Source organism: Dendrobates tinctorius, unplaced genomic scaffold, assembly GCF_039654945.1.
Source record: "Dendrobates tinctorius isolate UK_male_01 unplaced genomic scaffold, ASM3965494v1 ptg000003l, whole genome shotgun sequence".
NCBI classification, from domain to species: Eukaryota; Metazoa; Chordata; class Amphibia; order Anura; family Dendrobatidae; genus Dendrobates; species Dendrobates tinctorius.
The window spans coordinates 79,763,057-80,298,177 of record NW_027361671.1 but is presented as its reverse complement, the minus strand read 5'-3'; the positions used below and the strand labels follow the sequence as shown (position 1 = coordinate 80,298,177).

Here is a 535,121-nt window from a genome sequence, read left to right as displayed (position 1 = left end):
TATTGAGGTGCCACATAATAAACATTAGCTCACTTTCAGAGAAAAACAGAAACAAGGCTAAGAGCATGCATTAAAGATGTCCTATAAAGGTTAAAGATAATCTGTCAGTAGGATCAACCCTCCTAAGCCATTTACAGTATATGCAGATAGAAGATAGGAGACACAAAAGCGCAATAGGGTCTTATCTCACGTTACATAGGGTACACCCACCAAGAGAACTACTCACCTGGTGAGGATGAAAAAAAGACATGTAATAATGGCTGCTGCTGCAGATCCACAGGTCAGTGCAGGACCTGGTAGAAGTGTACACTTAGTAGGAGGAGAGGATCATCACCGCACTACAGCAAGAACAATTCCAGGAACAGTAAAAGTTCAACTTTTACTATTCCTGGAATTCTTCTTGTGGCAGCGTGGTGATGATCCTCTCCTCCTATTAAGTGTAACCCATCTATATGGACATGCAGGTCATACAAAGTTGAATAAAATGATATCTTGCTATCTATGATCTGAAGTCTCATTCCAGCGAAATCCATGTTTTTCTTATATGTAAATGAGCTGTTAAGATCTATGGGCCAGACACAGATCTACCTGAGAATCTGCCTCCAGAGCTTATAATAAAGGTATATTACCAGTGTGAGACATGTAATGACTGACAGTCTGTTCGCCTGATCTACACATCTAACATGGGTAATACTCCTTTTCACTTAAGATCAGCTCTGGAGGCAGATTCTTAGGCAGGGCCGGCGTTGGGGGCAGGCAGACCAGGCAGCTGCCTTGGGCCCCCGCTCCCCCAGGGGCCCCCAGCTAGCGGCACATCACACAGCCGCTATGTGGCCTGTGATGCAGGGGGGCCACCTGCCGCTAGCGCCGACTCCCTCGCCGCCGCACTGAACTATACTCGCGTCTGCCGGTACAGTTCAAATCAATGATGAAGGAGAGAGTGTCAGCTGATGCTCCCTCTCCCATCATTCCCCGCTCTGCCTCTGAAACTGCGGGGAGTGCGCGATGACGTCATCGCGCACCCACTGTGTGCCGGCAGTGCAGCTGCTGAGACAGGAGCCGGGAGCAGCGCGGGCGCGAGGAGAGGTGAAGTCTGTGTTTTTTTTTTTTGCTATAACAGCGAGTACTGGACTGTGGGGCCATTCTAGGGGGGAGATGTGGGCTGTGCTATATACTATGCGAGCTGTGCTATATACTATGTGGGCCGTGCTATATACTATGCGGGCTGTGCTATATACTATGCGGGCTGTGCTATATACTATACAGACTATGCTTTATACTATACTATGCAGGCTGTGGTGCATACTATGCGGGCTGTGTTATATATTATGCAGGCTGTGTTATATACTATGTGGGCTGTGTTATATGCTATTGGGGGGTATATTGTATTCTATGGGGGAGGCTGTCATATACTATGGGGTTACATTATATTCTATGGGGAGGCTGTGTTATATACTATGGGGGCTGCATTCTTTTCTATAGGGGGATACATTATATTCTATGGGGGCTGTATTATATTTTATGAGGGAGGATTGCATCATGCTCTCTTCGGGGCTACATTATATTTTATGGGGGGCTGTATTATATTTATTATATTCTATGAGAGGTGATTGCATCATACTCTATGAGGGGGCTACATTATACTATGTGAGGGGGGCTGCATTATATCCTATGTGGGGGGTTACATTATACTCTGTGGGGTGGTTGCATGTAAATACAACAGAAATGCTTCTGTGTGATGTGCAATATGTTAGCATTTGGGGTCCCATTTTAAATTTTGCCTAGGGCTCCACTTTGTCTAAAACCGGCCCTGCAGAGAGGCAGATTGCCTTTAAAGAGTAGGTAACAGTGGCATACTGCTAACAGCTACAGACCATGTGGCCTCTATGGGACCCATGAGTCTGGGTGGGGGGCAGAGGCTGAACGTCATTATTTCTACAGTATTTGCATTCTCAGGATGCAGATGCAGTAGACCACGATGGTGGAGTAGTGGTTTGTTGGCTCCATATTCAATCATTCTGCCCCTGTGGGTGCATAATAATGTGTGTTGGAGAATAGTGGGGGCATCATGCTGTCTTGGGGGTCACTAAAGACCTCAAACTGTGGGGAAACTCTGGTTGCATCAGACTGTGGAGTAGGACTCACAGTGGTGGTGTAATAAGAAGCCACAACATATCTGAATAATTCTTGCAGGACGTGCTATCTGCTGGACAGCCAAAATCAAGCTGGACCAAAGTATGCTGGAAGGTTAGCCGGGGGAATGACTTTGTGTGCTAGACTGGATCAGGTAACCCACAGGAAAGACTTCCCTGGTATAAAAGCCCTGCGCGCCCAACAACGAGGAGATTTGGTGCCAGGGAAGGGAGCGGAGAAGACTAGTTCTTGATGGTGGATGGGTTCACATTATTTGGCCAAATTTTGTGCTAAGCGTCTCGTGTATTTTTCCTAAACTTGAAAAGCCATTTTGCTAGTCACACTTCATGTATTTCACATTGACATGCTTTAACATGATTGAGTACAACCATTTTCGTATTTTGATATATACCGTATTTTTCGCTTTATAAGACGCACCTGATTATAAGACGCACCCCCAAGTGTGGTGAAGGAATAGAGAATTTTTTAATAAATGGGGTCCGTCTTATAATGCCAGTGTCCGTCTAACAAATCATATAGGGTATATGTCCCTCATAGCCCCCCCATCCTAAAATTAGCCCCCTTAATCTGGATATGGCCACCTTATATTGAATATAGCCCCCTTGTGGCTGACACACGGCCCCCTGTGGCTGGCACACTGGCCCACTGTGGCTGACACACTGGCCCCCTGTGGCTGACACACTGGCCCCCTGTGGCTGACACACTGGCCCCCTGTGGCTGGCACACTGGCCCCCTGTGGCTGACACACTGGCCCCCTGTGGCTGGCACACTGGCCCACTGTGGCTGGCACACTGGCCCACTGTGGCTGGCACACTGGCCCCCTGTGGCTGGCACACTGGCCCCCTGTGGCTGACACACTGGCCCCCTGTGGCTGACACACTGGCCCCCTGTGGCTGACACACGGCCCCCTGTGGCTGACACACGGCCCCCTGTGGCTGGCACACTGGCCCACTGTGGCTGACACACTGGCCCCCTGTGGCTGGCACACTGGCCCCCTGTGGCTGACACACGGCCCCCTGTGGCTGGCCCACTGTGGCTGACACACTGGCCCCCTGTGGCTGACACACTGGCCCCCTGTGGCTGACACACTGGCCCCCTGTGGCTGACACACTGGCCCCCTGTGGCTGACACACGGCCCCCTGTGGCTGACACACGGCCCCCTGTGGCTGGCACACTGGCCCCCTGTGGCTGACACACTGGCCCCCTGTGGCTGACACACTGGCCCCCTGTGGCTGACACACGGCCCCCTGTGGCTGACACACGGCCCCCTGTGGCTGGCACACTGGCCCACTGTGGCTGACACACTGGCCCCCTGTGGCTGACACACTGGCCCCCTGTGGCTGACACACTGGCCCCCTGTGGCTGACACACTGGCCCCCTGTGGCTGACACACGGCCCCCTGTGGCTGACACACGGCCCCCTGTGGCTGGCACACTGGCCCACTGTGGCTGACACACTGGCCCCCTGTGGCTGACGCACTGGCCCCCTGTGGCTGACACACTGGCCCCCTGTGGCTGACACACTGGCCCCCTGTGGCTGACACACTGGCCCCCTGTGGCTGACACACTGGCCCCCTGTGGCTGACACACGGCCCCCTGTGGCTGACACACGGCCCCCTGTGTTAGATATCGCCTCCATGCTGCTGCTTTTAGTAAAATAAACTCTTTCCTTACCTTCTCAGCGCTGTCCCTCCTCGTGTCTCCCTCAGTGTGGTTGAGCTCCTCCTCCACTTCCTGGTTCTCAGTGCCGGTCATGTGATCAGCACAGCAGAGTGATATCATCTCTGCGTGCCTGATGACAGCGGCAGCCGAGACACTGGGAGATCAGCGCTGGAGGAGGTAAGGAAAGAGTTTTTTATTTTACTATGGGCAGCAGCATGGGGGAGATATCTAACACAGGGGATCATGTGCGATCAAAGGAGGGCGCAGGCAGCTATAATATGCGCCGCTCCCCCAGCCAGTCACCGTGGTGCGGTTTCAGCACCATGGTGATGGACAGCGGCAGTGCATATTATATGAGCGGGAGCAGGAGATCAAAGGCTCCCTCCGGCAGCTTTTACCAGCTCACAGCACCGCTCCAAAGCTGCCCCCACCTCCCCTGGACCCTGCAGTATATATATATATATATATACACCCCCCCTCCCCCGTATATTCGGATTATAAGACGCACCCCCTACTTTTCCCCCAAAATTTGGGGGAACAAAAGTGCGTCTTATAAAGCGAAAATACGGTAAGTTAGTTTTTGTTATGCACCTGTTCAAACTAGTTCTTGATGTGCTGGTCAGTTTTCTGTTATTTGTATGCTAGCTTTCTGACTGAGCACTCCACCCTTCACCATGCAGTAATTTTAATTACATCTAATCACATCAAGTTTCTTTCAACCAACCCATAAATGTAGGCTTTACTGTTATGAATGAGTCACCGAAGGAGGAAAAAACAAAAATACAAGCTAAGTCCAGAAAACCGGAGAGGTTGGTAGCTATCGGATTGCAGACCCCTGATCCTATCCAACAACAACTAGCAGTAGCCGTGGGGGGTTCCTACGATGCCCTAGACCCCTCGATCACAGCCGGAGAACTAAATAGGCCTAAAGAAAGAAAGGGGAAATCTAAACTGCCCCAGAGCAGACCCCAAAAGCAATAGGCAGCCCCCAACATATAATGACGATGAAGCAAGATGAAAACACTAACACAGATAGAAAGATAGGTTGAGCAAACGATGGGGCCCAAGCTAACTAAAAAGGACAGGATAGAAAAGCTGTTGTCTGCAATCCGTAAAAAACCCTACCAAAAAATATCCCAACCGACTGATAGGAAAAACAGGCCCTGAAATCGCTAGGACTTCAAAAAGACTATATCAGCACTCAGGTAAATTCTGAAGACAGAGCAAAGAGACAAACAGATCAGAGACAAAAATGGAACTCAGCACACCCCCGACCGGGGATGGCTGAACTCCAAAAAACAAGGTAAACAAAACAAAACTAATAAGTTCAATAGCAGAGCAAAAACTTATCTTTGGGAAGCAGGAATCAGACTGGTCTCCAAGAATCCAGCAGAGAAATCACCAGCGACTCAGAAGGGCGTCGGCTGCCTTATATCCAGTCAGAATTTCCTGTTACCCAGTCATCATCTACCAGATCAGCTGTTTGGTAATCAGCCTCACTACCTTCCTTCACCAGAAGAGGGAGTTCATCAGACATCGACGGTGAAGGGGAAAATGAACTCACAGCAGTACCTCCCCCTTGAGGAGGGGGTCACCGAACCCTCATCCACGCCACCAGGGCGATCAGGATGGGTCCGATGAAAGGCACGAACCAATCTTTCGGCATGAATATCGGATGAAGGGACCCAAGAATTATCCTCCTGGCCATAACCCTTCCATTTAACCAAATACTGGAGTCTCCGTCTAGCCAGGTGAGAATCCAGTATCTTCTCAACCTCATATTCCACATTACCTTCAACCAATACCGGGTCAGGAGGTGCCACCACAGGAACTACTGGCTCAACAAACCTCTTTAACAGAGACTTATGAAACATGTTATGGACCTTAAATGTAACAGGAAGAGCCAATCGAAAAGAGAATGGATTAAGAATCTCCAAAATCTTGTAAGGTCCAATAAATCTAGGTTTAAACTTTGGAGAAGCCACCTTCATAGCGGTATTCTTTGATGACAACCAAACCATATCACCCACCTTAAACTGGGGACCAATGGTTCTATACCGGTTGGAAAACCGCTGGGCCTTTTCCTGGAAGAGAGACAACTTATCCACCACTTGGTCCCAGATCTGGTGCATTCTCTCCACCACAGTGTCAATACCTGGGCAGGCAGAAGGCTCCACCTGCCCTGAAGAGAATCGAGGATGAAACCCAAAGTTACAATAAAAAGGTGACATCAAAGTGGCAGAACTAGCTCTATTATTTAAAGCAAATTTGGCCAAGGGCAAAAATGAAACCCAATCATCCTGATCAGCAGAAATAAAACATCTCAAATACGACTCCAAAGTCTGGTTTGTTCTCTCCATCTGCCCATTGGTCTGAGGGTGAAACGCAGAGGAGAAGGACAACTGAATTCCCAGCTTGGAACAGAAAGTCCTCCAAAATCTAGACACAAACTGAACTCCTCTGTCAGATACAATGTTCTCAGGAATCCCGTGCAAGCGAACCACCTGTTGCAAAAACAAGGGCACCAACTCTGAGGAAGATGGCAACTTAGGGAGTGGTACAAGATGGACCATCTTAGAGAATCTATCACAAATCACCCAAATAACAGTCATTCTCTGAGAGACAGGCATATCAGAGATAAAATTTATTGAAATATGGGTCCATGGCCTCCTGGGCACCGGCAAAGGCATCAACAACCCACTAGAGCGAGAACAAGGCTTAGACCGAGAGCAAGTCCCACAGGACTGCACAAAATTCCTGACATCACGAGACAAGGCGGGCCACCAAAAAGACCGACTCACCAAATCTCTAGTACCAAAAATACCAGGATGACCAGCCAATGCAGATCAATGAACTTCAGACATCACTCTCTTCCTCCACTGGTCAGGAACATACAATTTTTCAATGGGACAACGCTCAGGTTTGTCCTCCTGAAACTCTTCCAGAGCACGTCTCAAATCGGGCGAGATGGCAGAAAGAACTACCCCCTCACCTAAGATGGTAGCAGGCTTGGTCACAACAGGAGAATCAGCAAAGAAACTCCTAGAGAGGGCGTCTGCCTTGACATTCTTAGTGCCCGGAAGAAAAGAGACCACAAAATCAAAATCAAAACGTGTGAAAAACAAGGCCCACCTAGCCTGTCTAGGATTCAAGCGTTTGGCCGACTCCAGGTAAATCAAATTCTTGTGGTCAGTAAGGACCACGACTTGATGTTTAGCTCCCTCCAACCAATGTCTCCACTCCTCAAATGCCCATTTCATGGCTAACAGTTCCCGATTCCCCACATCATAGTTCGGATGGGGAGAACTTTCGGGAAAAGAAAGCACAGGGATTCATTTTAGATGTTACAGGATCTTTTTTGGACAAAACAGCTCCTGCACCAATCTCAGAAGCGTCCACCTCTACCTGAAACGGGAGTGAGACATCAGGTTGCCGCAAAACCGGAGCAGAAGTGAACCTTCGCTTCAGCTCCTGAAAGGAAGAAACAGCCTCCGGAGACCAATTCAGCACATCAGCACATCTTAGTCAAATCAGTCAATGGTTTGGCAATACCAGAAAAATTAGCTATAAATTTAAGATAAAAATTAGCAAAACCCAAAAATTTCTGGAGGGCCTTCAAAGAAATGGGCTGAACCCAATCATAAATGGCCTGTACCTTGGCCGGGTCCATTTCAATAGTTGACGGAGACAAAATAAATCCCAAAAATGAAATCCTTTGTACACCAAAAAGGCATTTCGATCCCTTGACATACAGGGAATTCTCCCTCAAAATCCGGAACACAGTCCGAACATGTTCCACATGAGAGTCCCAATCCTTGGAAATGATCAAAATATCATCTAGATAGATGATCAAAAATTTATCCACCAAGTCTCGGAAAATATCATTCATGAAGCACTGGAAGACAGAAGGGGCATTAGTGAGCCCAAAAGGCATCACCAGGTACTCAAAATGTCCCTCCGGAGTATTAAACGCCATCTTCCATTCATCCCCATGCTTAATGCGAATAAGATTATACGCCCCCCTGAGGTCAAGCTTTGTAAACCAGCAAGCACCTTTAACTCTGGAGAATAGATCAGAAATCAGGGGTAACAGATACTGATATTTAACAGTAATTTTGATGAGGGAACGATAGTCAATACAAGGCCTTAATGACCCATCTTTCTTAGCCACGAAAAAAAACCCAGCACCTAAGGGTGAAGAGGATGGTCTAATATGACCCTTCTCCAACGACTCCTTAATATAGGATCGCATAGCCTCGTGCTCGGGTACAGATAAATTGAAAAGTCGACCCTTGGGAAATTTACACCCAGGGCTCAGCTCAATTGCACAGTCATAACTCCTATGAGGAGGCAAAGACGCAGACTCATTCTCACTAAATACATCATAATAATCAGCCAAATAGTCAGGAACATCATGCGACTGGGGAGAGGTGGAGAAAACAGGAGCGTCACCAAGAGCACACCGACAACCCCAACTCACCACAGACACAGATTTCCAATCCAAAACTGGATTATGGATTTGCAACCAGGTAAACCCCAGAACAATGGTATCATGCAAATTATGCAACACCAAAAATCTGCAATTCTCTTGATGGTCTGGGGCGACCCGCATTACCACCTGGGTCCAAAACTGAGGTTTATTCTTCGCCAAAGGAGTAGCATCAATACCCCTCAAAGGGATAGGCATCCGCAGAGGTGTCATAGGAAATCCACAACGTTTAGCAAAATCCAAGTCCATCAGGTTCAGAGCTGCTCCCGAATCCACAAAAGCCTTAGCAGAAAATGTGGACAGGGAGCAGATCAGAGTAATTGCCAAAAGAAACTTAGGTTGAACACCACCCACAGCAAATGTGTGTGCAAAACGTTTCTCTCATTTAGGGCAGACAGAAATAATATGCGAGGCATCACCACAGAAGAAACACAGCTTATTACGCCTTCTGAACTCCTGATCTTGCGCCCTAGACAAAACTCTATCACATTGCATAGGTTCAGACATTTGTTCAACAGGTGGCAACACCTCGTGCGGTTTTGCGTTCACGCAAACGCCGATCAACCTGAATGGCTGATGACATAGAATCGTCAAGACCAGAGGGAACAGGAAATCCCACCACAGTATCTTTTACAGTTTCTGACAAACCCTTCCGAAAGAGAGCTGCCAAGGCACCATCATTCCAGGTAGTAAGGACCGCCCACTTTCGGAACTTTTGACAGTACAACTCTGCAGAATCCCGACCCTGCCTCAATGCCAACAGGGCCTTTTCAGCCTGATCAATAGCATTAGGTTCATCATACAACAACCCCAAGGCTTGAAAAAATGCGTTCACATTAGTAAGAATAGGATCATCAGGTTTCAAAGAAAACGCCCAATCCTGGGGATCGCCGCACAGCAAAGAGATGACAATTTTAACCTGCTGTGCGGAGCTCCCCGACGAGTTAGGCTTCAAGGCAAAAAATAATTTACAATTATTCTTAAAATTCAAAAATTTAGACCGATCCCCAAAAAACACATCAGGAGTAGGGATCTTTGGTTCAGCAGCATGTGAATGAGCAAGATAGGTGGAAATTCCCCGCACTTCAGCAGTGAGCTGCTCCACACGATCAAACAATTGCTTCATCTCCATTGAGAAAGAAAAAAAAATTCCCCCTACGGCCTCAGAGACATAGAGGAAAAAATATACACAAAAAAAAAATTCTGACAAACTCTTTTTTTTTTTTTTTTACAATTCTTTCCTGCTATTGAGTACCCTAGGATCTGCGGTATGGCTGGTGATTCTGTTATGAATGAGTCACCGAAGGAGGAAAAAACAAAAATACAAGCTAAGTCCAGAAAACCGGAGAGGTTGGTAGCTATCGGATTGCAGACCCCTGATCCTATCCAACAACAACTAGCAGTAGCCGTGGGGGGTTCCTACGATGCCCTAGACCCCTCAATCACAGCCGGAGAACTAAATAGGCCTAAAGAAAGAAAGGGGAAATCTAAACTGCCCCAGAGCAGACCCCAAAGCAATAGGCAGCCCCCAACATATAATGACGGTGAAGCAAGATGAGAACACTAAAACAGATAGAAAGATAGGTTGAGCAAACGATGGGGCCCAAGCTAACTAAAAAGGACAGGATAGAAAAGCTGCTGTCTGCAATCCGTAAAAAAACCCTACCAAAAAATGTCCCAACCAACTGATAGGAAAAACAGGCCCTGAAGTCGCTAGGACTTCAAAAAGACTATATCAGCACTCAGGTAAATTCTGAAGACAGAGCAAAGAGACAAACAGATCAGAGACAAAAATGGAACTCAGCACACCCCCGACCGGGGATGGCTGAACTCCAAAAAACAAGGTAAACAAGGTAAACAAAACAAAACTAATAAGAGCAAAACCTTATCTTTGGGAAGCAGGAATCAGATTGGTCTCCAAGAATCCAGCAGAGAAATCACCAGTGACTCAGAAGGGCGTCGGCTGCCTTATATCCAGTCAGAATTTCCTGCTACCCAGTCATCATCTACCAGATCAGCTGTTTGGTAATCAGCCTCACTACCTTCCTTCACCAGAAGAGGGAGTTCATCAGACATCGACGGTGAAGGGGAAAATGAACTCACAACACTTTACCAAGAGATTAGCCATAGGTAAATGTTCACACTGGGCAGTTAGGTTAGGGACCTATTCGATTCATGAGATTACCTTGATGATGGATGAGGGGTTCACATTATTTGGCCAAATTTTGTGCTAATCGTCTCGTGTATTTTTCCTAAACTTCAAAAGCCGTTTGGCACATTTAGGGCTATCAGAAAAAAGCTGAATCCTATCTGTATTGTATTAACTTTAGTGAGTTGGCCCGAGAGAAGTAAGTTAGTTTAGTGTGTAGTTCTATTTGAAGAAGTCACCTTGCTACTGGTTGATTGGTTCACAGAATTTGGGCTCCCAAAAAAGTAATAACTATAAAATAACTAATACTTAGCCCTTGATTGGACCTTGGTGGACCTCACCAGTCTTGCAGTGATGACATCCAGTCTATCCTATATGTGATCGCTGCAACTAATCATTAATGACTATCTGCAATCCCTTAGAATCTGCCTCCAGTGCTTATTTTAAATGACAGAGGGTGTTCCCAGGGTGAAACAAGTAATGACTTGATCTCATAATGAGACACAGCTCTGCAGTGAGATCAGATCTGACACAGTATAGCAGAGCTAACACAGTAGAGCAGAAATTAACTTTCTCTCATTACAAACACATCTGCATATACAGTTGTATTCTTGTAGTGCTGTCAGCTCTGCTGCAGAGTTCTACCTGTTGTGACAGAGTCACATGATGGAGAGTCACAAGGTCTGGGTTTAAGTAGCTGAGCTCCAGGGTTAGTCTGGGCTGTTGAGGGCCTGGAGAGGAAGGCTTCAGGAGAGTGTTTGTGCACAAAGTGTTTGTGTAAGGACATTGTTAGCCCTCAGTGGGCTGACCCCCCACTAGGGTAAGGACTGGACGAAGTGCTACCATTTTGTTTTGTTTTGCTCAATGGGCCGTATTTATTTTTGTGCTTAAGACCTTGGTTTATGCTGTACTAATTAACCATAGGAAATAGAGGAAAAATATCTCCAGTGCGTAGTCCAATAAAATCGATTTTTTTATTCACGACATGCTAAAATGTATGTATCAAAAATACACAAATAGACAAAGGAAAGGAAGGATGGAGTCACCGTGACAACCAACGCGTTTCAACCTCTTGCAGTCTTAAGCCCCCATCACAAATAGCTAAACTAAACTATAACTAAACTAAAGCGCCACCGATTTTGTGACGCAACAGCGATATCGGTAGCGATCTCGCTACATGTGACACTTACCTCCGACCCGGCTCCCCGCTGGATATCGCTGATCGCGAGAGACCAGGATGGTCCATTTCTTGACGTCAGCTTCCTGCTGGCGCCGACGAGCGACTCCATGGACGCGGGCGGAAGACGTCACCCTCGCTGAATGTGACAGGTAAGTGATGACCACCGACCGCTGCTGCATCGCTGGTGAGATCTGCCTGTTTGGCAGCTCACTAGCGACCATTTAGCGATGCATCAGCGATCCTGACCGGGTCGTATCGGTGTCGGGATCGCTGGTGCATCGCTAAATGTAACGGGACCTTTAGTCATGGTGTGAAATGCGATCCCTTGTCCAAACCTTAAATAATTAACTGCACATGACAAATCAGGTGCGATAATTGAAAATCTTAAGGACACACAGTCAAATCCGCTTGGACTAGGAAATGACAAAAATGCATAGCATAGGGAATCTATAACATATAATGAAATACATTCATTGGAATCATATTATGTCTAGTGTTGAGCATTCCAATACTGCAAATATCGGGTATCGGCCGATATTCACGGTATTGGAATTCCGATACTGAGTTCCGATACTTTTTGCATATCGAATACCGGAATCAGAAGTTCCCCTAATGCTATGAGCCAGTTTGATTTGATTCAGCCAATGAGGAATCCTAAGAAGTGTGGGTACTTCCTGTTAGGCATGTAGGCATGTTAACTAATGGCATGGCTGTGATTGGCTGCTGAAATGATGTCATGATGCACTATAAAAGCCGCCGCCATTTAGGGTTCACTCTGCTGTGAATTCAGTTAGGGACAGGCTGCTGTTCATGACTCTGAGGGACAGTTAGAGATAGCGATTTGCTATATAATATTGTGCTTTACCCAGGCTACATTATCAATCACTGTAGCTTTCTTTTGCCTTGCAGCACTGTTCACAGCTGTTTGCAAGGTCTGTGTGACTGCAGCTCACGCTGTAGTGTGTCCTGCAGTCACCTCTGGTTGTAGGCCGCTCAGCGTGCTTCACTGCCTCATAAATATTTATTTTTGCTTTATTGCTCATTTTTCATTAATTATCCTATTGGTGTGCATCCATCCGTATCCATCTACATTGGTTGCAAACACTCTAGGAGTAGACAGCGGAGCCTTTCTGCAGCCTTTCAGTGCTAGTGCCCAGTTCTCTGCACTGTTCATGGCTGTCTGTGAGGTCTCTGTGTGTGAGTGCAGCTCATGTTGTAGTGTGTTCTGCAGCCACCTCTTGTTGTAGTCCGCTCAGCGTGCCTCACTGCCTCATACATATTCCTTTTTTTGTTTTATTGCAGCTCATTTTTACTGATTTTTTTCTCCTATTAGTGTGCTTCCATCCGTATCCATCTACATTGGTTGGTTGCAAACACTATATAGGAGTAGATAGAGAAGCCTTTTTTCTGGCTTGTGCCCTGCAGCCGCAGCCAGATTAGTATTAGCCTATTTTTTGGAGCCTCATCTATTGCATTGTAGGTTACCTTCCTGCATTGTAATAGCTCCAAAAAGTTTGTGATACTATCGCTTTCACATCTTTGTTCACATCCTTTTTGTTTTTTTGAAAAAAAAAACACGTAAATAAAGATCACCAAACACTCCATTTGACAGTTGTGTAGGCCATATTAGCTCATATTAAAGTGTACAGTAGTCCACACACTTTATAAAATTAGTTTTTTTATACCTGTTAGCAGCTGTTCAGGAATAAGCACACTAAGCCCCCCTTTGTACTTTTATCAGTCTACCAAGATGAAGAAGGCAGGGAGTAAGGCACGTGGTCGTGGAGTTTCAGCAGGGAGAGGATGTGGGGATTCTATGCCCGCTGCGGACACCAGTGACTCAGCATCCCCCAGTTTGACCAGGCAACAGTCCTTTATGCGCAGCTTTGTAGGACCTCGCCGTACCCCACTGCTGTGGGATGAACAAATTGAAGCTGTTGTCAGATGGATGGCAGCTAACGCATCGACTTCAATTATTTCCACATCCTCAGGGCCAGAGCACTGAAGAGCAACCATCTGTCTCTTCACCACCTGCCAAATTGCCCAGGCAGTCAGAGAGCCCTGGACAGGAGCCATCTCTACTTCTGTTCTCTGAATCTCTTGGCTTGAAAACAGGGGGCCAGCCAAGCAGCATTCTAGAATGTGAAGAAGAGGGAGTATGCAGTGATGCGCAACTGCTTTGTCCCTCTGAATCTGAAGAGGCGGGTTGACCAGTGCCTATGGTCAGCACACCTCAGTATGCATCAGATGATGAGACTCAGGTGCCACTTTCTGGTGCATACTGTGCTGGCGAGACTACCCAGGAGAAGCAGGTGTTTGAAGAGGGGAGTGTAGATGATGAGGTCTTTGACCCATCATGGCGTGAGGAACAGGAAGGTGGTGGGAGCAGCTCTGAGGAAGAGATTCCCCGAACGGCCAAAACAGGAGGGAGAGGGAGGGGGCAGACTTCGTTGCCTGTAGCCTCCACTTCGGCATCCGTTAGGAGCATTCCTCTTCCAAATCCCCAAACGGGCGCTGCCAGGACTTGCAGTGCGTGGTCCTTTTTTGACACAGTTGCAGATGACATTTGCTTTGTCAAATGCAAGCTGTGTAATCAGAGAGTCAAAAGAGGGAAAAGTGTCAGCAACCTGAATACCACAAATATGTGAAAACGTGCGGACCAAGCACGTGGTGGAGTTACAAAGACACACTGAAGACGTAGGCCAACCTACAGCACCACCTACCACCTCTTCAGCTCGTGTAGTAGCCTTTTCCTCCAGCTCACACACAGCTGGTTCGGCTTCCTCACAGGATCACCATGGAAGAATCTCTGGCACTGTTGTCCAGAGACCCAGTGACATTCCACCCACAGCACCACGTTCCCTGTCATCCTCACACTCCCAGGCCACTCTACAGCCATCGGTAGCACAGGCATGGGAGAAAAGGCGGCCATACTCGGCAAACCATCCCTGAGCACAGGCTCTGAATGCTGGCATTGCAAAACTACTGGCCCTTGAAATGCTCTCATTCAGGCTGGTGGAGACTGACACCTTCCGTAACTTCATGGCATTGGCAGTCCCACAATACACCGTGCCCAGCCGCTTTTATTTCAGCAGGCAAGCCGTCCCTGCCCTGCAAAAGCATGTGGAGGGAAAAATTAAACATGCGCTACTAAACGCCGTCAGTAGCAAGGTCCACCTGACCACCAATGTGTGGACCAGTAGCCATGGACAGGGATGATACCTTTCCCTCACTGCCCATCGGCTCAATGTTGTGGAGCCGGGTACAGATCTTGAGAGTGGCGCTGTACGTGTTCTGCCAACTCCAAGGATTGCAGGAATCCAGTCTGTACACATTGACTCCTCCTCATACTCCAGTTCCTCTGAATCAGCGCTGCAGGAGACTGTTACGACCGATATGAGCACAGCTGTGGCCAAACGTCAACAGGCCATACTGAAATTAATTTCTTTGGGGAATGGAAGCCACACAGCGCAGGAGCTCTGGCATGCCATTAAGCAGGAGAGCGACGTGTGGTTTGTGCCAGCGAATCTCCAGCCAGGTTTGGTAGTGTGTGACAATGGCCGAAATCTGGTGGCAGCTCTTGGCCTAGGCAACCTCACTCACATCCCATATCTGGGACATGTGGTCAACTTGGTCGTGCAGAGCTTTCTGAGGGACTATCCGGATCTTGATGCACTGCTGCACAAGGTCCGCATAGAGTGCACTCACTTGCGGCGTTCCAGCATGGCAAGATCGCACATTGCAGCTCTGCAGCGCCGATTCCGCCTTCCGGAACATCGCATCATATGTGACCTACCCACCAGGTGGAATTCAACGTTACATATGTTGGAGCGGTTGTGTGAGCAGCAGGCAGCAGTAATGGAGTACCAGCTAAATCAGGCGCAAACAAGTCGCACTGTGCGCCGGTCACACTTCAGCACCACTGAGTGGGCCTCTATGAAGGACATCTGCTTCGTTTTGCATGCCTTCGATGATTCCACGCGAGTGCAGATGATGCACTAGTCAGCATGACTGTCCCCCTTATCTGCATGCTTCAAAAAGCACTGCAAGCATTAAGGGATGAGGTTTTGGAAGAGGTGGAGGATGAGTAGTCCCAAATGCCATCTGCTTCTGGACAGTCTGCGCTACGTGCTTCCTCACAAAGGCCTAGGCAGGGGACACTTTGTGAGGAGGATGAGGAGGAGTCGATGGAGGAGGAAGACATCTCTCCACAGGAGGGAGGTACACAATGCTCTAGTAGTCAGTATGTAGAGCGAGTGTGGGGTGATGCAGAGCAAGCAGAGATGACGCCTCAAGCAGGGGACAGCGTTTCTTGGGCAGTTGGGAGTCTGCAGCACATTTTTGATTTCATGCTGCAGTGTCTGAGAAACGACCGCCGCATCGCCCACATTCTCAACACGGCTGATTATTGGGTGTACACCCTCCTATATCCTCGCTACCGGGACAACGTACAAAGCCTCATAACACCGTTGAACCGGGAGCGTAAAATGCGGGAGTACCAAGACACACTGATGCATTCCATCATGTTCTCCATTCCACCCGAGAGCAGTGCTGCTAGTGCTTTACAAAGCAGCTCTGTGCGTCAAGGCAGTGGACGAAGCTCTGCACAAAGAGGGAGCAGAGGCAGCGCCTCAGCACAAGGCAAGACCAGTATGGCCCAAATGTGGCAAAGTTTTGTGTGCCTGCCACAAATGTCTGCACCATCACAGACAGCTCCAGTCAGCAGGGGGCAACGTTTCCGTCAGATGGTGACAGACTACATGTCTTGCCCTGTCAGTGTACTCCCAGACGGCTCTTCCCCCTTCAAGTTTTGGGTCTCTAAGCTGGATACATGGCCAGAGCTTAGCCAGTATGCATTGGAGGTGCTGGCTTGCCCTGCTGCTAGTGTATTATCGGAACGCGTCTTTAGTGCCGCAGGTGGTGTACTAACAGACCTTCGCACGCGACTATCCTCCGATAACGTTGACCGGCTTACTTTTCTGAAAATGAACAAGGCCTGGATCTTGCCGGAATTTGCCAGTCCTCTTCCAGAATAAATAATTTGTTGGCAACAGTATCCAGGTCTCCTGTTGTGTTCATGTTTCTACCACATGAACTGTAATCCCTGGGCTCCAACACCGCCAGTTGTTGCTCAGAAGTGCCATCTGCACAAAGAAAAACACTAGCTCCTGTGTTAGTGGGGTTCAGTAACGCCAGCTGCTCCCCTGCTGTGTGCCCGGCAAAGTCTTCTGCTCCCTCCACATTCAAACTACATCAGATTTTACACTTGCTCCAAGTAGGCCTCAGCCTACTCCATGTTTGACCCTGGGCTCCAACACTGCCAGTTGCTGCTCAGAAGTGCTGTCTGCACAGAAAAAAACACATGCTCCAGTGTTAGTGGGGTTCAGTAACGCCAGCTGCTCCCCTGCTGTGTGTCCAGCAAAGTCTTCTGCTCCCTCCACATTCAAACTACATAGGATATAAAACTTGCTCCAATTAGGCCTCAGCCTAAACCCTGATGGAACCTGGGCTCCAACAACACCAGTTGTTGCTAAGAAGTGCTGTCTGCACAGAGAAAAACACATGCTCCAGTGTTAGTGGGGTTCAGTAACGCCAGCTGCTCCCCTGCTGTGTGTCCGGCAATATCTCCTGCTCCCTCCACATTCAAACTACATCATATTTTACACTTGCTCCACGTAGGCCTCAGACTACTCCATGATTGACCCTGGGCTCCAACACTGCCAGTTGTTGCTCAGAAGTGCCGTCTGCACAGAGAAAAGCACTCGCTCTTGTGTTGGTGGGTGTTGTGAGTTCATTTTCTGGTCTACCAGTTGTGAGTTCTCCTTCCAGGCTCCCTCTGGTGATGACAGGAGGTAGTGAGGCTGATTTAATCAGTAGAGGTCTGCCACCTGATAATGAGGATGACGATTGGACCTCAGGAATTTCAGACTGGATTTAAGTCGGCCGATGCCTCATTCTGGTGCTGGTGATTCCTTCTGGCTTTTCAGCTCTTGGTTTTCAGCTCTTTTCCAGTCATTTCAAGCTAAGTTTTCCTGCTACTGTTCACACTTGATTTTGTTGGTCTATTCAGTTTTTTGTGTAGTCAGACAGCCCAGGCTGGGGGCTGTGCTGAATTTCCACTCTTATTTATCTGTATTTGCCAATTTGCTTTTTGTCCCCTATTAGATTGGCCTTTTTTGCTCTGTCTCAGAATATTTCAGAGTGCTGATATAGTGGGAGAAGTCTAGTGACTTCAGGGTTAATTTTGTTATCAGAAGTGTTGGACATTATTTTTGTAGGGTTTTTGGCAAATTGCAGACAGTGTCTTTCCCTTCCTGTCCTTTCTAGTTAGTTTGGGCCCCATCATTTGCTCAGCCTATTTTCCTGCCTGTGTTTGTGTTCTCATCTTGTTTCACCATCAATACATGTGTGGGGGCTGCCTTTCCTTTGGGGTCTGCTCTGGGGCAGTTAGCTTTTCCCTTTCTAGCTTTAGGCTTACTTAGTCCTCCGGCGGTGACGAGTGTTATGATTGAGTCACCGTAGGAGGCAAAAATAGAAATGCTAGCTAAGTCCAGAAAACCAGAGAAGTTGGCAGCTATCGGATTGCAGACCCCTGAACCTATCAACACAACTAGCAGTAGCCGTGGGGGGCTCCTACGATGCCCTAGGCCCCTCGATCACAGCCGGAGGACTACATAGCCTAAAGACAGAAAGGGAAATCTAAACTGCCCCAGAGCAGACCCCAAAGCAAAAGGCAGCCTCCCACATATAATGACGGTGAAGCAAGAAGAAAGAACAAAACACAGACAGAAAGATAGACTGAGCAAAGATGGGGCCCACGCTAGCTTTAGATAGGAAAGGACAGGAAGGCTGCTGTCTGCAATCCGTGAAAAACCCTAAGAAAATAAGAGCCAACAAACTGACAGTAAAAAAGGCCCTAAAGACGCTAGGCTTCAAAAAAGCTATGTCAGTACTCAGGAATATTCTGAAGACAGAGCAACAGGCAAAAGGAGATTCAGCTCACCCCAGCAGGGAATGGCAGAATCCAGAAAAGCAAGGAAAAACAAAACACTAATGCAAAAAGGCAAAGCAGAAATCTTAGCTTTAGATGAGCAGGAATCAGACTGGTTTCCTAGAAGTCCACAGAGAAATCACCCGCAGGCCAGAAGGGCGTCGGCAGCCTTATATCCAGTCATTAACTCCACTCAGCCAGTCATCATCATCAGTCCCAGGTGTTTGACAATCAAGCTCACTACCTTTCTTCACCAGAAGAGGGAGTTCCTCGGGCCTCAGTAGTGAAGGGGAAAATGAACTCACAACAGACGAGGCGTCTAGGATCATCGTAGGAACGCTCCATGGCTGCTGCTACTTGTGTGGTTAGGATCAGGGATCTGCAATCTGCATAGTTACCAACCTCTCTGGTTTTTCTGGGACTTAGCTTGTTTTGTTTTTTCCTCCTCGGTGACCCATTCATAACAGAATCACCAGCCATACCGCAGATTCTAGGGTACTCAAAAGCAGGAAAAGGTTGTTAAAAAAAAAAAATGACAGAATTTTTTTTTTTAATGTATTTTTTCCTTTTTCTCTGGGGGGCCGTAGGAGGATTTTTTTTCCCTAATGGAGATTAAGCAATTGTCTGATCGTGTGGAGCAACTTGCTGCTGAAGTGCAGGGAATTTCCACCTACCTCATTCAGTCACATGCTGCTGAACCTAAGATCCCTACTCCTGATCTGTTTTCTGGGAATCGGTCTAAATTTCTGAATTTTAAGAATAATTGTAAATTATTTCTTGCCTTGAAGCCTAACTCATCGGGGAGCTCAGCGCATCAGGTTAAAATTGTCATCTCCTTGCTGCGCGGTGATCCCCAGGATTGGGCTTTTTCTCTGACACCTGAAAATCCTATTCTGACTAATGTGGATGCATTTTTTCAAGCCTCGGGGTTGTTGTATGATGAACTTAATGTGCTGTTGATCAAGCTGAGAGAACTCTGTTGGCATTAAACCAGGGTCAGGATTCTGCAGAGTTATACTGTCAAAAATTCCAAAAGTGGGCGGTCCTTACTACATGGAATGAGAGTGCATTGGCAGCTCTCTTTCGGAAGGGTTTATCAGAGACTGTAAAAAATGTTATGGTGGGATTTCCTGTTCCCTCTGGTCTGGATGATTCTATGTCATTAGCCATTCAAGTTGATCGACGCTTACGTGAACGTAAAACTACACGGCAGGTGCTGCCACCTTTTGAACAAACGTCTGAACCTATGCAATGTGATGGGGTTTTGTCTAGGGTGCAACGTCAGGAGTTTAGAAGGCGTAATAAGCTGTGTTTTTTCTGTGGAGACACCTCTCATACTATTTCTGTCTGCCCTAAACGAGAGAAACGCTATGCACACACATTTCTCTGTGGACAGTGTACAACCTAAATTCCTTTTGGCAATTACTCTGATCTGCTCGTTATTCACATTTTCCACTAAGGCTTTTGTGGATTTAGGAGCAGCGTTGAATCTGATGGATTTGGACTTTGCTAAATGTTGTGGTTTTTCCATGATGCCTCTGCGGACACCTATTCCTTTGAGGGGTATTGATGCCACTCCTTTGGCGGAGAATAAACCCCAGTTTTGGACCCAGGTGATAATGTGAGTTACCCCAGACCACCAAGAAAATTGTAAATTTTTGGTGCTGCATAATTTGCATGATACTATTCTTCTGGGTTTTCCCTGGTTGCAAACTCATAATCCAGTTTTGGATTGGAAATCTGGGTCTGTGGTGAGTTGGGGTTGTCAGTGTGTTCTTAGGGACGCTCCTGTTTTCTCCACCTCTCCTCAGTCTCATGATATTCCTGATTATCTGGTCGATTTTTCTGATGTATTTAGTGAGAGTAAGTCTGCATCTTTGCCTCCTCATAGGAGTTATGACTGTGCAATTGAGTTGATGCCTGGGTGTAAATTTCCCAAGGGTCGGCTTTTCAACTTATCAGTACCCGAACATGATGCTATGCGATCCTATATTAAGGAGTCGTTGGAGAAGGGTCATATTAGACCATCCTCGTCACCTTTAGATGCTGGGGTTTTTTTTGTGGCCAAGAAAGATGGTTCATTAAGACCGTGTATTGATTATCGTTCCCTTAACAAGATGACTGTTAAATATCAGTACTAGAGTTGAGCGACTTTGCCTTTTTTTGGGTCGAGTCGGGTTTCATGAAACCCGACTTTCGCAAAAGTAGGGTCGAACGAAATCGGCAGATTTTTGTGAAAATTCGAAGGCCGACTGAAACACGAAACCCAATGCAAGTCAAAGGGGAAGCAAAGTGGAGTGGAGGCCAGGAAACACACCAACAGTGCCCTTTTGAATGCCAAAAACATCAAATCTTATTACTGAAGCTTTTCAACCTTAATTTACTTCATAATACTATTTACGCACTGAAAATTGGGGGTTATTTGGCTAAATTTGTGGGGGGGTAGGGCTGGCTCCAGGTTTTCATGTGCCTTGGGCCAAAGAGCGCCCCTTTAACACATACCACAACTCATGATGCTCCGATACGGCAGAGAAATAGCGGTATAGCGCAATGAAAAATACTTCACTTTTTACTTCTCATGACTGATATCCATTTTAAATTCTCCAATAGCTCCAAAAACGGACAATATCTTACTCCATACAGTATTATGGCCACCGCATAGTGCGCTATACAGAGTAATGAGGCCCATATATTTCACCATACAGAATCATTGGTACCATATAATGTTTGAAACAGTATATGATGAGCTCCACATAATGCTACAGTATATGTTGGTCCCCATGGATGAAGCTGCACTGTCTTATGGGCCCAAATAATGCTCTATATATAATGGGCCCCATTTCTAATGCTCTAGTGTATAATGGGCCCTGTAAATGCTGCTCCAGTGTCTGATGTCCACCTTTGGAATGCTCCACTGTATGGTGGGCTCCATGTATCATTCTCCAGAGTATAGTGCTCCCCAAAAATTGCTGTCCCAACATTGAAAACAATTAAATAAGTCTCCTCAAATAATTCTCCTCGCTAGGGAATCCCTGTACTAGTCTGGGCGTACAGACGTGATGTAATTGCGCTCTCTGATCAGAATATCACTGTCAGGAAACGCGGAAGACGTCCTGGCGGTGGAGCAGGGAGAGGTAAGTATTTCAACTTTGCAAGTGCTGTGATCCAGAGCAAGCAGGGGGGGCCCACTCGTTGGCGACGGCACTGGCACAGGGCCCCTCATAGTACGGCGGTGTGTCTGACGGCGGGTGGGCCGAACCTGCACTTTCAGCTGCACCTTCCTTTTTGTCACAGTGTAAGGTGGTACAGTATATGGGAAGGGTAACCTGAGTTTCATCTGGGTCACATTCAGGCTGTGTAGAGTGCGAGGGGAATGTAGTGGTCTGGGTCAATGTACCAGAAGAATCATCTAGCAGTGGCTGGGCCTCAGTGCACTTGTGGCGCCCCCAGGAGTATGGTCACCACAGTGGCATTACCTTCCTCCTAGGGAGTGTGATGTCATGCTTGGGAGCAATGAAGGATCTCTCTAGCAGTTAAACCAACACACAACACATTTCCCACTCCAGGCCAGCAGGGAGACCTCTGAACCTGACTGCTGAGGAGCTGCTGTCTGTGGTCGGGAGGAGGTAAGTTAGGGCAGTCTGTGAAGGGAAGGGGAAGTGTGTGGATGTGAGAAGGGGAGCTGGAGGTTGAGCAGAGTTAAGACTCACTCCTTGCTTGAGCGCATGGTCCGTATTCCGGTCTCCGAGTTTGTAGGGACACTGACGTTCCTGCAGCAGAAACCGGAGGAAGTAGCAGCTGTAAATGCTCTGTACCCAACTAAGGCTCGGAGGCCCCAGCAGCAACGTGTGGGAGCCAGAAGGAAAAGGCTACGGCTGCCTGCCATATGAGAAAGTTCCAAGAGAGAGTCAACAGGGGGAACTTCATTGAACTCAGCACTGCGAGTACCTCAGATAAGCGCTAGAACGGAGGACACACCACCTATCTGCAGAGAGAGAATTCCAAATTGGCTTCCAGGCTGACCAACTCCTTCTCCATCTGTACTCTGGGTCCTGGACGGCACTTATCAAGTACAGGTAAAGGAACTGCGCGACTGTGTCTGTCCTCTTTCTCCTGCGCCTGGCGCACGGCTCTGCTACATCCTGCACTGCACACCATCTACCAACTTTTTCATGTGCCCTGCGACAATGGCCATACCTGTGCAGGGCTTCTACATCTTATCTGCACCACAACTTCTGTCTCAGAGAAGCGCCACTGCAGCGCTGGTCAATCTACTCAGAAACCACAGGTGGCATCATGTATCATTCACCTATAAACGTAATTCACCCCTTTGCATGGACGCCCAGGGCCACGGAACTGATCACCACCACTGTGACAGATCTCAGGGAGACACCGTCCCGGTACCGATTAAACCCACTGCCCTGCCTGGCCACCCACACTCCATGTCAGATTCATCTTGGACTGGGGAATTCACGATTTGACTTGATAACCCATGCATGGTATGATAGAAAGAGCTACATGGACTAATGTGAAGTGTGGCCTGCTGCATCATTCACTTTGGGTGGGGGTGCAGGAGACAAGGAAAGGGGTTCTTCCTGAGCCAGCATTTGACGACTCAGTGCTTGCATTTTTTGAAACTTCAGAAGAGGAGGGCATATTTGCTGGAGTCTGTTTCGGCAATGTAAGCCCAAACCAGATCCTCATGCTCCGGCTTTAAAAACAGTTAACCTACTCCCAGAAAAGGTAGCCTTCCAGGCGTTCAGTAGACAGACCATGACGCAGGCTCAACACCTCCTGCCTTAGCTGCTATTGTGTTTTTGCCACTACCAGCAGATGCACCACCACCATCAGCACCAGCTGGTCCCCCCACGTCCGCGGCCTCTTCCACCAAACTTCCAAATTTAGCACAAAATAGACACAAAATAACATCACATATATGGTACTATATCAGATGCGTACAGCTCTATTCAGTCAAAGGATAATTGTCAATCTCCATATATATTCCATCAGTCACACAGAGACACTCCCAGGCTCAGTATGGATTAGACAAGAACATAAAAAGTAGACAAAGTGTACAGTATCATCAGATAGTAGGTATATATAGCATAGTTTAAACATTAACAATGTACGTCTATATATCATGAGTAGTGTTGAGCCACCCGCTAGTGTTTTGGTTCATCGCACAGGAGACAAGTTCGTCGAATGTTCGTCGAACCACACTGAAAACAATGGCAGGCAAACACAAACACATACTAACACATAGAAAACAATTACAAAACACCTTAAAAGTTGTCCCAAAGCCGACAAAATGCTCTGAAGCCTAAAATAACATATGGAAAAAGGCAACTACATTTACAAAAGAGGTAGAGGAGTAAAAGGAGGAGGTGGAGGAGACACAGATCTAGGCTTGTCATGCCCTTAAGAAGTCAAGAAAGTCTGGACTAAAAATGTAAAAACCAAACCCCAAAAAAAAATCTGAAAATGAACACGATCATATACCGTCGTACTTCCCACCAATAAATTATGGCAACTGGCGATCGGGTGGCGTTATTCCCATGAACCTCCAAACAGCGTCCATGAAGCCAAAGTGTTTGCTTTCCGGGGGCAGTATGATTGCAAAGCTGAACCTTAAAGGAATGTCCAAAAGGGCACCACCAGGAGTGGAGCCTGCGGCTTAATTGGACTCCACCCGGGAAACCACAACCATGCCACCTCAAAAAAAGATGCACACATTGAAAGCTTTGTCGATTGTGTGTGTGTGGTGTGGTATGTCCGTTTGTAGTTGTGATAGCGATTTGTCAGCTTTATTCTGTTAACGAACGAGACTCCGGCATGCCCCTGCGGTACGCGTAAAGCTTACTAGAGGGATACGCGAGGCTCTGGCATGCGCGATCGAGCAATAACGGCTATCATGGCCTTCCATGTCCGGGGCTACATGTGCGCTACACTGAAAGGACCATCTTTTGTCGCTTACAGGTGCAGATAACCCGCTGAACACCGTTAGTGATGGGGATCTGGGATTCCAATAATTCGCTGTGAACGATTTCCCAGTAAGTGCAGGTCAACAGCAATTCCTGATTTCGGCCTAACCGCCATTCCAGAAAAAATGCAAAACATTACGTGTCCAAACCACAGATGCTGTAGCTTGCTTAACAGCTCTGCAGCCGTTCTCAGGCCCAGTGTGGATTCTACAAGATTCGAGAAAGTTGATAAAGGGTACATTTTCACCGGATAGCACGTATATATGTTGCATAGTTTACACATTAAAAACCTATGTGTATCGATCAGGAGGCAGGCTCACACGGTCTCAGGCCCAGTATGGATTAGACCAGATTGTACAAAGCTGAGATAGGGTACATTATCAGTGGATATCAGGTATATAGAGCATAGTTTAAACATTTAAAATCTCCGTGTTCTCTGCATGGATTACACAACAATCTAAAAACTAGAAAAAAGGAAATGTATTTCAAGCGTACACCATGATACACTTTTAGTGGTATTTTTAAATCTTCATTTATATTTCTGTCTCAGTAAGACAGCCCAGACTCTCTGCAATAGCAAATTAGATGCATACAATTATTTACCTAAAGTCTAGTGATTGCAGAAATCTACGAATTACTATTCACGGGAACAACTTCCGTCACAATTCTCAGAGGCGATGCTGACCCTCAATTAATTAGTGTGTGGAGACAGCAAAAACCTTTCTTTGAGAAGAAAGTGTTGCTGCATCGCAGTACCGTTGATCCCATCACCGTTACTCATATCCATCCAATTTTGATCACAGGGAGAGATGTAAACATGGTGCTCACTGCCTATCATGATCTGTCACGTAACTTTGGAGTTCAAAACACAGAAGCCACAGGCCGTAGGCTATTCAATTGGATTGGCATGAGAGGGAGGGCACATTTAAAAATGTGCGCTGGAATGTCACACGACTGTGGGTAGGAAAACTGTTAAAGCTGATGAGAAACCACCACTGCATCTCATTGTGCGTCGACGTCCATAAGAAATGGAAGCCATTTATCATCTGAAGCTGGATCCCGGCCAGCGGGACAGGGCATAGCATCGTCTTAACCATCATCTTCTATCAGTTCACCAAATTTGAAGTGCCAGTCCCAGTGATGGATTTGACAGCCCAGACTACACAGCGGAGGAGCAAGGAGAGGTAAACATTGCAAATGCTGGGGCCCTGCCCAAGCAAGGGGGGCCCACTCGTGGGAGTCGGCACTGGCACTGGGCCCCTCATAGTACGGCGGTGTGTCTGACGGCGGGTGTGCACCACCACCGTCAGAGACACTTGATTGCACTATGAGGGACCCTGTGCCAGTGCCTGCGCCCACGAGTCGGCCCACCCACCTGTCCAGGGCAATGGCACTCGCACGGTTGCGTGCGCTCGGTGGTGACCCCGGCCATTGGGGGAGGAGGCTACCCAGTTAGGGAGGTTTACAAAATGGCATATGTTGATGTGAGACATTCACCTGCTGCTAAAGGCGAAATTGGTCAAGTTCCAGGAACAGGCGGACCAAAGAAAACAATTTTTTCTGGCAACCTATGTGTCATCAGGGTAAGGTGGGACAAAATCCTTGGAAACCCATGCATGGTTCATTTTAATGAAGGTTAGATCATCCACATTTTGGGTCGACAGACAGGTCCTTTTTTCTGTCAGTATTGATCCAGCAGCACTGAAGACTCTTTCCGATAGCACACTTGCAGCTGGGCATGCAAGCTCCTGTAAGGCATATTGTGCCAATTCAGGCCAGGTGTCAAGTTTAGCTGCCCAATAGTCAAATGGGAATGACCTGTGAGGGAGAACATCGATATGGGAGGAAAAGTAGTTTGTAACCATACTTGAAAAGTGCTGTCTCCTGTCACTTTCAGTCGATGCAGTATTACCAGTCGTGTGAGCGGGTCTTGAAAAATCAGTCCACAACATGGTCATGAAACCCCTGTCTCCAACGCCACTTCTGATGTGTCCACCACAAACACCGCTTCCAAGTTGCCCCTGGCCCCTACGGCTCATGTGAGAACCATCACCGCTGCTGTGTGCTGGGAATGCCTCAACCAACCGGTTTACCAGAGTAGCTTGTCTGTTAACCAATATTAGGTCAAGGTTCTCCTGTGGCATGATGTTTTGGAATTTGCCTTTATAGCGTGGATCCAGGATGCTGGCCAACCAGTTGTCATCATCGTTCATCATTTTGGCAATGCTTGGTTCCCTTTTTAGGATCTGCAAGGCATAATCTGACATGTGGGCCAATGTTCCCGGTGTCAATGATGAACTGCGAGTGCTGGTGTCATGGTCCAGTCCGGAGTTTATCTTCTGCTGTCTTCACTCCGGACTGGTCATGCGGGGGTTAATCTTCTCAGCCTCGTTCTGGAGCTAGCTGGGCTATTTCAATCCCTCACAGCCTGCTGACCAGTGTTAGTGATAGCTCAAGCTTGCAGTTTAGAGCCGCTGATCCTTGTACCCTGGTGATCCTCCTGCCTTTGACTGATATTCACGTGTATGACCCGGACTGATTTCTGACCCCGTCTCTTGGTATTCGTCTCTGCTGTTACATTCCCTCTCTGGCATCTGACTCCCTGGCTTGTACCCCGACCACGTATTTCGTCTCACGTTTTTGACCCCGTGCTCATGTTCTGGCTTTCTGACTCTCGGCTTTGGTATTTTGACTACGTATATTGCTGCTCCTTCTGGTACGTCTGCTCCTGCTAGTTTCTGACTCGGTTCGTCTGACTATTCTCTCTCATTACCTGTGGCACCTGTGCTGTTGCTCAGGGTTGCTGCTCTTAGTGTATAACCTCTCTTCCCTCACCAGCTCCCCCTGGTGGAGGTTTCACTACATTATCACTAACCCTGGTCACCAGGCTGTGAGGGATTGAAATAGCCCAGCTAGCTCCAGAACGAGGCTGAGGAGATTAACCCCCGCATGACCAATCCAGAGTGAAGACAGCAGAAGATAAACTCCGGACTGGACCATGACAGCTGGTTGGAGGAGCACTTTCTGGCAAATCCACATCCCTCCAGTCACGCACAAACCCTGAACCAGACCTTGCTAAGCCAACATTTTCTCTTGCCCCACGAGAAGCATCTTCCTCCCCTAAAGAATCATCCCCATCATCATCCTCCTCCTCTTCCTCTTCTTCCTCCACCTAGGCTACAACAGTTCCCTGACCAGACAATGGCTGACTGTCATCAAGGCTTCCCTCCTCCTCTTCCTCCTCATCAACCTTGGCTGCAGACGCCTGCTCCTTAATATGCGTCAAAGTTTTGCATGAGTTTCCTCTGTGTCACCGTGTATGGTGGTATAGTATGCGGGAGGGGGCAACTGAGTTTCATCAGGGTCAGATTCTGGCTCAGTACACTGCGAGAACAATGTAGTGCTCTGAGTGAATGTACCAGCAGATAAATCTAGCAGTGGCTGTACATCAGTGCACCCCATGTCAGATTCATCTTGGCATGGGTAATTCACGATTTGACTTGATAACCCAGGCATGGTATGTGGAAAACAGCTCCATGGAGTAATCTGTAGTGTGGCCTACCGCATCCTTCAATTTTGGTAGGGGTGAAGGACTCAAGTAAAGGTGTGGTTCATGACCATGAGCCTCCAATAACGACTCAGTGCTTTTATTTTTTAAAACTTCAGAAGAGGAGGCGATAGAGCTGGAGGCTGAGTCAGTAATGTAAGCCAAAACTTGTTCTTGAAGCTCCAGCTTTAGAAACGGTTTACCTACTCCCAGAAAAGGGAGCCTTCGTGGCCTTGTGGAGCCAGACGATGACGCAGCCTCAACACCTCCAGTATTAGGTGCTATTTTGCTTTTGCCACTACCAGCAGATCCACCACCAACACCATCATTACCAGCTGCCAACCCCCACTCACTTCCACAGACTCTTCCACCACACTTCTTCATTTTTTGAAAAAATTTACCCAAATTTACACCAACTCTCTGGTACTGTAAAACAAAGTACAAGGTGTATATAGTACTGGGGAGAATTGGAATGTCTCTAAACTTCAGGACACTGGGATTCAGTCAGGCCCTGTTTATTTAACACCGCAATATGACAGGCAGATTCTCTATGCTGTTAGAAGGGTGTATAGAGGACTGTGGAGAATTGGAATGTCTCTACACTTCAGGACACTGTGGGATTCAGTCAGGCCCTGTTTATTTAACACCGCAGATTCTCTATGCTGTTAGAAGGGTGTATAGAAATTGCCTAGTGTATGACAAACTACAAGGTGTATATAGAATTGGGCAGAACTGGAATCTCCCTACAGTGTAGGTCTGTAAGAACAGAACAACTGCTCGACTTATCCTTACAGAGTCACACACAGCTTCACTGTGGCCATGATAACAGCCGTTACACGGTACTGAGAGAGGAGCATGCACGTACACCGCTGTCCAGTGCATGTAAAATTGTCAAGCTCCGTGTTTTAGTATACAGACTGACACACGCTGTCTCTCTATAGTTTTGAATGTAATCAAACAGCAAATATACTAAACTGTTTGAAAACCAGACAAAACTATAAGGTGGAGGTCTGTAAGAACGGAACAACTCCTCGACTTATCCTTACAGAGTCACACACAGATAGCTTCACTGTAGCTGTGATAACAGCCGTTACACGGTACTGAGAGAGGAGCGTGCACGTACACCGCTGTCCAGTGTATGTAAAATTGTCAAGCTCCGTGTTTTAGTATACGGACTGACACACGCTGTCTCTCTATAGTTTTGAATGTAATCTGTTATGGATGAGTCACCGAAGGAGGAAAAAACAAAAATAATAGCTAAGTCCAGAAAACCAGAGAAGTTGGAAGCTATCGGATTGCAGACCCCTGAACCTATCCACAACAACTAGCACTAGACCCCTCGATCACAGCCGGAGAACTAAATTAGCCTAAAGACAGAAAGGGGAAATCTAAACTGCCCCAGAGCAGACCCCAAAGCAATAGGCAGCCCTCAACATATAATGACTGTGAAGCAAGATGAAAAACACTAACACAGATAGAAAGATAGGTTCAGCAAATGATGGGGCCCAAGCTAACTAAACAGGACAGGATAGAAAAGCTGCTGTCTGCAATGCGCAAAACCCTATCCAAAAATGAACCAACAGACTGATAGGAAAAACAGGCCCTGAAGTCGCTAGGCTTCAAAAAGACTATATCAGCACTCAGGTATATTCTGAAGACAGAGCCAGAGATCAACAGATCAGAGACAAAAATGGAATTCAGCTCACCCCCGGCCGGGGATGGCTGAACTCCAAAAAACAAGGCAAACAAAACCAGAACTAAAGTGTACAAAAGGCAGAGCAAAACTTAGCTTTGAGAAGCAGAAATCAGACTGGTCTCCAAGAATCCAGCAGGAAAATCACCGTCAAGGCAGCAGGGCGTCGGCTGCCTTATATCCAGTCATCAGTTCCTGTGACCCAGTCATCATCTACCTGCTCAGCTGTTTGGTAATCAGCCTCACTACCTTCCTTCGCCAGAAGAGGGAGTTCATCAGACCTCACTGGTGCAGGGAAAAATGAACTCACAACAGTACCTCCCCCTTGATGAGGGGTCACCGAACCCTCATCCATGCCACCAGGGTGATCAGGGTGAGCCCGATGAAATGCACGCACCAATCTTTTGGCATGACTATCAGAGGCAGAGACCCAGGAATTATCCTCCTGACCATAACCCTTCCACTTAACCAAATACTGGAGTCTCCGTCTAGCCAAACGGGAATCCAGTATCTTCTCTACCTCATACTCCATGTTACCTTCAAGCAATACAGGGTCAGGAGGTGCCACCCCAGGAACTACTGGTTCCACAAACCTCTTCAACAAGGACTTATGAAACACATTATGAATCTTAAACGTGACAGGAAGACCCAACCGAAAAGAGTCCGGATTAATAATCTCCAAAATCTTGTAAGGTCCAATAAATCTAGGCTTAAACTTAGGAGAAGCCACCTTCATAGCGATATTTTTTGATGACAACCAAACCATATCACCCACCTTAAACTGGGGACCAATGGTCCTATGCCGGTTGGAAAACCGCTGGGCCTTTTCCTGGGAAAGAGACAACTTATCCACCACTTGGTCCCAGATCTGGTGCATTCTCTCCACCACAGTGTCAACACCTGGGCAGGCAGAAGGCTCCACCTGCCCTGAAGAAAATCGAGGATGAAACCCAAAGTTACAAAAAAAAGGTGACATCAAAGTGGCAGAACTAGCTCTATTATTTAAAGCAAATTCGGCCAAGGGCAAAAATGAAGTCCAATCATCCTGATCAGCCGAAATAAAACATCTCAAATACGACTCCAAAGTCTGGTTTGTTCTCTCCGTCTGCCCGTTGGTCTGAGGGTGAAACGCAGAGGAGAAGAACAACTGAATTCCCAGCTTGGAACAGAAAGTCCTCCAAATCTAGACACAAACTGAACTCCTCTGTCAGACACAATGTTCTCAGGAATCTCGTGCAAGCGAACTACCTGTTGCAAAAACAATGGCACCAACTCAGAGGAAGATGGCAACTTAGGGAGTGGTACAAGATGGACCATCTTAGAGAATCTATCACAAATCACCCAAATAACGGTCATTCTCTGAGAGACAGGCATATCAGAGACAAAATCCATTGAAATATGGGTCCATGGCCTCTTGGGCACCGGCAAAGGCATCAACAACCCACTAGAGCGAGAACAAGGTTTAGACCGGGAGCAAGTCCCACAGGACTGCACAAAATTCCTGACATCATGAGACAAGGCGGGCCACCAAAAAGACCGACTCACCAGATCTCTAGTACCAAAAATACCTGGATGACCAGCCAATGCAGAGCAATGAACTTCAGACATCACTCTCTTCCTCCACTGGTCAGGAGCATACAACTTTCCACTGGGACAACGCTCATGTTTGTCCTCCTGAAACCCTTCCAGAGCACGTCTCAAATCAGGCGAGATGGCAGAAAGAACTGCCCCCTCGCCTAAGATGGTAGCAGGCTTGGTCACAACAGGAGAATCAGCAAATAAACTCCTAGAGAGGACGTCTGCCTTGACATTCTTAGTGCCAGGAAGAAAAGAGACCACAAAATCAAAACGTGTGAAAAACAAGGCCCACCTAGCCTGTCTAGGATTCAAGCGTTTGGCCGACTCCAGGTAAATCAAATTCTTGTGGTCAGTAAGGACCACAACCTGGTGTTTAGCTCCCTCCAACCAATGTCTCCACTCCTCAAATGCCCATTTCATGGCCAACAGTTACCGATTCCCCACATCATAGTTACGTTCGGATGGGAAGAACTTTCGGGAAAAGAAAGCACAGGGATTCATTTTAGATGTCACAGAATCTTTTTGGGACAAAACAGCTCCTGCACCAATCTCAGAGGCGTCCATCTCTACCTGAAACGGGAGTGAGACATCAGGTTGCCGCAGAACCAGAGCAGAAGTGAATCTTCGCTTCAGCTCCTGAAAGGAAGAAACAGCCTCCGGAGACTAATTCAGCACATCAGCACCCTTCTAAGTCAAATCAGTCAATGGCTTGGCAATACTAGAAAAATTAGCTATAAATTTCTGATAAAAATTAGCAAAACCCAAAAACTTCTGGAGAGCCTTCAAAGAAGTGGGCTGAACCCAATCATAAATGGCCTGTACCTTGGCCGGGTCCATTACAATAGTTGACAGAGACAAAATGAATCCCAAAAATGAAATCCTCTGTACCCCAAAAAGGCATTTCGATCCCTTGACATTAGTGTTGAGCATTCCGATACCGCAAGTATCGGGTATCGGCCGATATTAGCGGTATCGGAATTCCGATACTTAATTCCGATACTTTTGTCATATCGGATTCCGGAATCGGAATCGGAATAGGAAGTTCCCATCATGCTATGAGCCTGCTTGCTTTGATTAAGCCAATGGGAATCCTCCGAAGTGTGGGCACATCCCGTTAGGCATGTAGGCATGTTAACTATTGGCATGGCTGTGATTGGCTGCCGAAATGATGTCATGATGCACTATAAAAGCCACCGCAGCCGCCATTTCTGGTCACTCTGCTGTGAATTCAGTTAGGGACAGGCTGCTGTAGAAGACTGTGAGGGACAGTTAGAAATAGCGATTCCACCAAACATCTAGTGCTTTACCCAGGCTACATAAACCACCACTGTAGCCTTCTTTGCCCTAGCAGCAGTGTTCACAGCTGTCTGCAAGGGCTGTGTGAGTGCAGCTCACGCTGTGGAGTGGGTCCTGCAGCCACGTCAGGCTGTAGGCCACCCAGTGTGATCACTGCTGCCTCATACATCTTTTATTTTTTGAGCTGCATTTTTTACATAATTTCAATCTAGTGTGCTTCCATCCGTATCCATATACGTTGGTTGCAAACACTAGTAGTAGACAGCGGAGCCTTTCTGCAGCCTTTCAGTGCTAGTGTCCACTTTGCTGCACTGTTCACGGCTGTCTGAGAGGTCTCTGACTGTGTGTGAGTGCAGCTCACGCTGAGTAGTGTGTCCTGCAGCTACGTCTGGCTGTAGGACGCTCAGCGTGCGTCAGTGCCTCACACATATTTTTATTTGAGTGCAGCTCATTTTTTCTTCTATTAGTGTGCATCCATCCGTCTCCATCTACGGTGGTTGCAAACACTATAAAGGAGTACACAGCGGAGCCTTTCTGCAGCCTGTCAGTGCCAGTGCCCACTTAGCTGCACTGTTGACGGCTGTCTGAGAGGCCTCTGACTGTGTGTGAGTGCAGCTCACGCTGAGTAGAGTGTCCTGCAGCTACGTCTGGTTGTAGGACGCTCAACGTGCGTCACTGCCTCACACATATTTGTCTTTGAGTGCAGCTCATTTTTTCTTCTCCTATTAGGGTGCATCCATCCGTATCCATCAACATTGGTTGGTTGCAAACACTATATAGGAGTAGATAGAGGAGCCTTTTTTTCTGGCTTGTGCCCTGCCGGCACTTTAATAGGAGCTGATGTGGCCTACACAAGTTCAAAATGTAGTGTTTGGTGAACTTTTTTTGTGGTTTCTTTGTTGGAAACAAACTCAAAGTATGTGAACAAAGAATTGAAACTGATAGTATCACCAACTTTTTGGAGCTATTACAATGCAGGCAGGTAACCTACAATGCAAAAGATGAGGCTCCAAAAAAATTGGGTAATACTAATCTGGCTGCGCCAGATTAGTATTACCCAATTTTTTTGGAGCCTCATCTTTTGCATTGTAGGTTACCTGCCTGCATTGTAATAGCTCCAAAAAGTTGGTGATACTATCAGTTTCAATTCTTTGTTCACATACTTTGAGTTTGTTTCCAACAAAGAAACCACAAAAAAAGTTCACCAAACACTACATTTTGAACTTGTGTAGGCCACATCAGCTCCTATTAAAGTCTAGTCCACACACACACACTTCATAAAATTAGTGTTTCTTGTACCTGTAACCAGCTGTTCAGGAATAAGCACACTAAGGCCCCCCTTTGTACTTTTTTGCCTATCTTAAGCAGTCTTGCAAGATGAAGAAGGCAGGGAGTAAGGCGCGTGGGCGTGGGCGTGGGCGTGGAGTTTCAGCAGGGAGAGGACGTGGGGATTCTGCTGGGAGAGGACGTGGGGATTCTACAGGTAGAGGACGTGGGGATTCTGGGCCTGCTGCGGGCACCAGTGGATCAGCATCCCCCAGTTTTAGCAGGCAACAGTCCTTTATGCCCAGCTTTGTAGGACCTCAACGTACCCCACTGCTGCGGGAGGAACAAATTGAAGCCGTTGTCGGATGGATGGCAGCTAACGCATCGACTTCAATTACTTCCGCATCCTCTCAGGGTCAGAGCACCGAAGAGCAACCATCTGTCTCTTCACCACCTGCCAAAGTGCCCAGGCAGTCAGAGAGACATGGACAGGAGCCATCACAGTCTCTACTTCTGTTCTCGGAATCTGTTGGCTTGGAAAGAGGGGGCCAGCCAAGCAGCATTCCTGAATGTGAAGAAGAGGGAGTATGCAGTGATGCGCAACTTCTTTGTCCCTCTGAATCTGAAGAGGCGAGTGGGCCAGTGCCTATGGTCAGCACACCTCAGTACGCATCAGATGATGACGAGACTCAGTTGCCACTTTCTGGTGCGTACGGTGCTGGCGAGACAACCCCGGAGAAGCAGCTGTTTGAAGAGGGGAGGGAAGATGATGAGGTCCTTGACCCATCATGGCGTGAGCAACAGGAAGGTGGTGGGAGCAGCTCGGAGGAAGAGATTCCCCTACCGGCCAAAACAGGAGGCAGAGGGAGGGGGAAGACTTGGTTGCCTGTACCCTCCACTTCGGCACCCGTTAGGAGCATTCCTCCTTCCAAAGGCAAACCGGGCGCTCACAAGAGTTGCAGTGCGTGGTCCTTTTTTGACACAGTTGCAGATGACATTTGCTTTGTCAAATGCAAGCTGTGTCATCAGAGAGTCAAAAGAGGGAGAAATGTCAGCAACCTCAATACCACAAATATGTGGAAACATGTGCGCACCAAGCACGAGTTGGAGTTGCAGAGACACCCTGAAGACGTAGGCCAACGTACAGCACCACCTACCACCTCTTCAGTTCGTGTTGGGCCCTCTTCCTCCAGCTCACACACTGCTGTTTCGGCTTCCTCACAGGATCGCCAAGGAAGAACCTCTGCCACTGTTGTCCGGAGACCCTGTCAGATTCCACCCATAGCAGCACGTTCCCATCCATCACAGCCATCGGTAGCACAGGCATGGGATAAAAGGCGCCCTTACTCGGCAAACCATCCCCGAGCACAGTCTCTGAATGCTGGCATTGCCAAACTTCTGGCAGTTGAAATGCTGTCATTCAGGCTGGTGGACACTGACACCTTCCGGGACTTAATGGCATTGGCAGTCCCCCAATACAACGTGCCCAGCCGCTTTTATTTCAGCAGGCGAGCCGTCCCTGCCCTGCAGAAACATGTTGAGGGCAAAATAAAACATGCGCTACTAAACGCCGTTAGTAGCAAGGTCCACCTGACCACCGATGCGTGGACCAGTAACCATGGACAGGGACGATACCTTTCCCTCACTGCCCACTGGGTCAATGTTGTGGAGCCGGGTACGGATCTGGAGAGTGGAGCTGTACGTGTTCTTCCAACGCCACGGATTGCAGGACTCCAGTCTGTACACATAGACTCCTCCTCCTACTCAAGTTCCTCAGAAACAGCAGAGCAGGAGCCTGTTACGACCGATATGAGCACAGCCGTGGCCAAACGTCAACAGGCTGTACTCAAATTAATTTCTTTGGGGAATCGAAGCCACACAGCGCAGGAGCTCTGGAATGCTATCAAGCTGGAGAGCGATGTGTGGTTTGGGCCAGCGAATCTCCAGCCGGGCTTGGTAGTGTGTGACAATGGCCGAAATCTGGTGGCAGCTCTTGGCCTAGGCAACCTCACACACATCCCATGTCTGGCACGTGTTCTTAACTTGGTCGTGCAGAGCTTTCTGAGGGACTATCCGGATCTTGCTGCACTGTTGCACAAGGTCCGCATAGAGTGCGCTCACTTGCGACGTTCCAGCACGGCAAGATCGCGCCTCGCTGCTCTGCAGCGACGATTTGGCATTCCGGAACATCGCATCATATGTGACCTACCCACCCGGTGGAATTCAACGTTACATATGTTGGAGCGGTTGTGTGAGCAGCAGGCAGCAGTCATGGAGTACCAGCTGCATCAGGCGCAAACAAGTCGCACTGTGCGCCGTTCACACTTCAGCACCATTGAGTGGCCCTCTATGAAGGACATCTGCCTCGTTTTGCGTGCCTTCGATGAATCCACGCGGATGGCGAGTGCAGATGATGCACTAGTCAGCATGACTGTCCCCCTTATCTGCCTGCTTCAACAAACACTGCAAGCACTAAGGGATGAGGTTTCAGAAGAGGTGGAGGATGAGGAGTCCCAAATGCCATCTGCTTCTGGACAGTCTGCGCTACGTGTTTCCTCACAAAGGCCTAGGCAGGGGACACTTTGTGAGGAGGATGAGGAGGAGTCGATGGAGGAGGAAGACATCTCTCCAGAGGAGGGAGGTACACAAACCTCTACTCAGTATGTACAGCGAGGGTGGGGTGATGCAGAGCAGGCCGAGGTCACACCTCAAACAGGGGACAGCGGTTCTTTGGCAGTTGGGAGTCTGCAGCACATGGTTGATTTCATGCTGCAGTGCCTGAGAAACGACCGCCGCATCGCCCACATTCTCGTCTCGGCTGATTATTGGGTGTACACCCTCCTAGATCCTCGCTACCGGGACAGCGTACAAAGGCTCATACCAACGTTGAAGCGGGAGCGTAAAATGCGGGAGTACGAAGAGTCACTGGTGCAGTCCATAATGTTTTCCATTCCACCCGACAGCATTGTTGCTAGTGCTTTACAAAGCAGCTCTGTGCGTCGAGGCAGTGGAGGAAACTCTGCACAAAGAGGGAGCAGAGGCAGCGCCGCAGCACAAGGCAAGACCACTGTGGCCCAAATGTGGCAAAGTTTTGTGTGTCCACCACAATTGTCTACACCATCAGCGACGCCTCGAGTCAGCAGGAGGCAACGCTTCCGTCAGATGGTGTCAGACTACATGTCTTGCCCTGTCGCTGTACTCCCAGATGGCTCTTCCCCCTTCAAGTTTTGGGTCTCTAAGCTGGATACATGGCCAGAGCTTAGCCAGTATGCATTGGAGGTGCTGGCTTGCCCTGCTGCCAGTGTATTATCGGAACGTGTCTTTAGTGCCGCAGGTGGTGTACTAACAGACCGTCGCACGCGACTATCTTCCGATAATGTTGACCGGCTGACTTTTCTGAAAATGAACAAGGCCTGGATCTCCAAAGACTTTGCCATTCCTCTTACAGACTAAATTAGTGGTTGGCAACTGTATCCAGGTCTGCTGGTGTGTTCATTTTTCTACCACCTGAACTATAATCCCTTTGCTTCAACACAGCCAGTTGTCGCTCAGATGTGTCGTCTGCACAGAGAAACACACTAGCTCCTGTGTTAGTGGGGTTCAGTAATGCCAGCTGATCCCCTGCTGTGTGGACGGCAAAGTCACCAGCTCCATCAACATTCAAACCACTACTGATTTTTAACCGTGCCCAACTTAGGTCTCTGGCTCCACTGTCTCTACTATTTCCCCTGACCTCCAACCCCGCCATCTACATCTCTGAAGTGGCGTCAGCACAATCTACACTTGTTCCTGTGTTCCTGTGGCTCAGTCCCATCAGTTTATCCCCTGATGTGTGTCCGGCAAGGTCTCCTGCTCTGTCCACATTCCCATAACCAGTAGTGGGAATGAGGACAGAGCTGGCGAACTTGCCGGACAAACATCAGGGGATCAACTGACGGGACTGAGCACCAGTAACACAGGAACAAGTGTAGATTGTGCTGACGCCACTTCAGAGATGTAGCTGGCGGGGTTGGAGGCCAGGGTAAATAGTAGAGACAGTGGAGCCAGAGGCCTAAGTGGAGCATGGTTAGAATCAGTAGTAGTCCACAACCTCCATAAAAACCGCTGCCCATTGGCCTCTGCATGCGGCATGCGTAATCCTGGGCTCCAACAGCTTCAGTTGGTGTTCAGAAGTGTCGTCTCCACAGAGCCAAACACCTTCGTTAGAGTGTTAGTGGGGTTCAGCACTGCCAGCTGTTCCCCTGCTGTGGAGATGGCAAGTCTCCTGCTGCCTTCACCTGCCAAAATCCAGTAGGCCCCAGCCTGCTCCTCGCCTAATCCTGGGCTCCAACAGCGTCAGTTGGTGTTCAGAAGTGTCGTCTCCACAGAGCCAAACACCTTCGTTAGAGTGTTAGTGGGGTTCAGCACTGCCAGCTGTTCCCCTGCTGTGGAGATGGCAAGTCTCCTGCTGCCTTCACCTGCCAAAATCCAGTAGGCCCCAGCCTGCTCCTCGCCTAATCCTGGGCTCCAACAGCGTCAGTTGGTGTTCAGAAGTGTCGTCTCCACAGAGCCAAACACCTTCGTTAGAGTGTTAGTGGGGTTCAGCACTGCCAGCTGTTCCCCTGCTGTGGAGATGGCAAGTCTCCTGCTGCCTTCACCTGCCAAAATCCAGTAGGCCCCAGCCTGCTCCTCGCCTAATCCTGGGCTCCAACAGCATCAGTTGGTGTTCAGAAGTGTCGTCTCCACAGAGCCAAACACCTTCGTTAGAGTGTTAGTGGGGTTCAGCACTGCCAGCTGTTCCCCTGCTGTGGAGATGCCAAGTCTCCTGCTGCCTTCACCTGCCAAAATCCAGTAGGCCCCAGCCTGCTCCTCGCCTAATCCTGGGCTCCAACAGCGTCAGTTGGTGTTCAGAAGTGTCGTCTCCACAGAGCCAAACACCTTCGTTAGAGTGTTAGTGGGGTTCAGCACTGCCAGCTGTTCCCCTGCTGTGGAGATGGCAAGTCTCCTGCTGCCTTCACCTGCCAAAATCCAGTAGGCCCCAGCCTGCTCCTCGCCTAATCCTGGGCTCCAACAGCGTCAGTTGGTGTTCAGAAGTGTCGTCTCCACAGAGCCAAACACCTTCGTTAGAGTGTTAGTGGGGTTCAGCACTGCCAGCTGTTCCCCTGCTGTGGAGATGGCAAGTCTCCTGCTGCCTTCACCTGCCAAAATCCAGTAGGCCCCAGCCTGCTCCTCGCCTAATCCTGGGCTCCAACAGCGTCAGTTGGTGTTCAGAAGTGTCGTCTCCACAGAGCCAAACACCTTCGTTAGAGTGTTAGTGGGGTTCAGCACTGCCAGCTGTTCCCCTGCTGTGGAGATGGCAAGTCTCCTGCTGCCTTCACCTGCCAAAATCCAGTAGGCCACAGCCTGCTCCTCGCCTAATCCTGGGCTCCAACAGCGTCAGTTGGTGTTCAGAAGTGTCGTCTCCACAGAGCCAAACACCTTCGTTAGAGTGTTAGTGGGGTTCAGCACTGCCAGCTGTTCCCCTGCTGTGGAGATGGCAAGTCTCCTGCTGCCTTCACCTGCCAAAATCCAGTAGGCCACAGCCTGCTCCTCGCCTAATCCTGGGCTCCAACAGCGTCAGTTGGTGTTCAGAAGTGTCGTCTCCACAGAGCCAAACACATTCGTTCAAGTGTTAGTGGGGTTCATCATTGCCAGCTGATCCCCTGCTGTGGAGATGGCAGTCTCTCCTGCTGTCTCCGCATTACAAAGACAGTAGGCCTCTGCCTACACCCTCCTATTTCCTGGGCTTCAACACAGCCAGTTGTAGTTCGGAAGTGCCGTCCACACGGAAAGAGACACTTGCTCCCGTGTCTCAGTGGGGTTCAGTAACGTCAGCTGATCCCCTGCTGTGTGGATGGCAGTCTCTCCTGCTGTCACCTCATTCAAAATACAGTAGGCCTCTGCCTACACCCTCCTATTTCCTGGGCTTCAACACAGCCAGTTGTAGTTCGGAAGTGCCGTCCACACGGAAAGAGATACTTGCTCCCGTGTCTCAGTGGGGTTCAGTAACGTCAGCTGATCCCCTGCTGTGTGGATGGCAGTCTCTCCTGCTGTCACCTCAATCAAAATACACTAGGCCTCTGCCTACACCCTCCTATTTCCTGGGCTTCAACACAGCCAGTTGTAGTTCGGAAGTGCCGTCCACACGGAAAGAGATACTTGCTCCCGTGTCTCAGTGGGGTTCAGTAACGTCAGCTGATCCCCTGCTGTGTGGATGGCAGTCTCTCCTGCTGTAAACTCATTCAAAATACAGTAGGCCTCTGCCTACACCCTCCTATTTCCTGGGCTTCAACACAGCCAGTTGTAGTTCGGAAGTGCCGTCCACACGGAAAGAGATACTTGCTCCCGTGTCTCAGTGGGGTTCAGTAACGTCAGCTGATCCCCTGCTGTGTGGATGGCAGTCTCTCCTGCTGTAAACTCATTCAAAATACAGTAGGCCTCTGCCTACACCCTCCTATTTCCTGGGCTTCAACACAGCCAGTTGTAGTTCGGAAGTGCCGTCCACACGGAAAGAGATACTTGCTCCCGTGTCTCAGTGGGGTTCAGTAACGTCAGCTGATCCCCTGCTGTCTGGATGGAAGTCTCTCCTGCTGTCACCTCAATCAAAATACAGTAGGCCTCTGCCTACACCCTCCTATTTCCTGGGCTTCAACACAGCCAGTTGTAGTTCGGAAGTGCCGTCCACACGGAAAGAGATACTTGCTCCCGTGTCTCAGTGGGGTTCAGTAACGTCAGCTGATCCCCTGCTGTGTGGATGGCAGTCTCTCCTGCTGTCACCTCAATCAAAATACAGTAGGCCTCTGCCTACACCCTCCTATTTCCTGGGCTTCAACACAGCCAGTTGTAGTTCGGAAGTGCCGTCCACACGGAAAGAGATACTTGCTCCCGTGTCTCAGTGGGGTTCAGTAACGTCAGCTGATCCCCTGCTGTGTGGATGGCAGTCTCTCCTGCTGTAAACTCATTCAAAATACAGTAGGTCTCTGCCTACACCCTCCTATTTCCTGGGCTTCAACACAGCCAGTTGTAGTTCGGAAGTGCCGTCCACACGGAAAGAGATACTTGCTCCCGTGTCTCAGTGGGGTTCAGTAACGTCAGCTGATCCCCTGCTGTGTGGATGGCAGTCTCTCCTGCTGTAAACTCATTCAAAATACAGTAGGCCTCTGCCTACACCCTCCTATTTCCTGGGCTTCAACACAGCCAGTTGTAGTTCGGAAGTGCCGTCCACACGGAAAGAGATACTTGCTCCCGTGTCTCAGTGGGGTTCAGTAACGTCAGCTGATCCCCTGCTGTGTGGATGGCAGTCTCTCCTGCTGTCACCTCAATCAAAATACAGTAGGCCTCTGCCTACACCCTCCTATTTCCTGGGCTTCAACACAGCCAGTTGTAGTTCGGAAGTGCCGTCCACACGGAAAGAGATACTTGCTCCCGTGTCTCAGTGGGGTTCAGTAACGTCAGCTGATCCCCTGCTGTGTGGATGGCAGTCTCTCCTGCTGTAAACTCATTCAAAATACAGTAGGCCTCTGCCTACACCCTCCTATTTCCTGGGCTTCAACACAGCCAGTTGTAGTTCGGAAGTGCCGTCCACACGGAAAGAGATACTTGCTCCCGTGTCTCAGTGGGGTTCAGTAACGTCAGCTGATCCCCTGCTGTGTGGATGGCAGTCTCTCCTGCTGTCACCTCAATCAAAATACACTAGGCCTCTGCCTACACCCTCCTATTTCCTGGGCTTCAACACAGCCAGTTGTAGTTCGGAAGTGCCGTCCACACGGAAAGAGATACTTGCTCCCGTGTCTCAGTGGGGTTCAGTAACGTCAGCTGATCCCCTGCTGTGTGGATGGCAGTCTCTCCTGCTGTAAACTCATTCAAAATACAGTAGGCCTCTGCCTACACCCTCCTATTTCCTGGGCTTCAACACAGCCAGTTGTAGTTCGGAAGTGCCGTCCACACGGAAAGAGATACTTGCTCCCGTGTCTCAGTGGGGTTCAGTAACGTCAGCTGATCCCCTGCTGTGTGGATGACAGTCTCTCCTGCTGTCACCTCAATCAAAATACACTAGGCCTCTGCCTACACCCTCCTATTTCCTGGGCTTCAACACAGCCAGTTGTAGTTCGGAAGTGCCGTCCACACGGAAAGAGATACTTGCTCCCGTGTCTCAGTGGGGTTCAGTAACGTCAGCTGATCCCCTGCTGTGTGGATGGCAGTCTCTCCTGCTGTAAACTCATTCAAAATACAGTAGGCCTCTGCCTACACCCTCCTATTTCCTGGGCTTCAACACAGCCAGTTGTAGTTCGGAAGTGCCGTCCACACGGAAAGAGATACTTGCTCCCGTGTCTCAGTGGGGTTCAGTAACGTCAGCTGATCCCCTGCTGTGTGGATGGCAGTCTCTCCTGCTGTCACCTCAATCAAAATACAGTAGGCCTCTGCCTACACCCTCCTATTTCCTGGGCTTCAACACAGCCAGTTGTAGTTCGGAAGTGCCGTCCACACGGAAAGAGATACTTGCTCCCGTGTCTCAGTGGGGTTCAGTAATGTCAGCTGATCCCCTGCTGTGTGGATGGCAAAGTCTCCTGCTGCCTACACAGTCGTACCACTACTGATTTTTAACCGTGCTCCAATTAGGCCTGTGGCTCCACTGTCTCTCGTATTTCCCCTGTCCTCCAACCCTGCCAGTTACAGCTCCGAAGTGGCGTCTGCACAATCCACACTTGTTCCTGTGTTACAGGTGTTCAGTCCGGTCAGTTAATCCCCTGATGTGTGTCCGGCAATGTCGCCTGCTCTGTCCACATTCCCATTATGGGAATGTGGACAGAGCAGGCGACATTGCCGGACACACATCAGGGGATTAACTGACCGGACTGAACACCTGTAACACAGGAACAAGTGTGGATTGTGCAGACGCCACTTCGGAGCTGTAACTGGCGGGGTTGGAGGACAGGGGAAATACGAAAATCAGTGAAGCCACAGGCCTAAGTGGAGCTTGGTTCAAATTAGTAGTCTACAACCGATCTTAAAATTTCTTCAATGCAGCCTAAGCCTGCTCCGTGCTTGTCCCTGGGCTTCAACACAGCCAGTTGTTGCTCGGAAGTGCCGTCTTCACAGAGTAAAACACTAGCTCCTGTGTTTGTGGGGTTCAGTAACGTCAGCTGTTCCCCTGCTGTTTTGATGGCAATCTGTCCTGCTGCCTCCCAATTGACAGCACATCAGGCCTCAGCCTGCTAAGTGCTTGTCCTGGGCTCCAACATCGCCAGTTGCTGCTCATAACTGACTTTGGCACGGGTACTCCCTCCTGCCCAGCTTGGTTCCAGCCCTGCCTGCTGTTTCCGGGAAGTGTCAATGTCAGTTTGCCACCCCAAGTTGCCATGTGGTGTTGCGGTTGGGTTAGCCGAGGCTAGGGTGCCAGCAGTTTAGGTGCTTCCTATGTGGACTGCGGGTTCTGGTAAGAAAGGTTTGTTCCATAGTGCCAGTAGGACAAGCACCCCCTGTAGGACTGTGTGATTCGATAACTGCGGCCAGCTTGCGGCATGCCAACTTTGCTTTTCAGGGGTAACTTCTGATACCCCTCCGGGTTCCAGCACCGTCAGCTGGTTCTCATCAGAGCCTTTGGCCTAGGTGCCTCCATCTCGGTATCCGAGTTCCAGCAACGTCTGCTGGTCCTTGGTAGTGCTTTGTAGCACAGGTACCTCCTGCTTAGTAACCGGGTTCCAGCACCGTCAGCTGGTCCTCGGTTGTGCCATTGGCTCTTATTCCTTCTGCTGCCCCTCCGGGTGCCAGCACTGTCAGCTGGTCCTCGCTATTTCCATTTGCTCTTGCAGCTTATGCTACCCCTCCGGGTTCCAGCACCGTCAGCTGGTTCTCGTCAGAGCCTTTGGCCTAGGTGCCTCCATCTCGGTATCCGAGTTCCGGCAACGTCTGCTGGTCCTTGGTAGTGCTTTGTAGCACAGGTACCTCCTGCTTAGTAACCGGGTTCCAGCACCGTCAGCTGGTCCTCGGTAGTGCCATTGGCTCTTGTTCCTTCTGCTGCCCCTCCGGGTGCCAGTACCGTCAGCTGGTTCAAGAGGACAAAGAACAGGAAGACAACCACCAAGATGCAGAACAACAAGAGAGAGAAGACAAAGAAGCATAAAAAAAACAAAGCAGAAGAACATTAAGCATAAGACTAATACTCTGAGCAAATGATATTATCTTATTTATAAGCAGAAGAAGACTAAGCAGTGTATGGGGGTGAGTCCGTTCCTCCTCGTGGTGCCCCTGGAAAAGGCCTGCTGCTGCAGGCCAAACTGAACGCGGACAAATCCTGTTGTAAATCTTTTGTGACAGGCAGAACGGAAGGTGTAAACTTCTAACTTTTCTAGATAACAACTACAGGAATGCCTGACACAAACAAGAATATGATGAAGAAGAATAGGAAGAAGATGAATAAGCTGAATATGTAGAATAATAATTGTTGAATAAGAAGAATATGAAGAATGTAAGAAAAGGAAGAAGAAGAAGAAGAAGAAGAAGAAGAAGAAGAAGAAGAAGAAGAAGAATGTAAAAAAAGGAAGTAGAAGAAGAAGAAGAAGAATGTAAAAAAAGGAATAAGAAGAAGAATGTAAAAAAAGGAAGTAGAAGAAGAAGAAGAAGAATGTAAAAAAAGGAAGTAGAAGAAGAAGAAGAAGAATGTAAAAAAAGGAAGTAGAAGAAGAAGACATACATGTCTGGCAAAATATAAATGAGGCTAACATAGTCAATATCTTTGTAACTCCTAACATCTTTAAAAAAAAAGTTTAATTCCTGCTATTCCATTTGATTGGGCTAAACCTCTATGGCTTTAATGTCTCCTCCACCTCCCACAATACATTCTACATTATTCTTAGTTGTTTTTCTTCATGTAGAATTAACCTACAAGGAAAGAAAGGGTTTTTTTTAATTCCGATATTTTGGCCCCATTGACTTGCATTGGTTCCCGGTATCGGAATCGGCGATACCGATACTTTTTTTAAAGATCGGCCGATCCATTCCGATCCGATATTTTCAAGTATCGGCTGGTATCGCTCAACTCTACTTGACATACAGGGAATTCTCCCTCAAAATCCGGAACACAGTCCGAACATGTTCCACATGAGAGTCCCAATCCTTGGAAAAGATCAAAATATCATCTAGATAGATAATCAAAAATTTATCCACAAAGTCTCGAAAAATATCGTTCATGAAGGATTGGAAGACAGAAGGGGCATTAGTGAGCCCAAAAGGCATCACCAGGTACTCAAAATGTCCATCCGGAGTATTAAACGCCGTCTTCCATTCATCCCCATGCTTAATGCGAATAAGAATATACGCCCCCCTGAGGTCAAGCTTGGTAAACCAGCAAGCACCTTTAACTCTGGAGAATAGATCAGAAATCAGGGGGAACGGATACTGATATTTAACAGTAATTTTGTTGAGGGTACGATAGTCAATACAAGGCCTTAATGAACCATCTTTTTTAGCCACGAAAAAAATACCCAGCACCTAAGGGTGAAGAGGATGGTCTAATATGACCCTTCTCCAACGACTCCTTAATATAGGATCGCATAGCTGTGCTCGGGTACAGATAAATTGAAAAGCCCACCCTTGGGAAATTTACTCCCCGGGCTCAGCTCAATTGCACAGTCATAACTCCTATGAGGAGGCAAAGACGCAGACTCATTCTCACTAAATACATCATAAAAGTCAGCCAAATAGTCAGGAACATCATGCGACTGGGGAGAGGTGGAGAAAACAGGAGCATCACTAAGTTCACACCGACAACCCCAACTCACCACAGACACAGACTTCAAATCCAAAACTGGATTATGGATTTGCAACCAGGGAAACCCCAGAACAATGGTATCATGCAAATTATGCAACATCAAAAATCTGCAATTTTCTTGATGGTCTGGGGCGACCCGCATTACCACCTGGGTCAAAAACTGAGGTTTATTTTTCGCCAAAGGAGTCACATCAATACCCCTCAAAGGGATAGGCATCCACAAAGGCGTCATAGGAAATCCACAATGTTTAGCAAAATCCAAGTCCATCAGGTTCATAGCTGCTCCCAAATCCACAAAAGCCTTGGCAGAAAAAGTGGACAGGGAGCAGATCAGAGTAATTGCCAGAAGAAACTTAGGTTGAACACCACCCACAGAAAACGTGTGAGCACAACGTTTCTCTTGTTTAGGGCAGACAGAAATAATATGCGAGGCATCTCCACAAAAAATCCACAGCTTATTATGCCTTCTGAACTCCTGAGTTGCGCCCTGGACAAAACTCTATCACATTGCATAGGTTCGACATTTGTTCAACAGGTGGCAACACCTCTCGTGCGGTCTTGCATTCACGCAAACGCTGATCAACCTGAATGGCTAATGACATAGAATCGTCAAGACCAGAGGGAACAGGAAATCCCACCATAGTATCTTTTACAGTTTCTGACAAACCTTTATGAAAGAGAGCTGCCAAGGCATCATCATTCCAGGTAGTAATGACCTCCCACTTTTGGAATTTTTGACAGTACAACTCTGCAGAATCCCGACCCTGGATCAATGCCAACAGGGCCTTTTCAGCCTGATCAATAGCATTAGGTTCATCATACAACAACGCCAAGGCATGAAAAAATGCATCCACATTATTTAGAATAGGATCATCAGGTTTCAAAGAAAATGCCCAATCCTGGGGATCGCCGCGCAGCAAAGAGATGACAATTTTATCCCGCTGCGCGGAGCTTCCCGACGAGTTAGGCTTCAAGGCAAAAAATAACCTACAATTATTCTTGAAATTCAAAATTTAGACCCATCCCCAAAAAACACATCAGGAGTACGGATCTTTGGTTCAGCAGCATGTAAATGAGTAAGATAGGCGGAAATTCCGCGCACTTCCGCAGCGAGCTGCTCCACACGATCAGACAATTGCTTCATCTCCATTGAGAGAAAAAAAAATTCCCCCTACGGCCTCAGAGATATAGAGGAAAAAATATACACAAAGAAATTCTGACACCTTTTTTTTTTCTTCTTACAATTCTTTCCTGCTATTGAGTACCCTAGGATCTGCGGTATGGCCGGTGATTCTGTTATGGATGAGTCACCGAAGGAGGAAAAACAAAAATAATAGCTAAGTCCAGAAAGCCAGAGAAGTTGGAAGCTATCGGATTGCAGACCCCTGAACCTATCCACAAAAACTAGCAGTAGCCGTGGGGGGTTCCTACGGTGCCCTAGACCCCTCGATCACAGCCGGAGAACTAAATTAGCCTAAAGACAGAAAGGGGAAATCTAAACTGCCCCAGAGCAGACCCCAAAGCAATAGGCAGCCCCCAACATATAATGACTGTGAAGCAAGATGAAAAACACTAACACAGATAGAAAGATAGGTTGAGCAAATGATGGGGCCCAAGCTAACTAAACAGGACAGGATAGAAAAGCTGCTGTCTGCAATCCACAAAAACCCTATCCAAAAATGAACCAACAGATTAATAGGAAAAACAGGCCCTGAAGTCGCTAGGCTTCAAAAAGACTATGTCAGCACTCAGGTATATTCTGAAGACAGAGCCAGAGATCAACAGATCAGAGACAAAAATGGAATTCAGCTCACCCCCGGCCGGGGATGGCTGAACTCTAAAAAACAAGGCAAACAAAACCAGAACTAAAGTGTACAAAAGGCAGAGCAAAACTTAGCTTTGAGAAGCAGAAATCAGATTGGTCTCCAAGAATCCAGCAGGAAAATCACCGTCAAGGCAGCAGGGCGTCGGCTGCCTTATATCCAGTCATCAGTTCCTGTGACCCAGTCATCATCTACCTGCTCAGCTGTTTGGTAATCAGCCTCACTACCTTCCTTCGCCAGAAGAGGGAGTTCATCAGACCTCACTGGTGAAGGGAAAAATGAACTCACAACAGTAATCAAACAGCAAATATACTAAACTGTTTGAAAACCAGACAAAACTATAAGGTGGAGGTCTGTAAGAATGGAACAACTCCTCGACTTATCCTTACAGAGTCACACACAGATAGCTTCACTGTGGCCGTGATAACAGCTGTTACACGGCACTGAGAGAGGAGCGTGCATGTACACCGCTGTCCAGTGTATGTAAAATTGTCAAGCTCCGTGTTTTAGTATACGGACTGACACTTGCTGTCTCTCTATAGTTTTGAATGTAATCAAACAGCAAATATACTAAACTGTTTGAAAACCAGACAAAACTATAAGGTGGAGGTCTGTAAGAACGAAACAACTCCTTGACTTATCCTTACAGAGTCACACACAGGTAGCTTCACTGTGGCCGTGATAACAGCCGTTACACGGTACTGAGAGAGGAGCGTACACCGCTGTACGGTGTGTGAAAAATGAACGCTCAGTAACTCACAAGGACAAAACAATAAAATCTGGATTGCTTTGAATAAAGCAGTTTGCTCAGCAGTGGGCACACAGCAATGCAGCTACCAGGTAGCCTTAAAAGGCAGCCTAATAACCAACAGATCTGATGCACTAAAATATAGCCTCCCCTTGCACTGCACAGTGACTGGTGTGTTGTACAGGCAAAATCGCTAGCAGCAGAATCAGTTTTTGGCATCTTCTTCCCTGCCTAACACTCTCCCTACAGAATCGGCAGCAGCTCTCCCTATTCTGAGATCAGCATGAGTAACATGGCGGTCGGCGTCCTCGCCCTTTTATACCCCCTGTGACGCCCCACAAAGCAAGCCAATCACTTGCATGCCCTTCTCCAAGATGGTGGTGACCGCTGCCTATGTCATCACGTTGCCCACAGTGTCCGTTATAATAATAATAATAATCTTTATTTTTTATATAGCGCTAACATATTCCGCAGCGCTTTACAGTTTGCACACATTTTTCATCACTGTCCCCGATGGGGCTCACAATCTAAATTCTCTATCAGTATGTCTTTGGAGTGTGGGAGGAAACCGGAGTACCCGGAGGAAACCCACGCAAACACGGGGAGAACATACAAACTCCTTGCAGATGTTGTCCTTGGTGGGATTCAAACCCAGGACCCCAGCGCTGCAAGGCTGCAGCGCTAACCACTGAGCCACCGTGCTGCCCTTGCTGTCCGTTCTTCCTGATTGGCTGCAAAAACGGCGCTCAAGCATCTTTTGAAACGCGACTTTGGCGCTAAAGTCGCCGACCTCATGGCCGACCTCACGCTAAGGTCGGGTTTCGCTTCATGAAACCCGACTTTGGCGAAAGTCGGCGACTTTTCAATTTTTTCGACCCGTTTCTCTCAACTCTAATCAGTACCCGTTACCTCTGATGTCTGATTTATTCTCCAGAGTTAAGAGTGCCTGCTGGTTTACTAAGCTTGACCTCAGGGGGCGTATAATCTTATTCACATCAAGCACGGGGATGAATGGAAGATGGCGTTTAATACTCCGGAGGGACATTTTGAGTACCTGGTGATGCCTTTTGGGCTCACTAATGCCCCTTCTGTCTTCCAGTCCTTTATGAATGATATTTTCTGTGATTTTGTGGACAAGCTTTTGATCATCTATCTGGATGAAATTTTGATCTTTTCTAGTGATTGGGATTCTCATGTGGAACACGTCCGGACTGTGTTCTGGATTTTGAGGGAGAATTCCCTGTTTGTTAAGGGATTGAAATGCCTCTTTGGTGTACAGAGGATTTCATTTTTGGGATTTATCTTGTCTCCGTCGACTATTGAAATGGACCCGGCCAAGGTACAGGCCATCTATGATTGGGTTCAGCCTACTTCTTTGAAGGCCCTCCAGAAGTTTTTGGGTTTTGCTAATTTCTATCGTAAATTTATAGGTAATTTTTCTGGTATTGTAAAACTACTGACTGATCTGACCAAGTAGGGCGCTGATGTGCTGAATTGGTCTCCTGAGGCTGTCTCAGCATTTCAGGAGCTTAAGCAGAGATTTACTTCAGCTCCAGTTTTGTGGCAACTAGTGTTGAGCATTCCGATACCGCAAGTATCGGGTATCGGCCGATACTTGCTGTATCGGAATTCCGATACCGACTTCCGATATTTTTTCAATATCGGAATTCGGCATCGGAATCGGAAGTTCAGTTGATTGACGGCCTGACGTCATCATGATGCGCGGTGTGTGCGCATCATGATGCGCCGTCATTTCGGGCCTTCCGGGGGTCTCTGCCGGCCTGCCGGGGGGCTGTGCCGGCCTGCCGGGGGGCTGTGTGGACTGCCCGGGGTCTCTGCCGGCCTGCCGGGGGGCTGTGCCGGCCTGCCGGGGGGCTGTGCACCCTGTGGGGGTCTGTACCGGCCTGCCGGGGGGCTGTGCCGGCCTGCCGGGGGGCTGTGCTGATGTCCGGGGGTCTGTGCAAGCATCGTCCGATGGGACTACAAGTCCCATCGGGCGATGCCTGCTACCATGACAGTGATTGACACATTAGCCAATGATGGGACAGTAGTAGTCCCATCATCCGGCTAATGTGTTAAATGTTAAAAAAAAAAAAAAAAAATACTACATACATACTACATATATACTACATACATACTACATGCATGCTACATACATACTACATGCTACATACATACTACATGCATGCTACATACATACTACATACATACTACATACATACTACATGCATGCTACATACATACTACATGCATGCTACATACATACTACATGCATGCTACATACATACTACATGCTACATACATACTACATGCATGCTACATACATACTACATACATACTACATACATGCTACATACATACTGCATGCTACATACATACTACATACATACTACATACATACTACATGCATGCTACATACATACTACATGCTACATACATACCACATACATACTACATGCATGCTACATACATACTACATACATACCACATACATACTACATACATGCTACATATATACTACATGCATGCTACATACATACTACATATATACTACATGCATGCTACATACATACTACATACATACCACATATATACTACATACATACAATACATACATAGACATACAGTACATATAACATAGAGTAACATACTTACCAATACTTGTCACATTGTTCCCCGAAGCCATTGTCTTTCCGGAATAAATATTAACATAACAAACCACAAAAATACTCACCCACGATCCGAAGCAGTCCACGAGTGTGTCCCACGACGATCTTGGGTAGAGAACTGCAGCATCAGATGATGCTGCCGTTCTCTACGGGCTGCAGGAATCCAATGACGGAAGGTAGGTATCCTTCCGCACTGTATTCCTCCGCCACTTAAAAAAAAAAAAGTCCCTAGTCTCACTTTATGCCATTGCTGCGTGGGAATTTCCCACACAGCAATGGCATAAAGTGAGACTAGGGACTTTTTTTTTTTTTAAGTGGCGGAGGAATACAGTGCGGAAGGATACCTACCTTCCGTCATTGGATTCCTGCAGCCAGTAGAGAACGGCAGCAACAGCTGATGCTGCAGTTCTCTACCCAAGATCGTCGTGGGACACACTCGTGGACTGCTTCGGATCGTGGGTGAGTATTTTTGTGGTTTGTTATGTTAATATTTATTCCGGAAAGACAATGGCTTCGGGGAACAATGTGACAAGTATTGGTAAGTATGTTACTCTATGTTATATGTACTGTATGTCTATGTATGTATTGTATGAATGTATTGTATGTATGTAGTATATATGTGGTATGTATGTAGCATGCATGTAGCATGCATGTAGTATATATGTAGTATGTATGTAGCATGCATGTAGTATATATGTAGTATGTATGTAGCATGTAGTATGTATGTAGCATGCATGTAGTATATATGTAGTATGTATGTAGCATGTAGTATGTATGTAGCATGCATGTAGTATATATGTAGCATGCATGTAGTATGTATGTAGCATGCATGTAGTATGTATATGGTATGTATGTAGAATGTATGTAGCATGCATGTAGTATATATGTGTTATGTATGTGGTATGTATGTAGCATGTATGTAGCATGCATGTAGTATGTATGTAGTATATATGTAGTATGTATGTAGCATGTAGTATGTATGTAGTATGTATGTAGCATGCATGTAGCATGCAGTATGTATGTAGCATGCATGTAGTATATATGTAGTATGTATGTAGCATGTAGTATGTAGCATGCATGTAGTATATATGTAGTATGTAGCATGTAGTATGTATGTAGCATGCATGTAGTATATATGTGTTATGTATGATGCATGTAGTATGTATGTAGTATATATGTAGTATGTATGTAGCATGCAGTATGTATGTAGCATGCATGTAGTATATATGTAGTATGTATGTTGCATGTAGTATGAATGTAGCATGTATGTAGTATGTAGTATGAATGTAGCATGTATGTAGTATGCATGTTGTATGTATGTAGCATGTAATTTTTTTTTTTTTTTTTTACATTTAACACATTAGCCGGATGATGGGACTACTACTGTCCCATCATTGGCTAATGTGTCAATCACTGTCATGGTAGCAGGCATCGCCAGATGGGACTTGTAGTCCCATCGGACGATGCCTGCACAGACCCCCGGAGCCTGCACAGCCCCCCGGCAGGCCGGCACAGCCCCCCGGCAGGCCGGCACAGCCCCCCGGCAGGCCGGCACAGCCCCCCGGCAGGCCGGCACAGACCACCGGAGCCTGCACAGACCCCCTGGCAGGCCGGCACAGCCCCCCGAAAGGCCCGTACAGACCCCAGAGAGGCTGTACAAGGGCAGGAAAGGGTTTTTCTTATTCCGATACCGGAAGTCCCATAGACTTGAATGGGACTTCCGGTATCGGAATCGGCGATACCGATACTTTTTTTAAAGATCGGCCGATACCATCCGATACGATACTTTGAAGTATCGGACGGTATCGCTCAACTCTAGTGGCAACCTGATGTCTCACTTCCATTTCAGGTGGAGGTAGATGCTTCTGAGATTGGTGCAGGAGCTGTTTTGTCCCAAAAGGACCCTGTGACTTCTAAGATGAATCCCTGTGCCTTCTTTTCTCGAAAGTTCTCCCCATCTGAACGCAACTATGACGTGGGGAATCGGGAATTGTTGACCATGAATTGGGCATTTGAGGAGTGGAGACATTGGTTGGAGGGAGCTAGACATCAAGTTGTGGTCCTCACCGTTCACAAAAATTTGATTTATCTGGAGTCGGCCAAACGCTTGAATCCTAGACAGGCTAGATGGGCCTTGTTTTTCATGTGTTATAATTTTGTGGTCTCTTTTCTTCCGGGCACTAAGAATGTTAAGGCAGACGCCCTTTCTAGGAGTTTCTTTGCCGATTCTCTTAATGTGACCGAGCCTAATACCATCCTAGGTGAGGGGGTAGTTCTTTCTGCCATTTCGCCTGATTTGAGACTTTGAGACGCGCCCTGGAGGAATTTCAGGAGGATAAACCTGAGCGTTGCCCTATGGGAAAATTGTATGTTCCTGACCAGTGGAGAAAGAGAGTGATGTGTTGTGAGCTCATTTTCGGGTTTGCCTCTGGCTTCTGGAGAGGGTTATGGAGCTGGCTGTGCTGACAGAGGAGTAGTGAGTTCTCTATCTGGACTCCCTCTGTTGGTGAAGGGAGGTAATGAAGCTGATCTAAATGGCAGAGACCGGCCACCTGAGGAAGAGGACTGCGATTCGACATCAGGAGTTTCTGATTGGATTTAAGGCAGCCGAATCCCTAGTTTCTTGCTGGTGATTTCTCCTGACTGTGGCTTCTGGTTTCCAGTTTGGTTCCTGCCTTCTTAAAGCTAAGTTTTCTCTGCTATTGTTCATATGAGTTTTTGTCTGGGTTACTTAGTTTTTGTGTTCAGCCAGCCCTGGCTGGGACTGGGCTGAATCCCCATTTTGTCTCTGATCAGTTGATCTCTTTTGCTCTGTCTTTAGAATATACCTGAGTGCTGATATAAGGAATTGAAGTCTAGCGACTTCAGAGCCTTTTTCTATCAGACGTGTTGGACATTTTTTGGCAGGGTTTTTTGCGTGATTGCAGACAGCAGCTTTTCTTTCCTGTCCTTTCTAGTTAGCGAGGGCCCCATTGTTTGCTCAGCCTATCTTTCTATCTGTGTTTGTGGTTTCATCTTGTTTCACTGACAATACATGTTGGGGGCTGTCTATTGCTTTGGGGTCTGCTCTGGGGCAGTTTAGATTTTCCCTTTCTTTCTTTAGGCTTATTTAGTTCTCCAGCTGTGACGAGGCGTCTAGGACCACCGTAGGCACGCTCCACGGCTACTGCTAGTTGGATGGATAGGATCAGGGGTCTGCAATCCACTAGTTACCAACCTCTCCGGTTTTCTGAGCTTAGCTTGCTTTTTGTTTTTTCCTCCTCGGTGACTCATTCATAACAGTGATGTCTGAAATTCAATGCTCCGCATTGGCTGGTTCATCCAGGTATTTTTGGTACCAGAGATTTGGTGAGTCGGTCATTTTGGTGGCCTGCCTTATCTCGTGATGTCAGGAAATTTGTACAGTCCTGTGTGACTTGTTCTCGGTCTAAACCTTGTTCTCGTTCTAGTGGGTTGCTGATGCCCCTGCCGGTGCCCAAGAGGCCATGGACCCATATCTCAATGGATTTTATTTCTGATCTTCCTGTCTCTCAGAGAATGACTGTTATCTGGGTGATTTGTGATAGATTTTCGAAGATGGTCCATCTTGTACCACTCCCAAAGTTGCCATCTTCCGCTGAGTTGGTGTCCTTGTTTTTACAACAGGTGGTTCGGTTACATGGGATTCTGGGATTCCTGAGAACATTGTGCCCGACAGAGGAGTCCTGTTTGTTTCCAGATTCTGGAAAGCCTATTGTTCCAATCTGGGAATTCAGTTATCCTTCTCCTCTGTGTTTCATCCCCAGACCAATGTACAGACTGAGAGAACAAACCAGACCTTGGAGTCTTATTTAAGATGTTTTATATCTGCTGATCAGAATGATTGGGTCTCATTTTTGCCCTTGGCCGAATTCGAGTTGAACAATAGAGCTAGTTCTGCCACTTTGATGTCACCCTTTTTCTGTAATTTTGGGTTTCATCCTCGATTCTCTTCAGGGCAAGTGGAATCTTCGTCCTGCCCAGGTGTGGACACTGTGGTTGAGAGAATGCAGCAGATATGGGACCAAGTGGTGGATAAGTTATCACTCTCTCTGGAAAAGGCCCAGCAATTTTCCAACTGGCATAGGACTATTGGTCCCCGGTTTAAAGTGGGTGATATGGTTTGGATGCCGTCTAAGAATATTCCTATGAAGGTTGCATCTCCAAAATTTAAGCCAAGATTTATTGGACCTTATAAGATTTTGGAGATTCTTAATCCTGTTTCTTTTCGATTGGCTCTTCCAGTTACGTTCAAGATCCATAATGTATTTCACAAATCTCTGTTGAAGAGGTTTGTTGAGCCAGTGATTCCTATGGCAGCACCTCCTGACCCTGTGTTGGTTGAAAGCAATGTGGAATATGAGGTAGAGAAAATATTGAATTCTCGTTTGGTTAGATGGAGACTCCAGTATTTGGTGAAATGGAAGGGTTATGGCCAGGAGGATAATTCTTGGGTCTCTGCCTCTGATATTCATGCCAATAGATTGGTTCATGCTTTTCACCGGGCCCAACCTGATCGGCCTGGTGGCGTGGATGAGGGTTCGGTGACCCCTCCTCAAGGGGGGGTACTGTTGTGAGTTCATTTTCTGGTCTACCAGTTGTGAGTTCTCCTTCCAGGCTCCCTCTGGTGGTGACAGGAGTTAGTGAGGCTGATTTAATCAGTAGAGGTCTGCCACCTGATAATGAGGATGACGATTGGACCTCAGGAATTCAGACTGGATTTAAGTCGGCCGACACCCTATTCTGGTGCTGGTGATTCCTTCTGGCTTTTCAGCGCTTGGTTTTCAGCTCTTTTCCAGTCATTTCAAGCTAAGTTTTTCTGCTAATGTTCACACTTGATTTTGTTGGTCTATTCAGTTTTTTGTGTGGTCAGCAAGCCCCGGTTGGGGCTGTGCTGAATTTCCCCTCTTATTTATCAGTGTTTTGCCAGTTTGCTTTTTGTCCCCTATTAGATTGGCCTTTTTTTGCTCTGTCTCAGAATATTTCAGAGTGCTGATATAGTGGGAGAAGTCTAGTGACTTCAGGGTTAATTTTGTTATCAGAAGTGTTGGACATTATTTTTGTAGGGTTATTGGCAGATTGCAGACAGTGTCTTTCCTTTCCTGTCCTTTCTAGTTAGTTTGGGCCCCATCATTTGCTCAGCCTATTTTCCTGCCTGTTTTTGTGTTTTCATCTTGTTTCCCCGTCAATACATGTGTGGGGGCTGCCTTTCCTTTGGGGTCTGCTCTGGGGCAGTTAGTTTTCCCCTTTCTTGCTTTAGGCTTATTTAGTCCTCCGGCAGTGATGAGGCATCTAAGATCATCGTAGGAACGCTCCACGGCTGCTGCTAGTTGTGTGGTTAGGATCAGGGATCTGCAATCTGCATAGCTCTACCAAGCTCTGGTTTTTCTGGGACTTAGCTTGTTTTGTTTTTTCCTCCTCGGTGACCCATTCATAACAGGTGGGGTTCAGTAATGCCAGCTGCTCCCCTGCTGTGTGTCCGGCAAAGTCTCCTGCTGCCACCACATTCAAACTACATCAGATATAAAACTTGCTCCAATTAGGCCTCAGCCTAAACCCTGATTGAACCTGGGCTCCAACAACGCCAGTTGCTGCTCGGAAGTGCCGTCTGCACAGAGAAAAACACATGCTCCAATGTTAGTGTGGTTCAGTAACACCAGCTGCTCCCCTGCTGTGTTCCGGCAAAGTCTCCTGCTGCCTCCACATTCAAACTACATCAGATATAAAACTTGCTCCAAGTAGGCCTCAGCCTACTCCATGTTTGACCCTGGGCTCCAACACTGCTAGTTGCTGCTCAGAAGTTCCATCTGCACAGTGAAAAACACATGCTCCAGTGTTAGTCTGGTTCAGTAACGCCAGCTGCTCCCCTGCTGTGTGTCCGGCAAAGTCTCCTGCTGCCTCCACATTCAAACTACATAAGATATAAAACTTGTTCCAATTAGGCCTCAGCCTAAACCCTGATTGAACCTGGGCTCCAACAACGCCAGTTGTTGCTCGGAAGTGCCGTCTGCACACAGAAAAACACATGCTCCAGTGTTAGTGGGGTTCAGTAACACCAGCTGCTCCCCTGCTGTGTGTCAGGCAAAGTCTCCTGCTCCCTCCACTTTCAAACTACATCAGATATAAAACTTGCTCCAATTAGGCCTCAGCCTAAACCCTGATTGACCCTGGGCTCCAACAACGCCAGTTGTTGCTCAGAAGTGCCGTCTGCACAGAGAAAGACACATTCTCCAGTGTTAGTGAGGTTCAGTAATGCCAGCTGCTCCCCTGCTGTGTGTCCGGCAATATCTCCTGCTCCCTCCACATTCATCCCAACATCAGATATTAAACTTGCTCCAATTCGTCCTCTGGCTCCACTTTGTCTCTAGTATTTACCCTAGCCTCCAACACCACCAGTTGCTGCTCAGAAGTGTCTTCTGCACAATCAACACTTGTTCCTGTGTTACTGAGATTCAGTAATGTCAGCTGATCCCCTGATCTGTGTCTGGCAATGTCTCCTGCTCTGTCCACATTCCCAGTAGTGGGAATGTGGACAGAGCATGACACATTGCCGGACACAGATCAGGGGATCAGCTGACATTACTGAACCCCAGTAACACAGGAACAAGTGTTGATTGTGCAGACGGCACTTCTGAGCAGCAACTGGCGGTGCTGGAGGCCTGGGTGAATACTAGAGACAGAGTGGAGCCAGAGGCCTTATTGGAGCACGTTTAAAATCAGTAGAAGTCTACAACAGATATTAAACTTGATGAAATTAGGCCTCAGCCTACACCCTGATTGACCCTGGGCTCCAACATCGCCAGTTGCTGCTCAGAAGTGCCATCTGCACAGTCAACATATGCTCCAGTGTTATTGGGGTTCAGAAATGTCATCTGATCCCCAGCTGTGTGTCCGGCAATTTCTCCTGCTCTGTCCACACTCACACAACTACAGATTTTAAACTTGCTCCAATTAGGCCTCTGTCTCCACTCTGTTTGTAGTCTTTTCTTTGGGTTCCAGCACCGCCAGCTGTTTCCCGGCATTGTCTTAGGCACAGGTACTCCCTTCTGTCCAGCCTGGTTCCAGCACGCCTGCTGTTTCTGGGTAGTGTCAATGTCACTTTGCCACCAATACGTTGTCCTGTTGTGTTGCGGTCGGGTTAGCCGAGTCTATGGTGCCTGCAGTTTATGGGCTTCCTATGTGGGCTGCGGGATCTGGCAACAAAGGCTGGTTCCATAGTGCCAATAGCACAAGCACCCCCTGTAGGACTGTGGGTTTCGGTAACTGCGGCTGGCTCACAGCCTTGCAACTTTGTTTTTCATGGGTACCTTCTGCTACCCATCCGGGTTCCAGTACCGTCAGCTGGTTCTCGGCAGTGGTTTTAGCTTAGGTGCCTCCTTTTCGGTATCCGAGTTCCAGCAACGTCTGCTGGTCCTTGGTAATGCTTTCTAGCATAGGTACCTCCTGCTTAGTAACCGGGTTCCAGCACCGTCAGCTGGTCCTCGGTAGTGTCATTGGCTCTTGTTCCTTCTGCTGCCCCTCTGGGTTCCAGCACTGTCAGCTGGTCCTCGGTAGTTCCATTGACTCTTGTAGCTTCTGCTACCCATCCGGGTTCCAGCACCGTCAGCTGGTTCTCGGCAGTGTCTTTGGCATGGGTACTCCCTCCTGCCCAGCCTGGATCCAGCACGCTTGCTGTTTCCGGGTAGTGTTAACGTCACTTTGCCACCAATACGTTGTCCTGTCGTGTTGCGGTCGGGTTAGCTGAGTCTATGGTGCCTGCAGTTTATGGGCTTCCTATGTGGGCTGCGGGATCTGGCAACAAAGGCTGGTTCTGTAGTGCCAATCGGACAAGCACCCCCTGTAGGACTGTGGGTTTCGGTAACTGCGGCCGGCTCGCGGCCTTGCAACTTTGTTTTTCATGGGTACCTTCTGCTACCCATCTGGGTTCCAGTACCATCAGCTGGTTCTCGGCAGTGCCTTTGGCTTAGGTGCCTCCTTCTCGGTATCCGAGTTCCAGCAATGTCTGCTGGTCCTTGGTAGTGCTTTCTAGCACAGGTACCTCCTGCTTAGTAACCAGGTTCCAGCACCGTCAGCTGGTCTTCAGTAGTGCCATTGGCTCTTGTTCCTTCTGCTGCCCCTCCGGGTTCCAGCACCGTCAGCTGGTCCTCGGTAGTTCCATTGACTCTTGTAGCTTCTGCTACCCATCCGGGTTCCAGCACCGTCAGCTGGTTCTCGGCAGTGCCTTTGGCTTAGGTGCCTCCTTCTCGGTATCCGAGTTCCAGCAACGTCTGCTGGTCCTTGGTAGTGCTTTCTAGCACAAGTACCTTCTGCTTAGTAACCGGGTTCCAGCACCGTCAGCTGGTCCTCAGAAGTGCCATTGGCTCTTGTTCTTTCTGCTGCCCCTCCGGGTTCCAGCACCGTCAGCTGGTCCTCGGTAGTTCCATTGACTCTTGTAGCTTCTGCTACCCATCCGGGTTCCAGCACCGTCAGCTGGTTCTCGGCATTGCCTTTGGCTTAGGTGCCTCTTTCTTGGTATCCGAGTTCCAGCAACGTCTGCTGGTCCTTGGTAGTGCTTTCTAGCTCAGGTACCTCCTGCTTAATAACCATGTTCCAGCACCGTCAGCTGGTTCTCGGTAGTGCCATTGGCTCTTGTTTCTTCTGCTGCCCCTCTGGGTTCCAGCATGTTCAGCTGGTCCTTGGTAGTTCCATTGACTCTTGTAGCTTCTGCTACCCATCTGGATTCCAGCACCGTTAGCTGGTTTTCAGCAGTGCCTTTGGCTTAGGTGCCTCCTTCTCGGTATCCGAGTTCCAGCAATGTCTGCTGGTCCTTGGTAGTGCTTTCTAGCACAGGTACCTCCTGCTTAGTAACCGGGTTCCAGTACCATCAGCTGGTCCTCGGTAGTGTCATTGGCTCTTGTTCCTTCTGCTACCCATCCAGGTTCCTGTACCGTCAGCTGGTTCTCGGCAGTTCCTCAGCCTTCTTGTACCTTCTGCTACATTTCCAAGTTCAAGCTTTTGGAAATGGTTTTTGGTTATCACTCTGGATCTCCCTGAAGACGACCCTGAAGACGACGACCCTGAAGACCACCCCGAAGAAGACGACGACCACGAAAACGATGACCCTGAAGACGACGACCCAGAAGACCACCCCGAAGAAGACCAAAAAGGTGACCCTGAAGAAGATGACCAAGAGGACAAAGAACATGAAGACAACCACCAAGAGACAGAACAACAAGAGACAGAAGACCATGAAGCAGAAGACCAAGAAGCAGAAGAACAAAAAGCAGAAGAACATTAAGCATAAGACTAAAAATCAGAGCAAAAGATATTATCTAAATTATAATCAGAAGAAGACTAAGCAGTGTATGGGGGTGAGTCCGTTCCTCCTCGTGGTGCCCCTGGAAAATGCCTGCTGCTGCAGGCCAAACTGAACCCGGACAAATCCTGTTGTAAATCTTTTGTGACAGGCAGAACGGAAGGGGTAATCTTCAAACTTTTATAGATAACAACTACAGGAATGACTGTCACAAATAAGAATATGATGAAGAAGAATAGGAAGAAGATGAAGAAGTAGAATATGAAGAAAAATAATAGTTGAATAATAAGAATATGAAGAACGTAAAAAAAAAGAATAATAGGAAGAAGGTGAAGAAGAAGATGAATAAGGTGAAGATGAAGTTGATGAAAAAGATGCTGCTGCTGCTGCTGACTGAGGATCATGAAGGAGAAAGTGTATGAGAAGTAAAAAAGAAGGTGAAAAGCATGGAAGTAGTGAAACATACATATCTGACAAAATATAAAAAAGGTTAACAGTCAATATCTTTGTAACTCCGAACGTCTTTAAATTTTTTTTTTTTATTCCTACTATTCCATTTGATTGGGCTAAACCTCTATGCCTTTAATGTCTCCTCCACCTCCCCCAATACATTCTACATTATTATTAGTTGTTTTTCTTCATGTAGAATTAACCTACAAGGAAAGAAAGGGTTTATTTTAATTCCGATATTTCTGTCCCTTTGACTTGCATTGGTTTCTGGTATCGGAATCGACGATACCCAATACTTTTTGGGTATCGGTCCGATCCAATCCGATCCGATATTTTATGGCATCGGATGGTATCGCTCAACACTAATTATGACAACTCAAAAAAGCACACTTATAAAAAAGCCTTTTTAAGTGTGGATTAATGAACAACTTGTAATGATCAAAGAGCATGAAAAACATTTATCATTCAATCATATTGCAAAATAAGGTCCTGTTGTTTATTTAAACCATAGGGCATTCTTGTATTTAATTTATAAATCCAAAAGGATTCAAGGTTGAGGACTCTGTGTCTATAATCACCTCCTCTCGTGGGCTTATTAACCTTTTCAATACCCATAGCCACAATAGTGTTAGTGCTACCCGCTTGAACCATTTTGCAATGGTAAGATACCGCCGAAATATTATAGGTGCTGGGGCTTGTGGCTTCCGAAAGATGTTTTCTAAATCTATTTTTAAAAGGGACGATTGTACAACCCACATATTGTAATTTGTAAATCTCATTTCATAGCATGACTAAGACCGCAAGAGGTTGAAACGCGGTGGTGGTCACAGGGACCCCATCCTTCCTTTCCTTTGTCTATTTGTGCATTTTTGATACATACATTTTAACATATCTTGAATAAAAGAATCGATTTTATTGGACTGGAGATATTTTTCCTCTCCCATTTCCTATTGTGAATCACGCCTCTGATCAAGGTGACTCCATGCGTGCTCAGAGTAACCTGCAGAAGACTGGTTAGATGACTATTTTCCTTTTCCCCTTTACCCACACTATTGTATTTGTACTAAATAACCAAGTGCATCCTTAAAAGCGCAGTGTTCCAATGACTACCTCCATGTGCAGCCAAGTGAGCCTATCTACCACACTGCTTATATCCAACACAGTACAGCAGGATTGAACCTTGTCTCATTGCAAATATATTTACAGTGTGGTCAGCTCTGCTGTACTACCCACCTGCAGTGCAAATCTGTTTGTAATGAGTCAAAGTTCACTTATGTTGTACTGTTTTAGCTCTGATCTCACGGCAGAGTTTTGTGTGATTATGAGAGAAAAGTTTAACATGAAAGAGCTTGGAAGAGAAGGAGTGCTATTTGAATTTGGAATAGTTTACAGTTGCTGTTTGCAGAGCCCCTAAGGTGCCAGAACAGCAGAAGCCCCCCTAAAGTGAGCCTGTTTTGGAATGTTAAAACCGCTAGGAAATCATCTCCTATGTAGTGACTGTTTGACAACAAAGGTGTTTTTCAGAAATAAGTACTGTATATACTCGAGTATAAGTCGGCCAGAGTATAAGCCGAGGCCCCTAATTTTGCCACAAAAACTGTGAAAACTTATTGACTCGAGTATAAGCCTAGGGTGGAAAAAGCAGCAGTTACTGGTAAATTTCAAAAATAAAAATAGGTACCAATAAAAGTAAAATTAATTGAGACATCAGTAGGTTAAATGTTTTTGAATATCCATATTGAATCAGGAACCCCATGATGGCCCCATAAGATACTCCATTCAAAATACGCCCCATATAATGCTGCACAAAGGTTAATAATGGCCCCATAAGATGCGCCATATAATAATATGCCCCATATGCTGCTCCAAAAAGGTTATGGCCCCATAAGATGCTCAATAGAATAATATGCCCCATATCCTGCTCAATAAAGGTTATGGCCCCATAAAATGCTCCATAGAATAATATGCCTCATATGGTACTCCATAAAGGTTATGGCCCCATAAGATGCTCCATAGAATATGCCCCATATGCTGCTCCATAAAGGTTATGGCCCCATATGCTGCTCCATAAAGGTTATGGCCCCATATCCTGCTCCATAAAGGTTATGGCCCCATATGCTGCTCCATAAAGGTTATGGCCCCATTTGCTGCTCCATAAAAGTTATGGCCCCATAAGATGCTCCATAAAGGTTATGGCCCCATGTGCTGCTCCATAAAGGTTATGGCCCCATATGCTGCTCCATAAAGGTTATGGCCCCATATGCTAATCCATAAAGGTTATGGCCCCATGTGCTACTCCATAAAGGTTATGGACCCATAAGATGCTCCATAGAATAGGCCCAATATGCTGCTGTGGATAGAAAAATGACATACTCACCTCTCCTCGCTGGGGGCCTGGTGTCACCGCTGGCTCAGGGCCCTGACACCTGTGATATTCACCTGTCCCCGTTCCACCACCACACGCCGCACTGTCTTCCGGCTCCTCTGTCAGTGACTGTTCAGGCATAGGGCGCACACTAATTACATCATAGCGCCCTCTGACCTGAACGTTACAGCCAGAGGACACGGAGGACAGAGCGGCACGCAGCAGTGGAACGTGGACAGGTGAATATCGCATGGCTCCCCCGTCATACTCACCCTCTCCTGGCACATCTCTGCAGCCCCTGCTTCTCCCATGGTCTCAGGCACCGCAGATCTTCCAGTGTTCAGTGGTCACATGGTATCGCTCATTAAAGTCATGAATATGCGTATATTCATGACTTTAATGATCGGTACCATGTGACCGCTGAACACAGGCGCCGGAGACCGTGCCAGGAGGGGGTGAGTATGATCTGACACCCACGCTCCCCCGCCAACCCCCTGGTATATGACTTGAGTGTAAGCCAATAGGGGCACTTTCAGCCTTAAAAATTGGATGAAAATCTTGGCTTATACTCGAGTATATACGGTACACATTTGGTGCTGTAGTGAAAATTGAAAATATGTTAGCTTGATGACCAATACATTGTGCCCAATGTGTTCTTCTGTAGAAATGCTCTCCCTAGCTTGGTAAGTGGGCTCTCCCATCTACACTAATGCCAAATATGTGAACCCTAACCACAGTATAAAAACATCAGGGGGAGGCAGGCATGGGATCTTCATTTTTTTTTTTTGGGGGGGGGGAAGCTGCTTTTCAAAAGGTGTTGTGCTCCCCATTGACAGATGATAGAGCTAAGTTTGGGTGTTTCTTTTGTATGTTGAACTGAAGTTTTTATTGGTACCATTTTGAAGTAAAGAACAGTTTGAATCAGTTTTACAGTAAAGCTAAGTTTACTTTTAACATGTGATTTAGACAGAACTCCTGACTGAACCATACAATATAATGTGGGAGATTAAATCACTTTGGATTCTATATAGCCTCTGTTCCAGTATTATTAAAGGTGCACAAAATGTGGTAGAATCTACTTTGTGCTGGCCTAAAAACATGACAAAGAGGTCGATTTTGTGAATGGTTTTGTCGGAAATTTTGTCTGAATTCTGCTTTTTGAAGATGTAGATGGAAACTCCAATGTAAGTTATCAGTGTAGAGCACAGGATAAATGTAAACCTACTCTTATTGTGAATTATAGAATCCAGAATGAACAAGTCAACATGAGTTCAAGGATTCATTTTACTTTTTTTATGCTATTCACTATGTGGTGTCATTAAGCTTTATTTCTCTGGTCAATATGATTACAGCTATGCCAGATTTATACAACCCCAGTTCCAAAAATGTTGGGGTGCTGTGAAAAATGCAAACAAAACAAGAATGCAATGATTTGGAAATCTCTTGTCATATTTTATTCACAGCAAAATATAGAACACAGATCAGAAGAGGAAAGTCAGACATTTTCCATTTCATTAACCCTTTCGCGCCTGAGCCTGTTTTTGCCTTCGTGACCAGGCCAATTTTTTCAATTCTGACCAGTGTCACTTTATGAGGCCATAGCTCTAGAACGCTTCAACGGATCCTGCTGATTCTGACATTGTTTTCTCATGACATATTGTACTTCAGGATAGTGGTAAAATTTCTTAGATATGAACTGCGCTTATATGTTAAAAAAATCGAAATTTGGCAAAAATTTTGAAAATTTTGCAATTTTCAAACTTAATTTTTATGCCCTTAAATCAGAGAGTGATATCGCACAAAATAGTTAATAAATAACATTTCCCACATGTCTACTTTACATCTGCACAATTTTGGAAACATAATTTTTTTTTTTTTGGAAGTTATAAGGGTTAAAAGTTGACCAGCGATTTCTCATTTTTACAACAAAATTTACAACACCATTTTTTTTAGGGACCACCTCACATTTGAAGTGAGTTTGGGGGGTCAATATGACAGAAAATACCCAAAAGTGACACCATTCTAAAAACTGCACCTCTCAATGTACCCAAAACCACATTCAAGAAGTTTATTAACCCTTCAGGTGCTTCACATGAATGAATGGAATGTGGAAGGAAAAAATAAACATTTAACTTTTTTTCACAAACATTTTACTTCAGAACCATTTTTTTTATTTTCACAAGTGTAAAAACAGAAAATGAACCACAACATTTTTTGTGCAATTTCTCCCAAATACGCCGATACCCCGTATGTGGGGCTAAACCACTGTTTGAGCACACGGCAGAGCTCAGAAAGGAAGGAGTGCCGTTTGACTTTTTCAATGCAGAATTGGCTGGAATTGAGATAGGACGCCATGTCGCATTTGGAGAGCCCCTAATGTGCCTAAACAGTGGAAACCCCCACAAGTGACCCCATTTTGGAAACTAGACCCCTTAAAGAACTTATCTAGATGTGTCGTGAGCACTTTGAACCCCCAAGTGCTTCACAGAAGTTTATAACGTAGAGCCATGAAAATAAAAAATCATTTTTGTTCCACAAACATGATCTTTTAGCCCCCAATTTTTTATTTTCACAAGGGTAACAGGAGAAATTGGACCCCAAAAGTTGTTGTCCAATTTGTCCTGAGTACACTGGTACCCCATATGTGGAAGAAAACTACTGTTTGGGCACACGGTGGGGATCGGAAGGGAAGTAGTGACGTTTTGGAATGCAGACTTTGATGGAATGGTCTGCGGGTGTCATGTCGTGTTTGCAGAGCCCCTGATGTGCCTAAACAGTGGAAATCCTCCACAAGTGACCCCTTTTTGGAAACTAGACCCCCCCAAGGAACTTATCTAGATGTGTGGTGAGCACTTTGAACCCCCAAGTGTTTCACTAAAGTTTATAATGTAGAGCCGTGAAAATAAAAAAATCATTTTTTTTCCACAAAAATGATCTTTTAGCTCCCAATTTTTATTTTCACAAGGGTAACAGGAGAAATTGGACCCTAAGAGTTGTTGTCCAATTTGTCCTGAGTACGCTGGTACCCCACATGTGGGGGGGACCACTGTTTGGGCACACGGTGGGGCTCGGAAGGGAAGTAGTGACGTTCTGGAATGCAGACTTTGATGGAATGGTCTGCGGGCGTCATATTGCATTTACAGAGCCCCTGATGTACTTAAACAGTGGAAACCCCCAATTCGAATTCCAACCCTAACCCCAACACACCCCTAACCCTAGCCCTAACCCTAGCCCTAACCCTAGCCCTAACCCTAACCCTAACCCTAACCCTAGCCCTAACCCTAGCCCTAACCCTAACCCTAACCCTAACCCTAGCCCTAACCCTAGCCCTAACCCTAGCCCTAACCCTAGCCCTAACCCTAGCCATAGCCCTAGCCTGCCTACCTGCTTTTTTTTCTTTACTTTTTTTTTATTTTTGTGTTTTTTATTTTTTGTATTTTTGACTCATAGTAACGCCACTTCTCCTCTGATCTCACACTGGCAGATGATCAGAGGAGAAGCAGCGTTACTATGTGACAAGATCGCTGCCCGGCACATAGTAACGCCACTTCTCCTCTGATCTCACACTGACAGATGATCAGAGGAGAAGCAGCGCTACTGTGTGACAAGATCGCTGCCTGACACAGCTGTGCCAGGCAGCGATCAGCTGTGCCAGGCAGCGATCTAGTCACACTGTAACGCTGCTTCACCTCTGCTCATCTGTCAGCATGAGCTCAGAGGAGAAGTCGCGTTATAATGAGGGAGATCGCCGGGAAACAAGCAGCTTTCCCAGCGAGCTCTCTCATTGGCTGCTGTGACGCGACGTCATCAGGACCTGAACCAATCAGGTCTCGATGACGTCGGGGGTCCCAGCATGCATTGTGCACCGGGATCCCCACGTTATAAGGTATGAGGGGGTCCCGGGGGGCACAAAACCGCCGACAGTAGATAAACGTCGGCGCTGCACAAAGCCCAGCAAGCGCCAACGTTTATCTACTGTGGGCGGTCGGGAAGAGGTTAAAAAAAAAAAAGCAACTTACTTAGAAAATTAGAAAAACACATGAGCCAGGCCATATCTACTATTGTGTAATATTACCTTTTATTTTTATAAAAGTATATAAAAGTATGGGAAGTGGACCAATTGCTGGGGTTTTTGGAGAGTAAAGTTGTCCCATTTTTGTCTTATAGAGTCATAGAATCATAGAATGGTAGAGTTGGAAGGGACCTCCTGGGTCATCTGGTCTAACCTCCTGCTCAAAGCAGGATTCACTAAATCATCCCAGACAGAAGGAGAACTCACCACCTCTCGTGGCAGCCTGTTCCACTCATTGATCACCCTCACTGTCAAAAAGTTTTTCCTAATATCTAATGTGTCGCCTCCCATTCAGTTTCATCCCATTGCTTCTAGTCTTTCCTTGTGCAAATGAGAATAAAGATGATCCTTCTATAATGTGACAGCCCTTGAGATATTTGCAGACAGCTATTAAATCTCTCAGTCTTCTTTTTTACAGGCTAAACATTCCCAAATCCTGTAACCGTTCCTCATAGGACATGGTTTGCAGATGGGCCACCATTTTGGTCGCTCTTCTCTGAACCGTCTCCAGTTTGTTGAAGTCTTTTTTAAAATGTGGTACCCAAAACTGGACACAATATTCCAGATGAGGTCTGACCAAAGAGGAGTAGATGGGGATAATGACTTCACGTGATCTAGACTGTATGCTTCTGCTAATACATCCCAGAATTGTATTTGCCTTTTTTACTGCTGCATCACACTGTTGACTCATGTTTAGTTTATTATCTATTAGTTTTCCCAAGTCTTTTTCACATGTGCCGTTGCTTAACCCTATTCCTTGCATTCTGTATGCGCTTTTTTCATTTTTATTGCCTAGATGTAGTACTTTGCATTTTTCCCTGTTAAAAACCATTCTGCTAGTTGCTGCCCACTGCTCCAGTTTATTTATATCTTTTTGAATCCTCTCTCTAGTATTAGCTATTCCTCCTAATTTTGTGTCATTAGCAAATTTAATCAGTGTACCCTCAATTCCTTCATCTAAATCATTGATAAAGATGTTGAACAAAACAGGGCCCAGAACAGAGCCCTGTGGTACCCCACTTGAGACATTCTTCCAACTGGGTGTGCAGCCATTTACGGCCACTCTTTGGGTCCGATCACTAAGCCAGTTATGAATACACCTAACTGTTGCCTTGTCCATTCCATACTTAGTCATTTTTTCAATAAGGATGGTGTGAGATACTTTGCCAGAAAGAGAAGATAAGAATTTGCTTGACCTGTTAGTTTTGCCTGAGAGAGAATGCCAACAAATGTCTCGATAGTTGAAATCTCCCATGACCAAAATGTCATTATTTTTGGAGAACTTGGCCATTTGATGCATAAAGAGTTCATCCATATCTTCAGTTTGCACTGGCGGCCTGTAGTAAATGCCTACAATGGTGTCCTTTCCATTGTTCTCTCCTTGTGTTCTTACCCAAACAGTTTACACAGAACTCCCAGTCTCTGAAGCTTGGATCTCTGTGCAGATATACGCTTTTCTAACATACAATCTGACACCTCCTCATTTATCAAGTCTGTTTCTCGCAAATAAGTTGTATCCTTCTAGCTTTGTATTCCAGTCATGTGTATTGTCCCACCAAGTTTCAATGATTTCAGTGACATCTTCTTTTCCTGCATTAGTAGTTCCAATTCTCCTTGTTTGCAGCCCATGCTTTGTGAATTTGTATAGAAACATTTTAGTTTGTGATTGGTTTCTCTTTCTCCATTTTTTTATTATTTAGATTTTTTTGTCTTTGCTCTTCATTTCCACTTCTAATAGCAGAGTTCTCAGTAGTATTTGTCAGTGTCAGGTGTATGGCTTTCTCTGGACTTTTGCTTCCCTTCCCACATTGTTCTAGTTTAAAGCTCTCCTGATGAGTGTAGCAAGGCGACTTCAAAATACATGTTTTCAAGTCTTCGTAAGGTGCACCCCATCTCTAGCAAGTAGTCCATCATATAGGTAATTCACTCCATGATCCAGAAATCCAAATCCTTGCTAATGGCACCATCGATGTAGCCAGTTGTACACCTGTAGAATCTTTCCTTTTCAATGATCTTTTTATTGATTAATCAAAAGATGATAGCACCACATAGAAATAACCAATTTAAGGTAACATGGATTGTAATGGTGTAAAACATTTAGCAAATGCAAAATATTTTCATTTATGAAAGAGTAGAACTAACAATAGAGATGATGGAGGAAGAGAACCGTAAAGAAAATGGGGGAAAGAGAGGAAAGAAAGATGCGGGGGGGAGGGAAAGCAGAGGAGAGAGAGGGTAAGTGTTCCGAAACATCACAGACCAAGTTTCGAGTTAATCAAATATTCATACTTGTAGAAGCTTGAGGGTAGATCTATACTTAATCCAGGAGCGCCAGCTCTCTTCAAAAGATAACTGTGAATGGTTCACCGAGGCAACAATCTCAGCCTACGATATAGTTGGTAAATTTTTATCAGCAGCTGATGAAAAGTGGGTATCTGGGTTGTACCCTAGTAAGTCGGGATTAGGAGTTTGGCTGCAGCTATAATATTGTGGACTAAGGTGGAAGCCTTCTTTTGTTTGAAGTATATAGCAAGGTTCAGCAGAGCCATCTCAGGTGTCAGCGACACTGGGGACTCTGCGATATCTCTGATGAATTTCTCTGTTGCTGCCCAAAAGGGTCGGAGGACAGGGCAAGTCCACCATATGCGAAGGTAGTCACCCCCCTCTTCCTTGCAACGCCAACACCTAGCCCGAGCTCCCGACCGCCAGGTACAAGTCTGTGCCGGTGTAATGTACCATCGTGTAACTATTTTAAAAGAGTTTTCTTGGGTTTTCACGCAGCTCATTGGGCCTTGCGAATGCATATAGATATGGCCTATTTGTGATTGTGTGAATTTATATCCTAGGTCTTTTTCCCAGAGGGCAATGTATGCTCTTTTCAGGGATAGGTCCTTAGATAAGAGTGTCTGGTAAATTGTAGAGAGGACCTTGGTTGGTCTTGATACTCTGGAGCAGAGAACTTCATATGGTGTAAGCTTACGTGGATTATCCAGGCAATATTGTATACGTTTCAATAGCTCTCTCAAAGAATTATAGCGGAGAAAACTGAAGCTCGAGGGGGCCAAGAGATCACTCAATTTAGTCAGCGGAAGGAGTGCCCCATTCGCCATTATCTGATCAATGGAGATTAGTCTCAATTTCTGGGCTAGATCACCTCCCTCCCTTAATGCGTCCAGAGATGGAGACAAGGCGTCGGATAGTTTCAATAGTGGGGACGAGGAGTGTACCAGGAGGGTGTGGAAGCTCGACCAAACCCAGAGTAAAGCCAGAGAGAGGGGGTTGTTGGGGGGGAAGGGATTCCATCCCCTAGTATATGTCAACAGTAGAGACCTAAGGGGTATAGGAGATAGAATGTTTTCTATGTTGACCCAATGTTTGTCACTAGAATTCCTAATCAGGTCCACTGATCGAGAAAGCACCGCCGCATAGTAATAGCTTTTGATGTCGGGGGCTCCCATTCCCCCTCTATGTTTTTGCAATGATAGTGTGTGCGAGTTAATGTGGGGTCTTGCTCCCCTCCAGATGTAATTGATAAATAAAGTGTTCACTCTAGCAAGGAAATAGTTTGATACATGAATGGGTAGAGTTAAGAATTGGTATGTGAATTTGTGAAGGATCAAGCTTTTTAGGAGATTCTTCCTTCCCATCCATGACAGAAAAGGGTCTCTCCACGATTTAATAATGGACTGCACCCTGTCCAGTAAGGGAAAATAGATAAGCAGGAAAAGTTCTTTATCAGATCTAGCTAATTTGATACCTAGGTAAGTAATATATCTACTAGGCCAGGCAAAAGGGTAGAGCTCGTTCAACTTATCCAGCGTGTGGGCGGGCACAGTTAGGTCTAGAGCTTCCGATTTTGACGCATTCACCTTAAAGTTTGTGAGGTTGCCATATTCCTCAAGAATTCCCAGTAAGGCAGGAAACCCTCGTAGCGGATTCGTCATCAAAACCAACAAGTCGTCAGCAAATGGCGCAGACTTATGGTGATTATTACCAATTTTGATGCCCTCAATCTCTTTACTTTGCTGGATTGCAAACAACAGTGGCTACATCGCTAGTATGAAAAGGATCGGAGAAAGAGGACATCCTTGTCTTGTTCCGTTTTGGATGGTGAATGCGTCTGTCAGGGAACCATTGACTATAATACGTGCAGTAGGGTCTCTATACATTTTCATAATGGCCAAAACTATTGGTAAGGGGAAGCCAAAGCAGGTCAATGCCTCTCCCAGATAAGCCCAGTCCACCCTGTCAAACGCCTTTTCAGCCTCAGTCCCAAGAAGCACCAAGGGAAGATTTTTTTGTTTTGCAAAATGCATGAGATTAAGTATTTTGTATGTGTTATCCCTTCCCTCTCTCCCCCCCACAAAGCCTGTTTGGTTTAACGAGATTAAATCTGGCAAGAATTTTGCGATTCTTTGTGTAATCATACTAGCGAACATCTTTAGGTCAACGTTTAACAAGGAAATCAGTCGATAGCTGCTGCATAATTCAGCATCTTTACCTTCCTTGTGTATTAATGAGATTCTGGCTTCCAGAGCCTGAGTAGGGAAAAAGCTATCTCCTAGCAAAGAATTGCACACATTTAACAGTCGTGGTAGGAGGATCGAGGGGAAGGATTTGTAATAAAAGGAGGAAAGGCCATCAGGGCCCGGTGCCTTGCCAGACAGGCATCTCGACAGGGTGGACCGGAGCTAGTCCAACCGAAAAGGTTCGACTAACCGCTGCTGCTGTGTATCCAAGAGTTTTGGTAATCCCAGACAGGTCAGGAAGGACACTATGGATTGTCTCCTCCTGGTCAACTCCTGGGAGGACTGAGGTGGGCACAAATTATAAAGTTGCTTATAATAGTTTAAAAATTCCGATTTTATCTGGTCATAGTCAAAGGTGCGCGTACCTCTCGGATTTTTAATCGAGTGAATATATATGTGAGCTTGACGCTGTCGTATTTTTGAGAGCATGAGTTTAGATGCCTTGTCCCCATGTACAAACATTTTGGTCTGCCAGGAGAAATACCATTTTGCAGACTGTAAGTTAAGGATATCTTTTAGGCGTGTTTTTTTCTGGGATAATTGGGCTAGTGTTTGAGATTCAGTTTGTTTTTTATGTTGATCCTCAAGATTGGCTATTTCAGCATATAAAGTGTTTATCTGTTGTTGTTTTTGTTTGTGTAGGTAGGAGGCAATTGATATCAATTATCCTCTCATAACTGATTTGTGGGCTTCCCATAGGATTGGGGCTGACACCTCCCCATTGTCGTTTTGGTCAAAGTAATGGTTAAGTGTCTTGGTTATACGATCACGCTTTGAGGGAGTGTTCAGAACCGATTTGTTAAGTCACCAAGATCTACAGGGAGCAAAGGGTTTGATCAATGTCATTTCTAAAGTTACTATTGAGTGAACTGAGAAAACATTAGGTAATATATTGGACCTTTTTGCATTAGGAAGGTAGTTTTTAGGTATAAAGATATAGTTTAGTCTATGGTAGGACCCATGAGGGTGTGACTAAAAAGTAACGTCTCGGTCATTTGGGTGTAGGGACCTCCAAATGTCTATTATTTGTGAAGGGTGGATCCGTTGTTTTATTCTACTAAGATCTCTGAGGGAAATTGCGCTTTCTTTTTTGTTGTGTCTATTAATGGTTCGAGCGCAACATTTAGATCACCTACTATAATAAGGAGACCTTCTCTACAATCGTCTATTTTTTCCATGTCGCTAACAACCATTCCAGGAGTTAGGGGCTTACAGACTACAGATCGTAACTAAATTCCCCGCCAATGGGCCCTTGACCAGTAGATATCTCCCCATAGGGTCAGACAAGATTTTTTGCATCTGAAAGGGCAGCCCCCTCGCTATCGCTACTGAGACACCCCTCGAGCCCGCCTGAGTGGTGGTAGCATGGAATCATGTGTAATAGTGAGCTCGCTCAAAATTGGGGATTTTGTTTGGTTTAAAGTGGGTCTCTTGCACTAGCAGAACATCTGCTTTTTGTTTCTTGAGAAGGGCCAGTGTCGCCTAGTGACTGGTGAATTAAGGCCATGTGCATTGAATGTGGCAAAGGTAAATACCTTATCACGAGTTTCCATGAGTATGAAGGGGGGAGTTGGCAGAAGCCTGTTGGGAAGACGTCCACCGTTGCCTCAGTTGCACCATGATGCCCGGATTAGATAGGTATGAAGGATAGAGAATAAAGGGTATAGAGGGGAAGAGACAGGAAGAGGGAGGAAAAAGAAAACATAAGTTTCATCTTTGAAACAAGTCTTAACGAACTACTAAAGATTAGGTCAAATAACCTTTCAAACATGTTTGTCGGCAATCAAGGGAGAGAAGAAAAAATACCTCGCCTATAGCCTTGGTGAGCATGTACTCTGTGGTAGAAAGGGGTGTGGGGGTTAGGGAAGTGAGTAAGGGGGGGGATAAGGATGGGATGGGAGGGAAGCTAGTAAAGGAAAAGATTATGGGAAAACAGTACTTAGAATATCACGAGACTAAAGATACAATAATTACATAACCACTAAGAGCAATGCACAAAAAGAGGAAATAATTCTTGGATTTGGATGGAGACAGGTCACATGTTCATGTTACTTCAATGTCCCCTTTAGATGATGGTGTCTTAGTTGACTTTCTTGTCGGTCTCTGTGCTTTGGGAGAGCCCGCGGTAATCCAAGGGGGAGGTGGTTGTAGAGGCCGGAGAAGAGAAGCCGTGTGGAAAGTCTCTAGGTCAGGATAGGTCTCCAGGCCAATATCTAGAGATTTGCAAACTTTCCTGATGTCGGCGGATGATCTGACCAGAAACCTTTTTTCACCTGCGGAAATGGAGACCCCAAAAGGGTAAAGCCAGCGGAAGCGGTAGCCTTTATGAATCAGGGCATCCGTGAATGGTTTAATAAGCCATCGCTTCCTGAGAGTAGTGGCTGAAAGATCCTGGAACAGTCTCAGGTGTGAGCCTTCATAGGTAATCTCCGACTCACGAGATCTGCGCATAATCAGCTCTTTTGTACGGAAGTCTAGGAAACGGCATAGAGCATCTCTTGGGGGTTCCCCCTGTTTTGGTTTAGGGCGCAAGGACCTGTGTACTCGTACAAGATCAATGTCAGTGGGGTCCCCATCCAGCAGAAGTTTCCCAAAAATCTCTTTGGCTGCCTTGGCCAGAGCATCAAATGCCACAGATTCCGGGAGACCTTTAATTCTAATGTTGTTTCTACGCTCGCGGTTCTTATGGTCCTCCAGAGTTGATTGGATATCATGTAGCTGGTTTTCATTGGCTTTTAAACTGTTAAGGAGACCATTGGTGTGCTGTGACATAGCTATTTGGCTTCGTTCCATGTCCTCTAGCCTGTGTCATTGTTGAGATAGGTCATGCGTAATTTCAGCAAGCTCTTTTCCAATAGGTTTAAGGGCCCTGGACAGGATCCGTTTAATGAAGGAACATGGTACCAAATTGTCCCTTGAGTCTCCACCTGTGTCAGTGTCACTTTCAAGATCAGAGTCTGAATCATCATCTGTACAATGATCTGTATGACCTGGAGATCTAGTAGGGTCAGGTAGAGCAGTTTGCTTCTTCAAAAATTTATCCACATCGGCTTGTGTAATGGATTTCAGGGGCTTGGCTGTGGAACGTTGCATTTTAGCTCCAAATTTCCCCATATTTGTATATAGAAGGCTATACGATTTTCAAAAATTATAATCAATCATCTACCCTTGCCTGTCGCTAGGGGGCAGTCTAGGTATTCACATTGTCAGTACTGCATAGGCCAGGGAAAGGAAAGCACAATCCTGGTTTGCAAGGAATTATTGCTGGCTATTTGGGGCCAGAGTCAGTGTGTGGAGGGGGCTGCCTAGTGTGATTGTGGGGCACCTGGTGTTCGTGTGTAGCACAGGCACTAATTCTGATGTGATTCCCTCTTTCCCATGCAATCCACCGCAGTCAGTTTAAATGAAATCAAGTCCCTACCGCAGGCCAGCATATGTTCCATGCCTGGCCTGTATCCCAGCAGCTCCAGGATCCAATCCCTGCAGAAAAGATTCTACTCCAGGTGTAGGAAATGTCACGCTCACTTCCCTGATCGCCGCAGCTCTTCCTGCTGCAGCTCCTGTCACCGCCACTCTGTCTGCCTCTGCTGCGGCTTCTGTCACCGCAGCTCTGCCCGCCACTGCTGCGGCTCCCTCCGTCATGGCACCGGCGGTCTCCGCTGCCTCCCGTTCCTCCATGCTGCTCAGGTCTCTCCGGTACCTCCGGTCCTCTCGGCCCGCCCCCTCTGCTGGCACCTGTCCATCAAATGCTTCTCCTCCTATCCTGCGGCCGGCTTCTGCTCCCTCCCTGGTACGCAGGTGCACGCCCCCCTAGACTAGGCGCCCTATCTCTTGTCCCCATGACTCTGCCACACCCTGACCCGGAAGTTCTACAGCATGCCCTATATCAGGCAGCCTCTCACTATGCTTGTTGCCTGACTATCAATTGTGTTTCACGTTCTGATATTGGGTCCACGCTCTCCTGCGTTCCTTCTGTCTCCACGCTTTGTACCTTTCCTGGTTTCCCGCTAGCTTCCCTTCTTGTTACCCTCTTGTGTTCCCTTCCAGGTCGAGTCCGTTCCTGCCTTTGCCTGCCTGTTCCTGTGCTTCACCCGCTACCCGTTCCTGCCACCTCCCTGGCCATCCACCACCATCCTTGCGGCTACAGCAGTCTCCCCTGTGGTCGTCCCCATCTCCCATCTGGTCGCCTGCACGTCTCCTGCCTGTGTGTCCCTCCGGTTGTCCCAAGGTATCAGCTTCCGCGGCGATAGTCTACCCTGGGTCTGCCCCTGATGCTACCTGTATAGGTGGTGGTACACCTGGTCAGCTCGCCCTAGGGAGGTTCGTCGTCGTGGTCCTGAGGGTTCAACTCCCGGAGCTCTCCAGTCTCACAGTATCTCAGGAAGGATGAATATGTCCAGGATTCTTCCTTCTGTATACAGGTGCTTCTCCATGCAATGTAACAATCCCACTCCAAGCTCTCACTGCTTCAAGTCTACTGGCCTCTTTGCAAGCTGGATGAGTCAGCAGAAAAGCAAATCAGTTATAACTCCAATCCAGATAAAACAAAGCTTCCAAATTTTTTGCCTGTTGTCCAGGGTATCCTCCTGAATGATTCTTCAAAAAATCTTGATAATAGAAGAACTTAGTCACTGAATAAGTTGCTTCAAATAGGTGGCAAAGGGAGAGCTCAGAGCTCAGGCATTCACCATCTCCACCTGCAGAATCTTATTCCACCTCCTTGTTCCATGGCCATTCACCGGGAGGATGGATAAGAAGACCCAGATCAAAGTGAAATAATAAAGTAACTTGGCACTCAACTTGTAGAATCCTTATAGAATGCATTTGTTGGAGACGTAATTCACGTTGACCGGGATCAGAAACTATTCTTTGAACTCTTTTGAATTGTGACTTTGGGATGACCTTCTTAATAGCTGGTGGATGTAAGCTGGAAAAGTGAAGGAGGCTATTACGATCTGTAGTTTTGGTATATAGGTCAGTACTAAGTACGCCCATGTCATCCTTTAAAACCATCGTTTCAAAAAAGCTAACACGCTGTTCGCTGCTAGTGATGGTAAAGGAGAGACCTGTCCAGGATGTGTTAAGGGTGTTGAAAAAGTTAGTTAGGGTCTCAGTGGGACCTGTCCATATGCAGAACACATCGTCAATGTATAATTTCCATATGGGGAAGTATAATTGGAAAAGTGGATTAGTATAAACCAATTCATCCCCAAAAATGGCCATTCTATAACTTGAGTGCCAAGTTATTTCATTATCCTACAGGTGGGACTGAAGATGGCAGTGTCACCTGGGTACCATTCACTGAAAGTGGCAGAGGCATTCTTCATGCAGAATAGCATCACTGTGGACTCATACAGTCCAAATGGGGTGATAAAGGCAGAGCATATCCATGCCTCATGGGTCAGGGGAATCTGCCAATATCCCCTGCTCAGATCCATGATGTTTAGGTACTTGGCCCTGGCCAACTAGTCAAGCTGGTCATTGATGAGAGGCATTGGGTATGCACTGATGACCACGATAGCGTTGAGCCCCTGTAGTCCATGCAGAACCGGGTTGTCCTGTCTTTCTTTGGGACAAGGACTAGGTCTTCTCACAAGCATTCTCGTTGTACCATCGCTTCTGGTCAGCTTGGACTCGCATTATATTATCGTGCACCAACAGCGCAGAGGTCTTCATCTTGTCACCAAAGAGAACAACATATTCGATGAATGACACTCCAGGAGTGGCTAAGGCTTCTTCCTGAGCAATCATGAGAGAAGAGCCTTGGTGAGAGAGGTAAAGGAGAACCCCTAGATCACTGTGGCTGAGCTCCACAGATGCAGTAGGGAGATGGGAGAAAGTTCCACAAAGTTAACTATCACTGCAGCCCTGAACCAGTTGGGCCTTTATGGTAGAGTGGCCAGATGGAAGCCTCTCCTCAGTGCCAGACATATGAAAGCCTGCATAGAGTTTGCTAAAAACACATGACGGACTCCCAGACTATGAGAAATAAGATCCTCTGGTCTGATAAGTCGAAGATAGAACTTTTTGGTGATAATTCTAAGCGGTGATAATTCTAAGCGGTAAGTGTGGAGAAAAACAGGCACTGCCCATCACCTGCCCAATACAATCCCAACAGTGAAACATGGTGGTGGCAGCATCATGCTATGGGGTGTTTTTCAGCTGCAGGGACAGGATGACTGGTTACAATTGAAGGAAACATGAATGCAGCCAAGTACAGTGATATCCCGGATGAAAACCTCTTCCAGAGTGCTCTGGACCTCAGACTTGGCTGAAGGTTCACCATCCAAAAGACAATGGCCCTAAGCACACAGCTAAAATAACAATGGAATGGCTTCAGAACAATTCTGTGACCATTCTTGACTGGCCCAGCCAGAGCCCTGAACTTAACCCAATAGAGCATCTCTGGAGAGACCTGAAAATGGCTGTCCACCAACGTTCACCATCCAACCTGATGGAACTGGAGAGGATCTGCAAGGAAGAATGTCCTAGGATCCCCAAATCCAGGTGTGAAAAACTTGTTGAAGACTAATGGCTGTACTAGTTCAAAAGGGTGCTACTACTCAATACTGAGAAAAGGGTCTGAATACTTATGAACATGTGATATTTCAGTTTTTCTTTTTTAATAAATTTGCAAACATTTCTACGTTTCTGGTTTTTTCAATCAAGATGGGGTGCAGAGTGTACATTAATGAGAAAAAATGAACTTTTTGAATTTACCAAATGGCTGCAATGAAACAAAGAGTGAAAAATCTAAAGGCGTCTGAATACTTTCTGTACCCACTGTATTTCATACCTTGTACATTTAACTGGTACCACTCTTAGGAACCGTCTGTTTTTGTAAATTTTTGTCTTTTTGATTTAAAAACTTGTTTAAGCGTATTTAATAAAATTGAATATTTTATGAGACCTTTTTGTGCACTTGTTTTCATACATTGGTTTTATAGATTAACTTGTAGCGTGTGTCCCTTTAATGCTTTTCTGTGTTACTCAGGCTTGTGTGTTGGTATTTATTTTCTGTATACAATACACAAAACACATGCTCAAAACAATTTTAAAATCCCTTCTATACTCATCATATTGCATGCTGTATCAGGTTTGTAATGGAAAAATAAGGTTTTTTTAAGCAATTGCAAAATGTTTTTTTTTTATTGTGCAACAACTCAAATCACAGAACTATTTCACTGCCACTAAATGACAAGGTGAGATATGGCATGCTGAATCACGTTAGCATTTGCAAAAAATATATATTTTTTTTTTACTGTGCAACAGCTCAAATCACAGAAGAATTTTACTGCCACTAAATGGCAAGGTGAGATATGGCATGCTGAATCACGTTAGCCACTGCAAAAAATATTTATTTTTGCTGTGCAACAGCTGAAATCACAGAACAATTTAACCACCACTAAGTCACAAGGTGAGATATGGCGTCCTGAATCACGTTAGAAACAGCAAAAATATTTTTTTTACTGTTCAACAGCTGAAATCACAGAACTATTTCAGTGCCACTAAGTGACAAGGTTGGCTGTGGTGTGCTGTATCACGTTTAACAACTGAAAAAATAAGATTTTGAAAGGTCTACGTAAGTCGTGCGTAGAGCAGAATAGAAGCAGTGCACAACACACTTCTATGAAATGTGCCCTGCTGTCTTTGTCTGTGTGACTCACTAATGGCACCAAAAAAGAATCTGCTGGAAGATCAATTTCACAGCCTCACAGGGCCTAGCTATCTAAACTATCTGACATAGAAACAACCGCCTAGCTAACTAGCTAAAATCTATCCGCACCCAGGCCCAGCATCAGGAGCAGCCTCTCTGCACTGTTATAGTGACAAAATGGATATGTAATTTCAGCATCCAATGGCACAAGCCCTTGTGTCTGAACATTGTGGATGTTTCCTTTGCCCTGATTGGCTAGTCACAATGTGCACACATGATGTTAGAGACATTTTTTTTTACAATTATGCCGCTCCTCTGAGCTCTCCCCACCCTCTATCTTCATCAAACGCATGCCCCACGTTCATCATAGACCACCATTATCATAGCCAAAGTGCTCAAAATACTTAAGTGGCAACGCAAATATTTTCCCGCGCTTTCTACTGAATGTTACAGATTTTTCACAAATTTATGAAAATTTGCTTGTGTTTCTGCCTGGTGGTGGCCTAATGCCAAGGCAATCTCACACATGTGCCTTGCATGGCTCAAGTCGTCAACCTGGTGGTACTGTGATTTCTCTGCCACTATCCTGGCCTGGGTGAGCCGCTGCAGAAAGCATGGAAGCTGTGCACTCACTTCTGCCGTTCACATCCTCCAGGTCATCGACTTTCATCGATACAGGGATCTTTGTCCATGCCAGTTAACAGGTAGATATGCAATGTGCCAACATGGTGGAATTCCAATCTGCACGTGTTGCAGCGACAGGAGCAGCAGCAGCGAGCCCTGACGCAATGTGTCATGTCATATAGCCTGGGCCAATGCTGTACGGACATGGCGCATATCACGTTTACAGAGTGGGCACAGATTAAGGACCTCTGCACCCTTCTGCATAGTTTAGAAATAGCTACTAAGATGGTTAGCGCTGACAATACCATTATCAACATCACTATTCCGGTCATCTATATGCTGGAGCAGACTTTGAATAGCCTGCGGGAGAAGGTAGTAGTCCCAGAGGAAGAGGAGGAAGCAGCGGAGGATGTGGAAGAGATAACATTGTCTCAAAGTTCCAGTTGTCACACAGGCGGGTGCCAAGCGAGGGTGGATTACTGTGATCGAGGGGGGCTGATGATACTAGGAAAACTGTTAGTGAAGGTGTAAGAGCCAGGGAACAAATGGAGGAAGAAGAGGTGATGGGTTAGGCCTCTTTCACACTTCAGTTATTTGCATCAGTTAAAATCCGCCAAAAAGGCAGACAAGCGGATCCGTTCTCAACTGATGTGAACGGATGGCACAGGATCCATTTTTAGACGGATCCTGAAAATGAGGAAATTTAAAGGAACCGCTGGCCGGGAAGGAGAGAGAGAGAGAGAGAGAGAGAGAGAGAGAGAGCCACCAACACAACATGGGCTTGGACCTCTTGGAAGAGCGCATTCTTGCTGCATTATCTGTAACATGATCCACATATAGATATGATTCGAAATAGTGCTGACTACTGGGTTGCAACTCTGTTAGATCCAAGTTAAAACACAAAATTTTGCCAGATGCTTCCCATGGAAAGGGAACCATGAATGCTGGAGTATCAAAACACGCTTTTACACAACCATAAGAGAGGTTTTCCCCAAGGCAGCAGTGATTGACACAGAGTGCATCACAGCTAAAGACTTCCAACCTCCGGCACGTCAATTTGCCAAAACATTAGCTGCAGCAGTAGTGTAAGTGGCAGAAGCAATTTCTGTGAGTCCTTTGACACACTTTTTAGACCAGCCTGACATTTGGTGAACGATTATAGAGGATGGTTCAGGAGTATCAAAAACTCAATATCAATATGCTCAGGGAGAGTTTGGACCCTTTCACATTTTGGTCTTTCAAAATGGATGAGTAGTTTAAGCTCGCCTCTCACGCCTTGAAGATTTTTTCATGCCCAGCAGCCATTGTTCTCTCAGAACGTGTCTTCAGTGCTGCTGGTGGTGTCCTGATGGATAAGCGAAGCCGGCTGTCCCCTGAAAATGTAGACTGCCTAACTATAATAAAGATTAACAAGTCATAGATCTCCAAGGACTTTTGCAACCCAATCACAGTCTGTACAGACTATGCGATGTTGTAGTTTTTAGTGTGCTACATTAATCTCACGTAATTGCAGTCTGTGATATCTTTAGTGGGACATCTGTGTCTGCTGTTGCTGCTGCCACTACAGATGTTAACATTAATATGTGGAAATGTGAATAGTTCTGGTCTGGTTGGATCTCCATTTGCTGGGCTGGCTGTGGCGGAATACGTGTCGCTCCCCATTATACCATTTCTACTCTGGTGAAATTGATGCCACATTGTTGGTGTCTGCCACTCATTTTTTTTAAATATGTATACTTCTGGTTGGGTCTCCATATGCTGGGTTGGCTGTAGTGGAAGATGTGTTGGTCCCTACTATACTTTTCTACTCTGGTGAAATTGATGCCACTTTGGTGGTGTTTGCCACTAATTTTTGAAAATGTGGAGAGTTCTAATTGGGTATCTTCATTTGCTGGGTTGGCTGTAGTGGAAGAGATGTCTCTCCCCATTTTACTAGTTCTACTTTGTTGAAATTGAAGCCATTTCAGTTAAATTTGAAGATTTCTCATTGGGTCCCCATCTGCTGTGTTGGCTGTATTGGTAGACTTGTCGATCCCCATTATACTATTTCTACTCTCGTAAAATTGATGCTACTGTGTTGGTGTCTGCCAATAATTGCTGGAAATGTGTACACTCTGGTTGGGTCTACATATGCTGGGTTGGTTGTAGTGGAAGAGATGTCGCTCACTATTATACTATTTCTACTCTGGCGAAAGTGATACCACTTTGGTGGTGTCTGCCACTAATTTTTGGTATCTGGTTGGTTGGCTATAGCGGAAGAGATGTCGCTCTCCATTATACTATTTATACTCTGGTGAAATTGATGCCACTTTGGTAGTGTATGCCCCTATTTGTTTTAAATTTGAAGACGCCTGATTGGGTCTCCATCTGCTGGGTTGGCTGTAGTGGAAGACGTTTCGGTCCCTTTTATACTATTTGTAGTCTCGTAAAATTGAGGCAAGTTTGGTGGTGTAAGGCCATAATTTTTTGAAATTTGAAGACTCGCGATTGGGTCTCCATCTGCTGGGTTGGCTGTAGTGGAAGACATGTCTCTCCCTATTATACTGTTTCTACTCTGGTGAAACTGATGCCACTTCGGTGGTGTCAGGCCCTACTTATTTTAAATTTGAAGACTCCTGATTGGGTCCCAATCTGCTGTGTTGGCTGTAGTGGAAGACGTGTCGGTCCCTATTATATTATTTCTACTCTTGTGAAATTGATGCCACTTTAGTGGTGTCAGGCCCTAATTTTTTTTAAATTTGAAGACTCGTGATTGGGTCTCCATCTGCTGGGTTGGCTGTAGTGAAAAGATGTCACTCCTCATTCTACTATTTCTACTCTGGTGAAATTGATGCCACTTTCGTGGTTTCTGCCACTAATTATTTTAAATTTGAAGATGTATCATTGTGTCTCCATTTGCTGGTTTGGCTGTAGTGGAAGACATGTACCTATTATACTATTTCTACTCTTGTGAAATTGATGCCACTTCAGTTGTTTCACGCTCTAATTTTTTTAAGTTTCAAGACGCCTGATTGCGTCTTTATCTACTCGGTTAGCTGTAGTGGAAGAGATGTCGCTCTCAAATAGGCGCCACATTTTAAAAAAGACATCAACAAACTGGAGCAAGTTCAGAATAGAGTGACCAGAATGGTGACAGGTCTGCAAACCCTGTCTTATGAGGAAAGTTTGCAGGATTTGGGAATGTTTAGTTTGCAAAAGATAAGACTGACAGGAGACTTAATAACTGTCTACAAATATCTCAAGGGCTGTCACATTGTAGAAGGATCATCTTTATTCTCATTTGCACAATGAAAGACTAGAAGCAATGGGATGAAACTGAATGGGAGGAGACACAGATTAGATATTAGAAAAAACTTTTTGACAGTTAGAGTGATCAATGAGTGTAACAGGCTGCCATGAGAGGTGGTGAGTTCTCCTTCAATAGAAGTCTTCAAACAGAGGCTGGATAGATATCTGACTGGCATGATTTAGCGAATCCTGCTTTGGGCAGGGGGTTGGACTAGATGGCCAAGGAGGTCCCTTTCAACTCTACGATTCTAATATTTCTACTCTGGTGAAATTGATATTACTTTGGTGGTGTTTGCCACTAATTTTTGGAAATGCTGAGAGTCTCTCCATCTGCTGGGTTGGCTGTAGTGGAAGATATGTTGCTCCCCATTATACTATTTCTACTCTAATGAAATCGATGCCACTTTTTTGGTGTTTGCCCCAAATTATTGTAAATTTGAAGAACCCTGATTGGGTCTCCATCCTTGGTTGGCTGTAGAGGAAGAGATGTCACTCCCCATTATAGTGTTTCTACTCTGGTGAAATTGATGCTACTTTGTTGGTATCTGCCACTAATTGCTAAAAATGTGAACACTCCTGATTGGGTCTACAGCTGTAGGGTTGGCTGTAGTAGAAGAGATGTCTCTCCCCATTAGAATATTTCTACTCTGGTGAAATTGATGCCACTTTGGTGGTGCTTGCGCATAATTATTTTAAATTTGAAGACTCCTGATTGGGTCTCCATCTGCTGGGCTGGCTGTAGTGGAATAGATCTCGTTCCCCATTATACTGCTTCTGCTCTGATGAAATTGATGACACTTGGAGGTGTCTGCCTCTAATTATTTTAAAATTGAAGACTCCTGATTCAGTAAGCATCTGCTGGGTGGGCTGTAGTGGAAGGCGTGTCAATCACTATTATACTATTTCTACTCTTGTGAAATTGATGCCACTTTGGTGGTGTCTACCACTATATTTTGGAAATGTGGACAGTCCTGATTGGGTCTTTCCATATGTTGAGTTGGCTGTTGTGGAAGAGATGTCACTCCCCATGATAATATTTCTACTCTGGTGAAATTGATGCCACTCTTGTGGTGTCTGCCACAAAGTTTTGGAAATGTGAACACTCCTGGTTGAGTCTTCATCTGCAGGGCTGGCTGTAGTAGAGGATATGTCGATCCTCATTCTACTATTTCTACTCTGGTGAAATTGATGTCACTTTGCTGGTGTCTGCCACTAATTTTTGGAAATGTGTAGACGCATGGTGGGGTCTCCTTTATGTGTGTTGCCTGTAGCAGTAGACCTCTGAGACCAGCAGGCCTCCACATCCTTTGAGTCAACTACCAGTTTTACTATCCTTATATTTTTCTGACATTAGTAGTCTATGAAACTGATATTTGTGTCACTTGAGTGTGGCTGAGCATCAAAACAGGTTAAGCTGTTGCATGTGGTATCAGGGCTCCCAGCACAGCAGGCTTATACCTATCCTTCACCCACTTCGTCTTAATTTGAAGTTCAATTCAAAGTTATGAATGCTGGCCCAGATGCTGATATCTCATGCATGTCTGATTGCTGCCATGCCATTCTAAAATTTGCACTGTGGGTTGATTGAAGCCACTTTCCTGGTGCCTGTCCCTAATTTGATGCGTTTTGGTAGCTTTTGAGAATGTTTGAAACTGTTGTGCATGTGTTTGTTTTTGCCTCCCATTTACTCCAATAGTGTTCGGCGAAAATTCGAAGAATAAATTGGTGAATATTGTAAAATCGGCTATCGTAATCCAAACCAAACATTGACATATTCTCTCATTTCTCCTTAGAATATTCAAATTATGTTTTACTAAATTGCTGTCTACCGTAGGTTAGAACTTAAGTGGGGATCGTACTACTGTAGTTTATTTCTGGTTTGATTTTATTTGTAATTTGGTTTTCTCTGGGCTTTGTGTCCACAATTTTGGCCACATTATTTAAAGACCAAGCTGGATGATTTCTAGATGTATAGGTGGCACTATAGAGTTCAAGTCCTCTTTCTCTCTGAAGAGGCAATTTGCATATTAATTTTCCCAGAGGAGCATTGCACGGCGAATAAGCCTCCTTACCTTGACAAGCCAGAGCTGGTATGCAACTCTCCACAAGGAGAAACCTTACCCCTTAAACCTCAGTCCACAACTTCTCACCTAGCCAAATCAGTTTTCATACTTTGCTCTGACGAGAGCCAATAGCCCGAAACACCGTGTCTGCAAATTGAGATTCTGATTTGGCTCTTATCCTTATTCATATTACAAGACTCGTTAAAGGGTTGTTTGTGAATTGTAGGATCGCTATTACCAACAGGTGGCGATATAGAGTTCAAGCCCTCTTTCTCTCTGAAGAGGCAATTTGCATATAGATGTAAGTCTTGAATTTATAATTAAAGGATTCCTTTTGCAAGGAAATATGATCATTGATCACTACAGTTTCTCTCTGCTGTGGTCATTTCTCCAATAGCTTTAATCGTGTATGGGATATGAAAACTGTGTGCATGTAAAATTGTATTACCAGAAGTTGATTTCTGGAATGTTGTACTTATAATGGGTAAATCTTGTTCAAGCATTACATTTTAATGACAAAAAAGGAAATGTGTTAACTGTCAAAAGAACTGGTGAATTGAAATTGATTGCTACTGAGATACTGGAAAAAGGAGGGGATGTCAGATATTGGTCCACTTCAAACAATCAATATATTGTCAATAAATCTGGCATAAATGATTCTGAAAGGATTACGGACATTGAACACAAAAAATTCCTCCCACCAAGGCATCACCAATTAGTGACTGAAGGGGAAATTTAGCCCCCATTAAAACCCCACTGTTCTGGAGAAAAAACTTTTTATTAAACATAAAATAAGTATGTGTTAATAAACAAAACTAAAAAAAGACTTAATAAGGGTATGCAAATCTTGAGAGTATGGGCTAGATTTAGTTAGATGGTGAAGGATAGCGGAGATGTTTATGTGGTGGGAATGCTAGTGTACAATGACACTACATCGTAGGAAAGCCACGACCAAGTATTAGACCACTGTATGTTTTTTAACATGTCAAGAAAGTCATGAGAGTCCTGAATATATCCTGGGATCTGGTGTACAAGTGGCTGGAGTGAAAGATCAAGCCATTGGCCAAGATGCTCGCCAATGGACCCTATGCCCGACACAATATGGCGCATAGATAATGGGGTCTCAAGCTTGTTTGTTTTTGGTAAGCTATGCATAATGGGTTTCACATGGTGATCAATAATTAGAAATTCTGACTCTTTCTTAGAGAAAATGCCCATGTAGACACCCACCTGAACCAGTTTTTATATTTTCTAAAAAGAAAGATGTGGGATCATTGGGAAGGGAGCTATAAATAGTGGTATCTGACAATATTTTTTCAATTGAGGTGGTATAGTCATCCCTATTTAACACCATGACCAAGCCACCTTTGTTTACCACCGTGAGATTCACCTGCTCACCTGTGGGCAAGTCTGAGCCTGATAGCATCCGTTCTTGCCTATTCTGGGTAAAAGTGTGGATTCCTGTTGATTAAAGTATAAATAGACTTTATCTAGAGAGGGTGTTGCTTCTTGATTTAGATCCATAAGACAAACTAAACTGGTTTGTTATGAGAAATGTAAGCTCTTGAAGGCATTTTTTTAGTCAGTTGGATCTGAAGTAGGTAAAGCGTTGTCAGACCAAAAATATTTTTTTCCCATGAGGTCACCTACGAATTGGTTAATGTCCTTTAATGTGGAGAAAATGTCCAGTTTATTATTAGTGAGGACAAAGTTTAGCGCTCGACAATAGACTGGTTTTAGCATTTGTAAGGGGAATAGATAAGTTGATGACATCCAGTGTTGAAACCGATTGCGGTTTCATGGAATCCTTATCTCCATCTGAATGGTCATTTGAAAATCAGAAGAATCTGTCTTTGATGAAGAAAAAATGATCTGGTTACGATAGGAACTACCCTGTTTAAGTCCATGGCGTGTTTTTAAAATGGATTTTAACATGAATCCCAACGTCCCCATTCAAAAACTTGATTTCTGTTGTAGTCCACAGAACCACAATTGATTTTTTTCTTTTTAATTAGAATAATGGATTCCTCCAGACCTTCGATCTTTTTATTGAGATCTTTTTGAAACAACTCAAAATCATCAGAGGTCATGGAGGATTTTATGGAATCTGTATTTTTTTAATCTGTTCTGGAGAAAAAAAAATGTTTTACTAAACATAAAGTAGAATCATAGAATAGAATCATAGAATCGTAGAGTTGGAAGGGACCTCCTGGGCCATCTGGTCCAACCCCCTGCTCAAAGCAGGATTCGCTAAATCATCCCAGACAGATATCTGTCCAGCCTCTGTTTGAAGACTTCTATTGCAGGAGAACTCGCCAACTCCCATGGCAGCCTGTTCCACTCATTGATCACTCTAACTGTCAAAAAGTTTTTTCTGATATCTAATCTGTGTCTCCTCCCATTCAGTTTCATCCCATTGCTTCTAGTCTTTCCTTGTGCAAATGAGAATAAAGATGATCCTTCTGCCATATGACAGCTCTTGAGATATTTGTAGACAGTTATTAAGTCTCCTCTTAGTCTTCTCTTTTGCAGGCTAAACATTCCCAAATCTACCTTAATTAGGTAAAGGGAACAATAAAATTAGAGAACCCTCAGACAATCCCTGAGAATAAGCAGAAATTAGAAACAATAAAACAAAACAGTAGTAATATTGTACTTGCTTATTGGATGCTCTACTGAATGAGATAAGAATGACAAGATTTTCATTAGTAGAGAGGGATGGAAATGTAGAGAAAGGAAAAAAAGAAAAGGCAAATAGATGAAAAAACAATTTCAAAGGAGAAAAACAAGTAACCTAATACCAAACAATTTATTTAAACACTGAGGAGTTCTCCTGGAGGACTCCAGACCCAATGGTGTCTCACCTATACTTGGGGGGGAAAAGAAGAAATTTGCGGCAAAGATCCCACAAAGACATCATATTCGAATAGGGGTATGGTAGCTAGTAACCATCAAAGAACCATAAATAATGAAAACATAGAACATCAATCTATAGTTAGGAATTTCCTTCAGCCCCTGTCTCTGAAAGCAGGTTCCTCCATAAGGAATTTGATGAACCTCTGGCCCTCTTGGGATGAGCTGATAGTGTAGTTTTTGCTGTTGTATCAAGTCAAAAGCTTAGTAGGAAAGCCCCATCTGTACGGCACCTTCAGCTCCCTGAGTTTGAAGATGACGTCTCTAATGGACCCTGGCCTCCATTGTTTCTTTAGATAAATCTGAAAAGATTTTAATGTCTTTATACGGATTAGGGGGGAACCCCTCTCTCTCAGACTTTTCAATATTTTTTCTTTAGATTCAAGAAAGTGAACTCTCAAAATGGTGTCTCTGGGTTTTTCTTGAGATATTCCCTTAGGGCGTGGGAGGCGATGGATGCGGTTGATGTTTAGTTCTAAGTCTGAAAGACTAGGGGACAATTTTTTAAACAAATTTTTGGTGTAGTCTGAGAGTTCATTTTGGGTAATTGATTCTGGAATACCCCTAATTTTTAGGTTGTTCCTTCTGCTACGGTCCTCAAGGTCTGTAAGTTTGCTTTATAGGGACATAACCTCTGCTTTAAGGAGTGAGTTCTCTTTGGAAAGATAAAGGACATCTCTCTCAACCTGTACCATCCTTTTTTCATGCTTTTCAACTTTTTGAGTGAGGCTACTACACGTTTCTTGTAGAGCCTTGGTCTGAGATTCAAGCCCCACTTTCAGGGCATCACTGAATAATTGGAAGAGGTTCGGCAGGAATCCCTCAGTAGCCTGCTTGCTAGACCCCTTATTCACCTCAAGATTAATTGACGGGGGTGAGACCTCAAATGTTGGGATGGTAACTGTTAGGAACGGCGGAACGCACTAAACATTAAATAACGGAAAGTGCATTCGCCACCCGGGTTCCACTGTGCAGAAGGTGTTAACACTGCTGCTAGATAATGGCGAACACTAAATATGGCAGCATTATTGCACGCGGGTTGGACGTCACCCTGTGTGCGCTGGGCGTACTCTGTTAGCTTCACAGAGACCCCTAAGGTATCAACATAAATGCTGAGCCTGTTGGACTCACAGGTCTCAGAGAAGTGCTTGCACGGTATGTGGTCACAGGAGCTGGGCCCTAGGCAGAGGGTCAGAGTCCGTCTAGACATACCGTGCGTGCGGCATCACAACTGCGGATGCCAAGAGGAGCTGCAAACTGCAGCGCAGCGACAGACACTGCCGCTAATCGACAATGCCCGATAGCAGGCGCACTGTCGGACTCTAGCACTGTGGAGGATGCTGTTGTGGCCTGTAGCTTGCCACTGGCTGGTGCAGACTCTAAAGCTAAGTCCCTATAACCACTCATAATATCAGAGGAAGGGGATCTTAATGAGTCATTCGCAGGTTCATGCATCCATCATCATTCACACAGTAGCAACTAGAGACTATACTAGCGCATGGCCGAGCGGCCATTCGGACCTTTTATAGCTGTGCGCTCCCGGGACCTTCCAGATCTGTGAGATGGACCAATTAGATCAGGAGAAGGACCTGAGCACGTGACTCTGATCTCCAATAGGATATCGTCTCGTGAGCATGCCCAGTAGCTTGACGAGAGCACTTAAACCTCTGGAGCATTTTGCTGCAGAAGAGCCTGCATTGCTATTGCTGACCCAAAGGTGGCTGGAATTGAGATCGGATGCCATGTCGTGTTTGGAGAGCCCCTGATGTGCCTAAACTGTGGAAACCCCCCAATTCTACCTCTAACCCTAACCCCAACACACCCCTAACACTAATCCCAACCCTAACCCTAATCCAAACCGTGACCCTATCTTTAGCCCCAACCCTAACCCTACCTTTAGCCCCAACCCTTACCCTAACTTTAGCCATAACCCTAACCCTAACTTTAGCCCCAACCCTAACCCTAACTTTAGCCCCAACCCTAACTTTAGCCCCAACCCTAAATCAAGAAAATCACGAGATTCCAGAATATATCCTGGGATCCAAGTGGCAGGAGAGAAAAATTTAGCCATTGGCCCAGATTTTCGCCAATGGACTCTATGCCTGACACAATAGGGCGCACAGATAATGAGTATCACAAGTAGAGATAAGTGAATATTTCAATGTTCAATTTGGATTACGATCATTTTATTTGTCAAATAGTCGCTGAACATAACCAAACACCATTCAAGTCTATGGGAGGCAAAAAAAACGCATGCATAACACATTCAAAAGGGGCGCAAAAGTTGCCAAAACACATTAAATGAGGGACTGACACCAGGAAAGTGGCCTCAATCTACCCACAGTACAAATTGTAGCATGGGACGGTACTAGTCAGCCATGCATTAGGTATTGGGGTGTGGGACTGCATTTACAGCTTTGAATTGAATGTCAAATTAGGACGAGATGAGTGAGAGATCAGTGTAGGCCTGCTGTGCTGAGAGCCCTGATACCACATGCAGCAGCTCTACCTGCTATCATGTTCAGCCACACTGAGGTGGTACAAATATCAGTTTCATAGACTATTATTGTCAGAAAAATATACGGATAGTAACACAGGTAGTTGACTCAAAGGAAGTGGAGGCCTGACGGTCTTGGATACCTACTGCTACAGGTAACACGCATGAAGGAGACCCAGCCAGGAGTCTACACATTTCCAAAACTTATTGGGAGACACCACCAAAGTGGCATCAATTTCACAATAGTAAAAATAGTATAATAGGGATCGACATCTCTTCCACTACAGCCAACCCATCACATGGACACCCAACCAGGAGTATTCACAAAAATTAGGGCCTGACACCACTGAAGTGGCATTAATTTCACCAGAGTAGAAATAGTATAATGGAGAATGATATCTCTTTCACTGCATCCAGGCCAGCAGATGGAGAGACCCAATCAGGACTCTCCATATTTCCAAAAACTATTGGCAGACACCACCAAAGTGGTATCAATTTTACAAGAGTAGAAATAGTATAATAGGGATTGAAATCTCTTCCACTACTGCCAATCCATCTCATGGACACCAACCAGGAGTGTTCACATTTCCAAAAATTAGGGCCTGACACCACTGAAGTGTCATGAATTTCACCAGAGTAGAAAGAGTGTAATGGAGAACAATATCTCTTTCACTACAGCCAACCCAGCAGATGAAGAAACCCAATCAGGACTCTCTACATTTCCAAAAATTATGAGACTTACACTACTGAAGTGGCATCAATTTCACAAGAGTAGAACTGGTATAATGGAGAATGATATATTTTTCACTACAGACAACCTAGTAGATGTAGAGACCCAATCAGGACTCTACACCTTTCCAAAAATTATGGGACTTACACCATTGAAGTGGCATCAATTTCACAAGAGTAGAAATAGCATAATGGAGAATATTATCTTTTTCACTACAGCCAAACCAGTAGATGTAGAGACTCAATCAGGACTCTACACCTATTGGCAAATTATTGACAGACACCACCAAAGTAGCATCAATTTCACAACAGTAGAAATGGCATAATAGGGATCGACCTCTTTTCCACTACAGCCAATCCATCACATGGGCACCCAACCAGGAATGCTCTCATTTCCAAAAATTAGGACCTGACACCACTGAAGTGTAGAAATAGTACAATAGGGATCGACATCTCTTCCACTACTGTAAGAGGAGAAAGCAATTCATCTGATGCAGTGAGTAACTGGAGACAGAGAAGGAGTTAAGAGTAGAGTTGAGCGAAATGGGTCAGTCAAATTCATAAGTCGCCGACTTTCGCTAAAGTCGGGTTTCATGAAACGAAACCCGACCATAACGTGAGGTCGGCCATGAGGTCGGCGACCAGAGAGCCAAAGTCACGTTTCAAACTATGCTTCCAGCACCCTTTTTCAGCCAATGATGGAGGATGCACACTGTGGGCAGCACGATGACATGGGCAGCGGTCACCACCATAGTTGAGAAGGGCATGCAAGTGATTGGCTTGCTTTGTGTGGCGTCACAGGGGCTATAAAAGGGCGTGCACGCCGACCGCCATCTTACTTCTGACGATCTTAGCATAGGGAGAGGAATAAAAGAACTTGGCACTCAGATGGCTAATGGAGTAAATCTTTTGTTTTATTTGCATCCAGATCATGCGTGTTAAACGTTTTCGATCCGTTTCAGCGGATACACCGCAAGTTTCCTGGCGTCCTCCACTTCAGTGGTCACACCGCAATTTATTTGGGCCAGAGGGAGCAGCGCCACAAAATAAGCGACTTAGGTCGCTATACCAAGCGCATTACTGCTCCTTTATATATACCAAAATGCAGAGAAGTTCTGATGAAGATCCATTATCGGATCGAAAACGTTTAACACGCATAATCTGGATGCAAATAAAACAAAAGATTTACTCCATTTGCCATCTGAGTGCCAAGTTCTTTTATTCAACTACGTGGGCTGGAAACCCTACTTGTGCACCTGCTCCTATTTGTGAGAGTGCCTTGTTGCTTCTACTTAGCATAGGGAGAGGTTGGTACTGATGATTCTGAATAAGGGAGAGCGTTAGGCAGGGAAGAAGAACAAAAAAACTGCTTCTGCTGTTAGCGATTTTCACTGTACAACACAACAGTTTGTGTTCAGTGACAGGGGACGCTATATTTTTGTGCATCAGCTCTGTTGGTTATTAGGCTCCCTGATAGCTGCATTGCTGTTTGCACACTGCTGTTCAAACTGCTTTTTAAAAGCAAAAATACTTTTCTTCCTCTTTTCTGCACAGTTACCAAGCGTTCATTTTTCCACACTTTTGTGTGCAGCAGTCCTGCTTATTAGGCTGCCTGCTGCCATACTTGGACTGAGAGCATCATTGTCAGCCTCCTAAAATCTCTAGGGAGATTCAAATTCTCCCCAATACTATATACACCTTGTACTTTGTCATACACCAGCCAATTTCAGCCTGTTAAAATGAGGTGTAATCTATAGTGGGCCTGAGATAATAGTTCAGCCTCCTAAAATCTCTAGGGAGATTCAAATTCTCCCCAATACTGTATACACCTTGTACTTTGTCATACACCAGCCAATTTCAGCCTGTTAAATTGAGGTGTAATCTATAGTGGGCCTGAGATAATAGTTCAGCCTCCTAAAATCTCTAGGGAGATAAAAATTCTCCCCAATACTATATAAACCTTGTACCTTGTTTTAGAGGATGAGTACTTTCTTGTCCTACTCAGAGTCTCTGGTAGGGTGAGCTGGACTTGAGAGCTGCATATGGTGGAACTAGCGGTGGACATGACGGACCTTTTGACCTGCGGATTTACCTGCGGATTTTGCAAAATCCGCGTGGAAAAATGCGCAGCAGAATCCGCAGCGTGTGCACACACCCTTAGTCATTTGTCATCAGGTTGACCATTCTTTGGAGAATACTTACTGAAACACTTCAAACACTTCCTCATCTTTCCACAGAACTTTAGCTCCTCTGACTTAACCCATAAAATTCTCGGTATGATTTCCGAAAAAAATATTTTAACACCCAGGAATAGCCCACTAAACTTCTGTATATCCATTTTTTTCATGAGAAAAAGGAGATCTACAGCCCCCAAATTTGCAATGTTGTTACCTCCCTGATGGATTACTATGATGTCAGACGCTGGAAAACTGTCACTCATCATTAACACTTGATCAGTCAAGCTGTCCTATTTCTGCCCTCAACAGCAAACTCTTACTTGATCATGTGGTAAATGACTAAAGATGAGCGAACATGTTCAGAAAACGTACGCCAGTCACAAATCTCACACATTCGGATTTGTGTTCGCTTTCACAAGCATTTTTGCTCAAAGTCGGCAAAAGTCGGTCACAGTTCGGTAAGTCATAGCGTTTCCACCAGAGGTGTAGCTAGGGTTTCGGTTCAGGGGGGGCGAAACTTCTGAGTGGGCCCCTAACTAGGTAACTGTAATTACAACTCGGTGACACACCCTAATAGTGGATGTAGGAGATGACTGCGCTGTTACTGAAAATAATCCCTATATAAAGACCAACATGGATGTTACCGCAATATGGTCAGTGGTAAATACCAGTCCTACAAAACATATGTGATTACTGCACAGGTATAGTTGGTGTCTTACCGCTGACATTCTTTCTGATGGAATCGGTCACTTTTCACGTCTTTTCCATCTGGCCCAGACCGACATGACAACTCCTCCAGCCTCGACTCTGCTACAGAGAATACAACAATGACACGTTTCACCTCTCATATTCCAGCCCCTTTACCATGTATCCAAAACCTGCACAAACCCCTCAACCTGCTGGTACCCCAATACTGAACCGCTGCTGCTGTATGTGTCCCTATTACTGCACCTGATACCCCAATGCTGAACCGCTGCTGCCGCATGTGTCCATATTACTACACCTGATACCCCGATACTGAGCCTCTGCTGCTGCTGAACGTGTCCCTATTACTGCACCTGATACCCCAATACTGAGCCTCTGGTGCTGCCGTATGTGTCCCTATTACTGCACCTGATACCCCAATGATGAGCCGCCGCTGCCATATATGTCCCTATTACTGCACCTGATACCCCAATACTGAGCCTCTTCTGCTGCCGTATGTGTCCCTATTACTGCACCTGATACCCCAATGATGAGCCGCCACTGCCGTATATGTCCCTATTACTGCACCTGATACCCCAATACTGAGCCGCTGCTGCCGTATGTGTCCCTATTACTACACCTGATACCCCAATACTGAGCCTCTGCTGCTGCCGTATGTGTCCCTATTACTGCACCTGATACCCCAATGCTGAGCCGCTGCTGCCGTATGTGTCCCTATTACTGCACCTGATACCCCAATACTGAGCCGCTGCTGCCGTATATGTCCCTATTACTGAACTTGATACCCCAATACTGAGCCTCTGCTGCCGTATGTGTCCCTATTACTGCACTTGACACCCCAATACTGAGCCTCTGCTGCCATATGTGTCCCTATTACTGCATCTGATACCCCAATGCTGAGCCGCTGCTGCCGTATGTGTCCCTATTACTGCACCTGATACAACAATGCTGAGCCGCTGCTGCCGTATGTGTCCCTATTACTGCACTTGATACCCCAATACTGAGCCGCTGCTGCCGTATGTGTCCCTATTACTGCACTTGACACCCCAATACTGAGCCTCTGCTGCCATATGTGTCCCTATTACTGCATCTGATACCCCAATGCTGAGCCGCTGCTGCCGTATGTGCCCCTATTACTGCACCTGATACTCCAATACTGTGCCGCTGCTGCCGTATGTGTCCCTATTACTGCACTTGATACCCCAATACTGAGCCACTGCTGCCGTATGTGTCCCTATTACTGCACCTGATACCCCGTATACACACACGGCTCTGCTCCACACCCCTTATACACACACAGCTCTGCTCCGTACACCTTGTACACACGCAGCTCTGTTCCATACACCTTGTACACATGCGGCTCTTCTCCGTACACCTTGTACATATGCAGCTCTGTTCCATACACCTTGTACACATGCGGCTCTGTTCCATACACCTTGTACACACACACCTCTGCTACGTACACGCTGTACAAACGCGGCTCCGCTCCGTACACCTTGTACACACCTGGCTCCGCTCCGTGCACTTGTACACATGCGGCTCTGCTCCGTACACCTTGTACACACGCAGCTCTGCTCCCTACACCCCGTACACACTCAGCTCTGCTCCGTACACACTGTACGCATGCGGCTCCGCTCCGTACACCATGTACACACGGCTCTGCTCCGCACACCCCGTACACACGCGGCTCCGCACCATACACCTCGTACACATACGGCTCCAATCCGTACACATTGCACACACGGCTCCACTCCGTACACCCCGCACACACACGGCTCTGCTCTGTACACCCCGTACACACACGGCTCTGCTCTGTACACCCCGACCCATACACACTTTGCTCCGCTCCATACACAAGCAGCTCTGCTCACCCCATACACACGCAGCTCTGCTCCTCTGTACACCTCATGCATGCACATCTCTGCTCCGTACACCTTCTACACACACGGCTCCGCTCTGTACACCTCATACACACACAGCTCTGCTACATCCACCCTGTAAACCCCTCCTGAGCCCACACAGAAACTTACTTCACCTCATCCAGCACCATGACAACCAGCACAGCAGAGCCCTGCAGCCGCTGAAGCCCCTAATCATGTGACCCCTTGACTCCGCCTGTCCCGTGACCTCATCACAGGTCTTGTGTGCACAGAATAGCCCAGGATGACATTGCTGGCTGTGAGTGAGGGGCGCACTGCTGGCACCGGGGCCCCCACCACCTTCTTAGGGGCCCATAGCGGCTGGGCGGCAGAGTAGGGAGATCGATTCTCCCTACTCTGCCGCAGAATGTAACTGTATGGGCACGCTGTGCACGCCGATACAGTTACAGTAGTGTAGCTCTGGTGGGCCCCCTCAGAGCTCGAGGCACGGGGCGACCGCCCCCTCTGCCCCCCCGGTAGCTATGCTACTGGTTTCCACTAATATTTATATATCACTTTGGCTATGACAATGCTGCTGTATGATGAGCGGGGGACAGGGCGATGTGTTTGAAGAGGGGAGGGGATGTGGAGGGGTTAAAGGAGTGTTTGAAGAGATTACAAGAGAGGCACATTCTTTTATTATTTTCACTTATCTTTATGTGTGTTGATTCCTGCAACCAATTAGGGCTCAGAAACCATCCACAATGTCATGACACAAAGTTCAAAGTTTCTGTGATTGGTTGCCAAAGTCACATGTCCCGGGCCATATAAAAAGTGGACATCTTGTATTGCTGGTGACATTTGCTCAGTGTCACAGTGAAGAGAAGTTGCTCCTGTGCTAGAGCTAGTGCTGCTGAAAGTGAACTTGTCAGTGAAATAGATAGGATCCTGTCCTGTGTGAAACCGATCTTTCAGCATCGAAGCAGATTGTGCAAATAATGTGTGGCAGTCCCATTTGCTACTCCAAATCGTTTGTGCTAAATCTGTGTTTCAGTGGCAAATCAGAAGACCAAATTTCCATTTAAAAATTGTTTGGCCTAATATAGTGACGAAGCCACGAGGTACGATTAGCTAATCCTAATCATGTGTTCTAAAACTGTGATTCAGTGCCAAATCAGAAGGCCAGATTTCCACGTAAAAATCGTTTTGCCTAATATAGTGGTGCAGCTGTAAGGAGATAGACCGGGACCTCGGGTACCTGCATGCCGGATCCGGAACTAGAAAGGCTGCATTCATTGTTCCCAGGGGGAAGCCTGAGTGGGAGGGACCTTCCCTTGCTGCATGAGGGAAGCATGAGAGAGACGGAGCTTCCTGCTGACAGAAGGGGGCGGGAGAGCCAGAAAAGGGTGTGCAACAGCAGAGAGAAAAAAGGAGAAAGCGCGCAAAGGACTGCAGTTTGGCGCCAGGGCAGAGCAGCGTGCACAACAGTGAGTGGCGTGCTGTATTTCCCTTTCTATTTCCCTGTACAGAGTACCGATGCTGCGAGGGGTCGCATAGAAAGAGCCCCGTTGCCAAGCGTGTACAGTTGCACACCAGAGAGAGAGACCGCTGTGGAGCAGTGCAAAGCAGAGCTGAGCTGTGTTGAGACATGCACACTGAGTAGAGCTGAGCCAGCCATGCAGCAGTCAGAGAGAGAAGTGCCAAGCCCTGAAAATATCAGCAGTGTGCAAGCTAGTGCCAGACGTCACCCGTCGCCAACAGCGGGGACCAGCATGAGTCCGGTGACTGTCAGAAAGCAAGGCACAGAACACTCTGTCCATTAGTATAACACACATGCTCCATACAGAGTGACTGAGGACAGGACAAACCCTTGTACACTGACCATGCCGTTAAACAACTTCTGGGCCACGGGGGGTCCATACCAGATCGTGACCCCTTTTGCCATCAGCCGCTTTGAACCCGCTTGACCAAGACTGTGAGGAGAGCTGTGCAGGAGTCTTGTAAAGCTTAGACAGTAGTCGTAGCCCTTGCCTTTGTAGGAAACTACAGTATATGGACTTGGGACAGTAGAAGGTACCGGAGATCGACCACTGTCACTAGAAGACGGGGGGATTGTTGTCTGCTTGACCCCATTAATGAGGACTTTTCGTCGGCTATTGCCGACACCATTGAGTTTGCAGCAGGAGCTGCAGTATTGACTTCCTTATACGTTTGCGAATATTTGAACTGTTGTATTAATACTGTTTCCTTCAATAATGTTTAATTCTTTACCTCCCTGCGTGGAGTATTTCCCCTGTAAATAAACCTGTTAACCCTTGCTCTGTTGCCTGCTGTTACACCCGATCCCTGTCCTGGCGTGGCGCCCAGGTCTGCCATTGTTACACCTGGTCCCCATCCTGGCTCTGCATCCAGGTCTGCCGCTGCCCCCCATTCTGGGCACTCACACCGAGCCTTGCACGCTGTCCTTAGGCAGCAGCCAGCCTCCTCTGTGTCTCATGCTGCTGCTCAGCATTCAGGTCGCTCTCCTGCCTCCACCTCCTGGCTTCCTGTCGGCAGATCTGTAACTAAAGCTATTAGGGCCCACTCTCCTGCCTTCTTAAAGGGACAGCGTGCATTTTTCAAAAAGTGCAATTAACCAATGGCAGCGCACTGGCTGCTATTTCTGGCCTCTCCTCCATAGGGAGAGCGCCGGAGCAACGAGTATCAAGCATTGCTACATGCTACATCATTGTTCTCTTGCAAACCTGTCTGTGCTGCGTCTGCAGTTTCTGTGCATTCTCTAATGCTATCTGTCTCCACAGAGTATCAGTATTCTGTGCTTCCTAGTTATATCTGCAACCATCTGGGCGAAAGCCATCCCGTTCTGCCAACAGCCATCCGAGTCTGAGGACTGTATGAAAGTCACTGGAACTAACTTCTTACCAACTACCCAGATCCAGGACCCGTCTCATTACGAACTCTGCTGTAACTACTGTTATACCTTTTGGTCCTGCTTGGACAGCTGCCACGTGTCCGGGGTCTAACTGGAGGTAGCACCTGTCTCCTCCAGGTATTCCATTCTGGCCCTGTCTCAGGGGCTTTACTACTGGTACCCGGGACTCACTAGTCACGCCCCCTTCGGAGCCCCCCCGGACCGTGGTCCCGAGGTTCCACTTTAAAAATAAAAACGAATTTGAACTTCACCATCTCTGCCCCCGCTTCCATTCCTTACACCTGCATCCCGATTTCCTGCTCGTTCCTTTTACACTTGGCGTAGTCGTCAGGAAGCAGTCTACGGGCGCAAATGTGGCAGACCAAGCGGTTCGGGGAGTTCCAAGGGCCAGTGTACCACTGGGGACAATTTTGAGTAATCTCCCCAAGTTTACAGGGAGCAACGTTTTGTTGTTGAGCTGGACTGTGCGGGTCAGTGGGATGATGAGGATGTGCCCCATAACTCCTGCGTTGGCGGCGGAGGTTGCCCTGATGGCTCTAGACGGAGAGGCCAGGGATTCCGTCATGCTACGACCTCCCCATGAGTGAGACACCTTTGACAAAGTACTGCAAATACTTGAAGAGACACATGGGGACCCCACGGACGTAGGGTAGTTATGCACGGGCTTATTATTATTATGATCATCATTATTATGCAAATGTGATTGACATGAATTTGATGTGTTTGATATTCTGGAGTTATGATTTAGTTCAGTATATATATAAGTCCATACATAATATTATCTAGAAAAGAAATATTTATTTGCTACAGTAGAAAATTTCAAAGGTTCTTCTGGGCACAGTTAATTTGGACAGTAATTTTGTTTTATTCAGTAATATATATTTTATTCAGTAATATATATTTTGTTTTATACAGTAATTTTGTTTTATTCATTTGACCAAGGGTTGGAAAAACAAGCCACCAGGACTGAGTTATCTTGGACAAGTTAATCTATCATGGACTTTTGCTTTGGACTGAGATAGCTCTGCCAAGACTTTGGAACTTTTTCAAGTATGATTTTGAATTTCACTTTCCCACAGTGCAGGCTGTGTCTTGTGCATAGACTGAATATGTCCAATTAGTGGCTGTGGCTGTTGCAGCAGCGATGAGCCCTGGTGCAGTGTGTCCTTTTGCATAGTCCAGGCCAACGGAGTCCTGACCTGGTGCAAATCCTGCTTGCAGAGTGGACACAGGTGAAGGACCGCTGCACCCTTCTGCAGTTTTCAAATGGCTACTAAGATGGTTAATGCTGACGATTCCATCATCAGCATAACCCTTTCTGGTAATCTATAAGCTGGAGCAGACATTATATAGCCTGCGAGAGGAGGTGGTGGTCCCAGAGGAAGAGAAGGAAGCAGAGGAGGATGTGGAAGGGATAACATTGTCTCAAAGTTCCAGACTGTTGTCACACAGACAGGTGCCAAGGGACGGTGGATTACTGTGATCGAGGGGGGCTGGAGATAACAAACAAACTATTTGGTCTTGATTTGAAGTCACATGAGTTAGTCACCTTGAAATCATTGAGTCTCCCATGAACTCCTGTATATACCAAACTCTTCTAGAGTGAAGTGTGAGTCTACTTGTCCAAAAGCTAAAGCTTGGACAAAATGTGGTAAAGCAACAGGACAATTATCCTAAGCACAACTAAGTATGTACATGAGAATGTCCGAAAAAGAAAAGAATCAAGATGTTATAATGGCCAAGTGAAAGTCCAGACGACAACCCAGTTGAAATGCTGTGGAGGAACCTTAAGGCCATGTACTCCTTTTGAGTATTTGGTGAGATTTTGTACCTCTTTATTGTAAGTCAAAACCATGAGTGGGTAAAAAATGCAGAAGTGGTGCAAGTGTTTCTATTATATACTGTTCAAAAAATAAAGGGAACACTATTCCATTTGCAACAGGCTGTGTGTGTTCCTTCTGATTGTCCTGGTTTTGGCTTACATATACTGATGTAGAAAACTCGCCAAATACTCAACATGTGCAAGTGTACTACGAGAGATGTGCAAAACTGAATGCTCATAAACGTTAATGAACCTAAAGGGAACCTGTATCGTGAAAGTGGTATCTGATCTTCAGGCATGCTGTAAGCAAAGTAATAGGACCTCATCAGATTGTTATACAATTTTTTGTGGAAAAGATTTCAGCAAAACTTGCAATTTATTCATTGACATCCCTGGTGTTTGTATGCATAAGCCAAGTGAGTGGTCCTATTCAATGACTGACAGTCTTTCTGGCATGACTAACTATCGAGTTCGGTGTCAATCACTAGCAGGACTGCACACTGGACGCATATATATATATATATATATATATATATACAGTTGTGGCCAAAAGTATTGACACCCCTGCAATTTTGTCAGATAATACTCAGTTTCTCCTGAAAATTATTGCAAACACAAATTCTTTGGTATTATTATCTTCATTTAACTTGTCTTAAATGAAAAAACACAAAAAGAATTGTCCTAAAGCCAAATTGGATATAATTCCACACCAAACATAAAAAAGAGGGTGGACAAAAGTATTGGCACTGTTCGAAAAATCATGTGATGCTTCTCTAATTTGTGTAATTAACAGCACCTGTAACTTACCTGTGGCACCTAACAGGTGTTGGCAATAACTAAATCACACTTGCAGACAGTTGACATGGATTAAAGTTGACTCAACCTCTGTCATGTGTCCTTGTGTGTACCACATTGAGCATGGAGAAAAGAAAGAAGACCAAAGAACTGTCTGAGGATTTGAGAAACCAAATTGTGAGGAAGCATGAGCAATCTCAAGGCTACAAGTCCATCTCCAAAGACCTGAATGTTCCTGTGTCTATCGTGCGCAGTGTCATCAAGAAGTTTAAAGCCCATGGCACTGTGGCTAACCTCCCTAGATGTGGACGGAAAAGAAAAATTGACAAGAGATTTCAACTTAAGATTGTGCGGATGTTGGATAAAGAACCTCGACTAACATCCAAACAAGTTCAAGCTGCCCTGCAGTCCGAGGGTACAACAGTGTCAACCCATACTATCCGTCGGCGTCTGAATGAAAAGGAACTGTATGGTAGGAGACCCAGGAAGACCCCACTTCTTACCCCGAGACATAAAAAAGCCAGGCTGGAGTTTGCCAAAACTTACCTGAAAAAGCCTAAAACGCTTTGGAAGAATGTTCTCTGGTCAGATGAGACAAAAGTAGAGCTTTATGGGCAAAGGCATCAATATAGAGTTTACAGGAGAAAAAAAGAGGCATTCAAAGAAAAAAACACGGTCTCTACAGTCAAACATGGCGGAGGTTCCCTGATGTTTTGGAGATGCTTTGCTGCCTCTGGCACTGGACTGCTTGACCGTGTGCATGGCATTATGAAGTCTGAAGACTACCAACAAATTTTGCAGCATAATGTAGGGCCCAGTGTGAGAAAGCTGGGTCTCCCTCAGAGGTCATGGGTCTTCCAGCAGGACAATGACCCAAAACACACTTCAAAAAGCACTAGAAAATGGTTTGAGAGAAAGCACTGGAGACTTCTAAGGTGGCCAGCAATGAGTCCAGGCCTGAATCCCATAGAACACCTGTGGAGAGATCTAAAAATGGCAGTTTGGAGAAGGCACCCTTCAAATATCAGGGACCTGGAGCAGTTTGCCAAAGAAGAATGGTCTAAAATTCCAGCAGAGCATTGTAAGAAACTCATTGATGGTTACCGGAAGCGGTTGGTCGCAGTTATTTTGGCTAAAGGTTGTGCAACCAAGTATTAGGCTGAGGGTGCCAATACTTTTTGTCTGGCCCATCTTTGGAGTTTTGTGTGAAATGATCAATGTTTTGCTTTTTTGCTTCATTCTCTTTTTTGTTTTTTCATTTAAGACAAATTAAATGAAGATAATAATACCAAAGAATTTGTGATTGCAATCATTTTCAGGAAGAAACTGAGTATCATCTGACAAAATTGCAGGGGTGTCAATACTTTTAGCCACAACTATGTATGTATATATATATATATATATATATATATATATACAAACAGAAAGAATTTAAATTGATAAAACAAAGGTTATACTGATTTTTTCCAAGAAACCTGTATATCATTCTACTCATCTTTTTCTCTGCTGGCCACAGATCGGAGTACATGTGCAATGTGACAGGTTCCTATTAAGCAAAGTTGTAAAGAAAAGTGGGTTAAAATTCCTTCAGAATGATATGAAAGACTATCATAAAGAAAATAATTACTTCAAGTTAAATGTGGTTATTCAAGCTACTGATTGATGGTGTATGCTTATTTTTTTATGTCGTGCTTTTGCATATTGAACTAGATTTTCTGAAATAAATAATGACATACTATGTGTCCTGTTGTGTACGAATATGTGACTCTTCAGATTTTATGTTATACAATGTCTGATGAACAGAACTGAGCAGCCTCGAAAGCTTGCTGTTTATTACAATCTTATCAATTAGCCATGAAAAGGTATCAACTCCTGAGGACTCTCAATTTAATATCTTTTTGTTGCATTCAGTGATCCACTTTTACATATAGACACAGGGCTGAATCTTGTAATATGAAGGCACACTTTTATATATACAAAGGCATATTTATCTTTACAAACTAATGTATGCTGCTGGAGAAAATAGCTCAATAGGGTCTTATCCGAGAAACAAATGATTGAAATGATAGTTTTGTACTCACCAGACTGAGCCACAAAACAGGCTTGCAGAGATATCGGCTGCAGCTGATCCACCGGTCCACTCGTGACCAACCAATGATGAAAAATTGGGTAGATTGTGGATTTAATCTGTGCTGCTGAATGATTCAATGTCCAAAACATGTAGCCATTTAATTGTGGATTTATTTATTCAACGTGTTTAAAATTGCACGACTTCTTCATCAGGAACACCACAATGTGATGAAGAAGTCGTGTACTTTGAAATGCGTTGAATAAATCCACAATTGAATGGCTACATGTTTTGGACCCTGAATCATTCAGCAGCGCAGTTTAAATCCACAATGTACCCATTTTTTTATATTTACAAACTGTGAGGGGCTGACATGCTTAGCTGCTTCTTCAGGTAGTGAAACACCTGCTGATTTATTAAACTCAGCATAGACCAAGGCATGTTTTAGGAAAATAAAAGCATAGCCTTTCTGGCTTAATAGACAACAAAACAAATAAAGTGCAACAGAGTCCTTTTCTCTGTTGGTTCCACATGCAGACAAGTGGCAATGTGCTCCGTGCCTCCTGGAGCCATGTGGGAGTGCTCCCTGTCCCAACACACCACCCAGACTGTCTCTCATGTCCAGGTATTTAACCAGGACCATGTGATGATCACATGATCATGACATCACTGCAGGTCCTGCTAGTACACATGCCGGTATCGGCTCTGCAAGAGGGAATATGGTGAGCACCCTCCCGCCCACTCTGTGGGTGCTCACATAAAACCAGTCCATTGTAACTTTAACATTAACCCTCTCAGCACTTAGCATCCTGGAGGCAAAAACAATCTGGTTCTACATCACTGACTGTAGTATACACAGTGACACGTATATCCCTTCATACACTATTCCGGTGACTCTGTCACAAAACAAACAGGCATGTCTTTATATATATATATATTTAGAAATACATAAGCACATTTTGTACACCATTACGCACATATATAAATATATATTAAACATACTTATTACAAATACACATTCATTGTCAGTCTTTCATATCCTCAGAACATACTTGTTCTTGACCTTTAGAAGTCAGAAGTGCACAGATACAGCATTTCTTCAGATAGAGGAGCAAAATCTGCAATTCTCAGGCAGCCAACAGAAAACAAAAAGCACAGTGCTCCTCACAGGATTTTCCAATGCCAACATTGGGCTATCTGCATTGTGGCTGCTGTACACAGGGTACCGATGCTTGCATCAAGACTAAGTATTTGGCCTAGGTAGGTAGGTCAGATCAAGCATAATTCAGCGTAAATGGCAAGTGATTTCCTCAGGCACTGATGGCTGCTGAAACTCTGCATAATTTCATATTTCTGAGTAGTACTAGAAGATAGGTACTAATTATGCATACCGAGACAAGCCTGCTCCTGTTGCTTGGTGTCCTACTTTGCACTGCTGCAACCTTGACTGATCATGAGAAAAGAGCTGTGCACATTCTCATCTGGATGGAGCAGTGAGACTCTGAGCACCACAGCTCAGCGGTACCTTGCTGTCCTAAAAGCAATAAATGAGATGTTAGTGCAAATTCTCCACCACTGCTTTATTCACATGGGGCTTTGAAGAGTGGCATTTTTGTGATTAGTGGTGTCTCTGCTGTGGCACTCCAGCAATCAACTGTTTTTTACTTATTCTGTGAATAGATTACAACTTTCAGACTTAAAGGAATCTGCCACCTATTTTTTCACATATAAGCTGCCAACACTGCCATCAGGGGCTTACAGTGGGGAAAAAAAGTATTTTGTCAGTCAGCAATAGTGCAAGTTCCACCACTTAAAAAGATGAGAGGCGTCTGTAATTTACATCATAGGTAGACCTCAACTATGGGAGACAAACTGAGAAAAAAAAATCCAGAAAATCACATTGTCTGTTTTTTTTTTCATTTTATTTGCATATTATGGTGGAAAATAAGTATTTGGTCAGAAACAAAATTTCATCTCAATACTTTGTGATATATCCTTTGTTGGCAATGACAGAGGTCAAACGATTTCTGTAAGTCTTCACAAGGTTGCCACACACTGTTGTTGGTATGTTGGCCCATTCCTCCATGCAGATCTCCTCTAGAGCAGTGATGTTTTTGGCTTTTCGCTTGGCAACACGGACTTTCAACTCCCTCCAAAGGTTTTCTATAGGGTTGAGATCTGGAGACTGGCTAGGCCACTCCAGGACCTTGAAATGCTTCTTACGAAGCCACTCCTTCGTTGCCCTGGCGGTGTGCTTTGGATCATTGTCATGTTGAAAGACCCAGCCACGTTTCATCTTCAATGCCCTTGCTGATGGAAGGAGGTTTGCACTCAAAATCTCACGATACATGGCCCCATTCATTCTTTCATGTACCCGGATCAGTCGTCCTGGCCCCTTTGCAGAGAAACAGCCCCAAAGCATGATGTTTCCACCACCATGCTTTACAGTAGGTATGGTGTTGCAACTCAGTATTCTTTTTCCTCCAAACACGACAAGTTGTGTTTCTACCAAACAGTTCCAGTTTGGTTTCAACAGACCATAGGACATTCTCCCAAAACTCCTCTGGATCATCCAAATGCTCTCTAGCAAACTTCAGACGGGCCCGGACATGTACAGGCTTAAGCAGTGGGACACTTCTGGCACTGCAGGATCTGAGTCCATGGTGGCGTAGTGTGTTACTTATGGTAGGTCTTGTTACATTGGTCCCAGCTCTCTGCAGTTCATTCACTAGGTCCCCCCGCGTGGTTCTGGGATTTTTGCTCACCGTTCTTGTGATCATTCTGACCCCACGGGGTGGGATTTTGCGTGGAGCACCAGATCGAGGGAGATTATCAGTGGTCTTGTATGTCTTCCATTTTCTAATTATTGCTCCCACAGTTGATTTCTTCACTCCAAGCTGGTTGGCTATTGCAGATTCAGTCTTCCCAGCCTGGTGCAGGGCTACAATTTTGTTTCTGGTGTCCTTTGACAGCTCTTTGGTCTTCACCATAGTGGAGTTTGGAGTCAGACTGTTTGAGGGTGTGCACAGGTGTCTTTTTATACTGATAACAAGTTTAAACAGGTGCCATTACTACAGGTAATGAGTGGAGGAAGAGGAGACTCTTAAAGAAGAAGTTACAGGTCTGTGAGAGCCAGAAATCTTGATTGCTTGTTTCTGACCAAATACTTATTTTCCACCATAATATGCAAATAAAATGAAAAAAAAACAGACAATGTGATTTTCTGGATTTTTTTTTCTCAGTTTGTCTCCCATAGTTGAGGTCTACCTATGATGTAAATTACAGACGCCTCTCATCTTTTTAAGTGGTGGAACTTGCACTATTGCTGACTGACTAAATACTTTTTTTCCCCACTGTATCTTCAGCATTCTATAATGCTGTATGTAAGCCCCTGATGTAACCTGAAAGATAAGAAAAATAAGTTAGATTATACTCACTGGGGGGGGCGGTCCGGTCCGATGGGACTAGGCGCCGGGAGAGGTCAGAGAGGCCCGCCGCCTGCACTTTCATGTTACATCGGGGGCTTATCTGCAGCATTACAGAATGCTGTAGATAAGCCCCTGATGGCGGTGGCTGCAGCTTATATACAAAAAAATAGGTGACAGATTCCCTTTAAAACAATTCCTCGAAGCTTAGTATATTAATACATTATGTAGCCAAGGTGGAAATGTAAAGTAAATATGGATTAAATAAAAGTAAAATACGTATACAACTGTTTTATTAAAATTATTATACACATTTTAACATTTCTACATAAGCCTCACTCACAAATAGAACACATTTATACAATTAGTAAAGTTAAAACATAACTTTTATTAAGGAATTACGTGGCACATATTTTTAAGATTTTTTCCTTCTTCTGAAAACATAAGAATTCTGTGAAAGGTAAATGAGGTCATGATGTGTTTTTCAAATATCTGGCAAACCCATAATGTGCGCTTGAGGACAATTGCAGCTTGTCCTGAAAAAGTACACAGTTTTGTTAAAGTGCAAATGTGTGCGTGTTGGAATTATTCTACTGGGAAAAAAGCCAGGAAAAAAAATCATTTATTTTTCACAAATAAACTTGTTGTAACTTGGATGAAAAATGTAACACTGGCACAGCCGAAATTCTTACTCAGTACTTGCTACATCACAAAAATGAGCTTTTAGGTCCGTACAGTAGCTGCACATTCTATATTCCAAAGTCAGATATAAATTAAAAGCGTCAGTAAATGTTTACATAAAAGTTGCCAAAGCTGTCACTAAATTCCCCCAAACTGTTGGATGCAGAACAATTATCACCTTAGAGAAAAGCTGCTGCTGGATCTGTGTCCTCCATCCTATTAGAGGCCAGCAACTGAAGTCACAGTGCCCATCTCAGGCGTCACTGCATTGAGACACCACGCTATAGAGAAGAAAGGATGCTGCTCATCATGGGAGGTGAGAATAACATATATATATATTTTTTAATGTCTGTGATGTGTGCTAAGATGGCGGCCAAAAATGGAGAACATTATAAGTATATAGGAGCAATTGGGGGGACATAGTTATTGTAGGGGGCCAATTATGGGACATTACTTTTATATAGGGCCAAATTAGGAATATAATTACTGTATAGAGCTAATTGGGGGAAATTATTACTATAGGAAGCCAATTGGGGACATAATTTCTGTATAGAGAGAATGGTGGCCAGAATGGGGGACACTAATAATTCACAATGTGGGATATTAATATTATTCCCAATTGTGGCCCCACACACTATGCTTTTATGAAGCACAACTTGGGATCTTTCAGCCTTACTGAGGTATAAAAGTTGGATGCTATTATTGTATGAAAAATGGTTTACATTATCACTGTATAGTTGCCCCTTGAGAGTGGGCGATATTGTTGTATTTTCGCAGTAAGATGGATACTGCTACTTTCTGGGGGCATAAAGGGGAATGTTACTATTGTATTGGGACCACAAAAGGAAACGTGCAATAATGCTGTATGGGGTCACAGTAGAGAAATTTTGATTGTGAGGGTATCACAAATGCACACATCATTACTGTAATATATTTTGTTTTTGGTGATATTGTAACTGTTGGTACTGTGTATGGCACTATTGAGCACTATGGCACTTTTCTTCCTCATCTGGCTCTGTGTAGAGTGGGGGAAAAAGTGGGAAGGATGCTCTTGAAATAATAAGCCACAAATGTTGCGTGTTACTTTCAGCAGAGATGTGGCTGGAAGAATTCATGGATGTTTCCATTGGATGAAAAAGAAAAGCGACAAGGAATTATTTCAGTTGGACACAACAACAGAGAGTCACTGGATTTACCAGCTCCAATGTGTAACTGTCACTAGTGCTAATATTAGTATTAGTACTGAGGTTTTTGCTAATGATCAGTGTGGTGATATTATTTAGTAACTATGAGAGCAAACAGCAGGAACGCGGGATGCAGTGACAAGCAGGAGGCACATCAAGGGTTAACGCATGTTTATTACTGGTGTTGCTCCTCGCAGGGAGATAAAAAGGGTGAAAGAGGGAGTTTGGGATTCAACACAGGAGTAAATATTCAGCAAAAAGGTAAATTTAACAGTCTGATGTTTTCAGAGAGTGGAGGCTTGAAGATCCCACGATGCGTGAAGTCTCTCGCCTGGTCCTGGAGGAACGCGAGGCACTGTCTCCTGACAGCAGCGATGTTTCCTGACTCTCCGATACGTAGCTTCGCAGTCCTGGAACACGGTGTCGTTAGAGATGGAGCCTGCACGGTGGCTTTGGATGGATAAGGTTCAGTGGTGGAAGTCGGGCGTATACTGACCGATCCCACGTGGTTCCCCTGGTCAGGCCTGCAGCCCGCTCTGTAGACAGTCAACGGTGTGGTACTGGACGTCACTTCGGTCTGGGAGGTGAGCAAGCTCACAGTCATAGGCTGCTCGTGGTCTGTCTGCGTCTGGAGTGGCAGTAAGCAAAATGGCCTGGCCTTCTGATATCGTGCTGCGGAGAGTGAGAAATCTTCCCCTTCTGCGCACACTGCCTTCTTGCCAAAGACCACGCTTTCCCGCACTTAGAGACTTTTACATCTGACCCACCCCCTGCAGTCAGGTGCCCAGGTCTGTCTTGGACAGAAACTCTCCCTCCTGGCAACAAGTGTGACAGTCCCAATAGTTCCAGCCCCGAAATGAGAGAAGCACTGCCAGATGTATTACTAGGGCTGTTACTGGCCCGGCCATATCCCTACAACTACATGGCGGTAAAATTTAGCGTGGTCAGGGTGTTGCGATATTTATCCCCTCTATGTGATTTTTATTGGGTTATTAGTTGTGGTATAGTGGACTTTGTTTAGTAATGTAACATCCCTGCCGGCATCACTGCATGGCTTCTCATCTCTCATCAGGCTGATACACCGACTTGCTCACCACTCCAGGCCATGCTGTGTGTTCTGCCCTCCACCTGCTCCAAGCTTTAAAACCACATGTCCTCTGCTTGGTGTGTGCATACTTCCTGGCTATGTGCTCTAGGGCGGCGGCACCTGCACTTCCTTAGAAAGACAGTGTGCACATTCCTAATGCATCCCCAGCCTATTGTCAAGAGGTACCGGGTTCTTTAGGAATCTCCACCAATCAGAAGATTCCTGAGCAACATACTCTCTTAGGCCGGGGTCACACTTGTGAGAAACTTGCACGAGGCTCACGTCTCAATACCCGGCACTGTCTCCGGCACTCGGACCGGAACGCTCAGCTGCATAGAAATACATGCAGCTGCACACTCTGGTCCTGAGTGCCGGAGATTTAATCATACCAAGCTGCTTGCCTATTGTAGATTCAGTCTTCCCAGCAAGGTGCAGGGCTTCAATTTTATTTTGCTTCTGGTGTCCTTCAACAGTTCTTTGGTCTTAACCATAGTGGAGTTTGGAGTGTGACTGTTTGAGGTTGTGAACAGGTGTGTTTTATACAGATAACAAGTTCAACAGGTGCCATTACTACAAGTAATGTGTGGAGGACAGAGGAGCCTTTTAAAGAAGAAGTTACAGGCCTGTGAGAGCCAGAAACCTTGCATGTTTTTAGGTGACCAAATACTTATTTTCCACCATAACTTACATAATAAATCTTGCCAAATCAGACAAGGTGATCATCTGGATTTGTTTTCTCATTTTGACTCTCATAGTTGTGGTCTACTTATGATGTCAATTACAGGCCTCTCTCATCTTTTTAAGTGGGAGAACTTGCACAATTGGTGGCTGACTAAATACTTTTTCCCCACTGTATATAGCAACAAAATGTACCCAAGAAGATGCAATACCCTATGAGTGAGAAATATAATATCAATACTTTTTGAACAAGTTTTTTTGAGGGTTTTATACCAACAAAATGTAATCCAGACCATGGAATAACCTATTGGTGATAAATATAATGTCAGTAAAATTTTGAACAATTTTGTTGAGGCTTATATAGCAATGAAATGTACTCCAGATCGTGGAATAGTCTATGTGTGAGCAATAGAATAACGATAAAATTTTGAACACTTTTTTGAGGCTTTTATACCAATGAAATGTACTTCATACCATGAATAGTCTAAAGGTAAGCATTATAACATTATAATACTTATACAGTTCTTTGAGGCTTTTATAGCAATGCAATATACCAAAGAAAATGTAACAACTTATGGGTGAGCAACATGATACTGATAAATTTGGAGCAAGTTTTTGGAGGCTTATACAGCAACGAAATGTACTCCACACCACCAAATAGTCTATAGGTAAACATTATAATGCCAATAAAGTTTGAACAATTTTTTTGAGGCTTTTATAGCAATGAAATATTCCCAAGTAGATGTAATACCCTATATGTGAGCAATATAATACTGATACATTTTTTACCAAGTTGTTTGAGGCTTTAATACCAACAAAATGTACTGAATATCACAGAATATTCTGTATATAGTCATCATAATACCTATTCATTTTTTACCACTTTTTTTAGGCTTTTATAGCAACGAATACCTTATGGGTAAGCAATATAATAACTATAAAATTTTGACCAATTTTTGCTGAGCTTTATATAGCGAATGAAATGTACTTCAGACAATGGAATACTGTAGTTTATGGGTAATCAAAATACTAACATCAGAAAGTGCATAGCCAGACAGAAAATATGAGTAGGGTTATTCATAGACCCCTGTAAGACAATAACTGGCGGGCCTCATTAAAATATTGAACATTACAAACACTTTATGAGCTGCTGTCATTTGGTAATTTGGAAAAGTGTGGGCCAAGCCAGGCTTTGTTAATTTTTATGAGAGTGAGCCTGTTTACATTCTCTGTTGACAGGCGAAAAAGCCTCAGACATGACTCTAGTGGCAGGGCAGTACAATACCTCCAAGGCATAGAGGGACAGCTCATGCTAGGTGTCCAGCTTTGAGACCCAATAGTTGAAAATCGCAGTGGAATTAGGTAGTATGCTGGTGTAGTTGGTCAGGTATTGCTTGACAATCTTTAATAACTTTTCCCTCATTGTCAAAAATACATGGTCATCAGGCCCTCGGCGCTTGTCTGATGATTTTTTCAACATATTTTGCACAATGGTCTTATTGTATAGCACCATTTTAGAAGACCTCTCCACCTCAGGAAGAAGAGATGCAAAGTTCTTGTAGGGTGAACAACCAGTGCTCTTTTTTTGGCCAGGATAAATGTAACGTGATGGTCACAAGAAAGGCAGCAGTACATAAAGTCGGCCATGTGTGCCAAGCTCCATACAACCAACACTTCCCTGCCTCCATCCTCAGCACATCCACGTAGGAAAGATGGGACAAAGGTTGAGCGGCCACAAGCCTTTGTTGCGCTGGCCACCATCTCCTGTTCCTTCTCCTTTTCAGTGTCCGCCCCCTTATTGTTACCCAATCAACGCTGAGCAGATGAGATGAGGCTGGGCTGCCAAAAATCTCTCTGTGTTAGGTCTTCCTCCATCCCCATCTGGTCCACATGCAAAGCTTCATGTTTAATTGGAAGCAATGACTGCTTAAGTAGTTACAGAAGCAGGATAATTGTATTGACTATTTTGTAATTGCCCCTCGCAATCTTTGTGGAGTCATAAAAGGCTTGGAGAACCAAACAAATGTCAGACATCCATGCCCACTCTTCAGTTATGCGTGGAGGATGACCAGAATACCAATGGACGTGTTGCAACTGGTACTCAACCACTGTCTTCATTTGATCACAAAGCATTGCCAGCATGTGCAGCGTGGAGATCCAGTGAGTGGTGATGTCGCACACCAGTCGGTCAGCTGACACTTGCATGCGCTGCTGCAGCACTGTCAGAGAGGTGACAGCTGTAGCCAACTTGCAGAAATGGGTGCTGACATGGCGTAACTTGGCAAATCTGGGTTTGTTTTCAGAAACTGCTGAACTACCAAGTTGAGCACAAGTGCCAAGCATGGTACGAGTGTGAGCTTGCCAAGCTTCACAGTCACCACCAGGTTAGGCTCTTTGTCACACCAGAGCATGCCTGGTTGGAGGTTTAGCGGCAAAAACCACACATCTGTCTGGTCTTTTATTCCTTTAAGTAACTGCTGCGGTGTGCATTTAGACAAATTAGCTTCAGCAGAACCTGTTGATGCTTCGCTGAGGCAGTGTTGCAGAGCTTCCGGCTGATGTGGACGATGTGCTCTGAGATACCACATCAGAGATAGAGGATGAGAAAGAGCAGGAGGGGGTGCAGGAACTGGTGTAGGAGGTAGAGGAAACCCTGATAGAAGTAGGGCCAGCAATCCTTCGTGTCTGGAGCATATGCGCCTTGCCAGAGTGTGATTCGACCCCAACCTCCACAATGTTCACCTAGTGTGCCATCAGGGAAAAATAGTATCCCTGGCCACAAGCACTTGTCCTTACCTCGGTCGTTAAATGGACAATGCTAGTAAGTGCATTGGTAAGAGCAACGGTGATGTTCCTGGACACGTGCTGATGCAAGGCAGGGACAGCACACCGGGAAAAAAGTGGCGGCTGGGGATCGAGTACCAAGGGACAGCTGCCGCCATGAGTCGGTGGAAATTATCCATGTCTACCAGCCTAAATGGCAACATTTCCATGGCAAGCAACCTGTAAATCTGCCCGTTTAGCATTTGGGCCTGTTGGTGGCTGGGAACCTTCTTTTCTGTTCCAAGGCCTTGAGTAGTGATAGCTGATCACCTTGCTGAGACAAAAATTTGGAAGTCCCTGATGATGGTAAGTCAGAATGTGCAAGGATAGGCGCATGGCAGGAGGCATCTGCGCCAGTGTTTTGAACAGTGGATTGGGCAACAGCACAGGGGAAGAGGTAGTGGTGTCACCCAATGGCACCTATCATGTACCCAGTTGTTCTACCCACTGATTCGGGTTCTTAGATAACATGTGCCTGATTATGCTGTTGGTGGTTAGGTTCTTCGTGGTCAGGCCCCTGTTTATCTTTACATGACACAGGTGGCAAATGGCCATTTTGTTTGTCTCATAACTCTCTTTAAAAAAGTCCCAGACTCGGGAACACCTAACGCTTTGATGGAGAAATTTAGGAATGTCGGTGCTCTGTGAACAGTTTCATGCCTTCCCCCTCTGGTCACCCCATTGCCTCTTCCTGTCTGTTTTGGTGCTGCTGATCTCTCCTTCCCAGCGCTGTTGGACTCACTCAGCATGCTAGCTTCCCAGGTTGATTAATTGACTTCATCATCCACCACCTCGTCTTCCACCACAGCACCTTCGACCTCCTGACTTTGTGACTTAACAAGAAGACATAGTAGCCACTGTGTCTCATCATCATCTTCCTCCTTATCACAAATTTTCCAGTCCCCCACCATCATGTTTTTGTGGCCGTGGCTGCTCTAAGTTTTGTGCATCACTAAACAGCACGTCGTCCTATCCCTCTTGGAACATGCAGGTTGAGAGGCCACAATCAAGAAATGTGATAAACAGCTCCTTGGAATGTCCTTGTCAGGGATTCAGGGGAAATTTTGCCCCCCAGTTGTCAGGAATTTAAATATTACATATATGGTCCGGTGATATATAAATACCCACAACTTATGTTTCCACTTTCAGTTCAGGTTTGGAACTTGCAGCTCTCTGGCACCCCCTTACCCTCAGGTAAGTCAGGGAACTGCACCTAGGTTAAGTAGTCACCGGAAAGGCTGCCTTGTTGCGTCCTGGTTATTGGGCACTCTGCAATGAGGGCACTGTGTAAAGTATATCACCAGTCCCAGGCCGGGAATACACACATAAACCTCCGATCCGTCACTGTCAGGGTTTCCCAATACCACCAGGGGTGCTATGCTGCCACCAGTTCCTCGTTCGATATCAAAATCTATATTGGGCCAGGAGCCAACCTGCAGGTAGCATAATTAGGCGCCGAGTGCGTGTCATTTCAATCATAGAGCAAAAAGAACAAAGCTAGTAAATTTATACGTTTACTCAAAAATTATCGGCAGTGTTTAAAAACATACAAAGATATTACAAAGGGAGACAAAATACAGTATGTATAACAGTTACAAAAAAGGCATTAAAATAAGAGACTAAGGCTACATTCACACTTGCGTTATGAGGCGCAGCGCATGGCCACCGCTAAGCTCCGCCCCCTGCCACACCCCGTCCGGTCAGCTCCTCTTATGGGTGCATGACGCTGCATGCGACCTGCGTCCCCTATATTTAGTAAGCAGGCCATGCACTGGTATGCTTTTGACGGCGCATGCGCCCTTTTAGCGCTGCTCCAAAAGTGCATTTGGCGCATGTCGGCGCAGCGCCAAAATGGCGCATGCATCGGCAAAAGCATACCAGCGCACGGCCTGCATACCCAATGCTAAATATAGGGGATGTAGGTCGCATGCAGCGTCATGCGCCCATAGGAGGAGCTGACCAGAGGGGGCTGCACAGGGGGCAGAGCTTAGCAATGGCTGTGTGCTGCATCTCATAACGCAAGTGTGAAAGTAGCCTTACTCTATCTCAGTCACAGATGTGACGTGTTGATAAAGGGGGGGAGCACTTTCCCAAGGAATAATGGTCCTTCGGCACAGCTTCTTAGCTGGCATTCCTGGCATCTGACAATCACCCATATGAGTGTCTCAGCTTTGTGTGTTTCTATTGCTGACCTCACTAGGTAGGCTCAGCTAGGGGATATACGCCACTTTTTTAAAAGTTATTAAAACTTCTACTTGCCATATCTCTAGCTGGGGGTTCACAGAGTGACACCAGGGGTATCATATTTTCTCTTACGAAATTATCTTTCCTTTGAGACCAATATGTCTGAGAAATTGAGGCCTACTACATTTTTAAAAGCATTATTGCAGTTTTACACATCACACAAATGTTCACAGACCACATAACACTGTATTTCTCTGGCATTGAGGTCTACAAAATTTGTAAAATCTTTTTTGCAGTTTTACAGATCACAGAAATTTTCACAGACCATGTAACACTATATGTCTGAGAAATGGAGGCCTACAAATTTTTTAAAAGCTTTTGTTCACCGAGATCACAGAAATTTACTGCACACTATGGAATAGTGTAGAGATCACAGAAATTTATTTCACACTACAGAATAGTGTATGCTCAGAAATGTAATAATAGCTCAGGAAAATGTTTCATTGATTTTTGGGTGTGTTATGTAACACAAAAGATAAATTTTTCCAGCACACACAAAAAAACTGCAGCTATATATTTGCCAACAGACTGTACAGCCAGAATTGCTGTCTGTTGACTGGATTCTGTCACTCTTCTTGCTCCTGTGACTGTCTCTCCCTCCCTAGGCTAGATGCAGATTGTATGAGCTGCAAACAATTAGTCCTTAGAAAGGCTGTTAGTATGATGGCTCAAGCACCAGTATGAACACTACAGGTCTTTGATTCATTATATTGTGCACTCAGGCTTTGAAAAGCACTGTGTCCCTCCAATATGAAGTGTCACAGAGCTGCGCAATGGAGTCAGGGTGGTGCCTGTCCTTTTATAACCTCTGATGATGTCACATGGCCAGCCAATCACAGTAATGCTACAACCAAGATGGCTACGACATAACAGTGATAAACTTCACATATTGAATAATAATAACAGGACAAATGTTCCGAGACATTCTTGATAAAAATCTGCTGCCATCTATCAGGATGATGAAAATGAAATGAGGGTAGACATTCCAGCAAGACAATGATTCCAAACACACAGCCAAGTAAAATCTTAATTAGTTTCAGAGAAAGAAAATAAAGCTGCAAGAATGGCTCAGCCAATCACCTGACCTGAATCCAATAGAAATTTTATGGAAGGAACTAAACCTCACAGGTCATAGAAGGAGCCCACGGAAACTTTAGGATTTGAAGAGTGTGTAAAAATGTGCCAAAATCACACCTGAGCAATGCATGCAACTAGTTTTCCCACACAGGAGGCATTGAGGCTGTGATAATCAAAAAAAGGTTTTTGCATGAAGTATTACATTTCAGTAAGCATGTTGTTCAATACTATTTCCCTGTGTCATTTCTCATTATTACACATAATTTATGGACATCCATGGTTTGATTTAATTGCTTGTGTGGATTGGATGGGTTGTTACTAGAGTTGAGTGAAACGGGTCGGTCAAATTCATAAGTCGCCGACTTTCGCTAAAGTCAGGTTTCATGAAACGAAACCCGATCATAGCGTGAGGTCAACCACGAGGTCGGCGACCAGAGCGCCAAAGTCGCGTTTCAAATGATGCTTCCAGCGCCCTTTTTCAGCCAATGATGGAGGACGCACACTGTGGGCAATGCGATGACATGAACATCGGTCACCACCATCTTTGAGAAGGGCATGCAAGTGATTGACTTGCTTTGTGTGGCGTCACAGGGGCTATAAAAGGGCGTGGACGCCGACCGTCATCTTCTGCCGATCTTAGCATAGGGAGAGGTTGCTGCTGCTGATTCTGAATAAGGGAGAGCGTTAGGCAGGGAAGAAGACCAAAAAAACTGCTTCTGCTGTTAGCGATTTCCACTGCACAACACAACAGTTTGTGTGAGGTGACAGGGGAGGCTATATTTTTTGTGCATCAGCTCTGTTGGTTATTAGGCTGCCTTATAAGGCTCCCTGATAGCTGCATTGCTGTTTGCACACTGCTGTGCAAACTGCTTTTTTAAAAGCAAAAATACTTTTCTTCCTCTTTTCTGCACAGTTACCAAGCATTTATTTTTCCACACTTTTGTGTGCAGCAGTCCTGCTTATTAGGCTGCCTGCTGCCATACTTGGACTGAGAGCATCATTGTCAGCCTCCTAAAATCTCTAGGGAGCTTCCAATTCTCCCCAATACTATATACACCTTGTACCTTCTCATACACCAGCCTATTTCAGCCTGTTAAATTGAGGTGTAATCTATAGAGGGCCTGAGATAATAGTTCAGCCTCCTAAAATCTCTAGGGAGCTTCCAATTCTCCCCAATACTATATACATGACAAATGGATATTCGTGATTCATGTGAGCTTCCGTACCTAGTTATTTAAAACTCTTATTGGGCACCCAACCCCATCAATTCATACACCAACAAAATAAACACTCCAGAGGTAGTTGGATAAATTGGCCACAGCAGCCTTTTATTAAACATATAACATAACATTTTAAACACAACGCCCCAGAAGGGGTGGTCCTCGAAGCCACAAACCATAAAACTCAGATTTGATATTCCCAACTTGGTCCCCAGGTCGAGTCTTGCCTCTAGCCGCTAAGCACCAGCTCAGAGACACATATCAACCCACCTGGCCAGTTTCCATTACCATTAAGCACGGGGCCACTTTAATCCCTTCCGCGGGATAATTCAATTACCCGTCCACGTGAATCCACCCAGGGGGGAGTCCAGGACCTCTTGAGATCCCCCCCGAACCGCTATTTACCAGCACCACCAACTTCGAGGACCTCCCCCCCACGCCATACTGCCTTGACAAGTAATTATACAGACTTACAAACAAATTATAACCCCAACCCCTAAATACCGCCCATATCCATACAAGAAAAGGAAACCTATTAAGACAAGATTAACCCCAAAGCGATTACCTAACCAAAAAACTAATTAAGGGAAAGTGGGTGGGAGCTTCTTGTCACTATGTGGGGGAACCTAAAAAGGTTGCCACACTAAGATGGTCACTGTCTTTATAATGATAACTCATACTCATTAACCCCATAGTACCATCCTAATCCATAACTCCAGCTCACTATATTCCCACTCAACCCTGTCATGTCGGCCTCCCTTTTAAGGCCTGCTGCACAGTACGGCCTCTCTCACCTTGTACTTTGTCATACACCAGCCAATTTCAGCCTGTTAAATTGAGGTGTAATCTATAGTGGGCCTGAGATAATAGTTCAGCCACCTAAAATCTCTAGGGAGCTTCCAATTCTCCCCAATACTATATACACACCTTGTACTTTGTCATACACCAGCCAATTTCAGCCTGGTAAATTGAGGTGTAATCTATAGTGGGCCTGAGATAATAGTTCAGCCTCCTAAAATCTCTAGGGAGATTAAAATTTTCCGCAATACTATGTACACCTTGTACCTTGCTTTACAGTACCATATAGCTGGTGGTATTTTGGGTACATTTTTCCAAAAATGAGGAAGTATGGTGGAAGAGACCATGGAAGTGGGCGGGGGTTGGCAGCTGGTACTGATGGTGGTGGGGGTGGTGGTGCATCTGCTGGTAGTGGCAAAAGCACAATAGCACCTAAGGCAGGAGGTGTTGAGCCTGCGTCATCGTCTGGCTCCACAAGGCTTCGAAGGCTCCCTTTTCTGGGAGTAGGTAAACCGCTTTTAAAGCCGAAGCTTCAGGAACAAGTTTTGGCTTACATTGCTGACACAGCCTCCAGGTCTATCACCTCCTCTTCTGAAGTTTCAAAAAATAAAAGCACTGAGTTGTCAGTGCAGGCTCCTAGTCAGGAACAACACCTTTCCTTGTGTCCTTCACCCCTACCAAAAGTGAAGGATGCGGCAGGCCACACTACAGATTACTCCATGGAGCTCTTTTCACATACCATGCCTGGGTTATCAAGTCAAATCGTGAATTCCCCAGTCCAAGATGAATCGGACATGGAGTGCACTGATGCACAGCCACTGCTAGATTTTTCTGCTTGTACATTCATTCAGAGCACTACATTGTCCTCGCAGTGTACTGAGCCAGAATCTGACCCTGATGAAACTCAGGTGCCCCTTCCTGCATACTATACCACCTTACACGGTGACACAGAGGAAGGTGCACATGAAATTGAAGAGGAGGTGATGGATGACCCAGTTGTTGACCCAGATTGGCATCCATTGGGGGAAGAGGGTGCTGCTGCCAATAGCTCAGAAGAGGAGGAGGAGGATCCGCAGCAGGCGTCAACATCGCAACATCTGTTATCTGGCAGGCCTGTAACAGTCCAAAAACGGTTTACAAAAACCCAAAGAGTTGCAGGACAGCTTGGCCAGATGGTCAAATTAGAACAGCGTGCCAGGCCTCAAAATGTCTTTCATAGTAGGAAGAGTGCAGTGTGGCACATTTTTGAACAAAATCCTAATGATCAGGCAAAGGTTATCTGTAAGAAGTGCGCAAAGACCACCAGCACCACACCACCAGCAGCAAATGTTGAGGTGTCGTCGCATGCCAAAGCAGTCAGGGAATCACAATGTTATTGCTATGAAAGACTGAATCTAGGCCATCAGCAAGACCACCAACACCATCACCAACCCTCTCAGTCCGCCATGTCCACCGCTAGTTCCACCATAGGCAGCTCTCAAGTCCAGCTCACCCTACCAGAGACTCTCAGTAGGAAACGAAATTACTCATCCTCTCATCCGCGTACACAGTGTTTGAATGCCCACATTGCCAAACTGATCTCATTAGAGATGATGCCCTACCGGTTGGTTGAAAGCGAAGCTTTCAGCGAGCTCATGGCCTACGCAGTGCTACGCAGTACCACGCTATGACCTACCCAGTCGGCACTTCTTTTCTCGAAAAGCGATCCCAGCCCTCCACCTGCATGTGAAAGACCGCATTGTCCATGCACTCAAGCAATCAGTGAGTGGAAAGGTGCACCTCACAACAGATGCATGGTCCAGTAGGCATGGCCAGGGCCGTTACGTGTCTATCACTGCGCACTGGGTTAATGTGGTGGATGCAGGGTCCACAGGGGACAGCGGCGGTGGGACAGTGCTGCCTAGCCCACGGTATAGGAAACAGTTGGCTGTAGGTGTTTGACCCTCCTCCTTCTCCTCCAGAAGCGAAAGCTCATCCACAGAGCGCAGTCCCACAAGCACTCCATCTGCAGCTGCCAGTGTTGTACACGAGGTGTCCCCCTATCGAGCAGCTAGTGGAAAGTGTCAGCAGGCTGTGTTGCAGAAGATGTGTTTGGGCGACAGACACACCGCCGAGGTGCTGGACGAGTACTTTCAGCGACAAACTGAGTCATGGCTGGGCAGTGTACATCTTGAGGCAGGCAAGGTAGTTAGTGATAACGGCCATAATTTTGTGGCAGCCATAGCCCTTTCAAAACTCAGCCACATACCTTGCTTGGCTCACACCTTGAACCTGGTGGTGCAGTGCTTCCTCAATAATTATCCGGCGTTAACACCCCTGCTCCATAAGGTGTGAAGACTGTGCTCGCACATCCGCCGGTCGTCCGTACAATCCAGTCGTATGCAGAAGCTGCAGCGATTGCTCCACCTTCCCAAGCACCGCCTAATTATCGACGTTGCAACAAGGTGGAACTCAACCCTGCACATGGTTCAGAGGCTGTGCGAACAGAGGCAGGCTGTAATGCATTTGTGGGAGGATACATGGGCAGGCAGTTTGAAGGCAGACATGGAGTTGTCTAGTGTGCAGTGGTCAAAGCTGAAAGACCTCTGTGAAGTCCTTCAGTGTTTTGAGGAATGCACACGGCTGGTAAGCCCAGACGACGCCATCATAAGCATGAGCATCCCTCTTATGTATCTGCTCATGCAAACTTTGATGCACGTTAAGGAGCAGGCATCTGCAGCCGAGGAGGAAGAGGAGGAGGGAAGCCTTGATGACAATCAGCCATTGTCTGCTCAGGGAACTCTCCTGGACAAGGTGGAGGAAGAGGAGGAGGATGAGGATGATGTGGATGATTATTTAGGGGAGGAAGATGCTTCTCAGGGGGCAAGAGAAAATGTTGGCGTGGCAAGGTCAGGTACAGAGTTTATGCGTGACTGGAGGGATGTTGATTTGCCAGAAAGTGCTCCACCCCTGCATTGCCAAAATGATAAACGATGAAGACTACTGGTTGGCCAGCATCCTGGATCCACGCTATAAGGGCAAATTCCAAAACATCATGCCACAGGAGAACCTAGAGCTAATATTGGTTAACAAACAAGCAACTCTGGTAAACCGTAGGGGGCAACATGGAAGAGGTGTTCGTGGTGCACACAGCCGAAGTGGCATTAGACACAGGGGTTTCATGACCATGTTGTGAACTGATTTTTCAAGTACCGCTCACACGACTGGTAATATTGCATCGATTGAAAGTGACAGGAGACAGCAGTTGTCAACTACGGTTACAAACTACTTCTCCCATATCGATGTTCTCCCTCACAGGTCATTCCCCTTTGACTATTGGGCCTATAAACTGGACACCTGGCCTAAATTGGCACAATATGCCTTACAGGAGCTCGCTTGACTTGCTGCTAGTGTGCTATCCAAAAGAGTCTTCAGTGCTGCTGGATCAATCCTGACAGAAAGAAGGACCCATCTGTCGACCCAAAATGTTGATGATCTAATCTTCATTAATATGAACCATGCATGGGTTTCAAAGGATTTTGTCCCACCTTCCCCTGCTGACACGTAGGTTGGCCGAAAACTGGATCGCTTTTGTCCTCCTCATCCTCAGACTTTTCTAATTCCTCCATTTTCAGCTGCTGAATGTCCAACATCAACATATGCTATTTTTTCAACCTCCCTAACTGGGCTGCCTCCCTCCCCAGGGCCTGGGTCACCACCTGGCGCATGCACCTGTGCGAGTGCCGTTGCTCTGGTCAGGTGGGTGGGCACAATCTTGGGCGACAGCACTGGCACAGGGTCCCTCATAGTACAATCAAGTGTCTTTGACGGTGCTGGTGCACACCCGCCATCAGACACACCGCCGTACTATGAGGGGCCCTGTGCCAGTGCCGTCGCCAATGAGTGGGCCCCCCTGTTTGCTCAGGATCACAGCACTTGCAAAGTTGAAATACTTACCTCTCCCTGCTCCACCGCCGTGACGTCTTCCGCGTTTTCCTGACAGTGACATTCTGGTTGGAGAGCACGATGACATTACGTCTGTACGCCCTCTGCCTAAACAGTCCAAGTGCAGAGAGATGGAAGATGGGGACAACGACGAGTCCAGACTAGTACAGGGATTTCCTAGCGAGGAGACTTATTTCATTGTTTTAAAGGTTGGGAGCAATTTTTGGGAAGCACTATACTCTGGAGAATGATATATTGTGCCCACCATACATTGGAGCATTCCAAAGGTGGACATCACACACTGGAGCAGCATTTACAGGGCCCATTATACACTGGAGCATTAGAAATGGGGCCCATTATATATGGAGCATTATTTGGGCCCTTAAGACAGTGTAGCTTCATCCATGGGGACCAACGTATACTGTAGCATTATGTGGAGCTCATCATATACTGTATGGAACATTATATGGGACCAATGATTCTGTATGGAGAAATATATGGGCCTCATTACTCTGTATAGCGCACTATGCGGTGGCCATAATACTGTATGGAGTAATATACTGTATGTTTTTGGTGCTATTGGAGAATTTAAAATGGATAGCAGTCATGTGATGTAAGAAGTGAAGTATTTTTCATTGTACTATACCGCTATTTGTCTGCCGTATCAGAGGATCATGAATTGTGGCATGTGTTAAAGGAGCCCATTGACACTCTTTGGCCCTGGGCCCACAAAAATCTGGAGCCAGCCCTACCCCCCCCACAACTTTAGCCAAATAACCCCCAGATTTCAATGCCTAACTATTATTATAAAGTAAATTAAGGTTGACAAGCTTAAGTAATAAGAATTGATGTTTTTGGCATTAAAATGGGCACTGTAGGTGTGTTTCCTGTCCTCCACTCACTGCCGACTTTTATTCCCCATTGACTTGCATTGGGTTTCGTGTTTCAGTCGGCCTTCGACTTTTCACGATAATTGGCTGATTTCGTTCGACCCAACTTTTGTGAAAGTCGGGTTTCATGAAACCCGACTCGACCCAAAAAAAAGGCAAAGTCACTCATCTCTAGTTGTTACCAACATCTGATGAGAATTTCATGTCAATAACACTTTTAGAAATACAATGGGTAACAATGTTAGCTATCGTGCATAAATTTGACTTGCAACTATCTAGTATATCATATATTATACAAATTCTGGTCATGTCACTCGCTTGTTGCTGTTTTGCTCTTAAAAATCTAAATTTTTACTTTATTATTTTGTTAGTATTTTGTAAATCCACCTTTGGCTTTCCACACTACCTGAATCCTTTTTGGCATGCTCTCGATTAGATTAAATCATGTCTAGACCGAAATCTGAGCTTGCATGGGCATCTGTGATCTCACTATTAGGGCTCATACTCATTTGCGAGAAAAACGGATGATTGTAATCCAAGAAAAAATCAGATTGCACTCTGACCAATGTTATTCAATGAGTTACATCTCATCTGTGATTTTTTTTCTCAGCTGAAATCGGACTGAGAAAAAAATTGCAGCATGCTGAGATTTGCTGCGTATCTCGGACGAGACTCACCAATTCAAGTCAATGGATGTGAGAAAAAAATGCACAGCACTCGCACCATGTAAGTGCTGTCCGATTTTTACACACCAGTGTCCTTTGAAAAGCTGGCAATTCATATGCAGCTATAGTAAAGTCACACTTACAGGTTAGAATAGATATATACACATAGAATACATATACATTATATATACATGTCAGTGACACACACATATATATGTATTTATATTACATTGATAGAAGAAAAGCCGGTAATTCAGCAGCCACGGTAGTGTAATAGCCAGTAAAGGCTACGTATACAGCTGTGAGCTGATATTAATAGCCTGGGAAGCTCCATGGGTATTACCCCCTTCCCAGGCTATAAACATTGGCCCCCAGCTGTCGGCTTACCCTCTGCTGATTATGAAAATTGCGTGGGAGTCCACAGCACTTTTTTGGGAAAAATAATCTTTTCCTAATTAAATACATGTCCAGTAATTTACACACAAACTGTACTAATTGCATTTGTCACTGACATGTATATATCTACCTATTCAATTTGTCTTTTCTAAATGTAAACCATCTCTTCTATCCTGTTGGCTCCTGCAGTGTTTTTACAGAACTTGGCAGATGTTTTACCAGATTTTCTTCTATCTATCTCTCTTTGCACTATAAATACATATATATCTATTCTAACTATTCTATTCTAACCTGTCACTGTACATGCACAGGAGTTTCCGGTTTTTCTTTTATCTATCTATCTATCAATTATATATATATACAGTATATATATATATATATATATATATATATATATTTACACAGCTCTGGCAAAAATTAAGAGACCACCACATCAAAACCCTGTCATGGGCAGTCCATTCTCCAGACCAGAACCCCATTGAAAACCTCCGGAATGTAATCAAGAGGATGATGGATATTCACAAGCCATCAAACAAAGAACTGCTTAAATTTTTGAGCCAGAAGCAGTGTGAAAGACTGGTGGAAAGCATGCCAAGATGCATGAAAACTGCTTTTAAAAATCATGGTTATTCCACAAAATATTGATTTCTGAACTCTTCCTGAGTTAAAACATTAGTAATGTTGTTTCTAAATGATTATGAACTTGTTTTCTTTGCATGATTTGAGTTCTGAAAGCACTGTTTTGCTTTTTTTTTTTTAAATTTTGATCATTTCTCATTTTCAGAAAAAACAAAACAAAATTTATTGCTTGGAAATTCGGAGACATGTTGTCAGAAGTTTGTAGACTAAAAGAACAATTTACATTTTACTCAAAAATATACCTATAAAGAGAAAAATCAGACAAACTGAACATTTGAAAGTTTTATTTTTGCCAGAGCTGTACATATATACAGTATATATGTGTGTGTTTTGATGAATATTTCCTTTGAAAACGATGTGTAAATGACATGGAGAACTGCTGTATGTAAAAGCTCGTGTTAAAATCGCATTGCAATGGGATAGCAATCACAATGCACTCAGATGTAAATCGGATGCTAGGTGTGGAAATCGCATTGTATTCGCATGCCACTTGCACGACACTCGTATGTCACTTGCACGTCACTTGTCCGTTTTTTCAGTCCAGATTACGGACCGTTTTTTCTCCCATATGGGTACCTACCCTTACTAAGCATATAAGCCACCTCCACTTCTGTGTTTGTCACGCCAGAAATAATAGACCTTGTGATGTCAACTTGTAGACTCCAATATATTGCCTGGACGTCCATTTTCTGGCTCTTGAATGGATGCATGGACTTCATTCCATATTCTTCCATTTGTAATGGCACTCACATGATGCAATTTCACAATTTTATTGGTCGAGAGACTCGTATCGATGAACTGGATGATGCATTTTTTCTTTTGTTGGGAAATGTTTTTCATGGTTGCTCCTCGATTCAAACCAGTGACCTTTCACTTGGGAATCAACTTAATAACGAACTAGGCTATTATGGAATATAAGAACAGGTTGCATTTTGTAGAATACAAGGAAAAAAAGATTTTTCCACCACCAAGAGCAAAGCAATAACAATGAAGTGATATGTTAAGAATCTGCATAACTAATCATGTGCTAAAAAGTTGCAAGTCAAGATCAGATTTTGGTCAAGACATGCTTGAATCTAGGCAAGATGATTGTCTATAAAATGATGGTAGTCTCTTGTTCGACGCAGTAGTGGATGGTGAGATATGGAACCTGAAAGTCAAAAGTTCAAACCATTGTTACCCATTTGCTCGTCAGTGTATATTTACTTAAAAAAATGGTGACATTTTCCATAGTTATTTCACCCTCTATATCATCAGCTTGTATTGTGCATACTAGAGGCATTCATAGTTGCACAACATACACAGCTTTATACACATTTCTATTGCTTTTTAGTAGGCAAGACTACAGTATGTTTTGTAAAGTTTTAATAGGGAATGCACTGCTTTTTCACAAAACTCTCCTTCACAACCTATTATCTCCCTACCTTCCATTCTGTAACATTTGAATGAAGTACAGAAGTCTTGCGTGACATCATTGACAGCGTCAAACCTGCTTTTTTTCAGTATTTAGTATAGAGGGCCTATTTACCAAAAGAAATATATCTGCACTCTACAAACTTCAAAAGGGTTGTTGGCAAAAGACCATTTCTTATACAAATATACCACATTCATTGCCAACAATGCACAATGACCCAGTGTCTCTTTTTAAGAAGGTCTTTAGTGCATTGGATCTCAGCAGAGCTTTGCATGCTAACTAGTTGATCTGTAAAGAAATGGTGAGTCATTAAAGAAGCTGAAATTGGTGGATGTTTTTTTCTCTTCTAATTTTGTAAAGAAAACAAAATGCTTTTCCAATGTAGAATCAAGAATATTTGATATCTAATAATGTTTACATTTAAACCCTTCATGACCGGAGGTATTTTTGTTTTTGCGTTTTTGTTTTTTGCTACCCTCTTCTTCAATTGACCCGTAGAAGCTGCGCAAGCGCGAAACGGCCGTTGTCAGCACTTGCACATTCCTGTCCTCACTCTCACGGCCATGATGTTTTAAATATTTGCTAATAAAGAGTGGAACTTTTAAAGATTGGTGAGTGCTACCTGTTTTCTCTTCTTAGTGGAATCCAAATATGTGTATGTTTAATTTTTTATTGTTTTGTTTTGAATGGGGCGAAACAGGGGTGATTTGAATGTTTATATTTTTTTAAATTTTTTTTCACTTTTGGAATGCTTCAATAGTCTCCATGGGAGACTAGAAGCTACCATAACCTGAACGGCTCTGCTACATACAGGCGATAATCAGATCGCCTGCATGTAACAGAATACCCCACTTGCTATGAGCGCCGACCACCGGGTGGCACGCATAGCAATCCGGCAGTGCCAACCATAGAGGTCTTCAGGAGACCTCTGGCTGTCATGCCAACCAATCCGTGACCCACGATCATGTGACTTGGTCACTGATGGGTGGGATTTCCAGCACGATTGCGTGTTAAAAGCTGCTGTCAGCAGCATTAACGAGTTAACAGCCACGGGACGATCACGATTCCTCCCGAGGCTGTTAGCAGCACATGTCAACACATGTGCCGGATAGATCCGTCATTGGTTGTTAAGGGGTTAATATACATTGATTTAAACATGTAGTTAAGCTCTTTAAGGGTATGTGCTCCACAGGGTTGCCAATCATCCAGAAATTACCGGACAGTCTGTAAAAATAAGACTCTTTTTTACCATGTCCATAAAAAAACCCTGAGTTGTCCATGATTTTTTTGAAGCTGAAGAAACAGATTATTTTGACTTTGATTATCATTTTAAAGTCCATAATGAATGCAGCTGATGTCTTCTTTTCCTTAATTACGGGCTATAGACATGTATCATTAATAATCATAATGATTTATTTTGGTGTTCCAATGTGTCCATAGAATAATACTGTCTGTAATTTTTTTGATAAGCTATCCAGAAAAAAATAAAAAGTCAAATAGGCAACCCTAGTGCACACATCAACTGTTTCATGCAGATTCTGTTTGCAACCCGCTTGATAAAACACTAAAAAATGCTACAGTGAATGAACATAATGCACAAAAATATCATAATGACTTATTGTGCACACATTCAGTATTTTGTCACTTTATTAATCTATTCATGCTTTGAACACTTTGAAGAGTAAAAATAAAGTAACCTATTCTTTCTATGGGCAACTTTCACTATTTATCTATATATGCAATTGCCGTAAATTGTCCGTCATCCACTTCCGTCAGGATGTCCCTGAATCCCACAATCCACCGCGCCGCAGCGGAAGTACGCCGACCGCCATTTTGGAACACCCAAGATGCCGCTCGGATCCAGGCCGCCGCTGCGATTCCGAACGCCGCTGCGATCCCAACCGTCGCTGGGATCCCAGCTGCCGCTTGGATCCAGGCCGCCGTCATTCCGAATGCCGCTGGGATCCCAGCTGCCGCTGGGATCCAGGCCGCCGCTGCGATCCCAACTGCCACTGGGATCCTGGCCGCTGCTTGGATCTCAGCCGCTGCTCGGATCCTAGGCCGCCGCTGTGATCTCAAGGCTGTGAAAGGAGTGTAAAGAGGGGTATAACGAGAGGGATGTAATGAAGGGGGTTAATGAGAGGGTGTAATCAGGAGGTGTAATGAGAGGGTGTAATGAGGGCGGAGTAATGAGAGGGATGCCTCCGCCGGACCCCCGCCAGGACCCACCACCTGACTACACGTGCTGTATCCCGTCGCTGCCTGCCCACCCACCTCCATGCAGTCACAGCCGGCAGGAAAGATCGTGGCTTGAGGCCTGTGCTGGAGATTGGGTGCGCCACCATCTTCAGCACAGGCCTCAAAACACCGTCTTTCCTGCCGGCTGTGAGAGGGGTGTAACAAGAGGGTGTAATGGGGAGAGTAATGAGAGGGATGCCGCCGCTGGACCCCCGCCAGGACCCACCACCTGACTACACTCGCTGGATCCCGCCGCTGCCTGCCCACCCACCTCCGTGCAGTTACAGACGGCAGGAAAGACCGCGGCTTGAGACCTGTGCGTTCTTACTGAGATTTTTTGTTGAGTTTTGGAGACGAGTCTAAGCCGAAATTCAAAGTTTTGAGTTTTTGAGGAGGATTTGGAGAGCTTCCGTCCAGATTCTGCTCCAAAAACTTCTTAAAAATCTTTGTGAACATACCCTTAGGGTATGTGCACATGGCATCTTTATGACGCTGGTGAAACTACTAAGTTGAAAAAGGCAAAAGCAAGCAGTCATTTTCCTGACGTAACTTCGCTGGTGGTTTTACCATAGTTTGTGAATCTTTTCTCTGTACTTTCAAGTATAAAGTGCTGGCAGCATCCAAAGGGATAGAATGAACATGTGACATCTTTTAATTTCTTCAAGCTTATTTTTTAGTTTGGTCATTATGTGTTTTTACTCATATTATCAAGTAGATATCAGTATCAAGTATCAAGTAGCAATAGAGTGTGTTTTTTGGTGCACATCCACTGCAAAAACCTTGTCAAAAACAACATCCAATACCACAATACAAATTGCATGAAAAGACGCATTTTCTTAGCTTTACTAATGGAAAACTCAACAACAAATTGACTTTATATTTTTTTACATGTGTTAAAAAATGAGTGGAAAAAACACAAATATGTATACCAGAGATGTGGTTTTTCATTAAAATGAATGAGGAGCTTTGTTGTAAGCAAATTTAGAGGTAATCTATCAGGTTAGATAATGCTATTAATCTGCAGTTATAGGGTTTTTCTGCAGGTTAATAGCATTAGAAAGGTGCTTGGCTGCTGTACTGAAAGTGCAGCATCTAAAAGAAAATTAATTGTATTCATCCCGGGAACCTTTGGCTTTCAGTCATAAAGGCTTACGATCACTGTGAGCTGTAAGCATGCTCCATCACTTTGACAGCTGGCTCTGCAGTGAAAATGCCTGAATGTGCTTACTGCGGCCACAAACAATGCTGTGAGCAATGACTGTAGCCATTCTGGCACATCTGTATGACTGAAAGCCTTTGGCTCCCAGGAGGAAAACAGTTCATTTTCTCATAGGTGCCGCATTTCTTTGACAGATGCTGGGCACTTTCGTGATACTATCAACCTGTTGATTAACCCTATACAGTGTAGGAAATAAGTATTTGATCCTTTGCTGATTTGCACAGTTTGCCCACTGACAAAGTCATGAACAGTCTATAATTTTAAGGGTAGGTTAATTTTAACATTGGATGATAAAATATCAAGAATAAAATCCAGAAAATCACATTATAGGAGGAGGACATGTGACAGCTCCATCAAGTGCCACACACAAGTTAGCTGGGGTACCGCGCATCGGTTAGAAACATGTCTTTCCTTGGCCAAACAGGCGTTGTCCAGACAGGCTCATCTCTGCAAAGACAGAGCAACCGGACACAGGTTGGTAATTCCTGTGCTCAGGCAAACAGCAAGAATTACGGTCGGAGCATGCACGCACACAGTAAGTTTGACACCAAACTCAGACAGGCAGATACAGGCACTTGGATGCATCAGGGCCCATCCGACTCAGCTTGATGAAGCACTAGAGGTATACAGAGAATACAGTATTAAAGGGGATCTACCAAAACATACAGATGTGATCCAAGGAGAGGCCCATTGCACCCACATGATCCTTAAAGTGAACACGACAGTGTATAATTCCATAACTGGGTTCTACCTAGGGGGTTTAGAGTCATCTTGTAAAGTTTGTAATCTGCTGTACTGCATCACCAATAGACTACCCCTTACATTCAATTGATTGTTCTAGTTTTCTAGGTAAATGCTCAGCAGACGCGCTGGGTGGCTGCACAACTAAGTAAATTATAGTAACATATTCAATATTTTTGTACCTACTTAGTGATGCATTATCCTTAAGACTTGAGAGTCCTCAGTGGTTGATATTTTTCAATCTACAGGCTATCAACTGTAGAACGATATACAAGTATCTACAAAGTATCAGTCCCATGTTTCTTAAAGTATCAATCTTTCAATTCTTCTTGTTTGTAGCCATTACGTGCTTTGGCTTAAAAGAAACCCCGCTTAAGGCCATGTGCACCCGTTCAGTGTTTAATGAGTTTTTTTACCGCAGTACTTGTAAGCCAAAACCAGGAGTAGGTGAAAAATGCAGAAGTGGTGAACATGTTTCTTTCTATTATACTTTTCCCCTGGCTGTTCCACTCCTGGTTTTTGCAAATACTGAGGAAAAAAATGACCAAATGCTCAACATTGACACGTGGCCTCAAAGTAAATATGTGTATGCAAGTTGTCCAGGGCAGTAGCCATGGGAAGGCTGAGGCTTCTCCACACCCTGGCACCCCACAACAAACAGTGTCTCAAGCCACATATAGTATGCTGTGAATGTTGCATTGCACTCACTTTTACCCCTGCATCCATGTCTTTCATGTCCAGGATCAGTTGCACACACATCAGGGGACACCTGGTTCATCATAACAAATTCAATATTGAAAAAAGAAACAGCACTCACATTGCTTCTTAAAAAAGGTTAATGTCCTTTATTAAAGTTTTGGACTCACAGAAGCGCTGGGATAGGTGTGAAACAACTGCTGTCCTCCTTCACTTCCTCACTCCCCCTGCATGTTAAAGAATTGTCCCGTCACATGGAATAAAGGATAGCAATCTTTTTTAAGAAGCAATGGTGAGTGCTGTTTCTTTTTTCAATATTGAACAAACTTGGTCTTCAACACATTTTCATGCACCACCTAGCTCATCATTATGTGGTATGCTTCATATTATGGACTGATTCAGACTGCAGGTAACAGTTTGCTGTTTTTTCACTTTTTGCTATTATAACTAGAGTTGAGCGAAACGGGTCGAAAAATTTCAAAAGTCGCCGACTTTTGGCAAAGTCGGGTTTCATGAAACGAAACCCGACCCTAGGATGAGGTCGGCCACGAGGTCGGCAACTTAAGCGCCAAAGTCGCTTTTCAAAAGTTTGTTTTGCGCTCTTTTTCAGCCATTCAGGATCCACGGACACTGTTGGCAACGTGATGACATAGGCAGGGGTCACCACCATCTTTCAGAAGGGCATGCAAGTGATTGGCTTGCTTTGGTGGGCGTCACAGGGGGTATAAAAGGGCGTGCACGCCGACCGCCATGTTACTCACGCTGATCTCAGAATAGGGAGAGCTGCTGCTGCTGATGATTTTGTAGGGAGAGCGTTAGGCAGGGAAGAAGACACCAAAAACTGCTTCTGCTGCTAGCGATTTTGCCTGTACAACTCACCAGTCACTGTGTGTGCAGTGCAAGTGGAGACTATATTTTGCTGGATCAGCGGTGTTGGTTGTTAGGCTGCCTTCTAAGGCTTCCTGACGGCTGCATTGCTGTTTACCCACTGCTCTGCAAACTGCTTTTTTAAAAGCAATCCCAATTTTTTTTTTGTCCTGGTGAGGTACTGAGCGTGCATTTTTTCACACCATACAGCGGTGCACACTCCTCACACAGTACCGTGTAACGGCTGTTATCACAGCCACAGTGAAGCTCTCTGTGTGTCACTCTGTAAGGATAAGTCGAGGACATGTTCCGTTCTTACAGACCTGCACCTTCTAGTTTTGTCTAGCTTTCAAACAGTTAAATATAGTTGCTGTTTGATCACATTCAAAACTATAGAGAGACAGCGTGTGTCAGTCCGTATACTTAAAAAACACGGAGCTTGACAATTTTACGTACACTGGACAGCCGTGTACGTGCACGCTCCTCTCTCAGTACCGTGTAACGGCTGTTATCACGGCCACAGTAAAGCTATCTGTGTGTTGCTCTGTAAGGATAAGTCGAGGACATGTTCCGTTCTTATAGACCTGCACCTTCTAGTTTTGTCTAGTTTTCAAGCAGTTAAATATATTTGCTGTTTGATCACATTCAAAACTATAGAGAGACAGCATGTGTCAGTCCGTATACTTAAAAAACACGGAGCTTGACAATTTTATGTACACCGGACAGCCGTGTACGTGCACGCTCCTCTCTCAGTACCGTGTAACGGCTGTTATCACGGCCACAGTGAAGCTATCTATGTGTCGCTCTGTAAGGATAAGTCGAGGACATGTTCCATTCTTACAGACCTGCACCTTCTAGTTTTGTCTAGTTTTCAAACAGTTAAATATATTTGCTGTTTGATCACATTCAAAACTATAGAGAGACAGGGTGTGTCAGTCCGTACACTTAAAAAACACGGAGCTTGACAATTTTACGTACACTGGACAGCCGTGTACGTGCACGCTCCTCTCTCAGTACCGTGTAATGGCTGTTATCACGGCCACAGTGAAGCTGTGTGTCGCTCTGTATGGATAAGTCGAGGACTTGTTCCGTTCTTACAGACCTACACTCTAGGGAGATACCTATTCTGCCCAATTCTATATACACCTTGTAGTTTGTCATACACTAGCCAATTTCTGCCTGTGACATAGCGCTGTGATATTCACTGGGCCTCACACAATCCAAAAGTGTCCAGTGTCCACAAGTGTGTGCTGAAATTCAAAATCTCCATTATCCTCTGGTCACATTTTTCACACCTGCGACACTAAGCCTGTGACATAGCACTGTGATATTCAGTGCACCTCACACAATCCAAAAGTGTCCAGTGTCCACAAGTGTGTGCAGAAATTCAAAATCTCCGTTATCCTCTAGTGACATTTTTCACACCTGCGACATCGAGCCTGTGACATAGCGCTGTGATATTCAGTGGGCCTCACACAATCCAAAAGTGTCCAGTGTCCACAAGTGTGTGCAGAAATTCAAAATCTCCCCTGTCCTATAGACACCTTGTACCTTGTTTTACATTACTATATAGTGTGTTGGATTTTGTCTACATTTCTACCAAAAATGAAGAAGGCTGGTGGAAGAGGCCGTGGAATTGGGCGGGGGTTGGCAGCTGGTAATGATGGTGTTGGTGGTGGATCTGATGGTAGTGGCAAAAGCAAAATAGGACCGAATGCAGGAGGTCTTGAGCCTGCATCATCGTCTGGCTCCACAAGGCCTCGAAGGCTTAGTTTTCTAGGAGTTGGCAAACCGCTTTTAAAGCCAGAGCTTCAGGAAAAAGTTTTGTCTTACATTGCTGACTCAGCCTCCTGCTCTATCGCCTCCTCTTCTGAAGTTGTAAAAAATAAAAGCACTGAGTCGTCATTGGAGGCTCATGTTCATGAACCACACCTTTCCTTGTGTCCTTCACCCCAACCAAGATTGAAGGATGACGCAGGCCATGCTACTGATTACTCCATGGAGCTGTTTTCACATACCATGCCTGGATTATCAAGTGAAATGGTGAATTACCCAGGCCAAGATGAATCTGACATGGAGTGCACTGATGCACAGCCACTGATAGATGATTCTGCTGGTACATTCACTCAGAGCACTACATTGTCCTCGCAGTGTACAGAGCCAGATTCTGACCCTGATGAGACTCAGGTGCCCCTTCCCGCACACTATACCACCATACATGGTGACACAGAGGAAGGTGCACATGACATTGAAGAGGAGGTGATGGATGACCCAGTTGTTGACCCAGATTGGCATCCATTGGGGGAAGAGGGTGCTGCTTCCAATAGCTCAGATGAGGAGGAGGAGCATCCACAGCAGACATTGACATCGCAACAGCTGTTATCTGGCAGGCCCGGAGCACTCCAAAGACAGGTTCCAAACATCAAAAGAGTTGCTGGACAGCTTGTCCAGAGGGTCAAAATATCACAGCGTGCTAGGCTGCAAAATGTCTGCCAAAGTAGGAAGAGTGCAGTGTGGCACTTTTTTGAACAAAATCCTCATGATCAGGCCAAGGTTATCTGTAAGAAGTGCGCAAAGACCTTTAGCCGAGGGAAAAATCTGAAAAATTTGAATACCAGTTGCATGCTTAGACATTTAACCAGCATGCACTTGCAAGCGTGGACACAACACCAAACCTCAAGTACCACATGTGCAACTGATCACAAAGAAGGTAGTCAGCAACGCTACATTGTTTCCCCCACTGTAAGCCCACCGGTTAGCACAGCAGCAAATGTTGAGGTGTCGTTGCAAGGCCACAGCAGTCAGGGAATCCCACTGTTATATCAATGAAAGACTGAATCTAGGCCATCAGAAAGAACACCAACTCCATCACCATCATCAACCCTCTCTCAGTCCACCCTGTCCACCGCTACTTCCACCATATGCAGCTCTCAAGTCCAGCTCACCCTCCCAGACACTATGAGTAGGTCAAGAAAGTACTCAGTTTCTCATCCGCGTACACTGGGTTTGAACGCCCACATTGGCAAACTAATCTCGTTAGAGATGATGCCCTATCGGTTGGTGGAAAGCGCAAACTCATGGCCTATGCAGTACCACGCTATGACCTACCCAGTCGCCACTTCTTCTCTCGCAAAGCCATCCCAGTCCTCCACCATCATGTGAAAGACCGCATTGTCCATGCACTCAAGCAGTCAGTGAGTGGAAAGGTGCACCTCACAACTGATGCATGGTCCAGTCGGCATGGCCAGGGCCGTTACGTGTCCATCACTGCGCACTGGGTTAATGTGGTGGATGCAGGGTCCACAGGGGACAGCGGTGGTAGGACAGTGCTGCCTAGCCCACGGTATAGGAAACAGTTGGCTGTAGGCGTTCGACCCTCCTCCTCCTCCTCCAGAAGCGAAAGCTCGTCCACAGAGCGCAGTAGTACGAGCACTCCATCTGCAGCTGCCAATGTTGCACACGAGGTGTCCCCCTATCGAGCAGCTAGTGGAAAGTGTCAGCAGGCTGTGTTGCAGAAGATGTGTTTGGGCGACAGACACACCGCCGAGGTGCTGGACGAGTACTTTCAGCGACAAACTGAGTCATGGCTGGGCAGTGTACATCTTGAGGCAGGCAAGGTAGTTAGTGATAACGGCCATAATTTTGTGGCAGCCATAGCCCTTTCAAAACTCAGCCACATACCTTGCTTGGCTCACACCTTGAACCTGGTGGTGCAGTGCTTCCTCAATAATTATCCGGAGTTAACAGCCCTGCTCCAGAAGGTGCGAAGACTGTGCGCACACATCCACCGGTCGCCTGTACACTCCATTCGTATACAGAAGCTGCAGTGATTGCTCCACCTTCCCAACCACCGCCTCATTATCGACATTGCAACAAGGTGGAACTCCACCCTGCACATGGTTGAGCGGCTGTGCGAGCAGAGGCAGGCCATAATGCATTTGTGGGAGGATACACGGCCAGGCACTTTGAGAGCAGACATGGAGTTGACAGGCGTCAACATTCAGAGATGACATTCAGCCATTGTCTTCTCAGGGACCTCTCCTGGACGAGGTGGAGGAAGAAGAGGAGGAGGAGGATGATGATGGGGATGATTACTTAGGGGAGGAGGATACATCTCGTGGGGCAAGTGAAAATGTTGGCGTGGCAAGGTCTGGTACAGGGTTTGTGCGTGACTGGAGGGATGTGGATTTGCCAGAAAGTGCTCCTCCAACCAGCACTAGCAGTACATCATTGACACCGGGAACATTGGCCCACATGTCAGATTATGCCTTGCAGATCCTAAAAAGGGACCCCCACATTGCCAAAATGATGAACGATGACCCCCACATTGCCAAAATGATGAACCTTGACCTAATATTGGCTACTAAACAAGCAACTCTGGTTAACCGGTTGGTTGAGGCATTCCCAGCACACAGCAGCGGTGATGGTTCTCACACGAGCCATACGGGCCAGGGGCAGCTTGGCAGAGGTGTTCGTGGTGCACACAGCAGAAGTGGCGTTGGAGACAGGGGTTTCATGACAATGTTGTGGACTGATTTTTCAAGTACCGCTCACACAACTGGTAATACTGCATCGGTGGAAAGTGACAGGAGACAGCAGTTGTCAACTATGGTTACAAACTACTTTTCCACCCATATCGATGTTCTCCCGCACAGGTCATTCCCCTTTGACTATTGGGCCGCTAAACTGGACACCTGGCCTGAATTGGCACAATATGCCTTACAGGAGCTCGCTTGCCCAGCTGCAAGTGTGCTATCGGAAAGAGTTTTCAGTGCAGCTGGATCAATCCTGACAGAAAAAAGGACCCGTCTGTCAACCCAAAATGTGGATGATCTAACCTTCATTAAAATGAACCATGCATGGGTTTCCAAGGATTTTGTCCCACCTTCCCTTGATGTCACATAGGTTGCCAGAAAAATGGCTTGCTTTGGTCCTCCTCCTATTCCGCGAACTTGACCTATTTCGCCTTTTGCAGCAGCTGAATGACCCTCATCTACATATGCCACTTTGTAAACCTCCCTAAGTGGGCAGCCCCCCCATGGCTGGGGTCACCACCTAGCGCACAAAACCGTGCGAGTACCGTTGCCCTGGACAGGTGGGTAGGCTGACTCTTGGGCGCGGGCACTAGCATAGGGTCCCTCATAGTGCAATCAAGTGTCTCTGACAGTGGTGGTACACACCCGCCGTCAGACACACCGCCGTACTATGAGGGGCCCAGTGCCAGTACCGACGCCCACGAGTGTGCCCCCCTTGCTTGGGCAGGGCCCCAGCATTTGCAATGTTTACCTCTCCCTGCTCCTCCACTGTGTAGTCTGGGCTGTCAAATCCTTCACTGGGACTGCCACTACAAATTGATTGAACTGAAAGATGATGGTTAAGATGTAGCTATGCCCTGTCCTGCTGGCCGGGCTCTAGCTCCAGATGATCAGTGGCTTCCATTTCTTATGGACGTCGACTCACAATTACATGCAGTGGTGGTTTATCGTCAGCTTTCACAGTTTTCCTACTCACAAACGTGTGACATTCTGACGCACATTTCAAAATGTGCCCTCTCATGCCAATCAAATAGAATCGCCTACGGCCTGTGGCTTCTGTCTTTTGCACTCCAAAGTTACGTGACAGATCATGATAGCCAGTGAGCACCATGTTTACATCACTCCCTGTGATAAAAATTGGATTGAGATGAGTAACAGTGATGGAATCAACGGAAGTGCGATACAGCAAGACTTTATTCACAAAAAAATGTTTTCACTGTCTCAACACACAAATTAATTGAGGGTCAGCATCGCCTATGAGAATTGTGACGGAAGTTTTTCCCGTGAATAATAATTCCTAGATTTCTGCAATCAATAGCCTTTATGTCACTAATTGTATGCATCTCATTTCCTATTGCGGAGAGGCTGGACTGTATTACTGAGACAGAAATATGTATGAAGATTCAAAAATAACACCAAAAGTATATAGTTGTGTACGCCTCAAATGCATTTCCTTTTTTCCACTTTTTAGATTGCTGTGTAATCCATACTGAGAACACGGAGATTTTACATGTTTAAACTATGCTATATATACCTGCTATCCAGTGATAAAGTACCCTTTCTCAACTTTGTACAATCTGGTCAAATCCATACTGGGCCTGAGAACATCTGAGTCTGCCTCCTGATTTTTAGACATATATTTTTAATGTGTAAACTAGGCTACATATATACGTGTTATCCGGTGAAACTGTACCCTTTATCAACTTTCTACAATGTTGTTGAATCCATACTGGGCCTGAGAACGGCTGCCGAGCTGTTAATCAAGCCACAGCACCTGTGGTTTGGACACGTAATTTTTTCAGGAATGACGGTTAGGCCTAACTCCAGAATTGCGGTTGACGTGAACTTACTGGGAAATCATCGTTCGCGGGGAATAATCTGAATCCCAGATCCCCATCACTAACGGAGATCAGCAGGTTATCTGCACCTGTAAGCGACAAAAGCTGGTCCTTTCAGTGTAGCGTGCATGCAGCCCCGGACATGTACTGGAATGCTAGACCTGTTATTGCTCGATCTCACGCGCCACAGCCTCACGTATCCCTCTAGTAAGCTTGACGCGTACCGCAGGGCCATGCCGGAATCTCGGTCGTTAACGGAATAAAGCTGAGAAATCGCTAGCACAACTACAAACGGACATACCACACCACACACAGAATCAACAAAGCTTGCAATCTGTCCATCTTTTCTGTAGCTTGTATGGTAGTGGTTTCCCGGGTGCAGTCCAATTAAGCCACAGGCTCCACTCCTGGTGGTGCCCTTTTGGACATTCCTTTAAGGTTCAGCTTTGCAATCATACTGCCCCCGGAAACCAAAAACTTTGCCTTCAGGGACACTGTTTGGAGGTTCGTGGGAATAACGCAGCCCGATCAGCAGTCGGCATATGGGTCGCCCTCCCAGGGCTGTGGGGTACTCGGTACCGGGCCGGTGTCAGTGGGATGTGTCACAGCAGCGGTGACCCAGACGGTGGCCCTGGGCGCCCATGTAAATGGCGTGGTATAATGGTAAAGAGTTTATATAGATAGTTTCACGCCACCTGTGGTGTTCGGCAACATAGATGTTAGGCCGACGCTGCATGCAGATCCTCTGGGACTGATGGTGTTGTGCAGCAAAGATGGTGAAGCTCCCCACAGGTGGAGCTGGAGTCCCAGGGAAGTGTAGATGTAGTGATGGGGGAAAGGCACAGGTGGTGTAGGTGCTGGTACCCAGATGTAGCGGTGCTGGAATAACTGTAGGACACCAGAGCGTGCAGTTCCAAAGCTTTACTCACAGTCTGCAGGTTACACAGATGCCTGCCTCCGTGCTGTGTCCTCCGGGTCAGGACCTCTGCCAACCTCCGGGACCAGAATGGAAAGCTCCTTTCCAACACTCCACCAACATGTACCTTCCTGAACGTCTCCTTTCTAGCGCTTGTGGGGGAAGCACTCACAGGACCGTGGTTCACTGAAACGCCTCCTGTCTAACAGATGTTCCTCAGACTTTACTTGTATGGCAGACAGCTGTAGCCTTTTCCTTCTGCCTCGCACACGTCGATGCTGGGGCCTCCAAGCCTTAGTTGGGTACAGAGCATTTATAGCTGCTACTTCCCCCGGTTTCTGCTGCAGGAACGTCAGTGTCCACACAAACTCGGAGACCGGAATCCGGACCATGCGCTCCAGCTAGGAGTGAGCCTTAACTCTGCTCATCCTCCAGCTCCCCTTCTCACGTCCACACACTTCCCCTTCCCTGCACAGAGTGCCCTAACTTACCTCCTCCCGACCACAGAGAGCAGCTCCTCAGCAGTCAGGTTCAGAGGTCTCCCTGCTGGCCTGGAGTGGGAAATGTGTTGTGTGTTGGTTTCACTGCTAGAGAGATCCTTCGTTGCTCCCAAACTTGACAACACACTCCATAGGAAGAAGGCAATGCCACAGTGGCGACCGTACTCTTGGGGACGCCACAAGTGCACTGAGGCCCAGCCACTGCTGGATGATGCTGCTGGTACATTGACCCAGACCACTACATTCCCCTCGCACTCTACACAGCCAGAATCTGACCCAGAGGAAACTCAGGTTCCCCTTCCCGCATACTATACCACCTTACACGGTGACAAAGAGGAAGGTGCAGATGAAAGTGCAGGTTCCTTGAGCAGGTGGGGGGGCATACTCATGGGCGATGGCACTGGCACAGGGCACCGCATAGTACGCAAAAGTATCTCTGCCGGTGGGAGGGCCTAAACAGCCAAGTGCAGTGAGATGGAAGATGGGGACGACAAGGAGATCAGAGTAGTGCAGGGATTCCCTAGCAAGGAGACTTATGTAATTGTTTTCAATGTTGGGACAGCAATTTTTGGGGAGCACTTTACTCTGGTGAATGATATATGGGGCCCACCATACACTGGAGCATTCCAAAGATGGACATCAGACACTGGAGCAGCATTTACAGGGCCCATTATACACTAGAGCAGTAGAAATGGGGCCCATTATATATGGAGCATTATTTGGGCCTATAAGACAGTGGAGCTTCATCCATTGGGACCAACATATACTGTAGCATTATGTGGAGCTCATCATATACGGTTTGAAACATTATATGGGAATAATGATTTCGTATGGAGAAATATATGGGCCTCATTACTCTGTTTAGCGCACTAAGCGCTGGCCATAATACTGTATGGAGTTATATACTGTCCGTTTTTGGAGGTATTGGAGAATTTAAAATGGATATCAGTCATGAGATGTAAGAAGTGAAGTATTTTTCATTGTATTATACTGCTATTTCTCTGCCGTATCGGAGCATCATGAGTTGTGGTATGTGTTAAAGGGGCGCTCTTTGGCCCTGGGCCCACGAAAACCTGGAGCCAGCCCTCCCCCCCACCACTGTAGCCAAATAACCCCAATTTTTCAATGCGTAACTAGTATTATGAAGTTAATTAAGGTTGACAAGGTTCAGTAACAAGAATTTATGCTTTTGGCATTCAAATGGGCACTGTTGGTGTGTTTCCTGTCCTCCTCTCACTGCCGACTTTAATTCTCCATTGACTTACATTGGGTTTCGTGTTTCGGGACAACCCCGACTTTTCCCTATAGTTGGCCGATTTTGCTCGACCCGACTTTTGGAAAAGTCGGGTTTCATGAAACGAAACTCGACCCTAAAAAACCAAAAGTCGCTCAACACTAATTATAACAAATTAATCTTTACTGGACAGTCCTTAACACGCAGTTTCAAGCACAGGACCCTCAGGTTCCAGTTTCATCAACACACATTTCAAGCCTGTGCTTACAGTCAACACAGACTATCCCTAAACTTGATCCTCTTGTCAGTCCCAGGGGATTTCCCGTCTGGCATCAGAACACTCCCAAGATACGCTACATTTCCTTCATACATTTCTCAGTTCATCTTCCTCTGTATGGAAGGGAATAAGGCACACTTCTCAGTGCCTAGTTCACGCCATAGGCCCCCCACACATTACAGGAATGTTCTGGTATGACCTCATGCTGCCAGAGCAATATGTACTCCATGTGCCTCCAGCCCAGTGCATCTTGAATCTGAACTTCACACGAGCCTCACAGTAACTCAGACTGACTAAATCAGGAAAGCTGTTTCCAAACATATAACTGTATCCTATGAGAAATATGGGGTGAAAAACAGAAAAAAATAATACTGAACATGCCACTCACCTGTCTTGCTCCAATAGTCCCTTATTTAGTCCTCTGCACATCCTGTTTGGCTCATCAAGCATATTTACTTGATGCTAGGGCTTTCGACGTAAAGTAGCACAGAGACGTCACGACTCACAGGTTGCAGGAGTGCGACAGGTGAGTTCCAAGGTGACTAATATATATTTGTATACTAGTGACCTCACCACTCACTTGTCGCAACCTGCTGTCCAGTGCTTTGCTGATTGAAGATGACAGAAGAGGACATGCAAATTACAGGCCTCAGACATCACATGTTGCCATAGGCACTTATTAGGCCTATATTTTTTCTACAATTAAGCAAAATGGTGGTCAGGTGTTAAAAGGGTATTTTCAAGTTGTATCTTTAGCACCAATTCTGGAGTTTCTCGTAGGGTGGGCACTCCTACTTGTGTGACAGTTCTAGTGAGTAGCAGAGCTGTAGTATTAGTAGAACATTTTTGTTGTGTATTTTTTTTACTGATATTATCTAGAATTTTTTTTTTACTCTATACATTAATGAAGAAACAAATCGCTAGTGGTTGTTCATGCAAGAATCCTGACAAAACTCTTTAAAAGACACCCAGTCATCTTTAAAACCTTTTTATTGTATTGTGTGCTTCACTAGTTATAAGAAAGTTCCTCCATTGGATTTGCCAACTCTCCCAGAATATCCGTGAGACTCATGGAAAAACAAAAGTTCTGCACAATTGGATGAACGTCCAAGTCTCCTTCAATCTCCTGCATGCAATCCTCTTCTTTGATATATACTCATCCAACCTACCCTTGCGGTCCTCCTGGCATCAACACAGACACAGGCAACCGCCAGTAGTGAAGAGGACTACAGGAATGAAGAGATATTAGTATCCATGCTTAATATGCTGCTCTGTGGACTGCATTTTGCGAATAGTCGTCTGGGGTTCTGACATTGGATACTGTCTGGTCTAAGGTCAACATTTTGTGGAGAGTAAATCCCCCAAAAAATAGACCAAAATTATAGAATACACACCTCAAACTATATTAGACTCTAAAAAAAACGGAAGTGTGAAACCAAAATATAAATAAAACAAATCTTATATTGACTACGTAATAAAAGGCAGATTTTAAGGGATTCAGAAAGAGAATTGGAGGGATCCAATGGCTGGATATCCTTAAAGACAAAAATGTCCAGGAAGGATGGGAAATCTTGAAAAATGAAATTCTCAAAGCACAGTTGTTAACAATTCCAAAAAGAGGGAAGAATAGGAAGCATTTAAGGAAACCAGGATGGATGAACACAGAACTTAAGCACATGCTAAAAAGGAAGAAAAAAATGTTTATAAAATGGAAAGAGGGAGGCATATCTAAAGAAGAATATAATGCTGTCTGCAGAACCTGCAGGGCACAAATCAGATTATCTAAAGCTGAAAATGAATTGAGGCTTGCAAGAGATGTCAAAAGCAATAATAAAGGATTTTGGGGATATGTCAAAAGTAAAAGAAAAGTCAAAGATGCTATAGGATTTTTACAGGACGAAAATGATGAAATGGTAAGACAGGATGTTGAGAAGGCTGAACTTTTAAATTCCTATTTTGCATCTGTTTTCTCTCAGAAAGGAAATGTAACATCAACTGTTCTTCACTGTCCTATTAAGGAAATAGAAGAATCCAGGATATCTATAAACAGAAAGACAGTGAGGAAACACTTAGCTAACCTAAATGAATTCAAGTCTCCAGGTCCAGATGAATTACACCCCAGAGTACTGAAGGAGATAGCAGAAGAAATTTTTGAACCCCTCTCCATAATCTTTGAAAATTCTTGGAGAACAGGAGAAGTGCCAGAAGACTGGAGAAGAGCAAATGTTGTTCCTATCTTCAAAAAGGGGAAGAAGGTGGACCCAGGCAACTATAGGCCGGTGAGTCTGACTTCTATACCAGGAAAGATCTTTGAACAAATTATTAAACAACATGTATGTCAATACCTGGATAAGAATGAAGTGATTAAACAGAGTCAGCATGGGTTTGTAGCTAATAAGTCATGTCAGACTAACTTAATTTCCTTCTATGACGGTATCACTGATTGGGTGGATCAAGGAAATGCTGTAGATATAGTATATCTTGACTTCAGCAAAGCATTTGACAAAGTCTCTCATACAATCCTTATTGAAAAAATGACTAAGTATGGAATGGACAAGGCAACTGTTAGGTGGATTCATAACTGGCTTAGTGATCGGACCCAAAGAGTGGTCGTAAATGGCTGCACATCCAGTTGGAAGAATGTCTCAAGTGGGGTACCACAGGGCTCTGTCCTGGGCCCTGTATTGTTCAACATCTTTATCAACGATTTAGATGAAGGAATTGAGGGTAAACTGATTAAATTTGCTGATGACACAAAGCTAGGAGGGATAGCTAATACTAGAGAAGAGAGAGAGAGAGGATTCAAAAAGATTTAAATAAACTGGAGAAGTGGGCAGCAATTAACAGAATGGTTTTTAACAGGGAGAAATGCAAAGTACTACATCTGGGCAATAAAAATGAAAAAAGCATATATAGAATGGGAGGAATAGGGCTAAGTGACAGCACATGTGAAAAAGACTTGGGTATACTAATAGATCACAGACTGAATATGAGTCAACAGTGTGATGCAGCAGCAAAAAAGGCAAATGCAATTCTAGCATGTATTAACAGATCACGTGAAGTCATTATTTCCCTCTACTCCTCTTTGGTCAGACCTCATCTGGAATATTGTGTCCAGTTTTGGGCACGACATTTTAAAAAAGACATCAACAAACTGGAGCAAGTTCAGAAAAGAGCGACCAGAATGGTGACCGGTCTGCAAACCCTGTCTTATGAGGAAAGGTTGCAGGATTTGGGAATGTTTAGTTTGCAAAAGAGAAGACTGAGAGGAGACTTAATAGCTGTCTACAAATATCTCAAGGGCTGTCACATTGTAGAAGGATCAACTTTATTCTCATTTGCACAAGGAAAGACTAGAAGCAATGGGATGAAACTGAATGGGAGGAGACACAGATTAGATATTAGAAAAAACTTTTTGACAGAGTGATCAATGAGTGGAACAGGCTGCCACGAGAAGTGGTGAGTTGTCCTTCAATGGAAGTCTTCAAACAGAGGCTGGACAGACATCTGACTGGGATGATTTAGCGAATCCTGCTTAGAGCAGGGGGTTGGACCAGATGGCCCAGGAGGTCCCTTCCAACTCTACGATTCTATGATTCTATGATTCTATGATTCTAAAAAGATATAGTAAAATTACATTTACATACAGGGACTGAAAATTAACAGAATGAGCTCCAAGAGGTCTACACAAAAAGGATTTTATATTTATATGCAGTCACATATGCTTAAGTAGAAGGTATAAAATCACCACATCACAAGAGGATTCCAACACATGATAAAGTGCATGATATAAATTAACTCCAAGTGGGAACCAAGTAGATCATGTGATGTGTCCCCTGGAAGAAGCTACTAGCAAAACGCGCGTCGGGGCCCTCTCCCTGCTGGTCTACACGGTAAATATGCCTTTCTATTAATGCTCAGCTCAGATTTATGTGCAGCATTATGGTCATATAGCTACTTTATAGCATGCTGGGTACTTACACCTCTACATCTACCATAGCCTGCTTTCTTATCCTTGCACTATTGCACTTTATACCATGCTGACTTTCATTGCTAATTACTTGTGCACTATTGCACCTTATATTTTGTTGATTACCATTCACTTAGAATCCTTTTTTGCTAGGTTTCCAGTCACTTGGTTGTTACTGTTATACCACACATGATCTACTTGGTTCCCACTTGGAGTTAGTTTATTATCAGGCACTTTATCATGTGTTGGAATCCTCTTGTGATGTGGTGATTTTATACCTTCCACTTAAGCATATGTGACTGCATATAAATTTAAAATCCTTTTTGTGTAGACCTCTTGAAGCTCATTCTGTTAATTTTCAGTCCCTGTATGTAAAAGTAATTTTACTATATCTTTTTATTATGTAGTCAATAAAGATTTGTTTTATTTATATTTTGGTTTCACACTTCCATTTTGTGGAGAGTGCATATATTTCTTGCAGAAATATACACACATACTATTGCTTTGACACACTTACCATACCTCTTATTTAGTGCATATGGTTGCCTACTGTGGATTAAGTTTGTGAAAAGTTGGCCATCTAGTGGTAAATAGTGTGTATGACTATGTAAGAACTGTTGAAACACTTTATTGCATCAAAATTTTCACATACTGAAGATTAGCCTTTACATAAGAAAAATGTTTATAAAATTTAATTCAGATATTCATTTATCTTCCAAGTATGAGAAAAGATTGTAAAAATATTTTAATCTGACAGCGTTGATACACTAGTGCCCAGATGAGTGTCGAGCATATTCAATAAGGTCAGGAGGGTCATTACCTTCCCTAGTTCATCAGGAGGGTATCTACCTTATCAGGTTCTTAGCAAAAGTCATCCTCATTACTTTTACGCAGTTGTGTTTGGAAATGCTTCTGAAATTCTAAGGGCTAAAGAGATTTTCCAATAACAGAATATGATAACTTCCTATTCAGTGGGGTCCGACTGGTGGATACTGTTGCTGAGAAGGTTTCACTATTAGATCCACTAAAGCAATAGTTAAAGACAGAACTGTAGGATCCTGCATTTTTGGCTCAGCTACAATATGCAGCATCAAAAACTAATTGTGGTAACTTAACCTTTGTTTTGTTTTAATAACCAGTGCAGCAGGTAATTATCCTGTTTCCTCCAACTTCCTCTGAATGACATTAGCACTCTGTTCGACAAATTCCTGCCTGTAAGTAAGTCTCCAAAGTCTCCAGCAACTAAACTTAAAAGCATTTTACAGGTTAGGAACAGAAGTCTACAGTCATTTTATGCGACTGCTGACTGGTGCTCTTCTGATTCTTCAGTAGTTTCTATGAAAATGGGAGGCCACATGACTGCATATATGCAAGTGGCATATTTATGGTCATATGTAGAAATGAGCGAATGTGAACTTACAAGTTTGACGTTTGTACTGGACAGTTACTGTTCAGCGCCAAACACAGTCTTTCCCCGGAAGTCCGTAGCAATGATCAGAGTCCCAGGTGGAGTCTGTTGGGAGACACATAAAAGCAGAGAGAGAGAATTTTCTGGCTCAGAAGTCCGGGTCCTCATTGTTTCATTTGGGTTCTGGTTCAAGTTTGGGTGCAGTTCTGGTATCCGAATTGAACTTTGGAATAATCTGAACTTCCACAGGTCCACTCATCCATAGTCATATGTTGACTAAACTCAATCAGCTTCTCACAATTCACGTCTATTGAGAGAAGCCTCTAGTGCATCTAGTTGGAACCTGACCTAAAGTAATCAAATTGATGAGCATGACTACAAACTAGACACAAGCCTGAACAACCCCTTTAACAACCACTGGGTTGTTAATGGTGCAATTCCTTTGCTGCCCGTTGGTGGATTTTAAGGCTGTTATTAGAGGTGAGCAGATAATTTACAATTTAAATTCACCAGCTTCACAAAATTTTCCCCAAAAAACTTGATGGCAATATTATGTGCCTCAAATCTCACTACTATAAAGCCTCTAATTGCCCAGAACATACAAATATAACACTCTAAGGGTCTCCTAGGATTGAGGTGAACTCATTCTAAGCTCTTTAGCATAAACACAGCTTTACTAACATCCTTGTGACTTCAAACTATTTGGCTATGGGAAACTGGATGGTAACCATTTGTAATCAACAGAAGTATTTTTGTGGCGGGTCTAATATTCAATAGTACAATGAAGTTTGTAAAAATATATATATTTATTTTATAAAATGTACGCGTTGTGCGGTAGACAGTTTTATTGCATTTCATGGATGGTGGAGATTTTTAATTTTCCTTTAAAGGGAATCCGTCACCCCTTTTTAGAGATATCATATAATGATATCATTCAATTGTGTGTCACATAAGGATTCTCTTAGTACTTTTGTGTCCCTCTGACCCCGCACCTTTCATGCATAAATACCTTTTTTATATTGGTTCAGATGTATGTAAACTGCCACGGTCCGGTCCGAGAAGAAGAAATGTGTAGAGCAAGACAGGGAGGGGGGAGCAGTTGAATAAGCCCCGCCCAGCGGACCGGACCGTGGCAGTTTACATACATCTGAACCGATATAAAAAAGGTATTTATGCATGAAAGTTGCGGGGTCAGGGGGAAGCAAAAGTACTAAGAGAATCCTTATGTGACACACAACTGAATGATATCATTATATGATATCTCAAAAAAGGGGTGACAGATTCCCTTTAAAAAAATATTGCTTGCCTGTCTCACAATTCAAAAAGCAGACTTTCTGTGATACACAAGCATTGATTTCAGGCTTTTTGTTAATTGGCAAAATTAGGACAGAGGAATAATGAAGTCCCCTCCTTGTTTGCTGCTATTAATGTGCTCTTCCTGCAGTATATTGCATACCAGTCAATTCACTGTCACGCTGAGTGACTCTGCAGTTACAACACCTCCCTATATCACTTGAATCTTTAGATTATTATTCACAAAGACTACCTCTCCCATTTTCAGTATTCTTCAGCACTGAAGCACTGTCTCCATGAGGAATGAGCTGTGTGCGCTGAGCTCTATGCTTAAGCTACAAATTCTAAAATTAAGTTCATTAGTTCACTTTTATCTTTTATACTGGCTGTGGCAGTGCTAGACCAGGATAGCTGCAGAGCATTATGGGGAAGTCTACACGTCTATTCATTACGTTATTACACTGCTCCTTCAGTCTTTGTCAGTGTGTGATATAGCACCAGGCAATTTTTTTTGTGGCTTATTCTCATGAAATGTTTAAATTTGTGAGACATGTTAATTTGAGTGAATTCGACTCAGTCAAACCTCCACAGATCTTCTCATTTCAACCTGTTATAGATTCAAATGTTACCCCTATCACCGGATTAGACTTTGGACATTTTTGGCATATATTGATGGTGTGTTTTGCTATATCCTAGGGCCAGTGTTTACAGGAACAAATTAGGAACCTCTGGGAGTGAAGTGAAAAACCATGTATGGGGTCTTCCCTGGACAAACCAATTTGAAAAAAAGTGTTACTCTAAGGCTGGCGTCAAAAACATTGCATAGCACACGGCCCAGTGTTAATCTATGGGGCAGCTCACATCACTGTTTATTTTCTCTGGCTTATTCAGCTTGCAAGTAAAATCGCAGCATGCTGCGATTGTCACCAAGACTTGGCTGAGACTTGCCAATGCAAGGCCTATGGGTGCGAGAAAAAAATTGCACAGCACTTGTACCATGCGAGTGCTGTCCGATTATTGCGCATCAGTGTCTTTTGAAAAGCCGGCAATTCATGTGCCGCGTACAGTAAAATCACACTGACAGGTAACAATAGAAAAGATAGAATAGATATATACACGTAGAATACATAGATATATAGATGTCAGTGACACAAATATCACACATATATACAGTGGGGCAAAAAAGTATTTAGTCAGTCAGCAATAGTGCAAGTTCCACCACTTAAAAAGATGAGAGGCGTCTGTAATTTACATCATAGGTAGACCTCAACTATGGGAGACAAACTGAGAAAAAAAAATCCAGAAAATCACATTGTCTGTTTTTTTTTCATTTTATTTGCATATTATGGTGGAAAATAAGTATTTGGTCAGAAACAAAATTTCATCTCAATACTTTGTGATATATCCTTTGTTGGCAATGACAGAGGTCAAACATTTTCTGTAAGTCTTCACAAGGTTGCCACACACTGTTGTTGGTATGTTGGCCCATTCCTCCATGCAGATCTCCTCTAGAGCAGTGATGTTTTTGGCTTTTCGCTTGGCAACACGGACTTTCAACTCCCTCCAAAGGTTTTCTATAGGGTTGAGATCTGGAGACTGGCTAGGCCACTCCAGGACCTTGAAATGCTTCTTACGAAGCCACTCCTTCGTTGCCCTGGCGGTGTGCTTTGGATCATGGTCATGTTGAAAGACCCAGCCACGTTTCATCTTCAATGCCCTTGCTGATGGAAGGAGGTTTGCACTCAAAATCTCACGATACATGGCCCCATTCATTCTTTCATGTACCCGGATCAGTCGTCCTGGTCCCTTTGCAGAGAAACAGCCCCAAAGCATGATGTTTCCACCACCATGCTTTACAGTAGGTATGGTGTTTGATGGATGCAACTCAGTATTCTTTTTCCTCCAAACACGACAAGTTGTGTTTCTACCAAACAGTTCCAGTTTGGTTTCATCAGACCATAGGATATTCTCCCAAAACTCCTCTGGATCATCCAAATGCTCTCTAGCAAACTTCAGACGGGCCCGGACATGTACAGGCTTAAGCAGTGGGACACGTCTGGCACTGCAGGATCTGAGTCCATGGTGGCGTAGTGTGTTACTTATGGTAGGCCTTGTAACATTGGTCCCAGCTCTCTGCAGTTCATTCACTAGGTCCCCCCGCGTGGTTCTGGGATTTTTGCTCACCGTTCTTGTGATCATTCTGACCCCACGGGGTGGGATTTTGCGTGGAGCACCAGATCGAGGGAGATTATCAGTGGTCTTGTATGTCTTCCATTTTCTAATTATTGCTCCCACAGTTGATTTCTTCACTCCAAGCTGGTTGGCTATTGCAGATTCAGTCTTCCCAGCCTGGTGCAGGGCTACAATTTTGTTTCTGGTGTCCTTTGACAGCTCTTTGGTCTTCACCATAGTGGAGTTTGGAGTCAGACTGTTTGAGGGTGTGCACAGGTGTCTTTTTATACTGATAACAAGTTTAAACAGGTGCCATTACTACAGGTAATGAGTGGAGGAAAGAGGAGACTCTTAAAGAAGAAGTTACAGGTCTGTGAGAGCCAGAAATCTTGATTGCTTGTTTCTGACCAAATACTTATTTTCCACCATAATATGCAAATAAAATGAAAAAAAATCAGACAATGTGATTTTCTGGATTTTTTTTTCTCAGTTTGTCTCCCATAGTTGAGGTCTACCTATGATGTAAATTACAGACGCCCCTCATCTTTTTAAGTGGTGGAACTTGCACTATTGCTGACTGACTAAATACTTTTTTGCCCCACTGTATATATTACATAGATAGAAGAAAAGACGTCAATTCATCTGCTGTGTACTGTGAAATCACTGCAGGAGCCGACAGGATAGAAGAGATGGATTACATACAGTAAATACAAATAGATATACAGATGTCTGTGACAAACACAATTAGCACAGTGTGTGTGCAGCTTACTGTACATGTATTTAATTAAAGATTATTTTTGTTAAAAAATGGCGTGGGCTCCCGCGTAATTTTCATAAACAGCAGAGGGAAAATCGAGGACTGGGGCCGATGTTTATAGCTTGGTAAGGGGGTAATGCCCATGGAGCTGTAGGTTATAGCAGGTACGCAGGATGCAGTGATGAGACGCGAGACTGAGTTGTACTTTGGGAAGTAACTTTTATAAATTGAAGCTGCTAGGGCTATCCTAAGCAACCAAAACAAAGTAACAGCAATTGTCCTCGCAGGGACTCAGTACAACCAAACACTATTTAAAGAGAACATGACTAACCTGGCAAAGGCCAGTTATTATAGGGCCGGGATATGGCCGACTACGCGTCCTTATTTCCTATAGTGTCACTTATCCGTCCTGACGTCCCTCGGTGTTTCTGTTGGAGCTGCTTTGGCGTTGCAGCCGCTGGGCCCAGCTGCTGAAGATCTGGCATAGTATTCGGGCGCTCCAACGCCCAGGAGGGGTAGGGGCACAACCAGCCCTGGGTGAGTCCGTTGAGATGTGGCGTAATCTTCGGGCGCTCCAACGCCCAGGAGGAGTAGGGGCACAACAGGCCCTGGGTGAGTCCTTTGATGAGGTAACCCCCTGGGAAGGCAGCGGGGCTCCACTCGTTAGCGGATTAAGGGAGACTCCAGTCCCCAAGCAGGGCTGTGCTGCAGTTACCAGGTTAGGCGGTTGGTCGGCCACGTTCACGGCCTTGGGCTGTGCAAAGAGTCTCTTTGTTAGCGAGAAGCAGGCCCCAACTGCCAGCTGCAGCGGCGTGATGGCAGCTGCGGGCGGTGATGGACAGGCCGCAGCCGCGGGCTGAAGCGGAGCGGCAGCGGGCAGGCCAAAACCGCGGGCTTGAGTGGGGCAGCAGCGAGAGGCAGCGGACAGGCCGTAACGGGCTGGAGCACAGCGGCAACGGCCGCGGACGACCGTGGGCAGGCAGTGACCCCGGATCGGAGTGAAGCGACAGTCTCTTGTCGGCTAGCTTGGCGTCTCCTACTTGAAGGCCACTGTAAGTCTCCCCTCTGCTGCTGGCCTCCTTTCTGGTCACTGTTTGTTGCTCTGGCTCTCTCACGCCCCCACAGTCTCTTGCTCTGTGTGTGCCGTTCTGCTAACTGCCTCCCTTGCGCGTTCCCTGCCCCTTTTATACTCGCCCCTCCCCTTGTTGTCTTGTCACTCTCATCCATCCACCTTCCTCCTCCGTTCCCTGTGTACAGTTCCCTTAGGAACCTAGATGGCGGTCCCCTAGGTTGCGGCCTGGACACTCTGCGGGGGTCCTCCCCCCTACAATCCCCTATCCTGTATGCTCGCCAGTCCTCGGGCGAGGGCCTTAGTATACTTGGGTTAGTCAGCGGAGATGTCAGTTTTTGTTGCCATTTGAACTGGTTCTGTACGTATCGTTCGGGGGGTTTGCCAGCTGTTGACTGCTCGGAGCATCTAAGTTTGACTAGGGTGGTGTCTTCTGGGGTGGGGGATGGTGTTGGGCTAGTTGGTTCGGGCAGGCTAATTAGGTCAGTTGAGTTGTCATTGAGTGGAAAGCCCATGGATATCGTGGAGAAGTCTTCTTCGTCGTCCGGGTCCCAGACCACTGGCAATGGTTCAGAGACATGAGGAGTAGGTTCAGGTTGTACCGGGTGATTGGAAGTACATGGGCGTAACAAATTATGGTGCACAATGCGAGTGGGCAGTGTTCCGTCTTTCTCGGGTCGTATTTCGTATAAAGGTCCTTCAGGGTTTATATGGCGTAGGACTCTCTTCCCAGCGTGGCTCTAATTTGTTCTGGGGGCATTGGTCTAGTACGAGTACTCGATCTCCAATTTGGAAGTTGGGAGGTGGAGGTAGATTCCTTCCTGGGTGTTCTAAGTCTTGGAGTTTGGTGTGAACAATTCGATAGAGAGTTTGCAGCCGGTGTCGGTGATTTCGTACCCATGATGATACCCCGGTCCAGGGCTGGGTCCAATTCTACCTTCGTGATCCCTTTGCCTTCTCATCCGAATAGCAGGGAGTAGGGGGTATATCCGGTAACTCGGTGCACCCGGTTGTTATAATCCCATACTAGTTCAGGGACATATTCAGGCCAACGGGCCTTCTCGTCACTCTCCAGAGTACGCAACATTTGGATTAATGTCCGATTAAATCGTTCGCAGGCCCCGTTCCCCTGCGGGTGGTATGGTGTGGTCCGGGATTTGTCAATACTGTAAAGACGGTGTAGCTCCTCCATAATTTTTAGCAAAAAACCATGCTCCTTGGTCGGAATGGATACGTTGAGGACAGCCGTACATTTGTATGAAGTTTCTATAAATTGCGGAGTGGCCAACTCCGCGGTTTGGTCTCGAGTGGGAGTGACCACAGCGAACTTGGTGAAATGGTCTACCATGATGAGGCAGTGTTCATACCCCTGGAATGCGGGACCAATGGTCAGGTAATCCACTGTCAGAAGCTCCAGGGGCGCTGAGGTCACTATTGTTTGTACTGGGGCTCGCTGTGCGGGTGGTTTCGCTAATTCGCATAGGCGGCAGGCCCGGCAAGTCTCATCCACAACAGCATGCAAGCGTGGATGGTAAATTATCTGCTGCAACCATTGTAATGTCTTTTGAGCTCTTAAATGAGCCCCTTTTTCGTGGGCTTCTCGAGCCAGTTCGTTGAGTTTGGCTCCGGGCGCAACTACCTGCCAAATCGTCATAGATGTTGTCCGTGATGTCATTTTACGATACAATAGTCCATTTCTGATAACCAGCCTCTCCCATTGTCGTAGCATCAGCAACATGTCCTGAGTCAAAGTCTGTCTTTGGGAGTAAGTGGGCAGTTTGCCAGCAGCTACCCATTGCTGGAGGAGTCCAATTTCTTTGTCTTCTTGCTGCTGTTGAATCCATTTATCACGGGATTGCTCCAGCATGCCCCTTAGGGTTTCCGAGGGGGGTACTTTCTGGGTGGCAGCCGTGAGAACGGGGGCAGTGAGGGCGAACGGTGTCTCTACCCCTTCCAGTTTGTCGCTCCCTGGAGTTGTATGTCGGATCCTGGAGAGGGCGTCAGCGTGTACATTTTCGACCCCTCTTTTATAGATGATCTTATAGTTTAATTTAGCCATCCCGGCCACCCACCTTTGTTCCAGAGCCCCCAGTTTCACGTTCTCCAAATGGGCCAGTGGGTTATTGTCGGTCCACACCACCACTTCGGAGCCCAACAGGTACTCTGCGAACCGCTCCATCATGGCCCACACTACTGCGAGGAGCTCGAGCTTAAAGGAGCTGTAATTGTCAGGGTTGTGCTCTGAATCATGATGTGAGTGGCTTCCATACGCGATCACTCTTTCCTGGCCATCTTGAACTTGTGACAACACAGCCCCTAGCCCGTAGAGACTCCCGTCAGTGTGCAGGATGAACGGTTGTGAGAAATCCGCATAAGCAAACACCGGGGCACCCGAGAGTGCAGCCTTTCGGTCTTGGAAGGCCTCTTCTTGGGGTTGTTGCCACGGGATTTTCCGTCCATTTGCCCCAGCGGGAGCCCCCTTCAGCAGGTCGTGCAGGGCTCGGGCTCGACATGTAAAATTCTTTACGAAACGACAGCAGTATCCAGCCAACCCCAGGAAGGCCCGCACGTTTTTTATCGTCTCGGGGGTAGGTCATCCCTGGATGGCAGCAACCTTTTCCTGGGACGGTCTTCCGCCTTCCGCCGAGACAGTATGCCCCAAATATTCGATCTGGGTGCGAAATAGGTGGCATTTCTGGGGTTTTACCTTCAATCCGTACTTTTGCAGCAGGCCGAGTACCTGCCCCAACCGCCTCAGGTGGTCCTCAAATGTGGCAGCATAGATGATGATATCGTCTAGTTATATCAACATGGCCTCGAAATTGAGATCCCCTAGAAACCGCTCCATCAACCGCTGAAAGGTTCCCGGGGCGTTGGCCAGTCCGAACGGCATCCATTTGAACTCAAATAGTCCCATGGGAAGTATGAACACCATCTTAGCCCTGTATTCTTCTGACATGGGCACCTGCCAGTACCCACTAGCCAGGTCCAAAGTCGAAAAGTACGTCGCCTTCCCCAAGGCGGACAAGGATTCTTCTATACGGGGTAGTGGGTACGAGTCTTTGATGGTACAGGTGTTCAGCTTTCGATAGTCCACGCAGAACCATAGGGTGCCATCCTTTTTGCAGCCCAACATGATGGGAGCCACGCAGGGCCTTTGGCTTTCTCGGATAACTCCCTTTCGTAGCATTTGAGCAAGTAAAGTTTTCACCTCTTGGTAGAGTTGTGGAGGAATCTGCCGATATCGTTCTCGGAAGGGGGCCGCTCATGCCGTGGAATTTCCATGGGTGATGGCGGTGGTGCATCCAAAATCATCCTCATGACTAGCAAATACCTCGTGATACTGTCCGAGCAGTGTTTTTACCTGGGAGAGTTGAGCTGGTCAGGCCGGAGAGCTCGACCCGCATTTGTTCCAGGATGTCTGTACCCTTCTCCTGAGTTGAGGTCTAAGCAGCATGTAGAGTTCGGATAGTCAGTGACCACGGGTCTTAGGGTTGCACTCTCAATTGGACCGCAGGGGCTGACAGCACTTCTTCCAAAGGCCTTACTTGCTTGGCCATTTCGGTCCGGGACTTCAGGACGATGTCTTGGTCTTCAAGGTTGACGCAGCGCACCAGGACAGTTCCCTTCTGCACTGTGGTCAGGGAGCGAGCCATCACCATCTGCCAAGGGGGTAGTACAAGCAGGGGAGCCGCTGGCGTGATGACTTTGCCCAGAGCCTCGCCCTCCCGGCAGTCCTGATGTACTCGCGATTCCCGCACCAACTGCTGGAATACCTGTCCTGAGCCGTGCGGGAACCCCACTGCTTCAGGATCTCGTGCGTGGGATCATTGCGGAGCAGATTGCCGAACTCCCGCAGAATGTTCATGCCCAGAATGACTGGATGCTGCTTATCGGTTTCCCCTTGGGTCAGAACCACTCCTCTGTGGTCGAGGGATTTACCGCACAGCGTCACCTGTACCCACACCACCCCGGCAACAGGGACAGGTAGTTGATTGGTGGCTACCAGTCTGATCATGGGCCCCCACTGGGGTCTCGCTGCCTGGGGGAAATTCTGCCGGAAATAAGTTGCAGGCACAGGCATAGTTGTTACTTGTGACCCCGTGTCCACTAGGCACGGCCCTCAACTTTTGGCCATACCACCGGACACTTTGCGACCAAATCTTCGGGACTTCCACCACCCCTAATCATGGTTTCTGGCTCCGAGCGGCATCCCCCCAGCCCAGAGCCCTCTAGTTTAATGGCCACCGGGGTGGGTATCTCCCATGCCGCGGACACTCTCGGGTGAAGTGGCCTGGTTCCCCGCACTCATAACACTGGATCTGTGAAGACCGACCGCCCCGGGTGGAGGGGGCCCCCAGGGACCAGGATTGAAACTAGGCCTTCCAGTCCCAGACTCAGTCCTTCTTTTCACTTCGGCCGACTCGCCCTTGATGTTCTTCAACCATTGTTTCATCTCCTCTACCCATTGAGGCTCCACAACTACGTTCACGGAAGCCTCCACACTCCGGACCTTCCTCACGGGGACCACCATTCCCTGCTCTTGCTCTCGAGCGCGTGCTTGACTTCCCACCTCTGTAAAGTCCATACGTGGGTTCATTCTGACCTGCTCCTGTAATGCCTGCTTTATTAACGGGTCCCGCAGTCCAGTCACCAACAGGTTGCGTAGTGTAATGTCAATAGGTCCTACCCCTACGCCATCCTTCCTTTCGATGGCCTTGTGTAACTCTTGGAGGACATTCATATACTGGGTGAGGGTCTCCCCCTCCCCCTGCATCCGACTGAGCAACCGGGTCCTTAACTCTCCCACGTTGGTTGGGTCCCCATGGGTCTGTTCTAAAATCTGTAAAACGCTATCAAAGGTGTTGCGGTGTCCCAGGGGCCTCAACATTACTGAATTCCGAGCCTCCCCGTCTAATGCCATGAGAGCTACTTCAGCTTCCAGGTCAGGAGTCATCGGGTGCATCCGAAAGAGCCCCAGCATGCGCTCTGTACAGCTCCATAGCATGGTATTGGAGCCGGAAAACCTAGGCAGGTTGCTCAGCATAGCCCCCAATGAAATGCTGGACCAGGGGCCCTCGTTATCTGTTGAGTTCATGGCACTGCATCCTGCCGACTACGCCAAATGTAGGTTATAGCAGGTACACAGGCTGCAGTGATGAGACGCGAGACTGCGTTGTACTTTGGGAAGTAACTTTTATAAATTGAAGGCGCTAGGGCTATCCTAAGCAACCAAAACAAAGTAACAGCAATTTTCCTCGCAGGGACTCAGTACAACCAAACACTATTTAAAGAGAACACGCCTAATCCGGCAAAGGCCGGTTATTATAGGGTCGCGATATGGCCGACTACGGGTCCTTATTTCCTATAGTGTCACTTATCCGTCCTGACGTCCCTCGGTGTCTCTGTTGGTGCTGCTTTGGCATTGCAGCCGCTGGGCCCAGCTGCTGAAGATCTGGTGTAGTCTTTGGGTGCTCCAACGCCCAGGAGTGTAGGGGCACAACCGGCCCTGGGTGAGTTCGTTGAGATGTGGCATAATCTTCAGGCGCTCCAACGCCCAGGAGGAGTAGGGGCACAACAGGCCGTAACGGGCTGGAGCAAAGTGGCAACGGCCGCGGACGACCGTGGGCAGGCAGTGACCCCGGATCGGAGTGAAACGACAGTCTCTTGTCGGTAAGCTTGGTGTCTCCTACCCGAAGGCCACTGTAAGTCTCCTCTCTGGTGCTGACCTCCTTTCTGGTCACTGTTTGTCGCTCTGGCTCTCTCACACCCCCACAGTCTCTTGCTCTGTGTCTGCCGTTCTGCTAACTGCCTCTCTTGCGCGCTCCCTGCCCCTTTTATACTCACCCCTCCCCTTGTCCTGTCACTCTCAGCCGTCCACCTTCCTCCTCCGTTCCCTGGGTACAGTTCCCTTAGGAACCTAGATGGTGGTCCCCTTGGTTCCGGCCCGGACACTCTGTGGGGGCCCTCCCCCCTACAGAGCTTCCCAGGCTATTAATATCAGCTCACAACTGTATACTTAGCCTTTACTGGCTTTTAAAATGGGGACCCTAAAAGAAAATGACGACGGGTCCCCCTATAATTAATAACCGGCAAAGGCTATGAAGACAGCTGTGTGATGATATTAATAGCTTATGAAGGGACCATGGATACTTGCCCCCCCAGGCTAAAAACATCAGCTCTCAGCCACCCCAGAAAAGGTGCATCTCTAAGGCTGGTTTCACATTTGCGTTTTTTAGCGCTGGAAAAAAACGCTAACCTGCGCATGCGTTTTTTCCCCTATCTTTAACATGGGTGCGCATACTTGCGCGCTTGTAAGCGCATGTATGCGATTTTCATGCGCTGCGTTTTTTTGGGGTGTGCGATTGGATTTTCCAGACGCATCATGTTGCATTTTTTGGCCCTGCAAAAAAGCGCATGCGCACATATGCGCACGTTTTGCGCTAAAAATGGCCATTATAGCCTATGGATGCGCATATGTGCGCACTGGCATGCTCATGTAAGCGTTTTTTTGCATATGCGTTTTTTTTTTTTAACCATGGAATTTAGGGGTTTGAGTTAGAGTTAGGGTTAGTTAAGGGGGTTTAGGGTTAGGGTTAGGGTCAGGGTCAGGGTTAGGGTTGGGTTTTGGGTCAGGGTTAGGGTTTAGTATGGTTTGGTTAAGGGTTAGGGTCAGGGTTAGGGTCAGGATTAGGGTTAAGTATGGTTTTGTTAAGGGTTAGGGTCAGGGTTAGGGTTAGGGTTAGGGTCAGGGTTAGGGTTAGGGTTAGGGTCAGGGTTAGGGTTAGGGTCAGGGTTAGGGTTAAGTATGGTTTTGTTAAGGATTAGGGTCAGGGTTAGGGTCAGGATTAGGGTTAAGTATGGTTTTGTTAAGGGTTAGGGTCAGGGTTAGGGTTAGGGTTAGGGTTAGGGTCAGGGTTAGGGTTAGGGTTAGGGTTAAGTATGGTTTTGTTAAGGATTAGGGTCAGGGTTAGGGTCAGGATTAGGGTTAAGTATGGTTTTGTTAAGGGTTAGGGTCAGGGTTAGGGTTAGGGTTAGGGTTAGGGTCAGGGTTAGGGTTAGGGTTAGGGTCAGGGTTAGGGTTAGGGTCAGGGTTAGGGTTAAGTATGGTTTTGTTAAGGATTAGGGTCAGGGTTAGGGTCAGGATTAGGGTTAAGTATGGTTTTGTTAAGGGTTAGGGTCAGGGTTAGGGTTAGGGTTAGGGTTAGGGTTAGGGTCAGGGTTAGGGTTAGGGTTAGGGTTAGTTAGGGTTTAGGGTTTGGGTTAGGGTTAAGTATGATTTGGTTAAGGGTTAGGGTCAGGGTTAGGGTTAGGGTTAGGGTCAGGGTTAGGGTTAGGGTTAGGGTCAGGGTTAGGGTTAGTAAAGTCATGGTTTGGGTAGTGTGAGGGGCCACCTAAAAATGTTGGAAAAAAACGCATACGCGGTAAAAACGCGCTAAAAACGCATACAAACGCATAAAAACGCTGCGTTTTTTTCATGCATGCTCATAAAAATGCTTGAAAAAAACGCAGCAGTTGTATGCTTATGTATGCGTTTTTTCAATGCGTTTTTTTGCGGGAAAAACGCGCTGCAAAAAAAAGCAAGTGTGAAACTAGCCTTAGATGTGTCAATTCTGGCACTTATCCCTGTAGCGGTGGCAAGTTGGGGGGGTTGATGTCACATTTGTATTGTCAGGTGACATCAAGCTCCGAGGTTAGTAATGGAGAGGTGTCAAAAAGATGTCCCCATTACTAACCCCATAGCCACATTGTATGAAAACACACACCCAGAAGAAGTCCTTTAATTGAAAGACACAGACTTCTTTAATAATATTAATTAAACCATACTTACGACCTCGATTCCCCTGATGCCTTCATCATCTGCAAAAGAGAACAATATTCCTCACCTTTCCGCAGAGATGCTTTTAATCCATTTGTCCCATGACGGGTCTAGCTCTGCTACATCTAGATGGCAGGTTGCATGGTTGCATGATGTGACCATACATCCTGTCATCCAGCAGACATTGAGCAGTGTGTGCTCCGTGTCTCTGTGCACTCCTATTACCTATCTGATGGCACCACAAACGTGAGAAAGTTTTCCTGCTTGCAGTGCCATCAGACAGGTCATTCACAGCCAATGAACTCACTTCACTTTTCTGACGTCAACATGAGAACTGTAGGATAGAGTTGAGCGACTTTTGGTTTTTTAGGGTCGCGTTTCGTTTCGTGAAACCCGACTTTTCCAAAAGTCGGGTCGAGCAAGATCGTCCGATTATAGGGAAAAGTCGGGGTCGTCCCGAAACACGAAACCCAATGTAAGTCAATGGGGAATAAAAGTCGGCAGTGAGAGGAGGACAGGAAACACACCTACTGTGCCCATTTGAATGCCTAAAGCATCAATTCTTCTTACTTAAGCTTGTCAACCTTAATTAACTTCATAATATAAGTTACGCACTGAAAAATGGGGGTTATTTGGCTAAAGTTGTGGTGGGGGAGGGCTGGCTGCAGGTTTTCATGTGCCCTGGGCGAAAGAGTGCCCCTTTAACACATACCACAACTCATCATGCTCCGATACGGCAGATAAATAGCGGTATAGTACAATGAAAAATACCTCACTTTTTACATCTCATGACGAGGCCCATCTATTTCTCCATACAGAATCATTGGTCCCATATAATGTTTGAAACAGTATATGATGAGCTCCACATAATGCTACAGTATATGTTGGTCCCCATGGATGAAGCTCCACTGTCTTATGGGCCCAAATAATGCTCCAAACATAATGGGCCCCATTTCTAATGTTCTAGTGTATAATGGGCCCTGTAAATGCTGCTCCAGTGTCTGATGTCCACCTTTGGAATGTTCCAGTGTATGGTGGGCCCCATCTATCATTCTCCAGAGTATAGTGCTCCCCGAAAATTGCTGTCCCAACATTGAAAACAATCAAATAAGTCTCCTCGCTAGGGAATCCCTGTACTTGTCTGGACAGGTGCTGTAGCTTGCTTAACAGCAAGCCAGCCGTTCTCACGCCCAGTATGGATTGCACGTGATTGCACAAAGGTTAGAAAGGGTACCGTATCCCTGGAAAACATGTATTGATAGCGTACACATTCAAAATATATGTCTATACAGCATGAGGCAGGCTCAGACGGTGTTAGGCCCAGTATGGATTGCACGTCATTGCACAAAGGTTAGAAAGGGTACCGTATCCCCGGATAACATGTATGGATAGCGTACACATTCAAAATATATGTCTATACAGCATGAGGCAGGCTCAGACGGTGTTAGGCCCAGTATGGATTGCACGTCATTGCACAAAGGTTAGAAGGGGTACCGTATCCCCGGATAACATGTATGGATAGCGTACACATTCAAAATATATGTCTATACAGCATGAGGCAGGCTCAGACGGTGTTAGGCCCAGTATGGATTGCACGTCATTGCACAAAGGTTAGAAAGGGTACCGTATCCCCGGATAACATGTATGGATAGCGTACACATTCAAAATATATGTCTATACAGCATGAGGCAGGCTCAGACGGTGTTAGGCCCAGTATGGATTGCACGTCATTGCACAAAGGTTAGAAGGGGTACCGTATCCCCGAATAACATGTATGGATAGCGTACACATTCAAAATATATGTCTATACAGCATGAGGCAGGCTCAGACGGTGTTAGGCCCAGTATGGATTGCACGTCATTGCACAAAGGTTAGAAGGGGTACCGTATCCCCGGATAACATGTATGGATAGTGTACACATTCAAAATATATGTCTATACAGCATGAGGCAGGCTCAGACGGTGTTAGACCCAGTATGGATTGCACGTCATTGCACAAAGGTTAGAAGGGGTACCGTATCCCCGGATAACATGTATGGATAGCGTACACATTCAAAATATATGTCTATACAGCATGAGGCAGGCTCAGACGGTGTTAGGCCCAGTATGGATTGCACGTCATTGCACAAAGGTTAGAAAGGGTACCGTATCCCCGGATAACATGTATGGATAGCGTACACATTCAAAATATATGTCTATACAGCATGAGGCAGGCTCAGACGGTGTTAGGCCCAGTATGGATTGCACGTCATTGCACAAAGGTTAGAAAGGGTACCGTATCCCTGGATAACATGTATGGATAGCGTACACATTCAAAATATATGTCTATATAGCATGAGGCAGGCTCAGACGGTGTTAGGCCCAGTATGGATTGCACGTCATTGCACAAAGGTTAGAAGGGGTACCGTATCCCCGGATAACATGTATGGATAGCGTACACATTCAAAATATATGTCTATACAGCATGAGGCAGGCTCAGACGGTGTTAGGCCCAGTATGGATTGCACGTCATTGCACAAAGGTTAGAAGGGGTACCGTATCCCCGGATAACATGTATGGATAGTGTACACATTCAAAATATATGTCTATACAGCATGAGGCAGGCTCAGACGGTGTTAGGCCCAGTATGGATTGCACGTCATTGCACAAAGGTTAGAAAGGGTACCGTATCCCTGGATAACATGTATGGATAGCGTACACATTCAAAATATATGTCTATACAGCATGAGGCAGGCTCAGACGGTGTTAGGCCCAGTATGGATTGCACGTCATTGCACAAAGGTTAGAAGGGGTACCGTATCCCCGGATAACATGTATGGATAGCGTACACATTCAAAATATATGTCTATACAGCATGAGGCAGGCTCAGACGGTGTTAGGCCCAGTATGGATTGCACGTCATTGCACAAAGGTTAGAAGGGGTACCGTATCCCCGGATAACATGTATGGATAGCGTACACATTCAAAATATATGTCTATACAGCATGAGGCAGGCTCAGACAGTGTTAGGCCCAGTATGGATTGCACCTCATTGCACAAAGGTTAGAAAGGGTACCGTATCCCCGGATAACATGTATTGATAGCGTACACATTCAAAATATATGTCTATACAGCATGAGGCAGGCTCAGACGGTGTTAGGCCCAGTATGGATTGCACGTCATTGCACAAAGGTTAGAAGGGGTACCGTATCCCCGGATAACATGTATGGATAGCGTACACATTCAAAATATATGTCTCAGGAGGCAGGCTCAGACGGTGTCAGGCACAGTATGGATTTGACGGCCCAGATTACACAGCGGATGAGCAGGGAGAGGTAAAGATTGCAAATGCTGGGGCCCTGGCCAAGCAAGGGGGGCCCACTCGTGGGTGTCGGTACTGGCACTGGGCCCCTCATAGTACAGCGGTGTGTCTGACGGCGGGTGTGCACCACCGCTGTCAGAGACACTTGATTGCACTATGAGGGACCCTGTGCCAGTGCCCGCGCCCAAGAGTCGCCTACCCACCTGTCCAGGGCAACGGCACTCGCACGGTGTCATGCGCTAGGTGGTGACCCCGGCCATGGGGGGGAGGCAGCACAGTTAGGGAGTTTTAGAAAGTGGCATATGTTGATGTTGGACATTCAACTGATGCAAAAGGCGAAATAGGTGAAGTACCAGGAAGAGGTGGACCAAAGCAAGCCATTTTTCTGTCACCCTATGTGTCATCAGGGGAAGGTGGGACAAAATCCTTGGAAACCCATGCGTGGTTCATTTTAATGAAGGTTAGATCATCCACATTTTGGGTTGATAGACGGGTCCTTTTTTCTGTCAGGATTGATCCAGCTGCACTGAAGACTCTTTCCGATAGCACACTTGCAGCTGGGCAAGCGAGCTCCTGTAAGGCATATTGGGCCAATTCAGGCCAGGTGTCCAGTTTAGCGGCCCAATAGTCAAAGGGGAATGACCTGTGTGGGAGAACATCGATATGGGAGGAAAAGTAGTTTGTAACCATAGTTGACAACTGCTGTCTCCTGTCACTTTCCATCGATGCAGTATTACCAGTTGTGTGAGCGGCATTTGAAAAATCAGTCCACAACATTGTCATGAAACCCCTGTCTCCAACGCCACTTCTGCTGTGTGCACCACGAACACCTCTGCCAAGCTGCCCCCGGCCCGTACGGCTCGTGTGAGAACCATCACCGCTGCTGTGTGCTGGGAATGCCTCAAGCAACCGATTTACCAGAGTTGCTTGTTTATTAGCCAATATTAGGTCAAGGTTCTCCTGTGGCATGATGTTTTGTAATTTGCCTTTATAGCGTGGATCCAGGATGCTGGCCAACCAGTAGTCGTCATCGTTCATCATTTTGGCAATGCGGGGGTCCCTTTTTAGGATCCGCAAGGCATAATCTGACATGTGGGCCAATGTTCCCGGTGTCAATGATACACTGCGAGTGCTGGGTGGAGGAGCACTTTCTGGCAAATCCACATCCCTCCAGTCACGCACAAACCCTGTACCAGACCTTGCCACGCCAACATTTTCACTTGCCCCACGAGATGCATCCTCCTCCCCTAAGTAATCATCCCCATCATCCTCCTCCTCCTCTTCTTCCTCCACCTCGTCCAGGAGAGGTCCCTGAGCAGACAATGGCTGAACGTCATCAAGGATTCCCTCCTCCTCTTCCTCCTCATCAACATTGGCTGCAGACGCCTGCTCCATAAGGTGCGTCAAAGTTTGCATGAGCAGACGCATAAGTGGGATGCTCATGCTTAGGATGGCGTCGTCTGCGCTTACCAGCCGTGTGCATTCCTCAAAACACTGAAGGACTTTACAAAGGTCTTTCAGCTTCGACCACTGCACGCCTGTCAACTCCATGTCTGCTCTCAAAGTGCCTGGCCGTGTATCCTCCCACAAATGCATTATGGCCTGCCTCTGCACGCACAGCCGCTCCACCATGTGCAGGGTGGAGTTCCACCTTGTTGCAATGTCGATAATGAGGCGGTGGTTGGGAAGGTGGAGCAATCGCTGCAGCTTCTGCATACGAATGGAGTGTACAGGCGACCGGCGGATGTGCGCGCACAGTCTTCGCACCTTCTGGAGCAGGGCTGTTAACTCCGGATAATTTTTGAGGAAGCACTGCACCACCAGGTTCAAGGTGTGAGCCAAGCAAGGTATGTGGCTGAGTTTTGAAAGGGCTATGGCTGCCACAAAATTACGGCCGTTATCACTAACTACCTTGCCTGCCTCAAGATGTACACTGCCCAGCCATGACTCAGTTTGTCGCTTCAAGTACTCGGCCAGCACCTCGGCGGTGTGTCTGTTGCCCAAACACATCATCTGCAACACAGCCTGCTGACGCTTTCCACTAGCTGCTCGATAGGGGGACACATCGTGTGCAACAGTGGCAGCTGCAGATGGAGTGCTCGTACGACTGCGCTCTGTGGACGAGCTGTCGCTTCTGGAGGAGGAGGAGGAGGAGGAGGGTCGAACGCCTACAGCCAACTGTTTCCTATACCGTGGGCTAGGCAGCACTGTCCCACCACCGCTGTCCCCTGTGGACCCTGCATCCACCACATTAACCCAGTGCGCAGTGATGGACACGTAACGGCCCTGGCCATGCCGACTGGACCATGCATCAGTTGTGAGGTGCACCTTTCCGCTCACTGACTGCTTGAGTGCATGGACAATGCGGTCTTTCACATGATGGTGGAGGGCTGGGATGGCTTTGCGAGAGAAGAAGTGGCGACTGGGTAGGTCATAGCGTGGTACTGCATAGGCCATGAGTTTGCGGAAAGCTGTGCTTTCCACCAACCGAAAGGGCATCATCTCAAACGAGATTAGTTTGGCAATGTGGACGTTCAAACCCAGTGTACGCGGATGAGAGACTGAGTACTTTCTTGACCTACTCATAGTGTCTGGGAGGGTGAGCTGGACTTGAGAGCTGCATATGGTGGAAGTAGCGGTGGACAGGGCGGACTGAGAGAGGGTTGATGATGGTGATGGAGTTGGTGTTCTTTCTGATGGCCTAGAATCAGTCTTTCGTTGATATAACAGTGGGATTCCCTGACTGCTGTGGCCTTGCAACGACACCTCAACATTTGCTGCTGTGCTAACCGGTGGGCTTACAGTGGGGGAAACAATGTAGCGTTGCTGACTACCTTCGTTGTGATCAGTTGCACATGTGGCACTTGAGGTTTGGTGTTGTGTCCACGCTTGCAAGTGCATGCTGGTTAAATGTCTAAGCATGCAACTGGTATTCAAATTTTTCAGATTTTTCACTCGGCTAAAGGTCTTTGCGCACTTCTTACAGATAACCTTGGCCTGATCATGAGGATTTTGTTCAAAAAAGTGCACCACTGCACTCTTCCTACTTTGGCAGACATTTTGCGGCCTAGCACGCTGTGATCTTTTGACCCTCTGGACAAGCAGTCCAGCAACTCTTTTGATGTTTGGAACCTGTCTTTGGAGTGCTCCGGGCCTGCCAGATAACAGCTGTTGCGATGTCGATGTCTGCTGTGGATGCTCCTCATCTGAGCTATTGGAAGCAGCACCGTCTTCCCCCAATGGATGCCAATCTGGGTCAACAACTGGGTCATCCATCACCTCCTCTTCTATGTCATGTGCACCTTTCTCTGTGTCACCGTGTATGGTGGTATAGTGTGCGGGAAGGGGCACCTGAGTCTCATCAGGGTCAAAATCTGGCTCTGTACACTGCGAGGACAATGTAGTGCTCTGAGTGAATGTACCAGCAGAATCATCCATCAGCGGCTGTGCATCAGTGCACTCCATGTCAGATTCATCTTGGCCTGGGTAATTCACCATTTGACTTGATAATCCAGGCATGGTATGTGAAAACAGCTCCATGGAGTAATCAGTAGTATGGCCTGCATCATCCTTCAATCTTGGTTGGGGTGAAGGACACAAGGAAAGGTGTGGTTCATGAACATGAGCCTCCAATGACGACTCAGTGCTTTTACTTTTTACAACTGAAGAAGAGGAGGCGATAGAGCTGGAGGCTGAGTCAGCAATGTAAGACAAAACTTTTTCCTGATGCTCTGCCTTTAAAAGCGGTTTGCCAACTCCTAGAAAACTAAGCGTTCGAGGCCTTATGTAGCCAGACGATGACGCAGGGTCAGCACCTCCTGCATTTGGTCCTATTTTGCTCTTGCCACTACCATCAGATCCACCACCAACACCATCATTACCAGCTGCCAACCCCCGCCCAATTCCACGGCCTCTTCCACCAGTCTTCCTCATTTTTGGTAGAAATGTAGACAAAATACAACAAACTATATAGTAATGTAAAACAAGGTACAAGGTGTCTATAGGACAGGGGAGTTTTAGAATTTCTGCACACACTTGTGGACAGTGGACACTTGTGGATTGTGTGCGGCCCACTGATATCTGAGCGCTGCTATGTGACACGCTCGATGGCACAGCTGCCTGTGACCAAAGTGACGAGAGGATAATGGAGATTTTGAATCTCTGCGTACACTTGTGGACAGTGGACACTTGTGGATTGTGTGCGGCCCACTGATATCTGAGCGCTATGTGACACGCTCGATGGCACAGCTGCCTGTGACCAAAGTGACGAGAGGATAATGGAGATTTTGAATCTCTGCGTACACTTGTGGACAGTGGACACTTGTGGATTGTGTGCGGCCCACTGATATCTGAGCGCTATGTGACACGCTCGATGGCACAGCTGCCTGTGACCAAAGTGACGAGAGGATAATGGAGTTTTTGAATCTTTGCGTACACTTGTGGACAGTGGACACTTGTGGATTGTGTGCGGCCCACTGATATCGGAGCGCTATGTGACACGCTCGATGGCACAGCTGCCTGTGACCAAAGTGACGAGAGGATAATGGAGATTTTGAATCTCTGCGTACACTTTTGGACACTGGACACTTGTGGATTGTGTGCGGCCCACTGATATCTGAGCGCTAAGTGACACGCTCGATGGCACAGCTGCCTGTGACCAAAGTGACGAGAGGATAATGGAGATTTTGAATCTCTGCGTACACTTTTGGACAGTGGACACTTGTGGATTGTGTGCGGCCCACTGATATCTGAGCGCTATGTGACACGCTCGATGGCACAGCTGCCTGTGACCAAAGTGACGAGAGGATAATGGAGATTTTGAATCTCTGCGTACACTTGTGGACAGTGGACACTTGTGGATTGTGTGCGGCCCACTGATATCTGAGCGCTATGTGACACGCTCGATGGCACAGCTGCCTGTGACCAAAGTGACGAGAGGATAATGGAGATTTTGAATCTCTGCGTACACTTGTGGACAGTGGACACTTGTGGATTGTGTGCGGCCCACTGATATCTGAGCGCTATGTGACACGCTCGATGGCACAGCTGCCTGTGACCAAAGTGACGAGAGGATAATGGAGATTTTGAATCTCTGCGTACACTTTTGGACACTGGACACTTGTGGATTGTGTGCGGCCCACTGATATCTGAGCGCTATGTGACACGCTCGATGGCACAGCTGCCTGTGACTAAAGTGACGAGAGGATAATGGAGATTTTGAATCTCTGCGTACACTTTTGGACAGTGGACACTTGTGGATTGTGTGCGGCCCACTGATATCTGAGCGCTATGTGACACGCTCGATGGCACAGCTGCCTGTGACCAAAGTGACGAGAGGATAATGGAGATTTTGAATCTCTGCGTACACTTTTGGACACTGGACACTTGTGGATTGTGTGCGGCCCACTGATATTTGAGCGCTATGTGACACGCTCGATGGCACAGCTGCCTGTGACCAAAGTGACGAGAGGATAATGGAGATTTTGAATCTCTGCGTACACTTTTGGACACTGGACACTTGTGGATTGTGTGCGGCCCACTGATATCTGAGCGCTATGTGACACGCTCGATGGCACAGCTGCCTGTGACCAAAGTGACGAGAGGATAATGGAGATTTTGAATCTCTGCGTACACTTTTGGACACTGGACACTTGTGGATTGTGTGCGGCCCACTGATATCTGAGCGCTATGTGACACACTCGATGGCACAGCTGCCTGTGACCAAAGTGACGAGAGGATAATGGAGATTTTGAATCTCTGCGTACACTTTTGGACAGTGGACACTTGTGGATTGTGTGCGGCCCACTGATATCTGAGCGCTATGTGACACGCTCGATGGCACAGCTGCCTGTGACCAAAGTGACGAGAGGATAATGGAGATTTTGAATCTCTGCGTACACTTGTGGACAGTGGACACTTGTGGATTGTGGGCGGCCCACTGATATCTGAGCGCTATGTGACACGCTCGATGGCACAGCTGCCTGTGACCAAAGTGACGAGAGGATAATGGAGATTTTGAATCTCTGCGTACACTTTTGGACACTGGACACTTGTGGATTGTGTGCGGCCCACTGATATCTGAGCGCTATGTGACACGCTCGATGGCACAGCTGCCTGTGACCAAAGTGACGAGAGGATAATGGAGATTTTGAATCTCTGCGTACACTTTTGGACAGTGGACACTTGTGGATTGTGTGCGGCCCACTGATATCTGAGCGCTATGTGACACGCTCGATGGCACAGCTGCCTGTGACCAAAGTGACGAGAGGATAATGGAGATTTTGAATCTCTGCGTACACTTTTGGACAGTGGACACTTGTGGATTGTGTGCGGCCCACTGATATCTGAGCGCTATGTGACACGCTCGATGGCACAGCTGCCTGTGACCAAAGTGACGAGAGGATAATGGAGATTTTGAATCTCTGCGTACACTTTTGGACACTGGACACTTGTGGATTGTGTGCGGCCCACTGATATCTGAGCGCTATGTGACACGCTCGATGGCACAGCTGCCTGTGACCAAAGTGACGAGAGGATAATGGAGATTTTGAATCTCTGCGTACACTTTTGGACACTGGACACTTGTGGATTGTGTGCGGCCCACTGATATCTGAGCGCTATGTGACACGCTCGATGGCACAGCTGCCTGTGACCAAAGTGACGAGAGGATAATGGAGATTTTGAATCTCTGCGTACACTTGTGGACAGTGGACACTTGTGGATTGTGTGCGGCCCACTGATATCTGAGCGCTATGTGACACGCTCGATGGCACAGCTGCCTGTGACCAAAGTGACGAGAGGATAATGGAGATTTTGAATCTCTGCGTACACTTTTGGACACTGGACACTTGTGGATTGTGTGCGGCCCACTGATATCTGAGCGCTATGTGACACGCTCGATGGCATAGCTGCCTGTGACCAAAGTGACGAGAGGATAATGGAGATTTTGAATCTCTGCGTACACTTTTGGACAGTGGACACTTGTGGATTGTGTGCGGCCCACTGATATCTGAGCGCTATGTGACACGCTCGATGGCACAGCTGCCTGTGACCAAAGTGACGAGAGGATAATGGAGATTTTGAATCTCTGCGTACACTTTTGGACACTGGACACTTGTGGATTGTGTGCGGCCCACTGATATCTGAGCGCTATGTGACACGCTCGATGGCACAGCTGCCTGTGACCAAAGTGACGAGAGGATAATGGAGATTTTGAATCTCTGCGTACACTTTTGGACACTGGACACTTGTGGATTGTGTGCGGCCCACTGATATCTGAGCGCTATGTGACACGCTCGATGGCACAGCTGCCTGTGACCAAAGTGATGAGAGGATAATGGAGATTTTGAATCTCTGCGTACACTTGTGGACAGTGGACACTTGTGGATTGTGTGCGGCCCACTGATATCTGAGCGCTATGTGACACGCTCGATGGCACAGCTGCCTGTGACCAAAGTGACGAGAGGATAAGGGAGATTGGATTGCTTTTAAAAAAGCAGTTTGCGGAGCAGTGGGTAAACAGCAATGCCAGCGTGTCAGGAAGCCTTAAAAGGCAGCCCAACAACCAACACCACTGATACACCACAATATAGCCTCCCCTTGCACTGCACACACAGTGACTTGTGTGTTGTGCAGGCCAAATCGCTAGCAGCAGAAGCAGTTTTTTTGTCTTCTTCCCTGCCTAACGCTCTCCCTACAGAATCAGCAGCAACCTCTCCCTATACTAAGATCGGCAGAAGATGGCGGTCGGCGTGCATGCCCTTTTATACCCCCTGTGACGCCCACCAAAGCAAGCCAATCAGTTGCATGCCCTTCTGAAAGATGGTGGTAACCCGTGCCTATGTCATCACGTTGCCCACAGTGTCCGTGGATCCTGATTGGCTGAAAAAGAGCGCAAAACAAACTTTTGAAACGCGACTTTGGCGCGTAAGTCGCCGACCTCGTGGCCGACCTCATCCTAGGGTCGGGTTTCGTTTCATGAAACCCGACTTTGCCAAAAGTCGGCGACTTTTGAATTTTTTCGACCCGTTTCGCTCAACTCTAGTCCTCAATATAGTATAATGCACTCCCCGTAGGCAGACCCTATAGAATAATGCAGCCCTATATATAATGCACCCCACAGGCAGCCTCTATAGTGTAATGCAGCCCCATAGGCAGCCTCCATAGTACTATGCAGCCTCATAAAAAAAATAAATCCTATACTCACCTTTCCTCCTGGTTTCTTCACTGCTCTGAGCTCCCGCACATCTCCGGACTGCAGGCTCCGAGTAGTGATGTCATCGCGACCCCCTGTCAGTGACATCAGAAGCTGATGAGAGGGGGATGATGGGAGAAGGAGCGTAATGCTCCTTCTCTCATAAATGCGGTCAGCTGAAATGGCATCCAGCCGATACAGTTGATCTTGCAATGACGGGTGGGGGGCCCACTGCTGGCGCAGGGACCCAGCACCTGCTCAGGGGCCCCATAGCGGCCGGGTGGCAGAGCAGGGAGATCGATTCTGCCTGATCTGCTGCAGAATGTAACACTATCAGTGTGCTGCAGGTGGGACCCCTCAGAGCGCTGGTCCTGGGGTGACCTCCCTCCCCCTGTAGTTCACCACATTGTAGGATTCACACTAATATAGTATATCACACTAGTAACGTGTCTAGGCCACTAACAATCACTGTATAGAAAAACACTATTCCACAGCTATTTGTCATCAAGCACTAACTGCTGCTGTGGCACTACAAGTGCCAGACTTAGGTTCCCAGTAAGAGCACTCTGGGAGCAGCAAACACCAGTTAGGGTATGTGCACACGTTGCGGATTCTGCTGCATTGTACAGTACCATTAAAGTCCATGAGAAATGAAATGGATTTTTCCACAGGGTAATCCACAACGTGTACACATACCCTAATCCTCCAGGACTCGCTGTCAGCCTGGTAAAGGCTAGGATAATAATTACACACTGGCACAAACAGCCAAGATAAGGTGATCGGTACACTGGTTTAACCCTCCCTCTGCCTGCCAGGGAGGATGTGCAGCTTTCTCTGCACATCTCAATGACTGCAGCCATCAGTGCGATCTCTAGTTTGCACTTTTCCTGGTTTTCTCTCAGTCCCAAAGTGCAGTAAATTCCCAGGCCAAGACAAAGCATCGCCATATATCGCATCAGTGACCGCTGCAAAGTGCCTGGAAACTATGTAACACGTAAGGAGAGCATCATTCAATGAACATTACAGCCCAATAGCAGTAAGTTGTATGTATATATCCAAAGCAACAGATTAGACACTTCAAATAGTGAATAACATGTGCAAAGATACTCATCAATCCCCATGCTGTGCGCAGTGTCCACTGGTCCTGGGTGCTGCTCCTAGCCTCCTCGGCTGTCAGGCTCCTCTCAGTCAGAAGCAATCAAGTGCAGACAGGGAGCTCAGCTCACAGGCAGAGGCAGAGCCCCCTGCGTCCAGGCTGCTGCTGGAGCTGATGACTTCTCTGCAGCAGGGAGCTTTCAAGGAGATCGCGTTCAGCCAGGATTGGGTGAGTGACCTCCCATCCCTCTCTCCTCCACAGACTGCAGAAGAGCGGTCACATGACTAACTTCCTGCTGCAGAATGTAATTGTATTGGCGCGATCTGCATGCCGATATAGTTACATAGTGCATCCCCGTGTGGGCCCCCTCAGGGTACGGGGCCCGGGGCCACCACCCCCTCTAAAGCTATTAGGGTGTGTGCACATGCTGCGGATTCTGCTGAGGATCCGCAGCGGTTTTGGTCCTGCAGATCCGCAGCAGAAACAGTACCACTAAAATCAATGGAAATTAAAAACCGCAGTGCAGACGGTGCGGATTTTACCATGCGGATTTGCTGCGGTTTCAAATCCGCAGCATGTCAATTCTTTGTGCGGATTCCGCTGTGGTTTGGCACCTGCTCCATGGCAGGTGTCAAACCGCAGGGGAAAACCACAGGCATAACCGCAGAAAAACAGCAGATAAACCGCAGGTCTTTTGACCTGCGGATTTACCTGCGTTTTTTGACAAATCCGGGTGGAAAAATCTGCAGGACAATCCCTGAGTGGCGAAGGCACTTTATTTACTTTTATTTCGTGTCTTCCGCCACTCCTAACAATTTGGTATCACATTTATCTAATGCTCTACACTGAGCATTTACTTTGGGGTTTCCATCTTAATGTCCGAGTGACGTGGTTCAGATGAAATCCCAGAATGAGCCATTCACTATAGGCAGCAGTTACTTTCGACCTTGTCTAGCCATTGTTCAGCGTTGTCCTTTTCAGAAGTGCACAAAACTGTGGCAGACAGAACCTTTAGGCATGCCTAAAAAGACAGAGCCCACCGGATCACAGGCCATACAGCATTCAGTGCCTCCATCTGTCCAATTATAGGGACTCTTCCATCGGGGTTCTGTCTGAATCACATATTTCAGATATTTGCATGGAAACCCCTGTGTTAGTGCTCAGCGCAGAGCGCAGATTAAATGGTCGCCGAGTCTTACTGTGATATCTTTGTGAGGCAGAATGAAGAAATCAACTGCAGGTGAAGAATTGGTTTTATTTATTTTTTACATCATTCTTCGTTCGGTTTAATTGAATAATGACTTTATTCTTCTGGTCGGTGCAATTACAGCTATACTAGATTTATATTGGTTTCTGTGTTTGGCTGCTGTCACACACTAAAAGACGCTTTTCTTTGCAAAAACAAGTTTTTGCATCACCATATTTTGATAGCTACAGTTTTCCATATTTCGCAAACAGTCATGTGATAGCTAGTTTTTCTGAGGAACGAGTTGATGGTTTTTATTGATACCATTTTTGGGCAGATTACATTTTTTGATCGCTTTCTATTTCAATTTTTGAGAGGCAGAATCAATAAACACCAGCAATTCAGGATTTTTTTTTAATGGTGTTTCGCTTATGGTAAAATTGATATTGCAGCTTTATTTTTCGGGACATTGCGATTATTTATAGTTTTTTCATGTTTTGGCACTTTTATGGAAAAAAAATCTATTTTATAGAAATAATAATTGCACCGCTTTATTCTGAGAGCTATAACTGTTTTCATTTTTTTGCTGATTGAGCTGTATGGCAGCTTGTTTTTTGAAAATGAAGTTTTCAAAAAATGAAGTTTTCAGCTATACTATTTTTATTTACATTTGTCTTTTTGATCTCATTCTATTCTACTTTCTGTTTGGCAGTATGATGATAAAGCATCATTTTTTTACTTTTTATGGTGTTCACTGAAGGGGTTAACTGGTGGGACAGTTTTGTAGGTCGTGTCGTTCCGAACGCGGCAATAACAAATGTGTACTTTTTTTGGTTTTGTTGTTTCATAAAAATAATTATGCGTACTATATACTTTTTGTTATTTTATTTGATTTTTAAAAAATGCTTTACAATTTTCTTTTACTTCTTTTTTTAATTTTTTTTTACTTAGTCCCACTATGGGACTTTCACTTTCAGTATGATCGCAGTTATAAAGTATAGCAGCAGCATTGCTATACTTTATAGCCTGTCAGCCCTGCAGATACAAGTTAGTTATATCATGCACAGTGTATGATCTAACTATCTTGCTAGTGTCTGGTAACATAGTAACATAGTTATTAAGGTTGAAGGGAGACTTTAAGTCCATCTAGTTCAACCCATATCCTATCCAAACCTGCCCTAACGTTGATCCAGAGGAAGGCAAAAAAAAACCCATGTGGCAAACAGTGAGCTTCACATTGGGGAAAAAATTCCTTCCTGACTCCACATACGGCAATCAGACTAGCTCCCTGGATCAACGCAATATGAAGGAAACTAGTGTATATACCCTGTAATATAATACTTTTCAAGAAAGGCATCCAGTCCCTTCTTAAATTTTATTAGGGAATCACTCATTACAACATCATATGGCAGAGAGTTCCATATTCTCACTGCTCTTACAGTAAAGAATCCGCGTCTGTGAGTATGCTTAAACCTTCTTTCCTCCAGACGTAGAGGATGCCCCCTTGTCCCCATCACAGGTCTAAGAGTAAAAAGATCATTAGAAAAGTCTTTGTATTGTCCCCGCATATATTTATACATTGTAATAAGCCTTTGATTCTCCAAACTAAATAACCCCAAGTGTAATAACTTGTCTTGGTATTGCAGACCCCCTAGTTCCCTAATAACCTTGGTCGCTCTTTTCTGCACCCGCTCCAGTTCAGCTATGTCTTTCTTATACACCGAAGACCAGAACTGTACACAGTATTCTAAGTGTGGTCGCACTAGTGACTTATATAGAGGTAAAATTATGTTCTCCTCATGAGCATCTATGCCTCTTTTAATGCATCCCATTATTTTATTTGCCTTTGCAGCAGCTGCCTGACACTGGCCTTTAAATGTGAGTTTTTCGTCCACCCATATACCCAGGTCTTTTTCAGTGATAGTTTTGCCCAGTGTTTTACAATTAAGCACATAATTTTACATCTTGTTCTTTCTACCCAAGAGCATGACCTTACATTTATCCCCATTAAAGCTCATTTGCCATTTATCAGCCCAAGCTTCTAGTTTACATAAATCCTCCTGTAATATAAAATTGTCCTCCTCTGTATTGATTACCCTGCAGAGTTTAGTGTCATCTGCAAATATTGAAATTCTACTCTCTATGCCCCCTACAAGGTCATTAATAAATATGTTAAGAAGCGGGCCCAAAACTGACCCCTGTGGTACCCCACTGCTAACTGTGACCCAGTCCGAGTGTGCTCCATTAATAACCACCCTTTGTTTCCTATACCTGAGCCAGCTCTTAACCGACCTATACATATTTTCCCCTATCCCCATTGTTCTCATTTTATGTATCAACCTTTTGTGTGGCACCGCATCAAAAGCTTTTGAAAAGTCCATGTACACCAATTCCACTGCATTCCCTTGGTCCAGTCCAGAACTTACCTCTTCATAAAAGCTTATCAGATTAGTCTGACAGGAACGGTCCCTTGTAAACCCATGTTGATATTGGGTCATGAGGTTATTCTTCTCCAGATACTCCAGTATAGTATCTCTTAGAAAACCCTCCAGGATTTTATCCTCAGTTGAGATTAAACTTACTGGCCTATAATTTCCAAATTCAGTTTTTGTCCCCTTTTTGAATATTGGCACCACATTTGCTATACGCCAGTCCTGTGGTACAGACCCTGTTATTATGGAATCTGTAAAGATTAAAAATAATGGTCTATCTATGACTGTGCTTAATTCCTGCAGTACTCGGGGGTGTATCCCACCCGGGCCCGAGGATTTGTCAATTTTAGTGATTTTTAGACGACGCCGTCCTTCCTGCTGGGTTAAGCAGGTGACATTTAATGGAGAATTTTTAACCCTGATCATGTTATCCGTCATGGGATTTTCTTGTGTAAATACTGTTGAAAAAAAGTCATTTAGCATATTGGCTTTTTCCTCATCCTCATCCACCATTTCACCCAGACTATTTTTAAGGGGACCAACACTATAATTTTTTAGTTTCTTACTATTTATGTAGTTAAAGAATATTTTGGGATTATTTTTACTTTCTCTGGCAATGAGTCTCTCTGTCTCAATCTTTGCTGTCTTGATTTGCTTTTTACAGAATTTATTTAATCTTCTGTATTTAGTTAATGCCTCATCACTACCTACTTGCTTTAATTCTCTAAATGCTTTATTTTATCTCTTATTGCAACCCTTACAGCTCTATTTAGCCATAGTGGTTTCCTCCTATTTCTAGCATGTTTATTCCCATATGGTATATATTGTGCACAGATCCTATTCAGGATGCTAATAAACGTCTCCCATTTTCTTTGTGTATTTTTATGTCTCAGGATATCATCCCAGTTAATTGCACCAAGATCATCTCTCATCTGTTGGAAATTTGCCTTCCTGAACTTTAGTGTCCTTGTAACCCCTCTACTACACATTTTATTAAAGGATACATGAAAACTTATTAATTTGTGATCACTATTACCCAAGTGACCCCCAACCCTTACATTTGATATGCGGTCAGGCCTGTTGGTTAATATTAGGTCTAGCAGTGCCCCCCCTCTTGTTGGGTCCTGAACCAGTTGTGAAAGGTAATAGTCTCTCATAGTTGTCAAAAACCTATTACCTTTGCTGGAACTGCAGGCTTCAGTTCCCCAATGCATTTCAGGGTAGTTGAAGTCCCCCATAATAATGACTTCTTCTTGAGTCGCTGCTTCATCTATTTGCTTTATGAGGATATTCTCTGTTGCTTCCATTATTTTTGGAGACTTATAACAAACCCCTATCAGTAATTTATTACTTTCCCCCCCTCCCCTTATCTCTACCCACAGGGACTCTACATTTTCATTAGATTCATATATATTATCATGCAGGATGGGTTTTAAGGATGATTTTACATATAAACACACGCCTAACCCTCTCGTTTATTTGTACGGTCATTTCCGAACAGACTATAGCCCTGTAAATTAACCGTTCAGTCATGGCTCTCGTCCAGCCATGTCTCAGATATCCCCACCATGCCATAATTTTGTTCCAACAACATTACCTCCAATTCCTCCATTTTGTTGGCGAGGCTTCTGGCATTAGTATACATGCACATTATGTATCTCTCTGTACCTCTATTCTTTCTTAAATTATTAACTGTTCTAACCCCACCCCCTATGCCACCCCCAATTTCATTATTTGTGCCCAGGTCTCTATCTGCAATATCTTCCCCTCCTATAAAAGGAATACCCTCCCCCTCCCGTCCCTAGTTTAAACACTCCTCCAACCTTCTAGCCATTTTCTCCCCCAGCACAGCTGCACCCTCCCCATTGAGGTGCAGCCCGTCCCTAGCATAGAGCCTGTAGCCAACTGAGAAGTCGGCTCAGTTCTGCAGGAACCCAAACCCCTCCTTCCTACACCAATTCCTGAGCCACTTATTATCTCCCTAATCTCCCATTGCCTCTCTGGCATGGCACGTGGTACAGGAAGTATTTCCAAAAATGCCACCTTGAAGGTCCTTGCTTTAAGCTTACAGCCTAATTCCCTGAAATCATCTTTAAGGACCTTCCACCTACCTCTAACTTTGTCATTTGTGCCAATGTGCACCATGACCGCTGGATCCTCACCAGCCCCTCCCAGTAATCTGTCAACCCGATTAGCGATGTGTCAGACTTGAGCGCCAGGTAGGCAGCACACTGTTCGACGATCCCTGTCTTTGTGACAGATTGCCCTATCTGTTCCCTTAATAATTGAGTCTCCCACTACCAGAACCTGTCTGGCCTGCCCTGCTCTCCTATTTCCCCCTTACTGGAGCAGACACTCCTCCGGCTTTCAGAGGACATGCCTTGCTGCAGCAGTGCTACTCCTGCACTAACACTCCCCTCATCTGCCAACTTAGCAAACTTATTTGGGTGTGCCAGATCAGGACTAGCCTCCCTAGTGCTCTCCCTCTACCCTGCCTTCTAACTGTCACCCAGCTAGCTGCTTCATTGTCCTGCAGCTCCAGCCTAGCATCCCCCCTCATCTATCCCATTGAGCGTCTGCTCAGTGAGCAGAAGACTCCTTTCCATATTGTCTATGGATCTCAGTGCTGCCAGCTGCACATTTAGATCCAGTATTGGGGCTTCCAAATGCACAACGTGCTCACATCTTGCACAGCAGTATGCACCCTTGACCGGCTGTTCAAGGATTTCATACATGCGGTGAGACGTGCACTGGATGGCATTGGCAATAGTGGAGCACATCCTAATGGGGATTGCACCAGACAATAAGATAAGCAAAAATAAATAAAAAGTATTAATAAAATTTAACAGCAATTCAGTAATACCTCCCTTGGAAACTCCCTGAATCCAAAGTCACTGAATCTCAAGTCACACACTTACCACAGTTCGCACTTACGCTCAGGTCACACTCAGCTCATTCACATTTGTGACCCGGATGTCATCATGGCAACAATCAGGTCTCCACGATGACTTTGCAAGGGCATCGATACAAGGGCAGAGGGGCTTTCTTCCCCCTGCCTGCTTGCTAAATACTGTGATCACAGCATTTAGGGGGTTAAAGTGCCGAAAGTGGTGTGGCCACTGCTACTGGCACTAAGTACGCGCAAAATCCAAACATCCAATGTCGGTAAGCACCAGGCGACCTGGATGTATGGATACATGCAAGGTTGTGAAGGGGTTAAATATTAAGTTAAACTCTTCTGTGTAGTAAGCCAAGGATGCGGCCAGCGCTTATACTGTAAATCAAGTGAAACTTGTATGTTTGACATCTAGGCCCATACATAATATGTGCTGTTAGTAAGTCACAGCAAAAGTCACTTGAGGTTAGAACATGTCTTCCATTTATCTTAATTAACTATAGCATGCAGTGTGCTACAGTTTCTATTTGTTTTTAATATCGTTCATGTGTTTGTTGGAATAAACTAATAAAATTATATTATTGTGAAGATAGTTGTTTTATTGGACTTCCTTATGTTCTTACAGCTTGGACTTGTAGCATTGACTTAATTTTCCCATAATTTCCGTTTAGCTGATGTCATCTGTAAGAATGCTTAACACGTGTAACATCAGACATGCCGACCAGCTTTCTTTTTAACTGAAAGTGATTTTCCAGAGTTCTATGCATTTCAGATTTTTATCTTATATTTCTGCTACCTTTCATCTGCTGCCCATGTCAACCTATCATCCAGTCTAACTACAACTAAAGGGATTTTGGTATAAAATATTCTATAGGTTTACAACTGCATAATTAGGAATGTGTTTAATTAGCTCAGCAATGATGTGAATAAAAAACAGATGGAGAAAGTAGACAGCGCATTTCTTCTAAAGTGGAGACTGAAGAATTCAAGTGAGATATTTATAGTCAAGTTAATTGGAAGAGTGTGTAAAATAAAATGTATAAATCAATGGTAAATCCAGGGAGCAAAGCCAGCATTCACATTCAGCTTATTTAAAGTAGCATACTTTAATCTGTCTCACTAAGATTCTGATCCTTCTTGGACAGTGGTCCCAAACCTGTAGCTCTTTATCTTTTGTAGAATACTACCAGAATGCCTTGAAAGTCAAAGGACATTATGGAAGTTTTAGTTTTACAACAGCTGGCGAGCAACTGGTTAGAGGCCATGGTTCTTGGAGATTTCTAGAAAATGTTGATGACTATCTCTCCACCTAAAGGAAAATTGTACAAATTCTATAGGTCACAATCAAGTGAATCAATTTCTAATCACTTAAAGGGTTATTCTCATATTAATAAATTGCTTTAATTAGTTATACAGCATGAACATAAGCAAGTTTTCAATTAACTTGCTTTTTCTATCTGCTTTCATTCCCTTGCAATGACAGCTTTTTATCTCACACAGTGTACAGCTTGTTCTTATGCAACTCGGCTACTAAAACTTGGTTGAGAGTGTGCAGAAGTTACATTCCAGTAGAGGAGTTAACTCTCGTGATGAGTGAGTATACTCCTTGCTCAGGTCTCCCCGAGCATGCTCGGGTGGTCTCCGAGTATTTTGGCGTGCACGGAGATAAAGTTTTTGTCGTCTCAGCTTCATGATTTGCGACTGCTAGACAGCTTGAATACATGTGTGGAATGTCTGTTTGTTAGGGCATTCCCACATGTATTCAGCCTGTCTTCAAGTCGCAAATCATGCAGCTGAGATGAGGAAAACTAAATCTCCGAGCACCCCAAAATACTCGGAGATCACCCGAGCATGCTCGGGGAGACCCGAGCAACGATGCTACATGCCCATCACTAGTTAACTCCTATCTTACATGTTAGCTCTCACCAGCTCATTGATTTTTTGTAGTTGCTCCCTCCCAGCTCCTGAGGAGCTGTTGTGACACCCCAGAGTCCGGTTGTCACAGTGACATCGCCTCCCTCTAAGAGGTGAAGTCATGCTTGGAGACAGAAAGGGACCCCCATGCCAGGCAGCATAGATTTAATCACAAATTTCCTGCTGCAAGTCAGAAAAGGGAGATGCCTTATAAATTCTGGCCAGCAGAGGGGGTTGGTGAGTCAGCTAGAAGTCAGCTGAGGGAGTTGTCATGGAAACAAAACAGCTGTGAGCTGTGAGGAGAAATGATAACAGTTAAACGTGAGAACGTGATGTAAAGAAATCTTTCTGGAAGATCATGGCAGATGAAGACAGGGAGCTGATCTGAAAGGAGCTCGATAGGCAGAGCTGATCTGTGAAGAGGGAAAGGACAAGAGCAGAGACTGAGAGACTCTAGGGAAGCTAAAATACTGCATATAGTAGACCCCTGAGTGAAGTGCTAATAAAGAGAAAAGGGACATCAGAGTCATAGGCTGACAGGAACTGTACACCCTGATAGCCGAATCTGAAAGTGCAGGGGATTGTAAATTCCTGTGCACATTGAACACCTGAGGGCACGGCAGCGGATAAGGAGCCCGGGGCTGATGGTGAAAAGGATGGTACCCGTGGAATAGGCTCATGCTGACAGACGTACTGGTTAGTGAAACCATCACGAATAGAGGGTCGCAGCATAGTTATATACAGCAGAGACCCACACACATAGTGCAGAAAGGTGGATCCCCTGAATGCCTCCAGGTGAGCCGGACTCATTCCATCACCTGTATGTGGTACTCCAGACTACAACCAATTACCAGTAAAAGGTAAAGAAACTGCACCTCTCTGTGTCTTTCTCTCATTTCTCTGTACCCCAAAGTTCACAGCTATTTTTACTATTTATTTAACATCTTTGCCCTGGGACTACAGCCCTACCTGTGGAGGGCTACAACATCATAGCTGCGCCCAACATCCATCCCAGATAAGCAACACCGCAGCGCTGGTCACCTCTGACTAGAATGCCACAGGTGGCGTCACGTATTTCACCATCTAATAACTTTATTTTCATTTTTACCACATAAATACCACACAACTTTCCCCTATTTTATTACTGGATGCCTCTGGGCCACGGACCGGGTCGCCGCCGCCATGACACCGTTCCCCATGGAAATAGACAGGCCCAGTACCGAGTACCCCCAGGCCCCACGGGGCGCTCCAACTGGCGTCACAAACAGGATTTAGCGAGCCTAGCAAAGCTGGGTAAAAAGGAGCCTGGCAAAGCTGGGTACTGTGTGCCATAAACTTTATTAAATTGTGTGCTAAAGACTTTACTGAGCTTTCAAATTACCACCATAACTGCGTCATACAGCGCATGCGAGCAGAGAGGGACGTGCAATTGTGGACAGAGCCAGAAATAAAGCACGACGCGAAGCCCCTGCCCATGCTCTGACGTTAGTGAGCAAATGAAAAAGCAGGAAGAAAATACTCAACACGGGTGAAGATTCAGCGGCGGTCGCAGCTGCAGCCCCCATAATACCGCTATCAATGCCATATATACCAGGAGCGGCCTGGTTACCACAGTACTCAGGGGAGTCGCACACCCTGAGCGATTTTAAAGAAAGACTATATAGTTTGTTCAAAGTGTACCCCCTGTCAGAGAGCCAAAAAGTCAGTATCCTCATTGGCCAGTTAACTGGTGCGGCTCAGAGGGAAGTAAAGTCCTGGCCGGACACTGATAAAGGGACTGTCAAACAAATCTTAGCCAGACTGAAAGACACTTTTGATACCTGCACTGCAACAGAGATAAAAATGAGATTTTTTGGGTGCAAACAGAGAGTGCAGGGCAGTATACAGGACTATGCCCTTAATCTTCAGGAGGCACTACAGGCTGTAAAGCAGGTTGATCCTGACAGCGTGCAAGATGAAGATAGATTATTAACAGAGCAATTTATAGAGGGACTCTAGTCTAACAATCAAAGGACACAGCTAGGCATAATGGCCCTACAAAATCCTGAATTGGACTTTGCACACTTTAAGGATAGAGCCATCAGAGTGCTGCATGAACCGAACCCTAGCAGCACAGAGCCCTCTAAGCATCCTGCAATTACATACCAGCAGTAGACAGCATCCTTTCAAAAGACAAGCCGTCCCAAGATGACGATCCTGCTGCAGACTTACGTCTCCAAGTCAAGGAACTAACTAAAAGTTTGGCTACAGTCACAAAAACTGTGTAGTCCCTGCTAGTGATTCCAAAGAAGAAGATCCAGCTGGCCTCCAGTGCAGATGACGTCCCGTGGCGACAGCAGAAGAGGATCCCGCCAACCAGAGGGAGAGACAGCGATCGTTACAACAAGGACGGACAGCCCATCTGTCGCCGCTGCAACAAGGCGGGACATCTAGCAAGATACTGTCATTTAAACAAGCAACCCCTGGGGAAAAGGGCCAACCCCCAGGAGTAAGACGACCAGTCCAACCAAATTGGTGAGACAAGTACGTAGGAGGACGACCAGTCTTGCCTGTTGTGATTGACGGTTTTCCGATGAACGCTTTACTGGACACCGGTTCCCAGGTGACAACGATACCATATGTTGTTTTTAAGCAGTACTGGGCAGATTCAGACATTACTCACAGACCAGATAAAGACCTTGCCATCATTGCCAGCAATGGTCAGCCCTTGCCTCAGATGGGATATAAAGAGGTAACCATCAAAATTGGCCGAGTAGAATTGCAATCGCAAGGTTTGATAATAGTTGATATTGACAAACGAGAATGCCATCCTATGATCACTTTAGGCACTAATGTAATTGAAAATTGTCTTGGAGAAATTATTGTTTTGTTACAACAGGTAGACAAGACTGCCAGCTCCAGTCAGCAGCGGGTCCTGCAAAAGGAGATCAGAGCCCTGATGCAGAGACAACAGGTAGAGCTGTCTGGTGGAGAAGTCGGCAGTGTCAGAGTAAGTGATCCTTTCCCCATTGCAGTACCTCCCAGAAGTGAAATGTTTATTTGGTGTCAAGCAGCAATAGGCCTCAGGGGTCAAGATTACCAAGCCCTGGTAGAACCCATGTACTCTGATAGTAGGCCCACTATCCTGACAGCCAGAGGGGTAGTTGATGTCCGCAAGGGGAGAGTACCGATACGAATGTTAAATTGTGGGGACAGAGAGGTCCAGTTACCTCCGGTATGTCACCCGTGCTAAATTGTTCACCGTCAGTAACAATGCAATAGAGGCACTAGAACCCTTGCTTCCATCTGACAAGGTGGAAGAGAATGGCTCTGAAGGGCAACAGGAGGATTAGTGTCAGCAGCTACACGTAGGCCCTGACTCCACCCCTTCACACCAAAAGCATGGGGCTTACCGGGTGGCTCGAGAATTTGAACGGGTCTTCAGCAAGCATCCTCTAGATTTTGGGCAGGCAAAAGGGGTTCAACATCATATCCCCACCGGAGATCATCCACCCATTAAAGAGAGACACCGGCCAGTACCCCCAGCACACTACCAATGTGCTAAGAGTATGTTACGAGAGATGAAGGAGGCTGGGGCAATCAGAGATAGTTGTAGCCCCTGGGCAGCTCCATTAGTTCTTGTTAAGAGGAAAGACGGTACTATGAGAATGTGTGTAGACTATAGGCGTATTAACAGCATTACACATAAAGACGCATACCCATTGCCTAGAATTGAGCAATCACTAGCTGCACTGAGAACTGCTAATTATTTCTCTACCTTAGATCTCACCAGTGGGTATTAGCAGGTTCCTGTGGCAGAGGCAGACAAAGAAAATACGGCGTTTACAACACCAATGGGCCTCTGCGAGTTTAACTACATGCTGTTTGGGTTCAGCAATGCACCAGAAACATTTCAGCGGTTAATGGAATGCTGCCTTGGACATGAAAACTTTGAAACCGTTCTGCTGTACCTGGATGACATCATCGTCTTCTCCAAAACCTACGAAGACCATTTGAAGCACCTAGCCGAGGTATTCGAAGCCCTGTCAAACGTTGGCCTGAAAATAAAACTGTCCAAATGTCACCTTTTGAAACCAAAGTTGCAGTACTTAGGCCATGTGGTGAGCGCGGAAGGTGTGGCACCCAATCCTGACAAAGTCACCGTTATCCAGGACTGGAAAAGACCCAGCACTATCCATGAAGTGAGGCAATTTCTTGGGTTAGTAGGCCACTACCGAAGATTTATCAAGAACTTCACCAAGATAGCAGCACCGCTGCAAGATCTTCTAGTGGGCCAATCCAAGAAGGCCAAGAACAAAAATCTTCCGTTCGAGTGGAACAAAAAGATAGAAGTGTCCTTCACCAAGTTGAAATTGGCCCTCACAGGAGATGAGGTCCTGGCCTACCCTGACTATGACCAACCATTTGTACTTTACACTGATGCCAGCAACGTGGGATTGGGAGCAGTGCTGTCACAAGTACAGAAAGGCAGAGAGAGAGTGATTGCCTACGCCAGCAGGAAGCTTCGTCCCACTGAGAGGAACCCCAACAACTACAGTTCCTTTAAGCTGGAGTTCCTTGCCATAGTCTGGGCGGTAACAGAGCGCTTCAAGCACTACTTGTTTTCCGCAAAGTTCACCATCTACAGGGACAATAATCCGCTAAACCCACCTTGAAACGGCAAAGCTTGGGGCACTTGAGCAGCGATGGATGGCCCGGCTGTCCAACTATGAGTTCACCATCAGGTACCGAGCAGGACATAAGAACGCTAATGCGGATGCATTGTCCAGGATGCCCAATTCACCAGACGGGGGAGATGATTCAAAAGAACTCGAAGAAATCGAGTTACCAGCCTTCCACCGTCCAATTGCAGCCCAGCGCTCCCAAGGAGTAAGGAATAAGTGCTTTGTCGTGCAAGAAGTAACATTGAACCCATTACCCCATCATGAGTGGGCAGAGACACAAGACAGTGACCCAGCTGTTCGCCTCGTAAAGGAGTGGCTGGCAGAGACTGATGCACACCCTGGTCCAGATGACCCACAGGAAGCACAGCAGCTATGGAAGGAGAGAGGCAGGCTGTTCATCTACGAGGGAAAATGTGTCGGAGGAAAATCAACTCGCGCACACACAAACTGGTCTGGCAGGTGGTAGACCCAAAGAAGGATGCGCCAATGGTTTTAGAGGTGTACCACAATGGAGTAGGACACTTCAGTTGGAAGAAGTTGGAGATCTTACTTCGTGAAAGGCTCTACTGAGTTGGCATGAGGAGTTCCATTGAGAAGTGGTGCCGAGAATGTGGCCCATGCAACCTGTGCCGAAAAGACCGAAGCAGCCAGTGAGCCCCATTACAGCCAATCATCACAAAACAGCCGCTTGAACTGGTAGCCTTGGATTATGTGAAGTTAACTCCGAGTAGGAATGGCTACACCTATGCTTTGACCATCGTGGACCATTACTCAAGGTTCTTGGTAGTCGTACCTGTTAAAAACCAAACAGTGAAGACAGCAGCCAAGGCGTTTTAGCAACGCTTTTGTCGACCACATGGATACCCTGAACAAGTGCTCACCAATCAAGGTCCAGCCTTTGAGGCAGAAGTGTTTCAGGAGTTCTAACATGTACGGTTGCAAGAAAATCAGAACGACACCGTACCATCCACAGACAAATGGCATGTGTGAGAAGATGAACCAAGTGGTCATTGACTTATTGAAGACCTTACCTCTGGAAGAACGAAACCAGTGGCCAGAGAAGTTGCCATATCTGATAGATCTATATAATCATATACCGGTAAATTCCACCAATTGCACTCCGGCCTACCTGATGAGAGCAAGACCTGGCAAGTTACCTATTGATTTAGACATGGGAGTCTTAACACCAGAGACAACATCACCAGATGCAGACTGGAATACAGAGTGGCAACAACAATACCGCAAAGTGCAAGAATGTGTGGAGAAAAGTTTGTCCCAAGCAAGACAGAGACATTACAACCAACACGCCCCTGCAGTTCCCTTGACACCAGGAGAACAAGTACTAAAAATAAAGAGACGTGTTCACAAACTAGATGACCAGTGGGAGGCAGAGCCATACACCGTGATACCTTCAGACTTTAATACCACCAAAGTATGTATCATCAGCAAAGATGGAGGAGAAACCTTCGAAGCAGTCTCAAGAGATCGTCTAAAGATGTGCCCTGATCAATTGAAGGACAAGAAAGAAGTCCAAGACACTCCACAACCCATAGTAGAGGTGAAAGAAAAGATTCAAACTATACTTGGAGAATTTCCTCGAACGTGGACACAAGTAAATCAGGCAATAGTAGTACCAGTACTAACCTTCCATCAGCCTACTGCACCAGATGAAGAAGAGACTCCAAATGAAATGGCTCCAGTAACAGATACCACATCTGCAGAGGAATGCAGAAATCTGTCCCCTGCTAACAGCAAATCTGATAATCTCATGGTAAGTCTAGGAGTAGAGAGAAGGCAGTCTAGAATACCTATCTTACACAAGTCTACTTATAGCGTAGTGTCTAATGCACCAACAGTAGACATCAGAGAAAAGGTCAGGTCATCAGAGATACCTATACTACGTAGATCCACTCATAGTACTAGAGGTCAAATCCCTGCACGTTACAGAGATTATGTAATGTAAATAAAGTAATAAGAATGTATAGCTGTAACCGTTAAGCATGAGAGCCTACAGAGACTTACTGTATGAAGCTTTTTTAAAGTATTCGCAATAACCAGTTAAAGGACAATTGGGCCACAGGACTATGTGTGGCCAGATCTGTATTTGTAAATAGTTACTCCAAAAAGCCCTTAAAAATAAACCGCCGGCGTGGCCGAAAAGCATGCCCATCTACAGAGTGCCCTGTAGCCACGCCCTGGGATGACACACAAAGTGGGTGTCATGGTCCAGTCCGGAGTTTATCTTCTGCTGTCTTCACTCCGGACTGGTCATGCGGGGGTTAATCTCCTCAGCCTCGTTCTGGAGCTAGCTGGGCTATTTCAATCCCTCACAGCCTGCTGACCAGTGTTAGTGATAGCTCAAGCTTGCAGTTTAGAGCCGCTGACCCTTGTACCCTGGTGATCCTCCTGCCTTTGACTGATATTCACGTGTATGACTCGGACTGATTTCTGACCCTGTCTCTTGGTATTCGTTTCTGCTGTTACGTTTCCTCTCTGGCATCTGACTCCCTGGCTTGTACCCCGACCACGTATTTCGTCTCACGTTTTGGACCCCGTGCTCATGTTCTGGCTTTCTGACTCTCGGCTTTGGTATTTTGACTACGTGCATTGCTGCTCCTTCTGGTACGTCTGCTCCTGCTAGTTTCTGACTCGGTTCGTCTGACTATTCTCTCTCGTTACCTGTGGTACCTGTGCTGTTGCTCAGAGTTGCTGCTCTTAGTGTGTAACCTCTCTTCCCTCACCAGCTCCCCCTGGTGGAGGTTTCACTACATTATCACTAACCTCACATTTAAACGGGATTTTGCATTTTTTTTCTTTGGTCATGGATCTGCTGCATAACTTGGCAGATCAAGTGTCCAGTTTGACGCAGATGGCGCAGGATTTTTCTGTGAATCATCAGTCCCTTGTCATGTCTCAGACCCACTTACAGAAAGAACTGACCGAGACTATTAAGACCATGCACGGAAACACCACTCATATTGCTTGTCCACCAGGTGACTCTGTAGATGTTATTTTGCACTCTCCTGAACCCTCAGTTAAACTTCCTGACACATTTTCTGGTGAAAAAGATAAATTTCATATATTCAAGGAGAGTTGTAAATTATGGTTTTCTCTTAGACCCCGATCGTCTGGGGATGAGACTCAGCGGGTGGGGATTGTTATCTCCTTACTTAGGGAGGGTCCCCAATTCTGGGCTTTCTCGTTGCCCCCTACTGCCCCTGAACGGATGTCGGTTCTTTGAGGCCCTAGGACTTATCTATGATGAACTGGACCGTGTTAGGGTGGCAGAGGACCCTATTTTGGGTTTGGGGCAAGGGAAGCACTCAGCCAAATGGTACAGCTACGAATTCCGTCGATGGTCCACTGAGGTGTCCTGGGACGACTCTGCACTGAGATGTGTGTTCAGGAAGGGACTGTCGGATTGCTTGAAGGACGCTCTGGCTCTCCATCCACCTCCCAGTTCATTGGAGGAGGCTATGAGTCAGGCTATCCGTATGGATCGGAGACTGCGGGAGAGAGGTGTTACTCAGCGAGGGTTTCCGTTTTTCCCTGCTAACCCTGATGTTTTGCTTCCATCTGAACCTATGGAGGTGGGAGCCACCAACCCCCAGGAGAAAGAGAGGAGACGGCGACGTGATGGAAAATTGTGTTTTTACTGTGGAGATCCCGGACATTGGAAAAAAGACTGCCCCTCCTGTCCTCCGACTAACAAGCGGCTGAGTCTGGGTGATAATCGTGGAGGTCACCCAGACTCTCAGATACCTTTTTCTTCCTTTTCAAGAGTACTGCTAAAGGTGGAACTTGGTGTTGAGAACGGCTTTTTCCATACTTCGGCTTTTGTAGACTGTGGGTCATCCCTGAACCTGATTGACTCTAAGCTGGTGGCTCGCTGTAGATTAGGGACAGTTAGGTTGGGGACTCCCTTAAAAATTGTGGCTATTGATTTTACACCTCTCACTAAGGATGGTCTCCATTTCATTTCTAAAGAATTTACCCTCAGGGTGGGGGCCCTACACCAGGAGCGCATGTCATGCTTTGTTTTGGATAACCTCTGTGCTGGCCTGGTGTTAGGGTTTCTCTGGTTGCAATGGCATAACCCAGTTATTGACTGGGGGTCCCGGGATATTGTTAAATGGGGACCTGGGTGTTCTGAAAATTGTCTTACTACTGTGTCTATGTCATCCGTCAACCTGGAGGGTATTCCGGAGTACCTATTAAGGATGTGTTCTCCGAAAAGGAGGCTGAGGTTCTACCACCACACCGCCCATTCGATTGTGCCGTGGATCTTGTTCCCAGTGCCAAATTGCCCAAAGCCCGGCTGTACAATCTCTCCGGCCCTGAGCGGGCTGCTATGAAGGAGTATGTCTCTGAGAGCCTCCGTAAAGGGCATATACGGCCATCTGTCTCTCCCGTGGCAGTGGGGTTCTTTTTTGTAAAAAAGAAGGATGGTGGTTTAGGCCCATGCCTCGATTTTCGAGAACTGAATAAAATAACCATAAGAAACGCTTACCCTCTCCCACTGATACATGATTTGTGCAATCAATTGTCGGGGGCCAGGTGGTTCTCTAAGTTGGACCTCAGGGGAGCATACAATCTCATCCGTATGCGGGAGGGGGATGAATGGAAAACTGCGTTTCTCACCTCTGAGGGTCTGTTTGAAAATTTGGTTATGCCCTTCGGTTTGACTACCGCACCAGCGGTATTCCAGAATTTCATTAACCATGTTTTATTGGACACTTTGTAGTTGTTTATCTTGACGATATACTTATATATTCTTCTGATAGACAAAGTCATATGGGTCATCTTCATGTGGTTCTCCAGAGGCTCAGGGAGAACTCACTCTTTGCCAAATTGGAGAAGTGTTCATTTTTTACTCAAGAATTGTCCTTTCTAGGGGTCATCCTGTCCGCTGAGGGGTTTCGTATGGACCCTAGGAAGGTACAGGCCATTGTGGATTGGGTGCAACCCAGAGATCTCAAGGGTCTTCAGCGATTTCTGGGTTTCGCCAATTATTACAGAAAATTCATCAAGGGGTTCTCTCAAGTGGTCAAACCCCTCACTGATCTCACCCAAAAGGGAGCGGATCTTAAAAACTGGTCAGCTCCAGCTGTGGCGGCGTTTTCTTTGTTAAAAGAACATGTCATGACTGCTCCGGTACTGTGCAACCTGACTTGTCTAAACCATTCATCGTAGAAGTGGATGCCTCTGAGGTGGGAGTGGGGGCTGTGTTGTCCCAGGGGCCCACCACATTAACTAACTTAAGACCCTGTGCCTTCTTTTCTAAAAAATTTTCCTCTGCTGAAAGGAGCGCAGGTGGTCTTCTCTTCCATCTTCCATCCTCCCAGTGGATGGCCATGGAACAAGGAGGTGGAATAAGATTCTGCAGGTGAACAACTGGCTACGTCGATGGTGCCGTCAGCAAAGATTTGGATTTCTGGATCACGGAGTGAATTACTTATACAATGGACTACTTGCTAGAGATGGGGTGCACCTTATGAAGACTGGAAAACATGTATTTGGAAGTCACCTTGCTACACTTGTAAGGAGAGCTTTAAACTAGAATAACATGGGAAGGGAAGCAAAAGACCAGAAAAAGCCATACACCTGACAAATGCTATTGAGAACTCTGCTATTAGAAGTGGAAAGGAAGAAAAAAGACAAAAGAATCTAATTAATAAAAATATTGGAGAAAGAGAAACCAATCACAAACTAAAATGTTTCTATACTAATGCACAAAGCATGGGCAACAAACAAGGAGAATTGGAACTACTAACACAGGACAAGAAATATGATGTCATTGGAATCACTGAAACTTGGTGGGACGATACACATGATTGGAATACAAGACTAGAAGGATACAACTTATTTGCAAGAAACAGACTTGATAAACGAGGAGGAGGTGTCGCATTGTACAGTATGTTAGAAACGTGTATATCTGCACAGAGATTGAAGCTTCAGAGACTGGGAGTTCTGTGGAAACTGTTTGGGTAAGAATACAAGGACAGAACAATGGAAAGGAAACCATTGTAGGCATTTACTACAGGCCGCCTGTGCAAGCTGAAGATATGGATGAACTCTTTATGCATCAAATGGCCAAGTTCTCCAAAAAATATGACATAGTTGTCATGGGAGATTTCAACTATCCAGACATTTGTTGGGAATCTCTCTCAGGCAAAACTAACAGGTCAAGGAAATTCTTATCCTCTCTTGCTGACAACTTTATCTTCCAAAAGGTAGGGGAGAAAACAAGGGGAACTGCTACCTTGGATCTAATCCTTATAAACAGGGAGGAAATGGATGAGGAGGTAAAAGTGGCTGGGACCCTAGGAGGTAGCGACCATGCTATTTTAGAATTTTGGATAACTAGAGGCGGAAGACCTGTGAAGACTCAGACGTCAAGGTTAGATTTCAGAAAGGCAGATTTTAAGGGATTCAGAAAGAGAATTGGAGGGATCCAATGGCTGGATATCCTTAAAGACAAAAATGTCCAGGAAGAATGGGAAATCTTGAAAAATGAAATTCTCAAAGCACAGTTGTTAACAATTCCGAAAAGAGGGAAGAATAGGAAGCATTTAAGGAAACCAGGATGGATGAACACAGAACTTAAGCACATGCTAAAAAGGAAGAAAAAAATGTTTATAAAATGGAAAGAGGGAGGCATATCTAAAGAAGAATATAATGCTGTCTGCAGAACCTGCAGGGCACGAATCAGATTATCTAAAGCTGAAAATGAATTGAGGCTTGCAAGAGATGTCAAAAGCAATAATAAAGGATTTTGGGGATATGTCAAAAGTAAAAGAAAAGTCAAAGATGCTATAGGATTTTTACAGGATGAAAATGGTGAAATGGTAAGACAGGATGCTGAGAAGGCTGAACTTTTAAATTCCTATTTTGCATCTGTTTTCTCTCAGAAAGGAAATGTAACATCAACTGTTCTTCACAGTCCTATTAAGGGAATAGAAGAATCCAGGATATCTATAAACAGAAAGATAGTGAGGAAACACTTAGCTAACCTAAATGAATTCAAGTCTCCAGGTCCAGATGAATTACACCCCAGAGTACTGAAGGAGATAGCAGAAGAAATTTTTGAACCCCTCTCCATAATCTTTGAAAATTCTTGGAGAACAGAAGTGCCAGAAGACTGGAGAAGAGCAAATGTTGTTCCTATCTTCAAAAGGGAAGAAGGTGGACCCAGGCAATTATAGGCCGGTGAGTCTGACTTCTATACCAGGAAAGATCTTTGAACAAATTATTAAACAACATGTATGTTAGTACCTGGATAAGAATGAAGTGATTAAACAGAGTCAGCATGGGTTTGTAACTAATAAGTCATGTCAGACTAACTTAATTTCCTTCTATGATGGAATCACTGATTGGGTGGATCAAGGAAATGCTGTAGATTAGTATATCTTGACTTCAGCAAAGCATTTGACAAAGTCTCTCATACAATCCTTATTGAAAAAATGACTAAGTATGGAATGGACAAGGCAACAGTTAGGTGGATTCATAACTGGCTTAGTGATCGGACCCAAAGAGTGGTCGTAAATGGCTGCACATCCAGTTGGAAGAATGTCTCAAGTGGGGTACCACAGGGCTCTGTCCTGGGCCCTGTATTGTTCAACATCTTTATCAACAATTTAGATGAAGGAATTGAGGGTAAACTGATTAAATTTGCTGATGACACAAAGCTAGGAGGGATAGCTAATACTAGAGAAGAGAGAGGATTCAAAAAGATATAAATAAACTGGAGAAGTGGGCAGCAACTAACAGAATGGTTTTTAACAGGGAGAAATGCAAAGTACTACATCTGGGCAATAAAAATGAAAAAAAGCATATACAGAATGGGAGGAATAGGGCTAAGTGACAGCACATGTGAAAAAGACTTGGGTATACTAATAGATCACAGACTGAATATGAGTCAACAGTGTGATGCAGCAGCAAAAAAGGCAAATGCAATTCTAGGATGTATTAACAGAAGCATACAGTCTAGATCACGTGAAGTCATTATTTCCCTCTACTCCTCTTTGGTCAGACCTCATCTGGAATATTGTGTCCAGTTTTGGGCACCACATTTTAAAAAAGACATCAACAAACTGGAGCAAGTTCAGAAAAGAGTGACCAGAATGGTGACCGGTCTGCAAACCCTGTCTTATGAGGAAAGGTTGCAGGATTTGGGAATGTTTAGTTTGCAAAAGAGAAGACTGACAGGAGACTTAATAGCTGTCTACAAATATCTAAAGGGCTGTCACATTGTAGAAGGATCAACTTTATTCTCATTTGCACAAGGAAAGACTAGAAGCAATGGGATGAAACTGAATGGGAGGAGACACAGATTAGATATTAGAAAAACTTTTTGACAGTTAGAGTGATCAATGAGTGGAACAGGCTGCCACGAGAGGTGGAAGTCTTCAAACAGAGGCTGGACAGACATCTGACTGGGATGATTTAGCGAATCCTCCTTTGAGCAGGGGGTTGGACCAGATGGCCCAGGAGGTCCCTTCCAACTCTACGATTCTCTGATTCTATGAATTATGATGTGGGTAACCGAGAGTTGTTGGCCATTAAATTGGCTTTTGAAGAATGGAGGCATTTTTTGGAGGGGGCTGTCCATCGTATCACTCTCATTACAGATCACAAGAACCTGTCTTACATCGAATCCGCCAAACGTCTGACTCCGAGACAGGCAAGGTGGTCACTTTTTTTTCCCGATTTCAGTTTTCCATCACTTTCAGACCAGGTTCCAAGAATGTGAAGGCGGATGCCTTGTCTCGCAGCCTAGATCCGGTATCGCCTCCAGAGCCTCCTTCCTCCATTCTTCAGCGCGGGGTGGTGGTGGCTTTGGTGTCCCAGAGATTGGAGCAGGAGATACGTGAGGCCCAATCTCTTGCTCCCCCATCCATACCTGAAAATAAGCTCTTTGTGCCTGTCCAGTATCGGTTAAGGGTGCTTCGGGAGTTCCACGACTCAGCTCTGAGTGGGCATCCAGGAATCTCGGCCACTCGTAAAGCCATTACTAGGCTGTTCTGGTGGCCCTCGTTGACTTCTGACGTCACTGGTTTTGTGTCCTCCTGTGAAACTTGTGCCCGCGCTAAAGCCTCCCACAACCGGCCGGCCGGGGAATTGGTGCCACTGCCAATTCCAGATAGACCGTGGACTCACCTGTCCATGGATTTTATCACCGATCTCCCACCCTCTAATGGCAAAACCATGATCTGGGTAGTTGTGGATAGGTTCAGTGAACAAGCACATTTTGTACCCTTAACGGACCTTCCTAATGCTGAGACTCTATCTAAACTATTCATTGAGCATGTGATTCGGTTGCATGGTGTGCCTGTCAGTGTGGTGTCTGATAGAGGGGTGCAATTCGTGTCAAAATTCTGGAGAGCTTTTTGTAAATGGCTGGGCATCAGTCTGACCTTTTCATCGGCCTACCATCCCGAGACCAATGGTCAGACTGAAAGGACCAATCAGTCTTTAGAGCAGATCCTGCGGTGTCTTGTCACATCCAGACAGGATGATTGGTGCTCTGTGATACCTATGGCGGAATTCGCCTTCAATAATCGTGTCAATCAGTCTACTGGTACTTCTCCTTTCTTCTGCAACTATGGGTTTCTCCCTCATTTTGGTGAATTCTCCAGACTAGATTCGGAGTGTCCAGGGGCTGATTCAGCCTTTTTGTGGTTGGAGGAGGTTTGGAGGGAAGTTCAGAGAAACATTGGGGAGGCTCAGGGCAAATATAAGTTTTTTGCGGATAAACGACGCTCGGTGGGGCCGACTTATCAGGTGGGGGATAAGGTATGGTTATCCACCAAAAACATAAGGCTGAGAATTCCCTCTGCTAAGTTGGGTCCCAAGTTTATTGGTCCGTATGAGATTTTAGAGGTGATTAATCCTGTGGTCTTTCGCCTGCGGTTGCCTCCGGCTTTACGGATTCCTAATGTGTTCCATAAAGCGCTTCTGAAGCCGTCGGTGCCTTCCTCTGATGAGTCTCCCTCGCACCCACCGCCTGTTATGGTAGATGGGCATGTCGTAGCTGTTTTTGTTCTGACCAAGCGTCAGATCTTTCCAGATCACCAGTGAGGCCGGATTGAGAGGTTTTGTCGCCCTTCTGATGACAAGCGCTTGGAGACAAAGGACTCAACACACACGGGTCGTGGTCAAATCACTTTATGTGACGTAATGAAATATAAGACATGTTTTTATACCATTTACAACAATATGTGACTCTGGAGCTCATTTGGCCCCCACCATCACCTCAGGGTCGTACGTACCTTGTTTACAATATACCCAGAACACGTTGTTGAGAACAAATATGATAACAAGTATAGTTTCCTTGAAGACAGAGACTACTAGTCTACATAAGAATAATTCTAGCAATAATAAGGCAAAAGGCAATTGAAGTCTTAAAGGCATTTAAAGGGATATAAAAGCAAACCATTAACTCTTCTATATCAGGCAGACCGAGTACGAGGTGAAACAGGTGGTGGATTCTCGTATGCTCCGTCGTTCACTTCAGTACTTGGTCCATTGGAAAGGATACGGTCCTGAGGATCGGTCATGGGTACATTCGGTACATGCGGATCGGTTGGTCCGGGCCTTTCACGCTCGTCATCCAGGGAAGCCTGGGGGTCCAGTGGCCATTGAGAGGGGGATACTGTCATGGTCCAGTCCGGAGTTTATCTTCTGCTGTCTTCACTCCGGACTGGTCATGCGGGGGTTAATCTCCTCAGCCTCGTTCTGGAGCTAGCTGGGCTATTTCAATCCCTCACAGCCTGCTGACCAGTGTTAGTGATAGCTCAAGCTTGCAGTTTAGAGCCGCTGATCCTTATACCCTGGTGATCCTCCTGCCTTTGACTGATATTCACGTGTATGACCCGGACTGATTTCTGACCCCGTCTCTTGGTATTCGTCTCTGCTGTTACGTTCCCTCTCTGGCATCTGACTCCCTGGCTTGTACCCCGACCACGTATTTCGTCTCACGTTTTGGACCCCGTGCTCATGTTCTGGCTTTCTGACTCTCGGCTTTGGTATTTTGACTACGTGTATTGCTGCTCCTTCTGGTAGTCTGCTCCTGCTAGTTTCTGACTCGGTTCGTCTGACTATTCTCTCTCGTTACCTGTGGTACCTGTGCTGTTGCTCAGGGTTGCTGCTCTTAGTGTGTAACCTCTCTTCCCTCACCAGCTCCCCCTGGTGGAGGTTTCACTACAGTGGGTTAAGGCGGTTCCCACCAACCAAACTCCCGGTACAAGCACAAAGACAATTCCTGCACAACAGCGTAAGAACTGGTCGCAGCTGTAACTGTGCTATTGTTTCTTTTTCTTGTCTGGTTTTTGATAATTTTTACAATTTTTATGACTTTGTAGATTTTCATTAATTGTTATTGTTAACAATTCTTGTAATGTTTCCTCAGTCCAGGAGTACTGAACTTAACTGGAGGGGAATGTGACACCCCAGAGTCTGGTTGTCACAGTGACATCGACTCCTTCTAAGAGGTGAAGTCATGCTAGGAGGCAGAAAGGGACCCCCATGCCAGGCAGCATAGATTTAATCACAAATTTCCTGCTGCAAGTCAGAAAAGGGAGATGCCTTATAAATTCTGGCCAGCAGAGGGGGTTGGTGAGTCAGCTAGAAGTCAGCTGAGGGAGTTGTTTTGGAAACGAAACAGCTGTGAGCTGTGAGGAGAAATGATAACAGTTAAACGTGAGGACGTGAGGTAAAGAGATCTTTCTGGAAGATCCTGTCAGATAAAGACAGGGAGCTGATCTAAAAGGAGCTCGATAGGCAAAGCTGATCTGTGAAGAGGGAAAGGACAAAAGCAGAGACTGAGTGACTCTAGGGAAGCTAAAATACTGCATATAGCAGACCACTGAGTGGAGCGCTAATAAAGAGAAACGGGACATCAGAGTCCTTGGCTGACAGGAACTGTATGCCCTGATAGCCGAATCTCAAAGTACAGGGGATTGTAAATTCCTGTGCACATTGAACACCTGAGGGCATGGTAGCGGATAAGGAGCCCGGGGCTGATGGTGAAAAGGATGGTACCCATGGAATAGGCTCACACTGACAGTCGTAGAGGTTAGCAAAACCATCACAAATAGAGGGTCGCAGCATAATTATATACAGCGGAGACCCACACACATAGCGTAGAAAGGAAGGTCCTAAATCCCCACCTGGCAAGGTGGATCCCCTGAATGCCTCCAGGCGAGCCGGTCTCATTCCATCACCTGTATGTGGTACTCCGGACTACAACCAATTACCAGTAAAAGGTAAAGAAACTGCACCTCTCTGTGTCTTTCTCTCATTTCTCTGCACCCCAACGTTCACAGCCATTTTTACTATTTATTTAACATCTTTGCCCTGGTACTACAGCCCTAACTGTGGAGGGCTACAACATCAAAGCTGCGCCCAACATCCATCCCAGAGAAGCAACACCGCAGCGCTGGTCACCTCTGACTAGAATACCACAGGTGGCGTCACGTATTTCACCATCTAATAACTTTATTTTCATTTTTACAACATAAATACCACACAACTTTCCCCTATTTTATTACTGGACACCTCTGGGCCACGGACCGGGTCACCGCCGCTGTGACACCGTCCCCCATGGAAGTCGACGGGCCCGGTACTGAGTACCCCCAGGCCCCGCCCCCGCAGGGCACTCCACTGTTCCTAACAGTCCTATACAATTACAATCCTCTGTCACTCAGCATCACGGCTCTCACTATCCTGAGCTGTGTTCTTGCTCAAATGCCCTGTTAGCTCCATATGAAAATACAGTGAAACCTGTATATACACTTATGAACAAACAACTGGATACGCTAAATGTCTTGCTAATATTAAAGTTTGGTTACTCAACGGGAGTGACCACCTTTCCAGAAACCAAGAAGTAAGGAGACTACATCGCCCTGAGCTGCTCGAGAGACAATTCAAGATTAACTCTTTAAAGAGTCTAATTAAATGCAGAGCAAGAATAGGGAAGCAGAAAAATAAAGTAACAATGGATAGGCTGCAAACTAGATCATTTCATTGAGAGACAATTGAAACTATTTACTGGAAATCGAAGATTCATAAAATATAAAACGTGCTCCACATTGTCGAAATGAAAAATCCATATATTGTTATAAATTTAGCAACAGTTCCCAAATAATATGGCATATAGTGCTCAAATAATGTAATATTAGGCACCTTAAAAATGTAATATACATTGTCTAAAAATGACAACATACTTTACAAATTGTATACCATTTTTATATAATTATACTTTATACTCTACATAAATAATATACTATTCAGTTCTCTGTCTAAACAATTACAATGAGCAAAGCTAAAGCCCCTGTCACACATAGCGATCTCGCTAGCGAGATCGCTGTTGAGTCACAAGTTTTGTGACGCAACAGCGATCTCACCAGCGAGATCGCTGTGTGTGACACTGACCAGCGACCGGCCCCCCTGCCAGGTGTTGATGAAAGGTCAGGACTTTTTTGGGTCGTTGGTCTCCCACTGGCCAGCACGCATCGCTGCGTGTGCCAGGCGGGAGAGCAACGACCAGCGATCAGCGCGCTGGTAACCAAGGTAAACGTCCGGTTTCTAAGCAGCGCGCGGTCCTTAGAAACTCGATGTGTACCATAGTTACCAGCATGCTGATGCAGGGAGCTGGTAACCAAGGTACACATCGGGTTTCTAAGTGACACGCGCCACTTAGAAACCCGATGTGTACCTTGGTTACCAGCTCCCTGCATCAGCGCGCTGGTAACGTACACAGCGACGCACCCGCTCGGCGTCGCTGGTGCTGATCGCTGGTGAAGCTGCCTGTTTGGCAGCTCACCAGTGATCCTGACAAGTTGATATCATTGTCGAGATCGCTGGTGAGTCGCTATGTGTGATAGGGCCCTAAGAAACATTCAAGTCTTTACTGAGGACACATCCAGCAAGCTCTACATTATCAAAGTGTAGATAAGAAGGATAACACAAAAGGCAGACTCCTTAAAGGGAATCTGTCACCCTTTTTTGAGATATCATATAATGATATCATTCAATTGTGTGTCACATAAGGATTCTCTTAGTACTTTTACTTCCCTCTGACACCGCACCTTTCATGCACAAATACCTTTTTTATATCGGTTCAGATGTATGTAAACTGCCGCTGGGCGGGACGTATTCAACTGCTCCCCCCTCCCTGTCTTGCTCTATGCATTTCTTCTTGTGTAGAGCAAGACAGGGAGGGGGGGAGCAGTTGAATAAGCCCCGCCCATCGGACCGGACCGTGGCAGTTTACATACATCTGAACTGATATAAAAAGGTATTTATGCATGAAAGGTGCGGGGTCGGGGGAAGTAAATGTACTAAGAGAATCCTTATGTGACACACAATTGAATGATATCATTATATGATATCTCTAAAAGGGGTGACAGATTCTCTTTAAGAGAAATGAGAGGGGTTCCTTGACTCAAAAGAACTATTAATGATATATTTTCAACATCCTTATGATTAATATTGCAAAGTGCTTGTAAAATTGACCCCTTTCCTTCATTGGACGTAATATTCCGTCCATGTGCCCTGGGCCCTAATTACCATGGATGGAATATTACGTCATAGCGATAAGTGGCGCCCACGTCGTGAGCGCCGCTTATTGCGGCCGGGTGTCAGCTAATTATCATAGCTGACACCAGGCACAATGAGTCAGGGGCAGTCACGGACCGCCCCCGACATGTTAACCCCTTGTACACCGCGATCAAACATGATCGCGGTGTACCGGGGGTTAAAGGGAAGCATCGGCAGGGAGGGGGCTCCCTCCGTGCTTCCCTGAGCCCCCCACGGCAGCACATTGTGCAACGCTGCTGCGGGGGCTCCTTTCCTGCAGGTCCCCGGATCCAATATGGCGGCGGGGACCTCCGGGGGCCTGCAGGAAGCTGGCTTCCTCACTGCCCGCAGAGTGCAGGCATGAGGAAGCCTGCAGCAGTGCCTGTGACAGATCGCTGATCTGTCACAGCGATCTGTGATGTGACAGATCAGCGATCTGTCACATGACAGTTATGTCCCCCCTGGGACATTGTAATAAAGTAAAAAAAAAAAAAAGTGTCAAAATAATTTTAAAAAAATCGCTAAATAAAAAAAAAAAAATATTTCCCAATAAATTCATTTTTTAGAAATAAAACAAAAAAAAACAATAAAAGTACACATATATGGTATCGCCGCGTCTGGAACGACCCGCCCTATAAAACTGTCCCATTAGTTAACCCCTTAAGTGAACCCCTTAAAAAATAAAAATAAAAAACGAAGCAAAAAATAATGATTTATTATCATTCCGCCGAACATAAAGTGCAATAACGCGCGATCAAAAAGACGCATATAAATATCCATGGCACCACTGAAAACGTCATCTTGTCCCTCAAAAAACGAGCCACATACAGCATCATCAGCAAAAAAATAAAAAAGTTATAGCTCGCAGAATAAAGCAATGCAAAAATAATTATTTTTTATATAAAATTGTTTTCATTGCATAAAAGCGCCAAAACATAAAAAAACCCACATAAATGAGGTATCGCTGTAACTGTACTGACCCGAAGAAGAAAAGCGCTTTATCAAATTTATCGCACGCAGAACGGCGTAAACGCACCACCCAAAAGAAATTCATGAAACGCTGGTTTTTGTAAATTCTGCGTCCCAAAAAACGAAATAAAAAGCGATCAAAAAATGTCACATGCCCAAACATGGTACCAATGAAAATGTCAACTCGTCCCGCAGAAAATAAGACCTCACATGACTCGGTGGGTCAAAATATGAAAAAATTATAGCTCTCAATATGTGGTGATGCAAAAACTATTTTTACAATAAAAAGTGTCTTTTAGCGTGTGACAGCTGCCAAATATAAATACCGCCATAAATAGTGAATCAAACCCCCCATTATCACCCCCTTAGTTAGGAAAAATAATAAAATTAAAAAAATGTATTTATTTCCATTTTCCCATTAGGGCTAGGGTTAGGGCTAGGGTTAGGGTTAGGGGTTTGTTGGGGTTAGGGTTGGAGTTAGAATTGGGGGTTTCCACTATTTGCGCACATCAGGTGCTCTCCAAACGCAACATGGCGTCTGATCTCAATTCCAGCCAATTCTGCGTTGAAAAAGTCAAATGGTGTATGGGGTATCAGCCTACTCAGGACAATTTGCAAAACAACTTTTGGGGTCCTATTTCTCCTGTTGCCCTTAGGAAAATAAAAAATTGGGGGCAAAAATATCATTTTTGTGGAAAAAAAATATGATTTTTTTTATTTTCACGCCTGGGTGTTATAAACTTCTGTGAAGCACTTGGGGGTTCAAAGTTCTCACCACACATCTAGATAAGTTCCTTGGGGGGTCTAGTTTCCAAAATGGGGTCATTTGTGGGGGGATTCCACTGTTTTGGTACATCAGGAGCTTTCCAAACGCGACATAGTGTCCGATCTCAATTCCAGCCAAAAAAGTGAAATGGCGCTGCTTCCCTTCCGAGCTCTGCCATGCGCCCAAATAGTCGTTTACACCCACACATGGGGTATAAGCGTACTCAGGACAAATTGCACAATAACTTTTATGGTGCTGTTACCCTTGGGAAAGTAAAAATTGGGGGTGAAAAGATCATTTTGTGGAAAAAATATGATTTTTTAATTGTACCACTGTACGTTATAAACTTCTGTGAAGCCCTTGTGGGTTCAAAGTTCTCACCACATATCTAGATAAGTTCCTTGGGGGGTCTAGTTTCCAAAATGGGGTCACTTGTAGGGGGTTTCCACTGTTTAGGTACATCAGGGGCTCTCCAAACATGACATGGCGTCCGATCTGAATTCCAACCCATTTTGCATTGTAAAAGTCAAACGGCGCTCGTTCCCTTCTGAGCTCTGCCATGCCCCGAAACAGTGGTTCCCCCCCACATATCATGTATCAGCGTACTCAGGACAAATTGCACAATAATTTTTGCAGTCCAATTTCTCCTGTTACCCTTGGTAAAATAAAAAAAATTGAACCTGAAGTATTTTTTTGTGAAAAAAAGTTAAATGTTCATTTTTTTTTAAATATTCAAAAAATTCCTGTGAAGCACCTGAAGGGTTAATAAACTCCTTGAATGTGGTTTTGAGCACCTTAAGGGGTGCAGTTTTTAGAATGGTGTCACTTTTGGGCATTTTCTATCATATATACCCTTCAAAGTGACTTCAAATGTGATGTGGTCCGTAAAAATAAAATGGTGTTGCAAAAATGAGAATTCGCTGGTCAAATTTTAACCCTTATAGCTTCCTAACAAAGAAAAATTTTGGTTCCAAAATTGTGCTGATGTAAAGTAAACATGTGGGAAATGTTACTTATTAAGTTTTTTGTGTGCCATATCTCTGTAATTTAAGGGCATAAAAATTCAAATTTGGAAAATTGCGAAATTTTCAAAATTTTCGCCAAATTTCCGTTTTTTTCACAAATAAACGCAAGTTATATGAATGAAATTTTACCACTAACATGAAGTGCAATATGTCACAAGAAAACAGTGTCAGAATCCCCAGGATCCATGGAAGCGTTCCAGAGTTATGGCCTCATAAAAGGACAATGGTCAGAATTGTAAAAATTGGCCCAGGAGTTAACGTGCAAACCACCCTTGGTAGTGAAGGGGTTAAGGAACTTTACGATTTACTTTATATTAACAATCCTTTCTGCTCTCAGGAACATTTAATGTTTGTCTAAGCTACCAGCCACCACTGTAGTCTAGCTGTGAGTGGAGGCCAAGCAGCAGGGCTGGTTTTAGACAAAGTGAGGCCCTGGGCAAAAGTTTTATGTGGGGCCCCAAATACTCACATACTACACCATCACACACAAATATTTCAGCTGTATTTAGATGTGCTGAGTTCAGGACGTTAAACGAGCATGATTGACTTTAATGAAGTCGCTCGACACTTCTTTCCTGACCTCTTTACACTGGCTGGGGAAGAATAATGTGCACAGAAAAATCAATAGTAGATGAATCTGTCCCCATACAGTATCATGTTATCTGCAGCATATCTGCAGTTTTCACATGGCAATGTGCTGCTTAAAACAATGATTTCTGTTCTGGCATAAACAATCCAATCACTCGATGAATAAGCAGCATGTTATTTGTTTAGTAAAATACACCCCATGGTCCTCCCAGGCAAGCAGACTATCTCAATATTATTAGGTCTGCTGTGCTGATTTAGTTGCATATATAGGACCAGAGCAGCGATTTTGGTTGGACAAAAATGTTGGTATATGGTCCATATAATCTGCTATAATCTGGTATTTAATTAATGCAACAGTGTGAAGTTGACACAAGCCTGGTAGATATATTGAATTAAAGAATTGCAATACTGGGCACAAATTTTGATAAGGATCCATAATGCTTATATTGTATAAGCCTTCATAATAAGGGCAATTTTATGATAGCAATCTTGGACCTAAACCTCCTTTTGTGTGCACATCACTACCTCATTTTGTGTTGTTTGTCTTGAACACCTTGCACTTTGTTAAAATTTGTCATGGTATTTATTTTAAGGTTACAATTAAAAGTTATATTTCAATCCAAAACGCTGATACTGACTTACAGGTTGGATTTACCAAGGCCCAAAATACCACTGCTCTAGAGGAGATCTGCATAGAGGGATGGGCCAACATTCCACCAACAGTGTGTGCCAACCTTGCGAAGACTAATCGATAAGACTTTGCGAAATAAAATATCAATATTTGCGTATGATACAAAATGATGTAAAGCAGTCAATACAAGAGAAGATAGTATTCTGCTACAGATGGATCTGGATAAGAAGGAAACTTGGGCCGAAAGGTGTCAGATGCGGTTTAACAATGATAAATGTAAGGTTATACACATGGGAAGAAGTAGTCAATATCACCATTACACACTGAACGGGAAACCACTGGGTAAATCTGACGTGGAGAAGGACTTGGGGATCCTAGTTAATGATAAACTTACCTGGAGCAACCAGTGCCAGGCAGCCACTGCCAAGGCAAACAGTATCATGGGGTGCATCAAAAGAGGTCTGGATAAACGTGATGAGAGCATTATACTGTCTCTGTACAAATCCCTGGGTAGACCACACATGGAGTACTGTGTACAGTTTTGGGCACCCGTGCTCATGAAGGATATTATGAAACTAGAGTGAGTACAAAAGAGGACAACAAAATTAATAAAGGGGATGGGATCTACAATCCCCAGAGAGATTAGCAAAATTAGGTTTAATTAGTCTAGAAAAAAGAGGACTGAGGAGCGATCTAATAACCATGTATAAGTATATAAGGGGACAATACAAATATCTCTCCAAGGATCTGTTTATACCAAGCAAGGTAACGGTCACAAGGGGGCATTATCTGCGTCTGGAGGAGAGAAGGTTTTCCACCAACATAGAAGAGGATTCTTTACTGTTAGGGCAGTGAGAATCTTGAATTCCTTGGCTGAGGAGGTGGTGATGGTGAACTCAATCGAGGGGTTCAAGAGAGGCCTGTGTTATGATTGGGTCACCGAGGAGGAAAACAAGACCAAGCCAAGTCACAGAAAACTAGAGAGGTTGGTAACTACGCGGATTGCAGACCCCTGATCCTAACCACACAACTAACAGCAGCCGTGGAGCGTACCTACGATGATTCTAGACGCCTCGTCACAGCTGGAGAACTAAATAAGCCTAAAGCAAGAAAAGGGGAAATCTAAAACTGCCCCAGAGCAGACCCCAAAGGAATAGACAGCCCCCACACATGTATTGACGGTGAGACAAGATGAAAGCACGAACACAGGTAGGAAAATAGGCTGAGCAAACGATGGGGCCCACACTAGCTAGAAAGGACAGGAAAGTTAAGATACTGTCTGCAATCACACCAAAAAACCCTGCAAAAATGTCCAACACTTCTGATAGCAAAAAATACCCTGAAGTCACTAGACTTCTCCCACTATATCAGCATATTCTGAGAACAGAGCAAAAAGAGGCCAATCTAATAAGGGACAACAAGCAAACTGGCACATACAGTGACATAAGAGTGGAAATTCAGCACAGCCCCAGCCGGGGCTGGCTGACCACACAAACAACTGAATAGACCAAACCAAATCAAATGTGAACATTAGCAAAGAAATCTTAGCTTGAGAAGGCAGGAACTGAGCTGGAAACTAAGACCTCAGGAGGCAGGAAAAAATCACCAGCATGGGAATAGGGAGTCGGCTGTCTTAAATCCAGTCTGAGACTCCAGATGTCCACTCCTCTTCCTCATTATCAGGTGGCAGGTCTCTGTTAATTAGATCAGCTTCACTATCTCCTGCCACCACCAGAGGGAGCCCGGAAAGAGAAGTCACAACTCCTCTGTCAGCACAACCAGCTCCCTCACCAGAAACCAGAGGCAGACCAGAAAATGAGTTCACAACAGGCCTGGATGTCTTCCTGGAGCGTAACAATATTGTGTCTTACAGTTATTAGGTTGTTTAGAAGGACGTAGATCTGGGGATTTATTCTGATGGAATATAGGCTAAACTGTATGGACAAATGTTTGTTTTTCGACCTTGCTAACTATGTTACTAGGTTACTTACAGAAAACGTTTGACCTCTGTCATTGCCACAAAGGATATATAATGAAATATTGAGATAAACTTTTGTTAAGGACTAAATGCTTATTTTCCACCATAATTTGCAAAATAAATCTTGCCAGATCAGACAAGGTGATTTTCTGGATTTGTTTTCTCATTTTGACTCTCATAGTTGTGATCTACCTATGATGTCAGTTACAGGCCTCTCTCTTCTTTTTCAGTGGGAGAACTTGCACAATTGGTGGCTAGCTAAATACTTTTTTTCCCCACTGTAAGTAATTGTGCAAAAGTTTACTAACCCATTGTTATTGCAGCTGCCCGTCCCCACACAGATAGTATCATGAAGCCCACCCCACACACAGAGTATACTGCAGCCCCCAACCCCCCCACGCATACAGTATAATGCAGCTCCCAACACCCCAACACAAAGTGTTATGCAGCCCCCACAGAGAGTATAATGCAGCGCCATCTCCACCCACACACAGTATAATGCAGTCTCCAACCACACCTATGCCACACAGTATAATGCAATCTCCCCCTGCACAGTATAATGCAGCCACCAACCCCCACACACAGTACAATACAGCTTCCCCCCACACACACAGTATAATGCAGCCTCCAACACACACACAGTATAATGCAAAACCCAACACCCCTACACACAGTAAAATGCATACACACAATATAATTCAGCTACACACACAGTTTAACGAATATATATACATGCACACATAATGCAGATGCACAATACTTACCTACCCCCATTCCCCCGCTGCTCTGGCTTCTGCAGCACATCTCATCGGCTCCACTGCTGGCAAAGCATGGCACATGATGAAGTTACATCATTGCACCCCCCGCTGAGTCAGAAACAGTGCAGAATGATGGGAGAGTGATCGTCATCTGATGCGCTCTCCTCCATCGCTACTTTTTTCAAATTTATCAGCATCTATGATGCTGATAAGTTGAATGCACAATGGGGCTATTCCAGGCCTCTCTTACTCACTGGCCCCTCTTATTCATGGGCCCCATAGCAGCCACTGGCTGGGGGACCCTGGGGGAGCAGGGGCACTAGGAATTTGCCTAGTCTGCCTGCCCCTAACACCGGCCTTGACAATTAGGCGCTGTGCTTGCAAGCTTGTGATTCAGGTTGTGTGAGTGATGCAAACCTTTTTCTGCTTGAAGCACAGGAGAACACACAGCTTGGTACAGCGGTGCAACTATGTTGCGTGTTCATACTGTCAATCTCCAATAATGCCCTGGAGTCCCTGGCAAGCAGGCAGCTGGGAGGCAAGGGAGCAGTGTGCTCCTGAAAATGTCATGAGAACAAACTTTTAACCTATGGAAAAAAAAATCCAATCTTAGCTTGTCTAGAGCCTTCAAATTTGTGAATGGTATAATCTTCTACCAGCAGAGAGCAGCATTCACTCACTGAAAACTTTTGTAAAAGAGGAAGAAAAAAATCTTTTTAACAACTGAAATGATTACTTATTGTAATATTTATATACCGTAAATAAAATTTATACAATATAATCAACATAGGTCAAACTTGTAGTTTTAGTAGTTCACTAAGTGACCTAAACTTCATTCTCACAATATGCGCAAATAATTATATATTTTAGGCAATACCAGCTTTAAAGATATGTGCACACGTTAAGTATTTGCTGCAGTCATTTCTGCATTGAAAACATGTCTCTTGACAAGGAAAATGCTGCATAAAAAATGTGCATTTTTGCTTGCATTTTGTTTGTTTTTTTAAGTTTTTCCACATTCATTAGAATGGGTGAAAAATGCTGCAGAAATGATGAAAGAAACTGCTTCAAATCTGCAAGGAAAATAAAAGCAATGTGTGTATGAGACTTCAGAAATCTCATTCAGTTTGGGATTATAGACTGATGAAGTAAGCTGTCTGTCTCACATCTGATGCCTTGTTGATGGGAAAAATTTTTTTATTTTAATTACATCTTCCTGGATATGGGCAGTATGTTATCCGGAAGAAAATGCTGCATCTGCCTTTATTAGCATATTTTTTGTCTTTCAGTATTGCTATGTTCCTGTGTCATCAGGCCTGCCCACAACATCTCTGTTAGTTCCTCATTTTTCCACTCTTCTGTGGCCATAGTCTTCATGTTGCTTCTGCACAGGTGCCAGACAGTTACTGGTACTTCCCAGTTATACGAAACCTAAGGGCATTATATCCATCTTCTCAGGACAATTGGAGTACCTGCGATTAGCTGAAGCTGACTAATTCAAATTTCAAAAATTTCTAAACATTTTGATCATCTCTAGGTAATAAACATGCGGTTTCTGACTATAACAGTAGAAGAATGTTTTTAATATATATATATATATATATATATATAAAAATATATATATATATATATATGAAACACAATCCGATTTTCATTAGAGTTTTGGATCAGATTTTCATCAGTGTTTGATTATTGTGTCTAATATCAGACAACCCCTTTAGAGGGTTATTTATAGAGATGAGCAAATATTTCAATAATCAGTTCGGATAACGATCACCGAATTTGCAATATTCGCTGATTTATTCATTGAGCATAGTCAAACACCATTCAAGATCAAAGGGAGGCAAAAACAAACGCATGGATAACATCTTCAAAAGGCCCCAAAAGCTGCCAAATCACATCAAATTAGGGGGAGACGCCAGGAAAGTGGCCTCAATTCACCCACAGTACAAATTGTAGCATGGCACGGCAGCAATCAGCCATGCATGAGGTAGTGGGGTCTCGGTCAGCATTTACAGCTTTCAATTGAACATCAAAATAAGACGAGGTGGGTGAGGCATTGGTGTAGACCTGCTGTGCTGGGAGCCCTGATACCACATGCAACAGCTCAACCTGCTTTCATGCTCAGTCACACTCAGGTGGCACAAATATCTGTTTCGTAGACTACTATTGTCAGAAGAATATAAGGATCATCACACGGGTAGTTGACTCCAAGGAAGTGGAACCTGACGATCTTGGAGGCCTACTGCTAGAGGCAACACGCATGAAGGAGACCTAACCAGGAGTCTACACATTTACAAAAATTAGTGGGAGACATCAACAAAGTATTATCAATTGCAATAGAGTAGAGCTAGTATTGTGGGGACCGACATCTCTTTCACTACAGCCAACCCAGCAGATGGAGACTGTAATGGGCAAGGTGGTGGAATCACTGTTCCGTATTCCTCTAAAAGTCTGGAAGGGGTGTAACTAGGTGACCTACCAAATTCCTACGAAAACTGCGACCCAAGGAGGTACAAGGAGGTGGCACCAGGTGTTACTCCATGGCTGACCTACAGAAGGTGGCAGCTGACCCCCTACAGCAGGTAAGCTGCTATGGCCTGAAGGCAGGATGAAGAATGCAGACTGGCACTGTAGAGACTCTGGAACTACGGGTGCAGATGGGAGCATTGAAGAACAGAAAAGCAGTGGCAGGTGTGGCTGGACCGGGTGTTAGACAGATGGGCCTGGCAGGTGTGATCTGGATCGGCTGATGGACAGAAGAGCACAGACTGATAGGAGCCAATTGTCACAGACAGGTAAGAGCAGATGGGTACAGGGTAGACAAGCAGAAGGGTGAACCTGTGGAACCTGACAACTAGCAAACATGCAAGGCAAACTAACATCGCAGCTCAGGCACCTCCATATTAGAGGAAAAGCCTGAAATAGAAGGTTTCACCCAGCTATAGGCTGGGAATACCTTAAGTTGACGTGGGCGGTCCCTTTTAAGAGGGAGGGAGTGCGTGCGTGCCGTAAGCATAGTACCCTGTCCTACAACTGAACCTTGGGGGACACTGACACGAAGGGGGCAAGATGAGGATGTAGTGTGTGAATTGGAGACACTGAATGTCCTGTCTTTTAGGTATGAGGAGACAAAGGGCCAAATCTGTAATGTCAACAGATCAGAAAGTTTGTAGTAAGAGGGAATGGTCCACTGTGTCAGACAGGTGCCAGGTCCAAAATAAGGAGGAGGACAAATTTGTGTCACTTTCATTTGGTGCATAGTCAGTCCTTGGTGACTCTAGTCAAGGCAGTTTCAGTGGAATGATGCAGTCTGAAGCCAGACTGTAAGCGGTAAAAGAGGGAGAAAAAGGAGAGGTGGGAGTTCAAAATGGACATGTTATTCCACTAGTTTGGAGGTACAGGGGAAAAATGATATGAGGCAACAGCTAGACACAGAGGATGGGTCAAGGGTGTTTTTTTTGAGGATGAGTGTGATTGAGGTATGTTTCAATCAGGAGGGAAGACATCAGTTGTTAGTGACAGGTTGAAGAGGTGGGTTAGGCTTGGAATGAAGACTGTGGTAAGTTTTGGAATGAGTTGGGACATTATTGCATCAAATTCACAGGTGATGAGGCAAAGTCTTCAGCTGAGATGAGAGGGAGGAGGAGCTGGTGGACGGAGGTGAGAATTGAAAGTACTGAATAGCTGTTTAGGGTTGTGAGACAGGCATGATTTGAGGGATTGGAAGTTGGTTTGTTTTGCTGCAATGCACAATTTCGCAGCATTTTTGCAACTTCTGTTACTGGAGGGGCTACTCGACTCCCTTTCTTTGGCAGCCATACAGCAGTACACTTTGTTAATGAGGGCCGGAAAGAACATGTGCTCCAGTAGATGGCAAGCGCTGCATCAAGTGGCCTCTGCTCCTCTTTCTCCACCTTAGCATCACAAACAGTGCAGTCCTCAGTGGTGGCACACCAATTACCCTTGCTTTCCCCCACATCACAACTCTCAGCAGAGGAGAAGGAGGAGGAAGATGAGGAGGTTACATAGACTCAGAGTTATGCAACCACGACAAACAATACATCCTGAGCCCCAAATCTGGCAGTGGACAACAGCGTTCGCGGCTCTGCAGTTGCTTAGCTTGGGACTTTTTTCAGTCTGGAAAAAATCTAAAAAATCACCCACCCCATCATCCACATCTTCTGATTCTGCCTCCTCCCTCACTGTGGCAAGTGTTATCACACAGGTCTCTGGCCACTGAAACTCCACTTGTTTACCCCCTACAGTTGGGGTGACTGAGAGCCTGTCAGCTGATATGGAAGTGGATATGCCTCCTGTTTTTGACTGATCTTACATACCAAACACACCCAATCTTTCTCAATCCACTGTAACATCTCCGACTGCACCTCTCTCACAGTCCAGCAGCTTGTCCTGTTCAACCTACTCCACGCTGTCAGCACAGCAGCAAGCCCTCATTTGCACAGTTGTGCTCATGGAAAAGATTCTTTCCGACTACACATGGCAAAGCCAACAGCTTGAACTTCACCATCTTCAATCTACTAATAATAATAACCTTTTTTTATATATCGCAAACATTCTGCATAGCTTTACAAGTCAGCAGTTCATATAAAACAGCCAAAAGTTACCAAGTTAAAGATAATCAAACAATTAAAGCAAAAATAATTGTGACCCTGCTCTTCAGAGTTCACAATTTACAATGTAACATAGTAACATAGTAACATAGATATTAAGGTTGAAGGGAGACTTTAAGTCCATCTAGTTCAACCCATATCCTATCCTAACTTGCCCTAACATGTTGATCCAGAGGAAGGCAAAAAAACCCCATGTGGCAACAGTAAGCTTCACATTGGGGAAAAAAATTCCTTCCCGACTCCACATACGGCAATCAGACTAGCTCCCTGGATCAACGCAATATTAAGGAGACTAGTGTATATACCCTGTAATATTATACTTTTCAAGAAAGGCATCCAGTCCCTTCTTAAATTTTAGTAGTGAATCACTCATTACAACATCATATGGCAGAGAGTTCCATAGTCTCACTGCTCTTACAGTAAAGAATCCGCGTCTGTGAGTATACTTAAACCTTCTTTCCTCCAGACGTAGAGGATGCCCCCTTGTCCCCGTCACAGGTCTAAGAGTAAAAAGATCATTAGAAAGGTCTTTGTATTGTCCCCGCATATATTTATACATTGTAATAAGATCACCCCTAAGCCTTCGATTCTCCAAACTAAATAACCCCAAGTGTAATAACCTGTCTTGGTATTGCAGACCCCCTAGTTCCCTAATAACCTTGGTCGCTATTCTCTGCACCCGCTCCAGTTCAGCTATGTCTTTCTTATACACCGGAGACCAGAACTGTACACAGTATTCTAAGTGTGGTCGCACTAGTGACTTATATAGAGGTAAAATTATGTTCTCCTCATGAGCATCTATGCCTCTTTTAATGCATCCCATTATTTTATTTGCCTTTGCAGCAGCTGCTTGACTCTGGCCACTAAATGTGAGTTTGTCGTCCACCCATACACCCAGGTCTTTTTCAGTGACTGTTTTGCCCAGTGTTTTACAATTAAGCACATAATTATACAACTTGTTCGTTCTACCCAAGTGCATGACCTTACATTTTTCCCAATTAAAGCTCATTTGCCATTTATCAGCCCAAGCTTCTAGTTTACATAAATCCTCCTGTAATATAAAATTGTCCTCCTCTGTATTAATTACCCTGCAGAGTTTAGTGTCATCTGCAAATATTGAAATTCTACTCTCTATGCCCCCTACAAGGTCATTAATAAATATGTTAAAAAGAAGCGGGCCCAAAACTGACCCTTGTGGTACCCCACTGCTAACCGTGACCCAGTCCGAGTGTGCTCCATTAATAACCACCCTTTGTTTCCTATCCCTGAGCCAGCTCTTAACCCACCTACACATATTTTCCCCCTATCCCCATTGTTCTCATTTTATGTATCAACCTTTTGTGTGGCACCGTATCAAAAGCTTTTGAAAAGTCCATGTACACCACGTCCACTGCATTCCCTTGGTCCAGTCCGGAACTTACCTCTTCATAAAAGCTTATCAGATTAGTCTGACAGGAACGGTCTCTTGTAAACCCATGTTGATATTGGGTCATAAGGTTATTCTTCTCCAGATACTCCAGTATAGTATCTCTTAGAAAACCCTCCAGGATTTTACCCACAGTTGAGGTTAAACTTACTGGCCTATAATTTCCAAGTTCAGTTTTTGTCCCCTTTTTGAATATTGGCACCACATTTGCTATACGCCAGTCCTGTGGTACAGACCCTGTTATTATGGAATCTTTAAAGATTAAAAATAGTGGTCTATCTATGACTGTGCTTAATTCCTGCAGTACTCGGGGGTGTATCCCATCCGGGCCCGGGGATTTGTCAATTTTAGTGATTTGTAGACGCCGCCGTACTTCCTGCTGGGTTAAGCAGGTGACATTTAATGGAGAATTTTTAACCCTGATCATGTTATCCGTCATGGGATTTTCTTGTGTAAATACTGTTGAAAAAAAGTCATTTAGCATATTGGCTTTTTCCTCATCCTCATCCACCATTTCATCCAGGCTATTTTTAAGGGGGCCAACACTATCATTTTTTAGCTCCTTACTATTTATGTAGTTAAAGAATATTTTGGGATTATTTTTACTTTCTCTGGCAATGAGTCTCTCTGTCTCAATCTTTGCTGTCTTGATTTGCTTTTTACAGAATTTATTTAATCTTCTGTATTTATTTAATGCCTCATCACTACCTACTTGCTTTAATTCTCTAAATGCTTTATTTTTATCTCTTATTGCGCCCCTTACAGCTCTATTTAGCCATAGTGGTTTCCTCCTATTTCTCGCATGTTTATTCCCATACGGTATATATTGTGCACAGGTCCTATTCAGGATGCTAATAAACGTCTCCCATTTTCTTTGTGTATTTTTATGTCTCAGGATATCGTCCCAGTTAATTGCACCAAGATCATCTCTCCTCCGGTGGAAATTTGCCTTCCTGAAGTTTAGTGTCCTTGTAACTGTGACGGACTCAGCTCCTGCTGAGCCCATTTTTTGAGTGGACCCTCTGGGTCGTGGCACCCACCCACCGAGGGCGAGCTGACCTTGTGAGAATCCACCCCCTATACAGGGAGTGTTAGGGGCAAGACCAAGGGGGTGAGCCACCACGACTGCTGGGACCAGACGGCCGGCTCAGGGGACACTAGACGAGTGTCTGACGACAAGCAGGAAGCAAGACGAGACTAGACGTAGGTGCAAGGTATCTTCATTAGAATAACACAAGATCACATACAGAGAAAACAAGCAAAACGTGCAAGGTGCGCGCGTGGGCACGCCAAGGTCCATAACATGGTACGTGCCAGATGGCACGCCTAGGCACAGGTAATGGCATGATGGCATCGGACTCCGGACTGCTGGCAAACCGACAGGGTCCAGGGATCAGGCTGCGGACGTCAGCTCCGGACATCAGGCCGTAGTCATCTGGTTCTGGACCTCTGGCAACGGTCGGCAGGTTCCGGGCATCCGGCAGGCAAATCAGGGTTCAGGCAAGGAGGCACGACAGATATCCAAGCAGGGTGCGTGTTTAGGGAACACGCCAAGGTCCAAGGCTAGGTGCGTGTGTAGGGGACACGCCAGGGTTCAAGACTAGGTGCAAGGCAAGGTGCGTGTGTAGGGGACACGCCAGGGTTCAAAGCGAGGTGCGTGTGTAGGGGACACGCCAAGGTTCGCAAACGAGACAGGGTGCGTGTGTAGCCACGCCAAAGCATAGAATAAGACAGTGCGTGTAGAGACACGCCAAGGTACAAGGTATAAGACAGAGTGCGTGTAGAGACACGCCAAGGTTCAAGGTATAAGACAGAGTGCGTGTAGAGACACGCCAAGGTTCAAGGTACAAGACAGAGTGCGTGTAGAGACACGCCAAGGTACAAGACAGAGTGCGTGTAGAGACACGCCAAGGTACAAGACAGAGTGCGTGTAGAGACACGCCAAGGTACAAGACAGAGTGCGTGTAGAGACACGCCAAGGCACAAGACAGAGTGCGTGTAGAGACACGCCAAGGCACAAGACAGAGTGCGTGTAGAGACACGCCAAGGCACAAGACAGAGTGCGTGTAGAGACACGCCAAGGCACAAGACAGAGTGCGTGTAGAGACACGCCAGGGTTCAGAGCAGGGCTGCGTGCTAGGAGCTACGCAGGGACGCACACCTCACTGGCCAATGCACACGGCTGTAACGCCAGCACGAGGCACGACTAAGGCACAGGAGGGGGCAAAGGAACCTTCGTGCTAGGAGCCACGCCAGGTTCAGGGCAGGGTGCGTGCTAGGAGCCACGCCAGGGTTCAAGGCAGGGTGCGTGCTAGGAGCCACGCCAGGGTTCAAGGCAGGGTGCGTGCTAGGAGCCACGCCAGGGCACAAGGAAGGGCTGCGTGCTAGGAGCCACGCAGGGGGCACGCCACACTGGCCAGTACACACGGCTTTACACAAACACGTGGCACTTACCACGGCACAGGAGACGGCCAAGGGGAACCCACGCCGGGGTTCAATGCAAGGACAAGGCAGGGAACAAGGCAAGGAATACAGGCAGAAACAGAGCCAGGTCAGAGAGAGGACAGAGTCTAGCAGTGGAGCGTAGGCAGAAGCCCAGAGCCGGGCCAAGGGAAGACCTTGGGACTAGACAAAGAAATGAGGACTACGGAGAGGAGAAATGGTGCGTGTGCCAGGGAGCACTACAGAGCACCATAGGAGAGAGCGAGGCAGAGCAAGCAAAGACTGAGACCATAGGGAGGAACACAAAGCAAGGAATAGCAAGGCAGAGAACACAGGGAGGACTACAAGTCAAAGCATAGCAAAAGCAAGACATGGCAAAACAGGCGAGGCAGAGAACAAAGGAAGGACTACAAGTCAAAGCATAGCTAAGGCGAGACATAGCAAAACAGACTAAGACAAAGAACAGCAGAAGGACTACAAGGCAAAGACAAACATGGCACGAGAGACAACACAAGACATGGCACAAGACAAGAGGCGGAATACGAGCACGGAGCGTGTGCAGAGACGCACTACAGAGCAAAGTGCAAGGGCACAGAATAGAGGGAGCAACCCCACAGACCCAGAGCCTTGCAGGGAAGCAACACAATAATCAGGCCCTGAGCATAGGAAGAGGCGGCCTGATATAGGGCATAGCACCTCCTCCTCCAGGTCAGGAGCAGGGGAGCACTTCCGGGATTCTAGACATGACGAGATGATAGCAGAACCAGACAGTGCAGGATCTTAGGAAACGTCACATGATCAGGGTTTCAGACATGACGAGATGATTACCGAACCAACCAGTGCAGGATCCTAGGAAGAACACATGATCCGGGATTCTAGACATGACGAGATGATTGCAGAACCAGACAGAGCAGGATCTTAAGAAACATCACATGATCAAGGACTCCAGACATGACGAGAAGATCACAGAAGGCAGAGCAGAAACGCAGGGATCCTGCAGCTCAGACATGAGGTGAGTCTGCACACAGCTCTAGCGAACATGCAGGACAGCAGACAAAACATGCGCATGCACATCACTCCAGGAGTTCTTGAGACAAACAGACATGGCAGACGTGACAGTAACCCCTCTACTACACATCTTATTAAAGGATACATAAAAACTTATTAATTTGTGATCACTATTACCCAAGTGACCCTCAACCCTTACATTTGATATGCGGTCTGGCCTGTTGGTTAATATTAGGTCTAGCAGTGCCCCCCCTCTTGTTGGGTCCTGAACCAGTTGTGAAAGGTAATTGTCTCTCATCGTTGTCAGAAACCTATTACCTTTGCTGGAACTGCAGGTTTCGGTTCCCCAATGTATTTCAGGGTAGTTGAAGTCCCCCATAATAATGACTTCTCCTTGAGTCGCTGCTTCATCTATTTGCTTTATGAGGATATTCTCTGTAGCTTCCATTATTTTTGGAGATTTATAACAAACCCCTATCAGTAATTTATTATTTTTCCCCCCTCCCCTTATCTCTACCCACAGGGACTCTACATTTTCATTAGATTCATATATATTATCACGAAGGATGGCTTTTAAGGATGATTTTACATATAAAAACACACCTCCCCCTCGCTTATTTATGTGGTGGGGGAGACACAAATTACAGGTGCTTATTTACAATGATGGTCAACCAACTTGAGGAAATGGGGGGGTGAGATAAAGGCTGGACAAGGTCCAGATCAGGGGTGTTGTTACCATCTTTCCATGTGTCTGAGTTTGAAAGTTGTGAGAGGCATCGAGAAGTGACAAGAGATTGGAGCTGGGATGCAGTTGGGGAGATGGGGCTCACAGAATAAGGGCAAGTCTGAGGACATGAAGTTTGGCAGCAATGCATTACATAGTAGCCTAATTAACAAGGTCAAAAAAATACATTTGTCCATCCAGTTCAGCCTATATTCCTTCAGAATAAATCCCCAGATCTACGGCCTTCTAAAGAACCTAAAAACTGTAAGATACAATATTGTAATGCTCCAGGAAGATATCCAGGCCTCTCTTGAACCCCTCGACTGAGTTCGCTATCACCACCTCCTCAGGCAAAGAATTCCAGATTCTGCCCTGACAGCAAAGAATCCTCTATGTTGGTGGAAAAACCTTCTCTCCTCCAGATTAAGAGAATGCCCCCTTGTGACCGTCACATTCCTTGGTATAAACAGATGCTCAGAGAGATATTTGTATTGTCCCCTTATATACTTATACATGGTTATTAGATCACCCCTGAGTCGTCTTTTTTCTAGACTAAGTAATCCTAATTTTCCTAATCTCTCTGGGTATTGTAGTTCCCCCAACCCCTTTATTAATTTTGTTGCCCTCCTTTGTACTTGCTCTTGTTCCATTATATCCTTCCTGAGCACTGGTGCCTAAAACTGTACACAGTACTCCATGTGCAGTCTAACCATGGATTTGTACAGAGGCAGTATAATGCTCTCATCATGTGTATCCAGACCTCCTTTAATGCACCCCATGATCCTGTTTGCCTTGGCAGCTGCTGCCTGACACTGGCTGCTCCAGGTAAGTTTATGATTAACTAGGATCCCCAAGTCATTCTCCATGTCAGATTTACCCAGTGGTTTCCCGTTCAGTGTGTAATGGTGATATTGATTCATTCTTAACATGTGTGTAACCTTACATTTATCATTGTTAGACCACATCTGCCACCTTTCAACCCAAGTTTCCAACTTATCCAGATCCATGTGTAGCAGAATACTATTTTCTCTTGCATTGTCTGCTTTACAAAGTTGTATATCATCTGCAAATATCAATATTTTACTGTGTAAACCTTCAACCAGATCATTAATAAATATGTTGAAGAGAATCGGTCCCAACACTGACCCCTGCGGTACCCCACTGGCCTCAGGGACCTAGTTAGAAAATAAACCATTTATAACCACCCTCTGCTTTCTATTACTTAGCCAATTACACACATTTTCCCTCAGACCCAGCATTCTCATTTTGTGCACCAACCTCTTGTGTGGCACGGTATCAAACGCTTTGGAAAAATCAAGATATACCACATCCAATGACTCACCATGGTCCAGTCTATAGCTTACCTCTTCAGAAAAACTGATTAGATTGGTTTGATAGGAACGATTCCTCATAAACCCATGCAGATATGGAGTTAAACATTTATTCTCATTGAAATAATCCAGAATAACATCCCTCAGAAACCCTTCAAATATTTTACCAACAATAGAAATTAGTAGAGTTGAGCGAAACGGGTCGGTCATATTCAAAAGTCGCCGACTTTCGCTGAAGTCGGGTTTCATGAAATGAAACCCTACCATAGCGTGAGGTCGGCCACGAGGTCGGCGACCAGAGCGCCAAAGTCGCGTTTCAAAAGATGCTTCCAGCGCCCTTTTTCAGCCAATGATGGAGGACGCACACTGTGGGCATCGCGATGACATAGGCATCGGTCACCACCATCTTTGAGAAGGGTATGCAAGTGATTGGTTGGCTTTCTGTGGTGTCACAGGGGCTACAAAAGGGCGTGAACGCCGACCGCCATCTTATGCCAATCTTAGCATAGGGAGAGCTGCTGCTGATTCTGTAGGGAGAGCGCTAGGCAGGGAAGAAGAACCAAAAAACTGCTTCTGCTGTTAGCGATTTCCACTGTACAACACAACACTTTGTGTGCAGTGACAGGGGAGGCTCTATTTTTGTGCATCAGCTCTGTTGGTTATTAAGCTGCCTTATAAGGCTCCCTGATAGCTGCATTGCTGTTTGCACACTGCTGTGCAAACTGCTTTTTTAAAAGCAAAAATACTTTTCATCCTCTTTTCTGCATAGTTACCAAGCGTTCATTTTTCCACCCTTTTGTGTGTGCACTGTGTAGCAGTCCTGCTTATTAGGCTGCCTGCGTCCATACTTTGACTGAGAGCATCATTGTCAGCGTCCTCAAATCTCTAGTGAGATCCAAAATCTCACCAATTCTATAGACACCCTCCACCTTGTCATACACCATCCAATTTCAGCCTGTTACATTGAGGTGTAATCTCTACTGGGCCTGAGACAATAGTTCTGCGTCCTCAAATCTATAGTGAGATTCAAAATCTCACCAATCCTATAGACACCATACACCTTGTCATACACCATCCAATTTCAGCCTGTTACATTGAGGTGTAATCTCTACTGGGCCTGAGACAATAGTTCTGCATCTTCAAATCTATAGTGAGATTCAAATTCTCACCAATCCTATAGACACCCTCCACCTTGGCTTCACCATCCAATTTCAACCTGTTACATTGAGGTGTAATCTCTACTGGGCCTGAGACAATAGTTCTGCGTCCTCAAATCTATAGTGAGATTCAAAATCTCACCAATCCTATAGACACCCTACACCTTGTCATACACCATCCAATTTCAGCCTGTTACATTGAGGTGTAATCTCTACTGGGCCAGAGACAATAGTTCTGCATCCTCAAATCTATAGTGAGATTCAAATTCTCACCAATCCTATAGACACCCTACACCTTGTCATACACCATCCAATTTCAGCCTGTTACATTGAGGTGTAATCTCTACTGGGCCAGAGACAATAGTTCAGTGTCCTCAAATCTCTAGTGAGATTCAAATTCTCACCAATAGTAGATACACCTTCTACCTTGTTTTACAGTACCATATACAGTCATGGCCAAAAGTATTGACACCCCTGCAATTCTGTCAGATAATATTCAGTTTCTTCCTGAAAATGATTGCAAACACAAATTCTTTGGTATTATTATCTTCATTTAATTTGTCTTAAATGAGAAAACACAAAAGAGAATGAAGCAAAAAGCAAAACATTGATCATTTCACACAAAACTCCAAAAATGGGCCGGACAAAAGTATTGGCACCCTCAGCCTAATACTTGGTTGCACAACCTTTAGCCAAAATAACTGCGACCAACCGCTTCCGGTAACCATCAATGAGTTTCTTACAATGCTCTGCTGGAATTTTAGACCATTCTTCTTTGGCAAACTACTCCAGGTCCCTGATATTTGAAGGGTGCCTTCTCCAAACTGCCATTTTTAGATCTCTCCACAGGTGTTCTATGGGATTCAGGTCTGGACTCATTGCTGGCCACCTTAGAAGTCTCCAGTGCTTTCTCTCAAACCATTTTCTAGTGCTTTTTGAAGTGTGTTTTGGGTTATCGTCCTGCTGGAAGACCCATGACCTCTGAGGTAGACCCAGCTTTCTCACACTGGGCCCTAAATTATGCTGCAAAATTTGTTGGTAGTCTTCTGACTTCATAATGCAATGCACACGGTCAAGCAGTCCAGTGCCAGAGGCAGCAAAGCAACCCCAAAACATCAGGGAACCTCCGCCATGTTTGACTGTAGGGACCGTGTACTTTTCTTTGAATGCCTCTTTTTTCTTCTGTAAACTCTATGTTGATGCTTTTGCCCTAAAAGCTCTACTTTTGTCTCATCTGACCAAAGAACATTCTTCCAAAATGTTTTAGGCTTTTTCAGGTAAGTTTTGGCAAACTCCAGCCTGGCTTTTTTATGTCTCGGGGTAAGAAGTGGAGTCTTCCTGGGTCTCCTACCATACAGTCCCTTTTCATTCAGATGCCGACGGATAGTACGGGTTGACACCGTTGTACCCTCGGACTGCAGGGCAGCTTGAACTTGTTTGGATGTTAGTGGAGGTTCTTTATCCAACATCTGCACAATCTTGCGTTGAAATCTCTTGTCAATTTTTCTTTTCCGGCCACATCTAGGGAGGTTAGCCACAGTGCCGTGGGCTTTAAACTTCTTGATGACACTGCGCACGGTAGACACAGGAACATTCAGGTCTTTGGAGATGGACTTGTAGCCTTGAGATTGCTCATGCTTCCTCACAATTTGGTTTCTCAAGTACTCAGACAGTTCTTTGGTCTTCTTTCTTTTCTCCATGCTCAATGTGGTACACACAAGGACACAGGACAGAGGTTGAGTCAACTTTAATCCATGTCAACTGGCTGCAAGTGTGATTTAGTTATTGCCAACACCTGTTAGGTGCCACAGGTAAGTTACAGGTGCTGTTAATTACACAAATTAGAGAAGCATCACATGATTTTTCGCACAGTGCCAATACTTTTGTCCACCCTCTTTTTTATGTTTGGTGTGGAATTATATCCAGTTTGGCTTTAGGACAATTCTTTTTGTGTTTTTTCATTTAAGACAAATTAAATGAAGATAATAATACCAAAGAATTTGTGTTTGCAATCATTTTCAGGAAGAAACTGAGTATTATCTGACAGAATTGCAGGGGTGTCAATACTTTTGGCCATGACTGTAGCTGGTGGCATTTTGGGTACATTTTCACAAAAATGAGCAAGTATGGTGGAAGACGCCATGGAAGTGGGCAGGGGTTGCCAGCTGGTCCTGATGGTGGTGGTGTTGCGTCTGTTGGTAGTGGCAAAAGCACAATAGCACCTAAGGCAGGAGGTGTTGAGCCTGCGTCATTGTCTGGCTCCACAAGGCCTCGAAGTCTCTCTTTTCTGGGAATATGTAAACCACTTTTAGCACTAGAAGTCCCAGAGTGGGGTCATTTAACATTTATACCTTTGGAACCCAGAGACGGGTCGAATGACCTGAAGGATTTTATCTAACATCCTATAATCACCGTCTTTTGTTATGTAATTAAGGCCACAACTGTAGCACCACAGGAGGTTGTTATCCATTGAGTTTAACCATTTAGTTTCTAGTTAGTTCTATTTAGTTTATTGTATTTGATAATATAAAGTCTATACATATTGTATTTAGTTTAGTTTTATTTGAGCAAAAAAGCACTGAAACAATGAATCATTTTTTATTTATGTACAGAGCTATGAGGGGCCTGTACCGCCATATAGTGCACAGTCACACGGCTATGAGGGGCCTGTAGCACCATATAGTGCACAGTCACACAGCTATGAGGGGCCTGTACTGCCAAATAGTGCACAGTCACACAGCTATGAGGGGCCGTACCACCATATAGTGCACAGTCACACTGCTATGGGTGGCCTGTACCGCCATATAGTGCACATTCACAGAGCTATGAGGGGCCTGTACCGGCATATAGTGCACAGTCACAGAGCTATGAGGGGCCTGTACCGCCATATAGTGCACAGTCACAGAGCTATGAGGTTCCTGTACCGCCATATAGTGCACAGTCACACTGCTATGAGGGGCCTGTAGCACCATATAGAGCACAGTCACACAGCTATGAGGGGCCTGTACCACCATATAGTGCACAGTCACAGAGTTATGAGGTTCCTGTACCGCCATATAGTGCACAGTCACACTGCTGTTAGGGACCTGTAGCACCATATAGTGCACAGTCACAGACCTATGAGGGGCCTGTACTGCCATATAGTGCACAGTCACAGAGCTATGAGGTTCCTGTACCGCCATATAGTGCACAGTCACACTGCTGTTAGGGACCTGTAGCACCATATAGTGCACAGTCACAGACCTATGAGGGGCCTGTACTGCCATATAGTGCACAGTCACATTGCTATGAGGGGCCTGTACCGCCATATAGTGCACAGTCACAGCTATGAGGGGCCTGTACCGCCATATAGAGCACAGTCACAGAGCTATGAGGGACCTGTACTGCCATATAGTGCACAGTCACACAGCTGTAAGGTGTCTGTACCACCATATAGTGCACAGTCACACTGCTATGGATGGCCTGTACTGCCATATAGTGCACAGTCACCCTGCTATGAGGGGCTTGTCGCACCATATAGTGCACAGTCACACTGCTATGAGGGGCCTGTAGCACCATATAGTGCACAGTCACAGAGCTATGAGGGGCCTGTACCGCCATATAGTGCACAGTCACACAGCTGTAAGGTGTCTGTACCGCCATATAGCGCACAGTTATTTGAGCAAAAAAGCACTGAAACAATTAATCATTTTTTATATATTTTAAATAGAGAATTAGAAATTTTAGAGCAAGGTACAGCTGTGAGAAATGACCAGAAGCATTTATGTCTAAGTCAACAGGACTGAAATTTCAGTGTGAAAAATATACAAAAGAACAACTGTTATTTGTCTCCATGCTTTTTATTTTTGATATAAAAATAATAAAAAAATACAAGGAATAAAACAATGCCACACATATTTACAATAGGCTACAGTGGCGGGGCTGCATGTGTGTGTGTGAGTGGCATGTCCTTCTTGTGTGACTAGCATTTCAGCACTCACAGAGCAGTCAGTCTGCACTGTCGGAACATACCTGGCACTGCCTGGGTATGTCCCTGGTACATTTGCCACACGTGTATTTGTAGCAGTCAACACATCTCTCAGTTGCACAATTGCTCGTGCATCGATGGTTGACCTGACACTTCGCCATTTTGCCAGGGCTGGGTGTGGAAAGTTGTTGCCGAAGGAGTTTCTCCTTGCATGCCTTTTCACTCACATGAGAGCCACCTAACTCTTTTGCAAGCTCAACCAGGAAGTCCACCCGTCTCTCCTGCACTTCAGTGCATGCCTGATAAAGAACATGCGCATTCAGTGCTGCCATGTAAATCATGTTGTAGAACATGGCGACAGGTCATCTCCGTGTTCCTGCACGCACGCTGTACTCCCGCACAATTTGGTCCATTACATCCACACCGCACTTTGTGTGGTTGTATTGTGTCACCGTGTTTGGCTTCCTTTTGTTGTTATCCTCAGTCTCAACCACGCTGTGCATGCTGAGGAGAATGTAGACGGCCTTCTTTCGTTTGGGTGCATACACTGTCAGTGTGGCACCAGTGGTTGAAAACACCTGAGTGGTGAATTCAGTGCTGTCCATCTGTCTAGCAGATTGAGGAATTTCCCGGCGACTCTTGTTGACTGTGCTGAGGATAGTGGTTTTCCGGCTAAGCAGTCGTTTTGCAAGTGACAATGATGTAAAGAAATTGTCCGTGGTTACAGTTCTGCCCTTGTCCATGAATGGTTCCATCAGCCTCATCACTACAGTTTCGGACAGTCTCTCCCCGCTGGGACGACTGGGGTCCTTGCCAAGATATGGGAGGACATTACAGATGTACTTTGATTTCAAGTCGCAAGCCACCCAAAACTTGAGGCCAAACTTGTCTGGTTTTGTTGCAATGAATTGCAGAAAACAGCAGTGAGTCTTTGACGGGAAAAGCTGTTCATCAATAGTGATGTGTCGACCAGGGTTGTAGGATGCGATGCAGTTAGTGACAAACGATCTCCACACATCGGAGATTGCAGCAAACTTATCAGACTCCGCTCGCTCACTGCGTGTGAACATGTCATCAAAGCGTAGGTGTTGCATGATGTCTTCGAAGCGGTTTTGAATTTATATAAACTTGGCACACACCAAAAAGATTCTGATGCAGAAAGGTGGTTTTAATGAATTGCAGTACATACATACAGACGTTTCGGTCTAGGACCTTCATCAATGTACAATAAGTTGTACTGTGAGCTCTTAGTGACTGGGCTTTAAGGGAGACACCAATACTGCAAGGAGGCACCTGCGGCCGTCCCACGTGGTTCTATATAACAAGTGGACGCAATATCCACCGCGAATCCAAGGGTGGATTTGACCCTTGGATTCGCGGTGGATACTGCGTCCACTTGTTATATAGAACCACGTGGGACGGCCGCAGGTGCCTCCTTGCAGTATTGGTGTCTCCCTTAAAGCCCAGTCACTAAGAGCTCACAGTACAACTTATTGTACATTGATGAAGGTCCTAGACCGAAACGTCTGTATGTATGTACTGCAATTCATTAAAACCACCTTTCTGCATCAGAATCTTTTTGGTGTGTGCCAAGTTTATATAAATTGAAGTTCACGGATTGGGATCGTGCTAGTGCACCACCTCCGGTTACCAGGGTTGTGCCAACGGTTTTGTTCTAATATTGGAAGCGGTTTTGGGCCATAGTTGCAATGATCCTTGGGTTTGCCAGGTTTGCTGACCAGCTGTCACGTAGTGATGGAACCTCACCCCCCGCAAGATAATGACTGAAATAAATGACATTAGTTCCGGGAGACCCATGAACCAATCCACCTGCTCCGTGTGACGTGCATGTTGAGTAGTCCATTCTTGAATGCTACGAAGCATGTCAAGAGTGATAAAACAGAGGAAGCTCTGAAGGCGACTCCGGACACTTTGTCTGGCCTTAGCACTTGGCTCTCCATCTCTAGGGTATGGTTCTATTGGGGTGAAATGGAGACGTTTCCCCACTTGTACTTCACGCCACACTGTGCCATCTTTTGCGGTCTCTGTCGGTTCACTCGCCAACCGAGCTCTCTTTTTTGGTAGAGGAGGAGTCTCATCATCTGCAAGATAAATAATTTCAAATTAACATTTTGTTTTGGTTCTACTGAGACAGCCCTGACCAAAATCACTAATGATCTACTTACCGCCAAAGCAAATGGACAATATTCTGTACTCCTGCTTCTAGACCTGTCCTCTGCTTTCGACACAGTTGACCACTGCCTCCTACTACAGATCCTCTCCTCCTTTGGCATCAAAGACCTAGCCCTATCCTGGATCTCCTCATACCTTTCAAACCACACATTCAGTGTCTCCCACTCCCACACTACCTCCTCATACCACCCTCTCTCTGTTGGAGTCCCCCAAGGCTCTGCTCCTCACCCAACCGCCTCCAAGACTTCTCCCGAATAGCCCCCATCCTCTGGAATTCCCTGCCCCAACACGTCCGGCTATCAACCACACTCGGATCCTTCAGACGGAACCTGAAAACCCACCTCTTCAGGAAAGCCTACAGCCTGCAGTGATCCCTGCTGCCTCCTCACCACTACTGGAGCTACCGCCTCACCATCACTGGAACTGCTGTAACCCCTCAACCTACTGTCTCCTTCCCCACCATCCTGTAGCATGTAAGCCCGAAAGGGTAGGGTCCTCTCTCCCCTCTGTATCAGTCTGTAATTGTTAGTTTGTTTGCTGTAAGTGATATCTGTAATCTGTATGTAACCCCTTCTCATGTACAGCACCATGGAACCAATGGTGCTATATAAATAATAATAATAATAATAATAATAATAATAATAATGATTAAAAAAAGATAATCAGGAAATAAAAATAGGTAATTTGAAAAATCTAACCTGAAGACAGCTCAGAGTCCGAATCGGGTTGAAGGGTTGGTGTTGCTCAGGATCAGTTCCAATGCCTGTTGAATGGTGTGCCTTCTCTGCATTTTGTTTCTTGTGAACAAAAAAGGTGAAGCAGTCACCTATCTATCCCCCACAGCACAAAAGGACAATGCAGCTGGGGGGTGGGCAGACACACTCAGGAGTAGCTTGCATTCTTTTGTTTACTCTCTTTTACAAGACCTTTGTTGAGGTGGATCAACATAATTGCCCCCTGCAGATTCCTCAGGTAATTGCCACATTTACAAATGAAAGGATGCTAATTGGAGCCATCAGAGTTGCCAGTTTGGACTAAGGGTCATTTGACCCTCTTTCAGGACTTCAGGGGGGAGCTTGAAATTTCTGGGACTTCTAGTGTTAAAGCCGGAGCTTCAGGAACAAGTTTTGGCTTACATTGCTGACACAGCCTCCAGCTCTCTCGCCTCCTCTTCTGAAGTTTCAAAAAATAAAAGCACTGAGTCGTCATTGGAGGCTCCTGGAACAAAACCTTTCCTTGTGTCCTTCACCCCTACCAAAAGTGAAGGATGTGGCAGGCCACACTACCGATTACTCCATAGAGCTCTTTTCACATACCATGCCTGGGTTAGCAAGTCAAATCGTGAATTCCCCAGTCCAAGATGAAGATGACATGGAGTGCACAGCCACTGCTAGATTTTTCTGCTGGTACATTCACTCAGAGCACTACATTGTCCTTGCAGTGTACTGAGGCAGAATCAGACCCTGATGAAACTCAGGTGCCCCTTCCCGCATTCTATACCACCTCACATGGTGACACAGATGAAGGTGCACATGAAATTGAAGAGAAGGTGATGGATGACCCAGTTGTTGACCCAGATTGGCATCCATTGGGGGAAGAGGGTGCCGCTGCCAATAGCTCAGAAGAGGAGGAGGATCCGCAGCAGGCAACGACATCGCAACAGCTGTTATCTGGCAGGACCGTAGCAGTCCAAAAACGTGTTACAAAAAGCAAAAGAGTTGCAGGACAGCTTGGCCAGACGGTCAAATTAGCACAGCGTGCAAGGTCTCAAAATGTCTTCCATAGTTGGAAGAGTGCAGTGTGGCACTTTTTTGAACAAAATCCTAATGATCAGGCAAGAGTTATCTGTAAGAAGTGCGCAAAGACCTTTAGCCGAGGGAAAAATCTGAGAAATTTGAATACCAGTTGCATGCTTAGACATTTAACCACCATGCACTTGCAAGTGTGGACAGACTACCAAACGTCACGTACCACATGTGCACCTGCTCCGAATGAAGGTAGTCAGCAATGCTACATCGCTTCCCCCACTGTAAGCCCACCGGTTAGCACAACACCAGCAGCAAATGTCGAGGTGTCGTCGCAAGGGCAAAGCAGTCATGGAATCACAATGTTATTGCTACAAAAGACTGAATCTAGGTCATCAGCAACACCACCAACACCATCACCAACCCTCTCTCAGTCCGCCATGTCCACCGCTAGTTCCACCATATGCAGCTCTCAAGTCCAGCTCACCCTACCAGAGACTCTGAGTAGGACAAGAAAGTACTCATCCTTTCATCCACGCACACTGGCTTTGAATGCCCACATTGCCAAACTAATCTCGTTAGAGATGATGCCCTTCCGGTTGGTTGAAAGCAAAGCTTTCCGCGAGCTCATGGCCTATGCAGTAACGCACTATGACCTACCCAGTCGGCACTTCTTTTCGCGAAAAGCCATCCCAGCCCTCCACGTGCATGTGAAAGACAACATTGTCCATGCACTCAAGCAATCAGTGAGTGGAAAGGTGCACCTCACAACAGATGCATCGTTCAGTAGGCATGGCCAGGGCCGTTACGTGTCCATCACTGCGCACTGGGTTAATGTGGTGGATGCTGGGTCCACAGGGGACAGCGGCGGTGGGACAGTGCTGCCTAGCCCACGGTATAGGAAACAGTTGGCTGTAGGCGTTTGACCCTCCTCCTCCTCCAGAAGCGAAAGCTTGTTCACAGAGCACAGTCGCACGAGCACTCCATCCGCAGCTGGCAGTGTTGCACACGAGGTGTCCCACTATCGAACAGCTAGTGGTAAGCGTCAACAGGCTGTGTTGAAGATGATGTGTTTGGGAGACAATAGACACACCGCGGAGGTACTGGCCGACTACTTGCAGCAACAAACTGAGTCATGGCTGGGCAGTCTACATCTGGAGGCAGGCAAGGTAGTTAGTGATAACGGCCGGAATTTTTTGGCAGCCATAGCCCTTTCAAAGCTCAGACACATACCTTGTCTGGCTCACACCTTGAACCTGGTGGTGCAGTGCTTCCTCAATAATTATCCGGAATTAACACCCCTGCTCCATAAGGTGCGAAGACTGCTCGCACATCCGCAGGTCGCCCGTACACTCCAGTCGTATGCAGAAGCTGCAGCGATTGTTCCACCTTCCCAAGCACCACCTAATTATCGACGTTGCAACAAGGTGGAACTCCACCCTGCACATGGTTCAGAGGCTGTGCGAACAGAGGCAGGCTGTAATTCATTTGTGGGAGGATACACGGGCAGGCAGTTTGCAGGCAGACATGTTGTCTGGTGTGCAGTGGTCGGAGCTGAAAGACCTCTGTAAAGTCCTTCAGTGTTTTGAGGAATGCACATGGCTGGTAAGCGCAGACGACGCCATCATAAGCATGAGCATCCCACTTATGCGTCTGCTCATGCAAACTTTGACGCACATTAAGGATCAGGCGTCTGCAGCCGAGGAGGAAGAGGAGGAGGGAAGCCTTGATGACAGTCAGCCATTGTCTGCTCAGGGAAGCCATGTGGACGAGGTGGAGGAAGAAGAGGAGGAGGATGATGGGGATGATTATTTTGGGGAGGAGGATGCTTCTCAGGGGGCAAGAAAAAATGTTGGCGTGACAAGGTCAGGTACAGGGTTTGTGCGAGACTGGAGGGATGTTGATTTGCCAGAAAGTGCTCCTCCACCCAGCACTCGCAGTGCATCATTAACACATGGAACATTGGGCCACATGTCTGATTATGCCTTGCAGATCCTAATAAGGGACCCCCACATTGCCAAAATGATGAACGATGTCGACTACTGGTTGGCCAGCATCCTGGATCCATGCTTTAAAGGCAAATTCCAAAACATCATGCCACAGGAGAACCTAGAGCTAATATTGGCTAACAAACAAGCAACTCTGGTAAACCGTTTGAAGCATTCCCAGCACACAGCGGCGGTGATGTTTTTCCAACAAGCCATAGGGAGCAACATAAAAGAGGTGTTCGTGGTGCACACAGCCGAAGTGGTGTTGGACACAGGGGTTTCATGACCATGTTGTGGACTGATTTTTCAAGTTCCGCTCACACGACTGGTAATACTGCATCGATCGAAAGTGACAGGAGACAGCAGTTGTCAACTATGGTAACAAACTACTTCTCCTCCCATATCGATGTTCTCCCTCACCGGTCATTCCCCTTTGACTATTGGGCCAGTAAACTTGACACCTGACTTGAATTGGCACAATATGCCTTACAGGAGCTCGCTTGCCCTGCTGCTAGTGTGTTATCTGAATGAGTCTCCAGTGCTGCTGGATCAATCCTGATCAGTACAAATAGGGTGTGGCCTCCTTTCTACTGAGCTGTGTAGTTTACTTATAGTCCCTCTGAAGCTGGGTGTCCGTTTGGGACCCAGAGACTCTGCTACTATTCACACTAGGTAGGTTTTAACCGTTAGTGTAGTTACTGTCTCAAATGGGTACACCTTGCAGTGGTGGGACAGCTTTATACTTTTTTTGATCAAAATAGTGATTACCAAGTACTCTACGTTATTTAATGCACTTGCCTTTTTACTTATTTATTTTCATTGGGGTATATACAAACACTGATTTTTCCTTTTGGTTTTGCTTGCTTTTATGGCCAGTGTGAACATGCTTTTACATCATGCATGTCATTCAATTCTACTCCAGTTCAGTTTTTTTGTTTTTTCTTCAGCATTTTTGTAATCAGTACAAATAGGGTGTGGCCTCCTTTCTACTGAGCTGTGTAGTTCACTTATAGTCCCTCCGAAGCTGGGTGTCCGTTTGGGACCCAGAGACTCTGCTACTATTCACACTAGGTAGGTTTTAACAGTGTAGTTACTGTCTCAAATGGGTACACCTTGCCGTGGTGGGACAGCTTTATACTTTTTTGATCAAAATAGTGTTTACCAAGTACCCTCTGTTATTTAATGCACTTGCTTTTTTACTTATTTATTTTCCTTGGGGTATATACACACACTGTTTTTTCCTTTTGGTTTTGCTAGAAAAAAGGACCCGTCTGTCGACCCAAAATGTTGATGATCTAACCTTCATTAAAATGAACTATGCATGGGTTTCAAAGGATTTTGTCCCACCCTCCCCTGCTGACACGTAGGTTGCCAGGAAAATGGCTTGCTTTTGTCCTCCTCTTCCGCGGACTTCTCCAATTACTCCATTTGCAGCTGCTGAATGTCCAACATCAACGTATGCCAATTTTTTCCACCTCCCTAACTGGGCTGCCTCCCCCCACAGGGCTGGGATCACCACTTGGCGCACGCACCCGTGCGAGTGCCGTTGCCCTGGACAGGTGGGTGGGCACACTGTTTGGCAACGGCACTGGGACAAGGTCCCTCATAGTACAATCAAGTGTCTCTGATGGTGGGGGTGCACACCTGCCGTCAGACACACCGGCGTACTATGAGGGGTCCTGTGCCAGTGCCGTCGCCAACAAGTGGGCCCCCCCTGCTTGCTCAGGATCACAGTACTTGCAAAGTTGAAATACTTACCTCTCCCTGCTCCACCGCCATGATGTCTTCCACATTTCCTGACAGTGACATTCTGGTCGGAGAGTGCGATGACATCACGTCTGTATGCCCTCTGCCTAATCAGTCCAAGTGCAGTGAGATGGAAGATGGGGATGACGAGGAGTCCAGACTAGTACAGGGATTCCCTAGCAAGGAGACTTACAGTCATGGCCAAAAGTATTGACACCCCTGCAATTCTGTCAGATAATACTCAGTTTCTTCCTGAAAATGATTGCAAACACAAATTCTTTGGTATTATTATCTTCATTTAATTTGTCTTAAATGAAAAAACACAAAAGAGAATGAAGCAAAAAGCAAAACATTGATCATTTCACACAAAACTCCCAAAATGGGCCAGACAAAAGTATTGGCACCCTCAGCCTAATACTTGGTTGCACAACCTTTAGCCAAAATAACTGCGACCAACCACTTCCGGTAACCATCAATGAGTTTCTTACAATGCTCTGCTGGAATTTTAGACCATTCTTCTTTGGCAAACTGCTCCAGGTCCCTGATATTTGAAGGGTGCCTTCTCCAAACTGCCATTTTTAGATCTCTCCACAGGTGTTCTATGGGATTCAGGTCTGGACTCATTGCTGGCCACCTTAGAAGTCTCCAGTGCTTTCTCTCAAACCATTTTCTAGTGCTTTTTGAAGTGTGTTTTGGGTCATTGTCCTGCTGGAAGACCCATGACCTCTGAGGGAGACCCAGCTTTCTCACACTGGGCCCTACATTAAGCTGCAAAATTTGTTGGTAGTCTTCAGACTTCATAATGCCATGCACACGGTCAAGCAGTCCAGTGTCAGAGACAGCAAAGCAACCCCAAAACATCAGGGAACCTCCACCATGTTTGACTGTAGGGACCGTGTTCTTTTCTTTGAATGCCTCTTTTTTTCTCCTGTAAACTCTATGTTGATGCCTTAGCCCAAAAAGCTCTATTTTTGTCTCATCTGACCAGAGAACATTCCTCCAAAATGTTTTAGGCTTTTTCAGGTAAGTTTTGGCAAACTCCAGCCTGGCTTTTTTATGTCTCGGGGTAAGAAGTGGGATCTTCCTGGGTCTCCTACCTTACAGTCCCTTTTCATTCAGACACCGACGGATAGTACGGGTTGACACTGTTGTACCCTCGGACTGCAGGGCAGCTTGAACTTGTTCGGATGTTAGTCGAGGTTCTTTATCCAACATCCGCACAATCTTGCATTGAAATCTCTTGTCAATTTTTCTTTTCCATCGACATCTAGGGAGGTAAGCCACAGTGCCATGGGCTTTAAATTCTTGATGACACTGCACACGGTAGACACAGGAACATTCTGGTCTTTGGAGATGGACTTGTAGCCTTGAGATTGCTCATGCTTCCTCACAATTTGGTTTCTCAAGTCCTCAGACAGTTCTTTGGTCTTCTTTCTTTTCTCCATGCTCAATGTGGTACACACAAGGACACAGGACAGAAGTTGAGTCAACTTTAATCCATGTCAACTGGCTGCAAGTGTGATTTAATTATTGCCAACACCTGTTAGGTGCCACAGGTAAGTTACAGGTGCTGTTAATTACACAAATTAGAGAAGTATCACATGATTTTTCAAACAGTGCCAATACTTTTGTCCACCCTCTTTTTTATGTTTGGTGTGGAATTATATCCAATTTGGCTTTAGGACAATTCTTTTTGTGTTTTTTCATTTAAGACAAATTAAATGAAGATAATGATACCAAAGAATTTGTGTTTGCAATCATTTTCTGGAAGAAACTGAGTATTATCTGACAGAATTGCAGGGGTGTCAATACTTTTGGCCATGACTGTATTTAATTGTTTTCAATGTTGGGACAGCTATTTTTGGGGAGCACTATACTCTGGAGAATGATATATGAGGCCTACCATACACTGGAGCATTCCAAAGGTGGACATCAGACAATGGAGCAGCATTTACAGGGCCCATTATACACTGGAGCATTAGAAATGGGGCCCATTATATATGGAGCATTATTTGGGCCCATAAGACAGTGGAGCTTCATCCATGGGGACCAACATATACTGTAGCATTATGTGGAGCTCATCATATTCTGTTTCAAACATTATATGGGACCAATGATTCTGTATGGAGAAATATATGGGCCTCATTACTCTGTATAGCACACTATGCGGTGGCCATAATACTGTATGGAGTAATATACTGTCCATTTTTGGAGCTATTGGAGAATTTAAAATGGATATCAATCAAGAGATGTAAGAAGTGAAGTGTTTTTCATTGTACTATACCACTATTTCTCTGCCGTATCAGAGGATCATGAATTGTGGCATGTGTTAAAGGAGCCCATTGACACTCATTGGCCCTGGGCCAAAGAAAATCTGGAGCCAGCCCTACCCCCCCCACAACTTTAGCCAAATAACCCCCAGTTTTCAATGCCTAACTATTATTATAAATTAATAAATTAAGGTTGACAAGCTTAAGTAATAAGAATTGATGTTTTTGGCATTAAAATGGGCACTGTAGGTGTGTTTCTTGTCCTCCACTCACTGCTGACTTTTCTTCCCCATTGACTTGCATTGGGTTTCGTGTTTCAGTCGGCCTTCGACTTTTCACGATGATCGGCTGATTTCGTTCGACCCGACTTTTGAGAAAGTCATGTTTCATGAAACCCGACTCGACCCGAAAAAAGGCAAAGTCGCTCATTTCTAGAAATTAGATTTACTGGCCTATAAGTTCCAGGTTCACTGTTGGAGCCCTTTTTGAGTATTGGCACCATATTTGCTATGCGCCAGTCCTGTGGAACAGACCCCGTCGCTATAGAGTCAATAAATATAAGAAAGAATGGCCTGTCTAATACATTACTTAGTTCTCTTAGTACTCGTGAGTGTATGCCAACCAGTCCCGGAGATTTATCTGTTTTAATCCTATTAAGCCAGTTTCTTGGGTTAGATTGGTGACCCTTAATATAAGGTTTTCTTTGTCACTCGGCATTTCACCTAGCATATCATTTTCCACCGTAAATACCGTGGAGAAGAAGGTGTTTAATATATTCGCTTTTTCCTCGTCATCTACAACCATTCTTTCCTCACAATTTTGTAAGGGGCCTACACTTTCACTTATGATTCTTTTACTGTTGATAGTTTGGGATTAATTTTACTCCCCTTAGCAATGTGCTTCTCTGTTTCCTTTTTGGCAGCTTTAACCCCTTCATGACCCAGCCTATTTTGACCTTAATGACCTGGCCATTTTTTGCAGTTCTGACCAGTGTCCCTTTATGAGGTAATAACTCTGGAACGCTTCAACGCATCTTAGCGATTCTGAGATTGTTTTTTCGTGACATATTGGGCTTCATGTTAGTGGTAAACTTAGGTCGATAATTTTTGCGTTTATTTGTGAAAAAAACAGAGATTTGGCGAAAATTTCGCAATTTTCAAATTTTGAATTTTTATTCTGTTAAACCAGAGAGTGATGTGACACAAAATAGTTACTAAATAACATTTCCCACATGTCTACTTTACATCAGCACAATTTTGGAAACAATTTTTTTTTTGTTAGGAAGTTATAAGGGTTAAAAGTTGACCAGCAATTTCTCATTTTTACAACAATATTTACAAAACCATTTTTTTTAGGGACCACCTCACATTTGAAGTCACTTTGAGGGGTCTATATGGCAGAAAATACCCAAAAGTGACACCATTCTAAAAACTGCACCCCTCAAGCTACTCAAAACTACATTCTAGGAGATTATTAACCCTTCAGGTGCTTCACAGGAACTAAAGCAACGTGGAAGGAAAAAATGGACATTTTATTTTTTGCACCACAAATTTTCTTTTATCATTAATTTTTTTCATTTTCACATGGGCTACAGGATAAAATGGATCCTAAAATTTTTTGGGCAATTTCTCCTGAGTACACCGATACCTCATATGTGGTCATAAACCACTGTTTGGGCGCACGGCAGGGCTCGGAAGGGAAGGAGCACATTTGACTTTTTGAATGGAAAATATGCTGGAATATTTAGCGCTTGCCATGTCGCGTTTGGAGAGTCGCTGTGCGCCTAAGCACTGGAGCTTCCCACAAGTGACCCCATTTTGGAAACTAGACCCCCCAAGAAACTTATCTAGATGCATAGTGATCACTTTGAACCCCCAGGTGCTTCACAAATTGATCCGTAAAAAAAAAAGTACTTTTTTTTCACAAAAATTATCTTTTCGCCTCAGTTTTTTCATTTTCACATGGGCAACAGGATAAAATGGATCCTAAAATTTGTTGGACAATTTCTCCTGAGTACTCCAATACCTCATATGTGGTCATAAACCACTGTTTGGGCGCACGGCAGGGCCCGAAAGGGAAGGAGCACCATTTGACTTTTTGAATGGAAAATTCGCTCCAATCGTTATCGGACACCATGTCGCGTTAGGAGAGCCCCTGTGTACCTAAACATTGGAACTCCCCCACAAGTGACACCATTTTGGAAACTAGACCCCTTAAGGAACTTATCTAGATGTGTAGGGAGCACTTTGAACCCCCAAGTGCTTCACAAAAGTTTATAACGTAGAGCAGTGAAAATAAAAAAATTATTTTTTTTCCTCAAAAATGATTTTTTAGCACGCTATTTTTTATTTTCACAAGGGTTCAGGAGAAATTGGACCACAAAAGTTGTTGTCCAGCTTGTCCTGAGTACGCTGGTACCCCATATGTGGGGGGGAACCACTGTTTGGGCGCACGGCAGGGCTCAGAAGGGAAGGAGTGCCATTTGACTTTTTGAAATGAAAATTAGCTCCAATCGTTAGCGGACACCATGTCGTGTTTGGAGAGCTCCTGTGTGCCTAAACTTTGGAGCTCCCCCACAAATGACCCCACTATGGAAACTAGACCCCCTAAGGAACTTATCTACATGCATAGTGAGCACTTTGAACCCCCAGGTGCTTCACAGAAGTTTATAACGTAGAGCCGTGAAAATAAAAAATCATTTTTTTTCCTCAAAAAAAAAAAGATTTTTAGCCCGCAATTTTTTTTCACAAGAGTAACAGGATGAATTGGACCCCAAAAGTTGTTGTACAGTTTGCCCTGAGTACGCTGGTGCCCCATATGTGAGGGGGAACCACTGTTTGGGCACACGTCAGGGCTCGGAAGGGAAGTAGTGACATTTTGAAATGCTGACTTCGATGGCATGGTCTGCGGGCATCATGTTACATTTGCAGAGCCCTTGATGTACCTAAACTGTGGAAACCCCCCACAAGTGACACCATTTTGGAAACTAGACCCCATAAGGAAGTTGCCTAGGTGTGGTGAGCATACTGAACCCCCAAGTGCTTCATAGAAGATTATAACGTAGAGCCATGAAAATAAAAAAAAATTTTTCCTCAAAAAATGATTTTTTAGCTCGCAATTTTTTATTTTCACAAGGGTAACAGGAGAAATTGGACAACAAAAGTTGTTTTCCAGTTTGTCCTGAGTACGCTGGTACCCTATATGTGGGGGAGAACCATTGTTTGGGCACACGTCAGGGCTCGGAATGAAGTAGTGACGTTTTGAAATGCAGACTTTGATGGAATAGTCTGCGGTCGTCATTACGTTTGCAGAGCCCCTGATGTGCCTAAACAGTGGAAACCCCCCACAAGTGACCCCATTTTGGAGACTAGACCTTCCAAGGAATGTATGTAAGATGTGTTGTGAGCTCTTTGAACCCCCAAGTGCTTCACAGAAGTTTATAATGCAGAGACGTGAAAATGAAAAAATCATTTTTTTCCACAAAAATAATTTTTTAGCCCCCAATTTTTTATTTTCCCAAGGGTAACACGAGAAATTAGTCCCCAAAAGTTGTTGTGCAATTTTTCCTGAGTACGCTGATACCCCATATGTTGGGGTAAACCACTGTTTGGGCACATGTCAGGGCTTGGAAGGGAGGGTGCACAGTTTGACTTTTTGAACGCAAAATTGGCTGGAATCAATGGTTGCACCATGTCGCGTTTGGAGACCCCTGATGTGCCTAAACAGTGGAAACCCCTCAATTCTAACTCCAACCCTAACCCCAACACACCCCTAACCACAGCCCTAACCCTAACACATCCCTAACCACAAGCCTAACCCTAATTCCAAAGCTAACCCTAATTCCAACCCTAATTCCAACCCTAACCCTAATTCCAACCCTAACCCTAGTTCCAACCCTAACCCTAATTCAACCCTAACCCTCTTTCCAACCCTAACCCTCTTTCCAACCTTAACCCTCTTTCCAACCCTAACCCTCTTTCCAATCCTAACCCTAACCCTCTTTCCAATCCTAACCCTAACCCTCTTTCCAACCCTAACCCTAACCCTCTTTCCAATCCTAACCCTAACCCTCTTTCCAACCCTAACCCTAACCCTCTTTCCAACCCTAACCCTCTTTCCAACCCTAACCCTAACCCTCTTTCCAACCCTAACCCTCTTTCCAACCCTAACCCTAACCCTCTTTTCAACCCTAACCCTCTTTCCAACCCTAACCCTCTTTCCAATCCTAACCCTAACCCTCTTTCCAACCCTAACCCTAACCCTCTTTCCAACTCTAACCCTCTTTCCAACCCTAACCCTCTTTCCAACCCTAACCCTAACCCTCTTTCCAACCCTAACCCTCTTTCCAACCCTAACCCTCTTTCCAATCCTAACCCTCTTTCCAATCCTAACCCTCTTTCCAACCCTAACCCTCTTTCCAATCCTAACCCTCTTTCCAATCCTAACCCAAACCCTCTTTCCAACCCTAACCCTCTTTCCAACCCTAACCCTCTTTCCAACCCTAACCCTCTTTTCAACCCTAACCCTAATGGAAAAATAAAAATATTTTCTTTACTTTATTAGTTGTGCCTACCTATGGGGGTGATAATCGGGGGGTTTATTTACTTTTTCTTTCATTTTGATCACTGTGAGAGTGATCAAAATGAAAGAATGGAATCTGCAGCCGGCAGATTCGGGCCGGCGCACTGCGCATGCGCCCGCCATTTTCCAAGATGGCGGCGCCCATGAACCGGACCCGCCGGACACCGGGAGCGACAGGGGGACTTAGAAGGTGCCAGGGGAGGTGAGAGGGGGTTATCGGAAGCTGGCGGGGAGCAGAGGGAATGGGAGGGGGGCAGATGATGACAGCGGCGGCAGATCGCCGCAGTCATTCAGTTGCGGGGGGGCGATCGCCGGTGGGGGGGTGGAATCGGTGTCTCCAGCCATGTCCGATGCTACAGCAGCATCGGCTATGGCTGGATTGTAATATTTCATCAATTTTCATTGATGAAATATTACTATCGCTCTGATTGGCTGTTTCACTTTTAACAGCCAATCAGAGCGATCGTAGCCATGTGGAGGCGAAGCCACGCCCCCTGTGGCAAAGAACAAAGCCCCCTGTATCTGCGGGTCGGGTGACCTTTCAGTGACACATAGGCATCATGGGTCGTTCTGGCACGACTTTTCATGACGCCTATGTGGCGTCAAAGGTCGTGAAGGGGTTAATTAGTTTTCTTAGAGAAAGTATTCTCCCTATAGTTTTTTTAGAGCTTCAACGGTGGCATCCTGGTTTAGTAGTTTAAATGCTTTCTTTTTACTGTTAATTGCCCCTTTTACGTCTTTGTTTAGCCATACTGGGTTTTTCCTATTTCTTGTCCTTTGACTCCCACAAGGTATAAACCGCTTACAGTGCCTATTAAGGATGTTCTTAAACATTTCCCATTTATTAACTGTATTTTTATTCTGAGGACATTGTCCCAGTCAACCAGATTAAGGGCATCTCTGAGCTGGTCAAACTTTGCCTTCCTAAAGTTCTGTGTTTTTGTGTCTCCCTGACAAGTCCCCCTAGTGAAAGGCAAGTGAAACTGTACAATATTGTGGTCGCTATTTCCTAGATGCCCGACGACCTTCAGATTTGTTATTCTGTCAGGTCTTAGATAGTATTAGGTATAAAAGTGCCGCTCCACTGGTTGGATTCTGTACCAATTGAGAAAGATAATTTTTCTTGGTTGGTAGCAAAAACCTGTTGCCTTTATGGGTTTTGCAGGTCTCTGTTTCCCAGTTAACATACGGGTAGTTAAAGTCCCCCATAGCAACGACCTCATTATGGGTTGCAGCTTCATCTGTCTGCCTTAGAGGTAGACAATTCCATGATTTATGTTATATTTGGGGGTTTGTAACAGACCCCAATGAGCATTTTGTTACTATTTTTCCCTCAAAGTGTATCTCATTAAAGTGGTCAAGGAAGTGGGTCTGTGAGCCTGTGGACCAGTATATGACTGCTACTCTGAGAGACAGGGGATGGAACACGCTGATGGTGTGAACCTCAAAAGAAGAAAGACGGCCTTTTTTTATTTGTTTAAAAACAGGATTGTTGTTGGCAGCGAGCAGAGTAGGGTTATCGTGGAGTTAGCATTGATCGTTCGGTGGGAATACACATATTCCATGTGTTCTAATCTGGAGGTTGATAAGTCATAAGCTCACTATTACTTTTCTGAGAACCAATTATTGTGAACAGACTGTGGCCTCTTCGGATGATCGTTACCCAATCGTATCTTTGTCTGGACAACAGGGGCCAGCTGAGAGCTATTCGCTACAAAACCAAACCACAGCACTCGTTTCTTCATGACTTATGGCCTGTGATCTCTGTCATTATTGCATGGCCACTCCAGTCTGTTGGCCACAAAAATACAGCCATTCTGCCTTGTGGATGCATATGGTTTCCAAAAGCTGATGGCCATCACAATCCCCCAGTACCAGTTGCCCAGTCATCATTACTTCACTAAGAAAGATGTGCCTGCACTACACCAGCATATCACAGACAATATCACCCGATCCCTGAAAAATTTTAAGTCTGCCAGGGTGCATTTCAACACTGACATCTGGATGAGCAAACACGGATAGGGAAATTACATCTCGCTGACTGGGCACTGGGTGACGCTAGTAGCTGCAGGGGGCAGTCGGGGAAGGGACTGCTCCACAAGTCTTGCAATCCCCAAGGCTTGCAGGGCACTTGGGGATGAAGAAATAAACCACTACACACCATAAGATGGATAACTAAACTACTAGACAACAGGGGTTGGAGGACTAAACTGCTAAACAGCTGGGGTTGAAGAACTAAACTAGTGTACGCCAAGGGATGGAGGTCTAAAGCAGTAGACACCAAGGTGACACTAGACACAAGTCTTGGAATCCCCAGGGCTTGCTTATCAAAACTCTGCAAGTAACAGTTCCTCCAGTGCTTCTGCCTCCTCCACCTCCTCTAGGGCCTCCACCTGCACCCTCAACCTTTGCCTTCATGAAACACACATTCCAACACTGCAGAGAGAAACCACCCCTCCTCGTATGCGCAGCCAAGGCTCACCACAATCAGCCAGTGTTTACATTAATGTCTTATAGATCGCAGTCAAACAGATCAGCAGTTGTGGACAGCTATCCATGTCAAGTTTGAGCCACGGCTGTCTACACTCAACCTGGAGCCAGGAAAGGCCATGTGCAATAATGGTGCAAACCTGGTGGTGGCCAACCTTACACACGTGCCTCGCATGGCTTGCATCCTCAACCTGATGGTACAGCAATTCCTCTGCCACTGTCCCAGCCTGCATGTAGTACTGCAGAAACCACTGTAGTTGTGTGCTCACTCTTACCACTCCACTTCAGTTGGTATAGAGATCTTTGGGACTACCAGTTAACTGGTTGATATACGATATGACCACTCCACGAAATTAAATTCTGCATGTGTTGCAGTGACTCTGGCAGCAGCGCCAAGACCTGGTGCAGTATGACATTTTTCATAGCCTGGCACAGCGCAGTACGGACGTAGTGCAATTCACAATTGCGCAGTGAACATAGATGAAGGACCTCTGCAACAGTCTACACATTTTTTTAATGGCTACTACGATGGTTATTGGTGACAATTAATATCATCTACATGCTGAAGCACACTTTATATAGTCTGGATGAGGAGGTAGTGGTGGTGGTCCTCGGGGAAGAGGAGGAAGCAGAGGAGGATTCCTTCAGGGTAAACAATATCTATAAGTTCAGGTCTGTCATCTCAGAGGCATTTGCCAAGGGAGGAACAAATGAAGAAGGACCATGAAAAGGACTAGAAGGAAGAGGTGATGGATATGCAACAGTTAGGAGATGAAGACAATTGTGATTCCCTAAATGTTGTCAATGATGTTCAGTAAGGGATGGAAGAAGAATACTTGAGTCTTATACTGCCACCAACACACTGTGGAGTTGGACCTCATGAAAGAGACCAAACCATGAGCGGCTTCTTGCTGCACTGTCTGTAACATGATTGTTAGCTGTATAGTTATGATTCGAAATGTTGCTGACTACTGGTTTAGCAGTGTGTTATATCTGCAATAGAAAAGTAAATTTTGCCAGTTGCTTCCCCCCCTTGAAAGGGACATGCCCATACTGCAGTATCAAAACATGCTGGAAGATAATCTTGACAGTGGTTTTCCTCAAGACAGCAGTGAGGCACACAGTTTGCATCGCAGTGATAGCCTTCCAACCACAGAAATGTTCAGTTGTAAATGCAAAAACGTTAGAAATGCTGTAATCTTGTGTTCCAACCCTACCAAATACTGCATCTGCAAAGAGTTTGTATGTTTTGCTCGTGTTTGCGAGGGTTTACTCCCAGTAATTATTTTTCTACCCACACTACAAAGACATAAAGATAGTAAATTTAGATTGTGAGTCGAAATGGTGACAGTGCCAGTAATGTCGGTAAAGCAAATGTTGAATTATTGGTGCTATACAAGTGATAAAACAAAAAAAATAAATAAAATTGATACTCAGCCACACTTAGGGTGCACACATATCAGTTTCATAGACTAATATTGTCAAAAAATGTAAGGATAGTAACACAGGTAGTTGACTCAAAGAGAGTGGAGGACTGCCATTATTGGAGGCCTACTGCTACAGGCAACACACATGAAGGAGACCCAACCAGGAGTCTACACATTTGCAAATATTTATTGGCAGACACCAACAAAGTGCCATCAATTTCACCACAGTAGAAATAGTCTAATAGGGATCGACAGGTCTTCCACTTCATTCAATCCAGCAGATGGACACCCAACCAGGAGTGTTCACATTTCCAAAAACTAGTGGCAGGCACTAACAAAGTGGCATCAATTTTACCACAGTAGAAATAGTATAATAGGGATTGACAGGTCTTCAACTGCACCTAATCCAGCAGATGGACACCCAACCTGGAGTGTTCACATTTACAGAAATTAGTTAACATCTCCAGCAGCAGCAACTGCAAGCACAAAAGCCCCACTAAAGATATCAGAAACTGCAATTATGCGTGAACAATGCAGCACACTAAAAACGACAACATCCAGTAACAGAAGTTGTCCGTTGTATTTGTATAGGATGTCACGGTGTTGGTTCACTAGTTCTTTCAGAAATATTAACACCTACCCCACATACATCTCGAACACCAAGCCTAATCCCCCTTGCCACCATGACCTCATTTTTTCTGAGTCATGTTGCTCAGATAGTGTGCTAGGAGCAAACTATTAGCACCTAAAAATAGATTTCTTACTCTGCACTGCCTCTGCACACAGCTGAATTTCAGAGGCACAAAATGTGGTGAAATATGGCATGATGAATCAGGTTACTCACAGAAGAAAGAATTGTTTCAGTGTGGATGAGGTCTGTATGACAAAGAAGATCTGCTCCAAAAATTTCAAAGTGAGATGTCCCCTACTGTATTACGTTATTAACCGATGACATTTTTGGGGGCCTTTCGATGAGGACTGTATAGCATTTACTACATGCTCCAAACAATATCAAACTGAGATCTCCTCTTCTGAATCACATTAGTAACATAAAAAAATTCTTAGCGTGGATGAGGCTTGTCTAATCTAGAAGATTGTCTATGGTGTTGGAATGCCCTCTTTACTACAGTTGCTGCTGGAAAGGTGCAGGTTTGCTGAAGAAATATGGCCACCTGTTGTTAGATGGACTGATCAGATAAAGGGGCATGACAATGGCACGATTGGGAATGTACAACAGGATCAATAACAGGGTGGATTTGGGAGGTTGAGATGCAGGATTCAGCCTACAATGATTAGTTGTTTACCTAACACCAATGTCACGATCCATTTTTGAATCTGTGGCAGATCTGGCTTCTCAGATTTAAACTTTTTTCCTTTCAGGCCATCGGGGGCTAATGTCAGTTTTTTCCCCCGCTGGCCTGCTGATGTAATTGCATTGCTGCTGGGTCTGCTGATGTGGGTAGTGACCACTCCCACCATCCTTTAAGAGGTCACCTTATGCATCAGCTGACTGTTGGTGTTAGAGTATTCTACAGTGACCAAACTGGAGGAAGGAGCTGGCTGGGTGCAGTGGTGCTTCAGCAGAATACTTTGTTCTGGTGTCCTCATCCTGCTGTGCGGTGCTTTGCAGTAGAAAGGTAAGTGTTGCATTTTTTGTTACGTTGTCCCTTTTGGTGTCAGTCTTTCCATTCCTTTTGTTGTATTAGTGCAGCGGTGGGATCAGTGCTCACACCTGCCAGTTTCCTACTTGAGGATAAGAGCAGGGCAAGTGAGGGATTAGGTACCCTGCTTGGCGACGAGGTGAAAGAACCCGTATAGGGACGATAGTGAGATCAGGGCACATCCGCAGGTGAGTGCAGGAGGTGTCCATTCCACTGTTTCCTATTGACAGGGCCCACCATTGTTATAGTTTCCCTGGTGTTCCCTTGAATGTTGTGCTGGTTGGTGACCGACCAACCATTGGGTCGTGTCACACTGTTTTAGTCACTCTGTGACAACCAATTACCAGAGAGCACTTGATGCTCATCAGAAGATAGATGTAACAGATGCACGTCTCAATCTAGGCATAAAAATATATTTAATGTGCACAGCTCTGTACACAGAACAATTTCAACGCCACTAAATGACAAGGTTGGATACAGCAGGCTGTATCACGTTTAGCAACAGAAAGAATATATATTTTTTAATGTGCGTGAGTTCTGCAGACAGCTTCATATCCCTGACACAAATTGACAACGTGGGATACGGCGAGATGTATCACGTTTTACAACAGAAAAAAATTTTTTTTAAATGTGCGTGAGCTATGCACACTGTGGAATTTCACTGCCACTAAATAACAAGGTGAGATACGGCATGGTGAATCATACTGGCAACTGCACCAAAAAAATATTTTTTCATGCACAACAGCTCAAGTCTTTTTGCGTGGAGCAAGACACTACAGAACACCGTTTGTAGGTGAAAAAGTTTATATTATAAACACACGGTGCTTCAAACAAGTGCAGAGAAAACTCAAGACCATAACACTTAGAATAACTACTTAACCAGTTTGTGTGAAAACTCAGAGAGAAATGCAATCAGCAAACCAGTCTGTGACGTGCAGTTTGCACTTGACCATGCTGGAAACAAGTAGGTCCGGTCTAGTCCATGCATGGATAAGCAAGACCAAACAAGGTGTTAGATTATCCAGGGAGGTTTGGGTTGGAAGTCTCAGATTAAGCAGAGCAGTCCCAAGCATTACAGCTAATTAAATGAAGGAAGAACCAGAGCAGCAGCCAGCTTACATGTTGCAGAGGAAGGTCAGTGACACCGCAGAAGCAGCCCGAGTGGTCAGGAGCAGGAAGAACACAGGCACAGATGAATACAGCAGAACTCAGAGAGCAAGGAGCAGGATATTCACACAGGTTTGCAGGAGCAGCTAGAAAGCCAGGAAACCACCAGGAGCAGAACACAGGAAGAATATTCTAGCACAGACTAGAATATGGGGTAGCGTTAGGCAGGAAGACAAGGGGCACATGAAGCAAAAGAGGCCTTCATGGGCAGGCATGCCCAAAAGGTAACCAAAATATTCAGAGTCATGACACACATTTGGCTAGTGAAAAAAATAAGATTTAGAATGCTATACTCGTGCATGAAGCACAATAGAAGTAGTGCACAACACACTTGTATGACATGTACCCTGCTGTCTTTGTCTGTGGTTCTCAGTAATGGCAAAATAAAAATTGCTGGAAGGTCAGTTTCACAGCCACACAGTACACTACCTAGCTAAACTATCTGAGTAAGAAACAACAGCCTAGCTGACTAGCTATCATCTAGCTGCTAGCACTGTCAGCATCAGCTCCATCTTGTGCTGTTAGTGTCAAAATGGGACTAAAGCAAGATGTCCGCTCTGTGTATGGAGATGGACATGTGATTTCAGCAGCCAATGACAATAGCCGTTGTGTCATGACATTGTGGATGTTTACTGCGCCCTGATTGGCTAGCCGCAATGTGCACACATAAAGTTGGGAAAAAAAATTACTGTTTACAAGCACGCCTGTGCCTCTGAGCTCTGCAAACCCCCTCCTCTCATCAAACACGTGCCCCACGCTCATGATCCACCACCATTATTGTATCAAAAGTGCTGAAAATACTTTTGTGACAACGCAAATATTTTCCCGCACTTTTAACCGAATGTTACCGATTTTATTAATTTTTACTTGTATTTCCGATCACGAATCCAAATGTGCCTTATTCGTGCAGAATTTTTGTTTGAAGATGGCTTTCCGAACAAATTCGCTCATCACTAGTTATTAACATCTCAGCGTTTCAATGCAAACACAGCATTCATCACTGTCCACTTATTCTTCTACTATAACAGTATTGGACACCCTCATCTATTTCAGTAACAGGCAAAACGTTAAAGAGGTAACTGCAGAGTCTTGGCCAAAAGGATTTACAGGAGACTGGTAACAATATGAGGCTCTACATTAAATACAGTAAAAAGAACTTAGAAAAAGCAAAAACAACAAAAAACAAGTCCTTTAATAACAATATTAACTGAATTTCTCTGACAGTTATGGTTATGTGTAATCATCCCAGTATAGGGGGGACAAGCAGAACTTGTATAAGAGATCTGAGAAAAGAGCGTTTAATTCCCCATATGTCCCAACTTGAGCAACACAGCATTGCAATCAATAGAATGATATAGGAATGAACAGAACATAATGAACAATTGTACTGTAGATTTTGCACTTACACGGTTGTCATTTTATTATTGTAGACCACAGTAAAACTTTTTTCACATTTACTAAACTTCTGGAGCGTCATCATGAAAATATCTGTGGAATTGTTCCTTATAACTCCATCCAGTCTTTTTTAGCTCTTTATATAAATTTACAAGGTACAGGTCTTTTCAGGATACACGACAGTCTGGAATTCTAACTTTTTTTTTTAAAGAAACTGAAGTGTACTGTCTCCATCCATTCAAAATTTATAGAGCCATTTGGTAAACAAATTATCAGGATCTTAATGTATAGTCTATTAACTCCACTTCTAAATGTCATTGCCCATCCAAAATTACCAAAGTGTTGACAGTGTGATTGATTTTACAGAGAAATGTCTTTTAATTCATGTTTTAAATTTTACATATGCAGAATATGTAAATTGAAAACATACAATTTCTATCCAGGTAAAGCAAGATTTGTTTAAAATGTTGACATCATGGTGTGTTCAATGTTCCAAGAAGGCTCATAAAATAAAATGAGTCAAATAAACAGTTATGCTCCTGGTTTGGTCTTCTAGGTATAGGTTTATTGGGAGTATCCAAAGAGTTTACTAGGCAACTTGTACTGTATTGCAGATGTTTTTGACATGTTCAAAGAATCCTACATATCTTTTAAATTAATTCACTTCTCTTTTCACCAAGCATACCTATAATATACCTATAATACAGTGGGGAAAAAAAGTATACGACCAATGACGAACATAGCACGTCATGAGCATGTGTCAGTTCCCACATCATCACGTACTATGTCCGTCATGACTTTAAACTGTCACTGTATGACATTTTGTCAGTAACTGTTCAGGCAGAGGGCATGCACTAACCAAGTCATCGCACCCTCTGACCTAAATGTCACAGTCAGAGGACCCGGAAGACAGAGCGGCGCGCAGCGTGGAACGAGGACAGGTGAATATAGCCAGTGCCGGGGGCCTTAGCAAGCGGTGACACCGGTACCTGACCCCCCAGAGCACGCCAGTGTCTCTGCCTGCTCAGGACACCGGCACCTGGCCCCCAGCGACAAGAGGTGAGTATGTCATTTTTTTATTCACAGGGATCATAATTCATGTATAAGCCGAGGGGGTCTTTTTCAGCCAAAAAAGGGGGCTGAAAAACTCAACTTATACACGAGTATATACATTTGTCTTTCTGTGAGGCACATGTGGTGTCAACATGCTCACTACACCCCTAGATGAATTCAATGAGAGGAGTGTTTCTGCTGTTCTGGCATCTCAGGGTCTCTGCCAATGTGTCATGCAACCGCAAACCATTCCACCAAAATCTGAACTCCAATATAGTGCTTCATCTGAGTTTCAAGATGCTCACCACACATCTAGATACATTCCTTGAGGGGTCTAGTTTCTAATGTTTAGGCACATCAGTAGCTCTCCAAATGCAACATTCTCTCCATTCCAGCCATTTTTATGATCAAAAAGTCATATGGTGCTCCTTCCCTTTCCAAGCCCTGCCATGTACCCAAACAGTAGATTTATACCACTTATGGGGTGTTGGCATGCTCAAAAGAAATTTCACATCAAATTTTGTGGTCTGTTTTCTCCTGTTACCCTGGTGAAAGTAAAAAAAAAAGGTGCTGAAAGAACATTTTTGAGGGAAAAATGTTTTGTTTTCTTTACCGTTTTCATGACTCTACTTTATAAACTTCTGTGAAACACCTGGAGGTTCAAGGTGCTCTCCACACATCTAGATACATTCCTTGAAGGGTCTAGTTTCTAAAATGGGGTCACTTATGGGGGTTTCCACTGTTGAGGCATATTAGGAGCTATCAAAACCAGATATGGCATCCACTAATGAGTCCAGAAAATTTTACATTCAAAAAGTAAAACAGTACTCTTCCGCTTCCGTGCCCCACCACGCACCCATATGTGGAGGAAGTTTACCTCCACATATGGGGTATCAGCATGCTCAAATTGCACAACAAAATTGAGGCTAAAGTAACTTTTTTTAGGAAAAATTTGATTTTTTTTTCATATTTTCTTCCACATTGCCTTACGGCCTGTGAAACACCTGGAGGGTTACGAAACTTCTTAAATGTGGTTTTGAGGACTTGCATTTTTTTAAAAATTGAGTATTTTGGGGTATTTTTTGTCATATAGGCCCCCCAAAGTCACTTTAAATGTGAGTTGGTCCCTAAAAAAGAGGGTTTTGCAAATTTTATTGGAAAAATGAGAAATTGCTGATCAATATGTATGGGGCTTTCCTAAAGGATTGGGGGTATTTTATTTCAGCATGCTTTAATTCAGCATCAGAGGAAATTCTCTTAAGTAATTTATTCACCCCACCTTTTAAAAAAAATCAAGCATACATAAGATCATAGAACTATTAGAAGGAATTATATTTGTGGTAACATTATGTCTAGTGATGATCAAATCTTTTATAATTCGGATATGCCAGGTTCAGCAAAATTTAGTTTACAGTGAATAAATTTGACCAAATTGCAGGTACTCCATATGCCCTGAAAATACTCTGAGGTCTTCTAGAACTATATCCAACACTTTCTATCTCTTTACTGCAAACACAGCCTTAGTAAAGTCAGTCACCTCACCATAGAAATGGATAGTAGCCCACTCAATAAGTGTAGTGATAGACGTTTTAATTTAATAACAGTGGTAAAATTATCCCTCTTAGTCAGTATGTGTCACAATTCTGCTGCTCAGTGTGTCTTGGAACCCTTGCAGAGCTGCTACCTCTGCTCAGTTTCTCAAGGTGAACTTCTATAACCTACCTGACGTCACCCCAAGAGAAAGTTCTTACGATCGTGGTGCCGTCAGAAAGGTCCTGGGAGTTCACAACCAATGAACTCACTTCACCTGACGACAGGGCAAACACCGTTTGAAATTTCCCCATGGCGCTCACGCTAACATCAAAACTGGAGATGTCAGTGTCCGTGTGTGCAATGCTTGCAGCACACGTGTGGTAACTATGTGCTGCATCAGTAAAACACAGTGGGCGCCAGTGAAGCAGTGGCACAGTAAGCGCTGTTCCCTGGCACTGGGTGCTAAAGTCAGCTCTCATCATTCTCCCCTGGTTTACCGTCGATCAGCGTGAATAGGGGAGAATGATGAGAGTTGTATTCAAGTGAGAACAATTACTTCAGGCGGTGGCTGATGGAACTATTACTCCCATCAGCCTACACCTGCTGCCTCTAATAGTGACATCAGGCGGCAGCTGATGGCAATGTTCCTCACCCGCCACCTGTGCTATAAATAAATAAATTTAAAAAAATGGCTTGGGTTCTCCTGTATTATTTTTAACCAGACAGTCAAAACTAATAGCTGGGGGCTGCAACCGTCAGCTTTGGCAAGGCTGGTTATCAAGAATAGAGGGGTCCCCACACTGTTTTTTTTTTCAATTATTTAAATAAATAATTTAAAAAAATGTCATGAGGTCCCCCCCAATTTTGACAACCATCTTTGATAAAGCTGACAGCTGGGGGCTGGTATTCTCAGGCTGGTAAGGCCTCTTTCACACTTCAGGTTTTGTGTCAGTTAAAATCCGCCAAAAAGGCGGACAAGCGGATCCGTTCCTAACTGATGTGAACGGATGGCACAGGATCCGTTTTTTGACGGATCCGCAAAATGAGGAAATTTAAAGGAACCGCTGGCCGAGAGGGAGGGAGAGAGGGAGAGAGATTTTTTTTGTCCGGCACCCAGACAGAATTTCAGGTTAAATCAGTGTCTGGAGGATCCGCCGCCCAAAAAAACGTTGCAAGCTCCGTTTGGAAATCTTTGAGGATGTTGACGGACACCAACATTGTGGTGGATCCTCACAAAAACGGATGAAACGGACGGCAATCCATCAAGATCCGCCAATAATTAAAGTCAATGGGGAAAAAAACGGATCCGCAAAGAAAAATGGTAGATCCGTTTTTTTTAAAAATCGGCGGATCTTGACTGATTATCAAAAACGGAAGTGTGAAAGAGGCCTAAGGGGCTATGGATATTGACCCCCAAGCCTAAAAATAGCAGCCCACAGCTTCCTAGAAAAGGCACATCTATTAGATGCGCCAAATCTGGCATTTTGCTCTGCTTTTCCCACTTGCCCTGTAGCAGTGGCAAGTGAGGTTCATATTTGTGGGGTTGATGACACCTCTGTATTGTCAGGTGACATCAAACCCTCAGCTTAGTAATGGAGAGTCATCTATAAAACACCTATCCATTATTAAATCTATAGTTTTTTGGTAAATACTGTACATAGCCAGATTAAAGTGTTTTATTAGAAATAAAACAAAACACAGTTTTCAATTTTTATTTAAAAATAACAATCACTATTCCCTTCCCATGCATGAAACCGTGACAAAGATGTGCAGTACTGTCAGTGACCGGCTACTTCATCCTAAATGTGAGAGGGAGCGCTATCGAAAGTCCTTCCTTCCTGCTGCAGTTAGGCTGTATAACCAGCACTGTCCAAAACGGAGAATGACCCAAACAGTGAACTGATAGATCCAAAGTTGTGATAGTCCTGTTATATCTTTTTTTTTTTCATATATGTACCTACCTACTGTCAATGTAATGCCTTTATGCATCTGTATCTGTACTTGTTCCTGCCTTGCTGCTATAATGCTCTGAATTTCCCCATGGTGGGACGATTAAAGGATTATCTTATCTTATACTCACCAAACACGTAATTTCATGGAATCCCTCGTCTCCTGTAATAAAACAAAAAAAAAGTTACAAATTCATGGTGCAAAAAAGCGCAAGCAAATAATCAGCCTGGGACGGACACAGTACTTTGCGCTTTTTTACACCATGAATTTGTAACTTTCGGACAGGTTTTTACTTGCAGTCCGGTGCCCACTTGAGCAACTGTTCAGCGACCTATTTCCACATGGAGGATTTTTGGCTTTGCTATACAACCTCATCTTGTTTCAATTGTGGGAACTCCATGTCTGGGTGATGTATTAGCTCATATGGGTTTATATTATTTTTTGGCTGTTACCCTTACAGCTCACAAATATAGTTTTTGAGTTTGTATAATTGTCGCATGTTTTCAAATTCTTGACTGTGTTCTCAGTGTGGGGGTTTTCCATTTTTAGTGAACTTAACACATATTTTCCATGTCCGTTATTTCTTTCATGGTATGCTGCTTATTTGTGTTTTGATAAAGGTGCTTGCATTTATGTCTCCTGGCTCACAGGCTTCATTGCATGCCTATGTATAGTCAATATATGCCACAACAGTGACTATTTTAATGTTTTTAAAAAGAAGTTTGTGTGTTTTTTAGTGTTTAACAAAAATAAAATATTTTCTATGTGATTTCCATGCTGTGTGGTGATCCCCCTTTTTTTGGCCTATATCTTCTTGAAATATGGTAATGGTAAAAAATTGACATATCAGCGGGTATGGCTCATGGACACATGGTCCGTGGAAACACACTGACCTGCACAGACTCATTCTGTGTAGGGTTAGTGTCTCCGGAGCATGTGAAAACTGTCACTGCATGTACAGGAGACACAGATGTGTGAAAGAGGCCTTAGGATGTAAATCAGATGCTGTTAAAAATTGGATTGTACTCGCATGAAAAATGCATGGCACTTGCAATACTCATCTGACTTTGAAGGAACAAAATTTTACCTCAGTATTTGGTCAGTATTTTATCTCAGTGTTTGATCAATATTTTACCTCAGTATATGGTCAGTGTTTTACCTCTGTGATTGGTCTGTATTTTACCTCAGTATATGGTCAGTGTTTTACCTCAGTGATTGGTCTGTATTTTACCTCAGTATATGGTCAGTGTTTTACCTCAGTGATTGGTCTGTATTTTACCTCAGTATATGGTCAGTGTTTTACCTCAGTGATTGGTCTGTATTTTACCTCAGTATTTGGTCGGTATTCTATCTCAGTGTTTGATAAGTATTTTACCTTAGTATTTGTCTTTTTATTGCAATTAGTGCAATTTCTCTCAGGATCAAACATAATGTGCAACATAATGTGCAACATAATCATTATAATTTGTTATAACTAACCACAGTTAGTTACTATGTCCGGCAACGCCGGGCTCTTCAGCGACTATTTACTAAATCTATAAGGGCTCTTTCACATGTGTTAGGGAATTCCTTTTACCTTTCCATGTTTAGGAACAGATAAGTAAAATTTGCTAACCTTGACATAGCTGTCACCTTAGGGATGTGTTCTTATGGAGTGAGTACCCGAGTTGGGCCGACTCCATACCAGGCAGATATCGGCTGTGATGCATAGCCAGTGTCTGCCTGTAACAGCAGTGATCAGAGCATGGGCGTACCCACCATGGGGCGGGGGGGAGGCAGCTGCCCCCCCTAGAAGCAGGGGCGCCACAATCAAAGAGCACCTCCTGGCTGCGGTAGTGGAGAGCGAGGTTACTTTTCCCACGCAGCCCCTCACTGCTCCCAGCAATGACGCTGGGCTGCTCTATGTGCACAGGACCTGTGATGAGGTCACAGGAGGGGAGGAGTCAGGAGTTACATGATTAGGGCCCTCAGTGTATGCAGGACTCTGCTGTGCTGGTTGTCATAGTGCTGGATGAGGGAAGTTTATGTGTGGGGTCAGGAGGGGTTTACAGGGTGGATGTAGCAGAGCTGTGTGTGTAGGAGGTGTACGGAGCAGAGCCGTGTGTGTGCAAGGTGTACAAAGCAGAGCCACATGTGTACGAGATTTACAGAGTGGAGCCACATGTGTACGGAGCGGAGCCACATGTGTACGAGGTGTACGGAGCGGAGCCGCGTGTGTACGAGGTGTACGGAGCGGAGCCGCATGTGTACGGAGCAGAGCTGAGAGTGTACGAGGTGTACGGAGCTGAGCCGCGTGTGTACGAGGTGTACGGAGCTGAGCCGCGTGTGTACGAGGTGTACGGAGCAGAGCTGAGTGTATGAGGTGTATGGAGCAGAGCCGCATTTGTACGAGATGTACGGAGTGGAGCCGCGTGTGTACGAGGTGTACGGAGCAGAGCCGCATGTGTACGAGATGTATGGAGCAGAGCTGAGTGTGTATGAGGTGTGCGAAGCGGAGCCGCGTGTGTACGAGGTGTACGGAGCGGAGCCGCATGTGTACGAGGTGTACGGAGCGGAGCCGCATGTGTACGAGGTGTACGGAGCAGAGCTGAGTGTGTATGCGGTGTACGAAGCGGAGCCGCGTGTGTACGAGGTATACGTACAAGGCGTATGGAGTGGAACCGCGTGTGAACGGATTGGAACCGTGTGTGTACGAGGTGTACGGAACGGAACCTTGTGTGTGCGGAGCAGATCTGTCTGTGTACAAAGCCATGTGTAAGCGCAATGAGTCAGACAAATCTTAGATCTTATACCGTGCCAGTCACTTTCGGGGTACATACGCTGGCACCTGCGCTCTGGATAGAATTCAGCCCTGACAGGGGTTATACAATGTAATCATTGGCCGCTAGCCGTCTATGTGTCCTACAGCCTCTTTGGTAGGTGTTAGAGCAGCTGCGCTCGATTACTAATCTAATTGATGTATAAAAGACACAACTAACTAACAGTCAGTACCCCTGACGAAGCCACAACTGGTGGCGACACGTGTCAGGTCTCAGGACGCTCAGGCTCCACTCCACCTCTGATTCGTAATTTTTATATAATTAATTTAAAGCTGAGCTCAGTATTCTTTGCAGGCGGCTATTGTTAGCCTGTGCTATCTAATTTCAGCATGCCTGATTAATCGTGACAATTTGAGTTATTCTTAGGGAAGCATGCATACCCCTTTAGGATGTTGCTAATATCATTGTATTAGGGGGCTACTCAAGCTGGATAGTGTTTTTGGGCTTGTTAGCATGTTTTTTACAGGTATATTATATTCTCTGCTACATGGTTTAAATCATTTTCATCTGTATGCACTATACATGCTGTCTTAGTGCTGTTTAACTCATTTGTGACCATTTGCCATCATTTGTATTTATGGTATGTGCATTCATTTGTTCTTATGAACTAGTCTTTATGCAAAGCCTTTATATTGTGGTATGCTATCTATATACACATTTGGTTCTCTATTGAGTTATTTCATGTGGAATGTGGAGCCATGAGGGTTTGGCTCTATTTTGAGCCTAGATTTTCATGTCACATGTGTGACCAATTTTAATGTTTTTAACGATTGGGTGTTTTGGTTTGTGTGTCTAAATAAAGATTGTTATATTTTTTGCTAAATGCTATGTTGGGTGATCCCCAATGTGTGGCCTATATCTTCTCTCTTCTTTGTATACAAAGCCATGTGTGTGTACGAAGTCGAGCCGCGTGTGTGCAGGGTATACGAAATGGAGCCCTGTGTGTATGAAGTGTACGGAGCTGAGCCATGTGTGTACGAGGTGTGAGAAGTGGCCCCGCGTGTGTACTAGGCGTACGGAGCAGAGCCCCATGTGTACAAGGTGTACGGAGTGGAGACGCATGAATATAAGGTATACGGAGCGGAGCAGCGTGGGAACGATGTGTATGGCGCACAGCCGCATGTGTATAAGGTTTTCAGAGTGGAGCCATGTGTGTATATGAGGTGTACGGAGCGGAGCAGCGTGTGAACGAGGTGTATGTGTCACGTGTGTCTGGACGCAGCGGTTACCGTAAGGCAAACCCATAACACGTGACCCAGGATACAGCGCCTCCAGTGGGGCGAATTTAAATAATAAAACATGCAGATGGATACGCCGCCTCCACCTGGCGAATTTAGGAATTACATGTTATACATACATTCTGGAAACCCCGCCTCCAGTAAGGCGAATTAAATAATAAGGGGGACCTGAGTAACATTAACAATGGTGGGCCCTGCAATAGGGAATAGGGAAGTGGAGACCTCCTGAGCTCCCCTGAGCCAGTGTCCCTGCACTCCTAACGTTCCCTATGCTGGTTCCGCACCGGGCGCCACACGCGTACCTCAAAACCCTTGCTCGCCCTGATCCTAAACCCTCACTAGGGAATTGGTCGGTGCGGAAACTAATCCTACCACTGCACTAACAACACACATGAGGAAAGAAGACAATACAGGGGAAACACCACTTAGCTTTGCTCTGTTGCGTACGCTCCTAGCAACAGCCCACCACCTGCGTGGATCTTCTCCACCCGGATCCATCACCATCCCGGATCCTTCACCGTAGTGCAGCCTTGGAGCAGAGTCCACCACCAATTGCAGCAGTCCAGTAACAGAGTCCCAAGGATGAGTCAGCCTCTGCCAAGAAGCTAAGCATGCTTGAGTCCAGCTCTCGGCAACCAAGTCGAGCATGCCGAGTGCAACTCTCTCCATAGTTGCCACTCCACCAAGCCATGCACGCACTTCCCGCCGACACCATAAACTGCCACTCCTCCACGCCATGCCAGCAATTCCTGCAGACACCATTAGCTGCCACTCATCCCCTCTGGCTGACTGCGCAGGACTCATGTTCAGCTCCATGTTCACCCAGGCTTCCTTGTCAAATGAACACAATCAATGAATGAATATCACCAGCAGTGATTGCACACCCTGAGACTCATTTATAGAGCCCCACACCTGATTCATAATTACGTACATATTAAACCCAAACTATCGTGCGATACCACTAACCACCACCGGGGCAACTCAGAATGAATGACACCACATGTGATAATTCCAATGGTCACCGGGGGCAATCACGTCACCTTGCCAAAGGAAAAAACATTTACTTTGTCCATTTAATCTTACAGATCCACGTCTGGATCATGACAGTATGGAGCAGAGCCACATGTGTACAAGGTTTATGGAGTGGAGCCATGTGTGTGTGCGAGGTATATGGAGCAGAGCCGCATTTGTACGAGGTTTACGGAGTGGAGCCATGGGTGCACTGAGTGGAGCCGTGTGTATGAGGCATACAAAGCGGATCCGTGTGTGTGAGGTGTGCGGAGCCGTGCGTGTACAAGGTGTATGGTGGGGAGCATTCATAACTCCCAACCGTCCCGGATCCAGCAGGAAAGTCCCGATTTTGATACTGTGCCCCGCTGTCCTGGCCAGGAGCTTACTTTTCCCGTGGATGCAGAAGTACACAGCGGAGCCCCAAGGAGAACTTTAAAACTCGCACGGGACATTCCACCGGAAGTGACATGCTGGAAGCTTACCAGAAATTAGATAATTTTGGGAAGAGATTGTGACAGAACCGTGGAGGCACTTCAGGGAATGCTTCAGATCCATCACCGTGTCCTCCTCCGACAGCGGAGTCAGCGGGATCGCCTTGGAATCGGGGATGCTGGCCATGTGAGCGGATCATGATATGTCCTGCACTGAGAGGCTCAGGTGGGCATTACAATGTGAGCCGGGCTGCTATAGTGTCTTTATAGAATCTTTCTTTTTTTCTCTCTCTGTTTCTTTCTCTCTCACTCTGTTCTTTCTTTCCCTCTCTAATCTTTCTTTCTCTCTCTGTTCTTTCTTTCTCTCTCTAATCTTTCTTTTTCTCTGTTCTTTTTCTCTCTGTTCTTTCTTCCTTTCTTTTCCCTCTTTCTTTCTCTCTGTTCTTTGTTTCTTTCTCTCTCTGTTCTTTTTCTTTCTCTCTCTGTTCTTTCATTCTCTCTCTGTTCTTTCTTTCTCTCTCTGTTCTTTCTTTCCCCTCTTTCTTTTTTCTTTCATTATTTCCCCTCTTTCTTTCTCTCTCTCTGTTCTTTCTTCTTTTTCTCTCTGTTCTATCTTTCTTTCTCACTCTGTTTTTTCTTTCTTTCCCCTTTTTCTTTCTCTGTTCTTTCTTTCCCCTCTTTCTTTCTTTCTCTCTCTGTTCTTTACTTTCTTTTTTCCTCTCTCTGTTCTTTCTTTCTTTCTCTTTCTGTTCTTTCGCTCTCTGTTCTTTCCCCTCTTTCTTTCTCTCTCTCTGTTCTTTCTTCCTTTCTTCCCCTTTCTTTCACTCTCTCTGTTCTTTTCTTTCTTTTTTTCCTCTATCTTTTCTTTATTTCTTTCCCCTCTTTCTTTCTCTCTCTGTTCTTCCTTTCTTTTTCTGTTCTTTTTCTTTCTCTGTTCTTTCTCTCTCTGTACTTTTTCTTTCTCTGTTCTTTCTTTCTCTCTCTGTTCTTTCTCTCTCTCCTTTCTCTTTGTTCTTTCTTTTTTCCCTCTCTCTGTTCTTCTTTTCTTTTCCTCAGTACAAGTCACTGTGCCCATAATGCCATCCACTGTGCCCTCAGTACCAGTCAGTGTGATCAGCAGGGCAAAATGGGTGTGACTGGGGCTTGTATGTGGGTGTGACTAGCTGTGCAATGGGTGTGGCCGGGGTGTGGCCTAAAATTTGCCGTGACTGACCATGGCTTGCCCCCCCTTGATTTGGTCCTTGGTACGCCCATGGATCAGTGCATGCCTTGATGGCTGCTGTTTTAAGTATTTAAATACCCTTGTCCATCACTAATAGCGGTATAAGGCCCCTGTAACACATGTGTGGGTTGCTGATGTGTTGCCATGTGTTGCAGCCATATTATTTGTTCAATGAAGCCCAGCCTGAGGTTGAGCTCCCTAGACAATGTTTCAATCAAGGTGCTGGGACGTTATTAAGCACACTCACTTTGTAGTTAGTAGTGACTTTAATGTCTCCCTCCTTGCATCCACCTTATGACAGGAAGCGAGTGGTGACAGGGAGAATAAAACTTAATTTTCAGGGCTGTTGCTGGGGAACATTGAGTTTCAGCTCCCTCTAAAGATTTTCTAAAGAGTCCAGCTCTGGAGACTGGATAGGCCACTCCAGGACCTTGAAATGCTTCTTATGGAGCCACTCCTTAGTTGCGCTGGCTGTGTGTTTTAGGTCATTGTCACGCTGGAAGACCCAGCTACGACCCATCTTCAATGCTCTTACTAAGGGAATGAGATCATTTGCCAAAATATCATCATAAATGACCTCATCAATCCTCCCTTCAATACGGTGCAGTCATCCTATCCCTTTTGCAAAAAGCACCCCCAAATTATGATGTTTCCCCCACCCTGTTTCATGGTTTGGATGGTGTTATAGGGGTTGTACTCATCCTTCTTCTTCCTCTAAACATGGCAAGTGGAGTTAATACCAAAAAGTTCTATTTTGATCTCATCTGGCCACATGGCCTTCTCCCATGCCTCTTCTGGATCATCCAGATGGTCATTGGTGAACTTCAAATGGGCCTAGACATGTGTTGGGGTGAGCAGGTGGACCTTTCATACCCTGCAAGAATTTAATCCATGATGGCATAGTATTACTAATGGTAATGTTTGAGACTGGTCCCAGCTCTCTTCAGGTCATTGACCAGGTCCTCCCGTATAGTTCTGGACTGATTCCTGAAATTTCTCAGAATCATCCTTACCCCACAAGGTGAGATTTTGCATGGAGCCCCAGACCAATGAAGATTGACAGTCATCTTGTGTGTCTTCCTTTTAACCAAAAATAAAACACTTTGATATAGTGCAGTGCACATTACAGATCTCTTGCACATTGTGTAGTTTGCTAAGAGGCACACATTTTAGTGAGAGTGGCTGAAAATGAATACGTAATAAAACCATTTATGGTAGCTGTAGGGTGGGCCCCTAGAGTCAATTTCCCTAGGCATCCTAGTCCGACCCTGTTTGTGTGTACTGTGTATGTAGGTTTGGAAGATATTGTAGCATCTAATTTACACTGACTAAGTTGGGGAGAACTAACAATTAAAGATCAAGCCTGTAGAGGGTGAAAACTGGTTAAAATATAGAATAGAAATCATATAATGACCAGAAATAGTGTTATTCCTCATGTAAGCACCTGATCGTTTATTGCAAAGAGTCACCTGAACCGGGTGCACTTTACCTTTGGATAAAAAATCTGGACCTGTACAGTGTATATTATCCATAGGCCGGGGTCACATGAGTGTAGATTTTCTCTTGTGAGAGAATCAGATAGCTTGTATTAATGACACTTTGGACAAACTGTAATCCAAGATTAATCATAGTGTCAGCTTAGGCTACCTTCAGATTTCCGGATTTTAAATCCGGCGGGCTGCAGCGAAAAGTTGTCAAACTGGATCCGGTAGAAGCCGCAGCCCGCCGGATCATCTGTTTTTGCCAGATACGGTGCAGGAGAGGGAGAGGGAGAAAGAGTCTTCGCGCATGCGCTCTGCAAAAAAGCGGTCCGGCGTTGTCAAAAAACGTTGCATGGAATTTTTTTTGCAGACGCCGGACAGGCATTTTTTGCCAATTCCGGCAAAAGCTGGACACGCCACATGGCCATCAGGCACAATGTGGCGATAATGTAAGTCTATGGGAAAAAAGCCGGATCCAGTTGCAACAGGCCCCGGATCTGGTTTTTACATTTTTCGCCGCATCGCGCCTGATGCTTCAAAACGGAGATCTGAAAGTGTGATCCAAGTCTCTCAGATAAAAGAATTATAGCACATTTTGAGGAAAAGATGGAGAACAAAATTACTCCATCGTCTCCATTATCTGAATCCACAGAAATCGGACTGTACTCAGATGTCAAAAGTTCAGAGAAAATTACTGCACAACGTACAAGAAAAATAATGCTTCAGGTGGGTATTTATTTGATGCTGATAGGTGAAGCGACAATTTAAATGACGTTTCGGCCAATTAAAGGCCTTTCTCATATAGTCACCCTTTCAAAAAAGCATCATGGGAAAACCAGGTAAGTAGTGTCACCGCAATGAAATATTGTTAGGCGTCGTATTCCTGCAGCTGCACAGCGGGAATACAGAGCCATACATCCAGCGGTCTCCCATTCCTTTCCGGCCGATCAGGGACCTGCACAGCAATCTTGGTGATCCAGGCGCCATGCTCAGACCAGCTCTCTGGGTCTGGATATTGCTGCCAACTCTGGACCAGCAATGATAGCGCAACCTGCTTTGCAGGAAACCACTCCAGAGGCTAAATCCTCTCTCCACGCTACTGGGCATGCCCACGAGATGATTTCCCAGTGGAGATCAGGGGTCACATGCTCAGGTCCTTGTCCTGATCTGATTGGCCCATCTCAGAGGTCTGGAAGGTCCCGGAAGCGCATGGCTATAAAAGGCCCGAATGGCCGCTTGCCCATGCGCTAGTATAGACTATACAAATCTGAATTTTGGCTCATCTTTCATCATTTTTAAGAAATCTCAATATGGAAGAGGCCAGGAGCCATTTGGTGAGCTGCATTTCTTGTTACATGTTCACAGACTTACCAGTGGAAAAGCCAAACTTCACATGCCACAAATGCAAGCTTGTGTCCCTGTTGGAGGAAAAGTTGCAAAATCTCGAAGATCATTAAGGAAGGTGAAGAGTTCTTAGACAGAGCAGAATTATCTCTTCATGTTACAGAAAGAGAAGAAATTTGAAGTGCACCTGAAGAAACAGAGGAATGGAGACATGTGACCCAGAGAAGCAGGAGGATCAGGAGGCAGTCAGCACCTATACTTCTCAGGAACGAGTACCAGGCTCTCACGCAGGAAAGCGATGAAGAAATACATCAGGATAAGACTTTGCCCACAAACAGCAACCTTGTACGCCTTCAGAGTCCTGGATGGAGAAAGAAAAGTGTTGTGAAGAAGAAACGAAGAGTGGTGGTCATGGGGGATTCCCTGTTGAGAGGAACAGAGGCCGCTATTTGCAGAACGGATATAACTTCAAGAGAAATGTGCTGTCTTCCAGGTGCAAAAATTAAAGATGTGTCTGACAGGATATCAGGACTCTTCAGACCTACAGATGACTACCCATTCCTGCTACTACATGTGGGGACAAATGACACTGCAAGAAACGACCTGAAAACCATCTGCAGAGACTTTGAAGACTTAGGCAAGAAAGTGAAAGAACTGGGAGCGCAGGTGGTCTTCTCTTCCATCCTCCCAGTGGATTGCCATGAACAACTGGCTACGTTGATGGTGCCGTCAGCAACGATTTGGAGTGAATTACCTTTACGATGAACTACTTGCTAGAGATGGGGTGCACCTTACGATGACTGGAAAACATGTATTTGGAAGTCGCCTTGCTACACTTGTAAGGAGAGCTTTAAACTAGAACAACATGGGAAGGGAAGCAAAAGACCAGAAAAAGCCATACACCTGACAAATGCTATTGAGAACTCTGCTATTAGAAGTGGAAAGGAAGAACAAAGACGAAAGAATCTAATTAATAAAAATATTGGAGAAAGAGAAACCAATCACAAACTAAAATGTTTCTATACTAATGCACAAAGCATGGGCAACAAACAAGGAGAATTGGAACTACTAACACAGGAAAAGAAATATGATGTCATTGGAATCACTGAAACTTGGTGGGACAATGCACATGATTGGAATACAAGACTAGAAGTATACAACTTATTTGCAAGAAACAGACTTGATAAACGAGGAGGAGGTGTCGCATTGTATGTTAGAAACGTGTATATCTGCACAGAGATTGAAGCTTCAGAGACTGGGAGTTCTGTGGAAACTGTTTGGGTAAGAATACAAGGACAGAACAATGGAAAGGACACCATTGTAGGCATTTACTACAGGCCGCCTGTGCAAGCTGAAGATATGGATGAACTCTTTATGCATCAAATGGCCAAGTTCTCCAAAAAATATGACATAGTTGTCATGGCAGATTTCAACTATCCAGACATTTGTTGGGAATCTCTCTCAGGCAAAACTAACAGGTCAAGGAAATTCTTATCCTCTCTTGCTGACAACTTTATCTTCCAAAAGGTAGGGTAGAAAGCAAGGGGAGCTCCTATCTTGGATCTAATCCTTATAAACAGGGAGGAAATGGTTGAGGAGGTAAAAGTGGCTGGGATCCTAGGAGGTAGTGACCATGCTATTTTAGAATTTTGGATAACTAGAGGAGGAAGACCTGTGAAGACTCAGACGTCAAGGTTAGATTTCAGAAAGGCAGATTTTAAGGGATTCAGAAAGAGAATTGGAGGGATCCAATGGCTGGATATCCTTAAAGACAAAAATGTCCAGGAAGGATGGGAAATCTTGAAAAATGAAATTCTCAAAGCACAATTTTTAACAATTCCGAAAAGAGGGAAGAATAGGAAGCATTTAAGGAAGCCAGGATGGATGAACACAGAACTTAAGCACATGCTAAAAAGGAAGAAAAAAATGTTTATAAAATGGAAAGAGGGAGGCATATCTAAGGAAGAATATAATGCTGTCTGCAGAACCTGCTGGGCACAAATCAGACTATGTAAAGCTGACAATGAATTGAGGCTTGCAAGAGATGTCAAAAGCAATAATAAAGGATTTTGGGGATATGTCAAAAGTAAAAGAAAAGTCAAAGATGCTATAGGATTTTTACAGGATGAAAATGATGAAATGGTAAGACAGGATGTTGAGAAGGCCAAACTTTTAAATTCCTATTTTGCATCTGTTTTCTCTCAGAAAGGAAATGTAACATCAACTGTTCTTCACTGTCCTATTAAGGGAAAAGAAGAATCCAGGATATCTATAAACAGAAAGATAGTGAGGAAACACTTAGCTAACCTAAATGAATTCAAGTCTCCAGGTCCAGATGAATTACACCCCAGAGTACTGAAGGAGATAGCAGAAGAAATTTTTGAACCCCTCTCCATAATCTTTGAAAATTCTTGGAGAACAGGAGAAGTCCCAGAAGACTGGAGAAGAGCAAATGTTGTTCCTATCTTCTAAAAGGGGAAGAAGGTGGACCCAGGCAACTATAGGCCGGTGAGTCTGACTTTTATACCAGGAAAGATCTTTGAACAAATTATTAAACAACATGTATATCAGTACCTGGATAAGAATGAAGTGATTAAACAGAGTCAGCATGGGTTTGTAACTAATAAGTCGTGTCAGGCTAACTTAATTTCCTTCTATGACGGAATCACTGATTGGGTGGATCAAGGAAATGCTGTAGATATAGTATATCTTGACTTCAGCAAAGCATTTGACAAAGTATCTCATACAATCCTTATTGAAAAAATGACTAAGTATGGAATGGACGAGGCAACTGTTAGGTGGATTCATAACTGGCTTAGTGATCGGACCCAGAGAGTGGTCGTAAATGGCTGCACATCCAGTTGGAAGAATATCTCAAGTGGGGTACCACAGGGCTCTGTCCTGGGCCCTGTATTGTTCAACATCTTTATCAACGATTTAGATGAAGGAATTGAGGGTAAACTGATTAAATTTGCTGATGACACAAAGCTAGGAGGGATAGCTAATACTAGAGAAGAGAGAGAGAGAGGATTCATAAAGATATAAATAAACTGGAGAAGTGGGCAGCAACTAACAGAATGGTTTTTAACAGGGAAAAATGCAAAGTACTACATCTGGGCAATAAAAATGAAAAAAGCATATACAGAATGGGAGGAATAGGGCTAAGCAACAGCACATGTGAAAAAGACTTGGGTATACTAATAGATCACAGACTGAATATGAGTCAACAGTGTGATGCAGCAGCAAAAAAGGCAAATGCAATTCTAGGATGTATTAACAGAAGCATACAGTCTAGATCACGTGAAGTAATTATTTCCCTCTACTCCTCTTTGGTCAGACCTCATCTGGAATATTGTGTCAAGTTTTGGGCACCACACTTTAAAAAAGACATCAACAAACTGGAGCAAGTTCAGAAAAGAGCAACCAGAATGGTGACCGGTCTGCAAACCCTGTCTTATGAGGAAAGGTTGCAGGATTTGGGATTATTTAGTTTGCAAAAGAGAAGACTGAGAGGAGACTTAATAGCTGTCTACAAATATCTAAAGGGCTGTTACATTGTAGAAGGATCAACTTTATTCTCATTTGCACAAGGAAAGACTAGAAGCAATGGGATGAAACTGAATGGGAGGAGACACAGATTAGATATTATAAAAAACTTTTTGACAGTTAGAGTGATCAATGAGTGGAACAAGCTGCCACGAGAAGTGGTGAGTTCTCCTTCAATGGAAGTCTTCAAACAGAGGCTGGACAGACATCTGACTGGGATGATTTAGCGAAACCTGCTTTGAGCAGGGGGTTGGACCAGATGGCCCAGGAGGTCCCTTCCAACCCTACGATTCTATGATTTTATGATTCTATGTGTGAATGATGATGGATGTATGATTCTGGTGCCTGACTCATTATAAAACCCCTTCCCTCTGATATTACGCATGTGGATAGGGAATTAAAGTTATAGTCAGCGCCAGTCAGTGGCAAGCCATACGCCACAGTGCATACCGCACCGCTACACTAGCATCCGATAGTGTGATGCCTCACAGCACTGTCGTACAGCAGCAGTAGTTACCGCCGTGCTGCAGTTAGCAGCACTTACTGGCATCTGCGGTAGTGACGCCGCACGCACGGTAGGTCAAGACGGACACCGACCTCTGCCTTGGGCCGTGTCCTGTGACCATATACCGTGTGTGCACGCCAGCTGAGACCTGTGAAACTAACAGGCTCGGCGTTTATGCTTTATTTGCACTAAAGCGCCTCTGTGAGTTTAACAGAGTCCGCTCTGCGCACCTCGGGTGACGTTTAACCTGAGCGCAGTATACCGCCTTATAGCGAGTCTGCCATTACTCAGCAACAGTTGTTACACCTACTGCACGGTGGACCCCGGGCGGCGAACGCACTTCCTATTATTTATATTTAGTGCGTTCCGCCATCCCTAACAAATATGACATAGAGCCTATTAGGTCCCATTTAGAGTCAATGCCCAGTGTATGCAATGGGTTCAGGAGGAGCCGGTCTCCAGAGAGTATGGACTTGATTCATTGGTGGTGCAGTAGAAGATGCTGACACTTCGGTGTCCCTGCGGTGAATGATGTCATCCGAGTGCAGTTCGATGTTTTCCAGGCGCCCATAGACTTGTATGGACTAAGTGTGATCCAATTTGCAGCATGCTGCACTTTTTTAAAAATATCATATAACACACGTCTGGTGTATACTCTCACATGAGCGAGCCCTAAATGAGTAATGCCATGCAAGAGGTGATATAAAGTTCAAGGAAAATATATATAAAAATATATATTTATCTCCAAAAATATAAAAGCCTTTTATAATTTACAGGTACCATAATTATAAATAAATTGAAATTAATAAAAATGTAATGCTGAATAAGTGGCTGCAGTTACCCACCAGCAACACAAATCCACCCAAAAAAACAAAAACTATCTGACCGGGAAACGTCAGACTCTATACAAAGCTCCACTTCTAATTATTTGCTTTACATTGTAGCACACAATTATTTGGGAATGTTAAATCTCCTATTTGAATACTCAGCAAAATCACTTCTATAAACAAACGGTAACATTTACAAATGGGGATGACCACAATCGCAGCTGCTTCAGGGTGGAAACATTCTGTTTTATTATCATTTACATTATAAAGCTTCAGATATACATAGCTCCGCTCCTGCTTAGTGCCAGATGGATATTAATTCTAGGGAAGTATGCATTGTAATATTTATAGACATCTGTGTGCCATCGATAGAGCAATGTAGTTCCCATGCTAAGAACAATAAACAGTGAGGTTATTAAGTCAGTTTCACGCTTCTTGCTTATTGCAGCACCTCACATGAAGCATCTGCCCTTCATACGGAGATTAAAACATACTAGCTTTGTGTGGGAAATTTTAAACTAAGATGAATATGATTTACAAATAGTCATACGAAGAATGACAACATCCTGATGGGATCCGTGAGCTCATCATACTATGTGACTTATTGTGACAGATTTGTATTGTCTTCATATTTATTCATTCATATTTATTCAGTTTGAGTGACAAGACACATGCACTCTAAATATTAAAGAGTTTATCTGACCTCGGGAAATGTTCAACACACACTGCACTTTTTAGCAAGCTCTGCAACTAGATTCTCATCTTGTCTCAATGTTCTATTTGCGTACTTGTGGTCACGTGCCAACTAGATTCTCATTCACTTCTCTTAGTGATCGAAGCATGACCGCAAAAGTGGTTAATGTCACATGAGACCACAGAGCATATTAAGGGACATTAAATTTGAGGAGAATAACTTCTCCGTGAATCGTTTTTTTTTCTGGGAAAAACCATGCAAGAAGGCAAATTAACATTTTGCTTGATCCTCTCATCTATCACCTGGATGGCACCCTTAACTTAATATTTTGTTGCACAATCTTTTCAAGCAATTACTGCAAACAATCGCTTCTCTAACTCTCAATGAGACGTCTGCAACTGTCCACAGGTATTTTGACCTTCTCCTCATGAGCAAACTGCTACCGCAGTCTCAGGAGTGAAGGGTGCATTCTCCAGGCAGTTTCAGCTTCTTGCAGAGATGTTCAATAGGTTATTAGATGAGAATCAAATATACATGCACTATATAGTACTGTGCTCCCGATGCGATGTGAGCATAGCGTAATGAAAGAAAGGAACATATAAATGAAAGTCACAATTGACACTGTGCCTATCTGTGTGGACAGGGAGAAACACGTGGAGGCTGTGTCAGGCAGCCGGGATGGAAGGATTCTTCTGTTGTTGTTGAAAGGAGAGGTCCATGAAGATCCGAGGTAGGTATATGAATACTGCCGCATATAATGCTGTAGAGTCTGGGATAGATTGGGTAAATCAGTAAATTGCAACTCAGTGTTTACAGTGCTTCAGTCAGTTGTACTGTGGTTAACATTTCAGGAAAAAAGAGAACTGTAACTTGCAGCAAATGTGACATCACCTGCTACGGGATTACCCACTAGCAAAGACACAAGTTAAAAAATGATCCTACGGGTTTCAGAGGCAGCATCCTCCTTTATAAGGGATTTAGATCAGGGCTCATATAAGGACATCTCAAAATAGTTCAATGCTTTTCTCTTATCCATTCTTAGATATTTTTAGCTGTGTTTTGAGTTGGATGACCCATAACTTGTGACTCAGAATAAGCTTCCTGACACTTGGCAGCATATTTCGCTCCAGAATGCCTTGATAGTCTGGAGATTTTATTGTACCCTGCACAGATTCTAGACGCCCTATGCCAGATGCAGCAGAGTAGCCTCAAAACATAACCAAGCCTCTTACATGTTTCACAGCAAGTACAATGTTCTTTACTTTTTATGCTTCATTTTTGCATCTATGAACATAAAGCTGATGGGACTTGCCAAAAAGCTCCAGTTTTGTCTCAGCTATCCAAACTACATTCTCCAAATTTTGTGGCTTGTCAGTATCCATTTTTTCTAATAACATATTTCCTTTTTTAACAGTTGTTTTCAGTAGTGGTTTTCTCCTGTTCTACTTCCATGAAGTCCACTTAGCCAAGACAATGAAGGATGGCTTGACCTGACTCTGATGTATCATGACCTTTGAGCTTACATCTAATCTTTTTGGAACTTGGTCTGCGTATTATCCGTCTCTTCAGTTTTTCATCAGTTTTCCTTTGGTAGCCACGTCCAGAGAGGTTGGGTGAAGGCCCATAGACTTTAAATTTCTGTTTGGTAGATAGTCTTTTTGCCTTTTCCTTTAAAGCAGGGGTGGGGAGCCTTTTTTCTGCCAAGGGCCATTTGGAATTTTATAATGGCGTTCGGGGGCCGTATAAAAATTATTAACTTAAACATTAGCCAGCTATATTTATTCAAACAGTTAAAGGGAACCTGTCACCAGGTTTGGCCAATACGAGTTACGTCCACTGCCTTTCGGGGGCTGATATACAGTATTCTATAATGCTGTATATCTGCCCCTGATCTGACCTGTAAGAGAAGAAAAATAACTTTTTTTATACTCACCTGGGGGTGGTCCGATCCGATGGGTGTCACTGCTCCTCGTCCAGAGCCTCCCATCTTCTTGAGGTCCCCGTCCTCCTGCTTGCTTCATGTTGTTGATGTGTCCAATGTCATCCTCACAGGCTCCCTGGAATCACGCTTCTGCGCAGGTGTACTTATCTGCCCAGCAAAGTACTGCAGTGCGCATGCACTGGGCTTCTCCGACCTTTCTCGGCGCCTGCGCACTGCAGTACTTTTCTGTGCCCTCAACAGGGCAGATAAGTTCACCTGTGCAGGAGCGCAATTCCAGGGAGCCTGTGTGGATGACGCAGGGAGGTGTCATCCACATGAAACAAGCAGGAGGACGGGGATCGTAAGAGGATGGGAGACGCAGAACCAAGACCAACATCGCCCATCGAACCGGACCACCCCCCATGTGAATATAAAAAAAGTTATTTTTCTTCTCTTACAGGTCAGATCGGGGGCAGATATACAGCATTATAGAATGCTATATATAAGCCCTGAAAGGCAGTGACCGCAACTCACATAGGCCAAACCTGGTGACAGGTTCCCTTTAAATAACTCCCATCTAATGTGATGGCTGGAATGACTTCTCTTTGGTGAGGCCTGCTATGTTGGGAGGTATTAATGATGTTGCTACTCCCAACTGGTGTTCTAAGCTTGCATCAGTTAGTAAATGCAAATACAAAATAAACTGGCAAGAAAAAAATTCAACTGCAAAATTATAAAAAAATATATATTTAAAAATAATAGTAAAATGACTGCAAATATAAAAGTGCACAAAAATATTTTGCAACTTTGCAAAATAAAATCACAAATGAGCATGCAAAAAATAAGAAAAATGCTAAGCAGTAAATGCCAAAAGCTGCAGCCACGAAAAAAATGCAAAATAAAAAAAGGAGAAAAATATTAAAAATTAAGTGTGCATGGAATTTTTAACCAGTTGCTTGCTGACTGCATGCAGTGGGCTGTGCAGTTTTTGCAGAGTGCATGCATGCCAATGCAGCCATGTCAGCTTGCACTAAAAGAGTGGTGATCTCCAGACAGGAACTCTGCAGAAGGGCAGCCAGCAAACAGGACATGCATCTGCAGCAATGAAGGCTCAAACTTACTAATGCACTGGCCTCCAGCTGCCTGCACTCATGCACTCTCATATGCACCAGAAGGATTTTGCATTTGCACCGTGCAAACTCCAGAATTTGGGCTCCTTTAACAGGCTGAGACATTCTCCCCTTTGCTTTGGTTGGGAAGAGTGCACAAAAGACTTTGCCTCTGTAACATAGGCGGCCGTGCCCGGCCTCGCGTCCTCTCCGGCGGCACGAGCTGCCACCACCCCTTACCGGCATCCTCGCCGCAGCGCGCACTCTCACGCAGCCTCTTGCCCTGTGACGTCCCTGCGCTCCTTCCTCATTCCGCGGGCGAGCACCAGCGCTCCCTCTTCTGCCGGCGGTGGGCGGCGCTGAGGGCGGTGCGTATTTCCCACTTCCGGATCCTAAGGTATTTCAGGCGTTCTCTCTGTAGAGAGGACGCCTGAGGATTGAGTGTGCTATTCCACGCTTTGTTCTGGCCTCTATAGTGTTGCTATAGGTTCCTCGTTTAATTTCTCTCACCTTCTCCCTGTCAATCTCCATTTTGTCCTGCCCTTTCCTCGCCTCGCTCTCCTGGTACCCTGGGTCACTTCCCTTCTGCATATCCGCCCCTGTACCCTCTCCTGGGTTTTCCTCGTCTGCACTCCTTCCATCCCTGTGGCTACTCCTATTACTCCTACTAGTAGCCGCTACCTGGCTTCCTCCTCATCCTATAACCCTGCTCGGGTTCTCTAATTCTCTGTCCAGTGTTCTTGCCCCCGCTGGTGCTCCGTGTCGTTGAGCCGTCCCTCCTGGTACCGGCTGTCGCGGTTCTGTCCTCTGCGGTTTTGCCCCTAACGATCCCTGTATAGGGGTCGGTCATCACCTGGCGCGCTCGAACCAGGGGCTCCAGATCCGCGACCTAGAGGGTCCACTCTCGGGCGTTGTCCATTCCCTGAACGTCACAGCCTCTCTTCTCTTTCTCTCTAGTTTTACAACAAAGATGCAACGTGTGCAGCTCCAGATCATCCTGCAGAGCTGCCGGGGGTTGCGGGAGGCTGTTCCTGGATTGCACTTGCAGTGCACGGTGCTCATCGTTCTCCCTCCTCCTCCGCTCCATAAAATAGATTTGCAGCACTTGCAGTTGCAGCCGAGAATCTCCAGGATTAGACTTTGTCAGCGGCCGCACTGGGCAATAAAGTTTTTTTTGTGAGTAAAATGTCTCTGACCGGAAATAGTCAGGGCTGACTGGTCAGTCAGATAACATCTACACGTCGGACACAATACCGTGCGCATCTCTGAAGACTTAAAGGGCCCACTGCTAAAAAATGGGCAAAGATGCTGCGGGCCGCACCAGATGATATCGCGGCCGGTATACGGCCCGCAGGCCGGACGTTCCCCACCCCTGCTTTAAAGCATTTGTCTAGAATTTTATTTCCAGTCTTCTGAAACATTTCTTTCCTTAGCTTTCTTTCCTCCTTATTCAGTGTGGTGCACACCATTATACCTAACAGCACAGTGACTCATTTTCAAACTCTAAATAGGTAAAATGAGTGGCTACAAGTTTGCAGACATCTGTGAGCCAATTTTTTTAAAATATTTTTCCGTTGAACTAAATTTCAAAAGCAATGTCTGATTTTCATTAGTTGATATTTTGTAAATTTAAATTGAAAATTACTTTCGTCAGTTTCAAGTTATTTCAGTGACCACTGTGGGTTTTACACAAAGTACAACTTTTGTCCATGTGTGTACATTTATTTTAACAAAAAAATTTCTTCAAAAGGTGTAAATATTATTTAAATAATGCCAATTCTAGAGTAATGTGAAATGTAAATGAACTGCTCAGTTAGAGATATAGGCCCTGATTCATAACCGAAAACAATAATAAAAGCATTGAAAAGTCATGAAACTTGGAGTTGCAGAGATTTTTTTTAAACTTTACAACAATTACCGTATATACTCGTGCATAAGCCAAGATTTTCAGCACTTTTTTTGTGCTGAAAATGCCCCCCTCAGCTTATACAAGAGTCATTGTCCAGAAAGCCGGCGAGGGGAGAGGTAGTGGCTGAGCAGTGCCAGGAGCCGGCAGCTGTGGCACAGTGACAGCTGCAGCTGCCAGCTAACAGAAGACATCATACTCACCCTCCTCTCGTCGTCGCTGCATCTCCGTCCCTGCATCTCTGTCCAGGCGCCGGCAGCTCTTCCAGTGCTCAGCGGTCACGTGGTACCGCTCATTATGGTAATGAATATGCACACGTCTCCACTCACATAGGCGTGGAGCGCATATTCATTACCTTAATGAGCGGTACCACGTGACAGCTCGGCACAGGAGAGCTGCCACGCAGGGACTAGTGGATGCTGCGAGGACACGAAGAGGGTGAGTAGGATGGGGGTGTGTGAGCCTTGCATGCAACGATGGGACATGGGGGGTGAGCCATGCGTGACCGGTGGAGCCGAGCCATGCGGGACCTGGGGAGCCATGCGGGACCAGGTAGTCATCTATACAACAGGGGAGCCACACATAGCAGGACAGGATGAGGGAGCCACACATAGCAGGACAGGACAGGGGGAGCCACACATAGCAGGACAGGACAAATGAGCCACACATACCAGGAAAAAAACGGGGGAGCTACATACCAGGACAGGATGTGGGGAGCCACGCATCTCAGGACAGGGATAAGGGGACACTGCATACCCGGCTTATACTAAAGTCAATAAGCTTACCCAGTTTTCAGTGGGAAAATTAGGTGCCTTGGCTTATAATCGGGTCGGCTTATACTCAAGTATATGTGGTAAATTTAGCTTCACCAAAATGGGCAAAGCTTGGGCAGGACAGTGGCATGATGGGCCTGATGCTACAGCTTGTCTAATTCATGATGAGCATGGTGTTTGTTATGCCAGTAATCTTTCTCCAGTGAGTGACTCAGTAAGATTGATGGCTAGGAACACAGAGGTGCACGCTACTTGTCAGATGATCCTGATTCATTAAGAGACGTGTGTCTCTTAATGAATCAGGAGCATTTGACTCCACCATGTGCCCTCATCAAGATTGGCAAAAAAATCACCATTCTTGATGAAGCAATGCATTCAAATTTATTTTTGAAACTGAAAAATGGAGAAGGTTTTTATTATTTGGGTTGTTAGTTTTTATTACAATTACAGTTTGCTATCTTGACTTTGAGACTTTTCATGGATTGTGCCATGCTATTAGGAATGGATACTTTCATCCAAGTCTGACAACTTCTGGCATTCAATGATTGATAAGTCCATGAAATTTAAACAATGTGCTTTTCTTGGTATGTCTTCAATTTAAAGATGAGCTTGACAGAAATTATCCTAAGTTATACTGGAATTATATTAATTATGACTGTGAACGTCACCACATATTTTGTAGATGGGTATGAATCCAGTTTCACAGTCCTCTTCTAAAAAACACCTGTTGTGAATTCACTTTCTGGCCTACCTCTGGTTACTAGTGAAGGTAGTGGAGCTGGTTATATTGATAGAGGGGTCGCGAGTTCTCTTTCCGAGCTCCCTCTGGTGGTTACTGGAGGTAATGGAGCTGATCTAGTTAACAGAGGCCAGCCACCTGATAATGAGGCGGATGACTGGAGATATGGAGTTTCTGACTGGATTTAAGACAGCCGACTCCCTCTATCCCTGCTAGTGATCTTTTCCTGCCTCCTGAGGTCTTAGTTTCCAGCTCAGTCCCTGCATGCTCAGCTAAGTGTTCTTTTGCTAATGTTCACATTTGATCTGGTTTTGTCTATTTCAGTTTTGTGTGTTCAGCCAGCTCTGGCTGGGGCTGTGCTGAATTTCCATCCTTATGTTACTGCTTGTGCCAGTTTGTTTTTGTCCCTTATTAGATTGGCCTCTTTTTGCTCTGCTTTCAGAATATGCCAGAGTGCTGATATAGTGGGTGAAGTCTAGTGACTTCAATATTTTTCTATCAGACATGTTGGGCATTTTTTGCAGGGTTTTTTGCGTGATTGCAGACAGTCTTTCCTTTCCTGTCCTGTCTAGTTAGTGTGGGCCCCATCGTTTGCTCAGTCCATTTTCCAACCTGCGTTTGTGTTTTCATCTTGTCTCACCGACAATATATGTTTGGGGGCTATCTATTCCTTTGGGGTCTGCTCTGGGGCAGTTTTGATTTCCCCTTTCTTGCTTTAGGCTTATTTAGTCCTCTGGCTTTGTCGAGGCATCTAGGATCATCGTAGATGCCTAGCTCCACGTAGCTCCACGGCTACTGCTAGTTGTGTGGATAGGATCAGGGGTCTGCAATCCACTTAGATACCAACCTCTCTGGTTTTCTGTGGCTTAGCTTGGTCTTGCTTTCCTCCTTGGTGACCCAATCATAACAAACACCTGTATTTAAATATGTATTAAAAGCAACAGATTCCAGCATCAATACAAACTACATTTGTGTTTCAGAGAGAGTCTGTAGTCATTGCATATGAAAAAGTGAACAGCTATATTAAATCATATCATATGAGTTCACATGATCTGTTTTCTCCAATGAAAAACACATAGGGACCAATTCTTTAAGACAGGTACTGCACACACCAGTGTTAATGAAGGACTTGCCAGAGTATGATACACAAAATGCCGCTCTGTTTTTATTTGGGTCTTATTCATCTCAAAAAAATGTTAATGTTAACTTAATAAAGATCTAGTTTTTTAGTATTTATTATATTAGTTTCTATTACCATTATTTATTTATATATATATATATATATATATATATATATGTATATATATATATATATTATTTTATGCCAGATGATAGAATTAAGCTGTTAGTCGCTTTTTCTTCTGAATATATGCCTCAGTCCTAATCAGCACTCAAGTATCTTTTCTGCCGAATATGTCTACTAGGGCGGGGTGTGATCAATTAGGAGTTAAACAGGTGTCCAACCACATACACTATATATGACAGCCAGAATGAGTGGGCGGTAACCCTGACGAAGGAGGCCGACTAGCCTTCGAAACGCGTTGGTTTGTTGACCCCAGCTAGGCTCCATAGCTCAGCTCTGTGCTGTCACACGCTGTCAGCTCAGTACAGCGTCGGTCTTTATCTGCCGAGCATCCAGGGCGCTACCGGCCGCAGCGGCTCTGGCTCTGCCCGACACCTCGATACACCTGTACCTCGCACACTGTAGTGTGTCTGCATCATCATCCCAGCTGGCTTCACACCCATCGTTCCCCATTGTGGACTACATACCGCGATCAGGACGGCACCTTCTCTTCAGTCTAAGTCAGGGTAAGCCTCTATGTGTTGCAGCACCAGCCTGTCACTGTGTACCAGAGTTATTGCAGGCGTGTTTGAATCTTACCTCCTTCACTCTCCTGAGAAGTGTCTTTTTTTGTGATACACTCACATTTTAAGTTCATTCACTCTCACTATCACTCCTATCTTTATTGGGCCTCTTTAGTTCCAATTTGTATGCAGTTTGGAGAGCGGTACCTTCTTTTTACATTTATCCACAGTTTATTTTTAGACAGTTTGAGCACAGATCCTGTCTAGATACCAGAAGCCCACCTCTTTTATTGGTCAGCGCCAGTGTAACTTTTTGTGACTTTCTTATTAACTGCATTGTTGAGAGCACGAGGGATGGCCGCCCACCATCAGGTTGCGGAAAGCTTCTGTCTCCATGAGCCTAAAATGAAAAATTTCGAGCACAAACTGTTAGGAACGGTGGAACGCACTAAATAAAAATAATAAAGTGCAGTAGGTGATATAACCGCTGCTAAGTGGTGGCAGGAGCAATAAGGCAGAAATGCGCACAGGGTTAAACTTCACCCAGGTGCGCAGAGCAATCTCAGTTAATTCACAGAGATGCCAAATAAGTACAAACCCAAAAGACTGAGCCTGTTGATGTCACAGTACTCAATAAAAATGTCGCAACTGCGGAAGCAAAGGGACTGCTACTGCAGCGCGGTGTGGACACTGCCGCTAAACGACAAGGCTAAGGCGCAAGCGCAATGTCGGACACTAGCAGCTGTGGATGTTGCAGCAGAGGAGCACTGGCGCTGATTCTAACTCAGTCCCTAACCACATACGTAATATCAGAGGGAAGGGGTTTTTTAATGAGTCATTCACCAGAATCATACATCCGTCCTCATACACACAGCAGCAAGTAAGTCTATACTAGCGCATGGCGGAACAGCCATGCGCGCCTTTTATAGCAGCCGGGACCTTCCGCAAGCTTCCAGATCTCTGAGATGGACCAATGAGATCTGGAGCGGGACCTGAGCACATGACTCCCGATCTCCAATGGGAGTTCGTCCCATGAGCATGCTCAGTAGGAGGACAGAAGGACTTAGCCTCAGGAGAGATTTGCTGCAAGGCAATCTCCTCTGCAGTAGATAAACAGCAGGAGACTGCAGAATGTGAGGGCCTGGATCCCTGCGGAGTAAATGCAGAAATCCGACGCCTAACATTACCCCCCCTCCTAGGGCCCCCTCCTCCCTGAGCCTTCTGATCCACCAACTTGTGCCCATCAGAGATATAGGCCTCAGACTCGTCCGAAGGCAAGTCTGATGTCCCAGTAGGTGACAGGGAGACCCGGGACAAATGGAAGGCATCAGGGGCGGCAAGATCACCAGGTTTGAGAAGGGACCCATGGTAGACAACGGGAGCAGAAGTTAAAGTGGAATGCCACCGTGTGTCGGCAGGTGTCACCACCCTTCGTTTAAGGAGGCTATTCCGAGCACAAAAGGCGCAGGCTCGAATATATTTTTTAACATCCCGAGCCCTGTGCGGCCACCAGTAAGACCCTGCCAGGAATTTTGTGGTCTGCATATAGCCACAGTGACCACCCCTCCTGGACGCGTGTGCCCACGTGAGAACCTTGAGCCGAAGGCGGGGAGGAACAAGGGTCTTGCCCGGCGGCACAGAATTTGGCCGTTGCGGGGCACTGTTGTTCTGAGAAACAGCGTGTTGACAAATATAAATGCAACTGGAGTCTTGTGCCGGATGCGCCTGGAGAACGGCGCGAGACACCTCCATGGGCTCTGGGGGTATAACCTCTGGCTTGGGTAGTTCCAGAGGCTCAAAAAAATTGGGAGCCAAGGTAACCTTCCGTTTGGATTGAGCATGCTCCATACCGCGCTCCGAAAAACGTAGGTCAATGCGGGTGGAAATGGCAATCAGCTCTTCCAAACTTGCAGGAACCTCTCTGGTAGAGAGAGGATCTTTAACATGTTCCGCCAAGCCTCTCCAAAACACAGGGATGAGGGCTTTATCGGACCACTCCAGCTCAGAAGCCAGTGTCCGAAAACGGACGGCATACTGACTAACCGAGAGAGAACCCTGAGTCAAAGCAAGAAGCTGAAGAGAGGTTTCGTGCGTGACCCGTGGATCGAGGAAGACCTGCTTAATAGCTGTTAGAAACTGAGCAGCAGTCTGAACCTCTGGGTCACCACGCTCCCATAATGGCGTAGCCCACTCCAACGCCTTGCCTGACAGAAGGGAAACAATAATCCCCACCTTGGCCCGCTCCGTAGGGAATTGCGCAGCCAGTAGCTCCAGCTGAATTGAGCACTGGCTGATGAAACCCCTACAGGAGGTGCCATTGCCAGAAAATTTATTGGGCAACGGGAGGCGGGTAACTGTCGGCGCAAGGGAGGACGTGGACATACGGGAAACCGCGGCTGTGATTGCCTTTACAGCAGCTTCGGTGGATTGTGCAGCTGAGAGAGCCCTCTCAAGAGTGGCCAACCAGCCCTCAAGCTGCTGAATACACTGTAACAGTTGCTGCTGTTCTGCCATCACTAGCCAGACCCTGGCGCTAGTATAATGTTAGGAACGGCGGAATGCACTAAATAAAAATAATAATAAAGTGAGTTCGCCGCTCGGGGTCTACCGAGCAGTAGGTGATATAACCGCTGCTAAGTGGTGGCAGGAGCAATATGGCGGAAATGTGCACAGGGTTAAACTTCACCCAGGTGCGCAGAGCAATCTCATTTAATTCACAGAGATGCCAAATAAGTACAAACCCAAAAGACTGAGCCTGTTGATGTCACAGTACTCAGTAAAAATGCACACACGGTATCAGGTCACAGGAGTAGCCCAAGACGGCCGCACTACATCCGTCTAGACCTACCGTGTGCGGAGCGTTGCAACTGCGGACGCAAAGGGGCTGCTACTGCAGCGCGGCATGGACACTGCCGCTAAACGACAAGGCTAAGGCGCAAGTGCAATGTCGGACGCTAGCAGCTGTGGATGTTGCAGCAGAGGAGCGCTGGCGCTGATTCAAACTCAGTCCCTAACCACATACGTAATATCAGAGGGAAGGGTTTTTTAATGAGTCATTCACCAGAATCATACATCCGTCCTCATACACACAGCAGCAAGTAAGTCTATACTAGCGCATGGCAGAACAGCCATGCGCGCCTTTTATAGCAGCCGGGACCTTCTGCAAGCTTCCAGATCTCTGAGATGGACCAATGAGATCTGGAGCGGGACCTGAGCACCTGACTCCCGATCTCCAATGGGAGATCGTCCCATGAGCATGCTCAGTAGGAGGACAGAAGGACTTAGCCTCAGGAGAGATTTGCTGCAAGGCAATCTCCTCTGCAATCTCCTCTGCAGTAGAAAAACAGCAGGAGACTGCAGAATGTGAGGGTCTGGATCCCTGTGGAGTAAACGCAGAAATCCGACGCCTAACACAAACAGTCATGAAATGTGTGAATTTAGTAGTGTGGCCTGTGGGGTGTTGGCTGTGTATTTGCACTTGAGATCCAAGGACTGGGGTATGGACAACTGAACACTGTGCTGGGACAAGGTTGTGGATGTGTGTTATGATGAGTCACCGAAGGAGGAAAAAACAAAATACCAGCTAAGTCCAGGAAAACCAGAGAGGTTGGCAGCTATCGGATTGCAGACCCCTGGACCTATCCACAACAACTAGCAGTAGCCGTGGGGGGTTCCTACGGTTCCCTAGACCCCTCGATCACAGCCGGAGAACTATATAGCCTAAAGACAGAAAGGGGAGAAACTAAACTGCCCCAAGGCAGACCCCAAAGCAACAGATCAGAGACAAAAATGGAATTCAGCTCACCCCCGGCCGGGGATGGCAGAACTCCCAAAAAACAAGGCAAAACAAAACTGAAGATTACAAAGCAGAGCAGAAAAACTTAGCTTTGAGATGCAGGAATCAGACTGGTCTCCAAGAATCCAGCAGGAAAATCACCAGCCAGGAAGAAGGGCGTCGGCAGCCTTATATCCTGTCCTCAATTCCAGCCACCCAGTCATCATATAGCTGCCCAGGTGTTTGGTAATCAGCCTCACCACCTTCCTTCACCAGAGGAGGGAGTTCATCAGACCTCAATGGTGAAGGGAAAAATGAACTCACAACAGTACCTCCCCCTTGAGGAGGGGTCACCGAACTCTCATCCATACCACCAGGGCGATCCGGGTGAGCCCGATGAAAGGCACGCACCAATCTTTCGGCATGAATATCAGAGGCAGAGACCCAGGAATTATCCTCCTGACCATAACCCTTCCACTTAACCAAATACTGGAGTCTCCGTCTAGCCAGACGGGAATCCAGTATCTTCTCTACCTCATATTCCATGTTACCTTCAACTAATATAGGGTCAGGAGGTGCCACCACAGGGACTACTGGTTCAACAAACCTCTTCAACAAGGACTTATGAAACACATTATGAATTTTAAAAGTGACAGGAAGAGCCAACCGAAAAGTGACGGATTAATAATCTCCAAAATCTTGTAAGGTCCAATAAATCTAGGCTTAAACTTAGGAGAAGCCACCTTCATAACGATATTTTTTGATGACAACCAAACCATATCACCCACCTTAAACTGGGGACCAACGGTCCTACGCCGGTTGGAAAACCGCTGGGCCTTTTCCTGGGAGAGAGATAACTTATCCACTACTTGGTCCCAGATCTGGTGCATTCTCTCCACCACAGTGTCAACACCTGGGCAGGCAGAAGGCTCCACCTGCCCTGAAGAAAATCGAGGGTGAAAACCAAAGTTACAAAAAAAAGGTGACATCAAAGTGGCAGAACTAGCTCTATTATTTAAAGCAAATTCGGCCAAGAGCAAAAATGAAACCCAATCATCCTGATCGGCAGAAATAAAACATCTCAAATACGACTCCAAAGTCTGGTTTGTTCTCTCCGTCTGCCCATTGGTCTGAGGGTGAAACGCAGAGGAGAAGGACAACTGAATTCCCAGCTTGGAACAGAAAGTCCTCCAAAATCTAGACACAAACTGAACTCCTCTGTCAGATACAATGTTCTCAGGAATCCCGTGCAAGCGAACCACCTGTTGCAAAAACAAGGGCACCAACTCAGAAGAAGATGGCAACTTAGGGAGTGGTACAAGATGGACCATCTTAGAGAATCTATCACAAATCACCCAAATAACAGTCATTCTCTGAGAGACAGGCATATCAGAGATAAAATCCATTGAAATATGGGTCCATGGCCTCCTGGGCACCGGCAAAGGCATCAACAAGCCACTAGAGCGAGAACAAGGTTTAGACCGGGAGCAAGTCCCACAGGACTGCACAAAATTCCTGACATCATGAGACAAGGCGGGCCACCAAAAAGACCGACTCACCAGATCTCTAGTACCAAAAATACCTGGATGACCAGCCAATGCAGAGCAATGAACTTCAGACATCACCCTCTTCCTCCACTGGTCAGGAACATACAACTTTCCACTGGGACAATGCTCAGGTTTGTCCTCCTGAAACTCTTCCAGAGAACGTCTCAAATCGGGCGAGATGGCAGAAAGAACTACCCCCTCGCCTAAGATGGTAGCAGGCTTAGTCACAACAGGAGAATCAGCAAGGAAACTCCTAGAGAGGGCGTCAGCCTTGACATTCTTAGTGCCCGGAAAAAGAAAAGAGACCACAAAATCAAAACGTGTGAAAAACAAGGCCCACCTAGCCTGTCTAGGATTCAAGCACTTGGCCGACTCCAGGTAAATCAAATTCTTGTGGTCAGTAAGGACCACGACTTGGTGTTTGGCTCCCTCCAACCAATGTCTCCACTCCTCAAATGCCCATTTCAAGGCCAACAGTTCCCGATTCCCCACATCATAGTTACGCTCGGATGGGGAGAACTTTCGGGAAAAGAAAGCACAAGGATTCATTTTAGATGTCACAGGATCTTTTTGGGACAACACTGCTCCTGCACCAATCTCAGAAGCGTCCACCTCCACCTGAAATGGGAGTGAGACATCAGGTTGCCGCAAAACCGGAGCAGAAGTGAATCTTCGCTTCAGCTCCTGAAAGGAAGAAACAGCCTCCGGAGACCAATTCAGCACATCAGCACCCTTCCTAGTCAAATCCGTCAATGGCTTGGCAATACCAGAAAAATTAGCTATAAATTTACGGTAAAAATTAGCAAAACCCAAAAACTTCTGGAGGGCCTTCAAAGAAGTGGGCTGAACCCAATCATAAATGGCCTGTACCTTGGCCGGGTTCATTTCAATAGTTGACGGAGACAAAATAAATCCCAAAAATGAAATCCTCTGTACCCCAAAAAGGCATTTCGATCCCTTGACATACAGGGAATTCTCCCTCAAAATCCGGAACACAGTCCGAACATGTTCCACATGAGAGTCCCAATTCTTGGAGAAGATCAAAATATCATCCAGATAGATAATCAAAAATGTATCCACAAAGTCTCGAAATATATCGTTCATGAAGCACTGGAAGACAGAAGGGGCATTAGTGAGCCCAAAAGGCATCACCAGGTACTCAAAATGTCCCTCCGGAGTATTAAACGCCGTCTTCCATTCATCCCCATGCTTAATGCGAATAAGATTATACGCCCCCCTGAGGTCAAGCTTGGTAAACCAGCAAGCACCTTTAACTCTGGAGAATAGATCATAAATCAGGGGTAACGGATACTGATATGTAACAGTAATTTTGTTGAGGGCACGATAGTCAATACAAGGCCTTAATGAACCATCCTTTTTAGCCACGAAAAAAAACCCAGCACCTAAGGGTGAAGAGGATGGTCTAATATGACCCTTCTCCAATGCCTCCTTAATATAGGATCGCATAGCCTCGTGCTCGGGTACAGATAAATTGAAAAGCCGACCCTTGGGGAATTTACACCCTGGGTTCAGCTCAATTGCACAGTCATAACTCCTATGAGGAGGCAAAGACGCAGACTCATTCTCACTAAATACATCATAAAAGTCCGCCAAATAGTCAGGAACATCATGCGACTGGGGAGAGGTGGAGAAAACAGGAGCATCACTAAGGGCACACCGACAACCCCAACTCACCACAGACAAAGATTTCCAATCCAGAACTGGATTATGGATTTGCAACCAGGGAAACCCAAGAACAATGGTATCATGCAAATTATGCAACACCAAAAATCTGCAATTTTCTTGATGGTCTGGGGCGACCCGCATTACCACCTGGGTCCAAAACTGAGGTTTATTCTTCGCCAAAGGAGTAGCATCAATACCCCTCAAAGAGATAGGCGTCCGCAGAGGTGTCATAGGAAATCCAAAACATTTAGCAAAATCGAAGTCCATCAGGTTCAGAGCTGCTCCTGAATCCACAAAAGCCTTGGCGGAAAATGTGGACAGGGAGCAGATCAGAGTAATTGCCAGAAGAAACTTAGGTTGAACACCACCCACAGAAAACGTGTGTGCACAACGTTTCTCTCGTTTAGGGCAGACAGAAATGATATGCGAGGCATCTCCACAAAAAAACACAGCTTATTACGCCTTCTGAACTCCTGACGTTGCGCCCTAGACAAAACTCTATCACATTGCATAGGTTCAGACATTTGTTCAACAGGTGGCAACATCTCTCGTGTAGTTTTGCGTTCACGTAAACGCCGATCCACCTGAATGGCTAATGACATAGAATCGTCAAGACCAGAGGGAACAGGAAATCCCACCATAGTATCTTTTACAGTTTCTGACAAACCCTTCCGAAAGAGGGCTGCCAAGGCACCATCATTCCAGGTAGTAAGGACCGCCCACTTTCGGAATTTTTGACAGTACAACTCTGCCAACAGGGTCTTTTCAGCCTGATCAATAGCATTAGGTTCATCATACAACAAACCCAAGGCTTGAAAAAATGTGTTCACATTATTCAGAATAGGATCATCAGGTTTCAAAGAAAACGCCCAATCCTGGGGATCGCCGCGCAGCAAAGAGATGACAATTTTAATCCGCTGCGCAGAGTTCACCGACGAGTTAGGCTTCAAGGCAAAAAATAATTTACAATTATTCTTGAAATTCAAGAATTTAGACCGATCCCCAAAAAACACATCAGGAGTGGGAATCTTTGGTTCAGCAGCATGTGAATGAGCAAGATAGGCGGAAATTCCCCACACTTCAGCAGCAAGCTGCTCCACACGATCAGACAATTGCTTCATCTCCATTGAGAGAAAAATTCCCCCTACGGCCTCAGAGATATAGAGGAAAAAATATGCACACAAAAAAAAAAAAATCTGACACTTTTTTTTTTTTTTTTTACAATTCTCTCCTGCTATTGAGTACCCTAGGATCTGCAGTATGGCTGGTGATTCTGTTATGATGAGTCACCGAAGGAGGAAAAAACCAAATGCCAGCTAAGTCCAGGAAAACCAGAGAGGTTGGCAGCTATCGGATTGCAGACCCCTGGACCTATCCACAACAACTAGCAGTAGCCGTGGAGGGTTCCTACGGTGCCCTAGACCCCTCGATCACAGCCGGAGAACTATATAGCCTAAAGACAGAAAGGGGAAAAACTAAACTGCCCCAGAGCAGACCCCAAAGTAATAGGCAGCCCCCAACATATAATGACGGTGAAGCAAGATGAAAACACTAACACAGATAGAAATATAGGTTGAGCAAATGATGGGGCCCAAGCTAACTACATAGGACAGGATAGGAAAGCTGCTGTCTGCCATCCGCAAAAACCCTATCAAAATGAGCCAACCGACTGATAGGTAAAACAGGCCCTGAAGTCGCTAGGCTTCAAAAGACTATATCAGCACTCAGGTATATTCTGAAGACAGAGCAAAAGATCAACAGATCAGAGACAAAAATGGAATTCAGCTCACCCCCGGCCGGGGATGGCAGAACTCCCAAAAAACAAGGCAAAACAAAACTGAAGATTACAAAGCAGAGCAGAAAAACTTAGCTTTGAGATGCAGGAATCAGACTGGTCTCCAAGAATCCAGCAGGAAAATCACCAGCCAGGAAGAAGGGCGTCGGCAGCCTTATATCCAGTCCTCAATTCCAGCCACCCAGTCATCATATAGCTGCCCAGGTGTTTGGTAATCAGCCTCACCACCTTCCTTCACCAGAGGAGGGAGTTCATCAGACCTCAATGGTGAAGGGAAAAATGAACTCACAACAGTACCTCCCCTTTGAGGAGGGGTCACCGAACTCTCATCCATACCACCAGGGCGATCGGGGTGAGCCCGATGAAAGGCACGCACCAATCTTTCAGCATGAATATCAGAGGCAGAGACCCAGGAATTATCCTCCTGACCATAACCCTTCCACTTAACCAAATACTGGAGTCTCCGTCTAGCCAGACGGGAATCCAGTATCTTCTCTACCTCATATTCCATGTTACCTTCAACTAATATAGGGTCAGGAGGTGCCACCACAGGGACTACTGGTTCAACAAACCTCTTCAACAAGGACTTATGAAACACATTATGAATTTTAAAAGTGACAGGAAGAGCCAACCGAAAAGTGACGGATTAATAATCTCCAAAATCTTGTAAGGTCCAATAAATCTAGGCTTAAACTTAGGAGAAGCCACCTTCATAACGATATTTTTTGATGACAACCAAACCATATCACCCACCTTAAACTGGGGACCAACGGTCCTACGCCGGTTGGAAAACCGCTGGGCCTTTTCCTGGGAGAGAGATAACTTATCCACTACTTGGTCCCAGATCTGGTGCATTCTCTCCACCACAGTGTCAACACCTGGGCAGGCAGAAGGCTCCACCTGCCCTGAAGAAAATCGAGGGTGAAAACCAAAGTTACAAAAAAAAGGTGACATCAAAGTGGCAGAACTAGCTCTATTATTTAAAGCAAATTCGGCCAAGAGCAAAAATGAAACCCAATCATCCTGATCGGCAGAAATAAAACATCTCAAATACGACTCCAAAGTCTGGTTTGTTCTCTCCGTCTGCCCATTGGTCTGAGGGTGAAACGCAGAGGAGAAGGACAACTGAATTCCCAGCTTGGAACAGAAAGTCCTCCAAAATCTAGACACAAACTGAACTCCTCTGTCAGATACAATGTTCTCAGGAATCCCGTGCAAGCGAACCACCTGTTGCAAAAACAAGGGCACCAACTCAGAAGAAGATGGCAACTTAGGGAGTGGTACAAGATGATTAGAATCAAATGATGGGGCCCAAGCTAACTACATAGGACAGGATAGGAAAGCTGCTGTCTGCCATCCGCAAAAACCCTATCAAAATGAGCCAACCGACTGATAGGTAAAACAGGCCCTGAAGTCGCTAGGCTTCTAATGATTAGATTAGAGAATCTATCACAAATCACCCAAATAACAGTCATTCTCTGAGAGACAGGCATATCAGAGATAAAATCCATTGAAATATGGGTCCATGGCCTCCTGGGCACCGGCAAAGGCATCAACAAGCCACTAGAGCGAGAACAAGGTTTAGACCGGGAGCAAGTCCCACAGGACTGCACAAAATTCCTGACATCATGAGACAAGGCGGGCCACCAAAAAGACCGACTCACCAGATCTCTAGTACCAAAAATACCTGGATGACCAGCCAATGCAGAGCAATGAACTTCAGACATCACCCTCTTCCTCCACTGGTCAGGAACATACAACTTTCCACTGGGACAACGCTCAGGTTTGTCCTCCTGAAACTCTTCCAGAGAACGTCTCAAATCGGGCGAGATGGCAGAAAGAACTACCCCCTCGCCTAAGATGGTAGCAGGCTTAGTCACAACAGGAGAATCAGCAAGGAAACTCCTAGAGAGGGCGTCAGCCTTGACATTCTTAGTGCCCGGAAAAAGAAAAGAGACCACAAAATCAAAACGTGTGAAAAACAAGGCCCACCTAGCCTGTCTAGGATTCAAGCACTTGGCCGACTCCAGGTAAATCAAATTCTTGTGGTCAGTAAGGACCACAACTTGGTGTTTGGCTCCCTCCAACCAATGTCTCCACTCCTCAAATGCCCATTTCAAGGCCAACAGTTCCCGATTCCCCACATCATAGTTACGCTCGGATGGGGAGAACTTTCGGGAAAAGAAAGCACAAGGATTCATTTTAGATGTCACAGGATCTTTTTGGGACAACACTGCTCCTGCACCAATCTCAGAAGCGTCCACCTCCACCTGAAATGGGAGTGAGACATCAGGTTGCCGCAAAACCGGAGCAGAAGTGAATCTTCGCTTCAGCTCCTGAAAGGAAGAAACAGCCTCCGGAGACCAATTCAGCACATCAGCACCCTTCCTAGTCAAATCCGTCAATGGCTTGGCAATACCAGAAAAATTAGCTATAAATTTACGATAAAAATTAGCAAAACCCAAAAACTTCTGGAGGGCCTTCAAAGAAGTGGGCTGAACCCAATCATAAATGGCCTGTACCTTGGCCGGGTTCATTTCAATAGTTGACGGAGACAAAATAAATCCCAAAAATGAAATCCTCTGTACCCCAAAAAGGCATTTCGATCCCTTGACATACAGGGAATTCTCCCTCAAAATCCGGAACACAGTCCGAACATGTTCCACATGAGAGTCCCAATTCTTGGAGAAGATCAAAATATCATCCAGATAGATAATCAAAAATGTATCCACAAAGTCTCGAAATATATCGTTCATGAAGCACTGGAAGACAGAAGGGGCATTAGTGAGCCCAAAAGGCATCACCAGGTACTCAAAATGTCCCTCCGGAGTATTAAACGCCGTCTTCCATTCATCCCCATGCTTAATGCGAATAAGATTATACGCCCCCCTGAGGTCAAGCTTGGTAAACCAGCAAGCACCTTTAACTCTGGAGAATAGATCAGAAATCAGGGGTAACGGATACTGATATGTAACAGTAATTTTGTTGAGGGCACGATAGTCAATACAAGGCCTTAATGAACCATCCTTTTTAGCCACGAAAAAAAACCCAGCACCTAAGGGTGAAGAGGATGGTCTAATATGACCCTTCTCCAATGCCTCCTTAATATAGGATCGCATAGCCTCGTGCTCGGGTACAGATAAATTGAAAAGCCGACCCTTGGGGAATTTACACCCTGGGTTCAGCTCAATTGCACAGTCATAACTCCTATGAGGAGGCAAAGATGCAGACTCATTCTCACTAAATACATCATAAAAGTCCGCCAAATAGTCAGGAACATCATGCGACTGGGGAGAGGTGGAGAAAACAGGAGCATCACTAAGGGCACACCGACAACCCCAACTCACCACAGACAAAGATTTCCAATCCAGAACTGGATTATGGATTTGCAACCAGGGAAACCCAAGAACAATGGTATCATGCAAATTATGCAACACCAAAAATCTGCAATTTTCTTGATGGTCTGGGGCGACCCGCATTACCACCTGGGTCCAAAACTGAGGTTTATTCTTCGCCAAAGGAGTAGCATCAATACCCCTCAAAGAGATAGGCGTCCGCAGAGGTGTCATAGGAAATCCAAAACATTTAGCAAAATCGAAGTCCATCAGGTTCAGAGCTGCTCCTGAATCCACAAAAGCCTTGGCGGAAAATGTGGACAGGGAGCAGATCAGAGTAATTGCCAGAAGAAACTTAGGTTGAACACCACCCACAGAAAACGTGTGTGCACAACGTTTCTCTCGTTTAGGGCAGACAGAAATGATATGCGAGGCATCTCCACAAAAAAACACAGCTTATTACGCCTTCTGAACTCCTGACGTTGCGCCCTAGACAAAACTCTATCACATTGCATAGGTTCAGACATTTGTTCAACAGGTGGCAACATCTCTCGTGTAGTTTTGCGTTCACGTAAACGCCGATCCACCTGAATGGCTAATGACATAGAATCGTCAAGACCAGAGGGAACAGGAAATCCCACCATAGTATCTTTTACAGTTTCTGACAAACCCTTCCGAAAGAGGGCTGCCAAGGCACCATCATTCCAGGTAGTAAGGACCGCCCACTTTCGGAATTTTTGACAGTACAACTCTGCCAACAGGGTCTTTTCAGCCTGATCAATAGCATTAGGTTCATCATACAACAAACCCAAGGCTTGAAAAAATGTGTTCACATTATTCAGAATAGGATCATCAGGTTTCAAAGAAAACGCCCAATCCTGGGGATCGCCGCGCAGCAAAGAGATGACAATTTTAATCCGCTGCGCAGAGTTCACCGACGAGTTAGGCTTCAAGGCAAAAAATAATTTACAATTATTCTTGAAATTCAAGAATTTAGACCGATCCCCAAAAAACACATCAGGAGTGGGAATCTTTGGTTCAGCAGCATGTGAATGAGCAAGATAGGCGGAAATTCCCCACACTTCAGCAGCAAGCTGCTCCACACGATCAGACAATTGCTTCATCTCCATTGAGAGAAAAATTCCCCCTACGGCCTCAGAGATATAGAGGAAAAAATATGCACACAAAAAAAAAAAATCTGACACTTTTTTTTTTTTTTTTTACAATTCTCTCCTGCTATTGAGTACCCTAGGATCTGCAGTATGGCTGGTGATTCTGTTATGATGAGTCACCGAAGGAGGAAAAAACCAAATGCCAGCTAAGTCCAGGAAAACCAGAGAGGTTGGCAGCTATCGGATTGCAGACCCCTGGACCTATCCACAACAACTAGCAGTAGCCGTGGAGGGTTCCTACGGTGCCCTAGACCCCTCGATCACAGCCGGAGAACTATATAGCCTAAAGACAGAAAGGGGAAAAACTAAACTGCCCCAGAGCAGGCCCCAAAGTAATAGGCAGCCCCCAACATATAATAACGGTGAAGCAAGATGAAAACACTAACACAGATAGAAATAAAGGTTGAGCAAATGATGGGGCCCAAGCTAACTACATAGGACAGGATAGGAAAGCTGCTGTCTGCCATCCGCAAAAACCCTATCAAAATGAGCCAACCGACTGATAGGTAAAACAGGCCCTGAAGTCGCTAGGCTTCAAAAGACTATATCAGCACTCAGGTATATTCTGAAGACAGAGCAAAAGATCAACAGATCAGAGACAAAAATGGAATTCAGCTCACCCCCGGCCGGGGATGGCAGAACTCCCAAAAAACAAGGCAAAACAAAACTGAAGATTACAAAGCAGAGCAGAAAAACTTAGCTTTGAGATGCAGAAATCAGACTGGTCTCCAAGAATCCAGCAGGAAAATCACCAGTCAGGAAGAAGGGCGTCGGCAGCCTTATATCCAGTCCTCAATTCCAGCCACCCAGTCATCATCTAGCTGCCCAGGTGTTTGGTAATCAGCCTCACCACCTTCCTTCACCAGAGGAGGGAGTTCATCAGACCTCAATGGTGAAGGGAAAAATGAACTCACAACAGACGTGCTTGCTGATGGTGCTAGTTGAGTATGTGCAATGACAGGTGCAGGGCAAGAGGCATCTTCGCATGCACCACGGATAGAGGATTGGCTTGCACGCACAACAGTGGAAGAAGCAGTGTTGTCACCCGCAGACACTGTTCTTAGACCCTGTTCGTTCGGCCCACAAAGTTGGGTGCTTTGCTGCCATGAGCCTGGTCATACTGGTGTTGGTCAGGATGGAAATTTTGCTACCCATGCTAATGCTGGCCTGGCAGGTGGTGCAAATGGCCTTTTTTGCAGTTAACGGCAGCGTCTTTAAAAAACAACCAGACTCGAGAAGACCTAACAGTTGGACTGGCAACTCCCGTCGTGTTGGTGTTACTGGGAACGGTTGCTCGCTTTCTGTCTGGCTACCACACTGCTTCATCCTGCCTGTTGGGGTGCTACACCTCCCTCCCCTTGTGTGCTGCTGTCCTCACTCTGAATGTTCTCATGCCAGCTTGAATCAGTTATTATATCATCCACCACCTCATCCTCCACTTTTGCACCCTGGTCTTCCTCCTTATGTTCTGGCAATTGTGTCTCATCATCATCCACCTCTTGTGATACTTTCCCACCATCGCCTTAGTGTGACCGTGGCTGCTCAAATATTTGGGCATGCGATCTCATCTTTAAATGGACTGGGCGAGAGGCCCGAATCTATAAATGGAAAAGTGAACAGCTCTTCGAAGTGTCCAAGTGTGGGATCAGTTGTCTTCAGGCACTCGGCATGATGGGAGGAAGGAGGATCAGGGTGAGGAATATGCCACAGCTACTGACACTTGACCATGTGGAAGACAGGGTGGTGGTGGTGGCAAAGTGACTGGAAGCATTATCCACTATCCAACCAACAACCTATTGACACTGCTCTGGGTTCAATAGTGGTGTTCTGCTGCAGTCCCCTAGTAATTGGGACAGGAAGGTCAGGCGAGAAGATGTGGGTGTTTGTTGTGGCACAATTTCAGCTTGCCCACGGCTACAGCCTCGGCCTCTGCATGTACCATCACGTCCAGTTCCCCGTCCCTTGCCACGCGCCTTGCTCATTTTGAATGGAGGACAATATTTTCCAAGTTCACTACAAATGGCTGATTTTAGATCAAACTTATATGTGCTCCGTTTTACGGAAAACCACAGTTTAAAATATCTGGCCTGTAGGTAACCATTTTTTTCATCAAACTGATGTCAATAACTTGGCTAAGACACTGCAACAAAATTTAAATTGATGCCTGATATGGCATAATTTTGAGCGCACTGATATGTGATCCATGTTACAGACAAACCCCAGTTTAAAATGGCTGGAGTTTTAGCGCTGTAATATGGAAAGGATCTGGATGTATTCTGCAGTGCCAACAAACAAATGTAGCAGAAAAAAGGTTTTCTCTGGATTGCTTTTAAACCAAATAATCAGGATTAAGATACAAAATAAATTATTCCTGGCCCTTGATACCTGGGGCTATGTCTTGAAATACCTGTAATAGGCAGCAGCAGCAGATAGAACTGGAATGGACCCTCTTTGTTGTGAGTTCATTTTCCCCTTCGTCACTGAGGTCTGGTGAACTCCCTATTCTGGTAAAGGAAGGTAATGAGCCTGACTATCAGGCACCTGAGCCTAATGAGGATGACTGGCTGAGTGGAGTCACGGACTGGATATAAGGCTGCCGACGCCCTTCTGCCCTGCGGGTGAGTTCTCTGTGGACTTCTAGGACACCAGTCTGATTCCTGCTCCTCTAAAGCTAAGTTTTCTGCTTTGCCTGTTAGCATTTGTGTTTTGTTTTTGTTTTCCTTGCTTTTCTGGATTCTGCCATTCCCTGCTGGGGTGAGCTGAATCTCCTTTTGCCTGTAGCTCTGTCTTCAGAATATTCCTGAGTACTGACATAGCTTTTTTGAAGCCTAGCGTCTTCAGGGCCTTTTTTACTGTCAGTCTGTTGGCTCTTATTTTCATAGGGTTTTTCACGGATTGCAGACAGCAGCCTTCCTGTCCTTTCCTATCTAGTTAGCTTGGGCCCCGTCTTTGCTCAGTCTATCTTTCTGTCTGTGTTTTCATCTTGCTTCACCGTCATTATATGTCGGGGGCTGCCTATGGCTTTGGGGCCTGCTCTGGGGCAGTTTAGATTTCCCCTTTCTTTCTTTAGGCCAATTTAATACTCCGGCTGTGATCGAGGGGTGTAGGGCATCGTAGGAAACCCCACGGCTACTGTTAGTTGTTGTGGATAGGATCAGGGGCTGCAATCCGATAGCTGCCAACCTCTCTGGTTTTCTGGACTTAGCTAGCATTTCTGTTTTTGCCTCCTATGGTGACTCAATCATAACAGAATCACCCGCCATACCGCAGATCCTAGGGTACTCAATAGCAAGAAAGAATTGTGTTAAAAAAAAAAGAAAAAAGAGTGTGTATATTCTTTCCTCTATATCTCTGAGGCTGTAGGGGGAATTTTTTTTACTCTCAATGGAGATAAAGCAATTGTCTGATCGTGTGGAGCAGCTCGCTGCGGAAGTGCGGGGAATTTCCGCCTACCTTGCTCGTTCGCATGCTGTTGAACCAAAGATCCCTACACCTGATGTATTTTTTTGGGGATCGATCTAATTTTTGAGTTTCAAAAATAATTGTAAATTATTTTTTGCCTTGAAGCCTAACTCGTCAGGGAGCTCCGCGCAGCAGGTTAAAATTGTCATCTCTTTGCTGCGTGGTGATCCCCAGGATTGGGCGTTTTCTTTGAAACCAGATGATCCTATTCTGACTAATGTGAACGCATTCTTTCAAGCTTTGGGGTTGTTGTATGAAGAACCTAATGCTATTGATCAGGCTGAAAAGACCCTGTTGGCATTGAACCAGGGTCGAGATTCTGCAGAGTTGTACTGTCAAAAGTTCCGAAAGTGGGCGGTCCTTACTACCTGGAATGATAATGCCTTGGCTGCTCTCTTTCGGAAGGGTTTGTCAGAAGCCGTAAAAGATACTATGGTGGGATTTCCTGTTCCCTCTGGTCTGGACGATTCTATGTCATTAGCCATTCAGGTTGATCGGTGTTTACGTGAACGCAGGATTGCACGAGAGGTGTTGCCACCGGTTGAACAGACGTCTGAACCTATGCAATGTGATAGAGTTTTGTCTAAGGCACAACGTCAGGAGTTCAGAAGGCGTAATAAGCTGTGTTTTTTCTGTGGAGATGCCTCGCATATTATTTCTGTTTGTCCTAAACGAGAGAAACGCTTTGCACACACGTTTTCTGTTGGTGGTGTTCAACCTAAGTTTCTTCTGGCAATTACTCTGATCTGCTCCCTGTCCACATTTTCCGCCAAGGCTTTTGTGGATTCGGGAGCAGCGCTAAACCTAATGGACTTGGATTTTGCTAAACGTTGTGGATTTCCTATGACACCTCTGCAGACGCCTATCCCTTTGAGGGGGATTGATGCTACTCCTTTGGCTAAAAATAAACCTCAGTTTTGGACCCAGGTGGTCATGCGGGTCGCCCCAGACCATCAAGAAAATTGCAGATTTTTGGTGTTGCATGGTCTGCATGATGCCGTTGTTCTGGGGTTTCCCTGGTTGCAAATTCATAATCCAGTTTTGGATTGGAAATCTGTGTCTGTGGTGAGTTGGGGTTGTCGGTGTGCCTTTAGTGAGGCTCCGTTTTTTTTCCACCTCTCCTCAGTCGCATGATGTTCCTGACTATTTGGCGGACTTTTATGATGTATTTAGTGAGAATGAGTCTGCGTCCTTGCCTCCTCATAGGAGTTATGACTGTGCAATTGAACTAAGCCCGGGGTGTAAATTTCCCAAGGGTCGGCTCTTCAATTTATCTGTACCCAAGCACGAGGCTATGCGGTCCTATATTAAGGAGGCGTTGGAGAAGGGTCATATTAGACCATCCTCCTCACCCTTAGGTGCCGTTTTTTTTTTTTGTGGCCAAAAAGGATGGTTCTTTAAGGCCTTGTATTGATTATCGTGCCCTCAATAAAATTACTATTAAATATCAGTATCCGTTACCCCTGATTTCTGATCTATTCTCTAGAGTTAGAGGTGCTTGCTGGTTTACCAAGCTTGACCTCAGGGGGCGTATAATCTTATCCGCATTAAGCAGGGGGATGAATGGAAGACGGCGTTTAATACTCCGGAGTGACATTTTGAGTACCTAGTGATGCCTTTTGGGCTCACTAATGCCCCTCCTGTCTTCCAGTGCTTCATGAACGATATTTTCCGAGACTTTGTCGATAAATTTTTGATTATCTATCTGGATGATATTTTGATCTTCTCCAAGGATTGGGATTCTCATGTGGAACATGTTCGGACTGTGTTCCGGATCTTGAGGGAGAATTCCCTGTATGTCAAAGGATCGAAATGCCCTTTTGGAGTACAGAGGATTTCATTTTTGGGATTTCTTTTGTCTCCGTCAACTATTGAAATGGACCCGGCCAAGGTACAGGCCATTTATGATTGGGTTCAGCCCACTTCTTTGAAGGCCCTCCAGAAGTTTTTGGGTTTTGCTAATTTTTATCGGAAATTTATAGCAAAATTTTCTAGTATTGCCAAGCCATTGACTGATCTGACTAAGAAGGGTGCTGATGTGTTGAATTGGTCTCCGGAGGCTTTTGCTTCCTTTCAGGAGCTGAAGCGAAGATTTACCTCCTCCCCGGTTTTGTGGCAACCTGATGTCTCACTCCCGTTCCAGGTAGAGGTGGATGCTTCTGAGATTGGTGCAGGAGCTGTTTTGTCCCAAAAGGATCCTGCAACATCTAAAATGAATCCCTGTGCTTTCTTTTCCCGAAAGTTCTCTCCATCTGAATGTAACTATGATGTGGGGAATCGGGAACTGTTGGCCATGAAATGGGCATTTGAGGAGTGGAGACATTGGTTGGAGAGAGCTAAACATCAAGTTGTGGTCCTCACTGACCACAAGAATTTACCTAGAGTCGGCTAAACGCTTGAACCCTAGACAGGCTAGGTGGGCCTTGTTTTTTACACGTTTTGATTTTCTGGTCTCTTTTCTTCCTGGAACTGAGAATGTCAAGGCAGACGCCCTCTCTAGGAGTTTTTTTGCTGATTCTCCTGTTGTGACCAAGCCTGCTACCATCTTAGGCGAAAGGGTAGTTCTTTTTGCCATCTCGCCCGATTTGAGACTTGCTCTGCAAGAGTTCCAGGAGGACAAACCTGAGCGTTGTCCCAGTGGAAAGTTGTATGTTCCTGACCAGTGGAAGAAGAGAGTGATGTCTGAAGTTCATTGCTCTGCATTGGCTGGTCATCCAGGTATTTTTGGTACTAGAGATCTGGTGAGTCGCTCTTTTTGGTGGCCCACCTTGTCTCATGATGTCAGGAATTTTGTGCAGTCCTGTGGGACTTGCTCCCGGTCTAAATCTTGTTCTCGCTCTAGCGGGTTGTTGATGCCTTTGCCGGTCCCCAGGAGGCCATGGACCCATATTTCAATGGATTTTATCTCTGATATGCCGGTCTCTCAAAGAATGACTGTTATTTGGGTGATTTGTGATAGGTTCTCTAAGATGGTTCATCTTGTACCACTCCCTAATTTGCCATCTTCCTCTGAGTTGGTGCCCCTGTTTTTGCAACAGGTGGTTCGCTTACACGGGATTCCTGAGAACATTGTATCTGACAGAGGAGTTCAGTTTGTGTCTAGATTTTGGAGGACTTTCTGTTCCAAGCTGGGAATTCAGTTGTCCTTCTCCTCTGCTTTTCACCCTCAGACCAATGGGCAGACAGAGAGAACAAACCAGACCTTGGAGTCGTAGTTGAGATGTTTTATTTCCGCTGATCAGGATGATTGGGTTTCATTTTTGCCCTTGGCCGAATTTGCTTTAAATAATAGAGCTAGTTCTGCCACTTTGATGTCACATTTTTTTGTAACTTTGGGTTTCATCCTCGATTTTCTTCAGGGCAGGTGGAGCCTTCTGCCTGCCCAGGTGTTGACACTGTGGTGGAGAGAATGCACCAGATCTGGGACCAAGTGGTGGATAAGTTATCTCTCTCCCAGGAAAAGGCCCAGCGGTTTTCCAATCGACATAGGACCATTGGTCCCCAGTTTAAGATTGGTGATATGGTGTGGTTATCATCAAAAAATATTGCTATGAAGGTGGTTTCTCCTAAGTTTAAGCCTAGATTTATTGGACCTTACAAGATTTTGGAGATTATTAATCCTGTCTCTTTTCGTTTGGCTCTTCCTGTCACATTTAAAATCCATAATGTGTTCCATAAGTCCTTGTTGAAAAGGTTTGTTGAACCAGTTGTTCCTGGGGTGGCACCTCCAGACCCTGCATTGGTTGAAGGTAACATGGAATATGAGGTAGAGAAAATACTGTATTCCCGTCTGGCTAGACGGAGACTCCAGTATTTGGTTAAGTGGAAGGGTTATGGTCAGGAGGATAATTCCTGGGTCTCTGCCTCTGATATTCATGCCAAAAGATTGGTGCGTGCCTTTCATCGGGCTCACCCTGATCTCCCTGGTGGCGTGGTTGAGGGTTCGGTGACCCATCCTCAAGGGGGAGGTACTGTTGTGAGTTCATTTTCCCCTTCGTCACTGAGGTCTGGTGAACTCCCTATTCTGGTAAAGGAAGGTAATGAGCCTGATTATCAGGCACCTGAGCCTAATGAGGATGACTGGCTGAGTGGTGTCACGGACTGGATATAAGGCTGCCGACGCCCTTCTGCCCTGCGGGTGAGTTCTCTGTGGACTTCTAGGACACCAGTCTGATTCCTGCTCCTCTAAAGCTAAGTTTTCTGCTTTGCCTGTTAGCATTTGTGTTTTGTTTTTGTTTTCCTTGCTTTTCTGGATTCTGCCATTCCCTGCTGGGGTGAGCTGAATCTCCTTTTGCCTGTAGCTCTGTCTTCAGAATATTCCTGAGTACTGACATAGCTTTTTTGAAGCCTAGCGTCTTCAGGGCCTTTTTTACTGTCAGTCTGTTGGCTCTTATTTTCATAGGGTTTTTCACGGATTGCAGACAGCAGCCTTCCTGTCCTTTCCTATCTAGTTAGCTTGGGCCCCGTCTTTGCTCAGTCTATCTTTCTGTCTGTGTTAGTGTTTTCATCTTGCTTCACCGTGATTATATGTTGGGGGCTGCCTATTGCTTTGGGGCCTGCTCTGGGGCAGTTTAGATTTCCCCTTTCTTTCTTTAGGCCAATTTAATTCTCCGGCTGTGATCAAGGGGTCTAGGGCATCGTAGGAACCCCCCACGGCTACTGTTAGTTGTTGTGGATAGGATCAGGGGTCTGCAATCCGATAGCTGCCAACCTCTCTGGTTTTCTGGACTTAGCTAGCATTTCTGTTTTTGCCTCCTACGGTGACTCAATCATAACACCTCTTGCTATATGCACTGAAGTCTGCCACATGCACTGCCTGCCTGCCTAGCACTGATACTATGCAGCTTTATTAGTCCTCAAAAGGACTCTTAGTTGAGATGGATATGTGTATTATATAAGGTATACCCAAACTAAATACGAAGCAAACAAATTTTTCCCTAGCTTGGCAGCAACTCTCCCTACACTGCCTGATTCCAGAGCAGACTGTGAAGAGCATAGCGGCGCCAGGTCTGATATAGACCTGATGACGCTGTGCGACCAGCCAATCACTGTAATGCCAGAAACAACATGGCTGCGGCATTACAGTGTGTGGCAGACAATCCCTGCATGTTCATTGGCTCTCTAAAGAGCTCCAATATGCAGTATGGGGACCCAAGCTCCTTCCGAGCAACCCCAGAAACCTTTTCCACTTACATGTTGGAATCTCCTTTCTTGTACGCACAACGAGTATCCCCTGGTCGTTAGTAAGGTATTTGGAAGGACTAAGTCATGTGCCAATCCTTTGTATTGACCTCACATATAAATAGAAATGAGATCTCCTCTAAGTCATCTTTTATCTAAGCTAAATAAGCCCAACTTTTCCAACCACTCATCATATGAGAGGACTTCCATCCCAATTAATAGTATAGAAAAAAGAAATTTTTAGTCAGCTCACCATCCTTGTCTCACTCCAGGGATCCGTGCGTCAGCCAGGGTCACGGAAATCCAACAAGAGATATGTGACCCAGCGATGAAGAATCCGCTGCACCCTCAGAGGTCTTATTTGTATAAAACTTCCATTTTATTGAAAAATCATTTAAAAATGTATGAAAGCTCAGTTACATGCAGTCAGATCAAACCAGTGGACATCTAGAGGCTTTTGGATTCAATAATGTAGTTGATCGCCTTTGAACTCATTCTAACTTTCCAATATCGTTTTTAAAATGTGAAGTTCCAACTAACAACTTGTTCACCTCACAAGCTAGGAAGCACACATGGTCTGACACCCAAGCCTTAGCTTCAAGCCTTAGCTTCACGATTTTTCTTCAGCAGAAAAATTTGGACCTAGGGGTATTAAACTGTCTTTCTTGTTTGTAGTGTGTCTAGAGTAAAATAAAAAGATGATATTGTTAAGGTGCTGTTACTGTAGTATATCACAGATCAATTCAGCAACAATTACTCTACAGGTCAAGTGGACTATCTATGTTTTTAACGGATAGAAATGGTACCAATTATAGTTTATTGAGCTGTTCACACATTTATGGTTTTTAAAAGTCCTTGGCTTGATTCATCAAGACTGGCATTACTCATACTGATCTTGGTGAGGGGCTGGAGTCAGATGAATCTTCGTAAATATGGTCGTAGCATACACCTCTGTGAGCAACTTACCACAGATCCTACTCCAGTCCTTGCTGGTGTAGTGAGCGTTGCTACTCATCATTAATTTGACAAATGCCAGTTGTCGTGACTCCCTTCCACCAAAGTTCTGTCCACTTTATCAGAGCTGGTCAAAAATTGGGTGAGAATGCCAAACGTTACAGAACTGTAGCGCAGCCTCGAGTTGCATGAGAATTATACAACTTTTCAAAAACTTTTTAAACCAGTTCTGACTTAAAAGCTTTAATGAATGGGGCCCCATGTGTCCTAAAAATATTACTGAGGTATGTATTTTTTGACCAGAGTTATGAATCAAAATCACCCATACAAGACATTGGGTCTGTGAAAATTCATTGTAATGGGTAGAAGAAGCATTGAAAGCAATTTTTGGGAGGTATTCACTGATGGTAAAAACTGACCACTGACCAAACATGTAACATGTCAGGTGAGAGACTAAGCATAGACCCAGCTCACTGATCCAAATCCACTAACGTTTAGTAAATTCACTGCTCATATATTACAGTATGAAAATATTGTTCATGAAAATTTTGTATACTCTTCAGATTTTTTCCCCTTATTTTGATAACTCCACTTTATAGAATGCACTGTATATCATGACTTAAAAATGCAAACCACGTTGAAATACCAAGAAGGTGTCTGGAGAGAGTTTTCTATTAGTCTGCCATGTTTAATATGCTCATGAATTCTGACATCTTGGTAGAAAGTCAGTCTGCCAGAATATAGTCACCAGAGAGCCAGATGTAGGGTCTACGCTCCACACCCTGAATAGCTTAAGTTAGCATTGGTCCAAACGCTTGAGAGTTGGAAATGAAAATGTGCCAGGCTAAACAACCAGACGTTGCGTCTGGATATCAAACAGCCAGAGATCGTGAAACATTTCATCTACAGTATGTATATGGGGAAAAAGTTTAAAATTTGAAGAAATATTAATTTCAATATTTGGGGAAGAAAGTATTTACAGATCTGGGAAACAAACATCAGAAAAAAAGATAATGGAATCAATGGAACATAATTCTTATTACCCCAGGATAAAACATGTGTTAATGTTTTAAAATACAATATTCCCTATGCCAACAAAGTTAGAATCATACTTAGGAATGTTTACACTGACGGTAAAAGCTTGACTTATTTCTACCACTGAATTTGTAGCCTTTTATTGGAATATAACTTTTAGGGATAATCCCATACTAATCAGAAGGGTGTACTATAAGCACCACTATTCCAGAAAGAAAAAGGAGAGAAATTACAAGACTATCAGATGCTCATATACAGTCATATGTAAAAGTTTGGGCACCCCTATTAATGTTAACCTTTTTTCTTTATAACCTTTTTGGTTTTTGCAACAGCTATTTCAGTTTCATATATCTAATAACTGATGGACTCAGTTATATTTCTGGATTCAAATGAGGTTTATTGTACTAACAGAAAATGTGCAATCTGCATTTAAACAAAATTTGACCGGTGCAAAAGTATGGGCACCCTTATCATTTTCTTGATTTGAACACTCCTAACTACTTTTTACTGACTTCCTGAAGCACTAAATTGGTTTTGTAACCTCATTGAGCTTTGAACTTCATAGCCAGGTGTATCAAATCATTAGAAAAGGTATTTAAAGTGGCCACTTGCAAGTAGTTCTCCTATTTGATTCTCCTATGAAGAGTGGCATCATGGGCTCCTCAAAACAACTCTCAAATGATCTGAAAACAAAGATTATTCAACATAGCTTTTCAGGGGAAGGATACAAAAAGTTGTCTCAGAGATTTAACCAGTCAGTTTCCACTGTGAGGAACATAGTAAGGAAATGGAAGAACACAGGTACAGTTCTTGTTAAGCCCAGAAGTGGCAGGCCAAGAAAAATATCAGAAAGGCAGAGAAGAAGAATGGTGAGAACAGTCAAGGACAATCCACAGACCACCTCCAAAGACCTGCAGCATCATCTTGCTGCAGATGGTGTCACTGTGCATCGGTCCAAACAACTCAATCTTTGTTTCATCAGTTCACAGGACCTTCTTCCAAAATGTAACTGGCTTGTCCAAATGTGCTTTTGCATACCTCAGGCAACTCTGTTTGTGGCGTGCTTGCACAAACGGCTTCTTTCGCATCACTCTCCCATACAGCTTCTCCTTGTGCAAAGTGCGTTGTATTGTTGACCGATGCACAGTAACACCATCTGCAGCAAGATGATGCTGCAGGTCTTTGGAGGTGGTCTGTGGATTGTTCTTGACTGTTCTCACCATTCTTCTTCTCTGCCTTTCTGATATTTTTCTTGGCCTGCCACTTCTGGGTTTAACAAGAACTGTACCTGTGTTCTTCCATTTCCTTACTATGTTCCTCACAGTGGAAACTGACTGGTTAAATCTCTGAGACAACTTTTTGTATCCTTCCCCTGAAAAGCTATGTTGAATAATATTTGTTTTCAGATCATTTGAGAGTTGTTTTGAGGAGCCCATGATGCCACTCTTCATAGGAGAATCAAATAGGAGAACTACTTGCAAGTGGCCACTTTAAATACCTTTTCTAATGATTTGATACACCTGGCTATGAAGTTCAAAGCTCAATGAGGTTACAAAACCAATTTAGTGCTTCAGGAAGTCAGTAAAAAGTAGTTAGGAGTGTTCAAATCAAGAAAATGATAAGGGTGCCCATACTTTTGCACCGGTCAAATTTTGTTTAAATGCAGATTGCACATTTTCTGTTAGTACAATAAACCTCATTTGAATCCAGAAATATAACTGAGTCCATCAGTTATTAGATATATGAAACTGAAATACCTGTTGCAAAAACCAAAATTGTTATAACGAAAAAAGATTAACATTAATAGGGGTGCCCAAACTTTTACATATGACTGTAGATATTGAGGGAAGAATAATAAAGTTACGGCTCTTGGAAGAAAAGGAGGATAAAACAAAAATGAAAGCATGGAAAATTGCAAGGTCATGAAGGGGTTAAGGACACACTAAGAGTTGTAGGTTTATGTGATACCCATCAATATTACGGGAGAGGCCTGACGTTGCAATTCATTGCTGTATGAAACTTGGTGCTAATGTTGGTGTTGGTGCTGTATTCATTGCAATGTTGGTGGTTCTGGTTATCAATTAATGTACTGATGGCAGTTATGGCCATGTTTTCATGTACTGATGGTCGATTCCTGTATTGATGGTGGATCTAGTGCTGTATTCATGTGCTTATAGTAGGTTTGTGCTGTATTCCTTTACTAATTGTGATCTTGCCTTTATAGGAAACAGAGATTCGGTCTGTATGGACAGATATTTATATATCCTTAGCAAAACTGTGATATTACAGTAAATGTGATCAGACAATCACAGGTTCAATTCTCCTAAGGGGACTAAATAATAATGCATGCAAACTGTAAAAGTAAAACTCCCAAAACAATGATTAAATTGCTTTTGTTACTGAAGAGTATAAAAATCTACTGAGGGTAGGGGCACCATTTCAGTTTTCACCTCAGGCAGCAGAAAAATTAGCCAGCTTCGTTGTTCGCCACACAATCATCATCATTACCATCCCTGACTCGACTGCAGATATCTCAGCATGGGAAATAAGTCAACATAAGATCTTCGTTACCAATATATGTCTCTTCTGATTTCCACCACTAGATTTGCAATGGCCTAGAGTGAAACTATTGCAACCTGCCAGTGCCCTTACCAACCCGACTGACAGTGCCACTACTACCATCATTACCAACACAGCTTGGCTTTATGAAAAATGTCCTCCACATCCTCATTCCATCAAGCCTAAAGGATGACTGTTAATCTAATTCGATATATCAGATCAAAACGTTGAATTTGTTTTGAACTACATTCCTTAGTTTTGGCTTAGGGCACCCGGTGTCAAAAAAGAGATGTTGACATTGACAGAATTGAAAGTTTACAATCAAAAGGATTAATTGATACGATGGTGGAGAAGAAGAAATGTGCAGAACACAGACTCAAATTGACTGTGTCACTGTCAGAAGTAACATCATCCTGATGTGACTGAGGTAAAGGATGTGCCTTATACTTCATAATGTACAGCTGGTATCAGTGCTGTTGATGGTGTTGCTGCTTGTGGCTCCCAAATACTTATTGCCAGATGCAGTTGTTTGTTTGCTTTTTTCTTTTTCATTATAACATACATTGTCACTGCTACTTTTTCTTTTTCCATACATTTTTATTACCTGAGAATTAACTTTTGTTACTTGTTATGAACCACAAAGTACCAAACAAGAAATGATAGGTACACAACACCTTTAACCCCTTCACAAGCTTGTGATTTTCCATTCTTGCATTTTTTATTTATGCTCCCCTTCTTCCCAGAGCCGTAACTTTTTTGTTTTTCTGTCAATATAGCCATATGAGGGCTTGTTTTTTGCAAAACAAGTTGTAGGGTCGAGTTGCGCCTTTCAATCACACCATTAATTTTACTGGAAAATGAGAAACAAATTCCAAGTGCGCTCAAATTGTGAAAAAAGTGCAATTCCTCAATTGTGTTTTTGGTTCTTGTTATTTACCATGTTCACTAAATGCTGAAATTGACCTGTCGATATGATTCTCTAGGTGAGTATGCGTACGCAGATAGGAAGAATGTGCAGGTTCTTTTTTATCTATGTAGTACTAAAAAATGCACAGTTTGCAAGAAAAAAAGTTGCCATTTTCCGAGACCCCTACCGTCTCCATTTTTCTTGGTCTGGGGCTGAGTGAGTGCTTATTTTTTGGGGGCCTGACTTGATGTTTGTATTGATACCATTTTGTGGTAGATACAATGTTTTGATCGCCCGTTATTGCATCTTGTTACAATTTTGTGGCAATCAAAAAAACTTAATTATGGCTTTTTGATTTTTTTTCTCGATATGCCGTTTACCAATCAGATTAACCCCTTTCTGACATCAGATGTACTATTCCGTCCATGTGCCCTTGGCCACTTTGATTATGGACGGAATAGTATGTCTGATGTCAGAAAGCGGTTAATCCGATTGGTAAACGGCATGCCATGGTAACCTGATGTCATCATAATGATATCCAGGTTACCAGAGCTAAGAAACCTCCTGGTCATGTGCAGTGCATGATCAGGAAGTCTCTCAGTGTCAGTGCACTGAGTGCAGCGCTAGCACTAACAGCTTCTATAGCATGCAGATGCTGCTTCATCTGCATGCTATAGAAGCGATCAGCCTGCAAAAAATGATTGTCCCACAGTGGGACAAGTTAGAATAAAGTAAAAAAATTAAAATAATTGTAAAAATATTAAAAACATAATAATAATAAAAAAATCTATATTTATTCTATCACTAAATAAATATTTGAATGAAAAAAATCTAGAACAATAAAAGTACACATATTTGGTATCACTGCATCCATAATGACCCGACCTATATATCTGTCCCACTAGATAATCCCAATAGAGAACACCATAAAAAAGGCAAAAAACAATGTTTTATCATCATACCGCTGAATAAAAAGTGGAATAACACGTGATCAAAAAGACGGATATAAATAAACATGGTACCGCTGAAAACATCATCTTATCCTGCAAAAAACAAACCCCCTTACAGCTGCATCACTGGAAAAATAAAAAAGTCATAGCTCTCAGAATAAAATGATGCAAAAATATATTTTTTTATATAAAATAGTTTTTATTGTATAAAAGCAGCAAAACATAAAAAAATTATATAAATGAGGTAGTGCTGTAACTGTACTAACCCAAAGAATAAAACCGCTTTATCAATTTTACCACACGCAGAACGGTATAAACGCCCCCCCCAAAAGAAATTCATGAATTGCTGATTTTTGTTCATCCTGCCTCCGAAAAATCAGAATAAAAAGCGAACAAATAATGTCACGTGCCCGAAAAAGGCATCAATAAAAAGGTCAACTCATTCTGCAAAAAACAAGACCTCACATGTCTCTGAGGGCCAAAATATGGAAAAATTATAGCTCTCAAAATATAGTGATGCAAAAACTATTTTTTTCAATAAAAAGCGTCTTTTAGTGTGTGACAGCTGCCAAACATAAAAACCCAGTATAAAGCCTCTTTCACACGTCCTGATATTTCCATATTTCCGTGTATATATATATATATATATATACCGTAATACTGTAATACTTGCGGCACACGTGTGGCATGCGTGTGCCGCATCAGTACCCCAAGGACTGGTGCCAGGGAAGAAGCGTTACAGTAAGTGCTGTTCCCCAGCGCTGGGTGCTGAATACGGCTCATCATTCTCCCCTGTTCTGCCGGCGATCGGCACAAGCACTGTAACACTTCTTCCCTGGCGCCAATATGTGTCACATGGATGACATCCATATGTGTTATCCGTATGCACATGTGTAGGATGTTTGGTGGCCCGTGCTGACATTAAAAAATGGATACGTCAGGGAGTTTTGCCCACGGACACATGGACCGTGGAAACACACTGACATGTGCACAAACCCATTCACTTGAATAAGCAAATAGCGGACCTTTCCTCCCGAGTCTTTCCCCATGGCTGCCCAATGGTATAAAATTTTGTGACACACCCATGGTGTCAATATGATCACTACACCCCTAGATTAATACATTGAAAGGTGTAGTTAGTAAAACGGGGTCACTTATGGGGGTTCTACTGTTTTGGTACATCATGGGCACACCCAGTGGGTCATGGCACCTGCAAACCATAACAGTAAAATCTGGTGCTCCTTCCCTTCTGACTCTGCCATGCTCCCAAACAGTGGTTTACTCCCACATATGGGGTATCAGCGTAGTTAGGACAAATTGCACAATAACTTTTGGGGTCCAATTTCTTCTGTTACCCTTGGGAAAATAAAAAATTGGGGGCAAAAAGATTATTTTTATGGCTCTATGTTATAAACTTCTGTGAAGCACTTGGGGGTTCAAAGTGCTTACCACACATCTAGATAAGTTCAAAATTTTTGCCAAACTTCCATTTTTTTCACAAATAAATTCAAGTACAATTTGTCGCGAGAAAACAATGTCAGAATCACCAGGATCCATGGAAGCGTTCCAGAGTTATTACCTCATAAAGGGACAGTGGTCAGAATTGTAAAAATTTTGATTGATAGGACAGTTCTGAATGTAGCAATACCAAATATGTATATTTTTTAGTGTTTTTATTGCTTTTTTAATGGGACAAATATTTTGTAAAAACTGTTTAACTTTTTACTTGCTTCAATAGTCCCCTTAGGGTGTGTGCAGACGCTGTGGAATCCGCTGCGGATTAATCCGCACGGATTTTGCAAAAACCGCAGATAAACCGCAGGTCAAAAGACCTGCGGATTATCTGCGGTTTTGCCTGCGGTTTGGTCCTGCGGATTCACCATCTCCACAATGGTGGAGATAGGAACCCGCTGCGGATTCCGCAGAAAGAATTGACATGTCACTTCTTTCTGCGGTTTCAAAACCGCAGCAAATCCGCGCGGATTTTTCCGCAACGTCTACACAGCGTTTTTTTTTTACCATTCATTTGAATGGTACTATACACCGCAGCTAAAACTGCTGCGGGTCCGCAGCGGCCAAAAACCCTGCGGATACGCAGCGGAATCCGCAGCGTGTGCACATACCCTTAGGAGATTTGAAGCTGCCATCATCTGATCGCTTGTGCCCTGCTATATGTAGCATAAATCATGACCTTCTATAAATGCCAGCCTTGGGCCAGCGCAAATAAGAGATTTGCGATGCCAGGCATAGATGTCTTCTGCAGACCTCTGGCTGTCATGACAACCCTTCGCGCTCCACGATCACATGACAAGGGCCCCAATGGGCATGTCCTTATGATACGCTTAGTTTGGGACAATCAGAATTTTTATTTCTTTGTTGAATATTGTTGGCTTGTTTCTGAATGAAGCATGAAAAAATGTCTAATTGAAATGCAGTAGCAGCACTGTAACCACTGTGATCAATTATGATAAGCTCTCCTTTCTTTCCTTCTTGCTTTCTCTCTCTATCAATTGAATCTCTGTATTATTCTTTCATTTACACACTATACACTAATTTCCTTCAGAACTGTACTGCGTCATGCACTGTAGAAGGTGTGCAGTGCTTTTTGTCTTTTTCTCCCTATGTTTATTGCTAAGTTGTAAATTGTTTCATTTTGTCACTATCCAAATTCACCACAAAATTGATGCAGGATTCATTATCTCTGCTTTTAAACAAGATTTGGTAGCCTTTCCTATGATGATCTACCATTTAATATAATAGCTGCAAGGCATAATGTGGAAGTCCATCTGGTGCCTTCTGAGGTCATGTGAGTCTTCTGAGGAAAATTGTTCAATCTTATCTGGTTCAGTAAATACCTAAAAATTCAACACAAATTCAGTTCACTTTTAATATCTACTTATATCTACATCATATCTTATATCAATGCATGCTGAAGGGGGTAATATTTATTGACATAAATGTGTCATGGTATCAACAATATACAGTATATAAGGAATATACACTCACTGGCCACTTTATTAGGTACACCTGTCCAACTGTGTGTTAAGACTTAATTTCTAATCAGCCAATCACATGGCGGCAACTCAGTGCATTTAGGCATGTAGACATGGTCAAGACAATCTCCTGCAGTTCATACCGAGCATCAGTATGGGGAAGAAAGGTGATTTGAGTGCCTTTGAACGTGGCATGATTGTTGGTGCCAGAAGGGCTGGTCTGAGTATTTCAGAAACTGCTGATCTACTGGGATTTTCACGCACAACCATCTCTAGGGTTTACAGAGAATGGTCCGAAAAAGAAAAAAAATCCAGTGAGCGGCAGTTCTGTGGCCGGAAATGCCTTGTTGATGCCAGAGGTCAGAGGAGAATGGGCATACTGGTTCGAGCTGATAGAAAGGCAACAGTGACTCAAATTGCCACCCGTTACAACCAAGGTAGGCAGAAGAGCATCTCTGAACGCACAGTGCGTCAAACTTTGAGGCAGATGGGCTACAGCAGCAGAAGACCACACTGGGTACCACTCCTCTCAGCTAAGAACAGGAAACTGAGGCTACAATTTGCACAAGCTCATCGAAATTGGACAGTAGAAGATTGGAAAAACGTTGCCTGGTCTGATGAGTCTCGATTTCTGCTGCGACATTCGGATGGTAGGGTCAGAATTTGGCGTAAACAACATGAAAGCATGGATCCATCCTGCCTTGTATCAACGGTTCAGGCTGGTGGTGGTGGTGTCATGGTGTGGGGAATTTTTTCTTGGCACTCTTTGGGCCCCTTGGTACCAATTGAGCATCGTTGCAACGCCACAGCCTACCTGAGTATTGTTGCTGACCATGTCCATCCCTTTATGACCACAATGTACCCAACATCTGATGGCTACTTTCAGCAGGATAATGCGCCATGTCATAAAGCTCGAATCATCTCAGATTGGTTTCTTGAACATGACAATGAGTTCACTGTACTCAAATGGCCTCCTCAGTCACCAGATCTCAATCCAATAGAGCATCTTTGGGATGTGGTGGAACGGGAGATTCGCATCAGGGATGTGCAGCCGACAAATCTGCGCCAACTGTGTGATGCCATCATGTCAATATGGTCCAAAATCTCTGAGGAATGCTTCCAGCACCTTGTTGAATCTCTGCCACGAAGAATTGAGGCAGTTCTGAAGGCAAAAGGGGGTCCAACCCGTTACTAGCATGGTGTACCTAATAAAGTGGCCAGTGAGTGTAGGTTCTATGTATGTATCTTTAGAGATTCCAATAAACTATTTCATGGTATTTGTAAAGCACCCATATACAGTTAGGTCCATATATATTTGGACAGAGACAACATTTTTCTAATTTTGGTTCTAGACATTACCACAATGAATTTTAAACAAAACAATTCAGATGCAGTAGAAGTTCAGACTTGCAGCTTTCATTTGAGGGTATCCACATTAAAATTACATGAAGGGTTTAGGAGTTTCAGCTCCTTAAAATGTGCCACCCTGTTTTTAAAGGGACCAAAAGTAATTGGACAGATTACAGTGGGGCAAAAAAGTATTTAGTCAGTCAGCAATAGTGCAAGTTCCACCACTTAAAAAGATGAGAGGCGTCTGTAATTTACATCATAGGTAGACCTCAACTATGGGAGACAAACTGAGAAAAAAAAAATCCAGAAAATCACATTGTCTGTTTTTTTTTTCATTTTATTTGCATATTATGGTGGAAAATAAGTATTTGGTCAGAAACAAGCAATCAAGATTTCTGGCTCTCACAGACCTGTAACTTCTTCTTTAAGAGTCTCCTCTTTCCTCCACTCATTACCTGTAGTAATGGCACCTGTTTAAACTTGTTATCAGTATAAAAAGACACCTGTGCACACCCTCAAACAGTCTGACTCCAAACTCCACTATGGTGAAGACCAAAGAGCTGTCAAAGGACACCAGAAACAAAATTGTAGCCCTGCACCAGGCTGGGAAGACTGAATCTGCAATAGCCAACCAGCTTGGAGTGAAGAAATCAACTGTGGGAGCAATAATTAGAAAATGGAAGACATACAAGACCACTGATAATCTCCCTCGATCTGGTGCTCCACGCAAAATCCCACCCCGTGGGGTCAGAATGATCACAAGAACGGTGAGCCAAAATCCCAGAACCATGCGGGGGGGACCTAGTGAATGAACTGCAGAGAGCTGGGACCAATGTAACAAGGCCTACCATAAGTAACACACTACGCCACCATGGACTCAGATCCTGCAGTGCCAGACGTGTCCCACTGCTTAAGCCTGTACATGTCCGGGCCCGTCTGAAGTTTGCTAGAGAGCATTTGGATGATCCAGAGGAGTTTTGGGAGAATGTCCTATGGTCTGATGAAACCAAACTGGAACTGTTTGGTAGAAACACAACTTGTCGTGTTTGGAGGAAAAAGAATACTGAGTTGCATCCATCAAACACCATACCTACTGTAAAGCATGGTGGTGGAAACATCATGCTTTGGGGCTGTTTCTCTGCAAAGGGGCCAGGACGACTGATCCGGGTACATGAAAGAATGAATGGGGCCATGTATCGTGAGATTTTGAGTGCAAACCTCCTTCCATCAGCAAGGGCATTGAATATGAAACGTGGCTGGGTCTTTCAACATGACAATGATCCAAAGCACACCGCCAGGGCAACAAAGGAGTGGCTTTGTAAGAAGCATTTCAACGTCCTGGAGTGACCTAGCCAGTCTCCAGATCTCAACCCTATAGAAAACCTTTGGAGGGAGTTGAAAGTCCGTGTTGCCAAGCGAAAAGCCAAAAACATCACTGCTCTAGAGGAGATCTGCATGGAGGAATGGGCCAACATACCAACAACAGTGTGTGGCAACCTTGTGAAGACTTACAGAAAACGTTTGACCTCTGTCATTGCCAACAAAGGATATATCACAAAGTATTGAGATGAAATTTTGTTTCTGACCAAATACTTATTTTCCACCATAATATGCAAATAAAATGAAAAAAAAACAGACAATGTGATTTTCTGGATTTTTCTTTCTCAGTTTGTCTCCCATAGTTGAGGTCTACCTATGATGTAAATTACAGACGCCTCTCATCTTTTTAAGTGGTGGAACTTGCACTATTGCTGACTGACTAAATACTTTTTTGCCCCACTGTAAATAATTGTAAATAAAATGTTCATTTCTAGTACTTAGTTGAAAACTCTTTGTTGGCAATGACTGCCTGAAGTCTTGAACTCATGGACATCACCAGACGCTGTTGTGAAGAGGTTTCTCTTTACCATGGAGATTATTCTGCGATCATCCACCACTGTTGTCTTCCGTGGGTGCCCAGGTCTTTTTGCATTGATGAGTTCACCAGTTGATTCTTTCTTTCTCAGAATGTACCAAACTGTACATTTTGCCACTCCTAATGTTGTAGCAATTTCTCGGACGGGTTTTTTCTTTTTTTGCAGTTTAAGGATGGCTTGTTTCACCTGCATGGAGAGCTCCTTTGACCACATGTTTCCTTCACAGCAAAACCTTCCAAATGCAAGCACCACACCTCAAATCAACTCCAGGCCTTTTATCTGCTTAATTGAGAATGACATAATGAAGGGATTGCCCACACCTGTCCATGAAATAGCCCTCGAGTCAATTGTCCAATTACTTTTGGTCCCTTTAAAAACAGGATGGCACATGTTAAGGAGCTGAAACTCCTAAGCCCTTCATCCAATTTTAATGTGGATGCCCTCAAATGAAAGCTGAAAGTCTGAACTTCACCTGCATCTGAATTGTTTTGTTTAAAATTCAGTGTGGTAATGTCTAGAACCAAAATTAGAAAAATGTTGTCTCTGTCCAAATTTATATGGAACTAACTGTATATACATACAGTACTGTGCATAGATTCTCATTATTCCCGGTGGTTCGCACAATCCCTGTGTTTGCATTAATTTTATATGTGCTCAGGACCAGCATTCATATTGGGGTCTGCATTTATTTTTGTAGTCTCTGGTCTGTATTAATTCAGTGTGAGATTTGTGGTCTGCATTCATTTTAAGACCTTGATTTATTAATTCTGAAGTCTGTGTTAATTCTGTTGTCTGTCTTTGTTATTTCTGAGGTGTGTATATTTTATAGGGCTGATAAATACTATGATACAAAGGCCTCAGATCAGGTGCATTTTATAGATGTTTCTATTAAAGTGGTGCTGATTGTATCCAAAAATGTCAATGATTTCTATTTTTTGCTTAGTTGTCCAAATAAGATTGGAAGAGGTTGCCAACTGTGCCTCCAATATGATAGATTCCAAATACAGAATTACACAACAAAAAGGTAAGAAAAACAAAACTGAAAAAATAAAACTGCAAACTATATTTAAAGGTTATTGAAAATTATCCATCAGGTGATTCCATAAAAACATTTTTTAATATCCTAAAAAGTACTAAGTCAATAATAATTCTAAAAATGGATCTCAATTAGGGATGAGCAGACCCGTTGAAGTTTGGGTTAATTGGGTTTAACCGAACTTTAGTTCAAAGTTTGGTCCGGGTACCAGAACTGTACCAACACTTAGATCTGAAAACAAAATCCATAGAAATCAATGGTGACCCAAACTTTTGATCTCTCTCTCTCTCTCTCCATCTCTCACTAGGTGTCTGGCATGTATCTCCAAGATACACATATATATCTCTATATATATAAATATATAGATTATATATAGATACTGTAGATATACAGCTCTGGCAAAAATTTAGAGACCAGTGCACAGTTTTATAAAAATCACCTCTACATGTCTGAGGCTGGTTTCACACTTGCGTTTTTTTCCCGCTGGATTTTAGCGCTAAAAAACGCATGCGTTTTTTTTCCTATATTTTGCATGGGATGGGCTTATGTGCGCATACACATGCGTTTGTATGCGTTGTTCCGCGCATGCGTTTTTTTGCGGTATGCGCTCGGGCGCACAAAATGCATCCTGTTGCATTTTTTGGGCATCCGACTTGCCTCAAAAAAACGCATGCGTGCGCAATGCGTTTTTTTACAGCAAGACACCCATTATAAGTCTATGGGTGTGCATATGTGCGCATTGGCATGCTTATGTATGCGGTTTTTTGCGCATGCGTTTTTTTTTTTACCATTAGTTAGACAATGGAATTTAGGGGTTTGGGTTAGAGTTAGGGTTTAGCTAGGGTTTAGGGTTAGGGTTTGGGTTAGGGTTAGTAGGGTTTGGTTAAGGGTTAGGGTTAGGGTTAGTATGGTTTGGTTAAGGGTTAGGGTCAGGGTTAGGGTCAGGATTAGGGTTAGGGTCAGGGTTAGGATCAGTGCATGGTTTGGTTAAGGGTTAGGGTCAGGGTTAGGGTTAGTAAAGTCATGGTTTGGGTTAGTGTGAAGGGCCACCTAATGTTGGAAAAAAATGCAAACGCGGTAAAAGCGCACTAAAAACGCATACAAATGCATAAAAACGCTGCTTTTTTTCATGCATGCTCATAAAAATGCTTGAAAAAAACGCAGCATTTGTATGCGTTTGCATGCGTTTTTTCAATGTGTTTTTTTGCGGGAAAAACGCGCTGCAAAAAAAAGCAAGTGTGAAAGTAGCCTGACAGCCATTACATTCCAGTGCCAGTTGAATTCCAACCAGAGTACACCTCATTCTACTTAATGTGCTTCTGATTAGGTGATCACCTGAACCAAGTCTTATTTAATGAAGGAAAGTATAAAAAGAAAGACCTGCTGTGGTTTTCACAATCCTCTTGCAATAGGACAAGCTGGATGGCAAAACAAGTGATAGTAATATCCCAAAAGTAATAGGAATGAAAAATAACTTTTAACCATGCCAAAGGAGTTGAAAAGTCTTGAGCGAGGAAAAGAAGGGCTCAATTCTGGCTTTACTAGCAGAGGGATACATTGAGCGTCATGTTGCCTCCATCCTTAAAATTTCTAAGATGGCAGTCCATTACAGCAAGGTCAAGCAGCAGACACTAGGGACAACAAAGCTACAGACCGGCAGAGGGTGAAAATGACTCTCCAATGACCAGGACAACCGTCATCTTATTCGAATGTCACTCAGCAACCGCAGGATGACATCAAGTGACCTACAAAAGGAATGGCAAATGGCAGTTGGGGTGAAGTGCACGGCAAGAACAGTTCGTAACAGGCTCATAGAGGCAGTGCTCAAGTCATATAAAGCTATATAAAGCTAGAAAAAAGCCTTTCATCAATGAGAAGCAAATGAAAGCCAGGCTGAAGTTTGCCAAAGACCATAAGGATTGGACCATAGAGGACTGGAGTAAGGTAATCTTCTCTGATGAGTCTAATTTTCAGCTTTGCCCAACACTTGGTCTAATGGTTAGACGGAGACCTGGAGAGGTGTATAAGCCACAGTGTCTTGCACCCACTGTGAAATTTGATGGAGGATCGGTGATGATCTGGGAATGCTTCAGCAAGGCTGGAATTGGGCAGGTTAACCTTTGGAAGGACGTATGAATCAAGCCGCATACAAGTTGATTGCTTCTGCTCAGGCAATGTTCCTCAACTCTGAGGACTGGTTTTTCCAGCAGGACAATGCGCCATGCCACACAGCTAGGTCAATCAATGTGTGGATGAAGAACCACCACATCAAATCCCATTCATGGCCAGCCCAATCTCCACACCTAAACCCCATTGAAAACCACTGGAATGTAATCAAGAGGAAGATGGATAGTCACAAGCCATCAAACAAAGAAGAACTGCTTAAATTTTTTTACCCGGAGTGGCATAAGGTCACCCAAAAACAGGGTGTAAGACTGGTGGAAAGCATGCCAAGATGCATGAAAGCTGTGATTAAAAATCATGGTTATTCCACAAAATATTGATTTCTGATCTATTCCTAAGTTAAAACATTAGTATTGTTGTTTCTAAATTATTATGAACTTGTTTTCTTAGCATTTTCTTAGGATTATTTGAGGTTTGCAGGCACCGCATTCTTTTGTTATTTTGACATTTTGACCATGTCTCATTTTCTTAAAATAAATACAAAATTTATATACAGTAGTGCTTGGAAATTCGAAGACTTGACAGTAGTTTATAGAATAAAAGAGCAATTTACATTTTACTCAGAAATATACCTATAAAGAGAAAAATCAGAAAATCATACAAACTGGAAATTATGCAGTGGTCTCTTAATTTTTGCCAGAGCTGTGTATATATATATATATATATATATATATATACACAGTATATATATGTATATATATTTATTTATATATATACAGTATATACCTATCTATCTATCTATCTATCTATGTGTGTATATATAGATATACACATATATATGTAGTTATGACTTGGCTGTATGTAAAGGACTTTTAAGAAATGGAAAAATATCAAATACTAATCAAATTCTTGCTATATTATGAATGCTTCTAGGGGTATGGGTTTTTAAGCAGTCCATAAACTTTCCGACCACAATTGCTTCGAAGTGCCTGACAGACAAGCATGTCCTGAATTCATCTTGGCTGCATTCTGTTCTCTCTGTAGGAGGTATAGGCATCTCTCCTAGACATGGGCGGTACACTGGCATTTCTTACTCTTAAAATATATTACGCCTAGTATAATTTACACATAAAAGACCTCTTTGTATTTAATCAAGAAAATACAGACAAAAATAACCATTCTGTGTTTTGGAAGAAATGGGAAGTGGGAATGGTAATCGAGCTGGAATGTGATTTTTTTTTTTTTCCAGTGAAATGGTATTATTCAAAATTAATGTAAATCATCTTGCATTTTAGTGCTACACTTAAAAAAATATATACAGTATGCTAAGCAAACTTTAGAAGGTCTGAAGAGACACTACACCCTTTGGAGAGAAAGGCAATTGGACCACACAGAGACAAAGTACTAGATTTTGTATGGTTACTATTTACAATATAATATAGAAAAGGGGATCCGCAATCCAAAAATGACGTGTTGGAAAAATCATGGATAAACTCTTGAAGATGAACCCACGGCACAGAATGCAATCTTCCTATGAATAATATGTTTTATTGAAGATACAAAGTTTAAATAGAATACAAAACCAATATTTCAACCAACTTTGGCCAAGGTTATCAAAATAAAACATAAATGATAAACAATTTTTTATTGAAGAACTGAAATGAATGAACTTTTTGATATTGTAATTTTGTGAGAAGCACCTGTAGAGAGAATTAAAGCTGTCAATTCAGCAGCCGCATAGAATAGATAGATTACATACAGTATATACACATAGAATAGATAGAGATACAGATGTCAGTTACATATATGATTAGTACAGTGTCTGTGCATCTTACTGTAAATGTATTTAATTATTAAAAGATTATTTTTCTGAAAAAAATGGAGTGTGCTCCCGTGTAATTTTCTTAACTAGCAGAGGGAAAGCCGATGGCTGGGGGCTGTTGTTTATAGCATAGCAAGGGGGTAATACCCCTGGAACTTCCCAGGCTATTAATATCAGCTCACAGCTGTATATGTAGCCTTTACTGTCTATTAAAATAGTGGACCCCCTCAAAAAATGGGGTAGGGTCCCCCTGTAATTAATAGCCAGCAAAGGCTATGCAGACAGCTGTGGGCTGATATTAATAGTCTGGGAAGGGCTTTCCACACAGGCTAAAAACAGCAGTTCTTAGCCACCGTAGAAAGGGCATATCTATAAGATGTGCCACTTAGCCTCTCTCTTCCGACTTGCCCTGATGAGAGGGAAAGTGGGTAATAATTGAGGGGTTGATGTCACCTTTGGATTGTCATGTAACATCAAGTTCAGGGGTTAGTAATGGAGAGGCAACCGTCTACGCTGAGAACCACTGAATAAGCTGCGGCGAAAGCAGCATCAGCAAGCAGTGGTGACGTATTCGAGGTTAGCACCTATCATTGAGGCTGCGTTCCCAGCCAATCTGAACTTCAATGACCTCGGTGAGATCCCTGCCAGCACAGTGAGAAAGTCTCATGGTGCAGAGGCGAGTTACCGCAGTGAAATTCTCCGGGTTAACTGTAATGAACTTGCCTCTGCACTGTGAGACTTTCTCACAGTGCTAGTTGGGATCTCACTGTTCAGCCTGGCTGAGAATGCAGCCTCAGTGGCATGCAACAACCTCGATGACGTCACTGCTAGTCACTGAGGCTGTGCTTGCAGCAGCTCATTCATCAGTGGTTCTCCCCTGGACGATCTCATCTTGTTACCATCGAGGTTGAAAACTGTTCATTCCCCAGACATGGATTACAATGTGGGACACAATGACAGACAGATAAGGGATAGCATTGTTTTTTTTAATTTTGTTTTACTACAGGAGATGAGGGATTCAGTGGAATTAGGCGCTAGGTGAGTATAACTGTGTTTGCTATTTTTAAATAAAAAAGTAAAAGTGTGTTTTGTTTTATTTCTTATAAAGGACTTTATTCTCTGTGTCTTTATTTACCATATATCTATAGGATTAGTAATGGATAGATTTCTTATAGACACCTCTTCATTACTAACCCATGGTCTAAATATCACCAGGCAATACAAAGGTGACATCAACCCCACAAATATGAACCACATGACAGCATAGAAAAAACTGGATGTTTGGGCCCTCCATCCAAGTGAATTGGGCCCAGGTTTAAGTCCGCTGCTCAGTGTCTCTGCTAGATGACAGATTGTATGGTCACATCATGCAATCATGCATCCTGCCATCTATATGCGGCAGAGCTGACTTTGAAGTCACATCCTGCTGTCCTTGACTTTTCTGCAGCAAATATGCTGCTAAAAAATGATACCTGTGTTTTGGCAGCGTGCTTTAACCACCCATTCAAGTCAATGGGTGAAAAACGCTGAAAGAAGTGATGTGTCCAAAAAAACATGCAAAGCACAGAATACTGATGACCAAAAATCCAATGTTTGTGCATGAGATTTCTGAGCTCTCATAAGCTTTGCTGGTACTGTAAAAAACAGCAGAAAATTAGCATAAAAAGAAGCAAAAACACCCAGTGTGAACAGTGACCAGGCAATTTTTCTTAAATATGACATCTGTCACTTTATGTAGTAACAACTCTGAAATGCTTCAACATATCCCATTGATTTTAAGTCTGTTTTTCCTGACACATTATACTTTTAAATGGAATCTGTCATCAATTTGTCAATAGTGACTACAGCATCTAAATGGTTAACAGAATGTGGGGGCACCCTCTTCAACCCCATTGGCTCCCTGAGAGCTTGATCATGTGGTCCTGATGTTTGTCATGGCAATTCATAGCCAAATAACTATCTTAAAGGGAATCTGTCATCAATTTTTTTGCCTATCAACTGCGGCCACCGGCATTAGGGGCTTATCTACAGCATTCTGTAATGCTGTAGATAAGCCCACGATGTTACCTGAAAGAGAAGAAAAATGAGTTAGATTATACTCACCCAGGGGCATTCCAGGTCCAATTTGGGTCCGGAGGGAGTCGTAGTCTGGTCCGGTGCCTCCCATCTTGCAGCGATGACATCCTCTTCATTCCTGGCCGTCGCGGCTCCGGCTCCGGCGCATTGCTCTGCCCTGTTGAGGACAGAGCAGAGTCCTGCAGTGCACAGGTGCAGGACCTCTTCCAGTGCCTGCGCACTGCAATAATCTGCTCTGCCCTCAACAGGCAGAGCAGTGCACCTGCGCCTGAATCGTGCCGGCCAGGAATGAAGAGGACGTCATCGCTGCAAGATGGGAGGCACCGGACAGGACCACGTCTCCCTCCGGACCCGAACCGGACCCAGAACGCCCCTGGGTGAGTATAATCTAACTCTTTTTTCTTCTCTTTTAAGTAACATCGGGAGTTTACAGAATGCTGTAGGTGAGCCACTGATGCCGATGGCCGCAGCTGATAGGCAAAAAAATTGATGACAGATTCCCTTTAAGATAGTTATTTGGCTATTAATTGCCATGACAAACATCAGGACCACATGACCAAGCTCTCAGGGAGCCAATGGGGTTGAAGAGGCAGCCCCCACATTCTGTTAACCGTTTAGATGCTGTAGTCACTATTGACAGCAGCATCTAAGAGGTTAAACAGCCATGGTCAGTGCCAACACTGATCGTGGCTGATGCAGCAAGATGTCAGCTATACATTAGTGCACAGCTGATGCATTGTTACCTGTATGAGGAAGCTATTCTCTTATATCGCAGGTCAGTAAAAAGATGTATTGGTGGTCTTTAAGTGACTAAGGTGGGGCCCTGGAGTTGATGTTACTAGTGGACCCTTGGCACCCCAGTCTGACACTGAAAACAGACCTCAATTTCAATTCAGAGGCCAGCAGGTGGAAGTGGGGTACTTCTATGAGCTGATATATTAAAAATTAGATTGATGGACCTTTTTGGGTTGAAGATGGACTATAAATCAACTCCCAAACCTTCTGCCAGTTTATAGACTACACTTTCTTGCAATGGTGCAGGAAAAAGCCTGGAGTTATCAAGAAAACCTTGATTTTTCTGCAGGATAATGCTCCATCACATGCCTCGAAGTCATACACTGCTTGACTAGCTAGTAAAAGGCCTTAAAGAACACTGCCGGAAAAAGCCAAAGACTGCCGAGTGCAGTGAATACTGGCGGAAGATAATGAGCGACCCCGGAAGCAGATGTGGCCGGGAGACAGCGGGATGTGAGGACATGTCACTGGACAGGTAAGTATAATTATAATGTTTATTATTAATTTTCTGCTTTTTTTTACAGCAGGCCCTGTTACCGAACTGGACCCGAACTGTAACACGTTCCTGAACTTTACAGTTCAAGTTTGCCCATCCCTAACAATGGTCACAGAAATAACTTGAATATGTCAAAAGTAATAATAAATCAAAAAACTATGAAAATGAACAAATGAAAGTCAGACATTGCTTTTCAATCATGCTTCCACAGAATTAAAAAAAAAATAAAACTCATGAAATAGGCCTGGACAGAAATGATGGTACCCTTAACTTAATATTTTGTTGCAGAACCTTTTGAGGCACTCCATGCAATCAAACAAATCCAGTAACTGTCAATGAGACTTCTGCACCTCTTGACAGGTATTTTGACCCACTCCTCAAGAGCAAACTGCTCCAGTTGTCTCATGTTTGAAGGTTGCCTTTTCCAGACGGCATGTTTCAGCTCTTTCCAAAGATGCTCAATAGGATTTAGATCGGGGCTCATAGAAGGCCACTTCAGAATAGTCCAATGATTTCCGCTAGCCATTCTTGGGTGCTTTTAGCTGTGTGTTTTGGGTCATTATCCTGTTGCAGGATAATGCAGGACCAAGCTTCCTGACACTGGGCAGCATATTTCTCTCTAGAATTCCTTGATAGTCTTGAGATTTCATTGTACCCTGCACAGATTCTAGACACCTTGATCCAGATGCAGCAAAGCAGTCCCAGAACATAACAGAGCCTCCTCCATGTTTCACAATAGGGAGAGTGTTCTTTTCTTGATATGCTTCATTTTCTATCTGTGAACATAGAACTGATGTGCCTTGACAAAAAGTTTCATTTTTGTCTCATCTGTCCATAGGACATTCTCCCAGAAGATTTGTGGCTTGCCAACATGTAGTTTGGCAAATTCCAGTCTGGCTTTTGTATGATTTTTTTTTAACAATGATGTCCTGGTCATCTCCCATGAAGTCCATTTTAACTCATACAACGACAGATGGTGCGATCTGACACTAATGTTCCATGAGCTTGACGGTCACCTTTAACCAGTTTAGAAGTTATTATCCGTCTCTTTGATTAGTCATCAATTTTCCTCCTTCGGCCACATCCAGGGAGGTTGGCTACAGGCCCATGGATCTTAAATTTCTGAATAATGTGTGCAACTATTGTCACAGGACCATCAAGCTGCTTGGAGATGGTCTTATAACTTTTACCTTTAACATGATTGTCTATAATTTTCTTTCTAATTTCCTGAGACAACTCTTTCCTTGGCTTCCTCTGGTCCATGTTGAGTGTGATACACACCATGTCACCAAACAGCACAGTGAATATCTGTGCCACTATATACGGGCCCACTCACCGATTCCAAGATTGCAGACACCTGTGATGCTAACTAGTGGACACACATTGATTTAACATGTCCATTTTGTCACATTATTTTCAGGGGTACCATCATTTCTGTCCAGGCCTATTTCATGAGTTTTATTTTTTTAAAAATTCTCACAATGATCAGCTATGAAGACACTCAGCTTGAACTGCCGTGACCTCATCCCTGGCATTTTGTCATGGTCCTGAGGTCACAGCAGTTCAGCCCGGCTGCGAGAACAGCTTCAGTTAATAGCGGTGATGTCATTGATGCTGCGCTCCCTCACAGCCTGACCTGTGCTGAACTCTGGAGCATGGGAAAATCAACTGGCATTTTCCCACACTCAAGAGGTCATTGAAGTTCAGGCTGTGAGGTAACGCAGACTCAGTAACACCACTGCTAGTCAGTGAGTCTGCGCTGGCAGCATCTCATTCATTCACCAGTAGTTTGCAACCATGGCCGCCGCATCTTAGCACTGTCATGGTTAAAAACTGTATATTCCCCAGATATGGATTACGGCATGGGACAGAATGATGGACAGATAAGGTATATTGTTGTTTTATTATTTTATATTTATTACAGGAGATCAAGGGCTTTGCATGGATTAGGTGTGTTTGAAAGTATGGTTTAATTAAGAATAATAAAGGAGTCTGTGTCTTTATTTCAAATAAAGGATTTTTTAATGGGTGTCTGTGTTTTCTTTACAATTTGACTATATGGGGTTAGTAATAGGGGCATCTTATTGACGCCTCTCCATTACTAACTTTGGCGCTTGTTGTCACCTGAAAGGTGACATCAACCCCTTAACTATTACCCCATATGCCACCGCTACAGGGCAGTGGAATAAGCAAGGCTATGTGCCAGAATTGGTGCATCTTAAGGGGTTTTTATACATAGCGATATCGCTAGCAATATCGCTAAAGCGTTACCGATTTTGTGACGCAGCAGCAATATTGCTAGTGATATCGCTACATGTGATACTTACCTCCGACCGGCTCCCCCGCTGGCTATCGCTGATCATGCGAGATCGTCCATGTCCATTTCTCATCAGCTGCTTCCGGCTGGCGCCGACGAGCGCCGCGTGGACGCGGGCGGGAGGACATCATCATCGCCGTGTCTGAAAGGTAAGTAACGACCGCTGCTGTGTCGCTGCATCGCTGTGAGATCTGCCTGTTTGGCAGCTCACTAGTGGCCATTTAGCGATGCACCAGCGATCCTGACCAAGTCATATCGTGGTTGGGATCGCTGGTGCATCGCTAAATGTAAAGGGGGCTTTAGAGATGCGCCTTTTCTGGGGAGGCTGAGAGCTGATGTTTATAGCCAGGAGGGCCACTATCCATGGTCCTTCCTTTGGCTATTAACATCAGCCCTCATCTGTCTGCATAGCTGTTGCTGGCTTTAAATTATTGGGGGACCCCACGCCATTTTTTTCTGTGAAATAAATCATTTATTTGTTAAAAACTTGTCCATAATTTTGCACACACATTATGCTGGTACTCTGGTAGGTGGGCACAGTTGAGACACTGGCAAGTGGGCACGGCTGAGTCACCGGCAGGCACGGCTGAGACACTGGTGAGTGGGCATGGCTGAGACACAGGCAGCCGGAGAGGACACAAGGATAGACACAGCAGGGAAAGAAGCTAAGGATAAGGAGACTGACAGACAGAGGTAGGACAGAGTTCAGACAAGGTAACAGTGTGAGACAAGGTACTGGAACAAAGACACAGAGAGCCAGATATACGGCCTCCTGGAGGGCAGAGCAGACAGGTGAGAGACAAGGCAAGAAACAAATCACAGGGACCAGGATATACTGCCTCTTGGAGGGTTGACAGGATAGGTACAAGGCAAGGCAAGGAACAATAGCACAGGGATCAGGATATTCTGCCTCCTGGTGGGCGGACAGGACAGGCACAAGGCAAGGCTAGGAACAAGGACACAGAGACAAGGACATTCTGCCTCCTGGAGGGCGGCAAGACAAGCACATACACAGGACTAGGAATTAAGCCTCCAGAGAAGGCGAAACACAGGACAAGACCTGGCAACTCAGCAGCAAGACACTAACTGAGTTAAGACATTGCACAGGCAGCTACCACCAGGTGGAGCTGCCCTTAATACTAGATGCCTCTTGGTAATTGGCCAGGGACACATTAGACAGGGGCACTCTGATTCCATAAGAACCAGAGAGTTCTGGTGCTGCTCCCATATGCACACAGCCAGGAAGCATACGGAGAGCAGGCAGGAAGAAAGAGGCACACAGCATGGAGCCAGCAGCAGATAGAAGTCACAACACGGCCTGGAGCAGTGAGTAAGTTGGTGTGTGGGGAATGGGAGGCCATGCAGTGATGCCAGCAAGGTTGTTACATATAATATATATATATATATATATATATATAATAAGTTTACATATGTTTGTAAGTATGGTTCAATTAAGAACAATAAAGGAGTCTGTGTGTTTATTTCAAATAAAGGATTTTTTAATGGGTGTCTGTGTTTTCTTTACAATATGACTACTAATAGGGGTGTCTTATTGACACCTCTTCATTATGAACCTTGGGGTTGATGTCACCTGAAAGGTGACATCAACCCCCCAACTATTACCCCATATGCCACCACTACAGGGCAGTGGGATGAGCAAGGCTATGTTCCAAAATTGGCGCATATTAGAGATGCGCCTTTTCTGGGGCGGCTGAGAGCTGATGTTTTTAGGGGGGCCACTATCCGTGGTCCCTTCTAACTGAAAAGATGGTAACAAATTGCAAGCTTTCGAGACTACTCAGGTCTCTTCATCAGGCATAGACTAATACAAAGTTTGAAGAATCACATATTTATACACAACACAGCACAGAAATAAGGCAGTAGATAAGACAAGTGACGTGAAGTAGAACTATCATTATGTATTATAGTTTTGCTTCACATCATTTGTCTTATCTACTGCATTATTTCTGTGCTGTGTTGTATATAAATATGTGATTCTTCAGATTTTGTATTAGCTTGTGCCTGATGAAGAGACCTGAGTAGTTTCGAAAGCTTGCAATTTGTTACCATCTTTTCAGTTAGCCATTAAAAGGTTACAACCACTGAGGACTCTCAATTCTAAATATTTTTCCATCAACACAGGCAGTAATTCTGTTTTTTATGATCACTTATATTAACAAACTCTCTCCCACTTGATGTTCAAGGTGTCTCGATACCTTTTTAGAAAAACAAAACATTATTGGTCATCTTAACATCTGTCTCATGGGATTTTTGCTTTCCTCTTGGTCAACATGTTAGGTTGCAGATTTAACAAAATAGGATTGTGTCTTCATTCATCCTTAAAACTATGAAGGCTAAAATAAATAAAGTCTTTACTGTTAATAGAACACTAGAAAAAATCCTGGAAAAATAATAAGGGAATCAATAGTTTTATACCTCCAAAAAATATATATGTACTTCAAAATAGAATCAATTAAAACTTCAAATTGACCCATCAAAACCAAGCAATCAAAACCCCCTGAGGACTTTATATTAGACCAAATCCTCACAACTTCCCTTCTGATTAGACTCCTAATGATTGATGAATTTCCGATTACTTCTTTTCCATCTACACTGTCGCCCATTGGCTCCGTACCATATCTCCTTGATCCCATTTTCAATGATCCCTATAATCTTTGGTCCACAATTCCTAGGGAAAACTTAAATAGTTTCTATGACAATAAGATTCTGAAGGATAACAACTGGCCTCGAAATACCCTTGCTCAACCCAAAAATTTCCTCCAGCAACAGCACATTAGACGGACACTTCATCAATTTAGACAGCAATACCCATTTAAATCTAGCTGGTCCTGGTTGGATATGCTGACTAAATTGCCACCTCCCAGACTAAAGATTATCTTCCGTCTATATTCCCGTCTCATCACCCCTTCCTCCACACTTAAACATTCCTTCTTTTACTTCTGGGAGTCGGAACTCAATATCAGTTTCTCTGAGGGACAAATTTCCAAAACTTTACTTAATGCATGAGGCTTCTCTTGGTGTATTCTCCTCCAGGAGAACTCTTATAAAATCCTAACTAGATGTCATAAGACACCAGCCAAACTTTACATATGGGCCTATTAGAAATTAACGCTTGCTGGAGATGTCATACGCATACATGTCACCACACCCACATCTTTTGGGACTGTTGTGCTTAGTGATTTTTGGTCGGATATTAACCGAGAACTTAAAAAATTACAGCTGCTTACTTCTGACCTACAAGCTGCTGAAGCTCTTTTGTCGTGCCCATCCAAAAGCTTTAAACCATTGTAACATGGCCTTCTCCCTTTACTAATAAGTGCAGCAAAACACTTATTCGCTCTGCACTGGAGGGACGAGTCCCCTCCCATTTTCCAGGAATGGATCTCTAAGGTGAATCAAGATTCCCGCCTGAAAGAACTCACCATCCGGGAAACATGCACCCACGAAATGTATAGCAAAACTTGGGCTGCTTGGAAGCAATTAGATAGTTATAATTCAAGTGTAAAGGTATAGCCTATATATGTCCATACTCTTTGTGAGACTAAGCCTCCTTATTGTCATCTTTGCACTATCACTACTTCTGCTCACCACAATTGACCATATGTCTCTGGCCCTCCTATACTTACCCCCTGGCAAATTTGTTAGTTCCACTACATGCTATAGTATTCAATTATGTGTACCTCCCCTTTTGTTGTTTATAGTTGGTAATTCCCCCACCATGATACCTTCTTTGACAGAGATAACCCAACCTAACCATTGTTTGAACTCCCATCATCCCTCCCCTGTCTTCTCTTTTTCCCTATGACCCACCTCCCCTTGCTTCCCAACCCCCTCTTTCCCATATCGTTGGTTCAACTTAATGCTGAATTGGAATAGGTAACTATTTTCTTACTGTTTGTACTATTTTCCCCAATATACTTAAATTAAGAATTTAATAAAAAATTAGCAATCAAACAAAAATATGAATGGCCATGGAACAAGGAGGTGGAATAAGATCCTGCAGGTGAACAACTGGCTACGTCGATGGTGCCGTCAGCAACGATTTGGATTTCTGGATCACGGAGTGAACTACTTATACGATGGACTACTTGCTAGAGATGGGGTGCACCTTACGAAGACTGGAAAGCATGTATTTGGAATTCGCCTTGCTACACTTGTAAGGAGAGCTTTAAACTAGAACAACATGGGAAGGGAAGCAAAAGACCAGAAAAAGCCATACACCTGACAAATGCTATTGAGAACTCTGCTATTAGAAGTGGAAAGGAAGAACAAAGACGAAAGAATCTAATTAATAAAAATATTGGAGAAAGAGAAACCAATCACAAACTAAAATGTTTCTATACTAATGCACAAAGCATGGGCAACAAACAAGGAGAACTGGAACTACTAACACAGGAAAAGAAATATGATGTCATTGGAATCACTGAAACTTGGTGGGACAATACACATGATTGGAATAGAAGACTAGAAGGATACAACTTATTTGCAAGAAACAGACTTGATAAACGAGGAGGGGGTGTCGCATTGTATGTTAGAAACGCGTATATCTGCACAGAGATTGAAGCTTCAGAGACTGGGAGTTCTGTGGAAACTGTTTGGGTAAGAATACAAGGACAGAACAATGGAAAGGACACCATTGTAGGCATTTACTACAGGCCGCCTGTGCAAGCTGAAGATATGGATGAACTCTTTATGCATCAAATGGCCAAGTTCTCCAAAAAATATGACATAGTTGTCATGGCAGATTTCAACTATCCAGACATTTGTTGGGAATCTCTCTCAGGCAAAACTAACAGGTCAAGGAAATTCTTATCCTCTCTTGCTGACAACTTTATCTTCGAAAAGGTAAGGGAGAAAACAAGGGGAACTCCTACCTTGGATCTAATCCTTATAAACAGGGAGGAAATGGTTGAGGAGGTAAAAGTGGCTGGGACCCTAGGAGGTAGCGACCATGCTATTTTAGAATTTTGGATAACTAGAGGCGGAAGACCTGTGAAGACTCAGACGTCAAGGTTAGATTTCAGAAAGGCAGATTTTAAGGGATTCAGAAAGAGAATTGGAGGGATCCAATGGCTGGATATCCTTAAAGACAAAAATGTCCAGGAAGGATGGGAAATCTTGAAAAATGAAATTCTCAAAGCACAGTTGTTAACAATTCCGAAAAGAGGGAAGAATAGGAAGCATTTAAGGAAACCAGGATGGATGAACACAGAACTTAAGCACATGCTAAAAAGGAAGAAAAAAAGTTTATAAAATGGAAAGAGGGAGGCATATCTAAAGAAGAATATAATGCTGTCTGCAGAACCTGCAGGGCACAAATCAGATTATCTAAAGCTGAAAATGAATTGAGGCTTGCAAGAGATGTCAAAAGAAATAATAAAGGATTTTGGGGATATGTCAAAAGTAAAAGAAAAGTCAAAGATGCTATAGGATTTTTACAGGATGAAAATGATGAAATGGTAAGACAGGATGTTGAGAAGGCTGAACTTTTAAATTCCTATTTTGCATCTGTTTTCTCTCAGAAAGGAAATGTAACATCAACTGTTATTCACTGTCCTATTAAGGGAATAGAAGAATCCAGGATATCTATAAACAGAAAGATAGTGAGGAAACACTTAGCTAACCTAAATGAATTCAAGTCTCCAGGTCCAGATGAATTACACCCCAGAGTACTGAAGGAGATAGCAGAAGAAATTTTAGAACCACTCTCCATAATCTTTGAAAATTCTTGGAGAACAGGAGAAGTGACAGAAGACTGGAGAAGAGCAAATGTTGTTCCTATCTTCAAAAAGGGGAAGAAGGTGGACCCAGGCAACTATAGGCCGGTGAGTCTGACTTCTATACCAGGAAAGATCTTTGAACAAATTATTAAACAACATGTATGTCAATACCTGGATGAGAATGAAGTGATTAAACAGAGTCAGCATGGGTTTGTAACTAATAAGTCATGTCAGACTAACTTAATTTCCTTCTATGACGGTATCACTGATTGGGTGGATCAAGGAAATGCTGTAGATATAGTATATCTTGACTTCAGCAAAGCATTTGACAAAGTCTCTCATACAATCCTTATTGAAAAAATGACTAAGTATGGAATGGACAAGGCAACTGTTAGGTGGATTCATAACTGGCTTAGTGATCGGACCCAAAGAGTGGTCGTAAATGGCTGCACATCCAGTTGGAAGAATGTCTCAAGTGGGGTACCACAGGGCTCTGTCCTGGGCCCTGTATTGTTCAACATCTTTATCAACGATTTAGATGAAGGAATTGAGGGTAAACTGATTAAATTTGCTGATGACACAAAGCTAGGAGGGATAGCTAGTACTAGAGAAGAGAGAGAGAGGATTCAAAAAGATATAAATAAACTGGAGAAGTGGGCAGCAACTAACAGAATGGTTTTTAACAGGGAGAAATGCAAAGTACTACATCTGGGCAATAAAAATGAAAAAAGCATATATAGAATGGGAGGAATAGGGCTAAGTGACAGCACACGTGAAAAAGACTTGGGTATACTAATAGATCACAGACTGAATATGAGTCAACAGTGTGATGCAGCAGCAAAAAAGGCAAATGCAATTCTAGGATGTATTAACAGAAGCATACAGTCTAGATCACGTGAAGTCATTATTTCCCTCTACTCCTCTTTGGTCAGACCTCATCTGGAATATTGTGTCCAGTTTTGGGCACCACATTTTAAAAAAGACATCAACAAACTGGAGCAAGTTCAGAAAAGAGCGACCAGAATGGTGGCCGGTCTGCAAACCCTGTCTTATGAGGAAATGTTGCAGGATTTGGGAATGTTTAGTTTGCAAAAGAGAAGACTGAGAGGAGACTTAATAGCTGTCTACAAATATCTAAAGGGCTGTCACATTGTAGAAGGATCAACTTTATTCTCATTTGCACAAGGAAAGACTAGAAGCAATGGGATGAAACTGAATGGGAGGAGACACAGATTAGATATTAGAAAAAACTTTTTGACAGTTAGAGTGATCAATGAGTGGAACAGGCTGCCACGAGAAGTGGTGAGTTCTCCTTCAATGGAAGTCTTCAAACAGAGGCTGGACAGACATCTGACTGGGATGATTTAGCGAATCCTGCTTTGAGCAGGGGGTTGGACCAGATGGCCCAGGAGGTCCCTTCCAACTCTACGATTCTATGATTCTATGATTCTATGATTTATATTGATTTATGGAACTCTGAAAGGTATACAGGTGCTTCTCACAAAATTAGAATATCATCAAAAAGTTAATTTATTTCAGTTCTTCAATATTAAAAGTGAAATTCATACATTATATAGAGTCATTACAGAGTGATCTATTTCAAGTGTTTATTTCTGTTAATGTTGATGATTACGGCTTACAGCCAATGAAAACCCAAAAGTCATTATCTCAGTAAATTAGAATACTTTAAAGCAAAAGCTTGAAAAATTATTTTAAAATCCAAAATATTGGCCTACTGAAATGTATGTGTAACAATTATGTGAGTACTAAGGAATCTAATTGCGTGGGATAAAACGGAACGGAGACCAAAGCTGAAGCAAACAAGTGTATTTAACAAAACAAGAAATTGAACCAAAACTAACAGAGAACTTTCTGCAATGGTAGCAAAGTGCACAGCATGATATAGAAATGAACAGCAAACATAACAGCGGGCCAGACCGCTAATGCGCTCAAGCCCAGCAGTAATATGAAGTGAGAGTTAGTACGGCACATAATGTAGAAGTCCAGCAATAATATGAGCAAGAGTGCGCATAGCACAATGTATAAGTCCAGCAATAATTTGAGCAAGAGTGTGCACTAGGGTGACTGGATCTCATATGGGGGGGAAAAAAATGTCAGAATCTTGTTCGTCTGGACCCCACAAAACGATTCCCCTTTCCATCAGAGCACGCTAACCTACATGAGTTGATAATTTTACATAGTTATCTATTCTAGAGCTTTTGTTAAAGTAGTTTTTGAAACGTCAGAATATAATGCTCGGCATTTGCTTACAACTTGCAGGACATATTGCTTTTGTTCTTCATCTTTTGTCAGAAGGTCGTTAAAGTCGGTTACTTCCTACCTCTTTTAATTTTTCTTTCCTAACTTTTGGATTTACAACCCTAGCGTGCTCTGATGGTTCATCTGTGCTACTGAGCAATTTATTAGCCATTAACAACTTTTCATTGTCTGTAATGGTGGGATCAAAAAACGATAATCCCACCAACTTTGCATTCAAATACCACAAATGGTTCGAAAATTTGGTCAGGGCTATTTCTGCAATGTTGTTGTCACATTCTTTATAGTCTAACAGACTATGTAAAATACCTAAATCTTAAAATACCTCAATTTGGATTTTTTCAAACTTTGAGCGACGAGCGGCACGGGTTAACGTCGTTTGATCGAGCTCAAATTTTGGCTATCTCAATATCTGGAAAGGGGAATCGTTTTGTGGGGTCCAGACGGACAAAATTCCGACATCGATTTTTTGCGGTCACCCTAGTGACACAGGTGGAGCGTTAACAGGAGAAGGTTACTAAATGTAGCTTTAAGGCTGAAAATTCCAACTCAAATCCAGCACTGCAGCCCACACAGAACACAGACCAAGAAGTGATGACAATGTCAGAATCTCTTACTGACCAAAGCAGTTCCAGAGATGAGTAGCTCCACACTAGAAGTCCAGACAATAAGTAGCACTGGCCAGGATCAGGAAGCCGCACAGAAGGTTGAAGGCAGCTGTAAGTGGAGGGGCAGAGCAATGAGCAGCAGAAGCAGCAGCAGGAACTCCAAAAGCAGACCAGGAGAAAGCTTATAAGCCAGCAGCAACAAAATACTCAGGCAAGGAGGATCTTCTGAGCCGGACTTAAATAGCAGGACAGACAGGAAGTTCCAGGACAGGGCAAGCTACAAGACTCCATCTTGGACAAGGGCAAACAGGCTCAATGGAAAATCTGAAATCCTTACAGTATGTTCAATAAATGCATTCACTACTTGGTCAGGGCTCCTTTTGCATCAATTACTGCATCAATGTGGTGTGACATGGAGGCGATCAGCCTGTGGCATTGCTGAGGTGTTATGGAAGCCCAGGTTGCTTTGAAAGCAGCCTTCAGCTTGTCTGCATTGTTGGGTCTGGTGTCTCTCATCTTCCTATTGACAATACCCAATAGATTCTCTATGGGGTTAAGGTCAGGCGAGTTTGCTGGCCAATAAAGCACAGTGATACTGTTGTTTTTAAACAGGTATTGGTACTTTGGGCAGTGTGGACAGGTGTCAAGTCCTGCTGGAGAATGAAAGTTCCATCTCTGAAAAGCTTGTCAGCAGAAGGAAGCATGAAGACAGCACAGGTCAAAGAAGTGAGCACAGACAGGAGAAGTCAGCACATGGGGAAAGAGAGAGTGGATAGGTGGGCGAGCACATGAGGGAGAGATTCTCAATGCTGCAAAAGCCTGCCCCCATCATGACATTATCGCCCTCCCAATGTGATAGCATCGGGCCTCCATCTAGTATATAATAAAAGAGGAAACTAATTCAGGATTGTGCTATTTATAACAAGAGCATACAGTATATTAGCCCATTATCTGCTAATGTCCTTTTTTTGGGACACCTAATCTTTTGCTTCTAGCAACTAAAATTTTCTAATTAGGTCCAATTTTTTGTGTTGTGTTTGTAAAATGAATGTTTTCAAAACAGGAAATCATGTCATTGTCATTTTTAATTGAATATTCTTCCACCCAGAGAGCTTTCAAAGCACCTATTTTCGAGGTTTTTTTCAAAATTAGGATCATACGCTGAAATTATTTTTTAAAATCACAGTTCTGTGTTATTAGAACTATTGTTTATACTTGAAAGAAGGTATATAATGCAATGGCATTGATGTAGATTTACCAAGGCTAGAGTTATATTCAAATGAATATATTTTCGATGGTTTTTTTTGCATGGAAATTTTTGTTTGATTCACTAGTTTTCATACATAACCCTAAATCATTTACAACTGATATGGCAGGCAGAGGTCTTTTAGTTTCATTTCTTCCTTCTTACCAGATAGTCTGGAAATCCCTCACCCCTCCACCCCCCTTCCCCAGTACCTTTCTGACTATATATGCTTTGTGAAACCTGATATCTCAGCTGTACTGGAGACACTCAGGAGAACAGACCCTGTAACTTGCTGGCTTGTCAGACATTGTTTACGATCACATCACAGTATATAAGGTTGGTATTTTATGTTTTTATTCATCACAATTGTTTATTTAGCTTGTTTCATGAATGGATAGTGAAATGTGAAATATATCTATATATATATATATATTTAAAATAATAATAATATATATTTTTATCTATAGTTTTCTAAATGTTACTATACTAATTTTTGTTTTTGTTGTATCAGCAGTAAGAACATGGCATAGTGATATAAAAAAGGACTTACTGTTGATGAAATACTAGGTTATCTTGAGGAATTAGATGACCAAGAAGAGGAAGTTTCTGATGTTGAAGTAGTGATTGTGCCCCCTAACCCTGATGAGGCAACTGATGAGGAAGATTTTCAGGAAAATGAGCTTCTTGCTCATGATTTGAATGATGTAGCAGGAACTTTGGACACTTCAACAGAAATGGAAGAGGCTCCTGAGGTGGCATCAACGCATCAACTGAAAATTTACCATCCACCTCAGCAGGAACTTCAAATACCAGTAGCAGAAAACGACCAAGGAATCAAACTTCAAAACCAGTTGTGAGCAAGAAAAAAAAATGCAACAGAAATATTACAATGTGCAGCAACTCCAAAATGGAAAAAATGTCAACCAACATATGAAAGCAGTGCGGACCAGGATACGTCCAAAATAAGCAACATTTGTGACCTTTTAGAAAATAAAAATGAAGTTGAAGTATTTGAAGAGTTTTCTTCCCATGATGTTATGGATATTATTTTGACCCAAAGCAGGCTATATGCAAACCAAAAAAATAAACCCTCCTTTTCCATCAGCGAGGAAGAATTACAAGTTTTCTTAGGCATATTATAACTGTCTGGATATCATTCTCTCCCCCAAGAGGACATGTACTGGGAACAAGTGCAAGATGTGGGAGTTCCATTGGTGTACAAAGCAATGTCAAAGAACCATTTTAGGGAAATTAAAAAATATATACACCTAAATGACTATTCTAAAATTGACAAGTCTGACAAGACGTACAAAGTTAGTTTATTCTTTGAAGTACTGGGGAAAGAATTCCTGAAATTTGGTGTATTCCACCAGGAACTTTCCTTTGGCCTGTTTTACACATCAGTTTTTGTCCATCAGTCAAAATCCGCCATTTTGCAAAAATGTCCGATCCGCCATTTTTTTCCATTGAGTTGCATTACCGGAAGATCTTGTCAGATGGCCATCCGTTGGATCCGTTTTTTTGCGGATCCGCCAAAATTTTGACGTCCACCGACATGCCCTAATGGAGCATGTAACGTTTTTTCGGACTGCAGGATCCGCACTTCTCACTGTGCATGCCCGAAAGACTTCACTCAGCCGCAAATTTAACCCTAAGCTCTGTTCTGGCGGCTGGAAAATCTCTCTCTCTCTCTCCCCCCAGGCAGCGGTTCCTTTAAAATTCTTCCTTTCACGGATCCGTTAAAATAATGGTCCGTTGACAAATGTTGTGGTCAGTTCAGGAACGGATCCACTATCCGCCATTTTAGTGGATTTTGACTGAACACAAAAACTCATGTGTGAAACAGGCCTTAGATGAAATGATGGTCCGCTACTATGGCAAACACCCTACAAAAATGTACATGCAAGGTAAGCCAATAAAATTCGGCTGCAAAATTTGGTGTCTGTGCAGTTCCAACGGCTACCTCTACAAATTTGTGCCATACTGTGGTAAGTCTGACAAAGAGGAAGGACCGTTAGGCTTGAGAGTAATTTCACAACTTACAAATGTAATTCCTAAATCCCAGTCATTCAGTTACAAGTTATTTTTTGACAATTTCTTTACAAGTATTGATGCTCTGGTGATGCTGAAAAACAAAAACATCCAAGCTACTGGCACTATGAGAGAAAATCGCACAAAACAGTGTCCTCTTTTGCCAAGCAAGGAGATTGAAAAACAAAAGGAAAGAGGATTTTGTGATTACCGGTTTGATAAAGCAAATAACATTCTTGTGGTGAAATGGAAGGATAATAAGGTCGTCACGTTTGGCACGAATTTCAGCACAATAGAGCCTTTGTCAACAGCTCGTAGGTACTCTCAAAAACAGAAAAAACACGTCCAAATCTCAATGCCGCTGATGGTTCAGGAATATAATTCCCACATGGGGGAGTTGATTTATTAGACAAACAAATCACCCTGTACCGTGTCAGAATCTGTTCCAAAAAGTGGTGGTGGCCCCTTTTCACTCAAATGATAGACATTGCCGTTGTCAACACCTTGAGGGCATATCAAAAGGCAAATCCAGAAGAAAGTGTGCCACTGCTAAGTTTAAGGAGGAGGATTGCATTGGCCTATCTAAGCAAAAGAATACAATCAACCCCAAAGCGATGTGGACCTCAACGAAGTAAACTATTAGATGGCCGAGTTAGTGATGACGTCAGATTTGATCCTGGTAATCCTTTGATAGAGCCAATTGCTACACAAAGAAGGTGTGCTTTATGCAAGAAAAAAACAACCAGAATTTGCAAGCGGTGTGATGTTCCCCTTCATGCTAAGTGTTTTGCTGTATTCCATTCCCCTAACTGAGTTATTTGGAGAATTTTGTAATATAATATTTTGAAAAAAGTGCATAAACATATTGTTTGCATAATAGTTTGTAAGCAAAAAAATGCAAAAAAATAAAGTTGAATAAGTTCTATCTTTTCTGAGTTTTTGCTATCACTTTCTGCCAATGTCCCAAAATTGGGACGCCCTTTTCTGAAAAATCCGTATGTGTAAAAATTTGGCTAATTATGTTTCTGATTCATTAGGACCCAAATCATTAAAAATCTGTCATTTAAAAAAAAAATGAAACTTGCTAATTTGGCACGTAATGGGCTAAAGGATAGTGATATATACAGTGTAATAAATCTGATTATGTACAAAAGAGAAAAAAAGTGATGGCACTCACCGTTCTGTCATGAAAATTCTTTATTGATTAAAAGGCATTGGCATGGGAGCAATGTACAGAGAGTGGACGACGGCCGTTTCACGCACTTGCGCTTCAACGGGTCCCTCATTATGATGCACTTCCTGAGGTAATGTGCCCCATCCAGGTTCCCTTCCTGGTATAATGTGCCCCATCCTGGTGCTCTTCCTGGAGTAATGTGCCCCATCCTGATCCCTTTTCTGGAATAATGTGCCTCATCCTGGTCATTTTCCTGGGGTAATGTGCCCCATCTTGGTCCTCTTTCTGGTATAATGTGCCCCATCCTAGTCCACTTCCTGGAGTAATGTTCCCCATCCTGGTCTCCAACATGGCATAATGTCTCCCATCCTAGGGTAATGTGCCTCATCCTGGGCACCTTCATGGGGTAGTGTGCCCCTTTCTGGGGTAATGAGCCCAATCCAGGACCCCTTCAAAGCAGTAATGTTCCTCTTCCTGGGGATATTGTGCCACATCTTGGACCTGTTCCAGGGTTAATGTGCCCCTTCCAGGGATAATGTGCCTCATCCTGGGACCCTTCCTGGGGTAATGTGCCCCTTCAATGGGGTAGTGTACCCCTTCCTGGGGATAATGTGCTCTATCATGGGGAACCTTTCTGGTATAATGTGTCTTTTTCTGGGGTAGTGTGGGGAGGAGGACCCCCATATAGTGTTTGGGCTGGAACCAAGGGGACCGCCATCAGAGTTATTGAAGGAAGCACAACAGGGGGATTACAAAGGGAGACATGCGACTGAGGTTGTCAGGGCAACAGGGGGTGGAGCTAGGGTAAAAGGAGCAGGGGATGCGCTGAAGTGGCAGTTGGGGAAGAGAGGGAGTGAAGGCAGGACGCGGAATGACTGGCAGGGGCACCGAGAGGAGCCTGCGAGGAGAAAGCGGGCCATTTTCCGACAAGAGAGACGTGAGAGACTGTGCCCAGAGACTGCTCCCCGCTCCCATTCTGAGAGAATTATCCCCGCTAACCCGCGCCTTGGAGAGAGAGGAACTATACCTCAGGTTGTGGCCGTGAGTACCGGTAACCAGGCCACAGAGACCTGGGCCCTTCCCCCCAGCCTTCCCCCATCACACCGACCCGGCCACCATCGGCCTAAAGATACGCCACCTTGACACAAGCGGGAAAAAAAGGCTCGCTACCCTGGCTTAGGAAGAGACTCCTTGGTAAAGGACAGCTACAGGCCTTCTGGGGAACTGCGTCATCGCCGCGCGCCACCTCCATCACTTTCTTCAGGGCCTGTTGAGCCCAAACGGCATTGCTTTCTTCAGGGCCTGTTGCGCCCCAGCGGCAGCGTTTCCTTCAGGGCCTGTTGCGCTCCAGCGGCAGTGTTTTCTTCAGGGCCTGTTGCGCCCCAGCGGCAGTGTTTCCTTCAGGGCCTGTTGCGCCCCAGCGGCAGTGTTTCCTTCAGGGCCTGTTGCGCCCCAGCGGCAGTGTTTTCTTCAGGGCCTGTTGCGCCCCAGTGGCAGCATTTCCTTCAGGGCCTGTTGCGCCCCAGCGGCAGCGTAACCTTCAGGGCCTGTTGCGCCCCAGCGTCCTCGTTTCCTTCAGGGCCTGTTGCACCCCAACGTCCTCGTTTTCTACAGGGCTTGTTGCGCCCCAACGGTATTATTTTCCTCATGGCCTGTTGCCCCCACCGTCATCACTTTCCTTAGGACAGCCGCCTCAGCGACCTCAACGCGGCCACGCTACCGAAACCAGAGGTCCCTGGAAGGCTAAGTGATACTATACTTGGTTAAGATTGTTGAGTCCCTGCGCGGACTGTTTTGTGTTGTTCTTTATTCTTGTTCTGTTCAGCCAAGCCCATCGGCTAAAGTATATAAAAGTGATTTTCAAAACCACCATTCGTCTAGTGTCTCGTCACTGCATCCTGCGAACCTGCCTTAACCCTACACTAGTATGCTCATTCCTAGAGTAGTGTGTAGGTAATGGCGGATTTGCTGCAAATGTTTTTGCAATAGAGAACCAATAGCTATTGGCAACTAATAGCTTAAAAATTCTTAAAGTCTTTGAAAATATTGATTACAATTGAAATTGTGATATTTCTGTTTAAATTCCCAAAACTGAGGCTCTCGTCTTGTGGGGTTACACACCATATTGTAAACTTAGTGAAATGCAACACTTCATAAATGAAGAATGATTTGAACACACAGCAATAAGTCCCAGCACTATACAGTATATGGTTATTATTAATCCTTTCTACCCAAGAAAACATCTGTTTCTTCTGTTTACCTTTTTGTGATTATGGTGTGTAGCATCTGGTAAAATATATTACTGTATATCATTACATTTTTTTGTATTATTAGTGTCACCTGCCTCTTATATACTGTATGTTTATGGAGAAGGGGGAGGAAGAAACCTTCCAAAACAACAACTCAAGGTCATGGTGTAAAATTGCTTTATTAATTTACAGGGCAAGGAACAATAAAACATGCTAAAACACTGGTAACTTGTCAGAAAGACATCAGGACTAGAGTTGAGCGACTTTTGTTTTTTTAGGGTCGCGTTTCATTTCGTGAAATCCGACTTTTCCAAAAGTCGGGTCGAGCAAGATCGTCCGATTATAGGGAAAAGTCGGGGTCGTCCCGAAACACGAAACCCAATGTAAGTCAATGGGGAATAAAAGTCGGCAGTGAGAGGAGGACAGGAAACACACCTACAGTGCCCATTTGAATGCCAAAAGCATCAATTCTTCTTACTTAAGCTTGTCAACCTTAATTAACTTCATAATACAAGTTACGCACTGAAAAATGGGGGTTATTTGGCTACAGTTGTGGGGGTGGAGGGCTGGCTCCAGGTTTTCATGTGCCCTGGGCGAAAGAGCACCCCTTTAACACATACCACAACTCATCATGCTCCGATACGGCAGAGAAATAGCGGTATAGTACAATGAAAAATACTTCACTTTTTACATCTCATGACGAGGCCCATCTATTTCTCCATACAGAATCATTGGTCCCATATAATGTTTGAAACAGTATATGATGAGCTCCACATAATGCTACAGTATATGTTGGTCCCCATGGATGAAGCTCCACTGTCTTATGGGCCCAAATAATGCTCCAAACATAATGGGCCCCATTTCTAATGCTCTAGTGTATAATGGGCCCTGTAAATGCTGCTCCAGTGTCTGATGTCCACCTTTGGAATGTTCCAGTGTATGGTGGGCCCCATCTATCATTCTGCAGAGTATAGTGCTCCCCAAAAATTGCTGTCCCAACATTGAAAACAATCAAATAAGTCTCCTCGCTAGGGAATCCCTGTACTTGTCTGGACTCCTCGTCGTCCCCATCTTCCATCTCACTGCACAGTATTTCAACTTTGCAAGTGCTGTGATCCTGAGCAAGCAGGGGGGGCCCACTCGTTGGCGACGGCACTGGCACAGGGCCCCTGATAGTACGGTGGTGTGTCTGATGGCGGGTGGGCCGAACCTGCACTTTCATCTGCAGCTTCCTCTTTGTCACTGTGTAAGATGGAACTGTATATGGGAAGGGTAACCTGAGTTTCATCAGGGTCAGATTCAGGCCGTGTAGCGTGCGAGGGGAATGTAGTGGTCTGGGTCAATGTACCAGCAGATTCATCGAGCAGTGGCTGGGCATCAGTGCACTTGTGTCGCCCCCAGGAGTACGGTCACCACAGTGGCATTACCTTCCTCCTAGGGAGTGTGATGTCATGCTTGGGAGCAACGAACGATCTCTCTAGCAGGTTAACTGATTGGGCGGCGTTATTCCCACGAGTCATGACCCTCCAAACAGCGTTCATGAAGGCAAAGTGTTTGTTTTACGTGGGCAGTATGGTTGCAAATTCGGTTAAATTCGACTCCACCTGGGAAACCTCAAACATGCCAGCTACAGAACAGATGCACACATTGCAAGCTTAATTCCGTTAACGAATGAGACTCCGTCATGCCCCGCGGTCCGAGTCCGGCTTACTAGAGGGACACGTGAGGCTCTGGCACATGAGATTGGCCAATAACTGGTGTGTCATGCCCTTACATGTCCGTGGCTACATGTGCGCTACACTGAAAAGGCCAGCGCTTGTCGCTTACAGGTGCAGATAACCCGCTGAACAACGTTAGTGATGGGGATCACTGATTACAATTATTACCCGCGAACAATGATTTCCCAGTAAGTGCAGGTCAACCGCAGTTCCGGAATTAGGCCTAACCGTCATTCCTGAAAAAATGAAAAACTTACGTGTGCAAACCACAGGTGCTGTAGCTTGCTTAACAGCTCGCCAGCCGTTCTCACGCCCAGTATGGATTACACGTGATTGCATAAAGGTGAGAAAGGGTACCGTATCCCCAGATAACATGTATGGATAGTGTACAGATTCAAAATATATGTCTATACATTAGGAGGCAGGCTCAGACGGTGTTAGGCCCAGTATGGATTGCACATGATTGCACAAAGGTTAGAAAGGGTACCGTATCCCCAGATAACATGCATGGATAGCGTACACATTCAAAATATATGTCTATACATCAGGAGGCAGGCTCAGACGGTGTTAGGCCCAGTATGGATTGCACGTGATTGCACAAAGGTTAGAAAGGGTACCGTATCCCCGGATAACATGTATGGATAGCATAGTGTACACATTCAAAATATATGTCTATACATCAGGAGGCAGGCTCAGACGGTGTTAGGCCCAGTATGGATTGCACGTGATTGCACAAAGGTTAGAAAGGGTACCGTATCCCCGGATAACATGTATGGATAGCGTACACATTCAAAATATATGTCTATACATCAGGAGGCAGGCTCAGACGGTGTTAGGCCCAGTGTGGATTGCACGTGATTGCACAAAGGTTAGAAAGGGTACCGTATCCCCGGATAACATGTATGGATAGCGTACACATTCAAAATATATGTCTATACATCATGAGGCAGGCTCAGACGGTGTTAGGCCCAGTATGGATTGCACATGATTGCACAAAGGTTAGAAAGGGTACCGTATCCCCGGATAATATGTATGGATAGCGTACACATTCAAAATATATGTCTATGCATCAGGAGGCAGGCTCAAACGGTGTCAGGCACAGTATGGATTTAACGGCCCAGACTACACAGCGAAGGAGCAGGGAGAGGTAAAGATTGCAAATGCTGGGGCCCTGCCCAAGCAAGGGGGGCCCACTCGTGGGCGTCGGTACTGGCACTGGGCCCCTCATAGTACGGCGGTGTGTCTGACGGCGGGTGTGCACCACCACCGTCAGAGACACTTGATTGCACTATGAGGGACCCTGTGCCAGTGCCCGCCCCCAAGAGTCGGCCTACCCACCTGTCCAGGGCAACGGCACTCGCACGGTGTCATGCGCTAGGTGGTGACTAGAGTTGAGCGATACCGTCCGATACTTCAAAGTATCGGATCGGAATGGATCGGCCGATCTTTAAAAAAAGTATCGGTATCGCCGATTCCGATACCGGAAGTCCCATTCAAGTCTATGGGACTTCCGGTATCGGAATAAGAAAAACCCTGTTTTTGCCTTGTACAGCCTCTCTGGGGTCTGTACGGGCCTTTCGGGGGGCTGTGCCAGCCTGCCAGGGGGTCTGTGCAGGCTCTGGTGGTCTGTGCCGGCCTGCCGGGGGGCTGTGCCAGCCTGCCGGGGGGCTGTGCCGGCCTGCCGGTGGTCTGTGCAGGCTCCGGTGGGCTGTGCCGGCCTGCCGGGGGGCTGTGCCGGCCTGCCGGTGGTCTGTGCAGGTTCCGGGGGGCTGTGCCGGCCTGCCGGGGGGCTGTGCCGGCCTGCCGGTGGTCTGTGCAGGCTTCGGGGGTCTGTGCAGGCATCGTCCGATGGGACTACAAGTCCCATCGGGCGATGCCTGCTACCATGACAGTGATTGACACATTAGCCAATGATGGGACAGTAGTAGTCCCATCATCCGGCTAATGTGTTAAATGTTAAAAAAAAAAAGTCCCTAGTCTCACTTTATGCCATTGCTGCGTGGGAAATTCCCACACAGCAATGGCATAAAGTGAGACTAGGGACTTTTTTTTTTTTAAGTGGCGGAGGAATACAGTGCGGAAGGATACCTACCTTCCGTCATTGGATTCCTGCAGCCCGTAGAGAACGGCAGCATCATCTGATGCTGCAGTTCTCTACCCAAGATCGTCGTGGGACACACTCGTGGACTGCTTCGTGGGTGAGTATTTTTGTGGTTTGTTATGTTAATATTTATTCCGGAAAAGACAATGGCTTCGGGGAACAATGTAACAAGTATTGGTAAGTATGTTACTCTATGTTATATGTACTGTATGTCTATGTATGTATTGTATGAATGTATTGTATGTATGTAGTATATATGTGGTATGTATGTAGCATGTAGTATGTATGTAGTATGTATGTAGCATGCATGTAGCATGCAGTATGTATGTAGCATGCATGTAGTATATATGTAGTATGTATGTAGCATGCATGTAGTATATATGTAGTATGTATGTAGCATGTAGCATGTATGTAGTATGTATGTGGTATGTATGTAGCATGTAGTATGTATGTAGCATGCATGTAGCATGCATGTAGTATGTATGTAGCATGCATGTAGTATGTATGTAGCATGCATGTAGTATGTATGTAGTATGTATGTAGTATGTATGTAGCATGCATGTAGTATGTATGTAGTATGTATGTATGTATGTATGTAGTATGTATGTGGCATGTATGTAGCATGTAGCATGCATGTAGTATATATGTAGTATGTATGTAGCATGTATGTAGCATGTAGTATGTATGTAGTATGTATGTAGTATGTATGTGGTATGTATGTAGCATGTAGTATGTATGTAGCATGCATGTAGCATGCATGTAGTATGTATGTAGCATGCATGTAGTATATATGTAGTATGTATGTAGCATGTAGTATGTATGTAGTATGTATGTAGTATGTATGTGGTATGTATGTAGCATGTAGTATGTATGTAGCATGCATGTAGCATGCATGTAGTATGTATGTAGCATGCATGTAGTATGTACAGTATGTATGTAGTATGTATGTAGCATGCATGTAGTATGTATGTAGTATGTATGTAGTATGTATGTAGTATGTATATAGCATGCAGTATGTATGTAGCATGTATGTAGTATGTATGTAGTATATATGTAGTATGTATGTAGCATGTAGTATGTATGTAGCATGCATGTAGTATATATGTAGTATGTATGTAGCATGTAGTATGTATGTAGCATGCATGTAGTATATATGTAGTATGTATGTAGCATGTAGTATGTATGTAGCATGCATGTAGTATATATGTAGTATGTATGTAGCATGTAGTATGTATGTAGCATGCATGTAGTATATATGTAGTATGTATGTAGCATGTAGTATGTATGTAGTATTTTTTTTTTTTTTTTTAACATTTAACACATTAGCCGGATGATGGGACTACTACTGTCCCATCATTGGCTAATGTGTCAATCACTGTCATGGTAGCAGGCATCGCCAGATGGGACTTGTAGTCCCATCGGACGATGCTTGCACAGACCCCCGGACATCAGCACAGCCCCCCGGCAGGCCGGCACAGCCCCCCGGCAGGCCGGTACAGACCCCCACAGGGTGCACAGACCACCGGCAGGCCGGCACAGCCCCCCGGCAGGCCGGTACAGACCCCCACAGGGTGCACAGACCACCGGCAGGCCGGCACAGCCCCCCGGCAGGCCGGTACCGACCCCGGGCAGTCCACACAGCCCCCCGGCAGGCCGGCAGAGACCCCCGGAAGGCCCAAAATGACGGCGCATCATGATGCGCACACACCGCGCATCATGATGACGTCAGGCCGTCAATCAACTTTGAACTTCCGATTCCGATGCCGAATTCCGATATTGAAAAAATATCGGAAGTCGGTATCGGAATTCCGATACAGCAAGTATCGGCCGATACCCGATACTTGCGGTATCGGAATGCTCAACACTAGTGGTGACCCCGGCCATGGGGGGGGAGGCAGCACAGTTAGGGAGTTTTAGAAAGTGGCATATGTTGATGTTGGACATTCAGCTGATGCAAAAGGTGAAATAGGTCAAGTCCCAGGAAGAGGTGGACCAAAGCAAGCCATTTTTCTGTCACCCTATGTGTCATCAAGGGAAGGTGGGACAAAATCCTTGGAAACCCATGCATGGTTCATTTTAATGAAGGTTAGATCATCCACATTTTGGGTTGACAGACGGGTCCTTTTTTCTGTCAGGATTGATCCAGCTGCACTGAAGACTCTTTCCGATAGCACACTTGCAGCTGGGCAAGCGAGCTCCTGTAAGGCATATTGTGCCAATTCAGGCCAGGTGTCCAGTTTAGCGTCCCAATAGTCAAAGGGGAATGACCTGTGTGGGAGAACATCGATATGGGAGGAAAAGTAGTTTGTAACCATAGTTGACAACTGCTGTCTCCTGTTACTTTCCATCGATGCAGTATTACCAGTTGTGTGAGCGGTACTTGAAAAATCAGTCCACAACATTGTCATGAAACCCCTGTCTCCAACGCCACTTCTGCTGTGTGCACCACAAACACCTCTGGCAAGCTGCCCCCGGCCCGTACGGCTCGTGTGAGAACCATCACCGCTGCTGTGTGCTGGGAATGCCTCAAGCAACCGATTTACCATAGTTGCTTTTTTATTAGCCATTATTAGGTCAAGGTTCTCCTGTGGCATGATGTTTTGTAATTTGCCTTTATAGCGTGGATCCAGGATGCTGGCCAACCAGTAGTCGTCATCGTTCATCATTTTGGCAATGCGGGGGTCCCTTTTTAGGATCAGCAAGGCATAATCTGACATGTGGGCCAATGTTCCCGGTGTCAATGATGCACTGCGAGTGCTGGTTGGAGGAGCACTTTCTGGCAAATCCACATCCCTCCAGTCACGCACAAACCCTGTACCAGACCTTGCCACGCCAACATTTTCACTTGCCCCACGAGATGCATCCTCCTCCCCTAAGTAATCATCCCCATCATCCTCCTCCTCCTCCTCCTCTTCTTCCTCCACCTCGTCCAGGAAAGGTCCCTGAGCAGACAATGGCTGAATGTCATCAAGGATTCCCTCCTCCTCTTCCTCCTCATCAACATTGGCTGCAGAAGCCTGCTCCTTAAGGTGCGTCAAAGTTTGAATGAGCAGACGCATAAGTGGGATGCTCATGCTTAAGATGGCGTCGTCTGCGCTTACCAGCCGTGTGCATTCCTCAAAACACTGAAGGACTTTACAGAGGTCTTTCAGCTTCGACCACTGCACACCTGTCAACTCCATGTCTGCTCTCAAAGTGCCTGGCCGTGTATCCTCCCACAAATGCATTATGGCCTGCCTCTGCTCGCACAGCCGCTCCACCATGTGCAGGGTGGAGTTCCACCTTGTTGCAATGTCGATAATGAGGCGGTGGTTGGGAAGGTGGAGCAATCGCTGCAGCTTCTGCATACGAACGGAGTGTACAGGCGACCGGCGGATGTGCGCGCACAGTCTTCGCACCTTCTAGAGCAGGGCTGTTAACTCCGGATAATTTTTGAGGAAGCACTGCACCACCAGTTTCAAGGTGTGAGCCAAGCAAGGTATGTGGCTGAGTTTTGAAAGGGCTATGGCTGCCACAAAATTACGGCCGTTATCACTAACTACCTTGCCTGCCTCAAGATGTACACTGCCCAGCCATGACTCAGTTTGTCGCTTCAAGTACTCGGCCAGCACCTCGGCGGTGTGTCTGTCGCCCAAACACATCATCTGCAACACAGCCTGCTGACGCTTTCCACTAGCTGCTCAATAGGGGGACACCTCGTGTGCAACAGTGGCAGCTGCAGATGGAGTGCTCGTACGACTGCGCTCTGTGGACGAGCTTTCGCTTCTGGAGGAGGAGGAGGGTCGAACGCCTACAGCCAACTGTTTCCTATACCGTGGGCTAGGCAGCACTGTCCCACCACCGCTGTCCCCTGTGGACCCTGCATCCACCACATTAACCCAGTGCGCAGTGATGGACACGTAACGGCCCAGGCCATGCCGACTGGACCATGCATCAATTGTGAGGTGCACCTTTCCGCTCACTGACTGCTTGAGTGCATGGACAATGCGGTCTTTCACATGATGGTGGAGGGCTGGGATGGCTTTGCGAGAGAAGAAGTGGCGACTGGGTAGGTCATAGCGTGGTACTGCATAGGCCATGAGTTCGCGGAAAGCTGCGCTTTCCACCAACCGAAAGGGCATCATCTCAAACGAGATTAGTTTGGCAATGTGGGCGTTCAAACCCAGTGTACGCGGATGAGAGACTGAGTACTTTCTTGACCTACTCATAGTGTCTGGGAGGGTGAGCTGGACTTGAGAGCTGGATATGGTGGAAGTAGCGGTGGACAGGGCGGACTGAGAGAGGGTTGATGATGGTGATGGAGTTGGTGTTCTTTCTGATGGCCTAGAATCAGTCTTTTGTTGATATAACAGTGGGATTCCCTGACTGCTGTGGCCTTGCAACGACACCTCAACATTTGCTGCTGTTCTAACCGGTGGGCTTACAGTGGGGGAAACAATATAGCATTGCTGACTACCTTCGTTGTGATCAGTTGCACATGTGGCACTTGAGGTTTGGTGTTGTGTCCACGCTTGCAAGTGCATGGTGTTTAAATGTCTAAGCATGCAACTGGTATTCAAATTTTTCAGATTTTTCCCTCGGCTAAAGGTCTTTGCGCACTTCTTACAGATAACCTTGGCCTGATCATGAGGATTTTGTTCAAAAAAGTGCCACACTGCACTCTTCCTACTTTGGCAGACATTTTGCGGCCTAGCACGCTGTGATCTTTTGACCCTCTGGACAAGCTGTCCAGCAACTCTTTTGATTTTTGGAACCTGTCTTTGGAGTGCTCCGGGCCTGCCAGATAACAGCTGTTGCAATGTCGATGTCTGCTGTGGATGCTCCTCATCTGAGCTATTGTAAGCAGAACCCTCTTCCCCCAATGGATGCCAATCTGGGTCAACAACTGGGTCATCCATCACCTCCTCTTCAATGTCATGTGCACCTTCCTCTGTGTCACCGTGTATGGTGGTATAGTGTGCGGGAAGGGGCACCTGAGTCTCATCAGGGTCAGAATCTGGCTCTGTACACTGCGAGGACAATGTAGTGCTCTGAGTGAATGTACCAGCAGAATCATCCATCAGCGGCTGTGCATCAGTGCACTCCATGTCAGATTCATCTTGGCCTGGGTAATTCACCATTTGACTTGATAATCCAGGCATGGTATGTGAAAACAGCTCCATGGAGTAATCAGTAGTATGGCCTGCGTCATCCTTCAATCTTGGTTGGGGTGAAGGACACAAGGAAAGGTGTGGTTCATGAACATGAGCCTCCAATGATGACTCAGTGCTTTTACTTTTTACAACTGAAGAAGAGGAGGCGATAGAGCTGGAGGCTGAGTCAGCAATGTAAGACAAAACTTTTTCCTGATGCTCTGGCTTTAAAAGCGGTTTGCCAACTCCTAGAAAACTAAGCCTTCGAAGCCTTATGGAGCCAGACGATGATGCAGGCTCAACACCTCCTGCATTTGGTCCTATTTTGCTCTTGCCACTACCACCAGATCCACCACCAACACCATCATTACCAGCTGCCAACCCCCGCCCAATTCCACGGCCTCTTCCACCAGCCTTCCTCATTTTTGGTAGAAATGTAGACAAAATCCAACAAACTATATAGTAATGTAAAACAAAGTACAAGGTGTCTATAGGACGGGGAGATTTTGAATTTCTGCTCACACTAGTGGACACTGGACACTTTTGGATTGTGTGAGGCCCACTGAATATCTGAACGCTATGTCACAGGCTCGATGGCACAGCTGTGACCAAAGTGACTAGAGGATAAGGGAGATTTTGAATTTCTGCAGACACTTGTGGACACTTGGACACTTTTGGATTGTGTGAGGCCCACTGAATATCTGAGCGCTATGTCACAGGCTCGATGGCACAGCTGTGACCAAAGTGACTAGAGGATAAGTGAGATTTTGAATTTCTGCAGACACTGGACACTTTTGGATTGTGTGAGGCCCACTGAATATCTGAGCGCTATGTCACAGGCTCGATGGCACAGCTGTGACCAAAGTGACTAGAGGATAAGTGAGATTTTGAATTTCTGCAGACACTGGACACATTTGGATTGTGTGAGGCCCACTGAATATCTGAGCGCTATGTCACAGGCTCGATGGCACAGCTGTGAACAAAGTGACTAGAGGATAAGTGAGATTTTGAATTGCTGCAGACACTGGACACTTTTGGATTGTGTGAGCCCCACTGAATATATGAGCGCTATGTCACAGGCTTGATGGCACAGCTGTGACCAAAGTGACTAGAGGATAAGGGAGACTTTGAATTTCTGCAGACACTTGTGGACACTGGACACTTTTGGATTGTGTGAGGCCCACTGAATATCTGAGCGCTATGTCACAGGCTCGATGGCACAGCTGTGACCAAAGTGACTAGAGGATAAGTGAGATTTTGAATTTCTGCAGACACTGGACACTTTTGGATTGTGTGAGGCCCAATGAATATCTGAGCGCTATGTCACAGGCTCGATGGCACAGCTGTGACCAAAGTGACTAGAGGATAAGGGAGATTTTGAATTTCTGCAGACACTGGACACTTTTGGATTGTGTGAGGCCCACTGAATATCTGAGCGCTATGTCACAGGCTCGATGGCACAGCTGTGACCAAAGTGACTAGAGGATAAGGGAGATTTTGAATTTCTGCAGACACTTGTGGACACTGGACACTTTTGGATTGTGTGAGGCCCACTGAATATCTGAGCGCTATGTCACAAGCTCGATGGCACAGCTGTGACCAAAGTGACTAGAGGAAAAGTGAGATTTTGAATTTCTGCAGACACTGGACACTTTTGGATTGTGGTGAGGCCCACTGAATATCTGAGCGCTATGTCACAGGCTCGATGGCACAGCTGTGACCAAAGTGACTAGAGGATAAGGGAGATTTTGAATTTCTGCAGACACTGGACACTTTTGGATTGTGTGAGGCCCACTGAATATCTAAGCGCTATGTCACAGGCTTGATGGCACAGCTGTGACCAAAGTGACTAGAGGATAAGGGAGATTTTGAATTTCTGCAGACACTTTTGGACACTGGACACTTTTGGATTGTGTGAGGCCCACTGAATATCTGAGCGCTATGCCACAGGCTCGATGGCACAGCTGTGACCAAAGTGACTAGAGGATAAGTGAGATTTTGAACTTCTGCAGACACTGGACACTTTTGGATTGTGTGAGGCCCACTGAATATCTGAGCGCTATGTCACAGGCTCGATGGCACAGCTGTGACCAAAGTGACTAGAGTATAAGGGAGATTTTGAATTTCTGCAGACACTGGACACTTTTGGATTGTGTGAGGCCCACTGAATATCTGAGCGCTATGTCACAGGCCCGATGGCACAGCTATGACCAAAGTGACTAGAGGATAAGGGAGATTTTGAATTTCTGCAGACACTTGTGGACACTGGACACTTTTGGATTGTGTGAGGCCCACTGAATATCTGAGCGCTATGTCACAGGCTCGATGGCACAGCTGTGACCAAAGTGACTAGAGGATAAGTGAGATTTTGAATTTCTGCAGACACTGGACACTTTTGGATTGTGTGAGGCCCACTGAATATCTGAGCGCTATGTCAAAGGCTCGATGGCACAACTGTGACCAAAGTGACTACAGGATAAGGGAGATTTTGAATTTCTGCAGACACTTGTGGACACTGGACACTTTTGGATTGTGTGAGGCCCACTCAATATCTGAGCGCTATGTCACAGACTCGATGGCACAGCTGTGACCAAAGTGACTAGAGGATAAGTGAGATTTTGAATTTCTGCAGACACTGGACACTTTTGGATTGTGTGAGGCCCACTGAATATCTGAGCGCTATGTCACAGGCTCGATGGCACAGCTGTGACCAAAGTGACTAGAGGATAAGGGAGATTTTGAATTTCTGCAGACACTTGTGGACACTGGACACTTTTGGATTGTGTGAGGCCCACTGAATATCTGAGCGCTATGTCACAGGCTCGATGGCACAGCTGTGACCAAAGTGACTAGAGGATAAGTGAGATTTTGAATTTCTGCAGACACTGGACACTTTTGGATTGTGTGAGGCCCACTGAATATCTGAGCGCTATGTCACAGGCTCGATGGCACAGCTGTGACCAAAGTGACTAGAGGATAAGGGAGATTTTGAATTTCTGCAGACACTGGACACTTTTGGATTGTGTGAAGCCCACTGAATATCTAAGCGCTATGTCACAGGCTCGATGGCACAGCTGTGACCAAAGTCACTAGAGGATAAGGGAGATTTTGAATTTCTGCAGACACTTGTGGACACTGGACAATTTTGGATTGTGTGAGGCCCACTGAATATCTGAGCGCTATGTCACAGGCTCGATGGCACAGCTGTGACCAAAGTGACTAGAGGATAAGTGAGATTTTGAATTTCTGCAGACACTGGACACTTTTGGATTGTGTGAGGCCCACTGAATATCTGAGTGCTATGTCACAGGCTCGATGGCACAGCTGTGACCAAAGTGACTAGAGTATAAGGGAGATTTTGAATTTCTGCAGACACTGGACACTTTTGGATTGTGTGAGGCCCACTGAATATCTGAGCGCTATGTCACAGGCTCGATGGCACAGCTATGACCAAAGTGACTAGAGGATAAGGGAGATTTTGAATTTCTGCAGACACTTGTGGACACTGGACACTTTTGGATTGTGTGAGGCCCACTGAATATCTGAGCGCTATGTCACAGGCTCGATGGCACAGCTGTGACCAAAGTGACTAGAGGATAAGTGAGATTTTGAATTTCTGCAGACACTGGACACTTTTGGATTGTGTGAGGCCCACTGAATATCTGAGCGCTATGTCACAGGCTCGATGGCACAACTGTGACCAAAGTGACTAGAGGATAAGGGAGATTTTGAATTTCTGCAGACACTGGACACTTTTGGATTGTGTGAGGCCCACTGAATATCTGAGCGCTATGTCACAGGCTCGATGGCACAACTGTGACCAAAGTGACTAGAGGATAAGGGAGATTTTGAATTTCTGCAGAAACTTGTGGACACTGGACACTTTTGGATTGTGTGAGGCCCACTGAATATCTGAGCGCTATGTCACAGGCTCGATGGCACAGCTGTGACCAAAGTGACTAGAGGATAAGTGAGATTTTGAATTTCTGCAGACACTGGACACTTTTGGATTGTGTGAGGCCCACTGAATATCTGAGCGCTATGTCACAGGCTCGATGGAACAGCTTTGACCAAAGTGACTAGAGGATAAGGGAGATTTTGAATTTCTGCAGAAACTTGTGGACACTGGACACTTTTGGATTGTGTGAGGCCCACTGAATATCTGAGCGCTATGTCACAGGCTCGATGGCACAGCTGTGACCAAAGTGACTAGAGGATAAGTGAGATTTTGAATTTCTGCAGACACTGGACACTTTTGGATTGTGTGAGGCCCACTGAATATCTGAGCGCTATGTCACAGGCTCGATGGCACAGCTGTGACCAAAGTGACTAGAGGATAAGTGAGATTTTGAATTTTTGCAGACACTGGACACTTTTGGATTGTGTGAGGCCCACTGAATATCTGAGCGCTATGTCACAGGCTCGATGGCACAGCTGTGACCAAAGTGACTAGAGGATAAGGTAGATTTTGAATTTCTGCAGACACTGGACACTTTTGGATTGTGTGAGGCTTACTGAATATCTAAGAGCTATGTCACAGGCTCGATGGCACAGCTGTGACCAAAGTGACTAGAGGATAAGGGAGATTTTGAATTTCTGCATACACTTGTGGACACTGGACACTTTTGGATTGTGTGAGGCCCACTGAATATCTGAGCGCTATGTCACAGGCTCGATGGCACAGCTGTGACCAAAGTGACTAGAGGATAAGTGAGATTTTGAATTTCTGCAGACACTGGACACTTTTGGATTGTGTGAGGCCCACTGAATATCTGAGTGCTATGTCACAGGCTCGATGGCACAGCTGTGACCAAAGTGACTAGAGTATAAGGGAGATTTTGAATTTCTGCAGACACTGGACACTTTTGGATTGTGTGAGGCCCACTGAATATCTGAGCGCTATGTCACAGGCTCGATGGCACAGCTGTGACCAAAGTGACTAGAGGATAAGGGAGATTTTGAATTTCTGCAGACACTGGACACTTTTGGATTGTGTGAGGCCCACTGAATATCTAAGCGCTATGTCACAGGCTCGATGGCACAGCTGTGACCAAAGTGACTAGAGGATAAGGGAGATTTTGAATTTCTGCAGACACTTGTGGACACTGGACACTTTTGGATTGTGTGAGGCCCACTGAATATCTGAGCGCTATGTCACAGGCTCGATGGCACAGCTGTGACCAAAGTGACTAGAGGATAAGGGAGATTTTGAATTTCTGCAGACACTTGTGGACACTGGACACTTTTGGATTGTGTGAGGCCCACTGAATATCTGAGCGCTATGTCACAGGCTCGATGGCACAGCTGTGACCAAAGTGACTAGAGGATAAGGGAGATTTTGAATTTCTGCAGACACTGGACACTTTTGGATTGTGTGAGGCCCACTGAATATCTGAGCGCTATGTCACAGGCTCGATGGCACAGCTGTGACCAAAGTGACTAGAGGATAAGGGAGATTATGAATTTCTGCAGACACTGGACACTTTTGGATTGTGTGAGGCCCACTGAATATCTAAGCGCTATGTCACAGGCTCGATGGCACAGCTGTGACCAAAGTGACTAGAGGATAAGGGAGATTTTGAATTTCTGCAGACACTTGTGGACACTGGACACTTTTGGGTTGTGTGAGGCCCACTGAATATCTGAGCGCTATGTCACAGGCTCGATGGCACAGCTGTGACCAAAGTGACTAGAGGATAAGTGAGATTTTGAATTTCTGCAGACACTGGACACTTTTGGATTGTGTGAGGCCCACGGAATATCTGAGTGCTATGTCACAGGCTCGATGGCACAGCTGTGACCAAAGTGACTAGAGTATAAGGGAGATTTTGAATTTCTGCAGACACTGGACACTTTTGGATTGTGTGAGGCCCACTGAATATCTGAGCGCTATGTCACAGGCTCGATGGCACAGCTGTGACCAAAATGACTAGAGGATAAGGAAGATTTTGAATTTCTGCAGACACTGGACACTTTTGGATTGTGTGAGGCCCACTGAATATCTAAGCGCTATGTCACAGGCTCGATGGCACAGCTGTGACCAAAGTGACTAGAGGATAAGGGAGATTTTGAATTTCTGCAGACACTTGTGGACACTGGACACTTTTGGATTGTGTGAGGCCCACTGAATATCTGAGCGCTATGTCACAGGCTCGATGGCACAGCTGTGACCAAAGTGACTAGAGGATAAGTGAGATTTTGAATTTCTGCAGACACTGGACACTTTTGGATTGTGTGAGGCCCACTGAATATCTAAGCGCTATGTCACAGGCTTGATGGCACAGCTGTGACCAAAGTGGCTAGAGGATAAGGGAGATTTTGAATTTCTGCAGACACTTGTGGACACTGGACACTTTTGGATTGTGTGAGGCCCACTGAATATCTGAGCGCTATGTCACAGGCTCGATGGCACAGCTGTGACCAAAGTGACTAGAGGATAAGTGAGATTTTGAATTTCTGCAGACACTGGACACTTTTGGATTGTGTGAGGCCCACTGAATATCTGAGTGCTATGTCACAGGCTCGATGGCACAGCTGTGACCAAAGTGACTAGAGTGTAAGGGAGATTTTGAATTTCTGCAGACACTGGACACTTTTGGATTGTGTGAGGTTCACTGAATATCTGAGCGCTATGTCACAGGCTCGATGGCACAGCTATTACCAAAGTGACTAGAGGATAAGGGAGATTTTGAACTTCTGCAGACACTTGTGGACACTGGACACTTTTGGATTGTGTGAGGCCCACTGAATATCTGAGCGCTATGTCACAGGCTCGATGGCACAGCTGTGACCAAAGTGACTAGAGGATAAGTGAGATTTTGAATTTCTGCAGACACTGGACACTTTTGGATTGTGTGAGGCCCACTGAATATCTGAGCGCTATGTCAAAGGCTCGATGGCACAGCTGTGACCAAAGTGACTAGAGGATAAGGGAGATTTTGAATTTCTGCAGACACTTCTGGACACTGGACACTTTTGGATTGTGTGAGGCCCACTGAATATCTGAGCGCTATGTCACAGGCTCGATGGCACAGGTGTGACCAAAGTGACTAGAGGATAAGTGAGATTTTGAATTTCTGCAGACACTGGACACTTTTGGATTGTGTGAGGCCCACTGAATATCTGAGCGCTATGTCACAGGCTCGATGGCACAACTGTGACCAAAGTGACTAGAGGATAAGGGAGATTTTGAATTTCTGCAGAAACTTGTGGTCACTGGACACTTTTGGATTGTGTGAGGCCCACTGAATATCTGAGCGCTATGTCACAGGCTCGATGGCACAGCTGTGACCAAAGTGACTAGAGGATAAGTGAGATTTTGAATTTCTGCAGACACTGGACACTTTTGGATTGTGTGAGGCCCACTGAATATCTAAGCGCTATGTCACAGGCTTGATGGCACAGCTGTGACCAAAGTGACTAGAGGATAAGGGAGATTTTGAATTTCTGCAGACACTTGTGGACACTGGACACTTTTGGATTGTGTGAGGCCCACTGAATATCTGAGCGCTATGTCACAGGCTCGATGGCACAGCTGTGACCAAAGTGACTAGAGGATAAGTGAGATTTTGAATTTCTGCAGACACTGGACACTTTTGGATTGTGTGAGGCCCACTGAATATCTGAGTGCTATGTCACAGGCTCGATGGCACAGCTGTGACCAAAGTCACTAGAGTGTAAGGGAGATTTTGAATTTCTGCAGACACTGGACACTTTTGGATTGTGTGAGGTTCACTGAATATCTGAGCGCTATGTCACAGGCTCGATGGCACAGCTATTACCAAAGTGACTAGAGGATTAGGGAGATTTTGAACTTCTGCAGACACTTGTGGACACTGGACACTTTTGGATTGTGTGAGGCCCACTGAATATCTGAGCGCTATGTCACAGGCTCGATGGCACAGCTGTGACCAAAGTGACTAGAGGATAAGTGAGATTTTGAATTTCTGCAGACACTGGACACTTTTGGATTGTGTGAGGCCCACTGAATATCTGAGCGCTATGTCAAAGGCTCGATGGCACAGCTGTGACCAAAGTGACTAGAGGATAAGGGAGATTTTGAATTTCTGCAGACACTTGTGGACACTGGACACTTTTGGATTGTGTGAGGCCCACTGAATATCTGAGCGCTATGTCACAGGCTCGATGGCACAGCTGTGACCAAAGTGATTAGAGGATAAGTGAGATTTTGAATTTCTGCAGACACTGGACACTTTTGGATTGTGTGAGGCCCACTGAATATCTGAGCGCTATGTCACAGGCTCGATGGCACAGCTGTGACCAAAGTGACTAGAGGATAAGGGAGATTTTGAATTTCTGCAGACACTGGACACTTTTGGATTGTGTGAAGCCCACTGAATATCTAAGCGCTATGTCACAGGCTCGATGGCACATCTGTGACCAAAGTGACTAGAGGATAAGGGAGATTTTGAATTTCTGCAGACACTTGTGGACACTGGACACTTTTGGATTGTGAGAGGCCCACTGAATATCTGAGCGCTATGTCACAGGCTCGATGGCACAGCTGTGACCAAAGTGACTAGAGGATAAGTGAGATTTTGAATTTCTGCAGACACTGGACACGTTTGGATTGTGAGGCCCACTGAATATCTGAGTGCTATGTCACAGGCTCGATGGCACAGCTGTGACCAAAGTGACTAGAGTATAAGGGAGATTTTGAATTTCTGCAGACACTGGACACTTTTGGATTGTGTGAGGCCCACTGAATATCTGAGCGCTATGTCACAGGCTCGATGGCACAGCTATGTCCAAAGTGACTAGAGGATAAGGGAGATTTTGAATTTCTGCAGAAACTTGTGGTCACTGGACACTTTTGGATTGTGTGAGGCCCACTGAATATCTGAGCGCTATGTCACAGGCTCGATGGCACAGCTGTGACCAAAGTGACTAGAGGATAAGTGAGATTTTGAATTTCTGCAGACACTGGAAACTTTTGGATTGTGTGAGGCCCACTGAATATCTAAGCGCTATGTCACAGGCTTGATGGCACAGCTGTGACCAAAGTGACTAGAGGATAAGGGAGATTTTGAATTTCTGCAGACACTTGTGGACACTGGACACTTTTGGATTGTGTGAGGCCCACTGAATATCTGAGCGCTATGTCACAGGCTCGATGGCACAGCTGTGACCAAAGTGACTAGAGGATAAGTGAGATTTTGAATTTCTGCAGACACTGGACACTTTTGGATTATGTGAGGCCCACTGAATATCTGAGTGCTATGTCACAGGCTCGATGGCACAGCTGTGACCAAAGTGACTAGAGTGTAAGGGAGATTTTGAATTTCTGCAGACACTGGACACTTTTGGATTGTGTGAGGGTCACTGAATATCTGAGCGCTATGTCACAGGCTCGATGGCACAGCTATTACCAAAGTGACTAGAGGATAAGGGAGATTTTGAACTTCTGCAGACACTTGTGGACACTGGACACTTTTGGATTGTGTGAGGCCCACTGAATATCTGAGCGCTATGTCACAGGCTCGATGGCACAGCTGTGACCAAAGTGACTAGAGGATAAGTGAGATTTTGAATTTCTGCAGACACTGGACACTTTTGGATTGTGTGAGGCCCACTGAATATCTGAGCGCTATGACAAAGGCTCGATGGCACAGCTGTGACCAAAGTGACTAGAGGATAAGGGAGATTTTGAATTTCTGCAGACACTTGTGGACACTGGACACTTTTGGATTGTGTGAGGCCCACTGAATATCTGAGCGCTATGTCACAGGCTCGATGGCACAGCTGTGACCAAAGTGATTAGAGGATAAGTGAGATTTTGAATTTCTGCAGACACTGGACACTTTTGGATTGTGTGAGGCCCACTGAATATCTGAGCGCTATGTCACAGGCTCGATGGCACAGCTGTGACCAAAGTGACTAGAGGATAAGGGAGATTTTGAATTTCTGCAGACACTGGACACTTTTGGATTGTGTGAAGCCCACTGAATATCTAAGCGCTATGTCACAGGCTCGATGGCACATCTGTGACCAAAGTGACTAGAGGATAAGGGAGATTTTGAATTTCTGCAGACACTTGTGGACACTGGACACTTTTGGATTGTGAGAGGCCCACTGAATATCTGAGCGCTATGTCACAGGCTCGATGGCACAGCTGTGACCAAAGTGACTAGAGGATAAGTGAGATTTTGAATTTCTGCAGACACTGGACACGTTTGGATTGTGAGGCCCACTGAATATCTGAGTGCTATGTCACAGGCTCGATGGCACAGCTGTGACCAAAGTGACTAGAGTATAAGGGAGATTTTGAATTTCTGCAGACACTGGACACTTTTGGATTGTGTGAGGCCCACTGAATATCTGAGCGCTATGTCACAGGCTCGATGGCACAGCTATGTCCAAAGTGACTAGAGGATAAGGGAGATTTTGAATTTCTGCAGACACTTGTGGACACTGGACACTTTTGGATTGTGTGAGGCCCACTGAATATCTGAGCGCTATGTCACAGGCTCGATGGCACAGCTGTGACCAAAGTGACTAGAGGATAAGTGAGATTTTGAATTTCTGCAGACACTGGACACTTTTGGATTGTGTGATCCCCACTGAATATCTGAGCGCTATGTCACAGGCTCGATGGCACAACTGTGACCAAAGTGACTACAGGATAAGGGAGATTTTGAATTTCTGCAGAAACTTGTGGACACTGGACACTTTTGGATTGTGTGAGGCCCACTGAATATCTGAGCGCTATGTCACAGGCTCGATGGCACAGCTGTGACCAAAGTGACTAGAGGATAAGTGAGATTTTGAATTTCTGCAGACACTGGACACTTTTGGATTGTGTGAGGCCCACTGAATATCTGAGCGCTATGTCACAGGCTCGATGGCACAGCTGTGACCAAAGTGACTAGAGGATAAGGGAGATTTTGAATTTCTGCAGACACTTGTGGACACTGGACACTTTTGGATTGTGTGATGCCCACTGAATATCTGAGCGCTATGTCACAGGCTCGATGGCACAGCTGTGACCAAAGTGACTAGAGGATAAGTGAGATTTTGAATTTCTGCAGACACTGGACACTTTTGGATTGTGTGAGGCCCACTGAATATCTGAGCGCTATGTCACAGGCTCGATGGCACAGCTGTGACCAAAGTGACTAGAGGATAAGGGAGATTTTGAATTTCTGCAGACACTGGACACTTTTGGATTGTGTGAGGCCCACTGAATATCTAAGCGCTATGTCACAGGCTCGATGGCACAGCGGTGACCAAAGTGACTAGAGGATAAGGGAGATTTTGATTTTCTGCAGACACTTGTGGACACTGGACACTTTTGGATTGTGTGAGGCCCACTGAATATCTGAGCGCTATGTCACAGGCTCGATGGCACAGCTGTGACCAAAGTGACTAGAGGATAAGGGAGATTTTGAATTTCTGCAGACACTGGACACTTTTGGATTGTGTGAGGCCCACTGAATATCTAAGCGCTATGTCACAGGCTCGATGGCACAGCTGTGACCAAAGTGACTAGAGTATAAGGGAGATTTTGAATTTCTGCAGACACTGGACACTTTTGGATTGTGTGAGGCTCACTGAATATCTGAGCGCTATGTCACAGGCTCGATGGCACAGCTGTGACCAAAGTGACTAGAGGATAAGGGAGATTTTGAATTTCTGCAGACACTGGACACTTTTGGATTGTGTGAGGCCCACTGAATATCTAAGCGCTATGTCACAGGCTCGATGGCACAGCTGTGACCAAAGTGACTAGAGGATAAGGGAGATTTTGAATTTCTGCAGACACTTGTGGACACTGGACACTTTTGGATTGTGTGAGGCCCACTGAATATCTGAGCGCTATGTCACAGGCTCGATGGCACAGCTGTGACCAAAGTGACTAGATGATAAGGGAGATTTTGAATTTCTGCAGACACTTGTGGACACTGGACACTTTTGGATTGTGTGAGGCCCACTGAATATCTGAGCGCTATGTCACAGGCTCGATGGCACAGCTGTGACCAAAGTGACTAGAGGATAAGGGAGATTTTGAATTTCTGCAGAAACTTGTGGACACTGGACACTTTTGGATTGTGTGAGGCCCACTGAATATCTGAGCGCTATGTCACAGGCTCGATGGCACAGCTGTGACCAAAGTGACTAGAGGATAAGTGAGATTTTGAATTTCTGCAGACACTGGACACTTTTGGATTGTGTGATCCCCACTGAATATCTGAGCGCTATGTCACAGGCTCGATGGCACAACTGTGACCAAAGTGACTACAGGATAAGGGAGATTTTGAATTTCTGCAGACACTTGTGGACACTGGACACTTTTGGATTGTGTGAGGCCCACTGAATATCTGAGCGCTATGTCACAGGCTCGATGGCACAGCTGTGACCAAAGTGACTAGATGATAAGGGAGATTTTGAATTTCTGCAGACACTTGTGGACACTGGACACTTTTGGATTGTGTGAGGCCCACTGAATATCTGAGCGCTATGTCACAGGCTCGATGGCACAGCTGTGACCAAAGTGACTAGAGGATAAGTGAGATTTTGAATTTCTGCAGACACTGGACACTTTTGGATTGTGTGATCCCCACTGAATATCTGAGCGCTATGTCACAGGCTCGATGGCACAGCTGTGACCAAAGTGACTAGAGGATAAGGGAGATTTTGAATTTCTGCAGAAACTTGTGGACACTGGACACTTTTGGATTGTGTGAGGCCCACTGAATATCTGAGCGCTATGTCACAGGCTCGATGGCACAGCTGTGACCAAAGTGACTAGAGGATAAGTGAGATTTTGAATTTCTGCAGACACTGGACACTTTTGGATTGTGTGATCCCCACTGAATATCTGAGCGCTATGTCACAGGCTCGATGGCACAACTGTGACCAAAGTGACTACAGGATAAGGGAGATTTTGAATTTCTGCAGACACTTGTGGACACTGGACACTTTTGGATTGTGTGAGGCCCACTGAATATCTGAGCGCTATGTCACAGGCTCGATGGCACAGCTGTGACCAAAGTGACTAGAGGATAAGGGAGATTTTGAATTTCTGCAGACACTGGACACTTTTGGATTGTGTGAGGCCCACTGAATATCTAAGCGCTATGTCACAGGCTCGATGGCACAGCTGTGACCAAAGTGACTAGAGGATAAGGGAGATTTTGAATTTCTGCAGACACTTGTGGACACTGGACACTTTTGGATTGTGTGAGGCCCACTGAATATCTGAGCGCTATGTCACAGGCTCGATGGCACAGCTGTGACCAAAGTGACTAGATGATAAGGGAGATTTTGAATTTCTGCAGACACTTGTGGACACTGGACACTTTTGGATTGTGTGAGGCCCACTGAATATCTGAGCGCTATGTCACAGGCTCGATGGCACAGCTGTGACCAAAGTGACTAGAGGATAAGGGAGATTTTGAATTTCTGCAGACACTGGACACTTTTGGATTGTGTGAGGCCCACTGAATATCTAAGCGCTATGTCACAGGCTCGATGGCACAGCTGTTACCAAAGTGACTAGAGGATAAGTGAGATTTTGAATTTCTGCAGACACTGGACACTTTTGGATTGTGTGAGGCCCACTGAATATCTGAGTGCTATGTCACAGGCTCGATGGCACAGCTGTGACCAAAGTGACTAGAGTATAAGTGAGATTTTGAATTTCTGCAGACACTGGACACTTTTGGATTGTGTGAGGCTCACTGAATATCTGAGCGCTATGTCACAGGCTCGATGGCACAGCTGTGACCAAAGTGACTAGAGGATAAGGGAGATTTTGAATTTCTGCAGACACTGGACACTTTTGGATTGTGTGAGGCCCACTGAATATCTAAGCGCTATGTCACAGGCTCGATGGCACAGCTGTGACCAAAGTGACTAGAGGATAAGGGAGATTTTGAATTTCTGCAGACACTTGTGGACACTGGATACTTTTGGATTGTGTGAGGCCCACTGAATATCTGAGCGCTATGTCACAGGCTCGATGGCACAGCTGTGACCAAAGTGACTAGATGAAAAGGGAGATTTTGAATTTCTGCAGACACTTGTGGACACTGGACACTTTTGGATTGTGTGAGGCCCACTGAATATCTGAGCGCTATGTCACAGGCTCGATGGCACAGCTGTGACCAAAGTGACTAGAGGATAAGGGAGATTTTGAATTTCTGCAGAAACTTGTGGACACTGGACACTTTTGGATTGTGTGAGGCCCACTGAATATCTGAGCGCTATGTCACAGGCTCGATGGCACAGCTGTGACCAAAGTGACTAGAGGATAAGTGAGATTTTGAATTTCTGCAGACATTGGACACTTTTGGATTGTGTGAGGCCCACTGAATATCTAAGCGCTATGTCACAGGCTCGATGGCACAGCTGTGACCAAAGTGACTAGAGGATAAGGGAGATTTTGAATTTCTGCAGACACTTGTGGACACTGGACACTTTTGGATTGTGTGAGGCCCACTGAATATCTGAGCGCTATGTCACAGGCTCGATGGCACAGCAGTGACCAAAGTGACTAGAGGATAAGTGAGATTTTGAATTTCTGCAGACACTGGACACTTTTGGATTGTGTGAGGCCCACTGAATATCTAAGCGCTATGTCACAGGCTCGATGGCACAGCTGTTACCAAAGTGACTAGAGGATAAGTGAGATTTTGAATTTCTGCAGACACTGGACACTTTTGGATTGTGTGAGGCCCACTGAATATCTGAGTGCTATGTCACAGGCTCGATGGCACAGCTGTGACCAAAGTGACTAGAGTATAAGTGAGATTTTGAATTTCTGCAGACACTGGACACTTTTGGATTGTGTGAGGCTCACTGAATATCTGAGCACTATGTCACAGGCTCGATGGCACAGCTGTGACCAAAGTGACTAGAGGATAAGGGAGATTTTGAATTTCTGCAGACACTGGACACTTTTGGATTGTGTGAGGCCCACTGAATATCTAAGCGCTATGTCACAGGCTCGATGGCACAGCTGTGACCAAAGTGACTAGAGGATAAGGGAGATTTTGAATTTCTGCAGACACTTGTGGACACTGGATACTTTTGGATTGTGTGAGGCCCACTGAATATCTGAGCGCTATGTCACAGGCTCGATGGCACAGCTGTGACCAAAGTGACTAGATGATAAGGGAGATTTTGAATTTCTGCAGACACTTGTGGACACTGGACACTTTTGGATTGTGTGAGGCCCACTGAATATCTGAGCGCTATGTCACAGGCTCGATGGCACAGCTGTGACCAAAGTGACTAGAGGATAAGGGAGATTTTGAATTTCTGCAGAAACTTGTGGACACTGGACACTTTTGGATTGTGTGAGGCCCACTGAATATCTGAGCGCTATGTCACAGGCTCGATGGCACAGCTGTGACCAAAGTGACTAGAGGATAAGTGAGATTTTGAATTTCTGCAGACATTGGACACTTTTGGATTGTGTGAGGCCCACTGAATATCTAAGCGCTATGTCACAGGCTCGATGGCACAGCTGTGACCAAAGTGACTAGAGGATAAGGGAGATTTTGAATTTCTGCAGACACTTGTGGACACTGGACACTTTTGGATTGTGTGAGGCCCACTGAATATCTGAGCGCTATGTCACAGGCTCGATGGCACAGCAGTGACCAAAGTGACTAGAGGATAAGTGAGATTTTGAATTTCTGCAGACGCTGGACACTTTTGGATTGTGTGAGGCCCACTGAATATCTGAGTGCTATGTCACAGGCTCGATGGCACAGCTGTGACCAAAGTGACTAGAGTATAAGGGAGATTTTGAATTTCTGCAGACACTGGACACGTTTGGATTGTGTGAGGCCCACTGAATATCTGAGTGCTATGTCACAGGCTCGATGGCACAGCTGTGACCAAAGTGACTAGAGTATAAGGGAGATTTTGAATTTCTGCAGACACTGGACACTTTTGGATTGTGTGAGGCCCACTGAATATCTGAGCGCTATGTCACAGGCTCGATGGCACAGCTATGACCAAAGTGACTAGAGGATAAGGGAGATTTTGAATTTCTGCAGACACTTGTGGACACTGGACACTTTTGGATTGTGTGAGGCCCACTGAATATCTGAGCGCTATGTCACAGGCTCGATGGCACAGCTGTGACCAAAGTGACTAGAGGATAAGTGAGATTTTGAATTTCTGCAGACACTGGACACTTTTGGATTGTGTGATCCCCACTGAATATCTGAGCGCTATGTCACAGGCTCGATGGCACAACTGTGACCAAAGTGACTAGAGGATAAGGGAGATTTTGAATTTCTGCAGAAACTTGTGGACACTGGACACTTTTGGATTGTGTGAGGCCCACTGAATATCTGAGCGCTATGTCACAGGCTCGATGGCACAGCTGTGACCAAAGTGACTAGAGGATAAGTGAGATTTTGAATTTCTGCAGACACTGGACACTTTTGGATTGTGTGAGGCCCACTGAATATCTGAGCGCTATGTCACAGGCTCGATGGCACAGCTGTGACCAAAGTGACTAGAGGATAAGGGAGATTTTGAATTTCTGCAGACACTTGTGGACACTGGACACTTTTGGATTGTGTGAGGCCCACTGAATATCTGAGCGCTATGTCACAGGCTCGATGGCACAGCTGTGACCAAAGTGACTAGAGGATAAGTGAGATTTTGAATTTCTGCAGACACTGGACACTTTTGGATTGTGTGAGGCCCACTGAATATCTGAGCGCTATGTCACAGGCTCGATGGCACAGCTGTGACCAAAGTGACTAGAGGATAAGGGAGATTTTGAATTTCTGCAGACACTGGACACTTTTGGAATGTGTGAGGCCCACTGAATATCTAAGCGCTATGTCACAGGCTCGATGGCACAGCTGTGACCAAAGTGACTAGAGGATAAGGGAGATTTTGAATTTCTGCAGACACTTGTGGACACTGGACACTTTTGGATTGTGTGAGGCCCACTGAATATCTGAGCGCTATGTCACAGGCTCGATGGCACAGCTGTGACCAAAGTGACTAGAGGATAAGTGAGATTTTGAATTTCTGCAGACACTGGACACTTTTGGATTGTGTGAGGCCCACTGAATATCTGAGTGCTATGTCACAGGCTCGATGGCACAGCTGTGACCAAAGTGACTAGAGTATAAGGGAGATTTTGAATTTCTGCAGACACTGGACACTTTTGGATTGTGTGAGGCCCACTGAATATCTGAGCGCTATGTCACAGGCTCGATGGCACAGCTGTGACCAAAGTGACTAGAGGATAAGGGAGATTTTGAATTTCTGCAGACACTGGACACTTTTGGATTGTGTGAAGCCCACTGAATATCTAAGCGCTATGTCACAGGCTCGATGGCACAGCTGTGACCAAAGTGACTAGAGGATAAGGGAGATTTTGAATTTCTGCAGACACTTGTGGACACTGGACACTTTTGGATTGTGTGAGGCCCACTGAATATCTGAGCGCTATGTCACAGGCTCGATGGCACAGCTGTGACCAAAGTGACTAGATGATAAGGGAGATTTTGAATTTCTGCAGACACTTGTGGACACTGGACACTTTTGGATTGTGTGAGGCCCACTGAATATCTGAGCGCTATGTCACAGGCTCGATGGCACAGCTGTGACCAAAAGTGACTAGAGGATAAGGGAGATTTTGAATTTCTGCAGACACTGGACACTTTTGGATTGTGTGAGGCCCACTGAATATCTAAGCGCTATGTCACAGGCTCGATGGCACAGCTGTTACCAAAGTGACTAGAGGATAAGGGAGATTTTGAATTTCTGCAGACACTTGTGGACACTGGACACTTTTGGATTGTGTGAGGCCCACTGAATATCTGAGCGCTATGTCACAGGCTCGATGGCACAGCTGTGACCAAAGTGACTAGAGGATAAGTGAGATTTTGAATTTCTGCAGACACTGGACACTTTTGGATTGTGTGAGGCCCACTGAATATCTGAGTGCTATGTCACAGGCTCGATGGCACAGCTGTGACCAAAGTGACTAGAGTATAAGGGAGATTTTGAATTTCTGCAGACACTGGACACTTTTGGATTGTGTGAGGCCCACTGAATATCTGAGCGCTATGTCACAGGCTCGATGGCACAGCTGTGACCAAAGTGACTAGAGGATAAGGGAGATTTTGAATTTCTGCAGACACTGGACACTTTTGGATTGTGTGAAGCCCACTGAATATCTAAGCGCTATGTCACAGGCTCGATGGCACAGCTGTGACCAAAGTGACTAGAGGATAAGGGAGATTTTGAATTTCTGCAGACACTTGTGGACACTGGACACTTTTGGATTGTGTGAGGCCCACTGAATATCTGAGCGCTATGTCACAGGCTCGATGGCACAGCTGTGACCAAAGTGACTAGATGATAAGGGAGATTTTGAATTTCTGCAGACACTTGTGGACACTGGACACTTTTGGATTGTGTGAGGCCCACTGAATATCTGAGCGCTATGTCACAGGCTCGATGGCACAGCTGTGACCAAAAGTGACTAGAGGATAAGGGAGATTTTGAATTTCTGCAGACACTGGACACTTTTGGATTGTGTGAGGCCCACTGAATATCTAAGCGCTATGTCACAGGCTCGATGGCACAGCTGTTACCAAAGTGACTAGAGGATAAGGGAGATTTTGAATTTCTGCAGACACTTGTGGACACTGGACACTTTTGGATTGTGTGAGGCCCACTGAATATCTGAGCGCTATGTCACAGGCTCGATGGCACAGCTGTGACCAAAGTGACTAGAGGATAAGTGAGATTTTGAATTTCTGCAGACACTGGACACTTTTGGATTGTGTGAGGCCCACTGAATATCTGAGTGCTATGTCACAGGCTCGATGGCACAGCTGTGACCAAAGTGACTAGAGTATAAGGGAGATTTTGAATTTCTGCAGACACTGGACACTTTTGGATTGTGTGAGGCCCACTGAATATCTGAGCGCTATGTCACAGGCTCGATGGCACAGCTGTGACCAAAGTGACTAGAGGATAAGGGAGATTTTGAATTTCTGCAGACACTGGACACTTTTGGATTGTGTGAGGCCCACTGAATATCTAAGCGCTATGTCACAGGCTCGATGGCACAGCTGTGACCAAAGTGACTAGAGGATAAGGGAGATTTTGAATTTCTGCAGACACTTGTGGACACTGGACACTTTTGGATTGTGTGAGGCCCACTGAATATCTGAGCGCTATGTCACAGGCTCGATGGCACAGCTGTGACCAAAGTGACTAGATGATAAGGGAGATTTTGAATTTCTGCAGACACTTGTGGACACTGGACACTTTTGGATTGTGTGAGGCCCACTGAATATCTGAGCGCTATGTCACAGGCTCGATGGCACAGCTGTGACCAAAGTGACTAGAGGATAAGGGAGATTTTGAATTTCTGCAGAAACTTGTGGACACTGGACACTTTTGGATTGTGTGAGGCCCACTGAATATCTGAGCGCTATGTCACAGGCTCGATGGCACAGCTGTGACCAAAGTGACTAGAGGATAAGTGAGATTTTGAATTTCTGCAGACACTGGACACTTTTGGATTGTGTGAGGCCCACTGAATATCTAAGCGCTATGTCACAGGCTCGATGGCACAGCTGTGACCAAAGTGACTAGAGGATAAGGGAGATTTTGAATTTCTGCAGACACTTGTGGACACTGGACACTTTTGGATTGTGTGAGGCCCACTGAATATCTGAGCGCTATGTCACAGGCTCGATGGCACAGCTGTGACCAAAGTGACTAGAGGATAAGTGAGATTTTGAATTTCTGCAGACACTGGACACTTTTGGATTGTGTGAGGCCCACTGAATATCTGAGTGCTATGTCACAGGCTCGATGGCACAGCTGTGACCAAAGTGACTAGAGTATAAGGGAGATTTTGAATTTCTGCAGACACTGGACACTTTTGGATTGTGTGAGGTCCACTGAATATCTGAGCGCTATGTCACAGGCTCGATGGCACAGCTATTACCAAAGTGACTAGAGGATAAGGGAGATTTTGAACTTCTGCAGACACTTGTGGACACTGGACACTTTTGGATTGTGTGAGGCCCACTGAATATCTGAGCGCTATGTCACAGGCTCGATGGCACAGCTGTGACCAAAGTGACTAGAGGATAAGTGAGATTTTGAATTTCTGCAGACACTGGACACTTTTGGATTGTGTGAGGCCCACTGAATATCTGAGCGCTATGTCAAAGGCTCGATGGCACAGCTGTGACCAAAGTGACTAGAGGATAAGGGAGATTTTGAATTTCTGCAGACACTTGTGGACACTGGACACTTTTGGATTGTGTGAGGCCCACTGAATATCTGAGCGCTATGTCACAGGCTCGATGGCACAGCTGTGACCAAAGTGACTAGAGGATAAGTGAGATTTTGAATTTCTGCAGACACTGGACACTTTTGGATTGTGTGAGGCCCACTGAATATCTGAGCGCTATGTCAAAGGCTCGATGGCACAGCTGTGACCAAAGTGACTAGAGGATAAGGGAGATTTTGAATTTCTGCAGACACTTGTGGACACTGGACACTTTTGGATTGTGTGAGGCCCACTGAATATCTGAGCGCTATGTAACAGGCTCGATGGCACAGCTGTGACCAAAGTGACTAGAGGATAAGTGAGATTTTGAATTTCTGCAGACACTGGACACTTTTGGATTGTGTGAGGCCCACTGAATATCTGAGCGCTATGTCACAGGCTCGATGGCACAGCTGTGACCAAAGTGAATAGAGGATAAGGGAGATTTTGAATTTCTGCAGACACTGGACACTTTTGGATTGTGTGAAGCCCACTGAATATCTAAGCGCTATGTCACAGGCTCGATGGCACATCTGTGACCAAAGTGACTAGAGGATAAGGGAGATTTTGAATTTCTGCAGACACTTGTGGACACTGGACACTTTTGGATTGTGTGAGGCCCACTGAATATCTGAGCGCTATGTCACAGGCTCGATGGCACAGCTGTGACCAAAGTGACTAGAGGATAAGTGAGATTTTGAATTTCTGCAGACACTGGACACGTTTGGATTGTGTGAGGCCCACTGAATATCTGAGTGCTATGTCACAGGCTCGATGGCACAGCTGTGACCAAAGTGACTAGAGTATAAGGGAGATTTTGAATTTCTGCAGACACTGGACACTTTTGGATTGTGTGAGGCCCACTGAATATCTGAGCGCTATGTCACAGGCTCGATGGCACAGCTATGACCAAAGTGACTAGAGGATAAGGGAGATTTTTAAATTCTGCAGACACTTGTGGACACTGGACACTTTTGGATTGTGTGAGGCCCACTGAATATCTGAGCGCTATGTCACAGGCTCGATGGCACAGCTGTGACCAAAGTGACTAGAGGATAAGTGAGATTTTGAATTTCTGCAGACACTGGACACTTTTGGATTGTGTGAGGCCCACTGAATATCTGAGCGCTATGTCAAAGGCTCGATGGCACAGCTGTGACCAAAGTGACTAGAGGATAAGGGAGATTTTGAATTTCTGCAGACACTTGTGGACACTGGACACTTTTGGATTGTGTGAGGCCCACTGAATATCTGAGCGCTATGTCACAGGCTCGATGGCACAGCTGTGACCAAAGTGACTAGAGGATAAGTGAGATTTTGAATTTCTGCAGACACTGGACACGTTTGGATTGTGTGAGGCCCACTGAATATCTGAGTGCTATGTCACAGGCTCGATGGCACAGCTGTGACCAAAGTGACTAGAGTATAAGGGAGATTTTGAATTTCTGCAGACACTGGACACTTTTGGATTGTGTGAGGCCCACTGAATATCTGAGCGCTATGTCACAGGCTCGATGGCACAGCTATGACCAAAGTGACTAGAGGATAAGGGAGATTTTGAATTTCTGCAGACACTTGTGGACACTGGACACTTTTGGATTGTGTGAGGCCCACTGAATATCAGAGCGCTATGTCACAGGCTCGATGGCACAACTGTGACCAAAGTGACTAGAGGATAAGGGAGATTTTGAATTTCTGCAGAAACTTGTGGACACTGGACACTTTTGGATTGTGTGAGGCCCACTGAATATCTGAGCGCTATGTCACAGGCTCGATGGCACAGCTGTGACCAAAGTGACTAGAGGATAAGTGAGATTTTGAATTTCTGCAGACACTGGACACTTTTGGATTGTGTGAGGCCCACTGAATATCTGAGCGCTATGTCACAGGCTCGATGGCACAGCTGTGACCAAAGTGACTAGAGGATAAGGGAGATTTTGAATTTCTGCAGACACTGGACACTTTTGGATTGTGTGAGGCCCACTGAATATCTAAGCTCTATGTCACAGGCTCGATGGCACAGCTGTGACCAAAGTGACTAGAGGATAAGGGAGATTTTGAATTTCTGCAGACAATTGTGGACACTGGACACTTTTTGATTGTGTGAGGCCCACTGAATATCTGAGCGCTATGTCACAGGCTCGATGGCACAGCTGTGACCAAAGTGACTAGAGGATAAGTGAGATTTTGAATTTCTGCAGACACTGGACACTTTTGGATTGTGTGAGGCCCACTGAATATCTGAGTGCTATGTCACAGGCTCGATGGCACAGCTGTGACCAAAGTGACTAGAGTATAAGGGAGATTTTGAATTTCTGCAGACACTGGACACTTTTGGATTGTGTGAGGTCCACTGAATATCTGAGCGCTATGTCACAGGCTCGATGGCACAGCTATTACCAAAGTGACTAGAGGATAAGGGAGATTTTGAACTTCTGCAAACACTTGTGGACACTGGACACTTTTGGATTGTGTGAGGCCCACTGAATATCTGAGCGCTATGTCACAGGCTCGATGGCACAGCTGTGACCAAAGTGACTAGAGGATAAGTGAGATTTTGAATTTCTGCAGACACTGGACACTTTTGGATTGTGTGAGGCCCACTGAATATCTGAGCGCTATGTCAAAGGCTCGATGGCACAGCTGTGACCAAAGTGACTAGAGGATAAGGGAGATTTTGAATTTCTGCAGACACTTGTGGACACTGGACACTTTTGGATTGTGTGAGGTCCACTGAATATCTGAGCGCTAAGTCACAGGCTCGATGGCACAGCTATTACCAAAGTGACTAGAGGATAAGGGAGATTTTGAACTTCTGCAGACACTTGTGGACACTGGACACTTTTGGATTGTGTGAGGCCCACTGAATATCTGAGCGCTATGTCACAGGCTCGATGGCACAGCTGTGACCAAAGTGACTAGAGGATAAGTGAGATTTTGAATTTCTGCAGACACTGGACACTTTTGGATTGTGTGAGGCCCACTGAATATCTGAGCGCTATGTCAAAGGCTCGATGGCACAGCTGTGACCAAAGTGACTAGAGGATAAGGGAGATTTTGAATTTCTGCAGACACTTGTGGACACTGGACACTTTTGGATTGTGTGAGGCCCACTGAATATCTGAGCGCTATGTAACAGGCTCGATGGCACAGCTGTGACCAAAGTGACTAGAGGATAAGTGAGATTTTGAATTTCTGCAGACACTGGACACTTTTGGATTGTGTGAGGCCCACTGAATATCTGAGCGCTATGTCACAGGCTCGATGGCACAGCTGTGACCAAAGTGAATAGAGGATAAGGGAGATTTTGAATTTCTGCAGACACTGGACACTTTTGGATTGTGTGAAGCCCACTGAATATCTAAGCGCTATGTCACAGGCTCGATGGCACATCTGTGACCAAAGTGACTAGAGGATAAGGGAGATTTTGAATTTCTGCAGACACTTGTGGACACTGGACACTTTTGGATTGTGTGAGGCCCACTGAATATCTGAGCGCTATGTAACAGGCTCGATGGCACAGCTGTGACCAAAGTGACTAGAGGATAAGTGAGATTTTGAATTTCTGCAGACACTGGACACTTTTGGATTGTGTGAGGCCCACTGAATATCTGAGCGCTATGTCACAGGCTCGATGGCACAGCTGTGACCAAAGTGAATAGAGGATAAGGGAGATTTTGAATTTCTGCAGACACTGGACACTTTTGGATTGTGTGAAGCCCACTGAATATCTAAGCGCTATGTCTCAGGCTCGATGGCACATCTGTGACCAAAGTGACTAGAGGATAAGGGAGATTTTGAATTTCTGCAGACACTTGTGGACACTGGACACTTTTGGATTGTGTGAGGCCCACTGAATATCTGAGCGCTATGTCACAGGCTCGATGGCACAGCTGTGACCAAAGTGACTTGAGGATAAGTGAGATTTTGAATTTCTGCAGACACTGGACACGTTTGGATTGTGTGAGGCCCACTGAATATCTGAGTGCTATGTCACAGGCTCGATGGCACAGCTGTGACCAAAGTGACTAGAGTATAAGGGAGATTTTGAATTTCTGCAGACACTGGACACTTTTGGATTGTGTGAGGCCCACTGAATATCTGAGCGCTATGTCACAGGCTCGATGGCACAGCTATGACCAAAGTGACTAGAGGATAAGGGAGATTTTTAATTTCTGCAGACACTTGTGGACACTGGACACTTTTGGATTGTGTGAGGCCCACTGAATATCTGAGCGCTATGTCACAGGCTCGATGGCACAGCTGTGACCAAAGTGACTAGAGGATAAGTGAGATTTTGAATTTCTGCAGACACTGGACACTTTTGGATTGTGTGAGGCCCACTGAATATCTGAGCGCTATGTGAAAGGCTCGATGGCACAGCTGTGACCAAAGTGACTAGAGGATAAGGGAGATTTTGAATTTCTGCAGACACTTGTGGACACTGGACACTTTTGGATTGTGTGAGGCCCACTGAATATCTGAGCGCTATGTAACAGGCTCGATGGCACAGCTGTGACCAAAGTGACTAGAGGATAAGTGAGATTTTGAATTTCTGCAGACACTGGACACTTTTGGATTGTGTGAGGCCCACTGAATATCTGAGCGCTATGTCACAGGCTCGATGGCACAGCTGTGACCAAAGTGACTAGAGGATAAGGGAGATTTTGAATTTCTGCAGACACTGGACACTTTTGGATTGTGTGAAGCCCACTGAATATCTAAGCGCTATGTCACAGGCTCGATGGCACATCTGTGACCAAAGTGACTAGAGGATAAGGGAGATTTTGAATTTCTGCAGACACTTGTGGACACTGGACACTTTTGGATTGTGTGAGGCCCACTGAATATCTGAGCGCTATGTCACAGGCTCGATGGCACAGCTGTGACCAAAGTGACTAGAGGATAAGTGAGATTTTGAATCTCTGCAGACACTGGACACGTTTGGATTGTGTGAGGCCCACTGAATATCTGAGTGCTATGTCACAGGCTCGATGGCACAGCTGTGACCAAAGTGACTAGAGTATAAGGGAGATTTTGAATTTCTGCAGACACTGGACACTTTTGGATTGTGTGAAGCCCACTGAATATCTGAGCGCTATGTCACAGGCTCGATGGCACAGCTATGACCAAAGTGACTAGAGGATAAGGGAGATTTTGAATTTCTGCAGACACTTGTGGACACTGGACACTTTTGGATTGTGTGAGGCCCACTGAATATCTGAGCGCTATGTCACAGGCTCGATGGCACAACTGTGACCAAAGTGACTAGAGGATAAGGGAGATTTTGAATTTCTGCAGAAACTTGTGGACACTGGACACTTTTGGATTGTGTGAGGCCCACTGAATATCTGAGCGCTATGTCACAGGCTCGATGGCACAGCTGTGACCAAAGTGACTAGAGGATAAGTGAGATTTTGAATTTCTGCAGACACTGGACACTTTTGGATTGTGTGAGGCCCACTGAATATCTGAGCGCTATGTCACAGGCTCGATGGCACAGCTGTGACCAAAGTGACTAGAGGATAAGGGAGATTTTGAATTTCTGCAGACACTGGACACTTTTGGATTGTGTGAGGCCCACTGAATATCTAAGCTCTATGTCACAGGCTCGATGGCACAGCTGTGACCAAAGTGACTAGAGGATAAGGGAGATTTTGAATTTCTGCAGACACTTGTGGACACTGGACACTTTTGGATTGTGTGAGGCCCACTGAATATCTGAGCGCTATGTCACAGGCTCGATGGCACAGCTGTGACCAAAGTGACTAGAGGATAAGTGAGATTTTGAATTTCTGCAGACACTGGACACTTTTGGATTGTGTGAGGCCCACTGAATATCTGAGTGCTATGTCACAGGCTCGATGGCACAGCTGTGACCAAAGTGACTAGAGTATAAGGGAGATTTTGAATTTCTGCAGACACTGGACACTTTTGGATTGTGTGAGGTCCACTGAATATCTGAGCGCTATGTCACAGGCTCGATGGCACAGCTATTACCAAAGTGACTAGAGGATAAGGGAGATTTTGAACTTCTGCAAACACTTGTGGACACTGGACACTTTTGGATTGTGTGAGGCCCACTGAATATTTGAGCGCTATGTCACAGGCTCGATGGCACAGCTGTGACCAAAGTGACTAGAGGATAAGTGAGATTTTGAATTTCTGCAGACACTGGACACTTTTGGATTGTGTGAGGCCCACTGAATATCTGAGCGCTATGTCAAAGGCTCGATGGCACAGCTGTGACCAAAGTGACTAGAGGATAAGGGAGATTTTGAATTTCTGCAGACACTTGTGGACACTGGACACTTTTGGATTGTGTGAGGTCCACTGAATATCTGAGCGCTATGTCACAGGCTCGATGGCACAGCTATTACCAAAGTGACTAGAGGATAAGGGAGATTTTGAACTTCTGCAGACACTTGTGGACACTGGACACTTTTGGATTGTGTGAGGCCCACTGAATATCTGAGCGCTATGTCACAGGCTCGATGGCACAGCTGTGACCAAAGTGACTAGAGGATAAGTGAGATTTTGAATTTCTGCAGACACTGGACACGTTTGGATTGTGTGAGGCCCACTGAATATCTGAGTGCTATGTCACAGGCTCGATGGCACAGCTGTGACCAAAGTGACTAGAGTATAAGGGAGATTTTGAATTTCTGCAGACACTGGACACTTTTGGATTGTGTGAGGCCCACTGAATATCTGAGCGCTATGTCACAGGCTCGATGGCACAGCTATGACCAAAGTGACTAGAGGATAAGGGAGATTTTGAATTTCTGCAGACACTTGTGGACACTGGAAACTTTTGGATTGTGTGAGGCCCACTGAATATCTGAGCGCTATGTCACAGGCTCGATGGCACAACTGTGACCAAAGTGACTAGAGGATAAGGGAGATTTTGAATTTCTGCAGAAACTTGTGGACACTGGACACTTTTGGATTGTGTGAGGCCCACTGAATATCTGAGCGCTATGTCACAGGCTCGATGGCACAGCTGTGACCAAAGTGACTAGAGGATAAGTGAGATTTTGAATTTCTGCAGACACTGGACACTTTTGTATTGTGTGAGGCCCACTGAATATCTGAGCGCTATGTCACAGGCTCGATGGCACAGCTGTGACCAAAGTGACTAGAGGATAAGGGAGATTTTGAATTTCTGCAGACACTTGTGGACACTGGACACTTTTGGATTGTGTGAGGCCCAATGAATATCTGAGCGCTATGTCAAAGGCTCGATGGCACAAATGTGACCAAAGTGACTAGAGGATAAGTGAGATTTTGAATTTCTGCAGACACTGGACACTTTTGGATTGTGTGAGGCCCACTGAATATCTGAGCGCTATGTCACAGGCTCGATGTCACAGCTGTGACCAAAGTGACTAGAGGATAAGGGAGATTTTGAATTTCTGCAGACACTGGACACTTTTGGATTGTGTGAGGCCCACTGAATATCTAAGCGCTATGTCACAGGCTCGATGGCACAGCTGTGACCAAAGTGACTAGAGGATAAGGGAGATTTTGAATTTCTGCAGACACTTGTGGACACTGGACACTTTTGGATTGTGTGAGGACAACTGAATATCTGAGCGCTATGTCACAGGCTCGATGGCACAGCTGTGACCAAAGTGACTAGAGGATAAGTGAGATTTTGAATTTCTGCAGACACTGGACACTTTTGGATTGTGTGAGGCCCACTGAATATCTGAGTGCTATGTCACAGGCTCGATGGCACAGCTGTGACCAAAGTGACTAGAGTATAAGGGAGATTTTGAATTTCTGCAGACACTGGACACTTTTGGATTGTGTGAGGCCCACTGAATATCTGAGCGCTATGTCACAGGCTCGATGGCACAGCTGTGACCAAAGTGACTAGAGGATAAGGGAGATTTTGAATTTCTGCAGACACTGGACACTTTTGGATTGTGTGAGGCCCACTGAATATCTAAGCGCTATGTCACAGGCTCGATGGCACAGCTGTGACCAAAGTGACTAGAGGATAAGGGAGATTTTGAATTTCTGCAGACACTTGTGTACACTGGACACTTTTGGATTGTGTGAGGCCCACTGAATATCTGATCGCTATGTCACAGGCTCGATGGCACAGCTGTGACCAAAGTGACTAGATGATAAGGGAGATTTTGAATTTCTGCAGACACTTGTGGACACTGGACACTTTTGGATTGTGTGAGGCCCACTGAATATCTGAGCGCTATGTCACAGGCTCGATGGCACAGCTGTGACCAAAGTGACTAGAGGATAAGGGAGATTTTGAATTTCTGCAGACACTGGACACTTTTGGATTGTGTGAGGCCCACTGAATATCTGAGCGCTATGTCACAGGCTCAATGGCACAGCTGTGACCAAAGTGACTAGAGGATAAGGGAGATTATGAATTTCTGCAGACACTGGACACTTTTGGATTGTGTGAGGCCCACTGAATATCTAAGCGCTATGTCACAGGCTCGATGGCACAGCTGTGACCAAAGTGACTAGAGGATAAGGGAGATTTTGAATTTCTGCAGACACTTGTGGACACTGGACACTTTTGGATTGTGTGAGGCCCACTGAATATCTGAGCGCTATGTCACAGGCTCGATGGCACAGCTGTGACCAAAGTGACTAGAGGATAATGGAGATTTTGAATTTCTGCAGACACTGGACACTTTTGGATAGTGTGAGGCCCACTGAATATCTAAGCGCTATGTCACAGGCTCGATGGCACAGCTGTGACCAAAGTGACTAGAGGATAAGGGAGATTTTGAATTTCTGCAGACACTTGTGGACGCTGGACACTTTTGTATTGTGTGAGGCCCACTGAATATCTGAGCGCTATGTCACAGGCTCGATGGCACAGCTGTGACCAAAGTGACTAGAGGATAAGTGAGATTTTGAATTTCTGCAGACACTGGACACTTTTGCATTGTGTGAGGCCCACTGAATATCTGAGCGCTATGTCACAGGCTCGATGGCACAACTGTGACCAAAGTGACTAGAGGATATGGGAGATTTTGAATTTCTGCAGAAACTTGTGGACACTGGACACTTTTGGATTGTGTGAGGCCCACTGAATATCTGAGCGCTATGTCACAGGCTCGATGGCACAGCTGTGACCAAAGTGACTAGAGGATAAATGAGATTTTGAATTTCTGCAGACACTGGACACTTTTGGATTGTGTGAGGCCCACTGAATATCTGAGCGCTATGTCACAGGCTCGATGGCAAAGCTGTGACCAAAGTGACTAGATGATAAGGGAGATTTTGAATTTCTGCAGACACTTGTGGACACTGGACACTTTTGGATTGTGTGAGGCCCACTGAATATCTGAGCGCTATGTCACAGGCTCGATGGCACAGCTGTGACCAAAGTGACTAGAGGATAAGTGAGATTTTGAATTTCTGCAGACACTGGACACTTTTGGATTGTGTGAGGCCCACTGAATATCTGAGCGCTATGTCACAGGCTCGATGGCACAGCTGTGACCAAAGTGACTAGAGTATAAGGGAGATTTTGAATTTCTGCAGACACTGGACACTTTTGGATTGTGTGAGGCCCACTGAACATCTGAGCGCTATGTCACAGGCTCGATGGCACAGCTATGACCAAAGTGACTAGAGGATAAGGGAGATTTTGAATTTCTGCAGACACTTGTGGACACTGGACACTTTTGGATTGTGTGAGGCCCACTGAATATCTGAGCGCTATGTCACAGGCTCGATGGCACAACTGTGACCAAAGTGACTAGAGGATAAGGGAGATTTTGAATTTCTGCAGAAACTTGTGGACACTGGACACTTTTGGATTGTGTGAGGCCCACTGAATATCTGAGCGCTATGTCACAGGCTCGATGGCACAGCTGTGACCAAAGTGACTAGAGGATAAGTGAGATTTTGAATTTCTGCAGACACTGGACAATTTTGGATTGTGTGAGGCCCACTGAATATCTGAGCGCTATGTCACAGGCTCGATGGCACAGCTGTGACCAAAGTGACTAGATGATAAGGGAGATTTTGAATTTCTGCAGACACTTGTGGACACTGGACACTTTTGGATTGTGTGAGGCCCAATGAATATCTGAGCGCTATGTCACAGGCTCGATGGCACAGCTGTGACCAAAGTGACTAGAGGATAAGTGAGATTTTGAATTTCTGCAGACACTGGACACTTTTGGATTGTGTGAGGCCCACTGAATATCTGAGCGCTATGTCACAGGCTCGATGTCACAGCTGTGACCAAAGTGACTAGAGGATAAGGGAGATTTTGAATTTCTGCAGACACTGGACACTTTTGGATTGTGTGAGGCCCACTGAATATCTAAGCGCTATGTCACAGGCTCGATGGCACAGCTGTGACCAAAGTGACTAGAGGATAAGGGAGATTTTGAATTTCTGCAGACACTTGTGGACACTGGACACTTTTGGATTGTGTGAGGCCCACTGAATATCTGAGCGCTATGTCACAGGCTCGATGGCACAGCTGTGACCAAAGTGACTAGAGGATAAGTGAGATTTTGAATTTCTGCAGACACTGGACACTTTTGGATTGTGTGAGGCCCACTGAATATCTGAGTGCTATGTCACAGGCTCGATGGCACAGCTGTGACCAAAGTGACTAGAGTATAAGGGAGATTTTGAATTTCTGCAGACACTGGACACTTTTGGATTGTGTGAGGCCCACTGAGTATCTGAGCGCTATGTCACAGTCTCGATGGCACAGCTGTGACCAAAGTGACTAGAGGATAAGGGAGATTTTGAATTTCTGCAGACACTGGACACTTTTGGATTGTGTGAGGCCCACTGAATATCTAAGCGCTATGTCACAGGCTCGATGGCACAGCTGTGACCAAAGTGACTAGAGGATAAGGGAGATTTTGAATTTCTGCAGACACTTGTGGACACTGGACACTTTTGGATTGTGTGAGGCCCACTGAATATCTGATCGCTATGTCACAGGCTCGATGGCACAGCTGTGACCAAAGTGACTAGATGATAAGGGAGATTTTGAATTTCTGCAGACACTTGTGGACACTGGACACTTTTGGATTGTGTGAGGCCCACTGAATATCTGAACACTATGTCACAGGCTCGATGGCACAGCTGTGACCAAAGTGACTAGAGGATAAGGGAGATTATGAATTTCTGCAGACACTGGACACTTTTGGATTGTGTGAGGCCCACTGAATATCTAAGCGCTATGTCACAGGCTCGATGGCACAGCTGTGACCAAAGTGACTAGAGGATAAGGGAGATTTTGAATTTCTGCAGACACTTGTGGACACTGGACACTTTTGGATTGTGTGAGGCCCACTGAATATCTGAGCGCTATGTCACAGGCTCGATGGCACAGCTGTGACCAAAGTGACTAGAGGATAAGTGAGATTTTGAATTTCTGCAGACACTGGACACTTTTGGATTGTGTGAGACCCACTGAATATCTGAGTGCTATGTCACAGGCTCGATGGCATAGCTGTGACCAAAGTGACTAGAGTATAAGGGAGATTTTGAATTTCTGCAGACACTGGACACTTTTGGATTGTGTGAGGCCCACTGAATATCTGAGCGCTATGTCACAGGCTCGATGGCACAGCTGTGACCAAAGTGACTAGAGGATAAAGGAGATTTTGAATTTCTGCAGACACTGGACACTTTTGGATAGTGTGAGGCCCACTGAATATCTAAGCGCTATGTCACAGGCTCGATGGCACAGCTGTGACCAAAGTGACTAGAGGATAAGGGAGATTTTGAATTTCTGCAGACACTTGTGGACGCTGGACACTTTTGGATTGTGTGAGGCCCACTGAATATCTGAGCGCTATGTCACAGGCTCGATGGCACAGCTGTGACCAAAGTGACTAGAGGATAAGTGAGATTTTGAATTTCTGCAAACACTGGACACTTTTGCCTTGTGTGAGGCCCACTGAATATCTGAGCGCTATGTCACAGGCTCGATGGCACAACTGTGACCAAAGTGACTAGAGGATATGGGAGATTTTGATTTTCTGCAGAAACTTGTGGACACTGGACACTTTTGGATTGTGTGAGGCCCACTGAATATCTGAGCGCTATGTCACAGGCTCGATGGCACAGCTGTGACCAAAGTGACTAGAGGATAAATGAGATTTTGAATTTCTGCAGACACTGGACACTTTTGGATTGTGTGAGGCCCACTGAATATCTGAGCGCTATGTCACAGGCTCGATGGCACAGCTGTGACCAAAGTGACTAGATGATAAGGGAGATTTTGAATTTCTGCAGACACTTGTGGACACTGGACACTTTTGGATTGTGTGAGGCCCACTGAATATCTGAGCGCTATGTCACAGGCTCGATGGCACAGCTGTGACCAAAGTGACTAGAGGATAATGGAGATTTTGAATTTCTGCAGACACTGGACACTTTTGGATAGTGTGAGGCCCACTGAATATCTAAGCGCTATGTCACAGGCTCGATGGCACAGCTGTGACCAAAGTGACTAGAGGATAAGGGAGATTTTGAATTTCTGCAGACACTTGTGGACGCTGGACACTTTTGGATTGTGTGAGGCCCACTGAATATCTGAGCGCTATGTCACAGGCTCGATGGCACAGCTGTGACCAAAGTGACTAGAGGATAAGTGAGATTTTGAATTTCTGCAGACACTGGACACTTTTGCATTGTGTGAGGCCCACTGAATATCTGAGCGCTATGTCACAGGCTCGATGGCACAACTGTGACCAAAGTGACTAGAGGATATGGGAGATTTTGAATTTCTGCAGAAACTTGTGGACACTGGACACTTTTGGATTGTGTGAGGCCCACTGAATATCTGAGCGCTATGTCACAGGCTCGATGGCACAGCTGTGACCAAAGTGACTAGAGGAAAAATGAGATTTTGAATTTCTGCAGACACTGGACACTTTTGGATTGTGTGAGGCCCACTGAATATCTGAGCGCTATGTCACAGGCTCGATGGCAAAGCTGTGACCAAAGTGACTAGATGATAAGGGAGATTTTGAATTTCTGCAGACACTTGTGGACACTGGACACTTTTGGATTGTGTGAGGCCCACTGAATATCTGAGCGCTATGTCACAGGCTCGATGGCACAGCTGTGACCAAAGTGACTAGAGGATAAGTGAGATTTTGAATTTCTGCAGACACTGGACACTTTTGGATTGTGTGAGGCCCACTGAATATCTGAGTGCTATGTCACAGGCTCGATGGCACAGCTGTGACCAAAGTGACTAGAGTATAAGGGAGATTTTGAATTTCTGCAGACACTGGACACTTTTGGATTGTGTGAGGCCCACTGAACATCTGAGCGCTATGTCACAGGCTCGATGGCACAGCTATGACCAAAGTGACTAGAGGATAAGGGAGATTTTGAATTTCTGCAGACACTTGTGGACACTGGACACTTTTGGATTGTGTGAGGCCCACTGAATATCTGAGCGCTATGTCACAGGCTCGATGGCACAACTGTGACCAAAGTGACTAGAGGATAAGGGAGATTTTGAATTTCTGCAGAAACTTGTGGACACTGGACACTTTTGGATTGTGTGAGGCCCACTGAATATCTGAGCGCTATGTCACAGGCTCGATGGCACAGCTGTGACCAAAGTGACTAGAGGATAAGTGAGATTTTGAATTTCTGCAGACACTGGACAATTTTGGATTGTGTGAGGCCCACTGAATATCTGAGCGCTATGTCACAGGCTCGATGGCACAGCTGTGACCAAAGTGACTAGATGATAAGGGAGATTTTGAATTTCTGCAGACACTTGTGGACACTGGACACTTTTGGATTGTGTGAGGCCCAATGAATATCTGAGCGCTATGTCACAGGCTCGATGGCACAGCTGTGACCAAAGTGACTAGAGGATAAGTGAGATTTTGAATTTCTGCAGACACTGGACACTTTTGGATTGTGTGAGGCCCACTGAATATCTGAGCGCTATGTCACAGGCTCGATGTCACAGCTGTGACCAAAGTGACTAGAGGATAAGGGAGATTTTGAATTTCTGCAGACACTGGACACTTTTGGATTGTGTGAGGCCCACTGAATATCTAAGCGCTATGTCACAGGCTCGATGGCACAGCTGTGACCAAAGTGACTAGAGGATAAGGGAGATTTTGAATTTCTGCAGACACTTGTGGACACTGGACACTTTTGGATTGTGTGAGGCCCACTGAATATCTGATCGCTATGTCACAGGCTCGATGGCACAGCTGTGACCAAAGTGACTAGAGGATAAGTGAGATTTTGAATTTCTGCAGACACTGGACACTTTTGGATTGTGTGAGGCCCACTGAATATCTGAGTGCTATGTCACAGGCTCGATGGCACAGCTGTGACCAAAGTGACTAGAGTATAAGGGAGATTTTGAATTTCTGCAGACACTGGACACTTTTGGATTGTGTGAGGCCCACTGAGTATCTGAGCGCTATGTCACAGTCTCGATGGCACAGCTGTGACCAAAGTGACTAGAGGATAAGGGAGATTTTGAATTTCTGCAGACACTGGACACTTTTGGATTGTGTGAGGCCCACTGAATATCTAAGCGCTATGTCACAGGCTCGATGGCACAGCTGTGACCAAAGTGACTAGAGGATAAGGGAGATTTTGAATTTCTGCAGACACTTGTGGACACTGGACACTTTTGGATTGTGTGAGGCCCACTGAATATCTGATCGCTATGTCACAGGCTCGATGGCACAGCTGTGACCAAAGTGACTAGATGATAAGGGAGATTTTGAATTTCTGCAGACACTTGTGGACACTGGACACTTTTGGATTGTGTGAGGCCCACTGAATATCTGAACGCTATGTCACAGGCTCGATGGCACAGCTGTGACCAAAGTGACTAGAGGATAAGGGAGATTATGAATTTCTGCAGACACTGGACACTTTTGGATTGTGTGAGGCCCACTGAATATCTAAGCGCTATGTCACAGGCTCGATGGCACAGCTGTGACCAAAGTGACTAGAGGATAAGGGAGATTTTGAATTTCTGCAGACACTTGTGGACACTGGACACTTTTGGATTGTGTGAGGCCCACTGAATATCTGAGCGCTATGTCACAGGCTCGATGGCACAGCTGTGACCAAAGTGACTAGAGGATAAGTGAGATTTTGAATTTCTGCAGACACTGGACACTTTTGGATTGTGTGAGACCCACTGAATATCTGAGTGCTATGTCACAGGCTCGATGGCATAGCTGTGACCAAAGTGACTAGAGTATAAGGGAGATTTTGAATTTCTGCAGACACTGGACACTTTTGGATTGTGTGAGGCCCACTGAATATCTGAGCGCTATGTCACAGGCTCGATGGCACAGCTGTGACCAAAGTGACTAGAGGATAAAGGAGATTTTGAATTTCTGCAGACACTGGACACTTTTGGATAGTGTGAGGCCCACTGAATATCTAAGCGCTATGTCACAGGCTCGATGGCACAGCTGTGACCAAAGTGACTAGAGGATAAGGGAGATTTTGAATTTCTGCAGACACTTGTGGACGCTGGACACTTTTGGATTGTGTGAGGCCCACTGAATATCTGAGCGCTATGTCACAGGCTCGATGGCACAGCTGTGACCAAAGTGACTAGAGGATAAGTGAGATTTTGAATTTCTGCAAACACTGGACACTTTTGCCTTGTGTGAGGCCCACTGAATATCTGAGCGCTATGTCACAGGCTCGATGGCACAACTGTGACCAAAGTGACTAGAGGATATGGGAGATTTTGATTTTCTGCAGAAACTTGTGGACACTGGACACTTTTGGATTGTGTGAGGCCCACTGAATATCTGAGCGCTATGTCACAGGCTCGATGGCACAGCTGTGACCAAAGTGACTAGAGGATAAATGAGATTTTGAATTTCTGCAGACACTGGACACTTTTGGATTGTGTGAGGCCCACTGAATATCTGAGCGCTATGTCACAGGCTCGATGGCACAGCTGTGACCAAAGTGACTAGATGATAAGGGAGATTTTGAATTTCTGCAGACACTTGTGGACACTGGACACTTTTGGATTGTGTGAGGCCCACTGAATATCTGAGCGCTATGTCACAGGCTCGATGGCACAGCTGTGACCAAAGTGACTAGAGGATATGGGAGATTTTGAATTTCTGCAGAAACTCGTGGACACTGGACACTTTTGGATTGTGTGAGGCCCACTGAATATCTGAGCGCTATGTCACAGGCTCGATGGCACAGCTGTGACCAAAGTGACTAGAGGATAAGTGAGATTTTGAATTTCTGCAGACACTGGACACTTTTGGATTGTGTGAGGCCCACTGAATATCTAAGCGCTATGTCACAGGTTCGATGGCACAGCTGTGACCAAAGTGACTAGAGTATAAGGGAGATTTTGATTTTCTGCAGACACTGGACACTTTTGGATTGTGTGAGGTCCACTGAATATCTGAGCGCTATGTCACAGGCTCGATGGCACAGCTATTACCAAAGTGACTAGAGGATAAGGGAGATTTTGAACTTCTGCAGACACTTGTGGACACTGGACACTTTTGGATTGTGTGAGGCCCACTGAATATCTGAGCGCTATGTCACAGGCTCGATGGCACAGCTGTGACCAAAGTGACTAGAGGATAAGTGAGATTTTGAATTTCTGCAGACACTGGACACTTTTGGATTGTGTGAGGCCCACTGAATATCTGAGCGCTATGTCAAAGGCTCGATGGCACAGCTGTGACCAAAGTGACTAGAGGATAAGGGAGATTTTGAATTTCTGCAGACACTTGTGGACACTGGACACTTTTGGATTGTGTGAGGTCCACTGAATATCTGAGCGCTATGTCACAGGCTCGATGGCACAGCTATTACCAAAGTGACTAGAGGATAAGGGAGATTTTGAACTTCTGCAGACACTTGAGGACACTGGACACTTTTGGATTGTGTGAGGCCCACTGAATATCTGAGCGCTATGTCACAGGCTCGATGGCACAGCTGTGACCAAAGTGACTAGAGGATAAGTGAGATTTTGAATTTCTGCAGACACTGGACACTTTTGGATTGTGTGAGGCCCACTGAATTTCTGAGCGCTATGTCAAAGGCTCGATGGCACAGCTGTGACCAAAGTGACTAGAGGATAAGGGAGATTTTGAATTTCTGCAGACACTTGTGGACACTGGACACTTTTGGATTGTGTGAGGCCCATTGAATATCTGAGCGCTATGTCACAGGCTCGATGGCACAGCTGTGACCAAAGTGACTAGAGGATAAGTGAGATTTTGAATTTCTGCAGACACTGGACACTTTTGGATTGTGTGAGGCCCACTGAATATCTGAGCGCTATGTCACAGGCTCGATGGCACAGCTGTGACCAAAGTGACTAGAGGATAAGGGAGATTTTGAATTTCTGCAGACACTGGACACTTTTGGATTGTGTGAAGCCCACTGAATATCTGAGCGCTATGTCACAGGCTCGATGGCACAACTGTGACCAAAGTGACTAGAGGATATGGGAGATTTTGAATTTCTGCAGAAACTTGTGGACACTGGACACTTTTGGATTGTGTGAGGCCCACTGAATATCTGAGCGCTATGTCACAGGCTCGATGGCACAGCTGTGACCAAAGTGACTAGAGGATAAATGAGATTTTGAATTTCTGCAGACACTGGACACTTTTGGATTGTGTGAGGCCCACTGAATATCTGAGTGCTATGTCACAGGCTCGATGGCACAGCTGTGACCAAAGTGACTAGAGTATAAGGGAGATTTTGAATTTCTGCAGACACTGGACACTTTTGGATTGTGTGAGGCCCACTGAACATCTGAGCGCTATGTCACAGGCTCGATGGCACAGCTATGACCAAAGTGACTAGAGGATAAGGGAGATTTTGAATTTCTGCAGACACTTGTGGACACTGGACACTTTTGGATTGTGTGAGGCCCACTGAATATCTGAGCGCTATGTCACAGGCTCGATGGCACAACTGTGACCAAAGTGACTAGAGGATAAGGGAGATTTTGAATTTCTGCAGAAACTTGTGGACACTGGACACTTTTGGATTGTGTGAGGCCCACTGAATATCTGAGCGCTATGTCACAGGCTCGATGGCACAGCTGTGACCAAAGTGACTAGAGGATAAGTGAGATTTTGAATTTCTGCAGACACTGGACAATTTTGGATTGTGTGAGGCCCACTGAATATCTGAGCGCTATGTCACAGGCTCGATGGCACAGCTGTGACCAAAGTGACTAGATGATAAGGGAGATTTTGAATTTCTGCAGACACTTGTGGACACTGGACACTTTTGCATTGTGTGAGGCCCAATGAATATCTGAGCGCTATGTCACAGGCTCGATGGCACAGCTGTGACCAAAGTGACTAGAGGATAAGTGAGATTTTGAATTTCTGCAGACACTGGACACTTTTGGATTGTGTGAGGCCCACTGAATATCTGAGCGCTATGTCACAGGCTCGATGTCACAGCTGTGACCAAAGTGACTAGAGGATAAGGGAGATTTTGAATTTCTGCAGACACTGGACACTTTTGGATTGTGTGAGGCCCACTGAATATCTAAGCGCTATGTCACAGGCTCGATGGCACAGCTGTGACCAAAGTGACTAGAGGATAAGGGAGATTTTGAATTTCTGCAGACACTTGTGGACACTGGACACTTTTGGATTGTGTGAGGCCCACTGAATATCTGAGCGCTATGTCACAGGCTCGATGGCACAGCTGTGACCAAAGTGACTAGAGGATAAGTGAGATTTTGAATTTCTGCAGACACTGGACACTTTTGGATTGTGTGAGGCCCACTGAATATCTGAGTGCTATGTCACAGGCTCGATGGCACAGCTGTGACCAAAGTGACTAGAGTATAAGGGAGATTTTGAATTTCTGCAGACACTGGACACTTTTGGATTGTGTGAGGCCCACTGAATATCTGAGAGCTATGTCACAGTCTCGATGGCACAGCTGTGACCAAAGTGACTAGAGGATAAGGGAGATTTTGAATTTCTGCAGACACTGGACACTTTTGGATTGTGTGACGCCCACTGAATATCTAAGCGCTATGTCACAGGCTCGATGGCACAGCTGTGACCAAAGTGACTAGAGGATAAGGGAGATTTTGAATTTCTGCAGACACTTGTGTACACTGGACACTTTTGGATTGTGTGAGGCCCACTGAATATCTGATCGCTATGTCACAGGCTCGATGGCACAGCTGTGACCAAAGTGACTAGATGATAAGGGAGATTTTGAATTTCTGCAGACACTTGTGGACACTGGACACTTTTGGATTGTGTGAGGCCCACTGAATATCTGAACGCTATGTCACAGGCTCGATGGCACAGCTGTGACCAAAGTGACTAGAGGATAAGGGAGATTATGAATTTCTGCAGACACTGGACACTTTTGGATTGTGTGAGGCCCACTGAATATCTAAGCGCTATGTCACAGGCTCGATGGCACAGCTGTGACCAAAGTGACTAGAGGATAAGGGAGATTTTGAATTTCTGCAGACACTTGTGGACACTGGACACTTTTGGATTGTGTGAGGCCCACTGAATATCTGAGCGCTATGTCACAGGCTCGATGGCACAGCTGTGACCAAAGTGACTAGAGGATAAGTGAGATTTTGAATTTCTGCAGACACTGGACACTTTTGGATTGTGTGAGACCCACTGAATATCTGAGTGCTATGTCACAGGCTCGATGGCATAGCTGTGACCAAAGTGACTAGAGTATAAGGGAGATTTTGAATTTCTGCAGACACTGGACACTTTTGGATTGTGTGAGGCCCACTGAATATCTGAGCGCTATGTCACAGGCTCGATGGCACAGCTGTGACCAAAGTGACTAGAGGATAAAGGAGATTTTGAATTTCTGCAGACACTGGACACTTTTGGATAGTGTGAGGCCCACTGAATATCTAAGCGCTATGTCACAGGCTCGATGGCACAGCTGTGACCAAAGTGACTAGAGGATAAGGGAGATTTTGAATTTCTGCAGACACTTGTGGACGCTGGACACTTTTGGATTGTGTGAGGCCCACTGAATATCTGAGCGCTATGTCACAGGCTCGATGGCACAGCTGTGACCAAAGTGACTAGAGGATAAGTGAGATTTTGAATTTCTGCAAACACTGGACACTTTTGCCTTGTGTGAGGCCCACTGAATATCTGAGCGCTATGTCACAGGCTCGATGGCACAACTGTGACCAAAGTGACTAGAGGATATGGGAGATTTTGATTTTCTGCAGAAACTTGTGGACACTGGACACTTTTGGATTGTGTGAGGCCCACTGAATATCTGAGCGCTATGTCACAGGCTCGATGGCACAGCTGTGACCAAAGTGACTAGAGGATAAATGAGATTTTGAATTTCTGCAGACACTGGACACTTTTGGATTGTGTGAGGCCCACTGAATATCTGAGCGCTATGTCACAGGCTCGATGGCACAGCTGTGACCAAAGTGACTAGATGATAAGGGAGATTTTGAATTTCTGCAGACACTTGTGGACACTGGACACTTTTGGATTGTGTGAGGCCCACTGAATATCTGAGCGCTATGTCACAGGCTCGATGGCACAGCTGTGACCAAAGTGACTAGAGGATATGGGAGATTTTGAATTTCTGCAGAAACTCGTGGACACTGGACACTTTTGGATTGTGTGAGGCCCACTGAATATCTGAGCGCTATGTCACAGGCTCGATGGCACAGCTGTGACCAAAGTGACTAGAGGATAAGTGAGATTTTGAATTTCTGCAGACACTGGACACTTTTGGATTGTGTGAGGCCCACTGAATATCTAAGCGCTATGTCACAGGTTCGATGGCACAGCTGTGACCAAAGTGACTAGAGTATAAGGGAGATTTTGAATTTCTGCAGACACTGGACACTTTTGGATTGTGTGAGGTCCACTGAATATCTGAGCGCTATGTCACAGGCTCGATGGCACAGCTATTACCAAAGTGACTAGAGGATAAGGGAGATTTTGAACTTCTGCAGACACTTGTGGACACTGGACACTTTTGGATTGTGTGAGGCCCACTGAATATCTGAGCGCTATGTCACAGGCTCGATGGCACAGCTGTGACCAAAGTGACTAGAGGATAAGTGAGATTTTGAATTTCTGCAGACACTGGACACTTTTGGATTGTGTGAGGCCCACTGAATATCTGAGCGCTATGTCAAAGGCTCGATGGCACAGCTGTGACCAAAGTGACTAGAGGATAAGGGAGATTTTGAATTTCTGCAGACACTTGTGGACACTGGACACTTTTGGATTGTGTGAGGTCCACTGAATATCTGAGCGCTATGTCACAGGCTCGATGGCACAGCTATTACCAAAGTGACTTGAGGATAAGGGAGATTTTGAACTTCTGCAGACACTTGAGGACACTGGACACTTTTGGATTGTGTGAGGCCCACTGAATATCTGAGCGCTATGTCACAGGCTCGATGGCACAGCTGTGACCAAAGTGACTAGAGGATAAGTGAGATTTTGAATTTCTGCAGACACTGGACACTTTTGGATTGTGTGAGGCCCACTGAATTTCTGAGCGCTATGTCAAAGGCTCGATGGCACAGCTGTGACCAAAGTGACTAGAGGATAAGGGAGATTTTGAATTTCTGCAGACACTTGTGGACACTGGACACTTTTGGATTGTGTGAGGCCCACTGAATATCTGATCGCTATGTCACAGGCTCGATGGCACAGCTGTGACCAAAGTGACTAGATGATAAGGGAGATTTTGAATTTCTGCAGACACTTGTGGACACTGGACACTTTTGGATTGTGTGAGGCCCACTGAATATCTGAACGCTATGTCACAGGCTCGATGGCACAGCTGTGACCAAAGTGACTAGAGGATAAGGGAGATTATGAATTTCTGCAGACACTGGACACTTTTGGATTGTGTGAGGCCCACTGAATATCTAAGCGCTATGTCACAGGCTCGATGGCACAGCTGTGACCAAAGTGACTAGAGGATAAGGGAGATTTTGAATTTCTGCAGACACTTGTGGACACTGGACACTTTTGGATTGTGTGAGGCCCACTGAATATCTGAGCGCTATGTCACAGGCTCGATGGCACAGCTGTGACCAAAGTGACTAGAGGATAAGTGAGATTTTGAATTTCTGCAGACACTGGACACTTTTGGATTGTGTGAGACCCACTGAATATCTGAGTGCTATGTCACAGGCTTGATGGCATAGCTGTGACCAAAGTGACTAGAGTATAAGGGAGATTTTGAATTTCTGCAGACACTGGACACTTTTGGATTGTGTGAGGCCCACTGAATATCTGAGCGCTATGTCACAGGCTCGATGGCACAGCTGTGACCAAAGTGACTAGAGGATAAAGGAGATTTTGAATTTCTGCAGACACTGGACACTTTTGGATAGTGTGAGGCCCACTGAATATCTAAGCGCTATGTCACAGGCTCGATGGCACAGCTGTGACCAAAGTGACTAGAGGATAAGGGAGATTTTGAATTTCTGCAGACACTTGTGGACGCTGGACACTTTTGGATTGTGTGAGGCCCACTGAATATCTGAGCGCTATGTCACAGGCTCGATGGCACAGCTGTGACCAAAGTGACTAGAGGATAAGTGAGATTTTGAATTTCTGCAAACACTGGACACTTTTGCCTTGTGTGAGGCCCACTGAATATCTGAGCGCTATGTCACAGGCTCGATGGCACAGCTGTGACCAAAGTGACTAGAGGATAATGGAGATTTTGAATTTCTGCAGACACTGGACACTTTTGGATAGTGTGAGGCCCACTGAATATCTAAGCGCTATGTCACAGGCTCGATGGCACAGCTGTGACCAAAGTGACTAGAGGATAAGGGAGATTTTGAATTTCTGCAGACACTTGTGGACGCTGGACACTTTTGGATTGTGTGAGGCCCACTGAATATCTGAGCGCTATGTCACAGGCTCGATGGCACAGCTGTGACCAAAGTGACTAGAGGATAAGTGAGATTTTGAATTTCTGCAGACACTGGACACTTTTGCATTGTGTGAGGCCCACTGAATATCTGAGCGCTATGTCACAGGCTTGATGGCACAACTGTGACCAAAGTGACTAGAGGATATGGGAGATTTTGAATTTCTGCAGAAACTTGTGGACACTGGACACTTTTGGATTGTGTGAGGCCCACTGAATATCTGAGCGCTATGTCACAGGCTCGATGGCACAGCTGTGACCAAAGTGACTAGAGGAAAAATGAGATTTTGAATTTCTGCAGACACTGGACACTTTTGGATTGTGTGAGGCCCACTGAATATCTGAGCGCTATGTCACAGGCTCGATGGCAAAGCTGTGACCAAAGTGACTAGATGATAAGGGAGATTTTGAATTTCTGCAGACACTTGTGGACACTGGACACTTTTGGATTGTGTGAGGCCCACTGAATATCTGAGCGCTATGTCACAGGCTCGATGGCACAGCTGTGACCAAAGTGACTAGAGGATAAGTGAGATTTTGAATTTCTGCAGACACTGGACACTTTTGGATTGTGTGAGGCCCACTGAATATCTGAGTGCTATGTCACAGGCTCGATGGCACAGCTGTGACCAAAGTGACTAGAGTATAAGGGAGATTTTGAATTTCTGCAGACACTGGACACTTTTGGATTGTGTGAGGCCCACTGAACATCTGAGCGCTATGTCACAGGCTCGATGGCACAGCTATGACCAAAGTGACTAGAGGATAAGGGAGATTTTGAATTTCTGCAGACACTTGTGGACACTGGACACTTTTGGATTGTGTGAGGCCCACTGAATATCTGAGCGCTATGTCACAGGCTCGATGGCACAACTGTGACCAAAGTGACTAGAGGATAAGGGAGATTTTGAATTTCTGCAGAAACTTGTGGACACTGGACACTTTTGGATTGTGTGAGGCCCACTGAATATCTGAGCGCTATGTCACAGGCTCGATGGCACAGCTGTGACCAAAGTGACTAGATGATAAGTGAGATTTTGAATTTCTGCAGACACTGGACACTTTTGGATTGTGTGAGGCCCACTGAATATCTAAGCGCTATGTCACAGGCTCGATGGCACAGCTGTGACCAAAGTGACTAGAGGATAAGGGAGATTTTGAATTTCTGCAGACACTTGTGGACACTGGACACTTTTGGATTGTGTGAGGCCCACTGAATATCTGATCGCTATGTCACAGGCTCGATGGCACAGCTGTGACCAAAGTGACTAGAGGATAAGTGAGATTTTGAATTTCTGCAGACACTGGACACTTTTGGATTGTGTGAGGCCCACTGAATATCTGAGTGCTATGTCACAGGCTCGATGGCACAGCTGTGACCAAAGTGACTAGAGTATAAGGGAGATTTTGAATTTCTGCAGACACTGGACACTTTTGGATTGTGTGAGGCCCACTGAGTATCTGAGCGCTATGTCACAGTCTCGATGGCACAGCTGTGACCAAAGTGACTAGAGGATAAGGGAGATTTTGAATTTCTGCAGACACTGGACACTTTTGGATTGTGTGAGGCCCACTGAATATCTAAGCGCTATGTCACAGGCTCGATGGCACAGCTGTGACCAAAGTGACTAGAGGATAAGGGAGATTTTGAATTTCTGCAGACACTTGTGGACACTGGACACTTTTGGATTGTGTGAGGCCCACTGAATATCTGATCGCTATGTCACAGGCTCGATGGCACAGCTGTGACCAAAGTGACTAGATGATAAGGGAGATTTTGAATTTCTGCAGACACTTGTGGACACTGGACACTTTTGGATTGTGTGAGGCCCACTGAATATCTGAACGCTATGTCACAGGCTCGATGGCACAGCTGTGACCAAAGTGACTAGAGGATAAGGGAGATTATGAATTTCTGCAGACACTGGACACTTTTGGATTGTGTGAGGCCCACTGAATATCTAAGCGCTATGTCACAGGCTCGATGGCACAGCTGTGACCAAAGTGACTAGAGGATAAGGGAGATTTTGAATTTCTGCAGACACTTGTGGACACTGGACACTTTTGGATTGTGTGAGGCCCACTGAATATCTGAGCGCTATGTCACAGGCTCGATGGCACAGCTGTGACCAAAGTGACTAGAGGATAAGTGAGATTTTGAATTTCTGCAGACACTGGACACTTTTGGATTGTGTGAGACCCACTGAATATCTGAGTGCTATGTCACAGGCTCGATGGCATAGCTGTGACCAAAGTGACTAGAGTATAAGGGAGATTTTGAATTTCTGCAGACACTGGACACTTTTGGATTGTGTGAGGCCCACTGAATATCTGAGCGCTATGTCACAGGCTCGATGGCACAGCTGTGACCAAAGTGACTAGAGGATAAAGGAGATTTTGAATTTCTGCAGACACTGGACACTTTTGGATAGTGTGAGGCCCACTGAATATCTAAGCGCTATGTCACAGGCTCGATGGCACAGCTGTGACCAAAGTGACTAGAGGATAAGGGAGATTTTGAATTTCTGCAGACACTTGTGGACGCTGGACACTTTTGGATTGTGTGAGGCCCACTGAATATCTGAGCGCTATGTCACAGGCTCGATGGCACAGCTGTGACCAAAGTGACTAGAGGATAAGTGAGATTTTGAATTTCTGCAAACACTGGACACTTTTGCCTTGTGTGAGGCCCACTGAATATCTGAGCGCTATGTCACAGGCTCGATGGCACAACTGTGACCAAAGTGACTAGAGGATATGGGAGATTTTGATTTTCTGCAGAAACTTGTGGACACTGGACACTTTTGGATTGTGTGAGGCCCACTGAATATCTGAGCGCTATGTCACAGGCTCGATGGCACAGCTGTGACCAAAGTGACTAGAGGATAAATGAGATTTTGAATTTCTGCAGACACTGGACACTTTTGGATTGTGTGAGGCCCACTGAATATCTGAGCGCTATGTCACAGGCTCGATGGCACAGCTGTGACCAAAGTGACTAGATGATAAGGGAGATTTTGAATTTCTGCAGACACTTGTGGACACTGGACACTTTTGGATTGTGTGAGGCCCACTGAATATCTGAGCGCTATGTCACAGGCTCGATGGCACAGCTGTGACCAAAGTGACTAGAGGATATGGGAGATTTTGAATTTCTGCAGAAACTCGTGGACACTGGACACTTTTGGATTGTGTGAGGCCCACTGAATATCTGAGCGCTATGTCACAGGCTCGATGGCACAGCTGTGACCAAAGTGACTAGAGGATAAGTGAGATTTTGAATTTCTGCAGACACTGGACACTTTTGGATTGTGTGAGGCCCACTGAATATCTAAGCGCTATGTCACAGGTTCGATGGCACAGCTGTGACCAAAGTGACTAGAGTATAAGGGAGATTTTGATTTTCTGCAGACACTGGACACTTTTGGATTGTGTGAGGTCCACTGAATATCTGAGCGCTATGTCACAGGCTCGATGGCACAGCTATTACCAAAGTGACTAGAGGATAAGGGAGATTTTGAACTTCTGCAGACACTTGTGGACACTGGACACTTTTGGATTGTGTGAGGCCCACTGAATATCTGAGCGCTATGTCACAGGCTCGATGGCACAGCTGTGACCAAAGTGACTAGAGGATAAGTGAGATTTTGAATTTCTGCAGACACTGGACACTTTTGGATTGTGTGAGGCCCACTGAATATCTGAGCGCTATGTCAAAGGCTCGATGGCACAGCTGTGACCAAAGTGACTAGAGGATAAGGGAGATTTTGAATTTCTGCAGACACTTGTGGACACTGGACACTTTTGGATTGTGTGAGGTCCACTGAATATCTGAGCGCTATGTCACAGGCTCGATGGCACAGCTATTACCAAAGTGACTAGAGGATAAGGGAGATTTTGAACTTCTGCAGACACTTGAGGACACTGGACACTTTTGGATTGTGTGAGGCCCACTGAATATCTGAGCGCTATGTCACAGGCTCGATGGCACAGCTGTGACCAAAGTGACTAGAGGATAAGTGAGATTTTGAATTTCTGCAGACACTGGACACTTTTGGATTGTGTGAGGCCCACTGAATTTCTGAGCGCTATGTCAAAGGCTCGATGGCACAGCTGTGACCAAAGTGACAAGAGGATAAGGGAGATTTTGAATTTCTGCAGACACTTGTGGACACTGGACACTTTTGGATTGTGTGAGGCCCATTGAATATCTGAGCGCTATGTCACAGGCTCGATGGCACAGCTGTGACCAAAGTGACTAGAGGATAAGTGAGATTTTGAATTTCTGCAGACACTGGACACTTTTGGATTGTGTGAGGCCCACTGAATATCTGAGCGCTATGTCACAGGCTCGATGGCACAGCTGTGACCAAAGTGACTAGAGGATAAGGGAGATTTTGAATTTCTGCAGACACTGGACACTTTTGGATTGTGTGAAGCCCACTGAATATCTGAGCGCTATGTCACAGGCTCGATGGCACAACTGTGACCAAAGTGACTAGAGGATATGGGAGATTTTGAATTTCTGCAGAAACTTGTGGACACTGGACACTTTTGGATTGTGTGAGGCCCACTGAATATCTGAGCGCTATGTCACAGGCTCGATGGCACAGCTGTGACCAAAGTGACTAGAGGATAAATGAGATTTTGAATTTCTGCAGACACTGGACACTTTTGGATTGTGTGAGGCCCACTGAATATCTGAGCGCTATGTCACAGGCTCGATGGCAAAGCTGTGACCAAAGTGACTAGATGATAAGGGAGATTTTGAATTTCTGCAGACACTTGTGGACACTGGACACTTTTGGATTGTGTGAGGCCCACTGAATATCTGAGCGCTATGTCACAGGCTCGATGGCACAGCTGTGACCAAAGTGACTAGAGGATAAGTGAGATTTTGAATTTCTGCAGACACTGGACACTTTTGGATTGTGTGAGGCCCACTGAATATCTGAGTGCTATGTCACAGGCTCGATGGCACAGCTGTGACCAAAGTGACTAGAGTATAAGGGAGATTTTGAATTTCTGCAGACACTGGACACTTTTGGATTGTGTGAGGCCCACTGAACATCTGAGCGCTATGTCACAGGCTCGATGGCACAGCTATGACCAAAGTGACTAGAGGATAAGGGAGATTTTGAATTTCTGCAGACACTTGTGGACACTGGACACTTTTGGATTGTGTGAGGCCCACTGAATATCTGAGCGCTATGTCACAGGCTCGATGGCACAACTGTGACCAAAGTGACTAGAGGATAAGGGAGATTTTGAATTTCTGCAGAAACTTGTGGACACTGGACACTTTTGGATTGTGTGAGGCCCACTGAATATCTGAGCGCTATGTCACAGGCTCGATGGCACAGCTGTGACCAAAGTGACTAGAGGATAAGTGAGATTTTGAATTTCTGCAGACACTGGACAATTTTGGATTGTGTGAGGCCCACTGAATATCTGAGCGCTATGTCACAGGCTCGATGGCACAGCTGTGACCAAAGTGACTAGATGATAAGGGAGATTTTGAATTTCTGCAGACACTTGTGGACACTGGACACTTTTGCATTGTGTGAGGCCCAATGAATATCTGAGCGCTATGTCACAGGCTCGATGGCACAGCTGTGACCAAAGTGACTAGAGGATAAGTGAGATTTTGAATTTCTGCAGACACTGGACACTTTTGGATTGTGTGAGGCCCACTGAATATCTGAGCGCTATGTCACAGGCTCGATGTCACAGCTGTGACCAAAGTGACTAGAGGATAAGGGAGATTTTGAATTTCTGCAGACACTGGACACTTTTGGATTGTGTGAGGCCCACTGAATATCTAAGCGCTATGTCACAGGCTCGATGGCACAGCTGTGACCAAAGTGACTAGAGGATAAGGGAGATTTTGAATTTCTGCAGACACTTGTGGACACTGGACACTTTTGGATTGTGTGAGGCCCACTGAATATCTGAGCGCTATGTCACAGGCTCGATGGCACAGCTGTGACCAAAGTGACTAGAGGATAAGTGAGATTTTGAATTTCTGCAGACACTGGACACTTTTGGATTGTGTGAGGCCCACTGAATATCTGAGTGCTATGTCACAGGCTCGATGGCACAGCTGTGACCAAAGTGACTAGAGTATAAGGGAGATTTTGAATTTCTGCAGACACTGGACACTTTTGGATTGTGTGAGGCCCACTGAATATCTGAGAGCTATGTCACAGTCTCGATGGCACAGCTGTGACCAAAGTGACTAGAGGATAAGGGAGATTTTGAATTTCTGCAGACACTGGACACTTTTGGATTGTGTGAGGCCCACTGAATATCTAAGCGCTATGTCACAGGCTCGATGGCACAGCTGTGACCAAAGTGACTAGAGGATAAGGGAGATTTTGAATTTCTGCAGACACTTGTGTACACTGGACACTTTTGGATTGTGTGAGGCCCACTGAATATCTGATCGCTATGTCACAGGCTCGATGGCACAGCTGTGACCAAAGTGACTAGATGATAAGGGAGATTTTGAATTTCTGCAGACACTTGTGGACACTGGACACTTTTGGATTGTGTGAGGCCCACTGAATATCTGAACGCTATGTCACAGGCTCGATGGCACAGCTGTGACCAAAGTGACTAGAGGATAAGGGAGATTATGAATTTCTGCAGACACTGGACACTTTTGGATTGTGTGAGGCCCACTGAATATCTAAGCGCTATGTCACAGGCTCGATGGCACAGCTGTGACCAAAGTGACTAGAGGATAAGGGAGATTTTGAATTTCTGCAGACACTTGTGGACACTGGACACTTTTGGATTGTGTGAGGCCCACTGAATATCTGAGCGCTATGTCACAGGCTCGATGGCACAGCTGTGACCAAAGTGACTAGAGGATAAGTGAGATTTTGAATTTCTGCAGACACTGGACACTTTTGGATTGTGTGAGACCCACTGAATATCTGAGTGCTATGTCACAGGCTCGATGGCATAGCTGTGACCAAAGTGACTAGAGTATAAGGGAGATTTTGAATTTCTGCAGACACTGGACACTTTTGGATTGTGTGAGGCCCACTGAATATCTGAGCGCTATGTCACAGGCTCGATGGCACAGCTGTGACCAAAGTGACTAGAGGATAAAGGAGATTTTGAATTTCTGCAGACACTGGACACTTTTGGATAGTGTGAGGCCCACTGAATATCTAAGCGCTATGTCACAGGCTCGATGGCACAGCTGTGACCAAAGTGACTAGAGGATAAGGGAGATTTTGAATTTCTGCAGACACTTGTGGACGCTGGACACTTTTGGATTGTGTGAGGCCCACTGAATATCTGAGCGCTATGTCACAGGCTCGATGGCACAGCTGTGACCAAAGTGACTAGAGGATAAGTGAGATTTTGAATTTCTGCAAACACTGGACACTTTTGCCTTGTGTGAGGCCCACTGAATATCTGAGCGCTATGTCACAGGCTCGATGGCACAACTGTGACCAAAGTGACTAGAGGATATGGGAGATTTTGATTTTCTGCAGAAACTTGTGGACACTGGACACTTTTGGATTGTGTGAGGCCCACTGAATATCTGAGCGCTATGTCACAGGCTCGATGGCACAGCTGTGACCAAAGTGACTAGAGGATAAATGAGATTTTGAATTTCTGCAGACACTGGACACTTTTGGATTGTGTGAGGCCCACTGAATATCTGAGCGCTATGTCACAGGCTCGATGGCACAGCTGTGACCAAAGTGACTAGAGGATAAGTGAGATTTTGAATTTCTGCAGACACTGGACACTTTTGGATTGTGTGAGGCCCACTGAATTTCTGAGCGCTATGTCAAAGGCTCGATGGCACAGCTGTGACCAAAGTGACAAGAGGATAAGGGAGATTTTGAATTTCTGCAGACACTTGTGGACACTGGACACTTTTGGATTGTGTGAGGCCCATTGAATATCTGAGCGCTATGTCACAGGCTCGATGGCACAGCTGTGACCAAAGTGACTAGAGGATAAGTGAGATTTTGAATTTCTGCAGACACTGGACACTTTTGGATTGTGTGAGGCCCACTGAATATCTGAGCGCTATGTCACAGGCTCGATGGCACAGCTGTGACCAAAGTGACTAGAGGATAAGGGAGATTTTGAATTTCTGCAGACACTGGACACTTTTGGATTGTGTGAAGCCCACTGAATATCTGAGCGCTATGTCACAGGCTCGATGGCACAACTGTGACCAAAGTGACTAGAGGATATGGGAGATTTTGAATTTCTGCAGAAACTTGTGGACACTGGACACTTTTGGATTGTGTGAGGCCCACTGAATATCTGAGCGCTATGTCACAGGCTCGATGGCACAGCTGTGACCAAAGTGACTAGAGGATAAATGAGATTTTGAATTTCTGCAGACACTGGACACTTTTGGATTGTGTGAGGCCCACTGAATATCTGAGCGCTATGTCACAGGCTCGATGGCAAAGCTGTGACCAAAGTGACTAGATGATAAGGGAGATTTTGAATTTCTGCAGACACTTGTGGACACTGGACACTTTTGGATTGTGTGAGGCCCACTGAATATCTGAGCGCTATGTCACAGGCTCGATGGCACAGCTGTGACCAAAGTGACTAGAGGATAAGTGAGATTTTGAATTTCTGCAGACACTGGACACTTTTGGATTGTGTGAGGCCCACTGAATATCTGAGTGCTATGTCACAGGCTCGATGGCACAGCTGTGACCAAAGTGACTAGAGTATAAGGGAGATTTTGAATTTCTGCAGACACTGGACACTTTTGGATTGTGTGAGGCCCACTGAACATCTGAGCGCTATGTCACAGGCTCGATGGCACAGCTATGACCAAAGTGACTAGAGGATAAGGGAGATTTTGAATTTCTGCAGACACTTGTGGACACTGGACACTTTTGGATTGTGTGAGGCCCACTGAATATCTGAGCGCTATGTCACAGGCTCGATGGCACAACTGTGACCAAAGTGACTAGAGGATAAGGGAGATTTTGAATTTCTGCAGAAACTTGTGGACACTGGACACTTTTGGATTGTGTGAGGCCCACTGAATATCTGAGCGCTATGTCACAGGCTCGATGGCACAGCTGTGACCAAAGTGACTAGAGGATAAGTGAGATTTTGAATTTCTGCAGACACTGGACAATTTTGGATTGTGTGAGGCCCACTGAATATCTGAGCGCTATGTCACAGGCTCGATGGCACAGCTGTGACCAAAGTGACTAGATGATAAGGGAGATTTTGAATTTCTGCAGACACTTGTGGACACTGGACACTTTTGCATTGTGTGAGGCCCAATGAATATCTGAGCGCTATGTCACAGGCTCGATGGCACAGCTGTGACCAAAGTGACTAGAGGATAAGTGAGATTTTGAATTTCTGCAGACACTGGACACTTTTGGATTGTGTGAGGCCCACTGAATATCTGAGCGCTATGTCACAGGCTCGATGTCACAGCTGTGACCAAAGTGACTAGAGGATAAGGGAGATTTTGAATTTCTGCAGACACTGGACACTTTTGGATTGTGTGAGGCCCACTGAATATCTAAGCGCTATGTCACAGGCTCGATGGCACAGCTGTGACCAAAGTGACTAGAGGATAAGGGAGATTTTGAATTTCTGCAGACACTTGTGGACACTGGACACTTTTGGATTGTGTGAGGCCCACTGAATATCTGAGCGCTATGTCACAGGCTCGATGGCACAGCTGTGACCAAAGTGACTAGAGGATAAGTGAGATTTTGAATTTCTGCAGACACTGGACACTTTTGGATTGTGTGAGGCCCACTGAATATCTGAGTGCTATGTCACAGGCTCGATGGCACAGCTGTGACCAAAGTGACTAGAGTATAAGGGAGATTTTGAATTTCTGCAGACACTGGACACTTTTGGATTGTGTGAGGCCCACTGAATATCTGAGAGCTATGTCACAGTCTCGATGGCACAGCTGTGACCAAAGTGACTAGAGGATAAGGGAGATTTTGAATTTCTGCAGACACTGGACACTTTTGGATTGTGTGAGGCCCACTGAATATCTAAGCGCTATGTCACAGGCTCGATGGCACAGCTGTGACCAAAGTGACTAGAGGATAAGGGAGATTTTGAATTTCTGCAGACACTTGTGTACACTGGACACTTTTGGATTGTGTGAGGCCCACTGAATATCTGATCGCTATGTCACAGGCTCGATGGCACAGCTGTGACCAAAGTGACTAGATGATAAGGGAGATTTTGAATTTCTGCAGACACTTGTGGACACTGGACACTTTTGGATTGTGTGAGGCCCACTGAATATCTGAACGCTATGTCACAGGCTCGATGGCACAGCTGTGACCAAAGTGACTAGAGGATAAGGGAGATTATGAATTTCTGCAGACACTGGACACTTTTGGATTGTGTGAGGCCCACTGAATATCTAAGCGCTATGTCACAGGCTCGATGGCACAGCTGTGACCAAAGTGACTAGAGGATAAGGGAGATTTTGAATTTCTGCAGACACTTGTGGACACTGGACACTTTTGGATTGTGTGAGGCCCACTGAATATCTGAGCGCTATGTCACAGGCTCGATGGCACAGCTGTGACCAAAGTGACTAGAGGATAAGTGAGATTTTGAATTTCTGCAGACACTGGACACTTTTGGATTGTGTGAGACCCACTGAATATCTGAGTGCTATGTCACAGGCTCGATGGCATAGCTGTGACCAAAGTGACTAGAGTATAAGGGAGATTTTGAATTTCTGCAGACACTGGACACTTTTGGATTGTGTGAGGCCCACTGAATATCTGAGCGCTATGTCACAGGCTCGATGGCACAGCTGTGACCAAAGTGACTAGAGGATAAAGGAGATTTTGAATTTCTGCAGACACTGGACACTTTTGGATAGTGTGAGGCCCACTGAATATCTAAGCGCTATGTCACAGGCTCGATGGCACAGCTGTGACCAAAGTGACTAGAGGATAAGGGAGATTTTGAATTTCTGCAGACACTTGTGGACGCTGGACACTTTTGGATTGTGTGAGGCCCACTGAATATCTGAGCGCTATGTCACAGGCTCGATGGCACAGCTGTGACCAAAGTGACTAGAGGATAAGTGAGATTTTGAATTTCTGCAAACACTGGACACTTTTGCCTTGTGTGAGGCCCACTGAATATCTGAGCGCTATGTCACAGGCTCGATGGCACAACTGTGACCAAAGTGACTAGAGGATATGGGAGATTTTGATTTTCTGCAGAAACTTGTGGACACTGGACACTTTTGGATTGTGTGAGGCCCACTGAATATCTGAGCGCTATGTCACAGGCTCGATGGCACAGCTGTGACCAAAGTGACTAGAGGATAAATGAGATTTTGAATTTCTGCAGACACTGGACACTTTTGGATTGTGTGAGGCCCACTGAATATCTGAGCGCTATGTCACAGGCTCGATGGCACAGCTGTGACCAAAGTGACTAGATGATAAGGGAGATTTTGAATTTCTGCAGACACTTGTGGACACTGGACACTTTTGGATTGTGTGAGGCCCACTGAATATCTGAGCGCTATGTCACAGGCTCGATGGCACAGCTGTGACCAAAGTGACTAGAGGATATGGGAGATTTTGAATTTCTGCAGAAACTCGTGGACACTGGACACTTTTGGATTGTGTGAGGCCCACTGAATATCTGAGCGCTATGTCACAGGCTCGATGGCACAGCTGTGACCAAAGTGACTAGAGGATAAGTGAGATTTTGAATTTCTGCAGACACTGGACACTTTTGGATTGTGTGAGGCCCACTGAATATCTAAGCGCTATGTCACAGGTTCGATGGCACAGCTGTGACCAAAGTGACTAGAGTATAAGGGAGATTTTGAATTTCTGCAGACACTGGACACTTTTGGATTGTGTGAGGTCCACTGAATATCTGAGCGCTATGTCACAGGCTCGATGGCACAGCTATTACCAAAGTGACTAGAGGATAAGGGAGATTTTGAACTTCTGCAGACACTTGTGGACACTGGACACTTTTGGATTGTGTGAGGCCCACTGAATATCTGAGCGCTATGTCACAGGCTCGATGGCACAGCTGTGACCAAAGTGACTAGAGGATAAGTGAGATTTTGAATTTCTGCAGACACTGGACACTTTTGGATTGTGTGAGGCCCACTGAATATCTGAGCGCTATGTCAAAGGCTCGATGGCACAGCTGTGACCAAAGTGACTAGAGGATAAGGGAGATTTTGAATTTCTGCAGACACTTGTGGACACTGGACACTTTTGGATTGTGTGAGGTCCACTGAATATCTGAGCGCTATGTCACAGGCTCGATGGCACAGCTATTACCAAAGTGACTTGAGGATAAGGGAGATTTTGAACTTCTGCAGACACTTGAGGACACTGGACACTTTTGGATTGTGTGAGGCCCACTGAATATCTGAGCGCTATGTCACAGGCTCGATGGCACAGCTGTGACCAAAGTGACTAGAGGATAAGTGAGATTTTGAATTTCTGCAGACACTGGACACTTTTGGATTGTGTGAGGCCCACTGAATTTCTGAGCGCTATGTCAAAGGCTCGATGGCACAGCTGTGACCAAAGTGACTAGAGGATAAGGGAGATTTTGAATTTCTGCAGACACTTGTGGACACTGGACACTTTTGGATTGTGTGAGGCCCACTGAATATCTGATCGCTATGTCACAGGCTCGATGGCACAGCTGTGACCAAAGTGACTAGATGATAAGGGAGATTTTGAATTTCTGCAGACACTTGTGGACACTGGACACTTTTGGATTGTGTGAGGCCCACTGAATATCTGAACGCTATGTCACAGGCTCGATGGCACAGCTGTGACCAAAGTGACTAGAGGATAAGGGAGATTATGAATTTCTGCAGACACTGGACACTTTTGGATTGTGTGAGGCCCACTGAATATCTAAGCGCTATGTCACAGGCTCGATGGCACAGCTGTGACCAAAGTGACTAGAGGATAAGGGAGATTTTGAATTTCTGCAGACACTTGTGGACACTGGACACTTTTGGATTGTGTGAGGCCCACTGAATATCTGAGCGCTATGTCACAGGCTCGATGGCACAGCTGTGACCAAAGTGACTAGAGGATAAGTGAGATTTTGAATTTCTGCAGACACTGGACACTTTTGGATTGTGTGAGACCCACTGAATATCTGAGTGCTATGTCACAGGCTCGATGGCATAGCTGTGACCAAAGTGACTAGAGTATAAGGGAGATTTTGAATTTCTGCAGACACTGGACACTTTTGGATTGTGTGAGGCCCACTGAATATCTGAGCGCTATGTCACAGGCTCGATGGCACAGCTGTGACCAAAGTGACTAGAGGATAAAGGAGATTTTGAATTTCTGCAGACACTGGACACTTTTGGATAGTGTGAGGCCCACTGAATATCTAAGCGCTATGTCACAGGCTCGATGGCACAGCTGTGACCAAAGTGACTAGAGGATAAGGGAGATTTTGAATTTCTGCAGACACTTGTGGACGCTGGACACTTTTGGATTGTGTGAGGCCCACTGAATATCTGAGCGCTATGTCACAGGCTCGATGGCACAGCTGTGACCAAAGTGACTAGAGGATAAGTGAGATTTTGAATTTCTGCAAACACTGGACACTTTTGCCTTGTGTGAGGCCCACTGAATATCTGAGCGCTATGTCACAGGCTCGATGGCACAGCTGTGACCAAAGTGACTAGAGGATAATGGAGATTTTGAATTTCTGCAGACACTGGACACTTTTGGATAGTGTGAGGCCCACTGAATATCTAAGCGCTATGTCACAGGCTCGATGGCACAGCTGTGACCAAAGTGACTAGAGGATAAGGGAGATTTTGAATTTCTGCAGACACTTGTGGACGCTGGACACTTTTGGATTGTGTGAGGCCCACTGAATATCTGAGCGCTATGTCACAGGCTCGATGGCACAGCTGTGACCAAAGTGACTAGAGGATAAGTCAGATTTTGAATTTCTGCAGACACTGGACACTTTTGCATTGTGTGAGGCCCACTGAATATCTGAGCGCTATGTCACAGGCTCGATGGCACAACTGTGACCAAAGTGACTAGAGGATATGGGAGATTTTGAATTTCTGCAGAAACTTGTGGACACTGGACACTTTTGGATTGTGTGAGGCCCACTGAATATCTGAGCGCTATGTCACAGGCTCGATGGCACAGCTGTGACCAAAGTGACTAGAGGAAAAATGAGATTTTGAATTTCTGCAGACACTGGACACTTTTGGATTGTGTGAGGCCCACTGAATATCTGAGCGCTATGTCACAGGCTCGATGGCAAAGCTGTGACCAAAGTGACTAGATGATAAGGGAGATTTTGAATTTCTGCAGACACTTGTGGACACTGGACACTTTTGGATTGTGTGAGGCCCACTGAATATCTGAGCGCTATGTCACAGGCTCGATGGCACAGCTGTGACCAAAGTGACTAGAGGATAAGTGAGATTTTGAATTTCTGCAGACACTGGACACTTTTGGATTGTGTGAGGCCCACTGAATATCTGAGTGCTATGTCACAGGCTCGATGGCACAGCTGTGACCAAAGTGACTAGAGTATAAGGGAGATTTTGAATTTCTGCAGACACTGGACACTTTTGGATTGTGTGAGGCCCACTGAACATCTGAGCGCTATGTCACAGGCTCGATGGCACAGCTATGACCAAAGTGACTAGAGGATAAGGGAGATTTTGAATTTCTGCAGACACTTGTGGACACTGGACACTTTTGGATTGTGTGAGGCCCACTGAATATCTGAGCGCTATGTCACAGGCTCGATGGCACAACTGTGACCAAAGTGACTAGAGGATAAGGGAGATTTTGAATTTCTGCAGAAACTTGTGGACACTGGACACTTTTGGATTGTGTGAGGCCCACTGAATATCTGAGCGCTATGTCACAGGCTCGATGGCACAGCTGTGACCAAAGTGACTAGATGATAAGTGAGATTTTGAATTTCTGCAGACACTGGACAATTTTGGATTGTGTGAGGCCCACTGAATATCTGAGCGCTATGTCACAGGCTCGATGGCACAGCTGTGACCAAAGTGACTAGATGATAAGGGAGATTTTGAATTTCTGCAGACACTTGTGGACACTGGACACTTTTGGATTGTGTGAGGCCCAATGAATATCTGAGCGCTATGTCACAGGCTCGATGGCACAGCTGTGACCAAAGTGACTAGAGGATAAGTGAGATTTTGAATTTCTGCAGACACTGGACACTTTTGGATTGTGTGAGGCCCACTGAATATCTGAGCGCTATGTCACAGGCTCGATGTCACAGCTGTGACCAAAGTGACTAGAGGATAAGGGAGATTTTGAATTTCTGCAGACACTGGACACTTTTGGATTGTGTGAGGCCCACTGAATATCTAAGCGCTATGTCACAGGCTCGATGGCACAGCTGTGACCAAAGTGACTAGAGGATAAGGGAGATTTTGAATTTCTGCAGACACTTGTGGACACTGGACACTTTTGGATTGTGTGAGGCCCACTGAATATCTGATCGCTATGTCACAGGCTCGATGGCACAGCTGTGACCAAAGTGACTAGAGGATAAGTGAGATTTTGAATTTCTGCAGACACTGGACACTTTTGGATTGTGTGAGGCCCACTGAATATCTGAGTGCTATGTCACAGGCTCGATGGCACAGCTGTGACCAAAGTGACTAGAGTATAAGGGAGATTTTGAATTTCTGCAGACACTGGACACTTTTGGATTGTGTGAGGCCCACTGAGTATCTGAGCGCTATGTCACAGTCTCGATGGCACAGCTGTGACCAAAGTGACTAGAGGATAAGGGAGATTTTGAATTTCTGCAGACACTGGACACTTTTGGATTGTGTGAGGCCCACTGAATATCTAAGCGCTATGTCACAGGCTCGATGGCACAGCTGTGACCAAAGTGACTAGAGGATAAGGGAGATTTTGAATTTCTGCAGACACTTGTGGACACTGGACACTTTTGGATTGTGTGAGGCCCACTGAATATCTGATCGCTATGTCACAGGCTCGATGGCACAGCTGTGACCAAAGTGACTAGATGATAAGGGAGATTTTGAATTTCTGCAGACACTTGTGGACACTGGACACTTTTGGATTGTGTGAGGCCCACTGAATATCTGAACGCTATGTCACAGGCTCGATGGCACAGCTGTGACCAAAGTGACTAGAGGATAAGGGAGATTATGAATTTCTGCAGACACTGGACACTTTTGGATTGTGTGAGGCCCACTGAATATCTAAGCGCTATGTCACAGGCTCGATGGCACAGCTGTGACCAAAGTGACTAGAGGATAAGGGAGATTTTGAATTTCTGCAGACACTTGTGGACACTGGACACTTTTGGATTGTGTGAGGCCCACTGAATATCTGAGCGCTATGTCACAGGCTCGATGGCACAGCTGTGACCAAAGTGACTAGAGGATAAGTGAGATTTTGAATTTCTGCAGACACTGGACACTTTTGGATTGTGTGAGACCCACTGAATATCTGAGTGCTATGTCACAGGCTCGATGGCATAGCTGTGACCAAAGTGACTAGAGTATAAGGGAGATTTTGAATTTCTGCAGACACTGGACACTTTTGGATTGTGTGAGGCCCACTGAATATCTGAGCGCTATGTCACAGGCTCGATGGCACAGCTGTGACCAAAGTGACTAGAGGATAAAGGAGATTTTGAATTTCTGCAGACACTGGACACTTTTGGATAGTGTGAGGCCCACTGAATATCTAAGCGCTATGTCACAGGCTCGATGGCACAGCTGTGACCAAAGTGACTAGAGGATAAGGGAGATTTTGAATTTCTGCAGACACTTGTGGACGCTGGACACTTTTGGATTGTGTGAGGCCCACTGAATATCTGAGCGCTATGTCACAGGCTCGATGGCACAGCTGTGACCAAAGTGACTAGAGGATAAGTGAGATTTTGAATTTCTGCAAACACTGGACACTTTTGCCTTGTGTGAGGCCCACTGAATATCTGAGCGCTATGTCACAGGCTCGATGGCACAACTGTGACCAAAGTGACTAGAGGATATGGGAGATTTTGATTTTCTGCAGAAACTTGTGGACACTGGACACTTTTGGATTGTGTGAGGCCCACTGAATATCTGAGCGCTATGTCACAGGCTCGATGGCACAGCTGTGACCAAAGTGACTAGAGGATAAATGAGATTTTGAATTTCTGCAGACACTGGACACTTTTGGATTGTGTGAGGCCCACTGAATATCTGAGCGCTATGTCACAGGCTCGATGGCACAGCTGTGACCAAAGTGACTAGATGATAAGGGAGATTTTGAATTTCTGCAGACACTTGTGGACACTGGACACTTTTGGATTGTGTGAGGCCCACTGAATATCTGAGCGCTATGTCACAGGCTCGATGGCACAGCTGTGACCAAAGTGACTAGAGGATATGGGAGATTTTGAATTTCTGCAGAAACTCGTGGACACTGGACACTTTTGGATTGTGTGAGGCCCACTGAATATCTGAGCGCTATGTCACAGGCTCGATGGCACAGCTGTGACCAAAGTGACTAGAGGATAAGTGAGATTTTGAATTTCTGCAGACACTGGACACTTTTGGATTGTGTGAGGCCCACTGAATATCTAAGCGCTATGTCACAGGTTCGATGGCACAGCTGTGACCAAAGTGACTAGAGTATAAGGGAGATTTTGATTTTCTGCAGACACTGGACACTTTTGGATTGTGTGAGGTCCACTGAATATCTGAGCGCTATGTCACAGGCTCGATGGCACAGCTATTACCAAAGTGACTAGAGGATAAGGGAGATTTTGAACTTCTGCAGACACTTGTGGACACTGGACACTTTTGGATTGTGTGAGGCCCACTGAATATCTGAGCGCTATGTCACAGGCTCGATGGCACAGCTGTGACCAAAGTGACTAGAGGATAAGTGAGATTTTGAATTTCTGCAGACACTGGACACTTTTGGATTGTGTGAGGCCCACTGAATATCTGAGCGCTATGTCAAAGGCTCGATGGCACAGCTGTGACCAAAGTGACTAGAGGATAAGGGAGATTTTGAATTTCTGCAGACACTTGTGGACACTGGACACTTTTGGATTGTGTGAGGTCCACTGAATATCTGAGCGCTATGTCACAGGCTCGATGGCACAGCTATTACCAAAGTGACTAGAGGATAAGGGAGATTTTGAACTTCTGCAGACACTTGAGGACACTGGACACTTTTGGATTGTGTGAGGCCCACTGAATATCTGAGCGCTATGTCACAGGCTCGATGGCACAGCTGTGACCAAAGTGACTAGAGGATAAGTGAGATTTTGAATTTCTGCAGACACTGGACACTTTTGGATTGTGTGAGGCCCACTGAATTTCTGAGCGCTATGTCAAAGGCTCGATGGCACAGCTGTGACCAAAGTGACTAGAGGATAAGGGAGATTTTGAATTTCTGCAGACACTTGTGGACACTGGACACTTTTGGATTGTGTGAGGCCCATTGAATATCTGAGCGCTATGTCACAGGCTCGATGGCACAGCTGTGACCAAAGTGACTAGAGGATAAGTGAGATTTTGAATTTCTGCAGACACTGGACACTTTTGGATTGTGTGAGGCCCACTGAATATCTGAGCGCTATGTCACAGGCTCGATGGCACAGCTGTGACCAAAGTGACTAGAGGATAAGGGAGATTTTGAATTTCTGCAGACACTGGACACTTTTGGATTGTGTGAAGCCCACTGAATATCTGAGCGCTATGTCACAGGCTCGATGGCACAACTGTGACCAAAGTGACTAGAGGATATGGGAGATTTTGAATTTCTGCAGAAACTTGTGGACACTGGACACTTTTGGATTGTGTGAGGCCCACTGAATATCTGAGCGCTATGTCACAGGCTCGATGGCACAGCTGTGACCAAAGTGACTAGAGGATAAATGAGATTTTGAATTTCTGCAGACACTGGACACTTTTGGATTGTGTGAGGCCCACTGAATATCTGAGCGCTATGTCACAGGCTCGATGGCAAAGCTGTGACCAAAGTGACTAGATGATAAGGGAGATTTTGAATTTCTGCAGACACTTGTGGACACTGGACACTTTTGGATTGTGTGAGGCCCACTGAATATCTGAGCGCTATGTCACAGGCTCGATGGCACAGCTGTGACCAAAGTGACTAGAGGATAAGTGAGATTTTGAATTTCTGCAGACACTGGACACTTTTGGATTGTGTGAGGCCCACTGAATATCTGAGTGCTATGTCACAGGCTCGATGGCACAGCTGTGACCAAAGTGACTAGAGTATAAGGGAGATTTTGAATTTCTGTAGACACTGGACACTTTTGGATTGTGTGAGGCCCACTGAACATCTGAGCGCTATGTCACAGGCTCGATGGCACAGCTATGACCAAAGTGACTAGAGGATAAGGGAGATTTTGAATTTCTGCAGACACTTGTGGACACTGGACACTTTTGGATTGTGTGAGGCCCACTGAATATCTGAGCGCTATGTCACAGGCTCGATGGCACAACTGTGACCAAAGTGACTAGAGGATAAGGGAGATTTTGAATTTCTGCAGAAACTTGTGGACACTGGACACTTTTGGATTGTGTGAGGCCCACTGAATATCTGAGCGCTATGTCACAGGCTCGATGGCACAGCTGTGACCAAAGTGACTAGAGGATAAGTGAGATTTTGAATTTCTGCAGACACTGGACAATTTTGGATTGTGTGAGGCCCACTGAATATCTGAGCGCTATGTCACAGGCTCGATGGCACAGCTGTGACCAAAGTGACTAGATGATAAGGGAGATTTTGAATTTCTGCAGACACTTGTGGACACTGGACACTTTTGCATTGTGTGAGGCCCAATGAATATCTGAGCGCTATGTCACAGGCTCGATGGCACAGCTGTGACCAAAGTGACTAGAGGATAAGTGAGATTTTGAATTTCTGCAGACACTGGACACTTTTGGATTGTGTGAGGCCCACTGAATATCTGAGCGCTATGTCACAGGCTCGATGTCACAGCTGTGACCAAAGTGACTAGAGGATAAGGGAGATTTTGAATTTCTGCAGACACTGGACACTTTTGGATTGTGTGAGGCCCACTGAATATCTAAGCGCTATGTCACAGGCTCGATGGCACAGCTGTGACCAAAGTGACTAGAGGATAAGGGAGATTTTGAATTTCTGCAGACACTTGTGGACACTGGACACTTTTGGATTGTGTGAGGCCCACTGAATATCTGAGCGCTATGTCACAGGCTCGATGGCACAGCTGTGACCAAAGTGACTAGAGGATAAGTGAGATTTTGAATTTCTGCAGACACTGGACACTTTTGGATTGTGTGAGGCCCACTGAATATCTGAGTGCTATGTCACAGGCTCGATGGCACAGCTGTGACCAAAGTGACTAGAGTATAAGGGAGATTTTGAATTTCTGCAGACACTGGACACTTTTGGATTGTGTGAGGCCCACTGAATATCTGAGAGCTATGTCACAGTCTCGATGGCACAGCTGTGACCAAAGTGACTAGAGGATAAGGGAGATTTTGAATTTCTGCAGACACTGGACACTTTTGGATTGTGTGAGGCCCACTGAATATCTAAGCGCTATGTCACAGGCTCGATGGCACAGCTGTGACCAAAGTGACTAGAGGATAAGGGAGATTTTGAATTTCTGCAGACACTTGTGTACACTGGACACTTTTGGATTGTGTGAGGCCCACTGAATATCTGATCGCTATGTCACAGGCTCGATGGCACAGCTGTGACCAAAGTGACTAGATGATAAGGGAGATTTTGAATTTCTGCAGACACTTGTGGACACTGGACACTTTTGGATTGTGTGAGGCCCACTGAATATCTGAACGCTATGTCACAGGCTCGATGGCACAGCTGTGACCAAAGTGACTAGAGGATAAGGGAGATTATGAATTTCTGCAGACACTGGACACTTTTGGATTGTGTGAGGCCCACTGAATATCTAAGCGCTATGTCACAGGCTCGATGGCACAGCTGTGACCAAAGTGACTAGAGGATAAGGGAGATTTTGAATTTCTGCAGACACTTGTGGACACTGGACACTTTTGGATTGTGTGAGGCCCACTGAATATCTGAGCGCTATGTCACAGGCTCGATGGCACAGCTGTGACCAAAGTGACTAGAGGATAAGTGAGATTTTGAATTTCTGCAGACACTGGACACTTTTGGATTGTGTGAGACCCACTGAATATCTGAGTGCTATGTCACAGGCTCGATGGCATAGCTGTGACCAAAGTGACTAGAGTATAAGGGAGATTTTGAATTTCTGCAGACACTGGACACTTTTGGATTGTGTGAGGCCCACTGAATATCTGAGCGCTATGTCACAGGCTCGATGGCACAGCTGTGACCAAAGTGACTAGAGGATAAAGGAGATTTTGAATTTCTGCAGACACTGGACACTTTTGGATAGTGTGAGGCCCACTGAATATCTAAGCGCTATGTCACAGGCTCGATGGCACAGCTGTGACCAAAGTGACTAGAGGATAAGGGAGATTTTGAATTTCTGCAGACACTTGTGGACGCTGGACACTTTTGGATTGTGTGAGGCCCACTGAATATCTGAGCGCTATGTCACAGGCTCGATGGCACAGCTGTGACCAAAGTGACTAGAGGATAAGTGAGATTTTGAATTTCTGCAAACACTGGACACTTTTGCCTTGTGTGAGGCCCACTGAATATCTGAGCGCTATGTCACAGGCTCGATGGCACAACTGTGACCAAAGTGACTAGAGGATATGGGAGATTTTGATTTTCTGCAGAAACTTGTGGACACTGGACACTTTTGGATTGTGTGAGGCCCACTGAATATCTGAGCGCTATGTCACAGGCTCGATGGCACAGCTGTGACCAAAGTGACTAGAGGATAAATGAGATTTTGAATTTCTGCAGACACTGGACACTTTTGGATTGTGTGAGGCCCACTGAATATCTGAGCGCTATGTCACAGGCTCGATGGCACAGCTGTGACCAAAGTGACTAGATGATAAGGGAGATTTTGAATTTCTGCAGACACTTGTGGACACTGGACACTTTTGGATTGTGTGAGGCCCACTGAATATCTGAGCGCTATGTCACAGGCTCGATGGCACAGCTGTGACCAAAGTGACTAGAGGATATGGGAGATTTTGAATTTCTGCAGAAACTCGTGGACACTGGACACTTTTGGATTGTGTGAGGCCCACTGAATATCTGAGCGCTATGTCACAGGCTCGATGGCACAGCTGTGACCAAAGTGACTAGAGGATAAGTGAGATTTTGAATTTCTGCAGACACTGGACACTTTTGGATTGTGTGAGGCCCACTGAATATCTAAGCGCTATGTCACAGGTTCGATGGCACAGCTGTGACCAAAGTGACTAGAGTATAAGGGAGATTTTGAATTTCTGCAGACACTGGACACTTTTGGATTGTGTGAGGTCCACTGAATATCTGAGCGCTATGTCACAGGCTCGATGGCACAGCTATTACCAAAGTGACTAGAGGATAAGGGAGATTTTGAACTTCTGCAGACACTTGTGGACACTGGACACTTTTGGATTGTGTGAGGCCCACTGAATATCTGAGCGCTATGTCACAGGCTCGATGGCACAGCTGTGACCAAAGTGACTAGAGGATAAGTGAGATTTTGAATTTCTGCAGACACTGGACACTTTTGGATTGTGTGAGGCCCACTGAATATCTGAGCGCTATGTCAAAGGCTCGATGGCACAGCTGTGACCAAAGTGACTAGAGGATAAGGGAGATTTTGAATTTCTGCAGACACTTGTGGACACTGGACACTTTTGGATTGTGTGAGGTCCACTGAATATCTGAGCGCTATGTCACAGGCTCGATGGCACAGCTATTACCAAAGTGACTTGAGGATAAGGGAGATTTTGAACTTCTGCAGACACTTGAGGACACTGGACACTTTTGGATTGTGTGAGGCCCACTGAATATCTGAGCGCTATGTCACAGGCTCGATGGCACAGCTGTGACCAAAGTGACTAGAGGATAAGTGAGATTTTGAATTTCTGCAGACACTGGACACTTTTGGATTGTGTGAGGCCCACTGAATTTCTGAGCGCTATGTCAAAGGCTCGATGGCACAGCTGTGACCAAAGTGACTAGAGGATAAGGGAGATTTTGAATTTCTGCAGACACTTGTGGACACTGGACACTTTTGGATTGTGTGAGGCCCACTGAATATCTGATCGCTATGTCACAGGCTCGATGGCACAGCTGTGACCAAAGTGACTAGATGATAAGGGAGATTTTGAATTTCTGCAGACACTTGTGGACACTGGACACTTTTGGATTGTGTGAGGCCCACTGAATATCTGAACGCTATGTCACAGGCTCGATGGCACAGCTGTGACCAAAGTGACTAGAGGATAAGGGAGATTATGAATTTCTGCAGACACTGGACACTTTTGGATTGTGTGAGGCCCACTGAATATCTAAGCGCTATGTCACAGGCTCGATGGCACAGCTGTGACCAAAGTGACTAGAGGATAAGGGAGATTTTGAATTTCTGCAGACACTTGTGGACACTGGACACTTTTGGATTGTGTGAGGCCCACTGAATATCTGAGCGCTATGTCACAGGCTCGATGGCACAGCTGTGACCAAAGTGACTAGAGGATAAGTGAGATTTTGAATTTCTGCAGACACTGGACACTTTTGGATTGTGTGAGACCCACTGAATATCTGAGTGCTATGTCACAGGCTCGATGGCATAGCTGTGACCAAAGTGACTAGAGTATAAGGGAGATTTTGAATTTCTGCAGACACTGGACACTTTTGGATTGTGTGAGGCCCACTGAATATCTGAGCGCTATGTCACAGGCTCGATGGCACAGCTGTGACCAAAGTGACTAGAGGATAAAGGAGATTTTGAATTTCTGCAGACACTGGACACTTTTGGATAGTGTGAGGCCCACTGAATATCTAAGCGCTATGTCACAGGCTCGATGGCACAGCTGTGACCAAAGTGACTAGAGGATAAGGGAGATTTTGAATTTCTGCAGACACTTGTGGACGCTGGACACTTTTGGATTGTGTGAGGCCCACTGAATATCTGAGCGCTATGTCACAGGCTCGATGGCACAGCTGTGACCAAAGTGACTAGAGGATAAGTGAGATTTTGAATTTCTGCAAACACTGGACACTTTTGCCTTGTGTGAGGCCCACTGAATATCTGAGCGCTATGTCACAGGCTCGATGGCACAACTGTGACCAAAGTGACTAGAGGATATGGGAGATTTTGATTTTCTGCAGAAACTTGTGGACACTGGACACTTTTGGATTGTGTGAGGCCCACTGAATATCTGAGCGCTATGTCACAGGCTCGATGGCACAGCTGTGACCAAAGTGACTAGAGGATAAATGAGATTTTGAATTTCTGCAGACACTGGACACTTTTGGATTGTGTGAGGCCCACTGAATATCTGAGCGCTATGTCACAGGCTCGATGGCACAGCTGTGACCAAAGTGACTAGATGATAAGGGAGATTTTGAATTTCTGCAGACACTTGTGGACACTGGACACTTTTGGATTGTGTGAGGCCCACTGAATATCTGAGCGCTATGTCACAGGCTCGATGGCACAGCTGTGACCAAAGTGACTAGAGGATATGGGAGATTTTGAATTTCTGCAGAAACTCGTGGACACTGGACACTTTTGGATTGTGTGAGGCCCACTGAATATCTGAGCGCTATGTCACAGGCTCGATGGCACAGCTGTGACCAAAGTGACTAGAGGATAAGTGAGATTTTGAATTTCTGCAGACACTGGACACTTTTGGATTGTGTGAGGCCCACTGAATATCTAAGCGCTATGTCACAGGTTCGATGGCACAGCTGTGACCAAAGTGACTAGAGTATAAGGGAGATTTTGAATTTCTGCAGACACTGGACACTTTTGGATTGTGTGAGGTCCACTGAATATCTGAGCGCTATGTCACAGGCTCGATGGCACAGCTATTACCAAAGTGACTAGAGGATAAGGGAGATTTTGAACTTCTGCAGACACTTGTGGACACTGGACACTTTTGGATTGTGTGAGGCCCACTGAATATCTGAGCGCTATGTCACAGGCTCGATGGCACAGCTGTGACCAAAGTGACTAGAGGATAAGTGAGATTTTGAATTTCTGCAGACACTGGACACTTTTGGATTGTGTGAGGCCCACTGAATATCTGAGCGCTATGTCAAAGGCTCGATGGCACAGCTGTGACCAAAGTGACTAGAGCATAAGGGAGATTTTGAATTTCTGCAGACACTTGTGGACACTGGACACTTTTGGATTGTGTGAGGTCCACTGAATATCTGAGCGCTATGTCACAGGCTCGATGGCACAGCTATTACCAAAGTGACTTGAGGATAAGGGAGATTTTGAACTTCTGCAGACACTTGAGGACACTGGACACTTTTGGATTGTGTGAGGCCCACTGAATATCTGAGCGCTATGTCACAGGCTCGATGGCACAGCTGTGACCAAAGTGACTAGAGGATAAGTGAGATTTTGAATTTCTGCAGACACTGGACACTTTTGGATTGTGTGAGGCCCACTGAATTTCTGAGCGCTATGTCAAAGGCTCGATGGCACAGCTGTGACCAAAGTGACTAGAGGATAAGGGAGATTTTGAATTTCTGCAGACACTTGTGGACACTGGACACTTTTGGATTGTGTGAGGCCCACAGAATATCTGAGCGCTATGTCACAGGCTCGATGGCACAGCTGTGACCAAAGTGACTAGAGGATAAGTGAGATTTTGAATTTCTGCAGACACTGGACACTTTTGGATTGTGTGAGGCCCACTGAATATCTGAGCGCTATGTCACAGGCTCGATGGCACAGCTGTGACCAAAGTGACTAGAGGATAAGGGAGATTTTGAATTTCTGCAGACACTGGACACTTTTGGATTGTGTGAAGCCCACTGAATATCTAAGCGCTATGTCACAGGCTCGATGGCACATCTGTGACCAAAGTGACTAGAGGATAAGGGAGATTTTGAATTTCTGCAGACACTTGTGGACACTGGACACTTTTGGATTGTGTGAGGCCCACTAAATATCTGAGCGCTATGTCACAGGCTCGATGGCACAGCTGTGACCAAAGTGACTAGAGGATAAGTGAGATTTTGAATTTCTGCAGACACTGGACACTTTTGGATTGTGTGAGGCCCACTGAATATCTGAGCTCTATGTCACAGGCTCGATGGCACAGCTGTGACCAAAGTGACTAGAGGATAAGTGAGATTTTGAATTTCTGCAGACACTGGACACTTTTGGATTGTGTGAGGCCCACTGAATATCTGAGTGCTATGTCACAGGCTCGATGGCACAGCTGTGACCAAAGTGACTAGAGTATAAGTGAGATTTTGAATTTCTGCAGACACTGGACACTTTTGCATTGTGTGAGGCCCACTGAATATCTGAGCGCTATGTCACATGCTCGATGGCACAACTGTGACCAAAGTGACTAGAGGATATGGGAGATTTTGAATTTCTGCAGAAACTTGTGGACACTGGACACTTTTGGATTGTGTGAGGCCCACTGAATATCTGAGCGCTATGTCACAGGCTCGATGGCACAGCTGTGACCAAAGTGACTAGAGGATAAATGAGATTTTGAATTTCTGCAGACACTGGACACTTTTGGATTGTGTGAGGCCCACTGAATATCTGAGCGCTATGTCACAGGCTCGATGGCACAGCTGTGACCAAAGTGACTAGATGATAAGGGAGATTTTGAATTTCTGCAGACACTTGTGGACACTGGACACTTTTGGATTGTGTGAGGCCCACTGAATATCTGAGCGCTATGTCACAGGCTCGATGGCACAGCTGTGACCAAAATGACTAGAGGATAAGGGAGATTTTGAATTTCTGCAGAAACTCGTGGACACTGGACACTTTTGGATTGTGTGAGGCCCACTGAATATCTGAGCGCTATGTCACAGGCTCGATGGCACAGCTGTGACCAAAGTGACTAGAGGATAAGTGAGATTTTGAATTTCTGCAGACACTGGACACTTTTGGATTGTGTGAGGCCCACTGAATATCTAAGCGCTATGTCACAGGCTCGATGGCACAGCTGTGACCAAAGTGACTAGAGTATAAGGGAGATTTTGAATTTCTGCAGACACTGGACACTTTTGGATTGTGTGAGGTCCACTGAATATCTGAGCGCTATGTCACAGGCTCGATGGCACAGCTATTACCAAAGTGACTAGAGGATAAGGGAGATTTTGAACTTCTGCACACACTTGTGGACACTGGACACTTTTGGATTGTGTGAGGCCCACTGAATATCTGAGCGCTATGTCACAGGCTCGATGGCACAGCTGTGACCAAAGTGACTAGAGGATAAGTGAGATTTTGAATTTCTGCAGACACTGGACACTTTTGGATTGTGTGAGGCCCACTGAATATCTGAGCGCTATGTCAAAGGCTCGATGGCACAGCTGTGACCAAAGTGACTAGAGGATAAGGGAGATTTTGAATTTCTGCAGACACTTGTGGACACTGGACACTTTTGGATTGTGTGAGGTCCACTGAATATCTGAGCGCTATGTCACAGGCTCGATGGCACAGCTATTACCAAAGTGACTAGAGGATAAGGGAGATTTTGAACTTCTGCAGACACTTGTGGACACTGGACACTTTTGGATTGTGTGAGGCCCACTGAATATCTGAGCGCTATGTCACAGGCTCGATGGCACAGCTGTGACCAAAGTGACTAGAGGATAAGTGAGATTTTGAATTTCTGCAGACACTGGACACTTTTGGATTGTGTGAGGCCCACTGAATTTCTGAGCCCTATGTCAAAGGCTCGATGGCACAGCTGTGATCAAAGTGACTAGAGGATAAGGGAGATTTTGAATTTCTGCAGACACTTGTGGACACTGGACACTTTTGGATTGTGTGAGGCCCACTGAATATCTGAGCGCTATGTCACAGGCTCGATGGCACAGCTGTGACCAAAGTGACTAGAGGATAAGTGAGATTTTGAATTTCTGCAGACACTGGACACTTTTGGATTGTGTGAGGCCCACTGAATATCTGAGCGCTATGTCACAGGCTCGATGGCACAGCTGTGACCAAAGTGACTAGAGGATAAGGGAGATTTTGAATTTCTGCAGACACTGGACACTTTTGGATTGTGTGAAGCCCACTGAATATCTAAGCGCTATGTCACAGGCTCGATGGCACATCTGTGACCAAAGTGACTAGAGGATAAGGAAGATTTTGAATTTCTGCAGACACTTGTGGACACTGGACACTTTTGGATTGTGTGAGGCCCACTAAATATCTGAGCGCTATGTCACAGGCTCAATGGCACAGCTGTGACCAAAGTGACTAGAGGATAAGTGAGATTTTGAATTTCTGCAGACACTGGACACGTTTGGATTGTGTGAGGCCCACTGAATATCTGAGTGCTATGTCACAGGCTCGATGGCACATCTGTGACCAAAGTGACTAGAGTATAAGGGAGATTTTGAATTTCTGCAGACACTGGACACTTTTGGATTGTGTGAGGCCCACTGAATATCTGAGCGCTATGTCACAGGCTCGATGGCACAGCTATGACCAAAGTGACTAGAGGATAAGGGAGATTTTGAATTTCTGCAGACACTTGTGGACACTGGACACTTTTGGATTGTGTGAGGCCCACTGAATATCTGAGCGCTATGTCACAGGCTCGATGGCACAGCTGTGACCAAAGTGACTAGAGGATAAGTGAGATTTTGAATTTCTGCAGACACTGGACACTTTTGGATTGTGTGAGGCCCACTGAATATCTGAGTGCTATGTCACAGGCTCGATGGCACAGCTGTGACCAAAGTGACTAGAGTATAAGGGAGATTTTGAATTTCTGCAGACACTGGACACTTTTGGATTGTGTGAGGCCCACTGAATATCTGAGCGCTATGTCACAGGCTCGATGGCACAGCTGTGACCAAAGTGACTAGAGGATAAGGGAGATTTTGAATTTCTGCAGACACTGGACACTTTTGGATTGTGTGAGGCCCACTGAATATCTAAGCGCTATGTCAGAGGCTCGATGGCACAGCTGTGACCAAAGTGACTAGAGGATAAGGGAGATTTTGAATTTCTGCAGACACTTGTGGACACTGGACACTTTTGGATTGTGTGAGGCCCACTGAATATCTGATCGCTATGTCACAGGCTCGATGGCACAGCTGTGACCAAAGTGACTAGATGATAAGGGATATTTTGAATTTCTGCAGACACTTGTGGACACTGGACACTTTTGGATTGTGTGAGGCCCACTGAATATCTGAGCGCTATGTCACAGGCTCGATGGCACAGTTGTGACCAAAGTGACTAGAGGATAAGGGAGATTTAGAATTTCTGCAGACACTGGACACTTTTGGATTGTGTGAGGTCCACTGAATATCTGAGCGCTATGTCACAGGCTCGATGGCACAGCTGTGACCAAAGTGACTAGAGGATAAGGGAGATTTTGAATTTCTGCAGACACTTGTGGACACTGGACACTTTTGGATTGTGTGAGGCCCACTGAATATCTGAGCGCTATGTCACAGGCTCGATGGCACAGCTGTGACCAAAGTGACTAGAGGATAAGTGAGATTTTGAATTTCTGCAGACACTGGACACTTTTGGACTGTGTGAGGCCCACTGAATATCTGAGTGCTATGTCACAGGCTCCATGGCATAGCTGTGACCAAAGTGACTAGAGGATAAGTGAGATTTTGAATTTCTGCAGACACTGGACACTTTTGGATTGTGTGAGGCCCACTGAATATCTGAGTGCTATGTCACAGGCTCCATGGCATAGCTGTGACCAAAGTGACTAGAGTATAAGTGAGATTTTGAATTTCTGCAGACACTGGACACTTTTGGATTGTGTGAGGCCCACTGAATATATGAGCGCTATGTCACAGGCTCGATGGCACAGCTGTGACCAAAGTGACTAGAGGATAATGGAGATTTTGAATTTCTACTGACACTGGACACTTTTGGATATTGTGAGGCCCACTGAATATCTAAGCGCTATGTCATAGGCTCGATGGCACAGCTGTGACCAAAGTGACTAGAGGATAAGGAAGATTTTGAATTTCTGCAGACACTTGTGGACGCTGGACACTTTTGGATTGTGTGAGGCCCACTGAATATCTGAGCGCTATGTCACAGGCTCGATGGCACAGCTGTGACCAAAGTGACTAGAGGATAAGTGAGATTTTGAATTTCTGCAGACACTGGACACTTTTGCATTGTGTGAGGCCCACTGAATATCTGAGCGCTATGTCACAGGCTCGATGGCACAACTGTGACCAAAGTGACTAGAGGATATGGGAGATTTTGAATTTCTGCAGAAACTTGTGGACACTGGACACTTTTGGATTGTGTGAGGCCCACTGAATATCTGAGCGCTATGTCACAGGCTCGATGGCACAGCTGTGACCAAAGTGACTAGAGGATAAATGAGATTTTGAATTTCTGCAGACACTGGACACTTTTGGATTGTGTGAGGCCCACTGAATATCTGAGCGCTATGTCACAGGCTCGATGGCACAGCTGTGACCAAAGTGACTAGATGATAAGGGAGATTTTGAATTTCTGCAGACACTTGTGGACACTGGACACTTTTGGATTGTGTGAGGCCCACTGAATATCTGAGCGCTATGTCACAGGCTCGATGGCACAGCTGTGACCAAAGTGACTAGAGGATAAGTGAGATTTTGAATTTCTGCAGACACTGGACACTTTTGGATTGTGTGAGGCCCACTGAATATCTGAGTGCTATGTCACAGGCTCGATGGCATAGCTGTGACCAAAGTGACTAGAGTATAAGGGAGATTTTGAATTTCTGCAGACACTGGACACTTTTGGATTGTGTGAGGCCCACTGAATATCTGAGCGCTATGTCACAGGCTCGATGGCACAGCTGTGACCAAAGTGACTAGAGGATAATGGAGATTTTGAATTTCTGCTGACACTGGACACTTTTGGATATTGTGAGGCCCACTGAATATCTCAGCGCTATGTCACAGGCTCGATGGCACAGCTGTGACCAAAGTGACTAGAGGATAAGGGAGATTTTGAATTTCTGCAGACACTTGTGGACGCTGGACACTTTTGGATTGTGTGAGGCCCACTGAATATCTGAGCGCTATGTCACAGGCTCGATGGCACAGCTGTGACCAAAGTGACTAGAGGATAAGTGAGATTTTGAATTTCTGCAGACACTGGACACTTTTGCATTGTGTGAGGCCCACTGAATATCTGAGCGCTATGTCACAGGCTCGATGGCACAACTGTGACCAAAGTGACTAGAGGATATGGGAGATTTTGAATTTCTGCAGAAACTTGTGGACACTGGACACTTTTGGATTGTGTGAGGCCCACTGAATATCTGAGCGCTATGTCACAGGCTCGATGGCACAGCTGTGACCAAAGTGACTAGAGGATAAATGAGATTTTGAATTTCTGCAGACACTGGACACTTTTGGATTGTGTGAGGCCCACTGAATATCTGAGCGCTATGTCACAGGCTCGATGGCACAGCTGTGACCAAAGTGACTAGATGATAAGGGAGATTTTGAATTTCTGCAGACACTTGTGGACACTGGACACTTTTGGATTGTGTGAGGCCCACTGAATATCTGAGCGCTATGTCACAGGCTCGATGGCACAGCTGTGACCAAAGTGACTAGAGGATAAGTGAGATTTTGAATTTCTGCAGACACTGGACAAGTTTGGATTGTGTGAGGCCCACTGAATATCTGAGTGCTATGTCACAGGCTTGATGGCACAGCTGTGACCAAAGTGACTAGATGATAAGGGAGATTTTGAATTTCTGCAGACACTTGTGGACACTGGACACTTTTGGATTGTGTGAGGCCCACTAAATATCTGAGCGCTATGTCACAGGCTCGATGGCACAGCTGTGACCAAAGTGACTAGAGGATAAGGGAGATTTTGAATTTCTGCAGAAACTTGTGGACACTGGACACTTTTGGATTGTGTGAGGCCCACTGAATATCTGAGCGCTATGTCACAGGCTTGATGGCACAGCTGTGACCAAAGTGACTAGAGGATAAGTGAGATTTTGAATTTCTGCAGACACTGGACACTTTTGGATTGTGTGATGCCCACTGAATATCTAAGCGCTATGTCACAGGCTCGATGGCACAGCTGTGACCAAAGTGACTAGAGGATAAGGGAGATTTTGAATTTCTGCAGACACTTGTGGACAGTGGACACTTTTGGATTGTGTGAGGCCCACTGAATATCTGATCGCTATGTCACAGGCTCGATGGCACAGCTGTGACCAAAGTGACTAGATGATAAGGGAGATTTTGAATTTCTGCAGACACTTGTGGACACTGGACACTTTTGGATTGTGTGAGGCCCACTGAATATCTGAGCGCTATGTCACAGGCTCGATGGCACAGCTGTGACCAAAGTGACTAGAGGATAAGGGAGATTATGAATTTCTGCAGACACTGGACACTTTTGGATTGTGTGAGGCCCACTGAATATCTAAGCGCTATGTCACAGGCTCGATGGCACAGCTGTGACCAAAGTGACTAGAGGATAAGGGAGATTTTGAATTTCTGCAGACACTTGTGGACACTGGACACTTTTGGATTGTGTGAGGCCCACTGAATATCTGAGCGCTATGTCACAGGCTCGATGGCACAGCTGTGACCAAAGTGACTAGAGGATAAGTGAGATTTTGAATTTCTGCAGACACTGGACACTTTTGGATTGTGTGAGGCCCACTGAATATCTGAGTGCTATGTCACAGGCTCGATGGCATAGCTGTGACAAAAGTGACTAGAGTATAAGGGAGATTTTGAATTTCTGCAGACACTGGACACTTTTGGATTGTGTGAGGCCCACTGAATATCTGAGCGCTATGTCACAGGCTCGATGGCACAGCTGTGACCAAAGTGACTAGAGGATAATGGAGATTTTGAATTTCTGCAGACACTGGACACTTTTGGATAGTGTGAGGCCCACTGAATATCTAAGCGCTATGTCACAGGCTCGATGGCACAGCTGTGACCAAAGTGACTAGAGGATAAGGGAGATTTTGAATTTCTGCAGACACTTGTGGACGCTGGACACTTTTGGATTGTGTGAGGCCCACTGAATATCTGAGCGCTATGTCACAGGCTCGATGGCACAGCTGTGACCAAAGTGACTAGAGGATAAGTGAGATTTTGAATTTCTGCAGACACTGGACACTTTTGCATTGTGTGAGGCCCACTGAATATCTGAGCGCTATGTCACAGGCTCGATGGCACAACTGTGACCAAAGTGACTAGAGGATATGGGAGATTTTGAATTTCTGCAGAAACTTGTGGACACTGGACACTTTTGGATTGTGTGAGGCCCACTGAATATCTGAGCGCTATGTCACAGGCTCGATGGCACAGCTGTGACCAAAGTGACTAGAGGATAAATGAGATTTTGAATTTCTGCAGACACTGGACACTTTTGGATTGTGTGAGGCCCACTGAATATCTGAGCGCTATGTCACAGGCTCGATGGCACAGCTGTGACCAAAGTGACTAGATGATAAGGGAGATTTTGAATTTCTGCAGACACTTGTGGACACTGGACACTTTTGGATTGTGTGAGGCCCACTGAATATCTCAGCGCTATGTCACAGGCTCGATGGCACAGCTGTGACCAAAGTGACTAGAGGATAAGGGAGATTTTGAATTTCTGCAGAAACTCGTGGACACTGGACACTTTTGGATTGTGTGAGGCCCACTGAATATCTGAGCGCTATGTCACAGGCTCGATGGCACAGCTGTGACCAAAGTGACTAGAGGGTAAGTGAGATTTTGAATTTCTGCAGACACTGGACACTTTTGGATTGTGTGAGGCCCACTGAATATCTAAGCGCTATGTCACAGGCTCGATGGCACAGCTGTGACCAAAGTGACTAGAGTATAAGTGAGATTTTGAATTTCTGCAGACACTGGACAAGTTTGGATTGTGTGAGGCCCACTGAATATCTGAGTGCTATGTCACAGGCTTGATGGCACAGCTGTGACCAAAGTGACTAGATGATAAGGGAGATTTTGAATTTCTGCAGACACTTGTGGACACTGGACACTTTTGGATTGTGTGAGGCCCACTAAATATCTGAGCGCTATGTCACAGGCTCGATGGCACAACTGTGACCAAAGTGACTAGAGGATAAGGGAGATTTTGAATTTCTGCAGAAACTTGTGGACACTGGACACTTTTGGATTGTGTGAGGTCCACTGAATATCTGAGCGCTATGTCACAGGCTTGATGGCACAGCTGTGACCAAAGTGACTAGAGGATAAGTGAGATTTTGAATTTCTGCAGACACTGGAGACTTTTGGATTGTGTGAGGCCCACTGAATATCTGAGCGCTATGTCACAGGCTCGATGGCACAGCTGTGACCAAAGTGACTAGAGGATAAGGGAGATTTTGAATTTCTGCAGACACTTGTGGACATTGGACACTTTTGGATTGTGTGAGGCCCAATGAATATCTGAGCGCTATGTCACAGGCTCGATGGCACAGCTGTGACCAAAGTGACTAGAGGATAAGTGAGATTTTGAATTTCTGCAGACACTGGACACTTTTGGATTGTGTGAGGCCCACTGAATATCTGAGCGCTATGTCACAGGCTCGATGTCACAGCTGTGACCAAAGTGACTAGAGGATAAGGGAGATTTTGAATTTCTGCAGACACTGGACACTTTTGGATTGTGTGAGGCCCACTGAATATCTAAGCGCTATGTCACAGGCTCGATGGCACAGCTGTGACCAAAGTGACTAGAGGATAAGGGAGATTTTGAATTTCTGCAGACACTTGTGGACACTGGACACTTTTGGATTGTGTGAGGCCCACTGAATATCTGAGTGCTATGTCACAGGCTCGATGGCACAGCTGTGACCAAAGTCACTAGAGTATAAGGGAGATTTTGAATTTCTGCAGACACTGGACACTTTTGGATTGTGTGAGGCCCACTGAATATCTGAGCGCTATGTCACAGGCTCGATGGCACAGCTGTGACCAAAGTGACTAGAGGATAAGGGAGATTTTGAATTTCTGCAGACACTGGACACTTTTGGATTGTGTGAGGCCCACTGAATATCTAAGCGCTATGTCACAGGCTCGATGGCACAGCTGTGACCAAAGTGACTAGAGGATAAGGGAGATTTTGAATTTCTGCAGACACTTGTGGACACTGGACACTTTTGGATTGTGTGAGGCCCACTGAATATCTGATCGCTATGTCACAGGCTCGATGGCACAGCTGTGACCAAAGTGACTAGATGATAAGGGAGATTTTGAATTTCTGCAGACACTTGTGGACACTGGACACTTTTGGATTGTGTGAGGCCCACTGAATATCTGAGCGCTATGTCACAGGCTCGATGGCACAGCTGTGACCAAAGTGACTAGAGGATAAGGGAGATTATGAATTTCTGCAGACACTGGACACTTTTGGATTGTGTGAGGCCCACTGAATATCTAAGCGCTATGTCACAGGCTCGATGGCACAGCTGTGACCAAAGTGACTAGAGGATAAGGGAGATTTTGAATTTCTGCAGACACTTGTGGACACTGGACACTTTTGGATTGTGTGAGGCCCACTGAATATCTGAGCGCTATGTCACAGGCTCGATGGCACAGCTGTGACCAAAGTGACTAGAGGATAAGTGAGATTTTGAATTTCTGCAGACACTGGACACTTTTGGATTGTGTGAGGCCCACTGAATATCTGAGTGCTATGTCACTGGCTCGATGGCATAGCTGTGACAAAAGTGACTAGAGTATAAGGGAGATTTTGAATTTCTGCAGACACTGGACACTTTTGGATTGTGTGAGGCCCACTGAATATCTGAGCGCTATGTCACAGGCTCGATGGCACAGCTGTGACCAAAGTGACTAGAGGATAATGGAGATTTTGAATTTCTGCAGACACTGGACACTTTTGGATAGTGTGAGGCCCACTGAATATCTAAGCGCTATGTCACAGGCTCGATGGCACAGCTGTGACCAAAGTGACTAGAGGATAAGGGAGATTTTGAATTTCTGCAGACACTTGTGGACGCTGGACACTTTTGGATTGTGTGAGGCCCACTGAATATCTGAGCGCTATGTCACAGGCTCGATGGCACAGCTGTGACCAAAGTGACTAGAGGATAAGTGAGATTTTGAATTTCTGCAGACACTGGACACTTTTGCATTGTGTGAGGCCCACTGAATATCTGAGCGCTATGTCACAGGCTCGATGGCACAACTGTGACCAAAGTGACTAGAGGATATGGGAGATTTTGAATTTCTGCAGAAACTTGTGGACACTGGACACTTTTGGATTGTGTGAGGCCCACTGAATATCTGAGCGCTATGTCACAGGCTCGATGGCACAGCTGTGACCAAAGTGACTAGAGGATAAATGAGATTTTGAATTTCTGCAGACACTGGACACTTTTGGATTGTGTGAGGCCCACTGAATATCTGAGCGCTATGTCACAGGCTCGATGGCACAGCTGTGACCAAAGTGACTAGATGATAAGGGAGATTTTGAATTTCTGCAGACACTTGTGGACACTGGACACTTTTGGATGGTGTGAGGCCCACTGAATATCTCAGCGCTATGTCACAGGCTCGATGGCACAGCTGTGACCAAAGTGACTAGAGGATAAGGGAGATTTTGAATTTCTGCAGAAACTCGTGGACACTGGACACTTTTGGATTGTGTGAGGCCCACTGAATATCTGAGCGCTATGTCACAGGCTCGATGGCACAGCTGTGACCAAAGTGACTAGAGGATAAGTGAGATTTTGAATTTCTGCAGACACTGGACACTTTTGGATTGTGTGAGGCCCACTGAATATCTAAGCGCTATGTCACAGGCTCGATGGCACAGCTGTGACCAAAGTGACTAGAGTATAAGGGAGATTTTGAATTTCTGCAGACACTGGACACTTTTGGATTGTGTGAGGTCCACTGAATATCTGAGCGCTATGTCACAGGCTCGATGGCACAGCTATTACCAAAGTGACTAGAGGATAAGGGAGATTTTGAACTTCTGCACACACTTGTGGACACTGGACACTTTTGGATTGTGTGAGGCCCACTGAATATCTGAGCGCTATGTCACAGGCTCGATGGCACAGCTGTGACCAAAGTGACTAGAGGATAAGTGAGATTTTGAATTTCTGCAGACACTGGACACTTTTGGATTGTGTGAGGCCCACTGAATATCTGAGCGCTATGTCAAAGGCTCGATGGCACAGCTGTGACCAAAGTGACTAGAGGATAAGGGAGATTTTGAATTTCTGCAGACACTTGTGGACACTGGACACTTTTGGATTGTGTGAGGTCCACTGAATATCTGAGCGCTATGTCACAGGCTCGATGGCACAGCTATTACCAAAGTGACTAGAGGATAAGGGAGATTTTGAACTTCTGCAGACACTTGTGGACACTGGACACTTTTGGATTGTGTGAGGCCCACTGAATATCTGAGCGCTATGTCACAGGCTCGATGGCACAGCTGTGACCAAAGTGACTAGAGGATAAGTGAGATTTTGAATTTCTGCAGACACTGGACACTTTTGGATTGTGTGAGGCCCACTGAATTTCTGAGCGCTATGTCAAAGGCTCGATGGCACAGCTGTGACCAAAGTGACTAGAGGATAAGGGAGATTTTGAATTTCTGCAGACACTTGTGGACACTGGACACTTTTGGATTGTGTGAGGCCCACTGAATATCTGAGCGCTATGTCACAGGCTCGATGGCACAGCTGTGACCAAAGTGACTAGAGGATAAGTGAGATTTTGAATTTCTGCAGAAACTGGACACTTTTGGATTGTGTGAGGCCCACTGAATATCTAAACGCTATGTCACAGGCTCGATGGCACAGCTGTGACCAAAGTGACTAGAGGATAAGGGAGATTTTGAATTTCTGCAGACACTGGACACTTTTGGATTGTGTGAAGCCCACTGAATATCTAAGCGCTATGTCACAGGCTCGATGGCACATCTGTGACCAAAGTGACCAGAGGATAAGGGAGATTTTGAATTTCTGCAGACACTTGTGGACACTGGACACTTTTGGATTGTGTGAGGCCCACTAAATATCTGAACGCTATGTCACAGGCTCGATGGCACAGCTGTGACCAAAGTGACTAGAGGATAAGTGAGATTTTGAATTTCTGCAGACACTGGACACGTTTGGATTGTGTGAGGCCCACTGAATATCTGAGTGCTATGTCACAGGCTCGATGGCACAGCTGTGACCAAAGTGACTAGAGTATAAGGGAGATTTTGAATTTCTGCAGACACTGGACACTTTTGGATTGTGTGAGGCCCACTGAATATCTGAGCGCTATGTCACAGGCTCGATGGCACAGCTATGACCAAAGTGACTAGAGGATAAGGGAGATTTTGAATTTCTGCAGACACTTGTGGACACTGGACACTTTTGGATTGTGTGAGGCCCACTGAATATCTGAGCGCTATGTCACAGGCTCGATGGCACAGCTGTGACCAAAGTGATTAGAGGATAAGTGAGATTTTGAATTTCTGCAGACACTGGACACTTTTGGATTGTGTGATGCCCACTGAATATCTGAGCGCTATGTCACAGGCTCGATGGCACAACTGTGACCAAAGTGACTAGAGGATAAGGGAGATTTTGAATTTCTGCAGAAACTTGTGGACACTGGACACTTTTGGATTGTGTGAGGCCCACTGAATATCTGAGCGCTATGTCACAGGCTCGATGGCACAGCTGTGACCAAAGTGACTAGAGGATAAGTGAGATTTTGAATTTCTGCAGACACTGGACACTTTTGGATTGTGTGAGGCCCACTGAATATCTGAGCGCTATGTCACAGGCTCGATGGCACAGCTGTGACCAAAGTGACTAGAGGATAAGGGAGATTTTGAATTTCTGCAGACACTTGTGGACACTGGACACTTTTGGATTGTGTGAGGCCCAATGAATATCTGAGCGCTATGTCACAGGCTCGATGGCACAGCTGTGACCAAAGTGACTAGAGGATAAGTGAGATTTTGAATTTCTGCAGACACTGGACACTTTTGGATTGTGTGAGGCCCACTGAATATCTGAGCGCTATGTCACAGGCTCGATGGCACAGCTGTGACCAAAGTGACTAGAGGATAATGGAGATTTTGAATTTCTGCAGACACTGGACACTTTTGGATAGTGTGAGGCCCACTGAATATCTAAGCGCTATGTCACAGGCTCGATGGCACAGCTGTGACCAAAGTGACTAGAGGATAAGGGAGATTTTGAATTTCTGCAGACACTTGTGGACGCTGGACACTTTTGGATTGTGTGAGGCCCACTGAATATCTGAGCACTATGTCACAGGCTCGATGGCACAGCTGTGACCAAAGTGACTAGAGGATAAGTGAGATTTTGAATTTCTGCAGACACTGGACACTTTTGCATTGTGTGAGGCCCACTGAATATCTGAGCGCTATGTTACAGGCTTGATGGCACAACTGTGACCAAAGTGACTAGAGGATATGGGAGATTTTGAATTTCTGCAGAAACTTGTGGACACTGGACACTTTTGGATTGTGTGAGGCCCACTGAATATCTGAGCGCTATGTCACAGGCTCGATGGCACAGCTGTGACCAAAGTGACTAGAGGATATATGAGATTTTGAATTTCTGCAGACACTGGACACTTTTGGATTGTGTGAGGCCCACTGAATATCTGAGCGCTATGTCACAGGCTCGATGGCACAGCTGTGACCAAAGTGACTAGATGATAAGGGAGATTTTGAATTTCTGCAGACACTTGTGGACACTGGACACTTTTGGATTGTGTGAGGCCCACTGAATATCTGAGCGCTATGTCACAGGCTCGATGGCACAGCTGTGACCAAAGTGACTAGAGGATAAGGGAGATTTTGAATTTCTGCAGAAACTCGTGGACACTGGACACTTTTGGATTGTGTGAGGCCCACTGAATATCTGAGCGCTATGTCACAGGCTCGATGGCACAGCTGTGACCAAAGTGACTAGAGGATAAGTGAGATTTTGAATTTCTGCAGACACTGGACACTTTTGGATTGTGTGAGGCCCACTGAATATCTAAGCGCTATGTCACAGGCTCGATGGCACAGCTGTGACCAAAGTGACTAGAGTATAAGGGAGATTTTGAATTTCTGCAGACACTGGACACTTTTGGATTGTGTGAGGTCCACTGAATATCTGAGCGCTATGTCACAGGCTCGATGGCACAGCTATTACCAAAGTGACTAGAGGATAAGGGAGATTTTGAACTTCTGCACACACTTGTGGACACTGGACACTTTTGGATTGTGTGAGGCCCACTGAATATCTGAGCGCTATGTCACAGGCTCGATGGCACAGCTGTGACCAAAGTGACTAGAGGATAAGTGAGATTTTGAATTTCTGCAGACACTGGACACTTTTGGATTGTGTGAGGCCCACTGAATATCTGAGCGCTATGTCAAAGGCTCGATGGCACAGCTGTGACCAAAGTGACTAGAGGATAAGGGAGATTTTGAATTTCTGCAGACACTTGTGGACACTGGACACTTTTGGATTGTGTGAGGTCCACTGAATATCTGAGCGCTATGTCACAGGCTCGATGGCACAGCTATTACCAAAGTGACTAGAGGATAAGGGAGATTTTGAACTTCTGCAGACACTTGTGGACACTGGACACTTTTGGATTGTGTGAGGCCCACTGAATATCTGAGCGCTATGTCACAGGCTCGATGGCACAGCTGTGACCAAAGTGACTAGAGGATAAGTGAGATTTTGAATTTCTGCAGACACTGGACACTTTTGGATTGTGTGAGGCCCACTGAATTTCTGAGCGCTATGTCAAAGGCTCGATGGCACAGCTGTGAACAAAGTGACTAGAGGATAAGGGAGATTTTGAATTTCTGCAGACACTTGTGGACACTGGACACTTTTGGATTGTGTGAGGCCCACTGAATATCTGAGCGCTATGTCACAGGCTCGATGGCACAGCTGTGACCAAAGTGACTAGAGGATAAGTGAGATTTTGAATTTCTGCAGACACTGGACACTTTTGGATTGTGTGAGGCCCATTGAATATCTGAGCGCTATGTCACAGGCTCGATGGCACAGCTGTGACCAAAGTGACTAGAGGATAAGGGAGATTTTGAATTTCTGCAGACACTGGACACTTTTGGATTGTGTGAAGCCCACTGAATATCTAAGCGCTATGTCACAGGCTCAATGGCACATCTGTGACCAAAGTGACTAGAGGATAAGGGAGATTTTGAATTTCTGCAGACACTTGTGGACACTGGACACTTTTGGATTGTGTGAGGCCCACTAAATATCTGAACGCTATGTCACAGGCTCGATGGCACAGCTGTGACCAAAGTGACTAGAGGATAAGTGAGATTTTGAATTTCTGCAGACACTGGACACGTTTGGATTGTGTGAGGCCCACTGAATATCTGAGTGCTATGTCACAGGCTCGATGGCACAGCTGTGACCAAAGTGACTAGAGTATAAGGGAGATTTTGAATTTCTGCAGACACTGGACACTTTTGGATTGTGTGAGGCCCACTGAATATCTGAGCGCTATGTCACAGGCTCGATGGCACAGCTATGACCAAAGTGACTAGAGGATAAGGGAGATTTTGAATTTCTGCAGACACTTGTGGACGCTGGACACTTTTGGATTGTGTGAGGCCCACTGAATATCTGAGCGCTATGTCACAGGCTCGATGGCACAGCTGTGACCAACATGACTAGAGGATAAGTGAGATTTTGAATTTCTGCAGACACTGGACACTTTTGCATTGTGTGAGGCCCACTGAATATCTGAGCGCTATGTCACAGGCTCGATGGCACAACTGTGACCAAAGTGTCTAGAGGATATGGGAGATTTTGAATTTCTGCAGAAACTTGTGGACACTGGACACTTTTGGATTGTGTGAGGCCCACTGAATATCTGAGCGCTATGTCACAGGCTCGATGGCACAGCTGTGACCAAAGTGACTAGAGGATAAATGAGATTTTGAATTTCTGCAGACACTGGACACTTTTGGATTGTGTGAGGCCCACTGAATATCTGAGCGCTATGTCACAGGCTCGATGGCACAGCTGTGACCAAAGTGACTAGATGATAAGGGAGATTTTGAATTTCTGCAGACACTTGTGGACACTGGACACTTTTGGATTGTGTGAGGCCCACTGAATATCTCAGCGCTATGTCACAGGCTCGATGGCACAGCTGTGACCAAAGTGACTAGAGGATAAGGGAGATTTTGAATTTCTGCAGAAACTCGTGGACACTGGACACTTTTGGATTGTGTGAGGCCCACTGAATATCTGAGCGCTATGTCACAGGCTCGATGGCACAGCTGTGACCAAAGTGACTAGAGGATAAGTGAGATTTTGAATTTCTGCAGACACTGGACACTTTTGGATTGTGTGAGGCCCACTGAATATCTAAGCGCTATGTCACAGGCTCGATGGCACAGCTGTGACCAAAGTGACTAGAGTATAAGGGAGATTTTGAATTTCTGCAGACACTGGACACTTTTGGATTGTGTGAGGTCCACTGAATATCTGAGCGCTATGTCACAGGCTCGATGGCACAGCTATTACCAAAGTGACTAGAGGATAAGGGAGATTTTGAACTTCTGCACACACTTGTGGACACTGGACACTTTTGGATTGTGTGAGGCCCACTGAATATCTGAGCGCTATGTCACAGGCTCGATGGCACAGCTGTGACCAAAGTGACTAGAGGATAAGTGAGATTTTGAATTTCTGCAGACACTGGACTCTTTTGGATTGTGTGAGGCCCACTGAATATCTGAGCGCTATGTCAAAGGCTCGATGGCACAGCTGTGACCAAAGTGACTAGAGGATAAGGGAGATTTTGAATTTCTGCAGACACTTGTGGACACTGGACACTTTTGGATTGTGTGAGGTCCACTGAATATCTGAGCGCTATGTCACAGGCTCGATGGCACAGCTATTACCAAAGTGACTAGAGGATAAGGGAGATTTTGAACTTCTGCAGACACTTGTGGACACTGGACACTTTTGGATTGTGTGAGGCCCACTGAATATCTGAGCGCTATGTCACAGGCTCGATGGCACAGCTGTGACCAAAGTGACTAGAGGATAAGTGAGATTTTGAATTTCTGCAGACACTGGACACTTTTGGATTGTGTGAGGCCCACTCAATTTCTGAGCGCTATGTCAAAGGCTCGATGGCACAGCTGTGACCAAAGTGACTAGAGGATAAGGGAGATTTTGAATTTCTGCAGACACTTGTGGACACTGGACACTTTTGGATTGTGTGAGGCCCACTGAATATCTGAGCGCTATGTCACAGGCTCGATGGCACAGCTGTGACCAAAGTGACTAGAGGATAAGTGAGATTTTGAATTTCTGCAGACACTGGACACTTTTGGATTGTGTGAGGCCCACTGAATATCTAAGCGCTATGTCACAGGCTCGATGGCACAGCTGTGACCAAAGTGACTAGAGGATAAGGGAGATTTTGAATTTCTGCAGACACTGGACACTTTTGGATTGTGTGAAGCCCACTGAATATCTAAGCGCTATGTCACAGGCTCGATGGCACATCTGTGACCAAAGTGACCAGAGGATAAGGGAGATTTTGAATTTCTGCAGACACTTGTGGACACTGGACACTTTTGGATTGTGTGAGGCCCACTAAATATCTGAACGCTATGTCACAGGCTCGATGGCACAGCTGTGACCAAAGTGACTAGAGGATAAGTGAGATTTTGAATTTCTGCAGACACTGGACACGTTTGGATTGTGTGAGGCCCACTGAATATCTGAGTGCTATGTCACAGGCTCGATGGCACAGCTGTGACCAAAGTGACTAGAGTATAAGGGAGATTTTGAATTTCTGCAGACACTGGACACTTTTGGATTGTGTGAGGCCCACTGAATATCTGAGCGCTATGTCACAGGCTCGATGGCACAGCTATGACCAAAGTGACTAGAGGATAAGGGAGATTTTGAATTTCTGCAGACACTTGTGGACACTGGACACTTTTGGATTGTGTGAGGCCCACTGAATATCTGAGCGCTATGTCACAGGCTCGATGGCACAGCTGTGACCAAAGTGATTAGAGGATAAGTGAGATTTTGAATTTCTGCAGACACTGGACACTTTTGGATTGTGTGATGCCCACTGAATATCTGAGCGCTATGTCACAGGCTCGATGGCACAACTGTGACCAAAGTGACTAGAGGATAAGGGAGATTTTGAATTTCTGCAGAAACTTGTGGACACTGGACACTTTTGGATTGTGTGAGGCCCACTGAATATCTGAGCGCTATGTCACAGGCTCGATGGCACAGCTGTGACCAAAGTGACTAGAGGATAAGTGAGATTTTGAATTTCTGCAGACACTGGACACTTTTGGATTGTGTGAGGCCCACTGAATATCTGAGCGCTATGTCACAGGCTCGATGGCACAGCTGTGACCAAAGTGACTAGAGGATAAGGGAGATTTTGAATTTCTGCAGACACTTGTGGACACTGGACACTTTTGGATTGTGTGAGGCCCAATGAATATCTGAGCGCTATGTCACAGGCTCGATGGCACAGCTGTGACCAAAGTGACTAGAGGATAAGTGAGATTTTGAATTTCTGCAGACACTGGACACTTTTGGATTGTGTGAGGCCCACTGAATATCTGAGCGCTATGTCACAGGCTCGATGGCACAGCTGTGACCAAAGTGACTAGAGGATAATGGAGATTTTGAATTTCTGCAGACACTGGACACTTTTGGATAGTGTGAGGCCCACTGAATATCTAAGCGCTATGTCACAGGCTCGATGGCACAGCTGTGACCAAAGTGACTAGAGGATAAGGGAGATTTTGAATTTCTGCAGACACTTGTGGACGCTGGACACTTTTGGATTGTGTGAGGCCCACTGAATATCTGAGCGCTATGTCACAGGCTCGATGGCACAGCTGTGACCAAAGTGACTAGAGGATAAGTGAGATTTTGAATTTCTGCAGACACTGGACACTTTTGCATTGTGTGAGGCCCACTGAATATCTGAGCGCTATGTCACAGGCTTGATGGCACAACTGTGACCAAAGTGACTAGAGGATATGGGAGATTTTGAATTTCTGCAGAAACTTGTGGACACTGGACACTTTTGGATTGTGTGAGGCCCACTGAATATCTGAGCGCTATGTCACAGGCTCGATGGCACAGCTGTGACCAAAGTGACTAGAGGATAAATGAGATTTTGAATTTCTGCAGACACTGGACACTTTTGGATTGTGTGAGGCCCACTGAATATCTGAGCGCTATGTCACAGGCTCGATGGCACAGCTGTGACCAAAGTGACTAGATGGTAAGGGAGATTTTGAATTTCTGCAGACACTTGTGGACACTGGACACTTTTGGATTGTGTGAGGCCCACTGAATATCTGAGCGCTATGTCACAGGCTCGATGGCACAGCTGTGACCAAAGTGACTAGATTATAAGGGAGATTTTGAATTTCTGCAGAAACTCGTGGACACTGGACACTTTTGGATTGTGTGAGGCCCACTGAATATCTGAGCGCTATGTCACAGGCTCGATGGCACAGCTGTGACCAAAGTGACTAGAGGATAAGTGAGATTTTGAATTTCTGCAGACACTGGACACTTTTGGATTGTGTGAGGCCCACTGAATATCTAAGCGCTATGTCACAGGCTCGATGGCACAGCTGTGACCAAAGTGACTAGAGTATAAGGGAGATTTTGAATTTCTGCAGACACTGGACACTTTTGGATTGTGTGAGGTCCACTGAATATCTGAGCGCTATGTCACAGGCTCGATGGCACAGCTATTACCAAAGTGACTAGAGGATAAGGGAGATTTTGAACTTCTGCACACACTTGTGGACACTGGACACTTTTGGATTGTGTGAGGCCCACTGAATATCTGAGCGCTATGTCACAGGCTCGATGGCACAGCTGTGACCAAAGTGACTAGAGGATAAGTGAGATTTTGAATTTCTGCAGACACTGGACACTTTTGGATTGTGTGAGGCCCACTGAATATCTGAGCGCTATGTCAAAGGCTCGATGGCACAGCTGTGACCAAAGTGACTAGAGGATAAGGGAGATTTTGAATTTCTGCAGACACTTGTGGACACTGGACACTTTTGGATTGTGTGAGGTCCACTGAATATCTGAGCGCTATGTCACAGGCTCGATGGCACAGCTATTACCAAAGTGACTAGAGGATAAGGGAGATTTTGAACTTCTGCAGACACTTGTGGACACTGGACACTTTTGGATTGTGTGAGGCCCACTGAATATCTGAGCGCTATGTCACAGGCTCGATGGCACAGCTGTGACCAAAGTGACTAGAGGATAAGTGAGATTTTGAATTTCTGCAGACACTGGACACTTTTGGATTGTGTGAGGCCCACTGAATTTCTGAGCGCTATGTCAAAGGCTCGATGGCACAGCTGTGACCAAAGTGACTAGAGGATAAGGGAGATTTTGAATTTCTGCAGACACTTGTGGACACTGGACACTTTTGGATTGTGTGAGGCCCACTGAATATCTGAGCGCTATGTCACAGGCTCGATGGCACAGCTGTGACCAAAGTGACTAGAGGATAAGTGAGATTTTGAATTTCTGCAGACACTGGACACTTTTGGATTGTGTGAGGCCCACTGAATATCTGAGCGCTATGTCACAGGCTCGATGGCACAGCTGTGACCAAAGTGACTAGAGGATAAGGGAGATTTTGAATTTCTGCAGACACTGGACACTTTTGGATTGTGTGAAGCCCACTGAATATCTAAGCGCTATGTCACAGGCTCAATGGCACATCTGTGACCAAAGTGACTAGAGGATAAGGGAGATTTTGAATTTCTGCAGACACTTGTGGACACTGGACACTTTTGGATTGTGTGAGGCCCACTAAATATCTGAACGCTATGTCACAGGCTCGATGGCACAGCTGTGACCAAAGTGACTAGAGGATAAGTGAGATTTTGAATTTCTGCAGACACTGGACACGTTTGGATTGTGTGAGGCCCACTGAATATCTGAGTGCTATGTCACAGGCTCGATGGCACAGCTGTGACCAAAGTGACTAGAGTATAAGGGAGATTTTGAATTTCTGCAGACACTGGACACTTTTGGATTGTGTGAGGCCCACTGAATACCTGAGCGCTATGTCACAGGCTCGATGGCACAGCTATGACCAAAGTGACTAGAGGATAAGGGAGATTTTGAATTTCTGCAGACACTTGTGGACACTGGACACTTTTGGATTGTGTGAGGCCCACTGAATATCTGAGCGCTATGTCACAGGCTCGATGGCACAGCTGTGACCAAAGTGATTAGAGGATAAGTGAGATTTTGAATTTCTGCAGACACTGGACACTTTTGGATTGTGTGATGCCCACTGAATATCTGAGCGCTATGTCACAGGCTCGATGGCACAACTGTGACCAAAGTGACTAGAGGATAAGGGAGATTTTGAATTTCTGCAGAAACTTGTGGACACTGGACACTTTTGGATTGTGTGAGGCCCACTGAATATCTGAGCGCTATGTCACAGGCTCGATGGCACAGCTGTGACCAAAGTGACTAGAGGATAAGTGAGATTTTGAATTTCTGCAGACACTGGACACTTTTGGATTGTGTGAGGCCCACTGAATATCTGAGCGCTATGTCACAGGCTCGATGGCACAGCTGTGACCAAAGTGACTAGAAGATAAGGGAGATTTTGAATTTCTGCAGACACTTGTGGACACTGGACACTTTTGGATTGTGTGAGGCCCACTGAATATCTGAGCGCTATGTCACAGGCTCGATGGCACAGCTGTGACCAAAGTGACTAGAGGATAAGTGAGATTTTGAATTTCTGCAGACACTGGACACTTTTGGATTGTGTGAGGCCCACTGAATATCTGAGCGCTATGTCACAGGCTCGATGGCACAGCTGTGACCAAAGTGACTAGAGGATAAGGGAGATTTTGAATTTCTGCAGACACTGGACACTTTTGGATTGTGTGAAGCCCACTGAATATCTAAGCGCTATGTCACAGGCTCAATGGCACATCTGTGACCAAAGTGACTAGAGGATAAGGGAGATTTTGAATTTCTGCAGACACTTGTGGACACTGGACACTTTTGGATTGTGTGAGGCCCACTAAATATCTGAACGCTATGTCACAGGCTCAATGGCACAGCTGTGACCAAAGTGACTAGAGGATAAGTGAGATTTTGAATTTCTGCAGACACTGGACACGTTTGGATTGTGTGAGGCCCACTGAATATCTGAGTGCTATGTCACAGGCTCGATGGCACAGCTGTGACCAAAGTGACTAGAGTATAAGGGAGATTTTGAATTTCTGCAGACACTGGACACTTTTGGATTGTGTGAGGCCCACTGAATACCTGAGCGCTATGTCACAGGCTCGATGGCACAGCTATGACCAAAGTGACTAGAGGATAAGGGAGATTTTGAATTTCTGCAGACACTTGTGGACACTGGACACTTTTGGATTGTGTGAGGCCCACTGAATATCTGAGCGCTATGTCACAGGCTCGATGGCACAGCTGTGACCAAAGTGATTAGAGGATAAGTGAGATTTTGAATTTCTGCAGACACTGGACACTTTTGGATTGTGTGATGCCCACTGAATATCTGAGCGCTATGTCACAGGCTCGATGGCACAACTGTGACCAAAGTGACTAGAGGATAAGGGAGATTTTGAATTTCTGCAGAAACTTGTGGACACTGGACACTTTTGGATTGTGTGAGGCCCACTGAATATCTGAGCGCTATGTCACAGGCTCGATGGCACAGCTGTGACCAAAGTGACTAGAGGATAAGTGAGATTTTGAATTTCTGCAGACACTGGACACTTTTGGATTGTGTGAGGCCCACTGAATATCTGAGCGCTATGTCACAGGCTCGATGGCACAGCTGTGACCAAAGTGACTAGAAGATAAGGGAGATTTTGAATTTCTGCAGACACTTGTGGACACTGGACACTTTTGGATTGTGTGAGGCCCAATGAATATCTGAGCGCTATGTCACAGGCTCGATGGCACAGCTGTGACCAAAGTGACTAGAGGATAAGTGAGATTTTGAATTTCTGCAGACACTGGACACTTTTGGATTGTGTGAGGCCCACTGAATATCTGAGCGCTATGTCACAGGCTCGATGGCACAGCTGTGACCAAAGTGACTAGAGGATAAGGGAGATTTTGAATTTCTGCAGACACTGGACACTTTTGGATTGTGTGAGGCCCACTGAATATCTAAGCGCTATGTCACAGGCTCGATGGCACAGCTGTGACCAAAGTGACTAGAGGATAAGGGAGATTTTGAATTTCTGCAGACACTTGTGGACACTGGACACTTTTGGATTGTGTGAGGCCCACTGAATATCTGAGCGCTATGTCACAGGCTCGATGGCACAGCTGTGACCAAAGTGACTAGAGGATAAGTGAGATTTTGAATTTCTGCAGACACTGGACACTTTTGGATTGTGTGAGGCCCACTGAATATCTGAGTGCTATGTCACAGGCTCGATGGCACAGCTGTGACCAAAGTGACTAGAGTATAAGGGAGATTTTGAATTTCTGCAGACACTGGACACTTTTGGATTGTGTGAGGCCCACTGAATATCTGAGCGCTATGTCACAGGCTCGATGGCACAGCTGTGACCAAAGTGACTAGAGGATAAGGGAGATTTTGAATTTCTGCAGACACTGGACACTTTTGGATTGTGTGAGGCCCACTGAATATCTAAGCGCTATGTCACAGGCTCGATGGCACAGCTGTGACCAAAGTGACTAGAGGATAAGGGAGATTTTGAATTTCTGCAGACACTTGTGGACACTGGACACTTTTGGATTGTGTGAGGCCCACTGAATATCTGATCGCTATGTCACAGGCTCGATGGCACAGCTGTGACCAAAGTGACTAGATGATAAGGGAGATTTTGAATTTCTGCAGACATTTGTGGACACTGGACACTTTTGGATTGTGTGAGGCCCACTGAATATCTGAGCGCTATGTCACAGGCTCGATGGCACAGCTGTGACCAAAGTGACTAGAGGATAAGGGAGATTTTGAATTTCTGCAGACACTGGACACTTTTGGATTGTGTGAGGCCCACTAAATATCTGAGCGCTATGTCACAGGCACAATGGCACAGCTGTGACCAAAGTGACTAGAGGATAAGGGAGATTATGAATTTCTGCAGACACTGGACACTTTTGGATAGTGTGAGGCCCACTGAATATCTAAGCGCTATGTCACAGGCTCGATGGCACAGCTGTGACCAAAGTGACTAGAGGATAAGGGAGATTTTGAATTTCTGCAGACACTTGTGGACACTGGACACTTTTGGATTGTGTGAGGCCCACTGAATATCTGAGCGCTATGTCACAGGCTCGATGGCACAGCTGTGACCAAAGTGACTAGAGGATAAGTGAGATTTTGAATTTCTGCAGACACTGGACACTTTTGGATTGTGTGAGGCCCACTGAATATCTGAGTGCTATGTCACAGGCTCGATGGCATAGCTGTGACCAAAGTGACTAGAGTATAAGGGAGATTTTGAATTTCTGCAGACACTGGACACTTTTGGATTGTGTGAGGCCCACTGAATATCTGAGCGCTATGTCACAGGCTCGATGGCACAGCTGTGACCAAAGTGACTAGAGGATAAGGGAGATTTTGAATTTCTGCAGACACTTGTGGACGCTGGACACTTTTGGATTGTGTGAGGCCCACTGAATATCTGAGCGCTATGTCACAGGCTCGATGGCACAGCTGTGACCAAAGTGACTAGAGGATAAGTGAGATTTTGAATTTCTGCAGACACTGGACACTTTTGGATTGTGTGAGGCCCACTGAATATCTGAGCGCTATGTCACAGGCTCGATGGCACAACTGTGACCAAAGTGACTAGAGGATATGGGAGATTTTGAATTTCTGCAGAAACTTGTGGACACTGGACACTTTTGGATTGTGTGAGGCCCACTGAATATCTGAGCGCTATGTCACAGGCTCGATGGCACAGCTGTGACCAAAGTGACTAGAGGATAAGTGAGATTTTGAATTTCTGCAGACACTGGACACTTTTGGATTGTGTGAGGCCCACTGAATATCTGAGCGCTATGTCACAGGCTCGATGGCACAGCTGTGACTAAAGTCACTAGAGGATAAGGGAGATTTTGAATTTCTGCAGACACTTGTGGACACTGGACACTTTTGGATTGTGTGAGGCCCACTGAATATCTGAGCGCTATGTCACAGGCTCGATGGCACAGCTGTGACCAAAGTGACTAGAGGATAAGTGAGATTTTGAATTTCTGCAGACACTGGACACTTTTGGATTGTGTGAGGCCCACTGAATATCTGAGCGCTATGTCACAGGCTCGATGGCACAGCTGTGACCAAAGTGACTAGAGGATAAGGGAGATTTTGAATTTCTGCAGACACTGGACACTTTTGGATTGTGTGAGGCCCACTGAATATCTAAGCGCTATGTCACAGGCTCGATGGCACAGCTGTGACCAAAGTGACTAGAGGATAAGGGTGATTTTGAATTTCTGCAGACACTTGTGGACACTGGACACTTTTGGATTGTGTGAGGCCCACTGAATATCTGAGAGCTATGTCACAGGCTCGATGGCACAGCTGTGACCAAAGTGACTAGAGGATAAGTGAGATTTTGAATTTCTGCAGACACTGGACACTTTTGGATTGTGTGAGGCCCACTGAATATCTGAGTGCTATGTCACAGGCTTGATGGCACAGCTGTGACCAAAGTGACTAGAGTATAAGGGAGATTTTGAATTTCTGCAGACACTGGACACTTTTGGATTGTGTGAGGCCCACTGAATATCTAAGCGCTATGTCACAGCCTCGATGGCACAGCTATGACCAAAGTGACTAGAGGATAAGGGAGATTTTGAACTTCTGCAGACATTTGTGGACACTGGACACTTTTGGATTGTGTGAGGCCCACTGAATATCTGAGCGCTATGTCACAGGCTCGATGGCACAGCTGTGACCAAAGTGACTAGAGGATAAGTGAGATTTTGAATTTCTGCAGACACTGGACACTTTTGGATTGTGTGAGGCCCACTGAATATCTGAGCGCTATGTCACATTCTCGATGGCACAGCTGTGACCAAAGTGACTAGAGGATAAGTGAGATTTTGAATTTCTGCAGACACTGGACACTTTGGGATTGTGTGAGGCCCACTGAATATCTGAGCGCTATGTCACAGGCTCGATGGCACAGCTGTGACCAAAGTGACTAGAGGATAAGGGAGATTTTGAATTTCTGCAGACACTTGTGGACACTGGACACTTTTGGATTGTGTGAGGCCCACTGAATATCTGAGCGTTATGTCACAGGCTCGATGGCACAGCTGTGACCAAAGTGACTAGAGGATAAGTGAGATTTTGAATTTCTGCAGACACTGGACACTTTTGGATTGTGTGAGGCCCACTGAATATCTGAGCGCTATGTCACAGGCTCGATGGCACAGCTGTGACCAAAGTGACTAGAGGATAAGGGAGATTTTGAATTTCTGCAGATACTTGTGGACACTGGACACTTTTGGATTGTGTGATGCCCACTGAATATCACAGCGCTATGTCACAGGCAGAAATTGGCTAGTGTATCACAAACTACAAGGTGTATGTAGAATTGGGCAGAGTAGGAATCTCCCTAGAGTGCAGGTCTGTAAGAACGGAACATGTCCTCGACTTATTCTCACAGAGTGACACAGATAGCTTCACTGTGGCTGTGATAACAGCCGTTACACGGTACTGTGTGAGGAGCGTACACCACTGTATGGTGTGAAAAAAGTGCACGCTCAGTACCTCAGCAGGACAAAAAAAAAAATTGGGATTGCTTTTAAAAAAGCAGTTTGCAGCTCAGTACCTCAGCAGGACAAAAAAAAAAAATTGGGATTGCTTTTAAAAACGCAGTTTGCAGAGCAGTGGGTAAACAGCAATGCAGCTGTCAGGAAGCCTTAGAAGGCAGCCCAACAACCAACACCACTGATACACCACAATATAGCCTCCCCTTGCACTGCACACACAGTGACTGGTGTGTTGTACAGGCACAATCGCTAGCAGCAGAAGCAGTTTTTTTTTCTTCTTCCCTGCCTAACGTTCTCCCTACAGAATCAGCAGCAACCTCTCCCTATGCTAAGATCAGCAGAAGTAAGATGGCGGTCGGCGTGCACGCCCTTTTATACCCCCTGTGACGCCCACCAAAGCAAGCCAATCACTTGCATGCCCTTCTGAAAGATGGTGGTGACCCGTGCCTATGTCATCACGTTGCCCACAGTGTCCGTGGATCCTGATAGGCTGAAAAAGAGCGCAAAACAAACTTTTGAAACGCGACTTTGGCGCGTAAGTCGCCGACCTCGTGGCCGACCTCATCCTAGGGTCGGGTTTCGTTTCATGAAACCCGACTTTGCCAAAAGTCGGCGACTTTTGAAATTTTTTGACCCGTTTCGCTCAACTCTAATCAGGACACAATGGACCATATTTGCTGCTTATATTATAATAGTCATGGGACATATAAAGAGGGCACAGGTACTCATTAAACCGCCATACCATTGACCATTTTAATTGAACCTGTAGTTACAGAATACATATAGGTCATAACATAACAGGCACATACACCCACATTGTGACCGATAGATATCCCAAATTTACCCGATAAACGCAAGTGCAAGCAGACAAGTAGCGGGTCCAGGTGTCCGCCCCTTTATTTGTCGTTTCCCACTTGCTATTTATACCTATGTGTGCTATTTTCTCTGTCTATCTGTTTGTTTATGGAGAAGTAAATAACATTAGCAAATTACGAGCTTAAAAACCCCAAGGTTTTATTTTACTTTTCACAGGAATGCCAGAAACATCTTGTGTTGATAATCATATGGTCAAGAGCTGCAATTTTAAAGACTACATAAAGTGATGGGATAACAATTGCTGTCTTAAAAACTGAGCTAGCCTGTAGGGATGAGCGAACGTGCTCTGTGATACTCGGATATCACTCGAGTATCTGAGTGCTCGGATGTGCTTGTCACTTAGCGAGCATTTGTGGGTGCTCAATTTCAAACTCAAGTCCTGTCCCTGCATGTTTGGCACCTGTTACACAGCCAACAGGCATGCGGGGATTGCATTCAAGTCACTGTAATGCCAAGTCATCATGATAGGGGCATTACTGTGATTGTTTGGCCATGTGACATTATCAGGGGTTACAAAAGGAAAGCACGGCCAAGTTCGGCATACTGACGCCCTTGCACAGCTCTGTGACTGCTGTTACTGCAGGTAGCTTGTGTGCACAGTTTAACGAATTAGAGTTGTGTAGTGTTAATACTGGTGCTGAAACTGAACCATCATACTAATAGCCCTTGTAAGGGCTAATTTTGTGCTTTGCTATTTGTATCACATACATTCTGAATTTAGCCTAAGGAGGGAGAGAGAGTTGTAGGAGCAGGGAGAGTGGTTGAGTACTGTCTCTAGGCAGGGATTAGGCTTTGCAGTCTGTTGCTAAATATATAGATGAGGCAGTTGAGTATTAGATGCTTTTTGGTCAATTTCTGAGGTACAGTGGGGCAAAAAAGTATTTAGTCAGTCAGCAATAGTGCAAGTTCCACCACTTAAAAAGATGAGAGGCGTCTGTCATTTACATCATAGGTAGACCTCAACTATGGGAGACAAACTGAGAAAAAAAAATCCAGAAAATCACATTGTCTGTTTTTTTTTCCTTTTATTTGCATATTATGGTGGAAAATAAGTATTTGGTCAGAAACAAGCAATCAAGATTTCTGGCTCTCACAGACCTGTAACTTCTTCTTTAAGAGTCTCCTCTTTCCTCCACTCATTACCTGTAGTAATGGCACCTGTTTAAACTTGTTATCAGTATAAAAAGACACCTGTGCACACCCTCAAACAGTCTGACTCCAAACTCCACTATGGTGAAGACCAAAGAGCTGTCAAAGGACACCAGAAACAAAATTGTAGCCCTGCACCAGGCTGGGAAGACTGAATCTGCAATAGCCAACCAGCTTGGAGTGAAGAAATCAACTGTGGGAGCAATAATTAGAAAATGGAAGACATACAAGACCACTGATAATCTCCCTCGATCTGGTGCTCCATGCAAAATCCCACCCCGTGGGGTCAGAATGATCACAAGAACGGTGAGCAAAAATCCCAGAACCACGCGGGGGGACCTAGTGAATGAACTGCAGAGAGCTGGGACCAATGTAACAAGGCCTACCATAAGTAACACACTACGCCACCATGGACTCAGATCCTGCAGTGCCAGACGTGTCCCACTGCTTAAGCCTGTACATGTCGGGGCCCGTCTGAAGTTTGCTAGAGAGCATTTGGATGATCCAGAGGAGTTTTGGGAGAATGTCCTATGGTCTGATGAAACCAAACTGGAACTGTTTGGTCGAAACACAACTTGTCGTGTTTGGAGGAAAAAGAATACTGAGTTGCATCCATCAAACACCATACCTACTGTAAAGCATGGTGGTGGAAACATCATGCTTTGGGGCTGTTTCTCTGCAAAGGGGCCAGGACGACTGATCCGGGTACATGAAAGAATGAATGGGGCCATGTATCGTGAGATTTTGAGTGCAAACCTCCTTCCATCAGCAAGGGCATTGATGATGAAACGTGGCTGGGTCTTTCAACATGACAATGATCCAAAGCACACCGCCAGGGCAACGAAGGAGTGGCTTCGTAAGAAGCATTTCAAGGTCCTGGAGTGGCCTAGCCAGTCTCCAGATCTCAACCCTATAGAAAACCTTTGGAGGGAGTTGAAAGTCCGTGTTGCCAAGCGAAAAGCCAAAAACATCACTGCTCTAGAGGAGATCTGCATGGAGGAATGGGCCAACATACCAACAACAGTGTATGGCAACCTTGTGAAGACTTACAGAAAACGTTTGACCTCTGTCATTGCCAACAAAGGATATATCACAAAGTATTGAGATGAAATTTTATTTCTGACCAAATAATTATTTTCCACCATAATATGCAAATAAAATGAAAAAAAAACAGACAATGTGATTTTCTGGATTTTTTTTCTCAGTTTGTCTCCCATAGTTGAGGTCTACCTATGATGTAAATGACAGACGCCTCTCATCTTTTTAAGTGGTGGAACTTGCACTATTGCTGACTGACTAAATACTTTTTTGCCCCACTGTATATAACACTCCAAAAAATTTTCTTTCTAGATTCAATTACTCACCCATAGAGTATTACGTGCTTTGCAGTAAATTTCAATGTTATATAACACTCCCAAAGAGCGTTGAAACATTTTTCTGGATTCAAATACTAAATTATAGAGTATTTTGTACCATGTGGTACAATTCAGTGTTATTTAACACTCAAAAAAAGCGTTGAAACATTTATTAATTTATTGAATTACTGACCCAATGAGTATTACAGGCTTTTTGGTAGATTTTGTTGTTATATACCAGTCCAAACATTTGTTCTATATTCAATTACTCATCCATATACTAATACAGTGGGGAAAAAAAGTATTTAGTCAGTCAGCAATAGTGCAAGTTCCACCACTTAAAAAGATGAGAGGCGTCTATAATTTACATCATAGGTAGACCTCAACTATGGGAGACAAACTGAGAAAAAAAAATCCAGAAAATCACATTGTCTGTTTTTTTTTCATTTTATTTGCATATTATGGTGGAAAATAAGTATTTGGTCAGAAACAAAATTTCATCTCAATACTTTGTGATATATCCTTTGTTGGCAATGACAGAGGTCAAACGTTTTCTGTAAGTCTTCACAAGGTTGCCACACACTGTTGTTGGTATGTTGGCCCATTCCTCCATGCAGATCTCCTCTAGAGCAGTGATGTTTTTGGCTTTTCGCTTGGCAACACAGACTTTCAACTCCCTCCAAAGGTTTTCTATAGGGTTGAGATCTGGAGACTGGCTAGGCCACTCCAGGACCTTGAAATGCTTCTTACGAAGCCACTCCTTCGTTGCCCTGGCGGTGTGCTTTGGATCATTGTCATGTTGAAAGACCCAGCCACGTTTCATCTTCAATGCCCTTGCTGATGGAAGGAGGTTTTCAGTCAAAATCTCACGATACATGGCCCCATTCATTCTTTCATGTACCCGGATCAGTCGTCCTGTCCCCTTTGCAGAAAAACAGCCCCAAAGCATGATGTTTCCACCACCATGCATTACAGTAGGTATGGTGTTTGATGGATGCAACTCAGTATTCTTTTTCCTCCAAACACTACAAGTTGTGTTTCGACCAAACAGTTCCAGTTTGGTTTCATCAGACCATAGGACATTCTTCCAAAACTCCTCTGGATCATCCAAATGCTCTCTAGCAAACTTCAGACGGGCCCCGACATGTACAGGCTTAAGCAGTGGGACACGTCTGGCACTGCAGGATCTGAGTCCATGGTGGCGTAGTGAGTTACTTATGGTAAGCCTTGTTACATTGGTCCCAGCTCTCTGCAGTTCATTCACTAGGTCCCCCCGCGTGGTTCTGGGATTTTTGCTCACCGTTCTTGTGATCATTCTGACCCCACGGGGTGGGATTTTGCGTGGAGCACCAGATCGAGGGAGATTATCAGTGGTCTTGTATGTCTTCCATTTTCTAATTATTGCTCCCACAGTTGATTTCTTCACTCCAAGCTGGTTGGCTATTGCAGATTCAGTCTTCCCAGCCTGGTGCAGGGCTACAATTTTGTTTCTGGTGTCCTTTGACAGCTCTTTGGTCTTCACCATAGTGGAGTTTGGAGTCAGACTGTTTGAGGGTGTGCACAGGTGTCTTTTTATACTGATAACAAGTTTAAACAGGTGCCATTACTACAGGTAATGAGTGGAGGAAAGAGGAGACTCTTAAAGAAGAAGTTACAGGTCTGTGAGAGCCAGAAATCTTGATTGCTTGTTTCTGACCAAATACTTATTTTCCACCATAATATGAAAATAAAATGAAAAAAAAACAGACAATGTGATTTTCTGGATTTTTTTTCTCAGTTTGTCTCCCATAGTTGAGGTCTACCTATGATGTAAATGACAGACGCCTCTCATCTTTTTAAGTGGTGGAACTTGCACTATTGCTGAGTGACTAAATACTTTTTTTCCCCACTGTATATACTTTGTGGTACATTTCAGTGGCATATAACACTCATAAAAAGAGTTGAAAACTTTTCTGCATTCAATTTCTCATCCATATTTTATTACATGCTCTGTGGTACATTTCATTGTTATTTAACACTCAAAATAAAGTTCAAAAATATTTCTGGATACAATTACTCACCTATAGAATATTACATGCTTTGTGGTACATTTCTGTCATGACTCTATTGTAAGGTTTCCTGGGACCAGGCGCTCTTTCCCTGTCCTTAATGGTAGGGGTGCCCTTGCTCGCACTGTTTCCCGGATTACTTCTGATGGTGAAGATGCCAGGGCTACGTACCGTGCATTAGGTCCTGAATCTACCCTCAGTCTGTTCTCTTCCCCCACCAAAGGAAGAGGGGAATAGTAGTGTACCGTAATACACTAGCTAGACAAACAAGGTAATGCAAACAGGGGTAACAAATAATACCAAACATACAAATATACACATACAAATAACAAAGTTTATGCACCGAGGAGTGGAGGATGGGGTTAAACCAAAGTAGGAGAAGAAATGGAATTATCACACACTGAAATCCTAGAATTAAGGAAAGAGCTCGCACGTAGGGTGATAAAAGTGCTTTTTTTGGGTGACAATACACGGTTAGTGCACTCACCTTTACAGGTTGTGAACAGTCACAACCCCTTGCAGAATGTGAAAGGAACCAGTGGTCGCTGCAGACTCCTGTAGACACCAATGTGACAAAGGAGGAAGAAAAAGGCTGGGTTTTTCAAAGTATCTGTGCTGACCACACAAGGACAGAAATATTCTTCATAGCTTTGGCCCTGAGGAAGTGGCAGATATGCCACTAAACACGTCGGAACAATAAAGCTATGAATAATATTTCTGTCCTTGTGTGGTCAGCACAGATACATTGAAAAACCCGGTCTTTTGCTTCCTCCTTTGTGACACTCAAAACCTAGCAACAGTAGCAGATAAATCCACCAACCGCCTACTCTAATAACCAACAGCAACAACTTGCAGCCATGCAGCAAAAGCTAACTATGACAATGAGCGCTAGCCAGGACACAGTTTATATGGGAGATGGGAATAGTAAATAGTGCACAGCTGAGAGCTTAAAATTTCCAGGAGTTCTCAACTGAGCAGATTAACCCCTGCTTTGCCAAAAGAAACTTACACCGTTTTATACGAAAGTGCTTCTAACCAGTGCAGGAGTAGGAAATGTCAGACACCGCAGTCTTCTGGCTCCTCTCTGTTGCGGTAAACCTGTGACAATTTAAGTGTTATATAAAACTCCAAAAAAGCATTGAAAAATATTTCTGGATTCAATTATTCATCTATAGTGCATTACATGCTCATTACATTTCTGTTACATTTAGGTAGTATATAACACTCCAAAAAAGCATTGAAAAATTAAATTAGTTACCCATAGAGTATTAATTGCTTTGTGGTACATTTTTGTGTTCCCAGTCATCAATTTTTCTCCCATTTTGGCATCCCAACCTTGTATCAGCACGTGTCCAGGAACATCACCCTTACTGTTGCGCTTACTGGGATCGTCCATTTAACTACAGACAAGTCATTGGATAAGCGCTAACGTGGAAAAGTGCTTGAGGTCAGAGATGCTACATTTCCCTGACGGCACACTGGGTGAATATGAGTCCTAGCCTGGCACAGAACATTGCTACTAATGCCAAGGATTGCTGGCCTTACTTCTATCAGGGCTTCCTCCACCTCCTACAACAGTTCCTGCACCCCCTTCTGCTCATCTTCATCCTCCATCTTTGATGCGCTATCTGGGAGCACGTTGTCCACATCAGCTGGAAGCTCTGTAGCACTACCTTAGCGAAGGAGCAACAGACACTGCCAAAGCGAATTTGTCTAGGAGACACATCGCAAACCTTGGTAGACTTATTGAAAGGAATGAGACCAGACAGATCTATGACTCTCACAGCTGAAACTACAAGGCTTGGTCATGTGTGATAATAGGCATAACCTGGAGGCAGCTGTGATGCTTGTCAAGCTCACAAACATGCCATGCTTGCCCCACGTGCTTAACTTGGTAGTTCAACGGTTTCTGAAAACCTACCCAGATTTGCCAGAGCTCCTGGTTAATGTATGCTGCATCAGCGCCCATTTCTGCAAGTCTACTAGGGCTGCCACTGCCCTGGCACTGCTGCAGCAGCTCATGCAGCTCACTGGTGTGCAACATCACCATGTCCTGGAACACCACACTGCACATGATGCAAGGCTTTGTGAGCAGCAGAGACTAGTGTAAGGTACTCCTGGGGTGGACCCACTAGACCGTGGCAACGAACCTCCCGAGGGCGAGCTGACCAGGTGGACCACCCCCTATACAGGGAGTGTATGGGGCAAGCCCACGGGTAACTATCACCACGGTAGCCGGTACCCGGGAAAGTATAAGCGGACAGATGGGTAGATCCAAATAGCAGGCACTGGACAGACGACACGGCTCGGAGACACAGGAGAGACGGCACGTCTTGGCGGGACAGGAGGGATGGCTCGGCTAGAAGACACAGGAGGAACGGCACAGCTTGGCGAGACAGGAGGGATGGCACGGCTTGAAGACACAGGAGGGAAACGGACGAGGACTGAAGCCACAGAACCTAGGAGAGAGAGCACAAGAGGAACTGGGTAAATGCACGGGAGAAAGCTAGGGAGCACTAGGAGGGCGGCCAGAGTCACTAGCAAGTTCTAGTGATAGTCAGGCATCGCCTCCAGAATGAGGTGGCCTGATATAGGGAGAGAGAAGGGCTTCCCGGTCATGACCTCCAGCTGGAGGAGACGCGCGTCCTCAGGTGGGGGAGGGCGCGCGCCCGGCCATAGCGAGGAAACGCGCCCGCCGAGGAGGAGGAGCGGGAGCGCGCACCAGGGGGCTGGACCGAGGCGGCCGTGGGCCGTGGACGGGAGACTGGGAGAGACCGCGCCGAGGCCTGCAGCGGCCGGCACGGCAGCGAGGAGAACCCCAGAGAGCGGGTGAGCCGCGGCCGGAGGGAGGTAAGAGGAGAAGTCCGCGGCAGCCGCCGCGTGACAGTACCCCCCCTTACGCGCCCTCCCCCGCAGACCGGACAAAAATTTAGCCAGGATTCGAGGAGCTTGGATATTCTCCTGGGGCTCCCAGGATCTCTCCTCAGGACCAAAGCCCTTCCAATCAACCAAAAAAAGGTTTTCCCTTTTTGCTTTCTCATGGCCAAAATACCTCTCACCTCAAATACATCGTCTGCGGCGGCAGGCGGAGGTGAATGAGGAGCTTCAGAAAGGAAACGATTGAAAATAACTGGCTTAAGCAAAGACACATGGAAAGCATTAGGGATGCGGAGAGAGGCGGGAAGACGCAATTTATAGGAGACATCATTAATACGGGACAAGACCTCAAAAGGTCCAATATAGCGGGGACCCAGTTTGTGGGACGGGACTTTGAGGCGAATAAACTTGGAGGCTAGCCAAACTTTATCACCTGGGTGATATGGTGGAACATCCAGGCGCCTCTTGTCTGCGTATCCTTTCACCCTGTTACGCACCAACTCGAGAGCGGTCTTGGTCTCCTGCCAGATCCTGGAGAATTCGCCGGACAGAAGATCAGCCGCCGGTACACCCGAGGCGGGGGGAACTGGTAGAGGTACATCAGGATGTAGACCGTAGACGACAAAGAACGGGGATTTGCCAGAAGATTCACTGATGTGGTTATTATAGGAAAACTCAGCCCACGGGAGTAATTCAGACCAGTCGTTCTGGTGGATATTAGAAAAGTGCCGGATTTAGTTCACCAAACTCTGATTCGTCCGTTCTGCCTGACCATTGGACTGTGGATGATAAGATGAGGAGAAGTCGAGAGTGACATCCATCAATTTGCACAGAGCTCTCCAGAAGCGAGAGGTGAATTGGACTCCTCTGTCCGAAACAATATGTTGGGGCAGTCCATGGAGACGAAAGATGTGCTGGACGAAAATCTTCGCCAAGGCGGAAGCCGATGGCAAGCCAGGCAAAGGGATGAAGTGTGCCATTTTAGAGAATCTATCTACTACTACTAAGACGACAGTACACTTGGCAGAGGAGGGTAGGTCCGTAATAAAGTCCATGGCGATGTGTTGCCAAGGTGACGAGGGTACTGGAAGCGGATGTAGAAGACCAGAAGGCAGCTGCTGAGGCACCTTGATCTTGGCACACGAGAGACAGGAGGCGACGAAATCCCGGACATCTTGGGAAAGGGTCGGCCACCAGTAATAGCGGGACACCAGAAGAAGTGTCTTTTTATGGCCGAGATGACCCGCCAGCTTAGAAGCATGGCCCCAGTGGAGGATTCGTCTTCGGTCCCTCTCAGAAACAAAAGTCTTGCCAGGTGGGGTAGCGAGGAGAGAAAGTGGTGCCACGGTGATGAACCTGGATGGGTCCAAGATATGTGCAGGTTCCTCCTCGACATCCGTGGAAAGAGAGGACCTGGACAAGGCGTCGGCTTTGAGGTTCTTGTTGCCTGGACAAAAATGCAGGTCAAAATCGAATCGGCCGAAGAACAGAGACCACCTGGCCTGCCGAGGGTTGAGTCTTTGTGCAGACCGCAGGTACGCTAGATTCTTATGGTCTGTGTAGATTGTGAAGGGATGTGCGGCGCCCTCCAACAAGTACCTCCACTCCTCTAGGGCTAACTTGATGGCAAGCAGTTCTCGGTCTCCGATGGAATAATTCCGCTCTGGGGTGGAGAATGATTTTGAAAAGAAACCGCACGTAACGAGCCTGCCGGAGGAGGACTTCTGAGACAAAACAGCTCCGGCTCCAGTTGCGGATGCATCCACCTCAAGGACGAATGGTTTGTTGACCTCAGGGCGATGGAGTACGGGAGCCGTGGCAAAGGCACGTTTCAGAGATAGAAAGGCTCCTTCTGCTTCAGGGGTCCAGACATGTGGGTTGGCTCCCTTATGGATCAAAGACGAGATAGCGCCAGTCAAAGAGGAGAAATGGGAGATGAACTGCCGGTAGTAGTTTGCGAAGCCGAGAAAGCGCTGAATGGCTTTCACCCCTTGAGGACGTGGCCAGTTAAGCACGGCCGAAACCTTCTCAGGATCCATACGCAGACCAGAGTCGGAGATGATATAGCCCAGAAATGGAAGAGAGGACTGTTCAAAGGCACACTTCTCCAACTTGGCGTACAGACGATTCTCCCTCAAACGGAACAGCACGCGGCGGACATCTCTTCTATGGGTGGACAGATCAGGAGAGAAGACCAGGATATCGTCGAGGTACACCACCACACAGGAATACAGAAGGTCTCGGAAGACGTCGTTCACAAATTCCTGAAAGACTGCGGGAGCGTTGCATAACCCAAAGGGCATGACGAGATACTCATAGTGTCCATCTCTGGTGTTGAAGGCGGTCTTCCACTCATCTCCGGAGCGAATACGGATGAGATTGTAGGCTCCACGGAGATCCAATTTAGAAAAGATTCGTGCCCCACGTAGCCGGTCGAACAACTCGGGGATGAGAGGTAGCGGATATCTATTCTTAACGGTAATCTCGTTGAGACCACGATAGTCAATACAGGGGCGCAGGGACCCGTCTTTCTTCTTGACAAAAAAGAAGCCAGCTCCAGCAGGGGAAGAAGACTTTCGGATAAAGCCCCTGGCCAAATTCTCCTGTACATATTCGGTCATGGCCTGGGACTCGAGTGGACTCAACGGATAGATCCGCCCTCGGGGTGGAGTCGAGCCAGGAACAAGCTCGATGGGACAATCATATTGCCGGTGCAGAGGGAGGACCTCCGCTTCCTTTTTATCGAAGACGTCCGCGAAGGCCCAGTAAGCCGAAGGCAACTCCGCAGGGCCCGAGACAGGAGACGAGCATTTGAAGGGTCGTACTGGGCGGAGACATCTGGTTTGGCAGAAACGGCCCCAGCGAAGAATGTCTCCGGACCGCCAATCCAGAACAGGTTCATGCATCCGCAACCACGGAAGACCCAGGAGCACGGTGTGGGACAAAGACGGCAGCACGAAGAAGGTTATCTTTTCACGGTGCAAGACCCCGATCTGTAACTCCAGCTCTTCAGTGACCAGTGTAACAGCTTCGCGCAAGGGAGCACCGTCGACAGAGGCTAACTGCCGGGGAACCTCCAAGGACCTGACAGGTATCCCTAATCTCTTCACCGCCTCGAGTTGGATGAAGTTTCCCGCAGCCCCAGAATCAATATAGGCTAACTCCGAAAAACGTTTGGAGCCCAGGAAAAACACAACAGAAAGGGTCAAGGGTAGAGAGGTGTCAGTGACACCTAGGGAGGCCTCTCTTACCTGTCCTAGGCGGAGGAGTTTCCCGGCCTCACAGGACAGGAACGCAGGAGATGGGAGGCGCTGCCACAATAGAGACAAAGGCCATGAGAGAGTCTGTCCTGGCGGCGAAGCTCCGCGGGCCTGAGTCGGTCCACTTGCATGGGTTCGGGAGCTGCGGCCGCGGCGGAGGACCGCGAGCGTGGTGGGCTGTGTGTCGGAGGAGAAAAACGATTGGGCCTTCTCTCCCTGGCGATCTCGCGGGAACGCTCCCGGAAACGTAGATCCACTCGTGTTGCCAGCGAGATGAGGTCCTCCAAAGACGTGGGTGTATCCCGGCCTGCCAGCTCGTCCTTGATTCGGGACGATAAGCCTCGCCAAAAAGCCCCAACCAGGGCCTCATTGTTCCACCCCAGCTCCGAGGATAACGTACGGAACTGGATGGCGTACTGTCCTACCGAGAGAGTACCCTGGCGAAGGCAAAATAAAGACTCGGTAGCAGAGACCAGGCGACCGGGCTCATCGAAGACCTTACGAAAGGTCTCCAAGAAGGCCGCGAGCTGGGAGATTATCGGGTCATCACGTTCCCACAAGGGATTCACCCAGGCCAGTGCCTCACCCTCAAAATGGGAAATCAAAAAAGCCACTTTGGCCCGGTCGGAGGGATACTGTAGAGGAGCCAACTCGAAATGCAACTGGCACTGGTTGATGAACCCCCGACAGAGTTTGGGGTCTCCGCTATAACGTGGGGGTTTGGCCAACCGGGGAGAGGAGTGTGGGACTGCCACAGGTGCCGGGACTGCGGCTGCCGTCTGTAGGGCTAGTAAGCGGTTATCTACAGAGGCAATGTAGTTCAAAATATGGGCCTGGGTGTCGCGCTGCTGGGCCAGTTCCTGCTGCAGGCCGGAGATCTGGGAGGCAATTCCCAGATCGGAGGTCTGCAAAGAGGAAAGTCGGGACTCCATCGATTTGAGGAACGACATGATCCTCGCCTGGTTCTCACGAAGGAACAAAAGTTCCTTTTGGGTCGGGGTCGAGGTACCAGCGGGATCCATGGCCTGACTATCCTGTAAGGTACTCCTGGGGTGGACCCACTAGACCGTGGCAACGAACCTCCCGAGGGCGAGCTGACCAGGTGGACCACCCCCTATACAGGGAGTGTATGGGGCAAGCCCACGGGTAACTATCACCACGGTAGCCGGTACCCGGGAAAGTATAAGCGGACAGATGGGTAGATCCAAATAGCAGGCACTGGACAGACGACACGGCTCGGAGACACAGGAGAGACGGCACGTCTTGGCGGGACAGGAGGGATGGCTCGGCTAGAAGACACAGGAGGAACGGCACAGCTTGGCGAGACAGGAGGGATGGCACGGCTTGAAGACACAGGAGGGAAACGGACGAGGACTGAAGCCACAGAACCTAGGAGAGAGAGCACAAGAGGAACTGGGTAAATGCACGGGAGAAAGCTAGGGAGCACTAGGAGGGCGGCCAGAGTCACTAGCAAGTTCTAGTGATAGTCAGGCATCGCCTCCAGAAGGAGGCGGCCTGATATAGGGAGAGAGAAGGGCTTCCCGGTCATGACCTCCAGCTGGAGGAGGAGACGCACGTCCTCAGGTGGGGGAGGGCGCGCGCCCGGCCACAGCGAGGAAACGTGCCCGCCGAGGAGGAGGAGCGGGAGCGCGCACCAGGGGGCTGGACCGAGGCGGCCGTGGGCCGTGGACGGGAGACCGGGAGAGACCGCGCCGAGGCCTGCAGCGGCCGGCATGGCAGCGAGGAGAACCCCGGAGAGCGGGTGAGCCAGGGCCGGAGGGAGGTAAGAGGAGAAGTCCGCGGCAGCCGCCGCGTGACAACTAGTTGTTGAATAGCAGCTCCAACATGCTGTCGATATTCTAGTCAGCCTCCACACATTACAACTGAAGAGTAGTCATGGATGTCTGACATTTGTGCAGTTCTCCCAGACTTTGAGGACAACACAATGATAGAGAATTGCTATGATGTAATCATTGGCACAACAATCCAGCTCCTGTGCCTACTTAAAAAGTCGCTCATGACAATTAAAAAGACCAGGTGGAGACTGAGTAAGACATGATACAGGGAGATGCTACCCAGTCCAGCCTCATCTCATCTGCTCAGGATTTGGAGGCTGAGGAAGAGGAACTCCTGCCTGGTGTAAAAGAGTCTAGTCCCCACACAAGCTTCATCCCGTCTCTCCTATGTGGATAAGCTGAGGAGGGGAATAAGGAGGAAGAGATGGAGGAGGAGATGGAGAGTAGTCATTATGGTGGAGACAGGGAAGTATTGGCTGTAGGGACTATGACACATACAATGGGGGAAGAAAGTATTTGATTACTTGCTGATTTTGCAAGTTTGCCCTCCGACAAAGACATGAACAATCTATAATTTTAAGTGTTGGGTAATTTTAACATTGATGTAATATCAAAAAATCCAGAAAATCACATTGTATATATTATATAAATTAGCTTGCATTTTGCAGTGAGAAATAAATCTTTGATCCACTACCAACCATTAAGAGTTCTGGCTCCTACAGACCTTTTAGATGCTCCTAATCAACTTGTTACCTGCATTAAAGACAGCTGTCTTACATAGTGACCTTTATATAACACTCCTGTCCATAGACTCACAATTAATCAGTCAGATTCTTACCTCTACAACATGGGTAAGACTAAAGAGTTTTACAAGGATCTCAGGGACAAAATCATAGACTTGCACCAAGCTGGAATCGGCTACAAAACCGAAGGATACCACTGTTGGTACAATAGTAACAAATTGGAAGAAATACAAAATGACTGTCAATCGACATCGATCTGGGGCACCGTGCAAAATCTCACCTCATGGAGTATCCTTGATCATGAGGAACGTGAGAGATCAGCCTAAAACTACACAGGGGAACTTGTTAATGAACTCAAGGCAGCTGGGACCACAGTCATGAAGAAAACCATTGGTAACACATTATGCCGTAAAGGTGTAAAATCGTGCAGTGCCGGCAAGGTCCCCCTGCTCAAAAAGGCACATGTGCAGGCCCGCCTGAAGTTTGCCAATGAACACCTGGATGATTCTATGAATGATTGGAGGAAGGTGCTGTGGTCAGATGAGACAAAAATTGAGCTCTTTGGCATTAACTCAGCTCACCGTGTTTGGAGGAAGACAAATGCTGACCATGACCCAAAGAACACCGTCCTCACTGTCAAGCATAGTGGTGGAAACATTATGTTTTGGGGGTGTTTCTTTAAGGGCACAGGACTACTTCACCTCATCAATGGGAGAATGGATGTACCATAAAATCCTGAGTGACAACCTTCTGCCTTCTGCCAGGACATTAAAAATAGGTTGTAGCTGGGTCTTCCAGCAAGACAATGACCCAAAACATACAGCCAAGGCAACAAAGGAGTGACTCAAAAAGAAGCACATAAAGGTCATGGAGTGGCCTAGCCAGTCTCCAGACTTTAATCCCATAGAAAACTTATGGAGGGAGTTGAAGCTCCGAATTGCCAAGCAACAGCCTCAAATTCTTAATGATTTGGAGATGATCTACACAGAGGAGAGGACCAAAATTCCTCCTGACATGTGCGCAAAACTCATCATCAACTACAAAAAATGTCTGACTGCTGTGCTTGCCAACAAGGGTTTTGCCACCAAGTATTAAATCTTGTTTTCCAGAGGGATCAAATACTTATTTCTCACTGCAATATATAAATACATTTATATAATTTATACAATGTGATTTTCTGGATTTTATTTTTGATATTTTATCTCTCAATGTTAAAATTAACCTACCCTTACAATTTTAGACTGTTCATGTCTTTGTCACTGGGCTAACTTACAAAATCAGCAAGGGATCAAATGCTTATTTCCTCCCACTGTAGGGGGCTTCCACTTTACTGCTTGCACAAAGGTTCTGGAAAAGCGAAATGGACCCCCCCAAAAGAAATTCAGCAAATTCTGTGCTCCAAAATCCAAATGCCCCCTCCCTTCTGAGCCCCAGTGTACCTAAACCACATTTAGCATCCACATGTTTGGTATTTCTATTATGATAAATTCAAAAAAGGGTATAATTTCCAAAATGGGGTCACTTGAGGAATTATTATTATTATTATTATTAGTATGCATTTATATAGCGCCATTCCATGGCGCTTTACATGTGAAAAGGGGAAATATAGACAAGTAGACAAGTATAATAAACATGTGTAAGACAAGGGAAACACAAGTACATAAGGAGAGGGGACCTGCCCGCAAGGGCTCACAGTCTACAGGGATGGGTGAGGATACAGTAGGAGAGGGTAGAGCAGGTCGTGCGGTGGTTCAGTAGACCGAGGATCATTGCAGGCTGTAGGCTTGACGGAACAGGTGGGTCTTCAGGTTCTTCTTGAAGGTTTCCGTTGATGGTGAGAGTCTGATGTGTTGTGGCAGAGAGTTCCAGAGTATGGGGGAAGGATGGGAGAAGTCTTGTATGCGGTTGTGGGAAGAATAGATAAGGGGAGAGTAGAGATGGAGATCTTGAGACGATCGAAGGTTGCGTGTGGGTAGGTACCTGGAGACCATGTCACAGATGTATGGAGGAGACAGGTTGTGGATGGCTTTGTATGTCATGGTTAGGGTTTTGAATTGGAGCCTCTGTGCAATAGGAAGCCAGTGAAGGGCCTGGCATAGGGGGGAGGCTGGGGAATAGCGGGGAGATAGGTGTATTAGTCGGGCAGCAGAGTGTAAGATGGACTGGAGTGGTGCCAGAGTGCTAGAGGGGAGGCCAGAGAGTAGGAGGTTGCAGTAGTCAAGGCGGGAGATGATAAGAGCATGCAGTAGTGTTTTTGTGGTTGAGGAATGAACGGATCCGGGAAATATTTTTGAGTTTGAGGTGGCAGGAGGAGGCAAGGGCTTGGATATGTGGTTTGAAAGAGAGCGCAGAGTCGAGGATTACCCCAAGACACCGAGCGTGCGGGACTGGGGAAAGAGAGCAGCCATTGACATTGATGGATAGGTCTGGTGGAGGGGTAGAGTGAGATGGAGGAAAGATGATGAATTCTGTTTTGTCCATGTTCAGTTTGAGAAAGCGAGAAGAAAAGAAGGCTGAGATAGCAGACAGGCATTGTGGGATTTCAGTCAGTAAGGAGGCGAGGCTGGGTCCAGATAAGTAGATCTGCGTGTCATCGGCGTAGAGGTGATACTGCAAACCGTGGGATTCTATGAGCTGTCCCAAGCCGAAGGTGTAGATGGAGAATAGTAGGGGTCCTAGGACAGAGCCTTGAGGAACACCGACAGACAGGGGGCGAGGTGAGGAGGTGGTGTGTGAGAGAGAGACACTAAATGTTCGGTCTGTTAGGTATGATGAGATCCAGGACTCTGCTGTTCTGGCACTTAGGTGATCTGCACATTAAGTGCACAAACTATTATAGAAAATTCTGTGCTCCAGGATGCCCCTTCTATGTATAACAGTACTGCTTATCCATAGAGCTCCGTCCCTCTCGAGTCTTGCTGTATGGCTAAGCAATACTGTGCAGCCACATTTAGGGTATTATTCAGCAGAAAATGTGGGGCAAATTTTGGTGCCATTTGCACCCATTTCCCTGTGTCAAAATATAAAATCTGGCGCTAAAACAAAATTTTGGAGGTAAAAATATGTTTTTGTCTTCATTACCCAGTGTTATAAAATTCTGTGACCCACCTGTGGTGTCAAATTGATCACTGCACCCCTAGATGAATTCATTGAGAGGTGTAGTTTGTAAAATGGGGTCTCTTCTGGGGAATTCTGCTGTTCTGGCACCTCAGAGGCACTGCCAATGTGACATGTCACACTCAAACCAGTCCAACAACATCTGAACTCCAATATGGCGGTTCTTGCATTCTAAGCTTTGCACTGTGCCTCAAAAGTAGTTTTCAACCACATATGGGGTATCATTGTACTCAGGAGAAATTGCACAACACATTTTGGGATCCATTTTCTCCTAATATCCTTACGAAAATAAAACATTAGAGCTACAATAACATTTTTGTGTGAAAAACATGATTTTTATAATTTCAAGGTTCAATGTTATAAACTTCTGTGAAGCACGTGGGAGTTAAAGGTCCTCCTCACACATCTAGATAAGTTCTCTGATGGTCTAGTTTCCAAAATGGTGTCACTTGAAGGGGTTCTACTTGTTAGGCCCATTAGGGGCTCTCCAAATGCGACATAGTGTCTGCTAATTATTCCAGCAAACTTTGCATTCAAAAGTCAAATGGCACTCCTTCCCTTCTGAGCCCTGCCGTGCGCTCAAACAGTAGTTTTCCCACATATGGGGTATCAGCATGATCAGAAGAAATTGCACAACAAATATTGAGGTCAATTTTTTTCTGTGACTCTTGTGAAAAATAATTTGAGGTCTAAAGTAAAATTTTTGTGACAAAAAGTTAAATGTCCATTTTTTCCTTCAATATTCCAAAATTTCCTGTGAAGCATCTGAAGGTTTAATAAATTTCTTGAATGTGGTTTTTAGAATGGTGTCAATTGTGAGTATTTTCTGTCATACAGGCCCCTCAAATTCACTTCAAATGTGATGTGGTCCCTAAAAAAATTGTTTTGTAAATGTTGTAGCAAAAATGATAAATCACTGGTCAAATTTTAACCTTATAACTTCCTAACAAAAAAAAATTATGTTTCAAAAATTATGCTGATGTAAAGTAGACATGTGGGAAATGTTACTTATTAAGTATTTTATGTGATATAATGATTTAAGGTCTCTGATTTAAGGCCTCTGATTTAAGGTCATAAAAATCAAAATTTTAAAAATTGCAAACTTTTCAAAATTTTGCAAAATTTTCATTTTTTTCCACAAATAAACACGTCATATTATCTCATAAATTGCCACTGTCCGAATTGTAAAATTTGACCCAGTCATGAAGGTGAAAACAGGCTGGGGGGTGAAGGGGTTAATAGAGATGTTTAGATGAATGATTTTTCTCTCAGTCCCACTGTCCATGAGAAAAAAAAATTGCAGCATGCAGTACTTTCATCCCAGTCTAGGATGAGAGTCATAAATTCAAGTCTTTGGATGTGAGAAAAAATTTCATCACACACGGACCATCAGAGAGGCATTTGATCTTTATGGATACATTTCTATTATAAACCTTATAAACTGTATTTGATTGTATACATGAATTTATAATGCAGTTGTATGAAAGTGGATCACACACGGGCAGCGCTTGAATGTCACATGGACAAAAAAATGGACACACTGATGGCACATAGATGAAATTCTGAGAAAAAATTTGTCCAAGTTTTCTGGTTGAAAATCGAATGATTTTTATACGATTAACTGCAGGCAGCCTTGTTATGTATTATGTAGGGCTTGCTCACACTATGCTAGGACTGGTGGATTGCACCGAATAAAATAAACAATAAAGTGCAATCGCAACCCGGGGTCCACCGTGCAGAGATGTATGACTGCTGCTAGTGTACTATGAATAACAGCGAGCGATAGCTTTAGATGCACTGTGTAAAACGTCACACAGTATGAACAGAACTTAGAGTTCCCAACTCAGTTGCTACACAGAGTGGAAATGCAAAAAGAAAGCAAGGTACTAAACCCTGTTAAACGTCACAGGGGAAGTAACATGTGAGGTGGACTTGCTCTGTGACTCAACTGTGCTAACCGCACACAAGAAGGAGACAGATGCAAAGCCAAGGAAAAGAACTCATGTGACACTAGATGCAAGACCCTGTCGTTTTTCCTGAGAGGTATAGCCTGAGGGTTGGACTTGCTTTGTAACTCAACTGTGATAAGCGCACACATGAAGGAAACAGATGCTAAGCCAAGAGAGAGTTACCCAATCCGAACCCTACCTGCCTATGTCAGTACTCTCAGTGTATAGCGCAAGATGTGCAAACAGAGTGATAGAGTATCCACTCACATACAACACACATAAGTGACACTTGCGCACCCGCGTGCACTGCTGAGAGCCTTTTATGCACTAGTCTCCACCCTATACACTCACGCCCAGTCAGCTGAGACATCAATCCAAAGCTGCCACATCACCAAAGCAGCTGACGTCCGTCCACCACTGAGAAGACACCACGTGACGGACATGCTCAGTAGGGTGATCTCAGTAGGGTGATCTCTGGACCTAGACTCCAGAGCGCAAGGTTGCCCCAGTATATCACTGGTTACCATAGACTTGGCTGTAGAGCTAGCAGTAACCAAGCAAACACCACAAGCCTGAGCTAAATGCTGGGTCCACTCACAGTGGCTGGACCCAAATGGGAGACCACTGCACCAGCCAAGGCTTGGGATCTATCCCACGCAGTGGGAGAATCCCGATGCCTAACACACTAGCGTATAACACAGCCAAGTGCTATCCGATGTTTAAACAGATAGCACTTGGACCAATGTCATACTATGGGGCAGTGCGGATCTGCGATTTTTTTTCTCATGCTGATTGGACATGAGAAAACAATCTCAACAAGCTGCGAGTGCATCCTATGATTGGATACAAGTTTATGTGTGTGTGTGAAACATACCGCGGACACAGAGAATGGAGAAGATGGAGAAATTAATTTCTCCTCTGCACCTGTGCTCCGTTCCATTTATGAGAGAGAATCGGTTCACACTACGGTGACACTTGGATCAAACTGTGACAAAGTTTGATCTGAGTGACAGTAGCGTAATCAGCCCGGTTCTCTCGCATGATAGAATCAACTTCGCTTGAGCCCAGCCTGTCTGGTTAAGGGTGGCGGCATCAGTAGAATCTCAACTTCTTTGTAGACTATTACCAACCAAAAGGGTTTACAGTGATTAAAATGACTCCTTTAGAAGTAATCAGCAGTTATAGTTTGGAAACTGAACTGAAACACATTTCTCAAAATAAAGCATTACACGACAAGCAGGAGACATTATCTAATGTAGGCACATGGAGGGAAGCCCTGGGCTAAGAAATTCATAGATACTAATGGGAGATAGAAGAAGAGGCAACAGCTTTAAACTACAACATCACATATACGTTTGCCTTGAAAACTACGATTACAGGAGAATAAACAACTCAAGTCCTGAATTCTATTAATTACATATAAAACATGACATTGAAATATTCAGTATTTAAAAATGTTTGAATTATTCTCATTAAGTAAGGAATTTCCGTAGAACTATACTACACAGGTTAATGACATTCTTGCAGTGGGTTTTACCTATATCATACGGTATTACCATTTCAAATCATGTTAATTTGTCACTTACACCTCATCTTACTTCTGTAATGTAAGATCCAGAATTACAGGATGGTTCGGTATCTGTGAGATGGATTCGCTGCAGAACGCCGTCACCTCTGATGGCCAATAAAACTAGACTGAAGCATTTCACACAACTGTAAGAATGAAGGTTTTATTGCTCTACATCATACTTTTACCAGTTAATTACTATTCTCACTATGCCATCTGTTTTTAACAAAATCAGAATCACCTTTTCTCCTTAAGAAACAAATGTCTTCACCATGCTCTCCGCCATTACAGATAGCCTCTACAGGTTGAAGGTTACAAATTCAAGATGCGCACATATGTTTAGGGGAATCAACAAAGATTTGGTTACATCCAGCTGAGCGAGGAGAGCTAATAACCAGATTATAGCAGGCTGTTAAACTGTTCCGCAGACAAGTATCTTCTGACTAATTATATGTTTGTGTTACTTTATTATTACATAGAACACAGTATAGGTAAACCAGATGCCTGAACACTCTTATCTTATTACTCACATATTTTGTTGCTAATTCTTCTCTTTATTACCTTTTAATTATTTCCATTCCTCACATGCCTCCCAGCTTTAATTCCTCTTACACTATCCATCACTATCATCACCCACCTATATGTACAATAAGCCAAAGAAAACAGCATTTTGGATTTTTAATAAATTTGAAAATCAAGGCACTGTAACAGGATGCTGATAAATAGGGTCTGAAAGGTCCAGCTGAACATACCCATTTGGAGCTGACTTGGAGACAATTAAATGTTTGTTTTTTAAAAATGTAATTCACAATTAACCCATTAGACCTTTAATGCCCAGTTTCATTACAAGAACAGTACATGTTTATAGGGAATCTATCAGTAAGATCAACCCTTCCCAAAATGCATGTACACAGTACTTTGAAATCTAAATCCAGTAACAACTTTATATCTTCTATCCTTTGCTGCTTTCCCTGCATCTTAAGTTACATGCAAATGAGGCATTAAGCACTTTGGGTGTGAAAAAGCACTTAATAAGCCTCTGCTTTCCAAGCTTGTTTCCCTGCTTAGTATCAATCTATTTAGCTTAATTGATAGGTTCCTGTCTATGAGAAGTCAGGAGCCATTTTAAGTTTCCACTAGTTCAATCCGACATAATATTGTTTTTAGTGCAGTAGCATATTGTACTAATGTATATTGTAGCACATGGCCATCAATGTACATCTTGACAAACTGATAAAACACATATCTGACAGTTTCTTTGAATAAGCAATTTGTTGGACCCATGTACTGTTCGTGCCACAAGTCCATACAAAAGAAAGTAAAACTAACACAGCTAAACAGCCATGCTGTCTTGAATATCCTACAGTCTACATTACTTTTTTAAAGGTTAAAGTGTAACATTTTTTCAGCACAGCTCGACCATTTTATTTTGCATCATTTCATTAATAATTTATTTAATAAACATAATTTAGTTACTAGAGTTTGTGCATATCGATTTGTATATCCCACTTCATTGGTCACAATAGCTCTCTGTTGATGCTGGACAACCTTTTGCCGCCCGTGTGCTTCATTAGTATCACACGTACCGTCGCCTGGGAATCAGCGGTACTGTTTACGCTGTTCCTTGGTGCCGGGTAGCTAAATACAGCACACATCACTGCAATTAGCGCTAGCAGGGGACAATGTTGAAGTTGTATTCAGCTGATAACAGCAAGAGCATGCGGTGGCTGATGGGAGTATTCATCAGCCACCACCTGCACTATAAATAAATACATTTTTTAAAACATGACATGGGGTTCCCCTGTATTTTTGATAGCCAGTCAGGCAAAACTGACAGCTGCAGGCTGCAACCCTCAGCTGTCAGCTTTAACCAGGCTAGTTATCTTGAATAGAGGGATCGCCTTGCCATATTTTTCCATTTTTTAAATAAATAATTTAAAAAGCACCATTTTTGACAACCAACCAAGCTAAAGCAGACAGCTTGGTGCTGGTATTTTCAGGCTTGTAAGCTACCATGGATATTAAACCCCCAGCCTAAAAATAGCAGCTCCCCGCCTCCCCAGAAAAGGCACATCTATTAGATGCGCCAATTCTGGTGAATGCCCGACCCTTCTCACTTTCCCTGTGACAGTAGCATATGGAGCTCATATTTGTGGGGTTGATGACACCTTTGTATTGTCTGGTGACATCAAGCCCAGGGCTTAGTAATGAAGAGGCGTCTATAAGATGCTTCTCTATTACCAATCCTATAGTTGTGTTGTAAATAAACACACAGCAAGTATACAAGTCCTTTATTTGAAATAAAAACAAAACAGTTATCCTTTTTATTTAAAAATAACAAACACAGTTATACTCACCTAACACTCATTCCATTGAAGCCCTTGTCTCCTGTAATAAAACAAAAATAAAAAAAACAATATCTCTCACCTCTCCATCATTCTGTCTCACACCATAATCAATATCTGGGGGCAAACAGTTTTCTACCTGGACAGTGCCAAGATGCGACTGCCAGACTGAGAACCACTGAGGAATGAGCTGCTGCGAGTGCAGTATCAGTGAGCAGTGGTGACCTCATCAAAGTTACCACTGGTCACTGAGGCTGTGTTCCCAGCCGGTCTGAACTGTGGTGACCTCAGCCCCGTGAGAAGAAGTCAGTGAATTCAGCACAGTTTAGCTCAGTGAGTTCATCGTAGTTCATCGTAAGAAAGAACTGTGGTGAACTCACTGAGCAAAAATACAGGGGAACTCCACATAATTTTTCTTTAATATATTTATTTAAAATGCAGGCTGCAGCTTATAAATTTTCTCATCAGCCGCTGCCTGCTTTCACTGTTACCAGTTGAAGACAACTCTCAACATTCGCACCTGGTAGCACTGATCACATCGCAAGCAGGGGAGAATGATGAAAGCTGTCTTCAGCACCCGGCACCGGGGAATCAAGCAAACTGTACCTCTAATTCCTAGGCGCCGGAAAGTGTCACACTAATGCCATCCATGTGTCATCATTGTGCACGTGTGCAGGATGTTGCAGCATGCTTTCCCTATGGACACATGGTCTATGGAAGCACACTGACGTGTTCAGACCCATTCACTTGGATGGGTCTACATGTGAAAGTGTCTTCGGTACGTTTACATTTGTGGCCAAAAGTATTGACACCCCTGCAATTCTGTCAGATAATGCTCAGTTTCTTCCTGAAAATGATTGCAAACACAAATTCTTTTATTATCTTCATTTAATTTGTCTTAAATGAAAAAACACAAAAAGAATTGTCCTAAAGCCAAATTGGATATAATTCCACACCAAACATAAAAAAGAGGGAGGACAAAACTATTGGCACTGTTCGAAAAATCATGTGATGCTTCTCTAATTTGTGTAATTAACAGCACCTGTAACTTACCTGTGGCACCTAACAGGTGTTGGCAATAACTAAATCACACTTGCAGCCAGTTGACATGGATTAAAGTTGGCTCAACCTCTGTCCTGTGTCCTTGTGCGTACCACATTGAGCATGGATAAAAGAAAGAAGACCAAAGAACTGTCTGAGGACTTGAGAAACCAAATTGTGAGGAAGCATGAGCAATCTCAAGGCTACAAGTCCATCTCCAAAGACCTGAATGTTCCTGTGTCTACCGTGCGCAGTGTCATCAAGAAGTTTAAAGCCCATGGCACTGTGGCTAACCTCCCTAGATGTGGACGGAAAAGAAAACTTGACAAGAGATTTCAACGCAAGATTGTGCTGATGTTGGCTAAAGAACCTTGACTAACATCCAAACAAGTTCAAGCTGCCCTGCAGTCCGAGGGTACAACAGTGTCAACCCGTACTATCCGTCAGCGTCTGAATGAAAAGGGACTGTATGGTAGGAGACCCAGTAAGACCACACTTATTACCCCGAGACATAAAAAAGCCAGGCTGGAGTTTACCAAAACTTACCTGAAAAAGCCTAAAACATTTTGGAAGAATGTTCTCTGGTCAGATGAGACAAAAGTAGAGCTTTTTGGGCAAAGGCATCAACATAGAGTTTACAGGAGAAAAAAAGAGGCATTCAAAGAAAAGAACACGGTCCCTACAGTCAAACATGACGGAGGTTCCCTGATGTTTTGGGGTTGCTTTTCTGCCTCTGGCACTGGACTGCTTGACCGTGTGCATGGCATTATGAAGTCTGAAGACTACCAACAAATTTTGCAGCATAATGTAGGGCCCAGTGTGAGAAAGCTGGGTCTCCCTCAGAGGTCATGGGTCTTCCAGCAGGACAATGACCTAAAACACACTTCAAAAAGCACTAGAAAATGGTTTGAGAGAAAGCACTGGAGACTTCTAAAGTGGCCAGCAATGAGTCCAGACCTGAATCCCATAGAACATCTGTGGAGAGATCTAAAAATGGCAGTTTGGATCAGGGACCTGGAGCAGTTTGCCAAAGAAGAATGGTCTAAAATTCCAGCAGAGCATTGTAAGAAACTCATTGATGGTTACCGGAAGCGGTTGGTCGCAGTTATTTTGGCTAAAGGTTGTGCAACCAAGTATTAGGCTGAGGGTGCCAATACTTTTGTCTGGCCCATTTTTGGAGTTTTGTTTGAAATGATCAATGTTTTGCTTTTTGCTTCATTCTCTTTTGTGTTTTTTCATTTAAGACAAATTAAATGAATATAATAATACCAAAGAATTTGTGTTTGCAATCATTTTCAGGAAGAAACTGAGTATTATCTGACAGAATTGCAGGGGTGTGAATACTTTTGGCCGCAACTGTAAATACTGTCACCACACTAATGTGTGAAAGAGCCCTAAAAGAATGTTCGAGGCAGGTGTCTAGAAATTGTTAATGCGGGCATCATAGACATTCTGAAAAAATTAATAGCGATAGTAGCATGATCACCCTGTTTATATGGTGATGGAGGAGAAGGAGGAGGACGAGACAAAAAAAGATGAAATCCTGAAGCATATACCCATGTTTGGGTGTGAAGGCATACATGCAAATAGACCAGAAAAAAAATCACTGGATTTGAGTTTATGTTCCACTGCTGTCACCCGATGGTGTATAAAAGTCTGGACCAATCCAGCCCTTGTATATTTTGATAAGATTCAGACTGTCAGCATTTTCAGTTGACAGGCGGCTGCACCTATCTGATATAATACCCCCGGTAGTACTACGCTAGTACTACGCTCTGACAAAATGCTAGCAGCAAGGCAGGCCATCTCCACGCCTTCGTTGTCCAAGGAACTGTGACATCTGCCGCTAGCATTGTCAGATGTGAATTTTTTAAATAATTCAACCATGCAACTATGGTACTGCAACATTTTATTATGTTATGTTATTATTAGAGTTGAGCGAAACGAGTTGAAAAATTTCAAAAGTCGCCGACTTTTGTAAAAGTCGGGTTTCATGAAACGAAACCCGACCCTAGGATGAGGTCGGCCACGAGGTCGGCGACTTACGCGCCAAAGTCGCGTTTCAAAAGTTTGTTTTGCGCTCTTTTTCAGCCAATCAGGATCCACGGACACTTTGGGGAACGTGATGACATAGGCAGGGGTCACCACCATCTTTCAGAAGGGCATGCTAGTGATTGGCTTGCTTTGGTGGGCGTCACAGGGGGTATAAAAGGGCGTGCACGCCGACCTCCATCTTACTTCTGCCGATCTCAGTATAGGGAGAGGTTGCTGCTGATTCTGTAGGGAGAGCGTTAGGCAGGGAAGAAGACAAAAAAACTGCTTCTGCTGCTAGCGATTTGGCCTGCACAACACACCAGTCACTGTGTGTGCAGTGCAAGGGGAGGCTATATAGTGGTGTATCAGTGGTGTTGGTTGTTGGGCTGCCTTCTAAGGCTTCCTGACATTCCTGCATTGCTGTTTACCCACTGCTCCGCAAACTGCTTTTTTAAAAGCAATCCCAATTTTTTTTTTTTGGCCTGCTGAGAAGAAAAAAAAACTGCTTCTGCTGCTAGCAATTTGGCCTGCACAACACACCAGTCACTGTGTGTGCAGTGCAAGGGGAGGCTATATTGTGGTGTATCAGTGGTGTTGGTTGTTGGGCTGCCTTTTAAGGCTTCCTGACAGGCTGGCATTGCTGTTTACCCACTGCTCCGCAAACTGCTTTTTTTAAAAGCAATCCAATCTCCCTTATCCTCTAGTCACTTTTGTCACAGCTGTGCCATCGAGCCTGTGACATAGCGCTCAGATATCAGTGGGCCTCACACAATCCAAAAGTGTCCAGTGTCCAAAAGTGTGTGCAGAGATTCAAAATCTCCCTTATCCTCTAGTCACTTTGGTCACAGCTGTGCCATCGAGCCTGTCACATAGCGCTCAGATATTCATTGGGCCTCACACTATCCAAAAGTGTCCAGTGTCCAAAAGTGTGTGCAGAGATTCAAAATCTCCCTTATCCTCTAGTCACTTTGGTCACAGCTGTGCCATCGAGCCTGTCACATAGCGCTCAGATATCAGTGGGCCTCACACAATCCAAAAGTGTCCAGTGTCCAAAAGTGTGTGCAGAGATTCAAAATCTCCCTTATCCTCTAGTCACTTTGGTCACAGCTGTGACATCGAGCCTGTCACATAGCGCTCAGATATCAGTGGGCCTCACCCAATCCCAAAGTGTCCAGTGTCCAAAAGTGTGTGCAGAGATTCAAAATCTCCCTTATCCTCTAGTCACTTTGGTCACAGCTGTGCCATCGAGCCTGTCACATAGCGCTCAGATATTCATTGGGCCTCACACAATCCAAAAGTGTCCATAAGTGTGTGCAGAGATTCAAAATCTCCCTTATCCTCTAGTCACTTTGGTCACAGCTGTGCCATCGAGCCTGTCACATAGCGCTCAGATATTCATTGGGCCTCACACAATCCAAAAGTGTCCAGTGTCCAAAAGTGTGTGCAAAGATTCAAAATCTCCCTTATCCTCTAGTCACTTTGGTCACAGCTGTGCCATCGAGCCTGTGACATAGCGCTCAGATATCAGTGGGCCTCACACAATCCAAAAGTGTCCAGTGTCCAAAAGTGTGTGCAGAGATTCAAAATCTCCCTTATCCTCTAGTCACTTTGGTCACAGCTGTGCCATCGAGCCTGTCACATAGCGCTCAGATATCAGTGGGCCTCACACAATCCAAAAGTGTCCAGTGTCCACAAGTGTCTGCAGAAATTCAAAATCTCCCCTGTCCTATAGACACCTTGTACCTTGTTTTACATTACTATATAGTTTGTTGGATTTTGTCTACATTTCTACCAAAAATGAGGAAGGCTGGTGGAAGAGGCCGTGGAATTGGGCGGGGGTTGGCAGCTGGTAATGATGGTGTTGGTGGTGGATCTGATGGTAGTGGCAAGAGCAAAATAGGACCGAATGCAGGAGGTGTTGAGCCTGCGTCATCGTCTGGCTACATAAGGCCTCGAACGCTTAGTTTTCTAGGAGTTGGCAAACCGCTTTTAAAGCCAGAGCATCAGGAAAAAGTTTTGTCTTACATTGCTGACTCAGCCTCCAGCTCTATCGCCTCCTCTTCTTCAGTTGTAAAAAGTAAAAGCACTGAGTCGTCATTGGAGGCTCATGTTCATGAACCACACCTTTCCTTGTGTCCTTCACCCCAACCAAGATTGAAGGATGATGCAGGCCATACTACTGATTACTCCTTTGAGCTGTTTTCACATACCATGCCTGGATTATCAAGTCAAATGGTGAATTACCCAGGCCAAGATGAATCTGACATGGAGTGCACTGATGCACAGCCGCTGATGGATGATTCTGCTGGTACATTCACTCAGAGCACTACATTGTCCTCGCAGTGTACAGAGCCAGATTCTGACCCTGATGAGACTCAGGTGCCCCTTCCCGCACACTATACCACCATACACGGTGACACAGAGGAAGGTGCACATGACATAGAAGAGGAGGTGATGGATGACCCAGTTGTTGACCCAGATTGGCATCCATTGGGGGAAGAGAGTGCTGCTTCCAATAGCTCAGATGAGGAGCATCCACAGCAGACATCGATATCGCAACAGCTGTTATCTGGCAGGCCCGTAGCACTCCAAAGACAGGTTCCAAACATCAAAAGAGTTGCTGGACAGCTTGTCCAGAGGGTCAAAAGATCACAGCGTGCTAGGCCGCAAAATGTCTGCCAAAGTAGGAAGAGTGCAGTGTGGCACTTTTTTGAACAAAATCCTCATGATCAGGCCAAGGTTATCTGTAAGAAGTGCGCAAAGACCTTTAGCCGAGGGAAAAATCTGAAAAATTTGAATACCAGTTGCATGCTTAGACATTTAACCAGCATGCACTTGCAAGCGTGGACACAACACCAAACCTCAAGTGCCACATGTGCAACTGATCACAACGAAGGTAGTCAGCAACGCTACATTGTTTCCCCCACTGTAAGCCCACCGGTTAGCACAGCAGCAAATGTTGAGGTGTCGTTGCAAGGCCACAGCAGTCAGGGAATCCCACTGTTATATCAACGAAAGACTGATTCTAGGCCATCAGAAAGAACACCAACTCCATCACCATCATCAACCCTCTCTCAGTCCGCCCTGTCCACCGCTACTTCCACCATATGCAGCTCTCAAGTCCAGCTCACCCTCCCAGACACTATGAGTAGGTCAAGAAAGTACTCAGTCTCTCATCCGCGTACACTGGGTTTGAACACCCACATTGCCAAACTAATCTCGTTTGAGATGATGCCCTTTCGGTTGGTGGAAAGCACAGCTTTCCGCGAACTCATGGCCTATGCAGTACCACGCTATGACCTACCCAGTCGCCACTTCTTCTCTCGCAAAGCCATCCCAGCCCTCCACCATCATGTGAAAGACCGCATTGTCCATGCACTCAAGCAGTCAGTGAGCGGAAAGGTGCACCTCACAACTGATGCATGGTCCAGTCTGCATGGCCAGGGCCGTTACGTGTCCATCACTGCGCACTGGGTTAATGTGGTGGATGCAGGGTCCACAGGGGACAGAGGTGGTGGGACAGTGCTGCCTAGCCCACGGTATAGGAAACAGTTGGCTGTAGGCGTTTGACCCTCCTCCTCCTCCTCCTCCTCCAGAAGCGAAAGCTCGTCCACAGAGCGCAGTCGTACGAGCACTCCATCTGCAGCTGCCACTGTTGCACACGAGGTGTCCCCCTATCGAGCAGCTAGTGGAAAGCGTCAGCAGGCTGTGTTGCAGATGATGTGTTTGGGCGACAGACACACCGCCGAGGTGCTGGCCGAGTACTTGAAGCGACAAACTGAGTCATGGCTGGGCAGTGTACATCTTGAGGCAGGCAAGGTAGTTAGTGATAACGGCCGTAATTTTGTGGCAGCCATAGCCCTTTCAAAACTCAGCCACATACCTTGCTTGGCTCACACCTTGAACCTGGTGGTGCAGTGCTTCCTCAAAAATTATCCGGAGTTAACAGCCCTGCTCCAGAAGGTGCGAAGACTGTGCGCGCACATCCGCCGGTCGCCTGTACACTCCGTTCGTATGCAGAAGCTGCAGCGATTGCTCCACCTTCCCAACCACCGCCTCATTATCGACATTGCAACAAGGTGGAACTCCACCCTGCACATGGTGGAGCGGCTGTGCGAGCAGAGGCAGGCCATAATGCATTTGTGGGAGGATACACGGCCAGGCACTTTGAGAGCAGACATGGAGTTGACAGGTGTGCAGTGGTCGAAGCTGAAAGATCTCTGTAAAGTCCTTCAGTGTTTTGCGGAATGCACACGGCTGGTAAGCGCAGACGACGCCATCCTAAGCATGAGCATCCCACTTATGCGTCTGCTCATGCAAACTTTGACACACCTTAAGGAGCAGGCGTCTGCAGCCAATGTTGATGAGGAGGAAGAGGAGGAGGGAATCCTTGATGACATTCAGCCATTGTCTGCTCAGGGACCTCTCCTGGACGAGGTGGAGGAAGAAGAGGAGGAGGAGGATGATGATGGGGATGATTACTTAGGGGAGGAGGATGCATCTCGTGGGGCAAGTGAAAATGTTGGCGTGGCAAGGTCTGGTACAGGCTTTGTGCGTGACTGGAGGGATGTGGATTTGCCAGAAAGTGCTCCTCCACCCAGCACTCGCAGTGCATCATTGACACCGGGAACATTGGCCCACATGTCAGATTATGCCTTGCAGATCCTAAAAAGGGACCCCCGCATTGCCAAAATGATGAACGATGACGACTACTGGTTGGCCAGCATCCTGGATCCACGCTATAAAGGCAAATTACAAAACATCATGCCACAGGAGAACCTTGACCTAATATTGGCTAATAAACAAGCAACTCTGGTAAATCGGTTGCTTGAGGCATTCCCAGCACACAGCAGCGGTGATGGTTCTCACACGAGCCGTACGGGCCGGGGGCAGCTTGGCAGAGGTGTTTGTGGTGCACACAGCAGAAGTGGCGTTGGAGACAGGGGTTTCATGACAATGTTGTGGACTGATTTTTCAAATACCGCTCACACAACTGGTAATACTGCATCGATGGAAAGTGACAGGAGACAGCAGTTGTCAACTATGGTTGCAAACTACTTTTCCTCCCATATCGATGTTCTCCCACACAGGTCATTCCCCTTTGACTATTGGGCCGCTAAACTGGACACCTGGCCTGAATTGGCCCAATATGCCTTACAGGAGCTCGCTTGCCCAGCTGCAAGTGTGCTATCGGAAAGAGTCTTCAGTGCAGCTGGATCAATCCTGACAGAAAAAAGGACCCGTCTGTCAACCCAAAATGTGGATGATCTAACCTTCATTAAAATGAACCATGCATGGGTTTCCAAGGATTTTGTCCCACCTTCCCCTGATGACACATAGGGTGACAGAAAAATGGCTTGCTTTGGTCCGCCTCTTCCTGGGACTTCACCTATTTCGCCTTTTGCATCAGCTGAATGTCCAACATCAACATATGCCACTTTCTAAAACTCCCTAACTGTGCTGCCTCCCCCCCCATGGCTGGGGTCACCACCTAGCGCACGACACCGTGCGAGTGCCGTTGCCCTGGACAGGTGGGTAGGCCGACTCTTGGGCGCGGGCACTGGCACAGGGTCCCTCATAGTGCAATCAAGTGTCTCTGATGGTGGTTGTGCACACCCGCCGTCAGACACACCGCTGTACTATGAGGGGCCCAGTGCCAGTACCGACGCCCACGAGTGGGCCCCCCTTGCTTGGGCAGGGCCCCAGCATTTGCAATCTTTACCTCTCCCTGCTCCTCCGCTGTGTAATCTGGGCCGTCAAATCCATACTGTGCCTGACACCATCTGAGCCTGCCTCCTGATGTATAGACATATATTTTGAATGTGTACGCTATCCATACATGTTATCCAGGGATACGGTACCCTTTCTAACCTTTGTGCAATCACGTGCAATCCATACTGGGCCTAACACCGTCTGAGCCTGCCTCCTGAGACATATATTTTGAATGTGTACGCTATCCATACATGTTATCCTGGGAAACAGTACCCTTTCTAACCTTTGTGCAATCACGTGCAATCCATACTGGGCCTAACACCGTCTGAGCCTGCCTCCTGAGAGATATATTTTGAATGTGTACGCTATCCATACATGTTATCTGGGGATACGGTACCCTTTCTAACCTTTGTGCAATCACGTGCAATCCATACTGGGCCTAACACCGTCTGAGCCTGCCTCCTGAGACATATATTTTGAATGTGTACGCTATCCATACATGTTATCCGGGGATACGGTACCCTTTCTAACCTTTGTGCAATCACGTGCAATCCATACTGGGCCTAACACCGTCTGAGCCTGCCTCCTGATGTATAGACATATATTTTGAATGTGTACGCTATCCATACATGTTATCTGGGGATACGGTACCCTTTCTAACCTTTGTGCAATCACGTGCAATCCATACTGGGCCTAACACCGTCTGAGCCTGCCTCCTGAGACATATATTTTGAATGTGTACGCTATCCATACATGTTATCCGGGGATACGGTACCCTTTCTAACCTTTGTGCAATCACGTGCAATCCATACTGGGCCTAACACCGTCTGAGCCTGCCTCCTGAGACATATATTTTGAATGTGTACGCTATCCATACATGTTATCCGGGGATACGGTACCCTTTCTAACCTTTGTGCAATCACGTGCAATCCATACTGGGCCTAACACCGTCTGAGCCTGCCTCCTGATGTATAGACATATATTTTGAATGTGTACACTATCCATACATGTTATCTGGGGATACGGTACCCTTTCTAACCTTTGTGCAATCACATGCAATCCATACTGGGCCTAACACCGTCTGAGCCTGCCTCCTGAGACATATATTTTGAATGTGTACGCTATCCATACATGTTATCCGGGTATACGGTACCCTTTCTAACCTTTGTGCAATCACGTGCAATCCATACTGGGCCTAACACCGTCTGAGCCTGCCTCCTGAGACATATATTTTGAATGTGTACGCTATCCATACATGTTATCCGGGGATACGGTACCCTTTCTAACCTTTGTGCAATCACGTGCAATCCATACTGGGCCTAACACCGTCTGAGCCTGCCTCCTGATGTATAGACATATATTTTGAATGTTATCTGGGGATACGGTACCCTTTCTAACCTTTGTGCAATCACGTGCAATCCATACTGGGCCTAACACCGTCTGAGCCTGCCTCCTGAGACATATATTTTGAATGTGTACGCTATCCATACATGTTATCCGGGGATACGGTACCCTTTCTAACCTTTGTGCAATCACGTGCAATCCATACTGGGCCTAACACCGTCTGAGCCTGCCTCCTGAGACATATATTTTGAATGTGTATGCTATCCATACATGTTATCAGGGGATACGGTACCCTTTCTAACCTTTGTGCAATCACGTGCAATCCATACTGGGCCTAACACCGTCTGAGCCTGCCTCCTGATGTATAGACATATATTTTGAATGTGTACACTATCCATACATGTTATCTGGGGATACGGTACCCTTTCTAACCTTTGTGCAATCACGTGCAATCCATACTGGGCCTAACACCGTCTGAGCCTGCCTCCTGAGACATATATTTTGAATGTGTACGCTATCCATACATGTTATCCGGGGATACGGTACCCTTTCTAACCTTTGTGCAATCACGTGCAATCCATACTGGGCCTAACACCGTCTGAGCCTGCCTCCTGATGTATAGACATATATTTTGAATGTGTACGCTATCCATACATGTTATCCGGGGATACGGTACCCTTTCTAACCTTTGTGCAATCACATGCAATCCATACTGGGCCTAACACCGTCTGAGCCTGCCTCCTGAGACATATATTTTGAATGTGTACGCTATCCATACATGTTATCCGGGGATACGGTACCCTTTCTCACCTTTGTGCAATCACGTGTAATCCATACTGGGCGTGAGAACGGCTGGCGAGCTGTTAAGCAAGCTGCAGCACCTGTGGTTTGCACACGTAAGTTTTTCATTTTTTCAGGAATGACGGTTAGGCCTAATTCCGGAACTGCGGTTGACCTGCACTTACTGGGAAATCATTGTTCGCGGGTAATAATTGTAATCAGTGATCCCCATCACTAACGTTGTTCAGCGGGTTATCTGCACCTGTAAGCAACAAACGCTGGCCTTTTCAGTGTAGCGCACATGCAGACACGGACATGTAAGGGCATGACACACCAGTTATTGGCCAATCTCATGTGCCAGAGCCTCACGTGTCCCTCTTGTAAGCCGGACTCGGACCGCGGGGCATGACGGAGTCTCATTCGTTAACGGAATTAAGCTTGCAATGTGTGCATCTGTTCTGTAGCTGGCATGGTTGAGGTTTCCCAGGTGGAGTCGAATTTAACCGTAGGCTCCACTCCTGGTGGTGCCCTTCTGGACATTCCTTTAAGGTTCAGCTTTGCAACCGTACTGCCCACGTAAAACAAACACTTTGCCTTCATGAACGCTGTTTGGAGGGTCATGACTCGTGGGAATAACGCCGCCCAATCAGATAACCTGCTAGAGAGATCCTTCGTTGCTCCCAAGCATGACATCACACTCCCTAGGAAGAAGGTAATGCCACTGTGGCGACCGTACTCCTGGGGGCGACACAAGTGCACTGATGCCCAGCCACTGCTCGATGAATCTGCTGGTACATTGACCCAGACCACTACATTCCCCTCGCACGCTACCCGGCCTGAATCTGACCCTGATGAAACTCAGGTTACCCTTCCCATATACAGTTCCATCTTACACGGTGACAAAGAGGAAGCTGCAGATGAAAGTGCAGGTTCGGCCCACCCGCCATCAGACACACCACCGTACTATCAGGGGCCCTGTGCCAGTGCCGTCGCCAACGAGTGGGCCCCCCCTGCTTGCCCAGGATCACAGCACTTGCAAAGTTGAAATACTGTGCAGTGAGATGGAAGATGGGGACGACGAGGAATCCAGACAAGTACAGGGATTCCCTAGCGAGGAGACTTAATTGATTGTTTTCAATGTTGGGACAGCAATTTTTGGGGAGCACTATACTCTGGAGAATGATAGATGGGGCCCACCATACACTGGAACAGTCCAAAGGTGGACATCAGACACTGGAGCAGCATTTACAGGGCCCATTATACACTAGAGCATTAGAAATGGGGCCCATTATGTTTGGAGCATTATTTGGGCCCATAAGACAATGGAGCTTCATCCATGGGGACCAACATATACTGTAGCATTATGTGGAGCTCATCATATACTGTTTCAAACATTATATGGGACCAATGATTCTGTATGGAGAAATAGATGGGCCTCGTCATGAGATGTAAAAAGTGAAGTATTTTTCATTGTACTATACCGCTATTTCTCTGCCGTATCGGAGCATGATGAGTTGTGGTATGTGTTAAAGGGGCGCTCTTTCGCCCAGGGCACATGAAAACCTGCAGCCAGCCCTCCCCCCCACAACTTTAGCCAAATAACCCCCATTTTTCAGTGCGTAACTTGTATTATGAAGTTAATTAAGGTTGACAAGCTTAAGTAAGAAGAATTGATGCTTTTGGCATTCAAATGGGCACTGTAGGTGTGTTTCCTGTCCTCCTCTCACTGCCGACTTTTATTCCCCATTGACTTACATTGGGTTTCGTGTTTCGGGACGACCCCGACTTTTCCCTATAATCGGACGATCTTGCTCGACCAGACTTTTGGAAAAGTCGCTTTTCACGAAACGAAACGCGACCCTAAAAAACCAAAAGTCGCTCAACTCTAGTTATTATACCTCTCCTCCATGGGAAGGAGAGTTGTAAAGTTCTCCTTGTAGCATGGGTTAAGAAGGGTGACTAACCAGTAATTAGTAATGGGAAAGGCAGCAGAACATAAACTCTGGCATGTGTGTCAGACTGCCAACAGCCAAGACTTCCCTGTCCCCACCATGAGGTCGAATGTCCATATTGTCCTCCTCGTCCTCGTTATCCTCCTGTTCGGCCTCCCTCTTCTACTCATCTTCAGGCCATTCACATTTAACAGATAGGATGAAGGTGGTGTTGGTACTACTGTCTGTAGCACAGGAAACCAGCTCCTGTTCATCCTCATCCTCCTCCTGCTGCTCATTATCACCCAATATTCATTGAGAAGATGAGATGAGTATAGTTTCTTGCTCCATCTTAACTTGCTCTGCCTGCAAAGCCTCCTCTTTAATTGAAAACAGTGAGCATTTCAGTAGACAGAGTAGCTGGATGGTGACACTGATTATCGCATGATTGCTGCTCACCATCTTGGTTGAGTCCTCAAAGTTATGGAAAACCACACAGATGTCACACATCCATGCCCACTCATCAACTCTTATGTGCAGAAGCTGACAGGAATATTGACGTGCATAGTGTAGCTGGTATTCAACCACTGCCCTCTGTTACTTACAGAACCTTGCCAACATATGTAATTTTGAGTTCCAATGCATGGTGACATCATTGCACACAAGTCAGTGATGCTGAAGTTGCAAACACTGGTGCAGCCCTGGCATGTGGAAATAGGTACATATCTGGCATACTTTCACAAGTAGCTCAGGCAGATCTGGGCAGGTTTTGAGAAACTGCTGAACCACTAAGTTAAACATGTGGGCCAGGCATGTTACATATGCGAGGTTACCAAGCTTCAGAGCTGCAACCAGGTTACAGCAATTGTCACACACGATCATGCCTGGTTGTAGTTTCAGGAGTGATAACCACAGAGCAGTCTGTTCTGTCAGACCTTTCAACATCTCCGCGGCATTGTGCAATTTGTCACCGAAGAAGATTAGCTTCAGCACAGTTTGTTGCCATTTGGTCGAGGCAGTGCTGCAGTGCTTCCAGCTTGTGACTGATTTTGACATTTATGAAATGGAGGGTGAGGAGGTGGGGCCACAGGAACTGCTTTAAAAGGTGGAGGTAACTCTGTTTGAACCAGTGCCCGCAATCCTCGGTGTCAGTAGCATGTGTTCCATCCCAGGGCCCAACTTTGTCCCGGCTTCCACAATATTCACCCAGTGTGATGTCAGGGAAAAGTAGTGTCCCTGGCCAAAAGCACATGTCCAGGTGTTCATGGTTAAGAGGACCTTCACAGCATTGGTGAGGGCACCTCTGATGTTATGGGACATGTGCTTGTGTCAGGTGGGGTCGGCACATCGGGAGAAACAGTGGCGGCTGGGGACAAGAACCAAGTGATAGCCACCGCCATGAGGCTGCGGAAAGGTTCCCTCTCCATATGCCTAAATGTCAACATTTCCAAGGCAAGCTGTCTGGAAATGTGGCCATATACTGTATCATTGTAGCCTGTGGGTGGGTGGCTGTGCATTTACTTTTGCATTCCAAGGACTGGTGTAGAGACAACTGAACGCTGAATTTTGACAAGAATGTGGCTATGGTTTCTGACGGCGGTTGCAAGTGTACAACGACAGGTACAAGGTGGGAGGCATGTTTGCCTATGTTATGGACAGGGGATTGGTGTGCCCATAGAACATGGTAAGAGGCCGTGTTGTCACTCGAAGACAGTTTCTGTAATCTGGCTTTTGGTCCATGTAGTCGTGTGCTTTGCTTGCATGTTCCTGAGCATGCTAATGGTAGTCAGGCAGGTAGTTGTGCTGCCCCTGCTAATACTGGCATGGCAGATGTTGCAAATGGCCTTTTTGGGTTAAATGGTGTGCCATTAAGAAAAGTGCCAGAATCTTGAATAACTAAACCTTGGTTTGGCAACTTCACCCGTGTTGGTGCTCTGGGGATCTGTTGTCCCTGGCCATTCTACTGCTTCTTCTTGCTTGTTGTGATGCTGCAGAACCCTACCTCTTTGTGCTGCTGACTTCACTCTGCATGTTATCTTCCCAGAGACTTCATCATCCACCACCTCGTCTTCCAATTCTGCACCCTGGTCCTCCTCCTGACTTGCTGACATAACTAAACCACTTGCTGGCAATTATGTCTCATCAACATCCAGTTCTTTCAACAGTAATTGCATTTTCCTACCATAGCCTTCTTATGAGCGTGGCTGCTCAAATATTTTAGCATCGCTACATGCATTCTCCTCATGTCCCGGTTGGAACAGGCAGGTTGAGAGCCCAGAATCTATAAATGGAAATGTGACCAGCTTTTCGGAGTGTCGAAGTGTGGTATCACTTGTCTACAAGCCCCTGGCATGGTAGCAGGAATGAGGATCAGGTGAGTATTATGTGGTCCAGAATCAATGCTTCTGAGAGTGGACTGTGTGGTAGATATGGTGGTGCAAGCAAACTGACTGCAAGCATTATCTGATATCCATCCAACAACCTTTTCACATGGGTTTGGCTTCAGAATGGCATCCTGTGCCCCCTACAAAGTGGGACAGGAAGCTGGATCGACATGATGTGTATTTGTTGTGCTCCCGCGACAGACACAGTTGCACCTTGCCCCAGTTCTCGGCCTCTGCGCTCACCATCAGCATCCCGTCCACTTCCTCGTCCCTTACCACGCGCCTTGCCCATTTCAAATTACGTATGATATTTCCCTGTTCAGAAAACATTGCAGGCAATATTACTATGCCAGCAAAATTTGGCCACTACAGATGTACTGTACGTATAAAACTGTAGTATCATTATTACAATCATATTTTAAACCAAATTTTTTGTGTTTGTGTTTTGCGGCTCAACTATTTTAATATAAGTGCTGTATAAAGTGTCACAGCTCAAAAAAAAGGCTGTATTACAATGGTAGCCAAATTTGCACACTTCAGTCGGACGTAAGAGACTGCAGTATAAATATAGCAATTTGATTTTTTTAACAATTTCTTTTTTGGGGGGTTTTGAGGCCCAACTATAGCATGCTAAATGGTATATAAAATTTCACATCTCAAAATAGAGGCTGTATTGCAATGCCAGACAAATTTGCATACCTGAGATGGACGTATCAGACTACAGTATAAATACAGCAATGCAATTTTTAAGTACATTTTTTTGGGGAGGGGTATTTGAGGATCAACTGTAGCACAATAAAAGACATATAAAATTTCACAGCCCAAAAAAGGCTGTATTACAAGGAACTTTTCACACCTCAGATGTACATAGAAGACTGCAGTATAAATATAGCAATGCCATTTTTTTAACAATTTATTTTTTTGTAGGGCTTAAGGCACAATTGTAGCATGCTAAATTCTATATCAAATTTCACAGCTCCAAAAAAAAGTCAGTATTATGATGCCAAGCAAATTTGCATTGCAGTATAAATATAGCAATGCAATTTTTTTAAACATATAATTTCTTTTTGGGGGGGGTTTGAGGCCCAAATGTAGGAAGCTAAATGGTGTATACTATTTCACAGCTAAAAAAAGGCAATATCAGGGTATGTGCACACGTTTCGGATGCTGCTGCGGATCCGCAGGGGTTTTGGCTCTGCTGGTCCGCAGGAGATTCTGCTGTGTTGTACAGTACCTTTATTTCCCATGAAAAAAAAAAAGCTGCGGATTTTTCTGCGCGGTTTTGCTGCGGTTTACAATCCGCAGCATGTCAATTCTTTGTGCGGTTCTGCTGCGTTTCTGCACCCATTGACTTCCATTGAGTCATGCAATTCCACAGCAAAACTGCAGAGATAAAAATATCTGTGGTTTTTGCTGCGGAATTGGGTGAAAAAATGCAGCAGAAGGAAGTGATGTCGGGAGGAAGAGGAAGTGCGTGGGCGGAGTGTTGTGTAGGGAAGAAGACGGAAGTCGCCATAACATCATGGAAGGCTACCGTCGCAGGGGGATCGATGTGGGCCATCTCATTGATTTGGTATGTATGCATGTATGTATGTGTGCGTCAGTCTGTATGTGTCTGTCTGTGTGCGTCAGTCTGTGTGGGTCAGTCCCCATGCGACGGTAGGCCCACGATTGTGCTCAGTCGCCGTATGAGACTGCTGCTCCCATCCGGCTATAGGATGGGAGAGTAGTCCCTGCGGCGACTGTGCATAATTGTTAAGTTAAATGGTTAAAAAAAAAAAAAAAAAATCAATGCATAAAACATGCAATACATGTAACATACAATAAAGGACATACAACATACAACACTAAATACATACCACATAGCGATGCTCCTGCACTTTTTTGCGGAGTTTACCGGTGTTCGGGCACTCCAGGACCTCGCTTTTCTGCACTATAGCTGCGTGTGACCTTCCCACGCAGCAGTGCCGTAAAGGAGAGTACCGGAGTCAATGAACTCCGGTAAACTCTTGCGCATACGCAGTTACACACTGCAGGAGCTTAGCACCTGTCAGTGTGTTTCTGCAGCCATGGAGGACGGTCACATCTCATGATGTGACTGTTCTCCATGGCAGATCGTCATGGGACCCTCGTTTATGGACTGCGACGGAACAGGTGGTATGAATTTGTTGTTTTTTTTTAATCTTTTTTCTAGGAGAACGAGGGCGTCGCACTGGATTCAGTGTGAAATAAGATTTTTGTCAAAAACTGTGTGTTTTTATTTAAGTAAAAAAATAAATTTTTGTCTCTGTTTTATTTCAAATTTTATTTTTTGGATTAATAATGGATTGGCGTCTTATTGACGCCTCTCCATTATTAATTGGGTTAATGTCACCTTACAATCAAATGTGGCATTAGCCCCTTTATTACTAAGTGCCAGAATGCGCCCCAGATGTGCCATTTCTGGGGCGGCTGCAGGCTGGTATTTGTAGCCGGGGGGCCAATATCCATGGCCCCTTCCTAGGCTATGAATATCAGCCCGCAGCTGTCTGCGTAGCCTCTCTGGCCCTTAAATATAGCGGGACCACACGTCTTTTTTTGGGTGGTCCCCCTATTTTTATAGCCAGAAAGGCTACGCAGACAGCTGTGGGCTAATATTCATAGCAAGGCTACAAACATTAACCCTCAGTTGTCTGCTTAGCCTTTCTGGCCCTAAAATATGGGGGGACCCAACGTAATTTTTTTTGCGTGTTCCCCCTATTTTTACACCCCCGAAAGGCTGCGCAGATTTACAGCCTAGGAAGATAATGTCTACATTAACCCTTCCCAGGCAACACGTAATTGGGGACCCCGGACGTATTTTGGATTAGGTTTTGGATATTGATTATGGTAGGGATAGTGATAAGGGTAGGGATTATGGTAGGGATTGTGATAAGGGTAGGGATTAAAGTAGGGATTAGTGTAGGGATTATGGTAGGGATAGTGATAAGGGTAGGGATTAGTTTTGGGATTATGGTAGGGATTGTGATAAGGGTAGGGATTAGTGTAGGGATTATGGTAGGGATTGTGATAAGGGTAGGGATTAGTGTAGGGATAGTGATAAGGGTAGGGATTAGTGTAGGGATTGTGTTAAGGGTAGGGATTAGTGTAGGGATAGTGATAAGGGTAGGGATTAGTGTAGGGATTATGGTAGGGATTAGTGTAGGGATTGTGATAAGGGTAGGGATTAGTGTAGGGATAGTGATCAGGGTAGGGATTAGTGTAGGGATTGGTGTAGGGATTATGGTAGGGATTATGGTAGGGATTGTGATAAGGGTAGGGATTAGTGTAGGGATTATGGTAGGGATTGTGATAAGAGTAGGGATTAGTGTAGGGATTATGGAAGTGATTGTGATAAGGGTAGGGATTAGTGTAGGGATTATGGTAGGGTTTTGTGATAAGGGTAGGGATTAAAGTAGGGATTAGGGTAGGGATTATGGTAGGGATTGTGATAAGGGTAGAAATTAGTTTTGGGATTATGGTAGGGATTCTGATAAGGGTAGGGATTAGTGTAGGGATTATGGTTGGGATTGTGATAAGGGTAGGGATTAGTGTAAGGATTATGGTAGTGATTGTGATAAGGGTAGGGATTAGTGTAGGGATTGGTGTAGGGATTATGGTAGGGATTATGGTAGGGATTGTGATAAGGGTAGGGATTAGTGTAGGGATTATGGTAGGGATTGTGATAAGGGTAGGGATTAGTATAGGGATTATGGTAGTGATTGTGATAAGGGTAGGGATTAGTGTAGGGATTATGGTAGGAATTATGGTAGGGATTGTGATAAGGGTAGGGATTAAAGTAGGGATTAGGGTAGGGATTATGGTAGGGATTGTGATAAGGGTAGAAATTAATTTTGGGATTATGGTAGGGATTGTGATAAGGGTAGGAATTAGTGTAGGGATTATGGTAGGGATTGTGATAAGGGTAGGGATTAGTGTAGCTATTATGGTAGTAATTGTGATAAGGATAGGGATTAGTGTAGGGATTATGGTAGTAATTGTGATAAGGGTAGGGATTAGTGTAGGGATTATGGAAGTGATTGTGATAAGGGTAGGGATTAGTTTAGGGATTATGGTAGGGTTTTGTGATAAGGGTAGGGATTAAAGTAGGGATTAGGGTAGGGATTATGGTAGGGATTGTGATAAGGGTAGAAATTAGTTTTGGGATTATGATAGGGATTCTGATAAGGGTAGGGATTAGTGTAGGGATTATGGTTGGGATTGTGATAAGGGTAGGGATTAGTGTAAGGATTATGTTAGTGATTGTGATAAGGGTAGAGATTAGTGTAGGGATTATGGTAGGGATTGTGATGATGGTAGGGATTAAAGTAGGGATTAGTGTAGGGATTATGGTAGGGATTGTGATAATGGTAGGGATTAGTTTTGGGATTATGGTAGGGATTGTGATAAGGGTAGGGATTAGTGTAGGGATTATGGTAGTGATTGTGATAAGGGTAGGGATTATGGTAGGGATTATGGTAGGGATTGTGGTAAGGGTAGGGATTAAAGTAGGGATTAGTTTTGGGATTATGGTAGGGATTGTGATAAGGGTAGGGATTAGTGTAGGGATTATGGTAGTGATTGTGATAAGGGTAGGGATTAGTGTAAGGAGTATGGTAGGGATTGTGATAAGGGTAGGGATTAGTGTAGGGATTATGGTAGGGATTGTGATAAGGGTAGGGATTAGTGTAGGGATTATGGTAGGGATTATGGTAGGGATTGTGGTAAGGGTAGGGATTAAAGTAGGGATTAGTTTTGGGATTATGGTAGGGATTGTGATAAGGGTAGGGATTAGTGTAGGGATTATGGTAGGGATTGTGATAAGGGTAGGGATTAGTTTTGGGATTATGGTAGGGATTGTGATAAGGGTAGGGATTAGGGTAGCGATGGTGATAAGGGTAGGGATTAGGGTAAAGGTTAGGGGTCGTGATTCGGGTAAAGGGTAGGGTTAGGGTTAGGGGTAGGGTTTTTTTTCTTTTTTTGGCATTATGCTTTTTCCTGTGGTTCTGTTTTTGTTTTTTTTTAATTTTTTTTAACATAGTATCTAATGATCTGAATCTCTACATTGTAGGTCTGTGATTTTACACCCACATGCGACCCCTCTGACGAGGCCTACAAGGACCGCTATTACCGCGATCACTGCTGGATGAAAGTGTTACGCCAGCTGTATCCTGAATGGGATTCTTTTAACAATGCAACACAGCTGCAAATTGGTAATTCTAATCTTCGTAACACTTTAAAAATTTGTGGACCTAAATACTATAATTAATGTTTTGTTGCTTTTTTTCTCTTATAGAAAGATGTAAAGCAACGTGGGAGGTCCGTGAAGGACAGAGTCAACAAATATGTGCAAGCTGTAACAAAAGTGGATCCTCTCCCACCCGACACTCCTTCCTTTTATGAGGAACTACAATTTTTGGTAACTGGCAGGACATTGCGTAGGTAAATAATTATTATTTTTAAAAAGTCTTTTAAAGAAATCTGTCCTCTATTTGTAGGTGGTATACCACACTCGGCTGCGTATTGAACGCTGCATACAACTGCACCGTTAAATTTGTGTTGCCCAGATAGAACAGCATAGTGTAGGATATGTGATGAAATTCCCTCTCCACTATGCGTACAAACAGTGGAGGTTGTAGACCTACGTCCCCGGACAGGTGACACGTGTTTTGTCCTCACAGCATGTCACTTGTCTTGCGTTTGCACTCTGTCTCTGCAAGATAACTATAATAGTATATTGAGATTATGCTTTGATTCTGCATTATCATGATTATGGGTTATCAATATGTGCGGATGAGCGTTTTTTTGCTGCCTCAAAATCATTGCTGCTATGAAGCATGTAAACATGGCAATGTTTTTTTTTTTCCGCAAACAGCACTCAAGGCAACATTGTCCCTCCGGCAGAGGAAGAATCAGAAGAAGCATCAGGACCTTCAACTGGATCTGCTGTGACCTGTTCTTCAGCTGGTGAAGATGGTTCTGGTGGTGCCCCATTGTCAGCAGATGCTGGCGCATCGTCGTCCGCTGCTGCTGAACATTCTGTTGTAGCCGAAACAGTTGTTAGAGGAAGGGCTGGCGGGCCGGTGTCAGGAGAGCCAAATCAAAAAAAATCCCAAAAAAAAACCGAGGATAAAACAATAAAAGTGGCAAATGAGACGCTAGCCTTGATAAAAAAAAGTCAACCACGGAAGACGAATTTGATTTTTTTTGCCTTACAAATAGCTAACAAGGCTCGCTCTCTGATCCCGGATCAGCAGAACATTTTCACTAGCCTGGTCCAAATGTCGCTTACAGCTTTGCTTGATCCCACACCAATTTTGCCGTATGATGACATTTTGATGTCTGTTTTCGGCTTATTCCGATAAAAAAAAACAAGGTTAGCCACAAAACCAACAATATCAAGCCATTCGCCCATACAGTAGTGAGCTGCTTGGACCCGCAACAAATCCAAGTTACAATCAGGATGCTGCTACAAACTATGGGTACTACCCACAGTACCAGAATTTGAACTAAATAATAAAGTTTGTGGTTGGCCTTTTGGTTGTTGGTCCAAAATGTTTGTGGCCATCTGTTATCTTTCAAATTGAAAAATGACTGACAATGTTTGTCATTAAGTTAACTGTTTCTCTAATAAATTTTTTATTGTTAAATTTACTTTATGTTCTTTCCAAAAATTATAAGGGGGCTACACTACGGCTACATACGGCCAGTGTCATGGCTACATCATGACAACACTATTGGGTAGAGGAAAAGTATGATGGTGTAAGTTCACGGGACTATGGGACGTAGAATGATATTTACAATTTCTTAAACTAAATCTCACTTAGTGCAAATTTAAAAATGATGACCATAAAATTATCAATTCAAATAATTTTTATTGCGTAATGATACATAGAAACTATGTTGTTATCAATGAAAAAACAAACAAAAAAAAACACGGGCCCTTCTTTGCTGCCGCTCAATCTTCTTCTTTTATCTTTCACTGCTGTTTAGGCTGCCCAACACCAGCACAGGAGTTTTGCCAGTGCACGGCACTTTCTGGACTCATAAAATAGTCAGTAAAGGTTTCTCTCACACGCACACCCGAGTTGGATTGGCCTTCCCACATTGCACACTGGATTACATTGTGGCTGCTTGTACTCCACATCTACCTCAGAGCTGTACTCATGAGAGTAGTTGTGGAGTAGACAGCAGGCCTTAATCATGGTGTCAATGGTGTCTGGATCCAACTGGATGGCAGTGTGAAAGATCCTCCACTGACTAGTCATGATCCCGAAGGTGCATTCCACATATCTGCGTGCACGACTCAGCCGATAATTAAAAATCCTCCGCCAGGCATTCAGTCCCCTTCGTGGGTATGGGCGCAGCAGGGTTGTCATTAAGGGAAAGGCCTCATCCGATACCATCACAAAGGGCACTGGATGTGTGGAACCGGTAAAGGTCTTGGGGCTGGGAGCGTTCCACAATCTCGAAGAATTTGCTGTCCAACATGTGATGTTCGCAACACCCGAGAATCCCCAGTACTGCCATAAGCACCAACGTCGATGGCAACAAATTTGTAATGTGCATCAGCCACCGCCATCAGGACCACCAAAAAATATTTCTTATAATTAAAGAAGCGTGATCCTGATCGTGGTGGCTTCTGCACTCTTACATGTTTACCATCAACTGCACCTATGCAGTTTGGGAAATTGGCCACAGACTGAAAGCCTGCTGCGACCTCCAGCCAAGACTCCTCGGTTGGGGAAGGCATCACCATGGGCTGTAACTTCTGCCAGATGACGGCACATGTGCACCTCACAATTTGAGAGATGGTGGATTTACCAACTCTAAATTGGAGGTGTAGGCATGTGTAGCTCTCTCCTGTGGCCAAAAACCTGAAAAGAAAAAAAAAATTAGAAATGTCACACAAAAATGTAATGTAACCTGTCAGCATTTATGGGCGCTATAGATGCCTAAACCGCTTTTCAGGTCTTCTATGAAGCATTCAATATTGTCGCTAACACACTGGTGTAAAAAGAAAGCTGGAAATAAACACGCTGACATGTACATAGACCCATTAATTTGAGTGTGTCTACCTGTGTCAGTGTCTCCGTTACATGTTCAAAATATGACACGTACCAGATACACTGATGTGTGAAAGGGGCGTAATGACATACAAACGGAAAATTATTTACTTACCACAAGGTTATGAGCAGCCTTTCCTCAGCAGTGATCGCCTTCCTCATGAGCGTATGTAAATGTAAGATGAGGACCCAAGATTTCTAGCAGATTATCGAAGGCGGTGATTGGAAGCTTGCAGAACGACACAAACTTTTCCGGATAACTGTAAAGTAAACATAAACAAAATGGTTAGTTAATGATTACATACATTAATACACATTTTAAATTGTAAAATAGCTTGAGTTATTTTGCAACTTACCTCCTCAAATCGTTATAAAGCACGTTAAAATGCCCTTTGTCGGTACTCTCCAAGAGTGGGTGCACCCAAAATTTATGGCCTCGCTTTCTCCTTCTGCGCTGCTGCTGAGTCTGCAATAGAAATATACTTTTAGTACACAGCACACTCAAAAACAAAGACATGTGAACAATTTTATGATTCCTAACCCTAAGCCCAAAAATATTCATAATCAAAAACATAATCTAAAGTCTGATTTCCCAAAAAACACCAATCCGAAATCTGTTCCTAATCCAAACACTAATCACAAACCTAACCAAACCACAAGCCTAATCCAAAACCCAACCATAACCCTAATCCCATACCCAATCTATAATCCCATACCCAATCCAAGTCTATTACTAATCCAAACACTAATGAATAACCTAACCCAATCACAACTCTAATTCAAATTCAACCATAACTCTATTCCCAACCAACCCAAATCCTATCCATAATCTAATCCCAAACATAATCACGGTCCTTATCCCAAAAAATAGCAACCCTAACGTAATCAAACCCTAATCTATTACCTGCTCTCTGTGCTGCATCAGGATTTGCAGCAAACACCCCAGCATGAGGATTCTTAATGGCCTGCGGACCAATAGGCGCTGCACGCAATAATCTTCAGCCCGCTGGGCACTCTGCTACTCATTTCTGTCACTCATCATTATTTGTTTGTTAAAAGCAAAATGGAGCCTAGGGGGGTTGGAGCAGGAAATGACATCACCTTTTTTTTTCTGGAGTGTAGTTTGTCCAACTTTATCTTTTTCTAGGAGAAAACCGCAGACAATTTAGCCAAAAAAATGCACTTAAAAACCACAGCAAAACCGCACCTGCAGTTTCTGCCAAGAGGTGCGGTTTTTGCAAATCCAAATCCGCAGGAGAATTTACTACGTGTGCACATACCCTCACAATGCAAGTCAAATTTGCACACCTCAGAAGGACATATCAGACTGCTGTATAAATATCGCAATGAGATTTTTTAAACAATTTCTTTTTGGGTAGGGTTTTTAGTCACAACTGTAGCATGCTAAATGCCGAATAAAATTTCACTGCTCAAAAAAAGTGCAGTATTACAATGCCAGGCAAATTCGTCCAACTGACATGGACGTATGTGAGTGCAGTATCAATATAGCGATGCTTTTGAGATCCAACCAAGTCAGGCTGTGTGCTTTTGATGCATAACTGCTGTTTTAAAAATGGTGTATAATATTTCCCTGCTCAGAATAATTTACCGGATAAAGAACAAAAAGAATATTATTAGCCCTGATAATAGGTTTTGATGTCAGTTGCAGGCTGCAGCATAAAGGACGGACATTTCACCCTATCCTGTCCTACACGATCCTTTCAGCAATACCTTTCTACCTTTCTCTAATAGATGTTAACAGCAGTATTAATATATATTATAATTAGCCCTAAGAAGGAGTGTTATACTTAAAAAAAAGTATATGTGATGGAATCCATGACTAATACGAACGTGCTCGCCACTACTCGTTATTAGTGTTGAGCATTCCGATACCGCAAGTATCGGGTATCGGCCGATACTTGCTGTATCGGAATTCCGATACCGACTTCCGATATTTTTGCTGATGTCCGGGGGTCTGTGCAAGCATCGTCCGATGGGACTACAAGTCCCATCTGGCGATGCCTGCTACCATGACAGTGATTGACACATTAGCCAATGATGGGACAGTAGTAGTCCCATCATCCGGCTAATGTGTTAAATGTTAAAAAAAAAAAATACTACATACATACTACATACATACTACATACATACTACACGCATGCTACATACATACTACATGCTACATACATACTACATACATACTACATACATACATACTACATAACACATATATACTACATACATACTACATGCATGCTACATACATACTACATGCTACATACATACTACATATATACTACATGCATGCTACATGCATACTACATGCTACATACATACTACATATATACTACATACATACTACATACATACTACATGCATGCTACATACATACTACATGCTACATACATACTACATATATACTACATGCATGCTACATACATACTACATGCTACATACATACTACATATATACTACATACATACTACATACATACTACATACATACTACATGCTACATACATACTACATACATACCACATACATACTACATACATACTACATGCTACATACATACTACATATATACTACATGCATGCTACATACATACTGCATGCTACATGCATGCTACATACATACTACATACATACTACATGCTACATACATACCACATATATACTACATACATACTACATACAATACATTCATACAATACATACATAGACATACAGTACATATAACATAGAGTAACATACTTACCAATACTTGTCACATTGTTCCCCGAAGCCATTGTCTTTTACGGAATAAATATTAACATAACAAACCACAAAAATACTCACCCACGATCCGAAGCAGTCCACGAGTGTGTCCCACGACGATCTTGGGTAGAGAACTGCAGCATCAGCTGTTGCTGCCATTCTCTACGGGCTGCAGGAATCCAATGACAGAAGGTAGGTATCCTTCCGCACTGTATTCCTCCGCCACTTAAAAAAAAAAAGTCCCTTGTCTCACTTTATGCCATTGCTGTGTGGGAAATTCCCACGCAGCAATGGCATAAAGTGAGACTAGGGACTTTTTTTTTTTTAAGTGGCGGAGGAATACAGTGCGGAAGGATACCTACCTTCCGTCATTGGATTCCTGCAGCCGGTAGAGAACGGCAGCAACAGCTGATGCTGCAGTTCTCTACCCAAGATCGTCGTGGGACACACTCGTGGACTGCTTCGGATCGTGGGTGAGTATTTTTGTGGTTTGTTATGTTAATATTTATTCCGTAAAAGACAATGGCTTCGGGGAACAATGTGACAAGTATTGGTAAGTATGTTACTCTATGTTATATGTACTGTATGTCTATGTATGTATTGTATGAATGTATTGTATGTAGTATGTATGTAGTATATATGTGGTATGTATGTAGCATGTAGTAGGTATGTAGTATGTATGTAGCATGCATGTAGCATGCAGTATGTATGTAGCATGCATGTAGTATATATGTAGTATGTATGTAGCATGTAGTATGTATGTAGTATATATGTGGTTTGTATGTAGCATGTAGTATGTATGTAGCATGCATGTAGTATGTATGTAGCATGCATGTAGTATATATGTAGTATGTATGTAGCATGTAGTATGTATGTAGCATGCATGTAGTATATATGTAGTATGTATGTAGCATGTAGTATGTATGTAGTATGTATGTAGTATGTATGTAGTATGTATGTGGTATGTATGTAGCATGTAGCATGTATGTAGCATGCAGTATGTATGTAGCATGCATGTAGTATATATGTAGTATGTATGTAGCATATATGTAGTATGTATGTAGCATATATGTAGTATGTATGTAGCATATATGTAGTATGTATGTAGTATGTATGTAGCATGCATGTAGTATATATGTAGTATGTATGTAGCATATATGTAGTATGTATGTATGTAGCATGTAGTACATATGTAGTATGCATGTTGCATGCATGTAGTATATATGTAGTATGTATGTTGCATGTAGTATATATGTAGTATGAATGTAGCATGTATGTAGTATGTAGTATGAATGTAGCATGTATGTAGTATGCATGTTGTATGTATGTAGCATGTAATTTTTTTATTTTTTTTTACATTCAACACATTAGCCGGATGATGGGACTACTACTGTCCCATCATTGGCTAATGTGTCAATCACTGTCATGGTAGCAGGGATCGCCCAATGGGACTTGTAGTCCCATCGGACGATGCCTGCACAGACCCCCGAAGCCTGCACAGCCCCCCGGCAGGCCGGCACAGCCCCCCGGCAGGCCGGCACAGCCCACCGGAGCCTGCACAGCCCCCCGGCAGGCCGGCACAGCCCCCCGGCAGGCCGGCACAGACCACCGGAGCCTGCACAGCCCCCCAGCAGGCCAGCACAGCCCCCCGGCAGGCCGGCACAGCCCACCGGAGCCTGCACAGCCCCCCGGCAGGCCGGCACAGACCACTGGAGCCTGCACAGACCCCCTGGCAGGCCGGCACAGCCCCCCCGAAAGGCCCGTACAGACCCCAGAGAGGCTGTACAAGGGAAAAACAGGATTTTTCTTATTCCGATACCGGAAGTCCCATAGACTTGAATGGGACTTCCGGTATCGGAATCGGCGATACCGATACTTTTTTTTAAGATCGGCCGATCCATTCCGATCCGATACTTTGAAGTATCGGACGGTATCGCTCAACTCTACTCGTTACTTGCCCGAGTATCACAGTACTCGGTGTACTCGACGAGCACCAAGCTTTTCCGGGATTACTTGGCGAGAACTCGGGTCTCCACCCAGCATATTTGACGGTCTTTAGAGACCCAATCATGATGCAGAGATTGTCTGCCAGGTACTGAAGCACCGCATCCATCTTTGTTGTGGTCATGCAGTGATTGGCTGGCTGCACAGCATCATCAGTATAAAAGACTGGACACCGCCCTGTTCGGCACTTTCATCTCCGATTTGAGATAGTGTAGGGAGAGCTGCTGCCGAAATAGGGTCAGATTGGGGATTTATTAGTCATTGTGGGGTCTACCATCCTAAGCAACTCAAATCCAGCTAAACCATCAGTCCTTTTAAGGACTAATTCTGGAGTATATAGGTTCCAGTGTTAGGTAGGCAGGGGATTGTATGTCGCTCTATACATATCAGTGCTGTCATGATCCAGTTCAGAGTTTGTTTTCTGCTGTCTTCTCTTTGGACTGGTCATGCAGAGGTTAATCCCCTCTGCCTCGTTCTGGAGCTGGCTGGGCTATTTCAGTCCTCTGCAGCCTGCGGGCCAGTGTCAGCTATACTGCGAGCTTCCAATCTAGTGCCTCTGATGTGTATTCCTTTAGTGTTCCTTCTGCCCCCTGATTACCTGGACGTGTTTACGACTCAGCTTGATCTCTGGACTCTGCTTCTGGTTTTTCTGGTTCTGATACCATGCTTTACAAACTGGCTTTTGACCCTTTGGCTTGTACCCTGACAATGGCTTACGTCTTACGTTTCTGATACCATGTTCCTGGTAGGTCCTGACTTCTCGCTCGTCCCTGACTACGCACTTGCTTTCTCACTTGGTACTTCTGCTCCTGACAGTTGCTGACTTCAGCTAGTCTGACCACTCTTTCGTTACCTGTGACACCTGTGCTGTTGCTCTGTGTTACTACACTGTGTGTGTGTGTGTGCAACCCCTTTTTCCCTCACCAGCACCCCCTGGAGGAGGTTGAACTGTACTGCACTGCAGCAGAATGTTACAAGTGCAACGCCTGCAGGCACTGTATGGGTGTATATAGATATCATTGAAAAACATCAAGAGGATCCATTCCATTACTGTCTGCTGCTGCTGCTACCTATGGCATATATTGATCGTATATACCTAGCCCCAGGTATAATTGGCTAGGAAAATTTTTTTTGCCAGGTTAATAGAGATTATTTTCTTGCCAAGAAGCCCTTTTTTTTCTCCATTTGCTTTTTGACACTGCAAAATACAGCCAGATCCTTTTCCTAGCACAGCGTGAAAATCCAGCAATTTTAAAGGGGTCCCAAAAATCACTTTTGAGTGCGCAGAGAAATCTTTCATTTTTATGTGGTACGGTAGAGTAGAAATTTTTTGGAGTGTCTTACACAATTTCGTGTCACCATTTTGCTGAACCCCCCAAAAATACATACAGGCTAGGGATGAGCGAGTACTGAAGTATTCGGACTCGCTATACTCGTACCGAGTATACCCTAATACTCGGGTATTCGGTATGAATAGCGAGTCCAATGAAAGTCAATGGAAAATGCGAGTAATTGTCTGCTGGACCCTACAAAGCGGTCTGGGGGCTGAGGAAAAGGCTAAAAAATGTGTAAATGTTAAAAAATGCATGCTGTAAACAAATTTATATAACATGGGGGCACCTGGTCAGGGGCTGCATGATTGTTTTTACACCACTGCTTCACTAGAATGTACAAATACTATTTGAAGTCCTGTGGCTTTATGCCGGAAGAGCGGGACTCGTACGCCACTTACGCAGTGCCAGTGATATATCAGAAGTGCCGTAAGATCGAATGATGATGGAGGCGATCTTCGAACAGCTAAGTGTGTAAGTGGTGTAAGATTAGCAAACTGCCCTAGGGGCTATGTTATGTTTAACGCAGGAAGAAGCCACCCATCATCATCACAAGGGATTCACAATTATGAAGCTTGGACTACTGTCCTTGTTGTGCCACTGCCCAATGTGTAGGCATAGATATAGTGTCTTCAAAACATTAGTCCTAGGGGCTGTATCATGGTTGATGAAGGAAGCAAAGCAGGTCTGAAGGGCCAAACAATTATGATAAAGCCAGGACTACTAGCATAGAGGTGGCTGTGCCCAGTGTCCAGGCATAGCAATAGTGTCTCCAAAAATTAGCCCAAGGGGCTGTATCATAATTGATGAAGGACGTAAGACAGGTCTGAAGGGCCAAACAATTATGATAAAGCTAGGACTACTAGCAAAGAGGTGGCTGCGCCCAGTGTCCAGGCATAGCAATAGTGTCTCAAAAAATTAGCTCTAGGGGCTGTATCACGGTTGATGAAGGAAGCAAGACAGGTCTGAAGGGCCAAACAATTATGATGAAGCTAGGACTATTAGCATAGAGGTGGCCGTGCCCAGTGTCCAGGCATAGTCATAGTGTCTCCAAAAATTAGCCCAAGGGGATGTATCATAGTTGTTGAAGGAAGCAAGAAAGATCTGAAGGACCAAACAATTATGATGAAGCTAGGACTACTAGCATAGAAGTGGCAGTGCCCAGTGTCCAGGCATAGCCATAGTGTCTCCAAAAATTAGCCCAAGGGGCATGATACCATGGTTGATGAAGGAGGAAGGGTTTCACTCTCATCACAAGTGCCTCCGATGGTAAATATTAATTAATGTAACATTGTTTTTAGCTTATTGACCATGAGGTACATGGGTCAAAAGCAGGTTTTGAAAATGTGTAAGAAGAAGAAAAGGGGCTTGTCTGGGAAGCGATTGATGTGATCACCAATCTAAAAAAAATAACATGTTGGGTAACTTTTGGTTGGGATACTGTCATCTGGAGGGCTTAAATACTGTTGTGAAATCCAGTCCTTGTTAAGTTTTATCAGAGTCAGCCTGTCTGCATTCTCTGTTGTCAACCGGGTGCGTGTATCTGTGATGATTGCCCCAGCGGCACTGAAAACACGCTTTGACATCACACTAGCAGCAGGGCAGGCCAGCACCTCCAAGGCACAGAAGGAGAGGTCGGGCCAACTATGCAGCTTGGATACCTAGTAATTAAATGGTACAGAAGCGTCAGGAAGGGCGCAGGTATGGTCACTTAGATAGTCGTTGACCATCTTGTTCAACTTCTCCCTCCTTGACATTGCTACTGTTCCAGCTAGTCCTTGGTGATGAGCCAGTTTATTGAAGACAGCCCAGTTTGTGGACATTTTACCACCACCTCTTTTGGACCTGCTTGGTGTATCTCACCCCATTATTGCATGCTGTTGCACAGAGTTGGTATCTCTGCTAGCAGTGGTGTCTGAGGGTGCTGTTGTCATCAAATCATCGACAACGGCCTTCTTGAAGGATTCCATTGTGAAACCCCTTGGTGACTGCAACAGTAGCGAAGGAAATTTGTCCTTGTACCATGGGTCTAGAAAGGTGGCCAACCAGTATAGGTTGCTATTGAAAATGTGGATTACGCGAGGGTCTTGGCACAGACAGTCAGATATGAAGTGTGCCATGTGTGCCAAGCTGCAAAGAGGCAAATGTTCTGTGACCCCAGAAGGAGGAACAATACCCATCCTCTCCTCTCACTGACTCTCCTCCACCTCTTCCTCTTCAGCCCACCCATGCTGGACAGACATGAAGCTGGGGTTGGGATTCCCCTCTGTAGCATGAGGTGTCCCCTCGGTACCACTGAAAAAGAAGTCCTCTCCCTCCTCATTTTCATGATCATCTTCATCCCCCAATGCAACCTGATGATATTGGCTGGGCTGGGTAGGATCACCCATTGTGAAATCTTGCTCCATACCCAGCTGCTGGGCACACAAAGATTCAATTTTTTGATTCTGCAGCGATTTTTTCAGCAGACATAGCATAGGGATGGTTACGCTGATAATAGCCTGATCACCGCTCACAAGCTTTGTGCAGTGCTTAAAGTTATCAAGCACCTCACAAATATCAGCGATCCACACCCACTCGACAGTTGTTATGTGTCTTGGCTGACTCTCAGTGTGACGGGCATGTTTAAGTTGGTATTCAGAAAGTGCCATCTGCTGCTCACTTACCCTTGCCAACATATGATATGTTGAGTTCCACCGTGTTGGCATGTGTCAAATGAGTCTGTGGTCTGGCAAATTCAATTGCTTTTGAAGCGCTGCAAGACCGGCAACAGCAGTTGAGGAGTGGCGGAAATGGGCGCAAATACGGCGCACCTTGTCAAGTAGGTGCAGCAAGTCAGGGTATGTTTTTATAAATTTCTGCACCACTAGGTTCAGCATGTGAGCCATGCATGGCATGTGTACCAGCTTCCCGAGCTTTAAAGCCGCCACCAGGTTACGCCCATTGTCGCAAACAACCAGACCAGGTTGGAGTTGCAGTGGGGAGAGCCACAGCTCTGCTGCAGTATGTGGTGTTTCACCATAGCAGATCAGCTTCAGCAGAGCGTTTTGCCGCTTTGCCGATGCGCTTCTGCACAACTCCCAACTTGGGAGTGATGTGGATGGTAATTCAGCATAGGATGACGAGGCGGAGGAGGAGGAAGAGGGGAGAATGGATGTATATGATGAGGCGGAAACCCTGATTGAGGTTGGGCCCGCTATTCGTGGCGTCGGTAGGACATGTGTTGATGGTCCAGTTTGAGGCTTTGTCCCACCCTCCACCAGGTTGAGCCAGTGTGCTGTGACAAAGATGTATCGTCCCTGGCCACAAGTACTTGTCCATGTGTCTGTTGTAAGATGGACCTTCCTGGTTAAAGCATTGGTGAGAGCCCGCTTTAGATTGTTTAAGTTGTGCTGGTGTAACGCGGGGATGGCACACTGGTAAAAATAGTGCTGGCTGAGAACCGAGTATCGTGGGGCAGCCACAGCCAAAAGATCATGGAAAGACTGTGTCCCCACAAGCCTAAACGGCAACATCTCCATGGCTAGTAACTTGGCAATGTGCACGTTCAGCATTTGTGCTTGTGGGTGTGTGGCTTGGTATTTACGCTTCCTTTCATACATCTGGGGCACGGACTATTGGACACTTTCCTGGGACAAACAAGTGGATGAGCTTGTTGTGGCCTGTGTCTGTACAACCGCAGCTTGTGCGCAAGAGGTATGATGATCACCTGCTTCCTGCCCAGCAGATTGGAAAGGACGTATCACAGGCGACATGGCTGTGGTTTGACCCGCAGTCTCAGACATTGATTTGGTACCCTGTTGTTCAGCCCACCGACTAGGGTGCTTCGCTGCCATGTGTTTCCGCATACTGGTGGTACTTTGGTTGCCTTTGCCCTTGCCTCTGCTCAGCTTCCTATGGCAGATGCTACAGATGACATTTGGTTCAAAAGGACTATTGGAAAAAAACTTCCAGACAGCGGCTGAATGCACCCTTGCCTTGACTTGGGGCACAGAGGGATTGCTCTTGTCAACAGTTGACACAGTTCGCACTCTGCTCAAACCAGTAGCCCTTGGTGCCTTTGTTGGTGCTATGTATCCACCTTCATCCTCTGTGCTGCTGTGTTGGCTATGCGTGTCAACAGCCCAGGTCAGATCGGTGGTCTCATCATCGACCACCTCGTCGTCCATGTCATTCTCCTTCCGTGTCGATATTGGCGACTGGCCAGATGGCAACTGTGTGTCATCACCATCAGCCTCCACCTCTTCACCCGGTATATCACGTGGATGAAAGTGGCTTTCTTCTGGACGTGGGGTTTCAAATATTTGGCCATCTTCAACAGACGATACCCCCTCACGTTCCTCTTCAATGTTGCGTGGTGAGAGGCCCGAGGCAGTGCAAGGAAATGGATCAAACAGATCCTCGGAGTGACCAAGGTTGGGGTCAAATGTTTCCTGTGACTCCTGACCGGGTGATGAACTAGGAACAGGTTGCGAATAGGATGACCCAGCGTTATCTGTATGGACAGTAGACTGTTTTGTCATGGACGATTGGGTGCTGCTAGAACATTTCGTTGAGGCCTTATCAGCCATCCTAGACAGTATCTGCTCTTGTTCTTCTGGCTTCCAGGCCTGTTTATGTTCCAGACTGGGAAACTTCGCCAGGAACCTAGATGCATCAACCATCTTCGATCTCCCAGACTCTGTGCCTTGTTGGGCAACAATGACCCCACGTCCACTTCCCTGTCCCTTCACAACAGCCTTTTTCGGAATTTTGGGTTTTCCTGCCATAGTTGCAGATGTTCAGATGCAGATATTGGGGAACAAGGAGCAGTTAGTGATTTGTGGAAGGTAGCACTACAGCCTAGTACTGCTTTGTGTTTTACAAACAGCAACGCAGCAGCAGAAAAATATTGCCCTAAGGTTTAAGGTGAGATTACGCACCCCTGTAACCACACAAGACAGTGGTGCTGCCACTAAAAAATTGCCCTGAGGTGTAAGGCAAGAATATGCAGCCCAGACACCACACAAGACAGCGGTGCTGGCTGCGTGTCAGTTGTACAGTACCGTGCGTGCATCCTACTAGCTGTGAACACAGCACCGCAACTGCACAAAAAACCTGCCCTGCAGGGGTAAATGTGACCTAAAAAAAAGCTGGGAAAACGGTCACTACTCAGTCCCACCTGACCTAATACTTTCAGCTCTGAAAAAAGCATTTGGGTTTCACAGAGGATTTCTGGCTTATTTGAACCAAAAACACAACTCTCCCTAGCAGCTGCTCACACTCTCCCTACACTAGCGGTGTTCTGCATGCAATGTGCAGAAAATGGCGGTGGCAGGGCTTAGTGCCAGGCTATGATGACTCATAGGACGCTGGGCGGCCAGCCAATCATAGTAATGCTGCCCACAACCAAGAAGGGTGCGGCATTACTGTGATTGGCAACTGCTGGGCGGGAGAACTGAATAGCGAGGTGAGTAGTGAAATACCCGCTATTATTTGAGTACCACAAGTACCGCATTACTCGCCGAGTAACAAGTACCCACGAATATGCTCGCTCATCCCTAATACAGGCCACATATTTTACAGTGTGGTGTATCTGTGACACGCCTCATACATCCGTGTGCAAAACTTTGGGTATTTTAGGCCTAAATTCCATTTTTTTGCTGTCTGTTAGTCTAGTTATATACAGCACTATTTTGCATAAAAAAGAACAGGCCACATATTTTGCAGTGTGGTATCTCCATGCCAGGCCTCATATATCTGCGTGGTCCAACTTTGGCCATTTTAGGCCGGTATTCCAGTTTTTTCCTGTCTGTCACTCTAGTTATATACAGCACTATTTAGCATAAAAAAGAAAAAAAAATCCACATATTTTACAGTGTGGTATATCTATGACATGGCTCATACATCCATGTGCTAAAAATTTGGGCATTTTAGGCCTAAACACCTTTTTTTTTTTGCTGTCTGTCAGTCTAGTTATATACAGCACTATTTTGCATAAAAAAATCCAGGCCACATATTTGGCAGTGTGGTAGCTCCATGTCAGGCCTCATATATCTGCGTGCTCCAAGTTTGGGCATTTTAGGCTATGTGCACACGGTACCTTTCTGCTGCATATACGCAGCAGATTTGGCCCTGCATATACACAGCAGAACGGCATGCGATGTACAGCACCATTGTAGCCTATGTGAAACAAAATCCGCTGTGCACATGCTGCTTTTTTTTCTGCACGGATTTGGTGCAGAATGAAAAAAGCAGCATGTCACTTCTTTTGTGCGCTTTTGGTGCAATTTTCCACCTGCTCCATTCTAGAAATCCACAGGTGGAAAACCTCAGTGGAAAAGTACGCAGGAAATATGCAGGTCATTTGACCTGCAGATTTAGTGAAATCTGCGCAGAAAATTCCAAAGCAGAATACGCACCGTGTGCACATACCCGGTATTCAACTGTTTTTCCTGTCTGTTATTCAAGTTATATACAGCACTATGTTGCTTTTTTTTTTTTTTTTAAAAGGCCACATATTTTACAGTGTGATATATCTGTGACACGCCTCATACATCCGTGTGCTAAAAATGTGGGCATTTTAGGCTGGTATTCCTGTGTTTTCCTGTCTGTTACTCAAGTGATAAACAGCACTATGTTGATTTTTTAAATAAAACAGGCCACATATTTAAGAGTGTGGTATATCTGTGACACGCCTCACACATCCATGTGCTAAAAATTTGGGAATTTTAGGCAGGTACTCCTGTGTTTTCCTGTCTGTTACTCAAGTTATATACAGCACTATGTTGCTTTTTTAAAAAAAACAGGCCACATATTTTACAGTGTGTAATATCTGTGACACACCTCATACATCCGTCTGCTACAAATTTGGGCATTTTAGGCCTACATATTCTAGTGTTTTTGCTGTCTGTTATGGTACTTAGTGGCACCAATTGGATAACCAAAAAGACATTTTTGTAAAATGTGTAAAATATTCTAGTCCATTTACAATGGTCAAGGCGCGTGGCAGGGGACAGGGAAGTGAACATGATGGTGATGGTGCCTGCCAAGGCCGAGGCCATGGACAAGTTGAAATTGGGCCACCAAAAACACCCACATCTTCTCGCTGGACCTTAGTGTCCGAAGTCCTAGGGGACCGAAGCAAGACAGCACTATTGAAGCCAGAGCAGTGTGAAAAGGTTGTTGGTTGGATAGCGGATAATACTTCAAGTTACATGGCCACCAGCACCCTGTCTTACACACGGTCAAGTCTGAGTAGCCGTGATTCTGGACCGTATATTCCTCACCCTGATCCTCCTTCCTCCCACCATGCTGTGTGCCCTGAGACAACTGATCCCACACTCGGACACTCCAAAGAGCTGTGCACTTTTCCATTTATAGATTGTGCCTATCGCCAGGTCCACTTGAAGCGGGGATAATATGAGATTCCATGTAGCGATGCCCAAATATTTGAGCAACCACGGTCTAAAAAGGTGGACGATGATGAGACACATTTGCCGGGAAGTCAGAAGTAGGACCAGGGTGCGGAAGTGGAAGATGAGGTGGTGGATGATATAGTAACTGACCTAACCTGGCAGAAGGACAAGTAGAGCGAGGACAACAACACACAGGGGGAGGCATAGCACCCCTTCAGGCAGGAAGAACCTGTGTGGTGGTTGCAGACAGAAGGCGGGCAACCGTTCCACATAACACCAACATGATGGAAGTTGCCAGTCCAACTGTTAGGTCTTCCAGAGTCTGGTTATTTTTTAAAGACTTTTTTATTCCACATATTGAAGAGTCAGGTATCACTGTCAGACGTCTGATGTATTTGTGGACTACAAATTGTGGCAATTCAGGCCTACATTCCACTGTATTTGCTGTCTGTTACCCTTGTAACACTATTTTGGGGTAGAAATGCAGGCCTCATATTGAACAGTGTGGTATCTTGGTAAAAATACTTCTGTTTCAAGTTGTTATGGCTGCTACTACCACCATCATCATCTTCTGCCTAGAGGCAGTCACTGAGCAGATAGAAAGTCTGAGGAGCAGAGGGTGAACTCTTGGGCGGTGTTGTATCTCTGGATAACAAAGCCAAAATCTTCTAGAATAAATCATGACTAGAAGAGCCAGAGGAAGAGCACCTGGAAGTTCACGGGGCCAGGACTCGTAACTACTGAAGCCTGGTGTTCGTGGGCTGGATTCAGACAAGCCATCACCTACTAATATTAAACTTGTTGGACAATGATGTCAAAAAGGAGCCTGTTATGATTGGGTCACCGAGGAAGAGAGCAAGCCCAAGCTAAGCCACAGAAAACCAGAGAGGTTGGTAATTAAGCGGATTGCAGACCCCTGATCCTATCCACACAACTAGCAGTAGCTGTGGAGCGTACCTACGATGATCCTAGATGCCTCGGCACAGCCGTAGAGCTAGCAAAGCCTAAAGCAAGAAAGGGGAAGTCTAAACTGCCCCAGAGCAGACCACAAAGGAATAGATAGCCCCCAAACATATATTGTCGGTGAGACTAGATGAAAACACAAACGCAGGCAGGAAAATAGACTGAGTAAATGATGGGGCCCACACTAACTAGACAGGACAGGAAAGGAAAGACACTGTCTGGAATCACGCAAAAAACCCTGTGAAAAGTCCAACACGTCTGATACAAAAGACACTGAAGTCGCACGACGTTGCCCACTATATCAGCACTCTGGTATATTCTGAAAGCAAAGCAAAAAGAGGCCAATCTAATAAGGGACAAAAACAAACTGGCACATGCAGTAACATATGGGCGGTGATTCAGCACAACCCCAGCCGGAGCTGGCTGACCCGCACAAAGCAGAGATAAACTAAATCAGATCAAATGCAAACAGAATAACAAATGAACACTTAGCTGAATGTGCAGGGACTGAGCTGGAAACATCAGACCTCAGGAGGCAAGAATAAAATCACCAGCAGGGATAGAGGGAGTCGGCTGTCTTACATCCCAATCTGAAACCCCAGATCTCCAATCGTCGTCCTCATTATCAGGTGGCAAGCCTCTGTTAATCAGATCAGCTCCGTTACCTCCAGTAACCACCAGAGGGAGCTCAGAAAGAGGATTCACAACCCTTCTGTCAATCTGACCAGCTCCACTACCTTCAGAAATAACCAGTCATCTTGTGGATTGATATAAGCCACAAAGTCCTTTAAAGCGAAACTGTTCTGGATGTAATGTACAATTTTTTCTTGAAAATTGGAAGAACATGCCTTCTATGATGCTTGCATTAAAGAACTGATTGGCCAGAAACGTACGGAGTCGGGATGACCGGGCTGCAGGTACCTGTGCTGCAACGGGTCCGGAACTGTCAATGCTGCGTCCCCTGTTTCCCGGGGGAAGTAATAGGGGAACGAACAGGCCCCATTACCCAGGAAGAGGAGGCAATGTTTAGACAGTGAACCTGGCCAGAAGCTGAGGGAAAAAAAACGCAAAGCATGAGTGAGTCCCTAGCTGTGAGCGTGTGAGCATCAAGGGGGGCAGTGCACTACGCACCCGAAGCGCTGACGCTGCGGCGAACTGAAGCAGACAGACAGACCCGGTGACTGTCAAGGCTGCGTCCCCTGTTTCCCGGGGGAAGTAATAGGGGAACGAACAGGCCCCATTACCCAGGAAGAGGAGGCAATATTTAGACAGTGAACCTGGCCAGAAGCTGAGGGAAAAAAAACGCAAAGCATGAGTGAGTCCTCAGCTGTGAGCGTGTGAGCATCAAGGGGGGCAGTGCACTATGCACCCAAAGCGCTGACGCTGCGGCGAACTGAAGCAGACAGACAGACCCGGTGACCTAGAGGCATGGGGGCAGCTTAAGAGAAAGCGGGCACAAGAGCAAGTTACCAGCACAGGTTAGTGGCCACATCCCCCATCTTGTTAGAGGCCACATCCCCCATCTTGTTCCCCCAGCCTCAAGCTGCTTCATACACTGCACAAAGTTCACCCCAAGACCAGGAAGAAGTGGGAACCACTCCGTCAACATGACCATCCACACACTGAGTGTCCAACGTTTCCAACAGGTGATGTCAGTCATATAACCTGAGCAGGGGCGGACACAAACAGCAATGGGCCCCTGTGCAGGAAATTTGTCAGGGACACCCCCTCATGCATGTACACTGAATAAAATACCTATAATCACATACATGTATACACAGCAAGATAGACACACACTAGCCCTATATACTGTACACACACACACACACACACACACTAGCCCTATATACACAGCATATACATACACACACTAGCCCTATATACACAGAATATGCACACACACTAGCCCTATACACACAGCATATACTCACACACTAGCTCTATATATACAGCAGTATATACACACGATAGCCCTATATACACAGCATATATACACACACTAGCCCCATATACACAGCAGTATATACAGACACACTAGCACTATATACTGTGAGAATCATGTGGGAATAGTGGATGAGGGCAGGTATATCTCACCCAGATTCCTTTCCTATGTGGCCTAGTCTGGTCAGTATCGCACCTGCTTACTAATGGATAATGGGAGGTGGATATAAAAGGATGCCAGGTGGTTGTGTGAGTGTCTCAGCCTGGGAACACAGAGAGCCTGTCTGTGTGAGAGACACACGTGAGTGGAAGCAGTGCCCACTGCAACTGTGGTTTGGCTGGACGGGAGAAGCCTGCCAGTTGGTAGTTAGGTTGTCCATTGTTTAGTTAGTGCCGGACAGGCAAGGATTTGTTTTATGTTTTATTTCCTTTTGCATTGCTTTCACCGTTAATAAACCTGACTCAGGGTCAGTTACACCCGAATCCCAGCTCTGCGCCTGAGTTTCATGCTGAACGCACGTGACCTTTGACCCCAGCAAAGGCGATCCCGGAGTGTTTTATCACATTGTGGTGGAGAATGCGGGCAACACGTTGCAAGCATGAGCATGGAGGACGTGGTGAAAGCGCTGGTACAGTCCACCGCCGTCCAGCAAGAAGCTAATCGGGTGATGATGGCCCAGCTGAAGGAGTTGGTGGACATGACAGTTACCAATCGTTCGCTTCTCCAGCAGGTGGCGCAGCGCTTGGCAAGCTTACCTGAGCTTAACCTGGAAGCTGAGTCGAGAGTGATTCACGTGAGTCGGTACTGGCAGAAAATGACGACCGAAGATGACGTCGAGGCATACCTGACCACGTTTGAACGGACGGCGGTGCGAGAAAAATGGCCGAAGGCACGATGGGCCGGCCTGATTGCCCCGTTTCTTTCCAGTGAGGCCCAAAAGGCTTATTATGACTTAGAGCCTGAAGCCGCGCAGGACTTTGACAAATTGAAAGCCGAGATCTTGGCCCGGCTGGGAGTGACGACCGCTGTCCGTGCACAGAGAGTGCATCAATGGACTTATCAGCCGGATAAACCACCGCGGTCCCAGATGTTCGACCTGATCCACGTGACGAAGAAGTGGCTACAACCCGAGGTGTTGACAGCACCAGAGATAATCCAGAGAGTCGTCATGGACAAGTACCTGAGAGCTCTACCGCCAGCCCTGAGGAAGTGGGTAAGCCATGGAAATCCTACGACGGCAGATCAACTGGTGGATCTGGTTGAACGTTACTCCGTGGCAGAAGGACTCCGAGACGACGCTACCCCACCTCGTTCTTCATCATCTCCACGTGGAACCGGTAAGACTGTTCCAGGGAGTAGGGGAGATGGAAAAATCCCTAAGACAGTGGGGGAGGAAAACGGGACTGTCCGCACTGCGAGGCCGAGAGTAACGAACTATGGTCTAAGCAAGGGGCCCGTGTTTCCGCTGCCAAGAGATGGGACATATTGCTGCGAACTGTCCGGTCACTACTAGAGTTGAGCGATACCGTCCGATACTTCAAAGTATCGGATCGGAATGGATCGACCGATCTTAAAAAAAAGTATCGGTATCGCCGATTCCGATACCGGAAGTCCCATTCAAGTCTAAGGGACTTCCGGTATCGGAATAAGAAAAACCCTATTTTTGCCTTGTACAGCCTCTCTGGGGTCTGTACGGGCCTTTCGGGGGGCTGTGCCGGCCTGCCAGGGGGTCTGTGCAGGCTCCGGTGGTCTGTGCCGGCCTGCCGGGGGGCTGTGACGGCCTGCCGGTGGTCTGTGCAGGCTCCGGTGGTCTGTGCCGGCCTGCCGGGGGGCTGTGCCGGCCTGCCGGTGGTCTGTGCAGGCTCCGGGGGGCTGTGCCGGCCTGCCGGTGGTCTGTGCAGGCTTCGGGGGTCTGTGCAGGCATCGTCCGATGGGACTACAAGTCCCATCGGGCGATGCCTGCTACCATGACAGTGATTGACACATTAGCCAATGATGGGACAGTAGTAGTCCCATCATCCGGCTAATGTGTTGAATGTAAAAAAAAAAAAAAATTACATGCTACATACATGCTACATACATACAACATGCATACTACATATATACTACATGTAACATACATACTACATATATACTACATGCAACATGCATACTACATGCGTGCTACATACATGCTACATACTACATACATGCTACATTCATACTACATATATACTACATGCATGCAACATACATACTACATATATACTACATGCATGCAACATACATACTACATATATACTACATGCATGCAACATACATACAACATATATACTACATGCATGCAACATGCATACTACATATATACTACATGTAACATACATACTACATATATACTACATGCATACTACATACATGCTACATACTACATGCATGCTGCATACATACTACATGCATGCTACATACATACTACATACATACTACATGCATGCTACATACATACTACATGCATGCTACATACATACTACATGCTACATACATACTACATACATACTACATGCATGCTACATACATACTACATGCTACATATATACTACATACATACTACATGCATGCTACATACATACTACATGCATGCTACATACATACTACATGCTACATACATACTACATACATACTACATGCATGCTACATACAATACATTCATACAATACATACATAGACATACAGTACATATAACATAGAGTAACGTACTTACCAATCCTTGTCACATTGTTCCCCGAAGCCATTGTCGTCTACGGAATAAATATTAACATAACAAACCACAAAAATACTCACCCATGATCCGAAGCAGTCCACGAGTGTGTCCCACGACGATCTTGGGTAGAGAACTGCAGCATCAGCTGATGCTGCCGCTCTCTACGGGCTGCAGGAATCCAATGACGGAAGGTAGGTATCCTTCCACACTGTATTCCTCCACCACTTAAAAAAAAAAAAGTCCCTAGTCTCACTTTATGCCATTGCTGCGTGGGAAATTACCACGCAGCAATGGCATAAAGTGAGACTAGGGCCTTTTTTTTTTTAAGTGGCGGAGGATGTTAAATATTAATAATCCGTTAATTTCTTATAAGACCCAGTTCTGTAGAATGCTTTAGCTTACATGACATAGGCTATTTTTAAGCTTGGCTCATGGTAGAAAGACAGCTCCATATATGTAGAGACCACGTGCTTTAGGAGACGTATATAATTCATGGCTAACTGTAGAGGTCGCTCTTCTTCTTCCCTCACCATCATGAGACACAGACGCAAGATGACATAACTCAACAGCTGGTATGTTACTTTATTACGAAGAAGCCGAACTGAGAGACAGACGCCATTTGCCATGTGAGATCCCGGAGAGAAGAAGAATACATGTTGCTTTTGCCATGTGGGATCTCAGAGCATGATCTAATGGACAATCTCTCTTTCACTTATTTTTATTCACCTGTTTTTCTGTAATAACCTTTCTTTGATGGAAGAATCCAAATAAACCACTATATTTTTATCTGGTAACTAGTCCTGAGTATTTTACAGGATATGCATTATTTTACATTGGAGAGCCAACCAGATCTGAATTTTTGTACTTTTTTGCGGATTTCCCTCAACTTGCCCACACGGGGGATTGGACTTTGCTAACGTCAAATCATATGTGCAAGTTATCGGGAATTCCACTACTTACAAGAATCACATAGAACCTAGAAGTAAGAATTGCCAGATAGATTGAGAAGTACTACAAGTGCCAAAGTGCCATACGTGCTGAAGCCAAGAAGGGTGAAGACAAGAGCCCAGCGTTGTCTATCAAAGAAACAAGCTGAGAAATTTCAAGGTAAGAGAAATGGATGTAATTAATTGTCTTGCTAAGCAGAGTAAATTGAAATTTAAGTCTGTAGACAATTCTAATTCAGAAGTTTTATGGTTGAGTTTATATGCCGAGTGTGAACTCGAGAATCAGAGGTTAGATTCTAAGTTTTTCAATAGAGAAAGAGAGAGATTAAAAAATATTCTACAGATGGTAGATATATTTCATAGATCTGTGTCAGAGAAATCCAAAAATGATTGTTGTGATGTTCTCGAGATTGGCTGTAAAGTTAGGGAGATTGACTGTAATCAAGTGTCTGTAGCAGCCATTGAAGGTGACCTTGCAGACGTGGAACAAGATGGAGAAGTAGGAGGAGACTTCAGAACTGACGTAGAGGACGTACAAGGGAAAGACGTACCACTAAAAATAGAAGACTCACAGGCCCAAATCCGAAGTAGCGTGAGGAAGAATTTGATAAAAATATGCCAAATAATTCCTGCTCATGACAACAAAATAGATGTTTGTAGAAACTCTGAGATCTTTGAAAGTTGTTCTGATAAATTTGATTTATCTAACGAGGAGAAGAATCAGTTGTTCAAAATGTGGATCCCTGTAAATTTTGCTAGGAGATTGTCTTTAAAGTTATCTGGTGAAACACATGAGAATTTAACTGATAAAGACAGATTAAAAATTCTCATTTTTTGTTCATCAAATGAAAATCATCCAGATATTGATATTCTTCAAAAATTAAGAATTGGTCGGAAGGAATGTATTTTTACGTTCATGTCCATATATGAACGTTTGTACAAAATGCTGAGTGAGAATGTCAAAACACCGTCCCTCATAAGGAGTTTTGTAAGCAAATTTTGGTTTCTAAATCCTGCATCTCGTGTTATTGCGTCACAAAAAGATTCTTTGTTTGAATGTGCGCAATCCCTTGATTTTGCCAGAAAACACGAGAATCGTGAGAGGAAAGTAAATTGTGCTAATTTTGTAAAGACAGGCAGAGTAAAATCTTATCAGAAGCCTGTATTAGCAAAGCCTTCTAAAATGAGATTTCCCCAAAATCAAATCTACGAAGAAAGAAAAAGAAAATCACATGTTTGTTATAAGCCATATGGAATGATGCAAAGGAACACCGAAAAGACACAAATGGAATTAAGAAAAATGATTAGTTCTGATTTTCTTTCTGTAACAAAGATGGCCGAATTTAACAGACAGAAACAGGTGGTGAGTGACATCATGGCCTGTAAACTGAATACTCTGCTCCAAGAATCTATCAGCTTTAAAATGGCAAGAACCTTTCAGGATATTTTTTGCAGAGAAATAAGTATGGGTGTAGGAATTGGCTAGAAAAAGTAATATATATATTGTGTAACAGTGTTATACAATTAGTGAGTTATATGTAATTATTTTATAGAGTATAATCCTGTAGTTTTATGGTTTGTGGATATATACATAGTCATACAGTATATATAGAGTGTTTGTAGAAGTAGAAATAGTAGAACTGTATTTTTTAATGAAAATTAAAATCTACATCAGTAATAATATTTAGAATATGAATATGATATTAACCTTATTTTTTATGTTTCCTTAGAATTTTCATTTCAAAGCAGGACTTAATCGAGAAAAATTCTCTTCCAAGGATTTATGCCTTTATTTACACAGGATGTTGCAATAATTGCATGATTTTATATCTAACCCTTAAAAGGAAATAACTAATTGCTTTTTAAAATGTTCTGGGTGTGTGCTTTACTGCATGGTTTGAATGACAACCACAGCAGGGGAATTTGAACCTTGTTCTAATAATACAAGTATACCAGTATACTATGTCCCTGTTCCTTAGGAAAAGAATTTTAAAGGGGGTCTCAACTTTTGCAAAGCAATGGAATTTTTTTTTCCAGGCCTAAATGTCAAGTATACATATACATATATTTATGTCATGTGTATTTGGGGAATATTCAAAGAAATATTAAGAGACTAAATTGAAATAGTTTACAATGCATTGATAATTAGGATAATTTGGGTTAAAACACGTGTATTCATCACACCTTCATATGTGAGGTATTTGGTTTAAAGTTAATATGTGACACAGTCTGAGTGACAGTGACTGAGTGTATGAGCAGCTGCTGAGCGAGTAATGTGATATGTTTGTATGAGGCCTCAGGATTCTGAATGAGGAAAGAAAAAAAAAACCCCAAAAGCTTTTATCTTTAGGAAATTATTAGAATATTAAGATACATAATGAAATATTATCTATACAACATATATTTCTATATTTCTATAGTAATTATTATTTCTTGATTTAGTTAATTGTGGATAAGTGCAATCGCACAACAAAATAGAAAATAGTTTAGGAAGAAAATCTATTCTTTCCTTATCAGCTTTAGCTCTTTTAAACAGGCACCAGCACAGAGCCTGGTATTCACCAGCTGCATCTGGGAATAGTGGACCTTCCTTCTCTGTCCAAGTGTGTTAATCTTAAACTACATTTAAATTAATTTTTCCAAAGGATAATTTTATGATATTCAAATTAATTTTGATGGTTACACATCTTCAGACAAATAATGGTATAAGCAAGTATAAATTCACATAATTTATACATTAATTATTTTTAATTTTGGTTTTGATAAATGAATTATTTCATAGAACAATATTTTTTGGTATTAAGGGGGAAAATATGTTTTTGATCCTGACTACATCATCACATTTGATTAATACTTCTTCTTCACACATTTTAATAGGAAAAAATATTAATAAGGTGCAATGGTATAAGTATTGGGTATAATAACAAGTATTATAAAGAGTCATTTCTTTACACTAAGAGGAATTACATGCAAAGTTGCATGATTTGAATATTTTGATAACACAAGTTTATGACAATTATGAAATAATCCAGATCATGGAAATATTAAGGGTATATGTTACTGAAGACATAACTATTCTGCATCAACATAAAGGCCTTATTCTTATTTTTATTTTTATTCTTATTTTTCATTATTTTTAATTCTTTCACCAATATTTAGTAAAGTAATATCTACTGAGAATATTGCTTCATTAAATATAGCAATTATATGGTTCTATTACTAAGGAAAATGTTTCACTTCTGAGTTATATGCAACAATTCTTTTATTCATTCATTCGCTCACTCATATATTCTTATTTTGGTTCATGGCTTTACATTCCTACATATTATTAGTATAATGAATATATTCCTTATTAATAAAGATGATAACACTGGTTACATAAAACACAGTGACACCTATGGGTTGAAAAAGGTAATTACACCTATGACATAAAAAAATGTTCTATCACATGAAAAATGCGGATAATAATGTATTATCGTTTATTATTTCAAATATTGAAATCCATATATGGTACAAATTCTGATAATAATTATATGGATATTACTGATTGCTATGGTACGCTGTGATATTATGGGATAGGGAAATTACCAGATTTGGTATAGAATAGGGAATGAAGACTTCAAGCAAGATACTGAAATTATGTTAATAAAGACTTTTCACATTTCTAAACTTCATTGATTTTTATCAGTTGCAAGAAGAAGAATGCCGCGATCCAGAAGTCCCAGAAGGTAACAAAGCTATGATTACTGAGTAATAGACTGTGTTAATTACAAATGCAGTATCCACCACTGACAGTCACAAGTGCAGTATCCACCACTGACAGTCACAAGTGCAGTATCCACCACCGACAGTCACAATTAAAGTGTCTAACCTGACAACCAGAGGACGATGATCCTATGATGCTGAGATGAACGGTGTTATCACGTTCTTATCAAGTTCCAGAGGTTTTCAATCACCTGAAAAGCTTCGATGAAAGCTGGTGAACAATGAAGGTAATTATCAGGAAGCTACAACCCTGACATATGTCCTGTGCATTAGGACAAGGACTGGTTATGGTGCTATGTTTAGCAAGGAAGAGTCATTTTAACCCTTGCTTTGCTGACCAAAGACGTCACACCTGTTCAAAGACCAGTACCGATGGAGGATTCCAGAATATCCAAGGCGAGCCAATGTAAGCCCAGGTTTTTAAAGATGACACTGCACAGATATTAAAGCTGCATTTCATCTATAGACTTTGTTTCTTATCAACATTTGAATTTATGGACTTTGATTTGATACACCACACAATTCCTACAACATCTATATGCTATAAGAAAACTGTATTTTTAAAAGAACCAAGAAGAAGACAGAAGACATCAAAATGAAGACCAGATGACATCAGATGATGATGACTGGACCTGAGATGCTTCAATTTAGACTTAGGGAAGTATAATTATACATATTTTATATGAATATTGTTCACAGCTTACCATAACATGAATTCACATCAATTATGTCATTGAGTACTTATAACGGTAATCTAATATTATTATTATTATTATTATTATTATTATTGATATAAAATTATTTTGTCAAAGAAGAAGAAAAGAAGAAAAAGATCGTTATATTTGAGGGTTCCAATTAATGTCTGTCTCCCTCAAAAGGGGGAATTGTTAAATATTAATAATCCGTTAATTTCTTATAAGACCCAGTTCTGTAGAATGCTTTAGCTTACATGACATAGGCTATTTTTAAGCTTGGCTCATGGTAGAAAGACAGCTCCATATATGTAGAGACCACGTGCTTTAGGAGACGTATATAATTCATGGCTAACTGTAGAGGTCGCTCTTCTTCTTCCCTCACCATCATGAGACACAGACGCAAGATGACATAACTCAACAGCTGGTATGTTACTTTATTACGAAGAAGCCGAACTGAGAGACAGACGCCATTTGCCATGTGAGATCCCGGAGAGAAGAAGAATACATGTTGCTTTTGCCATGTGGGATCTCAGAGCATGATCTAATGGACAATCTCTCTTTCACTTATTTTTATTCACCTGTTTTTCTGTAATAACCTTTCTTTGATGGAAGAATCCAAATAAACCACTATATTTTTATCTGGTAACTAGTCCTGAGTATTTTACAGGATATGCATTATTTTACAGAGGAATACAGTGCGGAAGGATACCTACCTTCCGTCATTGGATTCCTGCAGCCCGTAGAGAGCGGCAGCATCAGCTGATGCTGCAGTTCTCTACCCAAGATCGTCGTGGGACACACTCGTGGACTGCTTCGGATCATGGGTGAGTATTTTTGTGGTTTGTTATGTTAATATTTATTCCGTAGACGACAATGGCTTCGGGGAACAATGTGACAAGTATTGGTAAGTATGTTACTCTATGTTATATGTACTGTATGTCTATGTATGTATTGTATGTAGCATGCATGTAGTATGTATGTAGTATATATGTGGTATGTATGTAGCATGTAGTATGTATGTAGCATGCATGTAGTATGTATGTAGTATATATGTGGTATGTATGTAGCATGTAGTATGTATGTAGTATGTATGTAGTATGTATGTAGTATGTATGTAGCATGTATGTAGTATGTATGTAGCATGCAGTATGTATGTAGCATGCATGTAGTATATATGTAGTATGTATGTAGCATGTAGTATGTATGTAGCATGCATGTAGTATATATGTAGTATGTATGTAGCATGTAGTATATATGTGGTATGTATGTAGCATGTAGCATGTATGTAGCATGCATGTAGTATATATGTGGTATGTATGTAGCATGTAGTATGTATGTAGCATGCATGTAGTATGTATGTAGTATGTATGTAGTATGTATGTGGTATGTATGTAGCATGTAGCATGCATGTAGTATGTATGTAGTATATATGTGGTATGTATGTAGCATGTAGTATGTATGTAGCATGCATGTAGTATGTATGTAGTATATATGTTGTATGTATGTAGCATGTAGTATGTATGTAGTATGTATGTAGTATGTATGTAGCATGCATGTAGTATGTATGTAGTATGTATGTAGCATGCAGTATGTATGTAGCATGCATGTAGTATATATGTAGTATGTATGTAGCATGTAGTATGTATGTAGCATGCATGTAGTATATATGTGGTATGTATGTAGCATGTAGTATGTATGTAGCATGCATGTATGTATGTAGTATGTATGTAGTATATATATATATTTTTTTTTAAACATTTAACACATTAGCCGGATGATGGGACTACTACTGTCCCATCATTGGCGAATGTGTCAATCACTGTCATGGTAGCAGGCATCGCCCGATGGGACTTGTAGTCCCATCGGACGATGCCTGCACAGACCCCCGGACATCAGCACAGCCCCCCGGCAGGCCGGCACAGACCCCGGGCAGTCCACACAGCCCCCCATCAGGCCGGCAGAGACCCCCGGAAGGCCCGAAATGACGGCGCATCATGATGCGCACACACCACGCATCATGATGACGTCATTTCGGCTGTCAATCAACTTTGAACTTCCGATTCCGATGCCCATGCCCGATATTGAAAAAATATCGGATGTCGGTATTGGAATTCCGATACAGCAAGTATCAGCCGATACCCGATACTTGCGGTATCGGAATGCTCAACACTAGTCACTACTGAACCCATGCAGTGCGACCTCACAGACTCTAAAAACCGCATGTCTATGGTTGCACGGGTAGTGAGTGTGAATGCCGGTCAAAAGGATGTGGAAAAACACTTGTGTGATTTAACTGTTGATGGCAAAAAGGTGGTGGCATTGTTAGACTCGGGAAGTGTGGTGACTCTGGTGAAGGCCAGTCTGGTGTCAGCCCCGACTGGACCATCAGACAAATTTTCTGTAACATGTGTGCATGGAGACACCTGTTCGTACCTCACCACGGTCATATGCATTACTACTTCCCATGGGTCTGTGCAACATAAAGTGGGACTCGTCCCGGCATTATTGCATGATGTTATCCTGGGCCGGGATTTTCCCCACTTCTGGCAATTGTGGGAGAATCAGTTGATACCCCAGGGTAATAGTGTACATGATTCTTCTCCCAGGGCGCGTGTGGGTCCCGAACCCCTGGAAGAGGTCTCCCCGGAAGACTCTGGGGAAGAGTCTGCGGGAAATGACCTGCAGTTCCCATTTTCAGTCATGGCGGGTGATACGGAGGAGACCGGGGAAGAGGAGGAGGCCGACAGCCGTCCACCTCCCCGTTTGCCGGATTTAGAAGTTCAGAAAGATGACTTCTAAAGCGAGCAAATAAAGGATCCTACCCTTTCTCAGGCTAGGACAAATGTAAAAGTGATAAATGGGGTACCCGTAGAACCTGGCTCTAGGCTGGCATATCCTTACATGGTTCTGGAGAATGATTTACTCTATCAGATAGAGAAAAAAGGGGAAGATACGGTGCAACTATTAGTCGTGCCAAAACCCTACCGGCGGCAGGTGCTGGACCTGGCCCATGGACATGTGATGGGAGGTCACCTGGGAGTCCAGAAAACCACCGAAAGGATATTACACTGTTTTGTTTGGCCAGGCATGCATCACGATATTCGTGTATATTGTGAGTCTTGTCCTGACTGCCAAGCCTCTGCACCTAAGCCCCGGTTCTGTAGCCCTTTGGTACCCCTACCTATTATTGAAGTCCCGTTTGAGAGGATTGGGATGGATTTAGTTGGGCCCCTTCCACGGTCTGCACGTGGACACCAACATATCCTGGTCATCTTGGATTATGCCACTCGTTACCCAGAGGCCATCTTTTTGCGTAACACGGCCACCAAGACGATTGCCAAGGAACTGGTGCATGTGTTTAGTCGGGTCGGTATACCGAAACAGATACTCACCGACCAGGGGACCCCCTTTATGTCCAGGGTAATGAAGGAGCTCTGCCGGTTGTTACAAATCGAACCGTTACACACATCCGTGTATCATCCTCAAACAGACGGGTTGGTCGAACGGTTCAATAAAACTCTGATGCAGATGCTGAGAAAGGTGATAGACAAGGATGGGAAGAACTGGGACTATTTACTTCCGTATTTGCTTTTTGCCATCAGGGAAGTACCCCAGTCTTCCACGGGATTCTCGCCTTTCGAGTTATTGTACGCCCGACGTCCTCGCGGACTATTAGACGTTGCAAAAGAAACCTGGGAGGGTCAGGTCACTCCGTTTAAAACAGTGATAGATCACGTCACACAAATGCAGGAGCGTATTGCGGCTGTTATGCCTATCGTCAAAGAACACATGATACAGGCTCAAGGAGCCCAAAAAAGAATCTATGATGGGGCGCCAAGATCCGTACGTTTGCACCCGGAGATAGGGTGTTGATCCTGGTCCCCACGGTGGACAGTAAGTTCCTGGCAAAGTGGCAGGGCCCCTTTGAGATCAAGGAAAGAGTTGGTGAAGTAAACTACAAAGTATACCAGGCAGGTAAACGGAAACCTGAACAGATTTATCATGTAAATCTGATAAAGCCCTGGAAGGATCGGTCTGCCTTGTCAGCGGAGCTGGCCCGTCCCGTCTGCTCACATACCGTACCGGAGGTACAGGTTGCAGAGACTCTCTCGGAGCGGCAAAAGACTGAGGTCAGGCAGTTTTTACTTCACAACCAAAAGTTTTTCTCAGAAAAACCCGGGCAGACTACGCTAATGAAACATGACATCGTAACGGAACCTGGTGTCACTGTTCACGTGAAACCCTACAGAATTCCGGAAGCGCGCCGTGAAGCCGTTTCCCGAGAAGTGAAGGCAATGTTAGAGTTAGGTGTCATTGAGGAATCGCACAGTGCTTGGTCCAGCCCGATTGTGTTAATTCCTAAACCGGACGGCACAATCCGGTTCTGCAATGACTTCAGGAAACTGAATGCGGTCTCAAAATTTGATGCCTACCCTATGCCCCGGGTCGACGAGTTAATAGATCGGTTAGGTAAAGCCCGATATATTACGACCCTAGACCTAACAAAGGGGTATTGGCAGATCCCTCTGGTGGAGGCTGCCAGAGAAAAGACGGCATTTGCTACGCCGGAAGGTTTATTTCAGTATGTGTATATGCCGTTTGGACTGCACGGGGCACCGGCGTCCTTCCAGAGACTGATGGATCGAGTCTTGAGGCCACATAGGCGGTATGCTTCGGCCTATTTGGATGACATTGTCATTTACAGCTTGGACTGGGAGACTCATCTCCAGAAAGTACAAGCTGTGATTGACGACCTGTGGGAGGCAGGTCTAACCGCGAACCCCAAGAAATGTCACATCGGGCTAGAAGAAGCCCGGTATTTGGGGTATGTAATTGGGAGGGGTGTTGTTAAACCCCAGGTTGATAAGATTCAGGCGGTTCAGGACTGGCCACAACCTGTCAACAAGAAGCAGGTGCAAGCCTTCCTGGGGATCGCTGGCTATTATCGCCGGTTCATACCCAATTTTGCAGTCATCACTACCCCCCTGACGGATCTTACAAAAGGGAAAGACTCCGTCATGATTAAATGGAGTTTAGCAGCTGAAGAAGCCTTCCATAGCCTAAAACGGGCACTTTGCTCTCAGCCCGTACTGGTGACTCCGGACTTCCGCAGCGAGTTTGTGGTACAAACGGATGCCTCTGATACCGGTATCGGGGCCGTACTCTCACAAGTGAGGGACGGAGGGGGAACACCCAGTCCTCTATCTCAGCAGGAAGCTGAATAAACATGAGCAAAGGTATGCGGTAGTAGAAAAAGAGTGCCTTGCCATTAAGTGGGCTCTAGAGGCCCTCAAATATTACCTGGTGGGCCAAAAGTTCAGGCTGATCACTGACCATGCCCCTCTCAAGTGGATGCACTTGAACAAGGAACGGAATAGCCGGGTGACCCGGTGGTTCCTTGCCCTGCAGGCCTACACTTTTACGATGGAGCACCGCCCAGGGGTACACATGGGAAATGCAGATGCCCTGTCCCGAGTGCACTGTTTGGCGGGTGTCATTGCTCGACCGGAGTGGTCTGAGCAGAGGGGGGGGGATATGTGAGAATCATGTGGGAATAGTGGATGAGGGCAGGTATATCTCGCCCAGATTCCTTTCCTATGTGGCCTAGTCTGGTCAGTATCGCACCTGCTCACTAATGGATAATGGGAGGTGGATATAAAAGGATGCCAGGTGGTTGTGTGAGTGTCTCAGCCTGGGAACACAGAGAGCCTGTCTGTGTGAGAGACACACGTGAGTGGAAGCAGTGCCCACTGCAACTGTGGTTTGGCTGGACGGGAGAAGCCCGCCAGTTGGTAGTTAGGTTGTCCATTGTTTAGTTAGTGCCGGACAGGCAAGGATTTGTTTTATGTTTTATTTCCTTTTGCATTGCTTTCACCGTTAATAAACCTGACTCAGGGTCAGTTACACCCCAATCCCAGCTCTGCGCCTGAGTTTCATGCTGAACGCACGTGACCTTTGACCCCAGCAAAGGCGATCCCGGAGTGTTTTATCACAATACACAGAATATATAAACACACTAGCCCTATATACACAGCATATACACCCACACTAGCCCTATATACACAGCAGTATATACACACACTAGCCCTATATACACAGCATATACACACACAAGCCCTATATACACAGCAGTATATACACACACTAGCCCTATATACACAGAATATACACACACTAACCCTATATACACACACACACTAGCCCTATATACACAGCAGTATATACACATACACTAGCCCTATATACACAGCAGTATATACACACACACTAGCTCTATATACACAGCAGTATATACACACACACTAGCCCTATATACACAGCAGTATATACACACACACTAGCCCAATTTACACAGCAGTATACACACTAGCCCTATGTGCACAGTAGTATATACACACACTAGCCCTATATGCAGAGCAGTATATACACACACTAACCCTATATACACAGCAGTATATACACACACTAGCCCTTTATACACAGCATATTCATACACACTAGCCCTATTTACACAGCATATACACACACTAGCCCTATATACACACACTAGCCCTATATACACAGCATATACACACACCAGCCCTATATACACAGCATATACACACACATTAGCCCTATATACATAGCATATACACACACTAGCCCTATATACTCAGCATATACACACACTAGCTCTGTATACACAGCAGTATATACACACACACTAGCCCTATATACACAGCAGTATATACACACACTAGCCCTATATACACAGCAGTATATACACACACACTAGCACTCTATACACAGCAGTATATACACACACTAGCACTACATATATACACACACTAACCCTATATACACAGCAGTATATACCCACACTAGCCTTATATACACACACACTAACCATATATACACAGCAGTATATATATATATATATACACACACACAAGCACTATATGTACACACACTAGCCCTATATACACAGCAGTATATATACATAAACACACACACTAGCACTATATATAGACACACACACTAGCCCTATTTACACAGTAGTATATATATATATATATATAAACACACACGCACACTAGCCCTATATACACAGCAGTATATATATATATATATACATATATATACACACACTAGCACTATATATTGTAGGGATTCAACTCTCTCAGGAGCCATGGGAATCAATCAGAAGGCGCGTTCCTTTAAAAGTTCAAAGGGTTTATTGCTCTATAACCCATAAACCAGCACATAACATAAGGAATAGCCTTTAGCTCAGGGGAAAGCAAGCACAAACGTCCATTATTTCAGGCTCAGTGCTGGAGCCTCAGCAAACACAGGAGGCTTGTCCGTCCTCACATATAGCCAATATCCACAGGCCTCACCGGGTCAGCAGCCTCAGCACGTGGTCTTCAGGAAGGTAGCACACCTTCCTCTACCTAGGCCTGCCGGGACCTTCCACATGGCTCAATCAGATCCATGCACTCTCTCTCATGTGACCGGACCTCAGGTACCTTATATGGTCCATAACCACACCCACAGGTGATCACATGGCTATGACCTCACTAAAGGTCCTATTACACAGTCACACATATACTTTGTTATGACACTCTTAAACACACCCCTGGGTAGGTTTATAGGTAACCAGGCCCGCCCATCTCTCTAGTTACCAGGAGACTTCTCCCTTATACATTGAAGCAACACCTCAGCAATATCATTGCTGAACAACACATAAGTCTCCATCCCAAAGCCACCCACTTTGGGATACATAACGGCCATTCTGTATTCTGCCATTCATCCTTTCTCCTGGGACATCCGCACAGTGCCCCCTAGCGGACTCAGTGGTTACTACACCACATACCTCCCCCCTCTGTTCAAACTTGTGGGGTTGAACACATAACATCACACAAGGGTCTCGCGACCGGGCACTCACTACACCTTGCCCCACAGGTCGAGAGAACCGTCTCCATCTGTCATACGGCCTTGTTCCTACATTAGACCTCCACCTCCAGCGGTCAGAATATCGGTCATTGGCTTTGACCCTCCAGTCACGGTCTGTCTGCATCGTCAGACACTGGTTAGTCACCATTTTTTCTCTTTCTACGCGTCTTGTAACAAATGGTGCCCCACCACATCTAAGTTTACTTTTCAGTGCATTAACCTCACAGTTCTTTGCATCTGCTGTCTCTGTAGCAACCTCCAGTTCACACGGTGCAACGTATTGGCACGTTGAGCCTCTTTCTCTGCTTCTTCCACCTGGCATTTCAACTGTTTCAGACGCACATCCTTTCCTTCCGCCAGGTCTTGGCACTGCTCAGAATTACGCCTTTCATCATCCATTTGCCTTAGTACAACCTTCAGTTTTTTCTCCGTACGCACATACTTGTTTGCTAGCAGTTTGTCGCACTTTAATTTCTGCATCAAGCTGTTCCTCCAGTAGTGCAACCTATGCTTCTAAGTCCTTATTCTGGTGAACTAATTGCTGACGGGCATTCTCATTCTTCTGAGCCTTACTACATTCTGTCTTCAGATCAGCATCCATCTGGTCAACCTGAAGTGTAGCCTTTCTCAGCTTGTCATTGGCTAATTCAACGTTGCCGTGTTCTTCCTCCACTTCTTCTTCAAGCTGAACAATGCGAGACTTTAACCGACTCTTTTCTTCCAAAGCCAGAGCACTTTGACCTCTGTTGTTGACAATCACATCAGCCAGTTCATCTTTTTCCTGCTGTGCTTGTCTTTTAGCACACTCTGCAGCAGCAAGCTCCATCTGCAAACGAATCACCTCTGCTTCCATACTTTTCAGTTTCTTTTTGTCTTCACACTGTTCCTCACTCAGGCCTGGCCACTGTACATCTTCGTCCCAGCTCTTCTCCCGCAGAAGACCTTTTACTACTCCACTGAGTTCTTGGATAACTTTATCCCTCTCCTCTGCCAGGCATCGACGCTCATCCTCTCTCCGGAGAATCTCCTGTTGATGCTTCTCTTGGGCCTCTCTGAGCACCTCCATATCCTTCACTATAGCTTTGTTCATAGTTTGACACGCTGACAGGTGACCTCTGAGCTCAGAGACTTCCTTCTCCAGCTCATCCACTCTGTGCTCAGCTGCTTGCCTTAGGACCCTTTCTTGTTCGACATGTTCTTTTACAGTCTCTTTAAGCATCTCTATTGTGTAGTCCCGCTCTCTTTTGGCCAACACGTGTCGCACCACTACCTCTTTAATTGTACTGTCAAAGGGTGCCACTGGGTCAGTCCCGTCAGTCTCATATCCCAGCCCACCATCCGTCCTGTCACGAGATGTCAGGTCCGTCAGTTGGGCAGATGTACTTCTTTTCCCGGTCAGTTCTACCTCTGACCTGTCCATGTCAGGAGCCGTCACTGTCTTAGTGTCTGCTGGCCCCACAGTCGAAACATCTTCATCGTCCGACCATACGCCATCAAATACAACAAAGTCTTGGCCCCTCTCAAAGGTATGCACTAAGTTTGGTGGCATACTATTACCTTGACACTTCCCCTTTGTCATCTCCATCATAACTCTGTCCACCGTATAATTCACAATGACCCCATAGTTGCAGCGAAATCTGACGTTTTTCTCGGTCAGTGATAAAACGAGAGGAGTTCCTGTCAGAGTCACCTGACTCTCTGAGTCCAGTCTACCAGAGACTCCTTCCCGCTGCAGCATGATGGTACAAACCTGTGGCCCGTCATTATCCGGAAAATACATGCCGCACTCCTGAAAACTCATACACACACTGCGGTTCCCCAGACATACCCACTGAGGCAACCAGTGATGTCATTTCCTGAACCACCCCAAATTGGGTTGCCGCCCCCTCCCGGGACTCCACCCCTTTTTGGGTTACCACCCCAATTTGGGTCACTGCCCCCTTTTGGGACTCAACCCCCTTTTGGGCTACCACCCCGATTTGGGTCACCTCCTCCTTCTGGGACTCCACCCCTTTCTGGGCCACCACCCCGATTTGGGCCACCGCCCCTTTTCGGGATTTCCCCATGTCCATTCTGCAGAACTTCTTGTGCCACAGTTCACACAGTACAGTTTGTCTTTTTGGGCTGGTACTGGCCCTTTAAGCATGACACCACACCATTTCCTTCTGGCGCTGCCATAGCTCCTGCTGTCACAAATCACCGACACCACCGGCTGCTGTTCACACACAGTGGCTGGTGTCCTCTTCGTAACCCCGCTGAGTTACAGGAAGCCGCTTGTCCCCTTCGTTACCCCACCGAGTTACAGGAAGCCGCTTGTCACCTTCTTGACTCCCACTGAGCCACCACAGGCTGAGTCAAGAACAGAAGAGAAAAAAAAACACACCGCAAAAACTCATGTGTCCTAACTGTGTGCTATTCAGGACGTACCGTCTCCGCCTGAGATCGTCCAACACACAGGGCGCACCGGGTGCTATTCAGGGAGCCGACCCTCCACCCAGGGTTTCCCTACACACTGGCCTCACCAGGTCCAGGGGCTCGGCGGGTGCTATTCAGGACATCCGTCTCCTCCTGAGACTGCCCAACACTCATGCCTCACCAGGTCCAAGGTCATACCAAGTGCTCCAGGGAGACGATTCTTCTCCCAGAACCTCCCAGCACTGACCCTCCAGGACCTTGCTCACTGAACACTCCAGGTACACAGTCTTACTCACTGACCCTGGTCAGTATAACACGGATTCCTGTCCGTTACCTGCTGGTGTCGGCCACACAGGTTCTCGGGTACCTCCTCTCCGCAGAGGCACCCAAGCACAATTCACAGTCTCTTTCTCACTGACCCCGGTCAGCATACCACAAACTCCTGTGTGTTACCTGTTGATGACGGCCACACAGGTTCCTGGACGCCTCTTCTCCTCAGAGTTATCCCACAAATATCAAAACAATCACTTTCTCTGACCTCGGTCAGTATTACTCACGATTTTCCAGACCGTCTGCTCTCCTGGCTCAGAGCCGCCAGTACGGCAACATGTGCTTCTTGGAACCGCTGCCCATAGTCTGTCACCAATTGTAGGGATTCAACTCGCTCAGGAGCCATGGGAATCAATCAGAAGGCACGCTCCTTTAAAAGTTCATAGGGGTTATTGCTCCATAACCCATAAACCAGCACATAACATAATGAATAGCCTTTAGCTCAGGGGAAAGCAAGCATAAACGTCCATTATTTCAGGCTCAGTCCTGGAGCCTCAGCAAACACAGGAGGCTTGCCCATGCTCACATGTAGCCAATATCCACAGGCCTCACCGGGTCAGCAGCCTCAGCACGTGGTCTTCAGGAAGGTAGCACACCTTCCTCCACCTAGGCCTGCCGGGACCTTCCACATGGCTCAAACAGATCCATGGGCTTTCTCTCATGTGACCGGACCTCAAGTACCTTATATGGTCCATAACCACACCCACATGTGATCACATGGCTATGACCTCACTAAAGGTCCTATTACACACAGCCACACATATACTTTATTAAGACACTCTTAAACACACCCCTGGGTGGGTTTATAGGTAACCAGGCCCGCCCATCTCTCTAGTTACCTGGAGACTTCTCCCTTATACATTGAAGCAACACCTCAGCAATATTATTGCTGAACAACACATAAGTCTCCATCCCAAAGCCACCCACTTTGGGATACATAACGGCCATTCCATATTCTGCCATTCATCCTTTCTCCTGGGACATTCGCACAGCGCCCCCTAGCGGACTCAGTGGTTACTACACCACAATATACATACACACATTAGCCCTATATACACACAAGCATATACACAGCAGTATATACACACACACACACTAGACAGATCAACATACATCACATGTAATGTGCACTTACAGTGAGCGCAGTACAGGTTGCTGGGCCATCTCAGAGGAGCACAAGAAACTTGTTGAGGAGACATGGAGCCTTTCTTGACTGCCTGCTCTCAGCCCTGCAGACTGCAGTGTGTCTGCCAGTGCCAACCATTCCTCCCTCCTTCCAGATTCCGACTACTGAGTTTCCTGCAACAGCAGGAAACTATCTCTGGCAGTGGTGAGCTCTCAGCTTTGCTGTGTATTGTATGCTGCCCTCTTAGTGCTGCAGCATACAATAATCATGACAGGGAAACAAGTGGCGATCAGATCGGCAGAAATTTTACTTTCTTGATGGGGCCCACTCCCTCCATAGGGCCCTAAACTGCTGCACACATAGGAAGGATGCTCACCCCTGAGCTGGAGCTGTGCCAGGCACTACTCACCCGTCCCTCCGGAGCAGGGGCAGTCACCTGGCAGAGCCGTGTCTTTGAGAAGATTCCAGGTAGGGAGTCAGATGCTTCCTGCCCAGCAGCGCTGCCGCGTCCCACTCATATTGCAGCAGCACACACTGATGACATCATTTGTAATTAAAGGACCCGTCCATGAAACCAGGGCCCACGGCCCACTTTGTGTCTAAGAGCTCCAGCCCACCGGGAATCTGCCCGGTTGGGCAGATTATCAATCCCGGCCTGCCGTGTATAGTTATCCCCAGGTCGTGACCAGTGGCGGGCTGGGCCGGGTGGCAGGGAGGAATTTGCCCCCCGGGCCGATTAATTGGCAGAAGGACAGGGCTACAGCGCTTGTTGTGTACATAATAGTACTGTCGGCATCATCAGAGGACTGGAGACAGGAGGAGGACTAGCAGCTGCAGACACAGGGGGGCCGGGCGGGCTGCCTGCCACACAGACATGGCATAGACATAGGCTAGAATTAGCTGAGACAGGGTTGCTGGGCGGGTGGCCGGGCACTACTGCAGCCACACACACATAGGCTATGTGAGTGCGGCGCCCCGCCCACTCGTCCTCCCTCCATGTGTCTGCTAAATGCTATGTGACATTATCATAGCATTAGCAGACACAGAGGGGGCGGATGACTGGGCGGGCCGCCGCACACACATAGCACATTATCTGACACAGGGGGGGTGGGCGGGCCACGGCAGCACACATAGGTTGCATCATTAATTATAGTAATGTGTAGCAGTACAGAGACATGGGGAGGGGAGGGGAGGGGCACTCAGTCACTGCACACAGAGTCAGACTGTCACTGCAGGCTGACTGAGACAGTGAGACAGCACAGACGTAGCAGCCTGTGATTGGAGGATCTGGCCGAGGTTCAGAGAGAGAGGGGGGTGGGTGGGTCATGTGTACAGCGTGCTACGTAAGCACGTCTCTGAACCCCAGCCATATCTGAGAGAAGAGGCAGAGATCAGCCGCCATTGCTCACACAGTGAGAGCCTCAGCCCTCAGCCAGGCCTCAAACTGTCCACTCGTGACTCGCTCCACTGAGTGCACTACTGATCGTGTGTTCTCCAGCCCAGGCAGGCTCCTCCAGCACAGCAAGTATGGGTAAATGTGTTTTAGCCACATTCACAGACATCAATAATGTGGATGTGGCCCTCTAAAATGTTAATGTGACTGTGACTGATGTGTCCCTCTAAGGCTGGTTTCACATTTGCGTTTTTTTGCGCTGTAAAAAAACGCATACGTGCGCATGCGTTTTTTCCCCTATATTTAACATGGGTGCGCATACCTGCGCACTGGTAAGCGCATGTATGCGATTTTCATGCGCTGCGTTTTTTTGGGGTGTGCGTTTGTATTTTCCAGACGCAGCATGTTGCATTTTTTGGCCCTGCAAAAAAGCGCATGTGCACGTATGCGCACGTTTTGCGCTAAAAATGGCCATTATAGCCTATGGATGCGCATACGTGCGCACTGGCATGCTCATGTATGCGTTTTTTTGCACATGCGTTTTTTTTGTTAACCATGGAATTTAGGGGTTTGGGTTAGAGTTAGGGTTAGTTAAGGGGGTTTAGGGTTAGGGTTAGGGTCAGGGTCAGGGTTAGGGTTGGGGTTAGGGTCAGGGTTAGGGTTAAGTATGGTTTGGTTAAGGGTTAGGGTCAGGGTTAGGGTTAAGTATGGTTTGGTTAAGGGTTAGGGTCAGGGTTAGGGTTAGGGTCAGGGTTAGGGTTAGGGTTAGGGTTAGGGTCAGGGTTAGGGTTAGGGTTAGGGTCAGGGTTAAGGTCAGGGTTAGGGTTAGTTAGGGTTTAGGGTTTGGGTTAGGGTTAAGTATGGTTTGGTTAAGGGTTAGGGTTAGGGTTAGGGTCAGGGTTAGGGTTATTAAAGTCATGGTTTGGGTTAGTGTGAGGGGCCACCTGATGTTGGAAAAAAATGCAAACGCGGTAAAAACGCACTAAAAACGCATACAAACGCATAAAAACGCTGCGTTTTTTTCATGCATGCTCATAAAAATGCTTGAAAAAAACGCAGCAGTTGTATGCTTTTGTATGCGTTTTTTCAATGCGTTTTTTTGCGGGAAAAACGCGCTGCAAAAAAAAGCAAGTGTGAAACTAGCCTAAGGCCTGTTTCACACGTCAGTTTTTTCTTGTCAGTTACAATCCGCCAAAATGGCGGAAAGCGGATCCGTTCCTAACTGATGCAAACGGACGGCAGCGGACCGTTTTTTTTACGGATCCGTTGGCTGAAGAATTTTTAAGGAACCGCAGTTTGGGGAAGAGAAAGAGAAAGAGAGAGAGAGAAAGAGAGAGAGAGAAAGAGAGAGAGAGAATTTTTCCGTGCGCCAGAAAGTATTTCAGAGTTAAATTGCCGGCTGAGTTCATGCCTCCGGGCATGCGCAATACAAAAATGTGGACCATTCAGCCAAAAAAACGTTACATGCTCTGTCTGGGCATGTCGGCGGACGGTAAAAAAATGGCGGATCCGCAAAAAAACGGATTCAACGGATGGCCATCCCCATCCGTCAAGATCCGCCAGTAATGCAAGTCAATGGGAAAAAAAACTGATCCGCCAAACAAAATGGCGGATCCGTTTTTTTAGGAAAATGGCAGATCTTGACTGATGGCAAAAAACTGACATGTGAAACAGGCCTAAGGCAACTTTCAGATTTGCGTTCGGAGGTGCAGGGCCACCGCTAAGCTCTGCCCCCGTCCCACCTCCTCCGGTCAGCTCCTCCTCTGATCGCATGACGCAGCATGTAATCAGCGTACCCTATAGTTAGCGTTGGGTATGCTGGTCATGCGCTGGTACATTTTTGCTGGTGCTTGCGCGTTTTTGGCGCTGCGGCAAGCGCACAAAAATGCGCCGTGTTGCTTTTTTGTGCACTTAGTTGATTTCATCACACCAAGCTGTTTGCCTATTGCAGATTCAGTCTTCCCAGGCTGGTGCAGGGCTACAATTTTGTTTCTGGTGTCCTCCGACAGCTCTTTGGTCTTCACCATAGTGGAGTTTGGAGTGTGACTGTTTGAGGTTGTGGACAGGTGTCTTTTATACTGATAACAAGTTCTAACAGCTGCCATTACTACAGGTAATGACTGGAGGCCAGAGGAGCCTCTTAAAGAAGAAGTTACAGGTCTGTGAGAGCCAGAAATCTTGCATGTTTTTTATGTTCCGCCATAGTTTGCAAAATAAATCTTGCCAAATCAAACAAGGTGATTTTCTGGATTTGTTTTCTCATTTTGACTCTCATAGCTGTGGTCTACCTATGATGTCAATTACAGGCCTCTCTCATCTTTTTAAGTGGGAGAACTTGCACAATTGGTGGCTGACTAAATACTTTTTTCCCCACTGTATGATACGTATAGGACAGTGAGGACCTTCATACTATATATAGGGGGCAGTGGGGTCATCATATTGTATATAGGGGCTATGTAGCCATTTTACTATATATAGGGAGCTCTGGGGTCCTCAATGTATTATAAAGGGCTTTGGGGAAAATCATATTGTGTATTGAGGGCTGTAGGACTATCATTCTGTATATACAGAGCTGTGTGGGTAGTCAAAGGACATTATTTGTTATAAAAGGAGACATTATTAGTTTTGATAGGGGCACTCAGGTCCCATTATTTATTTTTGTTGGGGGGGCATTATAAACTTTAAGTGGACACTCAAGAGTATTTGTTGCTGGAAGGGGGCACTTGGGATATTATATAGAATTTTTTGGGGAGGGAGTAATCCTAATAATGCCATAATTTTTTAAATATTGGGGTCAGTGCCCTACACCGCAAGTGCACGCAGAGTGGGGAGTTTTTGTAGGTTGGAAATAGATGGCTACGTCGCTTTAAATGTGTTTTTATTGTAATCTGTGCAGACAAGCTGTGGCTGGAGAAGTGGTAATGGAGGTCTGGGCCAGATGGAAAAGACTGGAAAGTTGAACAACCCGAATCAGAAAGAACGTCATGTGTAAGTTAAACTGTACTGTAATCACGTGTATGGTCTGTGGGACTGGTATCTACCAATATACAGTTACTGTAAGGTGGTAAGATTGCTCTTTTTAGTAGTGTTTTTATTTTTTTATTTAGTAACAGGTTAATGTGTTTCAGTCATTATGTAGTAGAAGGTGTATGGTGGTATCATTGGTCTTTGTATAGAGTGTTTTGTTATGTAGAGATAATGGTCATATTATTATGTATTCTCTGTGTATTGGTGAAGATAGTGGACATTGTGTAGCCGTATTGTTTGGTCTTTTGTAGTAGTCATTTTGATAATATTGGTCTTTGCATTGTGTGTTGTTGGCTAGCAACAGTGATATACTGTAATTACAGATGCTATTTTATATGGATATAGGGCGGTCATATGGGGAAACATGCACTTTGGGGCTTGGACCCCTGGTCTTTTAGGACCCTAGCAACACCCCTGCGTACTGTGTGTTTACATGTCCGTGTTTCCGGAGTTGTATGTTTGAAGGTAAGCTCAGTTATGGTACCATATCTAAGCAGTAAGCTTGGTTCTGGTACTGTATCGATGTAGTAATCTAGATTCTGGTACCATATGTATGCCATAAGCTTGGTATTGTTCCCGTATTTATGTAGTAGACTTAGTAATCTCGGTTCAGCTCCCATATCTCTGGAGTAAGCTCTGTTCTGCTCCCATATCTCTGTAGTAAACTCTGTTCTGCTCCCATATCTCTGTAGTAAGCTCATTTCTGCTCCCATATCTCTCTACTAAGCTCGGATCTGCTCCCATAGCTCTGTAGTAAGCTCAGTTCTACTCGCTTATCTCTGTAGTATGCTCGGTTCTGCTCCCATATCTCTGTAGTAAGCTTGGCTCTGCTCCCTTATCGCTGTAGTAAGCTCGTTTCAGTTCCCTTATCTAAGTAGTATTCTTGGTTCCGTTCTTGTGTCTATGTAGTTAGCTTGCTTCTGTTACTGTATCTATGTAGGCAGTAAGCTTGGTTCTACTCCCATATCTATGCAGCAAGCTTTGTTCTGTTCGCATATCTATGTACCAGCCTGTCTTTAAAGCTTGTCATTGCTGCTGCTTTAATGCAGCGGCCAGAGATAAGTAGGGCAGAGGTGGGCCACCACAATTCGAGGGCCACTGCCTTGTGATTGCCCCCCAGGCTGAAAAGTGCCAGCCAGCCCCTGGTCGTGACGCTGAAGGTGCATGCAGAGGATGAGGCCGTGGCCAAGCTGAAAGTGGGCCAAAGCAAAGACCCACATCTTTGCGCTTGACCTTCCTGTCCTAGTTTCTAGGGGACCGCAGCACACCACTATTGAAGCCAAAGCAGTGTGAAACGGTTGCTGGTTGGATAGCAGATAATGCTTCCAGTCACTTAGCCACCACCACCACCATGTCTTCCACACGGTCAAGTCTGAGTAGCCGTGAGTGTGGACCGGATATTACTCACCCTGATCCTCCTTCCTCCCACCATGCCGAGTGCCCTGAGTCAACTGATCACACACTCGGCCACTCCGAAGAGCTGTTCAGTTTTCCTTTTTTGTAGATTCGTGCCTCTCGCCCGGTCCACTTGAAGCGGGGCAAGATGATATTCCATGTAGCGATGCACAAATCTCTGAGCAGCCATGGTCACAAGAGGTGGACAATGATGAGACACAATTGCCATAAAGTCAGGAGGAGGAGCATGGTGCGGAAGTGTTATACGAGGTGGTGGATGACATAGTGACTGACCCAACTTGGCAGGAGGACATGCAGAGCGAGAACAGCAGCACACATGGGGAAGGAGGCATATCACCCCAATAGACAGGAAGAAGCAGTGTGGTGGCCACAGAGAGAAGGCTTGCATCCATTCCCCGTAACACCAACATGACAAAAGTTGCCATTCCAACTGTTAAGACCCCGCCACACACAGCGAGATCACCAGTGAGATCGCTGATTTTGTGATGCCACAGCGATCTCGCCAGCGACATCGCTGTGTGTGACATGTATCAGGGCCGGCCCCCTGCCGGGTATCGCTGATTGATCGCGCTCAAACGTCCTGGGACATTTTTTGATCATTGGTCTCCCACTGGCCAGCACGCATCGCTGCGTGTGACAGCGAGAGACCAACGATCAGCGACGCTGGGAGCTGGTTTCCAAAGTAAACAGTGGGTATCTAAGAGCTGCGCGGCTCTTAGTTACCCCCTGTTTACCTTGGAAACCAGCGTGCACGCTGGTTTCCAGGTTAAACAGCGGGTATCTAAGAACCGTGCGGTTCTTAGATACCCACTGTTTACCTTGGATACCAGCTTACATGCTGGTCTGATTGCTGGTGGGTCTGTCTATGTGACAGCTCATCAGTGATCAGCTAACTATGTCTCAGCGATCCCATCCTTGTCGGATCGTTGGTGGGATCGCTGGGACATTTACGCGTGTAACGAGGCCTTTAGATTTTACCAAGTCTAGTTATTTTTTAAAGAATCTGCTGATAACCCCAAACAGGCAATTTGCAGCACTTGCCATGCCCGCATCAGCAGGGGTAGCAAAACTAACAGCCTGACCACCACCAGCATAATTAGGCACATGGCAGCAAAGCACCCGACTTTGTGGGCTGAACCCCAGGCTCCAGGAACCCTGTCTGCAGGTGACAACACTGCTTCTTCCACTGTTTTGCATACAATCCAATCCCCAGTTCACCGTGCCCGTGAAGATGCCTCAGGCCCTGCACCTGTTGTTGCCCACAGTCAATCAGCACCATCATCAAACCCGTCCACATCCTTGTCCCAGCCCAGCCTTCAGTTGTCTATACCCCAGTCATTGGAACACAAGCAGAAATACCCAGCCAATGCCCCACAGGCCACAGTACTTAATTCAAACATTTCTCGTCTGCTTGCATTCGAAATGTTGCCTTTTAGGCTCGTTGAGATGGAAGCTTTCCACAACCTGGTGGTGGTGGCCATCCCAAGGTACTCGGTCCCCAGTCGCCACTATTTCTCCTGTTGTGCTGTACCGGCATTGCACCAGCATGTGTCCCACAACATTACCCGTGCACTCAACAATGCTGTTACTGGGAAAGTCCACATAACCACGGACACGGGGACAAGTGCTTGTGGGTAGGGATGGTACATCTCACTGACGGCACACTGTGTTAACATAGTGGAAGCCGGGACCTTGGGATGGAACACATCTTCCCCATGCCAAGGATTGCGGGCCCTATGTCAATCAGGTTTGTGCCCACAGACTACAGCTCCTCCTCCTCTTCAGCCTCCATTTCTGAAATGAACACATCAGTCAGAAGCTGGAAGCACTGCAGCACTGCCTTAGCCTAGCGGCAACAGGCTGTGCTGGAGCTAATCTGCATAGGTGACAAACCGCACAATGCAGAATAGTTGTGAACAGCGCTAAAAGAGCAGTCAGATATTTGGCTGACACCGCTGAACCTACAGCCATGCATAGTCGTGTGTGACAATGGCTGGAACCTGGTGGTTGCTCTGAGGCAAGGTGAGCTCACACACGTACCTTGCCTGACACATGTGCTTAACCTCGTGGTTCAACATTTTCTCAAAAGCTACCCGGAGCTGCCGGCTCTGCTAGTAAAAGTACGCCGTCTGTCTGTCCATTTTAGAAAGTCAGCTACGGCTTCAGCCGCACTTGCCAGACTTCAGCAGCGTTTGCATCTTCCAGCTCACGTCTGGTGTGTGATGTCCCCACGCATTGGAACTCTACACTGCATATGTTGGAAAGAATTTGTGAGCAGAAGAGGGCAGTTGTTGACTACCAGCATCAACATGGCCGTCGATATTCAGTTCAGACTCCACACATATGTCAGACATATGTACCATCCTGCAGAACTTTGAGGACCGCACCAAGATGTTGAGCGGGAAGGACGCCATAATTAGCATCACCATCCCACTTTTCAGCATTCTGTCAGCATTCTGATAACCTCTCTGCTCAAAATTAAAGATGATGCATTGCAAGAAAATCAGGAGCACATGGAGCAAGGAAACATATAGGGTGGTTACAGTCAGCCTAGCCTCATGTCGTCGCAATGTGGCTTGGTAGACAATGAGGAGGAGGAGAAGGAAGAACAGGAGCTACTTTCATGCAGTATAGACGGTACTACAAGCACAGCTGTCATACCGTCTGTTCAGCGGGGATGGCCTGAGGACAGGGAGGAGGAGGATGAGGTGGAGGAGGAGGACAACACGCTCAGTCGTCCTGTTGTTGAGGGCACGGAAGTCTTGCCTGTTAGTAGTCTGGCACGCATGGCTGACTTTATGTTGAGCTGCATTTCCTGGGAGCCTCGCATTATCAAAATTTTTGGGGACACTCATTACTGATTGGTGACACTTCTAGACCTACGCTACAAGGAAAACTTTCAATCTCTTATTCCAGAGGCAGAGAGATGTACCACAGGGGCCTTGTAGCGGAATTACTTAAAAAATTCCAATGTGAGAATGCTGGTAGCAGATGTCAGAGTTTGTTGTACAGCCAAGGAGTCCAAGAGAGACAGAAGTACAATCCAGCTCAGGCAGGGTATCCAAGCTGGACACGTGGCATGAACTGGCTCTCTGCGCCTTGGAGGTCCTGGCCTGCCCTGCTGCTAGTGTTCCATCAGAGCAAATTTTTAGTGCCGCTGGTGGAATTATAACAGATAAGTGCATCCGCCTGTCAACTGACAATGCTGACAGGATGGCTTTTATCAAAATGAACAAGGGCTGGATTGGAAAAGACTTCTGTACACCATCGAATGAAAACATTGAAACCTAACCTCAATTTATTTTTTGGGTTGGTTGGGAAGGTGTATTCTCAGTCACCTCTTCTCAATCACACATGTCTACCGCTTGATTATTGGGTCTGTTGGCTGTTATCCTCCTCCTTACCCTCATTCTCACCATCCACAACCAGTAGAGCACCAGGGTCAGCGTATTCCATGCTGCAAAAGTCACTCTATTTTTATTTATATTCCTGTCTCTGAGCTGTTGCTAGGGACAAACATATCTCTTTGGACACATTCTTGGTTTATATCTATGAACCTGTGTTCGCCCCTCCCTTTTGTTGTTTTCTTTAATAGGTGCATTCCAATTTTTTTTATTTGTTTGATTTCAGTATGATTTCTCATTAGGTCTCCTTATTATCCACCACAACATCACCAGGCTTAACTGTTATGATTGGGTCACCGAGTAGGAAAACAAGACAAGGCTAAGTCACAGAAAACCATTGATGTTGGTAACTAAGCGGATTGCAGACCCCTGATCCTATCCACACAACTAGCAGTAGCCGTGGAGCGTACCTACGATGATTCTAGACGCCTCGACACAGCCGGAGAACTAAATAAGCCTAAAGCAAGAAAGGGGAAATCAAAACTGCCCCAGAGCAGACCCCAAAGGAATAGATAGCCCCAAACATATATTGTCGGTGAGGCAAGATGAAAAAGCGCAGGTAGGAAAATAGGCTGAGCAAACGATGGGGCCCACACTAACTAGACAGGACAGGAAAGGAAAGGCACTGTCTGTAGTCACGCAAAAAACCCTGCAAAAAATGTTCAACACGTCTGATAGAAAAATACTGAAGTTACTCGACTTCACCCACTATATCAGCACTCTGGCATATTCTGAAAGCAGAGCAAAAAGAGGCCAATCTAATAAGGGACAAAAACAAACTGGCACAAGCAGTAACATAAGGATGGAAATTCAGCACAGCCCCAGACGGGGCTGGCTGACCACACAAAACTGAATAGACAAAACCAAATCAAATGTGATCAATAGCAAAAGAACACTTAGCTTTAGCATGCAGGGACAGAGCTGGAAACTAAGACCTGAGGAGGCAGGAGAAAATCACCAGCAGGGATAGAGGGAGTTGGCTGTCTTAAATCCAGTCAAAAACTCCAGATGTCCAATCGTCCTCCTCATTATCAGGTGGCAGGCCTCTGTTAATTAGATCAGCTCCATTACCTCCTGTAACCACCAGAGGGAGCCCGGAAAGAGAACTCGCGACCCCTCTGTCAATATAACCAGCTTCACTAGTAACCAGAGGTAGGTCAGAAAGTGAATTCACAACACTTAACGTGTTCTGTGCTGCTACAGGCAGTCCAATTTTTTGCAAGGGTGTCTATGATGCCCATAGTATATTTTTTAAAAGTGTACCCCCACCATGGGGAAATGTTTGGCAGCCCATGCACAGCGTGTATTTTCGTTATAAGTCTAGGAGACCCGCGCTTAACATTAGGCCTAGTTTTTAATGAGGCCTTCATCAATGTCTCCTCCTTCTCTGCCACAAGATAACCAGGGTTAATGTGTTCTGTGCATCAACAGGCAGTCTAATTTTTGGCCAGGGTGTCTGAAGCCCATATTATACTTTTATAAAATGTCCCCACCATGGGGAAAGGTTTGTCAGCCTATGCACTGCATGTATGGGCATTACAAGTGTGGAAGACCTGCTCCTTTACATTGGGCCTAGTGTTTACTCAGACCTTCAGCAATGTCTCCTCCTTGTCCGCCACTAGATGACCAGGGTTAGGCTTGGTTCATATTGCGTTAATGGTGTACGTTTAACGCATCCGTTAAATAGCGGCATTAGCGCTATGTAATGGATGCGTTAACGCACCCATAGACTTCAATAGAAGAGCGCATCGCTATCGCATGCCATAATCGGCATGCGTTAGTGATGTGCCGTCATTCTGTGACGGACCCTTGGACGCAGTCTGCAGCGCCCGAAGATCCGTCAATGCTAGCGCAGATAGGGAAGCTGCGCTAGCGTGATCGCTAAACGCCTTCACAATATGACAGTTGCGTTAATGCAGCTACAGTGGGGCAAAAAAGTATTTAGTCAGTCAGCAATAGTGCAAGTTCCACCACTTAAAAAGATGAGAGGCGTCTGTAATTTACATCATAGATAGAACTCAACTATGGGAGACAAACTGAGAAAAAAAAATCCAGAAAATCACATTGTCTGTTTTTTTTCATTTTATTTGCATATTATGGTGGAAAATAAGTATTTGGTCAGAAACAAGCAATCAAGATTTCTGGCTCTCACAGACCTGTAACTTCTTCTTTAAGAGTCTCCTCTTTCCTCCACTCATTACCTGTAGTAATGGCACCTGTTTAAACTTGTTATCAGTATAAAAAGACACCTGTGCACACCCTCAAACAGTCTGACTCCAAACTCCACTATGGTGAAGACCAAAGAGCTGTCAAAGGACACCAGAAACAAAATTGTAGCCCTGCACCAGGCTGGGAAGACTGAATCTGCAATAGCCAACCAGCTTGGAGTGAAGAAATCAACTGTGGGAGCAATAATTAGAAAATGGAAGACATACAAGACCACTGATAATCTCCCTCGATCTGGTGCTCCACGCAAAATCCCACCCCGTGGGGTCAGAATGATCACAAGAACGGCGAGCAAAAATCCCAGAACCACGCGGGGGGACCTAGTGAATGAACTGCAGAGAGCTGGGACCAATGTAACAAGGCCTACCACA

The 535,121-nt window shown here is 45.3% G+C and overlaps 1 long non-coding RNA gene across 1 annotated transcript; it reads left to right on the top strand.

The window, feature by feature from the left end:
* Positions 1-108,022: 108,022 nt before the first annotated feature.
* On the top strand, positions 108,023-485,500 carry LOC141091843 (uncharacterized). The gene is made up of 6 exons (XR_012232603.1): positions 108,023-108,293; positions 267,192-267,278; positions 310,363-310,443; positions 483,951-484,092; positions 484,176-484,321; positions 484,755-485,500. It is a non-coding gene; the product is annotated as an uncharacterized lncRNA (long non-coding RNA).
* Positions 485,501-535,121: the final 49,621 nt, after the last annotated feature.